The sequence below is a fragment of the Pipra filicauda genome, unplaced genomic scaffold (assembly GCF_003945595.2).
Source record: "Pipra filicauda isolate LSUMZ 115617 unplaced genomic scaffold, ASM394559v2 scaffold57_size4234018_pilon, whole genome shotgun sequence".
Lineage (NCBI taxonomy): Eukaryota > Metazoa > Chordata > Aves > Passeriformes > Pipridae > Pipra > Pipra filicauda.
This window is the reverse complement of record NW_024104731.1, coordinates 1,250,223-1,815,170: the sequence shown is the minus strand read 5'-3', so window position 1 is coordinate 1,815,170 and position 564,948 is coordinate 1,250,223. Positions and strand designations below refer to the sequence as shown.

The window sequence follows — 564,948 nt, the reverse complement described above, 5'->3', positions numbered from 1 at the left end:
GGACACAAGAAAACAATAGTTTTGGAAGCTCAGGCACTAACTACTATGAGGTGGTTCATGTCAACCTGTTAAAGGCAGAGTAACGAGCATTCACAGCACTGTCCTTGTGTATTAGTAATTACACCCATCCCATACCCAGCTAATGCATATTCTCTTCCCATCATAACAATCCTGTGCTGCAGGGACTTCCCAAGTTCTGGGGAACTACATAGCAGAGTACCTTGTACCAAAAAACCCAGATCTGTCTGTAAGTACATCCTCCCAACACCTTCTCTTCATGGGATTTCTGGAGTGGCAGGTTCACTATTTGCTAAAATGAGAAGTAAGAAGTTCAGATAGGAAGCACAAATTTTTTGTTTTCTTTGCTTCACAATTTCTTTAATAGCATTTCTTTTAAAGCCCATGGAGTAAAGTTATTGTTAAGAGTGAGAAATTATTTACAAAGTGTCATGATCACTGTATCCATTATCTTTACAAATAGAGCAAGTTTTTTTCTGTCTTTTTTTTTTTTTGTCACTGTTTATGATAATAATGCTTTTTCTAAGCCTCTTCATGGGTGCTCCTGAGCTATTACAAATGGAAGCATCATGCAGAATACTAAATATGTTTTCAGCTGAGACATACAGTTTTGACCAGGATCAATGCAGAATACAAAAACGAGTCACAGTTTACATCTTACAGTAAATGTAACCAAATAAGAACTCATTTCTGAGGTTAATAAAATCTGCTGCACTCCAGGATTTGTGTCAGCTCTGCTGTTTTAAACTAGGATTTGCAATATATGCTTCTGGAACCAGTTATACCATGTTCTGGGAGATAGTGCTGACCACTGTTAAGACTTCCAAATTATATGAACCTCATTTTCTTAGTCTTCTTCTGTGTCTTTTTATCCTTGCTGTTTAAGATCAACCATTATATCACCAGTCAATGTCTGGAAATGAAGCCTTTCCATTCAGGAATTTGTAGTCAGATTATGGAACCAACTCTGTGAGAGTGAAAGCATTTCAAATACAAATTATGGCATAAAAATAAAATCATAGAATCATAGAATGGTTTGGGTTAGAAGGAGTCCTTGAAGACCATCTAGTTCCAACCCTTCTGCCATGGACAGGGACACCTTCCACTAGACCAGGTTGCTCAGACCCCCACCCAACCTGGACTTGAACACCTCCAGGGATGGAGAATGTGGAATATTGTTAGACAAAAAAATTAAAACAGACAAAGCCAATAATGAATGAGAAAGGAAAAGTTTTATGATGTGTCAGTAGTAATCTCAGTAGGTCATAAACAGAAAAAATTGCTTCATTGGCAAGGGATTGAGTCTAAGCACAAAAATGCATTTTTTTGACTACATCTAGTTAACATTCAAATTTGTCTTCCCAACTGGCATAGCAGAGTTTCAATAATTCACAAATATTATCAACTATGACTGACAGATGATTTAAGAGAGGAGGAGGCAGAGAAGGGGCTCACCACCACTCCATTATGTATGTTTCCATGATTTTTGTACAAAGTGTCCTGGTTTCACGTTTGTGCCTTCATTTTCTTTCTTGGACTTTCTGCCATGTAACTGCATGTGTTCAACTTGAACGGGAAAGAGGAGGACAGAACACAAAAAGCAAGGCTTTAAATAGATAAGGAAGGCCAGAATGCAAGGGGGAAGGGACAGAGGGACAGGATTATTCCAAGCAGAGGGATGAGAAGCAGAGGAGAAAGGCCAGGAGGCTCTTTGATTCTCTGAGCAGGGTGGACAGGAGGCTGGGTAAGAGTTTATTTGCTGGTTCAGGATGGGAGGGATCTTACAAAGCATCCAAAATGGCAAAGCAAAGCAAATATGTGGCATATAAGCAACAACAAAAGGGAAGCCTTTGATGCTATGTGAGATTTATGCCTGTCTGTGACAGAAATCCTAACCCACCCTTCTCACAGCACCGGGTTTTCAAGGCCTGTGGTCTTCCTTTGCAAACTGGGAATTTAGCTGAGAAATATCCATAAAGCATTCCCTCTTACAAAGGGAAGGTGGAAAGCACTCATATCATCAGCTCCTGGAGAGAAAAAAAGACACTTGGGGTTCATGGGAAACTTCTCTGGCTTTCCTTGCCAACAGAAGCCTAATCACCATTGTTTGTCTTTGTCCTCAGAGGACCCAAACTGTCCTTGAATGACAGAGACGTCCATGTCTCCTTCCACAGAGACACTGATGTACATGGTGGGATGCCCTTGTCCTGTAACAGAACACAGCTCAGAGCCTCCCAGTAGCAGAGGACAATGACTTAGCAATGGTTAAGTGTTCATTATCAGGTTTGACTGTTTTGCAAGTCTGACTCAGGGCTTTAATTTTAGTACTTCACTGCTATAAGTTGCATTCTACCTCTGCTGGGCCTTCTGGGCACAAAAGAGCACTGCAAGTCACCCTGTGCCACCAGCTGTCACCCCATGCACTGATGATCCTTTACTCAAACTTTCAGGCAGTCTAAGAGCCATCTGAAAGGTTCAGCTGGGAATATGCAGCAAGAACACATTCTCTTGGAATGATCTTTTTCATGGTTGTATATAGTGATAAGTTTGGAACACGGCTGTAAGTCTGGTCCAACATTTGCAGTGGTAACATGCTGTGGAACTGATAACTTTCATGGTGAAAAGTGAAAATAAGCAAAACTATCCCAGCACAACAGTAGAGGCCATAGGTCTACTGGGCATTTAGATGGAGAGGCTGATCATGTCTCAGAGCTGTTCCAGACCTAAAGATACTGACAGCACTTAAGGGAATAGGCCAGCAAATCCATTCAAGTCTTTAAATAAGGGAACAGAGACATCCAGGGATGGCAAATGGCACCCCTGTTTACAGAGGTCAAAAAAAAGAAGGAAATTCCATACTAAAGGTACTGTAATACACCTCATGGGACCTTTTTAAAATATCAGGAGAACAAAATGGATAGACTAGACAAGATAAAAATCAGTTTAACTCAACCAACTCAATTTCTGCTGGAAATGCAATTGGAATAATGTAACTAAGATTTGTCAGTCTGGCCCTTGGATTCATAAATCCTTCATAAATCCAATTGTACTGTCTCTTTTTTGTGCATCAAATGTCATAACAGCTCACATAAGTACCTGGGAACTTCACTCTTCACCACTCAAGCAGTTATTTGCTCCTGCACAAAGGGAATGAAAATAAATAACAGACAAAGACAGTGTTTTGTTTCTATTCTCCTCTTTGCACTTGCATTATCCTAACACATGCGTGATTATATTTTGCACCAAATTAATTCAACTTCCTTTGAAAAACCCAAATGAAGGTGTTCAAGCAAGTGTTGTGGAGTAATTTATACTAAAACAGATACTAAATTTTAATAGAAGAGAAAAAACAAGTTCTGTTATCATATCCAAAATTTTAATGTATTAATTGATTTACACAGATATAACAAGCATTAGGATTTAATCCAATGGACTGAGATAATCCCATAGTTCCATAATTCCATAATCCGTATGTTTTCCTTGTTCCATTTTTCTCTGTGTACCTTTTCTGGTAAACTATAAAAGTTTCTGCATCTCTGCCAATTGCGTTGTGTTTTTTCTTCAGCCACCAGCAAATACAAGGTTTCTACTCTCCTGGGAGTAAAGCGAATGATTCAGCTAAGCTTTTGTTTGAGCTCTACGAGAACTGTGTTAGTGAAGCTGTTGAATGAAGGAACAAACTCTCAAATTTGGAAGAATCTAAAGTTGCTTTATATTCAGGAGCTCTAGCTGTGTCAGTTCGAGTGCTGATTTTAAGCTGTTTCTGAATTTGAAAGCAATAAAAAGGGAAGAAAATTAAACCATTACTGGAGCTTTCTACTTTCATACTAATTTGTGGTAAAGTGGCACCGTTTCTTCTGGATTATGGACTATTGTGGCAGAACAGCAGCAGCATAATACATGTTGTCTTAATGAAGAAAGAGGCTGTTTTCACTTGTGAACACACAAAAGTAATTTTTTATATTGTATAAATTATATAAAATTAATTTTTATATTGCATAAATTATATAAACAAAAATACAAACACTGATTTTTGCCCACAGTTAAGTCACCTTATATCACATTGCTCATATAAAAGGATTAATGAGAATGTGCAACACACACTCATTTTAAAGTAGACAACGTGCTATGCAATGGTCTTAGAAGTGAAAATTAGTGTCACTTGAATCAAAACTTACCTTTGGTAGGTGCAACTGAAATGGTTAATGGAGGAAGAAAGATGTCACACAAACCTATCCCCACTGAGTTATAAACTGCGATTTCAGATATATGGAAGAAAATCATAGAGTAGAAACAATTAATACTAAATTGCACTGGTATGACTAAGCAAAGCTTGAACTTGTCTGTCATGTGAAGAAGGAAATCATCATTTCTTTTGACCTCAAAGACATCCATGCCAGCAGGGATGGAAGGTGCTATTACTCTTCTAAAAGTCAGACAGGCAGTCCAAAAGCAGTGTCAAGATATATTTCATTGTACTACTCATGTCAGAAAAGTGGTCATCTGGGATTGCTCAAGCAAATCTCCAACAGGTTTTTTGAAAAGACAGGAATATATCTAAGAATTCAGTAGCACTGACTGTTCAAGTATGTGGGATAAACACCATTTGAATTTGACGAGGAACAGTTCAAAGAACTGAGCAGATGTGAAAGAGGATATCCTGAGCTAATAAGAAAAGATCATAAATTTACAAATGGAGAGGTCCATAAAGTGATGATAAATGTGGTGGCTAAGAACCAACAGTATCTCCTCTTGGAGAGCAGCCTTTCAGCTGCCTGAGAGGCACGCAAAATAAAAGCCTTCAGTTATTAACACCTATGAGAGTGGACTTGCAGGACACAATGTGCTTGAGACAGTGGGAAAGATTTCTCTGTTAATCTGAGTGAATAATCACAAGTAACCACATGCATTTGAGAAATTACTATTCCTTGATTTTGAATGATTGACACCCCACCTGACAGAGGGTGACTGACCATCTCTGAGGTAACTTCTCGTTGCTTTGCAATGTAACTCCTGAGCTTAAACCACCAGTAAAAGGTTCTCTGAGACATGAAAAAGCCAAATTTGAATCACTGCAGGATCTTCCATGGAGGATAGAGTGAGTGTGGATCACTTGCTTCCGTCATGAGATATGCTTAACTTGAAGGGCATTGAGTCAGGGAAACACTGCTGACGTGGCTGGGAGAAGGAGCTGAGACAAAACTTTTCAGCAATTGTTGGTCACAGAAGTGCTTGGAGATATTTGAGAAATTATCTCCCTTTGCTTGCAACCTGACTTTGTATGCTGCTTATAAATAAACACGACTACTTCAGAAATATCTGGATCTGTCATCAAAATGTCCTCCTAAATGAAATTAATGTGAATTGTGCACTTTGATTAAAAAGGGGTAACACATGGTCAGTTCTGGAAGGATTAAATTATTGATTTTCCCAGGCATACAATTAAAAGCATCTCAGACTTTAGAAATTTATAGGGGTGGAGATAAATGAAAAACTTTGCCTTTCACGTGAGGAGTATCATATGAACTCTCCTTAGTCCAAATTCTGTCCAGATCCAAGTTCAGTCATGGGCAGCTGGCAGCTATACTTCAGGAGGCATCAGCCCCATTGTAGCTTATCTTCAAAATGCTTCAAAATCCCTTCTAGAGAAGGCAAGCTGTATCCACACTGCATAGCCATGGAGCTTGCTTGGTCTGTATCCAGCAGGCTTTCCACCAGCTCACCCCTGCCCTTTTCTGGTGTGCTGTATATGGCACTTTCCTGCCCAAGTATGGCAAATGACCAGGATAATGGTGTTGCTGATGGGACCAAGATGTGCTAGGGCCATCTGGGATGATCAGGGTTGGATACCAAGTTCTTGTATGGGGGAGCATCTCCAACAGTTGATGGAAGTGGCTGGCAGAAGCCCATGGCAGAGGACAGTGCTCTGAAACCTCATCACCCTTAAGACTGCTGCTTTATTGCTGATCATGATGGAAGTATTTGAAGCCATAATCCAGTTTCTCCTTAAGTGTACTGAGTGCGTTTGTAAGTTGGTGACTTACCAGTGGTATTACCACAACTAGTAGATATGGAGTATTTTGCCTGTGTCTGTTTGTGTCTATGCGTCTTCTGCTGGGTTGTTCTAGTTGGAAAGTGACAGAGTAGGCTCTAAAGCAAGGGTGTGTATGCAAGTAGGTTGTGTTGATAAAACATTCATTAGGTGATCAGAAGGCTACAACTTTATAGTGGTTGAAGGGAAACAGGATTGTAGCAGGGGAAGAGTAGAGGCCTTCAAGGTGCGAGTGCAGATGGATATTAAAGATGCCAGGACTGTAAGCACAAGTCACACATGGTCAGTTATCAGTCACTAGAGAAGAACAACCCTGTGGATTGGATTAAACCTGTTTTAGGGATAAAAAAAGAGAACAATGAGCCTCCAAAATCAGTAAAATATGCTGTATATAGCAAATTCAGACAAATCATGGAATTGCAAACCAAGGAGGAAGGAGCAAGTTAGCAGATATGTTGGAAAACATAAAAACACCAAGGGGCATTCCGAGGCAGAGTTATAGGTGTGGTGTATGTTACTGATTTCCCCTCCCAATTTTCAGGAATTTGCTGACACAGCTAATGCATATGTAACACTACTAATGTATATGTAACACAACTAATGCATATGTAACATTGTGTCACATAAAAAAGGCTGAACCAAGGCAATAGGTGTGCGTGTTTAGCGAGATTACTCCCCGTGCACCCGGCGCTGTAAATAAACATACCTGCTTCAATACTCTGTGAGTTTTGGGGTTTGTTTCTGCAAGTCGTGTCCCAAACACACAAAGAAGCCAAGCAGGATGAGGACAGCCCCAGACAGTGGGGTGGGTGCTGAGCAGTGGGTCTCCATCCTGGGAATAGGCTGTAATAACTGGACAGTTTGGACTATCCGTATTAGTAAATTGCTGTATAACCAGACTGATAGTAGTTACTTAATTGGACTGTTAGCATTTTTATTAGACTAATAATAAATTCTTGGCTGTGCATATAATAACGTGTTTCTTTAGCCCCTGTAAATTGTACTGACTGTCCTGGAGGTCTGGCAGCTACACTTCGGTACAGCCACCAACACAGACAGCCCTTCCGAGAGCACTGTGGCATTTTTGTGAACAGCCCGAGCCTGCAGTAAAGACACAAGGTAACAACTTCCTTTACCCAGACTGTAGCTTCTAATGCAGTGGAGAAGTACTTGTAACTTGAGCACAATGCCCGGTGTAACTGAGGGGACAGCAGCCGGCATGTAGAAGGCCAGAAATGTGGAAAGAGTGGTGCACTGCAGTGAAAGGGGTAAACATGACACATTCCAGGAGGGCTGAGCCAGGGGTGGAATGAGGAATGTGTGCAGTATCGTTCTGTCTAGAGACGGAGGAGGATGGATACATAAAATCTGGGGGTTTGGGCTGCTGTTAGGCTGCCTAGGTGGTATTCCCCAGGAAGCTGGAAAGGAGGAGCTGATAAGAAATGGCTTTCACGATGTGTGAGAACACCTTCCCCAGAGCACTTAAAGGATTGCTCTGCAGATCACAGAAGCTGTTTATAACATGATGCCACTGCTTTGTGAGACGTACCCTGGGACATAATGCAAAGGCATCCATGTCCATGGTGTGCTGGGATGCCGGTGGGGTGGTACCGGTCTCCGGTCTCCGTAGGGCAGAGGGCAGAGAGACGACAAAAATGGTGCTGTCTGCAAAGAGCAGCTCCTGGGCCAGCTCAGTTTTATCGTAGAGGGAACTGGTTGTTTTGTTCTTGTGTTCACCAGGAGTGAACACGCACGTGTGCCCTGTGTGCAGAACAGATGGTCTGGGACTAGGATCCAGGAGCAAATATTGGAGCTAAGGGATTCGGCAGCGGAAATTCACCCCATGATAAATATGCATTTGTAACATGAAATACCATTGAGACCTTATTAGACAGAACTGAAAAATATCTGTATAGTGCAGGCATAAGAAGCTACTTTCTTACCACAGATGCAAGTAATTAATACATTGTAAGAAAAGACAGCAGGCAGACAGATAAACAGCAATGATGACAGCAATTTCCTGGTGGAAAATGTGGCCCAGTATATATTCTGGAAGTTATTCTGTTGTATTTGTTAATTAATCTTCTAAATTGTCAAAAGATTGCCATGATATCAGGCGTGATCAAGGGACAGAAAATCCTTATTAGGTGTGAAATCCCAGCTAGATTAGTAAACTACTGCATTCCAGGAGTAGGTGTAAAATGGTTGCCTCCACAATGATTTTAAATGTTAGTTCATCTGAAAGATGCTTCTGAATTGGAAACATGAATAATGAATATCATTTGCATAGAACATGATGTGTGTCCATTAATATTGAACTCCCTACATCCCAACAGTTCCCAAAGGTGATGATACTAGTTGGGTGGAGTTGTGGCTGCTCAGTGAATTAATGAGAACTTTGCTCCTGAGTTTGTCAGCAGCTGTGATCATGAACTGTAGCTTCACAGGGCCCATGTCTGAATTGGTAAAATTATGCTCTCAATAATATAGTAATGTATCTAATAATGTGCTGAAAAATTATGTCATATTAGTAGTATGAAGTGGAAAAACTGTTCAGGAGGACTAATTTGAGGGCAAAGGAAATGTCACTGCACTGCAGAAGGTCTATTTTAAAGACATGGACAAGCCACAGAACCCAACATTTTAGGTTCAAATCACCTTTCAGCCCTTTAGTCAGGCAAACTGAACATTAAGCCACTTACTGTATGTGACCTGGAAAGTTCTATCTGCCTTGCATGAACAAGCCCAATAGTTTAATTTCCTTGTAAAATCAGATATAGATGACTATAAATATTTTCATGCCTTTTGTATTTGACAGTGTCAGAGACTGAAACAGTTAATGATTTATGCATTCTGGGAGACTTCTACAGGCTTTTGACTTTCTGGTGGGCAACTGGGCCCATCCCCCCCCCTCCTTCAGTGCAGAAGATGTCAAGACCCGAAAAGGCGGGAAGAGCTGAGTTTGCCACGCCCTCCTCGTGGACTCCGCGCCAAAAAAGGGGGACGCCAACCTATGGGGACGGCTCCCCGCCCTGGGGGAGGTGCTAAGTATATGGATTTTGACTGGTGACTTTGGGGTTTTGGCGGGGGTTTTTGCTTTTCCTTCTCCCCCCACCACCTGCGGATCAAGACATCGCTGGATCCAGTGGGCGGTGATTATCTCATCTTCTTTTTTTTTCTTGCTCTCCCTTACTCTCACCCTGTCTTTCTCTCCCCTATGCATTTTTCTCCTCCCTAGAAAGGTTACAGCACCCAAAAATGTTAACTTACCTACTGATTCAAAATTGTTAAAATAAATCTTATCCATATATGTTTTCATACACCGATTATTTAGTGTTGTTTCACTGTAATCCACCCCAAAGGAATTTTTGATGGAACCTGAGTTACCCCCCTCTCCCCTTTTCCTGGGGCGGGTCGTAACAGACAGTTCCTCACAGCTGATAAAGAATAGGCTGCTACTTAGATATGGTGCCTTTTCTTAAGCACTTTTTTTGCTGTGAGCAAACTGTTCTTTCTGTCGGTGCAGTAATACCCATGACATATTTCCCTATATCCAAACATGTGGATGTTTTGCAAAGGTTAATGGAAACTAAATTAAAGCTGAGTAATACTGACTATAATGCAAGAGTGTGCAGGCAAGGCTAATTAATACAACTGGAAGCATGGCTCAGTCCTGGCCTGTGACACCACTCTCTTTCTTTCTCCCTCAATCTTATTTTTTCCCTAAGCAGGCACCTACAGCAGCCTAAAACTACTTGTTTTAAACAGTCTTGAAAGGAGAGATTTATAGCAGCATCCCAGTTTTTTGCACTCAAGACTTAAATGATATTGAATCCTCTAGAAAGCAAAGAAAAGCTGTTGTATTATGCCTTCTTCCTTCTTGCTTATCAACACCCTTCTATCAGTAAGATTACAGTATTTCCTAGATTTCAGTGTTTGCTGAGTTCTTCTATGCAAGGAGCTGTTGCAAATAAACTTGGATTTTATTTCAAGTGGCATATGTCAACAAATGTCTTTTCTAGCGAACGAGCTAACTTTTTATCTTATATTAATGATCCAACTTTGCCATTAGTTTACTGATGGGCAGGAGAACAGCTTTTAACTCTGGTTATTATGCATAGGCTACCTGAAAAAAAGTCTGAAAATCAGACTGGAGGACTTGAAAACATGAGGGTGATAACAGGACAGAATGAGATCTGGCATCCCTGCTTCTTAGACCACCACATCTTATTTATTGCTGGTACCTTTTTCACATGCTTCACTGAGACAATCTGGAAAGGAGGCACCTGGGAAGGCACCAGTGCAACAGGGGATGCTTGGCCTGAGGACTCTGAAGGTTTAGTTTTGAAACATTGCAGTGTATCAAGTTCTTCAAAATATTTGCCTCACTGTGAAATGAAAACCTACTGTGGACTCACTGTGCACACATTGTTGTAGCTCATGTAGCACCTCCCAAGCACTAATTTTAGAAATGCTACCTCACCTCTCCCAGAGGCAGAGAGTCCATTAAACCTAAGCTTTGGGAGCTTCACTTGCAACAAGGCCCCCTCCCCCCACCCTGCCAGTCACTTCTTGCACCAACAAGGGTTCTGCTTCTAAGGCACAGTCTGACCCTGGAATCGTCCCATTTGCAGGGCTCCCCTGGGCTCTTACATGCCTGACTGAGGGACTGTGGCTTCCTCATGTCCCCAGATCCTTTTTCTTTTGGCACATCTGAAAGCCATTCCTTTGATACTATTCTTCCTTTTCCACAGGAAACAAACCAGTTCCTGTGTCAGCATCCTGGCCAGGAATCAAAGAAACAAGCTACTTGTCAGGCAACACCTGGGGCATAGGCAATTAGGATGGGGATGGTATTTCAGCAAGAGCCTTTCTGGCACTAAGGAAAAATATCATGTAAATTTACTGCAATTTTGGAAAAAAAAAAAGTGCTGTGTGTAAAAGTTATGAGTTTATTTCTATGGCACGGGTCAAACAACACCGTAGCTGCTTTTCTACCCTGTGCTTTCCGGTTCAGGCAGGAGTAAAGAACATTTTTTTATTTATGTATTCTATTTGCCTCATAGTTGCCTTATGATATCTTACTAGAGAAAATGTCTCAGATTCCCAGTGTCTTCCACTTTAGCTATGACAGCAACCACAAACTCTCAATCTATAATTACAGAGGTACAACTGCATTTTGACCTCACAAGCCCTCCTTGGCAAATATACTGATTTCTTATGGGGAATACATGTATTTTACCTTCTTCGATATGACCCCACAGTCCATGAGTTACAACATGAGGACATCAGATACAGAAATATTCTGATTCCCTGAGGAGATGGGAACCATTTGTTATACCTTTGCAGTCTTTGATCTCAGGTCTGGAAGATAAATTAATCACAAACACAGGAATGTCAAATGAGTGAAGTAATAAACAGACACTTGAAAAATTTTGTTTATTTTCATTTTCAAGTTCAAGGTCAATCTTCAATAATATGCAGCTAAAATGAGAGTACAAAAATGTTCCCATTAGTCTAATTTGAATTTAGACATATTATTTGCAAATAAAACTAAGCCTGCTTTTTTCAAATACCATTTCCGTGCACAAATTATATAACTCATTCTTTTCATAAGGCATGTAGAACAGATTTCAGTTCAAACATTAAAATATTTCACACTTGAGCATCGGAATTTAAAACAGAAATTAAAGGTTCTCAAAAAAATGTGCCTGAACTGCAGAAGTACACACTACAGACATTACAATGTACTCATGCAGAGACATGCACATACGAATATCTATGTATATGAACATACTAAGAAGATCAAAAATACCTGTTTTCTGTTTTTTTATGCAATCTCAGTCATTTAACTAACAAGAATGCATGTTTAACCCAGTATTCATATATTGCTCGCACAATAATTATATTTTCCTATTTTTTCAGTACAAAATCATTTCAGTCACACAGTAAAATTTTGTGTCTTCCAGTCAATGTCCTGCAGTAATGCTGAAATTCTGAAATACATTAAGGAAGTATAAGGGAGAAGTTGAAGGAATAATGCAAGATAAAATTGCACTGAGTCTTTGAGAAGATTAATTTGCCTAATGATGAATTGGTAACTGTAAATCCTTGCTCTTCTTTAGTCAATGGAAATGTTCACTTTCTTTTGAGTGATTCCATTTCTCACATAGTGGAAGAAGATGTATTTTACAGGTATACAAGCATCAAAGGAAAATCCTATATATACATTGTATAGGAATTATGGAAACATGGCAAAGTTCCTTTTCTGTTTGAAAACTGAACTCAGGTAAATCCTAAAAACTCACCAGCTTTTGGCAGATCATTTCAGCAGAAAGTGTGTTGTTACAGTGTACCTGTAGAAATCCTCATGTGCAGCCAAGGGACTTCGAACTAATTATGTGGCATAATGTCTTTGGGGAGAAAATTATATTTCAAAAATCCTGTCACATAAGAAGACAGAAATGCCCGCAGGTCCTTTATCTGAAAGGCCACGTCTTTAAACATGGTCGCTTTATTTTATGTATTTGAGCCTTTTATATTTGGAAGATATTTCATTTGCTACTCAAAGAACAGACCCTGTAAATAAGACTTCACTCCCAAGACGGCCACCAGATGATTCTTTGAGCTTGCCTATTCCACTAAAACCAGGACAGGAACCTATTTTTAGGACTTTAAATTGTCTTAGGCAGTATAGATTAGATCCTGTCACCCCAATTACACAGATTGGTATATTATTTTACAAACAAATTGCTTGTTTCTACTGGTGGTTATCTCTAGTAGAAGGAAAGTAAACATAAATACACATTTCTAGAACCTACTTTTAGTTTTATTAAGCTCATTGGAAGCTTGCACATTAAGAACTAAAAAGCCACCTGGGAAATAATATAATTTCAATTACAGCCTAATGAATAAGAACAGTAATGTATTACACGAGGAGAGTGTATAAAATCCCCTCTACCCTTTAATGCATCAGCATCATTATTCACTTTCTGTAGTTTTCCTGTATCATGCAGGTTTATACTGCACTCTCTCTGCCAGTAAATCCTTTAAAAATATGCTATGGTCTGCAAAAGTCTTGCACTAGTTCTGGATCTCAGTTTGCCTTTTTGTTAGAATAATTAATAAGCAATTCCAATTGCATAGACTTCTTGTACTACATGGAAAGTAATAAGTACACACACACCTAGCAGCAAGCCATTAAAATGATCCTAATATGGAATAAATTGGGGTTCAGTCCCAGAATTCTATTTATACCTGTTTGTTCATGAAAAGGACTTTTTACCATTCATACATGGATTTTCTTCCCAATGCTATCTATTTGTTATGAACAACTTTTAAAGAGTTCTTATAAATGGCCCTCTAAGGATACCCATATATATATATATATATATAAATATATATATGTCTATGGGGGAGGCAAATAAATTTACCTCTTTTGTCTTATAAACATGCAAACCCACTGAGAATATATATTATTATTTCTATATTGAGAAGTAATATGTTGAATTAATTCCTGGACTTTACTACAATGAATGTTTATATTCCTTTTAGATATATATTCATGATAATCATGGAGTACTGTGATACGGGATGCTTACAATGCAATTAAATAATTTCTGAAGAGCAAATTAATTATATCTTAAAATAAAGTTAATTTTTTGATCTGATATTACAATATGGCTTTAAGAATTATGGTTATTTTCATGAAATATTAATGACAATCTTTTTCTAAGTCAGTCTGAGCCTCAACATAATTAAAGGGCCATATATAAAAACTAAGTAGCCATAGCTCTACTTGCCAGCTAAGACTAAGAACTTCATGTAAGGCTGGTCAACATGAAAGTTACTTGTTTTTAAGACCAAAATTATGTCAATACAGACAACAAATTAAAACTAGGTAATTGAAATTTTAATATATAAAAAGGTTACTGTATGACTTGACTATATATAACCTATATATATAGCTGAAAACAGATTTAGTGGAAGTCACCTGTGTGTCACTTTCTGAGAAGTCTGCGTTTGAGTTTTTTGAAAGTGAGTGCTTTAAAAGAACTCCGTGGGTTTGAATGTGCACACTCAAAAATCTCTATGACTAAAAATGCAGATTCATTTGTTCATTTCCTGATTTTAATTGTGATGAGCTGTACCTCTTATTATCCAGCCTGATCTTAATAGCAATGCAGAATAGGACATACCCAAGGGATAACACAGAAGTTAGTGAAAAAGAAATGGCACGAATTTTGTTGTATGTCTGTGTAGTGCCACTGCTTTAGATAAATGATGTCTGAAGATCCTACAGTGTCTGCAGCTGGTTTCCACAAGACCTGCTTCTGAAGGCACTCAACAGCAGCTGCCTGCTGTATTCAACCTGGAACATCTGGAGATCTTCACATCTTCAGCGACAGATGACATTTAAAGTGTAGTGAAGCATTGTTAAATCCATCCTCACCTGCAATTTTCTTTGTTAATTGGCACAATTCTTTGTTTTCCTTCTGTCACTTTGTCTGATGTTTTTTGTAACATTAATGGCAACTTCTTTTGTGGACATTTTCTGTGAGTTCCATTTACTCTGTAAGAGATTTAAACAGCACAGTGAATTCCACACTGACAGCAGAGTCATTGGTGATTACCTCCTAACTTATGAAAACAGTTCTACTTAATAAACAGAATGCCTCCAGCATCCTTCACGCGGAACTGTGATGCAAAGCAACTTTCTCGTTCAGCAGGGACACAAGTTTTTATAACTGCTATACAGGCTGTGGACAACAGCAGACTTTGGATCAACCCTCTTGACTATAATTATGACCTCTGCATGTGTGTACTCTAAAAGCAGAGCAAATAAATCTGGTTTCAGTCCAGAACTGAAAATTAGAGGTTCCTTTTGATGTCACTGGGAGCTGTGCATCACTAGCCTGAGATAGAATTTTCTATAATTGATTTTGTGTTTCTTAAGTGAAAATACAGTTTTAAAGTAACATTTACTTCTGCCTGCGTATAAGACCCAAACACAATAAATATACCTTTCAGAGCTTCATCAGATAATTTCTAATATTCAAACAAGTCAGTCCATCTGAGGCATCCAAGTGCATCCCTAATTTAAATTTATTCTTCTCCATCTCCTCATCTATCTGCTTGTTGCCATGAGCAACACACTATATACACAGTAAACTGGATATGTCTAGCACTCAGAAAGTGCACTCAGAACTGGGCTGATAGAGACACAGGGGTGAGTTAGGTGGGTCTGATTATTGCATTTCCAGTAGTCTATGAAACTATTTGTCAGTGTAAGGAATGTCAGATAAATTAGGCATTGTTTACATGGCAGGAGTGCCAGCTAGAATAACGTCTCATAAACTTCCACTGACGTGAGTTGAAGGTACATATATATTTGCAGAGCAACACTTGGAGTTTATTTGCTGCTATATATTACTTCACATTTCTGCAGCCTGAATACACCTGCTCTTTTGCTTTCTACTCCCCCAGTGCTACAGTTCATGCAAGGACTCTCCAAAGACTACACATATAATGAAAATCAAAGCAGGTGCTTATCAGTCAGGGACATAATCTGGATAAAACTCTTGCTTTTATGCCTGACCATTATTGTGGAAGACATCTACTGCGAAGAGGGGAAGTTTCGAATGTGGAAACAGCAATTACAGGATAACCTGACTGAGGCTGCAGAGGAAGAAAACATGTTGTGAACTGACCCAATAAAACATTACTGACACAGAGACTGTTTGACTAGAAGAAGTTAATAATTGTTGTTAATATATGTTCAAATCTGTTGTACCCCCATGTTTTTATTGAATTCCATAATGTTCTCTCCCTCATGTTTATTCCTTATTTTCCTATTGGTTAAAATCTGCGGCAGTGCAGAGTCCCCATGTTATGTAACTCCTCTCCTGGGTCTCCCTAATTGGATGTAACTCCTGTCAGTCCCATGCTCCTCCCTTTTTTTCAGAACCTTCTCTGCTCCCTCTATAAATAGGGGAACCATTTTGAATAAACAGACTTTCAACTCTGTTTGAGCCTGAAGGTTGTTGTGTCCTTTCCTCACGAACTGCAACAATTATATTGCCTTCACTGGTGTAAGGACTCCTCTTATCATCATCATCATCATCATCTTTTACTTTCAAGTTGTTCAGACGTTATCATCATGAGAGGATCCAAAGTTTACCAGATGCGGCCTGTGTCAAACTCTTTCCCTTTTGACATACAAATTGTCACAAAACCGAGGGGTAAGGCAGGAGGCTGCTTTAGAGCTTGATGCAGGAGAAAGTGAGAAACAGAGAGGTAATGCCATTTACCCCCTACTTGTTCGCAAGCTCATGGCACAACCCAAGTCTCTGAGAGCACTGTGTGCTGCATTGCATTGTATTATAGAGCATGTAGAGGTAAAAGAAAAATTGTAGTCAATGTGAATGTTCAGATAAAGAAAATAGGCACATTTTGAATTGGGGGGCAGTAGTCACATTCTCATCTCTAGGCACCTGAACTTAAAGTGTTCCAATTGGAAACTTGCTCCTCCTAGGCTTCCTTCAGTGGAGAAACAGATATTCATGGTGGCAAACCAGAGCTGGAGCCTAAATTAGATACTACACTTTCTCTGAAGGAATATATATTTCTATTTTGAGTAAAAGAAGTTTAGACAACTTACCTTCCTTTCTTATGCATCTGCATTAGATGTGTAGAATAATGTAAATGCCTTCCTTATCATCACAAATTTTCTTTGTACTGAGCTGCAACTGTACAGATGTATATTACTGAATGTACCTCAGCTAAAAAATGCAGGAGGAAATCTTTAAAGCCATAGGGCCTCAGGGCAGGAACCCACACTTCACTGAGTAGTCCCAGAGTCAACACTCACATTGTTAATATGTTGTGGGAATTTGCCCGTACTTCCTACTAAATCCAATGCAGAAGTAATTTTCCAATCACTTACAAAATTAGGGAAACCATTTTCTCCAGCAGTATGCAGGGTAAACACCGTAATTCTCAATTGTAGCCAAGTCTTTTTCAAATTGGATTAATAATTATGTAGTTCTGTTCAACCATATCCAACCTCACCAATTAATTTTTCTCTGTGGGCTAGTGGCTATGACAGCTGTTCGTGTTTTTCATTTGCAACAAACTCATAGCTCTAGATATCAAGCTGCTGTGGAACATGTCCCTGCACATCTGGAGGTGCAGTATCTTGAGAAAAAATACAGTAGTATCCATGTCACCAGGGAATATCTTTGTACTACAGCAATACAGAGGTAATACAATGAAGGTATAAAATAAAAATATGTGTACTGATGTGTTGTGTGTTAGCAAATGGAAAGCGAAGTTCAATCCAAATTCCCTTTTTCATTTTCTCAGACCCTTTGGATTTAATTTTGCCTCTCTCAGTGATGTGACTCCTGACATGGGACCACCTCATATGGGGAGGGGGTGATGGTTACACCATGTGCTGTGCTGAGGCACTTTCTGTTGAGAAACGTCAAAAGATAAAGCTCAGTGAGGAGAAGTGCCCATATTGGCAGTAATTCACCAGAAACAAATTGTGTGCCACGCCTGAGGAGCAGGGGCACAGAGGGAACTTGTTTCATGCCTGAGAAAGGCATGAAACAAAGGGTGGTGTAGAGGTGTTGGAGTCACGCTCTGTTTAAAAGAATGCAGCTAATGAAAGCTAAACCAAAGGAATTACCTCAATGGTGACCAAAAGCTGAATTACACATCATGACCTTCAAAATGCATATCACTTTTCATTCCCTACATATGCTAATGATGTAAAACCTGCACATGCTTTACATGTATGATTAAAGTCACTCAAACTCCACCTAATCATGAAATTACATCAACTGAAACTTTTTTTTCACCACCCTCAAAGAAAACAATACAAATATGACTTAAGAGGGGAGGGAGGTCAGAGGAGACTCTACCTTTGTATCCTGGGTTGGTCAACAGGCAGTACCCTCTACTCCCCGTTAGGGACACCTGTCAGGTAAGTTTTCCATGGTAATACTATTGTAGGTACTTTCTGATACCAGTGCATTTAGCAACAGCAATTTGTGGACCTTATTCTGTCCCAACAAAATCAGTAAACTGCACAATTTGTGAATCTGGAGTCTTATTGAATTCACCCAGACTTACAGTGCAACTTATGCCATTTGTGCTTCTGGGATTGCGATTGCGACCACACTGTGCCTCTGCTACCTTACCAGACTTACGGTGCCAAACTGATTACTCTAAAATATTATCTCTGAAGGTCTCATGGGGACTTGGACAGCAGACAATGCAGAAAGCAAGGGGGTCTCCCTTCCCTAAATTTTTATGTGACAGAAAAATTGGTGTAGTCAGCAAGACTGCCATGGATAAACAGTTACAAAAGTATAAATGTGCTCCTTCCCAGGCAGACAAGGAATGGGCCTGAAAATTCTAGAAAGACAAAGCAATTATTTGTGCAATACTGGGGACTCACTTATCACACAAAAGGAAATGAAAGAGTCCCTTCCTTCCCAAAAATGTCCTATACAGAATATGCTGCTTCAAAATCAGAAAATGAAATATTAAAGTCATCATTGGCCTTTGAGAGGGAAATAAAAGAAAGACTGGGAACCAAAAGAAACAAGCTTATAACTGAGAATGATAATTTTATGATTCTACTTGCTTCAGCAGAGCACAGGGAAAGACAATTATTGGAGAAATTAGGTAGGAAGAGCCTTAGTAGAGAGAAACAAGGTCTGAGAGAGGAAATAGGAGGCAGGAAAGGAACTGAATTGTTACTATCTTTGGAAATTGAGCAGCTGCAGAAATGGTTACAGGAAGAAAAGGAGATAAAGCAAAAATTGGAAGAAAAGGTAGAAATGGTGCTTACGTGGGCTGCCAATCCACCCAGCATTGTACAGATAATGAAAGCATTTGTATCCCCTGGGGAATGGTGAAAAAGACAAAGGGTCAGTGGCTGCTCACTGTTGCCTGCAGGAGATGGAAAGCCAATGTCACACCTCTAACTACTGCTCTGCCAGATTTAGCAGAACTGGTAACAAATTCAGGGAGCATGGATGGCAGTCCTATGCATGGATGGCAACCTAGATGCAAAAGATATGTTATTTATGATTCTACTCTGGGAACACATCAAGGCAAACTTTGTGCTCACCTGAAGGCAGTTCAATGTACCTTCCCACAGGGGTATAAACATTTACCCATGACTGAACAATCCGTAATTTCCAAAATTTTACAGACAGTCTCACTCCCTCTAGATGTGAAATTATATGATATTCAATTAGGAGAAGACTCCCCTGAAAAAGTAGGGGAAGCAGCAACATGAAGTAGAAGTTGAGATTCCACCCGAGAAATGCCAAGGACCACGTAAAGGACTATATCTGCTACATCTGCAGATGACCCAGAAAGCAAGGAGGTCTCCCTTTCCTAAATTTTTACCTAATACTTTCTCATATGAGAAACCAAGGAAGCAGTAAACCAAGCAGTTTTTGGATTTCTTTAATCTGCAGCAGCTCAGCAGCTGCTACACAAACAGGGCAAGTGGAAACCTGGGAGAGGCAGGCAGGTGTTAACAGGAGAAGGTTGGTCTTTGGTATAGCCCCAAATCCTTGGGTGTTCCTACATTATTGTTACACTGGATGACTCTTCTACAACATATATGACATATAAGTGAGGTAGAGGAGGGGGGAGGATCTGACCCAAAGCTTACTGAAGTTATTGAAAAGACTCTAATTGACTTTTTCAGGCCTCACGTCCAGCTTTGAATGAACCAGGATTTATGCAGTTCACATAGTTTAAGCAGAACAGCAATTAAGGAAAAATCTGTTCTCTTTCAAGTAATTAATCTAAACAGTTTGCACAATACGTGCCACAGCTGGACTGAGTTGGAAAGCAATGAGTGTGGGGGCTTTTTTTACTGTAACAATGTGTGTGTTACTCTGATTGGCAAATAAAATATCAACTCTGTGGCCATTCAGGCACTGTCAGAGGTGCTTGGCTCAACCATGTTGTGGCTGTGGTGCAGCCCAGCACCATTTTCTCTTATCTCTTACACAGTTTCACCACAGCAAGGAAGATTGCCACAAAAGTGAGTTAGACCTGGTTGAAGCTAGTGCTGAGCACCCGGGGGACATAATTATACTCCTACCTCTGTGGTTCTGAAGCCATTCTGCCTCTGTGTCGTGGCTCCCATGCTGTGGACCATGGGGTTGGCACACTGAGAACCACAGTTATTCCTCTTCTCAGTGTTCAGCGTTCCAGATGGGGCTGATGCTGTAGTTACACCAGTCTGAGCCAATTTCCCATCCTCCAGAAGACCTAGTAGGGACACATGAAATTGGGCAATTAATACCGAGGAGCAAATTGCAACTGGCTCTGGCTTTCCCTTTATTTTATCACGTGTTTGTGAGACTGTGATGCCAGGTGTGGTGCAGTACTACAGTCCACCCCTCCTTGTGTCACCCTTGTCCTCACACTTGACATTATTTGCCCTTTTCCCTATGGTCCACTGCTCTGTGAAACACTGGCTCAGAAAACACGGAAAAACGATCAATGAGCGCAGCACATCAGTAGATTTTTGTCATCTGCAGACCTCCATTGGCTTCTCTACACACACAGCTCCTTGCATGACCGACAGTTTAACTTAGGACCTGGAGAAGCTCCCCTTAAATCTGTTGCAGTTCTGGGAAATGAAGGGGTTAGGTGGAAATGAAGGGGTTAGGTGTGAGGATGACAAATCAGACTAATATGGGTGGGAAGGTTGCTCTATTCATGGCCTTGAACATTTTTTTCATCAGAAGTTGACTAAAGAAATTCAGGAAAAATACATTTCTTACTGTTTTGACTATCAGCAATCAAATAAATGACTGATTTGCTTTCTGCTCTAGCTGTGTGGATATGCATGCATTGCACAACATGATATTGGACAGCATAAATGAATTTTCTCATCTTATTGCATTAACAAAAATCAGTTGTCATTTATGGTGAGTACAGAGCACTAAACATCTGGTTGCAACACTGGGTCTAAAATACAAATACAAAGAGCAAGGGGGATGCATGACTGTAGCTCTCAATTTAGCTTTTGTCAAAGCTCAGTTATTAAAAGCTTTATGTTAAAAGAGAAAAAAAAAAGGCAAATTTACTAACTGGCAATGCAGGTATCAAACCTGAAAGAATTAAGGGGTCACAGACACTAAATGAGAAAAAATTATCTGGAAAACCAATGACAAATCATTGCTATTTGAAGTGACATCGTATCATCAAAATCTTCTTCCACGAATCAGGTGGGAATTCAGACACAGTGTTAAGGGTATTAAAAGGGAAGCAAAGTCCTGAATTCTTTCTCAGAAATCTGTAAGAAAAGCTGTATTGTCAGTAGAAAGCAACATCAGTAGCAGCTAGCAAAGGCAATGACTAAAATCAATAAAGCTTCAACCAAATAGTCAAAGCCTTGATATTGAAAATATTTAAAGTTTTGTGAATTAAATCATCTTTAAGGTCCCTTCTGATCCAAGCCGTTCTATGATTCTGAGTCAAGAAGTCTAAATACAAACTAGTCACTGCATTTCCCTGAGCAGTCAGAAGATGGAGTCAGAGTTTTCCAAAGACAAGTTAACGTGCAGTGGTGGTAACTAATAATGCTAAGTCATCTAGTTTTTGACAGAAAAAAAATTGAGCTGAAACTTGACAATACTACATTATAGTTTATTTTAAAATATACTTCAGCGTTTGGAAACTTTTCTGCTAGGTATAAAATCTAATTTCATTCTCCCATCTAAGTTTAGATGCAACTTCCATAAAAGAGTAAACCTCACCTTTCCTGCATCTCCCAAAAGTCCACACCTACTTCTGTTTTAGGTCTTCTCTCTTCCTATCACTCCACAGTGCCAAATGAGAAGCAAAAAAATGAGTTGGTGCAGAGCAGTAAGTGATACAGACTGGTATTGTAGACAAAACCAGTTATCAGGGAGAGAGATGGAAAGGCAATTAGCCATGTGTGAGTCAGAGCTCTAAGCCAGGAGTCCACTGCTTCCCCTTGCAGAGGAGCTGTGAGAACAAGCTTGAGCACAGCTTCCAACAGGCAAACTGCACTAGGCATTACATACTAATTCCATTAATTGAATCTTTGACATTTCAAACATATATGAATTACGAGTTTTATCCTTCTGTGGAGTCATCCTAGAATTTACTTTCCACTGTGTGTCTCTTTGGCCATCTGGCCTCTGACTAAATTGTCTGGTGAAACAGCTGTCGGCTGAAAAGCCATTTTGTTATTAAGCACAATTGTTCATTTATCAGACTGTGTTGCATCTTTTGGTCTCACACAGAACAATTTTTCTTGCATGAATCCATTTCTGGGGGCTGCTAGAAAATCTTGATCCTGAAAATGGTGTATCTGGTTTATTTTTTGTCTCTTTTAGTATGCGGCCTGAGCATCCTTGCTGCATTCTGCATTGCAGGGGTGAGACTTTTTTTGCAATACTTGTCAGAAATAAACCAGGTATCAGTATCTGATCCTTCCACTATCACTACTATATTTTTATATGGATGACCTAGTGGTCACCAATACTAAGTAAAAAGCTTTTTTATTTTATCTTGAAATATGTTTGCTATTCTGAAGTTAAGAAACTATTTTAAATTTTTTTTCATTGGCAAAGAGATGCTTTAGAGACTGGGGAAGAGTTTAAAGATTTCAGTGACTTGTTCTTTATGTATGAGCACTGAGCAGAAATTACAATGAGAATGCATGAGCAGTGGAGTTAAGAGCACAAGGTTTGCTCTTATAGAGCACCTTCTTATAGACTAGATACATAACACAAAATGTTGATTGCAAACCAGAGATGATGTTAAGAAAGGATTAGGAACACATGGTTGTTCTTAAAATAGCAAATACTTTTACATTGTTATTTAGGGTTTGTCACAGTACACAAAAATGGAAGAGTTAACTCTCTTCTTTTGTACTATCTGGAATTTACAAGCCAGCAGGATGGCAATACTAAGGGTCTTGCCTCAGTGTCATCTAAAACAAGAAAATTGTTGAGATATTTATGCCATCCTCACAGCATGGGTTCGATGAACTCTTTGGTCTTTCACTGCAGAACTTCAGTTTACACCAGTTGTTAAATCACCGTAGAGATTTAAACAAACGGGTTCAGTAATGCTGTTCTCATTGTCATGTTCTTTGCCACAACACCCTCCTGCCAAAAGTCTGTGGGCCTCTTGAGACCAGGGAAAACTGCAGATTCCATCTCAATGCTCATCAAGTATTTTATTTCCAAATGAACTGGCAAGGCTAGAATATTCTTACGGCTCCATTCCCAAAACCAGGGTTTCTGGGTGATTATTAAATATCCATCAATGTGATGGCAAACCTTCCATCAGGAATGGCTAGTCAGTGTTTGGGGAACTGTTCCCTCTACGGAGAAGAATGGATGACAAGCGGCAGGTATTTCATTGCATGTAATCAGATTTATTTATAACAAGCGTACATGAGTTCTCTCTCAATGGTTGCAGGGAGAACACCCCTGCAGCAGCCCCATTGCTCACAAATCCAAGTCCATCTTTGCAGCACAAAATGTGTTTAAAAGAACTTGTCCTCCCATGGCAATGCTCGCTGCCAGCTTCCTCTATGCTAGCTTGTTGGGCTGCACAGGCGCGCCAAGTCCCGCCTTTCTTACCAGGCCAATAGAATCCTTTAGGCTGCAGTTTGACAAACTTTTTTTGAGAAGCATCAGGGGAAAAATGGGTTATTTTAAAACTGAAATCAATCCCTAGTTATTCTTCTCTGAATGACGCAAGCAGTCAGACTGGCACAACTTGGGAGGTAGCACAGGAATCGAAACAAGCAGCTCTGCAATAAAACAAAACAAACCTGACCCCCACTCATCCAGCCACACTCGTTCTTCTCACTGAGCTGCCTTGCTGAGCTGTCTCAATCTTCAGAGGTATATTCACATTGCTTCCAGCTACACCTACGTCAGGGGACGGGTATTTGTTTAGTCCATTTAGCCTGGATTCACCAAAGCTTCCCACTGTGTTACAGCAAAAACAGTGTCCCAGAGTTGATGATCCAGATCAGGATGTGATACAACTGACTGATACAAAGGAGTTTTTTTCTAAAATATCTTTCACTAAATCCCAAATCTTCCTTCGTGAAGCCTAGCCATGACCTTTCACTAAAACGTCTGATGATTTACACCAAATGATGGCAGTTCAAATAGTTTTTGTTTTGTGTATTTTCACATGCACAATTTGAGTAGATTTGAAAAACCAAATTTGCCCAAGTTTGGGTTTGGGTTTTTTTTTTTACCCGACTAAAACACTGGCATTAAAGTACTGCCTTTTGTTCAAGCTTCCCAAAATATGAAAGTTTGGGAAAGTTTGGATATGCACAATAATCAACTCCAGTCATTACCTTTGACAAACCAAAACTAAAAATCCATCCCTCTGGATATCTGGGTATGTTTTAGCTGTTTCACAGTTCACAAGAAGGACATATAAGAACAGTTTTACTATTATGTCAAAATGTAATGAACATAAAGCCACCTAAAATCAGAGGCATCTCAATATAAATAGGAAGATCAGAAAGTTGGGATGATTTTGTCTGAAATATGTATTCTATGTGGAGAACAACAGGCATATTAAAGGTAATATAAACTCCTAGAAGACGATAAAGAGAACAGAACATGTTGATTGTCACTACTAACACAAAAACAAAGGCATTGGGATTTTTATATAGCTCATATAAACACTATAAATAAAATTAACTCTCCAAGAACTGCTGCTACTCATAATTAATAGTTTATCCTAACATTGACTATTCAGGCTGCCAGTGGGACACCAAGTTTTTCCAGTCTTTCCAGATTAACCTCTTACTCTCTGTGCTGTAAATGTGATGAAAAATTCAGTGTGTCCAAGCAAACACCAAAATTAGTTTTTAGAAGGAAGGCTTGAACACATCAATGCTTCTCCTATCTTAAGTCTCTAAAATTGTCTTTATTAATTATTCATAGATATAATCATAATGATTCTTTTTATTTCACACTATTAAGTCATGTATTAATACCAGGTAGAACATGGCCATTTTGTAAAGAACAGAAGTTTTTTTCATAACAGAATTGTAGGCTGTAAACTCTTCTGTATTGTGCAAAGGCACCTTTCAGTTCTTTAATGCCACTTGGAAATCTGATGCAAATTCACCAATGGATTCAGAGGATTCTGTCCATAATGCCTGTTTTTCTCTGATGACTGTAGTGTATTTATATCATAACTTCTCTCTCAACATCTCCCTCTCCGCCTCAACTGTCCTTCTGCCAGGCTGCACCTCACTTTTCTAGGAGCAAGAGTCACCAATTCCCATCTCCAAGCATGTTCTGTGAAACCTCTCAGCATGTGCTAGCATGTGTTCTTTTGTCTACATTCCCAATAATTTTTAAATTTTGAATGAATTTTCATAAACTGCCAGACAGCACCATCCTTATTTTGTAGTTTAGGAGATACATATTCAAAATTGCAGTCTGAAAAACTGCTTATGTTCATTCAAAATGGTTAAATCATGTAACTCTAAAAAAACCCCACACATTCACATAGGGAGAGAGGAAGAAAGCTTTTAAAATAATCCTTTTAGTAAATAGGATGTTCATCACAGAGAAGTAAAAAAAGAATGTAAAATATGGAATGGAAATTTAAGACATTAGATCTGTATTTTTTATTTCTTCTGATTTCTTTTATTATAAGGAAAACACTAGTGATCACAAAACCAAGGATAAACATTGCATACATGCTGCTCTGGTTGTTCATACAGCCTGGTTACAACTAAGAATTTAAACTATTCTTAATGACAGTATCTCAAAAAGAGGTGAAGAAATTTTTACTCTTAACTCTTTCTAACCTGATGTTAGCGTGGAAATGAAGATGATGTGAAGGGGGGGAAATTACATGATTAATTCAGTTTACGAAAGTAAAACTGGTCTAAAAAAACAAAGTAGTGACATGGATTGACAGCTGGCCCAGAGAGACAGGGACAAAAGAGAACTAGGGGGAGTGATTTTGTAGCCCTTAAATATCAAGACCACAGGAAACTTCTCAAACCACAGATAAAGGTAGGTCTGCCTGGATCTCTTGCCCAGATTTCATCAAAAGAGTACATCTCAGTGAGATTCAAGATGACCTGTGACAAACAAAATCAGCAATGCTGCAATATTTAATGCTGTCAAGAAGTTTGGGAGGGGTGTGAAGCCTTGTAGCAAGGAGACAAAGTTAATCTTAGCCAAAAAATCAGACCTTTGTGGAAAAAGTTATTCCATGTTTGTTTGTTACGGTATTCTCCCACTTGAGTTTAAAGCAACAGGCAGTGACCAAATCTGGACATGAGTTCCCACCCAAATATGCTCTAGATCTGACTCAGTACTGTGTGTGACCCTGTGCTGTCGTGTTCTGTTAGGGAATGACAAGCACACATTTGTTTAAAGTGGGTAGCTGTTGATTAGTACGCTAAGTTTATATCTATGGAATCAACTACAAACACAAACCAGCGAGGTTCAATTTTCTGGTTCAGCAACACCCTTTCTATTTATCGTGACTGTTAACTCATGCATAATGCATAAGATGCTGGTTTAGAAAATGCCTGCCTAATAAGATGCTGCACTGTAAAGATGGACTCTCAGAAAACTCACAGTGAAGACAAATGAAGAGTGTTATCATCACATGCAGTTGCTTCCAGAGGAAATATGTGTTTGTAATCATCACCGAGTTTCTTGCTTTTAATGCTATAGACTGTCAGTAAGTACAGAAAGCACTAAAATACCTGTTCCCTCTGGCTGTTTTCCTGAATTGCTATATATTTTTGGGAAAGCCATGCGTTTACAGGCCCGAGGGTTGCTTTGTGCTCCTGCTTCAGAAACAACACATAGCATGGATCTGATAAAAAATGAATGGAGTGGAGGCTGTGAAAAATGTCAGGTTTAAGTCATTTCCTCCAAAGCAGTAGCCTCGACAATGAGGCCAGATGCTCAGGAAATCTGCAATAGCTCTTTTCCCTAATAAGACAGAATTTAGAAACTTTCAGGCATAGCAGAGAGTGAGTTTATAAACCAGGATGAAGGATCCAGAAAATCTGCAGAGGAATAACCTGCTGCAGCAGGGAAATGTTATCAGAAACAATGTTTTGGATCAGCAAATACAATAATGCAATAAATCTGCTGCTCAGATGTTCAGAGAATCCAGAATGATTTATCTGAACTCTAACATGATATGAATTTTAGACAGTGAAGCAAAATACTACAAATGTATTAATGCCTTCCTCAAATTCTGGAGGTGGCTCCGAAGCTGCCTCCAGCCAGGCAGGGCTGAGCTGTGCCCAGGCACACCACCGGTGTGGGGAGGCAGCAGGGAGCTCTGTGCCTTCCTCCCTGCTTCCAGGGATGCTTATTTGAAGTCAGCTCACCCTAAAGCACAAACAGCCTATCAGGCTGCAAACCTTACATGGCCTGATTTTCCGGGTACAGGCAGATGCTAAATCTTTGCATTTGTATGTTTTGATTTCAAATTGTGATTCAGAATCATGGTACAACTATCTTATAAGCAAATCTAAAAATGTTGCAATCACATCTGTGAAACAAAGGTTAATTGTTATATTTATTCCAAATAGGAAAAGCATGCTGCAACACTCTTTAACAATGTGTGATCATTTCAAAGCTCAAGACAAAGGATTCTACATGGCAAACAGTCTCCAGAAGCTGAATAAAAGGGAATTGGTCTGACCATGAAGGGAAGATAGGAAAGGTTAACTTAAGAGAACTGTAATCGTGGTGCTAGGCAAGGACTTAATGGCAGACAGACAACAGAGTTTGATGTACGAAGATACAAGTTTTGATAATTGGAACAAGATGGAAGAACTGAATTTTCACTACATTGTGGAACACGGATCAGCTACATTTTGAAAGGCATTGAAGGCTGAGTACATTTTTTCCTGGGAAAATAATGAGGCAGAATGGATTAAGCAACTAACCAGTGCCACATGATGTGCCAGAAACAGATCACTCATTCCTCCACAGTGAAAAACTAACACACAAATAGCAAACCTCTGAAGTGCTTTTCATAGTACTGCATTTTAGAAGGATAGACAGTGCAGGCATCTGCTTCTCTACACGCAAATATACGGCCTACGTTTCAGTACTGCCTATGAAAAATACACCTTAAAAATTATACCCTCCACACACAATACCTTACATCATGGGTGTCCAAATTACGGCCAATCAACCTGTTTTCCAAAGATGCTGGCTTTTGGCTCAGTTCCTGTCTGACTGTCTCCTTAAAATGCCAAGACAGAAGCTCCCCTCACAGGAGAGCACTGTGTGAAATGGAAAACAAGCAGTAGGCTGCTGGCCCCCTCTCAATCATCCTTCCCCCAGTGGTGCCCACCCAGTTTTAGATGGGTTCTGAACAGTGGCTTAGAGCTGTGGGTGTTCACGTGGCCTTTCCCTCTCCTTTACATGGTCTTTCATTCTTCTTCGATGTGTTATAATGAAACATCACTCATAATGTTTCAGGCTAATTTCCAACATAGACATGGAAAGTATTACTATCATTCTTATTACCTAGCTAATAACACATGGAATTTTAAGATGAGCAGATAGCATCGTTTCAATTAATTACACTGAGGAGCAGCAAAAATATTTAGGCAGACTAAACATAAATCCTTATGAAAAGCATTTAAATGTACATGAAATTTGAGCTGAAAGGACTCTTCAGTTTTGCTCACCAAGGTTCAACTGCTGGAAATTGAAGCTAAAGGTTCCAGGTAATACATTGCACATTTATTTTAACAAATAGTCATTAACTAGTGGCCTAATTTACAAAGGCTTAGGCAAAATGTCAGCCACTGGAAAGCTGTAAATTCAGTTTGAATGTCCCAAAAATATGCTCCATATGGAAATTAACAGAGGAAAGACCAGTGGGCTGTATGGCCAGCTGACATTCCAGCCTTACAGTCTATGAATATACAAAAGGATACTGCTGACTTAAGTGGCTCACGTTATGACTACAATCATAAAGTGCTTTGGCTCAAGGTATCTGTATAGATGTGAAAAAGTCATCACTCATATCTAGTGTTCGCCCTTGTGCTGGTTTAAGAGTTAACCAGCAGGGGAAATGAACTCAACTCAAAGGAGAGATTATAAGTCAGAATAACAATTTACTAAAATAATACAGTAAGTACAATCATACAAACAAACAATTGGTCATAACCCACAAAACCCAAATGTATAACCCAGTACCCTGGGGCATGAACAGCGTGGTGTTCCTTGGGCCCCGCTTGAGTCCAAAGTAAAGGGAGAGGGGAAGAACCTGCTGGGGGGAGAGCTGTTGCAGTCTGGTCAAAGTGGTGACTGGAGTCCAGTATAGGGTGGTGACCCAAGTCTGTTTGAGAGCGATGAGCCGCAGTCCTTCTCTGGATCCCACAGAGTGGTTAAAAAATGTTCCAAGACTCCAAGATTATATATCCTCCAGTTCAGGCAGAAATGCTCAGTGCTTCCCTCAGGGCGGGGAGTTCCACAAAGGGTGTGAGGACAGGAGCATCCTCCTATCTCACAGGCCTCTTAACACCTAGTTTATAGCCTGAGGAGTCAGACTCTATGGGCAGATGGTGTAAATGGTTCATTGATAACAGTTTCTGGGAAATGGCATGGAAGGCTATAGAATACACAGTTTTGGGTTACACCCATACCCTGATGAACTGGTCTCAGTTGTCCTAACTAGGACATTATCCACCCCTTATTCTATGCCATCCATGTCATGCCCAAATTAACCCCCTTTAAAAAACTATATCCCTTTAAAACTATATACATCTATCTATATATATATATATACAATGAAACATTACAGACCATTCTCACTCAAAATTAGGTTCCCTTGTGGTACACAACGTGTCTCCCCATCTTTTTGCATTACCCACCAGGTGGAACCAGGTCCTTGAGCAAAAACAATCCCTCGGATGGGTTTGCCTTTGCTTGAGGTGGGACTAATCCATACAGTCTTCCCTAACATTCCTCTCATATGTACCACGGGGACTTTATCTCCATCTACAGTATGCAAAAGTTCTGATTGGGCAGGGCCAGCTCGATTGATGGAGCCTCGGGTGTTGACCAACCAGGTGGCCTTTGCTAAATGCAGCTCCCAGTGTTTGAGAGTCTCCCCACACAGTGCCTTCAGGGTGGTTTTCAGCAGTCCGTTGCACCGCTCAACTGTTCCAGCAGCTGGTGCATGGTAGGGGATATGATACACCCACTCAATGCCGTGCTCTTTGGCCCAGGTGTCTACGAGGCCATTCTTGAAATGGGTCCCATTATCAGACTCAATTCTCTCTGGGGTGCCGTGTCGCTACAGGACTTGTTTTTCAAGGCCCAGGATGGTATTCTGGGCAGTGGCATGAGGCACGGGGTATGTCTCCAACCATCCAGTACTTCCTTCTACCATGGTCAGTACGTAGTGCTTGCCTTGGCGGGTTTTGGGGAGCGTGATGTAGTCAACTTGCCAGGCTTCCTCATACCTGTACTTTGACCACCGTCCACCATACCATAGAGGCTTCAAGAAGGGCCATTCTCCCCGGCTGCGGTGTAGAGCACGTTCTTCACGTCCTGTCCTGTCCTTACTGGCCCAAGGGCTACCGCATGGGCAATCTCCTGTTTAATTTGTTCAAAGGCTTGTTGTTGTTCGGGGCCCCACTGGAAATCATTTTTCTTCCGTGTCACAAGGTAGAGAGGGCTTACAATCTGCCTATACTCGGGGATATGCATCCTCCAAAAGCCCACAGCGCCTAGGAAAGCCTGTGTTTCCTTCTTGCTGGTTGGTGGGGACATGGCTGCTATTTTGTTAATCACCTCCATGGGAATTAGGCGGCGTCCATCTTGCCACTTCACTCCTAGGAACTGAATTTCCTGAGCAGGTCCCTTGACCTTACTCCGTTTAATGGCAAAACCGGCTCTTAGGAGAATCTGGATTATCTTCTCTCCTTTCTCGAAGACTTCACCCGCTGTGTTCCCCCATACAATGATGTCGTCAATGTACTGTAGGTGCTCTGGAGCCTCACCCTTTTCCAGTGCAGTCTGGATCAGTCCATGGCAAATGCTGGGACTGTGTTTCCACCCCTGAGGCAGTCGATTCCAGGTGTACTGCACACCTCTCCAAGTGAAAGCAAATTGTGGCCTGCACTCAGCTGCCAAAGGAATGGAGAAAAAGGCATTGGCAATGTCAATGGTGGCATACCACTTGGCTTCCTTGGACTCCAGCTCGTACTGGAGCTCCAGCATGTCCGGCACAGCAGCACTCAGGGGTGGTGTGACTTCATTGAGTCCACGGTAATCCACCGTCAGCCTCCACTCTCCGCTGGACTTACGCACTGGCCATATAGGGCTCTTAAAGGGTGAGCGAGTCTTGCTGACCACCCCCTGGGTCTCCAGGTCACGGATCATCTTATGTATAGGGGTCACAGAGTCTCGGTCGGTGCGGTATTGCCGACGGTGCACTGTTGCTGTGGCTATCGGTACCAATTGTTCTTCAACCTTCAGCAGTCCCACAGCAGAGGGGTCCTCTGAGAGACCAGGCAAGGTGTTCAACTGTCTAATTTCCTCCGTCTCCACAGCAGCTATGCCAAAAGCCCAACGAAGTCCTTTTGGGTCTTTGAAATACCCACTCTTCAGGTAATCTATGCCAAGGATGCACGGGGCCTCTGGGCCAGTCACGATGGGGTGTCTGTGCCATTCCTTCCCAGTCAGGCTCACTTCAGCTTCCAGTACAGTCAGCTGTTGGGATCCCCCTGTCACCCCAGAAATGGAGATGGATTCTGCCCTTACGTATCTTGATGGCATTAAAGTGCATTGTGCGCCGGTGTCCACTAAGGCCTTATACCTTTGTGGCTCTGATGTGCCAGGCCACCGAATCCACACTGTCCAATAGACTCGATTGTCCCTCTCCTCTACCTGGCTAGAGGCAGGGCACCCTTAGTCCTGGTCATGGTACTCATTGTGCTCTTCTTGTGGGTATGACCTGGAGGTCCCTTCAAGAGGATCAGACGTATCATCATTCCTGTACCGTCTGGAGTCTTGCCCACGAGAGACTGGAGCAACGTTTACCCTTGAAGAGTTCCTTGTGGTACTTGTTCCTCTTTTCAGTTCACGTACCCGGGCTGCTAAGGAAGGAGTGGGTTTCCCATCCCACTTCCTCATATCTTCTCCGTGCTCACGGAGGTAAAACCATAGATCGCCACGTGGAGTGTACCTTCTCTCCTTAGCTGGGGGACGCTGGCTCCTAATAGCAGAGATTCTTGTTTGTCCTGGTGAGATATGGAAGATCCCTTCCTTAATTTCCTCTCTTAGCTTCTGGTGTCCCTCTTCAATTTTCTCTTCCAGGCTTCTGACGTGTTCAGCCAGTTTGGTTTCCACAGATGAGACGTGGGCTCGTAGTGGGGCGGTGACAGTGTCTTCATACATCCTTAGTTTACTAACCAATGCTCCCACCTTGTCCTCTCCCTCCCTCCATTGCAGCGTTGCTAAGTAGCGGGAATACATTTCTGGCCCGAGTCGTGCAAACTTTAACCACATCTGGGAGGTGCACTGTACGCCATCTGGACTTTTAGGGAATCTTTCATCGTCTGAAAAGATTATCTCCAGTACAGCTAACTCCCTTAAGCACCGGATACCTTGTTCCATCGTGTTCCACTGTCCTTGCTGTACGTGGAGGTCCTCCTTGCAAAGGTATCTCTCCCTCACACTGCACAACAGTCGCCGCCAGAGGCTGAGAGTTTCCTGCCTCCTTCCAATCCCCTGATCAATGACTACATCTCGAGACAGGGATCCCAGCTGTCTGGCTTCACTCCCATCTAGGATTGTATCGTTAGCTGCAGCATCCCAGATTCGGAGCAGCCAGGTCAGAATGGACTCGTTCGCCTGTCGTGTGAACTCTCTCCGGAGCTCGCGTAGCTCACCCAGGGATAGGGACCGAGTGATTATTTCTGGCTCTGTCTCCTCCAGTGGATGTGAAGGTCCTGCCTCTCCGTCATCATTTGCTATACGGACTGATTTAGTCTTTGATTTCCTTTTCTGGACAGGGGCGACTGCTATTGGTTTTGGTTGTTCTTCTGGCTCTTCGATGGTTTGTGTGGACACGGTGCCGGTTGGTTTATTTCTTTCTCCCTCTGACTCAGCTGTGGTTTGGGTGGACGTGGTGCCTGCGGATTTGGTCCTTCTCTCCTCCCCCTGACAGTGCTGTACCATGTCAAGTAGTGTCCGGTAGGCAGTGGCCAGGGCCCAGCAGGTTGCTGTGAGCTGGCCATCTCTGGAGCTGCCAGAGCATTTTTCCTTCACCAGTCTTATCATGCTAACAGGATCCTGCAGTTGTTCAGGGGTGAATTTCCAGATCATTGGAGGAGAAAACTTCTCCAAATACTGGCTGATGTCCTCCCACTTCCCGTGCCACTCAGCATTATCTGCTCCCAGGGCAGGTGTCCAAACAATCTCCCTAGAAGGCCCTGTTCTGACCCTAAACATGGTGTACACAGTACAGAGCAGACAGAACAACACTAACAATAACATTATGCTGTCCTTAACATCAAAAGGGAACTCAATATTTTCAAAAACTGTTGTAGCAGGTCTGAAGGGGAAAAAGGAGGTGAGAGGTTGGAAACAACCATCCCCCCCTGTTCCCCCAAAGGGCTGGGTACGATTTTTAATGAGGCCCCAGAGGTAGCAACCCAAACCAGGACAGGCAAACAGGACTGAATACACATTTACAATGAAACTCATTGCTTCTGATGTTAGAATGACATAAACATAATATACTAATAAAGCAATTTGGATCCCTCTCCCTGGTCTTAAAGAGAGCATCAAAACAGGCAAATAGTGCCCCATCTGTGGAAATATGAACAGGCTCAAATACAACATCCATGTGAATGCATCAAACAACATGGTGATCAGGGAGTTTCTATATCCAAATAGACAAATGCTTAAAGTGAAATTGTGATTCTGACTTCTCTCTCTCTGCCCCACGTTGGGCGGCCAAAAATGTGCTGGTTTAAGAGTTAACCAGCAGGGGAAATGAACTCAACTCAAAGGAGAGATTATAAGTCAGAATAACAATTTACTAAAATAATACAGTAAGTACAATCATACAAACAAACAATTGGTCTTAACCCACAAAACCCAAATGTATAACCCAGTACCCTGGGGCATGAACAACGTGGTGTTCCTTGGGCCCCGCTTGAGTCCAAAGTAAAGGGAGAGGGGAAGAACCTGCTGGTGGGAGAGCTGTTGCAGTCTAGTTAAAAGTGGTGATTGCAGTGAGATGCTGGGGGAAGAGCTGTTGCAGTCTGGTCAAAGTGGTGATTGGAGTCCAGTATAGGGTGGTGGTCCACGTCTGTTTGAGAGCGATGAGCCGCAGTCTTTCTCTGGATCCCACAGAGTGGTTAAAAATGTTCCAAGACTCCAAGATTATATATCCTGCAGTTCAGGCAGAAATGCTCAGTGCTTCCCTCAGGGCGGGGAGTTCCACAAAGGGTGTGAGGACAGGAGCATCCTCCTATCTCACAGGCCTCTTAACACCTAGTTTATAGCCTGAGGAGTCAGGCTCTATGGGCAGAGGGTGTAAATGGTTCATTGATAACAGTTTCTGGGAAATGGCATGGAAGGCTATAGAATACACAGTTTTGGGTTACACCCATACCATGATGAACTGGTCTCAGTTGTCCTAACTAGGACATGGTGATTAGCACAGTCCAGCCATGGTGTAAGGGTTGCTTCCAAGGTGCTGTTGGGCCACGGGAGGGGTGTGTGCTTATCTTTAAAACAACAACAAAAGCTTTGATAAAACACAGCAAACCACTTTTGCCTTGGGTTCGACAGCAATTAGGACCTAAAGCAATTAGGACCAGCAGCACTTATAGTGAGACATGCAGTAAACCAGCCCACCCTGGTAGCAGTCTAGCAGCCCATGCACTAAACCCTGCAGATAAGCTGCCAGAGGATATTTTATGCTTCTGCTGTTCTTTGGAAATTGCTATTTCAACTGTCCTGTTTTGAAGATTAAGGAAATGGATTTGCTCAATCAAAATATTTTGCTGCTGAAAAATAATGGCAGATTGAGTCATGTAATGTCATAATGTGAGCCTGTCATATCATAATTTCAAAATTATATGTTTTCAGTCAACAGCTTGCTGTAAATTTGAAAAGTAATTACTCACCTGTTAAGCAGGAAAGTAAGATCTGACAGTCCTTGGTAGGGGGGAGGAGAAACCAACTGCCTAGTTAAGAGGTTCTAACATTCCTCTGCTTTAATACTGAGGGAATTTGGATCTTTGTGACAACAAGGTCTCCTGGTCTTGGCTGTGTTGGTGCTGAGAGTCTCCTTGCACAGGCAGCCCAGTTCCCTTCTCCCCAGTGAACAGTTGCCCCAGCTCTGCTGGGTTGGTGCAATTCAAATTCAGGCCCATATGTAAGGAGAATCCCAGATGGTTTGTGCAGCTAGGTTTGTGCCTTTTTTTTTTGTTCTGTGTCTCTTCAGTGAAGCTGAAATTTTCTTTCCAGTTACACCTGGTTTTTAACCCTTCCTTCATCAAAAAGGTGAGCAGATGGTGATTTGCATTTCCCAGGGGACCCAAAGCAGGAAAGGCTAACACTGGAGCTGCTTAGTTCTCCCTGAGCATCCCTCCTCTGGCCATGCAGTGCACATTTCTGGGAACCCAAACCAGCTGCACACAGGCATTTCTTTAAGTTTTGTGGTTTACTAACCCAGGTTTCAACCATTAGACTCTCTGAAGCACAACTGGTGTTGTCACTGTTCACAGCTCGATCCCACGTGAACCCGTGCTGCTTTGCACGATAAAACCCCTCGTATGTTTAATTCTAAAAAAAAGGGTTTGCCTGTGAATCTCTTCGAAATAGATATTAAATTTTTATGTGTGAAACTGGAGAAAACCCTCCTTTCTGTATTACCAGTTTGTTACATTAAATATCCTTTGTGTGGCCCATGCCACATCTACAGCAAAATGCAGCTGTGCAAATGGACACGTTACTTGGCTTTTGTCAGGTTGCATCAGTCACAACAAATGCTGCCTTCTGTTCCTCGGCTGCTTTGCCCACGCCTGTGCCCTCCTGCTTCCTTTGCTCCGTGGAATCCCTGTTTTTGCTCTCATTCTGTCTGCTGCAAATGGTTAGGAGTGGGAGTCAGCAGAAACAGTCTGATTTTCATCCCAACAGAGGACAGCAGCAGGCAGGGCAGAGCAAGGCAAGGCAGCCAGGCTCTCCAGCCCTTCACTGGGGCACAAAGGGGTTTTCAGGAAGCATTTTGGTTTAGATAGTTTCTCTTCTGCACACCTAAACAGGTCTCATTGTAAGGAAATGAGGAGGAGTTAAAGGCAGAGTAGGTAATAAGGGAACAGAATACTTCAGGTCTTGGGACAAGGGGCTGTGCCTTGGCCAGTAGCTACAGGACTGTCCCCTGAGGGTGATGACACAGCACCTCTCCTCAGGAACCCTCCTGCCCTGCTCTCTCGTGGTTTGGATGGGTTTTCACCCTCCTCATCAAATGACCTGAGCCCCCTCTCTCTTAATTCCACGATGTGTATCCAGAATCCACATCAGACTGCAGTGTTTTGGTGCAGGTTGTGGTTAAAAGGCACTTGGAAGCCATGGGAGGAATAATCCACCCAAAGTACACTTTTTTTGGACAATATGTTTCCAGCTGCTGTCTGTTATCTCTACTAATACATCCAGGAACTGCAGTTTCTCTGCCTGCTTGTGGGTAAATGTGAGAGTGGGGAGTTAAAAACGTGGTTGTGTCTGGCTGAGCTCCTGGAGACCTGCAGAGCACGGGGTCCAGAACTCCCGGGACTTGTCTGTGCTAGAACTGCTTTCAGCAGCTGCAGTGGAAGAGCTGGAGAGGTGAAAGGACATTTTAAATGAGCAGAAACCTCTCTGTTTTGAACTACTGCAGTTCTGCTTGCTTGGCATTGCCCTGGTCTTGCACCTTTGTGGGTGTGACTAAATCAGTAGATTTTAGAAGGTCAGTGCCAGTGTGGCAATGACACATCTTACAATCTGATCAGGATGTGAGTGGTGTCAGGCCTCCATTTTTGGCTTAATTATTTGCTGGAGAGTGGTATCTGCAGAGAAAGGGGGTTGCTTTGCTGGATTTAGTCCAGTTATGCTGTGTTGCACTGAAGCAATGGACAGTGTGATCTGAAGGGGAGTATTACAAGAATTATTTGAATGCCCCTTTCAGGTTTTTTTATTTACTTAGTTTAAGTTTCTCCGTACACTTTGCAATTCAACAGATCAGAAATTTATATCAGTATTTTTTTTCCATTTTTGCTTTTCAGTCTGTTTAAATTTTGCATAGAATCCTTTATTTTTCCCCCTTCTATTTGAAATCCTCTAAGGTCATGGACAGCTACCTAAGTAAAACACTCATCCCCTTTGGGATCACGTGTCCTCTTGATTCAAAATTTCATTCTTTTGAAAAACCTTTAAAAAATGGTTGTTAAAATATGGATAATCAAGCGAAGCAATGAAACAGTCCCCTAAGAGAAAACACACTTCAATTCATAAAATATTCCCTGCAGATGTCTTAGAAAATGTTCCCTCTCCTTCTGCAATTCCCACTAGCAGGATGACATGCTTTGCATTGTAGATATTTTTCCTGAGTGTCAGGCATCGGGACTGCTCAGAAACACCCTCCTATTTCATTTGCATTCCGTGAAGTTTAACCTGGGGGATTCCTTCTGGGGGCATTCACAGGCAGAGCAGGGATGGATTCAGGAGACAGACCTGTCTTCTCTGTGCTGTGCTGTGTTAAACAATCACAGGGAGTCCTTTTGTCTAAGCAGCTACTTGAGATAACTCAGGTAAATGTCTGGCAAGTAGGTAGAAAGGTACTCACTTGGGCCTTTTTGACATGGATACAGGGTTTGCCTGACCTGTGCAAGCAGGGCTGTGTTCAGGGTGTCCTTGCAGGGCCTTGGCTTTAGGTTTGGATGCACCAGAGTGTCTGACACTGGATATATTTACTACAAGTGGTTTGAGAGCAGCACACGGGGTGCAGTGGCCTGAAATCCAATGCTTCCTCAAAGCAATGATCTATTGGAACTCAATAAGTTTCCCAACCTGAGATATTTAGCAAAACAAAAGCAATATGTGCTCTGGCCACTCCTGAGCCAGGAGCTTTGAGCGTGGGTAATTCTGGGAAGGTGCCTGTTTCAATAAGGAGATGCTCCTCAGCCAGTCTGTGAATTTTGCTCAAGGCCCATTTTTGATGTTGGAGGGCTAAATTTGGTCCTGCCTTCCCCTTGTCACATAAAAGACTTTTTCTGACAAACCCCCAGCACCACAAACTGCTCCAAAGCTACCCAAGCCTCTATACATGCAAATGCTCGAAGAAGGAATGTTAAGACTGACTTTGGCCCTAAAAACTGCTAAAACATTTTTATTGCTCTGGACCTTCTCATGTCCAATGGCCTGATGTAGTGTATTGAGAAGGTAATGGATTAAGTTAATTCTCTATTTTGATATTTAATTTACTTTAACTGTTTGTTTGAAATTTTTCCCTACCAGCTGTGGCATAATTACCTGTTAGGGTGTAAATCAGATGTTCATAAACCAGTGATGCTGCTCTTTCTGTCTCCTCCAGTATGACCTGATCCTGGTAGATGTTGAGGGTTTGGTTGTTTTGTTTTGATTTTTTTTTCTTTCCCAAATGACTCGAGGGCCAATAGTCATGACTGCTGTCATGTAAAACACCATCTGTGATTCTGGCTGGGCTGTGCTCTGCTCCAGATTGCACAATGCATGAGCAATAGTTCAGATTGTGGTAATGTGTTGCTCTTTCATGGTGCTGTATGTACAAGACACATTTCCTTAACGACTTTTCTAAAAGCAGTGTCTGGAATAAACAGAGCCAAAGCTATCAGTTTAACAAGATCTGAGTTAAATGCTTTGAATATGTACTCAATTACAGATTCTGAGCTGGTGAAAGTCCCCAGTCATTAGGAAGCAAGCGACAACTCAGCATGTCATTTCAACCAAATGGATATATTTTACTGAAGATGGTTATAAGATGGAGCGAATGAACTTTAAAAGCCACCCTGGCCAATATAATGAGAAACATTTACAAGTCTACCTAAAGTTGTGCAAAGCAATTTCTTAAAATCTAAGGGTTGGATTCCTGCAGATGTCGAGTTCCTGCAACTTCCACAGGCCCACATCTGCCATAACTCACAGTTAATGGTTTGGAGGCTCCCGTTGGCCACAGCACAAGCACATTTATTTCATCTCCTATGAAATAAAATAGAGAGATTGAAGATAAACTTAAGTACCATTCAAACCTGAGGAAAACAAGAAGCCTCTTGCAGGAATAAATGTTCCTGCAGGAATAAATGAAAAATGCCTGAAACAAAAGTTCCCTAAAACCTCTTCTGAAATTCTGCAATCCTGATCTTTGATCTGTCTCGGAGTTAGACAGAAAATAACCAGCAGCAAAGCACACATTTGTCTGCCAGGGGCAGTGTCCAGTGGTGTGACTGAAAGACTGAAATTTTTTCTTTATGTGTGTAGAGTAATGTGAAGAAATGAAGGAGGCGTTAGAGGTTCAAAGGAAAGATATGCTTGATCTTCCCCTGCCCATCACTCTCATTAAAAATGTTGTCTATTAGTGCAGATTTCTAATGATGCCCATCTGAGCTCTCTCTGTTTATATTTATGCCTGTCTATGCTCTGATTTATCATTAGCTATCAGTAGCTGTCGTGTAGGCATGCACATGGTGTGCCCAGGTGTAATTAGGCTGTGTCCAGAGCTGTGTCCCACAGGAGCTGGGATTGACTCATGGCTGAAGGCCTGTGTGTAGGTTTTTGCCTGTCTGGGGTCTGCAGTGGGAATTTGGGCTGCATCGATCAAGCAACTTGGAATGACATGAGCAATCTGAGTAAGTGCTGTTTAACAAGTGTGTGTAACACTGGGGTGGTGTGTGATACCTGCTGGAGATGAACCATGGAGAGCAGATAATGCCAGCCAGAGTCATGCCATACCTTCTCTCTGCCTTTTGACCATCCCCTGACGTGGCACCCGTGATCCCAGTCACACAGAGCAGGACTGCTGCAGCCTCCTTCTTCCAGGCCTCCATCCACACATCCTCTTGCCCTTACCTGCACACACAGCTTGGCCTTGCATGTTTTCTTTAAGCTCAGTCAGTGCTCAACAGAACCCTGTGCTACAGTGGTGTCTCACCCATCAGGACTGGGCACAGTTATTGCTCCCTCTCGTTCTGGTTAAAAGTCTGTTATGGCAAATGTTTGAAGGAGAATCATCTTTCATATCTGGGTTTGGCGAGACCCTTCTCTACTCTGGTGTCTCCCCTCCACCCTTTCTTATTTCCCCTTAGAAAGGGGGGCAGTAGGAAGATGAAGTTCCTTGTAGGTGACCCCAACCTGAGCTCTAAGGGCCATAAACATTGGTTAGAAATGTGGTGTCCTAGATACCTCCCTCTCTCTCTCTCTATATATATACTAATAATATGTATGTATTTGTAAAAAGAGAGAGTGAGTTAGCATATCCAAGTCCAACCCAACTCCCTGAACAGACACTAATTTTTATTTATAGCCTTGGATGTATGTAGGTGCATATATAATTCCAGCTCACCACAAACGAAATAGAAGGTTTTATTTATAGTTATGTGTACAGCATGTTCATCTCTACGGAATCTCTGAATTGTTCCTCAGCAAGATTGACAGCTGACAGCTCTGACCAGCCTGACAAGGTGCTTTTGGATAAATTTCCCAGCATTTAAGACTAACAGCCAAACTCTCCAATTTTTAAGAAAGATGAAAATGGCAGATAATCGGGGTGTAAGCAATTTACAAAAAAGAAAACCAGTACTTCTTCAACTGGAACTTTCCTCTTCAGGCTAATAAGCTCTGGATTACAAACTCCTTAGCTTGAAACTTGCCTTGACTATTTTAAAAATTAATTGGATCTTAATTCAAAAAGCAGACGATCATCACTGAGGGCAAGAGTGGAAAATTATTTGAAGCACTACTTGTTTTCAGTAGTTTATGTCTAACTTGGTTTGGGGATGTACAAAGAATAGCTGCTTCTAGTGGTCCTTTCTGTGAGTAGCACCTGGGAGAGTGTTGTTACAGGGAGGAGAGACACAGTCCTGAAGGAAGGGGTTTTTAGTCTCATTTTCATCTACCTGGTCATATTTGTACTGCTGGGGACGTTGCTGGGTAGGTTGAAAATATTTTCTCCATCTCTGTCCCTCCATTCTGCAATCCCCACCTCCTTGGGAACCCTCAGCTTTTCAGCTGACTGCAAACAGAGATGACCATGAGATGGCTCCTGTTTCTGAAGAAAACCGGTGCCTGAGGGCTGGCTGCTCTGGAGAACAGCAGCAGTAAATCCCTCCTGGCCTAGAGTGGGAACTCACCCTCGGAGCTTTAAATGTTGGATGACAACAAAAGCTTCTGAGGGTTATGTTCATACTGACCAGTACCCAAGGACTGGTAACGTTCTTACTTGTACCCAGTTGCCCTTGTATTGCCCTGGGCAGCTGAGGTTCTTTGTGCTGTACAACTGCAGAGGAGAAGACAATGCCCCTGCTCTGTAGAGGTTGCAAGCAAATGTGAGGCAAAACTCTACAGCTGGGAGTAGAGAGGGAAACAAATTATTGATTCCATTTTTCCAGCTTCCTGAACTAGCAGATTTGTAAACAGCTGGAGATCCCAATTTTATTTCAAGCTACACACACATAAAGATCAAAGCCACACTTCTGAAGTTTGATTTATAAATTAGCAATATTCTGAAAATAACAATAAGCTTTGCTTTTAGGCTTAGCTGCACCAAGAGTTTGTGCCATTTCCTGCCCATACCTGTCCTTAAACCTGAGTTTGGGGCTTGTTGCTTGAAGGCTGCTCCAAGTTCATTTGCATCCGTGTGGGGTAGCAAGTCAGCTCTGCCAATGAGTCAGCAAAACCCCCTTCACACCTTGCCTGCAGGACCAACAGCAGCTCCTGGCAGAGGGTTTTCAGGCAAATACCATCAGTCTGTTACAAGTTCCACTGGTTTAAAGTAATTCATGCAAGCAGCAGGACCAAAAAATCCAGTTGTGTGTGATGACTGGGATTTGTCGCTCCAGAGGCTGGAGGAATCCTAACTCAAACCTCCACTTCAGTGCCAAGGCATGACTGGAAGAGTGGATGGGCACAGGGATGCACAGGCAGATCTGTTGTGTAAGCACAGGGACAGGGTTCCATGGATGTGACAGCATGAAAAATGAACTTGCTGCATCTGAACTCCTCAGATATGGTATCACAGTCAGTAAGCTGTTCTCTCCTCCGTGTCTGCTGCTTGCAGACAAGGATTCTCCCCCCGGCTTCCAGCGTGGGACAGCTTCACATCAGGGTGGCACCAGGACACAGAGACCAGCAGAGCCTGGGGAGAGGATCACTGCCCCTCAGTGCGGACAGAGCTCCCTCCAGAGCTGTCCTCTGGGCAGCATTAAGGTCAGCAAACCAGGCTGTAAATGAGAGGCCTGATTTCCAGCAGCCCTTACCTGTGCTGTTTTCCTGGAAGGCAGCACAGTGCAGGTGAGAGCTGGCAGATGTGACTGCAGCAGCCGAGGCCTTCCCTGCCAAACCACCGCCGCTGTCCCCGCTCCAAGGTGCCTCTCCCGTCGTGCCAGGTGGCACAGGGAAGTGTCTGTCTGTGCCTCAGCCGTCCCTGCTCACACCTGACTTCTCAGTAAGGTCCCACCCTTAGGTTTAAATGAAAATCAAAAGCTCCCTTGCCCTTAACCCAGATAAGTTTCTCCTTTCCAGCTTCCACGCAGAGCCCGACTGGCACGAATGAGAGTGGAGATCTGCAGCAGATGGAAACAGGCAGGCAGAGGTGAGGGATAGGCAGGGCAGAGGTGAGGGATAGGCAAGGCAGAGGTGAGGGATAGGCAAGGCAGAGGTGACTTTTGGCACCCGTCAGTGCCATGAAAGGAAAGGTTTGTATAACTGGAAAATTTAGACTGACTGGAGTCAAGTGATGGACCTTCTGCTGCTTTTGCAATAGGACAGTGATGTAAGGTGGGGAAAGGGGGGGTGACACATCAGGGGACATTCATGTCTGCTAAACCCACCACTCCTTGTGTCCTGGAGCCCTTCAAGTAAGCCAGTCTTGTGCAGTTTATGAGCCTCATTTCTCTGCCAGTGAACACCAGTCACTCGGTTGAAAAATTTTATCCCACAGCAATTGAGCAGGACAATGATGAGCTGTTTGAAAAGAAGGGGTCAGGCCTGGGAGCAGCACCTAAGAAAGGGTTTGTTCAGGCACTGGAAAGTATCCTTGTGTTCTGATTTAAAAAAAAAAAAGGAGGGTGGGAATAAAAAGCAAAAAGAAGAGAGCAGCTGGGAGTTGTGCAGGGGAGAGGCTGGGCACCTCGAGACCATTATTTCTTTCATTTCTTCACCTGTTCCAGTGAACCTTCTTAATGGAAGGGTCTGCTACAGCTGGTTCTTCTGGTAATGCTGTGCCATTGCCACGTTGGTCTGTGTTCAGACTCTTGCTACCTACTGAAAAACAAAACAATAGGAAAAATTCAGTGTGGCAGTGGTAGTGTCTGTATCTCCTGGCAGACAACTGCAGTGAGCCTTGCTGGAATTTTGAAGTACAACTATTAATTATGTGCCCTTGTGCTAAACACCGACGAATTTCTTTGTGGTAGAAAGTATGTGCACATTTCTTCTAGGCATTAAAGCCTTTTCTCTTTGGTGCTGGTAATTAAAAAACAAGGACAATATGACTGGCAGAACACAGTGGTTTTTTCTTTTTCTAAGAAGCCATAATTTATAAATTAAAAGCTCTACGTCTCAGCCAAGAACAAGCTGAAGGGTGGTCTTCTGAACTATGACATGAATGTCATCAATGACAATGAAAGATAAAAGATGAAAAGCATCTCCCTTTTCAGTTAGAACAAGCATTTTCCTACTATATTCAAATTGCACAGGGGCAGGTTGGCAACCCTTCCTTGCTCACAGGGACAGCTGGTCCAGAAAATACAACCCCCCAGAAAACAGCCTTCCCAGGGCTGTGTTCAGGTCACCCACACTCCAAAGGTGAACAGAGGGAACAGCCCAGTGCAGGAGTGCCTGTGTTCACCTGGGCAGGCCTTGTCTCTACTAAACAAAATCAAGCAAAAAGGGGGGTGTACGAAGGACCTGGTAGCAAGTACCAGCAGGTAAATAAGTTCTTAGAAATACACTTTACAAGTTAGCAACCATCCAAAAGAACATTTAAGGGGTGCTTTCCACCATGGCTGTGGATATGGCTGGTACACATAACATTTCCTACAATGAACACTTAACCAAAGTGGGATGCCCTTCCAGCATTGATTTAAGGATCTCTACATTTTTTCTGCCACTAAGAGTTTAGCCCTCCCATCTTCCTCTTTCACCTTCCTTCCTTATTCTAATCTTGGTGAGAGACTGATCTGAGTGAAATTTAAACCATAAAGAAAAAGAAAGATTTCAACCAACTCAGGTCCCACTGAGCAGCCTTTTCAAGGAGCAACTGAGAAAACACAGGTGAGCAGAAGGAGAGGAGATCCCCCTCTTTCAGAGTAATCTGAACTTAGATCAATTTAAATAAATAATGCATTAATCCATTCTTAAACAGAGCCCACTGTCTGAGAGTTGGATTCAGTTAACTACTTTCCATGTTATCAAGGTGCATGCTCTAAACTGATCGAGTTTAATGGTCCTACAAGGGTTGGGCTGGTTGGTTTTTTTTTTTTAAATAAATATATATATTTTTTGGTTTTAGTTTGTGAATTGACCTGCCTGTGTTGCACTCCCAGTTGCTTCAAAACTCATTTTTGTGTTTGTAGCTTGAAACCCCCTGACTGTGAGTCTGCAGCTTTGCATTTTGTTCACAGTCCCTACAAAAGGAGGTTGCAGCTTTGCAGTTCTCTTCTCTTACGTGGATGTTCAGGTGTTTCAGCTCTGCTGTGGTCAGGGAGGATGGAGCTGTACAGTTAATTCTCTCCAATTGTGTTTTTGTTCTTTTTGATGACACCATGTTGTCCTGCCTTCTGCATGTCAGTAACTTAACAACATCTTTATCTGCAAACTAGCTAAGAGTTGGGCTGCATGAGGTTTTTTCAATTAAAAGCAAGGCAAACATGATATTCTGTTTTCAAAACTATGCCCCTAAACTTTAAGTGAAAAACTCTGGGTTTTCTAAGACCATCCCCCCGCTCTCCCATTTTTGTTCTCTTTCCCTGATCTCTGTCCCTTGTTTCAAGATTTAATTTTTTTTTGACAGGGACAAAACTGGGGGGGGGGGGGGGGAAGTACAGAGAGCTGGGAAATAAAACATCTTTTTCAGCTCCCCCCACGCAAGTACCTGTCTTTCAATGAGTGCAGGTTAGAACGAGCTGCAAATGCATTTCTGTGGCCCCAGTATGCCTGCACTGTGTGAGCACCTCTGCCCTCTCCTTGATATTTTTAGCCCTGCTTTTCTTTGGTGTGTCTCTGCTCTTCCTCTGCTTTAGAGGACGTTGTACCTTCCTCTGTGGTTCGCCCGTTCTCTCTGCCCTTTCCTGACCCCTGGCATTTTTTCCTAGAGGCAGTAGGATGAATGTGAGTGCTATTCAAGCTGCAGGCACGACACTGCCGTGGGCTCTGATGACACGGGGTATCACAGGAGCTGCCGAGGACTCTGCTGGCGCTTTGAGAGCCCTGATTATGCAGTGGGTGTCTTGCTTTGTGTCCCTGCGCTGTGGACGGAGGGGCAGCTGAGCTGGAGACGAGTCAATCCCCGTCCTTGGGCCATTAGAGCAGCCAGAGCCCGGCTGGCAGCGTGTACTGCCCGGGGCCATCCTCCCACGGGCATCTCCAGCCTCGCTGATCCCTGCGGGTTGGCTGCGTGTTCCCCAGGACAGAGGCAAGGAAGCATCGTCTGCCTTTGTCTGACACTGCTCTGAGAAGAGTTTTGCTGATGGCAGCGTTTGTGTGGCACTTACAAACACAGAATCACAGAATCACAGAATCACAGAATCACAGAATCACAGAATCACAGAATCACAGAATCACAGAATCACAGAATCACAGAATCAGCTGGGTTGGAAAGGACCTCTGAGATCATCAAGTCCAACCCTTGATCCAACCCCACCGTGGTTCCCAGACCATGGCACTGATGCCACATCCAGTCTCACCTTCAACACCTCCAGGGACGGAGAATCCACCACTTCCCTGGGCAGCCCATTCCAATGGCTGAGCACTCTCTCTACTTATCCCAGGACAGGAATCATTTGAGTGGCACTTATCCCAGGACAGGGATTGTTTTAGTGGCACTTATCCCAGGACAGGGATTGTTTTAGTGGCACTTATCCCAGCACAAGAATGGTTTGTGTGGCACTTATCCCAGGACAGGAATGGTTTGTGTGGCACTTATCCCAGAACAGGGGTGGTTTGTGTGGCACTTGTCCTGGGACAGGGATCACTTGTGTGACACTTATCCCAGGACAGGGATGGTTTGTGTGACACCTATCCCGGGGCAGGACTCGGCGTGGGAGGTCAGCTGAGCACTGGGGAGCCCAGGGTTCAGTGACACACAAAACCCCACAGCCAGTGACTGTGTCCTGTCTGCTTGCACAGGGAGCAGCAGTGGCAGAATCTGCCTGACTCCTCACTTTCATTCCCTGGGGGAGGAGGAAGGGTGGGCAACCAAACCTCACTACTTTTTTTATTTTTAAACTCCTAAAGTATTGCCCATTTCTAAATCCTCCAGAGATGTCTTGATTAGATATAGGAATGGTGTCACAGGTCCTACAGCTGCCAGAAGGAAAAGGAGAACAGGGTGGGGATGATGGGGAAAGCCGTGGTTTCCACTGGTAAAATACCTCTCCAAAGTGATGATTTTTATGTGGTTATTTAGGTGCTTGGACTGTGCAGAGATTTAGAGTACAGGGAACACAAAGCCCTCAGACCCACCAGGAATTTCCCACAAAGCTGCAGCTCTGGCTTTTTCCAGGACAAGAGGCTACAAACCCTTCTGGATGCACTGTTCTGTTTGGGTATTTCAGTTGTTTGTTTTTAAATCTGACAGTGAATTCAAAATATGTACTTAGAGCAGGAAGTGTTCTCTCCAGGACTAAGAACACAGTTGCAAAGCAAATAAATAGGAAACATAATATGTAAGTTTTCATTCACTGTTCCTACAGAGAGGTCCTACCATCTTTTGGGTGGCTTTTTTTTCTTTTTATTTTATTTTTTTCAGAAAAGAAAGGTTGAATTTTACTGTGAGGAAAAAGAAGGCAGCTCTTCCACAGCAGGTGTATTGTTTAGGCTTCTTTTAGTTTCTGCTGTTGCATGAGCTGACTGTTTTTCTCAGGGTTCTTTAATGCAAAGTTTGAACTAGAAAAAGTGACCTTGTTATGAGAATACCTAGCAGACATTCAATATGCCAGCAGGACTAGCCTGGTAAAGTTAATGGCTTGAAAATTCAATTTGAAATGGTACTTTGATTTAAAAGAATTTATCCTTGCAGTAAATTGACATTTGAATAATGTGGTTAATTCTACCAGCAGAAGTATTAGAAAGCAGTGGTGTTTATATATCATTCTCCCGTGGCTTCTAGGGTAGCTGTCTGGCACAATGCAAAAAAGAAAACAGAAGATAAAAGGAGACAATTGGACATTTGAAATTCAACTACGGGATTTCTTATTTCTCTTTCTCATTTCTCTCTCTTGTTTCTCTTTTCTGGGTGTCACTCCCACTGCAGATCTTTTATGTTTGTGTCTGATGAGCCATCCATTGACCTCAGTTTGACTGTTGCTGACCAACACCGAACCATGGTTGGAATTTTTCAGGGATATGTGAGGAAACGTGTAAGGATAAACAAGCAAGGATTGAGCTGGATTTCCCCCTTCAAAAGAACACATAGACAATAAAAAACTGGGGAAATGCAATATAGTATCTGAATGCATTTAGAGTTTTTAGAACCCAGTATAAGTCTCCTCTGCTGCTCAAGCCATGTTCCTTAACACCAGTTTGTTATCTAGGGGAGGCCTTTTTCCGTCTGTTTTTCCCTATTTAATGACTTATTTGAAAAAAAACCCTAAAAATCTGTAGTTGAAAGACCCAGCAGGCTCCACCTGCCACACTGCACAACCTGCTGGAGCAGCAGCATTTCAAACTAAGTAATGCTTTTATAGCCAGTCCTCAGCAAACAGCTTTTCAGAGCCAGCCTGGCTGTGCATGGGGCAGCAGACAAGGGGTTATGTGAACTTGCCTGTGTTGGAGCACAAACATGTCATAGCCAATTTTAATCCTTAAGCCTGCTTTTGTTTTGAAGGTTCTTGTTTGCTGCAGGTATCTAAATTTAGCCATATTTTTGTCAGCTAGAACTTATGCTACAGAAAAGAATGCTAGCAAATCTCAGCAATGTCACACTTCATTAGTCATGCAAGCACTTAAAAGCAAGGTTAGAAACACAAAATTCTGGAGATTTGTGGTGGCAGTTGTTTAAAAATGCCACATTGAGCTTTTTAGGATTTACCTTCTGAAAACGACCCAAGTTAGAGCATTAAATTTCCCGAACAATGCAGCTTTCTTAAGTTTGGAAAAGGGAGTATTTAAATCCTGAAGAAAAGCTCCACTGGACATGTATGCTCCTCTTTCTTTGCAACACTCACGAGTCCATCACATTCTCCTCCAGGTTCAAAGGCAGAAAATAGTATTTGCTGACAACCTGCTTTTCTCCTTGGTGGTGGCTGTGGGCTTTGGGTGCTGCAGATAGGCTGGAGGGACTCTCGGCATCCCCTTCGGAACATTGTGTTCCCTTTCTGCTGCTCAGGGAGGGCTGGGGCTGGCTCTGCTGCTCCTTGCACAAGTCCCTCCACACACGACACCTCTCTCACAGTGCCAAGCATGAGGCAGGGCCATTGTTTTTGTTGTCAAGATCTGTTGTTCAAGCAGCTGTATATAAAAATGTACCTTGCATCTGTTGGTGTGCACCTGCTGCAGTGTTCTCTGTAAAAGAGAGAAGCTCCTCTCACAATTGTACTTGTTTTTCTTTTTTTTTGGACGCAGCTGTACGGGATTGACAGGAGGTATTAAACTCCCTGGACTTCTTCTGATGTATCACCATTTTTTTCTACTTGTGACCACTGGTTACTTGAAAATTTGGTAAGAGAATACCTCTTAAAAATTATTTCTTAGTGGAAACTTGCACAGGAAGTTCCAGCTGCAGACCAAAAAGGTGGAGGTATTTTAAAATCACGTGGAAATTGCATCTTTCTTGTGACAGTGCCACTCTGTAACAATACTCTTGAGCATCCTGCTGTTTGGTCCAGTTTCCAGGCACCTTCTGCATCCTGTGATGGGAGAAGAGCCATCCCAAGCACCAAAGCTCCAGTCTGTTGGCATTGGGCTTCTGGCTTGGGTTCCTCAGAACATCCCAACCCCCCTCCTTTCACAGCCACAAGGACCTGCCAGGTATTTTCTCAGGGGGCACCGTTCTGCAGAGGGAATGCCCGGGCATCCAAAGAGCTCTTCAGGAACCAGTTGAGTTACCCAAGGTCAGAAGGGATCTGGGAGCTGGAGCTGTGAGCAGGGGGTGGAAAGCAATCCCTGGCAGTGTTGCAGAAGGGAAGGCCAGAGAGCAGCAAACCTGGGGAGGGCCAGCCTGGCACCCAGAGAGCCCCAGCAGAGATGTTTTAACAGGGAACAAGGTGTGTGGCCAAGAGAAAAATCGTGTGTAGAAAGGTTATGTGGAGAACTTGTGAACTGTTGTCCTCTTACAGCTGCATTTCACCAAAGCTCTGAGTGGAAAACTGGGTAAATCCCCATTTATGCATATTTCAGTTGTTACAGAAATGTTTTAGAAGTTAAGTGTCTTGGCATTGTTTCTCAGTTGTGAATCACACTCAGGTAGCCTGTCCTCACAGCATGTGACACTCATGTGGGACAGTGGTTTTACCTCTGCTGGGAACTCCAACAGCCCCAAATAAAAAATCTGAGGCATCATTGCAAGTGTTGTCTTCATTGTACTGGCAGTTGCAAAGCTATATGGAAACAGATTCCCAGATTATTCTAAAATATTAGATATTAGAAATATTTTAGGCCTGAAGACTTGGTATCTTCTGTCAGTAACAATATTTGGTTTGGCATCTCTTTCCAGGGGGTTGGGGATTGTTTTTTCTTTAAAACTTCCTTGGTTTTAATAGCATCTCTATTTCTGTAGACTCAAAACTGTGGATTCTTTCATAAAAGAGCTTTTTTCATAACACCTACACAAGTTTATACAAGTTGTCCTGTCTCCAAATCGTATTATACATTACTAATATTACTGGGAACTTTTCTGCTTTTCTCTGGGCAGGGAAAATATTTTGTAGCTCCAATTTGTACAAATAGCTCTCTGCGTCAGTGCAGTGCTTTGGCCACAGAATCACATCTCTAATTGGAATAATCCATTTTGGATTATTGTTGAATAATGGGTGGGAAATTATCTACCTGTTTTGGGGTTTTTTTTCCAGCAGAACTGTACATTCTCACTGGTGATTTTTTTGCTTGTTTTATTTCACAAAATATCTATTCTGAACTCCTAAAACGTCTACCAAAATAGAGGGCACTCAGAATTTAAAAAGATTAAAGGTTTCAAAAATAGACATCTATAGAAGTCTGGCTGCAGATTGTACATAGAGCATAAAATAAACCCCATATAGGGTGTAAATGCAGAATAGTCACCTGGAAATAAAGGGCATTTTGAAGATAGTGTTGTTAAACTTGTGCCAAAATCAGAGGTACCAAGAAATAAAATAAAAATTTCACTGTTTCAGGGTGGGTTTTTCCCCCTTTCTACAGCTGCTAATTTTACAAGCCATCCTGCTTCCAGGAGCAGCAAATGCAAACCATAAACATCAATGGGTTGCACTTAACGTGGTTTTCAGGACAGAATTCTGAAGGCACCACAATGTGAAGTTGTGGGTAATTGAAGCCTCGAGGCATTCTTGTCCCTTGATCTTTACCTGGTTACAGAACCTCATCTTCTGATGCCAAATCCCATTAGGATACCCCAAAATGACAGATGGCTGTGCCTAACTGCCAGTCGGCACAGATGTGATCCTTGGGTTGGGATAAACAATAGGGCTCTTTTTTTTGCTTGTAGTAACCTAAATTTTCCTGGCTGGAGCGTGGCTGCTCTGTGACAATAATGCAGGTTGTTCCATATAACTTAAGAGCCATGTGTGTGTACAACCATGTCTGTAAAATGTCTGTGAAGCAGAATTACAGAGCTGGGCCCTGGGAAAGCTGTACTCACATAAGACAAGGTGTGAATTTTAAACTGCTCCTGTGGAGCCTCCTAAGCACCGAGTTCTGCTTGAGTTCAGCTGAAGTGAGTGTGTCTGTGTGAGAGATAATGGCATGACAGCAGTGGCTTAAACACAGGATAGACTAGTCTATAGACTAGTTTAAAAATGGGCTAATTTAAAAATATGTATATATTATTCACATAGCTATTGGCAAATGTTTTATTAAACGTTCCAAGTGTAAATGCATCCTCACAAAACGACTCAAGTAGACCATTTAGCCTTCCTATTATACAGTTGGTAAACAATAAATATTAATACAAAGCAATAATTTCCACAGGATATGGTACCTTGCTGTTAAATGTATTCTTCATGACTTTTACTAGTGCTATCAGTGACTTCTCTAGCTGAGAAGTAGCAAAACTGTACAGTCTAGAGGAAGCACTGAGGAAAGGGCATCGTCAGCAGGCAAAAGGAGTTCCTGCATGTGTGGGTACAGGAGTGGTGAAGGTGTTTCTGTACCTGACTCCCTCTGCTCCCTTAGGATTTGATGGTTACTTTGGATCAGGCTCCATATCCAGGAGGGTTTGCTTGCTGGAGCACAATTCACCACGTCTGTGTCCCCACACAGAGCCTCACAGTGTGCCCTCCCAAAATCTCCACTGAACCTGCTGGCCTGGAATTCTTGGTTCTGAGGCTGACACAACTTCCAGCAATGTGAGGCCACCTTCACCCCTCACTCCAGCTTCTCTGTTTGTCTCCTCTGAGCAGTGAGAAAGCAAAGAACTCAGACTTTGCTGCTCTGAAAGTTCAGCCCCCATGGTGCAGATTCCCGGGAGCATTTCTCACACCGCAGTCATTGCACCTCTGGTGTTTCTGGAAATCTACTTGAATATTATTTTCACAGTGACTGTAACCCCTTTGAGTCTGCTCTCCATGTGCTGCAAACAGCAGGAGGGCACACTCACAAACTGCCCAGGGACACCCTGCATGTGCTGCTTGGGGACAGTCGCTCTGAGCAGCAGAACTTGTTCCACAGTGACAGTGGAAAGCTGAGCTGTAAGGGCAGGGACAAAAAGGCCACAGGCCTTGCCAGGATGTTGTGGAAGCTGATGAAAGAATTCAGTCTGGGAGAGTTCTGTGAGTTTGGTAACTCCTGGAGCCATTACTCATCATGTGAGAGAGCTTAATTTCAAGGTTTCTACCAATGCAGTGGACAATGATTAATTCACAAAAGGTTTGTAATCCCACCTTAGAATAATTTGCAACACTTGTGTTGGCACTCAGGTGAGATAGACGAGCTTTTCATTTACTAAGAAAATCAAATGTCCCCTCAAATTTGAAAGGGAGGAAAGTAGGACAGCATTAGTAGTGATGGACAGCCAAAATTGTATTGGTCAGCTCTGCTGAGGAATTGTTTGGTCTGAATCCTTGCTCCCAGGTGAGGCAGAGAGAAAATTTAAACACAGCAAATCTTGAATTTGGTCTCTGAAAAAAAATAATTATCACAACATTAAAAAAATAGAAAGTCTGTTTCAAAAACTGTTAAAAATTTAGTATGTTGTTGGTAGTGTTTCATTAATTTAGTGAATGCTGGATATCCCCCTTCTGTCTTTCCTAGTCATCATAAATATGCTTATTTTGTGCACAAGGTGAATGAAATATCCTCTGGAGGGAATAAGTGGAGTAAATGGAAGTGTTGGACTCAAGGTTAGGGCTGCCTGGGCCAGGAGACAGTCAGACAGGCAGACAGACAGGCAGACATCCCAGCCCCAAACCAAGATACTTCTTGCAATAGAGTCTTGGCATCCACATTATGTGGCTCTGTCCATAAATTCTATTGTGTTTTCTTCTTCAAACACTTCCTGGGTCATCTTGACAGGTTGTTCTGTTTGTTAGAGCAGCTAAAAATATTTGTAGCTGGGAATGGGAACTGTGCTTGTTCTCAGCACAGTGTGAGTCACTCCTGTCAGAGCATTTGGGGTGCCAGGCTCCCTGTGCTGGGCTGGGTGTGCCCACTGCAACAGAGCAAGGACCAGCAGAGTTTGGCCATCCAGAGCTCTTACATGGATGTACAAAGGGATTAGGATCAGGCTGAGGAAAATAGATCATGATGCTCTTTGCACTTGACCCCATCACTGGGTCCTGAGACAAGGAATTCCTCGGTGCTTTCGTGACTGGTTTTACTGGGCTCAGCTGTCCCGGCCTCAATTAAGAGAACAAAGTGCTCACAATTCCACCCTGCTTCTCTTGTATGGATCTGGCTGCCTTCTGGGGGCTGGGAAAGATGGGGCTGGATGAGGCAGCCTTTGGAAAACACCAGTCCTGCAGGGCAAGCGTGTCCCAGCAGCCCCTGAAGGGCACCCACTGTAACAGTCAGACAGGCAGAGAGATGCCCTGTGGGAAGGGGACACTGACTCCAGCACAAAACACACCTATTTGCTTTTACTCCAGTAGAAACAACACATCAGAATTCCCTTCCTCCTTTTCAGTTCATATCTTTACCATGAGAAATACCCACTTATTGGAATGGTTGTTATTTACACCTTTCCTAATTTTTTAGCAACTTCTTGCTTTGACATATTCAGCTAAATGAACAGGGGGAAACTTGCATTTGTTTACTTGTTCTTTTAGAGATAAAACACCTCTGTGCCTCAGCCTTTGAAATACTGTGAGTGATGGTTTTTGAAAGCGAATTTAGAAAATATTCTGAATTAAATATTTATGTTTAAGCTTTTACAAGGCAATCTGAATAAGCCTTTGGGTTTTTTTCCACAGCAGATTTAATCGTGCTTAGCCATATATGAGAGTTTGATTCTCCAGCTACAAAAGCCTTGTTGTTTTTTGTGGAAAGTTTAGGCCCTCCATAATCTCAGTGCCAAGGGATAAAATTAAGAGGGTTTTGCCCACGAATTACACTCCTAAAGTGTAGATGAGTCCAGAGAGTGTGAGTCTACATGGCTGTAATCCCTGCTGGCTCAGCACAGGTTAAATGCACAGCATCCTCACCAACGAGCAGTGCAGTTTTAGGAAGCAGGTTGTGGTGTTGACTATTCCAGACTTCTTGGTGGTGGGAGACTGAGTGGAGAGGAGGGTGACACAGGAGCAGGAGGCACCGTGCCCTGCAGAGGGAGTGCAGAACGCCAGGGAGGAGCTGCACAGCCCTGCTGACAACAGAAACCCGTGCAGTTCTGGACCTCTCTGCCTGTCCTCAGAGAACAGGAGCACGTGCTGGTTTTCAGGAACAAGGATAAGAAATCGGGGATCAGAGGCTAAAACTATGCATTCTGCTGGGAGCAAGCAAGACTCCACTAGATGTCCTTCATGTTCACAGAAATGACACCAGCAGATTTCACTGAAAGGGCTGAAAGGTGCTTGCAGGACGAGGTGAGGGAAGACACCTGAGTGCATGGATCTGGGAGCACCTCGAGGGTCCCTCCTGCATGAGATGGATTCATCTATGGCAGCAAGTGGCTTGCTCAAAAATGTGACCTATGTCCCTGGAGAATTGTTTTTCTTGGTTAAAACTACCCTTTAGCTTACTGAAAGCAGAAACTAAACACTTTTGAGGGACTGGTTATGTATTACAGTTTGTGTGTTTTAAATGGCTGATGGGTTTTTTTTTGTTTTGTTTGTTTTTTTTTTGTTTTGTTTTTTTAGTTTATCCTATGTTATTGTTTATGTCGACTGTGGCCACTAGGAAGCTGATGTGTGTGCAGGGAGTTTCCTAGACACAATCTGATGGAAAGCTGATGCTCACTAAGGTTGTGGGGAAAGAAGGAAGGAGCTCTAGTTCACAGTTTGGATGAGGAAAATGGCATCTATGTCACTGAAGTAGATATCTTTAGAATTATTAATACTCGTATTATTATTAGTTATTAATAATCGCTGGTGCATAATGAGATGGGCATATTGTTCAGACAGCTTGAGGTCTCTGCTGTGTTCACAGACTGGGGAAAGTTTGTTGCTGAGTGCAAAGTTGGGGGCAGAGTCAGATGGAATTGGTGGCATACATGCACTGAAAACCAAAATAGGAGACCTTTCCTATTGGTTCTGCAGACAGGTTATGGAGCAGTTGGTGCTGTGTGCTGGTGGCATCCACTGGTGCCCTGGGTGGTGCCAGCGAGGGGATCTCTCGTGGTGCTCAGGGTGTGGATGCTGTGCCGGCACGTTAGTGCTCGGAGCATTGGCCACAGCAGGGGGGAGTGGAGCCGGCCGGGGAGAGCAGGAATCCCCGGGAATTCAGAAAGCACTGCTCCTGAGCTGCTGTTCTGTGCTGTGCTGCTGCTCACACTGCCTGCCTTCCACCCAGCTGCACTCCAGCAATAACCCGAGAGCTGAGCTTGGAGAGACAAGAGAAGGGCAGGGATGGCAAGGAAGGAGAAACTAGAGGAGAGAAAGTGGAAATCACTGATTGTTGGGCAGTGCCTGCTCAGTGCAGTGTTAATTCTGTCAGATGTTTAGTTTCAGAAAGTCTGCCAGGCCTTTTAGTGCTGTTTCTAACCACTGTGTGATCTTGGCAACATTACTGGGTTACTGTTCAACTCACATGTTCCTGTACAGTGTGTTATGTTACAAGATGGTATCAATAGACCCAGCTGTCAAAAGTTGAAGGTTCTTTTATGATCATTATTAACAAAATAAATGTCAATTTGCTATGTCCTGCAGCAAGCAGGGAGATCACCAATTGTCTGGAGAAAACCTGCTGTCAGCACTGAAGGAACAGGACTGAGAGTGCCCAGTGTCATTATTTGAATAATTGCCTACTGTGCTCTACTCAGTTAAGTTGCTTCCCATTATGTTTGTACAGAAAGTATTAATCAAAAAATGTAAAGCTTGATGATTTCTGGTGTTTAATGCAGAAGAAATATGGGCAGATGCTTTTACAGTTTCTCACCTGGCTATTTTTTGTCTTTTTTGAATGGGGAAGGATGAAGAATTTTAGCAGCCTTAACAATGTGCACAGACCAAGGCATATGAAGTGATCCAGTATTGAAATGCAAGGGCAAAATCAGTATTACTGATACCATGGCAAAGGTGTTTGATGAATTATCCCTTCTAAGAAAGCACTTTACATACACTGGCTTTTGAGTACTTTGTACTTTATGCCTGTTGGTATTTAAAAATGATTGATTAATGTGACATTATCTGAGAAAACTGTGTCTGCACTGTTCCTATGTTAAGTTACAGGAGCAATATCTCAACTTAATGGGATGTATGGCAAGTGGCAAAGCTACTGTGGCCACATTGCACTGAAGAAAGCTGAAAAATAGCCATGAGCTTCTGGATGGTATAAAGCAGGCTTGGGGAGGAGAAGGGCCTCAGAGTGAAGACAGGTTGAAGAAGATTGAAGGATGGGTATGGTAAAACAGGAATTCAAACAGATGTGGCAATTTGTTTTACAACATAACCATAAAATGCCACTTAAAATGCCTCATTTGTATTCTGTGTCAATGTAATAGATGTAAATCTTCCAGGCAGTTACTAAATATACATTTCTGTTGGCAAGTACAGAAAGCATCTGATCAATGGGAGAAGCTCGTGGGGCCTGTGTGTTGTCAGGACAGCACGACTGAACGTGCTGGGACTGGAGCCCCCACATGAGCCCTCCATTCTAGGCCATTCATTCTGCCTCCCTTTTTGACATTTTTATCACTTCACAGCATTTAAACATTCATTCTCATCCTGTAAGTCATAGTAGCTGGTTAGTGACACGTCTGCTCTTGACACTAGTTTGCTGACTGCCGAGAGGTCCTTCCATCTCACACACAGGGGTTGCAGTTCTGAATAAGACCTTCTGCTGCCTGATCTGCATTAGGAAGTTTCTCACTCCCTGTGAACGTGGATATTGCTGCAAATGAATGCACTATTTGTAACAAATAAGGGAAGCAAAGGGCAAGACAAATTTCAGTTTGAAAAGGACTCGTCTGAAAAGACACAACAGACACCAGCAGAGTTATCAAGGCTTCAGCTCTTCTGAGCAGTAACCCTGTAAAAGCAGTGGGTGGCAATATCAGGGAGTCTCACAGTGGCTTGCCAAGTCCACCCGTGGTTCTGCTGGAAATTCAACTTCCAAATAAATTCCAGAAATTTCAAGAAACAGTGCAGTTGGCAGGGATTGCGGTGTTTCCAAAGAATTATTTGCAACCTCCAGTTCTGTGGGGGAGCTTTCTCAGTCTATTTGTAATATGTTTCTCATTTAGGGATTAATCAGTTCTCTTCCCTGGGAGGATTATTTTCTCTTCACCTTTGGCCCTTTTTTCCCCCTGGAGCATTATATAAGAAGGGGAAAGTCTCACAGTGCAGTATTTTACCTGTATTACCTTCACATGAGGAACGAGAGCCTTATCAGACCTGCTGCTGGGGCCTGCCCTCTGTAGTCAAGGCAGTAAACTGGTCCAGCATTCCACTCCAAATAAAAATCTGAACTAACTTCTGAGTTGTAAGATTCCCAAATCCTGCTTTTTCTAGGAAGTGGAAAGTCATCATTCCAGGAATAGTTTAGTGTTACTAAAAAGAAGTTGGCATCTGGAGAAGTACTGGCACAAATTTCATTTTTCTGGGTTCTCCTTGGGTTTTAATCATTACAGTATTCAGCAATGCTGCCTCATCCAGAAATCAGCACAGTCTTCCTCGTTTTTGGACGTGTGTTTCTGTCTGTTGTGCTAATCTGCAACATTCTTATTTAATTGAACAGCCTTTACAACAGATTTAGTACCCTATCTGCTGTTGTCCAGAAAGGTTCATTTTGTCCTTTGGAGTTGTCTGCTAGTGAGGAGGCTACTAGATGGAACATGCCAGTATATTAGGTAATAACTGAGTTTTAATGCCTTTTTTTAGAACTTTACTACACGTTAGAAGGTGCATAAAGCAGCTCTTTACTGGTGTTTCTCTTTCCCATTCTCTCCCTATTTCCCGTTTTACCCTAATGTGTTCTGAAAACCCAGCATTCACCTTGCAGAGCACAGTGCAAAGAGCTGCAGCGAGGTGCTCCATCTCTGGGACGTGGCCTGTGTGTGTGTTTGCTCTCTGTTCCTGGAGGAGTGTGCATCCCTTGCCTCTGGTTCCCGTGTCTGGAGGAGTGTGTGTGTGTGTGTGTAAACTGCTCTGCTCTGCAGTGGTTGCCCACCAGTGCTGCTCAGGCACATGTTCTCCAGCTGCTGTGTCTGGCTGGTGGGCAGTGAAATAAGGAACTGGAGATCCAGGGTGCAGGTAGTCCTCCCCAGCAGAGTTTAAACCCATCTGTGATGCATCTGTCTGGAATGTCCTCATATCCGCCTCGTTTCCTCATTCCCTACTCACTCCTCCCACTGAGTCAGTATTCTCAGATAACTCTCCTGCTTTCACATCTCCTTTGTATGTGGACTGTATTTTCCAAACCTGTTGTTTCCACCACTGCTCACGGGACATTTGGTCCTGGTGGCGGCCTGGGGAATGTCTCCCAGTGAACTGCCTCACCTATTGCTCATCTTTCGTCTTGTTGAGCCACACTATCAATCTTTTTTTGGTGCCAACTAATTCTCTAAATACCTAAGCTAAGTAATCTGCCAAGAATGGTATTAGCAGAAAAAGCATACTGCAGAACCTAGAAAATAAGTCAAAATAGAGTTATCTTCTGAAAAGCAACGTTAATTAAAGCATCGTAGAGCTCCTTGTTTATTCTCTCTCATGACTTACAAGTTTATTGATGTTAAAGGTCAAATAGCCTTTCTCTAGTTATTTGTTGTGCTTGGTTTTCACTTTTTTGCCACTAAATAACACAACTAAAGGAGTTAATTCTTCAGGGATAATGGAAAGTGGAGCTGTTGTGACTGCAGGCTTAGGATTTGTTCTTCAGTGAGGTATCTATAGGTGGCTGTGTCTGTGGTATCTGAGAATGGCTCTGAAGGATACAAACTTGTATCCTTTTAAGAACAATTTTTCTCAGATTTTCAATCTGAGTATGACATATCCTGTTTTACTTGTACAGTTTTCCCAGACACCTTGCTAAAAATCTCCAGACAGAGTTCCACTGGCTGAGGTGGGTGGGAGTTTGTTTTGCAATTTCAATAACAAAGAGGAAGAGAGAAAGAACACAGAAACAACAGATGAATGTTTGTGGCAACACAGCCAGACTCTGGAGCTACAACCCCCCTTCCTGGGGTTTTCTGGATGGTGTCAAGTAGGCTGATGTTCTCTGTGTGAACCTGTTCATGCAGTTTAGAAAACCTTTGGCAGATAGCCACTATTTTTACTGCACATATACGCAACTTCAAGCACCACAGCCTGCTTGATATGCAAAAATTATGCATAGACCTTGAATTCTACATGTTAAGTAGGAACGAGGGGTTTATCCAGCATTGCAGACACTGATCAAATTGCACAAGTTTTATGAACTGTACTTAGAACTACAAACAACCCGTGTTTCCTCTGGTTTCCAATTTTGCCTCCCAGTCCGAAGAACTCTCTCTCAAGATCTGGGTCACTGTAAGTAAAGGACTTGACTATGAAAATTTCGGGGAATCTGTGAAACTTCCAAACTTTACACCCCATACACACCCACCAGACTCTCTTTGTGTCTCAGACTCTCATCCATCGTGCACTGCACAGTGTAGGTGACTTCATCCCAGACAAGCCTTCCAAGGACTCCACTTCCCCACAATCTCTTTGCCTGGCACTTCTCTGGGATGATTTGGCCAGTTGGAGATGTCCTCAGAATGAGCATGAAGCACCACCATTGCAAGCAGGACCATCAGTCAGGTCCTCATCCTGGCAGCACGTCTGTGCTCTGACAGGACGTGTGTGAGGCTCAGGGAGCTCAGCAGGAACAGTCAGTAGTGGTGGCTTTGGGCAGTGTCCTCCCAGCCTCACTGCTGGGAAAAGATCTGAGACCAAAGAAGCCTTTCCAGACTTTAGGGGGAGAGGAACTCTCCAGCTTTGAGCCCAAGCTGCCTCAGTTCTTTATGGGCTCAGTCACTCTTAGCAGCCCCTGTTGTTACCCACAGTAATGTACTGGAGTTGGTATTTATCTGTAATATGTTTGAGTTGGTATTTATGGGTTAGTGTAGGTGCAGGGCCCATTGGGGGCTGGAAAGAAAGGAGAGAGCTCAATAAGACAGAAAAATCAAGCAGATTGGAGGAAATAAGTGAAGAGTGTGTTTTACTTTTGTCTTGTATGTAAATCTCTGGGAAGCAAATGCAGTAGCCTGCTCTGTCCTTGCTTCTTCCAGTGATGAGAATTAGCCCAAAGCAAACTTAGCAGAGGAATCACATGTTGTTAGTATTTTCATATTTTTAGTGTTCCTGGAAAGACTGAAGGCTCAGCAACATAAAGGAAGGAACAGTGATGTATTCTGCTTTCCCTCTGGCTAGATATTCCTCAGCAAACTTAAAAATATTGACCAGGCAATTATAGAGCAGAGACTGCTCCAAACAGATGCCTTATTTATAACATTCTAACAATTATTCTAATTCTGATTCAAGTGACATTTAAATATGCTTAATCCTGAATTTTTATGCATTATTTTGCATACCACAAAAAGATGCAAGCAAATGTACTGTAAACTGCAGATTTTATGTCTTTAACTTTTTGGGCCATGTAGTAATTTGTTTTACTTTCACCACAAACCTTCATGGGTTTGGTTTACATCACTTTTTCACTAGTTGGTTTTAAAGCATACTCCTAATCTCAAGCTGCATTTGCTGTAAAAACAGAAATGCTCCTGAGAAGCAGTTACTAAACTGTGTTTCTTGGTGTTATGTGCTTTCCATCTTCAAGAAACACGCTGTTAATCTCAGGGAAATGTTAATCTTTGGGTGTACACAAACAGCAAATCTTTTTTTCTGATTTCATACTTAAAGATAATAGGCTGATTCACACTGGAAGCAGTGAAGCCTGAAAGTGAAATAGGTTTAAATTTACAGTTAAGCAGACTGTTTTATGTTTTGTCTTGCTTTAAAAAAAGATTCATGGCTATTTACATGTAATTGTGCACACAAAATAAGTCATTTACGTAGTTATATATCTTTTTCCCTGATTAGAGCTTTTGTTTCTTTTCCGCATCTTAAACCAAAAACAAGGTTTAAAAGAATTAGAATTGGGAGGAAACTGTATCAAAACGAAGTGAACTGTCAGGAATCTATGAATATAAATAGTTTTTAGCAAAAACATGTTATCAAGGAGTTCTCTCAACTATATTTGGCATTTTTGGAGCAAGAGTGTTGGTGCTTTATTAAAGAACAGCTCCATGCAAAGGGAGAGTTTGTGGGCCCTCAGCCTGGTGTGTCCTTGAGATGAATATAGGAAATCTGAAAGGTGTACTCATGCTACTGTGGCAATATCCAAAAAAAAAATCATTTTTTTAGTGTTTTTGGAGCACACATCAACCAAAAAGCTGTAAATAATCTACAAGAATGCTGAACTGTCACAAAATTATTTATGATGAAAGCCAAGGTTATAAAATATTCATCTTTTTTTTTTATTCATGTAAGATGGTAAAATTAAACAAGGTGAGCAGCACACCTATTTTCTGTGTCGGCTGCTTTCCCTCTTGCTGCCTAATAATGATGGGGAAGGGGTGGACTGGGAGCATCCCAGTTACAGTTCTGAGCAGGATTTTACGTCGTTACATGTCTCAGAGTCTCTCAGATTTGTGCTTCACCTGGTAACAAAGCATGTGCTCCCCCTGAGCCACACAGACTGGGACAGACAGAGTCACAGGCTCCTTTTTTGGAGGGAGAGGCTGTATTTTGGAGTATTTGGGAGCTCGTGACTGTGTGTGCAGTCTTGTGATGTTCCTGCTTCCCAGACCTTCTGGTCAAGTTAATAGGGATGGTATAAAAAATATGGAATGTGGGGTCAGACTCCAAGGTGACACCCCTGCTCAGCTACTGACATACAGTGGAACTGTGGGGTGTTTTTTTGGCTACAAGTCTAAATTTTTCAACCATTAAGCAGCAGCTGCTGTTGCTGTTTCAGGTGTGATGGGCTCACATTTTCACCATCACTGTGCTTTGGCAATAACCCTGCTCTGAGTGCTCCCCCCGCCCGTGGGGGAGCTGAGAACCACCACAGCACACTCCCTGGTTTCAGGGGCAGCAGCTCTCAGGCAAGATGGGCTTGCAGGCACCTAAATCAACACTGGTGCTTCTTATCTCTGACCCTCAAAGAAGGAACACCTGCACGTGCTGTCAGCTACTCTCAGACTGGCCAAACTGTGACATCAGGGCAGGAAACAAGGTTGAAAAGACACCCAAAGGTGGAGGTTTGGATAAAGCCCACAGCTGAGTGCTGAGCAGTTTCTCTCTTCAAATACCTCAAACGTGGGGTAAAAAACCCCACCCCAAAGGAAAAGGAGGCTCACTTGGGTGGGTTCCTGCTTGCCTCTTATTCCTTTTCTGTGCCATTTTGCCCAGAGCCTTGAATATGTTAAAGGAGGCCAAATGGGAAGAGGGGAAAGAGCGTGGAGAAGGGGTGGAAGGAGGAACAGCACCATCCAGTCCCTGTGATGAGCCGTACTTGCCAAAAAAAGGGATACCACCCACTTTCAGGATGAGGCTCAGGCTGCTGCAAGCGTTTATTCAACTGCCAGTGCTGTATTCAATTCTCTGGATGCCATTCCCGAAATCATCTCCCAGACCCCAGCTGTAAACACAGTTCCTAAATGCATACCTCAGAAAAGCACTTCCCCATGCAAATGGCCCAGCTCCCTTTTGTGTGCACGGAGCCATTTGGGGGTGTGCAGACATTCAATCTGCTGTGATTGATAGACTGCCTTCCAGACCAGAGGGATAAAAAAGAAAAGTGGAAGTCAAAGCCTCTGATTTTTATTTCAGCAGTAGCCAGGCACATACATCTGTGTGCAGGATTTGGCACTCAGCAGATCTAACTTTTGCCAAGCCAACAAGAGTAATTGGTGTAACAAGGCTCTCGTGAAAGGAAAACACGCACGAACCGAGCATTTCACACCCCCGTGCTGGGAGTTATTTTTAGGGTTAATTTGGGTTATGCAGTTGTATTGCTGGTGATTAGGATGGGGCCTTTACCACACAAATGGTGCCTGCAAGGAGCAGGAGCCAGCTGTTTAGCTGGGGACCTCCATGGCCCCTGGCCTGGCCGTGGTAGGGGCACCATAAACACATGTGATGATATTTGCTTGCCCCAGAGCCTTTGGAGCACAATTCCAAGCACAAATCACTTTTGTGAGAGGTTGAAGAGAGAGGAGTTTGAGTGATACACAGGTGCTGACCAGACACTGTGGGTTTTTTCCCTGCCTGCCATGTCCAAGTTGTTCTGCCACCCGGGGATGCACTTCACAGACATCACACTGCAGCAAACATACTGATAGGAGCTGGTATGTGGCAGAGGAAAGAAATTGCTTTTATGAAAATGCTTCTTGGAACTAACACGGGTGTTAAGGTCCTAGCTGGGCATTCCTAAGGGTGGACCATGCAATTACAAGATTACTATTTCTGGAGTAGCATTAACTGAGTTATTATTCTTTGAAACATCACAATTTTTATATGTTGCAGATTATTTTCATTTGCTTCCTGATATTTGTATCCGTAGGGTGTCCTGGGCTTGCACTTCCATTCTTTTCTCTGTGGGCAGAACGACTAGAATTTACACAGGAAAGAAAACTAAGTTCCCTGTGAATCAAAGATTTCAAATATTGTGTGCCTTATGATAAAATCAGAAGAACTGGATACCCTCTTTTTGACTTCAATAGCATGCTGCAGCATTTAGGCTACTCATGAGGATTTTAAGCTGACAGGGCAAGGCATAATATTAGCAATTCTTCACTCCCTTTAAGACAAAACTTGGGGAAATGGGAAGGGGGAACAGAATTTAATCCCCCACAAATATTGAAAAATTGCTCTTGTACTGTAAGTCATTAACACATCAGGTTTATGCCTTCCTGAAAGTATTGGTGAAAAGGAAAAATTGGCTTGTTTTCACACAGATCCAGGAAGGGAGAAGGGAAACCCTCTGTTTTCCCTTCCCAAGATGAATGGGGACATTCAATACCCACACCACCCACAACTCCACAAGAAATGGCAGAAATCTCTGAAACAGGGATTCAAGTAATGCATTTGTCTATGATTCATGTGAAAACTGACAGCTGTACAGTTGAAGCTGGTCCTGCTTTAAAGCATCTTTCTCTGGCAAAGAGAGAGGATACCTTTGATGAAAATTAAATTGGTTCCTAAAGACTGTTTCAACAGACTTATCAAAAATCTCTCAAAGTTGAGTTCAGATCAAGAAGTGCTGCCAGCCACATAGTCTGCTTTTCCACAGGCTTGCTTCCTCCTTGGCACTGGTCTGGCTTGGAATCTCTTTCTAAAACTGAACTAGCGGCAAATTTGTTAAAAAGAAAGGAAGAAGGAAAGAGAAGGAAAAGTAGAAAAGAGAAAAAAAAATCATTGAAAGACATCTCCTTTTGTGAGCTTTGCAGCTCAGTTTTTTAATTTCAGATTGTCTGGTTACAATAAGCATCTGCCCTCCTGGCTGCCCGTGCCAGCTCAGCCCGACCCCAGCGAGCTCTGTGTGCCAGGAAGGTGCATCACTGCAGGGTCACCCACACCCGGGGGTCTTTACAGGTTCCTTTGCAGAAGCACAACAAGCAGTTTCCCAAAACGACTTAAAAATAATTTCTGAACAAAGATTAAGGCCCACCTCTTAAGATGAAAAGAAGAATGCCCGGCTACTTTGTCCAGCATAAAGCAGCAAAGGGTGCATTGCACCGAGGGTACGGGTGCTTTTAATGATGATATCAGCCCTGAGAACAGAAATACAGACTTGGCCTGGTCACCCCCTGAAAGAGCAGATATTTCTTGCTCAACACTGTCAGATGTGGTCCTTGTCTTATTCTTTTTTTAACAGTGCATGACCCATGTTATCTCTCCACATCAATATCCCCTAGATAATGGCCATCTGTGCTTTAAAGGTTTTCTAGGTAAACTACAGCTATTTAATATTTTCTTTTATAGTCAATCAGGCTTTTCCTTTTCATGGAGGAGACCATAGTGATCTAGTGATACAGCCTAGCACTGCTTTGTCTGTTATATGATTGTAATGTTTCCATTTATATCACAGTCTCCTCTGTACTATTCAGATCCAGAAAAAAGAAAAAAAAAAACACCCTACTGCAGAGATAGATTTTCTGTTTGTAGAAATGCATTTGATAGCAGGGGGAGGGTGTGTTTTCATAAAGTTCAATTTTTTAATAAAACCCAATTTCCTTTTCACATCCCAGCCACACTATGACAAAGGAATTGCAGCAGGTGTCTCTCATGGAGGGACCATAATTGTGAGGCTTGCTGGCATCCTGCTTGCTCAGTCTCTCCAGCACTGGCAGCCCAGTGAGGGGCTGCTGATAGAGGAAAGGCTGTAGCCCAGCTGCGTCCAGGATGTGTCCACAGCAAGGGAAGCAGCCACAAACTGAACAGGACTTTGGCCTGGGGGTGTCCCTGTCCCTTGTTCTTGTCCATCCCCACTGGTGTCCCCTGTCCTGCCGAGCTGGTGCTGCTGGTGAGTTCTCTCTGCCCCAGAGGGCAGCAGCCTCCTCACGCTGTGTTTTTGGTCTAGCTGGCACTGCCACTGCCCAGGGAGGTGGTGGAGTCCCCATCCCTGCAGGCATTTAAAAGACGTGTGGATGTTTCATTTGGGGACGTGGTTTAGTGGTGGGCTTGGCAGAGCTGGGTTAATGGTTGCATTTGATGATCTTAGAGGTCTTTTCCAACCTAAATGACTCTGTGATTCCATCACCATGTGGAAGGTAGTAGGGTCACACTTGCCATGCTCCAGTGTAATTGTGTGGCAGAGCACAGCTCCCTGAGGACAGGAGGGGACTGTGCCTGCTCTGTGCTGCAGCAGGGAGGGAAGGAAGGGCCCTGCAGCACGACAGGGCTGACCAAACCTCTGCACTCTGGAGTGGGAGGGCGGCCTCAGACAGCCTCTGGTTTGCAACAGGACCCTGAACTTCCTCCTCCCACCAGAGCCCTCAGTTCTGGTCTCATAAGAGGGACAAAACAGTGAAACAAAGGGTTGATTCTCTCTCTTCCTCTAACTTTTGCTTCCCAAAGCACTCCTTATCACATTCCACTTAAGAGGGCACAGCCTGATTCCACGGGGAGATGGGCTGCTGTGAGCCTGCAGACTTGGAGCATGTGAAGGTCTGGATGACTTTCATCTTTGTAGCCAATGTGCAGTTTCAAGAAAAGGGCACCCTGCCATGGGTACTGTACCTTTGTCACCAACACTTAAAACCTGTGTTGAAGCAGAGAAAGCACAAAAGCTGAAATAGAAAAATTCTCAGTGCAATAGCCTGCTGGATATCTGCTTGATTTTACCTGTGTTCTGGATCCAAATAGCAGCAATTTCAACATTTCCCTTTCCAAAATGTGCTTCTTGTTCTAGGGAAAAGATCTCAGGTGCTCGTTGCAGGGGCTGATGTTACAGAGACCTCAGCCAGGTCGGGCAGGGAACGCTCATTTCTCCAGCCATGTCAGGACAGGTCTCAAATCTGAACAACTTAATTTCAGGGGTTTATTTCTGGTTCATAATGTGAAACATTGAGGCTACTGTGCCCAGTGCCATGTCTGTATCCGCCTTTTCCAGATCTTGTTGATAAAGCCTGTTAGCCCAGAAAAGAAAGAATTACCACCAGTGTTTTGAAATCCCCTGAAGCCGAGGTGTCCTGCTGAGCAGTGTGCACCAGCAGATAGCAGCTGCTGTGTGCTTCCTCGAGACTGTGTTCCCCTGGTTAGTAACCTTTGATTGTTGCTGGCAGTTGTACAAGGCTTACAAAACCCGATTTCTACCTTCAACTGCATGTGCATATCTCTTGTTATTGTCTGTATGCTTAGGTAATCGCTCATGTTGACAGAGAATTTCCCTTGCTCTTCCAGGTCAGAGACCCTCTAGTCATTACATTAATTTGAACAGTTTAAGAATAATCAACAGCAAAAGCAGAAAACACTCTTTGCTTTCTTTAAATAAACAGCTCACCTTCCTGCAACTGCAATACCCTCTGCTTATCTGTCCCACATTATAGCATCAATTTGTGCTGTCTGTGAGCTCTGACCTCCTGGGTGTTTCATAATTTGTTGAATTGCATCCTTGGCAACAATTCTGACTTGCAGCCTGTCATTAGTTATGTTGTCCAAGTATCAGATCACATGCAGTGTGTTGAGAAGTTGATGGAGCTCAGAGACATCTAACAACACTACTCCAGTAGAAGCCTTTTAGCACATCAGTACGAAAAACTCTCCTTTTTAAAAAATGGATTGTTCTCCAAGTCTTTAATAAACAGATGTTGATAGGTTTCAGATAGGTTTTGATTTATGCAGGTTGTTTTTAACCCAGCATTACATTGGAAGTGCTACTGAATCGTATGGGAAGTTTTCTTCTGTTCTGTTCTTCTCATTCTGGTTTTTTCTCCTTCTTTTTTTTTTTAATCAAATCTTTGTATAAATGACACTTCACAAAAACAATTTGGCCTAAACCCTTGCTCAGGTTAACACATTCACTTTTCCATGTCAAGCTGTCCCAGTTTCAAAAAGCTATGAACTCCTAAAAGCAATTTAGCACCACCGGACCAGTGACAGATTTAACTCCGGACAAATCCATGCTGAATTTGTTAATCTGTCAGATGGACTCTTCAGTACACAGCCTGCTCATTTCTTGCAGTTTCAAATAAACACAGCTGGTGCAGCAGCATTTGCTCCTGGTTTATGCATCAGGCTTTACCTTCTCATTTGTGCATCCATACCCTTAATCTGCTGAGAATATTTTCTGAATTAATTTTTCTGTGTTTAATTTGTGGTTATTTTTCACGTGCAAGCGGCGTTTTCCTTCAGCATTCCAGCTACTAGAAGACTCCTGACTCCAGATCAGGGATCCATAGCTAAGAGGGGCTATAAAACCCAGGAGAGATGCGCACAGGGTCAGCTCAAAAGGAAGGGAAGGTGGTACCAAACCCTGTTGCCTCCAGGCAGCCACCAGCCTGTCAGCACACCCACGGAGCTGAGAGCAGAGGGATCTGTCCAGCTTTGCAGTGGCTGAGCAGAGGCAAATCCATCCTGCTGGCTGGGTCCAGAACTGTAGCACAAGCCCACAGTAGCCTGCCCTGAAGAAGACCTTGGCCAAAGCCCAGCTGATGCTTCCTCCCCATTCAGCTCTGGTGGAGCTGCCAGAGTGGAGGATGATTGTTTGGAGTGGCTTTTCATCCTCAGCATCTGCCCAGAGGACACTGGATCGATCCCTGCAGCTCAGAAGCTGCTGAATAGCTCTGGCATGGAAATGGCTCTTTGTGGTGCAACGTGGATTTTGAACTAGACAACTGAAGGCAGAAGGCTGTGTTTGGGCAACACTTCCAGGCAGAGACTCAGAAAGTCCTCCCCCCTTTTCAGTTTTAAATTATGTCTTTTGGTTTACAATATTTAAACTGAGTTCAGAAATAAGTTCCAAATAAGGTCCCCTGTTTCCCCCCTCCCCCAGCCTTTTCATCCATCAACTTGTATTGGACTTTTCCTTTTGGCTAGTTGTGGGCTTGTGCTCCCAGAAAACCACCTCTGGTCTCAGCTACAGATTGCACGTGGAGTGTTCAGACTTAAAGACACAGGCTGAGCTCAGAGGTGCAGAATGCAGCAGCCCTTCACACCAGTTTGCTGACTGTAGACGTCAGTGTGTTCAGAACATCTTTGAAGTTGCTCTAGGGAAGTAAGAATTTACAGAAAAATGTATTTGTTGCAGCCAGGACTGGAACTTGCAGGGACATTTGAGAACTGATTAACCATTTTCTTTCCCATCATCTACATTCAGAAAAGATGGGGGGGTTATAATAATAAGTGAGAGGCATATTGGGCTATTGCAGCAGCAGGGGAGTTTGGGTTCCAACCATGGATTTAAATGCATGCTACCTGCCAACAACTTCAAGGGGAGCTAGTGGTTGTTTTTAGTGTAAGACACAAGCTCTGCCAAATAAATCCAATATTAATAGTTTGTCTCCTCCCACCAATTACTTCAAAGCAATTGGATGTTTTGAGACACGTATTGAATTGTTATCAAAATGTCTCAATCTCTCAGTTCAGACTTTGACATGTTCTCTAGGGAGTTTATTTCTTTAGCCAGAAATATGCCATTGAGGATTCCACTCAGTAACTTCCCACTCAAGTTATAGATTTTCTGTCAGAAAAAATAAAATCATGCTTGTATACAGCTACAATTAAAACATATGGCTCTGCTTTGGCATCTGTTCTTTTTTCTATTTAAAGGCTTGGAAGTGTATAATAGAAGGGGTAGTTTTGTGACCATAGTTTTTGTTAGGGATTTTACACTGATATCACTACAGCCTTTCTTCAAGAGCTATAAAAATAGTTCTTTGCTCTTTGGTCTCTGATCACAGCTTCTTCACAGGAGCTGTATCACCTGAATTAAAATGCGCTCGATTAAACTGATAAAAGATCGAGATCTGGAAAAGGCATTAAAGTTTGTTAATTGAGCTGAAGATTTGCATAGCCACAGACACAACTGGAGACTCCTTTTGCACTTCTGAGCTTTCTAATTTGGAGATAGGTGGTATTACAGTTGTAGTCGAGTAAAAAACCCATACTGGCCTCAATATCTACCCAGACTGAATTCGGAGAGCAGAAAAGGTGTCTCAAATTTGCATGCCACTTCTCCTTCTGAGCCATAGACTTTCCTTCTCCATAAAGTGTATCTGTTTTAAAATCAATTTGTTTGCCATTTCGATGCCATTTTTACTTTTCACGTTCCAGCCTCCGAGTTCTCAGATTGAGTGTTACAGAGTTATGGACACAAACCTGGGAGCAACCTTGGTAGTTTGGCAGCACCTTCGCACTCACTGATCAGGCACCAAGTGCCATCTGATTACTTTGACAAATCACAGAAAAGAATACAGTTTACAGCTGGATTATCAGGATCCACAGAGCAAACAACGTGCTAACATATTCATGGCATTCAAACATGAATACATTTGAGGAAATCACGATCCTCACATTGATAATCTTTGAACCAAAGTAGACTGAATTTAGTGAGTAAGTTATTCATGAATTATTTGTTCAGCTCTGAAAACAATGATGAATCTTTTAAAAGTAGCAGTGATTTTTTTTGATTAATAGAGAGCCTTGAGAGCATCTGTTTTGAATGTATCTGTATATTCACATTTGATTGGGGTCTTTTTGCACTAGCAGGCTAACGAGAGAAATAAAACTTCTACTGCCAAGAGGCAAATCCTCCCATTGAAGTTTTTGGGAGTTTGGCCACTGATAAATAAAACCAACAATCCCCTACAAATCCCTGCATGATCTTCGTGGTCTGGGTAGAGTGCTGGGTAATGATTCCAACTGGAAACCAAGAAAGCAAAATCAAGCAAATGGGTCTGTGGTGCATTTAACTTCTTATGACACACCAGAATAACACAACAGCAGTGATAATAAAGCCCCCAGGAGAGGCTGAGGGAAGCCAGCATTGTCATTATCATCTTTGGAGTTACTGTAGGGATATGCTTCCCAGTGTGGGATTCAGTGATCCAGGAAGCCTTTAAAGCAACTGTGACTATTAAATAGTGCAAAAGGAGATCTCATCCTTTGGGGCCTCAGGAAAAAACACAAGACAGAATGGTGCAGACTCAGCCCAGTGACTGCAGGAGTGCTTGCCCCAGGCTCCAGGCACTGTGTGCTGGAGTCTGGAAAAATGACCAGGGATAGAGCTCCTGGGGGGAATTCCTGCCCTCACCTTCCACTGCACTACTCTGGTGTGAGGCACACAGTGCACCTCTGTGGGTGGGTTAAGTCACAGAGTCACAGAATGCTTTGGATTGGCAGGGACCTTTAAGGATAATCTGGCTCAAAATCTATTTTTTTTAACCTTTTCCTCTCCTCTTTGACCAATTTGGAAGATCCATTCCTGGATCACTCGGAGACGTTGCATGAGTCATAAGGCCAAGCTCTCCCATCAGCAGATTTCTAAAAACTTCAGTAAGAGTTTCAGTGCCTTTATTCCCTATTTTCTCTGTGGGAATGCTGAGGCATTGAGACATGACCTCACTGAAGTTAAGGAAACAAAGCCCAAAATACACCCACTGCTCTCCTGAGCCTCACTGCTGTGCCCTCCCCAAAAGATCACCGGTGCCCTCTGCTATTTAGACCCAATGACCCCAGCCACCTTTTTTGGAAGTTTTCTTCCCTTCAGCCTTTACAATGTTCTCTTTTTCTTTCTTGCAGCCTTCTATTTCACACACATTTTTAAATCCCTTGTATCCAGTCATTTATTACAGCTGATTCAAGGAAATTTTACATTAAATGACAATATATATATCTGTCTGTCTCAATTTCACATTTGAAGATAGTAAGTAGTGGTGGTTTTTTTTTTATGACAGCACAGTTTTGGCCCTCAGGTTCTTAAATCAACAATGTCACTTTATGGCTTTTGATTTATATATTTTGGGTGTTCCAACCTGACATATTTTGAGCATAAGACATACATGAGTGCTCAATCTGAAAATGTAGATTCATTGCTGTGACTCAGAAAACAGAATTACCATATAATAAATTCTTGGTAATCTGTCTTTCCTAGGGCACCTACAGTTTGTACCGTCTGCTCAGATCCACTTCTCCCTTTTGGCCAACTGGGGTAGTCAGCTCCTTGAAACAGCAGAGATTTTCATTGTATTAATGATTAAAGATTATGAGATGGGTGGAGACATGGGCAACAAACATATCAGAAGTCTTTCCTTTTCAAATGTTCTTTGATTTTTAGCTGTTCGTTGCTCCTGCGAAACCTTCTTCACTTACTGCCCTTGGTGGATGCACTGACTTCCAGAAGCTTCCTCCCTTGCTACTCCTCAGGGGAAATATTTATTTTCTCTATTTTTGAAGGCTACTCAAGATGCTGCTTTGATTCTTTTGCCATCTAGCTTCTTCGAAGAGAAGGTTGAGGAGTATTCAGCTGGATGCAGATTAAGACCTTAATCACTCTCACTACTTCTTTTGGCGTTGTAGACACACATTTTACAGTTGCCATCTTTGGAGAAATAATATTGCTTTGAGTCTGAATTACTCTCCCCATGTTGACTGCAACAAGGTTTTACACACTTGAGAGGACATTTAGTTTTATTCGCTCTGACCCACCAAATTTGCTGGCAGGTGTTTTTTCAAGATGGCCCCGGGGACCGGGGAGGAATCAAAGTTGGAGGCTGGAAGTGGGTGGGAGTGGTAGGACAGAAGGTCATAGTGCAGCTGAAGGAGAAGGATGAAAAGGGAGGATCATGGTGGGAATTGCTCCATATTACTTTCCAGGGAAAAGTTACATGTATATGGAAGCTGTCTGACAGTGCCAGGAAAAGAGTAAGGTAGAAAAGTAGACATTCAAAGGTCCAGGAAAGTCTCCCAGTTTGAGGCCCAGAGGAGAGGATACTGTTCACACACTAAAAGTAAGCCCTAAGTAGGAAGGTGGAAGGAACACAAAAAGCCCAGGCAAAGAGCTGGAAGAGCTGGAGGAAAAGTGGAGTAGGGTAAAAGATACAAGGAATGGTGTCTGTTAACATCTGCTTTTAACAGGCCAGTTTTGGGCATGTCAAGCTCTTGATAGAATATTTGTTAAATTTTAAGTGTGAAAATATGCTGATAAAATCTCCCCATGCCCAGTTCAACTTTGCCACGGTGACTGTGGCCCTACCAGGTGATTTATGTCATATACCACCCTTGCTTTTAGTCAGAATTAAAGTGAAACCTTCTGAGCATGGAACCCCACAGAGCAGAGAACTCTTCCTAAGATTTAGTTGACATTTGAAGAATAATGGGTTCAGTTATGTTTGAATAAACATAAAGCTGTTATTCCCTCAAATGACTTTGTTCACAGTGGATATAATAAATCTTGTTTGCCCTCTTTATCTGAGATCCCAATTCAGATGTTGAAATTACAGTACTCCCACAGCTCATATTATCTCCATGTGAGCATGCTGGTGAGCAAGTTTTACTAGGAAGACTATTTGGAGAAAGAATTTTAGATTCATATAGAAGTACATGTGGGAACCAACTGTTGTATTTCTGTGAAGAGTTGCACCAAAAGCACTAACCGGCTACTGTGTCATCAAAGTAAAACCTATGATTTACTTGAGAGCTGCAAATCAAAGTAAATATATTGAGCAGGGAATTTCAGTTATTTATACTTCATAATTAATTTTCTAAAGTTTTATTCCCTCAAAATAGTAAACATTTTTTTTAAATGAAGAAGCTGCTTATTTTGTCACAGGGGGCCAATTCCATCACCTTATTTTCTTAGTTCCAACTTCTTTGTTTAGACAGCTACCACATAGACTTGTTTCTCAGGAAAAAAAGAGACTTATCAAGCAAAAGGAGTACAATTACAGGAGGGCATTTCTTTTTTTTTTTCTGAAGAGGGAAACTGTTCTCACTTGAATCAAATCTTCAAATCTGGTCTTACGTCGGTGTTCTTTTCTCTCAGTGCCTTTCCTTTGCAAGCCTCGGTGTGCTGGATGAAGCCTGTGCCAACATCTGACCTGAGGGGTGTCTGTCCCTCCGTGTTTTGGGGCTCTGGGGGGTGCTGGGGTCTGTCACCGAGCAGCAGCTCCCACGTGTCACTGAGCTTCCTGCTGCTTCTGGTCCTAAGCAGGCAGAATCAGAAATGGTTTTACTATTCCTTCTTTTTATAATTTTGATTGCATTTTGGCAAAAAGAACGACGTTCCCTTCCCTCGCTCTCACTTCTGCATCACGTGGCTGCATCAAATTTCCCGGAGAGCTATTTGCTTAACTCCAGGATTTAACACTGGCTGTTCTGATTGCAGGGTTCTTTTTCCTGCGAGCTCAAGTGCTCGATAAACACTTCCTTTGTTGCATGGGAGAGAAATGCAGGACGTTTGTCACTCTAAAGGCCGACAGATCTTTTTCTTGTAGAGCTGCAAGTAGATGTTAGTTAAGTGAATGTTGGAGGGAGATGCTCCTGCTCCTTGTAGCAGAACCACTGGCAGCGGAGCAAAGGATCTGTTGGAATTCACTGTGTGTGCCCCTTACACGGCCAAAGCTGGAGCTTTGGGAGTGAAGATTTGCTTCCTTGGGGCTGCAGTCCTTGGTGCAAAGGCAAAACTCAGCAGGGGAAACTGGAATGACACGCTGATTCTCTGCAATTAACTGGCAAGGCCTTCAGATGACACCAGGTCTGTGTCTTATTTTATTGCTCTGAGGTGTTTTGAGGAGTATTTTTGGAGCTTTTTGGAAATCGTGGGGAGTTTGGTACAAAGGCAAATTGTAAAAGACAATTTTGTCACGTTCAAACAACCAGTGAAACAAGGCTTCCAAAGCCATTTTGGAAAATGTGAGTGAAGAGCTGACACATTGACCCACAGATGACTGTGGGTAGAAATGGCTTTTGTAACACACTTTGAAAAAGTCTTTTGCCTGCAGGACTAGTACTTTTTTCCAAAACCAAGGCAGAGTTTAATAACCTGCAGGCTTTCTTGTGTCTGACTGCAAGTTTTATAGCCTATTAAAAAGCCCTAAAAGTCCCTAATTCATCAAGGACTTCTGTACAGCTACATTGGATCCTGGAAGTGCGTTGAATATGCACAGGAATTTATGGTGGGCAAAGCAAAGTCCCCGGGCAGATTGTCCCACTGCAACCTGCAGAGCACTGACCTGCTGTAGGGCCACTACTGGGATTTTTCCCAGAAGGAATAGCTGCCCATGGGGGAAGTGCTGTGCAGCCAGGCAGTGGGTTCTGGGAGGGGCATCAAGGTGAAAAAAGCACCTATTGACCAGATGGAAGGAAAGGCTCTGACTCGCTTTATAGATTATTTTCCTTAATCTTTACAATGAAGTAATAAAGAAATTGTCCACGTTAAAGGAAGGTATGAAGAAAATTTGTATACGCTGGTATTTTGTGACAGGAGGAAAATAGCCTTTCAGGTTGTTTTTGTGATGAAAGTGAATTTCTGAGGCACCCAAAACCAGTTATTAAATGGTGTGAAGTGGCACTTGGTTCTCTCTGTGGAACAAACAAATGTATAGACACCTGTTTGTTGTATAACTCAGCAGCAGATAAATCAGGTTGACATTGACTTCTTTAGTCAAACATTATCATTATTGTACAAGCAGGAAACTGAGGCACGTGAGATCTTGCTGGTCCCCTGGAGTTCCTCCTGCACTGATCCCACTGCCTGCCTTCTCCAAACATAGACACTTTGAGCATGAAACCCCTCTGATTAAATCTCTTCCTCCTGCCCTACACACAGGAAAACTGCAACTGCCAACGGGGCCACGGGAATGGGAATTGTGAATTACTTGGATCTGCATAATTTGGGTTTTTCATTACTTTTCAATATCTGAGTTCCATTATCTAAGCTGACTTGGGGTCGAATGCCCAAAGCACTTCATGCACCCGAAAGCAGCGTAAAGGCCATAGTTGTGATCCTTAGGGAAATGTAAGGAAGAGACTCTCTGCAGAAGGATCACAAGTTTCTCTGCAGACTGAGGAGATGCTTCTGACTTGCCACAGGACAAAAGGGAGGGGTATGGGATAAAACTCTGATGAACTCGGGGTCGTGATTCATTCGTACACGTCCCGGCGGCTGGAACAGCCCCCGAACCAGCGGCACCAGAGCTCCTGCTGCAGAGCAGGGAAGGGCCAAGGGACTTTCTGCTTCTCTTCCATGTTGTAAACGAGGTTTCTGACCCTCTAACTCTGCTTTCTTGGTTCTCCCAGGGAATCCTCATAGATAGGTGTTTCCTTGTAACAGATAAAGGAAGAAAAAGCAAGCAATCATTAAATGAAAATACATTAAAAAATTGCAAGCATCGGAACAGCTTTGCCTTTTGGTAGGGATAAAGCTTACCAAGCTGTCATGTCAGCACCTCCCCAGAGGAAATAATGGGGAGAAATTCAACGTGGAGCATTTTTACATCTGAAAGGGGAATGTGGGGTAGAAATCAGAACCCTTTTATAAAGCAGGCGTAGTCCAGGAAACTTTACAAATCAAAGTTCTAATAGAGCTCCAATAAAGCCCCAGTGAAACTGCTTCCCTGTTTTACTCAATAAAATGGGGGAAGTGACCCTTCAGCAGCAGCTGGGTGACGTGGTCTGGGTGTGGATCAGGCAGCCCAGAGGGGTGTTGTGCAGCTCTGATGGGAGGGGAGGGTTGGTGAGGCATGGGTAGAGACATTTGGTGGACATGCAGTATGGATGGGCCTTTGTAGAGGGGTGAAAGAGATACAGAGAAGATGGCTCTGGGATGGGTTCACCCAGGGGAATTGCTTCCTGGTGTCCCCAGTGCACCGTGGCACTGGGAGGGTGGCAAAACAGGGCACCCAGAGCTGTGTGTTACCCCCAAAACCTTGTATCACATTCCCTAAATGGATTATGTGTTCGTGCCTATCTGAAATTTCCCAAATCAGGCTCCTCTTTTGCAGGAGAAAGCAGGTAGTGTTCAGGCTCCACCAATGCAGGAAACACCTCCTGGTGTCCCTGCAATGTGCTGGTGTGCAGCCAGATTTAGAAGGGGCAGAAAAGCTTCTGTTCCCTATAAGATGCCTGTGCTCAGCACTGCAGCACCTCTGCAGCTCCTGAGTGCACAGCCCAGGAGCCAGGGAACTGTGTCCTGAGCTTCCAGGAGAGGAGAGAAGCTGCAGCACCGTGCAGGACATGGTCAGCTGCAGCACAGCAGCGTGGGCTGTGTCCCTGCTTTGTCACCCAGTTTGAGAGGAAACAGTGTTCCTCTGCCCCCATCCCTTGTTAATGAAACAGCTTCATCTGTGCAGTTCCACAAGGGAAAGTGTAACAAACACATTCTCAGAGAGTTGCACAAATTAGGTAAATGAACAAAGGGAACTAGATCATATTTTATACTGGCCCAATTAATTTTACTGAAGATTCAGGGATGTGTACCCCTATGAGGTTACATCAGCAGCATGCATTTGTGAGTAGAGAATATATTTGTGCAGGCTGGTGACTTGGGACTAAGTTGCTTGTTAATATTCCTGCTAGAAAAATGGAGTTTCTTCTGTTGTGCCATGTTGTTCTTAATGTTTGTTCCTATTTCTAAGAAAAAATCACATCCTTGTTCAAAACCTTCAAGCGTTGGTGTGCTACAAACAGTGCTGGAGAGAACCCAAATGCTGCCTAAAACTGTCTCTCAGTAAAGGGTAAGAGCAATAGACACTCTTAAATATTATAACCTTGTTTAAAAGTTAGTCTCTTGAAAACTCTGGCAAGGGCTGCTCCCAAACTGATCCAATGAACTGGTTTCTGGGTGGACAGTGATATTTTCTGCTGCAATCTGAGAGATTTCCAAGGAAAGGGGTACTTGGTATTTTCTTGCTTTAGGAAAAACAATCATGGTCTAGATTTCCAGATACTGACTTTGATAGTAGCAGTGTATTGTCTGCAGTTGAAATCCCACCCTTTTTCCATTGGATCACAACAGGATGAATCTCATTACGTGCTGTTATGGGTGTGAGGGAATCAGAGTGGAGCCTGTCAGGGATGTCCTGCTCTTCTGGGCAAACTTGAAAGACACAAGATATATTCCTAAATATATCATTTCAGATTTGGACAGAAATTCACCTCAGTAAATGTGTATTTCAAACTCCAGCAGTGGGGGGGGGGCATTGTTCTTCTTTATATACAGTATTTTCTTAGTTTGTCATAACCTTTTATAATGACTCTTAACTAAAGTGTCCAACTTAGAAATTATAGTTTCACTCAGCTAAAGACTGTCAGATATGAGGGTAAATCTGTGATAAATGTCATGCAGGGTGGTAACAAAAATAGGTCTCCATTTTCTTGATTTTTATTTTAATTTTGTGATTAAGAAGAAATAGCCTATTTAAATAAACTAATTTACGCTTCATGTTGAATAGTGAATTATTCCAGTACTGTATCAATTTGTTATTGCAGAACAACTCAAAGCCCCTATTTTATTCTTCCTTGGAAATAACCAGGAAAAAAAATAAAAAGAGGGGGTTTTACACAGGAAAGACAATCAGTATTCAACTCCTTCCATTCTTGTTGGCTTAGTAATAGTTGTCTGGATCAGTTCTTCTGGGAGGATGTGTGAGAGCGGGGTAGGAGGATGGTGAGAGATGTGGAAATGCAGAAGCTTAGGCAAGCATGGCAGTGAGAGCACACAGAGCTCTAGGTCAATGGCTGGCAGATGGCTTATGAGCTGAGGAGGCTGCTGGCAGATGGTATTGACAGTGTGGACAAGACAGAGATTTTGGCTACAGAAAGGGAGCTTTGGAAAGACGCTACAAGTCTATCTCTGCTGATAGGAACACTGTCCAATTTGGATGCGCATCACATCTTGGTTTTACTTGGGTTTTGGTTTCTCTTCTTTTTACCAGAGAAAAGGTAGAGAGGCTTTGCTGCTGTAGGAAAGAAAAAGTGACTGAAACAGAGATTGTGAGGTCTGTTATTTGGTCTAGTTCCCAAATTCTGACCATTCAATAACAACAAAACCCCCTTACTATGTGTAATTGGCACGTAATTATTTGTGATTACTAGTCTGATTCCTCTGCTGCTCTCACTGTTACTGAACTAATTATGCCTCTTATGCAACATTAGCAAATTAAATCATTCCAATTATCCACATTTATATCCTTGTGCTTTCTCTACTGCCACAGCTCCTTCTCATCACCCTGTGTGACGGTGCCTGTCACACTTTCATTCGCAACCTACTTTCTTCTCAGGCAATTAGTGGGTGCTGGGGCTGGGCCGGCTCAGAACCACCTTCTGAGCCAGGCAAGTGCCTGAAGTGGCTGCTCGTGCACCTGTAACTCGGTGTGCTGTGGATGAGTGAGTAACTGTGATGGGTGAAGTACGAGATTACTTGTATACCCACAAATTCAGATGTCTCAAAGGCAGGAAGCTTGTAACCCTCAGAGAGACTTAAGAGAAAAGAGAATCACTACAAACAAAATGAGAACTGGCTTAAATAGTCACAAAAGTCACAAAAGACTTGAGTCCCAATTCTGAATTGCTACTCAGTTTGGAGTTTGTTCACTTTAGGATGCCAAAATTCAAAGGGCAGTGAACCCTTAAGGAAGTTGAAAATACAGGAGGGAAGTGCATGGTCTGCTAGAGACATGTTTGTCAACAATGAAACTCGGAGCTGGTTTGGCAGCAATGAGAACTAGGGATTTTGGGAATACCACATCCCTTCCTCCTGGCCACCAGAGCCACCCCCGAGGCTCTGCAGCAGCCTTGATTCTCCTGGGTGTGCAAACGGTTCAGGTAGGTGCTTTAAAGCTTTGCTCACGGCCCAGGAATTATGCCTGCTCTCTTCCATTCCTCTTCCCAAGAGAGGCATTACTGTAGCTGTGATGTAGGTCTGCTGCTTCCTGGGTTATGAGATACCAGCATCGCTGTTTTCATGGGATTTAGGCCACGTTGAATACTTAGAATATTGTACTTCTGCTGTGGAACGTTGCAATGTAATACAGAAACTGCAGGGCAGAGGTGCATTGCCACTGTGCTGTCCAAGGAATGGCTGCTGGGAGTGGGCAGGGAATTCCTGTTCCTCTGGGTGGGCTGGCTGTGGCTCCTCCAGCTCCCCTGACCAGGGCTGTGCAGTGCAGTGGGGGTCTGGGCACCCATCTGACAGCAAAGGGAACTGTGGTTTCTCTGGGTGCAGCTTCTGTCTCCCAGTTTGCTGTATTTAATATGCCTATCAGAAATAATGTCTCTTTACAAAACACCTGACTCTAGAACAGCTCTTCTCTGTTGCAGATGATGTACTGGTCAGGTCTCTGAATTGTGAGGTGAACAGATGCTTTGAATTTCTTGTTATATTTTACTTCCTGCTGTAACAACACTTCCCTTTGTTGCTGGGATATCTATTTCTGCTGATTTTCAGACAAAGCAACTTTAAATGATAAGCCAACAAATATGTATTTTTTAGGATTTATCCTTAAGAAAGAAGCACAATATACTCACCTAAATAGGAACATGAGTAGACACAAAACAGAAGCATAAAATAACGTTGCAGCAAGAATTCAGTGAGCAGTGGGAAGGAAGTTGTTTAGACCTTGAACTTGGTTTTGGTGTTTGAATTCTAAAGGTCATAAAAATTTGGAAGAGAATACAGAGCAAGTTTCTGTCCAGGTTTGAGCATTAAAGAGTAAAGCAGGGAGGTGACAAGCATGGAACACACTTACGTGTTTCGGACTTGCCTGAATGACTGTTTTCCATGTGCAGAACTGAGAACAGGTGACAAGGGTTGGTAATAAGTCAAAGAGGGGGTTTGTTTCCTTTCTGAATAGATAAGCACCTTGCTTTATAGGAGGCCTAGAAGCAGACATTTAACTTGTTTTGTTTGTCTTTGTGGCGTTTCCTCAACAAACAGTGCTAATGCTGTGTGCCAGCATGGTCTGACTGTGACTTCTTTGGACAGTGCTTGAGAGAACATCCAGCCCTGCTGAGCTTTCATGGCAGGGCTATATAGTAGAAAATCCCTAAATTCAGCCAAAGTTTGTCTTCAGGAAACCTGCCTGTGTCTGGGATTAGCACATGCTGCAAGTGTGTGGTGTTTGGAGCTGTTCCAGTGCACCCAGTTCAGGTGAGGAGTGACTCCAATCACACCTGTGTGTGTGGCAGTGGCCTTGTCTCTAACAAGTAACAGTGAAAAGCTCTGTGTGTTTGTTTGTGATGACAGGTGAAATTCAGGCTGGATGACCAACCTTGCAAGGATCTCTTTCAGACTTTACCTGTGCAGATGTGTGAATCTGCTCATTCATAAACCAGTGAGGGTTCATCAGCCAGGTTAGTTAGCTCTGCAGCAGCCTGAGGAACTTCCTTCTAGAAGAATGTAAATGATACATAAGTAATAACTTCTATGTCTTTATTTCGAAACTTGCTGTTTTCAGTCCCTTTGAATGTGAGCAGCAAGTGAAAGATTTGGAAATTAGACTTGTGAGGAACACTTGGAGGACTGAGCGGTGTAGACTGTTTTAGTTTCATCTTAGTGGGGGCTGCTTCAGATCTCTGGCAACTAGACAGTCTAAACACAAGCTTTTAATCACTTAAATGCAAGCTGATGATTTAATTTTATGTGATAATAATCTGTATCAGCAGGTGGATTTCAGTCAGTGCTTACTAATAGTACTGTACAAGATGAGTGATGTTTTCTTAATACTAGGGGCTAACCTTGTATTGGGCATATCAGTGTTACAGCAGCTGTTAGTTCTACACTTCAATGTTTATCTTTTTAATGAAACATGCTGGCAGCTATAAAAATGTTCCTGCCAGTGGTTCCACGGTGATTCAGTACTCTGCTTTCGTAAAAGTAAAGTTCTGAAGTTGCATACTTGTTATGTCTGCTGGCATCTTCTTGACAAGAGATTCTTGGTGTTAACTGCACTTCTCAGGTACTGCAGTTCTGGCAGCACGATTACAATGTTTAGTGTGATTCTGCCATCCATTATCACCAACACCACCTACTTCTGCAGAGCTGTGTCAGTGGGCGTGATGCTCTCTGCCTCACATTATTGGCCTGCAGTTCTGTACGCAGCAAGGCAATAAACATCCGACTTGTGACAGCGTGGAAATACATTTTAATTTAGCTTTGGGATCGGTATTCCCATGGCTCACTCGGGAACGGTGTCCTACGATGGGGAATTGCTCTCACCTGAAGAAGTGCAACTTTTTCTCCCCATGGGATGTGTGGCTGCAGCAGAGTGCCAGGGTTTGGTGGGCAGGTCATGCTGTGCCAAAACCTCTGTACCCGCTCGAGGCAGTGCAGAAGTTGGTGTAGACTCTGTTTGTGTCACAGCCAGCTCAACTGCTGTGATCCCCATGTGTCCTCCTTTCCAGTTCAAGGCAAGGTGAACCAGATAAAATCCATGTGTTTTTCAGAATGACATAAAGGGGCAGAGCAGGTGCTATCCCAGTGCAAGAACTTACCTTGTGGTCTGAATGTGACATGATGGAGAAAAATTGCTGGTGGGTCTTCTGAGGCATAAAGCAATGTTCATCAATCCAATCATGTTACCATACAATGTTACTGCACACACCAGAGATGATGGCAAATTCTCTGTAACTGATGCTAAAAGATGCAAATATTTGCTGTATTTTGTACACAGTGATGAAAAGTTGTGACAGGGACCAAAGACTCCCTTTATGATAGCAGCCATCTGGTAAAATAGAAAGACATAATATTTGTGCAGGATGGCTTACAACTTTAAGGTAGGCTAAAATGCTGCCAGACTTGCTCTTGTTGCTCCTTTCTGGTCAAGCACAGTCCTGCACTGTTTCCTCTACACACCAGAATGACTGATAACGAGCCTCAGGTCACATTTGATCTGATATTCACCAGCCAATATTTATTTGAAATAACGAGCAGACTTTGTAGAAGCTGTGTAAGGTACTGCAGTGCCTGCACTGCAGGGTGTCATTTTGCTCAAGGATGAACGTACAGGTACTTGGTTGCTTCACTGCCTTATGACCACTGTTGTTTTAGAAGGGGTGAGGAGGAAGCCACTGTCTTCTCATTCCTGAATTCCTCACAGCCCATCCAGCTTTTGTTGTTGTCCCTCTGGAATCCCTGTGTGAGCCTCTCAGCCCCTCTGTCCCACTGCACAATTGCTCCTCAGGAGCACTTTGCAGCTTTCCTCTGGCATTGCAGGGTCCTGTGGTGGCTCAGGTCCTTTCCTTGGCCCAAAGGCTGCTGCATGTCTGCTGTCCTGTCTGGACTAAGCTTTCCTTAAGGAACCCAGCTATTCTGTGACAGGTGCATATATAATAGTTATTGCAGAGAAGAATTTAAATTACAAACCAACTTTAATTCCCTTACAGCTAACCTCAAAGGAGCACGAGCTTAAATAACCTTGGCTAGATTTTGAGCTGCATAATATAAATAACCTGCACTGCAATACATAAACACATGAGGCTTATATTCAAGTTCAAATAGCCTTATTTCTTGCACTGTGATTGAGTAGCCTAAAAAGAACAGAATCTTTTAATTAGACAATTAGTTCCTCTGGGGAAAGGGACTGTTTCTCCATGCAGGGACTAATGTGTTTACTGGCTCTATAGTATTTCTGTCCATAATACCAAAACACCAAGTAAGTGGTAGTTTCCTTTGACCTAGTAAAAGATGAGGATAAGATATCCATGATGACTTAATGAGATCTGTCAGCTGCTCTTAATTCTTTTAAGCGTGGAACTTGGGGTGACTGGGTGGAAACAGTGGTTTGGGGTGAACTTTCTTACAGTGTCAGGTTGAGTATGGCAGGAATCTTTTCACCTTCATCCCTGTGGAGCATGTCTGTGTAGTTACCTGAAGCAGCTTTCTGTGCTGATACTGGTGGCTGATACTCAGCCATACAGGAATGAGATGCCAATGTCTTTTAAATTCTAGTTTGGATGAGATTGAACACATTCAGCTCTCAGCTAAAGCAGACAAAAATGCAGTGAAAATGGAGGAAAATGGAGGGCAGCATTTGGTGTAGTAGTTCTGGGTTGCCAGTATTGACCTGCTGCAGGCAGATGATTTCCCTAATTTTTGTCCTGTGATTGTCTTTAAGCCAGGCTGGCTGTGACAGACCAGCTGTTACTCAAGAAGGGAAATCTTACAAAGCTTGGCTGGAGGCATGTGACCTTTTCTTCTCAAATGTTAACATCATTTTGTGTTTTGTTATTTCAGACTTTGATTGCTAAGACAGGTTTGACATGAGCTTACAGGCTGATACTCTTCTCAGCTCTACCTTAGGAGTTCAGGGGCCATCTGATGGCCTGTTAGAGGTCCCTGCACAAGAGCCACAGCTCCAGTATTTCCAACTATGCTAAACCAAAGAATCATGGGTTAGCTTTGCCTGTAGAGCGTAGGATGACTCAAGACAATCAACTTGGTCTTCAAAACATATTTCTTTAAGTGGTTGCAGCCTGAAGAAAATCACAGAATCCCAGAATACGGTGAGTTGGAAGGGACCCACAAGGATCATCGAGTCCAACCCTCAGCCCTGCACAGGCCCAGCCCCAAGAGTCCCCCCCTGTGCCCCAAAGGATCATCCAAACCCTCCTGGAGCTCTGGCAGCCTTGGGGCTGTGCCCACTGCCCTGGGGAGCCTGGTCAGTGCCAACCACCCTCTGGGGGAAGAACCTTTCCCTGAGATCCAACCTGAGCCTGCCCTGGCACAGCTCCAGCCATTCCCTGGCTGCTGTCCCTGGTCCCCACAGAGCAGAGCTCAGTCCCTGCCCCTCCTCTGCCCCTGCCCAGGCAGCTGGAACTGCACTGAGGTCTCCCCTCAGTCTCTTCTCCAGCTGAACACACCAAGTGCCCTCAGTGTCCTCTCATAGCTTCCCTTCAAGGCTCTTCCCCATCTTCATTGCCTCCTTTGGATGGTCCCTAAGAGCTTAATGTCTTTCTTCTATCATGGTGCCCAAAACTGCACACGTTCCCCCTGGAACTCTCGTGGGGGTCCTGGAAGGGCTGTCAGCAGATTATCCAGTAGAATATCCCCTCCAGACCCCACACCACCTCCTGCACTTCCCCAGGACTCAGGCAGTCCCACTGAGGTTCCCCTCTTGCCTTGCCCTGATCCCTGCAGTGAGTCAGCAGCCCCGGGCACGCACATACCGTTCCCGTGCAGCCTGTTCAGGCAGTGCCTCTGTGCAGCTGCAGCCCTGTTGTGGGGCTGGCACAGCCCCTGCCCTCCCCTTCGGGCGGGGAACAGCTTCCCTGGGCACAGAGGATGAGGAGGCTGTCAAGGCACTGGCACAACACCTTGCCCTGGCCTGTAGGTTTTGGCAAATCTTGCCTCATATCTCCGTTATCTCCAACCGTGTGGTATGTTCTGAGTGTAGCAGCCAGGGGTAGGGAAGGAGAAGAGAAGAGGAGGGAAGGAGGCTGGTGGTGGTTATAGAGCTCCTAGTGTGCTCCTGTCTTCTTTTGCTGGCTCAGGTTTGTCTGAAAGCACAGGGAGAGGTGTTGTTTTCATAACTTTAAGATCTGACTGGGTTTAGTAGCTTCTGGCTTGTGTTTCACTTGCTGAAAAATGGCTGAAAAAATATCCTGAAAGAGTGATTTTAAATATTTAATACTATATTAAAGGTCTGGGGAGATGGTGCAATAATTAGCAAGTGCTGAAGAAGTCAAAATCAATGTACGGAACGATCCGAAAAGCCGAGGGATGATTTTATTAGTCACGTAAGATACTGCACGAAACTAATGGGATTGTGTGGGGTGCATCAAATGTGTTAATTTTGTAAATAAACATTGATCAGGAGATCTTTATCTGGTGGTCTTTTGGTGTGCTGTTGGTGATCACGGTGGGAAGGCTGGGACGTGTTTCTCCCGTGTCAGCCTTGCAGTCAGACCCAGAGCAGAAGTTTCTGGTGCTGTTTGTGTGTTCTCAGTTGTACTGGCGAAACCTGGCACATTGATAGGTCGGATACCTTCAAAAGCTTTTTAAAATCCAAGATCCTGGGCAAAGCTGCAAGGCTTTCAGACTTCAATCCATAGTTATTTGCTAAACTAGAGTGAGAAAGGGGCTTTCCAGAAGTCCTCATTTTCACTCTGACTGCTTGAACTGCAGTGACCAGTGATAAAGAATATTCTAAAGAATATTCTATAAATTCCTTTCTTTAGTCAGCTCTTGCAAGAGAGACAAATGTCCATCTGAATTTGGCCCTATTGGGTTGTTTGTATCACAAGTACTTTTTACATTTAGAATTTTTTTCAGGAGAGTTTGTCAGATTCAAGAATTACTTTAATTGCATTTTGGTGTTGACTAATGTATTGGGTATCCCAAAAATGAGATTAGTGTCCTAAACTAGGATTTTAGCTAGGTAACTCCTACAAAAAGCAATATACTGTGTCAGTAGATATTTATTGTCCTTGAAACTAGTTAAAAGAAATATGATATTTAGTCCTAACCACAAAATGGCCACATGCCATGTAAAGTATTCATAATGAAATTCTACTCAGAATTCAAAAAGCTTTTCAAATTAAATCACAAATGAACCTGTGTTAATGGACACTTCTGCAGTGGTGCTAATACATGAAATTTCTAGGAAAAGAAGGAAATTAATATCTTGTGAAATACAGTTCTGGATATGAAAATGGTTCTATTTTTCAAGTGCAAGTCTCTCAGAAGCAACCACAAGAAGTAAAGCTCATCTATTTTCTAAATTCAAATTGCAATATGAGATGTCTATTTTCAAGTAATGGCAAATGAGCAAACCAGGACCACTGCAAAAGCCTGTGAAAGGAATTGGTGTGTGTTGCAGCAGTATCTCAAACAGAACTGAATTTTGCAGAGCTTTAATTACTAGTTAACCAGATTCAAGATGGATCTGTATATAAGCTAAACAATAGATACAAAAGAGCATTATGCGGAACATAACATGCCTCTAACCATTGTTTGTTCCACTTGATTTGAAGTTCCACATAACAAGATGCCATTTGGACTGAGATTTACTGCATGCCTTACCTTTAGCAGTTATGCAGAAATTTTTTAATCATTTATAGTCATTACTCCAATTAGAAGTTAACTACTCCTAAGCTTTATTTTTTTTTCTAGAATTTTTTTTTTTTTAATAAAAATTTCGTTATAGTAGGTTGGAGTATAAACTCCTCTTGGTAGCTGGAACTGGATAACTGTGTAACCCAACTGGGTAATTGTATCATTGGAATTGAGTAACTGAATAACTGTAGTTATTATTCACTTGCTTTGAACACCTACATGTGTTATTTACTTCTATTGATTTCAGGCACAGCTTAAGCTGTGTCTGATTTATGTGTATGCACACACATACATGTTTTGCAAGTGTCTTTCCATCCGTGTGATCTTTAAGTTAAGTTGGGCAGTTACTGGGCAGTGAGGGCATCGCAGTAAATTATATATATATGTATTATACATTATATATATAATTGCAGTAAAGCAATTATAACCTCTTTGGGATGAGGACTTGGGATTCATTTGCAGTGTGACTTCTGCAGTGCTCAGGTAGAGGACTGTGCTGAACTTGTGGAAATGAATATCCCTTCCAAGTTCTCCTCTGACCCGTGGCTTGGTGCTGTCCGGTGTGTGGGACAGCCTGGCTGCTGTGTCCTACAGGTGGGAGGGAAGGCAAATCCCACTGCTCTGGCCTTCTGTCATCCCTTCAGTGAGGAGTTCCCAGCTTTGGATCTGCAAAGACACTTCTCCTTCCAGCTTCCAGATGGAGTGGAGCATTTCCCTGGCTGTAGCAGTCGGGAGCTCGGCTGGGTTGGCAGTGCAGGCACTTGTTTCATGTGTGATCTCTGCCTGACAAAGGGGTAACCCAAGGCTGTCTGAGGGTGAGACGCTGTAAAAAATCTCCCCCCTGGAGAGAGCACCCCTGTCACTACAGGTAGATACCTCCCAACACATCTCTGGCAGCACCCATGTAATCTGTAGGGAACCAAGTGTAGGGAATGTGAGTGGGAAACAACAGTTCTCCATAGCTGTGGGACCTTGGATCAGCATCATGCCAGTTATTGCTGACAATTCCCAGGTGTAGGGAGTTAGCAAAATGGAAACTTAGTTAAATCACAGCCTGGGCATCTTGTCCTTCCGAGTGTCCAGAACAAAGTGGATCTCACAGAGTTGCACTGGTGACAATATGGGTCCTGTATTTTTCTGCTAGGAAATGGTCTGCTGAATTAATTCCATGCCAAGATCTACAAGATGCATTATTTTTCAATTAAATAACTTCAGAGAAATGTGAGTTGTGTTTGCACTCCTGTGCAAGCAATTGTAGCAACATAATAGCAGGTATGAAAGAGCCCTATTGCTTTCTGCCATCAGTGGGTGTTTATTTGTGTTACAAATGGCACTGACAGTTCATCAGAACTTAAATTTGCAATCCACATTAGAAATTCAGTAATATCTTTCATCTGTACTTGCAAATATAAATTGCCCTCTGCAGAATGGCTCTCATGAATTTCTGAGAAAACTGTCAAAGAAAAAGGGTACTACAGCATGTTTTTCAAGAAGAAAAACTGCTTCAAAAGAATCTACCCCATAATGCTATGGAGGAGCTGGAGCAATGCTACTTTGATTCATTGTCCCAACTTCTTCCAGCTTTTCTTGCTCTTTTGGTCACTGCCTCAACTCACGGGGCAACACCAGAGTGATGAAAAATATTCAGTTGTGAGGCTTTCAGCCCAAAATAGGGCAGTGTGAGTCCTACAGGGAACTGTAAAGCCCTCATGGCTGCAGAGCAGGCTGGAAAGGACACCTGTACAGTAATAAGGAAACAAATTGGAGTGTTAAAGGTGTAACTTGCCACAAACCACTGCAGCAGCTTATCCTCCTCCCTGCCCTCCACATTTGTGCACATCCTGTGATGTTTCATCTCAGGTCTACAATCAGGAACAGCAGCATGCAATAAATATTCTTTTATTGCTGACATGTGTGGAATAGTTGTCTGCTGCTTTTGGTTCTGATAATGCTGGTGGGGCAGAATGAGCACAGAAATGGGGAAATGCTTGTAGATTTGTGCTCGTGCCCTGCCCCTCTTTGTCCAGTCCTACCGAGGATGGTTTGCTGGGTTTGGGACATTCAGCAATACTAAGGCAAATTAGGGATTGGGAGCTTAAACTTCCACCTCCTCAAGTAGGACTACTGAGCCACGTGTTATCTCATTGTAGACTTGAAAGGGTTTACTTTCGTAACAGAATAGAAAGTGAAACAGGTTGTTTAATTGAAAGTAATCCATAAACACTTACTATGTATAAATCCAGGAATAACTGGGCTGTTAGGAGAAAGATCAAAGACTGTTTTTCCCCTTCACTGTTGGATTCATTATAAAAATGCATGATTCATTACACTTTGAGTGTCACGTGTATCTACTGAATTTGCAGATTAAGCAGACATCAATATAAGAAAGATGATGTATTTTATCAACATAAAGTATCAAGTCTTGCCAAATTCAGAATAAAAAGAAAAAAAAAACCTAAGAAAGAAAAATCTAATTCTTGGATCTGCTAAAAACATAAGTGCATTATGCTTTATACTGCTTAGGTGCATCTAAAACTGCTTGGACAAACGTGTAACAAGGGTTCCTGCTTTAATTGCCTTTCTTTCACAGAGTCCAGTACAAGGAGAGGCAGGTCTTGTTCAGCAGGTGGGACTTACCCAAAGGGTAAAGTCCCTTCCCTCTGGTACCTAAATTGCCTGAAAGCTGGGTGATCCAACCCAGGCTGCAGCCACTGCACAATGAGAAACTGTGTGTCAGTGTAGTAAGTGCTGACTATCACCCCTGTTAGCCTGGAATGGGGAGAAGACACTACCATTTTCATTATTTAACAGTATGGGAAAAAGTGATGGGAAAAAACACCCCATCTGCTATTTGCTTCATTCTTTATTGCCTGGCAAATGCTGTCAAGGGAAGGTCAATGGATGCTCACTCTTCAATCCAAGCAGGTGATAAATATCAGATCGTGTTTTGTGCATATTTCACCTGTGAACACTTTGCTTTGATGAATGTATGTTTGCTTTACAATTCGATGCACTGAAACAATTTCTGTCCCTCAGCTGCCTCCGGTGCGTCTTGAGAAATAAATGTATAGAGTTTTGTGATGAGCAGTCTCTGTGGATGCACAACCTGAAGTGTATCAGCATGAAGGAAATAGCTCGTAATCAGAGAAACTTCGTCAGTCTCTAAAGGCATAGCTGTGTCCAGTTGTATTAACTGGAAGGAAAAACCCTGATCTGGAGGGGACTGGGAGATGTTCCGAGTGGCAGTGGCTGGGTTTGAAGGAATGCAGCGGGAGGCAGATGTGGCCCCTCCTCTAGGGCACAGCTGTGGGCACTGATGCTGCAGCTGAGGGAGCCTCTGAGCTGCTGCTGGGCTCTGCCACTGCTCCAGGCTTCCTGGGGGACCGTGTGCCAGGGCTGGATTTAATCAGCACAGATGTATTCCCGTTCTTAGCACGGTCCTTATGCCGTGGCTGTGGCGCTCCAGAGACAACCACGGCGGCTCCGTGCCAGGGTGGCACTTTGCTCTGCTCTGCACCCTCTGGTTTGACCCGAGGAGGGCAAATGCAGCACCAGATGGGGCTTTCTGACTGGTACAGCCAGATTTTTGGCAAGGTGCAAATTAATACCCTTTGTAGCAGCTGTCGATAAAGCAGTGTGGAAGGAAATGCTCTGGGTATGGCTCAATCCAGACAACGTTTTGGAAGTGCTTTATATGAGCAGTCTCCTGCATTTAAAAATAGGTAGGGTAAGGTAACTTATCCTTTAATGGATAAGTTAACATGTTTGTGGAAAACTTCTAAACAGCACACTGGGAAAGAGGAGTATCACAGTTGGCTCAAGAGACAAGACACCACAGACTGGATTTCAAAGATATGCAGTATTTAATTACTGTGCTGATATCAACATAATCACAGTATCCATCCAGTGCTCGTGGAAACCACTTCTGGTTTTAACTGTGTTCAGGGCGGTCTGGACCAGGACACAGTCTACACCTGTGTTCACGTTTGCTTAACAATAATATTTTTGAAGTGTGACTAAATGACATGAAATATTTGCATAATGTCTCCTACCTGGAAAATGCATGTAACTGCTGAAAATTAATTGAAGGCAGATAACTGCTCTGACTGATCAAAAGCACAGAAATGTCAAAAGCCAAGTGTCTTTCTTTGTAAGTTGTTGCAAGGCAAGGTTTTGGTGATGAATTTTTCCCTGGAAAGGAAGCTCAGACCCGTCGTTAGGGTATCTCCTTGCTCTGGTGACAGGGTGCTCTGATGGCCGTGGGCACATAAAACATTGAGGCAGAAGGCAGGGTGTGTGTTACAGTGCATTGGTTACTCTGCAGCACCTGCCTGGGTGTATCCCTACCCTGCAAAGCCCTGATGGACCAGGTTTCCTGCTGGGGGAGAGCACCAGTTCCAGTCTCCAGTTACACCCCAGAGCCACACGTGCTGCCAGTTCACACCCCGGCTGACTCTGCAACCGGTCATTTGCATACTGAGTCTTGGCTTCTGGCATTTGTAACAGAAATACTTCGTGACTTTTAGAGGAAATAAATTTTGTAGCTATCCAGTTACACTGGGAAAATGCTTCCAAAACTTCTTTAAAAGCAGCTAAGCACTATAAACCTTTGGGGACTGGTCAGACTGACAGATGTGCTGAGAAGTGTCCGTAACATTTTGGCATGTGCATGCTAATATATTTCCATGTCTTTATTTTGAATCTATTCTCACTTTTCTTGCTGCTGTTAGACCCTTTCCTCCCTTCCCTTGGGTAGCAGCTTTGGTGTGCTCGCTAACAATAACGCTCATTTTGGAGAGGACAATGTTTCCCTCTTGTGAAAGATAACCTCTCTATGTTGGCCTTTTTGCTGGTGCCCTGGGAGGTTACTTGAAGGGAAATGTCTCCAGCAGGGAACAAGCTTTCAGACCCCCAGCTGTGGTCGCTCAGTCACTTCAGCTGAGAAACCTGACTATTAAAGCAATATATTGTCAAGGTGCTGGTGCAACTGTACAATAGACTTAGTAAAAACCTTTTTGCCTGTTAAAACATTGTTTGTAAACTTATTTCAAGGCCATTCTGCTACTTTAGTTTTGTGATGGAAAGAAGTTGCCTAGTCAGCAAGAATTTAACACGTTTTGCTTTGCTCTTTACTATTATGAAGTGCTTTAGAACCTGCAGGACTTCTTGTATCTTGCCTGTAAAAGGGTTATTTGACGTAGAAAAACCCATTAATAACCCATTAATGAGTTTGTTCCTGCTTTCTCTTCACTACTGGTAATCTTTCAATCATGTGATGTGAACCGAAGTGGTAAGAATATTTCTTCTAGTTGAGGAAACTGCCAGCCACTCAACGAACTGTGGTTCTTCGAGCAGTTTTTAAGTTAAGGATAGATGTAACAAAGATGAATTTAATTGTCCAAATAGGACTTTATGCACAGCACATTCAAACACAAAGACAGAATTTTTGTGACACCACTAGGGAAAAATGCTCTTATGATGTAGCCATGGGCAGTCAAGTTGTAACTGGTATTATGGTCCAGGACTTGATTTATTTTCTTTTTCTGTTCTCTCTAACACTTTTCTTTCTATTTTAGAGATCTCCCCTCCCCCTAGTTCTCAAAATATTTGTGCCTCTGAAATAAATAGGCAGCATAACCAACAATTTAAAGGTATTATTAGTAAGAGGCAAAGGGTCATCAGGAGCTCGGACAGTTCCAGAGCAGCCAGACCGACACGTGCTGCCCCCTGAGCAGAGAGGGTGCTGTTGGTGCCGACCCCCATGGGATAAGGGAGTGTTTGACCCAGCCCACTGCTTTCCTGAGGCCTTCCCTGTTAGTTCTGCTGGAAAGGGGAGTCATTGCTGCGTGTGCTGTGGCTCCTTTGGCTGGCAGGGTGACAACTGCAGCAGACTGTCGATATCTGTGCTCGGCTTGGCTCTTCCCCCTCAGGGTGCTGCGTGTTCAGCTCAGCTGGTGAAGCCCAGCACATCCCCACTCCATCTCTGTGTGTCCCCACAGCTCCCTGGGCTCAGTGCTCTGCTTTTGGACTCCTGCTCTCCAGCTGTATCGCTCCTTTCTCTACAAACACTGCAGCAGCAAGGAATGAATGTTTCATTCTAGTAGTTAAAAATAGCTTTAGAGAATACAGATTTTATTTCTTTTTCTTTTTTTTTCTTCTTGGCTGCTCACCAGTACCATGCCAATAGACATCATTGGGCTGTGATGCTCTCTGATTTAATTTTGGGTCCTGCATGAAGGGAAAGGATTACTCTGTACTTACCAGACAGGGCAGCAGTGCTTGTTCTTCCCTTGTTGTACTCACCATGTGTCCAGTTGGAATTTTTTTAATCATACTTTGTTTCTAACTCACAGCTGCGTGGTGAGTTGAATCTTCATCTTTCAGTCCCTTTTTGCTGGTACTCTCACCTTTCCTGATGTCTCCCATACAACATGATCTATTTTTGAGTTTAAATGCTATTTCACATCATCACACTGCATCATTCTGTGTCACCTTAACTCCCTGTCCTGGTGACCTTCTCCTTGCAGTATAGACTGTGATGGGTTTTTTGTCTCTGCCATTACTGGGCATTGACCAGCTGGTTCTAGACTGGGTTTTGTCTTTATTCTTTTCAGTCCAAGTGTGACCCTTTAATCAGGCTTAATAGATAGTCTGCTGTTTTATTGTTAATCTGCCTGTAATCCATAACTGATGGCCACCACTGAAGTGGGTGATGTTACAGGAGAATGTGCAGAATATTTAATTGTTCCTTGTCTTTTAACAACTGCAAGTTTTTTTCTCCACTCCTTCCTGTAACTGTTGTTAAGTCTGTTCTGGGTTTTGATTTGTATAACTAAATAGTGTTCCTACTTTTTCAACCATGGGATAAAATAGCTTAAAATCACATCAGATTTGTCCCTTTAATGGGGACAAGGCACTTGAAGGGTCACAGACTCCTAGTTTACTGTGTGGATTGTGAATACTCAGGAGAATGTGTTTCCATTAATATTCATGGAACACTCTCATTCTGCAAACATTTGTGTGAACAGTATTTGTCAGAATCTACTTATTATACCTAAGCCTCCAATAGAAGTTTAACATCCAAGGCCAGCATTTCTTTCAGGGCTGTAACAGGTTATTCATTTCGTCAAGCAGGCTGTTTGCAACACTTTGTGTTTAACTGCATGTCAGCCATAGGAAATCACGGATAAGCTCCAAGATTGGCTTCTCTATGGGAATTCATGTCGGCTTGCACACAACTTCTTTAGCTAACTCTATTACTGTACAGTTATTATCAAGTAGATGTATGTGGTGCTGACAGCTCCTGACAGGAGAATGCTTTATTACACAAAGTTTGCAAAGAAAAAAACCTTATAACATGACAGTCTTTTATGCCCAGAAAGCTACATATTGGACAAGAACCCACATAATTAATATTAATTGTAATAAAGTGTGACAATCGGGAAAGAATAACATAAGTCTGCTCATAAGTCAAGACCTCAATAGAAGGGAAGAAACAGAGCCAGGCAGAGAGGGATGATGGAGGAACACTGGGGCTTGAATTATTCATGGAAGAACACAGGGTATTGCATGTGAGGTCTGGAGCCTTTTAAAGGCCTATGAATTAGATGGCAAAGTTCACTCAGTTCAGGTGAGCAAGAGAGGAGACTGGGGAATACACATGTGATGTAGCATAAACTATTAATAAGAGTTAAAAGGTCACATACTTCCCATGTCAGATGTGAACGAACAGGAACAAAAAGCGTCAAAAGATGTATGTAATTTTTAAGGGAACAAGAGCAAATATGACCTTTGTAACAGCTTTGATAATCTGAAGACTTGTTAGCTGCGTGGTTTTGGCATTTAAAAAACCCAAACTATTCCATCTTGTGAACAATATGTACATGGGGTATTAAAAGCAGATATGGAGCATAAAATATGCAGGAGCAGTAGGTGATATATAAGGAACAACATTGGTATATTGTTTGGGTTATAATAGGAGGTGTGTGAGAAGATGAATTCTACTTGTGTGAATGTTTTATTTCATTTAATGGTGCTTCAGAAAATTCTGGCCATGCTCTTTAAAGAGATCTTAAAACAAGGACATAGGGCTGTGGGGGATTGAGTGGCAAAGATGTCTTGTGCTGAATAAGGATTCTGCTACAGATGTGAACAAGGGTAATTTCTGGGGAAAACATATTTCTATTGAGAGACCATTTGACTTGAAAGAAAAATATGATTGAATTTTTAGGTTTGCCAGCAGGATTTAATAATGAACCTTGAAATCTGCTAGGTTTCCAAAGTCAATTAATTTGACCATCAGCCTTGTCAGTGCTCAGCCAGGCCTGTGCTCCGTTCCAGGGCTGTGGAGAAGAATATCTGACATTTACACGGGTCTGAGGGATGTTTCAGGACAGTCCCTTTTAATTTGCTCAAAGAGAACAAATCAAATAAGTGCTGCAATACATAAGTGTGGGAAATGAGAGAGTTCTTGGTTATTGTTCTGTCTATGCAGTTCTCAGTCTGCCAGTTTTCTCCTGGCCCATGAAGCTGTTGATTTTGTTCTTACCAGGAAGGTGGAAAGTCAGAGGAATCTTAGGTTAGAGGTGAGAAAGGATAAACAAGTGAACTCCTGGCTGTGGAGCACAGCCCTGCCAGCTCTGCAGCGTGGAGGCCCTGGGGAGTAACAGGCCTTGGAGGACTCATTTCTGGGAGATCACTGCAGGACAGTCACTTCCCGACACAATTATTCCAGAGCATCTGCCTGGGTGACAAAAGCCAAAGCAGATGAACCCATTCTAACACAGGGAGTCTGTGGTGGTGGGCACAGCTTGGGCTTGGGGAGTGAGGTGCTGTGGTTATGATACATCCCCTGTCAGATATTTGGATAGTAAACTGGGTTTGTTTTACACTGTCTTCCCTGCCTTGTTTCTGATGTGACAGATTTGTGTTAATGTATATAGTTGCACCATAGAGGTTGTCACAGGGAAGTGAGAAGTTCTGGCAGCTGAGTAAAGGGTGTTTGGGAACTATCAGTGTTGGGAGTGGTGTGGGAAATAATTTGGAAGCTGGGTATGAGCATGTTGTTTCTGCCTTTTACACTGAAGGAGCAAACAATATAGTTTCATCTTGCAATTCAACTGAAATGCATGGATAAGTTCACACTCTGTATTACTATTGTTTCGACTTTCAGCAAATCCAATAAAGCTCTGTTGGATGGGTTCTCATACAATTAGTATTTTCTTGGTTATCTCTAACTACAAGAATTAAGGATAAATTTTTTTCTGTTCTCTCATCTGGGCTGTAGCTAAGTGGGGGCACTGGCTCACTGGTCTGCCTGTTATAACACCTAGTAAGCATCCAGCTTCCAGCAGAAGACCTTATTTTTACAGAATGAGAAAATAAACATTGCAATTTTGTAGTCACTTTACCTGTGTACTGCACTAGCTTGGGTATAGGGGTAAAGTGTTTAGGAGCTGGTTCATTTTTCAGCAAGCATTTGTGTTTGAAAAAAGTTAAGGACAAGGAGTAGAATCCTTCACTGCATCACAATCAGCATTTTGCTGTGGCCATTTCTACTGAAGTGAAACTTCAGTGTTTCTAGCACACCTAGAAAACAGGGAATCAGTCCCTGTCTAGGGAGTTGGGAAGGCATCCATAATTATGGCAAGGTGATCACTGAAGACACTTGCAGATGTGATTGTAAGAGCAGATGGGAAAAGGCACTTAGCTGAAGAAAATCTGTTGCTGTAACTGAAGTGTTTCAGGAGCATGCATTAATCCTAGCTTTAGGTGGAGTTAAGCTTTTGAATAACCAATAGGAGTTGGCTGGCAAGATGGTCTTTTACACGTGTATATGCTAATGTAAATGTCATAATGCAAATTTAAGCACTCAAGAACATTATGTGGATTTGGGAAAATCCCTAAAATTTTAATTCCATAAGCAAAATATTAGTTTGGCAGCACATGACAGAAATAATCCTGCTCCCAGATGTTTCCTACTGTTGCAGTTGAGAACTAGTTGCATGGTCGTCTTCAAGACAGCTCTGAAGCAGCACAAAAGCTTCTTGGGATAGGAAGCAGCTCAATGGCACAACAAAGCAAAGAACCATGTCTGAAGTCCTGACAATGCACAGGCATCTGGGGAAATACAGTGGGGAACAGAGTCCTCCCCAAGTCTGCAGGGTCGCTTAGAGGACAGAGTCAAAGCAAACTCCTGAAGCTGCAGAAGGGAGAGGTGCCTTGTGCAGTTGTGCTCTGGGTACCTGAGTGTTCTGACACTGCCTTGGCCACTGCAGCTGGCGTGGAGAAATCTGGGTGTTCACACTGTTCCTTAAGCATTGAGATTTCTGTATCCTTCTGAAACAAAGGAAAGTGAAAAATAACCTTGGTTACACGCCTATTTTGCCAGCAAGTTCAAACACAGTTATTTTTTTTTACTCCAAGTGTTGGGTCTCAATGGGAATTGCCAGGTGCTGAATGATACACACAGAAACCCTTGGAAATGTGTTGATGTATTATTGAGGGGATTGGTATCATCCATTGCTATTTCTTTGCAAATTGTGAGGAATCTTCAGGTAGATAAACCCTTCGAAAAAAATAATAATTAAATGTAAATGTTTGCTTTTGCTGACCTGTGTTTCAGTGTCACAAATTGCACCCCATGAGAGGTGTGTGTCGCTGTGTGGGTCAGTGAGCACTGGCACGGATTGCCCAGTGAGGGAGTGGGGTCTCCCTCACTGGAGACATTCCAGAACTGTCTGGACCCAATCCTGTGCCATGTGCTCTGGAATGACCTGCCTGAGAGGTTGGACCAGGTGACCCACTGTGGTCCCTCCCAGTGGGGAAGGGACCATTCTGTGATTGTGCTCGTTACTGTTCCAGGTGATTCTTTACTGTTGCTTTAATTAGGAACTGAGGGGTGTGGGATTTATTAAATAAAGCCGTATGAAGAGAGCTTTGTTCTCCTTCCATCCATCCAGGATGCAGGAAATGCCTTTCAGACTCATTCTGCTGCATTTTATCAAGCTGTAGTGAAGGCTGTGACTGTTCCATCAGTGAACTTCAGAGGTGGCTTTGCAGACCCTCTGCTGCCTTCAGGGTGGGCACAGCAGACAGACAGACAGACAGACAGACAGACAGACAGACAGACAGGGCCTTGACAGGCAATGCACCCGTGCTGTGCACAAAGCAGGGCTGTCCTGCAGGACACTGTCCCTGCCAGGTCACAGCTGCTCAGGTGGAGCTCTGCAAAGCCCTGAATTGGACTAATTTTCCCAAGAAGTAACTGGCAATTAATTAGCAAGTAGTCTGCAAAACAAACCCCCAAATGAGGTGTTGACTCCACGGTATATTTTACAAGCTCTAACAGAAGATTATCAGGCCACCCTTGAAACTGGTTCAGTGTGGTCACTGACCCATACTGGGGGCTGCCAGGGACAATTTTCAATGGCTCTGTGTCTTCCACAACCCCACAGGAGGGGCAGCCCGGGCCAGCCTGGTCAGCCTCTCTTCAGGTATTTTGGCTTTTAAATGGCAACTGGATTATTTCGGGGGTGTCTTAAGTCCATCACAGCCTTGCAAAGCATGTATGATTATTTTAATTGAGGGAACTGTGGAGTGTGTCTCCTTGGCTCAGTCACCTGGCTTTTCGTGGCTCTTCCATGGTTTCAGGAAGGTCCCATTTAGCAGCCTCGTGACAATGTGGCAGTTGTCCCAGGAAAATGGCAAAGTGTGACAAAGGGAGAGATCTGTGCACACGTGGGGGTGACACTACCTGTCACCTGCACTGTCAACATCAGTGACAGCCTTCAAATGAGTTGTCTTGCTTACAGCTCTCCTAAGCCACTTGTGTTCCTGTAAACTATATTCCACAGTAAATACACTGCTGTTTATTTCCCTGCTGCAGGGTAAATCCTGTCTGAATTCATCTGTGCAAGTGCAAGAGGGGATTTTCTCCGTGGCAAGAGTCTCGTTCAAGTTGGAATTTCTCCCTGTGGACCCAACACAGCCCCAGTTTATGAGCAGGTTTCTCCTGGAATGCTGAGGACTCGTGTAGGGTGAGTACAGTTGTTATGAGTATGATATGAAATAGTAAGGCATGAAAATAAAGCCACAGACTGGAAATCAAGAGAGGTAAGACTTTTTATAAATATTATTTTTATTGTGTGTATTTTCTGACTTTGCTTTTCAGCACTGCATAGTCACAGGTATTGCAAATGCTAAAATTTGCCCCATTACCCACTGGGTGGGGGAGAACTTGTTCTCAGTGGAGTTTAATGGTACCAAGCCCAGCAAATTCACTGTCACATGCCTGTTTTTCTCCTCGTTCTCTGTGCCCTGGAGTTACCCTTGTTTGTTTAATGTGTATGTCGTGCCATAGTGCCTTGTACAATAGCTTTGCTTGGCTGCCTGTTTGGATGGGGGACTGAAGGGAAGGAGGAGGATGGATTCCCCCTCCTGCATCTCAGGGCAGCAGTGGAGAGTGCTTGTTAGGTCTGCTTTGTTTTGGGGGGGAGTGGATCAGAGTTTAGAGTGTGCTACAGCTTTGTGGGATTAGCTGAGGCTTGAGGGGCCCAATTTAATTGAGTGTTCTGGCTGTACTGCTTCTCATGTCCTTTGCTATTATGGATATAGAGAATAGCTGATATCTAAGACTGAAGTGAGCTCCTTATTTCAAATTTTAGAATATTCATCAGTAATAAAATAAAAATACAAGTCGAGGGGGAGGACCCCTATAAATTGATGTTTGGTCATATAATAGTCACCATAAGGGAGGGCTGAATATAAGGAGCTTAGAGTGAGGCTGGACCTATTCCAAACACTTTTTACACTCTTATGAAAAATTTAAGGAAATAGCATGTTGAGGACTTTCAACTTTAATTATGAAAAAATAAATTATAAAATCAGACTGTCTGGCTGAAATCTCTTGGACTGTAACAATAACATACCTTTCTGCATGTCTAATGTAGTATGCACTTACATGGGTTTGATTTTAGACAGAAGCTAGAGAAGTCTAGGTTTCTTTTTCAAAAGCACTGTTAGATAAGTAAACTAATTTGAGTTTAACGACATCTTATAAGGCACTTTTCCCCATGCCCTAATGTTAAATGAAGGAAAAGAGAAAACATTCTATTTTCCTTCTTCTCCATATGATACCACGATACTCATTAAGCAGTCCCCTTACATACTTCCAAGCTAACATGGCCAAGCTTTTACTCTGTGGTTAAATTATTTTTATTATGGAAAATTTATTTATTAATTATGGAAAGACACTGGTACCCAGAATGGGGAGCTAAGTCAAGCTGGAAGCCTCACTTTTGACCTGTGACAATGCTTCCCACTTGTGGAGAGCCTTCCCTAAGAGGATCTGCACATGGCCCACAATCATTAACAAATTTAACTTGCCAGCTGCCTGGGTAGGTGAGCTGTGTGTTAGTGTGCTGCTTCTGCAAACGGGGGAACTGAGAGACATCATTTCTGCTTTATTGCCTGAAAAAGCACTTTGCAGAACATAGGGAAGACACACTTGCCTGGAGGAGATGAGAGCATAAAAACAGACACAACAGAACAAATGGATGGGAGAGAACAAAAGACATTGGGGCGAGTGAAAAGAGGAGAAAGGCTGCAAGAGCATGTGGTCACTTTGGGAGTAATATGTAAATCTTCCTGCTGTGGCTGTGGATTTCATTTTGTGGGATGGGAGATTCCTCAGTGATGTCACACTGGTAGAATTAAAAACCTGGGCCAGGTTTGAGGAGCGTCAGGGCCACAGGTGAAGTGATGCTGAGCAGCAATATGGCTCAAACTGGGAGGGAGAGAGCAGTTTGAAAGTGGTTCATCTGCCACAGATAACAAAATAGAGAGTCTGGCATGAGTGGGACTTGGCTGAGTCACAGAGTGCCTGGGTGTAGGTGTGGGGAAGGCAGCAGGCTGTGCCAGCACAGTGCACAGTGCACAGGGCTGGCTGCTTTGCTCAGCCCCCCGTGGTCATGCCAGCAGGTCACGGGGCAGTAGAAGCCACCAGACTCTGTTCTTCTACCTTGAGCTTCCTTTTATGCATTTTCTGACTTGGGTGATGGAGGTACAGTAGATGATTTTGAGGGAAAGGGAAAGCTCTTCCTGTGAGGTCCTTTAAGAAGGTCCCTTTCCACTGTGACTTTTGTTCTTCCCCAGCTGAAATGCATGGCATCTTCCATGGAAGGACAGGAAGCTGGAGAGAGGGCAGTGGCATCAATGTGCATTATTCAGGGTTCTAGAAACTGCTATTACCGTGTCTCATTTTACATCCAGAAATATACTGCTGCTGAAAACGAAGCACATTGGTGGACCTTCACCCACAGGATCAGTTTTGTAAAAAGTTGCATGCAGAGAGGTGGAAAATGGACTTGACTACAGCGTGCTAGAAACTATTGGCTATATTTTGATTAATATTTGTCACCAGCACCACTTAATGTCAAATGCTTATTCAGCTTATGATTTAAAGTCATACAATGCACTGCATAATTGTAAGTAGGAGACATTTGTGCATCTGGTATTTAAATGGAGTATGTGTACTTTGCATTCCAGAGCATCCCTAAGCACTGCTGTTAGAATTGTCATTTTAAAAATATGTTTTGTCCTGCTTTTAGAGCACATTTAATCTTTTCCCCATTAATCTGCTTTCCCTAAACCTTTCTCTAATTCTTCTGAAGGATCCCCCACCTGCTGTGCAGGCTACACAACACAGTGAATCTAATCATGTCTGGAATTATCATTTTTATCAGTTTAATCCATATTTTTCTGTTATTTGCTTTCCAAAGCCTTAGACATTTTATGCACTGTGGTAAGTAATGGAGCAATTGTGGTGGTTAGTGTCTTTTCAAAAAAGCAGTGACAATACAGTTAAAATAATCAATTTAGATTATTTTCTGGAATGCAGCATTAGTGTTCCATGGAAGTTAAGCTTGATCCTTAGAATTATGGAATATATTTTAGACTTCAGATGGTAGATGAGTGGAGAAATGTCCCTGTGTTGTTCAAGCAATCGTTCTGAGTTGTTCTGATTGACACTTGCACGTTCTTGGTTGTACACTCAGCACTCTGGTACCTCCCTGAATCTGTTCATGTTCTTTTTTTCATTAGAACTCTTTATATTCATATTTTCTGGAACACTTTCATGAAATTAATTCCAGCTAATACAGCAACTGTTTTCTTTATGCTGTGATTTCCTGTGGTGAAGTGCAGTTCCAAAGGTTTGAAGAGAGCACTGGTGTCATTCAAGCAGGTGCTTTTATGTAGCTCATCTAAATTTACAATCACCCACAGAGGAGAATTTTGTTTGGTTCCCTCACTGCTGTTACCTGTGTTGCTGAGGGTCATGGGCAGGTGCTGGGCCTGGCAAGGTCTTCCTCAAGCAGAAACTCCAGCAATCCCCTGCACTAATTGGAAGGGAATGTTTTGCCAGGGATGGAGGAGATGCTGAGGAGCAAACTGGAGGACTTCATCTGGTGCCATAAGCAAATAGCCACCGAGGTGCCATCCTGGTTTTCAGGTTCCTTTGTTATGTCAGAGCTGCTTTTTCTCTCCTGCTCCTGTCCTTCACTTCTTGTTTAGCTGGGAGCTCAGGGATGCTTGGCAACAGCAAGCTGCTTGTCTGTGTAAAGGTCTGGTAGTGCTACACTGGTGAGGCTGTTCTGTAAAAATGTAATTTAGCAGAATCCTTGCATAAACTCTCAGACTGTAATACATTTGCAGAGAGCTGTGGTTTGTACTATTTTCATTCAAAGCTGGACATTAGGGCTCCAGCCACATTTCATTATCCATTTGAATAACATTTTTCAATTTAAAGCTCTCTGTCTAACCACGAGCACTAAATTAATAGTAGATTCTCTCCTGCCTAGTGGGAACACTAAATAGATAAATAAAAATCATTGCAGGATGATTGTAGGTGCTGTGGGCTGAAAGCCAAACCAGGCCAATTCAGCCTTTGAGCCCTGTCTGTCTGTCTGCTTTTCTTTTTCCTTGCCCATCATAATAGGGTATTCAATTATAATCTTTTTTTCTGCGTGCACAGTGGAGGTTTGCATACAGTGGCCCAGAGGCATTATTAATCTCAGTGCATTTGGAGAGTGAGTGAAAAGACTAAAGGTTTGGGGGGGGGGGAATCTCTCCCCCCTGTAGCTGTATTCATCACTTAGGGTCTTTGTCAAAAATGTACTTTTCTTTCTCCCTCCCCCCATTCCTTGGAGCATAAGCTGGAATTGACTCCAGAAGTTAAAGGACAATGGAAGCATTAGCACAGGGATTATGGATCTTCTCATGCAGGATGGGGGTTGGGGGGAGAAGGAAGAAGCCTGCTATTGGCAGGATAGAAATTTAAAATTTGTGGCTAGACCAGAGTGTACCACGGCATGAGGAAAAGCAACAGTGCAATCTCTAATCATGTGGAGCTTTTCAGGCCACTGAAAAGAGTGTGCAACAACCATTTCTGAAGCTGGCAAATAACTGGGTTACAAGTTTAAGGGTCTAAAGAAAACTTTAAAGAAAAAGAATATGAATTTATGTGTTTTGCAATAGAAGAACAGTCTTCTAGCAGCTCGTGTCTTTCTGTAATTGGTCAGATGCTCTAGGAGTGAGAGGTTCTATAAATGATTTGGGACTGGTTCTCTTTGTTGTTTTTTTTTTTAATGAGCATTTCTCTCCAGTACTCCCACAGAGACTTTGGGGTTTGGAGGAACTGCATGTTGTGGCTGTGATTGAAAGAGTTTTGGTTGCATTTGGGTGGGTGTAAAGCCATGAACTCGATTCAGGTGTTCAACTCCCTAGATCAATTCAACCTGATTTCCAAGGCGGTTTTCTGCAATGTGAGTAGCTTGGATCAGCCATGGAACACAACAGAGCAATTAAAAATGTCATCATCTCTATTTGATGGAGGTTAACCATTCAGGAATTTCAGCAGTCCAAATTGTTAAATCCATAAATGTTGTTCCCTCCTGCAAAGACACTAAATTTTGGTGCTTTCACTTTGGTAGCCGAGCTGATTTGTGCACTGCAAATTAAAGGAGCATTATTGCTTCCCCTGCCTCAATGAAATTGGTTCACCCCATCTGTAGCCACATGGAATTACTCACAGAGCTTTTCCTACTCTTCCCAGGCGGGTCTGGCAGATGCCCTTTGATAACTGGAGTCTTTAAAACAGAGTGAGGTGTTTATTTGTTTCTGCATTATTAGATTCTTTCCAAATGTTTGGGTGCCAAAATATTGCTTGAAAAAGGTTTTCAAACTCACAGATTTGCCTGGGCATATCTAAGTAGAAATTTTAGAAGAAAATCTATTATTTATTATATTGCCCAACTATATTCTCAGTGCTGTTTATGAAAACTGCATTATATGATACTGGCCTAATGAAACAAGGTGAGAAATTATTTTAATGTCAAATAAAAAGATAGCCCTCCCTTCTCTTGCTCACCCTGCCCTTTTCCTGGAACTGCTGCAATAACTGCTCAAAAGAAAAACAATAAAATCTAAATTATCTGTTATGTCTTTAGAAAACAAACAAACAACAAACCCCAGACAAACTCAGCCTCCAAACTTGCAGAATTCCTGGTGGAAGCCTTCACGCCTCCCTCCTGGTAAACTGGTATTTTACAGAATCTGATTTAACCTGGATAATGCTTTAACAGTGTCTTCCAGCATAAAAGCTTTAACATTTCACATCAGGACCTTGATTTACTTACCATCTGCTCAGAGGTCTGTCATCAACAGAGATGATTTCTAGCTCCCTTCAGATAACTGGCGTTTGGCAGAGTTCTGCTAAACAGACTATAACCTTGAAGACAAGGAGTATATGAGAACTCATGCAGATCAGTTCACTTTTAAGGGGCTTAATAGTCTCTTTTCCTAAATAAACCTGCCAAATACTTCAGTTTGCTCCTGGTTTTTCCCTGATTATTCTTTTTTTATCCTTTAAGTCAGAAAAAAACCAATGAGACTTTGGAGGCAGTGAAGAAATTATTTTTTAATTTATTTTTATTTACCATGAACATCCTTAAACTTGCTTTTATTTTTGTTTTTATTTTTTTCATGACTCTTGCAATGGTGTCTCTATCAGAAGAGTTGATCTGGAGATTAATGTATTTGTGACAAAATAAAAATGCCATTTTTTTCTGTGTCATTCCAGTAAAGTCAAGAAAATTATTAGGATCAATTTGTCAAAAGTCAGGCAGTCAAAAAAACAAGTGACCTCAATTTTAGCTTTAATAGCAAGTTTGATGTTTCAGGAGGTCAGTAATACACTTCTTAGGCCGTTGAGTTAATGATAGAGTTAGTCATTAAATTTCAAGAGCAAAAATATTTCTGGAGAGGAATCAGCATGCTGAAGAGCTTGCTTAGATTTATGTTTAGATGCTGCTTAGACAAACTTAGCAGTATTTGATTCAGATTTAAGTATGTGAGGAGTAGTCAGACCAGAGCTGCTTTTAGACCAAGAGGCCAAAAACTTCTGGAAAGTAAAAGTCTTTCTGTTAATTTTGCACATAATTATAGAAGTTTGAAAGTGCATCATTCCAAACTACCTCAGCTCCCAGAGCAGGAGGGGTTCTGCTGACAAATGCCCCCGTTGCCCAGCGTGCACAGCAGAGTGGGCACCTACCAGGGATGGCTCTTCCCATACATGGGATCAACTGCAGGACACAGGGGCGGCTTCTATGTTTTATTTTTGCTTTTACTCTTGGTTCAGAATCTGCTTTTTTTCTATGTGGCTTTTTTGACTGGGTGGGGAGGGTTTTTATGGTAAGCTGAGTAGTTCTCTTCAGACAACTGCAAAGACTGAGTTCTGCAGCTGGGCCAAAATCAACTCAGAGGAGCTTGTGTTGAGGCCAGGACACCACGTTCTACCTGGTTAAAATCCTGCTCTGGACTTCTATTACGGTGACAATTCTGATTGCTCACTGTTCCTATTTGTAGCAATAACTAGAAATGTACTGCTGGGTAAAGAGTTCAACTCAGATGAGTTTGATCTCTACTCTTCTGCCTCATCTTTCAAGCAGGTTTCAACCTGCAGTGCTCAAACCCCCTTGGCCAATTGAGGAACAATTGCCAGAACCTGATGTCTTCATGGAGGATTCCTTTTCAGCCAAACTTCCTCGTAACGTTTTTAGCCTCTCATCTCATTAAAAACTGTCAAAAATAGGTCAACTTTGCTTTCTCCTGTCAAAAGAAGCACCGAGCAGTTACAGGAGACTGCAGTGTGAGCTACACTTGTGTACAGGCAGATCCATCCACTCTGCATCCAGAGCAAGGCTCAGTGTACTCACTCCGTGGTTGTGGGTTTGCATTCAATGTAGTTTTTGGTAGCAGGTGGGTATATAGTTTGGGGTGAAAAAAGAGGCAAATTATTGGAATCCTTGCAAACTTGCCTCAGTTAATGTTTTCCCAGCATTTTTTTTTAGCCTGGAATGTCTGTGTGTTTAATGGCTTCTTTATTATACTGTTAAAAACAAACCAGGATGGGGGGCAGCTTTAAGGAACAGGCCACATGCTTACCACTTTTAGGTTTGTACACTAGGATGGGAGCAAGCTTCCATGTCTGCTTTGGTGTCCATTTTCTAGGTAGTTCCAGCAAGTTAGCAAGGGTTTTTCCACCACCCTTCGAATTTAACATCCCATCCCATGCTGGCCCTCAGCTCCTCACTGAAGTGAGTGAGGAGCTCATGCAGTGAAGATCTGGGAGCAGATTCCTTCCTCCTTTTCCATGCATTTGAGCAGTCCCTGTGGGTTGTTGACAGTGAGGGGCTCTGTCAGGTGTGTTCAGGGTTTTAAGGAGGTGAGTACATCCCAGTGCTGTCAAAGTGATGATGAATCCGTAGCCACCCAGCTGGTTTTGAGCTGTGAGAAAAGTGGACTGGGTCTTGGGCTTCTGTTGGAGAGGTAACAGAAGAAAAGCATAAAGAGTGGAAAGAAATCCATCTGGGTTCATGAAACATGATTTTCAAAGGGCACCTGACATCTCTCCTCCACCAAGGGCTGGTGGATCCTCAGAGGCTCATCAGAAAGTACTGATCACATTTGCTTTGTGGCTTTTTCCTGGAGAGCAGGAAGGGAAGGGGGTGGCAGTGAAGCTTGTGGTGTGAAGCTGTGTGTGAATATGGAGAAACAGGGGAAAGGATTAAACCCCAATTTGCTGAAGGCACAGCCCAGCTTTGCATGCTAGCAGCTTCCAATAAACATATGTCAAAAGAAAGAGCTTAGTCTAAATAGGACTGCCATTACTGTTACTCACACACAGAACACAGAGGTAGAGTAATTAGCTTGAAATTATATAACAATGCCAATCTGCTTTTAGGTCTTGGGAGGCCAGTTGGGAATTCAACCACAAACTATCCTTCAGTCTTTATTTCGAAAGCATCCGAGTTGCAAAAGGAGACTTGTAATGCTTAATTTGTCAAAACGTTCTGCAATAAACCCTTGGATGGCTTGGGTATCAATTTTAATGGCATTATGCCTGCTGGGCTTTGTTTTCTCTGTTTAAGATGAAAAACTGAATAGCAGAACTCTGAATGGTGTCCAGGTGCAGCAACACCTTTCTGTATTGCTTTTTGAATTCCTGACTATGCACTAGGACTGCAATTAATTTATAATAAGGTTTGGCACAAACCACCATAATTCGGCTCTGAAAGAGCCAAAATTAGCTTAGCCATGATTAGCCTATGAATGTTTCTGTACTGCTGGTGATTGACAGGAGTCCTGTGGACTTGGTCCTACAAATAGATCTGATTCCTCCCTCAATGGAAGGGGCTTTGTTTACTGCTAGGCATGTTAAAATAAGAAAAACCACTCTGCAAATGCATTGTTCTGGAAACCCTTAAGCTTGTTGATGCTGCACAGGCAGCATTCACAGGCATCTGTTTGGATTGGGAGCCACTGTCGTCTCTGCCCGTGCACATGTTCCTTTTCTTTTTTGGGTGTGAACATCTTCTGTGTGCACAAGAAGGGCCATTTACTGTGCAGGAGATGAGTTTCTGTGCCCCAAAGTGTCTTTTGACAGAGGTCCAAACCAGTGCCATTTTTCACTTGTAAGGTATTTAATCTAAATATTTATCCAAACGGTAGAAATGTATTTCCGCAGAAATGGTAGTTTTCTGCTCTGGCTCTGTTGTAACATGTGTCAAGAATTTATTTTGACCAAGTTTGGCATGTTCTTGGTGGGATTTTCAAGAGGTTTAGCATCTGTGTGGCACTGACCTACAGTGGAGGAGCTGGAAGGCTTAATTCTGGAAATCCACATAAGCTTGGAGGAAGTTGGTAAGAAAACAGAATATGCCAGGATCAAATCTGTTTCTCTCTGAGATTAGTAGTTTATTGGTACTAGAATATTATTTCTTTATAATGCATTTTCAGCTAAATTTGCCCTTGTTTCCTTGCACTATTTAAATTTCTTCTTCTGCAGCTACATTCCATGCTCTTACTCTCTGTATTTTTTATCATGCTCTGTGGAACTCACTGCTGTGTCAATCTTCAGGCAATCTCTCTATCTTACTTTGACCTTCTGCAAGGCATCTCTTCTCTTTTCAAGCATCACCTACACTAATACCTTAAATTACTCTGACACTCTTCTGAGCAAAGAATGTGTTACACTGAAAGATCTGGAAACACAAACCTCTCCAAGTGTTGTATTTAAAACAAAAATCTCTCCTGTGGCGAGGAACTGAGGCTTCCAAATGTAAGGGTGGATTGGTTGCCACGTTATCGGCCCCTCTGAGCCGGTGAAGCAGCACCAATAGGAGATTTTCACCTGCAAATGTCTGAGAGAAAGAAAGAAAGACTCGTAAGTGGACAGAAATCAATCTGTTTGCTGATCTTCCTCTGGCCTGTGACTCTTTGTCATTCATGGATGGCACAAATTAGAGAACCTGAAGGAGCCAGGATAAATGAGGGCAAACTATCCCAGAAATAAGGAGCTGTAACCAAGTGTTTGACACCACTCCATTTTCCCATTTCCATGCTGAGTGATGCTCTGGCACAGAGGGAGGGTCTTTCCTGTTCTCTTATGTTGTTCTATTAATGTTAGGTTCCAGAGATTACAACAGCATAATTATTTCTTCAGCACGTAATATTATTTTAATACATTTTTTGTATTTAATTTTCTAAATAGCTGGTCTTTTTCTTAAATGTCCTGGGTATGTTTCCCCGATTTACTTTCTCATTTAAGACTGTAATGATCTCTGGAGCTGCCAGAAGTATTAGATGATTCTGTTAAACATTTGGAAACTGTCCCAGTTTCTGCTTCACCTTCAGAGGTGGTGATCTTCTGTTTAAAGTCCTCCATTGATCTTCTGTCTTTCAAAACTTCTCCAAAATGCATGAGAGCAGACTGAAAACGTAAATCAGGCTTAAAGGAAATGTATTCTGGTATCCTTACTAAAAGTAGGTAAGTAGAAGGTAATGCAGTCTGGTCATGAACTCCCTGCTAAATGAAAGGGCCCAGATCTCCTGTCATCCCCTCTGCTGCTCCGGATCCCAAATCTCACAGCCCCACTCACAGCAGGGCTTCTGGCTGGAGATTTACTCTTGGAACAAGCAGATGTACTAAGCTTGTGCTAATTGAATCTGGTTGGATTCTTTATTAAACAGATATTTTCTCTCTTTTTTTTTTTTTTCCCGAGTCATTCTTACAGATCTTAAACTTTTGCATTGTTTTCAAGCTTCTGGGAATTTGTTTGCATATAACAAATAGTTAAGGGTTTTTAATACTTATGTAAGCTTTGGGAAAAAAAAATCTTAATTCAGAAAGTAGATTAAATTCTGCAAGATACTTTTTGGACTCGGAAGTGGGCACATCTTCCCATGACTATTTTAGTTTTTCAAGTTATCTGATATATTTTCAGTATGATCAAAATGTATCTAGAAAAGATAGTACCATCCTACCAAAAATCTACTCTTTAACAACATTTTACATTAGATATTTGTACTCAATGCCAGCTGTGTCCTCTTCTTCAGGGAAAGATTAGGTAAGGGAGCCTCTCCACTGCTGCTGGCTAAGGAAATTCAGTGCTAATCTCTGGGTGCCTTGGGGATGACAGGAGAAAAGATTTCAAATAATGTTGATTCTTGATCAAACTTGATTTTAATAAAAGTCTTTTCAAGAAGAGTATGTAATTGACCTGTCTTTGTTCAGCCTAATGTGATTGAGAGGAGAATTAAATAATAACTGACAGAGACATCACTTTTTTAAGCACACAGAAACAGCTACTGTCAAATATGCAAACACAGAAAGGAAGAAAAAGCCTCAAACTGCTCTGTAGTTTCAGCAGAGATGAATTACATCAATAGATCTCCAGCAATTCTGAATCTGTTTCAGGGAGTGTTTTCAGTATAATAAAAATATACTTTCTTACTACAATCGTGAATGTCAGGAGTGGCTGGGAACAAGTCTGACTAGAATAACAAATTTCTGGTGGGTGTTAGTGGGCACCAAGCCTATTATGCTGCAGGAAACTTTCACTGGAAATGTGTTAGGAGGCCCTTTGAGTCCTCCTGGCTTGCTCAGCCTTCCTTGCTACACATCCCAGTGTGCTGTGCCTTCCAAAAAGGACCCTGTTGCACAGAACTGAAGAGCTAAACAAGATAAAATGCAGGCAAAGGATCACAAAGCCAAGTTTTGAGGGAGATGACTTGCTGGAATAATCTGTCCATTGCTTTATCAAATACTGGGAGACATTCTCAAACCACATCATCATTACGAGGCGAGCAGGAGGGTTCTGTTCATAAAGCAAGAACCAACCCCAGGAGACAGAAGGTTTGGAGCAGCTCGTGGGGAATGGTCTGGCATTCTGGGGACAAGGAACTGCAACCAGGAACCAGTGCTGGGAGAAGTTTGTGGTGAGCTTGGAAAGGTGAACTGCTCATCACAGATTCAGGGCTGATGCAAAGCCCAGCTCTGCTCCAGGACAATTCTATTAACCATTATTTTGATGAATATTCTCAATGCAGCCAATATAGAGGTGTTTATATGTGTGTATATATATATATGTATGTGTGCATTTCTTAATTAACCTCAGTTCTGGAGAAGTGATGCCTTGTTCTGTTTAACAGAATGAATACTAATAATGCCAAATAATTTGATAGCCAGAAGAGGCTAAAAACTCCTCTGGGACTATAAGTATTAGCTCCAGATTCATTAGGTGGAAACAGTTTGAGCTGAGCAATACTTAGTTTAGAGCAGTAAATGAAGCATTAGCTGGTTTATCAGAGTAAACAGGAATGATATTTTGATCTGTAAGGGGTGGAACGAGTCTCCTGCTACATTAAGTGCAATTGGCTGTTTATCCTGGTAGACAGTAGAAAGGGTAAAAAACAGTCCAAATCCTGCAGTCTGAAGTGAACATGGCAAACAATCAAAATCATGGCTAATAAAACACAGAAATCAGTACTTGGAGTGAAGTAGCCCACTTTTAGCACCGTGAGCTGCCATAAAGTGGGGGTTTTTTCAGCTCCAATTTTCAAAAGATAAACCCTGTTCATCCTGGGAGGTGTAGAACAGCAGGTCCTAAGAGCTTGTAGTGGCCATATTTTGCTTCATGCAGCTTCTGTGCACTGCTGGGAAAAGAAAGGTTGTGATCTGTACCACACATACAGCATTTCTGTGAGAATTCAACTAGTTAGTTCCGATTAAACTTGCCAGCTAAAAGGCAGTGACCATAATTTGTGCCATGAGTAAACAGAGCAATTTTATGATCAATTCATTGACTTTGTTGTAACCGATGGCAAGGCTTTACAATCAGCACAATATGTTCAAATCATCCCTTTCTCCCCAGAAGCAGAGCAGGAGGCTGTGCCTGCTGGAGGCTGTGCAGAGCCCTGTCGTGCGAGCCAGTCAATAAAGAATCACAGTAATCTAATCCTGAAGAAAGACAAAAGTGTGAATGGCCTTTTTGAGGGCTCCCTGAGATGGAAATGACAACTACTTGGCAACAGCCTTTGCAGAGGGTCCAGAGCTGATGCTGTAGTGGGGAGGAAATGCCTCTCTGGGGCTGACATGGCTCTCGAGCGTTTCCATCTCCTCAAAAATGTGTGGCCGAGGAATAATCTCCTTTGAGCTTCCCAGCCAAGCAGCAGCAGGACTGCCTTGTTCAGGGAAAGTTTGACACAGGATTGAACATCCACCAGAACTGCTGCTGCTGTTGAGTCTGCATCTGCAGGAATTGTGTGCATTCCGGGCTGAAGTACTAGAAATAAGGTGGATGCTGTCCCTTACGAGAAGTCTCTACAGTAATAAGATGGAGAATATGTCTTGCTTTTGCCTTTTCCATTAGGATGTCTCTAGAACGTAAGACTCGTATCAGAGCCTGACAGACAGTGGTTAGTTTTCCCATTATCAAACATGGCAAAAGAATCTTCCTCTTGAGCCACATCCTGCTGTGTTACTTTACCTGCCTCCAGCACTTGGTATCTGAACACAAGGGGAGCCTTGCAAGGGAGAGCTTGGAATCTGTGAACACGTTGAGCTGCTTGCTTGCTCCTGAGGATATCAGAGACCAGATCAAAATGCAATTATGCAGACACTTGAATGTCAGATCGACTTCTTAAGGTGCTGCTTCCACTGAGCAGCAAAATTCAAGTATTCAAATGAATTGTGGGGAGATCTTGACAAGGATGGTCCCGCTTCAAGGGGCACAAGGCAGTTCTGGGCTTCCTCTAACACAAAAATGGATGTTAGAAGTCCAGTATTGCATCTTATCTAAGATGTTTGTGTTCCTGGGGTCTGCTTTTTCCTCAGCTTTACTTTATACCCAAAGAATTTGTAGTAGAGATACAAAGATACTCTTTGAAGTTAAACTCTGTAATTTTTGTGTGCTCCTCACATTTTAATGAATCAGGGAAAAAACACCTTTTTATATCTTCCTTCTTGACTTCTTCTGGAAGAAATAAGAGCAGAGTGGCATCTGTGACACTGAATCAGAATATAGTGCTCCTTTTGAGAGCCTTCTGCTGAGAGAGACAATGGAGGCTGCAGGGATCAAAAGGGTGGGAAAAGGGTGCAGCTGAGATTGTGCCAGATCTGTGACACAAACTCTGTTGTGAAAACGAGACGACTTGGAACGTCGAGGTTGAACCAGAAATAGGAGACGGGGAATAAAGCTGAGCTGGAGAAAATCCTTCGGGAGAGTGAAGTGCATAAAGATAACTGGAGAAGGAAGAGGACCAGTGGTAAATGGTGAGTGACAAAAGAAATTATAAGGAACAAAGGCTAAACCAAAAAGACCAAAAAGGATATAGAGTGAGGTTCGTTTTCTTGAAAATAACTGAAGCAATTAAAGTGCACTGAAATCTGGAAGAAGCACAAGTTCTTAAGCATAAAGTTTACCCAGAAAACAATATTTTAAATCCCCAAATTCACTGCATTTTGCTGGCATTTGTTCTTACTGCACTCTTGTGGTGCCTGTTTGCTCATATAGTTGTATGTGTTGATAGGAATGTGGTTATAGAACTACCATCTTAATTGAGGCAGACACTGAAAAAAGCACTGCTAATGTAGAGACAACTGGTAAGAATATTTTTAAAAACAATGCAAACATGATAATTTCGTTAAAGTTTGAAGACTACATGGCATTTAAGGCAGGAGTTACACTCATGGCATGAAAAAATACGAGGTTTTTTGTATGAGGTGGAAATCTCATTAAAAAAGTAGTCTGTTATTGTATAAAAGCTATATTTTCTCATTAAAGAGTAAGAGTAACCTGATGGCTTTTTATTCTGATATTTCTTTGGTTTTGTTTTTCTTCTGGGTTTTGTTTATTTTGGTTTGGTTTTTTTCTCAAAATGATGTTCTTATAGTTAGGCTTGCTTAGGGTTTTTATCCTCAGTTTGGCTTTTTTTGTGTGTGTGTTACTGCCCTATTTTTGTTATGAAAATTGGATGTGGCATTTTAGTACAACTGAACATTCCTATTGGACCTCAAGGTAAGCACTTCCTAAACTGGAATTTGGACACTCCTTGAAAAATCCATTCTGAAGGAGCTGCTGTAAATAAGTCCTTGTTTGTACCGTTAAAAACCCAAACAGTGAAGCATTAAGGACTCTGCAAAGAAAGCTGAATATAAACTGTCAGTGAAATATGTTATTTTTCTGCAAACCAGTTCATCTGCCTCAGTTTGCTCATAGTTAAGTAACAGCCAGCAGTGTGATTTCAGTGCCCTGGGTATGTGCACAGTCATGTCACTGTGGCGTAAGAAACAAGTAAATCTGAAAAAACTCCACCCTTATCTAAGTTTATGTTGATATAAATGGGTGTCAAGAGCATGTCTAAATATTTAAGATGCATTTAAGGAGTTTGATGTTTAAGAAAATCTGAGGAGAGTTTTAAAACCAAAAGGATGACGAAAAATATTAATAAAATTATTGGTGTGGTTCAGGATTTTCTGGGATTGCTTTCTGTAGGCCTGAATTTGGAAGTCTTTGTTCACTGGAATGATGATTGAGAAGAATTTCTTAAAAGTCTAATCAGTAAAAAGTTCCTTTAGGGATTTTCTTGTCTGTATTGTATGAAAATCTCACGGAATTGAATTTTGCAACAGGGAATAGAAGATGAGGCTGTGATAACACAACGGGTAGGACAAATAAAATTCTTGCTATGTGTGCTCCTTAAAGCCCAAAGATGAGTATACTGGGGCTTGATCTAAAGTCAGCTCCTCTGTGAAGAGTCTGGTAAGCTTTACAGGCTGTGAAAGTAGCAATTTGGAAATGTTTTTGCACAGGGAAAAAGAAACATGAATGTCTTAGGGTAAGAATATGAGAAGTTTTGCCTTTTTCTAAAGCTCTTTGAAGAGTGCCTTAGACAGACTGTTGTGATGTTTGCACTCCAGTTCTGGAAACACGGGAAACCTCAGTTCTTGCCATGTGTCTTTTAACTGGATGCACTCAAATAATTCTCTTTGGGATCACAGCGTTACCTCTTTTTAGAGTCAAAAGCATTTGCATCCAAGTTTTTCCACTAAAGAACAGGATGAGCTGTACAAATTATGCAATGTGTAGAAGTTTATCTGTTTGGCTCGTTTATCTCTGATTTTAGAAAGAAAAAGGAATTTAGCTTGCAGTTAAAGATAAATTAGAGGAGAACTGTCATCACCTCTGTTACTGTGTATTGCATTAATTTCCTTAAAACACTCTGGAAGTTCGAGGCTGGTGCATGAAAATCCCCTTTTTTTGCTTTTAAAGAACTCTTCAGCTCTGTAAGCACATAGTGCCTTTGTGGCCATTAATTTAGTAATAACTGAGAGTGTTCCCTTCCTTGAAGGCTTGGTCCCAGTGTCCTTCTGCAGCTGGACTGAGTGCAATCCAGCAGTTCAGGATAACACCTGAACAGTTCCTACTCTCCTTGCACTCTTAATTGTAGTAAAAGAATTGGGTCTGAATGTAGCAAGAGGTCTGGAAGTATTTCTTCTGCGTTCAGTGAGGATTTAAACAAGAAGACCAACAGGACAACATGAAGTTGGGAGCTGGCAGTCTCTACCTGCCCTGGACAGATCATGCTGGGAGTGGGAGCTGGAAAATGCTGGTTAAGTTCAAGCTACCAACCTAAACAGAGACTTCCCATATGAAAACATGTTAAACTATAAAACCAGCTTTGGAGAGGCAATGGGCTCATATCCAGAACACTCACCTGAAGAATTACCCACTGCACGTGTCAAGCAAGTGTTTCTATAGTAGGATTTATTAATAAAATTGTGAATAACTTGAAGACAAATCACACATTCTCAGTTTTAGCACTGCTACACAAAGCTACGGGAGTCAGGTGTCTTTAGTGCCCTTTGAGTTCTGTGGTGGAACACAGAATTATTCTGGTCAACCTGCTAAACCCAGCTGTGGGATACAAGCTCAGAAGATGCCAGTGTAGAAGTGTAAAATGGCCAGCTCTTCAGTGCCAATGGCCTCCCACAGGGGCAGTCTTCATGTCGAATTTCCAGAAACAAAAGCAAGAGGAGGGGTAAGACATAAGCTCTGTGGCACACTGGCAAAGAGGGACAGCTTCTGAAATGAGCTTTCAATCTTTGGTGGAATTTCTGTTTTCAAGAGGCTGAAGCTCACTGTTTAGTATTGGTTTTCTAATGTTATTTCACCACTGAAAAAGTGATAGTGATCTTGAACTAAACACGACTTTACAAATCTTAATGAACAGAAGAACTGTGAAAAAACTCACATTTTATGTTTTTGGAATAAACAGACATATTTAGCTGTTTCTACAGACGTGATAAACTGTACTTTTGCACTTTTATTGATTTTCAAGTATATCAATATGCCTAGTTTCTAATTTAAGTCTTTTAATTCTGTATTTGTTCAGAAAAAATGAAAAGATCCGCAGTCTGTGTCTCCCACTCTGTTTCTCTTGTACCTTCCCCAGTTTTGTTTTGTGTGTTTTGTTTTTTTTTTCCCCCAGACTTACAGTACTTGTAAAAATGTGTAGCAGCTGAGCTTTTTCATCAAGCATCTGTTTGGGCCAGAACTCAATCAAATGAGAAACATGAATGGCCAAAGCAGATGCACCAAATTCTTAATAAACTTCTTTTCCTCCAGGCCTGAAAACTCTGCTGACATTTGCCTAAATACAGCTAAGACCCAGGCAACCTCCTTATTTTGACAAGAAACTTAAAACAAGTTTTAATTAAAGAACTATTTGGTTTTTTCAGAGTGCCTATGATATTAATACTGTTTGTCTGACATTTCAAATACTTTCCTCACTGTAATTTTCTCAGCTGAAGGAGGTTGAAAGCAGCCAAGAGCATAAATTACATCTTGTTTTATACTATAAACTTCGAGGTGTGGAAGTTTTCCTAATGTAGCTTTTAAAACTTCTTTTGTACGTCAAAAAGTCGCATTGATACATATTTTGAATCAGAAATGAAATAATGCTGAACATTAAACTTTTCAGCACAATAGTTTCCATTATAAATGGGTGTGTTTAGCAATCTCAAGACTTTTCTGCAAATATTGGAGAGTAATGAGTTGAAGCTGCCCCATTTCATTTCAAAGCAGAGTTAAGCAGTAAAACCAATCAAGGGCACATCCATTAGATTTGAGCAGAATTCCCTCTGCTTACTATGAGCCTCCTGGGATGGATTGAACTGGGGCCAAATCAGCACTGGGTAGGAGGGTAATGCTGGGGGGTTTGAGCTAAAGCTGGGGGGTCTCTCTGCTCTGTAGAGCTGCCCCTGAAGGTTCCTGGCTGGGATCAGAACACCCTGGGGGTGTCCCTGTTCCTCAGCACCTCTGCTCCCCCTGTGTTTGCTGCAGCTGGGCTGGTGAAATCCTGTGAGAAAGTGTCTCCCCCCAGATTTTAACTTCAACAGAAGCTGGGAATATGGAAGAATGTGGAGACCACTGTCTGTCCCAGAGCAGTGAGTTGTTCATTTGTTTCTGAAGAGGCACTGCCTTCCTACTCACTGCTTATTAAGGGTTCTGCAAGAGCTGGGAGATCCTGTCACAGTGATCATCTTACAGTTGTTTTCAAACACAGAAATAAAACCTGAGGTTCCTGTCGGGTCCTGAAGGTTCCCCCAGCTGGGTACACGTGAGGTCAGGTGTGATGGTGCCAGTCAGCAAACTGGTGTCTGTGGCAGCAGTGACTGTCCTGAGCCACTGTAGGGGTGGGGGCTGCAGCCTTACGGTGCTGCAGGATGGATTCTTTGGTGTTGGGGGGCAGGGAAGGAAAACCTGTGCTTGTTCTGGATGCCTTCCCCCAGAGGGGCAGGTATTGGTGACAGTGGTGTTGGCACCTTAGTTCCTGTCACTTCAGTAAATCCTCTGATTAACTGAGTCCGTTCACTGCCTTTATTGTAGGAGACAATTTGGTAGGTGTGTGTCTTTAGGAGCAGGATGGAAGTGCCAGGTCACACCATTCTCTTTCCCACTTGTCCCTGGGAAAGCAGAGAGAGCTTCAGCCACAGAAATTGGAAGTGCTCCCCTGTGTAAAAGGTGTGAACCTTGGGTGGAGGAGGAATTAGAAGTGTCCTAACATTTTTGTGAGAGCTGTAACTGATGAGCTGTTAGAGGAAAGAGGAGTTTTTCCTTCAGCTTTTGATAAAAGGCAGGTGTGCCCTCTGGTTTATTGCAGAAAGAGCCTTTGTACTGGGAGCTAGGAGAGGGGCAGCCGTGTCCCTGCAGTGGGGATTGCTCCCTTGGTGTCTGCAGCCTTCAGACATCTCTGTCCCTCTAACCCTCCCTCTGCATTGTGGAGGAGCCCTGGGCACAGGGCTGGGCACTGGGGATTGTTCCAGGCCCTGTTTGACTGAGCTGGATGTTGTGAAGCTCAGTGCCACTGTGCAGGGACCTTTCTGTGAATTCTGCTCCAGCTGCTCAGGAGGGCTTTTGAAAATACTGAATTTTTTTCTAAGCCTGATTTTCAAAGGTGATACAGGAGCCTCTACTGAAAAGGGACTGGAACTTCATGATCTACAGAAAATCATCACCATCCAAAAATGATTCTCAAGTTTTGCTCCAGTGTAACCGTTCTAGTATTATTATGTGATATTCTACCTTGATATGACCTCTGCAAGTAGTCTTTATTCTCATCTTCCTATTTCATACATTGCACCATACATTTTTGAGAAAAACCCAGATCAATCAGTAGAAAAACCTGTGTTCTGAATAAGGAAAAATAATTGAAGTTTGTCAGAAAACCAGTGCTCCGAAAATTCCCTTGAAAAACAAGCGTTTCAGGACAACTCCTTTTTTAATAGACATGGATAAACCCACGTGGTATTTGCAAAAGTGTGGAGCTCTCCCTGATTGAAAACCTGACTGAGTATCAAACCTCATTTGTATCTCTAGATGCACAATGTAGCCCAGTTGATAGAAGGTCACTGACTACAGTATATTTTCTCCTCAAACATTTTATCAGAGCTGAGACGGATGGAAATTAAGTGTTTCCAACTACTTTTATCTATGAGAAGGGATAAAAGTGAAAACTGAAAGAAGTAGTAAAATGAGTGGTTTATGATGATTACCAGAATCCAGAAAGTGGCATTTAGTTTTTTATCTATTTTTCAGTAAATCCCTTTCTCCCTTTATGAAGACTAAACCCTCCCTCCCTAAGGTTCCAGTACAGAATGCAGTTCCATCTGCCTCTTCTGGTTCTTTAATGGTGCATAGAAACTTGAAACAGGAGATGATTTTTCCATTCTGGGAATGCTCAACAGAGTAGCACATGGCTGTTGTTCTAGCTTTTGTTTGTTTACTTTATCACATAATTTGAAAGACCCCACCAGAAAAGATTAAAAGCTTCTGAAACACTTCCACGGAGAAGTAACTCGAGAAAGCTGCATTTTTTGCTTGTGCAGCATAATTAAACTCACTGATGAGTTAAAACATAAATATAGCAACAAATAACATAGAAGACTTTATACTCAGTATTGAAGCATCCATCAACCTGTGCACCAAGAGCCCTGTGCTTTGGTAGAACCTCTTGAAGTCCAAGAGTGATTCAAATTTACCCTTCAAAGTCTGCAGCTGGAGCATCCTTCTAAGTGTGTAAGAGCTGCTTCTGAGGTGCAGGAGGTGGCTGTAGCACACCAGGGGGGTAATAGCCCAGCTCAGCAATTTTGCGTTTCAGAATCAGAGAACGTGACAAAGAGCAGCTCAGACACAACCCAACCTCTTAGTGCAGTTTGAACTGGCAAGCTGTAGTTTCTGAACATCTTTGGCTTGATAAATTCACAAACAGCACAAAAGTTATTCCAGCTGGGCTGTTCTGAAGGTCTGAAAGCACCTCCTCAGCCTAATGCAAAAGACTGTGGGCCTGACAACAGCCAGCCTCTGATAAGGTCCTGCTGTTGGTCACAACTTGTCAGGCAGCCTAAACCTGCTGCTTTGACTTGCCTGTATCCAGGCTGAGCCTGTGTTTGCACAGGTGAAAAGCCTGGTGTTTGAGGAGTCTCCTTAAGGAGAACCCAGCTCTAGTTTTCCTACTCCTTTAGTCCACTTTCACATGATCTCAAGTGTACCAAGTTTGGGGAACATTCAGGACATAATGCAAGTCTCAGTTTTTATTTCCATGTTTGAAAACTACTGTAAGATTTCAATGAGTGGAAAAGCTACCAGGACAATTTAACATGCTCAGTCCTGGGTTTGTATTATGTCACATCAAACTACTGTGCTTTCTGGGCATGAATTTTGCTGTTTGTACATGAGTATCAGGATCCTTCCTATCCCATGGGTATCTCTGAGCATTTTGGCTGACCAGGCAGAGCACTGTCTACAACAGGAGTTTGCAAAGTACGGTCACAGAATGACATTCTTTGGGATTGCCTCTCTCAGGAGCAAGTGCCCTCCATTCGTTTTGCCAAATGAATTGCAGTGGACAAATTCATTTGGGCTGTACTCAATAGACTACCCGACCATCAAGGCTGTATTGGATAGAAGCTCTCTCCCAGTGACCCAGGGACTGGAGCAGTCAGGTGCTCTGAGCATGTAGGTGCAAGGCTTGCATGCCCCTGATTCCAGAAGAATCCTCGTCCCACTAATCTGCAAGGCAAAATGAAGATGGGGGGAAAAAAATCTGTTCCAAAGGAATGCTGATGCTGGGAACACAGGAACACTTGCTCTCTGAGGGTGCAGGGGGAGGAACAGGGCTGTCTGACACATGGCTTTGGGGTGGTGTGTTTCCAGCTCGTCGGTGATTGGGCTTTCTCAGAAAAAACTGGGGGAGTCCTGCCTGCAGCACAGGGCTGGAACTCCCTCTCCTGAGAGAGCCTGAGGGTGATGGGGGAGCACTGATCCTTTTCTTCCTACGGGAGCTCTAGAGATGTGCACAGGTTCATCCAGAAATTGCCCTTTCTGGAGTTAGAACAGGAAGGGAGGCGATGCAGAGCTTGCAAATTTTTCGTATAATCTTTTTTAGAAGTGTGGCTCCTGGTCCAGGATTAGAACAACAGTGAGAAACACTCTGGTAAATGACCATTCACAGATAAGCATTTCCATCTGTGAATGAAGCCAGTAGTACTGTGGGGCCATTTAGTATTCAACAATTCTTGGGGGTAACTGCAGGAATTTACTGATTTGCTTCATCTTCCCAGAGCGTGGAGAACACTGTGCTGGGAGTGGGTTTCACAGCACTTTCTGAACTGCACTGCAAATTGGGATCTTTTCTTCTCTTTGGAGACCCAATTGCTTTAAATATTTTCTCAAGCATTCAGAGACTTTGCATTTCAGAATGTTCATCCATTGCTGCTGCTCTGGTTAGACACAGCACTACGAACACAACACTCCTGGTCCTGCTTGGCTGAGCTGCCAGAGCAGTGTAGGAACTGCTTGCACTGGGAACCTGCTGGGATAAAGAAAGTAGCAGTGACCAAACTCTGAGTATCACACATTCTGCAGAGGCAATGGCACTAAAATTGAAAGCATTAAGCACAATCTTGCTTAAATATAAAATAGCTGCACACTAACCCCTTCTGCTTTCTGGGAAGAATAATAACGCTGCTCTAATTCAGAATGAAATTAAAATCAAACAAAACAATTTCTCTGTAACCAAAAGCAAGTCTGTGGCTGGGATGAGTCAGGACTAAAGTTTTGAAATTATGAAGAGGTTTTTATGCAGGAGGCTCTTTCCCTGTTACCAGGGAGGGCTCATAGGCAACAGATTTAATAGGACAGGCAGACAACTTGTTGCTGACTAAGACACCAACATCTGACACTGATTCTGCATCCTGGAGGGCTTGCATGCTGTTTGGATGTGTGAGACCACCAGTGGCATGCTTAAAACTCTTTTCCTAAAAAGAATAGTTTTCCACAGCTTTTTACAAATTTGCGGTAAACTGCTTGCTTATTTGGGTAATTCATTCATTTTGTTCTTTCTGCTTTCTTATAGGAAAAGTTCTGTCAGCTACACTTTTAGTTCCCTCCAAGAGCAGGAAACCCTGGATCAGATTCATCAGAAGGGAGAAAAGATAGTTTTCAGGTATTGCATACTAATGAATAACTGGCTCTTATTATTTATCTACACCAGAAATCTAATGAATACCTTGAAAGCTATTTATTGAATTCCTGTGTTTGTGGACAACAGTGCTTCCCAAAGTGCAGATCACTGAATACCACAGACAGGTTTCTGTGTGTATTCACTTAAATTTAAACCATGCATGTCCTCATTTATTCCTCTATTGGCCTTAATGGCTTTCTGCCACCATTTAAGCACTTTAGAAGGTGGGCACAGTGTGAGTTCAAGACAGTCACAAACCAAGGAGCATCTGGGTAAGAGCCATATGGGTTTGTAGTGTCACAGATATGGGAAGGAATCAGGATTCTGAAAAGGCTGATGGGTATCCTGGTTAAATGGCTCCTGATGTGACTGTTTCTCTCAATACACTGAAACAGCTGCTGGGCTTTGACAGCTCCCAGGTGGTTCCCAAAATTCTCCAGCTGTAGGTGAAGTCCTACTCTTTGAATCCCTGAGCACGGAGGTTTGAACAGCTGGAGTTACCCCTGCTGTGAGTTTGTGGCTCAGGTGACTGGGCAGCTCTTCTAAACTGGGATGTTGGTTTGTAACAGCAGGAACAGAGCAAAGCCAAAGGGACAGAGCAGGGGAGAAAAGGTGGTGAGTGCTGGGGGGGGGCTGTGAAGAACAGGTCTCTCATCCCTGGGGCTGCTTTTCCCTGCTCTACCTTCCTCAGAAGCTCAGGCAGGTTGCTGCCTCTGTACAAGAACAAGGGATATTGTTTAACTGTCTGTGGTCCTTTTGATGTCTTGCTTCCCAGTACTGGCAAAACAAGAAGTGTAGCTTGGCTTGAGCTTCCTTGTAGCTAATTCTGAAAGCAGGAAATCAATCCACACATGTTTCCAGCACGGAGCTGTTTCCTCTGTGTTGCTGAAGGTCCAGAAACTAAACCCCCAAGTTCCCTGCAGTGAGCAGTGTGACTGCCCAGTGTACAGACACATACGGACATGCACATAGAGGACATTTCAATTTTTAGGGATAGCACACCCATCAGATAGAGGACTGTTGTTGTCATAACTTCTCCTAACTCTCCTCTTCATGATCCTGTAGATGCTGTCAGGGGAACACAATTGATATCATGTGACCAGTCAAAAAATACAGCTTAGTTTTCCAGCAGTAAAATAGTTTATTGCAACTCTCTGACTACCTTGGTACCACTCTGTTTCTTAAGCTTGACTCAAAATTTCAAAAAGAGGAGACATTTGAAAAGAAAAAAAGTGACACACCTTAAATTTTAATCCTTTTTTTTTTTTCTTCTCAGAAGGAAGCTTTGCTAGTTTAAAAATATTGTGGTTTAACAGTCTGTTTTCAAATCCAGAGTGTTAAAGACCATATTCCTGGTATTTATGAGGTCCTAGTTCAGCAAAGCATTTAGGTATGTGTCACATAAAGCATTTTATAAGTTTTACTCTTCATTAGTTATATGCTTTCCTAAGCCTTACTTCTCAACCCCCCCCAATCTTTTCATAATATAAATATGTATAAGTCCACTGACACTAATTTTTTTGCTTCCTGTATGTTTTGCTTGCCCCTAAAGTCTGAGGTGCACATTCCAGTAACTGTGTGTAGCCAAAGGGGGCACACAGCTGTAATTACCTGATACAGAAAATCTTGAGCAAATGTGTGGTTGTCCTGTGTCTGTGCATGCAGTCCAGAGGGTACACAAATTTGCTTATAAAAAAGGGTTTAGAAGCATATGCAAGCATGGTCATTTAAACAAGTATCCCATCTTTGAGTACTAAAAACAATTATGGGCTTTTAAAAAATATTGCTGGAAAAATTTTATGCTGAGTTTCAGAACTATCCACCCCCCCCCATTCCCTTTTCTCCCAGGGGAAAGTATTTGGAGAGTTGGACTCTTAAAAATCCCACATCCACAAACTGAAGTTCTGCAGAAAAACCTACTGTGGTAATCAGTATGTTCATCTGGGGAAAAAACAGAGCTGAGCTATTTATTTATCTTTAATTATAAGTGGTTAAACAAGGAGAATAGACTTACAGTTCCTACTGAACTTAAAAAGACTCTGATTCGTGCCAGCTAAAAATTAATTAGTAAGGAATTTTTAATTTCAGCATCCTAGGCCAAGAATCTATTCCTTGATAAAGATGTCCCCCTGGAATAGAGTTATGAGATCAGATTGGAAGGAACATAAACTTTATATCCCATGAAGCTTCTCCTCTGAGCACTGCTGCAGAGGGCATGGCTAATTCTTCCATTTTTTTGGTGTTGGGACGTAAGCTCCGAGCTGACCAGACGGGGGCCCAGCGTGCCAGGGCAAGGAACACGAGAGCCCGGGATGGAAGGGCAAGAATTCCAGGTGGAAAAGCATTCAGGGCCTTTTGAATCTGAAGGAAGAAATTGCCCTCCTGGATTTGGGGACCCGAAATGAGAGAATAGCTGAAACCATTCATTCTGGGGAGTCGCTCTGTTCTGCTGCTCGCCTCGTGTCTGCCCGAAGCACAGGGGCAAAAAGCACTTGTGATAAAAGCCAAATTGTTTCTTATTCATTAAACCTCTTCCTACTAATTTCGTGAAATCTTGGCATTTTTTGAGGTGTGAGAAAGTGGGGAAAACTTGAAATTTGCAGTGGAAAACTGGTGATCACTGGATAAATAATATTTCGTATTTTTTTCCTTTTTGTGAGGAATATCCATCGTTTAGCTCTCAAAATCTCAACTCATTGATTTCAAAAATTTTCTCCCCAAACAAATTCTGCAACATTAGGGGTAAAAAGAGAATGTACAGCTCGTGTCTGTTAGGAGTGCAGCTTTACATTCAGACAATCAAAAAATCTAAAGTAGAGCTGCTATGTTGTTTCTGCATGTTTGTATTGATTTATGAAAAGCCACAAACATTAGTAATGAACTTTAAAGTGAACCACTTGTTGTTGCTTTGAAAATTGTTCTCTGATCTCTCTGTTCCTTCTGGTAATTAAACATCACAATAAAGATCTTGTAAAGCTATAAGTCTCCGTGGAGGGGAGGCACAGCAGTAGTTTTCATTGGTGCATGTACCAGGAAAATATCAGTGTATTATAAAGGTAACAGACAGATAATTCAAAAAAGAGATAAACTGTATTAGTCTAAAGCTAGTGCTATAAGTATTAAATTATTTTCTTGCCTCTTTGAGTTGGAAGCAAATGATTGCAATCATACTAAGGTGAGAAAAAGCAGAGTTGCCAGTGAAATCTGTGTTGATTATTTTGAGTGACCAGTAGTGGGTCTGCAGAGATGGAACACGGTGGAAACTGCAAAAAGAGTCTGGGAAAAGTCCTGCAGACGCTTCATTAATATGTCCATAGGGCAACACATTCAGGAAGGATGGGGAAAAAAACACGTTCTGTTTTCTGTAAGGGATTTTCCCGTGAGTTATTCACCACCCAGGATTTTACTTTCATAGATTTTTTTTTTTTTTTTTTTTAAATCTTTGGTAGTTTTGCCTTGTGAAAGAATCCTACCCGTTATGGAAGGTTGTAAAGATAGAAAGAAACGCACCATAACATTTGCTACACGTGACAGCCTGAAATGGGTGAGTACTCCAAGAATCTGTGGACTATAACAGGTTTTACTTTGGCTTCAAACTTCAAAATAACTGTGTGGGTTATCATGAAGTCTCCCAGTCACAAGATTCAAACCTCAACTACTAAAACAAACTTTGTGTAGGAAAGAGCTTTCTATTTTTACATGAAACCTGCAAGGCAACTATTTTTCTAAATGTGAGCATATAGTGTGTGTAAATACGTTTGTGGGGACATTTTATATGGCCTGGTTTTGTTTTTAACTAATGGCTTTCTTCTAAAGAAAAGTGAAGAGTCTTTCAAGAAGAAGAGGAGGAGAAATGCCTTCCTGATCTGTTAGGACTGCATTCATAGGCTTGGAAGGGGCCAGAAATACAGGGCTGGGATCTTGCATTGCCAGGTTTACTTTAGCTAAAATTTGGGTTTTTTCTGTGTTCTTCGACTAAGAAGGAAAAAATCTGATGTTTTGATATATAATTTGCTTAATCCAAGGTGTAAATAAAAACCATTGTTAAAAGAGTTGAAGATAGTAGCTCTTTGGCTAATAACCCTGTCCAATTTATTTAGATTAAAGATGGTTGCAAACAAATTATCAAGAAATCCGCGCTTGAAATAATTTTTGTTTCAAATAAATATGTTTTGTAATTTTTTCCCCTCGACTTTCCAGAGAGGGAGGGAGTGTGCCAATGTGTGTTGATATGGAAATGGATATTCAACTGAAAATGAAGAAATTGGAAAACATGCGAAACCTTGAAGTTCCTTTTTAAACATGTTTCAGGAGTTTGTTTTGGGTTTTGTTGTTCTGTTTTTGTTTGTTTCGTTTTTTAAGGAAAACATTGTTTTACTTTGAAGCACATCCCAACTTCTTTTTTCAGAAAGTTAAAAAATCAAGGCACAAAACACATCTTTTAATTTCAGGTCTAATTAAATATTTTGTTTGATTATAAGATACCTTTTTTTCATCACATAAAAAAAAAAGCTGAAAAAATTTCAAGGCTTCTTTTGGATTTTTGGTGCTTTATAGAATACTATGACAGCTCTAACAACAGCCAAATTTGTTTTTACACTATTAGAAATGTCAGTTGTGAAGGCTAAATAGTTCTGCCCTCCTCCCTCTCATCTCCAAACACAGAGAAAAACTGATCTTTACTGTCTTACCATAACTTTGTTCCATTAACACACCGGAATATGTTCACTATGAAACTCCTCTTCCAAGGATTCTTTATTCAGCATAATATTTGAAGCTTCATAATAATCTTTCCAGTCTCTATAGAATATATAAAATTTTGGACTTACTATTCTAAAAGACACAGGCTGTTCTCTGGTGGAGTGTTAAGCTCTGGAAGGGTTAAAGCAGGCAGCAGAATATATGTTTTCTGTAATGCTGGGCACACCAGCTGACCTTTGCATGCAGTAGATAGATTTCCATCTTTCCTTGAAATAAGACTATTTTACTAGATACAGTGCTTATATAAATCAAATGAGGCCCCAAATTATGTAAAACCTGACTAATTATCTTCAATAAAATGACAACTTTCACTCGTGCATTTCTGGAGTAATTCAGTTTTAATGCTCATCTAAGCTGGAATGTCTCTGCTGTGTATTTGGGCTGCTTGATTACACTGATGGTGACTGTAATTTTTCGGTAGGCGCTCAGTGAAGGTAATTTTTGTGTCTCTAAGCCAGCCAGAAGATCAGGTTCTGGGCCCTGGAGAGCAGGAAGGTGTGCAGGCAGGGCTCCTCGGTGGTGCACTGGGAATCCTGGGAGAGCTTTCGCCGCCTGTTTGGGATGTTCTCTTGGATGGCTGGGATGGGAAGGAGTGGGAAGAGGCAGACAGTTCCTGCCATAACATCCCCACCTTTCTGCAGGTGCTGTGCTGGAGAGGGCTGTGAGCTGGTGGGAGGTGAAGCCCTGAGCACCATTCCTGTGGAAAGGAAAGCTCTGAGGGCTCTGTGAGGAGCATCCCCACACTGATGCTGCTCACAGACCTCAGACACACAGGTGTTCTTTTGTCATCATTCTTTCAGATACTTAGGGAAACTTAATCACAAAGAATATTACTTGGCCATGTTTTAGATTTGTGCAAATATGCAAATTTGTGTTTTGACCTGACCGTGCTCTCCCGTGATGTGTTAGACACCTTCCAGAAAGGATCTTATTAATTACATGCTAATGCACTGTAACACAAGGTCACTTGTAGCTTTCCTACTCAGGATGATTTACAACTAAGAACTTTTAGTCTGATAAGTTTTTGCTTGGCTAGTGCAAAATTCCGTAATGATTTTGTGTGAAAGGGAACTTTCCAAATGCATTTGAATGCTCAGATGTTTCAGGATCTTGCCAGTGAGCCAAATAACTTGGGATGGCTCTTTCAGGTAAGGTATGTTGAGAGGGGTTACTGGTGGAATACACTGGGAGGATGTCAGAGATGTATGAAGGCATGTACACAATGATCATAGAGACAATAGTAATGGGGTTTCTTATCAAGGATAAGGTATTTTTTTTCTCCTTGCTTTAACCTGCTTTTAACCTACTACTACTTTTAGAGAGACACATCTTTTGGCACAAGTTGCTAGCTGGTATTATGGACAAACTCTATAATAAATGTAGTATTTGAAGAAACAGCTATTGAGTAAAAAGCACAGTGAAAAAGATGATACTGAAGCAAGAGTTAATTAGAAAACAACCACCCCCCCTTTGGACTGCAAGTGATACAAGATTTCAGAGATGGCGTCTCATTTGCTGATCTTCACTAAAAAAAGCTTCCATTTTCTTGAGATGAAAAATGTATCTTTAGATCAGATTTTTCTCTTCCCTGTTTCCCTTCGATTCTCCAGGGAACATGGGCAGGCTGAGTTGCTCCTCTAATTCAATTAGCTTACCTTTGTGGGAGGAAGAGGTTGTCTGCAAGTGTATGAAATGTGAGAGAGGTCTTCATCTGGCTACAGGAAAATATTCAGTCATTTTTTTAACCATCTTCAAGAAAACAGCAGCAAAAACAGCTTGCTGAAAAAGGTAGATATCTCTGGGCCTTTTGCCTTAATTCATTCACAAAAAGTATTGAATTCTTAAGAACTGGCCTTGCTATTGATGCTTACTCTGTATATCAGGGGATGCTGATTCTGGACACAGAGCTGTACAGATAAGCACAAAGGATTCATTACCTCGTATGTTGGGTGCTTCTCCAGTTTCTTTCAGAAACAGAAAATCCAGTAAGGAATGAATCCAAATGGCAGGAGAGGGAAGTGGAAATAGAGGCTTAACCAACAATGAAAAGCAGCTCATAGTTTACACGATGACTTTGCAGCAGGAAGAAGGAGATTCCGCTGAATCTGTGCTGTGCTAGTTAACAATTGCTCCTCAGTCTTTAAAACAAACAAAATTATATCTGTGAGTGTAAATTCCAGATGAACTGTTTGATGAGCTTTCCACTTTGCTTAGAGATAAAGGTTGTGGGAAAGGGTCCACTGAAACCGCACCCAGGCACAGTCACAGTGCCTCCAGCACAGTTGTCTTATTTCTCTCCTACTATTATTTTTTTTAATTTTGTTTTCATCCAGGATACAAGAGAATGCTGTTCAAGTAGTGTTTAATTTAATTACTGCCAAATATTCAGGTTTCATACATGTAGTTTACTAGTCTGCCTGTTTTTGCTGAAGCTTAATGGGGTGCATAATTTTGAGAAAGTTGCTTTCAGGTATTATAGGCTGCATGTGTTTCCAGTGGAAGCAGTTTCTTGTCCTACTGTGAAATTTAATTAACTAAAGCTTTGTAAACCATTAAAAGATATGCCACAGAATATCATTCCAAATAATAGACGCATATATTTTAAATCCTCCTTTGAAGATTGGTCTATAAGCATGATGACATCAGACTTGTACTGAAGACTAGGAGGTGTCCTACACCTTGCTTCACTCTGAAACTTGCTCTTCTGAATGTCCTCAACCCATGAACTTTTTGCTTCCTTTTTTCCTGCAAAGACATCAAACCCACAGGGAGGGGAATGTGCCCAACGGAGGCAAATGTGCCTTAGCCCTGGCAACTTGTTGTGCAGGAGGAACAGCTGTAACTCTGTGATATTATTCAGGCATTGCCCTCATGGTTATTCATCTCTGCACAGTATATTGTCTGCAACTGCTAGACTGGAGCTGACAAAGCTTCCTAGGAAGGTCTGACAGTCCCCTTGGGGTGTGTGTGGTGTGGCCAGAGGTAGCCCAGAGCCCGGACTGTGGGCTATTATACAAGAGTCTGGACAATGCCCTTAGTCATATGATTTAGCTGTAGACTGTCATCAGGGAGCAGGGAGTTGGACTCAGTGCTCCCTATGGGTCCCTTCCAACTTGAGATATTCGACGGTTCTATGTAACTGCTGTGTTAGGAATGTACTTGGCATTCTTTTGGAAGGGAAATATTTCAACAGCTGTATTAGTTATGTATGTGGAAGACCCTTATCGACTACCTTAGGTTCAAAACAGACTTGCATATTAATGGGCAGTGAACACCACACAAAATGGTGTTGTACTGTTCTCATGTGAATTATGATTTTCTTGCATGTGTGTACCTGGAAAGAGTCTCTTCCTGTGTGTTTGGTTGTGTGCATTGTAGCTCTCCTGCCACTTCTTCTGTTGCTGTGTCAGTGCTCTGAAAAAGTGTCCATATGATCTTTATACCTTGTCTACTTCAGAGTCACATAAGATTTGTGTGAATTTTTTAAATTAAATTTCTTAAAATTATTAGTCACCGTATCTACATGAAATCAATAAAATCAGTAAGAATTGTTTGGTGATACTTGTCCCCTTTTGTTCCATTACTGTTACTTCTGGTAGGATCTGCTGCAGGTAACATCTGCAGCAGTTTCTAAAGTCCTTTTAAACCTAACAAAACATTTTTCCTCAAGTTTCTCAGCATACCTGCCTTTGCTGCTAATGCCATCTCACTTGTTGAAACAAGCTTAGTGATCAAAGTTAATGAACCATTTTAGTATGGGTTGGAAGCTAGAAATAGAAGACTGAAGGACGAGTAAGACCTTTTCTATGCTCAGGAAATGTCTTTGCAGAACAGGTTCATGGAGAGGGAGGTTTTGACAAAAGTTGTGCTGGTTTTCATCCATTAGATAAAGCTCACGTGAACTGTCACCCTATTTTCTTTGCTCATGGTGCTTTCAATTTTCAGGCACCCTCTCTTTTTGCAAGAGCAAAGCTGTTCTGTCTTTTTGCTTGAGTAGGTTCTACCAAACCTCTTAGATTGTTGCCTTTACAAACATGCTACAGATCTGTTGTGCTTTAACTGGTTCTAATTGCTAGTGACTTACGAGACGTTGTTAAACAACATAAAATTAATTTTTCTTCTCCATTGATTCAGATGTTCTAGGCACTTGGGTTTACTCCAGTGATTTCCCCTCCCTCTCAATTTCTTTTAAAAACCAAAGCTCTACTGTATGTTGTCCTGTTGTAACCTTCTCCTTTCTCTTCTAAGTAATTTGAAACATTATTTGGTTTTAGAAAATGGGGAAAAAGATGCACAAAATGATAATTGCATAGCTAAGACAGGTGTAGTGAATATCAGTGGCCTTTAACAGGTAAAAGGAAAAGAGAAAAAACCACACTACACTGGGATAATTTGAAGTATGTGCACTACTAAAACCAGTCCTGCAAAACACTCACGTGAATAATCCTTACTGTGGCAAGTAGTCCAATTGTTCCCAGCACTGGTGAAAGGCAGTGGTCTGGCAGCTTTGAGGAATGAAGTTCTTTTTTTATTAGCCGGGCAAGATTCCCAACACACATCGCCTGGTCAGCCTGCTTAAACCCTGATCTGAGGAGAGAGGGATAAGCTTTCTCTTGGGCTAACAGGCAGTTCGCTTTCCACAGATCACATAATTCTTGCTTGTGTTTGGAGGCTGCCAATTAGTGAAAAGAGAGGGGAGAGACTTTGCAGGAAATTGCAGGTCTGATCCACTGAACTTGCATCAGAGAAGGACCACCTCGCTGCCTGCTGTGGCTGCCAGTGAGACCATGCTGGGATGTGACCCCTGCCTGTGCCAGCCTGTGTTCCAGGGACGTTCCTGCAGACTCAGACAAGGCCCAGGGAGCAAACTGTGCTCCTGCTTTCCTCATCCCCTTCCAGTGCTCCCCTTCCCAGCTGCTCTCTAGGAACAGCTTCCATCGGGCTTGACACAGTTTAACTTCACAATGGTGAAAAGCTCGTAAGCTTTTGTGTCCATGCCCCAGGGGCTTCCAGGCCTGCCCTAACCCAGTCCTTAATCACAAAGATCAAGTGCTGGTTTACTCAGTGGGCAAGGTCTGTAAGCCCAGCTCTGATCCCCTCACATTTATTCATGCTCTGAAAATAAATGCAGAATCGTTTTTAATGTTACTCTGTCTTCTGCAATCTCTCAGATGGAGGTAGACAATAAGATAATCAAAACTACTGTGGTGCTTCTTTTCCAGATACAGATAATCGGAACTCCAGGACCCTCCAAATCAACTGACCCAAGACTCTACCCTTCCACCAAAAGAACTGCCAGCAGTGCAAGATGTAATCCAATTTGTAGTCGAGCTCCTGGGGCAGGTAGGACTTGTGGTACATCTCACAGCTGTTCGAGCAGCCTGCATTTGTGGCAGAGCACTGCAGTACTGGTGATTAAACTGCAGAATGTGGAATTGTCCAGGGTTTACCTACAAGTTTCATCAGGTACCAGCATCAGCAGTGTTGAAAGCTGTAGCAACAGTCCTGGTTGGCAGAAGGTGGCATATCAGCTGCTTGTACATGATCCAGTACCATTTGGAAAAAGCTTGAACTGCTTTCAGTGAAAATGTCATTATTTGGTCTACTCGGGACGTGGTTCTAGCCAGAGCAGTCAAAGCAGGCAGCTTTAGCACCTTCTGTGCAGGAGGCAGCAGGACTGCATGTAACATGGCCTCTGCTACACAGGAGGGATGCGTTCTCCCATACACTGTTGGTGGCAGCTGCTACTTGATTTTAACATCAGGTAGTAGACAAGGAGTTGACCATTGCCGAGACTGTGAACTGCACAAGGGTGCTCACACAAGTCAGACCACATCTGGAGGTCTCCTGGCACCTTGCTAGCCACCTTTTGTTCTGTGTCAAAGCGCACTTCATTGAGAGAGAGGTATTGTTTGAAATGTTGCCTTCTCCGGCTGCGCGGCTGCTAAACATGTGGGTCTTGAGACGCTTAGTACAGCTGGCATCTTCTGATGCGGCTTCAGCTGCAACAGTCATGGGAGGGGGGGTGGGAAGACAGCCCCGCTCGGAAGCTCTTCCCGCTGGTACCGGGGCTGGAGCGGGGAGCTCCCCGTGGGCCCGGTGGCCTCGCTGGCCGGGCCCCACCGCCGCGTCGAGCATCAGTCCCAGCCCCGGCGGAGGTCGGGCTGGCTCCCCGCCCGCCCCGGCCGGCGGCAGCACCTTCCCGAGCCCCGGCCCCGCTCGGGGGCCGCGGGGGCCCCGCTGTGGCCGCCCCCCCTCCCGCGGGCGCGGGTCCCGCGCTGGGGCCGCTCGGGGGGCGGCGGTGCCGGCGCGGGGCGCGGGGCTGGCGGAGCGCGGGGGGTGCGGGGGCGGGGGGGTGTGCAGCTCTCGCTAGCGCTGCTTGTGGTCACAGCCAGGCAAGCTCACATCCCATCTGGATCACGCTCGCTCTCTCCCTTCTGCTTCCCTACCATAGAGTTGCGCTGGAAACAGAAGATAGAGGGAGTGTAGGAGCTCGCCATCTCCAAGCGATCTACATTGGGAAAAACATGGAGTCCGCTCCGGCAGCCCCCGATCCAGCAGCCAGTGAGCCGGGCAGCAGCGTCTCCGAGGCGGCCGCCGGCGCCAGGGACACCCCGGTGAACCTGGAGCCTGCCCGGAAAAGCGATGCGCCGGCTCCCGTCCGCAGGCAGAGCTACTCCAGCAGCAGCAGCAGCAGAGGTAGGGAGACTTGGGGAAGGGGGAGGGGGCCGGGGGAGTGGGATCGGGGGGTGGGTGGGAATAGGAAGAGGGGGGCAAGAGAGAAGGGGGAAATGCAGCAATTTAATCCCCTGGTTTATTGCTCGTGCTCGTTGGAGCCGCGCACGCAAACAAGCCGAGCTTCTACCCCCCTGCAAAACCTTGCAAACTTTTATAGCTTCTTTTAATTGCTGCAGGAGGAGGGACAAATGCAATGAAAATATTGAGCGGTGTTTGGTGCTTTCCTATCTCCCTCGTTTATTGCCTGTGGTATCCGGATGGGTACTGTGCCCCTGAAATTACATAATTTTATAAATATATAAAGCAACAGCAGGAGTATTGGGATTCAAGGGAACAAACTTTTAAAGCTGCAGTGTCCTTCCTCCCCCCCTTTTTTCTCCCCCTCGTCTGTCTCCTTTTGACAGTTTCTCAACTGGTGTGCTGTGGCTTGTTGTGAATGGGGGATCTGTGATTAAACAGGAGATTTGCGGTTTGCGGGTGACTTATTCACTCTCTTGCGCGCTGTTTTCTCTTAATTCATTTAAGTGTATCTTAAAAATTATTTCACCGCGGAGCGGATGATCTCGTAGATGCCGTTGTTGAAGGTGCACAACTTCGCAGAGGGTCTCTCTGCGCCCGCGGCTTCTCAGCCGCTCCCCGCCGGCCCTCCCCGAATAGAAGCGCTGCCAACAGCCGAGCCCCCTTTTCTGTGGCCAGCTGTCAAGCCCTCTCCTGCCTCAGGTTGCGTCTCGTGGCCGTGCGGGTCAGCTCTGAGGGGGCTCAGGGCGGTGGAAGTTTGGTGCTGCCCGAGCCGCCCCGGCGGCGGGAGGGCTGCGGGGCCGTGCGGGGGGTGCGGGGCCGTGCGGGGCCGTGCGGGGCCGGGCTGCTCCCGCCGCGGGCGCCGACACGGGCCCGGCTTCAAACAGCGCCGGAGTTTGCCGAGACGTGCGAGAGGGAGGAGGCTGCCGCTTTAATTACTTGTAAATAATTTATGAAGCGTTGCTCCCTACAAGAGGGGGGAGCGCGCTAGAGAGGCTTCGCTCGGTAAAATCCCTCGGTGATGGGTAAAAATGAATTAAATAACGCTATGTAATAATACACACGGCTGTTGAAGGATATGACGGGCGGTGAAAAAGTACGTGCCCGGCGGGAGCGGCAGCCCCCTCGGCGGCCGCCGGCGGGGCCGGGGCAGCGATGCCCGGGCGCTGGCGGTGGGGAGACGGGCTCTCCTCGGACGGAGGGGGTTTGGGTTGTAGGTTGGAATATGGCTGATCATGTGTTGGCTTGTGTTTTACAGTATTTTTCCCCTTTTGGCCACACCCCCCCTTCCCAGGCAGCTTCCCACTCAGGGAATCCGCGTACAGTAAAAGCCATCGAGATGACACACGCCGAAACATTTAATTAGAGGCGATTTGCGAGCGGGGAGCGCGCCGTTCGGCGGATGCCGAGGCGAGGAGGAGCGGGCTCGGCCGGAGGAGGCCGGGTGGCCACGGGCGTGTGTGCAGGGAGCGTTTGGCTGCGCGGGGTATATTTAGAGCTTGCGAGAGTGGATTTGGAATGCAAGCGCCTTATGTAACGAGGTTAATCAGAAACACTGGAGAAAATTTCCTTAATTTGTCGGGGAGTTTTCTGGATGTTTGCGGAGCGGCCGTAGTTGGCGGGTGTTACACAACGGCCCCCCCGCTCCCGGCGCTCCCGGCCCAGGCTCCGGCGGCGCGGGCAGATGGTGCTGCCGGGGCGCGGGGCCGGCGGGAGGGACCCGCACCGGCCCGGGGAGGGGGGCAACTTCGGGATCCCATCAATTATGTAACGCTCGGCTGTCGCTTCTCCATGGATGCGAAGAGGAGAGAGAGAGAGAGAGGGGGGTGCTGGGAAGCCCGGGCGGCTCCGGCGGTGGAGGGTGTTTTCTCGGCGGTCCCGAATTGTTTGGGCTCTGGTACTGCTAACCCGCTGACCCACATGTCCCTCCTCCCCGGGGACTCGCCGGGGACGGGGAAGGGCGGTCGGGCGGCGGCGGCCACTCGCCCGGGCTGGCGGTGGCCGCTCGCAGCAGGCACCGCGTTATGTAACAGCGCGAGTGGGGAGGCGAAGGTCAGTGATGGAGGGAAGGGAGGCATCCCCGCACACAATGGACACGGCCCCGCCGGCCGCGGCCGCACCGCCACGCACAGCGCACGGCAGCCAGCTCCCGGGGGGCTGGGGGAGGCAGAAGGAAAAGGAGAGTGGCAGGGGTTTGGGGGGGGGGGGGGAGAATGAAAAAAAAAAAAAGAAGTGTTTGGGTTTTTTCGGATGATGTAATGGAGTTGGCAGAAAATACAAGTCTACTCCTAGAGTGCAAACAGTAAGAGAATTGGAGCTGGCATTCTGTGCTAATGTTGCATAAATTAGCGTATTGGAAGTAAATTGACCTACACACTACACACCAGCTGATTGTGCCTTTCTAATAGTTAAAACCTGGAGATACAGAACCACGCGGGGAAACATGACAGTATCAACGTTTTGGCCTCCTTCAAATCAGGACTTGATGGATTAGGTGATAGGGGTCCCTATAGACTTGCAGGTTTGTTATGTTTCTAAAGCTATTGGAATAGCATTTGGTTTCTTGCCCCTTTTTTTTTCATATGGTCCTTTATATCTTGTGGCAACAACGTGACCTTAATGTGTGACTAGTATAGGTGAAATTATTTTTAGAACTGCTGGTTTATAAGCTCATATGCTCAGCTGTGTACTGAGTTCAAAAATGTACCTGTTTGGGTCAGGATTCTTCCGTGTGTTGGAAGCGGGCAGGTCTGGACTCTCACGCTGAATGGAGAAGTGAAACAGGTACACAGATCCTTAGATAAATGTACACACTCCCCTGTCTAACTGTAAAAATCCTTATTTTTTGACTTGGCAAACACTACCAATATTTGTTTCGTATCCTTTATTTTCATAGCTGCACCTGCTGCAAAGCTGCTGTGATACTTCAGGGTTTATAATAACCTGTGTACATAGGGAATGAAGACAACAAAATGAAAGACAGGACTGTTGATGAAGAAGCGGGGAAAGTTTGCTGTGGAATAAAATCTTAAATGAAGCTTTAGTTATTACAACGCCATCATTTCAAAATACTTCATTGCTTGATAGGCAAACCTGTTTGCACCGCCAGATCCTTACATAACTTGGGTTTTATTTTGCAAAGGTTAGGCTGTGTTAGTTGCTGCGTAGAACACTTAACTTGAAAACATAACTGCTGGAGTTATCAAAAGCACCTTGCAAATGGGGAGTTGTTGCCTGATTTATTCAATATGTGGGAGCATGCCTGTATCCTTGCATGTTTTGGAAAATCACCTGCAGTTTGATATCAAAACTGATTGTTAGAGCATTGACACCATACATGGAAAAAGCAGGCAATGGATAAAAAGTTCCCAGAAGGATGTTTTTTAATGCTGCTGCTGATTGTTCAGATTTCCTGAAGACCAGCCACTGTCCAGCAGGGTGAATGTCAGTGTGAGTGTGTGTGTGTGTTCTGCAGGCAGGTTTGCCATGGTTAGGAGGAGGAATGTTTCACTCACCAGCCCTGGCCCTGGCCTAGGACTGTTGTTGCAATTCATTTCACTTTGCAGGCTTTGCCATCCATGGACTTCTACCCATGCTACAGTCTAAGGCTTAATGTTGTGTTAGTCCCCTTAGAAACAGTCATAATTGAATAAGCTGTACTTTCATAGAGAACTACTGTCTTATTAAAAAGGAAAAATACATAAGAAGCTTTTAAACCTGAGAAAAATGCTTGGTTTTTTTGGAACCGAGCTCTTGGTCTCAGAGGTGAGTCGGTCAAGAGAGAATACTTGCTGAAAAAAAAAAAGACAGCTCTTACATCATTGGATGATGCTGTGTGCAAATGTTTACATGATACTTAATATTTAATAATAGAAAATTGCAGCTATGTAGGTACTTGTTCTTCTTTTCTTGCTGTTGAAGTACTGAGGTATTTGCTATTTTCCAGAACCCTTTGGAATTTTTTATCATGTCATCTATTTATCCTAATCCTTTCTCTACTACTAAATTGAGGGGTGTTGCTTTTTGTGCCATGTTTTAATTTGAGTAGTGCTCCACAAGTAGGGATGTGACATCATTAATAGTGACAACAATAGGTTTGTGATGTCCTTTTCTTTAAAAACCATTTTTTCCCTAGGTTTTCTCAGTTTCTGGATTTAGACTATTCCACAGAGCAAAAATTCCACAGTGCAAAATTTCGTGTGTTGTTTTCAGGAGGACTCTTTTTGAATTTTATAAATTTGGATGTTTCCTGTAGATTCTTTGGGTTGCCTTTGTCATCACTGAGGGCTATTCTGCATGCACCACTGATTTAGTCCTATTTTGGTAGATGATATGTGCTTTGAATCCTTTAAAGTACAGCATTGTTTTAAATGTTTGTAGCATAGGAGCAATAATAGCAGCAGTATGTTGTTCTCCTAGGAACAATGCAGTTCTCTTATTTCAATAAACCATAACCTATTCTCTTATTTTATTTGCTTGAGAAACATCTCAGGAGCTCATAAACCAGTATGTAAATACTGTTATCATTCAACCAAATGCTGTAATTTTACTAAATAAAGAACATGTTTTGTAATGGAGATTAACGGGCTGTGTGACAATTTCAGTTTTGGGTATAGCACTGCATTTGAATAGAAAGGGCAATTTCAGCTTTGGGAGGTTGTCTGATTTTTTATTTTTCTTCTGGTATTTGTTTTCTAAGCTCCAAAAATGCGTGCTGGGGAAAATCTGAAATGACTCAATCGACTTCGATGTATTTAATCTGAGAGCTATCCCAGTAAAAAAGAGAAAGGGAAAAAGCTCAACCTGGTTTTAAATTACTGTGATATCCGTATCACTCTTGAAATTAATTCACAAACAGGTGAGCCATTCTTTACCGAAATATTTTTAGGAGCGTGTTTTCAGTGACACACAGTTGTAAGAACAGGTGTTAAAAAAGACAAATTAAAAAAAAAAAAAATTAAAATTATGGGTGTGTCTGAATGCACTGGCCAGTCTGAGTGCAGGATTGTTTACAGGCTCGGTGCTTCCCTAATTCCAGACGGGGAGCACAGGGTTCCAGTCGGCAGCAGGAGCTGGGGCTGGCAGAAAGCAGGGGAAGGAAAAGGGGAATGCTGGGCTCAGGTAGGTTACAGGAAGCTGTCAAAATCCAACAATACACTTGACCGAGGGCCTTCCATTCCCGTGCTGCAAGGCAGTTGTCACTGCCTCAGCTGTCTGTCCATCCAGGCCTTTCAGCCATAGGCTTCCTGTCATCCCAGTTCCTTTGGGAGGGATGTTGGAGCAGAGTCACATCTCAAGCAGAGCTGAATTTCTTCCCTGTCACAGCACACTCACACCTGGACCTGAGCACGCTGGGGAGCTTCTGCAGTTTGCTGTGGCTTTGGTGGGAGGGGAACTTCCTGTAGGTAAAATGTTGGAGGAACTTGTGAATGTGTGGATGCATCCACACTTCACATACAGATTTCTGCTGTCTTGTTTTCTCTTCCTCTGGTTCCTCGTTCAAGTATCTTGTGTTTCACCTATTGCTGAGGCTGTCTTTGGAGCCCTGATAATCACCTCTGGAAATGTAGTTTACAGAGCTGTAGTTTTTAAGCTGTTGGTTCTCTATACGCTCACAGCTGGCAGACAGTTCATGCATCCTTACCTGCACAGATTCTCACAGATATGTAGAGGAGGGTCCTGCAGAGCAGAGTCTAAATCCGCTGCTGCCACTAGATAGATCCATGTTGCACATTTGGTCTCAGAATGGATAGAACTTCAGTTTTAGGGTTGTTAGGGGGTTGTTAGGGGTTTTTTTGGCTCTTCTACAGCTTTGCTGTTGTGATGATTAGAAAGTTCCTCACTTCTAACTAGCTGTGTTCAAGATGAGTTAGTTCTGTTGCTTCTTTAAATGTTTTCTATAAAATCCCCTTGGACTGAAAATGAAGAAGAGACTGGTATTTTATTTTGTGATAGCTGAACTAACACAGTGAGCTCTGTTCTCTGACTCACAGTTTAGCACTTCAGCGTATCTGTTGTAGATGGTCTGTGCTGATAGAAACATGAGAACAGCTTGGGCTGTATGTCACGAGGAGTTAATTGTCTAATTTCTTGAATGCAAAGGTAGTGAATTATTCTTCATCCCGTAATCTGAAGTCTCATCTGGGTATGTTTCAGTCTCGGCAACAACTGAGCTCTTCAGAGACTAAGTGTACTAGGGTGTGTATTTTCATGAAGAAATTGTGGGGCTTATTTTACAGCAGTTTAATCTTATAGTTTAGCCTCATTGCACTGTTCATTTGGAAGGATCCCCAGGTGTTTTCAACACTATCGGGAACCATTTTGCTTATTACTGAAATCTAGCCACTTCTTGTGTGGAATCTGACAGCTGTTTAATGGTGCTCAGCCATGCTAAGCAGATCAGAACAGAAAGTGAAGAATACCATACCTGATTGAAACACTCAGAGGGATTTTGGATACAGATAATATAATTATCTGCATTGGAATTGGGTCAAACAGCTCTATTCCTGTAGAAAATTACTAGATATTTTCAGTGGCAATGTATGGTCAAGAAATTGGTTTGAAATACCTTCCTGAAAATGATACCCCCAGCAGTGAGATAATCGAAGATCCTGCTGCTTACCCTATTGTGATCACCAGATGCAGTATGATCAATGTTTTCTTCGGGTATTTCTGGATGTATTAATTGTTTGGTTCCATGCTGGTATGTGAAATCTTATAAACCAGGGGGGACGCCTGGGATGTTGCAGGTAAAGCAACATTGTAAAGCAAATTTCTCACCGTAGCGTTCCTTAAGTAGTGAGGTGCAGTCTGTGAAACGTGCTCGTGTTCACAGGGGTTTTACAGATGGTTCTGGGGGATCTGTTGACCCTCAGCCAGGAGGGGATGGGGGAGGTGGGTGTCACGGTCTTTTCTTGTGAGGATATTGGGGACCACGGGGAAAACACAGAGCTCTTTTCCACTTGTCTTCAGTTTCGCTTCCCAATTTATGTAGCAAAACAGGATATAACAGAAGATCTGCAAAGGACCAAAAGTCAAAATTCACGATCAACTGAATGTACATAAATGTTCCAGTAATAATGACCAACTGCAGAGCCTTTCATTTGTAATTTAATCTAATAATTTCCGTGCACTTCTAAAGGAACACGCTATGAAGCTGGCAACTTCTGAGGAATTGCTGTGCTGTTACAAACAGCATTTGAGCTGGCATTATAACAGCATGATAGATAGCGAGATGGAGAACAAAGTTAGCAGCTGAAACTGAGCTCAGAGCAATTGCTAGCAGAATGTGAGAAAGCAGAGCTGGGTTATGATAACCTCCCTTGTAGAACCAAATTAAACCGTTCTTAAAGGCTTTGTTGATTTTTAGGTTGTAGTTGTACCGTGTATTTACTTCACATGGGCGTGTGAGATTAATGAGGCAGGTGTAGTGATCACGGAGAGAAAAACTGCGGTGCTGCTGTTCTTTTTAAATGTTCCATTTCATGCAGACTGTGGGATATTTACAGCATTAATTGACAATATGTCTGTGTGCTTTAGTTCTGCAACTGTTCAAATGGATTGAAAGTGTTTAATACAGAGGGAGGATGGAAATTAAAACTCCTAGAAGGAGGTTGAACAGAGACCCTCCCCTCTTTTTTTTTTATTACTCTTACAAAAATGCTCATCCAAAGAGGTGGTTTGTGTGAAGAATGGTGAATGTGTGGCCAAGAACTCTGCGGCTGGTTTTGAAAATGTGGCTGAAAGAATACAAAGGGAAAATCAAAAATCAAAAAGTGGAGGTAGAGCATTTGGCATAAGGGCCATTGATGCCACATCCAACAGCACTGCCAGCTCCTCACCTGGGAGAGAGGAGTTTTTCCACAGCTCTGTAGAATTGTATGCCTTACACTTCTGAAATACATATATATGCAAAACTGTAGACACCATGGGGAAAACTGTAGACACCATGGGGAAAACTTAAATTATGTATTAGTAGAGCTTGACTTGACTGTTTTGGCACTGAAGCAAGGTCTGTTAGATACAGTCAAGGATAAAACCAAGGCCAAGACTTGTGAAATACTGATTATAGGGTTTATTTTATTCCTGTCATGGAATTATGAGAATACTTTAAAGTAGGATTTCCCCTCATAGTTTCTCTTCAAAGGTAGAGGTAGGAAAAAAGGCCTTTTTATGAACCGATAGATGACTCTGCCAAAGTCTGTACCAAATGTAAATCAGTGAAAGGGCTCTGCTGCACTACATCTTTTAACTAAGGGCAGGAAGGTAAGGTTTGAACTATTTGTTTGAGAGAAGTCTTGAAATTTGGTAAGACAGGCTAAAATACAGCTTTTGTTAATACTTTACTTGAAGTAAAAAAACTGTCAGCATGAAGCATCTTCTAAATCCTGTGTATATTAAAAAATAAAATAAAATAAAACCAATCTCAGAGGAAACTAGGGCATATCAAAAACCTCTCTCTGCGTCATGCTTCATTTGTGTAATCTTTAGAAGTTTTGTTAGTCATTTATCTTGTCATTATAGCAGTTAGGAAAGGGTCCTTTACTGTCTGCGTTGTTAGAGAGGCCTTTTAAAAATCCCAATGAAGTATTCTCTGAACTGGTAACTCTTCTGTTGAGTCAGAGTGATTCTGGGATAAATACACGTAAAAATCAGTCAGCAAAAGCACAAAAGCAACTCTTTGCAGGACTGATGCTTGGAGGAATAACGGCAGAAGCAATCTGGGGTGGTGCTGCACTCCCAGGCTCTGAGCAGTCCTGCCAGTCTGTCGATAGCCAGCCAGGCTTTACACCTGGAGAGTCTTTAAAAACCAAACCAGCAAGTCATTGCTAGAGATTTCATTCCCACTCAACACTCTTAACATTTGTAATGGTATACTTTTTTTCTGCAAGAATCAGGTGTATTTTTAAGAAGTGGTCTGATTTTCATGAATGTGAATGTGCAAGGGATCAGCTCAGGTCAGTCATATGTTGGCAGCATGAGAGCTACCCTTGGCTATTAGAAGAGTTCTGCTCTGCTGGCACAAGACTTGGTCCTGTGACAGTTTATGTGTGTGTTTAATACCAAGTGCAGTGAATGATTCTGTTGGTGTCAGTGATAGTGAAGCTGGGCTGTGTGTGTAGTAAAGATCAAGGGAAAATGGGAAATTGTTTAGAAAAACATGAAATTCTGGTACCAATTAAAAGGACTTTGGAAAAAAAGATGAATTAACTGTAGTTTTCAGGGTAGGGGGGCTGGGTGAGTAGTTGTAATTACTTTGGCAGATATATTGTTACCCTGCTGTAATTTTGCTTGTGGGATCATCCTGTGGCTCCATTGCTGGAGAAGAATTTATATCCCTACTTCAGAGCAGCTGTTAGGAGATGAGCAACCATTTCCTCAGGTACAGAACCTGAGCTGCCCTTGTCTGTTGCTGGATATGGAATGTTTTTGCTAAGATTGCTAAGGGATTTTTTTTTTGGAATTACTGAAATCTTAGCTCTCTCTCTATATATGTATATCAATCAAAAAGTCTTTTTTGTTTCCTGATGGAAAGAAGGAAGGGAAAGGTGAACAAATTGTAGGGACTTACCCACGGAAAATCTAGAAAGCTGACTGTTGAGGTGCCCTGCCATTTGGCTTTTCTCTCTCTAGATTTTGGCTACCTCTAAGAGGGTTTGACCATAACGGAATTATTTTCCCATATTTTTTTGTTTTCTAGGTAAATTACACTCTACCACTTTACCTCTTTTTAGAGATTCACCGTTCTAGTTCGTGAGAAGTTGCAGTTGTTAATTTTTTTGATGATAATACCCCAGGGAAATTGCCAGGCTGGGTCAGCAGTGTCTCAGAGATGTGACAGGTAGTGTGGTATCCAAGGCTGTGCAAAAGAACAAGGGAAGATTTTTTTTTTTTATTTTATTTTTTAAAGGGGAAAGGAAAATCCTTCCAAAATTCTGGCGAGTCATTAACTTTCCACAGCAGTGCCCAAGGCATTCCGTCACTAGAATCTTTGGTTTCAGCTCTCCAGAGAACGCTCCCACACACTGCATTCACCTCGGAGGGGATAAGGACAAAGGATTCTGGACGAAGCCAGGATCAACAGATCAGCTTGGTTTACAGCTTCCCTTTAGCATGCTGCATTTGGCCTCAGCCTTGGGTTTCTAACGTTCCCAAATCCACCTTCCTGTTGTTTTCAGCCCAGCTCAGAGACTGTGGAAATTGTCACAGATCTCTGCAATTGGCAAGTTCTCCTCTGAATTTCTTCCACGTATCCTTTCTTTTCTTCGCCACAGCAGAGGTTCAAAGCAGAATGTCTTTGGGGATTTGAGAGCAAATGATCACAAGTGGCGAGGTGGGGACTCGTGCCAATATACTGAAAATATTTTGTTGCATTGCTTTTCTCTGCACACAGCACAACGCACACTGGAAGCAAACTTGGCTCTGGAAAGGCAGCAATAGAAAATGTAAAAACAAACCCAGAAAGGAAGTAAATGAAGCCAAAGGGGGAGCAGGGTAGTTTTGGGTAATGAACAGTAAAAGAAAGATGTGGAACTTAAGGAAGAAGTGTAATGAAAGGGCACAAAGGAAAGATGACTGATTTGGAGAATGGCCTGGAAAAAAAAAAAAACAACCAACATTTGGAAAAGGACTGGAGTAGTGGGGGAAGCTGCAGCGTCTGCTGAGGGGAGGGGAATTTACTGCCTTATTGCCTCTGGACAATTAATATATTCTTATTCTGTGATCTTGTCTTTCCTATGGAATGGAATGTAAAATGTGTTTAGTGCATGGTGGGGTCTCAGGCAGTTGCCTCTCAGATTTGCTCCAGCACCCCGTTGTTTCCAATGAGCTCTGACTAAACGCTTTCGCCAGAGATGTTGTGCTAATGTGTTATATGAATTATTTGTCTTATCTCAGTCCTGTGAAATTAGAAGCCCTTTCCCACAGTGTGTTAAGCAGATTAAAATGAAAGCCTGTTTTTATGGTCCAGGAACAGTTCAAATATTTGAAGAAAAAAAAAAAAAGGAAAGAAAAAAGTTGTGAACTAACAGTGGGATGCTGTGAGGAGGCTTTATGAAGCAAACACATTTTATCACTTAAATGGTGAGATAAGTTCCAAGCTTTCCTTGAAAAGGTTTATATTGTTTTCCCTGATGCCTTAAATCAAGGGAAGAGCTTGGGCCTCGTAGTTTCTGCTAAGATACCTTTTGTTGTTGTTGTAATTTGAAGTTAACTTGCTGGGCATCTGTGCAGTTCCTTCTTCAAAACCTTGTAGTGACCAAAGGACTACATTTACCTACTGGTAGGCAGTCCTGGGACAGGTCTTGGGCTGTTTGGAAAAGCACTAAACATCATATTAGAGGCTGCTACCATCTGTTTTTTGTTTGTAGGGAAATTACTTTAAAAAGTAGTCAATGGCTTTGTAGAAGTACACATGAGATTTGGGATTCATGTTACTCTGTCTCTTGAATTCCTATCTGGTGTATCAGTCCCTTCTCCCTCAGGAGCAGAATATGTTTTAGTTACAGCAGCATTTTATTTATACTGACTCACTCTATCCTAGTGTCATAATGTTCCAAGACACTTTATAAGATAACTGTTCTTCTACCTGTGTGGCTTTTGTCACGCAGAAAGTCTAAATCTATAATGAAATTAGTACAGACATGACACTTGCTTAAGATAAAAAGGGTATCCTGCTGTGTTTGGGCAATAACTTAATTAAGACATCACATATTATTGTAATATATGAGAGTGGACAGAGTAATGGTGTGATGTCAGAGTGAGCATTGTACGTTTTCTGGACTCTGTTCCTGTTGCTGTAGCTTTCTCATTAATTTCTCTAATTTCCCTGCACAGAAATTAGAAAAAAGAATCCCTGTTGCTGCATCAGCAGTGTTACCCCTTGGGGCCTCTTCAGATTCCCCTCAGGGTTGAGAAGTCCTGAAGTGCTCACGGGCTCCACTGTTGGAGCTTCGGGCTGAGCTGAGCTGAGTTCCACATCACGAGGACACAGAGGCAGGAGGGGCAGGAGAGCTGAGCTGTTATTTCCTGCTCTGTGGACTAAGTGAGCAGCACCGGAGCACTGAGGGGTCAGAGGAGGTCCTTCCAGGTCTGCCTTGAGGTGCTGGTTTCCCACAGAAGGAAGGGATATGCACAAGTCTGGCGGTTTTCCCTCTGTCCATGTTGGATGGGGAGGCAGCAGCTGTGCCCTGATGGCTTTTCTTCTTCTCCAGATCTGCTCTAGGTGTCCTTTTGTACCAGTAGCTCCATGCCCGTGTCCCTGGGATACCTCTGTGTGCTGTTGGCACAGGACTGGAACAATCCCCACTCTCTCTGGTGCTGCAGTCAGAACTCCTGGTGCGGGTGCAGCTCTGCCAGCAGAAGGGAGCATTTCTCAGTTTGTCCTGGGTTCCAGTGGAGCAAACCCAGCATAAACATTTTTTTTCCCCAAAGTTACCCTCTGTCAGGTTACAGCTCGACATGCTGGAGGGAGTGGGGGCTGGGGAGGAAGGCAGCTTTTTTTTGGTCCTAACTGGCTCTGCTGTCTGGGCAGTGCTTCCCAATCCTCAGGAGATTGTAGGGATCTGTCTCTGCTTAGCCCTTATCAAGTTGCAATTATACCACTACTGCTCAGTGGATTTACATGGTTTAATTTAAACTAAAGGCTTCAGATCCCCCTGCAGACTGGACACTACAGTCCTGTGGTGTTCCACAGAGGGATTTTGCAGTAGGTTATGTATTAAAACTTTATAAGAATTAGCTAAATGGCAGTGGTAGGGGGAAAGCAGTATTCCTTCTTTTGGTGTAAATTCTTACCTGTTGTAAGCATTTTTCACCATTCCTTGGCCAGACCAGCACAGAAAAATTTGGTTTTAGTCTGTCTCAGGTCTGATTTTACAACATTTAAGTGTAAATGTATGTAGTTGAAGTTTTTGTGTAGCGCTGACATTTCTATGTGATATTTCTCCAGAAAAGTAAATATTTCTACATTACTGTTTTCCAGTGTTATGTTTTCTCTGTAAACACATTGCTTTTGATTTGCATTTCTTTTTCATATTTATCCAATGTGTTTTGTTTTAAGCAGAGAGATTTATAACTGCTGGACATTACTGAGGGAAAAAGGTTATAGACATAAATCAAGAACATATAGGGAATAATTAAGCTATATTAAAATTAAAGCATTTGGAATTTTTAATGCCTTTAAGGTAATGTAAATTTAAAACATACTTTAGATTTATATCATATGAAGCTGTTCTGCCTGACTTCCACCAGCCTCTATTAAGGACTAAGCAATCTACTTGCAACCTTTTGTAGAGATCACACTTTTATTTGTCATTTGTCTTCTAATGTGCAGTTAATAGTGATGTGGCAATCATTCAGTTTTGCAAAACCAGGTAGGCTTCTAATACTATAGAGAGGTTTCTAATACGTGGAAAAACACTTTATTTGAGACATTGCCATAGTAATTAGGTTCTTCACGTTTTCCTTAAAGACAGTTTGGAGGAAAAATTCCTTCCGGCGGCACCAATTTGCAAATTTATAGGCAGATGTGGAATGCTCTCATCAGTATTCCATTTGGGAAGGTTTCCATTCTTTCCCATTCGTTTAAAACCTCACGTGGTGAAGCTGAAAGGACTTAGTGCAGATGTGCTGTGCCTTCTTGCATATCACATCTGTTCCTCTGGAGGAACACCCAGAGTTACTGGGACGGGGTTCGGAGACATTCCTACTGTATATTTTTTACACTGCAAGAGGTTAGTTCAGTTTGTTGTCTCTGGTAAGAGTTCTTCCTGTGGCCACTGAGTTACCAAGACTTGCAGGAGAGGATGAAAGCAACAGCCACAAACTCTGAGTTCCCTGATGTGCATTAGTCTACCTGGTCAAATCCATCCTTTGAGATTGGGAGGGACAATTGGGCTTTAAACCTCCCTTTCTGTAGAACTGCCTTCTCCTCTGGACACACCTGTTCCTCTCCCACACCCCCTGTCCGAGTTCAGCTGCAGCAGCACGAGGTGAGGGTGAGTGCTCGGGGACGGAGGGTGTTGGGAAGGCTCTGGTTTGATGGCAACATCAAACACTGCTGCAGGTTCTGAGCTTAAAATGCAAGTGTTCACTCCACCTAAGCTGATATCATTAACCATCAAAGGCTGTTTAATGTGAGCTGGAGTTACAGATCCGAGATGTGAAAAGAATTGAAATACAGTGTGTTATGTAACTTCAGGTTGATAATATGTGGTTGTGTTACAGAGAAGGATTAAGGGCAAGTTTTATCCGAAGGCACTTTCAGGAACTGGAGATATCCAGAATATTGTTAGTCATCCTTTCAGCTTTTTATTAGCAGTATCTTGCTGAGACAGGTAATTGTTAAAACTGGAAGTCTGGTTGGTAGTTCAAGTCCAAAGATGTATTAAAGTGAACTTTCCAGCAAAGGGGAGGCAGGTCACTGCCAGTGGTTTCAGCCAGAGAAACAAGCCTGAAATCTGCTTTTCGGTCTGTCTGTTCACCACCTTTGGAGTTTGTCTGTTTGTCTGTGTTTGACAGACTTTGGAGTAAAAAGGGGTTTGATTACAAGCAATTAAAGTATTCAGGAAAAGGGGGTAAGTAGTAAAATTCAGAAACATGCCCGCACAGGGAAGAGAAACAAAGAAGAGAGGCCCCATATAGATCTTCTCTAGTATAGGGAAAGTGGCCAGTATGTTGTTATCAGTACATTTGGAACGGTGGGAGACCAAATTGAGATTCTTCTGGGAGAACCAAGCTGGAAATCTTCCATCAGAATGTAAGAGAACTGGTCAAAATATTCAAATAAAACAAAACTCCACAGGGTTCTGCTACCTCCTTTCTGGTTCTGAACTTGGCATCAGTGAACAGCTTTGGAATAGCTGTGATATCAGCTGTTTGCCTTAAGAGGACAAGAGGTTTGTGTACCCTTCAGAAGCTGGAGAAGAGATGGAATCCCAGCCATCAGTAGGCTCTGGACTCCTCATGTCAGAACCCAAAGCAAGAGTTAACAGCTGAATGTTCCACTGGGCATGGTGCACTTCATATTTCAAACAGAGCAAATGCAGCAGGAGGTTTGAAGTGGAGCTGAGCTTCCAGAAACCAGCCCAATAACAACAAAAAACCTTAATCTTAGTATGAAGACCTTGCATTGGGGCATCATGCAAATCCTGTTAATAGTGTAATAATTCTCCATTAATTCCCATCACTGTTATGTCATGTTGATTTTTAGCTGCTTGATTCATCATAATTTTGTCAATTATATTGAAGACTCTTTTTATATTCAGCTATTAAAAAGTGGCTTAGGTTTCTGTTGATTCTCTAATTTTTGCATCTTTTCCTAAGATCACTGATGTCCTGAACGACAATTCTCATTTTAGGAGTAGAAATATCTGTTGAAATTCTGTTTCCTTACTTCCTCAATATATACATGTTGTCCTTTTGAAGTAGGTTGTACTGCTTCCCAGGAGACTAGGGAAGCTTCTGCTCTTCTTTCTGTTTGAATCTTGCTAATGCAAGTGTTACCAAGATATTATGTGTTAAATCTGCAGCAAAACAACATTGATTTCTTTCATTCTTTTCTGTATGGAGGAAGGAAGCAGAAGAGGTTTTACTCTTAGCATTTATCACACCCAAGTGGGCATGGGAGTAATTTTTCTAAGACAAGAATTATTTCCAAAAATACGCTTATATTTATTCTGTTTGTTTAAGCTTTCTTGTCTGAGCTTAGCGGGTTTCTAAAGAGCTCTTTTTCCAACATGAAGATGGTGAGACCTGATGGATATTAAAATTTAAGTGAAACATTTATATTCCTAGAGGAAAGGTTCATCTTCAGGGAAAAAGAATGAACGTTGCTTAATTGATAGTGACACGTGTGCTGTATTTACTTTCAGTGAACAGGTGTGAAAATTCATCTCCCCTAATGGGTCTGTGTGATTTTGAAACTCTGACCCTTTTAAAAAACTGGAATCCCTAAGATTTTCTGTGTTTTAGATTGAGTGCCTGTTTGGAAGATGGAGGTGCCAGGGTAGGTACTTCCTTCCCCTGAAGGGTGAGTTATCATAGCAGAATTCAGGAACTGGAGCTATCCAAAATATCATAAGTCATCCTTTCAGCTTTTTATTAGATCCCAGGAGAATAAACCAGCTACCTTGAGCTATGAAGGTTCCACTCAAAGCATTTAAAAAGAAGTTTTATCAAGTATTTCTAAAAGAGCAGAAGAGGGTTTAAATGGTAACAGCAAATGCAGGGGGGGGTGATGTCCCATTAGCAGAGTTCATCTCCCAGGCTGATTTCTTTTAATCGACAGAATTATAACCAATGATGAACTGTTGGTATCAACATGTTGTAATGACCAATTAATGGAAACAAGGAGATGTTTTCGTTTCGGAAAATTGATGTGGTGAACAACAGGAGCAGACACAGGTAGGCTCATAAATTGCTAAATGGATGCACTGGAAGTGCTGCTTCTGAAAGATGAACAGCTGGGGAAGAGTCAGAGGAAGTGTTGATTTTTGTCTTAGTAAGATAAGTACTGACAATCAGACTAATAAAAACAAGGTTCCAGTAGGTTATTATTTTACTGACTTGTATGCCTTTCGTGTTGAAAGTGTAATGGAATTGGTGTCTCCCTCCACTGAGAATTAATAAGCTGTGTTTCACTTGCCTTGTGTTGGAGTAACTTAGTTTTACTATTCTGCTTTTTCTCCTCTGTGCTGCTTATGCTCCAGCCCTCTCAGTCTCTTGCCTGTAGGTATTTCTCACTTATTTATTTCTTATATGTCTTATTCCTCATTTATAGCCAAGTGTTTTTCATGGTGAGTAAACTTTGTGATAGCTTAATGAAATTTAGCTTTGCTCATCTCTGTCCTAACAACCTTCCTTCTGGCTAGATGAAATTAAGCTCCAGTCTCTTTGAAGACATTTTTGTGTACAGATTTTTTTTCAGGGAACTTTAGCTGATTGCTGAAAACATCTCAGATTATGGGCTGGCAGTAGTCACTACCAATTCTGAATATCAAAGAGGCAGTATCCAGTGTTTCCTTGGAAAAGGGTCCCCGTTAAAACAAGCGCCTCGGTACAGGGAGCTGCTAGCCCAGCCACGCTCTAAGAAGGTTTTTTTGCCATGAGACTGGTTACCAATGCTTTTGTTTTGTTTTTATTCTCTTTGTAAGACTCAGCCTGAGGGAAAGGAATGTTTTTTTGTGAAATACTCCGAAACTTAATTGCTGGGGTGAGGTGAGAGCAGACCGCAGAGCCCCGCAGGTGGAGGTACCGCCGTGCCCTGGGCTCACTGCAAGTGGCAACAAACATATGCAGAGGTTTCAATGGCTCTTGGAAGGTTTCCTACATAACCCTTCACTTTCAAAGCAGTTTATTTAGAGTTTGTAAAAAGTCAAAGCGGTGCCAGGTTTTTTGTTTGCTTTCGCCTTGGCGATGCTGGATGTGTGATCAGTATTGTGTGGTAGGAAATAGTCACACACGGTGCAAGCAACAATCTTATCCAACAGGCAGAGTAAAATCTGTGGGCTCCTAAAGGCAAAAAGACAGGATTCGTAAAAGTAGTTGCTGGAAGAGTGGTGTTGCTGCTCTTGTCATTGGTACACTACACAGTCAAAATCGTGGCATTGTAATGTACGTAACAGGAATTTTTGAAGGGAGAATACTTTGGTAATTATTTCTCACTTGCTTTAAATGATACAGTAACAGCTATAAATAAAAAAAAAAAAAAAAGGAACTTCAGCTCTGTTTCTTCCCGAGTCAGGGACTTGTCCCTCCTATGGCAGATAAGGGTGCCAGTGTCTAACCTAAAGTATAAAGAGTTACTTTCTCCAAGAGTGATTAGTCGTCTTCAGTTTAGATTTGACAAGTAAGAGGGTATATTCTGCTGCCTACATCAGGTTTCCCCTTGATGCTTCCGAGGAGGTTCAGTGTGTGCCAATGACCCTGAAGAGTTCTGGCAGAAACGTGGAAAAATCCTAATGGTACCCTGGGTAGGTCTTGTCTCTGAAAACATAAATCCTGAAGAGCAAGTGGAAGCTGCTGTTTGGGCTGAAGGAAGAAGTATGAAAATATTGGTTTTTTTGTCATAGCTGATTAATGGGCAAATTGAAAAAAAAAAAAAAGGCATAATATGGACTGGGAAACAGCAGAAAATGAGAGAAACCTGTTCAGAGAGGCTTCTGATGGCTGGGAACCAGAGGAGTGAGGAATGTTTGGAAATGGCTTCGAGCACTTGATGTTGGTATCAGTTACTCCAAGCCATGGTGGAGCACTGTGCATCCTTACTCTCAGCTGCAGTATTTGGTGTTGCAAGGCCCAACAACACAAAGTGCCCTGGTGGAAGATGTTCACCGAGTTTCCTCACAAAGTCTGACTTTCCAGCTCTTCTGATCCTTGGTTATTCTACTGGAGTGGCCTGGAAGCTCCAGCCATTTCCCTTGCAAACAGAGGAGTAAGGTCTGCATTATCTGTTTTGATCTTTTTTTCCCTTTCTTGGTCATTTGAAAAGCATTAGAAGGGCAGGGGCAGGTCTCCAAGGCTGATAAGAAGCATTATTGTGTTTCACTTTCCACAGTGAATAGCTCCAGGAGGGTGTTCCAGGACTGCTTGTCTTCAGGTATGCAACTGATACCTCTTACCCAAAGTGCCGAACTTGGAGCAGTCAGCTCCTGGAGGATTCATCTAACAGTGCATGTTTGCAGAGTGGATATGGATACAGAAGTCAGCTCTTCAAAATGCCCCATGCTGTCTAGCATAAAGCAGTTGGCTCCTTTAGGGAGTTACCCAAAAGGGTAACTCTTCTGAAGACTGGTGTCCAAATTAAAGTCAGGGAATCACCCTGAGTATACCCGTTTCTCTCCTTTAAACCGTAAAGATGTTGTACAGCAAGGCCCCTGTGTTAGGGTACAGAAAATTCACATGTGGGGCACTATGGTTGCTTCAGGCCGGGAGTGGGAAAGGAATTTGTCTCGCCAGCATGATTTCCAGGAAAGAATTAGAGGTGGCTAAGTTCATTTAGGGGGTACTTCCCCCACCTGCAACTGCCTGGGCGAAAATAAATTGAGGCAAAGTGGTCTCTCTCTACTTTTTCCTTCTAGCCAAGATTATAAAAATTAGTTGTTGGAAGGTTTACTACTGGATCTTCATGTTTTAAATGGCACGATTTTCCAATTGCTGAGCATGGTTGCCAACCCAGTAAAGCTGAACACGATTTCTCTGAGAGATGCAGCCCTGTGTTCTTGTTAATGCAGGAAGAGTCCTTCCTTTCTTGTGACCCTTGCATTCTTTACAGGCTTAATGCAGCAGTCAAAAAAAGTCATCCCTGTGTTTCACTGTGAGCAAAAAAAGAAATAGTCAAACCCATATGCTGAGCATAGGTGGCCCACTGCAGTTAGGCTGTGTCAGACCTAGTGCAATTATTGTTATAATCTGACACCTTTTCAAACTCCTTTTTTTCAGGCCCTATGTAATCTTCATCTTCAAGTAATTTATGTCTGCTACTGATTGGGAAATATTTCAGATAGAATGACACTTCCAGCTCTATATATGCAATACCATTTAACTTTTTATGGCTGATTCCAGGGCCTAAATATGCTTTCATGTGCACTTATGAAGCTGCTGTCAGAATCTATACATTGCATAACAGAGGGTAGAATTTGGCCCTTTATATACCGCTTATATTGCTTAAAAAAACCACTCTAAAACAAAAAAACAAAAAGCAAATCAAAAAACCCCAAATCAAACACAAACCCCAAACCAGGAATCCTCATAAAATTGTCATGATACATACTACATTTTAATGGCTGAAAAAGCTTTATTTAATTACAGTAATTCAAAATCTCACCATTTATTTATACAGGTCCTCCAGACATTCACATTTTAGCTGCTGCTTTCTGGCTCTCCAAAGAATCAATGATTTTACTCCAGAAACATTCATGGATCAATAGACTTTGAAGATTAGCAGGTCATGGCCAGGTACAAAATGCAGGTTGTAAACCCCAGGCTCTTATATTCACTTGAATCCTTCCTCAAAAAAATGTGAGAAGGGGTAGCTTTGAACAACAGCCCTCTTTGAATGGATTAACTCCTCGTGTATTTCAAAGGGTTGAGAATATTCCAAAGAAACTACAAATGTGGAATTAATTTTCAGGGACTTGAGAATTCAGTTAGCTGACAAATAGTTTTCCTAGATAAGCCAGGATGCTGAGGCTGAAAGTAAGACAGTGAAAAAGGAGTTCTGTACATTGAGTTAGGTTTTTGTTTTGCCTGGCTTCCCACCTTCTGTTGTAAATGGAGTGGCACAGAAGTAGCTGCCTTATTACTTTGCTTTTTCAGTCACATCTTCCTAATTTCAGGGCCTTGTTTTCTGTGCAAGACTGGATGCTAACATCTCTAATCTCGAATGAAGATAAATAGGGTTAATTTGTGTCTGCTAAGAGTGCTAAATTAATCTTTACCTCTCCAGCACTCAGCTCCAGCCCCTGAAATGGTCTGTCTAGACTTTCTAGAGAAGCTAAACCGGATCCAAGTAGCTTTTGAAGCCCTCTAATAACTGTACTCCAGTGCTATGTTGCTTCATCTGCTTGTGCATGAAAATGCTGGGGGTTAAAAAAGGTGGCAGGTTTGTAGTGGCAGAAGAGTTAACAGTATGAACAGAGATAGACTTCTGAATTCTGTTTGTTTCTTGGCAGTAAACTAAACAGGATATTTTCATTCATTTTCCTTTCTTACTCTCTTACCCTCAAGGTTGTCATCTTCATATTCCCTTTGCTTCTCATTCTTCCATGGGGATTTCAATTTTAGGTATGTTTCCCCTCCCACCACTATTCTTTAACCCATCAGTTTTGGTCATGTTTGACAGAAGGACAGATCTTTCAAAGATAATGACATAGCCGCAAGTTTTCCGAGAACAGGAATGCAGAAGAGGCTTAATTGCAAGCAATTAAAGAAAAGTACTTATTATTAGACACTAGAGAATCCATATAGAGGAGTGAGTTTAAAAATGATTCCTCTGCAGAAAAAAAGCAGCAGTGGAGTTTGTAATTGATAATGAGCATCAGACCCCTGTGAAATCTTATTTTAGCAGCACCAGGCTCTGTGCTGTGTGTGCACCAGGCTGCAGTTGGGAGGGAGGCTCTAAAACACCACTTGCAGTAGCAGTAAATCTGGTTCTTCATCCACTGGCTTTCTCATGGAAAGTGGGTAATTTGTTTGCTGCTGCAGCTGGAAAGGCCACGGACCTGCACGAGCCCCGAGTCCTGTGTGTGCACTCCAATTAGGATATTCCCTGACCAGGCCTGATCCACAGGACTGCTGGGACCTGAAGGAAAATCTTCCCCAGGGCAATATTATCTGCTTTCTCCTCTTCTGGGATGTTGCTGCTTTTTATTTTTGTGCTGTGATAAAACATGGAAACCTGTATTTGGATCAGCATATCCATAGAAATTGATGTATTGGGGGCTGGCTGTATGGATTTAATCTGTCAGGAAAATGTTTTTGTTCTACTGTATAGTTATCAAAGAGATTTTGTGGGCTTTCCCTCATGCTTGTCTTTAGGGAAAAGAGACTTAGCTCGTAGTTGCAAGGTGCACATTGAATTTTTAGGGCTATTGACAGTTTAATTCAGGAATGATCTAATTAGGGATCCAGAGAACTGGATTCACCATATCCTTAAGTATTGACTGTCCTGAGAGATGCTCTGGCAGATGGTTAGTTCAAAGTGAGTTTACCTTGGGCTCAGTTTCTTTAGACTGACAGCTTTTTTTACTCAATTAAATGAGACAACTGTCAAAAGCACAGACTCTGAGTTGATGCAAATAACTCTGCTGCACAGATAAAGCTTAAATGTGTTCCTTGAGTCAGCTGAAACTGTCAGGTGCTTTGAGTAACTAGTTCAGCCAGCCAGAAAGGCACACTGGCAAGTAGAAGAAAAGGTTGGGAGGTGCCTAAAAATAAAACAACTCCCAGGTTTTTGTTATCTTTCTTCATTGATTTTACTTTTTTGTCACATACTGGTATGGCATGTTGGGATCTATTCTTTGCTTTCACTCTTGTAGTCATTTAAGGAAGGAATTCTCGTTATGTTTTAATTATCCTCAGAAGTTTATTTGTTGTTAATGTGCCCAAAGTCCTTAGGCTATGAAAGCATGAAAATAATGAGCTATTATGATCGAGCTGTCAGGCAGTCCCCAAACTAACTGTCCTTTGCTCTGAGATTTCAACTGTTTGCAAATAAATTAATATGGTGGGGTTATTTCTGGCAATTTAGATATCCATATATGATGTTTGTAGCTAAAATCTAGAGTGTGCTCTGCACACTCTCTTGCCCCCCAGGAAGAAGTAAAGTAGCTCTTCCTGGTGCTGATCTCACTGAGCCTTTCTCTTCAGTCTGCTCAATCCTGCAGCTTTGGTTTCCTCAGGAATTACTGGGTTTCATGATGTTACACAGCCATTTGAATGGTGTATTCCCTGCACTGTCCAAGGTAAATTGCAATTCAGACTGGTATAAGTAGGCAACATATACTCATGGGTGAAACAGAAACCCCTTGTCTGCTGCTAACCTGAAAGTGAGTTGGGGGCATCTTAAAAACCTGGATGTTACTGTGGAATAAGAACAGCAGACACAGAAGGAAAAAAGCCAAAACCTGGAGTGCCTGTGGAAAGGGCTGTGAGATCTGGGTACCTGCTGGTGTACCTAGAAATGCAGAGTGCTTGAAGGAAAACTTGTTCAGACTTTATTACCTTCTTAATTGAGACAAGGGGGGGTAAAATTACCTTCCCCCTGCACTAGAAATTTGCCTGTTCAAGAGGAGGAGTGGGACAGGGCATGGGAAGAGTGGAAAAGCATATTACCTGCTCTTATCAGACCACTTTTATGGCTTTTTATAATGCTTTTTGTATACCCTCAAACATGGAAGACTCATAACTTTCCATAGTCTAAAATTATTAGAAATGTGGACAAACTTTTGTGATTTTAAATTCTTAAGACGTGAGCAAAAAGTCCCTTGTGAGAATGAGGTTTGACTCAGTATCTCCTACAAGGACAGGAGCCTCTGTTACTCGTTACAATAATCATGTCCCAAGGTGCGTTTTATCAATACTTTAGAAACCCTTGATTGGCAACTTCCATTGCATGGTTGATTGAGTGCTTTAATTTCCATTCCTCAAATGTATTGGAAACGTGAAATTTTCAAGCCTTACCTACGAATCTTCTGTGTTATTACTTAGGGGGGAACCTGGGAATCAGAAAGTCAGTGTTCTGCTTTGGACACATCCTCCTTGCCAGCTTTGTTGTCAGCTTCCTGAGCAACTGCTTCCAATTTTCCCTCCTTATAATTATATATTACCTTGTTTCTCCTGCTGTCGTCAGAGTGCAAGTCATAGAGGAGTGTACAACACCAAACTCAAAATAAATGTAACCAGTTCAACAATAAGGAGGTATATGTTTAAAATTTCTTTCTCCCTCATTAGGATGGGCATTTTTAGAACTGGTGTTATTTTCTCGGCATTGCGGCTTGATTCTGAAAGGAACATTGTCAGCTCAAATAAAAAAAAAGTCCAGCCCAATGACTTGTGTAGGGGTTTTGCATTTAAAAAACATATATATGTCACTTGATACATTTAATTGACTTATTTGAAAGTCTTTTTAAACCAGGAGCATTAAGCTCTAATTTCAGTCTCAATGAAAATGCTGACTATAATGGAAGTTAAAGAGAAGTGATGAGAACATCAAAGGCCTTGTTATGTCTATTAGGAAACAAGATACAGAACTGTCTACAAGCCTAGAGGGAAAAGGAATGATGAAGGCAGGAGTAATTGGGAGGATGGGTGTGGCTTGTGGGCGTAATCAACAGGCACTGAATGCACGGGGAGTGTCTGGTGTGATACAATCTGGGAGGCGGGCAGGGCTTCTGGGGCTGAGCTTTGTGTACAAAGGCTACCAGGTAGCTGCTGTCATTTTCTTTTTCAGCTTGAAAGATCATTTTTTTTAGTTCACTTATCATTGGGAAAATTTGTGATTAATACTGCAGGTTGGGGATAAGTATTTAAACCCAGCGCATTTATCTGGCACGGTGCTTTAAAGGAGTGCTGCAAAGGAGTGGTTCTGATAATAAAAATATATAGTTCTTCTGCCAGACACTGGTGGAAGAGTATCTTGATGTCAACATAAATTAGGGGTTGAAGGAAGTGAAGAGTATTTGGTCAAACCTAATTATGAGCTCTTTTCTCTATTTTTATCACTGAAGATTGACTGTTTCTTTGTAGATATATATTTTTGAAGGGGGAAGCAGTGAAAGTGAAAATAGAGAAAGCATTATGGCATTTATTGCCACTCTTAACCTTTGAATTCCCTCAGTCCCCTGTGGTTCTGTATAGCTACAGCTGTGCCAGACAGGTTTGGAACCTGTAGGATTGGTTTGGCCAAAGCTGTGCCATCCACTATCAGCTGAAAAGCACTTTGGCCAACAGTTTTTATCTCTGGGGAAGAGCTCTATGGATCCAGAGTGCTATAGCATCTGGATCTCTACCCACTCATCAGCCTGGTGATTATGTGAGTTTATTAGGCTTTATTTATAGAAGCTATGCATTTGGGCAATTGATGGGGCTCTCGGATTTCTTTCTGGAGTTTCCTTAAAGAGAAGATGGAGAAAAAAAAATTATATTTGTTGTACAGTTCCTAAGCAGTGGATCTGCTGGTGTGGAAGGGGTTGGACTTGGCCAGCCACGCACTGTAAGGTGATCTGTGCATGTTCAGTGGGATTCCTGTGGATGTTGGGCTGTCTGGCAGTGCAGTCAGAGCTACTTCCTTGGCTGTCTTGCAGAATGTCTAGAAATCCCTGTTAAGTTCTGTAAATCCTGCTTTTCAGCCCCAACAAGATTTACAATTGAAAGAAAGTGAACACATGTTTTTCATAAGCCAAGTGGTAGATGCCTGTTTATAAGTGATCAGGTAGCATATGCTTCTTTGTTAATTTTTATAAAACTATTGGTTTTTCTTCACCATTCCTCCTTTTTTTTCTGTTCTCATCCTCTCACAGTGTGTTGTACTTTATGAATTGTTTTGATGAGCTTCAAGAGACAGTCTGTTGTTCTTGTCTTTTTAATATGTTAAAACATGTGGATGTTGCTTCAGTACCTGCTTTTGTCATGCCACAAACAGATTTTTAGCTTTCAGGGTTTCAGTAAATTTCTTCAGAATGCAATAATCTAAGACAAGCTTTGACACTTTCTATCCCTAACCTGGAGGATAAGTTGTCAACAGCAGGTGATCCAGTGAAAGTCAAGGATACAATCTTCTTTCCCTCTGCAATGTCCTCGTTCATTTAAGTTTCAAAACAATTTTCTGTTTAGAAAAATAGAGACTGTTCTACCGATGGCAGAAGTCGGTATTTTCCAGTGAAACCTGAAGGCTCTGGCCTGCTCAGGAGGGGACACAGCTCTGCTGGTAGAACAGGGCAGGGGGCTGTGCTGGGAGAGGTATCTCTTCACCTGAAAGAAGCTCTTGAACTGTGTAAAATGCAAAAATAAATCCCAAATCAACAACTTGGTGGTATTTCAAATTTATTAGAATGTTGTATCAAAAGACTCTAAAATGAGTCTATAGTCAGGTTCGAGGAGGCTTTTCTAGAAATGTTTAGTTCTGAGTTATTCATGTGTTTATTGCTACTCCTTCTCGTGTTTATTTTCAGATATTAGGTGAGCGATGTTCTCATTCTCTGACACTGTTCCAATGTCAGTGCTTATTCACCAGTTTCAGCTAAAGGTAATTCAGTGACTACCTGGCTGTTGATAAATGATAAAAGAAGGAAAACAGATTCATAGATTAATATTAAGTGATAGTCATAGGGAAGCGCTAATTGCAAGTGCTAAAACAGTTTCATAACAGTGCTAATAATACACTCCATTCTCATTATAAGGCTCCCTGTTATGATTTCATCACAGTGCAGGCACGTGCACTTTGGCTCCTCGCTGCATTAAGCCCTGGATTGTCTGTGTTGTCAGTGCCTGCTGTCGGAGTGCACGTGGAGAAGGGATCCAGCCTCCTCAGGAGCAGCCCTGCCTTCCTCGGGATCTGCTGTTCCCGAGCTCCCTGGGGCAGTGGCTGTGGCCACCAGGCTTCTGTGACAGGCAGGCACGTGGCAGTGACCCACCTCATTAGTCCTGTGCAGGAAGGAACCCAAAAAAGGGCCCTGTGTCTTTAAATTTCTGTTAGTTCACATGGTCTGCCTGGCGATAGACCTCTGTCCTAAACCTGCGGAGTTAAATTTACCCAGAATGACAACTGTATACTCAGGGTTTAGTTACATAACAGCAGTTGCTGCGTTTCACATTGCACTAATCCAAACACAGCGATAAAGCAGGCCGGGGAAAAGCTGCCTGCTTTTGGTGTGTTCCACAGGCAAGAGCACAGGCCTTTCCAGCTGCCTTTTCTGCCTTGCTGAAAGGATTCTCTGACCCGGCTGTCTGACCATCCAGTGGCTTGTTTGGTGCTTTGACTGAGGGGACAGCAGATGATGCTGTTTGCTGCACAGCTCTGGGAGTGATGAAGATGGGTGAGAGGATGTTTGTAAGGGAAGTGCAGACACCACCCTATGGGTTTGAGTGGTGGCGTTAGGGCCTGCAGTGAGTACACCCTGCTCAGCTTTCCTGTGCTGCTCTGGAACTGCTCTTACCCCGCTTCCCCAGCAGCTCCTTCCAGCAGCACCCAGAGGAGGCTCTGGGAGTGAGGGTAAAGCAATTACCTGTGCCTGCTCTCCCCTCCACGGTGGACAGATCATCCGTCTCAGACCGTCTCATTAGTGTGTTATGGCTCAGCACTGAGCCTGCTGAGAGCAGGCCCCGCTGCACCCGTGAGTTCCCTTTCCAGTGCAGGCATTCCATTCCCCATGGGAGTGTTTGCAGGCCTTGTTAAATAATAAAGACATTTCTCCAGCTTCTCCTGTGTTTAATCAAAATGTGAACTCTCCCCGGAAGTGAGGAGGGGCAATAAGAGGGAAGGTGGAGGATGTTGAAGATTTGAATTCTTTCAAGGGCTTGGCGTTGGGAGACAGCTTGTCCCGGGCCGTGTATTTCCTTGAAGCTTCCTCCACATCACTGCCGAGCCCCTGGGCTTCTCCCTCATCTATGTCTTTTTTTTTTTTTTTGAAACCTCTGAGGCAGGAATGGCTTTTGTGTATTTTGTGCTAGCATCTGCTTGGCACCCAGTAAATAAAAATTAACAACCTCCATGCCACGCGAAGAGCCCGAAGGTTGGGTGTCTGTACCCCGGCTGATCCCTGGAGAGGGTTGGATCTTTTTGCTGGCAAAATGCTCGTGGTCTGCAGTGGAGCCTGGCGAGGAGCCATGGAAATCTGTCATGCTCCGTTGCACAGAGCACTGTTGGTGAGCTCGGGGAGGGGAGGAGGCTGCAGTGGGCACAGGAGACCCGAGCACACGGCGAGGGGCAGAGCGGCGGCACCGGGGGGATCACTCACGGAGCTGCTGCAGTCCCGGGGGATCGCTTCCCAGGGCCGGGGAGAAGCCTTAAGTCTATTAAGGGAAGACGATAAAACCTAGTTGCTGAAAGAACCGAGGTTACCATAAACCTCACAGAGTGTTGCCACTGGAGGAAGTTGACATTTCAGTGCTCAGGCTTTTCAGACTCCTTTGCGGTGCACTGGGAAGCGCTGTCCAATGTCACCGATGGTCAGGGACACCAGTGGAAAAAAAAAAGGTGGTAACACAGGACTCAAATGCATGTTCAGAAACATATGTTATTCTTATCCATATCATTTGTTTGGGTTTTCTTAACTGTAGACTTTCTACTACTTTTTATGCACCGAACTGTTAAGATTAGTTAAATAGCTATATGCTGGCTCTGGAAAGAGTACACTGAAATTATTTGCATGGATACATTACCTTTGATCTCTCACACAACCATCTTTAAATTTAGAGTTTTTACTACTTGCTCAAGAATTCAGAAAAATAAAAAAAAATTTTCTTAAGCCAAAGCAGTGCTGCAGTCCGCAGTATAAAAAATTGGTGATTTAATAGGTGTCCAAGAGCAAATTGTTTTATTTCTTTCTGCCTCAAGCAAAGCTTGTAGGAGCTAGTAAGGAGCCACAGTTAGAAGATATTTGAGTGTTGAGAAATGGGGTTCACTCTTCTGCTGCATGATGATCTGAAAACCCCATCATAATGGATTGAAATATTTGGTTTGTATTTTTCAGTTTGGACAGACAGAGCTCCATTTGTGAGTGTTCCCTGATATTTGTCTTTTATTTGAGAGCTAATGGGCTTATTTTCTCTTTTCAATGAACACATGTACTGTTCATCCCAATTAGAATGAGGAGATATAAAACACTTGATTTTTTTTTTCCTTCCTATTCAGCTCTCTCGTGTTTCATAATTTGTGTTCCATTTCTTGGACACTGTTATATGAAGAGCCATTTTGGTTGCTACTTTCAGGATGAGAAGACTCGAGAGAGTGTGGCAGAGAAAAATAATGACGAGGAAAAACACAATTCCTGCCTCTTGAACATACTAGAAAAATCTTTTTGGCTGTGGTAAATAGCTGTGTTTCCTAGCTTCATCTCTGCATAATTAAATCCAAATTCTTAAAAATGGATGTGCTCATTTGAGTCACTTATTTTAAAAATAAAATCAGAGATAGTAGAGATGTGGTTTTGGAGTCCAAACTTAAGCTTTTAAAGCATTAGTAACTGTAGAGTTGATACATTATATGGTTTTGCTTCCAAAAAAAGACAAGGGGAAGGGCTTTGTCTTGACCTCTGAGTGTTAAATAGAACCTTTCTCTTGGTAAAGACAGCACCATTTTCAGACCTGTTTTGTGTCCGTCTCTGTACACCAGCAGCTCCAATCTGTGACTCAGTCTCTGGAGCAGCACTGCCATGTCGTTTAAGTACCTTGGGGAGACCTGCAGAGTGGAAATGGTCTTTGATAGCCTAGCTCATTTTTGGCTTTTTGAATTCTTTTCCTTCCCCTTAATACTTCTGTAATTGTCAGTAGGAATAATCTTCCATGTGCCAGGAGCTCTGCCTTGAGAGCAGTGTCATGAAGTTGCTGGGGGTTTTTTTGGTGTGCTCCCCATCAGTGGCCTGGGCAAGCAAAGCAGTGAAAGGTTCTGGGTTTCTTTTGCTGCTAGTAGTGACTTTTTTTTTTTCTTTAAGCAAGGTAACTATTTTCACCTCCTCCTTATGAAAAGACACAACGTGAAGCTGCTTGTCTTCCAGCTGCAACAACATTCATAAGAGATTTTAATACAACAAGCTCTGTCACTGGTGTTCTGAAGTTTTCCTGGAATTTCATGGGTGTCTGAATGCAAATTTATTCTTCCCCCCCTCTTTTTTTTTCCTGTTTGAAGGTTAGTTTTCTTTAGGGTATCACTTCATTCCTGCCAATCTGATAAAGCTAACTTAATTAAAAATATTACCATTAGATCATACAGTTCTCTTTATTAGTTTAGTCCATGGGGCTCCTTTTCCACTGGGAAATTATTTACTTCAGAAGTTGCGAGAGTAGCCTTGGCTGGCTTTGTTTAATGCAGCTGCTTTAAAGCTTTCCATCAGATTAATGTTTTTCCAGGTCTTTTCTTGCAGGTACACTGTTACTCAGAGATAACTGTGATTGCTCAGATCTGTGGCAGTTGCTGCAGAGCAGTGCTGGGATTGGAGGACTTTATGGCAAAGCAGACACAAGGATTTGTTTTGGATGGTTGATTATTTACCCCTTTTCTCTTCTCCTTTTCTTCCCCTCTTCCCTGTGCCCCCAACCCATATTTTTTCTTTCCAAGTGAAAAAGTTGTGTTTTGCTGTGTGGACTGTTGGAAGTATTTATTTTCTGCTCCAAGGATTTTTTTGGCTTTACTTGGCAGGGAAAGGGGGGACTGCTAAAGAGCCTATCCTCTCTTTCTCACAAGCAGTTTTAAGCAATAACATTGACAGCTTGTTTAGCTGGAGGTCTGGTCTGCAGGCTTGTATTTATACTTCCTATTCCTTGTGTTGTGGAGGAGCCATACTGTAGTGGATGCTGGAAGCAACCTGAATGTCATATGTCATATCATCTGCAGGTACAGAGTGGAGGAGCAGAGCAGTGTGTACATTCTGTGCTCCAAAACACTTGGGATGTGACCTCAAGCAGGCGATTTCACCTCCCTTCTGGTGTTGCACTTTCCATCTTGTATCTGATGTTCCTTATCCTGGCATGATCCTTGATAGCTGTTCAGACCTCAGGACTGCTCTGGTGCAACTAATAGGTGGCAGTGAAACTCATATTACACATTGGTTTGATAGACTTAATTCTTTCAGCACAGACACGTTTTCGTCTTTGCTACCAGTGGATCTAATCTAGAATTGAAGTTGTTGGTTTTTGTGAAATACTTTTAAAACCCTCATACAGACTGGATAAACTGCCTTCAATGCACAGGCCTATAGAAGTGAATTGGCAGTGGGGTTCTGAGTGCTGTTGTAGCCTGGGCAGCCCCACAGTCTGGGCAGTGGAGAGCAGGAACAAGCTGCAGGCCTAAAGGCATCACTGGCCACAGCTCAGGACTCATTGCTAACCTGCTCAGTAATGATGTTTTGTTGGAGGCCTTTGACATGGGACTGTTTATTCCCAACGTCTGTCTGTGACCTGATTACCTACATGTCTGCATTAGTCTGTACAAGAATTAATATTGCTTGCGCTCAAACACTTTTTTAGGCTGATCTCCGAATGTTGAATCCATCCTTGAGGCCAAATCCTCTTCTCCAAAGACTAGCAGTCCTACTGAAGCAAAAGTGAGGAGGCTTTCTCCCCCTCATGTAGCCTGTTTTATTTTCATGGGAAGTGACTGCCTTAGCTTAGGCCATGCTTAATACTTACATGCAGGCGGCGTTATTTTTCAAAATGCTCCCTCCCTCATAATTAAAATTCATGAACAGTTCCCCGGAGAGCCACCTGAGGTAACAGAGTCTTTTCAGTGCGCCATTAATATACAGGAACACTGAATACAGGCATTTGGCTGTGTTCACTCTTCCTCACTCTTCCCTGGCTGGCCGCCTGTATGTGTTGTGGAACAACAAAACTGAAATCTGGACAATTTATATTTCAGCAGTGATGGGATATTCTCTCTTTCCCTGTCACTTCACATTAAGGACCTGCCACTAATAAAACTAATTAATAACTCTTGGCTCCACACAGAACCCTTGGACTCCCCAGTGCTGGCTCTGTGCCACAGTAGCTTTTGAAAGAAGTGCTTCATCTTAGTCAGGGACAGGATGAATATTTCTGTGCAGTTCTAATTGGACCAAGTGCCTCGGCAGTTCAAAGGCAGCGGCTTAGCAGGCTGCAGATCTCTAGGTAGGATCTGCTTTCACAGCCTCCCAGCCAGGGCACTGGTGTGGCTGCTCTGGGGCTGTGACGGGGCAGGAGGAGGTGCAGAGCTGCCCGTGAGAGCTGGTCTGTGCTGTGGGGCTGTGCCTGCCCCCCGGGCACTGGGGGGAGGTGTGTCCCACACCTGGACAGCACAGCACGTGGAGGCTGCCTGGTTCCTCACTTGAAATCCTGTCAAATGGATCCTTTGGGCTGTTTTAAAACCATTTGATGAAATGATAGAGACTGCACTGACCAAATGACAGCCTTGCTGAAAAGTTCCATCTCCATGGGAGGCTTTGCTGGCGTTGTGATGCCACTTGTGGGCGTATTTTGGTTTTTTTCTTCTCACTGCTGACATAACTGTGCCAATGAAATTTTGTAGTATAGGCTGGTCTGGGTTACATAAAAATATTGTTCTGCCTTCTACTCTCACTGCTCTCTTTCCCTTTAGAAATACTATTTGCTTGCACACTCTAGCTTTGAGACCCTTTCCACTGCTGTATTTCTGTTCAAGTGAAGGAAGCAGGCCCTGGTGGGATGTCATGGTATGTGTGTTTATTCACGACCAGATCTTTATAAACAAGAGTGTTCTGTCTGATACCTGTGCAGGACTTTCTACAGGCATTTGTTCCTGCCCAGGCAGCTGCAGTTCTTTCTTGACACCACCTTCCATACACGTTTCATTCAGAAGGGACAACACTATAAGGAATATAGTTGGAAAGAAGTTGGCCAGAGAATTTCTGTTTTAAAAAATTTAATGAAAAACATTGATGTGGACGTATGTAAAGGAAACAAATGGCAAGCAGCAAGCTCTTTTGTATTTTTTTTGACCTAACAAAAACTGTGTGACCCCTTACCACCATTCTCCTGAACTTTCTCCGAGTGCCTCTTTGTAATTGGTGCTAATTTTTCAGGCTAAGCTATTTTTCAGGTATGGAGAAGGCTTCAAGCTTAATTAAAACAACTGAGTAGGTTCATAGCTGGAAATATCAAGCATTGATTTTAATATCCCACAATGTATCAAGCAAATGAGTACCTTTTCTTCATCACACCCACCAGTTTACTGTCAATATAAGACACTACTCATTTATTGCTATTAATTTGTTATGGCTGCGGATACTGCTTTACTGACAAAGGTGGATTCTCTGGCAGAACTTGTTCTGTGAGTAAAATGAAGCTGCAGGAGGTGGCAGATGCTGGATTGAAGGTGGAGAAGGATGGCAGTGGTGAGAGCACCCACAACCTGGGTGCCTTGTTGAGACTGAGGCTTTCATAACTCGTGTGTGTCCATGGTGCTGCAGTGTTTAATCTGCATTCCATGCTAGAAGAAGAAGGGGTGCTTCTGATTAACTGAAATAATGTCTCTGTTGGCAGAAGGAATACATTGACAAATATAATATGAAGTTGCAGTTTTTTCAGGTTCTCTGTCCTGTTCATTGTGGAGAAGGTAAAAGGTGTGAAGTGAGTCCAATTTTTTTATGATGATGTAGTGCCACTGACTCCACTGTCACTGCCCTGGAATTACACCAGTGAAACTATACAGAAGAATCTGCCTCCTGGTCTCGTTGCCAAGTAAACTTAAAAGTGTCAGTATTAAATTACTGAAGAGCAGCCCCTTGCTCTGCAGGTCCCAGAGAAGTATTAAAATCCATGTTGTACTGTCAGAGGAGAGTCCCCAGCTCCCAGCTGTATGCTTTTCCTAGTCTCATTCTTCCAACAGTTCTCCTTGACATTGCATTTTAATCCTTTCCAGCAGAACAGCCAGTTGGCAGCCTCATGGTCTCAGAAAATATAGTAGTTGTCTCTTCCCCCCCAGCATGAAAAAAGAGGAAGGTTGGCCGGAATTATAACTGGTAACTTCAGTTCCCTCATTACTGAAAAAGCTTTCAACTCCTGCCATCTCCTTCAATTTTCGTGGGGATGTCAGGAATAAGAACACGGCCCAGCACAAGTGTGTGTTTCTCTCCAGCTCTCTTGCACCGAGCTGTTTTCAGTTACTTACTTGGGAAGTCAGAGGTGATGTGCAAGTGTGGGATCTGCAAGACCCTCCGATTCTCCTGGGATTTGCTGTTCCCTTTATATCTGTTGCTGCCCCTCCACCTTTGTGTTCCTGTTTGTGGATGATTTTTGGTAGTAAAAGGGCTGCGTTTTTCCTGTTGAACAACAGTTGCCTTCATAGAAATAGTTAAGCTGGGGCTGTCTTTACTCATCGTTCTTTGCAATCAAATCCAGTTTTCTGGGGCAAAAAAAGAGTTTGTTTCTTAGCTTAAAGACTTTTTTTTTCTTTTTTAAATGATGTTTTGTTTGGTTTTTTTAAAGGTGTAATCCACCATAGGGTGCTGTTGGAGGAAGGCAGGTGCTGGTTTATTAAATTCCCCCTGTGCTGCACATCAGGGTGTAGCAGAGGAAGGCAGGACAGTGCTGCCAGAGATCAGCAGTGCAGGAGAGCTGTCTTGGGGAGCTTGAGCTTGAGGATTGGGAGAGAGCATCAGAGGAACTACAGGTGACAAAATGACTGGGCGTTTCACAGCACCCAAGCAAGCTTGGTTATGTAGATTACAGGAGTGAGAAATCAGATTTAGGTTGGGCACAGGTACTGCTGAAAGCAGAGCTATTATTGGGCATGAGTTTTGCAGAGCTGTTCTTGTAATGAGAGGCCTTTGTTTCAGGGTTTTGAACTGTCGTGTCCTTTTTTCTACTGTTGAGATGTTTTTGTTCCAAGGTTATTCCCTCTACAACCACGTTTTGATACCATTATTTTCGTTTAGAAGAAGGGTACTTTCAGTCAGAATTTAGCATGTGAATGGCTTCTTATGTGGAGGTTTTGTCTCTTCCCCAATGTTTGTGCAAGCTCTTTTTAAGGGAAGCATGACATGGGTGCAGCTTCAGAAGTGCCTCCATGTCCTTCAGGTTCCAACCCCTCTGCTGGAAAATGTGCTCAGGGGAGCAGGGAGCAGAGAACGGGTCTGCAGCCACACAGGGAATCCTTTTACACACACAGTTGTTGAAAAAGAATGTAAAAATCGAGGAGGATGTTTCAGTGAGTCAGAAGCTGAAATGGAAAAGAAAATTGGAATACTACTTAGTGCTCCAATTTGGCATGCAGGGGATATTCTAAAATATCTTGTTGGTTCTGTTATTGTCGTAGCTTTATTTCGGAAGTTAGGAAAAATAATAATTTAGAGCCTAGTCTCCTGTAAGTACGCCTGTTTAAAAGCTTACTTGTTCAAAGAGATGATTTATTTGACTGGGTTTGGGTGGCTCTAGAACATTGTTCAGTGCTGAGCTTATTTACCATTTAAACTTATATTGAATTATGGTGTTTGGAAGGTGCATACCATTTTGCATCTGTCTCATATTTTTGGCTGTTCACTCTCTAATGAAATAGCAGTGCAGGCTTTGATTCCTGTGCATTTATTATATATAAGAATCCTTCTCGGCTTCTGTAAGGTTCATTTGTCAAAAAATAAAATAGTTCTTGGTTCTGATACTTTTGATGATGTTATCAATATACAGTGCTGTCTATATTGTCTAAACAAGTTGTACTTGAAATAAAAAAACACTTATATATCAGGAGGTGAGGTTTTTATGAAGTCATTGCCTTGGGGATCTTCTTTCCTGTGTTGGGTTCATGCCATACACTTCATAGAAAAAATACATCATTTATTGGTAACTGTGAATGTGTTGGATATAACTAGTTTATTTTAAGTTGGAGGTTATGATATGTTAGGATTTTGATATTACAGAAATTGGGAAGATCACTTGAAAATTGTAGGGTTTTGTACTTGCCAAAAAGTTCCTGCGTTTCCTCTGAGTTTTCCATTGGCAGCTATTAGCACTGGAAATTTCCTGTATTTTACAATGTTGTGAACCTCTCAGTCTCTCTGTGATTTCCAGGTAATGTTCTGCATGGCTGTGCAGACACAAAAGGTGTGATTTACCTGGTGGGGTTTGATAGTGTCAGCTCTGCTCCACCATTAGATTTGTCAGAGCCTTGGTGTGAAAGTGCTTGTGCACTCGTGTTTTCTTACACAAGTTAATTAAATAAGGATTTATGACTCCTGATTTATTCCCAGAAGCACTTCATATAAATGCAGTACGGGAATAATCTGTTGATAGCCTCTCTTGGTGGTGATGAAGGGTTTAAGTAATGTATATTTGCAAACAGAACAAGTTCCAGCATGTTCATCTTCATGCTGAACAGGACAGGGATAAGGCTGGCAGGGATAGAGCTCAATTTGAAAAGAGCACTTTCAGAAGAGAGGCTATGAAAAGCAGGACTGTGGTGGTCCTGAAAAGCACAGTCAGGCTATTTGCAGGTACTTCAATGTGGTATCTAGCAGGTTATCACTAATGACAACAAATGTACAGTATTTTTTTGTGTGTACATGAGTTCTTGCAACATTAAGAATAGTGCAAAAAGATCCTTGGTAGTGTATGATATATGGTAAACATAAAGCCTGCATGTAAAACCTGCGTAGTGATTTTTATCTTAAACTGCCTTTCAAGTGTTCATAATAAATCTCCTAGTAATAAAATAAAATTTGAATCTAAAACTAGGGGCAGATCTCATGTTACTTCCTTGACTGAAGACTGGTAGTCCAAGTGGATTGCCTGGCTAGGGAAGTCTCACTCCCACTGATGACCAGATGCTGAGGAAGGCTGCTGGGAAAAGTATAACTGCATTTCAGCCCCATTTCTTATCCTTTATAGTACTTGTCACTGGAAATCTCACAAAATGGCTTCTTAGCATTCCCTTACATAGAATTGTTTGCAGAAATCCCCTAATTGTCTGGTTTCCCAAACACTTTATGGAAGAGCTCAAGAGTCCTCTGCTGCAGCCAGAGAGTAACAAAATACCCTTCTGGTATATTGGGTTTTGCCATCCTGTGGTACACCTGTTGTTTAGGGCATGAAGGTACCTGAGAAAAGGATGTCTGTCTTAAGACCCAAATGCTTAATACTCTGCTTCTCTGTCAGAAATTTGGACTAACTTAGTGTGATTCCTCTTATAGGCTATCGCTCCTATCCTTCCTTTTGGTTTTGTTTTTTTTCCTGGGGAAAGAAAATATTCAGATGTCTGCAGTGTGTATTGTTCTCACAAGATCCTACAGAGGCTAAATGGTCTCTTGTGCAAAGCTTAAAATCCTAATTTGCAGTTTGCCACAATATGCTAATGTGTTCGTGCTTCTTTGGGACAGGTTTATATCTAAATACCTCACAGCAGTGCTGTAATGGTATTGATGAGATTCAGGATGTGTTGGGGAACTTCCTTCTTTTCCTCTGGTACTTGATACAATTCCAGGTACAACTCTGACACTAGAAATGTTTTAGGACAACAGTTGTTTCTTTAAAAATGCCACATACCCAGAAAGGGCTTTGGCCAGTGACTGTGTTATGTCACTGGCTGAACTATTTTTTTTTTACTTCCTCATTTGTGCAGTAATTTAAAGGAGAATTGGAATTTATTCACCAATCTTGAATTCTGACACATTCAGTCTAAGAGTAAAATTCATTAAAAGAAGTTTCCTGTTTTTTAATCAGTATGGAGTAATGTTCAGCTTTGTACAGACTTTTTAAAGTTATTTCCTTATGTAGGACTTTTTTTTTTTTCCTTAATTCAAACTTCTAAGTACTTTTCAATGGAATTTTTAAGCTTAGGTCTTTTTAAGCACCTGGTATTTAGCACTTGAAGGACTGCTTCACTTTCCATTTTGCAGGCAAGTTTTTAAAAGCTTTTGCATGTGTTTGCTTTTGGCTGATTTGTTGTCTAGATTTTTAGAAATCTTTTCTGGTGGAAACATCCTGTAAGTCTGTTTTGCCACCTCGAAGCTGTCTCTGCAGGCAGATAGGTTTATGTTAAGACCGAAGTCCATTCTGTAACTCCTCCTTCCCTTCATCTATTATGTAAAAAGGATAAATAATGTAGTTGAGTTCTCGTGTCTGCCTTATGCATCAGGCCATCCCTGGCTGGTTGGAGTCCTGGCCCTCCTGCAGGACAGAATTGCACCAGAATAACCCACTCTGCTCTCAGGGCACAGCGCTGGTGCTGCCTGACAGAGGCATTTGGACATCACACCTATTTTCTATGAAGACTTTTTGTCTTCCTGGGACACAGGGACTGTGATGACCTCTTTTCAACTTGCTGGTTTCCCACGGTGTGGAGGGGATGACTGAAAGAGCAGCTGAAATGAAAGAAAAGAGGCTTCTGCTGCCATTTGCGGAACAGACTGCTTTGCAGGCACATGTTAGAGCTGAGAAAAAGCAAAGGAAGGAGGAACTGGGGAAGTGTGGAGGGGAGGTGGAGTCTGGGGAAGGAGAGGAAGGCTCCTTGCTCGCCATTCAAGCTCTACTCCCAGTGGAAAGGTGCAGTTCCCCATTTTGCTGTGATTTCCCCCCGCCCCAGACATCCCCTAACAACAGAGATGTTGCTGAAAGCATGCAAATGCTTGCAGTGGGGCTGTAGCCCTAATGAGGTCTGTGTGAATGTCTGGAGTTTCGTGTGAGGTAAAGAATGAGAAAACTGTCATGGGGCCATTACTAACATGTGGCAGGTTGCTGTGTGAAGCTTGGCAATAATTATTTTCTCCTTCAGATGGAGGCTCTTTGAGCACAGTCCTAGAACCAGGTTTGCTTTGTTTATGGCAGTGATTCAACTTGCCTGGAGCAGCTCTTCCACCTGCCTACTGGGTTTCTCCAGTGCCATTTTCCCCTCTTATCAATCCTTCCAAAATCTGTCTTCTGGAGTGCCTGTTTTACAGGGTATGCTGCCTCCTCACCTGTGTCAACCCAAGCTCAAGAGATACACGGTCTTTTCAAAGTACCACCTTGCAAGCCTTCTTTTTCAGCATTAAATTGGAGTACATGTGTCAAACAACACAGGGGGTAGATAATGCTGCATTATTGCATTGTATTGGTGGTTTGATGGTGGCAACTCTTGTTAAAGCAATGAAAGAAGTGGGCAGAGGTTCTGTCGATGGTGCAGCAGGAACAGGCTCTTGTGTGGGGGTGAGTTCTCAGTAGCCTCGTGCTGAACAGTTTCTTTTGGCCCACTGAGGGTTCATGCTGTGCCCCTTTAGAAACAGCTCCCTCCTTTCCCTAAAGACAACAGGATGAACATTTCAAGCTGATGCAACTTAAGTGAGATGGGGATTATCTTGCTATGAAGCAAGTTAATTGTGAATTTAAAAGATACTCCAGTGGTCATTTTTGGGCCTAAGTTCTTTAAAGTATCTTGACATTCATTGGAGGAGATCATGTGCTTTTTCTAGAAGACACTTTCTGAGCCTACCTAGTGATTCTGTCATATATTCACCAGCTTTAAACATTTGCTCTGAAATGTTTCATATTTAGTATAGGGCTATGAATATGAAAACATGGTATTTCAGAGTTTTGGGGGAAGTTTTAAACATGGGCTTCTACATGTTAGATTTCCCTCTGCATAGATGAAGATTTAAGTTTTTTTCTTTTAAATTAAAGACAACCCCCCTGAACTCTAAACTTTATATAACATCTAGGAACACATTTGTCTTTTCCTGTGGTGTAAGTGAGAATGTATATGCCTATATAAATATATACTGGCACATGTTTTTTTGCCTTCAAAATGGCTTGTGGGCCATCAGTGAACAGACTGCTCAGTTACTATGCTTGGATTGCTTATTTAATACTTCCAAATTTAAATATTTTCTGTGTTGGTTTGTTGCAAAAAAATGCAGTCAGAAATTAAACCTGGCAATTTATTTTTCTGCAGCAGAATTGCTCATTGGGTGAAACATGTATTTCTCCAACAAATGGTGGCTTTCTCCTGTACTACAGACATTCCAGTGCCTGTGATGTAAGTAGGAGCAGTAAGGACATTGAATGGGAAATACCTTCATTGTAGTGTCTTGGGATAAGAAAATGTAATTCTGGTGTAGCAGAGGAGTTTGATTCTTTATTGTGAGGGTGGGGAGGCCCTGGCACAGGTTGCCCAGAGAAGCTGTGAATTCCCCATCCCTGGAAGTGTCCAAGGCCAGGTTGGAGGGGGCTTGGAGCAACCTGGGCTAGGGGAAGGTGTCCCTGCCCATGGCAGGGGGTTGGAACAAGATGAGCTTTAAGGTCCTTTCCAACCCAAACCTTATTATAATTCTATGATTTATTTTTTTTAAAATATGGAAGTGCAAATTAATGTGCTTGTAATGGATGTAATGGGATGAGCTGGTTCACTGGAATTGGGTACAATGCAGCCTTCTGCTGTTTCTCCAAGTTGGTACTGAAGTAATGTTTTATTAATGTAAATAAATAATATTCTCCAGTATTACAGAACATCCCACGAGCTTTATAGGCAATAGAGGTTCTTGATCTGAAAATGCCCTCTCTGATAAGCTTTCATACATCTAAGGCAGACCAGCTTCTGTCATAGGTCATCTCATTTGCTAATGACTCAGAATTCAGATCAGGTATTTGCAGTCAAATTAACATGCAGAAAGAGTATTCCTGAAGGTGTTTTTCTCTAGAAGAAGAAAGGGCAGAATTCAGACTAACATTTAGAAATGAAAACCACTCTTAGTCCATGGCATTGGTTGCTACAGGGAGTATGGAAAAAGGGTGAATAATAAATACAGTGGAAGTAGTATGCTTGGAGATGGCCTGCAGTTATGGCCTCAGAATTATTTGGACAGTCTGAGCTTCCAAAGGCAAAAATAGGGGAGCAACAGATTACATCTCTCCATTTGGTGGAAGCAGGAAGGTCAGGGATGGTGCAAGGAGCGTTTGCATGGAGATAGAAGGAAGGAGCAATGGCTGGGGAAAAAAGGAATAAAAGGGTTATGATTCTGGTGAGATTTACAGGGAATCTGTTCTTCAGGTGACTTAGGCCGTTTAGTGGAGAGCCTGTGAGGAGAGAGAAGCATTCCCAGCGTTGATCTGTTCCCTGCCATCTGGATGGTGGCTGTTATCTCATGCTGTTCCTTTGTGCTGGTTTGTTTGGTGCCCCAGATTGATCAGCTCAAAGCTCATTTCAAAATACATCCCCAGTGTTCACAACACGTTTATTCTTATGTGATAATTACTGGTGCAGAAGAAAAGTTTGTGAATTTTGTTTCTTTCCAGCTGGAAGACGTTTCCAGCCGTTACAGCGAACAATGCCACCAGATGCTACCATCTTCCCATCTCCTCCCCCCAGTGCCTCAGCAAGACAAAGCCCTGTTAGGTAAATTTTAAGCAAAGACTGGGTGAGATGATGTGATGGGATTGCACTTCAAAAAGATAACTTCTGACTTCCTTGCAAGTGTTTTGTCTTTCTCTATCACGGTGTTTGTAGGTAATTTGAGTTTTGTTGGGACTGTCTGCATCTCAAATACCTACCTGGGCATGGGTATCATTCCATATTCATCAGATGAAAGCTCTTTAATATACTTTTGTCTGCAAAGACTCCCAGGTCTACCATTAGTAACTACACTTTGGAGGAGAAGGAATGGTAGAATGCGAAAACTCTTAGCACTTGTATTTGAAATAGCAGACAGGAGCTTTTGGAAGTGCCAGAGAATGAGAAACATTTCAGAAAAAAAAAAAAAAAGGAAAGACACAAGTTATCATCTCCCTCCAAAATGCAAAGAAAACTTGCTAAACTCTTTGTACAGTTTTATGTCTTAGACCTTGTTTCTTTGGGAATAGGGCTTCAGATCACCTGTGCAGCTGCTCAGAACGTGAAGGACGGTGGTGACCCAGCAACAGGAGAGGAAACAAAGTGAGCACTGAAACTGTTCATCACTGTGGTACTTTGTTAATGATTCTTCTGGGTAGCAGCAATAATGAGCAGTTGGAAGAAGTACTTTATGTACCCTAAATAAATTGCTTCCAAACCTCGTAATTGCCGCAGTTCTGGCTTTCAGTAGACCTGGTAATGAATTTTTGAGTGGTGTCCACATGTTGTGCCTGTTACTGTACTTGACTCCCATCCTATTCTGAGTGATCTCATCAAGGGATGGGTGATGTTATCCGAATAGAATATATTGGTCCAGTATTGGGAACAGGAGTGATGATGAAGTAGAAAGAACTGTGCAACTGGCTGCAAGGAATTTTTTTTTCCTGTAAGGCCTCCTTTTCATGATTCTGCTTTATTGCTGATAGGTGAGTCATTCCAGATGGTACTGCCTGAAAAACCCAGTGTACTGATTGCAAGAGTACAGGATAAGCAGCCTCTTAAAGGGTGCTTTTATACACGGGAGAAAGTAGATGCCTTCTTGTCTTGGAAGCGTAGACACCTCTGAGGTGTTTCGAGTGGCAGAGAATGCCTTAGGTTCAGATGGACAGGATGAAGGTAAATGTCCCCTCAAGGCTTGTGGCATGTGCCTGAGATCGGAATTTAACACAGTTCTTGCCTTCTGCTGACAAAACAAAAAGGAGAAGGAAGTGGCAGATTTTTAATTTTTTTTTTTGAAAGGGAAAAGTCGAGAAATCTGGAGAGACTTTACCTCACTTACATGAGCTCTTTCTATATGTATAATTTAACATGGCACCTTATATATAATTTAACGTGTGAAATAAACATAACATTTGAATTTCACAACTGGAACTCTGCTACTTACAGAAGTGGAATTTTTTTTTCCCATCTGTTTTTAGTTTAAAAATGCAGCTTTTGCAATGAAATGAACATGTATAGTGGCTTAAAACGTGGAATCCTAAAGATTGCATGGCACCTTGCCCCCTTCCTAGCATAGTGAGCTTAACCACTGTGCAGGGTACATGTTGCATTGATGTCAGTGGCATGACTGATAAATCACTCTCATCCTGCAAGAGAGCCTTATTTAAAAATAGCTCTTTAATAGAATGCCCGAAGTTTGCAGTGATGTTTTTCAAACCCCTGAGAATACTGGCTCTTGCCTCAAAGAGCTTACAGTCTAAATGAAGTAGATAAACCAGGTAGAAAGGCTCAAAGAATAGAGGAGAAATGCAAAGGAGAGAAGTGGGGGGGAGGGGGAAGGGAGGTGGGCACAGATCTCAGGAGAGCAGGTCCTGCTTTTATATTCTTGTGTCGGCTTCCTGTTTTTGGAAAGAATATTGTTCCCTGCCATTATAATGGAGATTGGCTGATGTTTTGGAGCAGAGCTCACTGAACACACTCACTGGTCTTGATGAGCTTTGTGGAGGAAGAGCAGGGTGTTATTTTGTGTGTTCCAAGAAGGGCTGTCTCAGGCATCAGGAGCAGCTTGAATATGCTGCTTGCAGGGGGATTTTACAAGAGGTGAACAACCAGTGTCAATAAGCTTTGCTTCATTGATTTTGATTCATTCCAGCTGAGGATATAACCCAGTGGGAGCAGTTAGGAGAAAGTAATAGACCTAGGGGGGACAAGAAGGTTTTCTTACCTGTGTTAAGCCTTTTGCCTTGCAATCTGAGTTGCCCCTTTGCTCCCAAGCGAGTGCTTTTGCATATCATGCACAACAGAAGTGTCTTACTGTGCTGGCCCTCTTGGAGACACAGATTAAGGGTTATTCACATTGTCTCTTCCCTGCCTTCTCACACGTAGGTGTTTGACAGAGACTGCAAAAATGGGATGCTACATTTATTTAAGGTTTCCTACCACAGAGGAAAAAATAGCCCAAACCTACAAAAATTGATTTTCTTTGGTGCACTTGCAATTAGATGGGTGTACTGTGCTTTTTGTGTTTGGTGGGTTTCTTTTTCTCCTATTATGCAAAAATTTTGCTTTTTATGTTGTTTGCTCATTGGAGTCTTTTAAATAAAAAAGAAATAAGTCTGAGAGTCACTAGGCATTAGTCTGTGACTTGACATATTTATTAGCCATAATCTATAAGCATTTACTTGCTGCCTTTTATTTTGACCACAAGGCAGTCTTGGCTTTGGTAGTTCACTTATAGAGCCGATCCTGTTTTTACTTGTCCTCATCCTGAATCTGCTCCAGGTGGAATAGTAGCAGTGGGGCAGGAAAACCAATATGGTACCTTGAGGAAGAAAGAACATTTAGAAACTGAAAGTTGAGCAGAACTGATGGATCAGCGGGAGGGGTTTAGGTAACTAAATACTAACAAATGTAATAGGTTTGGATAGGACAAGTAAGGCCACTTGTAACATTTCAAGTGGTACTTCTGGCCAATTTATATGCCCACTTCAGCTAACCAAATACACTGTGAATTTTTACATTATGTAACTTCAGGAGTAAAAACCCAAAGGGTTTGCAGCAGTACTTATTTTTATTATGCTGCTGGTGTGTTCTGAATAAAATTGGTCGTGCTCTGAAGCTGCACAGCTCGATTAAGAGGCTTAACCCCTGCTGCATTTGTTTCCTTGGTGTCTAGTGGTGTCTAAAGGTTCTTTCAGCCTGTTCAGAACATTTTATGTTCACCTCTGCCAGTGACACTGTGTATCTCTGTAGGCTGGGGAGAATGAGAATAATGATGTAAACTGAAATCCTGGCAATCAACCCGAGCGTTGGAGGCAGACAAGAGGGGCAGGATGGAGTTTGGGGGAAGTCTGTTACTTTTCAGATGGTCACCTGTGAAGGATGATAAGAAAAGCTGTTGCTCCTGAGTGTTTAGGGTCTGAAAGTATGGTGGTGCTGACTTGTTCCATGTTCACTGGCAATGGAAATCAAATGGGAACACGGAGAACTGGAGCTTTTTGTTTGTGGCAATTATTTGTAGAGCAGTGATGTCCTTGCCATTCAGTTGGTCTCATAAAATGTCAGAATTCATTAATGGCCAACAGTCTGGTTATGGAAACTTTAAAGATACAGGAGTTATTGAAAACTTTCCCTTTCAGTCCATATGGCATCAGTGATGGTTGCAAAATATTCCCTGCCAGTCCAGGGGAAGTTATCAGGTGTCAAATCCAGCATCCTTGTAAGGCTCCTAAGACATTGCAAACCAATAGAAGCTCAGGAACACACACTCACTGGTTATACTTAAAACCATGGCTTAAACCATATACTCAAACTCATAGCTTAAACATCTCTCTTGTGTAACTGTGGCATTTGTATGCTGTGGTCAGAAGCATAAAAAGTCTCTGTGCCCGTTTTCTTGAATGCAAGGAATTTCAATAGAGAAGTGGTGATCAAAACGCTTGATAGTGCAGCAGCTCATTATTACCAGAGAAGAGTAAGATAGTTTTAATTCCCATCCTTTAAGCAGGTAGTTTTATAAGATTGGCATTGTGTCCAGGCTGTGGATATGGTTCATATAGGTAAAATATTAAAAAGCGATGAATTCAGAAATATGAAGTATTGCTATTGCCGCTGTACAGTGGCCAAGTTATTGACTGTGCCACAAGAAAACCATTCTACTTCTCATTTTCTCATCATAATGTCCTGGTTTTCCTTTATTGCACAGCCATACCTACCTTCTTGTTTTTAACTTGAAGTTAGTGAAACATCCTCCTGATACTTTTCCATTAACCTTGCTTGGATGAAGATAACAGTGGTGTAGCATAATATTTTTTTATTGATTCCCTCCCTGAATTGCTAAGCCAACACACAGAGGAGTGAATAGCTATTTTTAAAATACCTGCTATGATTAAAAACTGTAGATAAGACACTGACAATTTTTGTCTTATTCTGCTCTCTTGGTTGTCAGCTGTTATTGGAGCAATTTAACCACCAGCTGAGAGGGTGGACAAGTGGTACCCTCTTAGATCTCTTTGCAGTGCAGGCCATGAAAATAGCTCTGTGGATGGCTTTGTGCAGTGCCTCCTGTTAGCCAGTTTTCCAAAAGCAAATTGACCTTTGCTGTGTAATGTTCTATGTCAAGTAGGAGATTGGACCTGCAGCTGCTTGTGCTGGAATTTCCTTTGAGTGCAGGATTAGGTGTTCTGTAGTAATGGAGACTCCAGCTATTAGTCTTGCTGGTGTTTCCTCTGTTCCCCCTCCCGCTTTTTTCATTTTGTCTTGGGCTCCCTTTAAATGTGTCTGTAGAAGTCCTAACTGCCTCTTGTGGAGGCAGGGCAAGACAGGGAAGCCCTGAACATCTTGGCCTAAAAATGCCCTGCCTGTGGAGCTTGCCCTGTGCAGGTGTGGCCAGCAGGAACATCTCCTCCACCCTTCTGGTGGCAGCTCTTGGTGCTGGGGCGTTTGCTGGGGGCTGGAATCGCAGGGACACGTGGGATGTGGGTCCCCAATCCCAGCCCTACAATCAGCAGCTTCTCTAGTGCTTTGCATCTGAACAAAAGAGTGGCTAAAATGTGTGCTGGCTTACAAGATTCAAAGTGATACATTTGTCTGCTGGGCCTTCTTGGAGCCGTGGAGGGAAAAATAGAACAAGCTTAGTTTTTCCATAATTTCCCCCCTGTAGCCCAAAGGAGACTACACGACAGAGATGTCTTCTCTAATCTTCTCTTCCACCCTGCATTATTTTCTTTCCCTCCTCCTTTCCTTCTGTCTCACAGCTCCCCTCCCCACTCACATACACGCAGACTTTTGACAGCACACCAGTTTTATTCTCGAGCTCCCTTTTTAGCCCACATGGGTGTCTAGTCAGTGCCACAGCCCTGGCTAATACACGAGAGTTTGAATAAATGTAGAACAGCAGGTAGCAAGTGACTGTTGACAGGGTGACATATTGACTTAATATCTTGTGTTATGTGATATGAAGGATGTGCCTTTTGGTGTGCATTTTCGTTTTAATTTCTTTTTGGGTGTTTCTTAGACAGACACTTGTAGGCAGTTTTGAGTAATTGTCTGAAATAATTAACATGTTTATTAAATAAGGAAGCAGAGTGCATTATCTAGCAAATCAATTATGTAAATGCACAAAAAGCATGAGAGATTAGTCTTTAACTGTTGCTGAACTGCATCCACTTTCCTAAATTATAGATGAAAGTGGGGGTTTTTTGTCAGTGTGTATGTGCAGTGTTAGGCTCCACTTTGCTCTTTTGGAGCTTAGAGTAACATCAATTAATTGGCACTATTGTGCAAGAAGAGGGCATTCCTGAGGTAGACTAATGAACACCAGTGTGCATACGTCCCTTCTATACAGGGAAACAGATGGTCTGTAGTGAAGAACAGAAGTAATCTCAATTGGAGGGTCTGGATGACAAGATAAACTGACAGTGAAGCCCTAGCAATTTATTCTCTCATATAGACACTGGGAAAAAATCTCCAGGAAAATCTGTTAATCTCTAGCATTTTGAACAGTGTGTTTTCTCTCTGGTGACTTACGATCAAATGAGACTGTGCCTCTACAGTTTTACCAGTCCTCAACTTCAAGAGGAGGGGAGAACAGAGCTCATCACTCCCTGTGGGTGTGGAAAATTCACCCCTTTCCGTCACAGCTGTGTGAATGGTGTGTGCTGGGGACCATGTGGTAATAACAGCACAAACTACACTGCTCCATTTTCACCCACTGCATTTTCAGTCGTGCTCAGGTGGAAAGAGAATATTCACCCATGGTTCAGGCAACTGTGATTTATCCGCTCCTCTGAAGCAGATTGCACACAAAAAGGAAGGCTTGCATCTTATGGAAATGGTGGGTACATGTGCAAGAGTCAGAGAACGGGTTATGGGTACATTTTAAAAGTCCACGAAGCTCAGGGAAACATTGCTGTGCTTCATTATTAAGTCCATGTATGATCTCAAGCTTCCAGTAGTAGCTGGGGCCTCCCCAGAGGTTATCACTGTTCATCAGAGGAGGAGAACATGTATCACATTAATTGGGTTTTTTTGTCATACTATTATTTTTGCTACCGTGTCATCTTCTGAGTGTCTTCCACAGAGGTGGGCAGAGGTTGGGCCACTTCCAAATGCCCAGCACAGGGGATGCAGAATTTCCCTGTGATGTTGGTTTTGCAGATTATCATAAATGCTCCAACTGTCAACAGCACAGTTGTCCTGAGGACACGCTGTAGTTTCCTCCGTGCTGGAATGCCAGCACAAATAATTCAGCTCTTTATTTCCATTGTTTTTATTTCTTACCGAGGTTTGAGTCTGGTTTGTTGAAAGGACTCACTTCTGTTGGCTTGACAGGTCACATCCTGTTGCCAGAACCCAAGGTTGCCTCCAAGGAATGGAGGCAAGGCACTTTTCTTTCTTGGTTTCCTCCGGTGCTCCCTCTTGCCCCCTAGTCCTGGCAGGGAGGTTGCTGAAGAAAGGCTCTGCAGCCTCCCATCTCTTTGGGCAGAGCGTGCACTGCAGTGACAGTCACTGCACCACTGCAGGAGTCAACTTGTTATAAAATCAGCAACTGTGCTACAGAGCTTAATATACAGAATGCACATTGCCTTCCTGTGTTCTGAGCAGGTTGGTTGGAGGCAGCTCTCAGAGTGCAGTTCAGTTCCCCTCTGCACTCACATATGTCTGGACTGCCTGTTTGCTGTAGTTTGAAGACTGTCTGGAGTGTGTATCACTGTGGAGATGTGGGCATTTAGCTGGAGACAGTAAATTATATTATTGTACCTGAAAGTAGGATTGGTTTAGTTTCTGATGAAATTTTCAGTCATGAAAACCTTGTTAAAAGATAGTGCCTTCCCAGGAATTCCCAGTGTTAAAATAACAGGACATTAAGTGTGTCATGTTTATTAATTGTCAAAATTAGATCAATCATAACAGAGCTAACAGATATGTCTGGTTGAGCTGAAAGATGAAGATGGAAGAGCTAGCAGATATCACCAAGGAGCTGAGAGATGCCAGGAGAGATGACAGATGTGGCTGGATGAGCTGAAGGGGGATTGGAAAAATGCAGTCCCAGTCATTGCCTCAGGGAAGAAATAGTAAACCTCATAGACCTTGAAAAAATGTCTCAAGTGAGCAGGAATGGAGGAGTTTGTTCTGTGCCGTTGTCTCTGACTCTCACTTGCTGTGTCTGCTTCTTTCTCCTCTTGAGAAGTTACCACAGGGAATGAATGCTGTGATAACTTGGAGCTGGAATTTTATTCATGTTTAGATGAAAAAGCAGACAGTAAAATATTATTGTGCTGGTGCTGATTCTTTCTGACCTTTGCAGTGTCCACGCTTTGGCACTTGCAGGGACCTGAGAGTCTTTAGCCTGCAGTGTTAAAGGTATTTATCCTGCAGTGACTCACTTGGGAACAGATTCCTGTACCTGGGTAGAGAATAGGAATAAATTCAGGTTTGAAAGGTGGGGGATCCAAGTCCAGCTTTCTGCTTTCCCAGAGACTTTGGGTAGTCAGATACACTGGTGTGATCTGTGAGATTGTTTTTGTTCTGTTCTGTGAAGTGGGAAGAAAACTCTACAGTAACATGAGAAAGAACACGTTGGGGTCTGAGCAGTACTCAAGTGGCTCTGATAACGTGGCCAGGGAACTGTTAGATAGAGAATTGGTGAAGCATTATAAATAAGAAAACGTATATGAATTATGGCCTTTTGAATATATTCAAATATGAACAATATTTCTTATATCTGGAACGTGCAGGTAGCTGTTGTACTGAGGGTTTTAAGTGGAGACTGCACAATACTCTTTCTTGTTACTTCCAGTACCTTAAAAGCTCACTGGGCTGTACTAAAAAGAATAGTGGGAATGCATCATGCTGCATTTAGTGAAGTATCCCAGCCTTTTACAAATAACTTGTTTTTCAAAGCCTAGAATGAGAGCTAAATTCCTGAGTGGTGTTTTTGTAAAAGGAGAGCTCACAGAGCTTTTTCCAATAAAGAAGAATGTACTTCAGACAATAATATGCAAAGGTATGGCACATCTATAAAAGTTGGTTCAGAAAGTCTGCACAACACCCCCTCGTTGATGCTATAAATACATCTTTGTGATGAAGCTCAAAATGTGATGAAAATATTTTGATACTGTGTTTTTAACTTTTGATACATCTCTTGGCTTGAAAGATAAAAGGACTCACTCTTAGAATTTACACTCTTCTGATGTGATTAAAACCAGATAGGTGTACTGTAAATAGAATATGCTCTGTATGATGGTAGGTATGGCTTAGTGTTTTTGAGCAGGAGGTTTCTTACTGTGGAAAAACAGCTTTTCTTGATAAGTTGCTTGTCACTGTTTTCAGCAGCACCTCCTTTCATCTATTATTCATTTTGGAAGACTTAATAGTATGGTTTGGGTGTGGGCTGGTACCAGACACCAGTAGAGTATAACCTCTTCAAAAATAAGAGGTCCATGGAGCTCTGGGGGATAGGGCAGCAAACAGGTAAAAGTCTTTGCTTTGGAAAAACCATTTCCCCTCTCCAGAAAAGAGCCACACTTACATGCTGGAAACTCTCTCCACTAGTCCCCTGATTAAATGCCTGACTGAGCAGACAAAAAGATGGGTGTCTGCACACCTTATTCCTGTGTAAGGCAAGATGTGAAGCAAGACCCCTGTTCTCTCGTGAAAGGAGAGGATCTGCCCCCGTCGTCCTGCAGTGATTGGAACATGGAGCAGTCTAGGAAGACTGCATCTAACATTTTATTCTCCAGCCCATTAGCACAAGCTGGGGTGTTTGCAGAAGGTCTGCAGTGTGTTCCCCATGGTTTCCTGTGAGGTCTGCAGGGCCACAGTTTGGTGTGCATGTAATGACTGTGAAGTCCTGTGTGACCGTGGATTTGTTGCAGTCGCTGTGTGCATATAGATGGATGTATTTATAGAAGAATCACTGTGAATGTGAGAAATAAGCCTTTGAAGTGTCAAGCCAAATATTCTGGGGGGAAAAAAAGAAGATTTCTTGTCTACATCAGAAGCTTGCATTTCATGTAGACTTGTCTCATTTTACCCAAAATATCTCCCCACAGGTTAGGAGAGCTGAAAGCAATAATAACAATAATAATGGGGAATGTAGGGGGAGGGAATGTGTGTGTGAGAAAGGGAAGAGAGAAGAGGGAAATAACAAACATTTCTGAAATGTTTTTGTTCCTCCTTAGTTATAAGTTGTGTCTTTCCAGTAGCTTTTTCTCCTGCTTTATTTCCTGTTCTCCCATAGACCCTCCAGGGAGACAGAGCTGTGTTGCTTTCCCTTTGGTCAGGCCCCTGCAGGTGTCCTGCTGGCAAGGAACAAGTGATGGAGGACAGCTCCCAGTGTTCTCCAAGCAGGCTGGACCCCCCCAAAGCCCTAAGTCAGGGTTCCAGGAGGTCTGAGATGGATGTGTGCCCCTCAGCTCCCAGCGTGGCTGCCACCACAGAACTAGCCCAAGCCTGACAGGAAGATTTTTCTTTGTTCATTGCTTCCCTTTGGGAAAGAAAAGGCATAGAGATACTCCAGAGTCACAGAAGAAGGGGTCCACTAGTCTTTCATTAAGCTGCTACTGTGATATTAGAGTAGGCTGAGTGACTTTTGAATATGGATTATAGCCAAGGAATGTTACTGAAAGGAGAAATTCTGCAAAGTAAAATAAAATACACGTTTTTCAAAATTAACTCTTCAGCTGATGGCAGTGGTTTTGTGCATCATTTCCATTCTCAAAGTAGAAAAGTAGTAATTTTTGCCAAGAACCATTTCAGGCTGCAGTCCCAGGCTGGCAGGTGTCGGTGTACACGGGACAGCTCAAAACCTTCCCTTGGTGCTTTCAGTGAGAAACTCTTGCTCTCTGTCAACAGTTTTGAGACGTGACTCTCTGCTTCCTTTGCTGTTTATTTATGGCTTGAATATGATATATCCTTGTCCCAATTGAAATTTCAAAGTTTTGCTCTGAAAGAAATAAATCATGAGAGGAACATGTACAGTGCCTGTAAAACCTTCAAAAACATACACTGGAAATAGTTTGTGGTGTTAAGGATGAGAATTCTTATTTTCTGGCTTGTAGGTAATTACTTATATAGTGCTCATTTTTTCCTGTTGTTATGTCCATTCCTTATTCTTTTTAATATAATGTGTAGTACTGAAACTGGAGGAAACCAAGAAGACAAGAGTGTTGGCTTAGAAGTGGAATGCAAGATATTCTGTTTCTAAAATATCATGAACTTAGTAGCATTAAGTCTTTTTTTTTTTTTTTTTTGCTGTGATAAAAGATTGTGGGCTAACAGCATCCACTGTTAAGAGGTCATTCACTCCTGAGCTACTAAATCCTTTCAGTGTGATTTATTCTAAACAAGGTTTGTGAAATCTAGCCAAGCTGTTTTTTGTGTTCTGTATTTAAATTCCACTGCTTCGGTGTGATCTGTGTGATTGTTTTAACCTTGTTCTTGGGGAGCGTTGGTAAAATAGCAGTTGCATTAATAGATTTCTTTACTGTCTGGGAGACACAGAAAAAACCCAATCTTACTGTTAAAGTAGCAGCAGGTTGGTGACTGCTGGCTGTAGTATCCATTTTGAGTAACTTCAGAGCGACCCAGGCTGAGCAAGTGAGAGTGTGGGGCTGAGACGGCGTTAAAATGTAGCTTCAAATATAGCTCTGGGTATCAATAATTGCAAATACTTCACCTCCTGGTGGCAGTGCCCAGGTTGGAGCGGGGCTGCCCCTTGGCACTGCTGTGGGTGAATGTTACCACGCAGCAAACACTGCCAGAACAGGGGCACTGCTCAAATGCATCACTCCAGCCCTCCATGGGAAGCTGAGAATATGGTTTCTCCGTGAGGTTTAAAATATTAAAGCAGCACAGTAGCAATAAATGAAAGTGCCCCCATTGGTTAACAGCGTTTGGCTATTTATCAAGCCCGTTTCTGGAAGGGAGATCTTGTAACATAAATTACCGAATGCTGAATTACCGCAACGTGTTAAGGATTCTTTTTAATTACAGGATGTTAAGGCTTCAAAAATAAAATTCTTCAAAGTTAATCATGAAGTAAAATAACTCCGTCCTTAGCCGAGCTTCAACTTCATTAAAACTGTTCAAACGGCTGATGGAGCCCTAATAAGTTTTGTTCAAAGATATGACATCTTTGAAAATTTTCTGCAAATCTAACTCTATTATCTTTGATACTCTCTAATTGGATATTGCAATCTCTATTCATGTTGTCTAGTGGATTGCATCCATGATAAGGTGCTGTAAATGTATCCTGTTGTCCTGAAATGAGAAAATCCAGGGACTGCAAGGGCTATTTTCAAAGCAGCATTTAAGCCCTTCAGGCAAGTACAAAATACGTATTTTGCCTTATATAAATATAAAACCACTTCGGGGAGTGGAAGATGGGGGGTGGGGGGTTGGACGGAATAAGCAACATTCTGACAGTATCAAATCATTAATGAGGGCGCTGGTTCCTAAATTATTTACAATGTATTCCATGTGCTCATCTGTTTTAGAATTGTTAATATTGAATGTGTTGTTTGTTATATACAAACATTTTTCTCTCTTTTACTTTTAGATACCCTTTTTGCAATATAATTTAATTACCTACGCTGTTTACTCTCAGCAGCTGTAAAGATTTTTTGCTTCTGCAAAGTAAAATCACGGATTTCCTCCAGAATGTCCTCTTGGGAAAAGCTGTCGATGCTGTGTAGGTGATGGAGAAGCACAAGGGTGTAGTATTTATTTTGCCAGACTGAGGTGGACCAGCCCTGGGCACGCTGGGGGCCGGATGCTGAGCTGTCCCCTCTCCAGGAGGGTTTTCTCCTTCGGCTTCTCCCTCCCTGCCCGGCCGGGCGCTGTTCCAGTGCCCTCTCTCCTCTTTGGGAGCTGTTACTTTCAGGACCATCAGCTGTTCATCCTCTTTTTGGTGTCCCTTAAAGCAGCTTAAACGGCAGATACAGAAGTAGCGTTTTGCCCTCTGCTGGGAAGCAGGGTCTGACAAACGAGCTGTGCCAACCGCGCTGGGAAGGAACTGCGCAGGTCTGAGGGATCCTGAGCAGGGCCTGCACTTCTGCCCTGGCCTTCATTTCCTCGGACGCTGCAGCAACAGTACAAGTTTGTGTCCTCTTTCTCCTTAAGGGTGGGATGTTTTCTCTGCTTTCTGCTCTCTATTCCTTTTTGTGTCATTAGAAATCATCTGGCTGTTAGCCAGGCTCTGATGAACTCCCGTGCCCCGGTCCCTTCCAGCAACCTCAGAGCACTGAGCTGCTGGATCCCGCCACCGTGTCCATGGGACTGATTGCCACCTGAAAAATCAAACACACGCACACAGAATAAATTAAAATGGCCTGGTTTCTGATTCTGGTTTGGAAGGAGGCAAAATACTTTTTGCATTTCTAGTGTAATTTCAGATAAAATTGTTGAAAGGATAATAAAGAGTAGTTTAGGTTGGAAGGGACAATTAAAGATCATCTAGTCCAAGTGAGCAGGGACATCTTCAACTCGCTCAGGTTGCTCAGAGCCCTGTCCAACCTGACCTTGAATGTTTCCAGAGGTGGGGCATCTACCACCTCTCTGGGCAACCTGTTCCTGTATTTTACCACCCTCATTGTAAAAACCTTCTTCCTTAAGTCTGATCTAAATCTACTTTCTTTTGGTTTAAAACCATTACACCTTGCCCTGTCATAACAGGTCCTGCTAAAACATTTGTCCCTGTCTTTCTGTTTAAAGCAATCCAGTCTTCCTGGAGCCTTCTCTTCTCCAGGCTGGAAGAAGCTTTATCCTACTCAGTAGCTATTGGGTACTGTGGAGGTCCTTCTTATTGCTATATTCACATTTGATACTCCATGAAACACATACTTCAGTCACCGCAACTGAAATGAAGTAGCTTTTGTTTCTCATGACTTGTCACTTTATCTGCAGCTTTGCCCCAAAAGAGTGTTTATTTTATTTTTCTGTATTTTTCTGAAGGAACTTCTTTGCCTTAAGAGAAATAGCTCAGGAGCAGAAGACAAAATAAAGAATATCCTCAATGACTTGTGAAAATGCCAAATGTATGTTTTGATTTTCTGCCCAGCTGAAAAGTTGTGTAGTTTCAATAACCTGAATTCTTGTATTATTCATGCTTGTAAGTTTAATTAGTTTCATTTTATGAAGCTTGGTAATTTTTTAAAAAGCTCTACCACTTACGAAAGTTGATTTAAAATGTGTATGAAACCACCTTTCCTTGAGAGCTATTATGGTGCTCATTTCAATAATAGCAAGTTTGTCAGAGTTATTGTAATAGTATGTGTAAAAGCAGCACCCTTAACAATATTGCTCCTTCACATTGTTATAGTCTAAACTAGCGGGGACTACATATAACTGTATGGGATTAATTATATTTTAGGGTTTTTAATAATTTAAGTGTTTTTATCCTGACTCAGCTGCAAGCATTTTTCCATTGCTATGGTTTTTGAATCTTGAGGATAACACTGATAACATTCTTGGTTATTATGGGGAAATACAGTGCATAGTGTGGAATGTCTTTATTTATATCATTTGCCTTCACAACAGACAATCCCACCCCTTGTAACCCTTTGCATTTTTGTGGTGTGCACTCGGTTTCGCTTGTTTGATAATTTGAGTGGTGAAGGCTTAATAATCTTTCCTTGTTGTCTGCTGAAGTAAACTGTCAAGTAATAGTGACACTAAATGCACTCAGTTGTGAGATTCAGAGCTGGTCCTGTCTGCACAAAGCTCTATTGCAGGCATTGCTGAGCACAGACTGGGGACTGGAGAATCACAGGAGCTGGGAAACTGGCTCACAGATTAGAATTTATTGCTGTTCAAAGACTAACTTCCTTTTTTTTTTTCCTCTTTTCTTTCCTGAACGGGTGCTTTATGTGCATATTTACTGCATCTCAGTACTGATTTCTGACTTCTGTCAGTGGAGGGTGTCAACACAGCAGTGCCTCACACCAGTGTCTGCCCCTTGCCTCACGACTCCCCCACGAACACAGGGCATGGGTGGAAACAATTAGGTAGGGGCTAAATAGCAGCTGCACATGGGCAGGGCAGAGCAAGCGACTGTGGTGAGTGGAAGAGAGTATTGAGGGACAGAGGAGGAAATCGAGAAGGTGGCCAGGCTCCCCAGCCACCTTTCAGAAGTTAGTCAACAACTGTTGTGGTGATGAATGGCTCCTGCTGACACTGTCCTGGCAGCAGCGGCGCTGAGCCGGCCGGCTGGCACCGAGCGTGGGCAGCAGTGCAGCCACAGCAATCCTCAGTGTCCTTCTGCATAAACAAGCTGGGAAAAGGACTGTTCACATCCCACTAAAAACAAGTCTCTTCGCTCTCTCGAGGTGTGTGAGCAGGAGATGACTTTACAACAGTGCAGGTGATGTAGAACAAAAGCAATTGGGGAAAGTAGGAATGGAGAGGACATAAATGACAGGAATAGAGAACAAGGGAAGATTAGGAAAAGTATCAAGTGGAACCAAGATAAACTGGCTTTTAGAGTTAAAGATGACAGAAATTACCGTAGCTATTCATCTCTCTAGCTTGGCTGAATGCAGAGGAGTGTAAAAGTTAAGGTCCTGTTAAAGGGCAGGTCAGCGGTGTGACTTCATCATTCTGTGCTCCTACTGCAGTACAAGGGCTTGAAAAGGGGAACAAGATGAACTGAAGGTACATGGGAACATAAAATCCTCCCTTTTCTCTGCAGAAAGACATTATGATGATTCAGCATGAAATACAGCACTGCTTTGAACTGGATTTGTTTTATGTGTTTAAAACAGTTGCTGCATTAAAGGTGGATATCCCCAAAATTTAGACTGTCTCCATCCACATGAAAATTATGTAATTGAATCAGATCTCTGCCCTATTTAGTGTCTCTTTTATCTGACAATACCCTGTGTTGGCTGCTGTGAAGGAAAGTGTAAGAAAGCCTACAACACCCAATTAGGGAGTCATGTGGCCGTATGTGATATTTTTTCCATCTCAGCTAAAGACTGGCTTCTGCCGGGAAGCGTTTGGATTTCTGTCCCTTCCACATTTGCTGAATTCTGTGCAACATAATACAGGTTATTCTCATTAGCTGTGTGAATCTCAAAACCTTTTAAAACGCTGCAATACCAATTATCTTGTGGATCTGGATCTCTATTCTTTGTGTCTTCTAATATTCGTCCATGTCGTGACAGCTGCCTCGAGTTGGTCCCTGGCACAACTGTACTAAACATGATAAAATATAAGAATTGGAGATGATGGTAAGATTTAAAAAAGAAGGCAAGTAACTTTTTTAATGGACAAAGGTTCTGGCATACATTATTCTGCAGATTTCTGGCAGGTTAGACTAAATTATCATAATAGTTTGTTCCTGTTAAAATATCACCATGCTGTTAATTCCAGCATTTTCAGTTCAGAGAAAAACCAACACACCGACCCTTCGTTTAAGGATCTGGTTCTGGATCAGCTGCTTTTGTAGCATCCTGGGTAAATGGAATTCCCATCTCCCAGATACATTCAGGTCCTCACAGCATCTTTCTAACATACATAAACACACAGGATGTGGCAGTTCCCAGCTCTGCCGGGCAGTTGGGGGTTTGCAAGTAAAAATCTGTCCATTTGGCCGTTGGAAACCAGACTCTGATGGACAGAGGTAGGTGGATAGATAGAAGCCAGTGTTCACACATACACCTGGCCTGAGACAGCCCTCCAGCTCTCCGTGGAAGTGCTCCTGGTGGAGTCTTGGTTCTTGTGTGTGATTTCTCAGTCACATGAGTATTTAGAGAATGCTTCGGTTTATTCTCAGTACTTGGAAAGTCTCAATATTTTTGTCAGTGCTTTTAAGCACTAAGAATTTTGCTCCTGCACTGTCGCTTGGGTATTTCCAATTGATACGTTCCAAGGAAATGAACTCTAAACCTCCTGGTGCCAAAGGATATCTCCCTGTTTGATGTTGATATTCCATACTAGTTGTATTCCTTTTTTTAGTTTTGTCCTCCAGTTGTTCCTTATTCTAATGCCCAAAGAGAGGATATATCAGTACTTAGCTCCCAGACACCACTGCAGTTTGTCTGATAGTTGTCACTGAACTACAGGCAGTGTTATTCTCATTTTTCTGTTAAGGAAAGTTGGGTTTTCCTGGCAGTGTTTTAGGTACTCTTTTTCACTGTCACACTGAGCTGAAACTGAAGTTCACATATACATTTGCCTCATAATTAAAATCAGGGAGGAGCCTATAGCTCTTCTCTGTGGAGTGGGAGCTCAAAAGGAAAATAGGAGAAATGATAGTCACTGACTTCCTCTGATTGACAAATGGGCGAGGGGTTTTCTCTGAAATACTTAAGAGTAAAAATAAATTGGTTGAGCTTTTATCCAGGTTTCCAGCTGTCTGGCTTTCTAAACAAAATAGAAATGGCACAAAGTATGGAACTGTTCTCCAAATATAAGAAACCCTTGGTGTGCCTCAAGGTATCAGTAGGAAAAAAAAAAGATGTTAAAAACTTGGTGAGAATCATTAATGGAAATTGAGCAAACAGCTCTACTGTCAGGAGGGAAAAATTGTTTCATATATGAGTGATGATGTGTATCCTAATAAAAGACATCTTTTCACACCCACCAGGAATAAGACATATTCTGTACTTTTATATCCCATCTTCTTTTGAGTAGGAAGAATATCTTTTTTAAGAAGAAAAATGTTTCATTAGGAAAATGAAAAGGAAAGAGGTTTTCCCACATGCTGGAGAAATGCATGAGTCATTTCCATCAGAGTATGTACAAAGGCAGAGGAACATGTTATAGGGATAAGGAACAACTGATTTTTTCAGTTGACCTTTGGCACAGAGACAGTCTGGTCACGCTCTGACTGATTGTGACAAAGGTGCTGTCTTTAATGGGGGGGGGAATAAAAATAAGGGCCCCTTCATCAGCTGAAATGCCCAATATGTTGAAATATTTTCTGCTTAGTTTTAAAAAGAAAGGGTTCAAACTGCAATGGGAGACAGCAGATCCCAGAGAGGTGACAAACAGGTGCCACGTCACACGCTACCTTTGCTCTGTAGTCTCGAGTGGGAGGAATATTTTTGCTGGGTGGAAGGTGTGTGCTCAGGTGAGGAAGTTCAGCTGAGAGAGGCACAGCCTGGGGCTCTGAGTCATACAGGCAAAATCCCATTTTGAAATGCAGGTAAGACGCGTGACATGAAAGGGGAAGGAGACGGAGCGTAGGGTTGTGCTGGGAGGAACTTGGAGGATGCCAAACACTTAAAGAGAGTGTTGAAAAGTGGGTGGTAGTCACCCTTTCGTCTTCTCTCTTTTTTTTTCTGGCATACTTTCTTCCCTCCCTGGTCCTGTCCTAGAACCCACATCTCCAGCCCATGAGCAGCAGAGCCTCCTCCGAGCCACCCCTTTCCACTTCCCCCTACCTATGGGCAGCTGCAAAATGGGAGAGAAGAGGCACCCCCTTGTATCAGAGGGAACACTAAATGGAGCCTGGATGGGGAACAAGGAGGTGGCTCCACGAGAGAATTCATCATTTATGGTTGTCCAAGGGCTCTCCAAACTCCAGCCTGTTCACTACACACTAGCAGGAGGAGAAGCTGTTGTGTCTGGAGCACCTGCTGGCAGCTGTTCTTGGCAGCCTTCTGCTCTGGCTGTGCCTCCAGGCAGCTCTGGGCACAGAGATTTGAGCACAAGTTGGAGGCTCTTCCTGTGCTACCAAGCCATAGATGGAATAAAGCTGCTAAGAAAAGGACAGTGGGTACCCACAGATTGGAGCTGGACAAGAACAACAAGAACACCATCTCTCTTGAAATACAGTAGTGTTTTGTTATGAAGTTGGGTTCCAGCTTTCCTGCTGCAAACTTGTGGCTAATTGGTTGAAAGATTTCTTGCCTTCTAATTGACTATTATGCAAGCACTACATTTATTCTAATAATTTCTTTCACAAAGTGATATTCATTGCTTTTCTGCCCAACTTCAAAACAGACCCAACTGACTGTGTGCAGAGGGAATGGAGGGGTGGATCTGCTCTTGTACCTGGCCAAAGAGTTAAGCAGAAGTATTCCCACAGATTTTGGAACAGAAGGACACACAACTTGAGTGATGTGGGTGAAGAGCTGTGGGTGAAGCACATCAGCTCTCCCAGGGGACTAAAATAGGAAGCACCTAGTTGTCCTAGAGGTGGAGGTGCATTGGCATTATTATCTGGCATCTGCCCTGCCACAAGTATGAAACCCAGGGAAGGGAGAGTCTCAAGCTGCAGCAAGTGATTGAATGGGAAGTGTTTCTGCAAGGCAAGAAGGCCTGAGAGGAGGCTGTTTGGAGTTATCACCAGCTAGAGACTGGTTTTATGAGCTCATCAATAAGATTAGGCATTTCCCTGGGTAGATGAAGGCTCAGCCACCAGTTACTGTGATCCTGGATCTCCGAGGCAAGCGGGAGTCCGGGAACAAAATGAGACACTGCTCTTGTTTCCTTTCTTCACAAACTGCTTGTCAGCTGAGGGCAGAGGCAGCCAGGGATGGCTGAGGGAAAGGAAAATCTGGACTTGGTTCTAACCCCTTTGCTCACTGTCTGGAACTTGCCCAGGTACTACCAACTTACTGAGGCACCTTAAAAGAGGTTTCTTTTTGGAGACCTTTCTGAGTTTAGTGGATACACAGATATATTCCAATGAACCCCTTAATTCCAGCAGGAACTTTCATGCAGGATTTCCCATTGGTTTGACACGTTCACATGAAGGTTTTGGGGGCTTGGTTTTTGTTTTAATTAATTACAAGGCCTTTAAGAAGTGATATTTACTCGGTGTTTTATTATAAGGAGCAGGTTTACTTAGTCCTTTAACAAATGGTACAATAAACTGCCTTTTTCATTTTAATGGCGTCCCAAGGAATGCATTAGTCTTTGAAGCTGAAATACTTTGACATCAGACTGGGTGATGAGTTGCTATGGTTTCAAGGGCAGTGTTAGTGCTGGAAAAAGACCTCATCCTTGAAATGTGCACACACGCCGTCCCGGGCTCCTATATATTTCATGACCAGAACTTGGGAAGTAGCCTTCCACATCAGTGCCTTCATCACGGGGCACAAGGAGGAGTTGAAGGGAGATGTGCAACTGGATTCCTGTTCCTTAATAGCTCTTCCATTCGATTTGGGCAGAACCCCGTGGACGTGGCAGTTTGCAGCACGGGGATGGGAAGCTGGGAAGCTGGGAAGCTTCTGCCTCGTGCATGCTGCATCCACAGGGGGAATTTCCACAGAAATCAGAGTGGGTGGGAGAGGACTCTCCTTTTGATGTGGAATAGACTCAGTTCAAGCCACTCGGTTGGTTTCTTGAAATAATTTTTTCAACCTGCATGTTTTTATCAGGTACTGACAACAACCCAGAAGTGTTTGTGTATCTGTGCTTTCTCTGAACAAGAAACAATACAGCAGGACATTTTCAAAGCATAAAGCAAATTTAATAACCAAAAAAAAAGGTATATTAGACACCTTGCTTTACTTATCACTTAAGCATCTTTAACTAAAAATAGAACTCTAATCAGTTTCCCCCTGAGTCCTTTAGCTTGCAAGTAAGAAAGAGATAATGGTTGGATGTTTAAAGCAATCCATTATTTCTCAGTGCATCACAGAAACGTGAATTCCTCTGAGTTATATTTAATGCATATGTTTCTAGAAAATATATAGTAGCTTCACTGTGGATATTTAAATGTGTGTCTGAAAGAAAGAATGATTTCCTTAAGTCTTAACGAGTCCCTTATTGATTTGTAATGAACAAACCCTCCTCTCCACAGACTCTTTGTTTCTGGTAAAACAGGTACAGTTCCCGTGACTGATGTTGTTACATTGTCCTCTGATATTTCAGTTCCTTTCTCGTTGTAGCCAAGGATGGTTTACAGTAAGTGCCAACATTTGGAGCTGTGCCTGGTTTGTCCCTGTGCCACACAGACATTTCCCTCTTCTCCCAGATAAAACAACACAACCACTCGTGAAGTCCTTCACAAGCTTCAGAAAGGGGTCCCAGCTAAGTGACCTGTCAGCTCTGGGTTTGGGATTCTCCTGCAGATCAGCTGCTTCTGTAGAAGTCGAGTGGTTATTAGGGCTTGGTGGGTTCACAGGAACAGTGAGGGGCACCACAGTCCTCTTTTCTTCCTTGAATTACTTGATTTTTTTTTTGAGGGTCTTGATCCTTCATCCTTCACCTCTGTTTTTCAGTCTTACTTGTGACATCTGACTTTTCACAAAAAAAACCACCTGTAATTTTGGAAGCAATGATTTGATCCTTGATGAGTTTACTGATTACAATCATCCAGAGGATGAAGGGAAACCACTTGCAAATGAGCAGCGTTCCTGTAGAAATTCAGCCTCCTCCCCGAGGTGTCCCAGGCAGGAAATGGTGCCCGAGGAGTTCCCTGGGCTTTGGACCCAGGGATTTCAAACTCGGAACAGCTGTATGTACACTGAGGCTTTTCTGTTCATTTGTCATCTGTCTAACAAGCTCATGGCACATGTGTATATTTGCTTGTGAATTCCAGGGAAATGTTTGGGAAGCCTCTGGGGACTCCAGTTAATCAATGTGATTCATTGCAGTCCTTATTAGCCATGATGGCTGAGCCTCACAAGGTTTGCCACTTGCTTTCAGTGAAGTTCAGTGTCGTCCAAGCCAAAATCCTTGAAATGAATATCTTAACTTTTATTACCCAAAGAAACTGTCAGACCTCTCTAATGGAGGGAGACCACCTTTTTTTTATTTTTTTTTTTTAATTTTAATTTGGTTCAGCTGAAATGCACAGCACAGGCCTATACAAATTGTGGGAAGGGGGAAATATTAATTAAAGTCTGGGTCATGCCCAAATCTTGTGACGCCATTTAGGTAATTTTTTTTTTTTTAATTTTTTTCTCTTTGCCAACTGCTACTTAACAGCTTGTAAAGATCTTTTGAAACTCTATTACTTTATGCATTAGAGATTTGCCTACTTCCACCTCCCCCTTCTGGGATCCTGTGAGGCTTTTTTTCTTGTGTGCTGTGCCAACAGCAGATTTTGCCTGAGTATTCTTTTTCTCATTAACATCAATTGAAGTGAGACATCAGAAATCCAGGACCATTTGCAATGACAGGACAGTGCCAATGCTCTTCCTTTCATAACCCATAGGAATAAAACTATGCAAAGCATCATTTCATTATTCACATTATGATAGCCTGCATAAATTACAAATTCTAAGATGGGGGAAAAAAAATTCCTGATGTATTTTTTCGACCATCCCGTTTAAATTTTGAGAGGGAATATGAGAAAAAAAAATCTAAAAAAATTGAAAATAATATGGCCAGTGGATTTTGGACTTGTCTGTTTTCCTTTGATAACAATTTTGTCACAATACATGACCCTGCTTAGACGAGTGAGGATGAATCCAGGCCATCTCTTTCTTTGCTGGTTTACAGCAGGTGTGTCCTGAAAACCTTTTTTTTTTTCTTTTTTTTGTTTTTTTTTTTCTCATAATGGTGAAATATTGAAGGCATAGAGTTGAAATGGTGTCCTTTATAGAGCCTTCATTTGGTAATGGATTAGGTGGAATCCTCCAGCATCTCGTGCACCTCAGCCCTGCTGAATTGAGCAAAATGCCCAGCACACACTTTGCAGTGTCAGGACCCTTGTGTGTCACAAAAAAGACATCCTTTCTTCTTGAACTGAGCTGGTTCTCACTTGTACAATGGCTTTTAAAAAGCTAATTCTTTATGGAGAAAGAATCCACACCTGTCTGTGGTTTGGTTTTAAAGCTCACTGAATTTTTGGGTTTCTTTCCTTGTATTTTGTTTTTATGTGAAGATCTCTGAAGACAGCAAAGACAAGGATACAATGGTACAAGTGATTAGTGTGAACATGGGGTTTGTTTTCACTAGGTAAAATATTTTGGGTTGATTAAAGAGGTAAAAATCTCACTTGGTTCAGTGGCAAGAAAGCCATATTGCAACTTGTACTTGGAGTAACTGTGCCCCTTTGTATTGGATTTTGGCCCACGGGAGCAGAATAAAGCCTTTTTCCTCCTGGGGATGGAGGCAGAGCAGCCTCTGTCAGAGCTCAAAGCCACTCAGTTTTTGTGCACCTTCCTGTTTGAATCCATGGCTCACGTGGGGGTGCAGCAATAGGCGAGGGGGTGACAGCAGGATGAGCCCTGTGCTGTAAGAACATGCTGATGAGGCATATGAGAAATACATTGCCTGGGTCAGTGTCTTGAGTCTTGCCACCTTTTTAAGTTACAGAAATGGTGAGTTTGGGTTTTTTTGGTTTTGTTTTTTTTTTGTTGGTTTTTTTTGTTTGGTTTGGTTTGGTTTTTTTTGTTTGTTTTGTTTTGTTTGGTTGGGGGTTTTTTTTGGTTGGTTGGTTGGTTGGTTTTGGGGGGTATTTGGTTGGTTTTTTTGTTTGTCTGTTTGTTTGGGGGTTTTTTTCTTGTTTGTTTTTTTTTTTGAGAAAAATAGAAAGACAAGAAAAAAGAGCTTGATCTTTAGGTGTCCCCTCAGATCAGGTAAATAAGCATTTTGGTTTAGGGAAAGCTTTTGGAGGTGGAGGGGGACACCCTCATTATAAAGTAAGATATCTAGGGAAATTAAAGATGTTAAAGTAAGAGCTGAAATTTAACACTTGTTCGAATTTATGTTTGATGGAAACTGATAAAACTTACTGACTTTGAGACCTATTAAAAAAACAAACCCACAGAAAAGACAAACCTCTGTGATTTTGCTAATTTTCCTACTTGCCTGGATAAGGGAACTGTAGAGCATCACAATCCTCAATCTGACTGGGGGAACAAGAGGCTTTTTTTTTTCCTTTATGAGTCATGAGAAGCAAATCTGGGTTTTGAGATGAGACAGACAGGGCAGGTAGAAAGCCTGAGATGCATTCATTTAAAGGTGTGATTTAATAAGTCTGTGTTTCCTTGCTTCTCCTAGGAAGATATTAGCTTTAACATACAGCAGGAAACAGATTAATTGCTGAATTAATAAAAAGAAAAGGAGAAGGATCAGTGTATTGTTTAATTGAGGGGGAACCCAGGAAGATAATCCTTCTATGAAGTGGGTTAAGATGTAAGGGAGATTGATGCTGCTTCTTTTCTAGATTAGTGAAACACCCCCTGTTTGTAAGGTGGCATTTTAGGGTGGTTGCAGGGCCGATTCAGTGTGTTTAAGGGAAAAGGATTTCATCCCTTCCCCCATGCCAATGATCTAAAGTTGCACTGCTCATAGATCCCTTTCTTTGGATGCCAACTTTCTGGGACACAGGTTTCCAGTGTGGCTGGAGCCAAGAGTCAATGGATGTGATAGGAATTGGAATGGACTACTTAACATCCTGTACCTATTCGTTTGTGCTTGTGCAGAACCAGGCAAGGTGGTCTTCAGGAAGTGTGCGAGTTGTTTACAGCCTCAACAAACCTCGTCGAGACAGAGGCAAATAAAGGACATTTAACAGTCACTTCACATAGTTCTGCTCAGATTGAAGTAAAGTTCAGTATTAAAGATTAAAACAAAGCCAAAACATAACCAAAGGCAGTGTTACTGTAACTGTAAATGTCACACATCCCTTACAGAAAGTATCTCTCAGATTAATTATGGAACCCCCGGATTTCAAGCAGTCAGGGAAGGAGGCAGGAGGGATGGCCCTCCAGGGGGGAATCTAAAGATGCTCCATGCCAGCAATAAAAAATAGTTAGGCAAACTAATTGCTTGGAGAGGCTTTTAAAGATAAATAAAATAAAATACAGGGAAGTCATCAGCTTGAAGTAAGAAGGGAAAATGAGAAGATGACTTGAATGCTATTTAAAGAATTAGTGGAAGAGCAGAGAAGGCTGAGTGTGGTTGTGTCTGAAATGGATGGCCAGTCTAAAGGGGTTTGATAGCCCTCCTTTGGAGTTACCTCTTGCTGCTGCAGAGATTTGCTGCCCACAACAGGCACACTCCAAGCATTGTGTTCTCTGTCATTCTTTTGTACCTAAATGTTTTTGTGATATCAAACTTCCTTAATTAGATTAACATGTGCAAGTGATTTTTTTGTTGAGGGTTTTTATGATTTAGGTTGTTTTATTTGGGGGGGCTCTTCCCCCCTGTAACACAACTGTGTTGCTTATGTCTGACCTACGAACAAGAGCAGGACTTCATTATGATTTGCTGGCCCCTGGTTTTTTCTGCTGTCCAGCTCGAGCAGCCCAGCTGGCCTTTGTCATTTCAGGTACCACAGTTTTTGGGGTCCAGGGAATATAAAACAATTGTCAAACTTTGATGGGGCATAATCACAATGGAAGCTATGGTCTCTGAGGTATATTCTGGTATAAATATAAGTTAAAGTTTGCAAAATGCTGCATGTTAAAGTTAGAAATGGTACAATAATAGATGCAGCTCTGGCCTTTGCATTCCTGTTAAGGTGCTGTTTCTTACTTGTGTGATCAAAATTGTATTTAAATACTTTGTTTGATCCTTATTCTGTTCCTTTAAAATCCAGAAAAATCACAAACTTAACTGTTTTCAAGCATGTTCAAGCACATGAAAGAATAGCTTTTGTAGACTTGTTCTGACCTATGCTCAGGTCTGTGGTGTGGCTGCTGCTCCCTGGGTCATGGAGGGACCTCAGCTGGGCTTTGCTGCCTGGGGACCAGCAGTAGCAGAAGGAAGAAACACAGTCACCTTTTGCTGACAGAAGCCTTGATTTACCAGCTTCTCTGAAAATCTGAGTTGTTATCTTGGTAGATGCAAGAGAGGAGTGTTCATTTCTAGGCTGTCTGCCTCCACCTCAGACCATTCCTGCAGTCAGGACATCCCTCCAGCCTTGGCCTGTTTTTTGAACCTCTCTTCTTTTCCTCCTACACTCGGATAACTGTGGGGCTTCCTTCTGCTCCTGCAGGGTGCAGGGTACACGCTGTGAGAGGGCAAGAGGCTTCACCTCCTTGTTCTCACTTGTGCTGTGCCAGTGCAGTACTTTTTAGAGCAGATGGGAGGAGGTGTCAATTCTTCTGTAGTTTTAGGGTGGTGCTGTGTCAGGTTCTGGAGACTGGACCTGTTCAGTGCTGGGGGTGGTGACAGAACTGTGAGGGTACATACAGTGTATGTGCTCTTCTGGTTCAGGGGTGCCTGAAGTTTTGGTCCATTCGTGTGAACTTCAATCACACTGTGAGAGAGGGTTGTCTGTACCACTTACCTGAGGGTCATCCTTACCATACCTCCTTTTTTTTTCCAGCAGCAGAGATCTGAACTGCTGAGATGGGATTGCAGTTGCAGTTTGAGCTGTAAATGTGGCTGCCTGCTTGGTCTTTAACACACACCTGATTCTGTCCCTGTTGCCTCTGGCAGCACATCAGGCAACTTGTGTTCTTACAGCTTCTATTGCCAGTCACTTTGTTTTGCCTTCATCTGTTTCTTCTCATTGTTTTTTTACTTTTTTCACCCCTAATGCTGACTGGTTTCCATTCAGAACTGCATCCATGTGTGTTACCAGCACATGGAGAGGAGTGTGTGTGGCGAGGCAGCAAGAAATGGAAAACAGTACTTATAGAGGAGATCTTGGGTTCTACTGCACAGGAATGCTGGTTATCAAGATAAAGAGTAAATGACACCAAGGCAAATAGAGGAAGGATGTGGGGAACCAGAGCTGTGTGATGGCCTTGGTGCCACAGAAGGGGGGAGTACTCAGGGCACAGCCCCAGGCAGGGCTTGCTTTTCTTTTCACTGAGGACAGTTGAGACCTGTTCCAGATGTGCAAAGAGGAATATCTCAGCTTTTGTGCCATTTGTAAGGGGCTACTGCACCTTCATGGTCAGCCAGGGTTCAGGAGTGTGCTCCATCCAGGACAAAAGGCTGTGGAAGAGGTCTGAAGACCTTGCCAAGTTGTTACAGGAATTGACTCCAAGATGTTTTTCAGTGTCTGTGACCTGGTAATAGGCAGGTTCAGCCTTAGACCAAAGTCTGTGTTTGGGACAGTAGTGGAGCTTCACAAAGATAGTTTTCAGAGAGTCCAGAATATTTGTATTTTACAGATTTGCTTTTTTGTTGTGCCAGATTTCATGCTAATGTAGTAATAAAATGTTTTTATTTAACAGGAAAGCTTGACTGCATACTTGTATGTTCCTATCTCATCCTCTTTGAGCCACTTGAAATTTAATCTACCAGATATGAGAAAAAGCAGAAGTGCAGTATTTGGACAACTGTTTACCTAAGCATTTCCAGTTTCCTCACCTTGACCGACTGGTGCACATCAGCCAGCTCGGTCAGCACCTTTGCCCAGGAGCAGCCTTTAATTTGCAAATCCATGGCTGTCAATGTGTCCGTTCTCCATTCCAGGTTTGAATCTAGATGCAGAAGTTATCTTGAATCATCATCCAAAGGTGCTGTTCCGTGGTGATGCTCAGACACAGAAGTGTTGCAGGCAAGGGCGGTGCAAGAGCCCCAGGAGTTGAAATGTTCTGCAGTGGGGGGAACATTCTCTCATTCTCAGGTTTAGTGTGTAAATTGGTCACCACATGGTGGAGATAGGTGGAAGTTCTGACTCTTGGCCTTGTTTCCCTGCTGCTCCAGCACAAAGCTTGGCATGGAGCTGCAGAGGCACCGGGTGTGTTTCTCTCCCTTCCCAGGCACCGCATACGGCTCCGGGCAGGGCACAGTTTGTGGGACAGCAGTTTGCTACAGTCTGGCAAATTCTGCTTGTACTTTCTGTTCCTGTTGACTGCTCTGTCCTGTAGTCTGGGAGTGTTGGCAAACCTTACCTCCTTTGAGCAAGGGAGGAGTTAGAGGGCTCTAGATCTTTAATTTTTGCCCAGCATAGCACTGCAGAGCCGCAAGGGATGGTTTCATCAGCGCTTCGCGCACAACCTGGTTTAGGGCTCTCAGATTGGTTTCTACAGGCCTTGGGATAAAAGGCCGGAAGAACTTTTTCAGCAAGTGTTCCTGAGCCTGATGTGCAGGGTTGACTGAAAAAAAGAACAGGATTTTGTATTTGAAATGGTTGACAGGGGGAAAAAAAATAAAGGCCTCCCAACCTTCTCTGCTGCAAAGGGAAATAAGGCATGTGGCGATTGACAGATTTACGTATCCAGATAAAATCTTCCCCTTTTCCAAAAGCAGAACTTTCTCTTTATGCAATGCTAGTTTCAAAGCTTCCAGCTCCTGCTGTGCCTAATGGTAGGTATGTTTCCAGCTACTTCCTTTTCATGCCTGAAAATGGGATCATTCTCAGGTCTCCTCATTGTCACCTGGTAGCTATTCCCTTTCACTAATTTCCCCAAATGAGTTGTGGCCCACTCCGAAGACTACAGGATTCATTAGAGGGAGAATAATAAGAATGTCCTTGGTGTTCGAACAGGAAGAAAAGATCCCAAAGGCTGCCAGAGATAAAGATCACCCACTGAAAGGATAAAAATGAACAATGATTCTTGCAGGGAACCTAAAAATACAATACTCGGCTCTCTCGCACGGAGTTTAGTTACTGAAATAACAGCTGGATTGTACAGAGTCGGGATTATTTTGGTCTCAAGACAATATGAAGTCTTGCAAACTCAAACAAAATGCATCTTGGGGAAAACATGGCTTTGAATCTAAATGGTGCCCAGTGTTCTGGGATGAGCCGGGGTTTATGTGTGTCAAGGTACGAGGCTGGAACTCAGAAGATCCCTTTTCAATAATTAACTCTTGACCAAACTCCTTGAGCAGCTTTGGAATTGTTGCTCCATCTTTTTATGCCTGTTTACTGTCGGCAAGTTTTTTGAAAGCAAAATGGGAGTAACCAAACTTTTCTGCTGGAGAAAGTGGGCTACAGTGGGGTTGGCTGCTGGGTTATTTGGAGTCCTCTGTTGTCAATAAGACATATCAAACCAAAACTGAGTTCACTGGGAAGTTGGTGACGTTTGCCAGGCTGATCACTGTTGCCTTTAAATTTCTTATGTGAACCTGTGCTTCAGTCCCTTGCTGAGTGGTAGTTCTACATTAATAATTGAATTTTCCTTTCTCTGTTTAACATGAATATGTATGCACAGTATATGTACACGTATGTAGAAATGACATTTAGCAAATGTATCCCACATACTGCAGTCCAGTTTTTCAGACACTGCAAAGAGGCACTGCTCTGTGCATTTTCTTTCACTGTGTGTAGACACACAATTTCCTGTGTGAAGACACACATGTTGTGCCCATGTTTCTGAGTCCTGCTTCAGATCACAGAGCTGGAGGAAAAAGAAGAAAAGAGGCAGCTTTTACAGCTACAGTCAGTGCAACTAATTGTTCCTACTAGGTAAAGATGCATCCCTTTTAGTGGCTCTCTGATGATGGCTTTTTGTTTCTAGCTACAAGCAAATCTAATTTGCAAATGAAAAATTTCATTATAGCAGAAGTTGCCTGCAAGGGAATTAAAGGAGGCACGTTCAAAAGAATTCAGCACAACGTAAAAATGCTTCTTAAAGAATGGATTTACGACCCCAATTCACAATTAAAATAACAATTGCTTTTAAGTGGTGCCTATTATTTTTAAAAGGTTAGGTATTCCAACAAGAGAATTTTAAGGGAATAAGGCAGCTTGTGAGCAAAACCTGTGGTAGGTAATTGGCAAAGCTCACTTAATATTTTTTGTTTGCTCTCCAAGAGCTATTCACGATGCCACTGTAACAGTATGTTGTTGGTACAACAGAGCTGACAGTTTTCTGAGATGAAAAGGAAGAGAATGGAATTAATCACACAAACTTCATCATCCAGTCTGGCATAACTGAAAGTGAGTTCTGCTATACTTGAACTATTTTAAATAACTTCATGTTTTATTAATGCAGTTTTTTTTCTATTAACCTCTTCAGCACTTTCTGTCCAGAGCTCCATTGCCACTTTTTGTCCTCTGAAAGGCTGCCCCTGATATGTGGGCAGCCTTAGCCTGTCCTGGGTGTCAGCACAGGAGTAGAATGTTAGGACACTTTTTTTTCGTTTTGTCCCCAGAATGGCTAAAAGAAATAGAAAACTGTAGCTGCTTTGTGCTGTTGTGCCTATTTTAACCATTCACTCCACAGAAACTGTTCCATGCAGAGAAGCCAGGTTATAGCAATATGCTGAGAAACATTTATCACCTTAAAAATAATGTATGTTTTAGGAATTGCTTAAATTTGAGGTAAATGCGAGTACATAAAAATAAGCTCGTGGTTGTGGGTTTGAAGACACTGGCAGGGTCCTTGGTCAGAAGAGACAAAATAATTTGCAATATATTTTTCTCCAAGCCTGCTTAGTATCCAAGTGTTGTGATACTGTCTGCTTTGTTTGACATGGTGCAGGAAGTGCCTGGCAGACCTCAGGAGTCCTGTGTCCCTTGGGAGTGGGGAAAAGAGAGTACTAGGGATCACGTTTTTCTTGGATTTTAACTCAGTCACTCATTATGGTTTTGCACTATTTTTTGCCTGCTCTGTTATATATTTAGGGGCCATGTTTTGTGTCAGTTGGAGTCATAATGTTTTCACAGGTAAGGAAGGGTGGCCTCTTTTTTTTTTTTGTAAATTTAGTGAGTTGTTATTTGACCTGTAAATGCTACAGTTTGGCAATAATTTGATATGTCGGCCTCTTCTTTTAGAGTGAAAGCAAAGTGTTTGCAGAAAGATATCTCTGGTAGCTCCCAAATGCCCAAGCTCAAATCTTTTACATATTTAATGTCAAGCTGTGGATGTCTTTGTGCAGAGGACACAAACTACTGGTCTTGCCTTAGCTTGTAAATCACACTTTCCTCAGAGGATCACTCCGATTCCTCTCACTGTCTCTCCATTGAAGTTGCAAATTGCATCTGCTGTGATGCAGCCTTGGTGTGCTGGATATTTGCCCTGAACTGTTATGAATTCCTGTTTCCATCTGGAGCTCAGATTTGCACTGTGAGCCTGGGCAGGCCCAGTGCAGCAGTTCAGGCAGGTGGGAGTCCTGGGGTACCCAGGCAGGGAAGGGGAGGCACCGTGGAGCTGTGGGGTGTGATGTGCACCCGGTGACACCAAGGAGCTTCCCACTGCTCTGCATTGCTGCTTTTTGAGGCATTTCTGAAATTCGTATTCAGGAGTATAAACCACAGTTCAGAAACAGGGAGAAAGGGGTGTTTGAAATATTCTATTGAGAAATTCAAATGTGTAAACCACTGAAACTGTTCAGCTGCAGCACTTCTTGCAAACACGTGTCCCTCTCCAGAGGAGATGTGGTCTGTAGTGAATGGATGATTTTGATTACAATGTGCAAAATTTTATCATTGTTTTGGGAAGGTTTAACTTTAGTTCATCTTAACAGGTTGGGAAAAGAGTTCATTTTACAAAGTATGCAGACTTACAGTAGGATTTAGTGTGGTTAAAAATCCTGTCCCTTTTTGCAGACAGTATATTTTTTAACGAAGAGAATGTGGAATTGTGATAAACTGCTCTAGAACAGGAACTACTTTTATATACATTCCATGAATGTAGCCTGATACGGAGCTTTCCGTAAAGGCTGAGAGAAAAGAACAGTCAGTGAAAGAGATCTGGTAGCTCGTCTTGAAAAATCCTGATTTTACATGAGCTGTGTTCTAGGCTAACGTCATGTCTTATTTAATGTGAAACTGCAGTAGCAAAGGCTTAAGAGACTCCAGCAAGGAGAGTGTAGTTGAATTGCCTGCCCTTACAGTTGGTGCACTGGCACTGCACCCTGAGACCTGTTCTAATGAAAACAAGTATTCTTTATTCACAGATTATATTTCACGGACTGCGGCTTGGGTTTTGGCAAAGAGATTTCATGGTCTGTATGTGGTCTAAGGGACCTCACTTTGGAGAAACCAGGAAAGACATTTAACCTGGCCTTAAGTAAACTGCTGTCACATGCCACAGGATGATCATGTTCTGAGGTGGGACAGTGAGCATTTTAAATGAAGAGCTACAAAAACCTGGCTGATTTTCAGACACTGAAATCTCCTGGATCTCAGCACTGGCACGTCCTTTGCTGGAAAGCTGAACCTGACTTTGCCTCTGCCTTGCCTCTGAGCTGCACTTCTCCCATCAGTAATTGTTCCCAGTGCCGCTGTCGCTTTAGTTTTTCTTGACTGTCTTTTTACTCATTTATCTTATTATAGTGCTTTAAGTATGACTAGTCAATTTGCTTCTTTATGTGATGTGGAAATGTTTTATCTTTGCTTTACAAACACTGACAGTGCTTTTTTGGCACAGGGGTTGCCAGCCAGGCTATTCTCTCAGACTCTCGCAGGCAGTGAAGTTTTGAAACAAAAGTTTCCTTTTTTCATAGGCTCTGAACTTTCAGATTACAAATCACTTTCTACATGCTAATAAGCTTAGATAAGCAGAGTACATGTTAACACTGTTGTACAGATGGGGGAACCGAGATACGGGAACATTAAGAAACTTGCTCGAGGAAGTCTGTGGGAGCTGACCTTATTCTGGGAGAGACCCACGCACCATCCTTTTTCTTGTCACATTCTTTCTTCTCCCTTAAGCCCCTCCCTCCAAGGAGTCGTTGGGACGTAAAAAGATCCTCCGGATTCTATCTGTGTGTCTATATTTACCCCCAGCTCTGGTAATTTATTGCACGGCATTCCATGTGGGACTGCAGCCCTCAGTCAATCGCGGAGCCTTTGCCAGTTTTAGAAAGCAAGGGCTGCTTTGCTGGTGCTCTGGCAAAGCTGCATTCGGGAGACAACTGCACCAGGAAGCGAGTTCTGCAAAAAGTACAGCGGGTGTGTGGTGTGGAGCTGACTTGCATAAAGAAAGTGTTCCTTCACCTCAAGTACCCTGCAGGTCGTGAGCCTGCCTGTGCCGAGCTGCACACTCTGTCCTCAGCTTTAAATAAGAACCCCCAGTGTCGGTGGGGACGGAGCACAAATGGGTGTTATCCCTCTCCTGCAGGAGTGGATGTATGGAGTTAAACAGTGTAGGAAACTAGACATTTACTATTACCATGGCAACTTCGGATGATGATTTATTAAGCCATATTTTTTTCCACAGTGGAGACTATGCATTTTTGTTGGCCTGAGCTCTCCAGAGACTGTTTCTTGCCACTCCCTAGTGTGTCCTTTTCTCCCATCCAATTCTTTGCTTCTCCTTGCTGAAATTACAGAATAATGGAAATGTGTTCGCAGCAACCTTTTTGTCAGGCAAAGAAAGCTTGGCACAGTTTATTGCTTTATTAATAAATACACTACTGCTGGTTACCACCTTGGACTGGGACACAATTCCAATGGCTGGCATAGCAATTGGGAGCAAAGGCAGCGCAGGAGAGAGGGCTTCCCAGGTGCTAATAGAGCACAAGACACTGCAGGAGGAGAGGGGGAGGGCTTTTGGCCTCGCTAGGCTCTGTGTTTTTATTGATCTTTTAACTCTCCCTCTTGCTTTCGTTCCTCTATGACCACCTCTTCCTGCTCTGGCCCCTGCAGTGGTTGTTTCCATAGCCCCCCCCCAGCTGCCAGTTCTGTGCAGTTATTCCCCCAGCAGTGCTGGAGCTGTCGGAGCTGCAGCTCCCCTTCGGAGCGTGTGACCCGCTCCCCTGGCGTAGCTCAGTGGAACTCAGCGAGTTTGGCTCAGTCTCTCCGGTTTTATAAAGTATTTACAAAGCGAGGGCCTCGATGCCTCCTGTGCTCACAGTGCCATGTGCCAGCCCTGTTGTGTGCCAGTTCTGGAACACGGATAGCAAAGGCCCCTGTGGATTCCTGCACCCCAGCACGCAGCGGCTGCCGGCGGAGAGCTCAGCGAGCCTGCTTTGTTCAGCCTTTGGAATGCCAGCTCCACATAGCCCCCAGTAAAGGCTCCAGATGCAGATACAGGGGACTTAATAAATTATTCATTTTCGAGCTCATAGACGTAGTTTGAAAACCTTGAGGATGATGGTAACCAGGTCCAAGCAAACGGAACGAGTGGAGCAGCTTCCGAATATAGAACCACGGAAGGAATCTTTGGAGCAGAAAAGATCCCTCAGAAATCTGGCACCTCATCATGCATCTGTCTTTATGAGCAGGCAGTGATTTTTATGGCTCTAACCCCTAACAACATTAATCTGCATGTAATCATTACTTATTTCGAGTGTTTGTGTCAATGAGTTGGGGTTTTTATTGGTTTTCGTTCTCTGAAGTACAGCAGTGTCCTCAGGATTCTTAAATAATACAGTTGTGACACATCTCCATGTGTAAACTGGTTGTCCCCTACCAGTTTCTACTGGGTACTTGCCTTTTCTCAGCGAGATTTATTCATGTAATGCAGTTTCATTATCATTTGGCCATATTTATGATATGCCTTTTTTACTTGATTAAATCATTCATTATGGACTTCCTAATGTGATAATTATGTAATTATACGTGTCAGTATTGATTGGGTAAGTGTATAAATAGCTAATGCATAGCTTTGTTCTTCAATGAATATACCCCTGAGTTGACTCCCCCAGAAAGAGAATACATACCTACATACCTGTGTGGCATGTAACCTGTATTCTTTCTGGAGCTGCTTTCAAGTGGTTTAAGCTTGTTTTATGAGAGCAGGACACAACAGCCCTTCTCAGGGAGAACTTTCTACCTTTTTTCCCCCCATTTCCCCCCCCATTTTTTTTTGTTGTTGTTGTTTTAGGGATTTTTTTCCTTTTTTTTTTCTCATGGGAAATCTGAACTGCACTCTTCTAAAGTGCTTTCCTGACTTCTTTTCTTTTTAAAGCATATTATAAAAGTAATAGGGCATAAATAAAAGGTGTAAAACCATGTTCTAAGTATGTGGATCAAAGCCTTGCTAATATTTCTCAGTTTAGCAACATAAGGATATCTGTATATAGGGGGTTTCTGGAAGTGTACGTGCATGATTACAGCACAAGGAGTGGCTTTAGGTGTGCAGGACTGTCTGAAATACAAAGCTACTTCATTTTTGATAGCTTCCCTTTGCCTCCTACAAGTATTATCAGAACTTAAATACTGATATCTTTTAAATGGAAGACTTAGATATGGAGGGAGAAAATACCATCTTTTAAAAGTCTTAACTATATAACAAAGAATGATTGCTGAACAACGTATAAATTTCACCCCCCACACCTCCCTCAAAAAATCCTTCTGCCATGTGCCGGACAGAGTTTGCAGGAAACATTTTTCAGCTTCAGCTCACTGTGGCTCCTTGTATTGTGTGTTCTTGCAGCTGTCACACAGTTCTATTGTTTGACCTGTGCTGTTTTTCAAAACCAAGCTAAAATAATTCATCTTTCGGTGCCCGTTGCCAAAAGACAGTAATGTATCTCCCAGCAGCACTCAGAAATTTGCCTGCCTTTTGGATTTTCACATAAAACACAAGTTTGAAGGTGTGTTTGTTGGCTCTTGCTGTTACCCCATAGAAACCAGGTGCAGAAGAGGAGCTAAAATCTGATCATACACTAAAGCTGAAAATTCTGTTGATGTTGTAAGGAAAGTCACAGTATATTGCAGTGATGATTTGAAAACCCACTCTGCCCAACTACCAGCTGCTACAGGGACACTGTCTATAATCCAGTGCCTATTGGGCACATCAGAGATTGGATTCTGGCACCTATTATACATCAGTATATGTCTGATGAAAAAACTCTGTGCTAAAAGCACCCAGGAAGACAGAGAAGCGGGGAAAAGGACGATTCATTTGCTGCCTTTGCATTTTAGAATCCTTTTCTGCTCGACAACTTGAAAAAACTCCCTGGGTAACAAAGTGTCTTTAACAATAACAAAGGGAAATTAAAGAAAAATCTGTAATAATAAAGGGAAAATAAGAAGATAAAACCAAGCAAATCCAAATACCCCAGACTGTACAGGAGCCCCAGAGAATCACTGGCTGGACTTGGCAGCTGGGGAGCTGCAGTCTGGACATTATTATCATGTCAGAGCAGTCTCCTGGGAATTGCTGCTGCAAATTCAAAGATGCTTGAGGAGAATTCAGGTAGCCAGGAAGGAGGAGGGGGAAAAAACCAAACCAAACCAAACCCCAGTCCCCCAGTCCCATAAACAGTTTGTTAAAATTAGTTGCAGAAAAAAACCCTGCAAGGCCAAAAGGCTGTATTTTGCCATTCTGCATCTCTAAGAGATTTCAGAAGGGACCTTTTATAATTATCTAATCTGACTTTGGTTTAACACCAGCCAGAAACTTTAGTTCTGTGTCAGGTCCACAGATTTTTCCCTCCACCTTTGGGACTTCCATGTGATTTGGTGGAGTTGAAATTATTGCTGTAAGCAACACCTCTGGCCACCACGTGCCACCAGGAGCTGAACAGATAGTGCAAGTGTTAGAAGGATGGGCTGCTTTAGCAGTATTTCCATGCAACAGGGAAACCACTGAAAGGATTGAGTATAATAAAGGAAGATCTCTGCAGAACTGGGAAGCCTATACCTTAGTGCAGAACTCATGCCTTCTGCTCTAGGCAGCTGGCTTTGGGAGCCTCCTCAATTGTCCTGCAAACAAGTCCACTCTTCACGTGTGGAACACCATGTTTGCAGCAGGTCATGTGTACAGGAAAACTCTCCAAGTCCCTTTTCTGTTCCTTTAGTGGCACAACAGCTTAATGTCATAAAGCTCCCCACTGGGGTGAGGAGGAAAAGAATCATTCAGAACAAGTTTTGCTTTGCGTTGGTGACATGATGTGGGATTAGTGAACAAACCTGGGGACTGTGCCAGTCCTCTTCACCAGGATATTCACCGTTATGGAACATGGCTCATCAGGCCATTCCAAGGAGCTGCCCCCTTGGGGATGCTTGGAATTGTCATGGCCTGGAGAGGGAGCATGTTCTGGAGCAAAGCAAGCCTTTAATCCCTTCCAGACAGAAGGCACGAGGATGGAGTGAGCTGGCGATACCTGTCAGCAATGGCCAGTCTCTCCAGTGTGTCCAGCAGCATTACAGGGATGCTTTGGAATCATGCAGAGGAAAGGATGAAGTTCACCACAAACCACCTGTGACTGGAGGGGGGTGAGGATTTTGCCTCAGACATTTCCTTTTTTTTTCCAATGAGGATTTTTTTCCAGAAGTTAGATCAAACTCGGTCATATTAGCATGAGAGCAATTCCTGCAAGGTAGGAAAAGTTGATTATAACAAAAGAGAATTATTAATAGGAGAATAATTTACATCAAGGAGATGGTGGGAGTAAAGTGAATTTTGATGTTTTGAAGGTTGATTGAGTAGGTGGGTGTGTTGACAAAAACAAGACAATCATGTCTGCTTCAGGAACTTACTAACAGGCTGCGAGGGTTTCAAATAAAATGTAGGAGCTCTGTGGAAAGCACTCTTTGGTACAATAGGAGAAGCAGAGTATAATTTTTTGGTAAAAGTCCAGAATATAACTTCCCTTGTATGCTGACCTTTCAGGTCATGCTGTCACCAAAGCATTTGCTTTTAAATAATTTTTTTTTTCTTTCAGCATTTCTAGGATTAAACACTACAGTTCAATTTAGTTTATCTATATAACTTCAATAGCTTCTGGAAAGCTTCAGGATAATATTTCCAACTTCCAGAAGACAATTCCATCTCTCAGAGGCTGAGTCTGTGGGACAAAGTCTTTGGTGTGCATGATGATGTGTTTCAGCCACATACAAATGAAGACAGACCCCTGCACATTGGTTTGGCTTGGGGTTTTTTTGCCAGTATACCTTAAAATGTGTTATTAATCTAGATAAATTAAAAGTCTTGATATGAAAGTGTTACAAAGCAATCACAGTCTGTAAAATGATATCTGGGGGGAAAAGCAGATAGATCAGTGGTGTGGTGGTTTTCTTGTGGAGTTAAAATGTAAGCTCAGGTGCTAAAGGTGGGTGTTTTTACCCTCTGTATAATGTGGAGCAAGTGGATTCTGGGCTTTGCCACTTTATTAGAATGTTCATTGAAAAAGCTGTTTCTGTGCCAAGACTGTTCACACTGACATGGAACCTGGGAAGCTGCTCTGGTTGGAAAGCTCAGCAAACAAACAGGCCCTTCTGCACTCAAAGAAATGGTTTGATATTTCACACTTCGGGGTTGGCTGAATGTTCATAAAATTAGTGACTTGAAAAGCTGAAAAGGAGATAGTAACAAAGGCACCTAGAGAGTGTATGTCAGGGAAAAATAGCAGCAGGTCCTCTTATGCTGGGTCATTGAACTCAGAGCACATTTTGCTCTCTGTTGCTGCATCCAGGTTTGTATCAGCATATTTGTGGGTGATTTTAGAGGCTGGATAAGATGCAGATAGGACAGCCTGGGAAAGGAAAATAAAGTTCTTGTAGTGTTAAATCCAAACTGATTAAATCCTACATGGTTTCTGCACCTGAATCTTGTATTACATTATTACATACTTTGTAAAGTTTGAGAGGGAGGCAGAAAAAAAAGGGCAGTTAAAGCCGTTGATGACTTTTTCTTTCTCTGCAAATTCTAATCTCTAGATCCTTTTGTGGAGTAATAGCAAAATTACTTTGCTCTTTGCACACCAGTTTGGATTTTGATGATTTCAGTGCCAAATTCAGCAGCAATTAAGCATAAATTTGGAAAGAGGGAAGCTTTACTGACCTTTGCTCCTGTCCATGGTGTCCCAGTGCAGAGGCTGAGGAAGCATACAATTAATGAGTTTAACCACAGAGGGAGTTCAGCTTTAGAGAGCTGTTCCTTTGCTGTCCCTTTGGAGAGGGTTTCAGCACATCCTGAGGTGTGGAAGAAGCAGACAGAGAGCCATGGGCTGGTAACTACAGATCATGTTCCTTCAGCAGGTCTCCTAGTGTAAGCCTTCATGGTAGTAATTATCCATGTCTCTCTTTGTTCTTAGGAGATGATTAAAGAAAAAGCTGTACTCCCTAATATCTTACACAATACGCCTCTTTGTGGTTTTTTTTCCTCAATATGTAGTAAAAGGAAGCAGAAGATGATTTTCTAGAATGAGAAAGGAAGGATGTTTATTCAGATTCACTCTTTCATTGTAATCTCATACTTTCACCGCATCAAAAATGATTTATCTTTTGATACATCTCGCTATTGGAACCTGTTTTATTTCTTGCTGGTGGATTAGGCCATCTGGAGAACTGACATGTCAGACAGTTGTTTTGGGTTTTAGTATTATTACTTCTATATTACATCGGTTTTGGTTACATAGCCATAGTTGCAGGTCGTTCTGGGTGAAAAGATATTAAAGACCAAGCCTGCAGGCACATTTTTCAAGGTATGCATTGTGGACATACAGATATTAATCCATATTTATTTCTGCAGTGATGTGCAGACACAGTAAGTCAGCCCAGGGACTGTTGTGCCTGGGGAACCTCCGTGGATCTCTCAGGTCAGGGAGTTGTCCCAAGTTCCCCAGCAGTGGACAGGTGATCTGCATGGGGAGCTCTGTTTGTTCTGAGCACCTACAGGGAGGGAACAGGACAGTCAGGTCAGTGCCCGTGTTACTGACTTGGTTTCCTGCAATATTGCGAATGCCCAGTGGTGTGATGTCCCCTACAAGGATAAATGGAGCAGTCGTGCTTTCAAAAGCTCAAATAAATAACTCCTGGCACTCACAGAACACCAGTCCTCCATTTGGGAAATACCACTTGATGACAGAGTTGATGAAAGGTCCTCAGACATCAAACACATCGACTATAGCTAAAAAAAGGCATTCTATATATGGTCATTACTCTCTTTAGGAAGACATTCCTTCTGTTGTTCTCCTTTGCTTATTTTAGTCACCCATTTCATACCTCCTCTTCAACACTTGACCCTTCAAAATAACCAATCTGTGGTGATGATCCATATTTTCTTCAGGAAACTGGGAACCAAAGAGACTCTTAGTGACAGTGCTACAATCTCCTGATTGTCTTAATTGCTGCTTTACATCACTGCATCTTCACCTTTATGTGACAGATGTGATTCCTGGCTATGAGACTGTAAACTCATTTGTAGCATGTGTTTATGGCAGAGCAGTTCATACAGTGACAGGGTGGGATTCAGTGTACATTGTTCTCCAGGATTTAGTCTGAAGTCCTTCTTGCTTCTCCCTGCAGGTTGTTTTTTTGTGGCAGCAGTCTGTGCCCTGACTGCAGCTCTGGCCAGCTGCCTTAGCACAGACACACTTCCGTGGGGACTCACCGGGAGGGGCTGCAGGAATTTGACAAGGATCAGGGCTGGTTTCAACACTATTCCATATTTTGGTCAATTATGTGGAAGAATCTATCTGAATTGCTGGTGCTTTATTTCTAAGTAGCACAAAGAGTGGCACAATATGAGATGAAGAGGTAGTAGATGCTTTACACAGAGAGCTCTGAATTGTTTTGCCTGTTTAAGCAGAGGACACAGTATAAATCAACTTCCTAAGAAGTGTTTCAGTGGGAGAAGACTAAGTCAAGGCAAGCAGAGACAGCCCTCTTGGATAACAGCTGGCCATGGGTTTCTAGTGGGAGAGAACTGTGATGCAAAAATGGTTTTTTTAAACAGCAGTGGGAGCTGGGAGAGAAGCTTTGTCTGCTTACAGGCCTGTGTGTGTTGGCAAGAGAACACTAAAACAACTCCTGACATTCTGAGATCCGTGCCTTAGGAGGGACAGTGAGGTACTGGGTAAGGTTCAGGAAGTCACCACAAAATATTGGGGTAGGAGCAAATGGTTGGTCTTCAGCCTCCTGGAGCATCATCTCTTACATTTATCAACGAGAAAACTGTAGGATAACAATGCTTAAGAGTCTTCAGAGAAAGAAAATACTGGGTACTAAAGGAAATGGGTACCAGTGGCTGGAATGCTGGAGCAGATGAATTCCAAACAAAGAGCAGGTGAAAATGTTCCCCACTGAATCTGGTTAAATGTGGGGATGGATGACCAGGAGGAACAGCTGCTGCACCATTTCCAGACGTCTTCAGGTTGAGCTTGGATGCTTTTCTGTAGGCAAAGTTTTAATCAAACACTGTGGGCCCCAGAACTGGGGTTAATGATGTGAAGTGCAGTGACCTACAATATGCACATCTTAGGATATGCAAGAATAGATCATCCCACTTGTCCTTTTTCAGCTTTAAATTCTATGAGTTGATGGATGTCTGCTAGTGATACAGCTTGAATAACTCTTTGTACTTCGCCCTAATTCTACAAGTCTTTGTACAAATTTTTCTCATTATAATCTTAAGAATACCTTACACATTGTTCTCTCAGTCTGTTAGCTACTATTAGCAGCCCATGTGAATCCAGCCATCGGTGGTGTAAGAATTACTTAGGAAAAAAATTCAGTTTCTCATGCTGGATTTTGATTAGGTGAAAGCCATCTTGACTTTTAACTCTACATCCTTGAAGATAAATGTTGAGTCATTCAGCTTTTTTCGTGAGAAAATTATAATAAGTCTTGGTGTTGAGAAAATATAACTCGGTGCTTGCACGTCCAGCAGCACAGATTCCAGCACCTGGGAGCTCTGGAATTTCCTGTTCTTTGAAGATCAGATATTGGTCACTCTAAAAAGCCTGGCTACTGCTGGTGGACCATCCATCTGAATTTGGGTTTGCTGTGGTGGTTTCACGATTTTCAGGACTGTATTTAATGCCACTGTCTCTTTCTTTTCTGTTGCAGAATATGAAATATTAGATCCAGTGGCTATTTTTTATTTCTAACATTTTTGGGAAACAAGAAGAGCTTGTGAGTGTCTTCACAGAATTTTGTATGTGTGAAGTAGTATTTTTCTTTTGTGGCTCTTTTTTTAATGCAGTGTAATTTATTACTGGCATGTTTAGCACTGTTTTGTAAAGTATTTTTGGTAAAGTATTTTGGTAAAGAGTCAAAAGGAGATTCTCTCTCTTTAATTTGGAAATGTATTTACCTTTCTGATTATAAATTCTTTCTACAGTATAGCATTGTCCCCAAATAAATAACCTTTCCAGCATAACTTATTTTCTGAGTAATGACTTGATAAAATTGGTTGTGTGTGCTGCATTTTGGTTTATGTCTTGTGTGTTTGACTGTGAAACTGAAAAGAAATACTGAAGCTGATAAACAATGAGGGTCTTTTGATCTGTGACAAGTCCTTAGAAATAAAAAAGAGGACTGAGGGAAGGAAAGGATAAGCCAGAAGATATTCTGACTCTGATAACATTATCTTTTGTCCTCCCAAACAGCTGCTCTAAAGCCAGGAAGTATCATCTGCAATATGACTTGAATGCTTTTGTTTCCGTGGACCTGTACTCTGGTACTTACCTTGTTGGTCTGACAACTCCTTGCTCTCAAGGTGGGACATAAAAATATAAAAGAAACATGGAATTGCTCTTCATGTTACACCACGACAGCAATATTTGCTCATAGAATTGCAGGAAGAATATTACAGGTTGAAATGCAAGGTCCCTTGATTTTTGGTGGTAGCCAGTGGAGCATTCCTGCTCCTCTAAACTTTGTATTAGAGTAGCTGATAAGTTAATGTATAAATCCAAAATAAAACCCCAATTGAGCTCCACATAAAAATAAGTTATTTAAGAAAGTTACTTAATGAACATGCAAGCAAGAAAAAGCTTCTTTTTCCTCTCAGCCTTTAATTGGCAGTTATGAGAATTGAAAATCTTTCTGTGCCCCCTTTGCTTCTTTTGATTTTTATTTATGCATGGTTCTACTCCTGTTTGTTGTGATACCTTCTGGTGATTTTGGTTAGCTTGGAAATATTCTGTGGACTGTCAGAGTGCATCTGTCTGATAGTCTCTTGGGGAATGGGACAGGTGAATGTTGTCTTTGTGGGCAGTGAGGAGGAGCACACTGGGTCAGGGGGATGGAGCAGGGGGTTGTCCAGGGGGTGGTGGTGCTGGGAAGCACCTGCAGCGAGCAAGGCCCTTGGGACCACGGAGACAGCAGCAGGGAGGCACCTCATCACATCCAAGATCTCCCTCCAGCAGGCAGTGGGAGCTGGGAAGGGCTGTGGAAAGGTGGGGAGGGTGGGGAGGGGCTGGAGCTGCCCCTGCCTTGCCTGGGCAGAGCAGCTGCTCCACAGGCAGGGAGTGCAGGCAGGCTCGGGAGTACAGCTGGTGGCTCGTGCCTGGAAGTTGTCATTGCAGGGCACTTGGAGGGGGGACAGAAAGTTTCCATCCTTCAGAAAGTAAGCTTTGGTCCCCCAGGGGCTGCAGAGGAGAGGAAAAGGCATCTCCAGGAGCTGTTAGTGCTCAGGCAGGTGCTCTGCCTGTGGGGATTAGTGCTGGGCTGGGTCTAACGTGACACCCTTTTCTGTCCCCAGCCGTGGTGATGCAGGGAAAGCAGTGGGTGGAGGAAGAAGTGGGGAGATGTTTCTGCTGTTCCTCGGTGGGAACAGGTATAAGATCTCCTGTGAGTTACAAAGATGGTGTTGGAGTGTTCGTGGCATGTTGTGTTTGGGTTTTTTTTTAAAATCAAATGCTATTTCTGAGCTCCAAGGGCTGACAGCTGTTCTAGTTTTGCTTGGGGATGTTTTCGCAATGTGGATTAATCAATGTTATGAACTGGGTCCATGGGGTTTTGGGAATGTAATTGGTTTCAGATGACACTTTGCTAGTCAATCTGCGAAGCAGCCCAGTGTTGACACAGCTGAACAATTCCAGCTGTTTCCACTCACCCCTTCTTCTCTCCCTGGATGCACCAGCCTTTGCCTTCTCTCCTGTCTCCCTTTATTATTGTGACTTTGTAAAACAAATCTGTGATCGCAGGTTCTGTCATTTGTCTCTGCTTTGGTTTTGTTTCTTCCCAGGATGCTTTCAAAACGCATTATTTTAGGTATGTTTTTTCATGTCCGTTTTTGTCACTTTGAGCCTAATTTGTGATACAGATATTAACTCTTTTGAAGCAAATTTAGATGTTGCTCGGAGGTACAATTTTCAGACAATTTGGGAAGTTTGAAAATACTTTTACCTTTGTTGTGACAAAACCATTTCTTCTCTCAAGAAAGGTGACGAAGAAATGATGATAACCAAGGGCAGGGACAAAGTGAGAGCACTCTACATAGAGATGTGCTGGAGAACATCTTCCACTGCTGCTTTGCCCCAGTTGGGGACACCTTGAGACCTTGATGACGAGTAGAAACAGCTCCCCAGAAATAAGTGGTTCGTAAATTCCCTAATAAATATCAAGTCTAGCCATTTATACTTCTGGAATTAATTAATTTTTAAAGTAATTTTTCTCTTCCCCCCCATTTTGTTTGCCCCATTGTGTGATAAGTATGGGTAAGCCCTGAGCATGTCATGCCACCTACATCTGGAATTTTGAATATGGTGTCAGCGCCTGTTTCTGATTTGTGGCAATGAAGGAAAAGGTAGATGCAGTGCAAGACAATTCACATTCATTTTCCGTAGTATTTTTTGTGCTAACTGACCTTCAGGATACTTTGCAACATCATGGCCCAGCCAGTTGTTCCTTGAAATCCTGTGTGCACAAACAGGACACTTCACAAAAATGGCCTTTTAACAGGTAGGTCCAAACCCAACGGGATGGTCTGGCTTTGTTCTGAGAGCCTTTGGCCACTGTCCCTCTGGTAACGGGCTCGTGGCTGTTGTTTAGCAGTAGCTACAGCAGAGGTGATTTACCTTTAGTATTATTTTCCCATTATTTAAGGTTTTCTCTTGTGTGAGTCCTCCAATGGCAGAGTCATCTAAATTAAAACTAATGTGTAAAAAATCCTGTAACAAGTCTTTTTTTTTCTTTTTTTTTTGCTTTGCTAACTTTTTGAAGCAGCAGAAAGCACCCACGTGTGTTGAGCTTTGCAAATCATCTCTCGTGTTAAAGCAGCATGGACTGGAGTGACTGATGTACCTTCCACATCCTATTGCTAATGCTTTCCCTACAAATCACTTTCTTTGCCTACTCCATGTGACCTGTTTAGAAAAGGAAAAATGTGTATTGAAAACATAGTAGGCAAATGGCACCTCTGTGACTATTTCTCTCAGAATTATGGTACTGACTGAGGAAATTGCAAATTTGTGCACTGGGGTTTTCAGAGAAAGTCTTGATGTCGTTAATTCCTGTTTGTATATTTTACTACCAGGGTATTCCATAAGAATATCCCATCCTTCACACTTTATGCTGGCAGTGGGCACTGGGAGCTTTTTTTGCATTGCTTGTTGGGAGGGAGACTTGGAAGGCATAAATATAGTACCTAGATCTACACAGGCCTTGGAGGCCCCATTTATACACCAGAATAAAGCTTTTTAGGTTTTTCTGCTTTTTCCATCTTTATTTTTTATGTCCCAGAGACTCTGGATTCTGACTAGCAGTTCAAACCAGCATTAAAAACCTCTTGTTGACTGAGAGCTCACTCAAAACTTTTTCACTCTATAATTTTTAGAACCTGTGAGAAACCCTGCCCTCTACTAAAGGACTTCAGCATCCTTTCTATTCCTGAAGGCCAGGTTTTTTCAAAGCTAAAGGTAGACAACTGTTGGACCTTAAGCAAACATTTAAATGCACTTGCTACTTGTGTGTGCGACTTGAGGAATATCCCTGTGGTAAATCAGATCTTGCATTTAATCAAAACAATATTTCAGGTAAATTGGGATTTTGTCTTTCTCTGCTGTAGCAGCCCACAGCTAGTTCTTAGTTAAGGAGTGTCTACACAGAATTGAGGAGAGCAAAGCAAAGGCTAATGCCTGTATCAATTCAGAAACAAAATGACAAGGTTTCTTTAAGCTGAGCAGACATTAAACGTGCTGAGGACATGTGTGCTATTCACTCTAATGTTCTTTTCATCATTCTTCAAACAACCCGTAGAGGTTTTCTGTTGTACAATCTTTGACAAATCTTTCTTTGTGTCCCTAGTTCTCTTTTGTTCTGTTGAGCCACCAAAGGGAGCAGGTTCTTGGAAAGACAGAGGGAACGCACACCACCAGGGTGGTGTGGGAAGCCTGTCTGTGCTGTTCTGTGGCTGAATTCCTACAATCTTAGAGCTGTCATGAGCCCAGGTTTTCTCAGTATGTCTCTTGTCTCCCGCTGGAAATTTTGTGGGAGTAGAAAGGAAGGAATTTGGCTGTTGCCAGGGATTTGCAGACCTGCATATGCTGCATCAGTAGCACTGGTTCCATCCCTGCTGCCCTGCTCGGGTCAGAGCCGGGGATGTGGTGTGGAAGTGCAGTGCACTCAGAGGGAGGAACAGAGTGCAGGACATGTCCTGCTCAGGAATTGGACCATTTGGTAGCTCCCCTCTTTTTTTGGAATGGTTTATTGTTATCACCCTGGAATTGAAACAATCTACTGGCTATTAGTTATTTTGTTATATCTTCAGACACGCAGAAAGAACTGCATCTGAGCCCACAGTATGTTGTGAAGTGTTGTGCTTTGTCAGGTTAGTGTCACTAGCTGTGAAAAACAGAAAGCTAAATTAACTGTTCCAGTGTTTTGTGTTGCAATCTCTGACCTGCAAGAGAAAAAGCAGGTTCACATGAGTGTACCTGCTGTGAGCATGAGAAAAGTCCTTCTTTCTACAGTGGAATATGCCTGCACTACCCGTTTTTATTGCTTTCTCCTTCTCTTCCCACTATCTAATTTTGGGCACCAAAGCCCACATGCCCTCAAGAAGCTCCTCCAATAGTTCAATTTTCAGGAATGGGAAAGATTTCTGAAAAAACTTCTAATTAACAGTCCACTTCCAAGTTAGTCTTTGGTAATCCCAAATCACCAGTTAGTTCAGAAATTTAGGTGGAGCTACTACATCCCAGAAGTACCAGAGGCAGATTTTTAATCCGTGGGCAGGAAGAGTCATTTCCCTGGCTGAACGTGTCTCCTGATGAGTTGCTGATAGAGTTCTGAGGAGAGCAACACCCTCCTGCCCACAGTTTGTATTCCTAGGATTTGGTCCTCGCCTATAAAATGTTTCTGACTGGTCTGTGTTTTCTTGTGTGTCTTTGTGTCAGTGTGGTTCTGAGCAGGGCCCTGGGGCTGTCACAGAAGTAATGGGGTAGAAGGCACCAATAAAATATTTTGCCAGTGTGTACTCATTTGTGTATCTTCAGACATCAGGCTTTTAGAAGTGCAGGAGTGATGTTTGACAGCACAGCCGTGTCTAATCATGCATTCACATTTCTGATACCCATATGCATCAGAGAAGTCTTCGTTTCTGTGTCTTCCCACACCTTCCTTTTTTTTTTTTACAATCCTCACATCTTAGTTATTTTTGATTTTTTTTATTATTTTTTTTTTTACCATTTCAAAGCAAGTTAGAAAGGGACTTTATCAAGGAAGCTGGTTTATCTTTCACAAGCCTTATTTCAGTCTCTTTTTCTGCTTTCTGGAACAAGTACAGCAGCAGGTTGCTTCCATTCAGTGGCGTGTTGCAGGTGGTTCTGTTTGAGCAGGACTGTGGCTCCAGGAGCAGGTCCCTGGTGTTTGTCTCCATCATTCTGGTGTCAGCTGATGCTCATTAGACCCTGAGTGGAGTGATGGCCCTGACCAGCCTCACCTGGGGCATCCACCTCAGCCCCTGCCCAAGGGCCTTAGAAATGCAGGTCTGGGCCATGTCCCCAGGCCTCTTGTTTTCGTTTCTCTCAGAATTTAACAATGCAGCTACATATAACAACTTCACAGCCCCTCCTCAGAGAGTGATAAGAAGAGATAATGGAACATTAAGAAAAATTCCATCCCTGATCAGCTCCTCCTGTGCTGCTAAGTTGTTGGCACTGTGGTGTGCTGAGTTTTTGACTCCCTGGAAATGCGGTTTGAGTCATAAAGTCCTATGTTGTTTGTAGTAGCTCTTCCTCCAAAGAGGAGAGCTGAAAAAGCAGTTTTGAGGAGCAGAGTAAGATGCAATTCCAGTTGTTGTGCAACAAAAAGAGGAAGAACTCGTGTAGACAGTAGGAACCTTGGCTGGTGTTGCAGTGTGTGATTCAGGGGGGGTGGTGAAAACAGGAGTGTGTGCTCCGCAGCTGGGAGTTTGTTGACTTTGCTTCAGCCCACTTAGTCAACACCTCGTGCTATTAAGATGATTTTGAGAGCTTCACTGGTGCATCAGTGAACATTTCAAATGAAAACTTTTTTTCAAAATGTCACAATTCCGTGTTGAAGCAGGATAAAAACTGACAGTTTTGATCTTAAACTTAAGAGTTCAGCTTTTTAATGCATGGAACCATACCCCACCTCTACTGTGGCATCACAGACTCTGAGGAAAAAAATGATCATCAGAAAAATCTTTGCTGCATTGAAGTTATCATTGATATAGATGAAATCAAGGTCAAGATACCACAATGTGTGGGAGGAAGCTGGGTGAGAATTAGCATCTAAGGCTTTATATCTCAGCTCTGCTTCCAAGTTGTCTTTCTTCCACTGTCTCTTAGTGACTGTGAAAGAGCCATGAGAAATTGTATCATATATATAATTTTCCCCATAATGTGAGATCTCAGGATCTTTTTGAAGATAAGTTCAAATAGATTCAGGCTGATTCAGAAAAGAGGCCATTTAAGAATTCTTGACTTTTTTCAAGTGGTTCACTTAATTTCACATGTTCTGGAAGGAGGTGAGAGATTGCTCCTGGTTGAGGCTCCTCACAGGCCGAGTAAGGCATTGGTTCGTGGAAGAAGCTCAGGCGTGGTCAAGCTGGGATTATTCTGTGTGAAGAGGCTGTACATAACTTGAAGGCAGCAGCAAGTTCTCTCCTCCTTTCTTTGCTCTCTTCTCCCTTCACTTTCTGGCATGTTTTTAACGGCCTTGGAAAGCCATAAAAATGTCATCAGTGTATGTCAGATACAAATGGCACTGTCTCTGGGAGGCTGGCTTTGTATATTGGCATGTGGGTAATTTGTCTGTTCCCTCCTCCTCTTGTTCCTCTCTGAAGATGTCTCTGTTGTCAGTCTCTGCCTTCTGCATCCCACAGATTCCTGGCTCAAGTGTGATAACTGTGGACTGTTGTTTCCTTGGTGCCCACGTGCAGACCTCCACTGTTCAGAAAGTCTGGGACCCAAACCAAACCTGGGGCTGCTCCCAGCTTTGTTGTTGACCACTCTGCCACCAAATCCTTAGGGAGCTGCTTGTCAGAGTGTAGGGTTTAACACTCTCAGCTTCCCAAGCAGGGTGTCACATTTCCTTCTCTCCCACTTGCCTGCACAGTCTCCTCTGGATGTTCGGAGTGTCTCTTCAACCTGTTCTGGCTGTGAGTTTTGTTTCCTTTGTTTTTTTCCTTGGCCTGGTGTAGCCTTTTGCCGTAGCCCATTTCCTTAAATAAAGCACTGGAGCTGTTAGCAGAAGGAGGTGATGACTCCCCAGACAGGTGCCATACCTGGCAAACTCAACCTCTTTCTGTCTCAAAGTCCAGTTTTCTTCCTGGCTTTGTTGCTGAAGGGTGATGCACATGGCCTGAGACTGCTCTGCTGGAGCTCTCAAGCAGAGCCAGGAGGAGCAGCTCAGGGTCCCTCTGAGCTGTCTAACTTGGGTTCTGATGCAGTTGGGGCACAAAAGCCTTGCTCTAAAGCAAAGAACCAAACTCCAGCTCTAGCACCCAAAACAGGATGGCTTGTACAGGGTGGGCTGGGCTGTGTGGTTTGATTCAATAATATCTCACATTTTGAATCCTCACTCTGGAGGAGAACCCTACAAACAAAGGCTGTTTGTGTTCCTGTCACTGACTGTGCTCTGTCACCTTGTAGGACCCAGCAGGGCCTCACTTTGATGGCACCACATCTGAATTTTTCATGAGGTCTCAGGATCAGGGGCTTGGCATGGCCAGGTGCCCCACAGGTGTCCTGGCTGCATGGAGAGAGCTGCAGGCCAGAAACTTGGGCATTTCTTGTTATGCCCAGAGCACGAGGGTCGGGAGTGGATCTTACCAGGAGTGCTTTCAAGAGGGACTGGACTCCAACAAGCCCCTGGTCTGAACACCAGGAGAGCAGTCAATGTGTGTGCTTGGGAGGAAGGGCCGCAGTAGTCAGTGTCCATTAATTCAGTTGTTTCTGAGTTATTAGACAGGTACTTACCTTTTTCTGCAGCCCTTTGAAAGGCTGATACTGCTTTTTTCTTTTTCTTTTTTTTTTCCTTTTTGGTTTGTTTATTGCATAACTCCAATAGAAAGGAATTCCTAAGGCATGAATGCTAAAGAGGAAGGAAAGAATAAGTGGTGCCAGTTAAATTTTCATGTATTTATGCCTTATTATGGCCTGACAGTCAGAAATAATATTCTTTTCCTTTTATCCTGATTTTCTCTTTTGACTGTGTATTAAAAAACCACCAGCAGTAACAAAGTGTAAAAGATTGAATTAAATCCTAGTTAGAATGACTTCACCTTAAATAGTGGAATATCTTAGATCTCTTTCTCTTCCTTTTTTCTTTCTCTCTGTCTAGTCTACAGAGACTTGGCAGTCTCAGATACCCTTGGGTGTTCAAAGGTAGATCAGTCTGTGGCAGGGCTGCCTTTGATGTTTTCACCTACAAAAATGTCACATCACAACCGGCTCTGTTATTTCACATTGAATGTGAAAGATTCACTAAAAGGTTAATTTCAAGTCTTGTTGAATTTTACACCATTAAAGTCAATGCCTTTTCAAGGATGCACCTGGAATGGGTTTAGAAGGATGAGAGAAGGGGCTGGTTTAAAGTTTCTGCTGCAGCTACAGAAGCACTCGATAACTGTGCCCATGAGGTGCCTGTGGGAGCACAACCCCTCCGTGCAGGAATGCTGTACCCTCCACTCCCTGTGGAGAAAGAAAAGCAGGAATTGCTACAGATCCCTTAAATAGCACCACATCCACCAGCAATCCCTTTACCTATTGGTGCACGAGGCCCCAGCTTGGTCTGCGTTCAGCCCTGTGAAAGAAAAATGTAAAGGGAGAGAAACACAAATGTTCTGTGGGAGATTTTGTGAGGGTAAGGAGAACTCTCAATATCCGTTCTGATTTCTGGAAGGAACTGCAGAGTAATTACAAATACCTGAGTGAAATGTTTTTGATACATTTTTACTTTTGGTTCTTTCCCTCCCCTTCAAAACTGGTGTCTTGTACAGGGACTTTAATTTCTTTGTGATTTCACTGAAGAAGGCTAAATGTTCTGGATTTCAAATATTATTTTGAGTAACAAAGCCGTTTTTCTAAAAGATTCTTCAATCTGGAGAAAAAATACTTTTTTATCAGTCATATCACAAACAATACATTTGAAAGATTTCTGAACGGACAAATGCTGAAGGAATAGGAGATACAAGTTATTTTTAAAGTTGTTTGGGTTTTTTTTTTTCAAAGAATTGCCAAGTAAGGAATTATATTTTCTGTTTTCTCCTAGTACAGTGAAATCTTTAGACTCAGTGAGGGCACCCAGAAAAGGAGGTGACCTTTCTCCCCTTTTTCTCCTTCTCTATGTCCTTTAATTGGTGATGCCCTCCACACCCCTTCCCCCAAATCACTCTTCCAAGGGAGCAGGGAGCAGTCAGGTAGCTCACTCTGGTGTCCTCACCTTGGTGGTGTAGCAGAGGCTGGAATTACATGCTTTGTCAAGCTGTGTTCTTAAGGATGTGTCACATTTCCCACTGTTCTAACACGGGAAATGTCTCTGTCACCAGGCAGCCCTGCTTTTCTGTGCATCCCCTAATTGTGTGTGAACTGAAGGTGCAGCTGGAGAGCATTTCATATCTAATTGGTGTGTGAAAGCTGAGGGCAGCAAAAACAATTAGGAAGTCATGGTCAACTTCAAGAACAGCTGTAATTGAGGCAGAACTGAAATTAAAAATTGGATTGCTACTGGGCTGCAGTGGAAGGGATGTGTGGAACAGAGCTGTAAACAGCAGGGCAGCTCAGGCTCCCAGGTCCCAATTGCTGCAGTGACTTCAGGGTCTCCAAGGCCCCGTGAGGGGTGGGGATGTAGGGACTCAAGTGCCTCAGGGATACCTGATGTGCAGCTCAGCTTCCCAAGCCCCTTGGCATTTGGGAGAAATGTATGTGGGTTACTGTGGCTAAATTTAGTGTGTTAGAGGATGTGTCTGATTTTGGTCATCCCCCTCTTAATCGATTACAATCTATTGATAGCCCTGGAACAAGGACTAACTACTTGATTCAGCTGCCTGGTTTTGTCTTTACTTAAAAACAAATAAAGAGGTAGAGGTGCTAGGTGTACACTAGAGTGTTATTTTAAATCCACCTAGTCAAGAGTTTGGAGTAATTCAACAAAGGAGTTCATTTTACTGTTCAAACTGTAACAGTTGCTGTGTACACTAAGTGATAATGAGGCCATTTAAAAATCCTCTTCTTGCCACTTCTAGTAACTGGCTGTGGGGTTTCTAAGAATGTATTAAAATGTGTATCACAGCAGCTCGTTGCTGTTTTACTGTTTGGCTGACAGGTCATAAACTCTAGTGAGTTCTAATTCTTAAAAGGTTATGGTCCAGCCTGTCACTTTTATTGTAGCATATGTGGTAATGGCTGATTTTTATCAGTGTCTTAACACTAATTGTGCCAATATAAACTCAGGTCAGGGCTGTGCAAACAGAAAGGTGGTGTGTTTGAGGAGCCTCTGCATCAGAATAACCCAGGAGCTGCTCAGTGCAGCCCTTCCCTGGGAGCAGGAGGAGCTCCTGTGCAGCCCCCCCGGCCTGCAGGGAGGTGCAGGGGGTGGGCAGAACATACCAAGAGAGAAAAGAAGAGGAAGAGCACACCAAGGGCAATTCTGAGCAACTAGAAAGCAAGAAGTGTCTGATGTGTACTGGCAAGGAAGAGATTTTGTTCTTGCTTTGTTGATTTTTCTCTCCCCGTTATCCTGGTGTCAGATGAAGAGCACGGTGTCTGTCATTTTGCCAGATGTGTTTTTTTATTAAGGTGATATGTCAGCGTTTGCATAGGGGAACTCTCATGCTGCTGGGAGATGCTGGGAACTAATGAATTAAAATTGTTATTTGGGAGACAGGTGGGCTGCCTGTGCAGAGGGTGGCCTAGCTAGCAGGTGTGACACCACTGGAGTACTTTTCTTTCAATTAATTAGACTTTATGTGATCATTAGCTTCATTTTTTCAGGCTCCTTTCCTAGAAATTTTCACCTCTTGCTTGAACTAGGGAACAGCGTGGCTTTGGCAGTACTTGGGTTTCTATTGCCATGTCGTGATGTGCCATGCATTAAAGAACTACTGCATTCCTCCCACAGACAGAGTGATTTGGAATTCAGACGTGCAATTAGAGATTTTGTCAGATTTTGTGTGTATTCGTTTTTCTCATGTGCATTCCCAGTAGTGTTATTGCTTTACATTTTCTTGCAAGCTCATTTGGGATCTTTTCGGACAAAAGGCACTACTGAATATGGCCATGTTTCCTTACCAGAGCTGCTGGATTTAATGGGCAACTTGGAGGATTTTTTTTTTTATTCAAACAAAGCAGCTGCCTCTTGTGTAAAAGACAGAAAGCGCGTAAGGAGAATAGAAGTCACAAATAGTTGGTGGGGCAGTAGGCACTGAAGAAGTGAGCGTGTGCCCGGCGGTGCTGCTGTGGTGGTGCCCTGCTGGGTTGGATCGCTGGCTGCCCTGGGCATCTTTGGGATGTTCCGGAGCGCTGGAAGCTCCGAGGCTGTGGCTGTGGCCGCAGGAGAGGGGCTGCCCCCGCTCCGGGACCCTTTTGCTGCTCAGGGAATTAAACGAGCCGAGACTGTTGGGAGCGTGAGGCCGGGCTGGGGCCGGGCTGTGTGCTCGGCTTTCCCCGTCCCTCCCTCCCTGCCGGCTCCGAACAGTTCATGCCAAGCAGCACTAGGTGGCACAGCCACCCTGGAGTACGGCCCGGGTTAAACCGCGCCTGCCGCAGCCGAGCCTGGACCGCTCCTGTCCCACAGACACGCCCGGCTGTCACAGCACATCCCTGACACCGCAGCACCGCTCCTGTCCCACAGACACACCATCCCATCACAGCACATCCCTGACACCGCAGCACCGCTCCTGTCCCACAGACACACCATCCCATCACAGCACATCCCTGACACCCCAGCACCGCTCCTGTCCCACAGACACACCCGGCTGTCACAGCACATCCCTGACACCCCAGCACTGCTCCTGTCCCACAGACACACCATCCCATCACAGCACATCCCTGACACCCCAGCACTGCTCCTGTCCCACAGACACACCATCCCATCCTCCATAGCACATCCCTGACACCGCAGCACCGCTCCTGTCCCACAGACACACCATCCCATCACAGCACATCCCTGACACCGCAGCACCGCTCCTGTCCCACAGACACACCATCCCATCACAGCACATCCCTGACACCCCAGCACCGCTCCTGTCCCACAGACACACCCGGCTGTCACAGCACATCCCTGACACCCCAGCACTGCTCCTGTCCCACAGACACACCATCCCATCACAGCACATCCCTGACACCCCAGCACTGCTCCTGTCCCACAGACACACCATCCCATCACAGCACATCCCTGACACTCCCTGGGGCACAGAGGTGTGTGTGTCCCGGGAAACCTGCCCTGCCTCTGCCCGGGCACAAGGCAGGAACCTGGAGGTTTGGCTTATTACTTGGGGAAAAACATTTCAAATTATGTTTTCCAAAGCTTCTTGAAATCTTTTTTTACCGGGCACTTACCTTAATCTTCCCCCTGAGTTACCAAGCCCTTGTGAAGGACTGTTTCAGCCTTTATTCCAGGAAATCCAGTATGTAATCCAAGTTTAAATAAAGCACTTTGTAGTAGGTACTTATGTTTTAAGCACAAGCTTAAGTGTTTTCACTAGTGAAATGAAGAATAGTGCTGTAAAGTTTGTATTTAAACCTGAGTACCAGTTAAGCATATTGTTGAGCTGAGGCTCCTCTTATTATTTATGTATTAAACTAGTTGGGGAACTCCATATGATGGAGTATATGATGGTTTATATGATGGTTTCTGCATTCATTTCTCATTTGGTAAAAATCAAAATGTAGTTTGGACTGTATGAGAGAGGTAAATAGATCTCAGTGAAGTTTACTCTGAGAAGTTTTTAATTAGGTTGTCACTAGTCTGGAGGACTCAGAATATCCTCAGCAATTGATGAGTGTCTGTTTTTAAAGTAAACTCATTGACCTGTGATGTGTCAATTCACCTCTCTAAACCAGCAGGAGTTTACAGACGCTGATTTGTCAGCAGTGATTTTAAGTGGAGAGGTGAGGATGTTTCTAAGAATGGAATGTGGGTTTCCATTTACAAGAAGGAGTTATGATTTAGAAGTTGAGCAGGTGATACTTTTCTTTTAAGTCATAAATATGTTGTGTATGGGTTGTATTCACTCTTCACCGCCACGATGTTTTCAAGTGCAGTGACAGTAACTGAAGAGATTTCTGCTGTTTGAAAATAAAGTATAGCTTCAACTTCATTTTTGAGGAAAGATGCTGTGAGAGATTGTGGTGGTATTATTATTATTGCTGCTAATGTAGCTTGAAAACTCTTTTGGTCACCTATCAAAAGCAAAATAAAAATCTCTTCCAGGATCCCTCATCTAAACACTCCTAGAAAATCAGAGTAGTCTTGTGAAATAGATGTCAGAGTTGTGAATTAAACAGAGGATTGGGGATATCAATAAGAAATGAAGATTTTTCCAAGACCCCCTCATTGTCAGAATGTTGCACAAATACCACATTTATTTCCACTGTGAAGAAAAAACTTCATATAGCAGGGACATTTATGTTGAGACAGTGGACAACAGTGGTGCTATTAGAGTAGATTTAGGGAGGCTGACATATTTATTCCCTTGGAATGTACCATTCTCTATGTGGAGAGCACGTGAAAATATTGAAGATGGGCACATATGCATTTCCTCTGGGTTCAGTCCCATCCCTGGCTCTGTGATAAATATTGCAAGAAAGCACCAGGGTAATCTTGGGTCCTTGCTTAAAATAATGCTACAGGCTTCCCACACAGAGAGGGTTAGTTGTTGAAGGGGATTTTTATGGCTCACACTGTGACTGACGTCAGGCTCGCCCACAGCCTGGGACTGCAGAAATGCTGAAGCTGTGCAGATGAGCAGTTCCTTCCTCTCGAGCAGAATAATCACAAGCAGGTTTGGCTCCCTGGATTTGATGCACTGGAGATTTTTGCAGGCAGAAAAGGAGACTTTCTAACATCACTGTGTGAAAATAAAAGCATCCTTAGTGGAAAACACAGCTCTTCCCCGCGCATGTCCTTTGTCCATGTTGGTCTTTGTTTTGGGGTTTGTTTGGGGTTTTTTTATAACTGTTCTTGAAAGTGTGATCTGCCAGTTTTCCTCTTCCCTGTTGCTTCTGGCCTAATTGTACTTCTAAATATGTATTTCTGTGTGTTCTGGTAAGTACATGCACCAAACTGTGTTGACCTGTACAGATCCTCTCTGTTGATGTGCCTTATATTTCTTTGCTTTGTTTCCACTTCTGTTTTGATACACAAAGCAACTTGGCCAAAAGCATCCCACAGGTCAGTGGGAGAATGTGGGTGAAATCTCCAGGTTTGTTGGTTTTTTTTCCATACCCGTTCAAAAATCTAAAGAGTTCCAGTCTCTGAGACACTTGCTCCAGAGTGTTCTTAGAATGAGAAGTTAAGAAACAGACTTAGAAATGGAAAATATATTTTCTGGATCTTACTAGACAGCCTAAAGTCAAACCCTCTTAGGATTAATCCTGCTGGAAAGAGAAGTGTTTGCTTTAGAAATGCTGGTTTCATCTTGACAGTGACTGTGATGTAAAGACGACAGGCAGCACCAAGCCCAGCCAGCCATCCTCTCCTTCGCTGGAGCAGCATGGAGGAGGTGAGGACAACACAGAGGACAAGCTTTCTTCTTTTCCTTCTTGCAGTGGAGAAGTCAGGTTTAGGTGCACCATCTGCTTTGTGCATTAAAAATGTCTGTGTAGCACACAGCAAAAACCATCTATGAGGAGTTCTTGGAGTGAAAAATGGGTGGTGCCAGGAATTGTTCTCACTTGGGATGCAGAACTGCTCACACAAGCAACTCGATAAATTCAGTGTTGATACCTGTGTGGAATTTGGTTGGTTTTGCTTTGTTCTTGCTGAGTTCCCTGAGGTTCAAGTTCAGCTAAATCTGATTCGGATGGGAGGGACCCCAGCTAAGTGTCACAGCAATCACCTCTCCACAGATCCTTCCAGATTCTACTTCTGTCAAAACTTTCAATGGCTGAGTGCATGAGGACTTCTAAAGTCCTGTAGCTCAGAACTATGAAGAAGATTTTAGATTTTTATCTTTCCTTTTTTCTTTGCTTTTGTGTGGATATCACTGCTGTATCCTGGTCTGCCAGAATCTCTTGATGGTGTTGTGCAGTCCCTACAGAAATAACAGCTTGGAGCAAAACCACTGGAATTTGATGCTGTTACAGTCTGATCAGGTTAATAACATAGCGTATGACAAAGAGAACCTGAAGCTAAACTGTTCTAAACTAGCCCTGTGAAAGCACAGGTGAGGTAAACACTCATTGCCCCTTTTATTTAAGGAAAATACCTTGAATATCCCCTACTTTGCTACCTGTCTTCCCAGGTACATTTAAAGTCATAGATATCAAAGCTGATCAATACTGGTGGTGGAAATGTTGACATGAATAAGGACAGGCTTCCTTAATGCTGGTGCTTCCAAAACTACACGAGTGAGCATGGGGACATCCCTGTGGTCTTCTCAGAGTAAAGCCCTTCTGTAGGATGCCTTTAAAACCATGCAGGCAAAATCCCCTTTAACAGGAAACAAGACCTGGGCACTGAAGAGAGAAGCTTTTTCGGGAGAGATTCTCTAAGTGGGATAATGTGCTACAGGAGACAGGCATGGGAAGAAAAGCTGCAGCAAGAGCTGTACTGTGTTTCTAGCACCCTTCATGGGGCATCTTGATGCCTTCCCAGCCCCTGAGATATACAAATAATTTCCTGTGGCTGACCAAGTCTACACACTCCTGTCCGAAAAACGAGTACTGGGAAAAAGGTGCTTTGAAACTGCTTCCAACACCTCTTTTCCCTTTGTACAAACTACAGCAAAGCTTTGAAGATTCTGCTGTCCATAGCACATAGATCTACCCAGAAGCCTAAAAATAAAGGAACACTCAGAAACACTTCAGGAAATTTTTGTTCTACTGTAGATTGGTGTCATATGATGAAATGAGTTCAAAATGCCAGGAATACTCTTGACAGCAGCGTTACAGTGGAAAAGTTGCATCAGGATTTTACAACCTGTTTGCTGTAGTCAATGTGAAAAATCATTTATTTACTTGTAAATGCCTGGTAAGTCAGTAGGGATTTCTGGATCTAAGTGGCTAATCAGTTAGAAGCCAGGGAATTTAGGGACACCTTTGTTATTAGTCAGCTGCTGGGTTTGCTCCGTCTTGTGTGGTGGTTTAATTCTGTGTTGCAGTTACCATTGCTTGTAGCATAAAGATAATAATGTTTGTCCACCTCTATAATGTGTTTGAAGATATGCTGTGAAAAAGGGCATTCACATAAATATATCACGGTTAAAGGAAACAAACCCTAGTAAACACAAATCCTGAACATCAGGAAATGAGAAAAATGAAGGTGAAATTTATGGGATGAATCCCAGAGAGGGGAATGGTGACTGTTTAAGGAGGTGTGTTTTTAAGATACTAGAAGGGAAAATATGAAGTAGGAACTATTTGAGGAAAAGCTGGGAATGACCTGTGAGATGCCCCACTGTTGAAGTCAGTTAGCTGACAAGCCATCTGACACAATCCTTCCTCTTGGCCGTCCCTCTCCCTGTTCTTACTGGTATTTAAACTGCAAGACCTCTGTGGTTGAAGGCCTCCAGGAAAAGTGTGTAACCAAAACCATGAAATTATGTGGGAGCAGAAATCAGCAGCTCCTCGCTGGGAAGGTGAGTTGTTTATCCTGGGTGAGGCAGATTGTCAGGTGCAGATCAAAGGGGCAGATAAAACACAACCAAAAAATGGAACTTGAGGTTGTGGAAGTTATTAACAAAACACTTGTTGGTTGGTTGTGGCTGAAATGTCTCCTATGATGTCCTATGGTTTGGAGGTCTCAATGCTAGTGACTTACTACCCTTTTTCGTAATTTCTTTAGCCCTATTTGTTTAGAATTTTTTTTAGGTTTTTTCTCCTCCTGTAACCAATTCTGAGTGTGTTTATTACAGCTGCAGGTGGCTGAGCTGCCAGGGACTGTTTTCTGACTTGTGAAAAACACTCGTTCACTATTAGGAGACAGCTTCTTGATATTTTGGTTTATGGAAATAGAATTATTTTTGCACCTTCAGTGCCTGCACGCACTGGTTTAACTTCCTTCTGGGTGTGAGCATTGTGTAATTAGAGAAGGCCATATGTAAATGAAGTCATAAGTGGATAGTCACAGGGTTTAGACACAGGGCCTCATTAGTGTTCTAATATCCAAGATAAGGGAAATCAGATGCCATGTTACCATTTGCAGTGTGAGATACAAGCACGTTGTCTGTAGTGCACTATGTAAGAGGCAATGGGAATGGCTTGGAAGGGAGATGATGAGAGATGAATCTGAGGCAATTGCGGCCGTGAGCAGAAAGAGTAGGATGGATGGAGATGGGGTTATGAAATTGGTAGAGCTGGTGGCTTAATATATGTTGTGAATGAAATGAGCAGTCCTGTGTAAGCCCATGGAAAGATGGGAAATGTTCAAGAGAATATAGATGAGTGTTGAGGAAATGAGATGAATGAGTAAAACCAAAACTGGGGAGCTAAAGGAGCAATGTCACTGAAAGATAAGGAGCACACTTGGCTGCACTGAAGGTGGCTGGCAGGTTGAGGAGAGGAACTGCAAAATATTGATCCTGAATTATGGATCAGGGTCTGCTCTGATACCAGGTGTGGTCCATGTGACAGAAGGGGAATTTGTTCTACAGTTCCCATGCTGTATGAGGGCAAGGGCTCTTGGCAGTAAAAATCTGTGACCATTGAGGTGGTGAGTGAGTTAGGTCAGTATTTCTAATGTGGAAAAGATTAAGGCTTGGGTTGTCTTGGATCAGAGTCAAAAGAGGAGATGAGATGGAGTAGAGTAGACAGGAGGGAAAGATAGTGGGCACTAGAAAGATAAAGTGATCGAGTATTGCCATGGGGAAAACAGATGTATTGGAGGAAGAAAAAAAGTTGAACGTGTCCTTTATCTTTGGTAGAAAAAGAGGGTGACAATTACGCATGTGTCAGATTGAAAGGAAGAGGAAGATTGTTCTGCTTGCCAGGGTTCTTTGAAGAAATCATTAAAATCCTCTGCAGAAAAACAATGGAGATGGACAGATAAGAGACACATGCAGTTAAAAGATGGGTGTGATGGTGATGCAGGGTTCAGTGAAATCAGAGAAATAATTGTTTTGCAGGGAAGCTGGCCAAACAGGAGGAGTGTTTATACTGGAAGAGGTCAGCCTCTCTTTTTTAATCATTCAGTCTGCTTTATGGTAGCAGAAGGGCACAGTGTGAAAGAGAGCAGGAGCCAGATCTTAGACTCAATCATCTGACTTTTTCTGGTCTTGCAGTGCAGTAACTCTGTGATATTGGTAAAAGTTAAGGAAAAATAAGAAAGGAAGCTCCAAGATCAGAAAAAAAGACTTAGTGCTGCTGCAGCATCTACTCATTTGAGCTGTCACCATAACAAAATTATCATTGAAGGAAGGTGCAAACAAACCCAAAGAACATGTGTCCTTTTCTTGAAAAAACAGTAACAAAACCCCACAGACAACAGACACACATCTTCACATACCCCAAACAAAAAAACCCACAGAACCAAAAACAAACACAGCAAAACCCCTCAGCCTATAAACTAAAACTCAAAGTTTCTTGTGGTTGAGAGGTTGCTGTAGCTGTGCTGGGCACAAAGCATGAGGGAGATGAGGGTTGCCCCTTCCCAGCTGCTCTGGCAGTCCTGGCCCTACAGCCTGCCTGAACATTTACACCATGTCTGGAGTTTGAAGGTTATGATGGTTGGTCAGAAGGCTCTGGTTTCTGTTCACGGGTGTTGAGAGTTGGTGCAGGTTTATCCCAAGTTGTGTGCTGTGCAGAGGCACCAGTGTGAATTCCAGCATCTCCTCAGAGCCTGGCACAGCGAGGCACTCGGTGTAGTTGTTCTGAATGTCCAAACAGTCTCTCCTGACCTGCCTGGTGCACACAGGGGGTGTGGTTGAAGAGTGGCTGGTGGAGCCAGTGACTGACTGGCTTGTCACATCTGGTGGCAGTGATGGACTGAGAGGATCATGTTGGTCCCACTCCAGCACTCACACCAGGCACTTTCTGGAGCCACCAGTGGTGGTTGTTGCTGTTGTGCTCAGTATGCCCTTCTCAGGCTGCTGTTGAGGTAATACTGATAACCCAACAGGAAAAATACAGGAATTCTTTTCTCAAGTAATTTTTCTTTCCATGGGTAGGTGAGTTTGGCCAAGCTTGTCTCTCCATTAAAAGCTCTGTTGTAACAAAGATGGAAAGGTGTAAAAGAAGTGCAAAAGGAAGCTGTATGTTATTCTTTTATATATTCTTGGCTGGTTGTGAAGTGTTCAGAGCAAAAGTTTTTTCATGTATATCTAAAATAGCTGTCAGTTGATTCAGAAAATGTGGGAAGTACCAAACTAAGCAATCTCCTTACAGTAAATAATTCTTTCCCTGCCAGAAGAGGAGTAGGGGGATTTACAAGCTGAGCAGAGGTGGATCTGAAGTTCTGTGTGAAAAAGACCTCCTCTGTTTGTTGTTTGATTCCTCAAATGAGCTCTTTGGACTGAAAGCAGAAGCAAACTCATAGCTTAACAACTTTCCTCTGGTGTTTTGGTCCCTCCAGGGATGTTTCTTACAGGGTCACTGGGTCCCCTTGTCCTGAGTGGTTTCTTTTCCCTGGTAGCATAGCGAGTGTCCTGTCACAGGCAACAACACAGAGGAAGTATCTTTATTTGCCATTTTGGATGTTTAAGTCATTGGCTGAATTTTGCTGGCCTAAACTCAGCTCCAGAAGAAGCAGGCCTTGGAGGGACAGGTAGAGGAAAGCAGGCCTCGAAAAGCTGAACGAAATGTAAGATTTGTGAGACACCAAGTCCTTATAAAACCTGCAGGCCTGGTTTTCATCCCCCTTCAGAGCATTCGCTTTCTTGCTTAGAAATGAGTTTTTTTAAGTGAGCTCTCCTTCTTTACTGCCAAACAACTGCTACTGTTGGCTTCTCAGCATACTTTCTGGAGTCTAGATCCTCTGGTAATATATGAATTGGTGCAGCTCTGCTTCATCCAGGCCTGATTTGCAGCCCATCATGATCTGAGTTGGGACTGGTTGTATTTACCTTTAAGAGGCATGCAGGATCCTGCTTTGAATATTAGCTTCGACATGAGACTTGAGGTTTAGCATCTGGATGTGAATTTACATTTTATGAATATTTGCTATTGCACTGAGTCAAACAAAAGCCTCAACAGGGAGGACAACCATCACTCCCAGGGTATAAGCCTGGGGTTCGTACCACCTTTTATTTTTTTTTCTTTCTAATTTTTTTCTTGCCCCCAGAGCCTCCTGATAGCCCCCATTACCGTTTAGTTGTCATTTGCTCCTCCCTGGCTCTGTTGGTTTCTCAGCTTAGAAACAGCTGCCATGTGATGTGAATGATATTTTAAAGTCCTGTGTTTGAGTTCCTGTGATAGCAATGTGCAGAGAATTGGCAAGCTCTGGGAAACAAAATGGCATGCTTTATTTTGTCACTAGAAGTCTGTTCAATCTGCTATTTGATTCTCTGTAGCATTTCGATTAAGAGCTCCAGTGAAGTTCTGTGAAAAGTGAAAATCCTCTTTATTCTTTCTCTCCAAGAAAATGAGACGCGCAGCATTGTCAAAATATTTGCCTAATCTTGCAGATCTGGATACTTGTTGTAGTTCTTCTGACAGACCAAAACAATGGTCATTAAATAAGAAGCAGATGCAATAAGTATGTGAGCAAGCTTGCAGGAGAGACTGAGGGGGAAGCTGCCAGCAGCACTCACTGAGCAGTGGAGAATAAAGAAAAACAAAAACTTTCCTTGCTGTTGTACCCCATAAATAATCACTGTCCTTTCGTAATCTAGGCATTGTACTTTTCTGCATTGGTGTTTTCATATGTTCTGGTGCAATATTGACTTCAAATCCAGATGCTCCTTTTGGCTTACTTCACTGTCTTACTTGCCAGGAAACGAAAATGCCAAAGAAATGCTTTAGCTTGGTTTTTTTGTACGTTTTTGTTTGTTTGTTTTGATGTTTCTTTGTTGTTGTTTGGTTTTTCTTTTCTTGTGGATTGTTTTTTTTCCCCTTTTCTAGTTTCACTCACTGCAGCGCTGTTATTTTAGTACGAAAGGACATTGGCCAGGGAAAATGTGGCTCTGCTAAGTTATGTTTGCAGTTTTGTATGATTGGGAAGACAGAAACCCCTCCAAACAAAACCCTGAGAGTGACCTTGGGAGCTGATAAATTGTCCATCAAGATGTAGAGTATGTTTCTTGAGCAGGTAGCTATTAAGGTGTGGTTTGTGGTTACAAAGCTGCTATGGGGACTCATCATGACGTTGGTCCAAAATCTGCCTTAAATTATAGATAGAATTAAAGCTTTCCAGCTTTACTATTGCTCCAGTTCTTTACTCAAACCCTAAGAATTATAGATCTGCCTTTAAGAAAGGAACTGAATTATTATTCAGGAGCTGTGTATATTCCAGCTCGTCTCTCTGATTGCCGTCAGTGTTCGTGTTTTCTTGCGTGTCCTTAAAGTCATCCATAAGTTGTAGGTTTTAGCTGGCACGTGATCATTCTCGATCCTTGAGTTAAAAATAAAGCTGAACATTGGCAATATGGTTGTGTAACGCTGTGCAATGCAAACCCTCCCTGCTGCCCCACCCTCCAAAGCCGTGCATCTCCTCTGGGCTGGTGCAGGAGCACAGGCGTGCACACACACGCACACACACGCATGCAAGGCCCAGTCCTTCAGCAAGAGCACCCAGAAAATGCTGGCTTTGGCACAGGAGGTGCACAATAAGGACAGGGAGACCAATGTTTAAACGATATATAGCTTAGACAAGTCAGTGTAACAGGCTGCCTCTAACCCAAAGCTAGAACAGTAGTGCAGTCTGTTGTGTTACACAAGGCCCTTATTTCTAGAGGAAAGTCTGCAGTGTGCTGCCTTCAGATCACCTCAGATCGACTTGGTTTGCAAAAACCTGTTCTGGATCAGCGGTGTCCCAGTTCAACACCAGTCCATCAGTGTGCAGGAACTCAGAGCAGATGGCTGAGACCTGCCTGCAAAGACTCAGCACCTCTTGCATCAGGGGGTTATATTTTTTAAGGTATGATGAGTGTGCTCAGGGCTTAGATCTAAAAAGACTAATCCAAGGCTTTGTTCATGGACGTGCATCACACTGACTTGTGGCTTGGATTTATTTGTGTACAATGGTTGTCATTAGAACTCACTGATAAGGCTTCAGGGGATGTCCTTCCATGTGTCCCGTGCATCCCACTGTGTCCTGGTCTTGTCCTGCAGTCAGTGACAGCTGCTGGTAGAAAAGCCACTTGCTCCTGGAATTTTGCCTTCCCAGACTTTGGGGGCAGAGTGAGGCACTACCTTGCTTGGGTCCTCACTGCAGACAGTGCCACAGCAGGTAGAGCTTTGCTATGATATCAAGGGCACGGAGCTCTCAGGGAGAACTCGATCTCGTTAGTCCAAGGTTTGTGAGATGCAGAGCATTCTGAGTGCTCCTGGTGCCTGTTCCCAGCCTCAGTGTTGCCATGCTCCACACACAGAGCAGCTAAAAGTGTCTGCTGTTGGGTTTGACTCCAGGGTGTTGCCATAGGATTTGCTTTGGATTCTTTTGAGTTTCTTCTTTTTGCTAGTTTATAAAGGGTTATGCACGATGGGTAAGGAAGGAAGTGTTGTAGAGATCATCGTCTGGATTCTACACTTAGAGGTATACATTTCCCTAATCACTTCTTTAATTAACATTTTGTCTTGTGTATGAGATACTTGGAGCCTGTGAGATACCCAAAATAGTCTATTTTATATATCTTTCTGGGAAAAAAAAGGTACTGGTGAAAAGAAAAATTTGGAAGCAGCTAGTCAGATAATAATTCTCTTTCTATAGCTCTGTGTCAATGGAGAAGTGGTTCTTCTGGCCAAAGCTTAAAACCAGTCAAATCAACCCAATACCCAGGTTTAAACATCTGGAAAAAATATTATAATTCTTGAGAGAAAGACAAAAATGTTGATCATTAACTGTGGTTAGAGGGACTTTATTCACACATGTGTAGCTCCAGTGTGCACAGACAATACTTCAGTGGATCCAGCCTGGTGTAAATGTTGGATCTCTGGTCAGGGTTTTCATCTGTCCCTCTGGGTCTGTTCCTGCTGACCAGCTGGGGCTGAAAGTAGCATTCAGAAAGCAAGTTCTGCCTGTCAGTGACCCCACTCTACCTCTTTTCTTTTTTTCCCTTTTTTTTTTTCCTCCCTCTCCTTCCATCTCTGTGGTAGGTTGGGTTTCTTTCCCCCCCCATGTACTTTTAATGTAATATGGTGTGTCTCATCCTTCTGCTGCCTGGAATGCAGAACTGGGGTTATTTTTGGCAGCACCCCTGAGGTCCCCGACACAGGTAGCTCTGAGTCTGCAGGGCCATTGTGTGTCAGATGAAAGAACTGTGGTGCACTGTGGGGCCTCCTCGTGGAGCCCTTCCAACACAGGTGGGATGAAGCAATGACCTTTGGAAAAGTTCGGTTACATTTGATGGCACTGGAATGAAACCATTTTCCTCCTATTAGAATATTGCATTCATTTATTTTCACTTGAAGACTGTTGTCTCAGCACATGAACGTTTCTTGTACACAGTGTGATGCATTTTGGTGCCTTCGAGGTGCAGGGAGAAACAACTGAAGCACCAAAAGTGATCTGAGCTTTGCTCTCAGCTTTTCTGAGGTTTGGTTGTGTTTCCTGAGCTGACTGATGCTCGTGAAAATTAGACCCCTGGTGTAAGTGCCTAAGCCAGAACTCCTGACTTACTCTGCCTGGAGGGGGAACTTGTGAGAGCAGCTTGGTGTTGTTGTAGCTGGGAGTAGAAGCCTTAACTCTTCCAGTGAGGGCTTCAGCCACCAAGAGCCTCCCATTCACTGTCTTGTGATTCACTCCGAGCTTGGGTTTAAAGCCAGTCATAAGTTAATGTAAGAGATAAGAGAAATAAGTGCTTCTCAGATGTTCAAAATATTTTTTTTCAGATTGTAGTTTCTCAGTAGCAGCTTCAGCTAACTTGTAAGGGGACTGTGGGAAAGCAAACTGACTTGAATTAATATTTTTTAATCAGTGAAATTAAGCTGAGGGCCAACTGGAAGACTTTGGTTCTACTGGAATAACATCTCTGATTAGCTTGGGGCTAAATTACTAATTCCAGTGAGGGATTTTGAATTTTTCATTGGGCTTAATGTGCAAAGCCCTTAAATATTCTGTCATATTTAGTAATCTGAAATACCAGGACCCTGTGAATCTGTGTCTAAAAGACTAAACCCCACAAAAATAATGCTAAAGTTTTTGCTTTAATATTCTAAACTAAACAGATGTTGCCTTTACTGACATTTTCTGAATCTCTACTGAGCAATAGTATATTATTTGAATATTTTTAATGTGACAAGTTCTTGGGTGTTAAGATTTCAATGCAATTCAGCACACACAAACTTAGAGCATTGACACCAATTAAATCTTACCAAAAGCTTTAACGTTTTCTGAATATTGTACTCTAATGATGGCAGCTTGGTGAGATGCTATTTCATGTTTGCTGTTTAGATATGTATCTGCTGAAATGAATATAAATTGAGTTCCAGCTCTTGATTAGTAATCTATACAGCTGTGGGCTTGAACTCTGTAGAATCTGGGGCTTTTGCAATTCAGGAGGGGGGGAAAGTGGACAATTTCAACAATACTAAGAGGCGTTGGTGAGCCAAATTAAATGGCTGATGATAATTGTGATAGCTTACAAAGGATGATGTTATTTACAAAAGCTCCTTTTTGCTTGGAGTCTGACGTCTTCTCCCATGAGCTTGCTTATAATTCATATTCCACTTTAATATGCCTGCAAAATGTGCTTTCTTTCTGTATACGTATTATTTTTAGGATGTTATGTTTCCTTGGTGCATACACAATGAGCCTGAAATCCTGTAGGAATGTGTTTAATTTGAAAGTTTTATCCTCTGGGCCTGGTTAATTCAAGCAGGAGGCTCCGAGCGGTGCTGCAGCGCCGGCGAGAGCGCGGGGATGGCAAATCCTGCGCACAAAGGCGGCAGAGCCCGCGCTGGAAGGGGCCACTCTGCTCAGGAGCTGCCTCCTGGAGCTGCTCCGCTCCCTTCTGCCCTCTGCCAGGCCTGGGAAATGAACCTTGGGCCAGCTTTGCTTTCCGTTGTGCCCTGAGCATCCTTTCTAGGCATCACAGCCCTCCCAGATCCTCTCTCATCCCACCTGCCTTCCCTGCTGGGGATGCGATGCCCAGGCAGGGTTTCAGGAGGGTTTGGTGGCATCTTTTAAAGCTGCAAAAAAAAAACCCACCCCAACAACTGAACAGTGGCCAGTTCAGGCCCCCACCCTGCTGGTTTTTTTGGTAGGTGGAAGGAATACACTGGCTGAGAGCAGTAAGCCATGTTTGAGTGTGCAGGAATGCCAGAGCCGAGGAATTCCAGTGTGCAGCCTGCTGGAAAGCGCTGCTGGCTCATGGGCAGCAGAGGGGAACGGGCCTTGCAACGATGGCTGGGGAGAGAAATGAAAGGCATTTTTTATAATACCCTGGGCAGCACAGGCAGGATGTTATGTCTGGCTTGGGCTGGGCTGACGTGGTGCCTCGGATTTTTTTTTTTTTTCTCATAACGCTGGAAAAATAGCTATAAAGGAAATTCAGAGATAGAAATGGAACAAAATTAAAATGAAAAGCAAGCTTTATATTTCGCAGTGAATAATTTGCAGCATCTTTCCTCAAAGAAATTGGGCTGCCACTAGAGATACAGAGCAAGCAGCATAAAATTTTCTACAGATTCATAATCCACTTGAATATACAAATTATGGCAGCTCCATGCTGTGACCTGGGAAAAGGCACAGTTGTGGGCAGCTGTGGGGTGGGGTTGGGAGATACCTCCAAGCAGCTCAGCTAAAGGAGAATTTCGACTGTGTGTTAGAAAAGAGGGGGCAGTAGGGTGGAGAGAATGGATGAGAACTTCTGGCCTGTAGTTGGCCAAGGATCATCTCCAGGTTTGTACACACTGATGCAGGAAGGGAAGGTATCAGCTCCTTCCTTGAAAGGGGATATGCATTTTCTGGAGAGTCATGTGTCCTTCTCTCCAAGTACTTCTGGAGGGTGGAGTGGGTCTTATTACTTTTGCATTGCTGCTCATGAGCAACTGGAGTTCAAACTTGATCCTTTCTAGAAAGGAGGTGCAGTCAGATTTTTCTCTAGTCTCTCTGATGCTGGACCTGTCTTCAATTCAAGAGAGTGCTCAGACCTGTACCCTTCTCAAAATATGTCTGTCTTCACTTCAACTTGATGCAAGACGGGTTTCCCTTCTGTTTGAAAACTCCACATTCAGTCTCTGGGCAGTCCTTCCCCTCCAGAGGATTCACCACTCACACCCCCAAAGATACCCTCTGTTTTTAGAAAGAGCCCAGAAGTGTGTGTACATGGAGGAAATCCCAGTCAGTGCCATACACCTGAGAGTGGCTGTAGGCTGTCAACTGCCTCATTTATTTCAGTGTATTAATAATGCAAGTCCCTGAGGGTGATTATTGTCTCTGGAGTTTGCCATGTGCAAGTGCTTTTCTATCCCAATGAATTCAGTAATCAAAGTCCCACTGGCAGGGCTAATGCTGAGCAGCCCCTGGCTTAGTAAAGATAATCTGTGGTTTTGGGGTTTTTTCCTTTTTTTTTAGGCTGAGCCTTACATCGCCCAAGAATTTTTGTGTCCCTGCTACTGGTTTTCATATGCTGGTTTCCAGATACGAAACTAAGGCTCTCTTTAATAATTTTAAATATTAAGAGGTAGAAGAGAATGGAAAAGCCTCACCATTATATCTGCATCTTGCTTAAAAAGAACCTGCTTTGTCTGAAGAAAGAACAAATTGTTCATTTGAGTTCATTGCCTTCTTCAGCTTTCAGAAGTCGCAGGGAAAGAGTTACTCCCCTTGCTTCCCTAGGAGTGTACACTGGGATTTCTAGCTCACATTTATTTTGCTGAGACTTTGGAGTCAAGTTTTTATATGTAGTTTTTGATGTAGGACCTAATTAGGCGCTACACATCTTAATACTTTTTGCTACATCTGCATTAAAGATGGCATTGCATATATTTGCATACAATTTACATTTAAAAGTTAGCCATGCTGTGTGCAGTAATCATTTTAACAAAGTGCCATTGACAGTCAATATACATACACATAGGAAACAGGTGGGGGTTATGGGAATAAGCACACAAAAACATATGGGTGCACACTGCTGGCCTTGTCAAGCAGCCTTGAGAAATCTGGGGCTCTTTTTAGCATGATTAGTTTTTTTGGGATATTTCCCACAAACAAATAAGCAAGAGGAGCTTAAAAATTAGAGCTCCTGCTTTAACAGGAACCTGCGTGTGCCAGGCTGGGACCTTGTTCCAGTGCTCCAACGTGGCACATAAAACATGGTGTGAGGGCCATCACCAGCCAGTGCCCGCATGTGCCACTTGTTTCTGGTGCTTCAGCTTTGTCCCACTCTGAACTGAAGTGGTAGCTGAAAATCACGTCTCTGGGAAGGTGGGAGGCTACTGCAATTTAGTTCTGGCAGGTAACAGATAACTAATTTGCTTTCAGAAGTGCTGCCAGTGGTCAGTGGTGGAAAATCCTGAGGGCTTTTGGGTGTTTTCCCCTGGAAACACATGAGGTTGTTCAACTTTTCGTTTGTCTCAGATCTGAAAAGGAGTCTACCTGCGGCAGGAAGCCACAAAAGAAATGAAGGGGATTACCTTGCAGGGCAGGGAATCTGTGTGTGTTGACACTTAGGCCAAGCATTTAGTCCACGAGAAGCAGATTTACACCTGAACAGTCGATTTAAAGAACACATCGTCTGTGTTTTACTTGGCAAAACTCGGTCTTTTTGTTTGTTTGCTTGGGGGGATCAAGACTTCTCATGTCATGATTAGGATGATGTCAAAACCTTTTCAGACTTTTTAAAAAAGCATGAAAAGAGCTTGGATTGAGTCGGCTGGTGAAGATCAGACAGAGGCATGTTCTTTTCAGACTGACTTCAGAGCTGATTCTCTGAGGTGGAAACTGGGAGTTGGACTTTCATGCTACAGATGAGTTGTATGAAGTAGCAGAGTCAAATGTTAATTTATGTCTCGGTGGTTAAGTAATAAGAAAAATCAAGAAGGATGAATAAAATCTTCTACAATCTCTCATCTACAGGCAAATAATATTACTTCTTTGCATTTACTTATCTGTCTGCTTTCATCTGTGTAGACATCACAGGCTGCTGAGGTTTGGCAAGTTGGCAAGCTGATGAATTCAGGATTTCATTTTGCAATATTGAAGTTAACTGGCCTTTATCCATTGTCTCAGTCAGATGCTGTAGAAACGTGTTCCTCTGCTGGTTCAGGGACAGAATGGATCCTCCCTGCTGTGCTATTCCCAGAGAAATGGGAAGGGTTTCTAAATCATGCAGCCTCCTAAACCTGGTGTCACTGGTTTCAAATCAAATACATTTCCTGTAACAGCCATGAAAATGTAGGCAGCAATACTTTGGATTGTCAGGGATGTGAATTTTATATCTTCAAAAGCACGTGCGAGTAAAGGTTTTCAATGAGCTCAATACTTCAGAAATACTGAAGTCAAGGATTTCTGTGTTTAGAACTTTCCTTCTCCCTTCTCTGTGCTGTGCTGCCGTTTCTCTGCAGACAATGCAGCACATGCATGAGGGTGTGATCCCTGCTCTGCCTTCCCAAGTTTAGGACAGCACAAGATGTGAGTCTTGACTCAGCTCCTGGATCTCTGATCTTTTGTGGCTGAGGGGAAACTTGCCTGAAAATAGCTGGGTTTGCTCCTAAAAGAAACCCAGACCCCTACTTCGTGTTTAAGTAATTTGTGTATTAGCTTTGTGCTTCCTGACATTCCCAATTTTTTTTTATAGCATCACCTCATCCAAAGCAATCAAAGAGCTTTTTCCATAGAGGCCCTTTTCAGACAAAAGGCTTTCAGAGCAGCTTTTCTGGAAGTGCATTCTACGCCATATGAATTCTGTAAAAATAAGTTCTGAGAATGATTTTCATATCTGCTTAGTAAAATATGAGCTTAGTTTCAAATCCCATGAACTCTGAAGTGGCCCCTCCTTGGAGAGGGCTCTTCTGAGGTAACATTTCTGCTTTTATATTTACAGACAGACATTCTAATTATCTGGCTGATGATAATGAATGTGTTGCTTATAACCTATTCTGTGAGGGTTGAAAAAGCTGGAGGGTGACTGCAGATACTGCTCTTGTCTTAAATGATGAGAAACTAAAACATAAGAGAAGAATGCAGAAAATGGAGCATAAAAAATTAATGTTTTACTAATGAAAATCTTCCAGATTAAGCACAAAAAGGAGAGGGAAAAGGAAAAGAAATTCCCATAGTAAACAACTGAGAGGTTTGAATCCAACACAGAATGCTCTATGTATAATTGATGATTAGAATTTATTTTGATTGGGCTGCTCTTTTTCCTTTGTACTACCAAGGCTTAACTGCACTGTAAAATTTGTCAGGAAGGAAATGAGTAGCTTTTGGGTTTCTGTTTTTCAGGACATGTAAACACCAAATCATTGTGGGTTTTGTCACCTGGAGAGGGTTTTTTTGGATGATTAGTTAACATGAGTTGGCCATAGCTGTTGATGCCAGCTATAAATAGTTACACTGGTATTTGAAGTGCCATCCTCACAGATCGATTTTAGCAAAGCCCTGAAATCAGTTTGACCCTTCCTGGCATTCAAATATTGTTGCAGCCAGCCAGCAGGCTCAGGCAGGTGCCTTGTGTGAGTTCATACTTCCTTTGCATTTTTCTGTCCTTCCCGTTTTCAGTGCTGCCATGTGCCTGGGAGGGTTGGAACCTCCACTTCAGGCTTTGGTGTAGGATTTAAGAACTAGTAGTGAATTCCCCCAGAGAGAGGATGGGCTGATTCCCAGGAGCTGCTTGAAGACTTCCCAATTTTTGCCACTGTAAAATGGACAAAACTAAGGTCTTTGAAAGTCCTTCTAGGGAAAGACAGAATATATGGGAGAGAAGGAAAGATTCCTTCCAAGCTCAATTATCAAGGGATTCTGTGGGCATTGAGGTGGCCCTGGGCAACCTGAGCTAGCTTTGAATTTAGCCCAGCCTTTACTGGGCTCTAGTGGAAGAAAATTTTTCTTCTTACAGTTTTTATAAACGACACATAACATTTTTCAATGTCACATGGCTCTTTTTGAGTGAGAACCACTGTTCCCACTGCAATTAGTGGGGTTTATTTGGACTTATCACTAAACAGCCTTTGGCATTTAATAGCAAAGGAATGTTGTTGTTGCTGTAGCACATGCGCTCCCAAATGTTGGAAATATGGTGGCATATGTTCTTTTAGTGCATATTTTAAGAATTACTATTAACTTTTAAAAGGCAATATTTTGAAATTGTGAGAAATTAAGCACAAAATCTTGTGAATCTTTTGTATTCATTTCATGCACGGTACAGAGATCCTTTGGGAATGCTGCCATTATTTCATAATTGCATTGCTTGGCTGTTACTCATTTAAACAGAGAACTACATTTTTCCAAAATAGTTACTCTGACCTTTGGGCAATTACCATATGGCTTGTCAAATAGGTGCTCAGCATTCTTTAGCATATTGCCTCTAATGCAGTCTGATGTGCTCTTAATACTGGGTGAAAAATTAAATTTGTGGTGTGTTCAGTCAATCTATGCAGCATGCAGATCTCTGGGAGCTGGGGATAAATGTGTCTGTGGAGGGGGAACTGCAAGACTGTGCATCTAGTGGAGCTGGAATGGAAAGTAAGAGAAATCTCGACAATGATTTGTCCTTAAATTTATGCTCTGAAACGATAGAAGCAGGCTAAGCTGGGAATTTGTAAAATACTTGACAGCCTGTGCATTACCAGTCGGGGAGTGTTTTAGAAATCAGTTGGAATAGGGAGGTGTTACATAGCTGTTTTCTACTTTTAGCTGTTTAATGCTCGAAGTTGTTCCATGTTTAGCGATGTGGATTTGGGTTCAAAAACAAGTAATTCTAAAATTTACCATGGAGAGGAAATGACTTACAAAATTGTGCTCAGGAAATGAGAGCACTGTCAGTTTATTGCATGTGTTGGTCACTCAGGTAAGGCCTCTGGACGTGTTTTGGGTTGTAACACACAGTTGCATATGGAGACATTCTTCCTAAAAACTCCCAGGGAGGCAAGGTAGCAGTGTTTGCAGTTCATGTGTTGTTTGAGCTGCCTGCTTTTATTTATTTTCCTTTCAGTTCTGCAAATTAGTAAACTAGTAAACCCTTCATCGTGGTCTGACCTGCTATAGATGTGTCTTTCAAAGCCTTTCAGCAAATATATCAAAATGCAAAGCAACGCTGGCAAAGGAGGACTTGTGACCAGACTCTGCCCTGGTAGAACACTTACAGACTCAGATTGGGTTTTTTAAATCTACTTCTATTCATCATATCTTGGTATTCTGCATTTAGTCTTATGGTTCTTTTATAGGCTCTGAGCTTTGAAAAAGGCCTTGTAGTAATTTTAACATAAATTTTATCCTGTTGCCTAAAAAAAAAAGATAGAAACTGTTGCAAAGGGAATGCAAATAGTGTTGTTCAGAATTCAACAGTTTGAGGCTTTTTAGCACCACAGTTAATTTACTTGTGCTTTCTACCTATGGTTTGATGTATGCATCAGTTTTATTAAGATCACTCTGGAGCTGGCTTGAGAGAACTCTGCTTGATCCTTGCACCTTGCATTGCCCCAGGGCTTTTTCCAAACAAATGTCCTGACTAATGCTTGTTGAGGCATTTGCAGGTATCCAGGATTATTCAGAAGCATGAGTAGCCTTGAGGAGGAGAAAAGGTCACAAGCTCACTCTACAAAACAAGAAGGAAAAAAAAAATTTATTTTTGCTCGTTAAAATAGTGGAAATTCTTCTTTGCCTTCCTATTTTCTTCCATGTTTAACAGCAAATTAATCTTTGCTCTGTCAAGAGACACTGTCAATACAAGTGTGAATACAATAGGTCATTTACAAGACAGAAGAAATCTTGGAAATAAGGAAGAGAAAAAGGTGCTTTTCTTGTGTGTTATGAAGTGAGTGCCTGTGAGACATTCGGAAGGGTTGGAAAATTTCCACGTTTTGTTCTGTGTCATCTGCAAAGGAGGACCCTGCAGGTCCAGGGCTGCCCAGAGGCTTGAGCCATGGGTCTGTGGTGTGCATCACTGAGAGAGGGCAGTGCAGGCTCCTGGCCAGGGGGGATGGAACCCTGCACAGATGGCCTGAGGCACAGCAGGAGAAAATATCACGGGCAAGTAAACACTGTATGGCAGGGGAAATAGGGAAGGGAAATCCTGGTCACAGGGAGGAAAATACATTTGTCTTCCTTCCCTTACTAATCATCTGGTGTTCCCTGTTTTGGGTCAGTGTGGTGTTATGAAAATGCATCAGATCAGGTCACTGGTCCATCTGTTTGTCTGTGGCAGCACCATTTCAGGAAAAGATACAAAGACCCTACACAGCACAACAGTTCATGTCTCCCTGCTGTCAGGGGCTGCATTAATTGTCTGTACAACATCCCAGAGTTTATCCTGATCTCTTGGCCTTTGGGATGACCTGTGGCAGTGAGTTCTGCCAGCTGTTCCCTGTCTTCAGCTGGGTCTCCTCATGCTGTTTTCCATGTAAAAGAATAAGCAGTTATATATTCTGTACCTTCCATAAACTCCCAGTGTCTCATATGTATTTCTGTCCTACTGGATGATTTCTTTTCAGAATTAAGGTGCTCAAATTTCTTAAGCATATGTGGTTTCCTACAATGAAGTTCCGTGATGAAGTTCCATCATGACTTTTGGGGTTTGCTCCTGCTGCAGGTAGAAACAACCCTTTGTAAACCTTTTTTTTTTCTGTGTGAAAAACTTCAGAATGAGGGACTCTATGTTCTTTATGAGTGGTATCACGATTGAGATTTTTAGAGTTAAAACCAAAACACAGAACAGAGCACAGTAAGTACAAAGCTTGTTCCACCGGAGACTGGGTGCGTGCCTCTGGTTTTACTTCTGTCCTAGTGTCAGTGTTCTTCCTCCCTGCTCTCTGCTTCCTGCCTTCTTTCCCTGCCCTCCCTCAAACCCCACTGTGCACAGTGTGCCAGAGCCATTTCATCTGGTCAGCCTTTCTTGAGCAGCCTGTGCCTCTGGATTTCAGGAACAGGGCTGGCTGTACCTGGAGGCTGCAGGAGGTGAGGCCCATCTCTTTAGTTCAGAGAAGAATCCTGCTTACCTCTGACAGCACCTTCTCAAAAATGCTTCCACACAAAACTAGAAGCTAGGAGGAGTGGTGTTCTGTGCCAAGGGAGCAGGGGATAACAGGCCTTAGAAATCCAGGCATCTGTTAATAGCTCTGTGACCAGATTGATAACGTGACTTTGTGAAAGGCTTATGACCCATCTCTGTCTCCTTTTCTGCTACTGGAAAATGTGTAAATAATACTTTTCTCACCATGGCTTCTGTGGCTTTATTGAAGCTTAATTAGTAGATGCCCACAATGCATGGGGGAAAAAAATTTCCATGTTTTTCAGTTAATTGCAGCGATGTGCTCAGCGATGCCTGGAGCCTGTGAGCTCACCCTTCTGAGAGCTGTCTGCATTGGCTGCTGCCAAGTGTTGTCTTCAGGTCTCAGATTTATGAAAACTCACAGCTGAATTCCTTATGTTGAATATTGCAAAAGATTTGAACAAACTACTTATGATGTCTGGATACCCCTCAAGATTAATGGTTAATCCAGGATCTAGCAGAGACAGTCCCTTTTCTTCCATCTGGTATATCCATTGTCGAAGTTAACTTGAATTTCACTCTAAAAGGACAACTGATCAGATCAACAACTTGCATGGAACCCATATACTGTTGTTAGTTTGCAGGTGTGTGTGTTCAGGTAAGGTAACAGCAATTTCTTATGCAATTAATCATCTTTGTTCATTAAATTTCCATTTTGAGAGTATCAGTTGGGGTGAATCGGTCAGTTGTTAGAAACTCATTGGTCTATAAATGTGTTTTTGAGTCATCTGTGTTAGACCCATAGCCAAAACCTCCAGAGGTCTGGGTTCTCTGCTGACAACAGTACAGCAGGCAGGGAGGGGTGGCCATGGCTGAGGAAAGCATCAGTAATGGCATTGATTTTGCTCCTGTGTTGGGCCGAGTGTACATGCAGCAAGAAATGTGCTTTCTTTCCTAACCCTCCCCACTGCTGTCCTGGAATGTTACTTTTCATCCCAAAGCATCATCCCATCTGCTCTTCGCCCTGGCACACCCACCTTTCACACCACTCGCTGTTGCTGATTTGGGAGTGCAGGTCCAAGTGTTTGGATGCCCCCAGTATTGAGGGATCAGCAGCTGCCACCTTTGTGAAGCAGAGGAATCAGTATGGATGTTTACTCTCTGTTTCCAAGTGTCTCCTCTTGGATCTGCCATGGAAAGCACTGTAGTGCACAGAGCTGTGCCCATTTCCCTTGTTGCTACAGCTCCCTGCAGGGAGTGGCAGGTTCCTTGAATAGGTGGAAAAAAATAAAAAGATGTGGAGGAGGGATTGTCAAATGCTCCAGGGTGCTTTTCCAATACAGGAGTCAAGAAAGACACTAATAAATACAGCAGTGGAGCTTGCTGTAATCCTTGTGAGGTGGTTTAAGAACTGTGTTTTGGGTTTCAGCAGTGACTTTGTCACTGGAAAAGGAGGAGGAGACCAGTGTGATGATCCAAAAGCTGCTGTCTGAGCTGTGACGTGGAGGAGACTGCTTTTGCTTTCCACATTTGAAGGAGGAGGAAGATTAGCATTGCTGATATTACCCATGTGCTACTCAGGGGTAGAAATGATGAATTTTTATGGCAATCTCTATATAGGATTTCTCCATACGAGAAAAAAAATGTAACAAGGGCTGCACTAGGTCAAATGGAGCCCAGTATCCTGTCTCAAACAGTAACCATATGTCTAAACCATTTGATATCAAATCAGGCATAGTCATTTTAAATTCAGTATGAGCTTTCTGAGGAAATGGAAACTTCCTTCCTTTTTATGAAACCCTTTCTCTATTTCCTTCTGTGTTTATTCCTTTAGCACTTTTGGAGGCTCTCTGATGTTCCAGATGAAATTACCAGGATTCCCCCTGCTGTTCCTATTGAATTCAGTTAATAGAATGAGTTTATTGTTAAATTAAACAAAATAAAGCCTGCCATGTGGCAGAAATACCACTGAGATCCCATAATTTCCACCTAATAACCAGTGTCTGTACTATGAGGTTATAACATACACACGGTGTATGTGTCTGTCAGACATGTTAAATATCTTTCATAAAAACTTTGGCCACATAATCAGTCAGAAACAATGTGCCTGTGACCCAGAAGTCAGTAATTTTATCTCTGTAAATTAATTTCCATGGGGCTTTCTTACTTGACCTGTATATGCTTTAAAATTCACGAGGTGTTTCCATGACTCAGGTAACGTGTATTGTCTTACTGGTTGCTAAACCCAAATACTTTTGAAGAGTTCTGGCTGAGGCTGCTGCCTCGGGGAGGATTCACTCTGATGTTTATGATCACACCCAGGGGTTCTGGAAGGGGCTGGCCCACACCTTCTGGCAGCACCAACCACCACCGTCCCTACTTGTTCAGCATCTCTATTTTTGAATTCTCTTCTGCACCTCTGCAGTTCTATCCTATTATAAAGGAAGTTTTGTCTTTTTTAAATTAGATTGTTTTGTTCTACCATCTGTTAGTTCTCTGCCCACAACACTCATTATCCGTAAGTTCTCTTACGGTTTTTATTTTGTGTCTCCTCTTGTGGCCAAATGCAAAAGCGAGCTGCAAACAGCATGTTTGTGTGTTCTCATGTTAATTCAAATATCCAGAGCCTCGAGGTCCTGGGACACTGATATCCATCAGTGACTGCTGGATTTGTACCAAGCGACTGTCACTACACAGCATTATACTTGGTTGTTTCTTAATTTAATTTTACACACTCTTGTTCTTTTATTTTTTATTTTTTCCCCTCTGCTGTTTTCTTTGATATGCCTGTGAGAACTGCAAAGATTTTTGGCCTTGAGACTTGTTCAGACCTGGAAAGATTTGGTTTTGTTGTTTGTTTAACTTGGTTCTGATCTCGAAATGAGACAGGCCTGGTTGTGGGTTTGTAGGGTTGTTTACATTTCGAGAGGATTGTAGGGCTTGGATTTTGGTCCATCACTAATTGAAATCCCATTAAACGTAATGCCTGCTTTTGATGAATTTAAATTGTTGTTTGGTTGGTAACTTCACTCTGAGACATGGGGCTTTGGTGCTCAGTAAATGCTTGCGAGGCATGTGCCTGTGTGGATCAGAACCCGAGGTGATTGCATAAGCCCCTCTGAAATGAAAGTGCTGAGTTACTGCTGATGCTTGCTCTTGGAAGGGAGTTTATTTAACGTTTGGAAACTAATGTGTAGCTAATGTCATTACCATTCTGTCAGGCTTTATTTTTATAAAGTACTGAAAAAAACACCACACTAAAGCACTACTTCTGGAAAGTTATTTTTCTTTCCTGTAAAAGACCTCTACAGGTTTCATGTGTTTTACAAATTTTCCATCAGTGGAGTGGCACAAACATATTAACTCTTAACACTAGAGGGTTGCTATTCCAGCTGCTAAATGGTTTGAAACATTAAATGTGATACAGGAAGTCTCTTTTCCAGTCTCTTAAGTGTTTCTAAATCTTTGATAGTTTGGGTTTTTTTTTTAAATTCTTACCTCTCTTGCCCTCCCCAGAAATCCATCTGCAGCTCAGCTGCTCACCAAAGGCCTTTGCAGTCAAGGCCTGTTTAGATTTTGCTCATGAAACCGAGTGTGAAATCTATGGCCACAAGCCAATCCCTGTCCCATAAGGCCGAGATTGCTGAAGTCTTCTCGGAAGCTGAAGGAAAATTAAGGAGGATAACAAGCCTGTATATTTATAAAAGCAGACTCCACATGAATCATGGATTATTTGCAGGTCGTCTCCAAGTGATTTACATCGTGCTGTAAGGTTCTCTTTGCCCCTTGACAGGTTCAGGGCTGCTGAGAGAGGAGTGTGCAGAGTCAGGAAAATGAGGCTTCTGCTGCTGACCTGGTCACTGGTGTGCTGGGAGGCCGTGGGTGAATGATCTCACCTGTGTTTGTCTCAGTCCCCACATGTAACTGGGGCAATATTTTTCTAATATGTGAAGACCAAACTTGTTGGCAGTAGTAGTTAGAAACTGGCTTGCATCGTGGTGATTTGGAGTGTAAGGTTAAAATCACAAGTGTGTGATAAATAGCAGTAACCCATGGAAATATGTTACATGGCATCCTCAAAGGAGCTTGGACTCCATGTGAAATACTAAGTGTTTTGTCTCTAAAGTAGTGTTGTCGGTTCTTTGGGGCAGGTATTCCTCACCTCAGGCTGGTACAGTGTGTACTCCAGTGCAGCACTGGCATGTTACCATCAGTAAATAAGTTTTTCAGGTGCAGATCTCCAAGTAAGAGGGTGCTGAGCCTGCAGGTAAACAGGCCAGGTAATGTGGAGAATTCTACAGTATCTGAGTGATGAGAGATTCAGTTATGTTCTATTTTTCTCAAAAACTTCCTCCCCAGACCAAGTCTATCAAACAGCCTTGCCAAATTCCCGGTTATTGCCATGGAAATCATGCTGTTTTACTGCTTGAAAATAGCACACTGCATTATGTGTGATGTGGTGATACGAGTGTTTACACAGGAAACCACAGCGCAGGCTGGAAACAGGAGGAGGTTTTGAATAGGGAATGTTTCACAAGAAATCTCGGAGAGTGGATGCCTGCCCGCTCACCTACCCGGACCTGTCATTCTGTGCCTGCAGCTACTTCTCTCTTGGTGAAGTTTTGGCTCTTGAAAGAAACCTCCTTGGCCCCATGTGGTTGGTCAGAAATGGTCAACAGGCCCCTGGCTCTGTTTCCTCTTTGAGTAGAGATGTCCTTTCCTTTCTCTCAGAATTTAAGGAGTTTATGGGTTTTTTTGTGCTTGATCCTTCTTAATTCCTTCTATATTTTTCTTTCCTTTCAAGCCTTCTTCCTCAGCCCTTGACAAGGATTGCTCTTTGTGGTTCCTTTTACTGTGAAATTAGGAAATTTGCCGAAGACGTTGCTCTCACTTCATAAGAAGGCAAGGGTGGGTGAACTGATGTGGCACTTGTTTTTATTTACACCTTCTTCGTGGATGTCATGTGTTTGTTCTTCTTCCTCATGGGGAGGGGGAAAGTAGTAGGTGGAGCAGCATCAGCAGGTGAAATATTTATTTGAGGGAGAAACTGCCTCAAGGAATGTGATGCCTGGAAAAGGAGTGAGGCACAGGCAGTGCATGGCCCCTTCTCTGTTAGCTCAGCTGAGGACAGACAGGAGAGAGCTCCTGAGCCAGACTGGGGCTCCTGGCAAACACCAGAGCGGGCTCAAAATACCCCTGCGAGTGAGTGAGGCACAGTGGTACAGTTGGAGGTGTGACAACCCACACAGAGCACTCCGAGCAACTGTGCTGGGAGAGTGTTGGGCTTATCTACTGTTAAATAAGACAACATGTCTAGCTCTGAGACGGGAGGAAGGATGGAGTTGGCATGGAGAGCAGAGGGCAGGAAGAAGAAGAAAATCCTGCTCCAAGGTCACCTTTTACCACAGGAATGGGAGATTGAAGAGAACTTTCTTGCTGCTTTTGATGGCTAAAGGCTGCTGCAATCCTGGCAAATCTCTCAGGAATGGTTCAGGAAGATCTGCTGCCATACCTGAGGCAGACACTCATTTATCTGAGACGCTGTGCTCCGACTGCTAACAACCAGCTCAAATTGGCTTATTTTTCCACATTTGTCACAGAGCCAGCTGCATTGTCTCAGCTGTGTGCCTCTGAACAGGGAAGTACAGACTCAGAAAAAGTTTTGGAGTCATTATTCTTATGTGTTTCTTTTCCCCTCATCTTGTCCTTTTTTGTTTCTTTTTTTTTTTTTTCCTCCACTATGTTTATAACCCTTCTTTTCCTTTGTTACCTTGAAATCTTGGACTTTTTCCAGTCTCCTCTCCTGCAGGTAGATGCTCTGTCCTGACATTGTCATCTTATAATATTCACTGCTAAAGAGTTGAAATTACCTTACTCTTACATACTCTAAATCCAGTGGAGCCCTTGCTAAAATCTAATATCCTTGTGGCACCAAGGAGGGTTTTCTGCTGGAGTTGGAGGGGAGAATGAGGGAAAAAGTGGCTGATGAAGCACTCCTTGTTGGGGTGGTGATGTGTGAGTTATGCATCTCACAAGCTCCCAGCCTTCTTCCCACAAAGGGGTTTCTGTCAGGGTCTACACAAGGAAGAATTCCACCAAGAATGGCAGTGAACCTCTGTTTGAGCCATGTGGGAATATCACCAGTAAGGACCAAGACTGCAGCTGGGATCTGGCACCTTCACCTTCCAAGCACCCTGTTGCCTCCTTTGTCTGGGATTGCTACATCAGCTGGCTTCTGCTTGTACCCAGAGTACGTGTGTCCCTGGAAGGCCGTGTATCCAGCACATGGTACCCCCAGGTGGGACAGGTAGAGGTGTTTGCACATCACCTCATGGTGGGGACGGGTGTTCTCACAGATCTCTGCAAGTCAGGGGGCTTGTCCCAGGTCAGCCAGCAGGTTAGTGACAAAGCCAGGAATATATGGAAACCTTCATGGTGCCTAAACCAAATGCTTCTGGGAATCATTTAAAAATTAGAATATGCCAAGTCTCCTTTGCAGGGAACATTTTCCAGGGAACAGCAGGGGTTCTCCTTTCCCTCCCCCCGAGTTTGCATCAGTTGCTCAGAAGTAAAAAACTGATTGGAGTTTGATGGTAAAAGAGAAAGTACCTACTCCCCTCTGTGTCTGCAGTCAGAAATTTCCAACAGAGCTTTTGGGAAGAAATGTTATCCTGTGTTAAGGCAGTACCATTTTCTGTGCTGTAATAGCTGGTGAGTGAGGTAGTGGTAGAACTGACAGAGGGATCGTGCTGGCTGTGTCTAGAGACAGCAGCTGGACAGCTGGAGAGTCACTAACACTGAACAAAATCAGTTATGGAAGCAAATCCAGCCTGGTGCTCAGCAGCATTTGCTGTGGAAGGTTTCTGCTGCAGGCAGTCCTTGGGGCCAGGGCTGTGACTCGAGTGTCACCCTCAGTCAGACCGTCAGGCCCCGGTGTGGACATCGCGTTGGATGCTCTTTAACCAGTGTGTTATAATGACAGTGGAGAACAGAACTCCTTGGGGAAAGCTCTGAAAATGGGGGTACCTGAAGCTCGAGGTTTGTTGGTGAAGTGAATCTTAACTGTAGAGGAGCTGCAGGAAGAGCTGGGGTTGTGATTCTTCTCCAAAGGTCTCCATCCTGGCTGTGCCTCGGCAGTGCTGATGTGCTGCTCTTCTGTCCTTGAAAGCACCCAGGACTTTCCCTTTACATTTCCCACAGCCTATTTTGGTTTCTTGCTCTCACACTCCTGCAAGTAAACCTTTTATACTTCATACAGGTAAGCGTAGACCAAGCACAAATGAAATGTGCCATCGTTAAAAATAAAAAATAACTCTAAGATGTGCACACACACACACACACACACACACACACACACACGTGTTCACAGTGTCTGTTAGGTAGAAAGCATTTACTGTCTTTGTTCTAAGACATCTGTTGTCTTTTCTAAGCATCTATTGTATTTTTTGTTCTAATTCATTAGGTATGTAGAGGGATGGCTCCCAGGTGAGGTTTTCAGTGACAAAAGTCCTACAGTTGTAATGTTTTAATCCCAATGACCCATGAGTTGTGAAATTCAGCTCAGTATTGTTGGATGCACTCAATAGCCAACAGTTTTCTCATAAAGATCTGTTAAGTAGCAGGATTTTTATGATTTTGGTTTTGTGTGGGTAAGTAGTTAATGAGATGATCCTTCTAGGACTTTTCATATTTACGGCTAAAAAATGAACTATTCTACTCAAAATTGGTAATGAATGCTTACAGCTAAAAAGGAAAAAAAAAACATTTTGATTTCCTCAGTGAAGTGAAATTGTTATTTGAGATATTGTATTTTAATCCATCTTCCCTTCTAATTAAGGTGACTCTGATAGCTGTTGCATTTCTGAATGGGCATGTATTAGTCAGTAAGGATCTCATTCTGGAGTTACTCCCACTCCTTAAGTACATGCTTGGCAGTCTACTTTGCATTTCAGTTTCTTTGGTATTTTTATAACTTGTTGCTAGAGTGTTGCACTGGTGGAAAATCACTCATTTACTGGCTATTAGCCATTAAATTATTAGCCAGCCAGAACACACAGTGGATATAATACAGCCTGAGAGCAGTTGGTAACAGAAATGATGAAACATCGGCTATTAACTGCGAGACTGGTGGTTCAAGAACACCCAGGGATGGGTTCCCTTTTCTCTGGCAGGGGGGTGGAACTGGATTGTCTTTAAGGTCCCTTCCAACTCAAACCTTTTGATGGTTCTATGTTGCAATACTCTGGTAATAAAGGAACCTGTTTTTTCACATGAGTGAATGGAAGTTGACCTGAAATGTAAATGAAGGATGGTTTGGAGTGTGTGTGGCAGAACATGTGCTTCTGGAGGGTTTATGTCATAGGGAAGAACTGACAGTAGCACTGGTGGAGTTGCAGTGATCCGTGGTGGTATCTGGTGGGCAGCCCTTCCTCCAGTTCCCTGTGGGATCCTGCTGGGAGCAGGCAAACACAAAGTGCCTCTGTCAGGTGCTGGCACAGAGCGAAGGGATGTGCACAGCCAGGTTTGGCTCAGGCCTCCTGAGGACCAGTGTTTTCCTCTCTCTGATAGCACCTTGAAGAGAACAGCTTGTTCTTATTACAGCCCTAATTATTGGCGAGGATTTGTACTAGGTGCCAGGGGAATTACTTGTCTAAATCCCTTGAAAAATCAATTTAGCTCCGTTCACAGTAAAATCTGATTTTGTTGTTGTCCCTGTTATGATTTCTGGCAAAGGAAATCAGTCTGATTCAAGATTCAGTGCAAAGGAATGACAGAGATTAAAAAGATGTTGAACAGTGATGTGGAAATGTGGAACAAGTCTGTGCAGCTGGCACTGCAGGCAAGCAGTGCATGTGAGCAATATACACACGTGGGGAGGAGCAGAACTCTGTGGAAATGGAACTTTGGGAACTCCTTACCAAGCGACTCATTTCCAGACTCTTAATAATGTTATAATAGGTTCTGTCCAATCTGGCTTCTTGAGGTAGAGAAAAACATAACGGCCACAAATCCATGATGGTTCTGCACATTGCAGGTCTCTGAACACAGGTGAGCCTTGTGTGTGTTCCCTGCTGTTCAACAGGGCTCGGCACCTTCCTCAGACATCCTTTCTGGCTGTGTGTGTGCAGCTGGGAACACACAGGGCCAGCTGGCTGCTGCAGAACACGACCAAAACACAGGGCTTGTGATGAGCTGGGTGGAGAGATGAGCTGGGGTGGGAGAGCTTCCTCAGGCCCAGCTCCTGCTCAGCATGAAGGCTGGGGCTCTAAGGGGGCCAATAATGTTGATTTTTTTTCATATTATTTTGATCACTTCAGGGGTGGTGGCATCAGATAGCATCTTAGAATGCCAATGATGGGTCCACTTGCTTTTTCCACTTTTGGGACATACAGGGTTCTCATCATTGAGAAATTACTTTTTTTCTTTTTTTTTTTTAAGAAATGGATATAGTGGAAGTTACAATAGAGCAACACCAGTTATGCTGAAAAGACCTTTAAAAAATAGCTCTTGTGCACACTAAGAACTATCAAATAAAAGGAATTATTTCCAATGTATCTGCTGTTAGTGGCACCTTGTGTTTTATGTATTAAGAAAGCAGAAAACCTGCTTCTATTTATAGTGTCATTTAGACTCACCTGGATGTAACGAGGCTGTTTGATCACAGGCTTGAAAGAGTGTGTTAGATGGAACAGCCTTTCCTATTTTCTTAAACATGTAAAATCTGGAGGAAAAACTTGAAGCACTGTAGTTGAGTCATCTGACACAGGAATAGGCTAAAGACTTTTGGAAGTGTGGCTGTAAATAGGATTATTTACCCTTTCCTACCTCAGAGGATAGAGCTCCTTTCAGAGCCTTTGAGCATGTCATACATTAAATAGATGCTGAATTGTTATATTAAATAATATGAAACTATGTGACAGTAAATACAATCTGAGGAATGAGACCTTGAACTGCCTTTGAGAATGCAGTGTTGTCTGAGAAAAGCTTTTCCTTTTTCTTCTGGTATTAAAAATAATTTGTGCAGTGGAGCTGTGCTGTGGAATTGTTCATGTCAGCATTCCAGGGTGTAGATGGTTTGAGCACGTGCTTTCACCAAACACATGGAAATGGGCACTGACAGAAGGAAGTGAGGGTAGTGAATGTTTTTCCTCCCCCTTCTCTTCCAGAAAAATAGATTCTGCCAAACAGCACACACAGAGCTCTGTATAATCCCACTGCTCTGGGCTCAGGTTGTCACCTGGAACAGCAGCAGAAGGGGAACTTTACATTCTTTACTGCAGTTGCATTTACTGCATTCTGGAAGATTATTTAATTGTCATTTTGCTCGTGTTGGGTTTGAGGGCAAGGCTTTGGTAGTCGGGGCAGGTTCTGTGAGAGGCTCCCAGAAGCTTCCCCTGTGTGTGGCAGAGCCAGTGCCAGCTGGCTCCGGGATGGACCCGCTGCTGGGCACGGCTGAGCCCGTCAGTGCCTCTGGGAGAACACACCCAGGAGGGGAAAACTGCACAGCAGCAACTGCAAACAGAGAGGGGAGGGAGAATCTGTGAGAGGAGCAACTCTGCAGACACAGGGACCCGAGGGTGGGTCTGTTCTACCCCTGTGGTAGCTGGTGAGTGATCTCCCCCTGTCCTTATCTCTGCCCAGGAGACTCCCACTCTTGCACATTTGGGCCAGTATGATGTGTAATATCCCCTGAAATGTGAACATTGTTCCTTTCACATTTTGAATCTTCATTTCTTAAATATGCAAAGGGCAACCCACTTCTTTTCCTTTTAAAAACATAAACAATGCACTGGTCACATAACCATTTAAATACACAAAAATCTTTGGATAATTAAAATACAGTTAAATGGCTTGACATTCAGATGAAGACTGTAATTGAGCTTCCAGAAACCAAATATTCTGTTATCTTTTCAGATCTTGGAGAGCAAGGATACTTTACAGTCTAGTAAATTCAAATGTTATGTTTCCAAATGACCAATGTTAAAAGTATGACCAAAAAAAGAGAATTTTGTGTGACTTCTCTTAAACCCAGTGTTTTATGACTTAATACACTTGATGCAATAAGCAATATACTGAACTGTACAGTAGATGAACTGAACTGTAGATGAGATTTTTCTGAATCTCCCATGTAGAAGATTTTTTTATAAATTCTGTGATTTGTAAGTATGTGAAAGATGCCTTGAGAGGATCATATAATGTCTAACAAAGTACTTGTAAAATTTGCTGCAGGTACTTCCTACCTGTTATTATCTCTGATCACCTTGGTGTGTTTAACTTAAGGGATAACTAGTTTTACCGTAGTTGAATTCTCATTGCCAGGATTAGGAAATTCTTCCACATGGAAAAACATTGAGTTTCAGTCAGTGGCAAAATATTTGGGTGTTTGTAATTAGCTGGGCAGTTGGAAGGGACCTGCAGCTTGCTCAGATCCAACACCAGGATGTTGCAGGAGCAGCTCCTGTTAGTTTTAGTGTCAGCTTTGTCAGTAGAGGGTGAGAGATGAGGCCTGGAGAGCCTGTTCCTTGAGGCTGAGGGAACCCCTCTATTCCCAAGGAAGTTTTTGTCAGCAGCTTCTTAAGGATTCCTTTACAGACACTTCTCTTGCAGTGTTTCCAGGGCTGTTCCATGGTGTCCTCAGAGCACAAGGTGGGTCTGACCTGTTCCTGGGAGCAGCTGTGCACTTCAGCCCTGCTCTGCCATTGCAGACGATGTTGTGGGGGAACAGGCAAAACTCCTGACCCCTCTGCAGATCAAGATTGATTCTTTTGAAGTACCTCCTTCAAAATGTATTTGAATTGAACCTTGATTTGGATGATTGCGTAGAAAGCCTTTAAAAATCAGCCTTGGCCTTGAGAAGAAAGGGTGAAGGAAATGGGAAGAATCTCTTACTCCGTTTCTAAAAGTCAGAGTGTTTTAGCAAATCCGAGCCTGATTTATGTCGATGGTGGACGCTGGGGAGATCCCCATGAGATTTCTATAATACAAAAAGAATCTAAGTGGACATAGATTTTATACAGAGGGGGGAAAAAAGGTGCATATACCCCCTGCCTTGATGGTAATGTGCATCCATTAAAAATAAGTCCCAGGATTCTCAGCCCATGTAAAATCAGAACAGACTGAAGGGGCTACACAGCTGGAAGAGATGGGCTGTGAGGAATCAGAAGTCAGTGTTACAGCAGGAGGAGCAGTGGAAGGGAAGGTGCAGAGCATCATAGTGTCCACATGTACTGGGGCCCACAGAGCTCCTAAATATCACAGAATATTTTTTTTTTCAGATAATCCATGGGCTCCAGAACTGAAAGTATTCTCATTATGAATGACACAGCTAGTTTAGATCAGATGCAGAGATTTCTGAAGTGGATTTCTCTCTCTTTGTGCACAAATCTTGGAAATGAAAATGTGTATTTTCCAACTGAGAGGAAATGTGCTTACTAATCAGACTTAATAATTATACCATGTTTATTAAGTAAAATACTATTTTCATTTTATTTATTATATTTATCTACTTAATAGCATTAAATAACGAAGGTACAGGTTCAGATTGGCTGTTTATGGCAATAGTAATTGATTCTTATGTGACTGCCTAAACTGCTAGTTGTTTTTCCCCTGTTGGAGATGAGGATAGTTTGAAGAAGTTCAATGCTGCTACACTGAAATCTGTAGTGTGACCACTCCTCTTGTTTGTGAAAGCCTGGTGATCACTTCTGACTGAATTCAGTTGTAATCTGAATGTTTATTAGGAATATGAAGTTATTAGCAAGCTGATTCTTTTCTGATTATCCCTCGGGGGTGAAAGTGTTTGTTTACATCTTGGTCTATTTATTTGATGTTGCAACATTTGCAACACGTGACAGCATCGTGCTGATTGTTTTCTGTTGTGCCTCTGGTTACTCATGGTGAATGGCCAAGTCAAAGACAGGACTCTGATTGCTGTGGCTGTGCACTGGATCAGGGGCACTTAATTATGGAAGGGGGATTCCTGGGACTGTCTTGGCTCCTAAGCCCTTAATTAAGGGAGGTGGATTCCTGGGTATTGGCTCACAAGTACTTGGTAAGGAGGGTGTGAGTGGGGAGCTCTGAGTGACTGGGAGCTGCAGTGCTGCCCGCTGCCAGCCCTGCCCGCTGCAGTGCCTGTGGCCCTCCCTCCCTCCCTCCCTCCCTCCATCCATCCATCCATTCCTCCTGCAGCAGGAGGGATTCCATCCATCCCTCCATTCCTCCTGCAGCAGGAGGGATTCCATCCATCCATCCATCCCTCCCTCCATCCATCCATCCTGCAGCTGCAGCAGGAGGAATTCCATCCATCCATCCCTTCATCCTGTAGCTGCAGCAGGAAGGGATCCCTCTATCCCTCCACCCTGCAGCTGCAGCAGGAGGGATTCCATCCATCCCTTCCTCCATCCCTCCATCCCTCCATCCCGCAGCTGCAGCAGGAGGGATTCCATCCATCCCTCCATTCCTCCCTCCATCCCTCTATCCCTCCATCCTGCAGCTGCAGCAGGAGGGGTGCCATCCCTCCCTCCATCCCTCCACCCCCCATCCCACAGCCCCAGCAGCAGGGGTTCTGGCCCTGCCGAGGCCCCCCTGCGCTCCCGTCCCGGTTAATCCGCCCGTGCCTGCGTGCTCAGCAAGGGGATTACTTTAACTCTGCATATTCCAGCTTTCCTGGGTCCAGGTCAATTTGCTGGCTGGCACAGGGAGCCAGAGCTGGGTTGGTGTGGCGTGGAGCAGAGGCAGCAGCTGAACTTGGGTGAGAGGCAACACGGCCTTTGGAGATGTTACAACGTTTACATGTTCTGCTGAATAAATCACACGCAACCCAGGCAAAATAAACAGCCAATTTTTCTTCTTTTTCCTGCTTTGTGGCAAGGTGATTATATTTAAGAGAAGTGTAGGAATTTCCATCTTTCCAGTGACACCATATGAGAACCCGCTTAGCACTGAATAGTGACAGCAAATGCTGAAGTGGAAAAAATATTTTCATCCATCTGCACTAATCTTCTTTTACTCCAAGATTTAACGGGGTGAGGAGGGGGGAATGAGAGAGAGGAATCAGAAAAATCTTAAAAGCTTGGCTTAAGCTTTTAGCTTTGCCAGCTCATTCTCTAGTCAATGAAGAAAGTGCCAGACTTCTGCATTTGTGGTGGGGATATTGGGATTTTATTTGAACGGTGATGCCTGCAGACTTTATTACCAAAAATAAATAACTAAATAACGGTCTCTAAATATGCACAGAGGAAGGAAATAGCCACAGCTGAACAGAACTGATTCTTCTTTAAAAACAGACTGGAATACACAGTGTACAACTGGAAAAGGTATAAATTAGTTACTTGCTGGTGCAGAAGTCTCCTGGTTATTTCTGTGGCTGCATAATTTAGGTCTTGCTGTGCCATCAAATCCGTGCTCACCCGTGTCATTGTGAACTGCCCAGGTCTCTGCCTTCAGATCCCTGCACAGATAACAAAGGCAGAAGGATTTCAACATCACAACCTGCGCTGGCTTTGCTTTTACCTCGTTACATGTCACATTTCCAAGGACTTTTTCAAATAGGAAAACCTGGAGTATTTTCCTCCTTTTTTAAGCATGGAATTGGATCCGAAGGTCTGGTGTTTGCTTACTCAGTAAAAGCCTCTCCTCCCCAGTTGTGAGGCCACCCTTGCAGGCACGAGGAAGGATTGTGTTTTTAAGCAGTGTAGGCAAATCTTTGCCAATTCTTGGAAAATCAGCTGATAGCTGAGATATATTTTTTTTTATAGAATGAATTAATAACAAAATTGCTGGGAAAGAAAAAAAAAACCTGAGGGTGGACAACTTTTCAGAAGTCAGTCTCTCTGCTCCCTCAGGGTGGGTCAGCTAAAAATATTTCCATGTTCTTGTACTTAGAGGAAGGCCCAGGCAAAGCACCAGAGGTGGGACAACAGGAACAAAAACATCCGTTCAAATTCATCTTCAGACAAATAAGTCACCACTTATTTGGATTTTTTCCCTCTCTCCACATCTCTGCTCCTTTATTCCTGTTAGCTGGGGGGATTTTTCTGCATTTTGTTCTGTAGCACGTATTTCACTGGATATTTCTGCCTCCTCTTTCCTTCTGGAGAGCAACACAAAAAGACTTACCTTGAAATTAAGCTCTGAGGGTCCTGAGGCACTGGTTTTTGGGGGGGGATTGTGTGGGTGTTTTTGTTGTTGTTGTTCTCTTGGGGTGTTCTTTGGTTGGTTTCTGGTGGATTTTTTCTTTGGTTGCTTTTTGGAGGGTTTTTGTTTTGGTTTTTTTGGCAGGTTTTTTGTGGGTTTGTTGTTGTTTGGGGGGTTGTTGGTTTTTTTGATTGGTTGGTTGGGTTGGGGTTTTTTGTTGGGTTTTTTTTTTTTTAGGAGGGGGAATCTTTTTCATCTCCACTGACTAAGAAGTGAAATAACAGCCCAGGTTTAATGGAACAAAATAGCACAATAGATGTATCAGTGTTACAATTTTAGACAGAGATAATAAAGCAGCAAGGCAGTGTAACAGCCAGTTGTGCTTCAGAGAGGCATGGAACTCAAAATCATGCCTGTGGAATTAATACTGGTGAGTTTTGTGATGATTTTGTCTTCAAAGTAATAGTCAAGTGGTTGTGAAACGAGACTGCTCTATTTTCCCATGTGCAGTAAGTATCTGAGGATTTTTGGCATCAGAAGATGTTGCAGATTGCATGTGCAGACTGAAAGGTTGTATTTGAAAAATCTTATTTTGTGTTATTCAGTTAAGTTGTGATTTTCATTAACATCATTAATGTGTTTTAGCTTTGGTACAAGGCAAAACCATTTTAAATAGGTTATGTACTAACAAAGTGGGCTGATCTTGGCTCTTTCTGAATTCCCAGGAGTTTGAGGCTTTGCTGTGTGATGACAACCCCATTAAAAATGGGATTCTCCTCTGGTGCAGTTCCTGTTGGCAAAGTAGAGCCCTGGGATCTGGTGGATTTTACTGCACTGACTACTGGTTTGAGAACTTGCATTGCACCACTAAGATATACAGTTACAGGGCACAAAGGACATTTCTTTGGTTCTTTCTGTGCGATTGGAGACACAGGGAAACATTTCCCACTTTTATGAAATAACACCTGCTGTTGAATTTACCTTGGCTTTAAAAGTGTCAATATTTAAAGTGCTTTTAGCATTGTGACCCACAGTTGGTGGGCCACATTTTCTACTCTGTATTTTCATTTTGCCTGGTGAAGTAAAGATCATATCAAACACAGGATGTAGAATTACCCAGTGCTGCCCTTCAATTCACTGCTTAGTCAACCAGCTGGTCCCACCTGACTGTTGTTTCATAAGAAAGTTAGAAATAAAATGTTTTCCTTTGAATGTCTGAAGCTGTAATTTGGTATTTACTGCTGTTCCTCTCTGAAGAGGAATGCAAAGCAAATTGTCTCAACCCCAAGTTGAGAGGTTCCTGCAGTCAGATCACTCACATCACTGAAGTGCAGGAAGGGACTCTGATTCTACTCCAGCAATTAAGCCTTTTGCTTTTGTTCTCTTCTTCTTCTTCTCCCACCCAGGAGGCTTTTGGTTCCTTGGGACTGAAGTGCTGATTGTTCTCTGCTTGTTTTTGTTGCCCACAGAGGTGGGGTTGCCATCCTGACAAGACCAAGACACCTCTGCAATGCAAACACCTGCAGCAGAATTTCATTTAGTCACTGAGAGACTAAATCTTACTGTTGGTACTTCAGACATCACTTATGCCATCCCCCAGCCTCCTCTCACTGCCTTGCCCTCCTCTGGGTGACACTCAGAGCTCTCAGAAGAAAAACACTGTGGTACAGTCAGGTCTTCAAGATTCAGCTCTACAGTAAGAGGTGTAATTGCATTTGAAAGAATTTGTATTCAGGACATAAATAAAAGGGGAACTCTGGATTTTTTTTTTTTTTTTACTTTTATTCCAAGCCTACAGCAGGTGTGAAGGTTTTGTTTGTTTGATTGATTTTTCGGGTTTTTTTTTCATTTCTTTGTTTTTCATTGGGGTTTTGTGTGTGTGTGTGTGGTGGGGTGTGATATCAGCCCTGGAAAACGGCCCTTGTTAGTAATTGCCATGTTGTCATTGATCAAACCACTGCTTTCAATATTTGTTTGCTAGCTTTGTGAACCTCTATTCTCATTCTTTTGGTTCTAATCTGAGTCTTTGTGCTTTTGGGACAAATAGTCTGAAGGTTGATGTTTTGCCAAAATGAACACTAGAGTACTTGCAAAACAAATTAAAATGAGAACTAAGGAAAGCTACTTTGCTTCTGAATGAGGAGTCTTTCAAAGAATTTAATGATCTTTAATACATAGTAATTTTCACTTTAGTTAATTTGGTTTAACTTGAATTGAATGAGGCCGTGCAGACAAGCACCAAGTCCCATTGATTTTCTGTGGGACTCAAGCTCTTAAAGTACTTGCAAAAATGATAAGGGTTCATTTGAAAATGTTGACTGCTCTTGTCCTTTGCTTGAGAAGTACTTCAGAAATACCGTGTTTAGCTCTCATAGTACCTTTGACAGTTAAGCAGAACTTGACAGATCCACGTCTGTTTTGAGGTTTCCTTTCTTGTCATCATGGGACACATCGTGGCCTCTCAGAAACTGGTGATGCCACCGGCTTGGAATTCAGCTCCCAGGCTGCAGCCCCCACACATCAAACAAAGTTATCCTCATGTGCATAGCACAATTCAGCTGCTGGATGAAGGAGTGTAGGAGAGCCTTAGCACAACGTTTTCATTCCTCATGCTTGTAAAAATTAGCTGGGTTCTGGTTTGTTTACACCAATGATAGAGATGCTTTTCAGCTGAAAAGATGAGCTCCATATCTACTACACAGGTATGTCTGCCTGTGTCCTGTCTGCTTTATATGTGCATGGTTTGTAGGTGTATGGAGAGTTTCCTCACTGCCCTGTCAGTGTTAACAGCTCTTTTAGTGTTTATAATAGTCTTTGTGGTGGATTGCACTGGAGTAGGAATTTACAGAGCTACAACTGCTGCACAACAAGGAGGAACTCAGGAAGGACTGAGAGTTAGAGCAGATGAAGTTTGTGGTGCTGTGTGTAATAAGGCAGGAAATACAGTTAGCTAACAGTTGGCCATGGGTAATTGAATAATTGGTCCTGCACATGGCTGGAAGGCCATGCTGTTAATTACTAATTTCTTTGCAAGATATAGAGCATCTGCTTGCTTTGTTTAGTTTTAATAGTCAGGGGTTGACAGAACACCTTCTGGGTTGTTTGTTTAGGTCCCTGAGATACTTATCAAAGTCATTTCTATTCTAATAAGCCATGTATCTGGATGCAGTGGCTTGAGGATTATTTGTAGGTTATAACTCTCTCTAGTGTTGTCTTCCATGGCAAACACAAGGTAACAGTGAGCAGGCCCAGGAGGTACCTTGAGAGGTCACCTTTGCCATTCCTGTGCCTGAACATAGGAAAGTTATCCGGGAATCATTCCTGGCCAGCAGATGTGTGCCCACCTTAACTCCAAAGACCAGCATTCTGGAGCTGTTCAGGTAATCCATGGCAGCTGTTTTTGACCTCTGATCAAAACTTGCTTTGTTGCAGTTCAAACTCAGTGTTTCAGTGCTGTCCTCAGGTACCAGGGAGGAAAAGGGGATGACTCCTCTCCTTGGCAAGCTTTCAGTTATTTGGAGGCTCATGGAATATCTATCCAGTCTTGTGGTACCAAAAATCAAATAGTTTTTTTGACACTTCCTCATGTCCATATTACCTCCTCCTCTGAGCTCTTTCCAGCCAAGCAGCATCTTTCTTTCAGATGCTTAGAAGCATAAGATCCTCCCCAAAGAGGTCCTACCCAGTTGATTACATCACCCAAGCTGAGCATTTTGCCTTTGTCCTTGCTGAATTACCATTTGTTTCATATCACCCTCCAATTTTGTGATCACTTGAATTCTCATCTTTATTTGTGCTGCTTGTGATGCCTCCCACCTTTAGACCGTTTACAGATAGAGTATTTTCCTTATTGTGAAATACTGCTATGAAACACTGCTACTGTGTGACTGTTTCCTAAACAACACTGGTGGAAGACTTGGTCCAGCTGCTGCAAACACATCCTCCTGCCATGCCAGCATTTCTTTCTTCCCCAGACAGTTGTTGTCCTCCTAAAAAGTTCGTGCTTAGATAGCTGGAATCTTGCCCTTCCAACCTTTCCATGGTTTAGCTGTGTATGTTTTAGTGGTCCAGCTGGAACCAGTGAAGGTTCTGTGCTCATACAGGTCTCTAAGCCAGTGTAGGACTGGCCTTAATTCATGTGCAAGGGACTGTATGTCTGGATTTGGTATTTCTTTACTGGTTTTTACTGATAATGCTAGGATTGATCAGTTGTATAGATCTGTCCAGTGCTGGGCATGGTTAAGTCATTCAACCTCAAAGCAATTCCTCAAATTAAGGCCTGTTGGCCCGTTTTTGCCCATTCACTCACAGGGACTCTTTATTCTTCAGTTCTGGGAGCCCTGACCCAGACTTGTCTCACCCATCAGTGCACTCACTATATTGCCAGTAGGCCTTAGTGTGTGTTGCTTCTCAAGACTCATCATTTAAATATGTTCCTCTGCTCCCTTTCTTTACCTCCTGCTTGGTCCTTTAGGAGTGGTTTAGGAAAAATACAGCTTTTCCCTGCCTTGACAGTGTAGGGGAAAAAATTACCTTTAGGAAATCACTTTCAATACATTGCTTGAGCAGAGAAAGCTTTCACAGATGATTACTCATGAAAAGAATTTAGCATTTGATATTGGCATCATCAGTCATAAATCAGAAGAACTGGAAAATGCGTGATGTGTGTTATCTTGAAGCATCTTGACCTCAATGAGAATTGAGATGGGCTTTGTGACTGCAAAACACAGAGGTGAGAAAACCCAAATGGGCTTTTAACACCCCACTTTTACCGTGTGCTTGTATAAGCTTTTATTGTGCAAATGCCACATTGCTCAATGAATGAGTCTCCATACTTTCAATTTCTAAGCAATTGTCTTTTCTGGATAATGCCAGGGAAAAAAATTAGAGAGAGCTCCTTTCAGGCCATAAGCATTGCTCCCTGCCAGCAGAGCTCTCCTTGGCTCAGGCTGCAGTGAGCTCAGACCAGCAATGGGGGGGGACCAGGTCCTCCCCCAGCTCTCTGCGAGGCACCACTGACACTGGGAAAGGAGAAGATTTCAGTGTCTTCAGTTGAGGTGGATAGAAGAAAGCAGGTGACCATGGCCTGGTTCTGTGCTCCAGGAGGGAGGTGGATTTGTAAGCAAAATATCTGAGGCTGGTCTTTGATTTTCATCAGTCGAGAAAGAAAAGGGGGGGGAGGGGGAAATCCCCCAAAACCCAAAACTTTGAGCTGCAGCATTCATTTAGGCACTCTTAAAATCAAAATACAATTAAAATCACTTCATGATGTGATTGTGAGATAAGACAAAGTTGGTATTTGTGAAAAGCATGTTTAATAGATGTTAAATGAGAGTATAATATAATTGAAAATGCTCCTCATAAATTTAATAATTTCAAATTATATAAATTGCCTATATAAAAAGTATTAGAAAATCTATTGAAATCTCAAAGTCATTAAAAATGTAAATGCAATCAAAAAAGTAAAAATGCCAAGGCTTTATCAGTGGCTTAAGATGAATTGGTTTTGCAATATTTAGTATTTTTAGATCCTTTAGAGTGGTATTGATTTCCCTGAGCACTTTAGTTATGGCAAAAATCTGTAGATTACAGACCTTCTTGTTTTGGATTATTTTTTTCAAATTATAGTAAACGAGGAGCTGTAAGTGGCTTTAAGTCCAACTCCTTGGCTTCTGTTGCTCACAAATAAACATTGATGATGAGGCACAGGGTATCTTACTTTGTTACGGGCAGCTTATAATTCTACAGAAGCATACAGTCATCTTTTTTTTTTTTCCTGAAGGTGGATAATATATTTGGGGGAAAAAGCTACATTTGAAACTTGCAGCTGACAGTGCCTGCATTCAAGAAGTAATTAGTGTAGCAGCTGATAGGTTTTGCCCCAGCTTGTAGGAAGGTTACTGACCACAGATGTTTGGCTATTGATGGCACGATTAATGGATCCTCTCTGTCATCAAACCTTGGATGAGGTTTAGAAGTATTAAAAAAATAAAAATTACACGTTCTAATGTACTAGTTCTACTAGTGATTAAATGGGAATTAAGTTGTTAAACAGTTATTAAAAATGTGTAGAAATATCTGCCAGCTCTGCTAGCATCATGTGTGGAGAATCAGGCCTCCAGTACTGTGAGGGAAAATTTGTGAGCTCCTGCATATACATCATCTCAGCCTCAAATTGGTAACTTCCCTTAGTTTGGTAAGCTCCTTGCAGTGCTACAAACGAGTTTAGTGTTCTCTTGAGGCCTCTCTGGATATGACAGCCACACAAAATGCAGGGCTGACAGCAGAGAGGGTTCCCCTCCTGCTCGGAGCAGGGGCTGCCTTCCTCAGGCTGCACAAAGCTGGGCTGGGAGTGGAAATGCAGGAGAGAAAATCTATAGGGCAATTTAATGGTAAGTGCCGACTTGGAGCAGCATCAACATTATCACTTAGGACTGAAGGATGGTCTCCAGAAAATCTTCCATCCTGCTGTTATAAATTCCCCTTAATGAACAGCAAACAAAAGGGTGCCAAGGATGGTTGTGACTGATTGCTGACAGAGTTGTGGTGTGCTGCAGCTGGCAAGGCTCCTGCTGGCAAAAGACATAACATGTATTGCTCCGGGTCACATAATGGTAAATGAACACTTACTGCCTCTGTGGCAAGTGGATTGATTCTTGTGTCCACCTCCAAACAGGTCTGCCTTTGTTTTACAAGTAAATGTATTTGCTCCTGCTGCGTTGAAGTCAGAAGATGAGTTCAGACACACAGGGCTCAAAGCAGAGATGATAGTGATGGGTACAGGAGGTAGTTTCAGCTTTTACAAAATGACCTGTCGTGTGTGTATATAAATAAATGACCGTGTATAAACCTACATTGTTTTTTTCTTGCAAATGTGATTTTATTTTTCATGGGTCAGCATACCTAGAATGTTGATCTAAGATAACAGACAATATTTGATTGCTAGGCACTGACTTCACATCATAACCTGGGGTCTGATAAAAAGGTCTCTGTTGATAAATACCATTTAGTTTGTTTAAGACATTCTTAATAAATTTTTACTTTCTTACTACACTTGAGAAAAATACAAGTGCAAGAAAGCCCACTTCAAAAATTTTTCCATTTGGAACCTGAGTGGTGCAGAACTTGTTTTAACTAAAATGCAACATCCATTCCCTAAAATGGGAATTTGAGTATTTCCAGAAGGACTGCTGTGCAACCAGAAAGGATGCTGACACCTGAGAAGGATGGCCAGTGAGATTTCTGGGGTGTGGGAGAGGCAGGTGAGCTTAAATCAGCACAAGCTCCACTCAGTCTCACTCGGGGGATAAATCAATAATGATTGAAATAATGATTAATCCTTCCCTGGGCCGAATAGGTGGGAATTGACTCTCTAGCTCTCTCAATCTCTGTTTTGGATGCAGGGTGGTGAAGTTGAACCCTGCTTGGTTTGGCACCCTTGTCTCAGGTGCTTGGGCTCTGCGCTGAACTCTCCCACGACAGCGCCTTCCCAAAGTTCTCAAGGCTTTCATCTCCCTTCCAGTACAGAATGGAAAGTCTTTTCCAGCTCTTAAATGAAATACAGTTCTTGTTTTTGTGCCAGCCACAACTGTAACTTCTGGCAAGAGTCAGTGTGGGCTCCAGTCAGCACCAGGCTCAGGGAGAACCCAGAAGTGACCTAAAGGCTGATGTGCCACCCCCCTCCAGAGCTGTGCCAGGCGTGCTGAGACCCGAGCCCTGCATGTGCTGGGCATGTGCTCCCCTTAATTGTGTCTGACAGGGAGCTGAGAGATACCATGTTCTGATGAAAAGATTTTCTCAGAACACGGGTGGGCTTTTTTTTCCAGTTAAAGGCTTTAGTACATATCCTTCACATGTTTATGTGTATATACATATACTTAAATTGTATCCTGCAAATCCAAATATTTTTGCAGGTTGTGTGTTTGAGCTGGTTGCAATGAGGCATTTTTTGGAGGGTTTTTTTGGCTCTCTCTGGAAATCCTTGCTCAAGATCTTACATCATGTTCTCATATGCTAACATGGAGTGTATTTGCAATGTGCAAAATTGAACTGAGGTGCCTGTACTGCAGTGAAAACTGCCTAGCACTGAATTACCAGAGGTGTACAAGGAGCTGATGCCCTTGCTGTGTCACGGGAAAGCAATTTTTCTCTAGAAACTCTCCCTACCAAGTGATTTTTAAATTGTGTTAGGTAAGAACCAGGAGCTACATCCAAACGTCTTAGATTTAGTTGCTTTAAAAAACAACTAAATATTTCTAACGTGGAACAACTCTGTCCTGTAGGAAACTGGTAGTAAATTATGTGAGGGAGTGGAGACTCAAACAAACCAAGGCAACCTTTAGAACAAAGCAAAATCAGTGCTTGCTTGGATTGGTGTCAGTGGGAGGCCACTGTGACCCCACAGCAGTTAATTTGTTTAGCATGTTGCTGCTGTTATGCTAATTAGATATTTCTTGAACCAAGTGACTGTCAGTTCCAAGTTTCAAAACTTCCTTTTTTCTTTTTTTTTTTTTAAAGGCAGATGAAAGTTTCTTGCAAGTGTACTATTCTTGGCTGCCCTTGTCTTTCTCTGCTTGGCTTTTGCAGCCACTACAAAGCTCGTTTTCTTTTTTTATTAAAAACACTGTGGTAGCACTAGGTCAACCTCAAAGGCACAAAATTAACAGAACTGTATTAAATGATAAGGTTTTCAATGCTTAAAAGTTTTGTTGAGGAAGGGCCTCTGCTTGCAAGCTGTTTGCTCTAAAGGGACCCTTCAGAGAAGTGGGCAGATGGTGGAGCCCACTGACTTTTCAGACCTGTAGGGTAGTAGGTTAGGTGGTTGACATTTCCTGTCAAAACACTATTTGGTCAGTCCAAAGATCAAGGGGTAAAATACTTTGGTCTTGATATTTTGTTTCGGCAAAATATTCTATCATATCAAGGTAATTTTTTGTTAGTATTTTCTACTGTTGGACTTTCTGCTTCTCCTTCTGTATCACACTTAAAGAACTGTTAGGCACTTATCACTCCAGTATGACAGTTTGGAGGGTTTTTTGTATTAGTACCCTAAAATGGAATAATTTTCAGGTTGCCCTCAGTCTCAGCATTGGTAGGATTGGGCCAGTTTGCATTCAGAGTGTCAAACTCTACCTGTTGGCAGTGATAAACCCTCGTGCCGTGTTCAGGCTGTTACAGGCAGTGCCCTCTTGCAGACCCCAAATTCAGGTGCAGCTGAACTTGCCCTCATTCTTGCATGCTGAACATTTCCAGTTTGGATCTGTGAGTCTCTGGGTCGAGCCTGGAAATGCTGCCCTTCATGTTCACAAGGAAGACACTAATTTACAGTTCTGCTTTACGTGTAAGGCCACGGTGGTGTGAATCTGGAGCAAGGTAACTGCTTTAGCCTTTTACCCTTGCACAGAGGCAAAGCCACCTGTCTCCTTTCTGGATCTTGTTTTACAGAATCTCCTCTCACTCAATGTACTGTCTTGCAGTGCTGGCTCTTGAGTCCAAAATGGCTTTAGTAGCTTCATATCCAGCTGGGCTTTGTAAGAACAGCCTTTGTGCTGGTGCATCTGTTAAGATTGTGTAAAGGACTCAGCCAAAGGACTTGAACAAAATTCCCCTCCAAAAAATGCACTGGCAGCCATCAATTGCCCTACCCATTGGAGCCAAGTGTGAGGCAAAAATGAAGCCGAGTCAGACTGCAGGAGCAGTAATTACCTAGGTGCTTGTTTAACCATGCAGCAAGTAATGAAGTCAGGGACTGTAATGTCACATCAACTACATTACCTCATTTTCTTCTCTTGCAGACACAGGGAGGTTAAAAATAATGAGCCTGTCTGCCTCTCCCCATACCCCTGAGCACACTGAATCACAAGCACCTTCTTTCTAAAACAAATTTATTTCTTGCCTGCCTCCTTCCCAACAAAGACTTGCCTGTGATGAATACCAGACTTCACAGCATATTTGTCAAAGCGATACACCTGTGAGGGTTCCAGCACAAGATAAATTTTGGCAGGCCGAGGGAGTGGAGGGAGGTGCTCGTGGAGGAATAAATCTTGGTGTGTTCCACCAGGCTGTGAGTGAGAGTTCTCCTCCCCAGAACCGCTGCTCCGACAAGTTATGATAAATTACACTCTTTGTTGACACCTTCATCGTGTTATTTATGGCTCGTTAATTGAACCGAAAAGGAGACTTGTAGCACAGCAGGGGTATCGTACAATGCTCCTCCACTAGGCTGGAACTCAAACCAAAGAACAAAAAAGGGGAAGAAAAAAATAAAGTAACATATGCACGTGTGTATTCTTCACCGGACAGAGTAGCTGCTGTGAGATACCAGTCCAGAACTGAAGCAAGTGCTCTCAGTCCTTGCAGAAACATTCCTGTCCAGTCCTCCTGGATCTCCCAGTTAGTAGCCTGTATGTTTGTCTTGTGTTTCCCTCTGCAGCCCTTGTGTCTGTGCTGCTCAGTGCATTGCTGAAGTGTGGGTTATCAATCCCATACGAAGGCAATGTCTGTATTTCTGGTTTGATCACCCCTCACTTCCCTAACAGCAGAATTCCCTGCTCTTTCCTAGTGCTCTCTTAGCCAGAGTGAGAGTCTGATGTGATAGTGGGTGATAAAGAAGGATACTGGTGTGTGACACTGAGAAAGGATCACATTTCTACAGCAACACAGAATTCTGTTCTTTTTGGGCAATATCTGCCTAATTCAGAAAACCACTCATTTGGGGAACCTCCCAGCCCTCTGCCACTGCTAAAGGCAAGGTCTTTTTACCAAACATCCTATTGTGGCCGTATGGGTGGGCATTTTCTCTGAGAAGGAGCAGTGTAAACAGGAAAGGGAGAGGTACAGGATCTGAGCTGGTGACTCTCTACACTTGTTGTGCAAGAGTTGTCTGCGGGAAATGTAGCTGAAAGTAATTGTGGGGGATGATAAAAGAAAGAACAAAACCTTGTTCAGCAGATAAATACTGAGCCAGACAGGCTTGCTTCTGTGAAGAATTGTAGAGCTGATGCTCAGTCTGAAGTTGCTCTAACCAGCTATGTCCTAAAAGGAAATTAAGTGAACTGACACCTGACAGTACTTGTCACATGTGAGTATTTTGAGCCAAGAGAGAATGTTCCATGAAAGGAGCATGTTCTCCCATCGAAGGGTTCTGAGATAACCATTCAGCTCCATGCCATCTGAATTTCTCATATTTCCATAAAGGTATGAGCAGCATCACTCATACATTTGCTGTTTGGGCTCCTCTCTTTCAAAGGAGCCAGGTCCTTCTGCAGTGGCAGGCTTGGGAATTTCTTAAAACAGTCAGTGAGTGACAGGTCCCTTGTTAGTAGGATCTAGAAGAGGGAGTAGTTGGGCTGGGTGTCAAGAGATCTGAGATTCACTCTGATGTAGTTCCTTAATCAGCTTTGCAGACGCAGTCAAAGACCACGGCTTTGTTGTGTGTCTTTTCTCAGGTGTGAAATAAAGCTTTACTTGTCCCTTAGATAGGGACTGAGCAAGTGTTTGGCAGGGGCAGAATTTAACCAGGTAACACAGACCTTGAAAATTAATTCCTCCTCTGGCAGCTTTCCAGCCTCCCAAGTGAAATACAAGCACAGTTCCTTTATGTTCCCCTTTAAGGATCTCCTGGATATAGGAGTGACCTCTCCTGTGTGTTCTGTAGGGAAGACACTGGCTTTTGCCAAACTCTTGGTAGGTGACACCAAGCTCCTATGTATGCAGCTCCCACTGCTGCCCAGTGGAAGACTGGTCATGTCCCTGAGTGGAGAAGTGGCCTCTGTGGCTGGAGCTGTGACAGCACCTCCAGGTTTGTGTTCCAGCACTGTGGGCAGTGCTGTGTGCTCTGTGCTCTGACCTGGGCACAGCTGGTGGCTGGAAGGCTTTGCTGGGACAGGGATGGGGCTGGAACTTTACACAGGAGCTGGTGGTGGCTCGGTGAAGGTGCTGAAACTTTGGAGCTGTGGCCCAGTGAAGGTTCTGGAACTGTGGAGCTCGTATGGAAACACGCTGGCAGGTTGGAGTGGTGCGAGGCCCCCCGTCCCGCTCCCGCTGGCCCTGCTGTCCCCCGTGGAGCCCCCTCTTCTCTCCGAGGCTGCTCTGCTCCCTGGCTCTGGGTGAGAGCAGCCCCAGCACTGCCCTGCCGGGTTTGTTCTCCTCTCCCCCGCTTGTGCGCGAGGTGAATAAAAGGGTTAATGCCGGGTAGCGGCGCTGTGCGAGTGCAGGCGGTGGGAATACTCTATTTATAGCGCAGCTCCCGTAGCTCCCGGGGAATTGTCGCCTGGTCCCGCAGGAGGAGCCCGGGGCGCGGTGCGGGTGCAGGTGGAGGGCGCAGGGGCTGCTGTGCCCGGGCCGTGGGCTCGGCTCTGCCCACCCCGTCCCCCGGCCGGGAGTGGTGGGGCCTGTGGAGCAGCTGCTGTGAGTGGCTCGTTCCTCTCCAGCTCTGCCCAGTAACAGATGCTGCTGTTTGCGTTTCCCTGTAGCTCTGTAACGCCTTTCCAGTCGAGTTTATGTAAAAGCAATATAATTGGGCTTGTAATCACAACAAAGATGAACTTCTGAGGGTTTTGCTGCCGTTGTTCGGATCTAGAGAACAGGGTCATTAAAAGCAAGGGAGCATCAGACCCAAAATATAAGGCCCTTTGCTCTGTTTTGAATGGCAGCCATGGTAAGTGGCAGCAGCCTCTGTTGGTTGCTTTTCTGTGCCTAATTCCTCAGTTAGGAAGGTCAGTGCTGCCAACAAGGGTGTGATAACCAGCACAGCTCCTGGCCCAAAAAGGTTTCAGTTTATCACTTGATCCAGGGTCCTTCCCCCGCCCCAAAGCAAGGGAAAACTGCAGGAAAACCCACGTGCACCAGCTTGCTTGGGTTTGCCGCCTTCGAGAGCAGGGGTTCCACACTGGAGAATTTTCATGTTTAAATATTGAAGAATGTTTTTACATTCTTTTCTGAGCTGAAATGTAATCTGGAGGCCCGATAAACTGGTTTCTTAAGGATCTGTCCAGTGCTGGAAAGCATCCTGTTGCCTTCTTGCTCACCCTGCTTCTTTTCTTCTCCTTTTGTGTAGTAACTTAAATGTGAGCATTTCCTACAGGCCTTTTTCTGTGCTTCACACCATAGGCTGTGCTGCCAAAGTATTAACAACTATTCCAGGAGCCAGGAAATGGAACCTTGCAGGTGTAATGTGAGCAAGGAGAAGGAAACCACATTGATAGGAAAGTCTGAGAGAATTAAAGCAGGCAGGGAAAAAAAGTTTGCTGCAGGCAACTTTCAAGCATCAGTTTTGGAAACAGCTGCAACCACCATCCAGTTCTACTGAACTAGGGCAGAACCACCTCCAGTACAGCATCCTGCTCCCCCATCTCCATCTTTTGGTTGGGATCTCATTGATTCGAAAGACCTTTTGTTTTGTCATTTTGCAGTTGTGACCTTCCTGCAGCATTTTCTTCCCACCAGCTGGCTTTCATTCTCAGCTAAAAGGGGGTGTGATTTACTTTTTTTTACAGTACCAAACAAATTGAACATTATGACATTTTGAAGTATTCACTGACAAATTATCTTTCTTGTGTCTTAATTTTTGATGATAAACTACTTGTAATAACATAGGCCACACTGTTAGCTCAAGAAACAGGTTTATGAATGAGGTGCTTTCACTGAAATAGCCTTGAGGAGCTGCTGCTTCCTCATCACTCCTTCAGTCTTCCCTGACTGCCAGTTCTCCAGGATTTTGGGTAAGCACACTTATATTGGCTCACTGCTGCAACCATTGGTATACAGTTGCAGCATACCATACTCTTGGGGAGTATGGTAGAATATCTGCACGAGATGAGAAGCTCTAGTGAAATAATTCTGTCAGAATTATTTCAGACAGAAATAATTCAGAACTGGTTCAGAACTGGTTCAGAACTGCATTCAATTCATTTATGCCAGCTTTTTTTTCTTGTTTGCTGATGAGTCTCCAAGTTCACACGTGGTATCTTATCTTTGTCCCTAATAGGCAGAATCTGAAAATACTTTTTTGTTGTCATGAATTTTCCCGTTCAGTCTTTCACTGCCTTGAGATAGTTGAGAATTTTCCAACTTTTAGGGTTTCTTTTTATTGATCGTATTACTGGCACGTTTGAAGTGATACTCTGCATGTTTGCATGTGCCCATGGCTTCATTTCCAGATGTTGACACAGAGGCTTAACCCTCACAGCATGCGAAGACAGCACCATCTCTTGGGCTTCAAACACTGTAACCACACGAGTGGCTTGCCCTGAATTAACTCTCAATTGAGACCATGAGCTGCAAACTGAAGATAACTCAGGAAAAACAGTTACAGAATTTGTGTAGCCTAATAGGCCTTTAATTCCTGGAACACTTATAAATGAGGCAGACAGAGCTAGTGAGCTCAGATACTGAAGCTGCTTTTTTCCATGGACTTACACAGCTCTGGCTGTGGTAACACGGGCAGGAACCAAGCACTGTGTGGCAATCAAGGGGTCTCTCTTCAAATTCAACAATTAAGGTGTAAAATAAAAATAGTTTTTCCTTTTATCCACTAAAGTTCTTCAGTGGAAGGGTAACATTTGAACAGTTGTGTCACCCTTGATAACAAACAGAGGGCAGAATCTGCAACTTCAATCAGCTCTTGGGAGGTAAATGCCACCCACACCACTAAATGTTGGCTTCAGTCTCTGGCTTTCTGCTCTGTTGTTCTTTGTTGATTACAAATCTAAAGGAGGAGGGAAAAACAACCTCCAAGTCACTCTTACATAATACTTTGTTTTGCAAGGGTTCTAGTAATCATGTCAATACCGAGCCTCTAGTTTTTGATAATTACATTGGAAATGCCCAGTTTGTACATAGTAATTCCAAGTATAATTACCATGAAATTATATAACTACAAATTACCCTGTCATGTGGATGGACTAAATAAGCATGTACAGTACCTGCTCTGTGATAACAAATTAGAATTACATGGTTGGTTAACTAGCAGTAATATGAGATTTTTGAAGTGGCCAACCAAGCTGGCTAGTTGGGTGAGGAGAAAGTGTTGGGATTTTTGCTGATGCTTGGTTTAGATTTTAAAATAATAGATTATTTGTTTCCTGTTACTTCCCTATGGGGGGGGGGGGGGAATCTATGGCTTGGGGTTTGTTTTTAATGGACATTTGTATTGTATTGAATCATTTGCTTGGGCACCACCAGCTGCTGTGTTTGTTCACCCAGGTGCCTGCTACTGCTTGTGGGACATTGCCCGGATTGGGGTTTTTTAGCGATTTCTAACTTAATGTGTTAGAAAAAGATGGCCTTTTTTTTTATTCAAAGAGCATTTTTTTCATTTGCAGCAAAAAAAAAAGAGTTGATGGATAAAAGAGCTGGAGAGATTCTATACAGACACAACTGTTTCCTTTCGTTAGTTTTTGTTTGAGGAAGGGGAAAACCATGTCTGAAACTCGTACACGTGAAAAAAACAGGCTCCTCATTGTGTCAGAATCCCCTTTCAAAACATCCATACTGTAGTTATTTCTTACAGGCAAAATAGAGGGAACATTGGTCTTTCTCACTTTCACTTAACGTCTAACATGACACAGAATCCCAGGATCGACCAGGTTGGGAAAGACCTCTGAAATGGAGCCCAGCCTTTGACCCAACACCACCTTGTCACCCAGACCATGGCACCGAGTGCCACATCCAGGCTTTCCAGGTGACACGGTGGGGACGACAGGCAGGCCTGGAAAGCAGGGATGGGAATACTGGGTCCTTTGGAAGCCTGGCTGGTCTAGAACTGCAGCGCCTCCAAAGACAGCTGCCCCCAGAAGTGTTGGCTGCGTGGAGGAAGGCTGGGTTGGGAATGGTCTCCATGGTGAGACTGTGCTCCAGCAGAGCTGGTGTGCCTTTGTGGGCACACAGAGACCGGGATAACACTGAAAATGGCTCCTGTGTTTGAACAGCTGAGGCACAGAGGGGGCAGCGAGGGAGAAGCGAGGCTGCCGCTGAGGTGGAACCGCGACGGGGCCACTCCTCATCCCGATCCCGATCCCGCTGTTCCCGCGGCCGGGCCGGGCTGCTCCCCATCCCCATCCCGATCCTGATCCCGCTGTTCCCGCGGCCGGGCCGGGCTGCTCCCCATCCCCATCCCGATCCCGATCCCGCTGTTCCCGCGGCCGGGCCGGGCCGCTCCCCATCCCCATCCCCATCCCGATCCTGATCCCGCTGTTCCCGCGGCCGCCGCCGGGTGGCAGCAGGAAGGTGGCGGAACCCCGGGCAGCGTTTGGGCATTTCCCGGGAAAAACGAGTTTGGACACTCGGAACATGGGGTTTATTGTCTGACCGCGCCTGTCCCTGGAACCGGCCGGTGAGAAGACTTCATCCATCTCCCTCATGTGTTTGTCTCATTTTTATTTCATTGTTTTTAATATTACAGTATAAAGCGGTCTGACCATGGAAAAGGCTGTCTCTCAGAGCCTACAGTTCTTTTATTGAAGCTTGGAACTTCTTCCATTTCCAGTGGCAACTGAATCTTCATGCAGAGGTCCTGGAAACTGTTGTTTCAATCTGCAGGAATCACTGCAGAGGAATGTGTAATTGAGAACAAAGTATTTGTCACTTTTCACCCTGTTGCAAAAGCTGAGTTTTCTCTAGTTGACTTTAAATTAATTTTCATGCCTTGATTTCTGGTTTCTTTGTTCTAGTCCTAAATAAATTAAGTAGCCACCTACATGAGAGGAAAAGGTTCAAAGGGCTTTATAACCTCAGCTCTTTGTCCTTATCTAAGTTTTTCTCTTCTGTGTTTCTCGCTGAATCTCTTCCTTATCTGGCACCCCCTCTTCTGAGGGATAGACTTTTATAGGAACAAGTAGTTCCAACTGAAGCTTGCCTTCTTTACATACAATACCATCTCCAAATCTGTGGCTTCAATTCACTGTAACTTATTTCTTGCAGCCTCATCTGTTGGTAGCAGGGGGAGATGAAAACTCATGGTGATAGGTTTAAGCAGTATCCCCACAAATTAGTAGTGGGCTCTCGAGTAACCTTTGGAAAGGGTCATCCTTGTTGCCCAAATCCAGAATTTGTATACATCCCTTTAACCTGGTATATTAATTACTTAGGCACTGGTTTTTTTGTTTCAAGCAGATGTAGATTGTGCCACAGGCAGATATATCTCTATGTTAAAAAAAACCTCCAACAAGTGACACGGAAATTCTTAGCCTGGAAATGATTCAGGGTTGTGGTTTTTTCCTTGTTTGTTGTCTTTCTTCTACTTCTCTCATAACTAGGCCCACCATGCCTTTTTTGTCTGTCATTCAATTAAATACTGTGCAAACCAGTAGGAAGTGTTCAGAGATTCATACTGGGAACATATTTTAAACAGATATCCTTTAAGGTGTGAATAAACATGATAAATTATATTCCAGATTGCACAGGGACCCTGGCTAGCATGCAGTGTTTATGGACACAAATAATTACAATTAAATGTTTTCTATTCTCAAATTCTCCTTTTTGTCTTCTTTGTGTCATCTCTGAACAATGCATCTTTCAGACGGTGCTGACTGGGAACTTACCAGCAGAGCAGTTTCTCATGACTGTTGTTTGGTAATTGGAACATCTCAGAAAGCTTCTATGAGAGTCTGTGGTAATTTTGGTTGCACTGAATGAGATAATTCAGCAATGAGCCAGGTTTTTTAGCTGGCTCGGTGCTCAAACTCTCAATAAGGTCAAGGATTGAATTTAGGTGGTTTTAACTTTAAAAAAAAAAAAGGCATAATTATTTAGATTATTTAAAGTATTAGAAAATGTTCTCAGGCAGACAGTTGTATTGAACAGAACCTGTTTGATTACTTGAGTAGTTTGGGTTTTTATATATATATATATTATTTTTTTTATTTGTTTGATTCCCTCAAAGCTGTTAAGAGATGTGCTAAAAAGGTAATTGATTAATGGGATTTTAATCTGATGGGGGGGGATGTTTTTATGACTTGTTAGTTTCTACTGATTTTTTTTGTACAAAACCAACTGTTGATTCAGATACCTGCTGATGTGATGTTAATGTAAAGAAACACAAGAATTTTTCTTCCTCAAAACCAGTTGCATTTCTCTTACAAGTGGAAGATTTCCATGCAACAGGTCTCCATTCACTGAATATGTTCTTAGGACACGTGTTCTTAGTCACTTCTGCTCAAACACAAAGACTTTACTATTAGTGCTCCTGAAATCAAGAAAAGTCCTTCTGAGAGAACTGAGTTACTTTAGGCTACAAGATTTTGTATGATCATTATCTGAAGGAGTTTTTGGAACTCTCTGTGCAGTCTTTGGTATTTTTTCAAACTGGTAACACAGTTTCCCCTCCACAACGTTCATGTTCTGGGATCTGGGGGTGTGTTATATTTACTGGCTATTGCAAAACTTTACCCATTCAGATTTAATAGAAAGCTTTTTACTGTGACTGTGCAAAGCATCCGTGGTTTAATAGTCCCAAAGTAAGCCAAGGACCTAAAACATATTTCCCACTGATGCAGCACTTTCCCGTTCCAGATGTATTTAGTGTGGTCTAGTGTTCTTTACCTAATTTTAGTGTATCAGTAGTCCTATTAACACAAATAATTTTATCCTTATTTAACTTCTTATTTCCAGCCTAAATATCACCGAAATTAGACAGTTACACGACCTGTTTAAAATTCAGTAAACTGAGATTATAGAATGGTAGATTAAATGTGAACAGGGAACTTGATGAAAAAGGACAGAAATAGAAACAATGACACTTCAGAACTCTTGCAGCTGGTGTGTGTCCGAGGCCTGACTCTGTCCAGCCTCCCTTGCGATGGGATGGCTTGTCTGGTGGAAGCATTAATGTTTCTGTACAGTTTTGCACTGGATGCCACACCAAAACCATGGATCATTATGCTGAATGAGGGAACTGTAAGCAGCAAACAACTGGCTTTGTTAGCAAATTGGTTTGGAGTCTGAAGGTTACAGAGTCTGACAGAACTGTAGTAAACAGCTTAAAAAATAGCAAAATACGTGTAACTGTCACAGGAAGAGTAACCAGTTCTGGCAATAGTTACGTTGTTTCTCCAGTACTGATACTTTTCATTTTCCTCATTTGTTGCTCTTTTAGACCAACACAGATATTCTGTATTTCTTCTTCTGACAGTTAAATTTTTCAGGTTGTCTCTGGGGCTTTGTCATTTTGATATTCCACTGTGTTTTCAAAGGCAGGTGCAAGAGTTAAGAATGTCTACAAATCCCAGTCATCTGCTATTGCTTTAGCTCAGTGTATCTGTGGTGTGAAGGCTGCCATGCCTTGGTTGATAGATTTATTAGATAATAAGTCGTGCTTTCCCAGCTGAGAGGCTTCATAAATGCACTTAAGGGCTCTTGCTCAGTGTAGAATCTTGTTCCTTCAGAACTCTGCACCTATTCAGAGTCCTCTGAATAGAAGAGATGAGGATTCATATGAGACTCATCCGTTCGATTTCTTGAAATTATTAGGAGCTGTTGGTTTCTTGTGTTACGTCTTCACTTTGTTTGTCTGCATTCTTCTCTACCCCCTGTTCTTTCCATGCACGTATTTCTCTGTGCTGGTCACTGCTTGCAGCCAGAGCTGGGGGAGAAACACCCCTTCTGCTTGACAACTGAACTCCTTTTGGAGCAGTGCACACCCTGTGCCCTCCAGGCACACGGCCTGAGCTAGTGAGGGGGGTCAGAGTGCTCCCAGCTTCCTGTAACACCAGGGGATGTTCTCCTGGAAGTCACAGAGGGCAAAGGGCTTCCCAGTTCCCGTAGAAAGAGGTACAGAAACCCGAGTGAGTTCTCGGAGGTGACTGAGGCACCTAATCCAAGGCAGCTCTGTGCTTAGGGAAAGGGACTGATCTGAGCTAAGTGTGGAACGAAAGTATGATTTGGAGAGGCTGGAAGCTGGATAGCTGCCTGCTGCTGCAAACAGGATGGGACACATTCAAAGCCTGACTGTGCTTCCCTAACTCACTGCGTATCACAACATGTTTCATTTAAAAACTGGGACAGTGGGGGTTTTCTCTTGAAGTCTGTCTTAGGGAAGACATAATTATTAATGCTTCAGAAAATTATTTATCAAATGTTCTGAAATGTGTGTTAACTTAGTGATGAATCAGAAAAATATCTGAAGTTCATGATTTATTCTGCAGACATAGAATCAGCTTATGGATTTACACAAGGAGAATTCTCTCTTGATTTCTTGTTTTTAAGGTAGAAAACCCAAGGAATTGTCACCGTTTTGAGGAATGCTGATGAGTCTTTTACTGTTCAGATAAGTCAACCAAGCAGTGGCCTTTAGGGCTGTGTGCTGTCTTGGTAAGGGTGCAAGAGGTTTTTAGGTATATGATATTTTTAAGTATCATCTCAGGGAGTCAGGCATTTCAGGAGTACTCTAACTTCTGAATCTGAAATTAGGCAACTGATATGGTTCCTCAGTGAAGCATTTTGTTAGCAGAGATTTTAAAGAGTGACTGTCTGAACAGTTAGAATTTGGAACTTCTAATCCATTGGCTAAAATATATGTTGTCAACATCTTTAACCAGCAGTGGAAAGATTTTAAGTTGATTTCCCTTAGGGATGCCTGAGAAAAAGCACATCTTGGTGTGGAGCAGCATATAACACTTGAAATGTATGGTATGAATGGAAGTAGCCAGGGAATATGTATTGCTTCCTGTCGGGTCCCTTAGAGGCTTGGCATTCACATTTACAATTAGAACAAAACTATAATGTTGTAGTTGACAGTTCTGCATTCCCGCTGGTTCCTCTAGACTAGAGAATGATCCTTATAACTCAACAGCTTAGAACTTACTACTTCATTTAGCTGCAGCTATTGGAAAGTTCTCTGGTAGTTTAATTACAGCTGTAGAATTTAGGCTGCAAAAAAAATTAGCCTGTAACAGTACCTATTGATTATACTTTTTAAAATAAACTTTGTGTGATTTATTAATGAAAAATACGTCATAAAATTATGAAAGGTGGTATAAGAATTGACCAGCTCATGCCCAATCTTCACAATTTGTATTAGAATAAGCGCTTAGGCAGTACTGCAAAGAGCTCTTTAATATCTGAGGGTTAAGGCAGAACTTTGTGCAAATTCTTCGGATTTCTGAGGTTCCGTTTCCGTAGGTGTTCGAGCGTATGGATCGGTGGAGCAGCCAAGATCCTGGAGATGTCTGTTCCCATTTTAAAGATTCCATAAAAATATTGCAAATGTTAGTGCTTCTGGTAGCTGCACTAGGCTGTGTGTTTATTGTCTCTGTCAGACAGGAGGAACAGGTTTCTGTGGTCCATGTTTGTGATTGTCACACCCTGTGCAACAGTGACACTGACTCTGGGACACTCCTGTTTGCTGACAGTCTCCTGTCAGTCAGGACCCACTCGAGCTTGTCTTCACAAGGTCTTCAGAAGCAAGTTTTTTTTCAAGGGAGAAATCTATGTTTCGTCTTTATTTAAGGTGTTAAAAAGCAGAAGCCACGTGGTCTAAAGTTTTGAATTTGGTTCTTCTTATTGACAAGATTGTGATATTTTATGCATCAGTATTTGTACCAGAAGCATTTGGATGTGATTAAAGAACACCTTTTGCGTGGTTCCTCTGTTTCAGAATTGCTAAGTGAGCCAACTAATCACCAGTGCTGAACTTGGTGACCTGTTCATGATCAGTCTGTAGATATTCTTTGTAGTAACGAAAAAAAAAAAAAAGGCAATAGGTTACTGTTGTTAAAGCAGTTACATTTGTAAGTTATTTTTATTTCTGTATTGAGCTGTACCTTGCAAAGGTTCTGCATTGAAGTTTGGACTCTTGAGCATTTCAGGATGTTAATGGTAAAAGTGTATTGCATGATGGCAACATCTCCAGGTTTATGGGTTTTCCAAGTAGCTGAGGGTGGGTAGAGAACCAGCGGGGCAGTGCAGGAGCTGTGACTGCTGTCCCAGGGATTCCCCAGGGCAGTGCCCTGCTAACCCGGCTGCCTGCAGAGATTTCCCCTTCTACATGGGAAATACTGCCCATACCATGATAAAGAAAGAGGCTCCAATTCAGTGAACAGCCACCTTTTTTTTTTTTTTTTTTTTTTTTTTCCTTAATGGCCCCCATGTGACATAGAAACCAAACTGTTGTTTGCTTTCAGGTTACACCGACTGTTGATTAATAGTTGTGATGGGACATAATTTGCCAACCTAAGGCTTTTATATATTCTTTTCTGGAAAGAAATTGCTGTGATGAAAAGAAAATTGAGTGCTGGAAATTGTTTGGACAGTATTTGAAAAGCATAAATGTTGGCAAATAAGAGGGTCTGTTCATAAGCTAAACATTGAAATGATTTTCTGCCTCGCTATTGATCAGTGCTAAGGGCATTCAATCCAGAGAAGCTGAGTAAATTCCAATCAGGAAAGCACTGGGGAGAAGCACATCTGTTGTTCCAGCCCAGGAGGTTGTGATCATGCTGGGCCATGCTGGGCCACTGCTGTGGATGGAGAAATCCTGTGTTGTTTCTGAGGCTGTCCATGGCAGCCATTTACTCCACAGCAGCTCAGAGTGAGACAGATGCTGCCATCTATTAGTGATGTAAGCTCAAGTGACAAGTCAAAATAAAAGACTTGTCCAAATGACTTTGAGACAATAAACATGATGGCTCCTCATTGACAGCATGTTAAATATTAATTTCTCAAACTCTGAGTTCGAAAGGCTTTGACATGTGTCAAGATTCTGACTATTTAAAACCAATCTTTCACAAAAATTTCTTATAGACTGAAAGAGCAAATGTTGACTTGTATGACTAGCAAAGAAGACTCTCTAGTTTTTCTGCATTAATAAATAAATAAAGAAATCTAACTCTGTGTATTCCCCAGACATAACGTGGGCTATTATTTGAAAATATGTAGCTGGCTCAAAGCTTGTTAATTGCCTTTCATTGATGCTAGGCAAATGTTCCTAAAGGTACTGTCCTAGCCAATAATAATACCAGTGAAATGAGGAGTGAATCAATGTTGTTGCTCTAATAGTTGCTAAATGCTGTATTTGCTGTGAAAAGTAGAGCTTGTATAAAAACAAAAGGGAAGAAGTAAAATCTGGACTTCTGAAGAAGGCAGCACTAATCAGATACTTCTGAATTCAGATATTCCTCCCTTCTGAGAGGGAAGAAAGTATATTTTCCAAGATCTTCTGATACTAAGGCCCTTTTACTGCTGTTGAGAGAAAAATATCTGACAGGGTATTTAGCTTCTGCTAATCCTTAAGGGACTTGTTTTGACAGAGTCTTTATAGAAGATTTTCTCAGTAACTTCTGATTTGTTATAAAAGAGCAATTACTGATTTGTCCTCCAGCACCTTTTTGATGCATGTTTGTTAATGAAGTTCATGTACATACAGGAATGAGGCAGAAAAGCCAGTTTGAGTTATTTACTGTGAAAAAGCAGGAAGATTTGGATTTTCCTGGATCTCCACTGTCTAGCCCACAGGGTTCTGAGGGTCTGGATTTCATTTAGTGTGTTATGTGGCCTGCTCAGCAGTTTGTGGAAATAGATTGTGCTTTCCTGACAGTGGAGTACATACTTTTTGTTGCCCTTTCTAAGCATGGAGGTATTTCTTCTTTTCAGCGTGATGCCTGCTATTAGATTCCACTCCACTTTCCAGGATTTTACACAGGCAACCAGGACTTCCTGGTTTTATGGTCGCTGTGTTAATTAAGGGGTATAAACCAGCTTTCCTGTGCTGCCTTTGTGTTGCTTGTTCCTTTTTTATGAAGAATTCATGCATCCAACTTTGTCCCTTTTTAAAAATCAAAGACAGTGCTGAGGATGCACAGAGAGCAGCTCAGCTGGGTCAGTGTTCCCAGCTCTTACAGGCTCTGTAAGATAAGTGCACATGTGCTCTTCTTACACAACAATCTAGGAAAACAGGGCTGCATTACCAGTATGGTCTGAGTCTAATAAAAAGGTGTCATGCTGTTCAGCTAAAAAGATCCTGGATCACATTCCCATGATTTCCCATCGTTCTCCTGCCAAACTGTCTCGTCCCTGATCTAGAGGAACCATCTTTGTAGTTGACAGTGCACTTGATTCATCTGCTGCCTTTGCTTCAGAACACAAGGATGACTGTTAACCAGTGTTAATATTAACAGAGGAATTTTTTTCCTCTTCTAGTCTGAATAAACCTCAAAATTATAGTGCATACTGGAGTGATATGAAAACTGGCCTCTAAACCTTTTCAGATTATTTCAGCTATTAGTTTTTAAATGTTTTCCTTAATTCTAATGAATGTACTCCGTCTAAATCAACAGTGTGCTTGCTTCCAAACCATTTCAGTGGTAAATCCCAGTAACTTCTATCAGACAGCAATGTAATGCTTGTCTCTTGGAGCAGAGCATAATTACTGGTGGAATAGTAGAGACGTGCTGAAGAAATGCATCTCTCTCTATAGCTAGGTTCTGTGAAAATGTAAGAAAAAGATACCCAGATCAGGGACAATTCAAGTGGCTGCCATTAAATAGCCCAAATCTCACTCACATCTCGTTTTTGTCAGTGACCCAACAGATGATGACTGTGACAAATACCATCCAGTTTGAATTTCAGGTCTGGAGGGTAAATAGTTCTGTTTCTTTTGGCAAAGAATGTGGGTTAAATTTGAAAAGAAAAATGAGAGGTTTTTTATGATAAAGGATAATTTCATTGATAAAAATTCCCTGTCACAGCTATCTAAGGCCAAAGAGGCAATTAAGAATCCATTCTGCCTTTTGTTACCATTATTTTTATTCTGCCCTGACTTTCTGCTTCTGGGGAAATAGTAGTTTCTGTTACTTAGAGTAATAAACCTTACAAGAGACAGCTCGCAGAGCTCATTCTGATAAAGTTGTCTAGAAGTCTTTTGAGGGAATGAGCTTCTGGTAAAATACCAGGTATTTCTCACTTCTGGCAGTTCTGGAAATGTTCTGAAAAAAGCTGTTCCTGAACTATTATGGAAATTACTGTGGTGGAGCTGGAACACAGATATGCAAATACCTACTTTTGAGTAAGAAGCCACTATGAAGAAAAATTTCAGAATTCTCAGGAAGGATTCTCTGATTCCTATGAGGAAGTTAATAATGTCAAGGGAAGGGGGAGAAGGAGCCTCTCTTTTTCTTTCCAGAAGCATTAGCTTCTAAAATGAAGAAGTCTGCCCTCACACAAAGGTCTGTCAAGGTGCCCACAAGTGGGTTTGGTGGAAGAGAAATAGAATTTGTATGTGCATCCAGCACAAAGACTTCATACAGAGACAGGTCCTAACAGCTCGCTCTGTTACCTGGGCTTTCTATTGATACCATTTAAAAAAAGCAACTGCTAAATGTGAGCAAATATGGAGCCTGTCCCTACTATATGGAATTTGTCATTTCGGGACTAAAGCAGGGCTCCAGTTGCACCAGGTGTAGACTACACTGTCTCTCAGTTCCCCTTGACAAGAATTAGGATGAAATGTAAGAAGAGCTGCAGATGTGTTCCCAGCTGTTCCTGTAAAATAAGCTGTGGTGTGAATAATGTAGTAGACTCCAGCTTAGGGTAACTTGCAGTGATATTAGTTAATCTTGACTCATTTGTTTTAATTTTACCCCAAAGCCACATATGGTTGTGTAATATCTTAAAGAAGGAAGAGGTGAAGAGGATGAAGCCTGCCTTTGTCCAGTGGTGTTGGTAAACTGCGACATCATGTTTTTAAACAGGGGGGAAATCGTAGACATTCATGGGGAAGAACTGTCTGTCCTGTGTTTGCACAGGGCCTCTGCACACAAAGCTGGGTGGGAAAGGCCAGTGAGCTGGTTGTAGCATCCCAGTTGGAGTACACCAGTTCCTCGTGTGCTCGGGGCAGGCTGACAGTAAATGCTGTGAATTCATGTAATGATGGTCATCAGCATTAGCTCCACCACTCAGAATCCTCCAAAAGAAACAGTGGAATATGTCTGTGCTCCCTGTTGCTCCAAATCCTGTGCCTCTCAGTGGTCTTGGTGTCTGACTTGGCCTGACTGGTTGTACCCCTCAGAGTCACTCTGCTCCACCAGCACAGGCCCTGAGGACACACAGCAGCCCTGTGCTGGTTTTAGTTTCTGATGGAGCTTTATGGCTCTTACAGTAACCCTCAGGTTGGTCTCCATCACCTGTTTGTCCTTCTGAGAGTCAAGTAAAGGATCCTCAGGGGTTGAGGGAGATGTGTTCCCTTCCCTCCTCCTGGCCACAAGAGTCAGTCCCCATGGGTTCACAGCAGTCTGCTCCCTGTTCCCCTCCCAGTGCTGGGCTTCTCCAGTGCCTCATTATGGTCGGATATTATCAAACATTATGGTCAGATGTTTGATCCTGAACTGTATTTAAAAACTGGACAAGTAAAAGAACTTTCATCCATATTTTTTGAACTCTAGCAATGTAATTTTACTTCAATGCACCAAGGTTTTTTTCTGTGTCCTTTCTTTTTGTCTTAGTGCCTTTGCTTTTAGTGTTTGAGGTGTTCCTCAGTCTATTAACAAGTGCAGTTGATGAGGGGCTTGCTCCTTCTTATGCTTGTTATTTGTGGAAGTGCTTGTCCTGAGAGAGTTGGGATGCAACGAGAGGTTTGAACCTGCAGGTCTCCTGCACTGCAAATAAATGGGTTGTCACCAAGTCACAGGTGCTCACAGCATGGTGGTGAAAAATAATGTAAGCCTTGAGTATTCTGATGACATTTCTAGTACTGTAATTGATTCAAAGAGACTTTTGGTCAGCTATCTCATGGGTATTCTTCGGACAGAACCACTGTAGGATACCAGTGTGCTGAGGAAGCATCTTTTTTCATACATTTAAGAATACCTATTTGATTGTCAATGTATTTTGAGAGGGCCTCAAATGTCCAGTCAACAGATGTAAAATGAATGAGGGTTTATGTCTCGTAAGTTAAAAGAATTAAAGGAGAAATATGATCTAGCTAACTATTTTATGTCATTCAGAGTTTCTATTTGAAAGGAGAAAATCTATCTTTAAACCTTAACAGAAATAATTTTGTAAATGTAAGTTTATATGGAATCAAGACAAAAGCACTGGAGACAAACCGTGATGTTACATTTGTTTAGAGATCATTCCTCACTTTACAAACAATTACTTTCCAGTTCACTGAATCAGTCCATAAACTATTAATTACACAGGACAGAGAAAGGCTGATAACGTTGGACAGAGGTTGTAATGTGAGTTAAGAGGAAAGTCTTCCATGACAGAAAACCCTGTAGGTTTGTATCTCACACAAGTTTATTTTTTTACCGTGTTCTACCCAGGAATTGTATCTGGGTGACAAAGAGGTGGAGGACTGGAGAAATGTCTTTGTGAGGTGTAGTTGATAAATGTGTTGTGCACAGTTTGGATAGCTGTGCTCTCTTAAAGAAAGTAGTGTTTGTTGAGCATTTAATACATCATGTAGATCAAGCCTTCAAGTACTGTGGACTTTGTATTGTGAAGTGAATAATAGCTACAGCTTGCTGGGGCAGCAGTTCAATGCAGGTCATGTATTTAGAGTGCATTGCGCTTGAGAGCTGAGCTCAAAAGCTTAGCAGCAGACTTCCCAAAATCTGCTTGAGTGGCCTTGAACGCTATTGAGTCAAAACTCACAGCCCTTAGTTTCAAAAAACTTTTTTACCCTACAGGAGCTCTGTGCTTCTAAAAATAGAATGGAGCCAAACTTGTCAAGATTTTATTGAATTGCCAGACAGCCCAAACTGTTCCACCCCCACGAGTTGTTGCTCCTGGGAGTGTGATTAGAAGGATAGTCAGTATTCCAACAGCTGAGGAATTGTATCTGATGTTTGCTGGAAAAGTCCTTCAAAAGATGCAACGCAGGAATAGTTACTCCTATAGACAATTTAATATAAACTCTGCCCACAGATCATTAGAGGTCTGGAACTGCCCTGTGGTTCTTTATCCATTTGTTTTATCTTGGAAGTATCAGTTTGTGGCAGTGTCCCAGTCATTCTGTCTTTGTTTTGCTTAATATAATTGAATTGCAGGAAATAACTGCTTCTACAGAGTTAATTTGGCAGAAACTGTCTAGACTTGTATTTTTTTTATTATGGAATGAAGATTAAAATGAGTGACTACACTCTTATCATTTCCCTTGTCTAATCACGTAATTACCGTGGTCTAATTTTGAAGGTGGCCAAGTGCACAGGAGGAAAGATTTCAGAGTGCATATTGCTGGTTCTGAGGACTCTGCTACTGTTTAGTTTCTAAAGACTAAAATCCATGGTGTTTGCTCATGGATCTCTGTAACTGCACTTTGTTTTTATAATGGAAAATTATTTGGCAGCAGTGCAGTTTGCCTAGGAAAGCTACTGAATTAAAGGAGAAGTTAACAGCAATGTTGTGTTCTCCTACAATGTCCTGGTCTCACAGCTGTGCTTGCCTTTTTGTGACAGTAGCCCTGAAAATCAGAAGCAAAACCCCAAAAATCCCAACCAAAACCTAGGAATATTCAAGCTTGCTTTGTCGGTATCCCATGATTTATGCACTTTAACTTGTGATAAGAAATACATTACCTTGATAATTAATTCTTTCTTTTTTCTCTGTCTTAGTGTTTTAAAATACTTCATGATTTCTGAGGGTTGAAGGATCCGAGTAGATTTTATAAGAAAAAGTGATTTCCTTGTAGCTCAGAATAAAAGCGTGTTTCTCCTTGCATAAATAAAACCCAATTTTCTGAAGGATAAAATTAATTCAATTCCTTAAAAAAAATTATGAACCAAAACAAGGAATAAGTTGATCCGCTTTGAACATTTGAAGTGTGCTTTCAAAATGAGTTTGGAAAGTGTTCTTGAGTAATCAGCCAAAAGTAACAAGTTTGGACAAACGAGTGACAACATATTGCAAATGGGGTATAACTTCATTATTGTTGCACAAGAATGTAATTTACAGCGTGGATAAATTCTGATTTCCTTTTTCTGCAAATCAGGTGTTGTAGTGGGGGCCACTCTTGACGTGGTATAAATATGCAAAATACCTGTTCATGATAGAGACGTGTGTGCCACGAGTGGTGTGGAGTGAGTCTGATGTTCTGTGATGCTCCTGGTGCTTTCTGCCTCATTAAAAATGTCTCTCTATACATATCTGTAGTTCTTTCATCCAAGGAATACAGCATGACTGGACTGCAGCTGAAGGTATTAAAAATATAATGATTAGCTGTGCTTCACAATACATTTTAACTTCATTTATGAACACGAGAGAGATGCTGCACTGTGCAGGACTGTGAGGGGGAGCCTGGTAGCTGAGATTTGCAGGTATGCATTTGGACTTTCCAGACAAAGACTTTTCCTGGTTTAATAATTTATTTATTTCTCTCAGTTTAAGCGGTGCTGTGAGCACTGCTGATCTCAATGCTTTCTTTCCAAACCTGCATGTTCCTGCAGTGGGTCTGCATAACTCATCTTTAGAATATTTAAGTAGCAGCAGTGCCATTGGGATGCTTTGCTTGAATAGTCCAGGTGGCAATAAAACTGGGCTTGAGAGGCAGAAGGATTATGCACGAGCCTTCTGTAGTAGACAGTTTCTTTGTGCAGGTCTGGTGCACGACTTTTTGAACAACAATTTTGCACAACAAACTCAAAAGCAAGGAAATTCTGCAGAAACTTGTTCTATTTTTTGTCTTGTCTCAAACAGTTGATTAGAATTACTGCAGTTAGTGAGTTACCTGCTGAGAATCAAACCAAATGAGAGTTTGCTGCCACTGTCATTTGCAGAGCAGAGTTGGGATGCTGCACTTGGTTGTGTCTAGACAGACTGCCTCAATCCTTGTCAGCCCCCAGCCTCAGCCAAACTGCACTGTGCAGTCTGGGTGCTTTTGAAATGTGCTATTCCAAAAGGCTGAATTTCATTAAATAGTAATAAAACTTGGCCTACTTAAATTAAAGGCATATCTTCCTTTCTTTAAGCAAACACCTGCTTTCAGGAGGATGTCTGATGAATGTAAAATTCTTACAAAGCTCCAGTACAACTTCAGCCTTTTTTTATATTTATATTTTTGTCAGCTTTAACCTGCTGTGACTGGGGGAATGCTGGTGTTGTGCTGGCTGACTCAGTAGCCAGCAGGTTTAACACAGCTGCAGAAGGCAGGTTTGAGGTGTGGATGGTAACAAGTACAAGTATCTGTCTTCAAACCAGCTGATCTTGTTAAAACAGGAGCTTTATAGGCCATTGATAGAGAACATTGAATAGTACCCATTAGGTAAACTCTAACTTGGGAGGGTTATTTCATTTGGAAAATTAGTCCCAGCAGCACATGCAGCACAGTGCTGTGCTCTGCTCCTGAGGATGACAATGGAAAGCAGGAGCCCAAGGATCCCTCATTATCCCGGAGCAGCGGATTCCAGGCTTTTTCACTGCAAGCAGCACAGGCAAGATGAGCCATCAGAAGTCTTACTCAGTTGTAATGTGAAGTGATTAAATATTCCCTGCTGGTTGTTACTTGCCTGGCTAAATAAGTATGCTGGGCTCATTTCTTGTTTCTTCTCAACTAGCCGTGTATCCATTTCCACCTTCCCGAAACCTTTTACCGGTCCAGGGACAAATAAATCACTTCCAGTATATTCCCAGGATGGTCTCAACTAAAAAAAGGATATCAACATGAAGGACAATTGCAGTGTTGAGCTGTCATCCAGTTCCCACAGGTACCATGAAAAATTACAGCCAATAAAATAACATTTTTCAAGATGTGACACTACTCTTAAATTTTTCTTCTGCAATAAATGGGTTGTAGAGAGAATTTCTGTCCGCTTGAGTACCAACTATTCTTCAAGCACTCAGTAATCGATTATAGATGAATTGTATTATTAATTTGTAATAGAGTAAATGTTTTCCTTCAACAGTCACTTTCAGGTGCTCAGACAGTAATTTTCTCTGCTTTATTATCATCCTAAAGATATTTCTCATCATAATACAATAAAAAAGAAAAAATTCAGGATGGAGGCAAAGCAGTCCAAAGCCATGAAATCCCGGGTTAAAACAGAAACAGAAGTCTTAATTCAGCCTGTTATGCTTTAGTGAATGGCCAGTGTGTGCAAATCTCCCATTGTCTCACTGTTCCTTAGGGAGGACCATAGCACTTGAAATCTTACTGTGATTTTGAGTGCCAGTCTAATGATTAAGAGGTAAGTTTATCCTTATCCCAATTTTCTAGATCTTGAGCATGATATTAACATAGATTTAGTATGACTTTTCTGTGGTGTTGCTTAAAACTGGTTCAAAAGGAATGCAAGGGAAGTGTACATCTGCAATTCCTAGTATTTGAACATGACTGTTATTTATACACTATTTATGCATATGTATCCCCTGACAATTGGTACCAAGAGCATCATTAAATTTAAGGGATTTGTATTCCCACATGGAGAGGTGAAAAGACAATCTGTGAGGATCTACTGTATAAATATTTTGACAGCAACTGGGTGAGAATTTTTTGTCCTGCTATATATTATATTTTTCTTAATGGACTCCAACAGACTGTCAGTCATTTATATCTTTGTATTTTGGGCATAGTTGCATTTTTGTGCATAAATCAGGTGCTAAAGACTTTCTTGAAAAGGTTTCTGAAGAGAAGCTGAGGATTCCTGTGATAGTGGGGCAGCCCTTCACGTGGAGGATATTCCACCCTTGTTTACTGTAGTTGTTGTCAGTAGAGCCCTGAATATATTACTTTGCCAGGCTCACTGCTACACAAATGCCCAGTGCTTACAATCAGAAATGGACAGAAATCAACACAAAGAAGAAAATTCTGAATTCTGTGTAATGGAGCAGCTTGTTCTGTACCCAGTATAACATGCCTAAATTAAGCAGAAACACTTTGGTGCCACTGGTGTGCTACTGAGTTCATAAGGAGGGACCTTGGAGTGGTTAATGCCTACAAACTAAGCAGTCTGAGCTCCTATACAGAAAAAAAATAATAAAAGGCAGTTACGGCATTTTAGAACTGAACAACTATTTTCAGTTGTTTGAAGGAATCTAGAGACATTCTCTGTCTATTCTCCCTGCTCCCATCTTTCATCTGCAAGTCTTTTTTTCTGAGTTTCTTCTACTTGGAGCAGAATATGCAATGGTTGGGGTTTTTTGATTTTATTTTATAGCCATTTTTATTACTTTAGCCATGTAAAGGAGTTATGCTGCTGTTATAAGGAAATGTGACATGTAACTAAACAGTTTGAGGTTTTTCCTTTTGTGGTACTTCAGGATATTCACCCATTTGTAAAGGTGAATGAGGTAAGAGGGTCTTATGACAACAGACTTCTGATCAAAGGTAGAAAGTGGTTTTGCAGAATGCTAAGGCAGTGTCTGTCTTGGCTTCACTGCCTTTTGTCCCTGACAAGGTGAGCCATTAAATCAAAACTTACTGAGTTTGGAGCTGTGAAATAGGATGTGCTTTAAGCTGTTAAAGGCTCCTGTTCTGTTTCTTGTGAGTTTGGCTCAATGTTGTGGAGAGATAACACCACGTGTGGACCTGTGCATGTGCCAGAGAGGTCTGGGAAATGCGTCTGATTTGCAACATCTTCGGATTAAGGGCAGTTTAAGAGTTTGTGCTAGCAGTGTTGCCAGGGCCAGGTGCTTATTTAGTGCAGGTTTTATTTGGTTCTTTGTAAAGGGTTACAAAGAATTGCTGTAAAAGCAAGTTGGTTCAAAAGATGATGACATTTTTCAGGACCCTTTTAATTTTTGAGTTAGTCATTTGTGTGCAGTGTTGTTTCTTCACAGAGTGCAACACTGGCAAACTCAGGAGTTCACATTTTAACAAATCTTGGTCAATTTGGATAGCACTGCAGGAAGTCCTCACAATGTGGTGGATTGTAGAACTGTAAGGAGTATGGAAACCTAAAGAAAGTATTTGTTTGTTTCTGTTGGTAGAAATGAGTGAAAAAGATACTGCAGTGGTTAGTTATTGCCAGGACTTTGCTGCATGTTACAGTATGTTGTTTCGAACCTGCCCTCATGTGCACGAGAACTCGTGGCATCCATTTGTTCTGCTTCTGAGTGCAAGCCAGTTTTACTGGAAGTGCCATCACATTTCAGCCCATTGTACTGCACAACAGTGTGAGTTGGATCACTTGTTTTCTGTCTCCCAAGCTCTATTCAGAGGGCAGTGTCTGTGTTCTGGTTGGCTGAACTGCTGTGTATTTTCACGCTGACATTATGCCACTATTAAAAATAAATAGTGTTAGTACAAAGCAAATATAATACTGAATACTGCTAAAACATACACTAAAATACAATACTAAATACTACCAAAATGCCTTTGAAAATGCTGTAGCAGATTGTTGGCCAACATGTGACACAAACTGACACAGTTCTAGTGAAGGTCCAGGCCTTCTCCCTGGCACCCCTTTTGCTGAATAGACATGATTTCACTTGAACATCATTCCCATGTGTGCAGGATTTAGAAGGAATGCTGGTCTTTTGTTCACACCTGTGGAGGATTAAGGTTACAGTATGGGCAAACCATCCCCTCAGCATTTCAGTGAAGAAATCAGCTACAGGCATAAACTGCTCAGAAGGTATGTGGCCTTCAGCTAATGCTTTACAGGTATATAAGCCTCAGTTGGAGGGAAAATCAGGTTTGCTTTAGTCTGTTGTATTAAAAATCTCTTAAACACATTTGCCAGAGGTAGTAAAGCACGCTCAGACACAATTACCCACAGGTAAGCTGATGTGCAAGGATGATTCTCAGTTCCCACTCAAAGTGCAAACTAATTAAGCACCATCAACATGTTTATTGATACAGAGATCTTCATTCCCTCTGATGGGTGAAAGATGGGACAGAAATGAAAGCTAGTTGAGGATTCTGCAGTTATGAATGAAAGCCAAATCATGCTGTGCATTTCTTGTCCTGCTACAAACAATCTGAATGTAACATTATCACCACTTGTTTCGGGCAGTGTTATTTTGTGTGTGATGAAAATATTTTGGAGGCCTCTCATTAAGGACTAAGAGGCATGCTGAGTTTACAAGGCAAGGGCACTGAATGGATAAACTGGGAGGGAACCCAGGTTATTGTTGGATAGAATAGATTGCTTTGGAAGCTTTGGAAATTCTTTCATGAAAATTGTTCCCGTTGAGTGTGTGAGTGGAAGTGTGTTGGGACATGTGGTTGAAGGCTCTTTGAAATGGTTTCAAGTTCTGCTGCAGCCGCTCCTCAGACAGGCAGAGTGTGCCAACAGAACTGTGATACTTCATTTCAGTTGTAGCACATTTTCTCTTGCCATAAAAAAGCTAGGCACTGTTTTTAACAAAGGACCTTCTCCAGTGTGGGTTTGGTTGTTACTGTATTGGAAATACAGAGAGAGGGAAAGCAGAAGAAATACCAGCAAGGACTGGTGAGTGTCCTTGTACCTGCACCCTGAGTGCAGATGGTTCAGCTCCAGAGAGAAGCACTGTCAGCTGCTGGGAGCTGGGAAACAACACAGCCTGCCTAGCAGTGTGTTGGCTCGAGGGGGCTGCTGTGGGACCCCAAACATACTCCAGACACTCTGAAGTTATGAGGAACCACAGGGACTTTTTTTTTTTTACTGCCTCTGCTTGTTTACAAAATTAAACCAAATAGTTAAGTAATTAGGTAATGGAGACACACACTTGTCCCTTTATTAAATCATAAATATCCCAGTAAATTTCTTTCTATAAGTAGATTGATACAGTTACCTTGAGTCTGAAAATCCTTTTTTGCTTGATAGTTGATGTTTGTTTCCAGCCCCTCTTTCCACGTATCCTCTTGGAAAAACAGAAGAGCACACTGCCTGTGCACATAATGCATTTGGTAGCTTCTTCCTGTTTACCAATATAGCAACTTAATGGAAAGTCAGTGAAAGACTCATTAAAGTAGTGCTGAGTAACCTTTGAGAATTGGCACATTCTACTTTATATGCTCGTCTTGGTAAGATGTTCATACGTGGCACAGATTTATCTGAAATGTATAGCTGTGCATATATTTTAGTGCTCAGATTATAGGATTTGAATATTTTCAATGGCTGACAAATTTTGTAAAAACTCAGGTTTTTAATTCACATTTTCTGCTGGGGAAAAAAAAAGGGTGAACATTTAAAATAAGCCATTTGGGTTTATTTTCCTATAACATTGCTGTGAAATTTTCTGGTGATGGTCTGCATGTGAGGTAAATTGTCTGAATTTTCATTTGCAGCCATTTTGTGATGCAAATACACATGTACATGTGTTAAATACAGTTCCTGTGCCTGTGCAATAACATTGGCTTTAGGGAGCTGCTGTTTATCTTCTCAGCAAACATGAAAGGAGAAAGAGGAATTCATAAAGCATTGTTGTTTTCCTTTGAAACAACTTGCTCCAGGGAGCAGAGAGGAATGTGGAAAACAGGTGTCTCACAGATTTCAGCAGACATTCTCCTTATATTCTCTTGGCTCAACAGATGAGTTCCAGACATCCACAGAGCTTAACTCTGTGGGCTGTGATCGAGCTCAGAGAGGCCATTGCACTGATTAAACAACATTCTATGCAGGTTGAGTCTGAGCACAACAGTATGAGGAGATGTTTAGAAGTATTGGTTTTCTTCTTGCATTCAAGTGATTAAATATTCCAGACCTGAGTAGTTATTTACCTAATTGGTTTTGTAAAGATGTGTAACCTCCCCTTAATGAGGGAAGAAAAATAGCTGTATTTTATTGAGGAAAGTATTGCAATAGTAGTTTGATTTTTAAGCTGCACTTTGCCTTCTGAAGGTTTTTCATGCATGATACGGTGGGAATGGGAGTAGTGGAGGAGAAGCTGGACTCCCTTGAAATAAATGGAGTATTTCTCTGGGAATTGCTTTCTTTATGGATCTTAGAGTTCCTTCAACCTTTTTATTATACCATAGAGCATACAATCCACATCCACCACAGGGAGGAGGAGGTGACTGGAGGTAAATCAGTGGCAGAAATGTCAGTTCATTGACAGCCCATCAGTAAGACGTGGGGTGAGTTCTGGTTTGGGTTGGAAAAATTGGTTTTTTCCTTGGATACGAGACCAAAATTTGTATCTCCAGTCCAAAGTGAGTAATATGTACTACAATTGGTCTTGTGTCTGTTGTGTTTTTACTACAAGTGTGGATTGCAACCGTTGTCCCCCGTTTCCTTGTGTGTGCCTCTTACTGAAGGGGATATGAGCACACAATTAAAAGCTGTGAGGAACTGCCAGACTTCTCAAAGATCCTACCATGTCCAATTGTTATGCTAAACACCAGCAACAGGCTGTTGAATAACAAGCTACCACATGCAATGGCAAAAACCACAAATCAGTGCTGTCAGAATCCCATACATCTTCAGTATTTGGTTTTGTCCAAAATTATAACACATTTTTAGTTTGGTCACTACAAAGAGTTTATCAGACTGCTCTTCTGGTTGCTCTGATGTTTCTCCTCATAAGTTAGTGCTCCCCACATCACTCATTTTGGGCTTTGCACTGATTGATTAAACATTCATTTAATAATATTGTTACACGTCCCGTGAATTGTGTTTGGGAGAAAGTGTTTGTGGGTGTGAGAAGTATGTGGGTGCTTCTCTTTGTGAAGTCAAGATTGCTCCTGAGATTACTGCCATCGATTGCACATGGATGTGGTGCAGGCAGAGCTCAGGTGTGGGGGTGTGTGACAGCTCAAAGCCTGTCTGCTTTCGGTCGCTGCATTCAGCAAAACCCACTGCTTTCTGCTCCTCTGGGCAGTGTGGAAATTGCATCTGAGCTTAGTTTTCCTTGGGTTTCTTTCTTTATTTGGGACTCAGATTAGCTCCAGAGTTTTAACCTCCCCCAAGGCAGCTGTAGGTTTGTTCCTGCAATACTCAAAGGTTTGCATGATTTCTGTAAATCAGCTCAAAATCGTTAAAAGCTTGACCCAGTTCAGGTTGGTGACTGTTTGGGACTTCAGTTTTCTCGTGGTGCATACAACCAAGGAAAGCAGCTTGGTTAGAGATGTCCTAGGGTTTGACTAAATTGCAGGTTTAGTTGATTTAAATTGATTGCTGTTCTGTGTTTGTATCACAGTTTATCTTGCTTGTGGTGTGCTTGACTCTCATTAGCCTTCATCGAAGGGGGAGCTTTGGAGCTTTCCACAGTTAAAGAACCAGAGTCCAACAGGTTGGTTCACATTAAAAATTACATATTCATCTCCTGGAACCGACCCACTGCAGAGGCAGCTGCAGATCTTAGCACACTGCCACCAGGATGCCAGATCAACACTGACACTCAAGGACATGAATGGTTAGTGGCCTTCAATATTTTACCAGATTCCCTTTTTTTCTGCTGGTTACTTCAAACATGGTTGTAATTTTATTTTTATTCATCATTACTGAGCACCTGGTGTAAATGTTACAGGGAAATTGCTGTAGCTGGTTGTAACTCATCCAATTAGAATTTTAGTCTTTTGTAGAGTGTGGAAATGGCTCACGTTTTGAGACTTTGCTTTAGGGAAACTAAAGAAACCCAAGTGAAAAGGCTGAAGTTGTACCATCCTTCAGGTGATTGCTTTGTGTCCAGTGTGTCTGGATTACTTTAGGTGGCAGAGCTGCAGAGTGTTCTAAGTGTGGTTGAAAGCACATAACCTTTAAAGATGAAACTGGTGGCCAGGATTGCGGTCTAATGACCTTTTGGTCTAAAGTGGGTCAGAGGTGTTGGGTCTGGGTGATTTAATGTGAGGGTTTTTTTACTCTTTGGTGTTTTGGGCTTGAGTTATTTTAAATGGCAAGAGTTATTTTGGGGGTCACTTTCACTCTCAGTTACTGTGTTAGCAATGCGAAAATATCAGCAAGCGTTGGTTTTATAAATTAGCATCTTGCCAAGACGGTTGTAAAGCTTTATATCCATCCTTGTTGCAGATATGTGGAAATAATTACTTGGCTTAATCATCAGCAGTTACTATAAGGAGTGAACCCCAGTTGTCATGCAGATCGTACACATTTCTCAGATGTAAGCTCAAGTGAAGGGTGATTGATTTTAATATATGTTATCTATTCAGACTGTCATATGTTTTTGCCTTTGTGAGATTTTTATTCTTCTCTCCTGTTTTTTGGATTTCTTAGAATACTTAGAATTTTCAAACCCACAGATGATCCAATACTCATCAACCCTTGTTACTTGGCTGTAACTCTCTGCTCCACCCTCCCCCCTGCCCCAAGGTGTGGGGGGGAAAAAAGACCATTTTTGATTTGGTGATTAGTTTCAGGCTTGTGGATAAATATGTTTGGGGAAAAAAAAGTAATGAATGAGGTGGCTGATGATGCAGCCTCTGTCAGTTCCCTGAATACAGTAAGTTCCAGAAGTGAAAACACTCACAGTGGTGTAACTGCCTCTGTGGGACAGTTTTGGCTGGTTTGGTACCGTTACTAAATAAAAAGGAAAAAAAATCACACCTCTAACCAGCAGTGCTATTTGGGCAAAAGCTACTCAAGTAAAGCTGGACTCATTCGGGAATAGGTGTAGTAGAAATCTTGCAGTATTAGTCATTCTTCAACCTAAATTGAATAACATGAATAACATGAAAGCAGCAAAGTATTTCCCCTTACTCATGGTGTAAATCTGGCTGGAACAGCTTATGGTAATTTTACGTCATATACACAGAGCACTTGGGTCAAATCAAAACATAAATCCTTTTTCCTCATTTCCAAACTAACCTACAGCCTGGATAGCCACGATTTCTTCAGCCCTCTGCAAGTCTTTTCAGTTTAGAGATGTTTGTCTTTTCCTGCTGTCCTTAAAAGGAGCTCAGAGGGTTGCACATGAGCTATATAACCCTGAGTATTTCCTTTCCTGTGCTATCCCCAGAGCACTGACACTCTTGCAGTGCTGCACCCCTCAGGTTAGTTACGGGTGGCAGTTCTTATGATAGAGCCTGATAACAATTAAATCTGTGGGAGTTTTGTGGTTGTGGGAAGAGAATTCCTGGAAGGGAAGAATGTTTCAAAATCATCATAATTGATTAACATTCCCCCCCCTTTATCTGTTCTGTTGTCACTGCAAACTATTGATGAAAGGTGTGAACTGGGGCAGGGCCCATCTGGATTCCCTGAGGTGCACTCAGGAGGTGGCACAGCCACAGTCCTGATTATTTTCAACATCAGTACATCAGTAGATCACATTCAAGTTTTCTTGCTTCCAAAATTTGGTCTTTTACTTGAAGCTGAGAATTATGACATTTAAAGCCATTACAGACTAAAGGCAAATACACATCTAAAATGATAATTCTGACACGGACAAAATGTTACTTCACCACTCAGCCAGAGTTTTTTCTGCTGTTTTGTTTCGGCTGAGTTCTCACTGACCATACATGACCATGATAAAAGTGGTCTGTGGCTGTTTTCTGAGCCTGCCCTGTTTCTGCACTTACACTTTGTCATTGGAGGGAAAGAAGAAATGAACAAACCCCCCCCAAAAAAAAACCCTCACCCTCTCTGGTCAGCTTTTCAGCCCTAACAGTTCAATAAAATCTTAACTTTATGGTGGGTACAGTATGCTAATGTATACTCCATGAGTGACACTCATGCTCTCTCTGAACATTGTCGATCTGTAGCTACATGGGAATTTCAGCTGCAGCAGCAACAAGGTTTAATTCTATTTTAACATGTCAAATGAATAAAATGCGAGCATGGCTAAGTTTAAAATCAGTTTTTCAGGGTGCTTGCTTTGACCACATTATGACATGATGCAGATGCAGCTCATTAGTTTTACCAGTGTTGCAGAGTCCTGCAGTCAGACATGCAGCCCTGCAGAACAGCATTAAACTCTGAAGGATTATTTTGCTTGTTTTGGAAAACACTCTTGAGGTGCAGGGCAAAGAACCCTTTATTTTTCCCCATGACTCGTCAGTGATCTGATGCCATTGTACCTGAAATCTGGTAGCAACAGCTAAGCTTTCAGAGAGATGTTTGTCAAAGAAATGCTTGTCTGACCATGTTGTTACCAGTTTCATTATGACATTTGGGTTGTGGTTTTAGGGTCTCGTACCAAACAGCAAGGAAAGGAGCTTTGCATATTTTTTCTGTATTCAAATTCAGTACCTGCTAGATCTGCTGTCACGCTTAAAAATTTGTTCAAAAGCCAAAAGGAAAGAAATTAAAAAATAAATTAGAAGTTAATGTTCCTCACAGTTAACTTATGCCATAAACATTTTAAGCTCAAATTTGAAATATTTCTTTGTTTGTTTTTCAAAGGAATGCCTGTCCTAGTAATCTGACTGGCTGGAGCTGGAAGTACCTCGTGCTTGTGGCTGTTTATGTGTGTTATGGATGTGTGTTATCAGGGGAAGCACAGAAAAGTGCAAACCCGAACCCCTCACTTCAGTGCGGGTACATGTGGGGGATGGTGCTGAAACTCTAATCGCGGTTGCTCGGGATGTAACACAGGTTAACTGGGGAAAACATGCAAAAACTGGGAGAATTCAGCAGGCTTGTGCAGGACACAGCAGCGCTGCTGTTTTGCCTGGGTTCAGGTGCCCCCCAGTGCCACGCTGCCACCCCAGGGAGCAGCTGGAGGAGCATCCTGGCACTGCCAGCCCTGCCCGGGGCTGTGGCAGGTGAGAGCCAGAGCGGTTCGTTATTTCCAGGGCTCCCGGCTCTCCCGGTAATCCCTCTGGTACCACCGGCAGGGCTTGGGAGGGAAGGATTTAACACTTGGGGCAAACAAAACAGTCTCATTTAGCAATTTGCCTCCTCCCACACATGAAGTCAGTAGAAAAGCAAGATTTAAGCCCTCCAGCTTTACAAACACGCTCCACTTTTGTTTTGCTTCTTCCCTCCCCCCCCCAACCATTGTCTTACAGAAAGATTTTCACCTGCAGTCTTCCTCAAGTAATAAAGTCCACAGTAGCTGGATTGTTTACCGTGCCTTAAACATTTCCTCAGAACACAAAATGTTTCACAAAAGCTGTTTGTTTCTAAGGGGTAATTTTGCTTTCATCTGATGTATTCTGCCTTTTTTTGTGTGTGTATCAAGGCCAAGCTTGTAGTGTGCTGAGCACTGCAGACATACAAAAAAGGGAGCTCCTGTTTATAGAAATCACTATTAAATATGCCAGGCAGTGTGGCAAATACAGTAATTTTGTCTCAACCTGAGGGAAGTAGCAGGAAAAAGTGCTTGTGTTCATATGCTGACTGAATGGTGATATCTCTGTGATGATTGCATTGATGTTCATATATTTACCCACCAAATTGTACATGAAAAATAACCATCTGATCCATACTCCCTAAATTACAGCCTGTTTCAGAGTTGATAAAATGTGCATGGAATGGCAGATGATTTATGCACATATGGGGAAAACCAATTTTCTGGGTGGTGGGATTGCTTTTTGGGTTTTGGTTTCAGTTTTTTTGTTTGAATTTATTCTTTTTCATATTAATAGCAGGTGAACCCAGACTTCTTGTAATAATGGTCATTCAAATGTTAGTGAGTTTTCCATTCTGTTTGAGACTTGTGGTACTTGGCTCTTTGCTTTTGTTTATGAAGATAAAAGCATTAAAGGAGCCGTGGCATTTACCCTGTTTCTTGAACAGATGAGTATTGCAGCAAATCACAGTCAGCCTACAACACCAGAAAAAATGTTAATGATCTGAGATTTCCATGCCATTAGTGTTATTTAATTCCACTTTTAGAGTCAAATTGGGGGTAACAGAATTTTGGCAGCTTGGTGGGAGTTGTCTGTTTTCACTCAAATGCAGTTACAAGGAACTCAGTTTTATGCTTCTGGTTTTTCCTTCTACTGCTGTGTAAAAAACAAAACAGGCAGCAATTCTCAAATATTGTGATCAGCAAATAATTGCATAATTACACTGGAAGCAATTTCTCTTACGATTTTCCAGTATTTCTTGGTGGTAGCAAACTGGGAAGCAGCCATACACCTGCAAATGAGTGAGAGCAGGCCATCCTATTCTAATTTTGGAAGGCTTTGTTTGTTTTTTAAATTTACTTGTAGAGATGAATGAAGTGTTTGTGTCAATCCTCATTTTACCCAAACATGTTTTGCACTCTGCTGGTCACAGTGAAAACTGAAAGTCAAGGTTTCTTTCCAAAGATGGCACAATTACAAAGGCTGTGACTGGGATCTGTTGACCAAGATGAATTAAAGGATCTAAACCAGAAGTTCAGTGCTCACACCAGCCTGGCTAGAAAGGTTTTTGATTGTGAGGATGACAAGCAAAGGATGTGAGTTAAGGCAGGACTCAGATGCCCAAAGGTCACATTGCAGTGTAGTCTCAAGTATCCATTTTTATTAACCTTTGGTTCCAGGGAAAATTTTTGGTGACTCTCTTGTACAATCTTCAAAAACTTTTTAAGGCCAACAGGAAAGACTAAAATACCTATGTGTTTAAAATATTAGGATTTCTAATATGTTTAGGGCTCGAAGCTTTAATTTAAATTTTTAGATATTTCTATGTAATGAGGTAAGAATACAAAACTTAGTAGATGCTAAAATTAGCATAAAAATTTCACTGGCAGTCATAAACCATATCTGGTTTAAAATATCTGGTTTTCCCAACTGAAAGTAACAATGCCAGCCTTCTTCTTCACATCTTGACAGCAAATATCTAAAGGTTGATCAGAACTGATGAGTTTTTCCTCTATCTCTCAGCCAGAGAAAAAACAAAAATGCTTTTTACCTGTTTCCTGGTCCTCCTTGAACTGCCATCGGCTCTTAAAGTTTATTTAAGGCAGAAGTAAAGCCGTAAAAGCCTCTGGGTGTTTTTCATTAGGAATAGCACATATATGTGAATGGATAAGTTGTGTTTCTTTCTCTCTCTTTCTCTCCATAGTTCTGGCCTGTGATCCCAGACTGCTTTTCAAACACAAAAGCACCCTCACTAGGTCGAGAGGTGTCTTTTAGTGCCACAGGACAGCACTGGGAAGCAAACTCAAATACTTGTATAGGGTGGAGAGGAGTGTAAGCTCTCAGAGCTTTGCAGTGCCACAGAGACACAAATGAGCCGGTTTTATTTTTGCTAAGCCCGAGATCAGTAATGAATCAGTTGATGTTTGGTAAGCTTCTTTCCTCCCCTGTTATTTTTGGGTGTTAATCCTTCTTTGGTTCTCTTTGAATTTTTCTCACCGTTGCAAGTTCTGTTTGGGTGGGTTCAGGTTTTTTTGAGAGGACTGGGTGATACCATGAAGGTATTTTTCTTTGGGTTTAGAAAGTGTAACGAGATAAAAGTAAACTTAAGAATAGCATTTCTCCTTCCCACTTTTAAGGCTTGTTTTTAATTACACTTACTATACAGATTGGACAATTTTCTGAGGTAGGCAACCTTGCATTCTCCATTTTCTGCTCAGGTGATGGATTGCATGTTTTCTTCTGTTTGTTTACTGCCTGGCACTATGGATACAAACCCTAATCAGATGAAAGCAGTTTTAAAATGCAATCACGTCACACGTTTAAGAAAGTGTCTGAAAGAGAGGAAAGGCAACGTGCTTTTGATTCCGTGCAGTAAAGTACCTTCTGAAGCGCCTGTCTGGGTGCTGAGCAGGATCCCACTCTGGAGTCTGGCATGGTTAACCCTGCCAGAACTGTGGGCTGCTGACAAGGAGAACATGTTGCAGTGGCATCTCTGCCATGCAGCAAGAGGGAAATATGCTCAGTTCCTGTCCTCAGGGTTGGCTTTATGCCTGTGGCTTGGACAGCTTTTTGAAGTCTGTGGAGAAGTCCTGTTGCTTACTCAGAATTCCTGTTGAAAGACTGTGACTGGTTCCACAGGGCTGAGGAGATCATGGAAGTGAACAAGGATTTCTTTGACCTGTTTGTTCATTAAGCTGTGGAGAAGTCCCTAAAATTCTAAAGCAATCTGGTGTCATACTGACTGAGATGTGGCCCTGGGCAATGTGCTTCCAGACACACTGTTCCTCTGTAGGATCCAGCACATACTGACAAGGAGGGAAGCTCCTTGCACTTTCCTTCTGTGCCCCTTATTCTTAAGCATTTTGGCTCAAAATCCACTCGTAAATTATTAGTTAAATAGTAACTGCAGAATTCAGCTCTGTGCATTTGAAAGGCTGGGCTTCATTCTCAAGGTGTTAATGTAAGTTGAAAGCTCTCCATAATCTGAAAGATTCATAGTCTGCAAAGTCTGGGATGCAAGACTCCTGAATTTGATCTCCATGTGGTTATTTAGTAACTCTTTAACTAGGCTTCTTAGAAGTATTCTGTAATCTTAATGCAGCTTGACACCTAGGAAAGTTATTCTTCTGGTGGAACAATTGATCTGTTATCACAATTGAAATCCTTAAGTCAATATATTTGCTTTGTGGCTCTTTACTTTGGCCAGCTGAGATTTATTAGCTGGCATCTGGAGATGCAGAAAGGCCATTGCAGTTGTAGCCCCTGCACAGCTTTCTTGGTTTTTTAGCTCATTTGTGGTTTTATATTATAAATCAAATCGAGAATTGCGAGGTGGCTTTTAGGGTCAATGGAGCAATAAGTGCCATTCCATTTTCAGCTCATCAAACTGAGTGTGTGACTAGTTCCTTAAGTTCAGTGGGGCTGTTTGTAACTGTTTTGCATAAATGTTTCAGTAGTTGAGGCCAGGCAGCCCAGATGTAGGAATGAACTCCTAGGATTTGGGGTTTCTGCCCTGGGCCAGCTAGAACCGTGTTTGCATCCACATTGGCATGACTCCAGTGAAGAAAGCAGAGTTGTATGGAACCAAACAAACCTCTCCCCTCCCTGCCAGCTTTTGTCTCAACGACCTCTAATTTGTACTCTTAATAAGAAAGTCAGTATTACTCTTTCTGTAAGGAATGCCTCAGCTGTACTAAATCACTGTGGGCTGAAAAATCCACATCCGAAATCTAATTAAGTATTTTGTGTCTGATTCTGGTTGTGCTTATATGATGTGAATCTGACTCCATGGAGATGCATTAACTTATTCTGGTTTTATGAGGCCAGAGACTGGCTCGTTATGTGAGGGAGGGGGTGATGGTCAGAGAGAGAGCCTGTACTTCCAGATTCCTGGCTGTTGGTACCTGCTAATGCACTGGCAGCTTGTCTGGTACTGGGGAGTCTGTTAATCACTTCTGCACGGTAAAGCAAGGATGATGAGACAGCAAAGCCTGAGAGAACTGCACTTTGTTGTGAGTGCTGTGTGGCTCAAAAGCATTGTAAGGGTTAAATGACTTACCATTCAAGTCTAGAGTGATGCTGAGGCTTGTGGTGTAACTGAAGAAAGGATGATACTGTTTTTTAAGAAAGTTGTCCTCTCTGTGCCAGGAAAGTATCAGGCAGTTTTCAATAAATTACATCCTTCTCAATGGGGAGCCAGGAGTAAAGCAAAGAGAAAAATTCTACTCCGTGTAAATTTTTCCTTTAGCATTTGTGTCAGAGGAGGTTTAGCATCAAAAGTTGTTAAAAATAAAATCCCTCCTTTTTTTTTTCCTTTCAATATAATGCAACCAAAAAAAACACCCCTGTTTTGGAACATGTAGCTGGTTCAGGATTTAGAAAACCTGTGTGCTCATCCTGCTCAGGTCCAAACTGAATTAACAAACCAGAGCCCTCGCTAATCAGGGTGTTAATTTGCACCACAAGAGCTGGGATTTGCACTACTCAGATTTCTAGAGAGAATTCCTTTCCTTGCTTTCCTTTTGAGAGCTTGGGGGGGGATGTGTGGGGGTGGGAATTAAACAAATCTCCAGGTAGTGCTGATGCCCTGATCAGCATTCTGCTGTTATTTCTACTTGTCAGGCGCCACTGGAGTTGCACAATTTGGAATGTTAAGCATCTGCTTTGTTTGTAGACATCAGGATCATTGCAGATTTGTTTATGGAGATAAATTCTGCCTCTTCAGATTTGCATGTGAATTGAGGGGCAGACAGAAGTTTATAATTTCTGTAAGAATTATAGGGACAACTTTAAGAGTAAGTAAGAAATACAAAGTAATAAAAAAATCAAGGGTTAAATATAGTATTTGTGCAATTTTAGGGAAAAACTTCTCGCTTGCTCAATTATGTTTAGTGAACAGAAGTCTTAAAAATTCATCAGAATCATAATTTTTTTGCTACAGAATAAGCAAATGAGATTGGTGCCATCACAATTCCTTACTGATTTGTATTTCAGGAATCCAGCTATGACATCTGATATAATAATAAAAACACTTGTAACAGTGTCCTCATTAGATTGTATTTACTGAGGTTTTTTTACAAGTATGATTTTAAGAGGATTTTGGGTTTTTTTGTTTTGATTTGTTTTCAGTTGTGGTGATATGTGTAAGTTTAGAGTTCAATGTTTTATGCATGTTAATATGGGAGTGTAGCAACCAGCAACTTTTTTCATACATGCAGTTAATGAGCTTTGCCTTGATCCTGCTTTGGTTTGTGGAAGGCACAGGCTGGTTTCTTTGGCAGTACCAGTGTTGTGTGCAGTGCCTGAAGAAACAGGCCCCAAAGTGTGCAGGAAGAGCTCACCAGATTTGGGCACTGTCTTGGCATCTGGCTGTCATGTCTTTAAATACAGAACAAGGGTGGGTTTCTCCCTCTCTGAGGCTCTCCAGGTCTCTGAGTGTGAAGGGACAGTTGGGACCCTGCTGGTCTGTGAGCAGTGTCCAGAATTCTGCATCTCCTCTGGATGTGGAATGGATTTCTTTGTGAGTTCCTTGTCTGGTTGCCAAAGCCATTCCTGTTCCAAGCCCAGCCCTGCTTCAGTGAGATCAGGGATGAGAACTGTGTGTTTTAGCAGTCAGAGAAGCCCTGCACCAACAGGCAAGTGGCTGTTGTGCAGGAGAGCCTTTGTGCTGCCTCAGTTCAGCTCTTCCACTTGGAGTAAATAATTAATTACTGGACTAGCACTTTTTTTATGTATGCCAGTCTTGAATCTTGAATCCTCTGCCTCGAAGGTTCAGCCTTTTTTCCCAAATGGATATGTTTGTGTGTTTAATCAGTCTCTGTTTCATAGAAATTGCAATATTTGTCTTATATGCTTTTCTGAAAATCTTGTCCCCTGTTCATCAACAGGCTGGGATAGTGTCATTCTGCTTGTGCTCAAGTCTCTTTAGTGCTTTTCTTAATCAGAGAGGCCACCCTCTGTGGTACTGTTGAGTGCCATATAGTGCTTCTGTGTGGTTTTTAGGGCCTGCTGGGTGCCAGAGCTCCTCACTGCCACTGCAGCAGAGACATGTGAGCAGGAAGCTTTATAGAAAGTGGGAAAATTAGAAGTTCATCAGATAGTTTGCTGTAAATGCAAGTTGCAGGAGGATTGTCATATGTTAATGCATTTTGTCAACCTGTGGGGATCCAAAGTAAGGTGGTTTGATATTGTTTTATACAGCTTTTCTATATAATCCATGGAAGTGTGTGCTCTTCCTGTGCTGGAGAACCAGACATATTCCACGTTAACACGTCACTGCTATGAACCATTGCATGCAGGATGCTGGTGGTGGTTGCCTGTATGAACAGAACCCCCTCCTTAGGTTGTTAGGTGGGGTTTCCTGAATGCTCAGTCCAGTTCTGAAGCAAGGTAATCTGGCTTCTATAAAAATGGCTTCATGCTCATTGCACTCACTTGGGTCTTAACAGCTCCTTCAGCTCATCAGGCTCTCACCAAATGCCCTGGAAAGAGATGGTACAGACAGCTAAGAGAAGGGATTGAGTCAGGAAAACAGGGAGACTTTAGTTTATCCTTATCTAGGTCTGCATGCAAAGCCAGTTTCTGTGTGAGCTGCAGTAGAGTGTCATCAGCTGTGGGAGAAAAGTTGCTTTGGCTTTGAATTCGATGTTATATAAAGTCAACTCATCTAAGTTTGAGTGTTGAATACTTTGTTATATATCAGACTATTATCATTGTTACTTTGATAGGCTAAATGTAAGATTCTGTAATTCCACTGCTTCCTGAAGCTCACCATCCTTTGAGGTGTTCAGCATTAAATTAAAAATGAAGTGTCTCCCCAGCTGGGGCACCTGTACCCAGCAGAGAGAACCAACTGCCAAGGAGGCCTCACAGAGTTGTGTAGAACCACAGCAGAGAAGTCAGTGCCTTCAGAAAATACCTCTGTGCCAGGACATTCTTTAAATTTCTCTGGGGAAATCCTACAACCCTTCCAGAAAGCTGACCTCATTTGCATGTTTTGATTAGATTGCTGTCAGGCTTCTCCTGACTTCCTACAAAGAGAAAAGTAGTTTTCCGAACAAGTCTCAGGAACTTCTTTAAGTCAAAATACATTCCTTATAAATGACTTTATCACTCAAGAGTGAGATTTTTGTGTACTGTGTCTGAATCTCTAGGGGAAACATGTCCAAAATACGTTTTATCATAAAGAAGAATTATCTCCATCTATATTGTATTGTCTAGCTCAGTGAAGGGATCATCAGTATCCAAAGCAAATTCCTGAAGTATTTATTAGTTAACTAAGCCTCTGATATGGTCACAGCTGGGAAACTGTTTCCTTAAAGGACTGTAAATGAAAGCATAACTTAGGGGCATGTTTCACAAAGATACAAAACTGTATGACAACTGTACAGCATACAACTGTATGTGGGAGTGTGTTTAAAAAGGGGGGGGGAAGGAAGGAGTAAAGAAAGAAAGAAGAAAAACAGAAAGAGAGAGAAAGAAAGAGACAAAGAAAGAGAAAGAAAGAAAGAAAAACAAAGAAAGAATCTTATGCCCCTGTCTTCCCCCAAATGAGGGGAAATTCTAGAGGTAAAAAAATAAAGTTGGAAACTGCTCCTATATTTGGATCCAAGATGATGACCTGCACAGCAGAGTTCAGCCACTGTGAGAATTGCAGTGTTCCCTGCCCTTAGTGGGTATATGAGTGTCTTGGAGAGAGTGAATATGAAAATACTTAACACATTGCATGGCCTCAATACTTGTGACAGCTGCTTGCTCTAGAACAGATGTGTTGGTCACATAGTCTGACCAGTGGATGTTTAGGATTGTACGGAGGCAGCGTTGATGGAAGCGTTCTAAGAGACACAGGTGGTGGCGGTAGATGACCCATGATTCAGATCCATATAAGAGAGTAGACAGCACTATGGCTTTGTAAACACTGATCTTGGTGCTTTTCTTCAGGTGTTTATTACGCCATACTCTTTTATGGAGTTTTCCAAAAGCACTATATGCCTTTGCTAACCTGTTGTCTATCTCTCCGTCGATCTTACCGTCTGAGGAGATGAGGCTACCGAGGTAATTAAACTGCTGGACTGATTTGAGCTCTGATTGGCCAATGGTGATGTGGGGATGATAGGGGACTTCCTGAGGTGCAGGTTGATGGAGGCCATGTTGATGAGAACACAGCTGTGCTGGGCAGGGCACGTCTCCAGGATGAAGGACCACCGCCTCCCTAAGATCTTGCTTTATGGTGAACTTGCCACTGGCTGCCGCATGAGAGGAGCCCCGAAGAAAAGATACAAGGACTCCCTGAAACAACATCTCAGCCTTGGCCATATTGATCTTCATCACTGGTCTACTCTGGCCTCAAATCGGGAGGCCTGGAGACACACCATCTATAACGCAGCTGTCTCCTTTGAGAACACACGCAGGATCACTCTTGAGGAAAAAAGGCAACGCAGAAAGAACCGTGTCTTGCAGAATACACCATCTAAGGAGTCTTTCTGCTGTGCCTTTTGCAATCGGATTTGTCTGTCACGTATTGGCCTCATAAGCCACCAGCGTGCCTGCAGCAAATGCGGATAGAGCCTTCCCAAATCTTCGTTCGCGAAGCCCAGCCATGATGAACACATTGCATCTAGGAGGGGATAAGAAGTTTAAGGGCTGTCACCTTGTTTTCTTTCTGTTCACTTGCATTATTTTGGTTAATGAAGATGAATTTATAAAAACATGTAAAGGGCTAGGTACTATTTTCAGCTTGATGATGGGTGTTTCCTTTTCTTAAGTGCCTTATAAATAGAGAAAGAAAGGGTGGAAAACTTAGTTTTCTGACGGCTTTGACTTTTCTAAGAAAAGAACAGTATTGCAAGCACTATTTCATCAACCAAAATGTGTATTAAAGATGCTTTGGCTGTACCCCAGGCTCTTTAGAGATGAGCCATGAAGCTCATAGTTGAAATAGTTGTGGAAGTGAAGGTAAATGAATTATACTGCTTTCCACTCTCATTAGAAGGGGGCTATGGTTTATTTTGATCCTCTACCACAAAAAAGTGTAAATCATATGAAATATAGAATGATTTTGTCTTCTACTTCCTGAGTCACTTATTATTCTATTTTGTTATTACCCACTTTTGGGGTGTGTTTGTTTGAACAGGGGAGGATCTGCATTTCCTTTTATAAGCTGTAATACTGGATATTGGGAGGGCAAAGTCATTTACACTTGAAGATCCCGTTGCTTACTTTGGGAGTGAGGTATCTTTGAGTTGCTGTCAGCCTGACCCTGAGCAGTGAAGTAATTCATGTGCTGGTGGGTCTTCCCCTGGCTGTTGGGGGGAAAGTTTAACTATATTAGGATGGATCAGGTCTGAATCTCCTCATCTGGACCTGCCTGTTGGGCTGTGGATTATGTTAAAATAATGATAATTTGGATGAAATCACAATTCAAGCTGTGTCTTGGTTTTCACAGTCAGGCATAAAGAATATTCTGCCAAAAATACTCCCGTGACTGCAAGTGGGACCTCCTGTCCCACCTATCCCAAACTCCACACACACATGAAAACTTGGAGAAGCTCAAATAGTGGAGGAGAAGGGGACTGCTGGTCAGTTTTACTGCTTTTTGCAATGAGAGTTTAGTTTAAACTTCACATTTTCTTAGTGTTGGAAGATTTGACTCTTCATCCCATATCAGTTTTATCAATGTGAAAATAGCAGCAATGAGGAATCAGAATATTCTGAATTGTAAAGGAGACCCACAAGGATCAGTGAGTCCAACTGCTGGCCCTGAACAGGACCCCAGGGATCAAACCATGTGCCTGAGAGTGTTTTCCAAGTACTTCTTGAGCTCTGGCAGGTTTGGTTCTGTGAAAAGGAGAGTGCAAGGCTAATCCTGACTAAGAACAAATGGAGCCAGGGGTGTTCCAGAGCTGCAGAGCACATTCCCAGTGGCTCAGACCACATTTTAAGAGGCCTAGTTCCTATTGTTGTCCTTTTCCACTGTGAAATCCAGCTGTCTGTGCCAGGCATTGTCGTGCCTCCTGTACCTTCAGAGCTGCAGTCTCACTTCACTGGTGGCTGGAAAGAAGTATCAAGTCATCAAAAGAATTTTGCTGAAGTGCACAGGCTGTAGTGGTGTGTGGCTTCCTTCTCCCTCCTAGGGTTTGGGGGCAGAGGCTGAACTTCTGTCCTTGCATAGTTTTGTTGGCATTCAGAAAGGTATTTTGAAGCATCAAGTCTGAGATACCTTTAAAACATCAAGTATTGGTTGGGAAAAAAGGGATAAATTTCCAGTCACACACATGACTGCATCCAGAAGTAACTTGGGTTGGCCTCCTCTGGAATAGACAGAGAGGGTGATTAAATTATGTAACTTTTTACTTTAGTGCTGTTAAAACAATGGCAACTACTTGCCTTGGTTTTCTACTAACCTCAGTGATAACCCTTCAATTAAAAAGAAAATAAACCCAACATTGTTCAGGGCCGCAGGCAATGGAATAACAGGAATTTTACAAAGGCAGCATGCAATAGCTCCAAGAGCTTTTCTTTTGTAACTTTAAAGCTGAGTTACACCCTTGGAAGTCTCACTCCTTGTGCCCTCTCATCTGGCAAGTGTCTGCAGTAATAAACAAGGAAGGACATCCTGAAAGATTTTCTGCCTCTTCCTTTTTTTTTTATCAGCAGAAGTGTATGTTTTTATAGGGTGGATTTTTTGGCTGTGTTTTTTTTTGGTTGGTTGGGGTTTTTTTAAATCAGCTGCCACTGAGTGGTTCCTTGAATTTTCCTGGCTGGGGGAAGATGCTGACACGTTCCCACAAGCTCTCCTGTTCCGTGGGGATATGGTTTTGTGTGTGCCTGTTGGTCACCTGTTCCTCCCAAATGCTGCCCTTTGTAGAGAAAAGTTGAAGGGAGGATTTTAGAAATCTCACCTCTCTGAGCCCCATTCAGTGGGCTCAGCTGCAGGAAGGAGCAATTTTAGACCCTTTTTATAAGATTTCTGTGAATGGTTCTCATCAGTTCCAGTCAGCCCTGAGCAACCCTAAGAAACAAAGACAAGACCTTCCAACAGGTTGAGAAGGAGGACATTTAAGGTCAGCCTGTTTCACATCTTTATGCTATTAGTCTTTAGAGACATCTGTAATTCAGACAGTCCTAATATCCTTTGTGTTTTTCAGTTTTACATTTTGGCATCATATTCAGAGCAATTTTCCAGAACGTTTAAAGAGAGGAAAATAAGATGTCTGGAAACAGCACTACGGTTTTGCTGAACTCCAGGGTACCGTTTGCTTTGAGAATTATTTAAGCAACTTAAATTGTTTCCTCTTTTTAATGGCCTAATTGAGTTTTAAAACAAGCCAATGAAACCTTTTTATTCTTGCAATTTGTGTAACATTCAGAACTTCAATAGCCCTCAGTCAACGGGAAGTGTCTGACTTCTGTTGTCCATTGTGTATGTGACAGAGTGTGTCAACAGAAGATTGTTAGAATTAAAATGCAAATTATCTGTTTTTCTTTAATTAAAGTCACGTGGCTTTAAATGAGGCCATTTCTCTCCTGAAAACTTCAGGAACGTCAAAAGTTTTCAAATGTAGATTTTTTTTTCTTCAAAAGGGATGGTCATCTGCTATATAATGAAAATTTACTACTTCCATTTATCAAAGCTACGGTATCTAGCTGCCATCTTGCTTCTGGTTTTGTGGGAGTCTTATTTGTTTGTTTTTGTTATGTTTTTTTTTAATTCCACTATGTTTTTGTGCAAGAATTTGAATTTCTTGTTAAAATATCAAAAGTAAAAACCCAGCTGCATTTCTAAAGAATTGGCCTGTTTCTCAGCAGCTCTGCAAAGGCAGTTCATTCATTAGGTGGCAATCCTAAAGGCCTAGCAAGAACTGAGGATTTCACACAGAATCTTTTCCACATTAATTTAACAAATTAAAGCTTTCATTGACAGTTTCCTGTGATTTTTTTTCATACTGACAAATTGTGAGTGTACTGCAATTCAGGGTTGAGTTTGCAATATGTGCTTTTATCCAGACCCTTCTGTGTCCTGACACTGTTCCATGAATTGTTCCCTCTCTCTTTGAGCACTGAGTGTATCACAGGCAGGTTGTTGGTTTAGTCAGCAGTGGGATGGATCTCACTGTAAAAGGAGAATGACAGATGATCCCATCCTAACTTTAACTGTACCCCGAGCTGCAGCTCTGTCCTGACCTCATTCACAGCTCTCAAAACTGAACAGAAGCTCTCTCTGAATTTCCTGACCCTCTATCCCACTTGCAGGAGAGCACAAGGAATCTCCTTCCAGCTCTAAATGTGCATTTGTGGAGCTGTGCTGTTCACCTGACCCCAGCTGTTGTTGCACCTCTCTGGGCTAAGCAGGACAACAGAAGAAGTTCACATTTAAAGGCCTTCAATTCACCAACTCAAGCATCTACCAAAAAGTATAGTGCCAGTATTCAAGGGCTGGTATTCTTCCTACAGAGGCTAAAAGTTCACTGATAGTTACAGTGGCTACAGTCTTTGGAAAGACTTGTGATCCTTGGAGAGTCCAATGTATCCAGGTTAGAGAGTCCAACCCATCAGGTAAACCATTGCTTTGATCCTGTTTTCTGGCAGTTGGGGTCTTGTGTGATGTTATATATATTCATGATTCTCATACATTTTGAAAACCTTCCGTATACCATAGAGAAGGGTCAATTTATGTGTCATTACAGACAGCTCCAGCTCAACTAATTTATAGATACTGTAAATTCATTTGTAAGTCATATTTAATGATAACCAAGTATCTAAGAAACAATGGAGAAAGGAGGTTTCTTTGCCAAAGGTAATTATGAAGATGCTGCATACACAGAATGTCGGGGAGAGAAGGGAACAGCTCTGTTTCTTTTCTGTGCTGCACGAATATTTCCTCATGCAAACAGGCTGACTTCAGCCATGAAGAGTTAACATTCCTGAGGAACGTGTGGAAACCTTACATAACTCGCTCAGTCTCATCTCAGGGGTGTTTCTCTGTACACTCTGCCAGAACTAATTTCACGGTTTTAAAACAACTCAGGGTACAAAAAGAATCCGTAATGAGTTGCCGTGAGATATGATTGTTTCCCATTTGAGAGACAGAAAGACCTGTAGCTCTCCAGGACTTATTAAGAATCATTTCTCAATTAAGCACGGGATGTATAGCTTAACAAAGGCTGTGTGATTCCCCTGGAACACATCAGGGTTTGGCTGAGGAAAGCACACCTTTTGCAAGCATCTGAGATGCTCTTCCCCCTCCTTTTCCCCAGCATCTTTTCCTCTGCTAGTTTATAAATTCAAAGAGACCGTAAGCTTGTGTAGACAAAAAACACTGACCTGGCACGGTCTGTCTTATCCTGCATTCTGAGTCCCTGTCATATCTTAGAGTTTGAAAACAGACAAAGCTTTCTGGTGCTGTCAAAAAAGTCATCTTTGAGAAAGGAAGCAGCATCCAAACTGTCAAGACCAATACTTGCTCCCTCTCAGCCGGTGACGTTTCACTCCTGGAGCCTGCATAGCAATAAACTACTTACTCCAGTTACCAGGAGACATGGTCTGCACAAAGGGCTGCCAAAAGCAGAGCCCACGGAAAGAGAGTTGGATGGAATGGGGTGGTGAAAAGGAGTCTGTTCATTTTAAGGTGAAATATGTACAGATAGATAAATTGGGTCCCCTCTTTCTAGGAAAGGCAGAAAACAATTATAAAAAAAAGTTATGTAAAATGGGGGAATGCTTTAGAAAATGTGCCGAGGGTGTAAGCCAATAGTTCATGGCACATCTTGTCTTAGTTTGAAAAACAGCTTTTTGGCTAGTGAAACAAAAAAAGAAAAGAAAATATTTCTGATGAGTCAGTTGTTGCAGAAACAGAGCAATGTGGACCATAACACAACTCTTCCCATCTCTGCATTTCAGGCTGGTTTGGAGCAGAGTTGAAGTTCAATTTTTTAGCCCTGGCAAGGTCTCGTATCACTTTTTGAGGCAGGGAGTCAAAGGGGACTTAACTGGCTAATGTTTGCCCAGGTCTTTCCAAGTCATAAAGTGAGATTTATTTCAAAGTATCAGAGCCACTTCAGTTCAAATGAGTTAAAGCAGCCTTAAGTGCTAAGAGAAATTTATGGGGATCTTTGGACCTCTAAAATATTTCAGTAAAGCAGCTGGGATTACTAGTAAAATTTCAGTGCTGTAAAAACGTGATTTGGAACAGAAAAGTGGATGGATTGAGAGGGATCTCCTGCAACAGCACACGGGGTTACTGTGCAGCTGGGAGACCCATCACTGCATCAGCAGTCCTGAATGGAAAATTCACTGGCATGACTCACTGTTTTCTGCATCTTCTTGTGCTGGAAAGATAGAAACGAGGCAAAGATTCCTTGATCTGTCCCTGATTTGCCCTGCTCTAGGGAGGGAGGTGATGGATGTCCCTTCTGTGGCTGGAGGAGAGAGGAGGGGTTGGTGGGAAGGTGCATCATCCCATTGCTCTGTGCTGCCAGGTACCACCTCAGGCACAAGGTGAGGCTTCAGTTGCAAGGCAGGGCTGTGCTGGGCCTGTCTGCTGGGCAGGAGTGGTGACATGACAGATGATGTGGTGGCAGGATGCATGAAATAATTTAGATTAACCTCTGGGATTTTCTGTAACAGCAGTGCTGGAAGTCCTGCAAGTTCTTGGAAGGAATCCAAGAACAAATTTCCATGCTTCTTATCCCAAACTCACTAGTGATGAAGGAAATTTTACTTCAGTAAAAATCATTTGTGTCCCAATAGTAAATATACCTTTTTATAGGATTATTTTTTTTTCACTTGCAAAACCTGTCATTTTTAATGTGGGAAAGAACCAGATGATGTGAGGCACAAACACACATTGATTCTCTTTTTAGAAAACCAGTGAGAATAGGGATGCAAATTAGTTCACTATACAGATCTAATTAATCAGCCTCTCTTCTCTTTTCTTTATTCCAGTTACCTTGAATTAGAAGTCATGTTATCCTTTGGGCTCCGACTGACTTAAGGTTTTAGAAAACTGCCTGCTCCTAATCTGACAAGGAAGTCAGAAAGGGTCAATACTCTTTGTATTGTAGTTCCTCCAAAACAATGACTGATTTTAGTTAGAATGGTATTTCGGGGCTATTTTGCTTCTCATATTTCAAAGCACAGCTGAAGATGGAGCGTGCCCTGAGACACTGACCTAACATATGTTGAGGGAATGTTCTGTAAAGAGAAACCAAACAGCTCCCCAGCATTATCTGTAGCTATAATCTAGATTTGACTGTGATTTTTGACCTATCCAAGATTCAGAGGTGTCTGAGCCTGAGGTTTTGGGATTTTTTTTTTTTTTTTGATGGTCTATTTTGCAGGGAAAGGAGGAGAAGGAAGGATTGTGGTAGAGTAAGCAGAAAATTATTCAGCAGTTCCCTGTTATGTTCATTAAGAAGGCAGAGTGAGGCACTGAACTGTTAGTTCAGTCAAATCTTCATTTCATTTATGTCAGTATTTTGTAAATAATTAATATGACATTTTAAGTTGACTTGTTTCCCAAAATAGCTGGAATACAATAATAAACTGCACTGCAGTCAATAGAAACAGCTATAATACCATGCCCTGTTTTGAAATGATTTTCCACTTAGCAGTTGAGCTGAATATTAGTGCTTCTAGGTAGGAGATTATTAACTGTATTTGCTCTTTGAAGAGAAAAGAGCTCCTCATAAAGGTGACTTCGACAGCAAAAAAAAAAAAATTCACAGCAGTAGCCAATTTCCTCAGGGAATAATTCCATGATTGCCTGGACCAACGTGGATCTACCCTTGTACCCTCTTGGAGGCAGGGAAGCACAGGAGGCCACTGAGACAGGGACAGGGAAAACTTGCAATGCCTTTTAACTGTCTCAGTGCCAACAGCAGTTTCTCGGGATACAGGAGCCAGGAAACCAGGCAGCTGAGCAGGGCCCCAGTGCCAGCTCTCCAACAAATCAGGGAAAATTCAAGAAACCTCTTGAAGTTTTACAAAATCTATTCCAGGATTTCTTTCTCTTCGGGAAAGGACCACTGGACACCAGCTGTTCAATCCTCCTCCAGGACCTGTAAGTTCCCTTCCCTGCCTCGAGGGGAGCTGGTTGTGCTGATGAGCTCCTGCACTGCTGTGAGTGGAACCCTTCTGAGTGCAGCAGTGTCCTTGCTTCGTGTTTAGAGTGGCTGAGGAAAAAAGCATTACAGGATCACCCATACACCCAGTGGCTACACTAACTCCAGGATTTAAAAGATGAGGTGAACCCACAGGCAGAAGAGGAACAGTGCTACTTTATTAATTTTGCTCATTTGTTAAATTTCTGTGAGATTTTTTCAGTGCAGCCCAGTTGGACTTGCCTATTTTGTTTTGTTTTGTTTTATTTTTTCACCTCAAACTGAAGGCTGGATAAAGCCCAAGGGAGGATGTATTCTGTAACACTTAAATGGTGTGCAATTCATAATTAGCTTTAGTGAAATATGACTTTAGCCAGTTGAGCAGAGACGGGATATTTTTATTTTTGGAGCTAAGGTCTTCACCTCACTACTGAGGTGCAACATTCTGGAAAAGCTGGGAAGGATTGATGTACGTGGCCAGCTTTTATGTGTTCAGATTAACTCATATGAACACGTGTTATTCTGGGTACTGTGGGGTCACTGATGCTTTTAAACAGCACTGAAGGGTCACTGCCAGACTCTGAATAAAATCCCAGGCTCCCAGAATTTTTCTTCTGTATTTTTATTCGTATTTTAGAATTCCAGGGTCTTTCATACGCTCTACCTTCAAATTTGACTTATGGCCATAGCCCCACAAAAAGAGGAGTGCTCAGCTAAATTTAGCCAGTGAAAAGAGCAGGAAAAATCTTTCAAGTTGTGTTCTCTCACACCGTCGTCGTGTCCCTCCCGCTCCACGACCCCTTTTCCTTTCTAAGTCAGGAGAAATGTTTGCATCACCTCCAACTTTTCTTGGCCAATCAAAGAGCAAGTTTTAATTTTAATACCCCTCTCAAGCTGTAACATTTAAGGAAATACAGGTTACAAATTGTGTATTTTTTTTCTAGTGCTGACAGGGAAAAGTAATTTCTCATTCTCTTTCTTTTCCTCTTTTCCGCTTTGGGATGACAGCCTTGCAAATCAATATTTCATTTTGAAGGAGCCATGTTTGATGCCAGTTCTACTTATTTGCTTTGCAGTCACTGCAGTAATTCTTTGTAGCTCTGTCAGTATGTAAATTAAACCAAGCATAGATAGCTTTGTGTTGCTTAATGTTCAGCTGATAAAAATTAATGTGGTGTGAAATGAGCATTTTATCTGACTGCAGATACAGTGCCGGAGTTAATTAGACTGGCAGAGCAAAACGTTATTAAACACACAGGCCCCTGATCATCAAGAGCTGGGTGAACCTCAAAACTGTGGGTTTGGGTGGGCAGTGTAATGTAAATTGAGTGAGGCAGGCTCAGAGCAAGCACTCCAGGAGTGGTGCACTGCTCCAGCAATGAGACGTGACAGACAGAGCAGGAGTGCTGATGAAGGCATGCCTTGGGTGCACAGGGCAAGGTACAAGGCAAGCCAAATGCTTCCAGCACACTTGGGAAGTGCATTAATCAGCATTAACACATGAGCCACAGTGTCTTATTGTCATTAAACATCGCCACTTCTGGAGTTCAGGGTTCGGTGACAGTTAAGTGATCGCTAAGGCAAATCAAATAAAGCAGCAAAACATTTAATTCAGCATAAGTTATTTCAGTAAAAGTATTTTCATTTATTCAGTTAGTTCTCTTGGAAGATTGCCTTGCAGCACTGGGGTAGTACATTGCCATTTTCTCTAATTAAAACGAAAAAGCACTAACAAAGATATCTTTTTTTCCCTGTAAACTAAATATATTCCACAAATATTGGCTCACTTCTTCTGTTGTCTAAATATAGACCCGATTTTTATATTCCCAGTGCTCTGTTTGTGCTGGATAAATTCATGAAGAGACTCAGATAGGTTAGAATATTGACATGAAAAGCTCTGTTGGATGCAACCAAACCTCTCCACTTTTGGTGCTGCGATGAGCGAGTTTGAGAGACAAGTACCCAACTTGCCAGTATTGCTGCCTAGGCAAGGCAATGAGTTTAATTAAATAAGTCTAATAAGTCTGGGTTTAGCCAGTGAACCCCACCACAATTTGTTTTTTTGGAGCGCAGCATTTCTTAAGACAGAACTGAGGCCCCCGGGCTGTGGTGTTTGTGTTCAGAAATGGGAGCTGTAAGTCATGTCTGAACAAACCTACAGGCCAACACCCACCATGTCAGGTGTCTCTGGGTGCTGAGGCACTCCAGTTTAAAGGACTAGAGGCAGAACAGAAGATCACCTGAGAGAAATCTGTGCTGAAAAGTTTTCTGAAAGGACCAGCTGGCACTGGGGGTTGAGTTATGGAGAGGACAGGACCTTGTTGGGCAGTGAGAGCTCAGAACTTGCTGTTCTGCCTCCTTATGAGCTCCAGAACACTGCTGAACAACCTCAGTTTTACTTCCTACCAACCTCCCTCTTAAATAACTCTCTTGGTAAGCCTGGGAGTCTGGTGTGTTTTCACCTGGGGCTTCATCCATGCTATACTCTGATAGTAGTATTTCCATAAATCTGATATTTCTCTGTAAAGCAGGTGATCCATTTTGTGCACTCCATCAGTTTATCTCTTACTCCCTTTGCCTTGGCAGTCCCATACATGTTTATGCTGCAGTACTTTGCCTTAAATGAGCAGGCCTTTAGTTTTCCAGTTCTTTGGCCTTCTGCTGGTCTGCTCTCCAAACTGGTGGCACTGTTTCTCTCTCAGCCCTGCAGATTGCATGGTGTTTTGCAAGCCCCATGAGAAGCACGCTGTATTTTGGGTTGTCTTCAGCAGGTGAGGTGAGTGGGCTCTGTGAGTGTTTTATGAAGAGCCCCTCGTGCTTTTGCCTTGCATAACTGCAGTCAGTGAGAGTCCTACTTTACAGCTCCGGGGATTTCTGAGCAGTGCACGCAGCAGACACAGAATATTAGGAGCAGACAGCAGGACCTCAGTGGCTGTTCTCAAAACTATTAAACACGAGCAGAGGGTGGTCAGTACTTACATGGATGCACAAATTGATATCCCTTATTAACTACATAATTTGCTTGACACTAACTGGAACTTCCAGGCATAATTGAAGAATTTAAGCTTTTTGGCTCGGTCTCAAAGGACCTGTGAAGGTGACCAAGGAATCCTCTGCATGTTACTACAGAAACCTCACAACAGGAGGACTGAGGATGCTTTTGCTCTGTATGCCCAGTACTTCTAGGTGTGTTTGTAGGAACAGGATGAGATAAGGCTGTCTCAGTATTTGTATGCTCTGCTTTGCCTTCTTTGCCTTAGTGATTTTCAGATAAAATCCAAATCTCCATTCACTGACTTACTTAAAGTATTTACCATTTGAAAGAAACGCTGTAAATTCCCTTCTTGTTTTCAACAGAGTTAAAATACTCAGGAAGATGAAGGATTGTTTTGTTTCCAAACCCATGGCCTTGCTCTCTCCCCTTCAGGTGACAGGATTCAGTGTTCTCCATCCATGAGATCCGTGGAGAGCTGCACATTGCAGTTGACTTTCTTACATGATGCAGCTGAAGTCAAGCAGGCTATTCCTGGTTCAGAATTTCTGGCATGCTCTGTAAAATTCCTCTTTGCTTGCAGATATACACAACAAGAACAGTATTAATTACTGTCCTAACCAGGAATTAAGGAATTTGCAGAATCAGAAAAACCTACCTTCTAAAATGGAGTGATCCTTATGCTGGATCCATATCCTAGCAAGTTGCTCCATTCCATTTTTCACCTTATTGAGAGGTACTCAGTTCTTTGTGGAGTTGCATTTTACTTAATGCTATTTTCTTTATATTTTTCTATTTTATTTTCTTTTTGATTCATTCTATCCTGTACAGGGTCTTCAGTGCATGTATGAAGATATCCAGTTGTTCAGAACTGTTTTTGTCCTTTAACCTAAGAGATCAAATCCTTTAAGCTACTGTGTGGCTTCTTTTGTTTTCAGTGTTTCCTTAACCCAGAAATAAAAAATAGACCCCTTCCTCTATAGTAATCTGTATTTTCTGCCTTTTACTACTGTAGTGTCCTAAGCCAAATTTTCATGTATGTTATTTTTTGCATATTCCTTTTCTTTCACCTGTCCAGAGTTTTCACTGGCACAAGTCAAGAGTTACTAAGCCCTCAGCTTTGAATTTTGAAAAGATATCTAAAATTACAGAAGCTCATCATTTCTGGGCTGCAATTCTCTATTGAGAACAGCCTCTTTCAGATTTTCCAGACTTGTCTCTATCTAGAATTAGACATAACAAAAAACCAAAGCAAAGAAAGGCCAAAACATCCAACAATCAACACCACCTCTTAAAATTATTAAGATAGCTACAGATCCCACAAATCACTATTGGAGCTGAGATCACTGTTAAATAAAATCATGATATTGAAGGTTTTAACCACCAAATAATTGGCAAGGGGAAAAAAAAATCTCTAACAAATAAATTATTTGTTTTGATTTGGGTTTTTTTTGTTTAGTCACCTAACAGTATTCATACCTTTGCTGAATTAATCAGATGGAATATTTTGTTCTGATGTGAAATTGTATTTATTTTTGTAGCTTTCAAAACTATAGAACCCTGTCGTCAGGGTTTGGCCAAGCTATTTATAAAGTTCCTATCTCCAGAAAAATATTTTTAGACTTCTTCCTCCTTTTGATTCGGTAGAAGAATCTAAAATCTTGCCCTTACTTTGTGAAGTATGAATAAGGCCCAGCAGAGACACAGAGTGAGATGCCATACTTTTGAAGTACTGATCTTCCTTTCCCTTGTTCACCCTTTTCTTACAGTTACTTAAATGGCAACCCAGATTAATAGTGGCAGAGTTTTAGTACACTGCAAACTATCAGTGATATGAAATAAATTGCTTATCTTAAATCTAACATTTAGGCACCATTACTAAAATCCCTACCACTCGAGACAGATTTTGGAAGAGAGAACAAGGATTAATTTGATTATAATTTTTGTTATTTTTGAACTGTTCTGGTGCCAAGGATTCACAGGGACACATCTCAAACTGGAAATAAATTAATGGGATCCTGCTTGCAGCAGTTCACTTGTATTTGTTCAGGAACAGACTCTGCCCCATAATGGAATCTGAGAGTCTATCTGAACAAAATAGTGTTTGATAGGGTCTTCTGTGAGGTGTTTGATCATCTGTTACGTGTTGTTGTCCTCCTTGAAGAGATTTGTATACTGCTGCAAAAAACCTGCCATCATATACCAATCTATCACTTAATTTCATTTCTTCAGTCACCTTAGAGACTCAAGATGAGAGACTTCTCATCATTCAGGGTTTCCATCAGTGGTACAGATGTCTGTGTCTTGGTCTTACACAATCCTTTAATTGTTTAGTTTCATTTATTCACTCATGTTAGAGACTCCAGAGGAGAGAAACTTTTCCTTTTTATCGTGCAAGGTTTCCATCAGTGAGACATATGTCTGTGGTCTTGCACAGTCCTTTAATTCATACCTGCCTGCTCATTCAGTTGAGTTGAGGAGTGCAGGCAGTAGTGCTCAGTATCACTTATCTTTAGATTGCAGCCTAAAGTGTGCACACAAGTGGCTGAGATTAATTCACCTCACTGCTTTCTCTAATTGTGTAGATTCAAACTGTGCAATGTTCTACCCTGGGGAAAAAAAAATGGGGGGAAGAAAAAGGAAACCAACTTCTCTGAGATCTACAGGCCATGAGGAGATTAGAAAGTCTGTTTTGGTGATATTCAAACTGCAGAGCACATGAAAGGTGGGTTCCTGGCTGGTTTTTGCCGTTGTGCGGTCACGGCCCAGCTCTGGTCGTGTAGCTGTGCCCTGACACCACAGCACCAAAGTAGTTCAGTTCAGCCTCGTTCAACTGAATTGCTCTAAATGGAGCAATTGTACAGGCAGGACTGTGGCACACACGGATGTGGGGGGATAAATCTGAAGTAAACGTGAATAATGGTATATTTTTATAGGTACGCAGTGAGCAGTTAGTGTTTGCTCATATTCGAAAAGCTTACTTTGCAAATACGGTCTGTGGCTGGTGTAGGAAGGGATTACGTCAGTAATCCATCCGTGTGCCCGGAAAAGACTCTCCATTTCAGTGCACCTTCCTTTGCCCAGCTAGAACATGATGACTTGTTTTTCCGAGCAGTGTTCGTAGGAAAAGACGTACGTGAAAAGTGCCCTTTTAGAAATATAGTTCACCTAAATATTGGGCAACATCAACGTTATCAAGTCAGTCTAAATAAAAAACCACTTCAGTTTACGGGAAAAACTGCTTCAAAGCAGCATCAGCAGCAGCTATGGGAAAGGTAAGTAGGTCTGTGTTTCAGTAGCTCAGTGTTCCTTAGAGGGTCACAGGAAGTTCATAAGAGACCATGAAGTTTGCACTAGCCAGCCAGGGTTCAGCCACCTACATTTCGTTTCCAGCAGTGGCTCAGCTGCTCCCCTGTTCACATGGGGACCTGATAACGTGCCCTGCATGGCTTGTTCTCACTCCTTGCTCCTGAGGAAAGGGTCAGTCCCCATGAGTAGCCAGGAGAAGCTCTGTGATCCATGTGGGAACGCTCACAGCAAGTCACTCCAGGTGGGCACAGGCCCACGGACTCCATGTGTGCAAAAAAACCTCAAAGTAACACCTAAGTCTGTGCCTTAAAGTTCTCCAAACTCATTGCCGTGGTGTGGGCACTTTCCTGCATTTTGTATGGGTTTAAACACCTCCAGAAGTCCTACAGCATGGAATGCATTGAGCAGGGAGAGCAAAACTAAAGACGTTGCTCATTGTAATGCTCCCCTCACCCTAAGTCATGTAATCATTGAAATTAGGGATGGGGTAAGTGCCAGCACTTGACAGCTGTTGCAGAACCAAACGTGGATGTGAGTTTACATCTCAGGGTTAGAATGAGCCATCATTTGTGTATCCAACAATTGCATGTGAGAATTCTGGTACTCCATCAGCATTCCTGTGGTGCAGCTTGTGTTACCACTTGCTGTAACAGTGCACTAAATGGAATCCACAAAGATTGTTGCTGACATCTGTCCATCACAAATATTCCTCACACAGTCATTACCTAGCACTTTTTAATAGTTATTTAGTTCACATGCACAAAACCATGCTCGATACAGAACAGGTGAGATCAGTTCTGTGGTGAAAGGTGGCTGAGGGAATTCGTGTGAGGGTTCTGACTGGAGCCACTTACGAAGTCTTCCCACAAAATTACTTCCTGCCAGGAAATCCCAGTTTGCTCAAGCCAACAACTTTCATGTAATCACTTTGTGCAGAGGCAATTTCCAGTCAAGACTGTGGGGCCAGTCAAGACTGAGTCACGAGCTACTGCCACTAAGCAAGATTCAGAATAGAACTGAAACTTCACTCTTCCACATCTCCAGTGAGTAGGTATGAGCTGGGAATGTCCTGGTGTCTCTTTAGATGGAGCTGGCTTACTTGGCAGAAATAATTAATGATTCAAGACATTGGGAAACATACGCTGTGATTCTGCCTTAACGAGCAGCAAGTGATCTGACGGGGCCCTAATGTTACAGCCTGCAAAGTATCCTTTTGTCCTTTTAATTTCCCCTGGGGATAAGGCTTCTTAGAACACCAAGGAGGTGCCAGAAGTTGCAGGATAAGATACATATTCTGAAAATATGGCTTCAATTGGGACGAACCCCCAGGTATTTCAATGCTGATGTGCAACTGAATCTGCAGCCAAAACTATAACACTTGAAAACACGAGCTTTGTCATCAGATTTCCAGTAGCACCTTCACACTGAGATGGTCTCCTCCTTTTGTTCTCCGGCTTGAAGCCCAGTCAAATTCCAGAAATGCAAAGACAGGCAGCAGGAAGGGTCCAGTTTCCATAATGTGGCTGGTTGTTTTTTTTCATTAGTTGTCACCTTCATCCGAAGATCCAACTTGGAGTTTATGTGGAAAGAATCCAACCTTTTTTTCATCAGTGCAAACCTGTAGTCATTTCTGTGTGTTTCAGAGGATTGCCAGCTGTGAGAACTCATTACTTTTAGCATCCCAAAGCAGTAGATATTTGTGTCTGTACCTGAACTGGGTCTGCACATATCCCAGAACTCTGGGATACTGCAATGCTGCCATAGGAGTGACATTTGTTTAAAGGTGACAAGAAGCAGGAAAAACACTCTTTGCTTGGTTTGCTCAAGTGCAATAAATTATTTACCTGAGGCTTGGCACGTTTAAACTGTGCTGCAGGGTTTGGTGCCGAGATCCATCAGCTGGCCCTGCCTGATCCAGCTGGAGCACCAGGAACTGTGTGTTTTCTCCAGCAGGACCCACCAACCATGGGGTGACCCCAGAAACACATTATCAGTCTGGCTGCAACTATTTCTTTTGTGACTGAGCTCCTTTTTCTGCAGGCTCCTGTGCTACCACAGTGCTCAGGCAGGAGGATGCTGTGAGGGTTTGCAGGATCCAACTGAGCCTCTTCTCTCCTACAAAGCTGTGGGTGGGCTGATCTCAGGTGCTGTGGAGGGTTTAATGAGTTTCATAGGTAGAATAAGCTTATTAAGCAGTTGATGGTGCACTTTGAGTGGCTCCACCTGCCTTAGGAAACGTGCAGGAACATTTCAAGGGTAGTTGAGGTTCTGTTTTGTCCATTTGGGAAGAAATTTTTTATCACTTTCCCCCAGGAGAATTGCACACTTCAGTCTTCTGAACAGTTTGGGGGTTAACTTGATCGATAAGTTCCATCATTTGCCAGCCTGGGGTTTTTTAGCTTGTTTCTTTTTAAAATGTCCATTCTGTGGTACTTTTTATTGCCACCCATTGTGGTAATCAGCAAATTCTGGCATTTGTTTCTCACAAGGGCTAAAGACAAGCATGAAGCTGTGGCTCGTGGGCTGTTTTCTAGACAAGAAATGGGTCCTGACAGTTTTGAATTTTATATATCCCATCAGGTGAGCTTTTGATCCCTGTTTCTCACTTTGAAGCAAGACATTTATAATGAATTAAGCTAAAATATACTTTGCTCGTGGATGACATGAGTGATGTGGTTGGCGTGCCAGGTAATCAGTCCATTAAAATGTTGAAGATGGCTTTTAAATTAATGGAACTGACATGGAACAAAGGTTGGAGCCTGCATATTCTGTGCAAATGCTTGGTATCCTACACTCTTCCAGCTTCTTTTGTCTCCCTGTAACTCCAGGGTTAGCAAAATTTTGAAATTATGTATATTGTGCATTCCTTATGACTTCTGTAGGGCAGAATTCTGTGCCAGAAGCATTAGAGTACACTTGAAGTCATTTCTCTTTATTGTTTTGTTTTCATCTCTGATACCTAATTCTGACACCAGTTCTAGAACATGGCAAGATGCAAAAGCGTGTCTGCAGCTGGATGACTCTGTGCTACCAACCTTGCTAAGTTAAATCTAATTTTGCTAAGCCACAAATCTGCTTTTGAATCATTCCTTGGATAAATTTGTTAATGCAGAATAAAAAAAAAAACATTGTTTGAATGAAGTTTGTTATACCCAGTTATAACCTTTGCAACTAATGAGGACAAAGAGATGGGGCAAGTTTCCCTTGTGTTTGGGAAAGTGTAGCTTTTCTGGTTGCATTTTGAAAAGGCTTTCCTGGAAGAAAAAAAACAACCAACCTTCCCCAAAACCAAACCAATAATCCTGTTTCAGAAACTTTGAGACATGCCTAAGTTAGCAAGCTGGTATTAGTCAAACTCGTGTTGAACTCTTCCTGGTTTAATACTTTTAAAGCCATTTTATAGAATGTCAGCATTGCCAGATAGAGATGGGGGGGTGCATTTTGTGCACATGAGGTTGCAGTTTGAATTCTGCCCCCCCAAACTATTTTGAAATGCACAGAGAGATGAGCCTCTGGAATTTGCACCCTGATTATTTTCACTTTATTTCTAGGAAAGTGTCTGTCGGTCAGCAAAGGAAAGGAGTGTTTAAAAGAGGGGTGTTAACCCTTTCACCTTGAGTAGCAACAGACAAACATTCGAATTTCTGTTTTATTCAGATTTTACTGCGTGGAGGGGTTGGATTTTGGTGCTTGCTACTTGTTTTAGAGTGATTAAAAACACTGCTCTGTGTAATGCTCGTTGTTTGTTGCAAGTTTTACCCTCTAAGTGAAATTAAGAGCATTTGTTAAATTAATATATTTGAACTTGTGCTAAACTTTATGTGGGGACTGAAGGTTACTGGCATTAGCAGACTCAGAAAATGAGTCTACCTGCATAAAGTTCAATGAGCTTCAAATTTAATTTAAAAAAAATGTATTAAAACTCCATGTTCAAGCTTAGTGGGTTTTGTGGGTTATGTTTGTTTGTTTGTTTGTTTTTTCAGTCAGACTGAGCCACTTTAATTCAGGTAAAACAGAACATAACTTTTAACATCCACATTGCAATGCAAAAGAGTCAAACTCAGCAAAAGGCACAAGAATTAGTTATAAAATTAAATTTAATTTTTCATGTCTGTGTTGCCACAGTGAATGAGGTTTGAAAGGGTAGGGAGTAGCACTCAATTCACTGAAGTGTGACAATTCTTCCATGTCAGTGATTTCAAGCCTGAAGGGGATGACATCCTATAAGCACATTCATCCATTTGTGTTTATTAAATTAAAGCCTACGTGAATTTGCAACAACAGACTGTTCATTAACAGAAAAAGAGACTATTGCTTTCCTCTTGGGACTGTTTTGGCTTTGATCCATTGATCTATTCTTGCATGGACATAAATATTAGGGGTTTGTTGTATAGGTTTTGTTTTCTTCCTGTGAAAGATGAGCCGATGAACAGCAGAAAAAATGTTTTGTGCTGGTCATGTTCATATCTACCATATACCATAACTAGCTACATTAGTTATAAAGAATAATAAAATAAATAGCACATAAATATCAGTAATGCCTATTTCAGGCAGTTGGGAAATATCTGTGTTGCCAAGTCAGGGTCTGTCTCTGCTCAAGAAAACAGGATTGTTACAGGAGGAGGGTTGCAGTGTCCTGAGCGGTCGGTGAGGTTCCTGAGAAAGGGTGGAGAGGAAAAAGCTTTCAGCTGTTTTTGCAGGATGCTACAGTTAGGCAGAACAGGATAATAGGTGTAGGGGTCCCAAAGATGAGAAGCTTTAGTTGAGCAGAGCATACAACATGGATAAAAGCTGAGGGTATAATTTGAGGGATACAGAAATGATTGCTCTAGTTCTTCAGGGTGAAAAAATTGTCTGTGTAGCAGAAGTAGGAGAGAGCGCAAAGATTGCTTTTGAAATACAAATTTTGTAGTGAGAATAAAACAATGGATCCAAAGGAGAGAGAGGAATGAGGTGACAGAGCGATCCTGCACAAGGAGTGGGGTTTTTAGAGCACTGGAATTACCACGTGGAGCTGGGCCGTGCTGAAGAGCAGGTGTGGTGATTCTGCATGGCAGGGGCAGAGAGAAATCACTATTTTATACGGTGAAGCATGGATCCAGCATGGATCCAAGATGATCAGTGAAGCTGAAGCTGCAGAGGATGAGTGTGTGGGGTTGTGTGACAGTGTAGCCAGAGCGAGGCAGAGGAAAAGGCAGAGCCAACAGCAAACAAAAGCCACATGAAAAGAAGGGCAGGTCGAGCTGCAGAAAGCCTGGCTTGGGCAAGGCACTGGGGCTTCCTGGCTGTGGTGAGTGTTAGAGACCTCCTGGGCAGTTCAGTGTAAATTGGGAAAAAACCACCAGAAGCCCATCAACATCTGTATTATTGTTAGCACTGAAAGCATATCTAAAATGGGTCATAAAAAAAAAGAAAAACAACTTAAAGACCAAGATAATTAGGCCTATCATGGAGAATTCAGTCTGGGTGAACTGAAGGCAATACTCCCAAACTGAGTATTGGTAGGGTTGGTCACACTGTGCCTATCCCTCCTTTCTTGCTTTTGCCATTAAATAGAAGTTAGTATTGAAGAAGTTTGAAAAAACATCACTCTGCTCTGACAAAAGGAAAATAAACAGAAATTCATGTTGAACCAAGATGCCTCTTAATTATAACTGATATTTACGCCGCCAAAATACAGCCAAATGTGAACTGGGGAGCCCGAAATGTGTAACAGATGTAGTTTTGTAAGATTGTTTCACATTGGTTTTCTCGAATTTTCTGGATTATTCCCCCCCAACCCCTGTTATGTAGTCACAAATGGGAATTTCTAGTTAAAGAAGTTATTTGTAGTAGGATCTTCAGCTTAAATAATAAAGGTAGCAAAGAGCACATGGCTCTTGGTGATGAGCCAGGGAGAACAATTGCCTTTTTGCCAGGTAAGAAAATTATATAACTTCACAAATCCAAGAGTTAATAAAAGGGAGCACTTCCAACATGCAGAGCTGTGCCCAAAACAGGAGGGTAATGGCCAGAGCAAGAGCGGGTGGCTGGGGTCGGATCTGAAGCTGTGAGGCCCTCCCAGCTCAGCCTTTTCCCCAGGCAGCCCTGAGTGAGCTGGGTGAGTTTTGCAGGGTGTTTGTGCTGGCACAGAGCAGCTGAATCGCTCTGAGGGCACCAGCAGCACGTGGTCCTTCAGTGGCCTCTCCTCCATGTGCCAGGCTGGAAGTCAAGGGGCCACAAACCCAAACTCGATTCTTTTGTACTATCCATGGTTTAAAAAGAAAGGAGAAAAATAGAGAAAAGAGAGACATAAAATGACTTTTCTTTTGAGGCAGTGACAATGTCCATCCCCCAGTTATCTCATTCTTCTGAGCGAGGCTTTCCAGTCCCAATATTAGTTAATTGTTTTGAAAGTGATACATCTTTGGACACAGGCTGCATTGCTGGGTGTGAAACCCTGTAGTTATTAAGGGGTTTGACTCCTCTGTAATTGTGCTTCTTTTTTCTTAATTAAATTGTTAATTCCAGTTTCCATGATGCTTGTTTATAAGGTGTAGTAAGAAGAGCTTTCTTCATGACTTTCTAATGCACTGAATTTGCATGATTGGCGGTGACTTTATTTTTGCAATGTATACATTAAATAAAATAAGCATGATGGTTTTGCAATAATTTTTATTACTAACTCTCTAAATTAGGCTTTATTAATAACTTCCTTAGACTTTCATAATAAATGGGTAGTTTAGGTTATCAGAGCTAAGGAAGTCAATATTTTACTGCTCTTACTGGCTTTCTTCAAAGTGCTAAAGAGGTTGGTTTGGCTGTAAAAGTTTTTTTTTTTTAAATGGGACCATGGTTTGCATTTCAGACTTTCTCTAAAACTTTATAAAGGCTTGGATATAGGATTTTGGATTTAAGTGCATTCATAAAGGATAGTTTCACATGAAAAGAGGAGAACTGTGTGGGTTAAAGAAAGCCATGGGGATATCTTGGGTATTTAAGGACACACAACAAGGAACTATAATATAAATGACTCAATTTAGATATCAGTAATCTCTGAGAAGAGGAAGGTAGATTTTTTTTTTTTTACAGGTCAGAAAAGCTTTTTGGGGACCCTCCCACCCTGGTACCCAACAGTTGCTTTTGATGTGGGCCAGGTATGACTGTTTATTCTCTGAGAAAAAAACCTGGCGTACTAAAATGGGGAAAGGAGGAAAAAGAATATGCAACAAAAATACCATTTCAGGATTTCTTTTTTCCCCCCTTTCTTTCCAAGATGGGCTGAGGCTTTGCAGCTGCCACTTAGAAACAATAACACCCAGCCTGAAGAAGTCTGGTTCGTTCTAAATGTGTCTGTGTTGGTGTTAGGTAGCTGGCTGGTTTTATCCCAGGGCCTGTAGTAAAGGCACACTTTTACCCAGTCAGACCATGAAAACAAAATTGATGCTGTGTCAGCACCTTGGCTGCAAATAACGCTCAAAACAGATTATAGGACGTGCTAGGAATACAAAATAAGGTTGGAAATAATGCTTCAGCTGTGAGTTCTTCAGGCTGTGGAAATAATAGAGCATAATTTAGTAGAAGAGGAACTAGGGAGTCAGCATGCAGAGGCAAAAAAATGAAAGGAGAGAGAAAAATGAAGAGAAATGGAAATAGATGTAGGGGAAGTTCGGCAAGTCCTCTCAGTGGAAAATTCTTATGCTGACCATATGGAAGGACCAGAAGGGATTTAAAGAAGAGCTAGAAGTCATTCTCAGATGCAGGGGGCAGTGACTGATCTTTGTGGGTGCTGCATTACAAGTCCTGAAGAAAACAGGAAAATATACACAGAATCTGAGTATATCTGTTAACAACTCACAGATGAGCCCAGAAAAGTGTGGGCCATGCTACAAACTATTTACAGATTGTCCCTCCCTTTTGTGTGTGCTCTGAGAGGTGAGAGGCCTGCAGTCCCTCATGAAATCCTTCTTTTTGAGAAAGGGTCAGTTGTCAGCCTTGAGTTGTCATTACCCATAAAAATACTTAGTAATGCTAAAAAAAAACCAAACAAAAAAACCTAAAAATAACTTTGGATGCATATTTAATTACATGGTGCTTGCTTTTGTAGTTTATTTGATATATTAAAGACACTTTTTCGATGTGACCCCCTCAGTACTGTGGGAGGCTGTTTGCTGAACCAGCACAGTATGAACTGTGTAAGTGCTGGCTTTTCAGGCCTCATTTCTAAATATTAGGGGAGACTTGAGCCCATTGTTTCAGACATCCTTTTATTTCACAAAGGTGCTGTAAAAGTGTGCAGCACAGCACAGGAACTGGAACTACTCATCATTCCCAGTGGAGCAAAGCCCAGGGTTTCTGTGGCTGATCTCTCTGCACTCCCCTCCTCAGTGCAGCAACTGGAAGCAGCTGGCTCAGTGAGGTGGATAAACACATATTTATCTTTGTGCTACTTGTTGGAATGCCATAATGAAGGAGGAAGCTGAAAATATGAAGTGGAACAGAGTAATGAAAACTCAAAGTGCTGCTTTGAAAAACTGTTCCTGGAAGTCTGGGTGCCTGGTGTCTTTCTTCACTGTCATATCTGAGCTTTGCTGCTCTATATTTCACCACAAACAAAACAACTATTCCAGCGTCTTTCCTCTGTCTAGAGCAGTGTGGGGACATGAATTTTTAACAACAGATTACTTCTTATTAAAGCAAACATCAGTTGAACTACATTTTCAAGCAGCTTTAAAGATGAAGTGCTGTATCCAAGCCCTGCCCTTTCTTCATTCCAGGTGTCCTGGCTGAGGGACATTTAGAACTTCTGCCAGTAGTGAAAGAGAGAAGGCAACAATTAAAATTAAAAATGAGTTGCAAACTCAACCTTCAAACAATGCAACCTCTCAGCAACCATCAGGTGAAGTTTAGAATACCTAAAATCAGTGAGAAGCCTGGTGTGGGAGCACTGACATTTCTGAGCAGGGTTCAGCCTGTGAGGAGCTCAGTCTGGCAATCCATTAAACAATGTGTTCCAGTAGTCAAGTCTGGGTGTCACAAAGGCAGGGATTAATGTGCACACATCCACACAGGAATCTTTGATGCCTTCAAATGCTCCTCTTCACCTGCAGGGCACCACCTCCCTGGTTCACAGCAGTGTGCCCACCTGGGCACTTCAGTGTGGCAGCAGGGAGCCTTCTGTGGGTGAAGGTTGCATTCCAAGTCCTGATAGCCATGGTTTGGGCTTTGTTTATGTGTATATGTGCCTACCTCTACAGACACCGAGCTGGCCAAGCCAAAACTAGATCATTTAGGATCAAATTGGGACCTTTAATGTCACAGGTAAATAATGTGCTCAAAACCTCTGTGGTATATTGCCTAATAGTGTGTTGTCTAATACTCTCTAGCAATAACTGTGTAATAAAAAGAGGAATTGATACTTTCATAGGTAGTAACAAGCAAAAAGCTACAATAATGCAAAAAAAATATTCTGGTTGTGTAACTACTCTCCAACTTTTTATCTCTCCTTTTTTTTTTTTTCTTTCAGAGGAAGTTTGATTAATTTTCTGGATGCAGATAATTTTTGGGGTAGAAAAAAAATTTAAATTCAGATTTCTTACCCAGCATCTATCACTAGCCTGAGGAACAGTGATCTAATTCAGTTTGATCTTAATCTTTAGTGTTTAGTATAGAGTAAGAAGTAGAGAGTGTAGGAGCCTAAGATAAACACTAACCAAAATATCACTGCAAAATAGTTGGGCTTACAAACTTAGTCTTGCAAACGAAGTAGTTGTTCAAATGAGGGGTAAATTGAAAGGTTAAGTACATTCAATTCACCCCTTTTGCTGCAGCAGTGGCACAGAAAGTTTAAAGCATTCCTGCCCGACTTAATTATTATGCTTTTGTACTTTCCTAAGCATTAGATTTATTCAAATATGAAGGACTGAGAAAATACCCATTAAAATCAGCAAAGTTTTCCTTATATGTAAGGCACACATAGATTTGTGCTTGATATTGATCCAAACCCATCTATGTAATGATTAACTGACAATTCCACTACAGTGCTTAATTGGCATGTAGGTGGAAAAATCTTTAAATGCATGTGGCAAGAGAAATCTTTCTTGATCCCCTTTCTTATTGGCTTTGATTCTGTGGTAGAGGGGACCCTCTTGGTATCTTTGCTTGTAACCTACTGATATCATAGCTACAAAAACAAGCTGTCATCTTGTGGTTCTGGTAGTTCACTCTATTAATACTACATCAATTAAATACAAAATTGTAAGCATGTAATGCAGATTGTTAGAGGGAAGTATAAGAAGACAAAATGTAAAATATCCTGTTTTTAAAGAGAATCAAATAGAAAAATAGGAGATGTATTAGAGAACAGGAAAAGGAGAAAATGCAGCAAACAGTGATTCTCACAAATACAGCGTGATTGGCACTCAAGAGGTGCTTCATTTGAGTGAACAACTCTCCCTGTATGCAGTGTAAGTAAATGAATTAATAATCAAGGGAAAGTCTTTAAAAATATGTTTCAGATGATAGCTTTAAGTGAGTTTGATCTCTTTTAGATGGCAGTGTCTGGTCTCTAATTAGGTTTCTATTCTTACAGTGATGGATATGAAGTACTTTCTGAATCTGTTTGACCTTCTCAGCCTGGGGAGCAAAATTATTTCCATAGTCCTTAATTTCACAGGAGTTTTGCATTTGTTGCCACAGAGAACTCTCACAAACAGGGAAGAAAGTTTAAATGGCTGAGAGACTTGCTTAACTCTGTGCACTAGGCACAGGCTTTATTACTGCTTGTTTGCCTGTGGAGTTCTTCTCCACCCTGTACATCTGCTTCAGTATGCACGTTATCTCCTCGGCTTGGGCTTGGTGGTTACTCACAGGGAGCCTCTGCACTTGCATCCATCTCCTGCATTCCTTAATTTCTTTTGGAAATACTCTATTCTCTCACCTTATTAATGTTAAAACAAAAAAAGAAGGGGAATTTATTGCTAAAGGCAGCAGAATAGTGAACTTCTTGCTGGAGTGCTGTGTCTTCCCCTGTGAGTGAAAGCTAAATTAGTTCTGAGGTGCTTTCACTCGGTGGAAGCGTAATGAGAGACACGAGCCACCTCTCCTTAATAACGTGCCAGGCACACTGGGAGCGGGCACAGAGCCTGCTGGGAGAGCAGCACCACCAGCACAAGCAGGTAGGAAGCAAAAAATAGGCCTGAGAGGAACAAAACACAGGTGGAGATCAGGGCTCTGATGGTACAGGGTGTAAAGGCAGTGCTGTGTGATGAGCACAGTGACTCAGCCCAGCTGGAAGGGCAAAGTCGGTCTAACTTACAAATTGCTGCTGCTGGAGCAGCACAACTGCAGCACTGCTGCTGCTCAGGAGGAACTGGCAGCAGTTTAGGACACAGAATAATTTTTCTACATGTCTGTTTGTTTTCCTTGCCTGCTCACAGTTAATTAAGTGTTTTATTTCCTTAACAAAACTGGGGTGGTTCTGAGTTGTGCAGCCCAGTCACAGAGCTTAATGTGTGGTGCCACTGTATTTGTCACACATGAGGTGCTGGAAGAACCTGAGCACAATGTGGTTGTGTGAGATGCTCATAGTATTTCTGCTTCCTCACTATTCAGAATTCAATCTTGCATTGAACTCCCGAGGGTTAAGTTTTCCATAGCACTCAGGTAAGAACACAGATGGTTGGTTCCTGTGTTTTCTTCTTTCCATCTCTCCAAACCAGACGAGCAGTAGAGCGATAATCTCGTAGCCATAACTTTGATATGAATATTTAGGCTTGTATGTTAGACTCCCAGGAGCCGTGGATTTGGCTTAGGCAACCCTGACGTTGTGTTGAAAAAAAACCCAGATGAGAACAGGAGGTTCTGCAGGTTCAGGAGCAGGAATATAAACTTCATATTCTGTTGGTCCTCTTGAACCATCTGCTGGCATCACTTGACTAGAAGTCTCATGGCTACTTAAAAAAGGTCTCACTCCTTTGCACGGGAAGCTAGCTCTAGTTTTCTGTCTGATTTTTCCAGTTTCTGGGTTTATCTGTTTCCACAGAAAAAAAATACTGCCTTAGATCTTTAAAGGCAAGAGTGAGCTGTATCAGTTTACAGATACAGACTGTGCCTTAGAAGATTACCTTTCACTTTTGTTTTTCCATGCCTCCACAGATATTTCTGAATCTGTGTCATCAACCTTCAAACTCTGTGATTGGTACTAAGATTTTTGGATTTCTAGGTTAGTTGTCCAGTGTTACATCCATAGGTTGAAAAAAATGGGTAAATTCAGGAGAGAACTGTTTTTCAAATTCTGTGGTCTAGAAACTCATATAAAACTCTGAGATTGCTCAAAATGACATGCACCAAAATGGCTGCTATAACCTCCGTGAACATGGATTATTTGTTACAGGGTGTGTTTTTCTAAACCATTCTTTGGCTCTTTGAAGGTTTAAATACTTAAAACACGAGAAGCAGAGACCAAAACTTAATAAGATGTCTGCACATACAGTCAGGCATGGCTTTGTCCTTCAAGAATCAGGGAGTGACAATTCTAATTGGCAAAACAGCCTTGAATGAAATTTTCTGAACTCATTAGACCATCTCTAGCAGAGAGAGAAGAAATAGCCATGGTTTATAACACCCTAATGTTTTCTTGTTTGGAGACATACTCTTGGGTCAGCTCCTATATAAATTGCAGATTCTAAGGAATGAAGTAGTTTATTATTATAAACAGCAGAAGCATCAGATAAAATGACATTCATTAGATCCATTGGGCTCCTGCTGTCTGAGGAAATAAGCCCACGGTCCCTTGCACTGGCAGGGCCATGTACACATGTGGAGGGATCCCTGTTGCCTCTGCTCAGGCAAAGCCCACTGGCAGTCAATAGGGATTTGTCTGGGGTGTCTTCAGTGTGTGAGAGCAAATCCCACGAATGGACAAGGTGCTGACCAGCTAGTTTATAATGTATCTCTGCTTTCTTTCTATCAAAAAGATTCCTAAAATCACAAGTCTGATAAAATAATACCCTCTTTTTGGATGTTATTTTCTTGTGCAGAACCCTTAGCCTGACTGCAGTCAGGAAGTTGGAGCAGTGTGAAGACTCAGGCATGTAAATAGTGTTTATAAAAGCTCTGCCCCTTTCAGTCAGGTGTCAAAATTATGCCAGTCTCTCAAAATTATGCCAATTATGGTGCTCTCTGTGGTACTTGATAAAATATTTTCAAATGGTGGAAGTCCTTTATATATTTTATAATTTCTGCTACTGTAGGATTAGTTTCTAATGACTTGAGAACACATCAGAGACATAAATTGCGTATTACAGCACAGTGCCCTCAGCTGTCACCTCCAAGTACTATCATCCATCTTAAATGCACAGGAGTCTGAGGCTGGAGTTTCTCCTAGGCAGAAAGTCAAAATGAGCAGAGCTAGAACTCAGCATTGTCTTCTGCTTATAAATCAGAAAGGGTGAATACACCCTGCTGCAGTGGTTCCTGCTGGAGTGGCTGTGAGGAGTCAGTGTCTCTAATACAAGCCTCATGAAAATACTGCTCAAAGCATTGTTTTTTAACCTCAGCCGTCCATATGACCCTACAGACATTTCTGCAACAGAATCTGTTCCTGCCCCTTCCTCTCCTTCCCCCCACTGACAAAAAAAGAATTTGACCAAAAAAAAAAGATGGAGGCACAAACTCTGCTTCCCTTTCTGGTGTGAAACAATAAGAAGGTGTAAAGTTTGTGACAGAAGTGGTACTGCTCTGGGTTGGTAGATCTTTGTCTGTTTTAAAATTGCCCTCACAGCCACTGGCATTGACTCTTCAGATAAAGCAATAGAGATAGCCTTCCACAGCAGCCCTGCCGCCCGAGTTCTGGCTTTTATCTCCAGCAGCTGTTTGTCACAGATTTCATGGCTATTGTCATAGATTAGACTGTATATTCTGGCTTTACATACAAAGAAATGAGATACAAAAGCCTCTTATGACTGGATTGCATCAGTAGCCAGCACTGTGAGCTGGTTACTGCCCAGCAGTGCAGGCATGGAAACAATCCATGTTGTGCTGAGGAACCCTTGGTGACGGATCAGGCTGGGCAGCATCTTGGCCGGGTTTCAGGTGGGAGTACTTCACTGACAGCACTGAAAACTTCATTGACTGAGACAATTTATGAACACTACAATTCCTACTCCACTCTCCCCTCATGAAAGTCCATTTCATTTTATATGGAGAAATTATGCAAGAGAAGTGTCCTTAGGGCAACGCTAAAGACAGAAAAATACTAAGAAGCCAGAATGGAGGAAACCTAAAGTATCTCTCCTGCTTTTTGGTTTTGTGTCTTTTTTTTTTCTTTTCCACATTATGCTTTGTGCTGTTCTGTGTTGAATACGAAGAGTATGTGTGGTGTTGAGTCAACAGAGGGATATGTAAAGTTTCTAATATTTAATATTTTCTCCTTAACGTATGCAATATAAATATCTGTGAGCAGACTGAACATCTAATAAAGGTGACCACAGGTTAGTCTTCTGTAATCCAGCAACATGATGAGCAAGTTTCATGATTATATGGTCAAAGGAACAAAGTAATGTGTTTCTTATTATGTGTAAATCAGAGTAATGCAAGTTGTCTTAGTTATGTAGAAATTACAGACGTGGGGAAAGGAAAAGCACAACAAATTACAGCATGTCTGTGTATTCATACTTGCATTTCATCAAAGCATTATAATGTTGATAGAGAACAACAAACAGGAAGGAACAGGAAAAGTGGGTTTAGATTATGCTTCCAGCATGACTACCCTATGCTGTGTTTACAGCACTTCAGGAAAGAACTGCACAGTACTTGTCTTTGTGTGATCTTCATCATTTTTCACCATGATCACTGATGAAATTTTTATATGGAGAGTTGCTGTCATTTCTTGTGCTCTAGAAACAAGAAAAAAGCCTGTCTTTGTACCTTGGTGAAGGAAGAGACTAAATGCATCAACATATTGTGACACTGAAACTTGATCAAATATAGTAAGTAGGTGCCATAGCAGACAACTTCCAGCCATGCAGAATTATTCTGGGAGCTGAATGGATGTGTGACAGAGCCCCTGTTGGAGGGGGCTGGAATCAGGAACGTTGGGAATTTACATGTTTAACATTGTAAAACCAATATAAAGCATAAACACGTGATGGAGTTGTTAATAGAGCACAAGGAAGAAATGAAATAACTAATGGTGTTAGGCCCAGATTTATTTGTCATGATAAAATTTGAATGCTTGAGAGCCTTTTTTAAATGCTGCCTGTTTCCCAGTGCAGGGCTGCCGTTGTCTCGGTTCAGCCTGCAACTGTGGCATGCAAATGCACACCACTCCTTGTTATTGTGCTGAGCTCAGCTCGTGGAGCTGGCAAAACACAGATTCTGCTGCTGTGACATGTGGAGGTGTAAAACTGGGGCTGTTTTTAAACCAGAAGAAGTTACGTTAATTTAGCTCCATTAAAAGATTTGGGGTGGAAAGTAGGTGCGTGCATTGGAAGGATGAAAAGGCAAACAGAAAGCAAAAGGAGTCATTTGGCTATTTCTGAGAAGTTGGACCCAGACCCAAACTTTATTTATGCAGACAGCTTCAAGGAGTAACTGTTGAAGAAGCATCTTCCAAGGGGAAGGTTAATATTTCGTGGGTGCCTTGTGCATGAAGGGTCAGCAGAGATCCCAAACCAGCTGGGTGGGGTGGGAAACCTGGTTAAGGGTTGTTTTCTGCACCAAACCAACTATTAACAATCTGCTGGTTACAGACACAGGCTTTGTGCACCCCTCAGATTGTCCTGAGTGCTGAAAAATCCTGTGGATGTAACCCTACATCATGATTCCCATCTCAGCATCCCAGCAGGAGGGAATGGTTTGTACGGGAAGCGAGGGAGGAACCATACAGAGTTCCTGAGTGCCAGGGAACTGAGATGGATCATGTCAGACCCCTTGGACTGTACAGAGGTGGGTTTATTGAATGACCCCCCCCTTGGTCTCAAGTAGGAGGAACTTACTACTTTACTGTTGAGAGTAGTAGCTTGTACTGTTGACATTAAGGCATTTTCTAACAGAAAGTAAAACTCCAACTAAATCTGTGCTCCACAGTTTGGGATAAGTGTTCCCGAATTCCTGTTTCTACTGAAAGGCTGTGTGCAGTGTGGCTTTACCTGCCATCCTCTGTCACCTTTCAGACAGTGAGAGGTGATTAGGAAGCTGACTCACCTTGATGGGTCTTTTTACAGAACATGCTATGAGCGTCGTGCTTTGTTTTCAATCTTCCTCACTCTCGTTTACAAGGTCAGGACTGATGTTTTGGTTGTTTTCCCAGCAGTGTTCCACTGACCCATTTTGCCTTAATCCCCTGATGTCACTGAAATAAACTGGGGAGGGGGAGATTTCAGAACTCGAAACAATTTCCTCTGCTGTTGTGCTCAGCTGCAAATTAATTTGATACTATTATGTAAGCGTAATCATCTACTCTAATCACATCACAAGATTGGGAACAGACAGAAATAACAGAAGGGAACATTCTGGATGGTGAAAGGGAGTCAGTGGAATAGGCTGTTGGTCAGGACTGGAGCTGGAACGCTTGTGAGTCTCAGTGTGACCAGGACTCGCTTGTACCGGTTGTCTCTCTCGCCGTTGAAGACGCTGTAGCTGTCTCAGAGTTAGAGCCTTTGCTCACTACAGTCAACTAATACTGTTCACGAGGTTTTGGGGTTGGTTTCGGGCAGAGCTGCAAAGTGCTGGATGTTGGTAGAAAAAAAGCCAGCATTGTTTGATCTTGTTCCTTGTATGTTTATCTGTATTCATACGGGTGGAGTATGAGATCTCCTGCTAACACTCTGTATCCCCAGTGGTTGTCCTTCTCAGAGAGTAAACAGATTCATAACTGCGAGCAAATAGGCATATGGGCTATACTTCTCTCTCTAAAATGTCTCTTTGATTAATGTCACTACCAGGAGCTTACTGGCAGATGTTTCATTAAATCTTTCCTGAGTGCAGTTCGCTCTTCGTCTGCAATGTAACCTCCACATCCTTCGTTCGAGTGGAGATCAGAGAAAAGATAGCATTTTTCCTCACAGATGAGTTTCATATTTATAGGTTTTCTTCTGCCAGTGTTACTCAGCTGTGTGCAGAGTGACCTGCTCAGGCAGCACGGGGCAAACAGGGACAGGGAGCTCTGTGTGTACACAGTGCACAGCCTGGGACCCCCACTGGGGTGGTTGTCTCCTGGGTGTGGATGTATCCCAGGCTGGGTGAATGCAATGCAATCTGCATTCCAGCCTGGCCTCACAGGGAGTGAAGGCAGATGTTCTCTGCAGCATGCTCTCTGACCTCCTTAGCATAATTTCCTCTGGAAAAGTAAATGGAAGAGAGGGGATTACGAAACAGAACAGTGTGTCTGAAGGCCTGATGGAGCCTCGGCTGAGCTGTGAGGCCTTTGCTTTCATTCCTGATGTTGGTTAGTACTGGAGCATCACATAAACACCCCCTGACCTACTGGGGCTTTTTGATCCTCACGTGCAGTCGTGCCCACCACCCCTAGCCCGTTCACAACTAAGACCCTGGAAGCTCATGGAGTTTCTCAGACATTTAAAAGCAGAATCTGACTCTGGAACTGGATTCCAAACTTTTCTAGTTCTGACCTCTTTGTTAAAGCTGACTGAATACCATTTACCTGGCCAGGTCATTGTGACACAACCTAAACAATGCTTTGGAGTCACCTGACCTTTTATTCCACTTTCTGCTTCATGTGATATTTTAATTATTATTTTTTTAATTAGGATTGGGAGTCTGGCAGATAGTACTCAGAAAAACAGAAGGTACAGGTGCTTAGAGTTACATGAGATTTTATTGGTATTTTAAGAGCTAAGCTGTTTATTAGAGTAGAAAGATGGTCTGTTGCATTAAGCAGTGTAATGTGTCATGGAGTGCATAGGTAAGGAGTTATAAATGTTATTGTCTAGGATGCTGCCCAATTTAATGCCCAAAAAATCATTACTGCCTAATAGTGGCCTAGTTTCTTTCAGAAATTAATTGGTGATGAAAAAACAATATCTGTTAGAAGATTTAACCATGAACTGACCTTGCAAACACCTGCTAATAAATCTGAAAGAAAAGAGCTTTCTGGAAGAGGCAGAGCATGGCACGGGGAACAGGGCAGATGACCTTATTGCCATAGGTACATAAAGGACTCAAACTTCCTTTGCATGTACAAGAACTTGAGTTTGAGTGAGATGTTGAAAACAGATGTTGCTTGATGGACAAAGGAAGAGCTTCCTTGTGACTCAGTATTTGTCAAGTCCAAATAAGATTAGCAAACATTGTGGGGAGCCTTCAGAACAGGAGCAGGGGAGGCTGAAGGGACATAGTGGAACTAACCTGAAAATAGAGCTGTTAGGGAAAATAGATGTATCTGTTCAAAGAATATCAATTTCTGTGCAACAAGACTTCATTTGCCAGGTTTCCGCTATACAGTAAAGGACATTACCATTTCAAAGGCCTCAGTAAGCTCCTGGCTAGGGAACCACCAGCATTATTTCATTACAGTCTCTTTGCTGAAATTGAGTCTTCCTGCCGTGGTTTGGACTTTTACTCTGCCTAAGTAGAGAAGGCTTTACTTCTGGCATGCAGTCCAACAAAGCAATTACTGTTATTTACCTCTGTTCACTCAAAGAGAGCCATTTCACAGGGGCTGTGCTGGGTTTGACAAAGCCCAACAGTATTGTTACTCCTGCCTCTAATGATTTCTCAGGCTCCTGCTCACATCAAGGAACATGAATGGCTTTTCCAAACAAACCTGTAAGCTTTGACAGGGGGAGAGTTTGGTACTTTAAATGGGCAGTCAAAGTTCTTGCAAAAGATCGTTTTTTGTTTTACCTGCCCCTGAAGGTATTTTATTTTATTAGTCTATTTTTTGCCAAGGATTATTTTGCTTTTGAATTTATGGTTTGTGTGTTGTGGTTTCCCCCCTCCACTAGGCAGTTAAGCATATTTAGTATTATTTACAGAATTTAGTGAGCCTTACTTTCAGGTCCAGAGTGGAGTACTTACATGACCTCAAGTGTTCCCTTCTCTAAATAAGTCTGTGGGGACTGTAATCGATTCTCTTTTTTTTTTTTTCTCCTTTTTCCATTTTAACCTTTCTTCTCAGACTGAGTTTCACTTTCAGATCTGTGTTTTGACTGACAATCAGTGAATACTCAGGAGTAAATTACACCTACCTGTGGAAAACACACCTCCTGTCAGTGCAGTGGGACTGAGGGCAAAAACAATGAAAGAAGACGGTCATGTACAGATTCATGAGCTTGAATATAAGACAACTAATTTCTCTGTACCCAAATATGTGAAAATCTCATAAACTGATCAACAAAACATGCTGTACAGCTTATATGTGTACCCATTTGTGGAAATGATTCTGAAATGGACTATCAAATGAAATAACTTCTTATTTTGAAAAGCACAGGGCATTTAAAATTATTTTTGTCAAGAAATATTTTGCTGGTTTTTTTTTTCTTTCAGTCAGTTCTTTTCCCAACAAATCCCTGAAACATTTTTACTTTTTTATATTCTCACCCATATTAGAGAAGTGATTGAGGAGTTGGTGACAAGGAAGCACAAGACTCAGCTAAGAAGCCTCAGTCCCAAACTCGGCTCTAGAGAGTTTCCTGTTTGCTCTGAAGTTTGAGGGTAAGAGGACATGGAGAGTGTTTTACAAGCAGACCATGAGCCTCACCCCCAAATTGCTAAATATTCTCCGGGTGAGACAGGTAGCACACCACCCAAAGCCAGGGTGTGGTCACACCTGAGGAGCTTGGCTGTCCCCTGCATATAGGACATCTTGCACCCTCTACATTCACTTTAAAACTGACTCTGGTGTGTCTTAAAATGAGCTCAGTCTTTTCCAGTGGTTGAATTTCAGTTGTTTTGTAAAAGTCTCTCATAAAATTCCATCCTTCAGTGTTCTTTTTTAATTGCAAACATACCTGTAACCAATGAGGGGGCAGGACCAGTCCCTTGTGATTAAATAACCAAGTAGGTGGCTGTGATCTGTGGAACAGGATCCTGACTGGAATGGCAATGCTTTGCTAATTTACTTCTTCTTGAAAGGTCAAATTGTGTTAAATCACAGGTGGATTCATGAAAGCCAAAGCCTATTCATAACGAGGAAAAAGGGAGAATTTACCATAAAGATTATTCTCTGTGAATAGTTCACCCAGTTCTGTTTTGCATATTACAGAGCCTGTGACTAAAATTCTCTTTCTCCTGCCCAGAGAGATTGCAGGGAGTCTCAGTTGTTTGGAGGTCACACTGGTTGGCCTCTGTGAACAGAGCACACCTGATGACTGACATTGAGTGTTCTCTTCTTCAAATCCAGCAATGCTGCTCAGAAGGCACCAAAGCTGAAGTCAGGTCTAAAAGCAAATAAGCCAATTACAGCAGAATCGGAAGAAAATCAGCTGAAATTGGAAAGGCATGAGAACAGTTTAGTCATCTGCAGGTGGGATGCTGGGAAGAAAGTGTGTTCATGGGGGATCAGCTGCTCTCAAGGCTTGGCTGCCTGCAGTTTGCCTGTTTGGAGCCCTGGAGAGACGTCCTGTGGGAGTATTGTCACAAGTTATCCAAATGCCCTCGTCTGCCTTGAGTATCTGTTAGGCAGAGCAACCCAGGTAGAAAACAGTGCCAGTCATTGATAATCTCACTTAACTTTCTGTGGAATATTCACCAATTAGCATCTCTCTGCTTTCTTGCCTGTCTTCCCCCCTTGCCAGTTTTGGAGTTGTGTCCCAGGGTCGCCAATGCAGTGAAGGTCTGCACAGCCTGCTCTGCCTTGCAGTGTCATTTGTGTGAGCTCAGAACGTTTTCGGAACAGGAGAAATGTTTCACCTCTAGTAACCAAGTCTGCATTTTCCCAGGCCCACATTTTGAGTGCAGGATACCCAAGATAGTGTTTCTGAGTTCGCCCTTGGGGGTAGGGGGTCTTCAGAGCAAAGAAGAGTTTTCTGCACAGGCTCTTATCTGCCTTGGAGTGAGCACAGAGTGCTCAGAACAGGCTCAAGAAAATGCATAAGTCCTCTGAGCTTTGATAGTCTTGCATGAGCTGAAAGGAATATCTTATGTGGTTTCTTTGGTTTTGTTTTTTTTTTTTTTTTTGTCCCTTTGACAACTTCAGGACAACTTTGATAAGCTGAAATTCTGAGAATGGTAAGTTCGTTTGCTGTGCAAAAAGTAGGTGGTTAAAACCCCCCACAAACCTTAGAAGTTAAATTTGATTGCAAAGCAGCTTTATACCAGGAGTCATTTCATTGTCAGCCTGTTAGTGCTCCAGGTAACAGGCTTGCTCAGCTTTGGATAGCCAATGACAAAGCCAAGGGAGATGGAGTGGGCCTGTGCTTAGGTTGCCTAACATTTTAAATGAGATTTCTTTTTCTTTCCACCTCAGAATAACACCTCTATTGTTTGCAGAATGGTTTTGCAATTCAGCAAGGAGAAATTTATGTAGAGAAACGTTTCATCTGTATCCTGTTCAGTTTTATTTGAGTTAAAGTGTTAAAATCATTGCCTCCCTTTTTTATTTTGTGCTGCACAGGAGGGAGTTGGGAGCCTGCTTATTGAACAAATGAGAGAAAGAAGAATTTGGTTCTAGCTGCCATCAGCATCCAGCACATGCTGAAGGTTGCCAAAAAGCCAGCAGGGAGCTGCCAGTGTGTCTGCAAAGATCAGTGTCCCATCTCAGTAGTTCCTGGAGATGTGACTCCCACCTCATGTGGTTCTTGGGGAAGAAACAGAAAAGGGGTTCTATGTGTACAGTGAAAGAGGAAAACAAAAATTTAACGTACCTACAAATCCCCATCTCTGATTTCCAGGCTAATATTTTTACTGTTGAGGTTCTTTCATACCTTTAGCATAAATTTAGCCTATCTTTTGCTGACAAGTGCTTTAAGCTTGTTTCTTAGACAATTTCTGACTCTGTGAGCCATATAGTGAAAATGTCTTCTGCCTTGAACCAGAAAATTCACATTGCACACCTTTGGAAACTGAGGAAGGGCAAAAGTTGAAAACAAGTGGACTCTGGGCAGGAGACCCCCCTGTTGCTGGGTTCTTGTAGCAGCCCAGGGCAGCCCAGCAGCTGCAGGAAGCACGAGCTGGTTGGGGTGCAGGTAGTGGGGCAACCCCCACACCAAAATGCTCTTAAAATGTTTTAAGAACATTTCCAACCAGGAATACTTTTTTCCACATCAGTCAGGCCCTGTCTGTATGGTGGAACTTACCCGTGCAGAGGAGTCAACATGACTCTTTTCTTAAGGGCTAGTCATTTAATTGAGCCAGCAATTATTTATACCTATGCACAAAAAATTATCTGATAACTCCTTTCATTTTTGGTTTTGGGCTTCTAACATTATTTTCTAGTTATTACCAAGTGTATTGATGTTTTTAAAATTCTCCAACCTGTTCATTAGGATGGAGGTACTTTTTGCTAGCTGTGATTAAAAAAAATTAGAAAAAATCAATAGCAGGTAGTCTCTGTTGGTGACTGTTACCTTTTCCAGATATTCTTGTCACACTCATAAAAGCAATAGCTGAAAGCAGGTGAATTAATCTTTATTTGGTTCTGTCAGTCACAGAAGAAATATTTCCATGTCAGGCTTCTGGCAAGACAAGAGGGCTGTGTTTAGCCATAGAGGCAGAAAATTCCTTGATGCTCAGTGTGACTGCTGAGTGTGCAAGTGCTGAAGCAAGCACCACCTTCAGGTACCCAGGGCAAAAATGTGCTGCAGAGTGCTAATAACTGCACAACTTTTAATGAGGAAAACTTGGAATATCCTCAGCTACACGCTGGGAATGCACAGCTTGGGTGGCAGTCACAGCCTGGGCTCGCTCACGTTCAGAGCTGACCTGGCTTCAGTCAGAACTGGCCACTTGTGCCATTTGCTGATGTTTCCAGGTGTTATCTGTTTGCTGGGTTTGCTCTTAATTCCTTGCTTGAATATGAAAAGAGGAAGGCATTAGCAGTGACAGGTCATTAATGAGGTAGTGCTGTGCTTCATTTCACTGCTGCCTGTGTTACTGCTTTGTGAGATAAACCAGCAAAAAAATAACAATACTGACCAGTGTGACAATTTCCCGGAGCAAAATCACTGCAGCTGCAGTCAGTATTTTGGAATAAGAGATGTTACATTAAATAACAATTACTCCCTAATTCCATGCCTCCAGTTCCAGCTGCCTGATGGTGCAGGCTGCAACAGAAACTCACATTTGGCTTCAAGATCAGTTTTTTGTATTATCTGAGGAGTGCAACCATCAATTCAAATTATTCAGTGACTACATTAAATATTATCACATAGAAAATAATAGGAAGAGAATATTGACTGCATCAGGGTGATGTGAGTTTGGGGTTATTAAATACTGACTGAGGATGTGCATTTAGGTTAAGATAGGGTTTCAACAGAACAAAAAAGGCTTGAGATTTTCAGACAGGCCTGCTCCCATTTTAGGATGCTCTATTCTCACTCATTTTCCAGGGAGGTAGTGTTCTTTTTCCCCAACTTCTTATGCAGACATTTTGACTGCTATGGGAAGAAACCCTGACATTATTTTGTCTCTGCAAACTCTTACAATGCCTAGACAACATTTTGTGATGCACAACTAAAGTCTCGGGTTTGTCCTTTAATCAGGGTTTAATTCTTCCTTTGGAAATACTACTGTCTTTGGTTCACTAAAGGAAATGGGTGTTAATCAGGTGGGTTGCCTTTTGGTTTTTTTCTGTTGTTCTGATTTCTCCAGAGGAGCAATGCATTTTTCCAGAGAGAACTTGCTGCTGACCACACAGTCTAATCTCCAGATTTCCCTGAAGCTGATGTTTCATGTACCATGGAAGCCAAAACCCTCAGGCCCTGTCTTTCTGAAGGAAGGTGGTTGTTAAAATATTAAAAGCAAACCCATCCTTCTTCCCACGACACAGCCTGTGGAGGAGGCCTCAGGGACTACCATCCTGAGATTGGCCCTGACTTGGGAATAACGCCCTCCAAATGTTAATTATCTGAGAATCTAGTGACCATCTAGAACTAATTAGCAAGGTGCCTTACAGATAGATGAAGAAAGTATAAAACATAAGAGGATAACTTCATATCATGCTACAAAAATTCAGTTAGAAGTAATTTCTGTTGTTGTGTGTCCTTATTCACACCTGAATCTAAGAGGGGAGCACATCTGCTTTTATATCTGCAGAGTATGAATGGCTAGAATGCATCCAGAGGATCAAGGAGAAAATGAGTGATGTCTGTAGATGGCTTCCTTTGAGGGCAGGCATCAGACAGCCTTGTTTCTGGGTCTTTCTAGTCCTCCAGGTTGGTTGCAGAGTCCACTTTTTAAACGTTCTCACTGCCAGATTTTCTCATGGAATCACTGCCTGTGTCAACATCCCAGGTTAGTTTGGGAATTAGTGTTGGCTTCCTACATAAATGAGTAGCCTTCATCCAAGGGAGAGTACATTCTCTTGGGCCTTGCTTGTTTTCTGCAGCTTGGCAGGAGCTCAGGCTCCTTTCTGAGTCATTAGAAACATCATAGCAATGTGTGCCCAAGAATGTAGGGGAGCCCAAGCAGGGGTCTGCTGTGGAATGAAGGTATGTTGAGAATTTAGTTTGCTGGCTACAATAATAATATCCCACATTTATTAAATGAAACCTGAAATGCAGGTGGAAGTCAGCCCAAAGACGTGTGGCCAAGTGTGCCCAAGTGGGTGCAACACATGATTTACATCAGAGATTCATTTCACTCCTAAAGAGAGGAGACCTTTGGGGAAAGAAAAAGCGGGTGCCCCTCAGCACTGGCAGAACAAAAGGGAACCAGTGTGCTCATCACAATGACCAATGACAAAGAGGTTCAAGGATCTAAATGTTTTGTCTTATTTCTTTCTAAATGAGAGTTAAACCGCTATGTCAAAAGTAGCTACAAACCCTAAAATAGCTGTTCAAGAACGACGGCAAGAATTAGCAATCAAATCATTGTACATGTGAAAGTTATTACAGCTAAAATATAAAAAAAAATTTAGATCAGGGTTAATTATAAGATGATGCAGTAGTATAATTAGTATTCTTCCTATGGAGGATTATGGGTCCTTCTAAATGCCCTTTTTGATTGCCTTCTTCCCTTTTTTAATTTCCTCCTTGTCCTTTTTGATTATCTACCCCATGACCCTCAGGGCTCCTAAATGTAATACAATTGGAATAACATTTTTGTTAGAGGTGTTTTTTTATATAGGCTATTAACCTCTTGCTTACCAGGAGCCAGGAAACTCTTTTCTGTGAGAGCTCCACTGAGCACAGACAACTCTCCAGTGTCCCTGGAGTTTTTATGTAGTGCAGCTTTCTGCCTGTCCCAAGCAGTCTCCAAGGATATGTCAGGAACTGATCTGCATGAGAATGAGCACAGGCAGAGGAGAACTTCCTTGGGGTGTATTTTACATCTTGGCAAGATAAGATCTAGTGGATCTTTGATATTTTCAAGGCTGCTTCAGTGGTCTAACTGTGAGCATTAGGGTATAATATAAAAGACTATTATCAATTATCCTTTAATGGGATTTTCAGAATATTCTACTTTGATTATTATTGCCTTCAAGAGCAATAGGCTGAGATATTTTTTTCCAGAGTGTACATGGGATTCAGTTTCTCACTTCTTTGGTATCCTTAAGAGGACAGCAGGGCCTAACACTTGAGTCCATTTTGGATCCCATGAGAAACAAGGATTGTTTCCTCCAAGTGGGCTAATAAATTGTATTTTGCTCCTCAATGAACATGCCTATTTTGTATGTTCCTCTTGGGGCTATATTTTTTGTGGAAGTTCACTCTGTTGGGAAGGAACATTGTACCTGGACAATCAATCCTGAGATGCCTTTCAGTTAGTGTTCAGTGTGTACTATAAAACCAGCAGAGGGGCACCTCAAAATACAGAGTGCTGGCTGCTAAGGAAACTAAGTACATATTCTCGTTTGGTTTTAGTTAATGTCCTTTACTTAAGTCTGGCAAAGAGACATCCATCTCTGTTTATAAAGTCTTGCCCACTTCAGGCAAGGGCCAGAGCTGTGGTGGTTTGAGATATTAAGATACTGCTCATTGTCTGTTTTTCCAAGCCTGAATAAACTTGCACTTCAGGTATGCAAGTAGAGGAGCTATTGTTTTTACCTGGCTAATAACTGTTCTGTGCAGACCTGAAGGCATAAAGGAGGAAAGCCCAATGTGGTATCTTTCAGTTGACCCTGCTTGTAACCACTAAACACCAATATTGATAATTCCTTGTCTGGACTCGGTTTGCTTGAGACTTGTTGAGCTGGGCAGGTCAAGGCTCCTGCCCTCACACAACATCCCTTCCTCTGTCTCCTCTCTGGAACAGAAGCATCATGTGCATGTCTTTCAGTTCAGTCTCTTTGCATGGCTAAGATAGCACTTAGCATCACCAGGTTTTCTCTTTAGGAAGCTGAGCATTTAATGCCTAAATGGAGAGGTCATTGTTTCTGTCTGCCAGCTGAATTCCCCCCATCCCGATGTGTCCAAAACGGGGTGTTACAGCCCAGGGGAGATGTGTAAACAGATGAAATATTTAGACTCTCTTTAGAGAAAAGGCTCTATTAAAACTTTTCACTGAAACATTTTGCTGCAGTTTCTGTGTTGGTGTTTCTGTGCAGGTGTTTTGCCAAACAGACTCATTTAAGCAGTCGCAGAGGTGGTGTTTTAGCACACTGATGTTAATCTGGTGGCCTTAAACCATATTCATTAGCACTGGTGAATCAGATAAAACAAAGTGAATCAGATAAAACTTATAAGAAGAGACAATTTTCTACTCTTTGTTAGCTTGCATCAAATATTGGTGAGAAATTTCCTTACCCACTGTCGTTTTAAAAAGTGAGACTCAGAAGGCATTAGATGTGAAGACACAGTTAAGTGACAGTAAATAAAGTCTGGCTGTACATCATGGATCCCTGGGGATGAGCTTTATGATGAAAGGGGGAAGTGATTCCTTGTTTTCTGAGGTAGGATTACTGTTCTATTTCATGTTTTTCAGAGATGCTGTGGTCTGCTTTTCATTGATGGTAATTACTGAGCAGACACTAGGAAAGATGGTGTTAGACATAAGGGTGGGGCCAGGAGAGGAGAAATGAAATCCAGGTAAAAAGCTTTTTGTGTTTAGAGAGCTGGATGTAAGAATATGGTGTCATTCCCTATTTTATCCCAGTGTGAAGGAGTTCCTATCAGCTCATCTGAAGAAGGAAAACCGGAAACAAACTCTTAAAATTTTTCTGTACAAAAGTAGTATTAGATGAGGTGTTGGTGTTGAACAGCACTAAAGAAAGCAATCCTACCCAAAGACAGAAGGAGCACAGAATTACTCTTCTGTGTGGAAAAAGATACTGATGATATTTTTGAAAAAAGTGTTGCAAGGTAAATTTTTTTATTTTAATCATAGTAGGTGCATGTTACTGTGCCTCGTGATATTTGAGACATTTTTTTGGAGAAAGAAAGTCTCTCTTTTTTTTTTTTTTTTTTAGTCTAGAACTTTCATGCCACTTGAATACTTGTGTCACATTGACAATACACATTGCCTGCCACACTTAGGGCATTCTTGGGTGCCTGTACTCATTTTGAAGTCGTTTAGAATGAAAAGACTAGTTTAGAATGAAAAGACCAGTTTTTCAGGCTGCCAAACCTGGAAGCCTAGGTAGGAAGACTGCAGGGAAGTTTTCCAGTGCTGTGTCTCAGCAGAGATCTGGGCAGTGCCAGGAGTGGCTTGGCCATGGCTCTGGCAGGATATGAACCTTCCTGTGGGCACGTGGCAGCCAGGGACAGGGGAACTGGGAATTCTGGGTCGTTCTTTACCTGCAGTCCAGCTTTAGCTCCATCACTCATCCTCTCCCCGCTCTGGTTCTGTCTCAGGGTGCTGTGGTACATTTGGTTGGTTTGTGTTATGCTTTTGAAACTGAGAGAAGGAAAAGGAACAGATGACGAGTCGTTCCTGGAATACGCTGGCACCTCGCTCTCGAGCTGAGCCAGCCGTGTGTGCAGAGCTCACAGCTTGGCTTTCTTGGGACTAGGGCGTCCTTGCCTTGCTTTTCTGCATTCTCTGTTCCAAAATAAGGGATTGCCATCCGAATTTTCCCTGCTTACAAGAAACACCTACAGCAAAGGACTGAGAAAAAGGAAATAAGGAAGCAAAAACACTACTTGAATTCTGTGTTTTTATTAGCACCAACAGGGAAACAGCAGACATTCCCATCATTTGAAGACTTTCTTGTTTTTATTTGGTGTTAACCAGAACCATAGGTTTCATTTTCCCCCAAGGCTGTGAAATGATAGAGGCTCTTTTGGTCTCAAAAACAGCTGCATGTTGTGGTGCAAATCTGACAGAATTCAGGGTTAGGTCTGGACTGTGCCTGAACTGTCTCTGTTAGCCAAGGCTGACCATGGGTTTGAGCTGCCATGTGGATTTACATCCATGACACCTGGCTCAGGGAGGGTGGGAGACTAAGTTCTGCCAGTCACTGCTAAGTTCTGCAGCTCAAAATTTGGCTTGAGTGAGAGAACTTGAACAGCAGTGTTTGGTAGTGGGGGTGATTGAGGGGCTACCTCGAAAATACGAGTGTAAGAGACTCCCCGAACAGTCTGCCAGGGCAGCTCTGCAAGCTGCTCCTGCCCCTCTGCACTGTGTCCTGACACCCTGTGTGCCAGCCCACGTCTTGCCAGCCTCTGATTAAGCAAGAAATTGGCCTTTTGCTGTTCTTTTGAGAAGTTGCTCGTGAAGAAAATTAATTAAACCATGGGCGTTTTTTGGTTCTGGGGCTTGGTTTAGTTTTCTGGTTTTGTGATTTTGGTTTTCATTTGGTTTGTGGGGTTTTCTGTGTTCGTTTTTATTGTTTGGGGTTTTTTTTCATTTGAAACATTTAAACCCCCCTGCTCTGGATTGAGTGAGTAGTGAAAATGCAGTGGTGATTGGGCCTGTATTCGTTAAATTTGTATTTTTAATTTCTTTCCTAATACACTGGTATAACTCAAATGTTTTTCATGCTTTCTAGTTTGTTGTTAAATACACAACTTTTTGTGAGCTTAATAAGTCTTGAGAAATATTGAGAGGGAACATGTACGTAGTTTTTTTATAGTTTTTTTATGCATTTTGCATAAAACAGAATCCTTCCCTGTGTTTTATCTTCAGTAACCTGTGAAGAAGACATGAAGTTAGGGGGGGATAGGCCTATTTCCTTGTGGCCTGTACTGTCACTGCCTGTTTTCCAGGACTGTGCAGCAGAGGAGTTACAGCTTGGAAAGGAGGTGAGGATCAAGTCTTTGAAGGCCCAAGTCAGCTGCTTGTTGTGCCTCTAGAAGGAAGGACTTAAAGTATGCCAAGAGAGAAAATGAACACCCAGTGTCCCTTCTGGCAGGGGCAGTGCAGAGTGTGTGCTTTTGAAGAGAAAAGCCTTTCTCAGGGCTGGGGGAAAGTGTTGTTGTTTCCTGTTGTTGGTACCTGTCGCTGTGGTTCAGCCCCAAATTTGACAGACAGTTTGATTCCATCCTGCTTTGCTTGACCAGCACAGGCAGATAATTCTTCTGATTCTCGGGCTGTTTGCAGCCTTATCAAAACAAAGAGAAGGCTCAATGCCCGTGTTTGGTGGTGCACTTGTCACCTATGCTGTATTTAGGACCCAGAAGGTGTTAACTTGACATAAAATGGGGGGGGAAAGATTGTATACAAGGCAATTTTCCCCAAATTGAAACTCAGAAAAGATAAGGAACACTGCTGAACACAGAAACCACAAAAGCTGGGAAATTACAAATTACAGTTATTAGTCATTCTTTACTGGCAAGAGGAGGCAATAAAATCCCCCACAAGTTCAAATATGGTGTGGTGATAAAGCGACTTTTCTTGCTAGAGCAGCAGCAGTGTCAGGGTCTGTTCGTCTCGGAAATGTTGTACCTGATGAGCAGACACCAGTGCACTGCCCTTTGGAGAAGGTTTCAGCAGGCACAAAATTGCTTTATTCCTCTGACAATAACAGTAGAGTTACTCTCCTTCTCTAATTTTTTCTGGCTGCACTCTGGGTATGAGAAGTGACTTTCCAGACCTCTGTGAATATTCCAGACCTTTATTAGGAGAACTCTGTTACCCACAAGAACAAGCTGAGCAAACCTTGAGGTCTGCCCAACTCACCAGAGGGTGTGGCAATTTAGCAAGAAGATTTGCTTATGCTGTGGGTATTAGAGTGAGAGTATCCCCGTGAATGAGGTTGTTGTGCACTCTTTAGACAATTTTAAAGAATTATTAAAGAATTATTAAAAGCCTTGATAAGCAGAATGATCTCTGTTCAGTGCACAGAATCGTTCCAGACGGAAAGGAAGGTAGGAGGCTGCTGGATGAATCTCTTAACAGTCTAGTTTTTCAGGGATTTTTTTTTCCATGGACCAAAGAACATGAAAGCTGTGTTTAAAAATTTAAAGCCTTGATATGTTCCGGTTCTGTGAAGCAGCAGAAGGAAGAAGCTTTTTAGAGTGCTGTAATTCCCTATCCAGCAGCTCTTTAAATTAAGATATTTATGACAGCTGTTTGTACTTGATGGAATGCACATAGACTTGGTCATTAATTATTGCTTTTTTTCCCCCAGTTATTATTTGTATTCAGTGGGTCAGGTGGTTATGATCCTGCTGCTGTCAGTGCAGTAAATGCACTTAACCTTCCACACAAAAAAAAAAAAAAGGAGGAACAAAACCAGAAAGGGAAAAAACAAAAACAAAAACAAAAAACCCCAAAAGAAATGCTTTCCCCCTCCCAATTTATCTTTCCAGAAGCTGAGAATTTTGTAGGAAAAGTATTCCACAACAGTGAGTTATGGAGCTTTTTTGGTAATGCAGTCAGTTAACAACTTGAAGCTGGCAGTGATCCCATCCACCTTAATCCTCTTCACACTTTGCAAGCAGTGAGCCCAGAGCAAGGGAGCACCAGGACTTAATAGACTGCAGTGTTTGAACTCTGGCATCTGCCTTCAGCTTCCAGAGCTGGGCTTAAGTGCCTGGTAAAACCCTACAGCTTTGGGTTCATTAATTAGAGACTCCCTTCCACTGATTTGTGGAAAACATTGGCCAGCATGTTCTTCCAGCTCAGTAAATATTTATCCAAGTGGTGTATGATGTTTAGTAATGAATACAGCTCGTTTTCACTGCAGCCAGAGGAGGCTCCTTCCAAACCTCAACCAATTCCTCGTGTGCCCCGTGCTGAGCGTGGCACGGCAGGTTGGGGAAAGTTGAATTGAGATCTTGTTGGTTTTTGAGGGATTTTTTCTGAATGTTGCTTTGCTCTATCATCCTTTTTCATCATTTTTACCAGAAGGTTGAGGGGGAAATAAAAAAAAAAAAACAAAAACACAAACAAACTAACGATGGATATCAATTACTAATTAAAACCAGTACTGTCGTTGGGTATCTGTCAGCTGAATGTTGTGCCGTGGTGAGACTAATTAGGAACCTATCCAGATATATTTATATGAGTTTTCTGGGATGTATTGGCACCTTTCAAACTCAGTTGTATTTGTCCTCACCTGTAGAATCCCTGTGAGACTGTTACCCCTGTAAGCCATATGGGGAACAGAAATGGAATGCCTGGCTCATGGACACATCCAAACCCTTGCCTTTTGGCCAAATTGTGTGGGAAAACACCTGTCCAGCTCTTCACACGTGGATTTATCTGCATGAGCAAAGAGCTGTTTTCTGTGTGCATGAAGGAAAGTGAGCATGGAAACATTGAATTCCTTTTGGAAATATCACAGGAGCTGCTTGGACTGTTTCTCCAGCGTCTTTAATTACTTGTTAGTGGATTTGTACTTTCAAATTTCTCCCAAATTACTTTTTGGGTTTTTTTAGTTGTCTCTCCTCTGTCCTTTTCTTACCTTGTGATTCAAGCACTATGCTGGGTTGTATTTGTGCAGTGCTACTGATGTTACCAAGTAATGTGTTATTTTTATGTGAAGTGTCTTAGGCCATAGCTTTTCTGGGTTTCTCATTCTTTCATGTACACAGCTGGGAGAAATAAGAAAACAAAAATACCTTTAAGGGTTGGTAGGACACTCGGTGCACGTTTTCCTGGGGATACTTGGGTTAGCATAAATATTTGGACACAAGAGAATGCTAAACTGACTGTCCAGTTTTCTGCATTGTGGTGAGATAGACCAACAGTAATATCTCTTAAAAAGTCACTTTGAAGGTAGCAAGCCCTCGTGTTTAAGACAGGAGAACACAAGAGACATGGGAGACATCCCATCACTTTTGAATGCACTTGGTGACCATGATGTAACTATAATGACCATGAGTAACTAATTTATTTTTTTAGTGTAGCTCATCCTGCTTTTTTTTGTTCAGTTTATTACATGTATTGACCAGCAGAGATGTTTGCCCACAAGTCTTTGTTACAGGCAGGCTGTCTTATCTCAGAAGGGAGCAGGATAAACCATGATAAACCATCCTGTCTGGCTTAAGGCACGTGCCAAATCACACAGTTCTTGCCCAGCAGGTATTTCAACCCACCCTGGTCCCGTTGAAGTGAATAGGTGGGTTTTTAGCATGTGGAGTGTGTGGTGGCCCCACAGAACGTTGCAATGCCTCACCTGCAAAGTCCCCTTTGAAAGCAGTTAAAAAGCCCAACACCTGTTCCATGAGTTGGTGCCAAATGTGATGGCACAGGTGTGAGAGGAGGGAGAATGCTGGGATTGCTGGAGTAACTGTGCACAGTAGTGGCAACTTCCATTTTCTCAGGAAAAATATAGAGTGGAAAGTGAATCTTGAACTATTATCAGTCAGTATGTACAGGAGGAGCACTCACACTCTTTATCTGCGGGATATGGGAACTCCAGGCACCTTAACTAGGTGCCCAAACCAAGTTGCACTTCCCTTCTTTGTGTGCCAGGGCAGTGCTGCAGCAGCTCTGGGTTGGTTGAGGCAGGTGAACAGGACTGGTTTCTGTGCTGTGGCCATCAGATCCAGCCTGGGAATTGGCAGTGCTCAGCTCCCACAGCTGATGTCCCGAAAAGAGCTGCCAGGGGATCCTCCTGGATGAGATTTGGCAGTTGATCTCCAGCTTGATCTCCAGCTTGCCTTGATCTCCAGCTAAGGATCTCATTTTGTGACTCTTGAGTTTCAGCTCCTGAATTTTCTCTCTTCTGCAAAGGACCATAAATCCACCTGTAAGGATGACCACCTGTAATTTCAGAATTTTAAAACTGAAAGCTTTTTCTTTTTTCCTTAAATTACCTTCTTGCTATATTTTGTCACTTTAAGAATAATCCTGTGGGTACCACTGCTATCTAGGGATAATTACATAGGTGTGTGGTGTGCAAATACAGTAACAGATTCGATGCAAAAATTATAATATTTTACAAAAAGTTTCCAAATATTCTTCTGTATAATTTTAAGAGGAGTGCCTTTGTTGAAGTTGACTGCAGTTTGGTAGTATCTCAGATAAAGTCAGTGTTTCAGTGCAGGAAATGCAGATGTTCTCTTACCCACTGCTCACCCGTGTCCCAGCTGCACTCTGAGTTTGTTGCTTGCAGTTGCAGCCTCTTGGCCCTTTCAGCAGAGCCCAATTCTTCACTGCTTGAGGTGGAGGAAGTCATTTAAGCACTTGAAATGTTGGGATGAAGGTTGTCTTTAAATCACTGAGGCAGCCTGTGAGTTAAAAGCAAGTTTTGTTGATGGAGAGCCTGAAGAGCTGAGCTCCCTCAGATCTGGTTCATCCTGCTGTGAGAGCAGTGGAGGAGACTTTTGCCCTGCTGCAGCTTGTTGGATTAAAGAGAACCCTTTGGTATCGAATGTTGTCAATGCAGCAACTTTTGCAAGCACTAAATTTACTTAGGAGAAATTCTTTTTTAATTGCCCCAGGACAACCCCTCACATGTCATGCTTTTGCCTGGAGAAAGTTTTCATATGGAAATACTTTCTTTTTTTTTTTTTTTTAAGATGGCATAGAGCATGTCTAGAGTTTGTCAAGCCAATTGATCCTCAGGGGAATGTGCTGACTTTCAGTATGTATGGAGGATTTTTAAAGCAGCTGAGCAAAATCCCTTCTCAGATAAGACGCTTTCTATTTTGTCAGTTAAGAGCATCTTCAAATCGAAATAGCTCAGACATAATCAAATCTCCCTTCCTCAATCCCTTGCCTTCTCCTCCCAACCCCCTACACAAGCCATCCCCAAAAGGATAATCCTGGCAGTGATGTCATTAGAATGAATTTACAGACCAATGCTCAATTTTCTTGTCTTGAGCTTCAGTTGCTAATGCTGTAAATTTGAGCTGTGTATGTAAAGGAGTCAGGTTATGCCTTTTTCCCACCCTTGTTTAATTTCCCTGGAGCCCTGAGAATAAATAATATGGGATTATTTGAATATTTTCATGCCCTTTTTTTTTTTTTTTTTTAAAAAAACTGGTAGACAGCTTGATATTGCTTCCAAACATTTGTAAAAGCTCTTGCTGTATTCCTGAGGGAATCCTTGTCTCCAGGGAGCAGAAAGTTTAAGGAGAGAATTTGTCTGGCTAAATGTGGTTAGAGATATTGCAGTTTCTGGTAGGTGTTGTGGATGGTGATGTGAAGTACAGAATAGACTGAAAAATAATTTGTTTTAACCAAATTTCTCTGTTTTCTCAGAATAAAATCTTTTTGTTACGATGATCCTCAGTGATTTTGACCTCTAGAAAATATTTGTTGGGAGTTAAGAAGCATGAATGAATAAACTTATTGATCCAAACTTATGTCAGGGATCAGGATCCATCTTAAAAAGATTATCATATGGACTGACCAGGCAAAGAGAGGAAGAAAGAGCCTAAATTAACCTCCTTGTTGGTAGGAGGTTGTAAAACATAGAAATCATGCAAATTTGGTGCAGTTATTTCCCAGTCAGTTGATGGCAAAGCTGGGCTGTGAGTGCAGGTCCCTCAAGTGTTGTGCATCCTGTGAAGGCTGAGCCAGGGGAGCTGAGCCCGGTGGGCCCAGGGATGCTGTGCCAGTCACAGCAGCTCAGGGAAGGCACAGAAAGGGTTTCTTCCCTCAGGCTCTGTGTAAGGAGAGAGCTCCGTGACACTGAGGGCTTCCCTGAGTTCAGAGCAAAGGGGAGAAAAGGCTAAAGTCAGTCTGAAACGGGTGTTGGAAGAATTTTTGCTTGGGGCTTTTGTCTAAAATTAACTTTCTCTTTTCAGTGCCAAGCTGATGTGCATATTGAAAGTGGTAAATAGTTGTTGGAAGCACTCTGCTGCATTTCAGTGCTGTGTCCAGCTCTGGGCCCCTGAGTTGAGGAAGGCCCTGGAGGGGCTGGAGCAGGAGCAGAGAAGAGCAGCGAGGCTGGGGAAGGGACTGGAGCACAAGTGGTGTGAGGAGAGGCTGAGGGAGCTGGGGGGGCTCAGCCTGGAGAGGAGGAAGCTCAGGGGAGACCTCCTCACTCTGCAACTCCCTGCCAGGAGGGGGGAGCCAGGTGAGGGTCGGGCTCTTCTCCCAGGAAGCAGCAGTAGGACAAGAGGGCTGGGTCTTGAGCTGTGCCAGAAGTGGTTTAGGTTGGATATTAGGAAGCAATTTTTTCCAGAAAGAATAATCAGCCATTGGAATGGGCTGCCCAGGGAGGGGGTTTAAGCTGAGATTGGATGTGGCATCAGTGCCATGGGCTGGGAACCACGGCGGGGTTGGATCAAGGGTTGGACTTGATGATCTCGGAGGTCCCTTCCAACCCAGCTGATTGTGTGATTCTCTGAATGTGTAAAATCCAAGAGACCTTTCAGATCTGAAAGAACAAACGGGCCAGACTAAGCCAGGTAGATCATCCCGAAGTTGGGAGGCAGTGGGCTGCCCTGCAGATCCCATTCCCCAAATCCCTGGGTGAAGCCTGTGCACTGCAGTCAGAAATTCAATTTTGCAGGGGTGGCTGCAGCACACAGACCTGCTGTCTTACACAGGGAGAAGGAGCACACGAGCAGAGCAGACCAGAGTACCAGAGTCCCACCTGGAGCCCCAGGTCATGGAATCTGTGGTGTGATCACTGGGTTTGTGTACAGTACATGAATCCACGTGGTATTTTAGGACACTTCTTAGCAGAACATGATATTTCCTCCCCTTCTTTATCCACAGCAGGTGTTTTTCTGCTTTTGAGTAGAGCTTTAAAGTAAAACTCTTCGTTTCCTCCTCAAAGATCTTTCCTGCTTAATGGGAAAGTGCTCCTAGGTCCGGGATCATGGAAAAGGTGTGAACCTTGCCATACAATGGCAGACCTGCCAGAGCCCTAATGGAAGTGAAAAGTGCCTCAGGGTGGTATCTGTGCTCTGTAATCCAATAGGTACAGCAAAGTCTTGTCTTACAGTCATACAAAGGGGCTTTGTGCTGTGAAGTAACTGTCACTTTTGGGGCATTGGTTCAGCTTGTCTTCTTCCTGGGCTGGTAAATACTCCTGTTTAGTATGTGTTGTAAAAAGCAGATGGATTCCATTCTAATTTGTTTCATGGCTTGATTTAGTGTAATTCAGATATCTCATGGGCACCTTTATTATAAAAATTCTAAAATATACTTTAGGTCAAGGGGATATTAACACCTATTTCTTGAAACATATAAATGAGCTGCATCTGAACTCTAGGGCATAGTCATCTCTGTAAAGGAGTGAAGCTTTTCCACTAGTCCCTGAGTACAGGGCCAGGTTCTGGGTGTGCTGTGCATCACCAGCCATCCCGGCAGTGCAGTGAGCACAGTTGGCATCCCAAAACATGGAAGTGAAAACAGAGATGGTCTTTTGCAACCATGAGAACAAAACCCCCTCAAAGTGAATGTCCATCCAAAACTCAGAGTTTAACTGTGCTAAATTAATGTAGTCAGATGGAAAACAAATGTCACTAATTCTGTTTAGATTTGTAGTACGTGAGACAACTGACCCCATCTTTAGAAAAAATGCTTAATGTTAAGGACTTCTTATTTGAGATTTGTTTCAATTTATTAATTCTGATTTCTTTAAAGAGAATTACCTGATGGGGATTAAATACTTTCTCTGTACATGAACATTTAAAATCAGGAAGGAATAGGCTGCCCTTTTTGACAGACATTAGGGAAGGTCATAATTTTCCTTTTCATAACTGACACTTAAAGTGCAAGGTGAGTGAAACTTAGCAAGTTTTGTCATTTATATTGTGCTGTGGTATTAAATACCTGTTAAAAAAGAGCAACAAGTGCAGTATTCACAAGCTAGCTAAGAGGCAATTAGAAATTTGTCAAACTCCTGACAAGAAATGTAGTTCACATCAGGAGCAACCAGTTTATTAATTTTGCTGGAGTCGACAGACTTTTCTCCAGAGTGTTCTCCCCTTTCCTGAAATAAGTTTAGTGATTTAAACTCAACTCTCCGGGGATCTCAGCACTGAAGGAGTCTGAAGTGTTGAAGTGCTACTTGTGCTATATTCAAGTCTGAAATTTTGCATGAACTTGCAGCACCAACCCTCCTCTCTCCCTGCTCTCCCCTCATTCATCGCAGCTGTTGAAGGCGACATAATAGAATCTTATTTCTTTTCCTCAGGAGAGCAAAGCAATGAGAAGTTGAGACTCGACCTCAGTATATTTTGAAATAAAAAAAAAAAAAGAAAGAAAAAGTTACCATGATAGGAGACAGCCTCAGAAGAATACTGAAAGGCAAATGTACAAGCACTTTGCAGCTAAAGTATTCAGCTGGGATGGATGAAGTAATGTGTAAGGAATCCATTTTTTCTGGATCGAAACTGTTACCTTATAAATACTTTGCAGAAAAATAGATCAAAGATGCTCCTTATTAAATATAATGATGACCTTCTGATTAAACTTAAAGTAATCCAGTTACAGGAGGACCCCGATATCCAGAGCCGGCTTTGTTTGATGCACAATGGGCCGAACTCATCCAAGGTGTTAAGCAGATGAAAGTCATTGTGGTGAACCAAGGAGCTGAGCCAGCCTAATGCACTTCCTGCAGATTTTGAAAGGGGTTGCATGGCAGAGAAATAACTACCTTATGTCATTTTAAATCCTGTAGAAATCCCCAAAACAACGCTGGATTCTCTGTACTCAGTGTGGAATTATCTAGTTTATACTGTAGGATAATTTGAAAAACCTTTAGCAAACATTTATTTTCTTTGTATTCCTTTTGAGACCTTAACATGTATATATGTAATAATGTGACCTTAGCACATTATTACATGGACTACTTCTAGAATGGAGGCCCAAATTTAATTTCTAAAACATGTGTGGATTACACATTAAAATTCTGATCCTCAGACACATTATAGTGCTTATTTGGTGATATCTCAGTCATCTTGATGAAGTCATGAACTGATTGTGAAAGATGCATCGAGAACATTCTTGCTTGGGGAGTTTTTGAATTAAGATTGCTGCCATGAGCCAGGCAGCCCAGATCAGAAATACATGGCTTAGAGTTACGTAACTGCTTCGTTTCTGTTTCTTAATCTGTGAACTGCAGATAGTGTTTGGGTTGGGAGGAGATATATATATATATATAAGCACTAACTTGATGATGTGAGGTGCTGCAAAACAGCCAACCTGGTAACACCAAGGAAAACACAAAAAACACGTTGTAGAATTGCCTGCTTTATAGTGTGGGATGAATCTCAGCATTCTGGGCTTGCCTGAATGTCATTGTCTTTGGTTGATTGATTGTTTGCTGGTTTGGTTTTTGCCTGAATTCCTCTCATCTTTGCAAACATTACAACTCTACCTATGGTCAGTCGCAGAAGCTACTTGATAAAATGCAGTTGCAGAGATTGATTATAAGTCAGAGAAGGAATTAACCACAAAAAAAGTGCTTGTAGCCTGCAAGCATATCACCTTGTGTGATATTCCTGCTTGTTCTCAAAAGTTAGCCGGGACTTTCTTGTGGCTATATTTGGATTGGAGATGTCCCAGAGCGACTGGTATGTCAGAGCAAATGGGGTTGATAAATCACTTGGTAGTGTCCTTCCCCCGTGCCACTCCTTCAGCTCAGAGCAGGAGCCAGAGCTGTGCCGTGTCGGGGGGATTGTGCTGCTCAAAATGCCATCTTTCACAGAAAATATGCAGCGACTTCCAGTCACTCTGGGACTTCCCTGCATCCTTTTTCATCCCAGTTTTACAACCTGACCAGCCTCTTTCCACTGCCATCAGAGCTGTACATTGAACATCCAGGGATGCATCTGCTTGTCACTAGAAGTGACCGTCACCACAAGGTGGACCGAAGAAGAAGAGTAGGAACTGCTCAAAGTCCTTGGAATGTGCTACAGGAAAAACTCAGTAGCCAAGGTGCTCTTCTCGTTGGCATCAGCAGCTTTGCAATACTGATAATAATATTTGTCCATTGTCCTCACTGTATCCAACAGTTAAAACTCTGTGAAGCTCACAATTTGTTTTGCCATGGGTTAAGAACCTGCTTCATGCCCAATACTGTGTTTTCATGAAAACTTCCATTTCCCAGAAATTGCCTGCCATGTGCAGTCACCACTGGCTTCAAGAGACAGCAACAAGTAGCGTTTTTGTTTGGCCACACAAAACAATTGCTCTGCTTTGAACACCTGGATGAATTGTAGATGGTTATGTCTTCTACTGATGAGTGTACAAACTTAATGTCTCACAGGAAGAATTGTTACCTATGCTTTTTAATTAGGCAAATTTTGCTTATTTGTGAGAACTCATCCTGAACACTCTCTCTTTTCATGGTTATTCCTCAGAGAAGTGAACATATATGACTAAGATCCAAAGGAGGGAGAATACCTGGATGTGAGTAACCATCAGGTCACCTTGCAACATATCTACTAACCAAGTATTTTCTATGCCAGTGTTAAGCTCTTGTAAAAAAGAGGATGAATGCATAGATGTAAATTTGAAATTCCTGAGGTCCAAAACGCTTCTATCCTTTTCACTTATTTTTAAATTTCATTGTAATATTAGAGAAAGAGGTACATACACACAATCACTTAAACCCATGTATTCCTGTGAAAGTATACTTCAAAACATGCTATATAATTTGTTTCCTTTCACATGGAGAATCCTTGGGGCTTGCTGTCAGACTGACAAACAGCTCCCATCTCTAGTGAGGTAATATTACGTGAATTTTAAAGCACTAAGTGGAAATCTGGACGATGGAAAGAACTGACATTGCAATGCTGATACTTCTCCAAAAGAAAGACAAAGAAATGCTGTGTAATTGTAAGAGACAGAACTGGACAAAGGTACTTACAGGGTGTGTACAGACATCTGTGAGTGATGACTTTTAATAGTTTTAATTAGACTGGAAAATAAGCTCCGGAGAGGGCAGCTGAGTGAGAATTGTGTAGCTAATGCAGGAGAATGCTTTCCAGAATGCACTCACATCCTGTAAAACGTGTCATATTAATGGTATTTCAAAAGTCTTAATGCTCAGCAAGGCTGGGTTCTGAGGCTGGTGAGCATCTGTTCCTGGAATCACTCGGTGCTGGATGCCTGACCCTTCAATCATTCATTTTGTGGATGCAGTGTGGTGGCCCCACTGCAGCACCAACCTTCCCTGCATGTGGTTTCAGGAGCTGAGTGGATCACTAACTCATGAGTTAAAGAAATGTGTTTTGGGAATGTATACATCTCCCAGACTTTTATGATCATATTCCACTTATGGACAACTCGTGAACAGGTTTTTTGGTCACAGAAATACTGAGAGAATTTTGTTGGTTGACACCTGTAGTGTCAGTGAGAGCATAGAGGATAAATGGATGTATTAAATGCAACAGGGTCTACTGGAAGATAATATAGGGTAGAATAATAGGAAAAATAATCTACCATTTTATCTTATATATGTTCTAAATAGGAACTGATTCTATTCCCCTCCCTGACGAAAGAATATCCATCAGATAATTTGAGATCGTCGTGCAATGTGTTTAACGTTGCAGTGTTCTTAAATAATGAATTCTTCTTGCACCAATTGTGACTAACAAGGACTCCAGCTCGCCGTTTGACCGTTTATTTTGTTTCATTTTGGTTTTGTTTGCATACCTGAAAGAGCTCTGTGAAGATGTTCACATCAGTTCTGGGTACCTGAAGGCACAGAATTGGGGCATTGAGGCTTCTTTTATCTTTGTTATCTGCCATCTCGGAGGGATTTCTCTAGGTGAGAATTGCTGTAATCAGGACTGCTCAGCCCTGTGGTTGCTATCTCAGCGGGTATCTCAGTCCTGGGCCTCTCGGAGAGTTTCAGTTGTGCTCTCAGGACAGTTTCCATGTGCGGTTGGCCTGAGGTAACGCACAGGAAGGCAGCTCCCACCCTCGGTTTTTATTTGTAGCGTGACAGTGTTCTGGATTTTATGGAAACACCGTGAACTCTTGGAGGCCGGGTTCATGCTTTTCAGTGTTAGGTTGGCAGGAATCTTGGCTAAGACAGCCTGAAAGGCTTAGAGGAGAACAGAGAGCGCAATGTTGAGGTGAAATGGTGCTTTGAAATGACTCGAGAAGTATCTTCAGGATGAGGTGTCTGGGAGAGCAGTCAAGTGAAATGTAATTTTTCGCTTCCAAGTGGAGGACAGAAGGCAATCACTGCCTGTGCAGTGCTGTGGGCCACGGGGGCTCCAGCACACACGTGTGTGTATGGGTGTATGTGTGTATGGGTGTGTGTATGGGTGTATGTGTGTAGGGGTGTGTGTATGGGTGTGTGTATGTGTGTATGGGGGGGTGTGTGTGTGTATGTGTGTGTATGTGTGTGTGTATGTGTGTATGGGTGTGTGTATGTGTGTATGTGTGTATGTGTGTATGGGTGTGTATGGGTGTGTGTATGTGTATGTGTGTATGTGTGTGTGTGTGTATGTGTGTATGTGTGTATGGGGGTGTGTGTGTGTGTGTATGTGTGTATGGGGGTGTGTGTGTATGGGTGTGTGTATGTGTGTATAGGTGTGTGTATGGGTGTATGGGTGTGTGTATGGGTGTGTGTGTGTATGTGTGTATGGGTGTGTGTATGGGTGTGTGTATGGGTGTATGGGTGTATGGGTGTATGTGTGTATGGGGGTGTGTGTGTGTGTATGTGTGTATGGGTGTATGGGTGTGTGTATGGGGGTGTGTGTGTGTGTATGGGTGTATGGGTGTGTGTATGTGTGTATGGGTGTATGTGTGTATGTGTGTATGGGTGTATGTGTGTATGGGTGTATGGGTGTGTGTATGGGTGGGTGTGTGTATGGGTGTATGGGTGTGTGTATGGGTGTGTGTATGGGTGGGTGTGTGTATGGGTGTATGGGTGTGTGTATGGGTGTATGGGTGTGTGTATGGGTGTATGTGTGTATGGGTGTATGGGTGTATGGGTGTGTGTATGGGTGTATGTGTGTATGGGTGTGTGTATGGGTGGGTGTGTGTATGTGTGTATGGGTGTGTGTATGGGTGGGTGTGTGTATGGTTGTGTGTATGTGGTGTATGTGTGGGGTGTGTGTGTCTGTGTGATGTGTTGTTGGTGTCTGTGTGTGGGTGTCGTAGTGTTGATGGGTGTGGTGTATGGGTGTGTGTGTGGGTGTCTGGTGTGTGTGTGTGTGGGTGTGTGGGTGGTGTCTGTGTGTGTGGGTGGGTGTCTGTGTGTATGTCTGTGTGTATGGGTGTGTGTGTGTGTGTGTGTGTGTGTGTGTGTGCACGTGCCAAACTTGCTGCTGTTTGAGTCCTCCTGGCACCAACAAGCAGGGAGCTGGCAAAAATGGTGCTCCTCGTTTAATGGTTCACATCTGCTGGGACATTTTCCTTGTCCAAGATGACACTAAGGCAGAGCCAATGGTAGTCAGCGAATGCAGTGGTGGGGAGGTGCAGCTGTGGGGACTGACATCCAGGGCCTGGTCCAGTGGTGACCTGGCAGTGTCAGGGCAGTGAACTTGGAGTCTTTTCCAGCCTACATGACTATGATTGATTCCTCTCAGGGAACTGCACACATTACAGAGCTTCTTGCCCATACATCCAGTGCAAGTTCAAGGACTTGTTCCTGTGAGTGCTGTAGGAAAGAGCCTGTGGCTGAAGGAGACTGTTGTATGGATGTCACCGGGAGGGAAGTGTCCTGCCTGCAGGGGTGGTGTCTGCCACGCTCAGGGCAAAGCTCTTCTGTCACTGATAAACCCTGGAAAAAAGCAGGAAGGCTCCCAGTTCAGGTGAAAATACAACACTAAGAAGGTCCCTGACAGTTTTTAAGAAGCGTTGGCTCTCCTTACACCTTGTAGTCTGTTTAAGGGATGGAGGGGCTTGCTTGGATTTGTGCAACTTTGTGGGTTCTGCTGGGTTCTGTCAGTGTAACTGCATTGCTCTGCAAGACTATTTGGAAATCTCTGCTTTGAGATTTGCTTGGTCAGTTGTGTAACAAATAGTCATTAATACAAAGCTAATGTGTGGTTTTCCTAAAAATACTCCTGCTGAAAACACAGTCTTACCTACAGCTCCGAACTATCTGAATTTAATGTGTGGAATACAGTGTAAGTGTGGGATGGATATTTAGCCTGTGCTCTGGCAACATCTGTCATGTAAGATCATTATGGTTATTTAATGAAGATTCTTCATTTAATTTCTCCTAATCTAAGGCGCTGTTTATTTGCAAGGGCAAAAGAATGAGAGGGACTGTCAGTGAGGTTGTACAAAAAAGGAAGAAATGGTTAAAGTTCACCATCTTTACAATTTACATCCTTAAAATAAGAATTTTGTTTGCAATTTTCTAATATTTGTCCAATATTTAATCTCTCATCAGACAAAAAACCAAACAAGGTCAGCACTCTGTGCCAGCAGTCACATGTGATGCCAGCACTGAGGAACTCTCCGTGTGTGTGAGAGCCACAACTCTTCCACCTGGCATCAAATTACTGTTAATTTGGAGTTTTCATACAGCTCAGAACTGATCATTTATAGGAAGATTTGAAACAAGGAGTTGCATGTGCTCAGTTGTCCAGAATGCTATTATGGGGAAATGGTTTTTTCAATCTCAATCAGAAGTGAGAAGTTAGTATTTTAAATGTGGGCTGACAGCAAGTGCATCTGTAACAGCAGCAGTGTCATTATCTCAGCCTGAAACATGGACACTTGAGTCTTGAATTTTTTTCTTAAATTATTGTTTCTTCTGGAGCAGTTTTGGGCACCAGAAGTTTGATATCAATTTGGAGTCTGCTAAGAATTTTTGATTTGGGAAAAATCTAGAAAGAGCAGGGAATTCTTTTAGCTGTCAGTTGTGCAGATGACAAATAACTCAGGATAGTGGTGATTTCTGTCTTATGAATACTCTGTAACTTTGAAAGAATTACAGTCATTTGTATTCATGTTTTCACAGGTACTACTCTGGTTTTAAAGGTGGGGAGGCTGTCAGCTGCTGAAAAATGAAGTCATAAAATGGCTAGATGATGCAGAAAGTCACTCTCAGAATCAGGAAGCCAGTCTGAGTTGCAATGGCTAAAAAAGCCAACTATCTCAGTAAAATAAGGTTGAAACGCTTTTTTTAAAAAATCTTTCAAAAAATTAAAATTTTTTAATCTGTTTATTTCAAATATATTTGAGCAAAAAGTAAAAAAACTGCGCTGTGGAGAATCTTCTGTGGCTGCTTCTGATATAACCATGTGTGATTCGAGAAGTAATGCTACAGAAACACCTCAGAAATACAACTCTGAAAATTACTTTCATAGACTTTAGGTACAAGAAACAACTGTGGATTGTAGGAGATCAAGGTTGGGTTTTTTTCAGTACTGAAACACTTAGGTCAGTCTTGATTCCTGTGACTTTGTTATATACCTGTGGGCTTGAGAACATGATTGATCTAGGCCTGCTGAAAACACCTGGTTTCACACAGTGGGATCTTTCCTTCTCAAGAAAAACTGTGAACAAGTCGGGGAAAAACTGGAATCTTACATTAAAAAATCACGTTGTCATATTTGAAGCTGAGGATTTTTGTTTTTTGGGGGGGATCATAATTATGGAAAGCTTCCTTGTCCTGACATGCCTAGTGGATGTTGTCCTTGGTCCATGCTACCCTGAGTGAACTATAAACATTAATGTCCCCTAACAATTTTGGAAACAAAATATTGGAATTACTTGGAGTACTTTCAGTAGTGTGTGCTGGGCATCATTAGCAGCTCTTCTGTCCTGGGCAAGGACACTGGTTTGCAACATCATTTTGTTTGATTAATTCCCTTAAGTGGTGTTTGCAGCACTTGTGTGTGTGTTGTGTCACCTCGGTCACCGTAAACAATGGCCCCCAAAGATCACAGAACTCCTTCAAGCCAGAGATCTGCACAGGCTTTAACAGAAACCACTATTAAAGTTTCTGAAAGGATGAGCTCCTTTCTGAATACACTCAAATGTATTATTCTGCCTTGGTAGGTTCTCTGCAAGTGCCCGAGTGTTGCATGTGATATTCCACCACAATTGCTACCTTTGTGTGGTGGCAGGAACAAAGAAGTGGAGTGACAGGATGAAACACAGTGGGATCCAAGGTTGTGATATATTTTCTTTCTGATTTTACACAATATGTCAGGCAGGAGGCTTAGTTTAAAATTTTAACTTCTTTTTTTTCCCCCCAAGATTTCCAATCCACCCTAAAATGTCCAAGTTGCAAAACGTGCTGGAGCCGTAATGTTGGCTTGAGGGGAGGGGAGAAAAAATACATGTATTGATACACACCCCCACATGAGCAAAGCATCGTATACACAGGGCATCTACCGAGATTTACAGCTGTCAGGGCAGTGTTAATCACCTGATTTGGGCACAAAAGGCACAGCAAAGGGAAGCACTGGTGCTTTACAGAGGTCCCAGAGATTAGTGCTGAGCTCTGCCGGTAATACGTGTGTTTATCCTCACAAACTTCTGAGGAAGAGTTTTCTTGGAGGTTTAAGAAAATTGCACTCAAGAATATCCTCCTTTGATATTTTGCAGAGTAATGTATTCTGCCAGACAGGGGACTTTTTACTTATCTTACTGCACATCAAAGTGTGTTTTCCCCTTGAAATGTGGGAAGTTGACAACTGTACAACAGCAGCAGGGATCTGGGTTCACAGAGTAAGCAGTGTTTCATTATGCTGCTTTATTTGGATGGGCAACTGTGAGAAATAGCTTATGATGTATAAAATATCTGAGTCTCTTTTTGTACTTGAAGACATTGTTATCTCTATTTGAAGTTGGCTAGTGAAGGTCAGTCAGGCTAACTGCTTGCAAAAGAATATCCTGTCTCTGTTGGCAGATAGTCTTTTCAAAGTTCATTGCATCCAGCAGGCTATTTTTGTAAATACCACCCATCATGGCAAATTACAGGCCGGTGGGGGGGGGAGAGGGGGTGGTGGGTGAAGTCCTTTCATTGTGCAGAAATCGATTGTCGTTGCCCAGAGCATTGCATGGCAATGGCAGGGATGAAAAGTGTGAGCTGTTAATTTGTTTGAGATTTGGTGTTGATCAGGAATGTCAGATTGCACTGCGGAAGTGATACATTCTGTGATAACTGTAATACTGAAACTTTCACTCACTGATAACCATGGCACTGATAGATTGTGGTATTTTCATGACATTTCCTTTGCTTTACTTTGAAGTCTGGCTGGTTAAGTCAGGAAGTCTTTCTGTATTAGCAACACTGAAGCTATAGTGTTGTTTCTTCCTCTCCTTCTGCTTTTTTTGCATTTGTTGTTAATGAGAATGGAAAGCTGGCTGTGTAGGACAGTGCTAATAGTGGTGACTGGTCACATATTTCTCCAGTCTATCACATTTGGGAATGAAGCCCATTAAAAAATGGGATTTTATATGAAGTAACATTTTGAAAGGAATCAGTAGGTTCTTTATGCTCTACTCATTAAAAATAAATCTTTGTCTTTCAGTGGTGTATTGGGTTTAGATTTCATTAAATAGTGTCTACTCAAATCTACTTAAACTGGTGGTCCAGTCCCAGAAACATTTACAAATGACAGCAATCCCAGTTGGGGAGAAAATTACTTGATGTATGTTGAACTTGCAGAATTAGTTTCATAGGAGATCCTGTTGGTTTCAAAAGAACTGATGAGTTGTCTGCATAAAACTTTTTGGATGCAGCTCATAGGAAAGGCATTCAAACATATACACGAGTGGGATGCAGCCCTGGCACAGAGAGAGACAGAGATCTTGTAACTCCCCTTTTTTTACATTAAGTGGTTTTCAGACTGATTTTTTTTTTCCACAGTACACTCATTTCTAGGATATTATTATCTACCTTGAATGTTCTGAATAGCAGAGTCATTGGCTTCCTGCATTAAAACTAAAACTGATGGCAGTGTTGCATACTCAATATTTATATTTAAAGCACTCGTTATAATATATCTAATTTAGGTAACTGTTTGGATATGCTGTTACATTTTTTGCTCAGTTTTTCTAGTCACTAAGAGTTACCTGTGTGAAAGGGAAGGCTTCTTAAAAAATTCATAACTCGCTTTAACATCAGTGAAGGTTCCTGATTAATTTAAACCTAATCCTGTTGAACTCACTGGCAACATTTATCCTTGTTCCACCAGATTGCAGTTAGTTACTTTAAAACCACAGCTCAAAGCAAAATGCTTTGCTTTCGATGCAACCACCAGTGGAATGATGAAGAAGATGCAAAAATACCTACCTCTAAGCTGCTGTTTTAAAAGGTTATCTAAAAATATCTGCATAAAACAGCTAAAAGGTCTTATGAGATAGTAATCGGTAATTATTGTGGAAACATCTGATTGGAAAAACCCACGACATGTCTCACATCAAAAAAAAAACAAATTAGGTAGAAAAATATAAGCACTGATATTTCCATGAGTGTTTCATGTAGCAGGGGAAGGAGGCCCTCAGTCAGCGAATACAGCTAAGTCTGTTTTGTGCTGTGGCAAATCCCATTGTGAAGAGGCTGTGAGTAATCAGAAGTGACAGCATAAGCACTTTCTGTTCAAAGTGATTTTACAGAGAGCATTATTTTCTGAGAAAAGCACACATATGGCTCCCATAATGCTGAAAGAGCACTGCTGTATCCATTTATTAGCACGAGCGTTGGGAGAGGAAGTTTTGCAAATGGTGTTCGGATTTAAGACCTTTTTCTCTGCGTTTCCATTCCCTAAAACCTCCTTAAAATCGTAGGAATTGGCCAGATAGGGAAGGGTGGGGTGAGTGTGCCTGCCCAGGGGATGTCAGGGCAGGTTGTGAGGGTGAAGCTGCTGTCAGGAGCTGGACGTGCTGCTCAGTGGTGACTCGAGCAGTCAAACAGCAGCACAAATGCTCTTCCTTGGAGGAAGAGCCAATATTCCAGCAGCAGCTTTCATTTCAAATTCAAAGGGTAAGGCAGAGATTCAGAAAAACCTACAGAGAGGTTTTTGCACTCGTATCAAAGGGTGCACAGGTATTGTTGGTGCATTTTGATGGAGGTGCTTCAGATCCCTCTGACCCTCCCCTTGCCCTGGGCTTTTGTTCCTGTCACAGTGTCAGCTCTGAGTGACACCCCCTGTCCTGTCCTGTCCTGTCCCCTGCTCTGAGTAAGGATTGCACTGCAATGAAAAGCCAAGAAAACTTGCTCTTACAAATTACCAGTTTAAAGGATGAATTTGCCCCCCTTAGTAGCTACTTATCTAACTGAAAGGTTTTGTTTTTGTTATGCTTATTTTTCTTTTGTTCTCAGTGCTTACCCTGGCTCTGCACTTTGTGGCTATAATTTTAATTCTGTGCATGAGGAATGTGCACGTTTGGCCAGGACCTTTCTATTTAAATTAATCCATATACATAATCAAGTTCTAGTATGCTGATTTTTGTAAATTGCTTACCAGTGTCTCACATTTACAAAATTGCCCAGAGGAACTATCAGAACTTCTCTTCCCAAAGCCTGGAGCCTCTCAGCTTTTCAGGGAAAAGAAAGCTTCCAGTGCTCACACTTGTAGAGCCTGGTAGTTCCAAACCAAAAGGCCAATAGCTACACAAATGCAATTTAAAAAAAAATCCTCATGACAATTATGTCAAACTTGATGGCTGCCTGTTTGGGGTTGGCTTTAGGGATTTCTGGATCTATCAAAAACATTAATAGTTTGAAAACTGTTGGCTTGGAAGTTGGCTCTAAATTTGCAAATAAGTTTTTATTGATTGTTAGAACTCACTGCCTCCCCCAGATGTTCCACAACCAAGAAGCCTGAAATAAAAACCTTTTTTTTTCCATAGTAATTTGTTTTGGAAGAGGTGGTAGAAGGAATTTGGAGGGTAGCAGAGGAGATTCAGGTCTCTCTGTCTTTCATGAGCAGTAAGCCAAACAATTCCAATTCTAAAATTTCATTACAGGCCTTAATCACAAATGAAATGTTTCAAATACTTGTACTGCTTCCAGTAACCTCTTTCTCTTCTCATAAAATTCCCCCCAAGGAGAGTGAAGCTTAAATACTGAGGGGTCTGAGTACGTCACCAGTTATCTACTAAAGTGGAGACAATATTGTTTGTATTCAAGCATGAATTCCAATGACATTTAACAGAGTTAATTTTATCTCTGTTTGGTATTATGAATTTTGCCTCATTCTGTTCACTCTGTTGCTTTCTTTAAAATGCCTCTCCAGTTTCACTGGCACTGGCCCATCGCTGGTGGTTGCCGCCACATGCCTGTCTAGCATGAAAACATCTTTATTACTGCAGAAATTATGTATTTAACAGCTCGGAGATACTTGCATCTGGCTTGGAATTATGGCAGTAATACTCAAGTTGAGAGAGCTGTTCATTTGGTTTTAATGAGCATAAGCTACAGCTTGCCATCAAGGAACTGCTCCAACTTAATAACAGGAATCGTTGCGCCGCTCAAATCCGTTCTGTCTGGGTGGTTTAATGGGCACCACCTAATATGAGTGTGGGAAAATCCTTAACCGTGGAAAATAAAAGGGGGCTTCCATAGAGTGCTGCTGATATCTTCTTGGTGCATCAGCCTCAGTTGTAAAGCAGCAGCACAGACAGTGAGATGGGTATCTGCTGAAGCAATACGTGTTGAAACCTTTATAGGTGAGGTATGAGGAGAAAATATACCATTAAAGTCTGCACTCAGAGAGGGGAGATCCTTCCACCTTCAATGCACAAATCATGGCAATTTTCATTCCTCTTTTAGAGTGGCTGCTGTGTGTCTGATAAAATAGATTAATGGTGAAATACATGTCAAAAGAATTTATCCAGTGGTGGTTTTGCTAACGTTGGTGTTGTTTCTTCCCTACAGGTATTTCCGTAACAAAGAAGACTCATACATGTAAGTAATATCTTTTGATTTGGCCTTCTCTTAGGAATGGAGTTTGTTAGGCTGTGCTGTGGTGCTCAGACTAGTAGGTGTTGGGCTGGTCTGAGAAGGCTCCATTTTAAAAATGCTGGTGGGTTTTCTGCTTTAGAGTGGTTTCAGTCCTCAGCCAAAATGTTGTCGGAGATACAATGTGTGTGTGTGTTACTGGCACGTGTGTGAAGTCAGAGGGCAGGAAAAGAAAGTTGTGAGGAAAGGCAGAATTCCTGGCTCTGGTCTATATACCTTACAGCTGATAATTAACACGTCCAGAAAATACAGATGAGAATGGTTATGTTTTTATGTCTGATATATATGCAGTATGATTCAAGCTAAAATATATTATTGAACTGAAAGCCTTCTGTCCCTTCCTATGCATGAGTCTGTAAGATAAATCATTCAGTGCTTGTGCTGAAGGAGCTGGATGGAAACGAGGAGGTTATTGTTTTGCTCTCAACCTTATAAACAAACAGTCCTCAGAAGTGGCAGCCTTGGAAATGTCTGTGGATGTGGGCATTTACTTACATATACATTTATTCCAAATCTTCTTCAAAGACATCATTACTGGAGATCAACTCTCATCTCCCCTGCAGCGAGTTAAAAGCACAATTCCAAGAAAATGTTACAATTTGTAGCCGGACACACGTTGGGATGCTTTGGATGCTGTGGAGGTTTGGAAATCTGGTAGTGCAAGAACTGTACTTGCCCAGGATCTGAAACAGGAGTAGGCAAAACTGAGGCTATTAATTCATGGAAGCCCCCTAACAAAACAGGTGGTAGGCTGCACAAAATTTACAAATATATATGCATTTTAACAGGATCATGCATTTGAAGTATGTTCATTGCAGCTTCCAGGGTTAAAGGGGTGGTGCAAAGTATCTTACATGGTTTTTATTCTTATTTCATTCCTGGTTTTATAATATTCATGTAATGAAAAATCTGACTTGAGATTATGAATTCTCACTGCACAGAGTTACAAAATTGATTTAAGAACTTCAAATGAGAAATTTGATTTGTATGAGTATTGAAGCAAACTCTAAATGCCTCAGACTTTTAGATCATGATGGTCCTGCTCTGCTTAGGTGGGTTTGCTGCTTGAAGTGTTCTTAGGGTCAGATCCTCTTTGGCTGAAGGCATATGAGGTTTCCATTGCACTTAGTGGGAGCTACAGGCAGGAGTCTGGGCGTGGAGTTTGACCCTTCCTTGTGTTTTTGGTGAATATTTGAGCTGCTGGGACTGGGGCCTGAAGTGCTCTGTTACCCACAGGCCAGGCACTGCACACACAGCTCCCTTGCACAGCCTTGCCTTGAGCTCAGCCCTGGCCTGGAGCACCCTCTCTAGAGCTGGGGAGCAGTTTGGGGGTTGTGCCAGCCCAGTCCTGGCCTCTCCTGTTGGAGGCTGATGCTGTACGTGGTGGTTTGTACCGTTCCCCCGGGAAATCACCTGCAAACACCCTGTGCTGTGCACAGCAGTGCCAGGACTGACCTGCTGCAGGAGCCCCAGCTCCAGTTCCAGCACTGATCCTTTCCCAGGGAAGGTCAAATAGCAAGCACAGCCCTAAAGAGTGTAGGAAATGCATCTGAAGCCAGGCCAGGCTGATGGGCTGTGGTGGTGCTGGTGGGCTGTTGGGGTGTTGGGCTGTGGTGGTGCTGGTGGGCTGTTGTGGTGGTGGGCTGTTGGGGTGTGGTGGTGCTGGTGGGCTGTTGTGGTGGTGGGCTGTGGTGGTGCTGGTGGGCTGTTGTGGGGTGCTGTGTGGTGGTGCTGAGGGGCTGTTGTGGTGTTGGGCTGTGGTGGTGCTGGTGGGCTGTTGTGGTGGTGGGGTGTGGTGGTGCTGGTGGGCTGTTGTGGTGGTGGGGTGTTGTGGTGCTGGTGGGCTGTTGTGGTGGTGGGGTGTTGGGCTGTGGTGGTGCTGGTGGTGCTGGTGGGCTGTTGTGGTGTTGGGCTGTGGTGGTGCTGGTGGGCTGTTGTGGTGGTGGGGTGTGGTGGTGCTGAGGGGCTGTTGTGGTGGTGGGCTGTGGTGGTGCTGGTGGGCTGTTGTGGTGGTGGGCTGTGGTGCTGGTGGGCTGTTGTGGTGTTGGGCTGTGGTGGTGCTGGTGGGCTGTTGTGGTGGTGGGCTGTTGGGCTGTGGTGGTGCTGGTGGGCTGTTGTGGTGGTGGGCTGTTGGGCTGTGGTGGTGCTGGTGGGCTGTTGTGGTGGTGTGTGTCTCGGCTGAAGTCGTTCCAGCCCTCTGATGAAGAAAAGATGTATTCGTTGACTCCTCACCACACACCTCCAGAGCAGGCAGAAATTAGGGACCAGTGTCTTTGGTGTTGAGAACTCTGCTTTTCTAAGAGAGCTGTCAAGGAGTAATTCCCTGATTTGTTAATCAGTTGTCATGCGATTGCTGAAGCATGAACAGAAAAGTTGCCTGAATAATGGGAAGATAAGCTTGCCCATTAAGAAGGGATTAAAATAGAAGGAGCAATATGCTGTTATTGGCATGATGAAAATGCAAGCTACGTTTGCAGGCAAATATGTATGAGGCTTCATTCAGTTTTGGTTGAGGTTCTTTTAGAATTCATTCCTGTTATGACAAATTCTCATAGAGCAGGAATTAATGTAAATTGTGCATCTTTGGCACTTCAGCATCATGCACAATAAACATGTTTTTCCATTGTTGCATAGATTTTTTTTTTATTATTATTGAATAGAAGAAGTAGGAAAAAAAAATCAGAGTTTTGAAATGATTCAGGAAAACAAAATTATATAAACACCTAAATGCAAAAATTACAATTAAAATCTCAGTTGTTAACAACTACAAATGACTGGGAAAGAGAGTCTGTGTATCAAGACAATCTAGAGTTTGCCTATCACCTTGTACCTGTGTATTTAACTTAGCCAAATTGTTACACAGAGTAGGATTTGTGCAAAAAAATTTCAAAAAGCATTCTTGCAAACTCTTTGTGTATTGTATATACATTGCCTGCACTGATGTTTAGAAATATGGATGGAGTTGTCTTATTCCAAATTTATATGTGGCATATGAGGGTGTTGACTGACTGTAAACTGCCACTTATTTCTAATGACCTTTTGATTTAATTAGGGAGGAAGAAATGGAGTGGAGAAAATGAGTGGAGAAGTGAAAAAAAATCAGTGGAGAAAAAATATTTTTTAATATAAATACCAGGAAGTTTGATACATGATAAGTTTCAAACATTAATCCCTTTCAGACTTCAACTAACAGCTATTTTAATTTTGCAGGTTTTGAAATTGGTGGTGACCTGTCTCCACAACTTAGTTGTTCCTGGGTTTATTGTTTGAGTTTTGGGATATGTTTTAGCCCCTTCTCAGCATTAGTCTGTGACAAGTGTCCTGAAATGGAACTCCTGTGCTGCTCACAGGTGCTCAGGCCCTTTCTGAATCCAACAGCAGTTCAGTATCTGCACACATCCAGTGCTGAAGAAATGCAGCTCTTCCATAATGCAGCTATCTCAATAAAATCAGAGAGGTTTTCATCCTTCTTGCTACAACTAATTCTATTTCATTGGCTGCTTCTCCACATTCTGTCTTTGTCAGAGTCTAAACATCCCAAAACCTGCCACTTTTAAACAAGGAGCCTGATACTCTGCCAAACAGCTCTGAGGGGATAAATGTTATCCACCCCAAAATGCAGTTCTTTTCTTAGTTAAAGTTTAGGATTAAACAGGCTTTTGAAGTTGAAATTCATGCCTTCTGTCTGTTTGTAGCACTATTCTCTTGGGCTCACATGGCTATTTGTTAGGGTAACCTTCACTTTAGATAAGATGTGCTCTTAACTGTCAGATGGTAGAGGACAAGTCCTGTCTCAGCTTCCATTCAAAGTGGGACTTCTGGTCTTTCAGTTCTTTTTTGACTCAAGAAAGATATGACTGACTTTTAGATTCTTCTCTGATCATTTAATTTACACTAATATTTGTAATAGACCCCTCTTCCTCCCATGTTTCATGCCCTGAATAGAAAAGTGCTCCAAGTGAATGGTGACTTTGATGCACAACTTCAGCCTTTTGCAAGTTCAGAGAGGCATCATGGTGTCAGTGATGACAAGGACCTGAAATTCTGTGAAACAAAAGGCTGCAAAGGACCTGCATTTAGTGTTTACTGCCTTGGGGTTAGGCTCAGTCCTGAGATGTGTAGTGTTTAGTTTCTGACATCTTTAATCTTGCCATACTTCATACAATTAGTTTCATGGCCTCCACCAGACCGTTGTGACTCACAACTATCAAGTCATTCACCTTATTTTTCTTCAGATCATTTTTATATCCTGGGCACTGACTTTCTAAATTGAGTTTGACTTGGCTGCCTGTCAAAGTAAGGGCTGGTTTCCTGCAGATGTATCCAGAGGGTGAATGTTGTAATGACTCCACGATGTCGTGGAACCTCCTTTCTCTCTGTTTGAATTGTGAAGAGCACAGTTAGGAGCTTCAGAGGAGTTTGATTGCATAGCTGGAGCTCATATCTGCATGGAGGTCCAGGGACATTAACTTGCTTACCTGGCATTTGTAAGGTAGGACAAAATGCACAGATTTTACAAGCCTTCCATTCACACCAAGGAGCTCCTGCCATCCTTTGGAATGTTGTTCCACAGCAGAAAAGACTCGGGAGCCCCAGTTCCTGGTGACACCCACCTGTCAGTGCAGAGGTGGGGACCTGAGGGGCTGCTCTCACCTGCACCACAACAACCAGGTGCTGTTCAAACTCAGGGCTGCTCCTTGGGTTTAACTTTCCAGTGATAGTGTGGACAGTGACCCTGAGCTGAGTCCCAAAGTGACAACTGTTCCATGCACTGCCCCTGAATTATCACCATTTGGAGAGAAAGGGCATGTTTCTTTGGGCAGTCGTGATGGGGGATAGCTGAGAACTTCAGTTTCTACACCTGCACCAGCTCACCCCTCAGGGAAATTTAAGATTAAGACCTACCAACCCAGTCTGTTCTCTCGTGCCTTTATTATAAGGATTCCCATGGTTGGTAATGGAACTTTTTAGTTGTGATGCTTTGCCACTGTTCTTTCCTAAATCTCTGGCTCAAGAGAGTCAGACATTAAAGACCACAGCAAAACGGTGTCCCAAGTGTGCACCTCATCCTCAGACCATGGCAGTCTGCTCAGCTGAGCTGTTGGAAGTTCAGCTTCATCTCAAACATATATTTATAGAATAGTTTGCATTGCTTCCCGAGGTAGAACAAGACCAGCTCAGCTCTAGGTTTTCAGTTCCTGGACAGGTTTGTGTGGACTGTCCTGTTCCAGCATGTTACCCCTCCTTGGTACCTGCTCTCTGAACTGCCACAGACTTTGACTCTTAATTCTTTATTCCGTGTCCCTGCCTTGTAACCCAGGACAGTGGCACAAAAGTGTCGTTGGTTGTGCTTTGTAGGTTGTATTGTGGTAGTACAACAGCAAGAGGATCACCATTAGTGACCTGTGGACTAATTTTGTTCATCTTTTATTATCTCTGTTCGCTTGTAACGCAAATAGATGTACTTGGGTATAACGTTCAGCACAGTACATTTTATATATTCAGAACCCAAGGTATATCCAGATTTAACAGAAAACACTCATATCAAAACCCTCTGTAGACTAAGACTCCTTTGTAACTCTAAGATATTTGCCCTTTTATTGAGACTTGGGAATTTCTCTGCTTTTTGTAATTTACCAAGATAGTTATTCTAGAATAATTTTTCCTAACCAGTTGTGTCAGTAGTCATCTCTGTGTGAATTCCTTAACTTTGGGTGAAATGTTCCTTGCTTATACTGAAATTAGCCTTTCAGTTATTTTCTGGCAGACAAGAAATGTTTCCAAAGCCAGGCACTGATTTTAATGACATGAGCTGGAAAGTGGGAACTGTGTGCTCATAATTTTTAACACTAAATAAAACCAATTGCAGGAAGAACTGGCAGCTTTGGTGGCAAATGTGGAAGTAAACCCATCCCTTATGCTATCTGAGATCCCACACCAAGCTCTGGGACTATCCCTACACTCACCTTGTGTTTGTCTAGAGATAAATCCTGACTCAGGGAACTTTGGTGAGTGCACAGTGACTCTGGGCTAAGTTCAAGTTTTTGACTCTGGGCAGGTGCTAAGAAGGGCACATCCCTTGTTAAAAGTGAGGAGGCAGCTTTGGGGTAGAAGACAGCTCTTCAGCTGCTCAGATGTCCAGATATCCCAGGACTCCTGCTCACCAAAGTTCTACAAGCATATTAAGGTTTGCAGCTTAATGGAACCCAAGACCTAGATTTCTCTTTTTCTCTGATTTTACTTTCCTTCCATATTACATTTATAGTCACTGCTAAAGATTTCTCAACATTTTCTAGGTACTTTCCTTAATTGTATTAAAGGGAAAACCACTATGATTTTTTTTTCTGATCTGATTTATAATTACTTACCTATTATGCATTGTGCTGTTGACTTCCCCTTGTGTTTCATATGTCTGCTAAAGTAAGTAAACGTTGCTTTTCCCTCACAAAACAGGAGCCTTCAGGAAGCTGATGGTTAACGGGATCTGCTGTTAGTACCAAGGCCTAAAGAGAACAGGTGAAAACTAAACCCTGTCCCCTGAGGCCAGTAAAATAGCTGTTTGGTCCCCTGTGTGTAACCTCCTAATAACTTTACTGGGCAGCCTTAAGATCCCTTGGGGGCTTCTCTGCAAGAGCACTCCCTCTCTTTGTTCAGATTGCTTATTAAAAATGATTTTATAATGAAGTTGCCTCAAATAGCTGCTACTTTTCTACTTGTCCTTGAAGCACTGTTTGCCCTGGTGAAGAATCTGAAGACAGCTATCTAGGGCTTTCCTCTTGTTCAAAACTTTTGCTGAACTACTGCTACACTTTTTTTTATTCTTTTTTCCTGAGAGCCAAAGGAAGGCTCTTCAGCAGCAGCTCGACATTGTGCCTTTAATTCTGCTTTGAAGCCCTCCCTGTGAAAAGTTTGGTTTGGTTGCCACACAAGCCACTGTGTCAGTGACTTGTTTGTTTTCTGAGAGAGAATGAATGTTCCCCTCTTGTTGTGTGGTCAGTTGTCGAGTACAGGGGCAGAGGTGAAGGCATTGTCAGATAATGAGGAGAGGAGGGAATATTGATAAATTCAGAAAGCATTCCTGGCTGGCCTGGGAGAAGGAGGACACAGAATGGCAGTGCTGCCTGTGAAGGTGTGACCCCCACGACATGGCTTGGGGGAGTCTGTGCCTGCTCTGGTTCTTCACGGGAGGTTCATGGCAGTGAAACATTTCCTCTGTCAAAGTTCTGATATCTGGGAGAGAGCCCAGCCCTTTGCCTGTGTGGAAGCAGCCGTGGGTGAAGCATCAGGAGAACCTTTTTATTGACGTCTGGTTTGTGTCCTCCCAGAGTAACTGGGCAGAGGGGGCACAAACCTGGTGCCTCTCATCTCCTCTGAGCTGCCCAAGGGCTTGGCACCCGCCTGGGCCCCCAGCCTGTGGCACAGTTGGAAGGAACAGTTCTTTTTCTCCAAGGCAATTAAATGCACTGCCCTGGAAGTCCCTGGGGAACTCTGTCTATTAGCTGCACTTGGAGATAATATCAGGTCTCTTCTCTGGTTCTGTTCTGAGTATATGGAGCAGCTTCCATCTACATGGGATTTTTGGCTATGACCATTAATTATGGACTTACTTTACTGTGAGTTTTTGTGGTAAATACCCTAAGACAGGGTTTTCTGTGCCTTTATAGTGAAGTAGCATGCAAACTAGAGAAAGGGCAAAACTGCAGACTGGTTGAAAATTAATTTTGGCAAGTGAAGACCGATAAGCACTTGCAAAATGTTAATCATTCAGTGTGAAAATGTATATATGTGTATGTATCTATGTTGGTTTATGGTTCAGATACTTCTAAACTGGAAATCAATAAATTCCAGTTCTTTTAACACTTCATTTCTTTCTGTGGTCTATCCTGTGGAAGAATATAAGATGGGCAGAGACATTCTCTTTGATGTTTAAAAATTTGGAGGCCCATGTTTTAAGGAATGATGAAGAGTTAGGAAGAGCACTGGGGGGTTTCTGACATTAGGGATCTAAACTCTGTCAGTGAGTTTAGATCAATATCAGTGGATATTGAGATTGTGGACATGACTCCAAATTTAAACTGTTGGTGGGGGCAGGCAGCACAGACATTGTGAATGTCTGGAGTGTTCTGTTATACCTTACAATTCCATAGAAGTTGTTCTTACACCTTTTGTACCCTTCCTTTTTCTATTTATTAATTCCTCGGGCCGTTCATCTGATGTAAGAAATGTAGTAGATTATGTCATGAACACTTGTTGTGCCTTTGCAAGGCACGTGAGCAGAAAGGGCACAGGACTGATCTGAATCCCATTGCAGCTGCTGGAATGGATCCTTTTGGCTGAAACGTGCTTTCATCAGCCCTGATAACATAACCCCTTCTCTGTGGTTGCTTTTAAAGTCTCCTGTCTTTAGTACTCTCTCAGCTGTTATGTGAAGGTTATGTTTCCACCTGGATAAGAACAGCTCTCCCCAATTTTGGTGTGGTCACTGGTCAGAGAAGAGCCCTGTGTTATGGGCTCAGTCCAAGCTTCAAAATACGTGATGCTCTCCACACTGTAAGACTTTAGTCCGACTCTGAGAGCAGTAGAAGTTCCTCTTCTTGGTCATGAAGTTAATTATTTGTGTTAAGTCTTTTTTTTTTTTTTTTTAGTGTCTTGGGCACCAGAAAACTGGCAGATGGGAATTCTCCAAATCTACTTTTGCATTCTGCATATTTTCCAATACAAACAATGTGAAAGCAAATAGGAAGTGTTACTGCTCATGACTTTCTTCTTTAATATGTGGGTTGCATATTTTGGCTCTGGATAGTCTGAGTCTAACCAGCTCTAACTACACATACAGAGAAATAGTTTGACTACATCCTTTGCAATAGCTTCCTAAGAAATAATTACCCTTACCAAACAAGGCTTGTGCAAGACTCACTCAGTTTGATTTGAACAGTTCCTTGAAGTCACCTCAATCTTTATAGAAAGGTGAGTCTTTATGAATGGATTGCTACCAAATACAGCCAAGTGTTGGGATTAAATTTGGGTTAAAATTAGGATTAAAACATTATCTTTAGGCCTGGTGGCCCATTTGTTCAAAGATCAAAATTCCAAGTGTTTTCCTGATGTAGGTGGTTTATTCCTATGTATCACTGCCACCTTCTTCCACATGTGGAGAAGAATCTGTCCATGGAGCTTTCTGCTCACATTCATTTCACCTCATGACACTGTTTATTATAACACAATACTGCATTTTGTTGTAGTAAGGCTGAATTCTAATGATTCTAGAGCAAGCTTAGTCATAGGGACTTCTCCAAGGTTGGTATCTGAACCAAAAAAAGCACATTTTATTATCTGAATTTTGAATCCAGGGACTGATTCCATCATTCCTAATAGACTCATTTATTTGACAGTGCATTGCTAGGCTTGTGCACTTGCCATCCTGACACAGCTATTGAACCTGAAAAGGGCTTTTTAATGTATGTTGATGGTTAACCTTATTAGGACTGTAAAATATTGGAGGTTTTGCAGCCTTTCTCTGAGCACATCAGCCCAGAATTATTTAAATGTTGAGCCCAGCTGGGAGCACAGCTTGGTGCAGGCAGGGTGTGAGGCAGCTCCTTCTGGCAGAGCAGGTAGTCACTCCAGCTCCTAATGAGTAGCTTGTTCTTAATGTTGTGACCAAATGATGATGATATTTGTCAAGCTCTTCTTTTAAACACAGCTTTGCTGGTCAGGTTTTTCTCCCTCCTCAATCTCCTAACACGAGTATAGTAATTAATGCTCACTTATAAAGGGCAAAACGTCTCAAAGGGTGGTGTGGGTCAGCGTGAAGAGCTGAGTTCAAAAGTAGGAACAGAACCAGATTAAGCCAAGATGAAATAGAATCCTGATGGAATTTGGGATACAGACCTTTTAAAATTCAACTTTCTTTTTCCTTTTTGCATAGGAGTCAAATTATTTTGAGCTATATTGACAAAATGCTATGTTTTTTGTTCATTGCTCAGGAGTGGGGGAGCAAGCAGGGGAAGGGTACAGACTCCTTTTGAGAAACCTTGCCAGCTATGAGTAAGGAGTACAGGGGATTGGGGGGTTTATAAGGATCAAAATGTAGTGACAGGTACTTAGAGTTTGAGTTCTTAAGTGCCCTCTGCATTTGTAATGTGCAGGGCTGGGAAGATGCTCATCTGCTCACCTGAACTGTGCCCAAATACAAACTTCATGTGCAAAACCCTTCATTAAACTGAAAGACTCAGAAAACGTGGTGCCTGCTGTTAGTTGAGTACAGGGGAGTAATTAAGTGTCCTTTTGCATTTTAATAGCTGTGTTCCAGTTGAAAACAGGACAAGAAATACAGCAGCTTCATAAGACAAAATTACACCATTTTTCTGTAATGCCAAAATTATTTACTTTGAATTAACTACATGTGCACTGTAAAAGAAATAGTTCAAATACGCAGGATTTGGCACATACAGATGTGCTGATTGGTGCACATTGAAATAAGCATCACAATATTGAGATAACTTTTTTTCTAAATATGTTTTATACTCAGAGATAGAATCAATAAGTAAATAAATTACATCCTCCAGCCTGAATACCTTTGAATTCAGTGTAAATATCCATTGCTACTTTATCTCTTGCTGTTATAAGGCACTATAGTAGAACCTGGATTTGGTCTTTAACCCCACTGCAGTCACCTTGCATTCAATTACTGTACTGCCTGGGTTTGGATTCACAGTTCACTCGATCAAAAGAGTAGATCTTACCTAAATAGAAGTTATTGTTTGAAGGGATTGCAGTGGGGATTTTGGGACGATTCCTGTCTTACTACTGCCATTAATGGGAAAATTCTTGAGTTGAAGCAGAACTGAGTTACTGTTAAAAATATGAGCAATAAATTAATTAGGGAGCCTTGACAAAGAGGATGATGACTTTGTTGGAAAAATTAAGACTTTTGTGAGACTTTTTGCTGTCTGGCTTAGCCTCCCCTGTGTGTATGACAGGTTCTTGTTTAAAGTTACCAAACTCTCAGTTGTGAGTTGGAGCAGTGTCACTCGTTCAACAAACCAGGCACACCCTCAAAGCAAAGCCATTTCCTCTCTGGTTTTTTTCTTTTCTTCTTTTTTTTTGAGGTGTTTACCACCAACTTCAAAAGCCAGTTCACAGGAGTGGTGGTGCTCTCGCAGTTTTCTCAACATTCAAATCAGGCTTTATTTAATCTCTGTTCAACAGGGGCAGGGAACCCTCTGGTTTCAGAAAGCCACTCTATGACCGAAGCCATTTAGTGATTTCCTCTCAGATATGTTCAGCAGCTGATACCCATCCTTCCCACCAATGTTTGCCCGAGGAACTGTTTTGTTATCTTTGTTGCTGTTCCCTCACTGATAATAGGTGTGATACTTGCTGGCTGTAAAGACTTTTACAGATAAGGCAAGTTTCCTGTTTAAACTCTGAACGTTTCTCACTGTGACCCGTTTTCCCTTTTCCCTGCCTGTATTGTTGGCTCACTCCGGAGTTGTGGTCCTTGAAGTAAAAGTGGAAGCAAAGGGGTCATCCAAAAAGACGATTTCACCTGCTGTTTGAGGACATAAGGGTGCTGAAGGCTGGCTGAAAATAATTTTCCTGTTAAACAAAGCTTTTGATATTTCCAAAAATGTTTCACTGAAACAGTCTCAATTTTTTCCTGCAGTTTTCAGAAGGAAGGTAAGAAAACCCCTGTTAACTCAGAGCAGGGTGAGTCCTTCACGTGGGATGGTGATGATGTGACTTTAGGAGCTGGCCTAGAAACAAGGCAGTTCAGGTACTTCAATCCTAAATTTCCATGTCCTGTTAACAGGACTTCACCACCTCACTGTCAGCTGTTTTGAGAGTACATTTTAACACGAAATCCTGGCTTAAATGAGGCAGTAATGTACCTTTCTCTGGACTATTTTGTCTTTGACAAGCAAACAGTGTTGACACAAAAAAAATCCCTGTTCTAACAGGGAACCTTAGAAAAGAGAGACAGAGACCCTTAACCCGAGAGCAAATAATCTGGGAAATCATTATTATTCTTTGTGGAACCTATACCTGGCAATCCCAGTTTGCAAAAAAGTTCCCCTTTCTGCCTTTAGTTGCTGCTTTTCACTGGTGTTAGATGGGAGGCTGTAGGACAGCACCACAGGTAGGAACCTGTCCCTCGTTTTATAACGAGATGATTTCCTCACTGCGGGGTTAAATCTGTGGTTAGATGCAGGTCCAGCCCAGTGAGTGGTGGTGTGTTCTGGTCAGTGCAGCCTGGGCAGGCTTTACATGGAGCTCCTTTTCTTGTCTCAAGATCTTGAAATCACAAAGCTGAGCATTTCAGTGTGGTTGATATTTTATTGTATGCTCTGGATAAGCAAAAAGGACTTTCCAGATGTCCATTGTGGGTGTAGGTTGTCCAGTAAATCTTATTTGTTCTGTTGTGTCAGATTTGGTTTGCATATACAAAATGACCTCGTGGCCCTGGCACAGTGAACCCCCATGATACTTCCCTGCAAATCAGACTTGATAGACATTTTGAGAACCAAATTTTATAAATTGAATGAGTAAGTGTTAGTTTGACATAGACCCCTCCCTCTGGTGGGGTTTGGGCAATTGTTGAGAGGCTTGAGTACCCACTACAAAAGTTTGTAATACCTCTAACATTCCATTTTCCCTCTTCCTTTTCCTCCCTTTGCTAATCCCCACAGAAAATCTTTCTCCTAGACACTTGTCATTAAAAAAAAAGCCTCTATTTCTAAATAGATAAATCACCAAAGTTTAAATACAATTTGCCCAAAGGAAAAAAAAATCAGTAAGCTAGTTCTGAGTGACATACCCCAAAAAAGGCATTCTCTTTATTAGCTTAGTTCATTGCTGGGTAATAAACCCAGAAAAAAGCTTTTAATTGAACTATTTAAGTCGTTTTGGCTCAAGTTAGTGTTACCTGCTTTTAGCTTCTATTTTTTCCAGTTTGCAATCACCAAACACAGTTAAATGGGCACCTCTGATGGGCTTTATGAGCTTGCTGCACATTTGCTTCCAAATAGTTCTGAGGTTATATTTCTATTATGATTGCTGTTATTAGGGCTTTAAAGAGGCAGAAGAAAAAGGAAAGGGGAACCAAAAACAGAAAGGAAAGGATGTAGTATTTGCCTAAAAGTTGTGTGCCAATTCAATATATTTGCACTTATTAGGTAAGAAGAGAAACAGAAGCTTCAGCTGAAGTAGGTGGTCAGGTTGTGTGTAAAGGAATGACCACGGGACCTGAGTGATGGCAGAATTTGTATTTGATCCATTAAAGCTCCTTAACTTCTGTTTCCTTCCAGAGAGATCATAACTCATCACACCTCTACCTACCTGCACCAAGCTAAGCATGCCCAGATTACGAGATTAGAGTATAAGTGCTTATCCTCCTTCAAAAAAGCATCTCTAGGATATTTCCTGCAGGAATCTGCACGAAACAGCAACCACTGATTGGAATCTGACACTGCCCGTGCTGTGAACAAATCATAGTCATAAAAACAACCTTTTTCTTTAAAGGCTTCACTTTTTACCAGAAGCCTTCACTTCTTTAATTGTTACACTTTTCATTTTCCTCACAAAACTCTTCCCATCAGGGAAAAGAGAGGATCAAAGGCAGGTGCAGTGACGTGAAAAAGCAGGGGAGTTGTGTACCTTTGGGAATCGGTAGAAAAACTGCTCTTGGTTTAAGAGCCAGAAGAGCCACTTTAGAGCCACTTTGTTCCTTGCCAAGTGCTGCATCTTCTCCTTTGTCCCCACAGTGGTACAGCATATGCTGTGCTGACTTGTCACTCCACTATGCAAGTGTTAACTTGGATAAGGAAAGAAACCAGGATCTTATGAGTCTATTTGCCAGTAAAGTTGGGGCAATACAGTTTTCCCAGACTGCCCCACCATGTGTGTTAGCTCTCTCTACTTTGCATTGTCGAATGCAGCACTCTTGGTGCTTTAAAATGGATTTCCAAAAATATCCTTATTCCAGATTTCAGAAGAAGTAAGAATAATCCTATGAGCTGTTCTATCTGCCCCTTCATTGGTTGTTTAATAGATTGATTTTTAGCGTATTTTTCTCAGATGACATTTTATCTTATTTTATTTTTGGTGCTTAGTACTGAGAAAACCATTTTTCATTTCATTTCCAACCATGTGTTTTCATGGAAACAAACCCTCTAGAACACATTGTATTTCTATGAAAACACAAGCTTATTAAATGTCAAACAGTTTATGTTTTCCTGGCAGTCATCTCGAAATTGGCACATTCCCTGTGTCAGTGTTTTGTGATGGAAAGCTTAAAACTGTCACATTGTCAGTGTTGTTCAGACCTTAAAAGGTCCGGAGTCTCACACGTGGAGGAGGAGGAATTAGGCTCTTGTCAATTAGCAGGTGGTGATAATTGAGGCGTGTTTGTTTGAGGTTTGCATTAAGTTAATAGAAGCTGCCGTGTGAGTCTCCTCAAACATGCAGCCGATAAAGAGGTGGCGTCAATGCCCAAGTCAGAGTCCTTTGTGCTTACTCAGGGCTGACTATAAATATCAGGGTTGCTGGTGGAGCCTGAAGTGTCTTTGCACATCTAACTTTCTCACTCGGCTCGTGCCTTGCAGAAGTTGCTTTAAAAAGCCGGGAAGCTGCAGGAATTGCCCCACTGCCTGTGCTGCTGTCCCTGCCCTGTGCTGCTGGATACCCAAGAGCTGCAGAGAAGGGCTTTGGCCCTCGACGTTCTTACACTTCAAACAGCACCCACAGCACCATTGCCCTGCTGATCCTGGCGTTTCCAGTATATATGGGTTAAAAGGCAGTAAAAATAACTTGTTTTCTGTCATGCTGTGCTATATTTTGTAGTATAAACTGATGTTTATGGTATGTTTTTATTTTGTGGTTCAATTCAATACGACTTTACTTAGACATAGCTCACATGCAGAAAATTTTCTGCATTAATTTGCAGGTATGATTTTTAGCTGCATATATTATCCTATCACATTATGAAATGCTATTTAGTTTATTTATTGTCTCTGTGGGGAAAATGTATGCGTATTTTACAGACATGTTTCAACTATAATTCCTCGTCTTTTCCTTGTGGAAAAGCTTTTAATACATTTCTCTGCCATGAGTTTGAAATTTCACAGTGGAATTAACCAATGGTTTGGTTTGTTTTGCACCCTTATGGATGGGGTTTACATCCAGTTTTCACATCCCATAGGAAATGTTTTTCAATATTCTTTTGACCCTGTTCCGTGGTTGTCTCTTCCGTGCAGCAAAACCAAAGACAATTTCTCATTGTTGGGAAAAGTTGTAGCACTTGACTTCAAAGTAGCAGAGAAGCTCCAAGTTGCTCACACAGAGTTTTGCAGGCACCTGTTTGTCTCTCAGGCTCTCTCTGTGGTTCCCTGTCCGAGCTCTCAGCTGTGAGCACAGCCCGACCTCGGTGAGCCCCTCACCCCGCTGGGATCTCCTGTCTGACCACGGTTCTTCCCTCCAGCAACAAAGTGAGACCTCAGTTCTCTCCTGAGCATCACTCCAGGTGCCTTTCCCGGGCCTGTCCTCCCAGGGCTCTCCTGGCAGCTCTGGCTGCATTAATGACAGACACTCACCTGGTGACAAGTTCAGTGACTGTGAAATCCCAGCCCTGGGGGCACCTGCTGGTTCTTTATCGTTCCACACAAGCACGAAGCAGACAGGGAATTTATCACTCTTCCACTTAGGTGACTGAAGTGGGGGTTTGGTTGTCTGAAGGAGGTGGGGAATGTTTATGGAGATTTGCATAAGAGCCGTTTTTCATTTCATCTCACTGCTGGACACAGTGGATATGTAAACCCGGCTATAATTTTGCTGCAATTGCCAATTTTTATTTTTTTTACTGTCAACCTCTGTGTGTAACTGTCACAGATATAGCACCATGTATCAGAATACAGGGGTGTTGGGATGAAGGTGTCATTTAATTTTAAAGGAAGGATGAAAACTATTTAAATGGTGCTGAGCCATGATGCCATAAACTTTGTGCTGCTTTTACTCTCTATTTGTGCTATGATTTTTTTCCCTCCATATGGTAGCAGAATAATTTTCTGATTTTTTCCCCAGAATAGCTTTTCTGTTTGTTATCTCTAACAGTGTTACAGAAGGAAATGATAAGTTCATAGCCTTACCCACGAGCCAGAGGGAGATTTACTGGAGATGTATCAATATCTGTTTTTATTAATGTTGATACACTCTGTTCAAACTTCTCACTGCATGTTTACAACTTATTCATATCTGAACTTGGGGTAGACTGAGGGTAAAGACTCCAGTCTGGATTGCTAGAGGCATGTCTGCTTTGCCAAGCTGTGCAGAGGAAAAGGAATGGCTCTAATGCCACAGAGGATCTGACTGAAATCAGATTAATCCTCTGGTTTTGTCTTTCTGTTTTGTTCTGTAGCACATCCAGTATAAGAACCTGAAGTTCATTCCACTATGTAAGGAAGTGCTGGAATTCAACATCAGTAATAATAATTATTATTATATAAATTATCACATACAGAGAAAACATTTCGGGGGTAGAGGGGACAGAGGGTGTTGTGTCCCCTGCACATCATGAAAATGATGAGTGAAATGCAGCTTTTAATGCTCTTCTGTATTGTTCCTGTATGGATTTCAGGCCCATTGCTCCTTGTGGCACATGTTGCTTCCACTGCTCAGAGCAGTGGAGAAACATGGAGAAAAGAGGAAAACAAAGAGGTGCTGCATAAAGAAAGGTTTTTGCACACAGAATCCAATTCTTTGGCAGGTGTACACATGTGACCTTTTCCATGTCATTATCTCTGCACATAGGCCTCTGATTCAGAGATTTTTTTGGCACTTTAACGTCCTGCAGTAAAGCTCTTGCTGCCTTCGCTTACTCACTGGAAATTAGCCCTGGTGAATACTGACTTGGTGTGATCTGTGCAGTGCTGACAATGTGTTGCTTGGCTGAGTAACTTGTAAAGAGACTGCAGTAATTAGCTCCTACAAGCTAACATTTTCTTTCCTGTTTGACTATCTGGACTGTCATTTGCTGCCAGGCTCTGCGTAAGTGTGTCAGTAGTTCCTCGCCGTTGTCCCTGGCACTCGGGGCAGCTCGGCAGCCTCGGGTGCCTCCGTCCACCTGCGGGAGGGCAGCTGAAGGCACGTGTTCCCACCCAGCTGTGTTACAGTGGGGGGTGGGAATGGGGCTCCAGAGTTCTCCTCAGGTTCTAGGAGGATGTGTTTTCCTCGGAGTCACTGTCTTTGTTCTGTGTCAGCACCCATTCTAATGTCAGTCAACGTTGTTTCTTCACCCCAAAAGTACCTCATTGTATTAGGGATTGTTCATTTGTGTTTAGGTCATCAGACCTTTGGTGTTTCTTTAGAACATTTAATCTAAACATTGCTGTACTTTTCACTCATTACTTTACTAGTTCTATTTGTTGGCTCCAAGTCTTCACTTTCAGTGGAAAGGGGAAGCCCAAGAATTGTTCCTGAGAATTCCAATACATTGTATTTTTCTAGCTTTCATCTAACTTTTGCAGACATGCTGTTATTAATGTGAATGAGAGGGAGTCATGGACAATGACCTTATTATGGCTCGTGTCTAAATGTGTTTTTCTGCCTTTACACTTTCGTTTTTAATGATATACTTCTTTTTTGTTTAAAAAATACATTTTAAAGACTTTACAAATTTCAAAAGCCCTCACATGGGAAATGTGATGCTCTGACTGGGAGGGCACTAACAAGGAGAATTTTGTTTTTCAGTCCTTCACTTACACAAGCCAGTACTGAGAGACCTTTAATTTACGTTGCTGGCATAGAGCTGTAGCCACAAGAACTGCTCTGTAATATCCTTTTGAACAGTATTTTTCATCCCCCTATAATGAAAGGTGTCTGTTTTATGTTGCTGCCCATTCATCATTCCTGGGACACCTGCTGCCTCAGTCAGTTACTTCTTAAATCTGAGTTAACCTTCTAATGTAATCCTGCTCTCCTTTCTTCCTTGCTTAAACCTATTATTCCCTAAACCAGGCTGTCCAACAGGAGTCCAGTGGCCTGTGAGCACGGGGTGGAGGATTTGAACATCTCTGGCTTGTGTGTGCTGTCCTTGGAGCAGTGCATTTCCACCCCATCTTAATGAACACGAGAGCAAAGTACCCAACTCATCGGAACTATTCATTATGTGCTCAAGGGTTTGCTTTATGTTTTCCCTGCACATTGTTCTCTAATTCATTCTGCAGTCAAGAATGGAACAATTAGCCACAAACTCTCGAGCTCTGGCAGATGATTAATCAAAAGAAAAATTAACTTTGGCTGATAATGCTACTCTATGAATTATGAGCTGGCTGGAAGCCAGGGAATACTCCTATTGTCCCCCATCCAGACAGCCCATCCTTCCTTGACTCAAGTGCACCAGAACTAGTGAAATTTTTCATCTAATAGAACTTTAACCATTATTTTCTTGAGCTTTTTAACTCCTTAGTGCACTGTTTCTGAATCTCTTTTAGCTACCACGCAATCCTCTGGGGAAAAAAATGAGTTTCTTTGTATTTCAGTATAATTGGGCAGGTGAAGGGTGAGGTGGTAAATAAAGTTTAAAGCATTTAGGTAAACAGCCACATTGCAAAATCTTATTGTTATAATTACAAAGTTTTTAATTAAAAATGCTGGCCACAAAACAATTCTTTTGTAGGCCTCTGCCAGTGGTTCTGAATGGGTTTCCACTTGTGCTTTGCTGTTGACACACAGCCAGGTTTCTGTGCAGGTTGTGTTCATGTTGTTCTTACTGTTGTACTCTTTTTTTGTAATATTTTCACAGGCCTTCCTCTGGTCCCCACTGGCAGGCTGGGTGACACTTGGGTGGGTTTGGTTGTAGAGTATTAGTGCTTCCAAAGGCACTGGAATGACATTAACAATTCCCTGCTGCAAATGGATTTGTTTCTGGGGAGAGGAATCTTGGCTAAACACAGCCTGCTTACTTAAGTATAACACTTACTAATAAGTGTTCTAAGCCACTCTTATGGCCTTGGGTTTGCCAGCTCAGGTCTCTAAAAGTCCTCCTGAATGATGGTGCAAATCTGTGGTTCTGCTTGGAAACAGGTGTGATTTCCACACAGACCTGAAAACCCCTGTGATGAAACCCAGGCTGTGTAAAAGCTGGGTTTGCTCCGAGGAGAATTGTTGCTGTGCCTGCTTCTCAGAATGACTGATCCCTGCTGGCACACGTGTGCAGTTGTGTTTCACCCCTCAGCAGAGGATTTCTAGAGAAGTGCTCTGCCCCCAGCCCAGGGGTGAAAAGCAGAGGAATTACACAAGAGCAAGAGCCTGGGGCTTCTCAGCTCTTTACTGGATGATTGCTGATTTCAAGATTGTACTTTTCAAACTAAATCTTTAAAAAAAACCAAACAAAAATAAAAATTGCCATTATAGTCAAATGGAAAAATAATCAAGACAGAGTGAATCTCTGGGGCACTAATAATTAAAGTTGTTGCCAAGACTTCACACAGTGTTCTGAGATTTTCATTAATATTTTATTCCATTCCTGATCAGCACATGGTGTTTGGCCCATTTCAGGACTGATTTGGTGGCCTTCCAACACAGGAGCCATAGTTTAGTTGAGTACTTACTGTGAAGAGGTTCATGTAGGGCCCAATTAATGTTTAAATTTACTTTCCCACCCATACTTCACATTAACAATTCCAAGGATTAATTTAAAGGACTCAGTAGTGACTATCAAAAAAAAAAGGCAGTCAAATTAAGTATAAATTAAATATTTCGTGGTAACTTGATCAGTCTTGGCATCAGCTTGGCTGCTGTTATCTGTAGCTAAGCTGGGGTAACTGATGATGGGATTTTCCAACTATGATGTTTCATGCACATTTCTCAGCACACAAACAATTCTCATTTGAAAAAAAAAAAGAAGTTCAGGAATAAGTGTCTCAGGAGGGACACACCTGCCAGCAAGGTCAGCAAGGATCAGTCTGTCTTTTGGGAGCATGTTGGTGGCACAAGTGATCTGAAAAATGGCAAATGCCAAATTTTGAGCAGAATCTGTCCGTCTGTGTCGTCATGTCTGAGGTTGTCCTGATTACTGTCAGAGCCAAGTACTGCACAGTTTTCAGTGTCTCAGAATCTGGACAAGGCAGAGAAGCACTTTTGTCTGTCAAAGGAGAACCAAGACATGCAGAAACTGAGGTGATGCAGATCCTTTCCCAGCTCCAGCTGGGAATGTGCCCAACCAGCCCAATTAGCCCTGGTCACCAATTCCAGCTGCTCAATGATTTTCTGGTGTAGTTTAGGGATTGTTTGAAGTGCCCCAGCAGCTGTCCCATGAGCAGGAATGGAGGGTTGTGTGAGTGCTGCTGCTCTGAGGGTGAGCCCTGACCCATGGCCTCGGAGCCGACCTGCAGCTCCAGCTCTTGCTGTCCCACCAGCCACGTGGTGTGGAGCTTGTCCTCCTACAAGGTTAAGCTGACAGGGCCAGGTGAACTCTCTCAGCTGCTGTTGGAAGCAGTTTTCCTCTTTGCTGAAGCTCCTGGCCCAGTGCTGTTCAGTGGCCCTGGGCTCAGCCAGCCCCGTGAGCTGAGAACAGCAGCTCCCCTGGTCCTGGCCCTGGACAGTCCCCTGTGCTCTGGATCCCTGCCCTGGGAGGGGACTTTCCAGTTGTCTCACAGACCCACTGGCTTCTACTTGTTTCCCTTATTGCTCCTTATTTTTCTCTTTTGCTGCTGGCAACATCTGCAGATAGGGAAACCTTTGGCACTGTCAGCTCACTGAAGTTTCTGTGGGACAAAGTAGCCCCTGCTGACACTTCAGTTCAACTGCTTTGCTTTCTGTTAGCAACTTTTTGTTGTGGAGGTATCCAGGCTCTTACAAATGTCCTGCTTTCAGACAGAGCTTTAATTCAGACTGCTTCAGGAGGGAACAAGTAATGTTGATTGATGCTGCTGCTGAACATATTTTATTGTGTTAATGCTAACAATTTCCAGTCAGAATATGTCTTTCTACTGTATTGCCTACACTTTTCAAATTTGTTTTTCTTTCCCTTGCTATAGAACTTTATCAGATACTTAATAAAAGTGATCCTTTCCCCCCATCCGTCCCTGTTGTGAAATCGAGGCTTGTCCTTACTGATGAAACATAACAATTACTTTGGACAGCCTCTCTTTCCTTCCTTTCTCAATAGAAAGCCTTTTACACTGTTGTTTATATGGAAGACCACAGTAGTATTTATTACTAAGAAAAGTATTTTCCATGCAGGAGGCCAGGCCCTGGCACTGCCAAAAGCAGCAGGTTGGTATTTAGGAAGCAGTCGTGGGGGAAGTCTATGGTTTGTGATGAGGAAAAACATCAAGTATCTGAAACATTCACTGCTGCAAAGGAGACCTTTGTGAAGTTGTTGAAGACTTTCTGAATTGGGGTTGTTAGTGGTGGACTAAGGTGGGCCCTTAGGATTCACCACTGCAACTGTGGCATTCTGGGGAGACCTGGGGAATACTAAAGTGTAAAAATTGCAGTATTTTTGGCCAAGATTGTATCATGGGCTTAGAAAGTTTGTATTATTTTAAAGAACAACTGGCATAGGTAACAACAGCAGCTACCCCACAACATTATGAGCTTGGTATCTCCAAAAACCAGATTAATAATCCTCCAGTGGCCTTACTTGTGCCCTTGGATGGCTGGTAAATGCTGTGCTGCCACAGCTCTACTGCTGCTTTAAATCATGTTACCTGGATGTGTGAGAACAGGTGCTTAAGTTTTAGTGAAACATATCTGAAAGCTGATTTACCACTGATCCCTGAACTGACCTTCTGAATGAAGAGCACACAGAGTGGCCATGCTGTATTTATCCACCTGGAAAGGAGAACTGACAGCACAGAGCCTCTGAGATCTGTGAGTGTCCCTTCAAAATCTGCTTTGATAATGCAACGTTTTTAGAGTAAAAATAAAATACATCTCCTTCTTTAAATCCAGGCTTTCTTTATGCACCACCAAGGGACAAAATAGGCCTGATTGGTTTTTTTATTTCTATTTTTTTTAAACCTCCAGCAGTCACCTTTAAGGATCTGACCCTTATTCTTTCTGCTAGGGAGATAATTACTCACTCTCAATTGCTATCCCTAGCACCAGTTAATGAATGCTACATAATAAACAGAAGTAGGGCAGCTGGATGAGAACAATGCACAGGTGGGTAAGAAGACTTCATTTGGTGAGAAGATAATGCACTTGAGAACTTGTGGTTTGTCTGAATGCCACCCTTGCCTCCTCCTCAGATTGCTCCCACATTGTCACTGCTCTTCCTCAATCAGTTTTTCTACTTGTTAAGTGACAAGAGGAAGATGGTTACAAAGGGAGGAGAGGTTTCTTCAGTGGAGATTCAAGCCAAAGAGGATCTTCCCTCTCTCTCAGACCCATCCTAAACCTATTTACTTTCTTATGTGCTATTGTGCACCTTCCCAAGAGAGGCTAATTCTGCAGGCAGGATAATCACTGCCTTGCAGTGCCTGGTTTTATCAGCTCTCTGTGAGACTTATCCCTTTCTTCCTTAACAAAACTGTATCAAATCCAACCTTTGGAGGAGAAGACAGGACTGATTCTTGCTACATCAGTTTATGTGATACTAAGAACTGTCCTGGCCCCACCACTGCAGGCCTTTCCCTCCGTGTTGGACAGCAGCACTTTGGAGCCCAGTTTCACTGTGTCCCTCAGGAATGGGAGGCTGTGCCCGTGAGGTTTAATGACCCCCCCACACACACAAAGGTGAGTCACACTGCTGTCCATCTGAAGAGGATCAGTGTATAACACAGATCAGTATCTCCTGTCCTCTCCAGAGCTGCAGTGGCAGCTGCAGTGCATCTCTGTTTTCTGAGGCAGCACCAGCTCCTGGTGGGACTGGTGTTGTGTGAAGTCAGGGCAGCAGAGGGGAATGACCCACTGACAGGAGCTGTTGAAGATGAACAGAGAGCCAGGCAATACATTCTTTCTCATCTGTGTGGTTTTTTTAAGCTGGCTGACACGCACAGAAAGAAAATGGAGTCTGAGGGTCTCTGACTTGTTAAGCAAAGTATTAATCGCCTAGAAATGGCAAAGTTTAGTTTAGTAATGTGGTTTCTGATATTCCAAACACGACTTGGCTTTTTATAATGTCCTGTTTGAACTGGAACAAAACCTGAGGTAGAATTTCAGAAGCTGAACTCCACTGAATTCCGTGATGATCTGAGCGTGTCTTCCTGAGACTGTTTTGAAAATTTCCACCTAAACCTGTCAAAGGCATGTTTAATACTCGAAATGGCAGAGCCCATGGCCAGAACAGCTTCCAGCCAGCTCTGTGGTAGGAACATTAGGCACACCGTTTGCTAGTGCAGGCACGTACGGGCCAGCAGTGGTTCCAGTGTCTCTGCCAGAGAGCTAATGAGAACATATTTGGCCACAAGCTTTCCTCTGACTTGGGCAAGGGCATATCTAATTCCAGTTGTCTCATGTCCACTAGCTGTAAAATGGAAGTAGCAAAGCAACAGTGCCAGAATAAATTGTGGTTTCTTAAGGGTTTCCAGTGAGAGGCTGAGACATGATAATTGAAGAACCTGCCATGGCTGTGTTTGCACAGGAGGGTGTACATTTTCCTGGAGTAAACGGGCTGACTGTGTGTGCCAAGAGCTCACCACATGGGTGATGGGCCAGGGAGGAAACAGCCCTCTATGTTCTATTCAGAGCATGCTTGGAGGGGAAGAGCTTAATGTAAAGCGTTATCTTTTCTGTAGTAGTCCAGGGAAATGTGGAGAAGTGGTGTAACACCCAAACCCTCAAAACACAGGAACTTGTCAAAGGCTGCACCTCCACAGTGCTCATGGCCCTTGTTCATCCAGAACTAGAGGCCTTTTTTCTTGCACAGCATCCTTTAGAATGGGAGTTGACTTTATCTCAGTAAGGATCTTGGAAAAGCATGCATCTTTCCTGGTGCTCTCCTGACTCATGATCTCTCAGACCTTGTCCCAGGAAGACAGGGAGCCAAATCAAGAGATGTTATACAAGAACTCCCTGAATGGGGAAAACTTGCTCTCCTGCTTTTGAGCTCTAACCCCCTTCCTTCCCAGGCCCTCTGCTGATATATTTTAAGATGACCTTTAGAACCTGTGTTTCAAATCTCCACCAGAAATCAGCTTTGCCAGATTAAATGTTTCAGGACACATAACTGCTCTGTAAAGATCCAAGTACAGCCTACAGTGATGATCAGCTATTAAAGGCCTCCTCACAGGAAATCTGGTCTCCTGTGGAGTGTATTATCCAGGCCTGTGCTACCTGGGAGACATGAGGCACTTGGAAATTAATGGATACCTGGAGTTTCTCAGTGGAAATAAAGGTATCTTAACTTGCCAGAGCTGCTCCAAGTTGCCTGGGTGCACTCCCAAGGCTGCTGCTAAAGCAAAGAGGAGGGAATGGCTGTTGCCCTTCTGCTGTGGAGAAACCACGATCTGCAGCAGTCTGACAGCTGCACAGGGGACAGAGCAGAAGGTTTGGTGACACACCCTTACAAGGCCAATGTTTCTGGAGGGCTGACAGGCAGCCTCCTGTAATCTTGTCCCTCAGACTGGTTACAACACTGCAGCACCTGGGAGGGTTTGCTGTCGCTCTTGATCCAGCTGCCCAAAGGATGCTTTCTGCCAGCTGTGCTGCTCTGTCCCAGGGCTGACAGGACAGATAAGAAGGGCAACTTTTTCATAAAACCTTCAGATCATAATGACTAGTTCTTTAGAAGAACCACATTTAGAAAGATGTAAATGTAAAGACTGAGACAATTAGAATGTAGAACTACCCAACTTCATGCAGAAGCAACCTTGTCATCCCCTTTCTCTCCCTACCATATTGATTAGTTTTCATGGTGGATGACAAAGTCATTAACAGCTTAAAGGAGAAACTCCTCAGATCAGGTCCATTCTTCCATTTGCAGCTTACTCACATCTCTGAGATGACTTCCACCAACTGCTGTGAGACTAAGGCAAGTTTTGATAAGTGGAATGTGGAACTGTGGATGTACCAGAGCAAAGTGTTCTCTTCTGCTGTGCTGGTCTCCCAGTCAGCTGAAACCATTGAGTGGGTTTCAGTCATCTGCTTTTTGAACTAAAACTACAGGTCTATCTGAATGGCATCATTCAGTGTTGAAATATCTGTATCCTAGTTTTGGGTAGCAGACCTGTGTAATTGTGTTCAGATGGAATTTCACGTACATCGTGGCACTCAAAGGGTTTGAAAAGTTATCATCTTCATCTCTCATTTGCTGACTCTTAGCTGGACTTGGTCCCTGGTGTGCAGGTGCACCTGTGTGTACCTCCCCTTGTTGTCTGTCATTGAAAGGGACAAGCCACACACCCAGCGTGACAATCACAGGCCTCTCAAACTCTGTGTCGGTGTCTTTGACTGTTCTCTTCACGTTCCAGCTGAAACCTTGCTGATAAGTGAGCCAAAGGTACTTGTATAATGTGTATAAGCACGTTTAGAGCTATGACTGTTCATACATGATACTGGCTTTTAAGGTCTGCACAGACTGAGCTGGTTGGAGGTTACAGGCCTTGGATGTGTAGGAACTGTTATTACGATCTTATCCTCCATTGGTGTTTGATTTATAGCCACAAGAGTCGTTCCCAGAGGGAATTTAAGTAGATTTCTCTCCCAGATTTTTAATTTAATTGATGATTGTTTACACGGGAGTCCTTGCCAGAGCGAGATGATTTGGCAGTGCTCTGGAATGCAAAGGTTAAGTATATTGATTCCATCTTTTCCCAGAGGGGCTGTTCTTTTCGTGGCAAAGCACCATCGGTTTTGTTCTTGTGTTTGAAACTTTGTTTACATGGGTTTAATTGAATTTTGTCTATACTGTACAGCAAGTGGGAGATGGCAGTTTCATATAGTTCTTCTTTCCTGTAATACAGATGTTTGGACTCGGTTTGTTAATGAATCCTGAATTTCCCTGAGCAGTAATTCTTCAGAGCTTTCAATGTGATAAATACTGAAAATAGGGAGAGTCTGTCCTGCCATTATGTGCTCAGTCAATAGGAGCTATTTGTAGAGATGGCAGGATCTCATACCTTTGTCTTCATGTGATCAGCACTGTCCTCAGCTTGCAAATAAGTGTGTCTGAATTGTCAGCTTACAAACAATGTCTGTAAACCATATTTATTTTAACATTGCTCACAAGCTCCCAACAGTCTCAGCATTCAAATTATACATTCCCGAAGCAATGTGAATACAAAGCCAGAATCAACAACTTTGTTTTTAGAAATCATAACTTCATTTTTTTCCCCACTTATGCACTGAGTTTTTTGGGGTTTTGATCTGTAATTTATGACTGTTTGTTGCCACTCAGGAACTGAAGAGCAGTTGGGACCCTGTGGCTGAAGTGTTCTTTGAGCTGTTGTAGTGTGGATGGGCCTTGGTTTTTCACCTTCTTTAAATTCACCAGCTGTTTTCCTCAGTGATCCTTTTTGTGATCTGGGTCCAGACAAAGTGATCCTTTTTGCAGACCAGAGGAATTCTAGTTCTACAGAGTAATTTATCTCCCTTGGGTCCATTCTGCTGGTCTTAGTTGGAAAGAAAATGATAATGAAGCAGGTGCCCATCCCTGGGCTTCTAATTGTACGTCTGCAGAATGGGATTCCAGTCTGATGGTTCAGAGGCAAAGTAACTCCTGCTGGGAAGTGCAATTATGAAGAAGATAAATCAGGAGCAAATGTGATCCTTGTAAAGTGAAATTAAAAATACCTTCTTCTATTTCTTCTCCTAGCAAAATGCTTCTTTCTGATGTATTAACCCACCACAGGACTCAGTGTTAACAAATGAGGCTTCTTTGTAGATATTTCTCACTCCTCCTTATCGTGTCAAAGTTGGCAATAGTTTTCCTGTTATTTTTTCTCTTTCCTGCAAGACTCACTCTTAACCCAAGAATTTCTTTTGATCCATATTGATCTTTAGGAGATTAAATTCAAATATTTGATGTTCCAAATACTTTGTGACTCCTAGCAGTATCCTGCTGGACATACTGTTGTTAGTTAAAAAAGCCAAGACCCAGCAGCTTCAGGAATTTATGCCCATTATGGAAAATCCAGCATGCTTTTCTTTGGTATGGCAATACCAAAAAGTCTGCTGGCATACCCAGCTAAAGTACTTATACCCATATAAAGGGAATGCCTTTTAGGAATTGGATAAAAACACAGACATAATATTTTCCATCAATTAGACATTGAGAAATCCCAGACATACAGTGCTGCAAGTGAAATTAGATGCCTTGGGAAACCTATTCCAAATGGAAATCTAATATGTGGGATCCTGACTCACCCACCACTCCCTCAGTTTTTTACCCTCCCAAAAATATATTTGGATACACTAGTAATGTAAATATAGTAACATTACACCCAGTAAATATGCACAGATTGGCTCATGCGAGCTGCACTAAATGTAGCCATAGACTAAGTGCTAACTGCCTATAGGTATTTTAAAAAACTGCCAGTAATGCAGATTTGCCCATTTTCTTGTGTTGCTGCAGATGTGCAGCTTTACTATTTGTGGAATCATTTCAGCAAATTGTGGATTATTTATAAATGGGAAGTGACGGAGTTTATGGGGAGCCTTCTGTCACAGTTGTTTGGCATATGGGAATTATAAATAAGGGAGGGTGATCATTGATGTGCCACGTGCTTGGCACTGTGGGCATTTCTGACCCAAAGGGAAGCCACAAGAGATAAATACATGAATGTCCCTACCAGCTTTTTTGTGTGTTGAAATATATTTTGTGCCTCACTCCCTGCTTAAGCTGCCAGCTGAATGGAATATTTTTTTTAACATAATTCTTTAAGTGCTCCCCCGGCATGGCTCTTTTCAAAAGTTTGCCCCTAAGTGCTTTGGGCAGTTGTTTGTTAGAGCAGTAAAACTAGGACAGAATTATGGGTGCTGTTTGCCAGATGTGTTGGAGAGTTCTCCTCTGGGGTGTCAGGGAAGGGACTGTCCCCCCAGAGCTGTAGGCCTGTGCTGCAGCTTGTTTCAGGTGTAATCCCAAATCCCTGCTTCCCAGGGCACAACGGAGCCTCCTGCAAATCCTGTGCACGAGGAAGTGGGTTTGGAACTGCAAGCACAGATTGCAGGCCTGGGCTGCAGAAACACCGGGGACAAAACAGCCTCTGAAAGGCACCATTTACCTTCTCCTGGCCTGGTGAAGGTGGAAAGGAATTACTGATGTTACTGAAGGAGCCATTATTTTCTCTGACAACGCTTTGACGAGGCAAAAATCAGTGCTTGCCTGATTTTCACATGTAATTGATTCAATTTGAAAGTAGTTCTGAACAGTTTTTTAAACTTTTTAAACACAGTCTGTGATCTAGTTACATCCAGTTCTGCCTCCTCTTTGACTTTTCTCAATGATAACTTTCTTCATTTGAATTAGCTGGCAGCTCGATTGATGTTCCTGGTAGAATAGAACCCAGATGTCTTCACTGAAAGTATTGTAATGCAGGACAAACACTTCAGCCTTTATGTGTCATCCATATAAACAGCCTGTGGTTCTAAAGCTACAGAAATCCATCAAGAAAATGACAGTCCATGCTTCCTTTTTGCATTGGTTACAATGAAGACAAAAGATGGGGGTTTTTTGCCTAAATGATTGCAATAAGCTAGAAGGGAGATATGCCAATTAATGCTTTAATGAAGTATACATCAAGGTTGCCAAATAAACAGCTCATGAGGCATATGCATATTATTGTTGTGGGAAATGTTTCTACTGGTGTATTAGATAATAGGTGCAATTTGAAGAAGGAACATGTAGTTCTGTTCCTCTCCACTCCCTGTGCATCCTTTGGGTGTGGGCATATAATATTGAAATGTGTAGCTCAGCACATTTTCAGTTCACCTGGTTAAAAAGAAGTTGCAAAGCAGCAGAGATTTCCTTGTTCCGATGTGCAAACCCACTGGATTGTTTTTCTTCTGTGGGCTCTTTTTTTCCTCCCCCTTCTTCATTAAATGCCTGTTTTAACACTGCACTCAGGGGTGGTGCACCTTTGTAACCTTGTAACCACTGAGCCTTTTGCGTGGGGCTGTTTTTGCAGGTACAGAGAGTGAAGGAGATGAACAATGAACACCTTCCAGGTGTGCTCATGGAAACACATTCCAGCTGCATGCACAGTGGTGGTGGCTGAGGAGCAGAGTGCTTACTCTGCTGAGAGCCCATTTATCCATATTCTGATGGATTGGAAATATTATATTACATTATAGCCCATGGCAGTTTAATCTGAACGTTTTGGTTTCTCAGAGGTGAAAGGCTCTTGCTTTGTGCTCGTTTCCTGAGCTTGCACCAGGTACCACTTCACAGCAGAGTTTCTACTTTCCCCATCCAGTGGCTGATCCAGCTACTCCTGTGTGGACCTGATTTTTTTTAGTCTATAATCTTATTCCCAGCACTTCTCTATAGGGAGGTCAGCTGGGCAAATGACCAGTAGAGCTTACAATTGCCTATGATGAGTGAAAAAATCTAAACGGCTAAATCTTTTTAAAAATCTGCTATAATGAAATACTCTCAAGCCAGGGAAATATGTATAGAGGAGGAGTACAACAGCTTGCTCTTTATCACTAAAACCTGCAAGCTTCAACATTGCTTTTGTTAAACAGGGATTTTTTATCTTCCTATCCAATCACCCCCTACCACCAGGCTTTAAAATTCTTGTTTCCCTGGTCAGAAAGCTGGTTCAGATGCCATACCTGTGGTTTCCCTCATATTCTGGATCTTTTCATAGAATTTGGTTTCCATAGTAAATGCTTTTCAAAAGACCTATGGTTCAACAAAAGTACTCCGTAGTTCTTCATTTCATAAAGGAGTGCTCTCATTAACTCACTGTTGAATAACTCTTACAACCTCAGGTCTATTTGAATTCTACTCCAAATGTTCCATTACAGGCCATCTGACACCTCATGAAACACATCTATAAGCTCCATTGCTGAGTTTCTGATCTCAAGTCTTAGTCCTTAAACTATTTTATCATACTTATATTTGAACAAAATATGCTGAAACAGCAAATGAGAATCCACATTTAGCCAGGCAGCCTAAAAATCTGTAGAAAGGATTGGGCAGCATTTACTGTTCAAAAAACTAGTGTTTTCCAAACTTCCTAGAATGATGTGACAGGAAGCTTTTGCATTCTCTGTCTTGCCTCTTTCAATTAAACCCAGAACTGCCATAAAGGAGTAACAACATTCATACTAATATTGATTGGTCTTAGTGATCAGGGAAAAAAATAATAACCTGGAAGTAAACTAATAATATCCTTTAAAGAGGCAAGATGCTGCTTTCAAATGTGACCTAGTTGTGTTTGGCTTGGGTTTTTCCAGCAGTGCTGGGAGCCCCAAGGCACTGCAGTGGTGCTGTGTCCCTAATCCCCGTGCTGGCAAACCCTCTGTGCACCATCAGTGCTCGTCCTGCTGCCTTTGCCAGTCCTGCCCTATTGATTCCCTTATCTCCATCAGTTGGGAAGACAACCAGGCCTATTTCTAGGGACATTTCTCACCTCTCTCAGCAGAGGGAGAAGTGTACAGACATTCTGCTGTTCATGCTACCAGTGTCTTTTCAGTTTGTTTTTCTGTTTTTGCTGGATTTTGGATCACATCAGTAATCCATCCCATCTCCAGCAGCAAGCATATGAAATGTTACAGAACATTATTTCACAATTTTGGATGATTGTATCCTTCTCAGTATCGTGGTACATGAAATAATTACAAACTAAAACACTACCAGAGTATTGGTAGAACCAACTAATGCCAAGCTGGTGCTTCCTTAGGCTGTCCTTCTATTTTCATGAGAAAATCAAAATGAAAAGCAGCTCGATGGCTGGGTGGGAAATAACTTGAATCTGCACTGCAAGTAGTGAAAACAAATATTTGAACCTTTAAAGGAGAAATATGTGTAATGAACCACCTAAAGTATCCACCTAAGACCTCTATAAACACGGTGGGTTTTGCCCTTGCTGTGTGCTCCTCAACGCTCACGAGGTATTCGTGATACACCTCTGAAGTTATATCAGATCTGAGGTTTTGGTGCAGCAGTAAGAAACATATTGTGACTCTCTCCTGACAGAGATAACATCTTTTTCACTCAGGAAAATGGCAGACCTGCCTACTGTTACTGTGCTGGCTGCAACCCCCATGTGAACCCCAGCTGCTGCCTCTTTCATCCAGGTAGACCACTGAGCCTTCACAGATTTTTGGGGACAGATGTGAGATTTAGTTTTTGCATCAGGGAATTCAGTCTTTTTTTTTAATACAAATTTTTCCTTTCAATTTCATCATATAAAAATTCAGTATATTTTTTCTTCCTTCTTAATACTGCTAAATGTTTTGCAGGCTTAATTTGAACATAATGATTGCTTGAAAACATTTGTTTACTTATTTGGTTGACAAAACCAATGAAGCATTTATATTGCAATGTCTTGGCATGTTTTCAGTTTGGGATCACTAGACAACCAAAGAGGAAGGGCTAGAGTTTGTGAAGGCGAAAATAATGCACTCATTTCCCCTTATGGAACTACACATCCTGCTCTTTGCAGAGTGCCAGCCTTCCATGGAAAAGTCTAACACAGAATAAATGCCACTGTGTAGCTCTGAGTGCTGTATGGCCAGACTGATTTATACAGATGAAGCAAAGGAGAACACAAAATTGGGGAGAAAGAAGTAGAATGTTTAGGGCTTTGAAATGGTGTGTTTTTCCTGCACCAGGTCAGTGCACAGCTGAAAGCTTCCTGTGGGTTGGGAGGGCCCGTGGGGCTCCCCTTGGAGGCTGGTTGAGGCTCATCCTGCCTCCTGAACAAAGTGACCTGGAGCCCTGAGGAACACGAGGCACTGGGGCTCCAGCAGTGGTTCCTCCTTCCTTCCCTTGACCATCGCCCTCAGAGATCTTCAGGAGTCTCTAGAGGCTACTTTGTGTGTAATCTCTCCTTTTCTGAGGGGACTTCAAGCCCTTGGCTGTGTAAGTATGCAAAAGTATTGAGGACCCAGAGTCACCTCAGTCTTTCCCTCCTTGTATTGTGGAAAAATTCCCAGTTCCAGAATCAAATACAGTCACCATCACTTAACAGGCTGGTCCTGCCAGCAAGGTTTGGGGACCCTTGCATTGAATCTCTAGCGTGTCTGCACTCTTTACCACAGGCACTGGCACATTCCTAGCTGGGAAGGCAACTTCCTTGCTATTCCTGTCTCCTCTGCGCTGGGCCTTGGTGACCATTCCTGTAGCACACTGGATTTCGAGTCAGAGCTTTCAGGTTCTGTCAGCACCAGCTCCCGTTTGCTACTTATCTCTTTTTCACTTCAGCAGTGAATGGAAATACAGCAGATGCATCACAGATACTGAGGAGAGTCAAGAAGCTGTCACAGGGAATACTGTATTTTCTCATTCCATCAAAACCGAGGCTCAGAAAGAGTTGTCTAGTGCTTTGGAAACATGTTACAGGAAACTGTAATCCTTAAGTAATTGCTCTATCAGAATACCCTTTGGTTTTTACCATGCACCTTTTCTGTCTGATTTTCCGAGATTATTCTGTCTGATTTTCCAAGATTATTAAGCAGAAGGTTGTGAAGAAAAAATGATGATGATTTTCTGGGTAAGAATAACCTGAGTCCTTTCCATTTTCCACATTGAGGCAGACTGCCATACCTTAGCTATGTCCCACTGGTAGTTCCCCTCCTATTTGATAATCATTTTTGTTCATTTTGTGTTGCATTAACTATCTTTAGCAGTGCTCTGAACTACAGTTCTTCTTCACCTCCTTTTGAAGTTTTCTTCAGTTCTTCTGTTAGAAGTGATCCAGCTTCCATTCATCTCTGATTTGTTGAAAAATGATGTCACCTGTTCATTCAGCACATTGGAGCCATTTAGTCACCTGCACAGGAGCCCATTTCCATCCCTCAGCTGGCTGTTCCTCAGCAGTGGACAGTCTGTCACTTCATCTTTGATCAGTGAACTGGAGAGGTGGTTCTTGCTGCTGTCATTCTGGTGAATAAGAGAAACTTAACATACCTTGATCCTGTACACCCTTTTTTGTCTTTCAAATTGCACTGAATGAATTGAATTCCTACTTCTTTGAGTAATTATTTTCTCAAGTTTTTGACTCTTTGGCGTGTATCCCATTGTTCATTGTTTCATACCCCAGCTCACACACTTCTGTTTCCCTTGACAACTCCTCACCTGTGGCAGGGATTGCAGAACACCTGGTTCCTTTCCATACAGTCCACAGAAGAGCAGAGCCCCAACACCCCAAATCTGGGCTGTTTGCCCCCAAAGGGTGAGTGGTTTGGGCAGGACAGCTCAGATGGGAGCAGCAGGGGGGTGGGCTGGCCCACTCCATGTGCTCTGTCTTACCTGGAGCTGCCAGGCAACTTTTTGGGGATTGTGTCACTGTGAAGGCCTTGTTGAACAGATGTGAAGTGTAACAGCTCTGATGGTGGACTTGAACTGAAAATACAGACCTCTTTCATGCTAGAGAGCAGATACATGACACTTAAAATAGCAAAAGTACTGGTTTGGGGAAGCAGTAAAAAAAAAAGTCAGTAAAAAGACTTTTTTACTGACTTTCAGAAGTCAGTAAAAAAACCCGAAACTTTTTGTCCCTCAACTGAAAATGAGTAGAATCATTAAAAACAACAGATACCTCATTGAATTATTGGACACTTAAAAAATCCAACAGCAGTATTGAAATACAAGTGTCCCTGCTAATTGTAGCTTGCAAAGCACACGCTTGCAATGCATTTGTTTTGGAGTTGAGAGGTTTGTGTTTTGATAACAGGGGTATGTGTTAGGACCTGACTAGAGAAGTGCTCTGAAGAAGGGCTGCTGTGTGTTAGAGGTACCCTCCCCAGCTAGAGCAGCCTTAAAGATTAACAGTTCTTAAATTAGCCTTGATTCTATTAGAAATGTCCCTCATATTTCATGCTCTGGAAAGGGATATGGGGAAAGAATGTCATAATGTTTCCCTGTTCTTTGACAAGCCTCTCAGTAGCCCTGTCAAAGATCCTTTAAAATGGAATTGAAATAATCAGAGCTGATGTGCCTCTGTGAGAAACACTTTTCTGAAAGATGGGTGTATGCTAATAAGTTTGAAATTATGACTTTAAATGATTCGTATCAAGCACATGCTAGTAGCTCAGATTAAATTACTAACACAGAAAACAAGAAGGTTTGTGAATCCTTTACCTGTTTTGCTTTCTAAATAGGATAAAAAAAGTACTGTCGTGAGTTAAATTAGTACAAATGCAGATTATAAAACCAGATTTTATATGAAGCAGTAGATCATTCTCTGTAATGTGATCTGCCCTATGTGCTCTGCTTTGGAATCAAATTAGTCTGTTCAGATACTGTACCCCCCTTTCCAAAGTGAAAGATGGTACTGTGCAGGTGTTCTCTGAACTTGGTGATTATTAGTCAAACAATGCTCTCAAATAATTATCTTCTTTGTAAGTGAATCATCTTCTTATTTTGCTTCTATTAAAGTCTAGTATCCTTCAACAGTGTCACTTTATCATGTCTAATAATCAGAATTATGCAAAGGAATTATCTGTATGGATTTCATGCCCAGGAACTGTATCATCCTTTATTTATTGCTCCAAGTAGGTAAGCAGTGTTTTGTTTGTTTGAAGTACACTAGCTGAGGCTGTATTGACTTTTGAAAATAGATCGTTCAAGTTTATGTTTTCTTTAAAGTTGAAGCCTTAAAAGCCATAATCACCTGCCATTTATTTTCTAACAGCATCAGAAGTAATGAATTTTCTTTGATAATTTTAAGAATGTAACGGTGCTGTGGGGGAGGACACCAGGAGTGAAGGCTGCTGGAGTGGCTCTAAAGTTTCAGTAGAATAATAGCATTTGATCTGTAAAAAACCAGTTCGCCAGCTACAGTCAGAATACCAAGAAGGAAGAAATGGAAGAAATTACCAGTGATCTACCAGTACATGATCAGAGAATATGTTAGACAAGCCAATATCTCTGTTCTGGAGAGCAGGATTAATCTGAGGAGGAACTGGAGAAAATGCTACAGGCACAGTGTGTAACACCTGTCTGCTAAGGACTCTGCTGGAAAAGAGGGAGTCAGAGAGAAGCCCACATAGCTATGGCTTGAAGACTGATTCTGGAGAGAGTCCTAACACAGGATTTTAATTGTCCTAGAAAGCATGTGGAGTTTGAAGGTTGTGCTTTGCATTGACACGTAGAAAACGTACCAGATCTTAAAAATTTTCTGGTAATAGCACAAATACTCTCTGGTGCAAAGCTGTATAAATAATGTATATGCTCACAGGAGCAGGAAATATGCTGCTGATCAGACAATGTCAACTTAGATGAATCCTGTCCTGAAAGCTGTACTTTAACTGTGAGCAATAAAAGCACTATTGACATGTGGCACTACCAAACGAAATGTCAATAGTTATAAAAAGAGTATTTCATAACACAGAATCATTGCTTGGTTTGCTTGACTGGACAGATGCTTCTATTTTCCATGAAAGTAAAATAATTTCCATATTAGTTCTCTGAATGCCCAGCACAGCTTCTCTGTCCCATTAATGCTCACACTCTTTTAATCACATGCTTGAAAATAAGGAAAATTTGCTTGTTGGTCTCATGTAGTGTAAGAGGGAGTTTTGACACTGGGTATGACTTGAAACAATTTAAATGTTGGCATAGATTTACAGCTTCTCTCAGGTTACTTTTGCTCAGTCTGGAAGTGGATGCAACACAAATTCCATGCATGGAGCATCCTCATCCCTTAGTTTAGACACTGTTTCCAGCATTTGTGGGCAGAAGGCACAACTTTGGCTGTCTTACACTTACATTTTTTTGGTTATTTTTTCAGTTTGTTCATTCAGTTTGTTAACATGTTAGAGCATGTGCTGCAAGCAGAGAAGAGAGAGAAGAGGCTGAAGTGCTGTTAATGCCCTGGGCACATGGAGTGGCAGAGGATCCACCGGGATATGCCCGTGGCATCTTGACTGTTAAACTGTTCCTCAGGAAAAGGCCTGAAAACCACCAGGTTCTTTCCTGGTGCTGCATCTGGCCAGACACATTTGTGAGGAAGATTCTGAGCCAGAAACCTTTCTCACTTCATCTCGTGCACTGCTCACTATTGCCATCCCTCCTGCCTGGCCACCCCTGGGGATTAAAGGAGGGCAGAAAGGGAAACCCAAGGATTAAAGAAATGGACAAAACCGTTCCCTAACTGGCATGGAACTGGCTGAGGATCTGAAGCCAGGAGTCGTTAGTCACAAATTTGCTGGGGGAAGCAAATGCTCCAAGCTGGGCTTGGAGCACTTTTATTATCTCTCCTTTTCCTTTCCTGTGGGAGTGCATGAAAACAGGGCATCCCTGTGGGCACTGCAATTCTTCTGCAAATGGCTGCATGCACCAAAGTTCGGGAAACGAACCCAATACTTTGTGAAACTCAGTTGTTGCCTGTAAAATTGACTAAAAACGGTAGGCTTTTCAGTGAAGTAAGAACTTTTCTAATACTACTGAGGTATTTTTCAGAAAGGGACCAAAGCACTTGCACAGTTCTGTCTGCTCTCAGCAGGCCTTCAGAAGGGCCAGGCCCTGTGCAGCTGCCAGCCAGGATCTCTGCAGCAGGCATTTGCTCTCATCTGTCACCAGCAGGACGTTGAGTTGTTAATGGAGCAGCTTCACCCGGGCTGTGCCTGTGCTATAGAACCCTACATCCAGCTGATAAGGAACAAAAGGACTGCTGAAGATTCCAAAGCATGTTGAATGTGTTTCACTTACAGCCAGCACGGTTCTCCCTGGGTCATTTCACAGGGAAAGGGGGTTCTTCAGAGAGCCTGTTCGTGCCAAAAAGTTATTATGTGGCAGTGGTCTTTAAACAAGGGTCTAACAATTGCTTCTTTGAGGATAACCAGTATCTTGCTGTTCTTTGTGCTACTGACAATCAACAGGAGGTTTATACACCATCCATTGGCCTTTCCTGGAAGGGATATATGGAACAATACAGTGGTTGGTAAGCAACACTGGCCAAAAATAACCTAGTAAGATTATGCATGAAAAAGGGAGTTCTAGCAGCTTTCAGACAATTCCTGCTTTCTGGCAGAACTCATGTTAGGATGCTGTGGAAAGATTGATCCTTCAAACCTGTATAGATGAGAATCTCTCTGAGATCAAACAGGGGCTCAGCAGTGGCAGTGTGATCAGCAATGCAACACCAATCACTTCATAACCTTTTTTTAGGTGTAGAGAAAAGGGGGATGCTACGAAGTCTAGTGCGATCTATTTCTTGATAACTTTGTAATCTTTTCATGGATCCATTTGCAGTTGTTGGCAGGTGATTAACTGGTGATAATCTCATCTTTCTAATCCCTTTACTGTACTGCTGTTACCTTCCATTGGGAAAAGCAGCAAATATGATATCCTTTCACAGGTGAAGGAAACTGGGTAAATCCAGTTGGCTAGACCTTTAAAATCTTTTGCTTCCTACAGCATACCTAGCTGATAATAATGACTTTGGACTTACCTTCCATCCAGATGAACCCCAAAACATTTTGTCAACTCATACTTCATTTCACCAGGTGCAGAACTGTAGCAGCTGTTTGGCAGAGCACAGCAAGCAGTTCAACAGTTGGGGATAGCAATGCACTTAATTGGGAGTTGTGGAGCAGTTTATAAAATGCCTTGATTAAGACGTATAGCTACAGGCCCTTGTGGCACAAAAGCTCACCTCCTCAGCAGGAGCTGAGGAAGGAATTTTGTCTGAAGCAAAATGGTTTGGTTGCAGGGTCAGCATGGCAGCAGTTTTAAATAGATGAAAAAGAGGCAACTTAATGAGGACAACCTCAGTTAGGTTCGTCTTCGACAGTGTGCTACTTGGAGGGCTAGAAATAAATGAAGACTAAAATACCACTAAGTCTAGAGGGGGAAATGTGTTAAGGAGCAATCATTTTCATTTTGTGGGTGTTGCACATATCAATTAGGAGCCACTTAAAAATTGATTGCCAACAGGGTGGACAGAATCGTGAATTGTGTTTTTAAAGATTATCCAGAGCTGCAGTTTTCCTGCATTTGGTTTTGGATGTATTTGGTAATCAAGGCTGTTGTGATTGCTGCACCTGCATGGTTTCACATGTGATTACTGTTAAGTAAGAAGCCAGAAAGGCAAAAGCACAGCTTCCTGATGCTTGGAACTTCTTGTGTGTTTTAAACTCTTGTCCCATCCCTAACGTGAGCTGGGAGCCGAATGCTTCACCTGGCATTAGGACATGTGGCTAGGTTGCAACTGGAGAAGGGCTTTGTTTTCAGTATCACCTGCCTTTTCCCATCTACCAGCAGCTGTTTTCACCTTCTCTGGGCAGGGTTTAACTCCTCAGAGGAGCTCTTTAAATGTTGAAAATAAATGAATTTTCTGTAGATGTTTGAAGCACTGAAAATCACTTGAACATTTCTCAGTGTTACTGCTACCTATTTGAATCAATTCAAGGTTTCTTAAACACTTTAAAGAACTTATTTCACTACAAGAGTATGAAGACTTCAGAAAAACAATTACAAATATGCATGATTATGTGAATTTATACTGAGTCTAAGCCCTTTTTTTAAGAGAAAACATATGTGGAAAACTAGCTCTAGGTCATCTTAACAAAGTGAAGAAGCTGTCTCTGCTAAAACTGAAAACATGGAAGCCCTGGATGATTTATTGAAATGTTCTTGTATCACATTTCCTTTCCAGTAAGTGAGTTTTCATCTCCGTGGGAGAATGCAGCATGCAGTCATTGCCCTGCCAAGAGGATTTGCATGTTGTGTTTGTAGCAGTGATAGAGCAGTGGGTAAATGCTGCACCTCATAGTGGTTTGACAGCTTCAGCTTCATAACAACCCTTTGTGGATATACCTCCTTCAGACAGGAGGTGACTACATGACACCTTTTTTGGTTTTGAGAGCCCTTTTTTCTTTTATGCTATGTAGGGAAGAAGGGTGGTAGTGACATCCTATATTTATTATTCAAATTGTACATTTTAGTTTTAAAATGCTTCCTGAACTAAGCCTAGCCATGCAGCTTCACTTAGGGAAGAATACAAAACATGACCCACCAGTCTGCAGAAATGCTCTCCACTTATGTTCCAAGTCAGAACAACATAAACATCTTGCTTTAATTAGTTGCATTTGAACTACTTCTGTTTGGGGATGTCCTTGAACAAGTAGTTAGGAGTAGTTATTGGTTCATCTTGGAAGCTGAATTTATTGCTTTGCTCAGTAGGTTTGAAAAGAGGTGGAGGTGGAGGTGGAGAGGTTTTCAGTGTTTTCTGTTTTGTGCTTAGAATACTCAATTAAACACTGGTTCCAGCACTACTAGTGCTAATAGCTACCATAGGTGTTTTCCCTTTCTCTGTTATCAATTTAACACCTTTCTGTTTTGCCCAGCAGGGTTGAAAAGGTTTCTAGAAACAGTTGTTTCCCTCCAATGGTTGTGGAGGCTTGTGGTTTAGGCTGCCAAGCTGCACACCTTCTGTATGAGTGCAACACACAACAGTGCCCGATAAGGTTGTACGATATGTTACCGCCTCTAACATTGATATGTCACCGTCTCTAACGTTGACATGTCACCATCTCTAATGTTGATATGTCACCATCTCTAACGTTGATATGTCACCGTCTCTAACATTGATATGTCACCGTCTCTAACGTTGATATGTCACCGTCTCTAACGTTGATATGTCACCATCTCTAACGTTGATATGTCACCGCCTCTAATGTTGATATGTCACCATCTCTAACGTTGATATGTCACTGTCTCTAACATTGATATGTCACCGTCTCTAACATTGATATGTCACCATCTCTAATGTTGATATGTCACCGTCTCTAATGTTGATATGTCACCATCTCTAACGTTGATATGTCACCGTCTCTAACGTTGATATGTCACCGTCTCTAATGTTGATATGTCACCGTCTCTAATGTTGATATGTCACCGTCTCTAATGTTGATATGTCACCGTCTCTAACGTTGATATGCCACCGTCTCTAATGTTGATATGTCACCGTCTCTAATGTTGATATGTCACCGTCTCTAATGTTGATATGTCACCGTCTCTAACGTTGACATGTCACCGTCTCTAATGCTCACAGTTCCTGCGTGGCTGCGCTCAGGCTGTGCCACAGCAGCCGGTGGTGCTCACGGCTCCCCAGGCGTGGTGGGCCTGGGGACGGGCACATCGAGGGCAGGGTGCGACCTCTGGGACTTGTTTTGCTGCGCTGTGCAGGGTCAGGAGCTCCCTCGTGCCCTCCTGCCCACTGTTCCTGGGTGGTGTCCCACCCGGGGGGAGAGCCGGGGTCAGGCCATGCAGCCGCTCTCCACGCTCAGAAAGCCACGTTTCCATCGTGCCACAAGGGCCCCGTGCTGAGCCCCCGAGAACGTGGGGTCTGGAGCCCCCAAGAACGTGGGGTCTGGAGCCCCCGAGAACGTGGGGTCTGGAGCCCCTGAGAACGTGGGGTCTGGAGCCCCCGAGAACGTGGGGTCTGGAGCCCCCGAGAACGTGGGGTCTGGAGCCCCCAGGCACGGGGCCGTGCCCGTGAGTGGTGCTCCTTCCACGGGCAGCAGCGGGGTCGGTGCCAGGCCCGGCTGTGCCCCTGGGACTCGCTGCTGTGTTCTGGAGCAGCGGCGGCTCAAAGGATGAACACACACTGTGCTGGGGTCTGCCTGCAGCCCACTGGTGAGTCTGGCCCACTGCTACATAGACTTCTGACACCTTCGGGAGGTCTGTGGGTACAGGAATTCAGTGCAAGCGGAGCTCTAGTTTCTCACTGCCGTGAAGAGCACGCAGGCTTGCAGTGTTTCACAGGCATTTATCAAAAGCTCAAGGAACAAGCACGATAGAGTACCAGCTTCTGGGAACTAGGAGGCACTCCCATCAGTCAAATGAAACCCTGCTGCACAAACAGCGAGAGCAATTGCCTGTCAAGTGTACTGTAATACTGAGCTAAGTGTTATTTGACTGGCACATTGTCTGTATGTTGTCACTGATACGGTGTCTGAACTTCAGTGAGACTTTCACTACTGCAGTAGTTTGGTAAATGGGGAGGAAATGGATTTTGGATGGAATGTTCATAATGAGGTCAAACTAAGAGAGAAAACTCCAGTGCGAATGGATGTGTTTACACATTCCAAAGTCAGCAGATGGCTTTAGGTGGGATATTGATAACAAATAATAGACTATTTTAGGTATGCTCTTCTCACTTATAATGTCTGATGACAAATCTTCCATAATTTTATGAAACAACCATTGTAAGGCATTTGTAAGAATGCAAAATCTATGTCATCTCCTTATTATTGGAGCCGTTTAGCACATCAGATGTCATTCCAGATTACCAGCTGCATTTCACTTGGACTGGAAACAAATACAGATCAGTAATAACGTAATGTTGTGTACCTTAAGGTTAAATGTCTGACAAGACAAGTAGTGCTAATGGACTGTGACATTTTTCAGGCCATCGGTCTGACATTACTTGCTGTGTCAGAGTAAAATGTTTACAAAGCTCTAACTCTGCATTACAATACATGAAGACATCATTCTTTTCTCCCGTGCTGCTCCAAGCTTTCTGGCTGCCTCTGAATTCCACAGTTGGCCCCTGTGTAAAAGCAGCATCTTCCAGGCTATGAAGAGCCCTGAGCACCACCGTTAGTGGTATTTGCTTCGGTCCAGAATGTCCTCTAAGCACATTGTAACTTTGCAACATGTGCTGCATAATGGATAAAACTCACAAACACAAACCCATCTGGGACCAGATCTGCCACTGTACATTTTGTGAGCAGTATCTCACTATACATGTGCTATTGGTAGGAATGGTTTAATGTAAATGAGGATGGTGAGTACAGATCAAAAGTTTTATGACAAAGGTATCTGCTAAATTTACACTACTGCACCAGATTAGCTCTTGGAATTTTTAATTTATTTTTTTTCAAATAAGGAAAATTTAAAACAGTATTTTGCATTAATGGGACTAGACTGATAAATGGTAAGTACACCTGGATCAAATCACATTTAAATAATATCATACTGTATTAGGAACTCTTTAAAGAAATAGGCAAGAATTAGCCATTCGGGGCTATTTAATAACAGATTGTTTCAGTGTCCTCATCTCATAAAGGCTTTCTAAATATAGGGCTTTGTTTCAAACATTAAGATGGTTCCTCTGGCTTGTGTTTATTTATTTTCCCTTGTCTTATTTCCATTAAATGCTTATACTTCTGATTAAATTAGATCAAATGTTATATTCTCTCCCCTTTTAAACAGCTTGTAATGCATCGGTGTTTTTTTTTTTTTTGTGGTTTTATATTTTGTGATGCTCTATTCCAGTGGCTAAGATGGTAATTGGAAAAAATATTGGCTTTGTTAATGCAGTTTTCAGCAGAGTGTGGGGTTTTTGAGCAGGTTGGATTATTTTTGTGTCTGTGTGTGTGTTGTCATGCACTGTCCCCCTTGCAGTGTGGATGTGTGCATATCCACGAATGCAAAACTTCACCTCGCAACCCGACAGTACAGTGACATCTGACGCTCCAGAACAGATGGCAGTAACTCCAGCAGTGGTGTGATGCTCCAGGTAAATCCTGAGAGAACACGAACCCATCACCGGGCAGATTTAAAACGTAAACGCCGCTCTGCTCGGTCGAGTCAGCGACTATTGAGCGTACAGCGCCGTGGGTTATTTTTTAGCTAAAACAACACTTGGAGATCCTTCCCGAGGGGTGGTGGCGGGGTTGGGGAAGTTGGGGCGCGGAGCGGGCACAGCGGGGCCGGAGCTGGAGGAGCTCTCGGGTGCTGCCGGAGCGCTGCTGCCTCTGCCGGCACCCGTGTTTGTGTCTGTGTTTGTGTCTGTGTCTGTGTCCCGGCCCGTGTCCGGCTCCGTGTCCGTGTCCCGGCGGCGGGAGCGGCCCCGCTCGGCACCTGCCGTGTGAGGGGAGGGCGGGCCCGGCCCGGGGCGGCGCCGCCCCCGCGCCCCGTGACGGCGCGGCCCGCCCGCCGCTGGGCCCGGCGGGGAGGGGAGCGGAGCGGGCCGGCGCTGCGAGCAGGGCGGGGGGCCGGGGCTGGCGCGGTGTCAGCGGGTCACATGGAGCCTCATATGCGGCGGGGGATGGCGGCGCGGCGCGGCTCCGCGCGGGCAGGCGGCGGCGGCTGCTGAGGCGGCCGCGGTGCTTCTCCGCGCCGAGGGCCCGTCCCGCCTCCCCTCCCCGCCTCCCCGCCCGCCGCGCTCCGCTCCGCTCCGTTCGCCCCCGACAAATGATGTGTGTTGTGCTCGCCGCGATGAAAGGTGAGTGCCGGCCGGGGAGCCGCGGGAGCGGCGGGGCGGGGGCAGCCCGAGCCCGGCCGGGGGCAGCCCGGCGGCGGCTCCGGGGCCTCGGCGCTCCCCGCGCCGCTGACACCGCTCGGCCCCGCGGCCAGGGGGGCTCGGGGGCGCTCGGAGGGACGGGGGGCTCGGCCCGCCCGGCTGTCGCGGAGTGGCAGAGCCCGAGTGCCCGCACGGCCCCGGCAGGGACGGGGCGCGATCGCCGCGGCTGGAGCGGCTCGGAGCGGGGAGGAGCCGGTTCGGTGTGTCTGCAAAGCCTGGAGGAAGAGGCGCTCCGCACAGGCTGGCTGTCTCTGGCGAACGGGTCTGTCTCTGGCGAACGTGCAGCATCCTGTGGGCAGCTGATGGGGTGAAGTGCCGTCGTCGCGGACAGCTGCTCATTTTTCAGAGGCTTTGGATTAAGAGGAAAGGCTAGAGCTACTTAGCGATTGGTTTCTTTTTTAAACCTTAAGTTTTGTCTGCCTGCCGGTTTGAGTCCTTAATGAGGGGCAGTGTCAGGCTGAGGAGAGTCAAACGAAGTTTTTGACGAGGTACCAAAAGTTTAGAGGTATGTTTGCAGTCTGCCCTGTGTTTTAATAAAACGAGATCCACCGTAGAACTTCGCATTGCAGCGTTTCTAAAGTCGTCGGGTTTTTTGTGTTAGTTTTGGTTACTGGGTTTGGATTTTTTTTATTTATTTGAAAAAAAGAAAACATCCTATTTACGTGCAATATTCTGTCACAGTAATCTAAAGAGTATAAGTGTTGGCATTTGAATTTAATGTCCCCACTAAAATACTGAATCTGTACCCTTTAAAATATTTAAATGGATTTTTAGGCAAAATTTCTCTTTAAAAAAATTAGTTACTTGGTAAAAGAATACTGAATCCTGCTTCAGCTAGAGACTGTTTCCTTTTTTTCCACCTAGCAAGAGCAGTAGGTACTGCACACCAGTAGCAGCATACTGTTTAAGGACAGTAATTTTCAATTACTAGGCTTCCTTTTCTTCTTGGAGAGAAGCCTGTGTGAATAAAAAGAAAAGCACTATATTCATTAATCATTAGCCATGCTGAATGTATTTGGCAAGAAAATGTAATTGGGTTGATTCAAATACTTGCATCTGTAACAAAAGGAAGTGCATTTTTTAAAGTGCAAACTACATGGATATTTTAGTAGTCCTTTAGAATTCTACATATTCTGATAAGAGTTTTTCAGCATACACCTCATAAGCCTGTTAGAACCCTGAAATCAAGTAAACAAATTTAAAAAGAAAAAGAAGGGGAGAAAGCGCACAAAAAATTTTGGAGAGTGTAATTGTGTTGTGTGCTTCTGGACAGAGAGTTAAGGTGTGTTGTAAAAGAGCAGGCAGATGATTTACAGCAATTCAACTTGGAAATATATTTTTTACTCTCTTGGGAGTTTCATTTAAACCAATTTCCGCACTGATGTAAAATCTTGGCAGAGCCCAGCTTTTGGGTTTTAAAATGTAATTCCTAGTGGCTTTATTATGGAAATGCTTTAGGTCTTTGTACTTTTTACAGACTACTCCTATAGTACATTTAAATCATGTTTCGTAATGTTGAGTTTTCTAGTGCATTGAAAAACTTTCCTGGTTTCTTATCCTTTGTCTAATTCGCTGGACAGGGTTCAGCTGGAGAAAATGTGTTGTCATTTGTCTTAAAAGGGCCTCTGACTGCCGTGAAATAATAGATCCACAGTCCAGCATTGTGATTTGAGAGAAGCAGAGTAGCAGTATAGGGAATGCAGTGTGTTAAGCTCAAAGGTGCAAGGGAAAAATGTGAAATGTGTAGGTGAATTGAGTATCTTATTTATTCTCTGTCCTGTAATGGCATCTGTTGGCACTTCTTGTCTTTTACAATTCTGAAGTTAAAGTGCAAAAAATTATGGTCTGCAGGAGGGTAAGGGATTTTCATGTTGGGTTTAATTTTCTCTTTTAAGTGAAAAAGGAGAGTATTATTTCCTTTCCTGTTGCTGTTCAGATAGCCCAAATTGGTACCACGTGAAGATAATTTGTGAGTTGTTTTATTTTTCCTGCAACACAATGTTCTGGCAAACATGCTTTCTTTGATTCTGGCAAGTCCTCAGACTGTGTCCAGGTTGGAATGAGTAAAGACTCTGGGCAGCATTCAGCACATCCAGAGCTGCTCTAGTACATTTGGAGCACTGGGAACAGCCCAGTCCAGGGAAGAGCCTGCACGGATCTTGAAGGCAGGCTGCGTGTTAAGAAATGCAACTTTCTGGTTTCGAGCAGAGAGGAAAGAGGGGGTTTTACCTCTCTGTTTCTAAGAAAACAGGCAGAGGTGAAGCATCAGAGTTTGTAATGACTAAATAAGTATTTTCTAGATTGATGGGCTTTAAAAAATTATTTCTCAATTGTTGTGAGTCTGCAGAGGATTCAGGAAGCCTCACGTTCTTAGTTTATAACACAGGCAGGGCAGTTACCCAGCTGATACTTTTAAGGGAGACTGCAACTTTATGTGCTTACCAGCGAAGTTTGCAAAGAAATCCGCCCATTGTGCCAGCATAGTCCTTGGTACAGACCTTATTCAGGCAGGAGTCTTCACTGGCAGGAGCTTCAAGGTTGACTTCAAGGAGAATAGTACTGAGTGCTCTGAATTGATGAGGAAATGCTCTGTGATGGAGCAGGAACATGGATTCAGTTGTCAGGACAGCACATAACAGGAGGTGAGCCCGAGAAAGAGGGAGATGGTTTCAAAAGTGTGGTGTTTGACCATTTCCTGGGTATTTACTTTGTGGGGAGATGGGTGAATCAGGCCCAGTGTTGGTGAGAGCTGAAGTCCTTGTCTTGTACTCTCACCAGGCCTGGACAGGAGATTTCAGTCCACTGATGAGTTTATAAAGTATGAATGGGAACCTGGCAGTAGGTTTATTATCCTTCATATGGACATTTCAAAACTCAGCTGGTGGGAAGGCAGATGTGAATTTTCTAAGCTTTTTCAAGCAGTTGCATTTACTGTTGAGGTGGCATTTGAGCTACTAATCCTGCCTTTTGCTGTATGGACGTAGAGTTGAATCTCTTGCTGTTTTAGGGAAGATAGACCAGATGAGTAGAATCCGTTGTTGCTTGGTTGTAAGGAAAATTGGTTTGCTTGGATCATTGGAAATATACCTAATTTTCCTGCTGACAGTGTCTCCAAATGAAAAGTCAACCATTTAAAAATACCTGTTTAAGGAAAGAGGCAGTTGGTTTCCTTATTAGCACACGTGACTTTTGGATCTTGCTGCACTTTTTCTGAGCCCCCAAACTGCAGTTGGACAGACAAAAAGGATTTCCCTTGCTGAGGGCAGCACCTTTCCTTGAAGTGCCCCCCACACTCCAGAGCCAGGCTGCTGGAGGCAGGGCTGCCAGGGATTTGTGCAGTCCTGCCTAATGCGGGTGAGCTTTTCCGAGGCTCTCAAGCCTGACCTTTTGATGTGTTTTTTTGTCGTGTCTCTTGGCACCAGCCTGCCAGAGCCTTGGTAATTACTCATGTTTTTCACCAGTAAACAAGTGTCTATGGAAAGAATACCTCGCCATAGGTTTAAAAAAAGGAGTTGCTTTACAAATTGAAGTGTGTTTAAATTTACCTTCACTGTGGCACTATTGAAGGTTAAATCCAATTTAGCAAATACCCCAGCACAGAACTTCTGTTGACTAAATATTAACAGAATCTGGCCTTTGGAATGGCTAGCTGAGAGGCTGTTTTCTTGCTGCTTTAATTTCACAGGACTCATCTGAATGACTTACTTGTACCTAAGACATTTGTTGCATTACATTTGCAGGATAAGATTGGTTTGAGGTTTATTGCTGAAATGTACTTTTCAGGCCCTTTGAAAGACTCTCGAGATTTAAAACTAAAAGAGGAGGAAATCTGTCTTTATGTCTCGCTCTGTGAAAATCAAAGGCAGTTGCCTGCTCTGTACAAGTCTCAGTTGGGGACACTTCTTTCAAGTAAGGAGAATCTGTCCTGTTTAAGTCAGCAGAAACTGTGGGTGCTGAACATCTCAGCAGATCAGACTCTTGAAACTTATGTGCGGCTCCTTCCTAGCTAAAATGGTGAACCTGTTCCCACTGGCTGGGAATGCAGTCTTAAAAATGATTCTTCTAGGGTAATTCTGAATAATTGGGGCAGAACTCAAGTGGGTTTTGGACACAACCCAAGGACTTCTATATCTTTTTTTAAACAACAAAACAATATAAATCCCGGAAGGGATGAGGTTGTAGAGGTGGGTAGCTGAGCATCGCTGGTGTTTGGGGTGTGGGCTCTGCACAGAAATGAAATATCCTCCTCTTTTATTCAGTGGGCTGATGTGGGGGGCCAGGGGCACATCAGGCTGGTTCAGTGGGTGCAGGGCAATGGCTGCAGCTCTGCAGTGTGGCTCTGCAGTGGGGAGCTGAATGTTTGTATTGGCATTTATTGGTTTGGGGCGTCGTGTCTAGAGACCGTGGTAAGGAACTGAGTCCTCTTTATATCAGGTACCTCCCCACTGTGTATGGAAAGGGCTGATTTCTTTAGTCATTCCCCATTACAGAGCCTTGCATGTTTGGATCTTTTTTTGACTAGGATGATGTAGCACTCAGTTTTAACCTAAAGGGGTTTTAAATCTTCTTTCTTGCTTCTCTTACCTCCATTACAGTATAAAAATGATCACTATCGTGTGCTAATTACTGGCAGGGTTGTTAGTATTTCATCTTGACTACACAACAGAATTCTAAATTGGTATATTTTATTGTAAACTATAGGTACTAAATTGAAATTGGCACATCCTTGTGTCTCTCCTGAGCAGATACGTTCAACGTTGTCTGACTTTGCGTTTCTCTATCTAGTATTGGAGGAAGTTGAGATGCAGAATGTTCTTTTTTTTTCCTTTGCGCATTCCCATGAGATAAGTTTTTGTAGTGTGCAAAATAACTGCATACGACAAGAATGTTATTACAGTCAGACTTGATACATTTTAGAATGTTATTCTGTTGTTTTTTTCAATTGCAATGAAAGAAAAAAGTATTCACCTTTCTTGTATTTATCTGTGAGCTGTAATTTGCAATTACAGCTGATAACTTCTGAGATCAAGCAAGCAGTAGTTTTCTCCTTTTGTGATTTGTCTTTTCCTTGAGGACTGATATCTAAGGGATATGCACATAACTAATGGTGCAGAAACTGTCTTCTTCCTTTTGAAGATCAGGGGTTTTTTTTCCTCCTTTTTGCAATAAACATTAATAGGGGAGGGGAGGATTCTGTCCTCCAAGAATAACTAAGTTATGTGAAAAAGGTGGCTCTGTGCAGTGCAGACCTCTGCTTGTTGGATGAAAAAAAAAATGCACAGACTGGAAAGTTGAAGCAGAAAGCCTTGTCAGGGGATCTGGCAGATGGACTTTCTTCTTATGCTTCATCCTGTAACCTGCCTGTGGTTAACAAAGTCTTTAGTTTGCCCACTTTTTTGTGGCTTTTTTTTTTTTTTTTTTTCACTTTTCTTGCTGGAGGCATTTAGGCTAAGAAGTTCTGCAGAATCCAGGTTGGCAAGCTCGGAGCAGTTTCAGGCTCCTTCCCAATTGCCTGCACCTTCTGTTGAGAACACGAGGGAGTGACTCAGGGCGGCAGTGACTCACGGGGTGTCGTGCTGTTCCCCTCTCCAGAGTGGGGGTGAGCTGCAGCAGGGAGCTCGCTGACACACTTGGAAGAGTCAGTGCTGGAGAGAGCCCCGTGAGGTGCCCCCACTCTGCTGGGAGCGTGGCTGCCTGCACAGCTCACCACACACTCACGCTTTTGGGCACAAGCGTCATTGAATTAGCGTTTGCATCCCTTTCTGGTGCTGGGGAAGGTGAAGCCTTGGTGTTGACAGGAGCAAATGGAATGCAGGAGAGTGTGAGTCCAGTGTCAGTGACAGAGCATCTCTTACATCCTTCCACCACTCCCTTGGTGCACGTGTCCTGTCCTCGGGAGCACGAAGCTGAAGCTGGTTCTGGCCTTGCATTTGAGATCTCTGCCATGGCTAATGCTCCTTGCGTTCTTTGGATGCAGGCTGGTGTGAATCTCGGACATTTAAAGCTCTCAGAAGAGCAAGAGTCCCTCCCAGAGAAGTCTGGGGGCCCCACAGCACTGTTGGGGTGTGGGGTAGTCTCTACCCTCAGTGCTGGACGTAGCCCATGTGTTCTCTGTAGTTGGGTGCAGTTCATCTCAACTACTCTTAAGCATTTACCTTCAGCAAGGTCCCGATTTCACTGCATTTTTTGCTTTCTTTGTGATGGGGAGTGATGCAGGACCCATCCCTCGTGGCTCCTCTGTTTGTGTGATTCCAGCCTCTGGGCCTTTTGTCATGCTCCATCCGTAGCCATCTAGGCTAAAATCAATGTCGAGAGAGGTATAATCATCCCAGCTTTCATTTTAAGAGCATTTATCTCAAAGCTTAATTAAAGCTGCTTGGATGTAAATAAGTCTAACCTCTTCATTTCTGAACAATGCAAATAGAATAGTCAGCATACTTATAGGGTATCAGCCATGTAATTATTGTGTACTGTTTGTGTTCTTTGAAATACTGTGCTATTTATTGCCATTGAATCCTGGGACAAGGTGCTTCATAAAACTGACTGCATGACTCTTTATTTATGTACTTTAGAAGAAGTTGATCATTCTCAAATGAGGGGGTGGAAATGTGACATTAAATCTTTACATAGCCAGATGCACTGTGACAAAGGGTTTGTCAGAGTGTTCCTTCAAACTGAAGGGACCACAAACTGGAGTTTTGACTGGTTGGCAGGGTACCATGGGTCACGTTCCTGCGTGCCAGGCTCGCTTTTCGCTGGCTCTAGGTGGTGCTGGTCAGAGGCACTGTGGGCACCCTGCCCAGCAGGGCGTGCTGGGGCCTCCTGCCACCTCTGCTCACACCTGGGATATTGAGAACACCTTCTGCACTGTTGACTAAAAAAAGGAAAAGGTCCTGTCACCATTTGCACACGCTGTCTGCTGCAGTGTGCTCTTCGTTTAGTGTTCTAGAAGCCCTCAAGTCTTTGTTATCCTTGCTGCTGTTTTGTTCACAGCATGAAATGGGGAGGGTGCAATATGGCAATGGCTTCTACTTCCAGCTCTTGCAGATACTGAGGGCTGATGTACTTGATTCTGCCGGTGCATTGACTTCCCTGCACCAGGGAAAAGGGAGAGACACCTGGGGCATTGAGGTTTTCTGTGTACCAAGTTATACCAGTGAGGTAGGGTGGTATTTTGAACTGCTTTAGTTCACCAGTCTCAAAAGGCTGGGTGGCATGTGTGTGAAATGCCATTGAAAGCTGTGGTTGTTTCAGCTAACTCGTATTTTGGACAGAATTGTCTTTAAGTTTAAATATAATATAAATATTTATAATATATTTATATACTATAATATATAAATATGATATAATTTCAGAATAGATGAAGTGGAGCAGTGGAAATAGGATTGAATGCAAGGCCTTGTGTTTTCAGTCTCCACTGCAGTTTGCAAGGGGAAGGGCTGTGCTTGGGCATGTGTCTGTGGTAAAAAATTTCAACCTCTTTTTTCAGAACATCACAAAGTTGGGCTCAGCAATTTTCTCCCTTCATCCAAGTGTCATTTGCTGTTTAAGGCCTCGTACAATTTACATGATCAAATTAGAAATAAGGTTCTTGTTGCATGTGGCACTTAATTCACCCCTCTTGTGAGGCTGCCACGGGTCTCAGGAGTTGGTGCTGTGCCACAGGTTAACTGTGCCTAGAACTTCCATGAGCTGATCTTTACCTCTCTCCTGGCTCTGAAGAGAGAAGGACTCTCTTGTCCAGCCTCCTCTACTTGGCCCTGTGCCTAATGGGACATGATTGGAAGTGTCATTTATCTTATTCTCACCCCCAAAAGAGGGTTAAATTCTCTCTGAGCCCCAAGTGCTCTTTGCTTGAAGCCTCTAGTCTAGGTAGAGTGTAAAAAGCCAGTGAAAAATGATCCCTGGTCATCAGAACAGTCCTTTCTTTACGTGGGTATTTGCATGCTTTAGTTCCATCTTAAATTTGAATGGTATAAATTGCTCTAGTACTTGACAGGAGCAGCAGTAGCTGCTCTCTTCCTGCATCAACTGTAATGCTACTCATAATGGGCGCATTTTCCCATTCAGCTAAATTAATTAGCTCATCTTTGTCTGTGTTTGATTTGTCAGAGTAGCTATTGTGGGAAAACACACATTTTCTAGTAAATTTATAGTGATTACTTGAAGCTCGATTTGGGAATTAATAAACCCGTCTTGTGCACTGCAGAAAACTGCACGTTGTAGATTGCCACTGTTTTTTCCCCTCCTTGGACTACCTCCTCCTGGACTACTACCTCCTACAGTCCTTCCCTGTAGGATTGTTGGCATGATGGATGTTACATCACTCACCGGTTCTGGAGAATATAAATGTGAGTGAAACTACCGTCCGGTCCAGGCCTGGTTTGGTCCCTCAGGCTGGAGCACTCCAGAGTTTTGGAGGTGTGTTTGCCTCTCTTGCTACAGGCTCACCCTGTGCCAGGCAGAGAGGGGCAGGTTGTTTGTGCTGGTCTGCAGTAGCTGAGCTTCAGGGGACACTCCCTGCAATTGTCACTCTGACAGAGGTGTATTGTGTTAAGCTTTGGGGAGAGTTTTTCTTGTACCGTGGGTGCGCTGAATAAAAAGTATTTGCTTAAAATATGGCCACATAGAGCTGTTTGTAACTGCTGGAGTGATTCTTGTATCAACAGATAATAAAAAAGCCAGACATGTTAATTAAAGAGCCAGAGATGTTTCATTTGAGAAGCCTCATATCCATAGGCGCCTCCGAAATGGCTGAGGGAAGCAGGCCCAGAGCGTTCCTCCCTCCCTGCCCAGATGCTCCTCGGCGATAGCAGTGCTTGGCAGCACCTGTGGCAGCAGCAGCAGGGCCAGGCCGTGCCTCTGGGCCAGCACTCGGGCCTGAGGGGCTGCAGCGGGGCCAGCACAGGGAGCTACATCAAGGAATTGATTTTCCTATTGTTCTTTGCAAGGAGGAGCAAAATTCTCCTCCTGCCTCCTGCGGGGGATGCTCTGACAGGCACTGTGTGCAGCCTCTCAGTAACACCAGCAGTGGTTCACCCCTGGGTTTTTCTTGGTGGGTTATTTTACTGCATGTGATAGAATCTGGGTGAGAGCTGAGAACTAACTTTAGCCTTGACCTGAAAAGTCCCTGAAAATGTGACGTTTCCAGTATTGCTAGCTCAATTTATCCAGATTTCTTAAAAATCTGCTGGTGTTTCTGGGGCTAACTTTGCATTTCTCAGCCAGAAAGGTTGAGTGCAGCACCTGACTGCCTGGCATAGCTAGAGCTGAGTGCTCCCTCCTTCACATACACCTTGCTAGCTCTTAACACACACTTCCCTTGCTGAGCTGCTGGATGTTCTTGAAAAGGAGGAATCAGTGTCTGTAACAGATCTGTTTCATTTTAAATTATTTTTTTTCTCACTTAGTAAAACCATCTAAAAAGTATTGTATGGTTTTCTCCCTTTAAAATTTTAAGCTGAAATTAAAGTGTTCAGAGTAGTGCATTTCTCTGGCCAGTACCCTGATCATACACCTTTAAACTAGTTGGCTTGGAGAGGGGCATCAGGAGCAGTACTGATGTTGTTGTGGAAACCTAGAGCTTAGCATGGGGAAATGTTCCCTCTTTGCTGTCACTGTTCCAAAATATTCTAATTTTCCTCTGATGTTTTCCCTCTCAGCTACAGTGTTTATACTTACAGAAGGGAAAAATAGCCAAACATAAAGGTCACTCTAAAGCAGAGGCCTTGTGAATGGCAAAATCTCACTCCAGAGAATTTCAGCTCCTAGGATTGATTTAAAAGCCCTCACAGAAGTGCTTCAGAATGGAAATGCTTTTTTATGTCTCCCACTGAAAGCTGTAGCTTTCTGGTGGTAAATTTGCACTTTCTAACATGTTATTTGTGCCAGTGTTGATTACTGTTTTGTCACAGAAGTAACTAACTTTGTAATTTAATCTGCCTTGGTACTATCAGCCTGGAATTTTATCTATACACACTGCAGTATGGAAAACTGTACTGCAGAGGCTGCCTTTGGCTCTGGAAGTCCCTGAACTGTAGTGTTGGAGGCTGGCAGAGAAACCAGAGGGGTCCCACTGCACACATGCATTACACTGTTCCCAATGCAACTCCTCCTGGTCACTGCTGGAGTCCCAAAGTACCTGAAAGAGAGTGAGGAAATACTTGACTAGGTAATTACACTTTATGTTAAATGTATTCAGATATATTAGCCAATGCTTGTATTAATTTGTAATACTTGAAAAACCTGATCAGATCTTGGTTTTTAATCAAGTTATCATTCCAGAAGAGTAGCACACTTCTTGTGGAAATTCTGAAAACAAGTTACTAAGAAATCTGACTCATAAAGCAAATGCCTCATGAAATTTGAATGTTTAGAAGGGAAAATGACTGGCAGCTCCTCTTGTAAGTGTGCTAGTTGCAATAAAGTATAAAAGTTCAACATCAAAGAGATCACCGCTTAGTCTGTGGCATATTTGTACATCAAAGAACAAATACAGGACAAAAGGAACTGTATAGAGATACAGTTCATCCTTGCAGACAGGTCCCCGTGGAATGCTATAAAGAGCTGCTTTCCTAATGTGGAAATGATCTCTGGCACATCTTCATTTCTGATTTGGGGAATAGGTATGACCAGGAGTTAAAAGCAGTGGGAATAGTGCTGCTGTGCTGGGCCCCAGGGGTGCAGGCATGGGGGGCAGTGTGGGGACAGCAGTGCTGCTGTGCTGGGCCCCAGGGGTAAACAGCAGTGTCTCAGAGTCCAGCCTTGCGCTGCCCGGGGTCGGGTGTAGGTGCTGTCAGCAGTGCTGCTGTGCTGGGCCCCAGGGGTGCAGGCATGGGGGGCAGTGTGGGGACAGCAGTGCTGCTGTGCTGGGCCCCAGGGGTGCAGGCATGGGGGGCAGTGTGGGGACAGCAGTGCTGCTGTGCTGGGCCCCAGGGGTGCAGGCATGGGGGGCAGTGTGGGGACAGCAGTGCCATCGCTGGGGGGAGGGTGGGAAGGGGGCATAAAGGACATCAGTGAAAGCCAGAGATGTGCTTCCTGACTTATGTTGTTATGCCTGTGGTCAAGGTCTGTATCAAGTTGCCCAGTGAGATTGTGGAGTCTCCATTCCTGGAGATACTCAAACCTCAACTGGACACAAGCCTGAGCTTTATTTGACCCTGCCTTGAGCATGGGCTGCATCCAGCAATGTCCGGAGGTGCCTTCCAACATCAGCTCCTCTATGATCCTAGGAGAATAACTCTTTTATAGTAAGGCAGCTGTCCATTTCATATTTTTAATTATGACCTCTCTTAATAAAATTTAACCAAAAATCTGACTGGGTCTAGCAGAGGAAAAGTCCTCCACCTCCACCTGCTTTTTTTACTGCTTTTCTGAGCTTTTGTAATGTGAAAGCTGGATGTATTTTTGCTGATTTGTGCTTTTAGTAGTTTGTTGTGATTTTGTTGTTTGGTGAGTTTTTGTTATTTTTCCTTATTCTTGAATTCCCCTTTAAATCAGAGCGGAAGTTTGTGGATATCTGCCTTAGAACTAAGGATAAGTAATCTTGGGTATGTAGACCACATGTCTTCTTTCAGAACAAGACAGGACATGTGAAGTTGATCACAGAAAATTTTTGGCCTACCTTGACCAATTGGTGGTAGCACTGTGTTGGAGGCAGTGGAGACTTTGCTATTAATTTGAATGTATCTGTTTTAATATTGAAATGTAAAGTAGGTCACATCTATTCTTCAGTTCCAGTCTTTCTTCTTCATTTGTATTTCTGTGAGTGCTGACTGCTTATGTGGTATACAGAAATGTTAATCGTAAGATCCAGACAAAAGCTGAATTCTCCAAAGTTCAAGTGTGCTTGGATCAACGGTTTTAATAGCAGTTCCATCTTTTTTGGAGATAGTATTGTCAGCAGACTCATTTCTTTTACTGCAGAACTAAAAATAGTTACAATCTCGTGGAATCATTAAGAAATACAAAGGGTTTCTGTTAAAAACCCTGGGGAAACCTGATTAGGCAGACTACTGTATAATTAATTGATATGCTACTACACTTGGAGAAGTAGTGCATCAGTAAACAGAAGTCAGAATGTAAAAGGCTAAGAAGAACTGCTGGGAATTGTGTTAAGACATCAAGGCTTGAAAATAACAATTTGGGCACCTCAAGAGAGACAAGCATTTGCATTTGGTGGAAGGACAGAAATCTCTCCAGGAGGCCAGGACAGAGGATCTGTGAAGGCTCGTGCTCAGCGCTTCTTTTACCAATAAACCAGCCGCAAACACCTTTGGTGTGACTGGTCCCAGTAGTTCCTACTGCCTTCAAGTTGACGTTCTGATAGTTCCCTAGACTATATTCTTATATTTTTAAAACAGTGTCTGATAAAGCATTGCTAGAATGTTCCTTTTGTTAATGCTGTGCATTAAATACATTCATTTTGATAATAAATTGTTGCCTGAGATATGACATGGATCACTGATTTGTGCCATTGTTTGTCTTGTTTGCTTTGAGACTGGAAGTAATTGCCAGCAAGCAGCCTGTAATTATGTCTTTGGAAAAGTCAGGATCTTCCATAACATTACTGTAAAGAGGTGTAGCAGTTGTGTATGGAGAGATCAGGGTGGACGTGACAACACGAGAACAAATTACTGTTCCAGAAATATGTTCAAAACTTGTATCAAACCCTTTGTTCTGCCCCGTTGCAATAGCAAAAGATTTCCATCGTGGGATGGGACTTGAACCCTGACAAGTCCCCGTGGCCAGGGAGGAATTAAAAGCAATGGCAACAAGCTTTTGGCCCTTCAGAAACATTAAGTTCTTGGCGATTTGAGGAAGACATTGCAGGGAAAACAGATTGATGTTTTCTCGTTTGGACAAATATAACGTGGCTATTTTTAAGGAGGCCCATTTCTATATCTGTTGCCTTGCCCTGCTGATGGGGAGAAATGAGCTGTACTTGAAGAGCTTTACCGACTAAGTGGCTTTACCTGGATCTTGCAAGACCCCAGGGTCCTTCTAATAGCACTGCTCAGTGCTGCACACGGGGGTGCTGGGAGAGCTGGGGGTGCCCAGCGTGCTGACAGCAAGCCTTGCTCGGGAAATTGTACTAATGGGTTGTGAATAGTGAGCACTGCTCTGCCCTAAATGCGGTGGCTGCGCGGGTACCTCACCGTGAGCAGTGAACTGCAGACGTGTCAGTGCTGTGCTGGGGAAAGGTGGAGCTTTCCTCGCTCCGGTGTGTCAAGTCCTGACCTGCTCGTTGGCATAGACTGTGTTTGGAACAGACAAGAGTTTTACATTTTAGAAAGCCCAATCAAATGAATTCAATTTATATGCTAAATCGAAGGAACTTCTGCAAGACTTTACTTTTGAATTAACAAAAAAACTCCAAACCCAACAACAAACTATTAGAGACTTTCCCACCTTCGGAGTGCCCAAACTGTCGGGTTAACAGCTCGTTATTCCAAGGAGTGTGTGTATGTGCTTGCTCAGGGAGGGCTGCCAGCAGCTCGTAAAACCAAAATCCCAAAATGAAATCCTTCAATACTTCTTTTTCTTTTTCCCCTCATTGAATTGAATTGAAAAATTTCTTAGGGAGGTGCCAGCAAAAATAATGTGGGGTTGTGTGGCTTAGCTTCTTCCCTTGGGCTGCTGCCGCAGCCCCAGCGATCTGGTGGCTGTGCTGAGCTGGAGTTTTGTGTTAGCAGAGCTTTGTGTTAGCCGGGATCTCTTTGCATGTGAATGGATCTCCTGAATGGGCAACACGCACACACGTCCAGCTTGTCTCCTCGGAGCCTAAAGTTAAAGTTCCAGGAGCATGTCCAAAGCTGGCATGGAGCTGTGTCTGTCACACGAGAAGCTCTGCAATGCACTGGCCAAGGCATTACTTCTGAATTTGAGGCAGTTTTTGTCAGCCAAGCATTTTTTCATTGATGGAAGTTTTACAGTTTCTGAGGACTCTTATCTGCTTCTGGTGTAAAAGCACCTTAATAATTGAAATTACATAGCCCGACTTCAAATATAATCACCAGATGTAATTGGGAGAAGAATTAATTTAATTATCATTAATTCCAGTTTTCAGAAAATGCTTTCAAACTTGTCTTAAGCTGGATACCAAAATTGTTATCACTTTGGAAAATGTTCCAAGTCTCCAAACATCTCTGTCAAGTGTCTGTTTCATAAAGGACTACTTTGATCCAGCTATCTAACAGATTTATCCAAAGACACAAAACCCAGATTGCTTTCTTCTAATCCAGTGCTTTGCAAACAAGATTTTAATTTTTATTCCCTTTACTTGTTTTTCAAATATTCGGGCATATATACAGTGGGATGGTTTCTTCCCATAAGTAATTAAGCCCATTGTAAGCAGTGTCAGTGGAAAGTCTTCTTGAGATTCATGTAGTTTTAAGAACCTACTCATTTCTTCCTTTTGAGAACAGTATCATGTCCCAAGCAGTTTGAATGCTCATAAATCGCGTTGGTAGAAGGGGAGAAATGATTCCAGACCTACTGTATTTTAGGCGTTTGCATTTGTTCTCAGAATTATTTTGCTGTCCCAAAGACTGTCCCAAGGCAGGAGTTGAATTCCTGGGTTGGTGTAGCAGCTCCTGTTTGTGTTTGTGTTCGCATCTGTGGAGTTGCCTGTGAGCATCAGACGTGAGGGGTTCCTGTCACCAGTGCAGGGAGGCTGAGCTGCTTCTCTGCACTACCTTGCTGATAACACTGGGGAAGAACTCTTCCCTCCTTTCATGTGGGCCAGCAATGAAATTAGGTCTCTCAGTGAAGCTGTGCTTATTACTGCTACTCAAAATTATATTCTTTTCATGATGAGAACAGGTAATTGAACAACCTAATCAAAGGGGATTTATCGCTGGAAGAATTAAAAGCATTTCCATCAAAAAGAGAAAGTTGAATGTAAATACTCCGGTGTTTTTCAGAGAAAAGAGCATCTGAGACACAAGAAGAAACCAAGGACTGTATTCTAAAAGGGACAATACCCACAGCACTGGGGGAAAGAAAATGAAAATTGTTTACCTGCCTGTTAATGCCATCAACAGGAGTTCCAAGTACATTGTTCTTTTGAATTAAAGAATCCACCTAAGTATTTTAAAACATTGTTTATTAAGAGTAACTGATTTTAATGCCAGAGAGGGTAAATTAAGTTAGTTACACAGTTCATCAGGCTCTGCTAAATGCTGTGGATGTCATTAGTTACCAAGTAACCAGCAGGTAGTCCGGCAATGTTTTATATCTCAGGACGTTGCCTAAATGGCCCTGGTTGAGAGGAATGCTGTCCAGTGCAGAAGGGGAGGATGCAGTGGGATGCTCTGCACAGATGTTCTGGGCTGGGGCCGTGAGTGTGTTGGTGCCCTCAGCCCTGCCCTTCCCGAAGGCAGCAGGGCCAGGCTGTGTGACAGGGTCCCAGGGAGCAGGGGGGCTGGAATCCACCACGGAGCAGTGGGCACAGCACCCCCAGTGCTCTTCAGCCTCCTCAGCAGTCACATCCTGTTTTTCACATCCTGTCCCAATGAGCTGATGTTCACCTGGCAAAGGACTTCATCTGTCAAAAGTTCTTCCTTCTCTTTTTCCTCATTTCTCTCATTTAGTTTTGGTGCTGGTTTTTTTTAATGAAAACATTTTTTTTCTGTAGTGAATCTGTCAGAAGAAGTAAATTGACATGTCATGGAATGGCTTTGTGGTTTGCAGGGTGTTTTTTTCCTGGTTTTAAGCAGATGCAAAAGGTGTATTTTGATGCTGTTACACTGTGATGGATGAAAAAACTGCACTGACTTTTATCCAGGAGAGGGAGGCGAGTTGTTTTCTTTCAAGGGCTGTAGATCAATTGATGTCTTACAGAAGTAATACCATGAAAGTGGGGAAGAACTCCTCTTTGATACTCGTCTTTCTGTTTCAGTTGGTACAGTAATGGGCTTTTGAATTAAAGGTTTGTTAAAGCTTGTATCTATTTCAGAGTATTGACAGCCGAAGCAGACTCACTGAGCCAAAATTTATATGTTTATCCAAGCCTGTTAAAATCAGAATTTATGTTGACTGTCCCAATGTCTAAGCTCTAATACCACTTTTATATAGAAGGCTGCTATTGGAATTTTCAGTGAAGTAAATTTCTTTACAATGTGCCTTTGAGTTATGGTTTATAACTGGATTCATATAAATAAATGCTTTCAGCCGAATGCTGTTGAACTAATTCCATTTTGAAGTCATTAATTATATTTAGCTCACTGAAAAAAGGAGGGGGAAAGCATCAACTAACCCTATATAAAAGTGACAACAGAATTGTTTTGTGAAGAGGCTTTGGGCCTCTTAAGCTACAAATAGTGATTGGTTTGTTGGGTTGGTGGTTGTTGTTTTAATCAAAGAAGTGTGAACAGAAGCTAGATAATGCACTGCTATACTGCAAAGACAATTCATTTTGAACAGACATTAATACACTTAATGCTTTTTGCTTTTATCATGTTAAGGTCTTTGCAATAGTATCAGGCTATGCAGTGAGCCTGCTAGTTTGTACAGAGAAAGAAACAACCTTGGTTTTTAATCATAAATTCATTAACTCTTGTCAGATTGGTAAATTTTCAAGGTAAATTTCTTCTGATGTGTGTTCAATTGAAAAATTGGTTTCCTACATTCAAACAACTTAATGCAAGAAAGAAAACTTAAAACTTCTTATAGTGTATATATATTGTGTGAAGGTTATGATAAAGTGCTAACTGGTCATCAAAACTAAAATCTAGATATAACCAAAACACAGTGGATTTTAATACAGTTTGTGTGAGCCTGCTTCTTACACTCTGTTAATGGGATTTTGTCTTTTCAGGAGTTTGAGAGAGGGCATAACAAACCTAAACATTGCTGATTGCAGCTCCCCACAGACAGCTCGGGAAATCAGTAGTGTGTATATTTTTAGACTGGAGCATGGTACTTCTGCCACTTCCATCTTTATCCTTCCATTTTGGCTCTTCCATTTAGGTGGATGTAAGAATTTTCCTGCTTGGGATCACATAGGCTGCATGCAGAACTGTCATCCTGCTGAAGTGCTGTGTAATTGCCTGATCCTCTTCCCTTTGCTGTCTAGTTTCTCATTTCTTTCATTTCATTACTTTCATTTCTTCTCCTTCATGTTAACGTTCTTCATCTCTAATTCACTTTCTTGTGTTCTTCTTTCACCCTCCTTTGAAAGCAAGCTACCAGTGCCTTATTTAATCTCTTTATCAGCGTCGTGAGGGGTAACAACACAACTGTGCATTTTAGGCCCTTTGTAACCAACGGTTTGAGATCACTGTGAAGGAATGAAAGACAGGGCCCTCCAGGACACCTCCGTGCTGTGCCTTTCCAGCACTGCATGCTCAGTTCTTCAAGAGATCTTGGTTCCTTTAGTGGCCTTCTGGAATAGTTCCAAGCATACCAGAGGGTTGTGACAACTGGAAGAAACCATCTCTTGAGATGGACTTTAGTTGTTTTTCAATCCACCGAAATTCACATCTGGTCTGTTAAAGCTGTGCCCCCTGCCCCCCACCCCAAAACATTTCGGGTTTCATCAGCACCCCGTGGCAGTCTGTGCCAGGGCACTGGCAGGCGAACATTGGCACGCTCAGGAAACCAAAACTGCTGCTCTCAGATTTGCTCTGTTGGAGGAAGGAGATGTGACATTACCATGCCAAGCTGCTGCAGCATCTGCAGTGTTCAGTTGTGTATCCTGAGCTCTCCGAACTCGTGCAAACTGTTCTGGTTACCAGCGTGATTAACGAGAAATCAACCACAGGCTACAGTTGAGGAACCTGTCAGTGAAACCTCTGCCTTGCCTGTAGATTGCCTAGTAAAGCTGAGTTGATGAAAATGAACCAGCATGAAGCAAGAAAGCTGTCTGGAATTACTCCTAAACAAGTTATTTTACAAAGCACAGCAGTCACCGTCTAAATCACGTATGAGGTGTGCAAAACCAGAATTACAGCGAAGTGAGCTGGCCAACAAGTTTTGGAGCTAAATAGTAGGGAGCAAGGAAAATGCAAAAGAAGATACAGTTTTGTACTTCCATTAAAGATCCATCTTTTTATCTGCATTTATTACATATTATGTTTTGTGTGTGTGAGGTCCTCGTCCAAAAGCGTGGTTCCTCAGCTCTGCTGTAGTGACAGTGGTGTACAAGTTATCCATCTATCCTTCCTCCTGACGGCATCTTCAAGAGGAGAACCCAGTGCTGGTCTGTTTGTTAACACAGGTAGCCAGTAGATGTTATTTCTGGTGTATCAGGTTGCTCAGAACAGTGGTCTCCAAACTCGTGCACCCCCATAATTAAAAAAGAAATAAACTTGAGTGTGCACCCCAATGTATGTATTTTTTTTATAAATTGTATACATGTGCTACTGTAGTAATGTTAGGTATGTTATAAAACATGCACAAAAATAGAAATGAAAAAAGAGTGAGATAGAGATGATGATTTTTGAGGTATGTGTGCTAGAAGCATGGTTGACCTTGATTATTTGTAAGAAGCTGTACCTTTATATTCACTGCTTAACTCTTTCTGTAAGAGTGAGTGGAAGCTGAGGTAGGGAAGTTCCTAAGGATGGCTGTAAGTGGGCTGTAAAATCACTACACCTAATAAAATCTGGCAGATCAGTTGATTTTTCATTAATTCGTTGCATTTACTTGACAAACTACTTGATAACATGTTTTTTCCACTCATCCATAAGAGAAACATAACTCATGCTGGAAAATGTTTTCATTTTTAAATTACACACTTTATAGTGTGTTTCTTCTGCTCACCCCTTTGCCTTTGTTCAGCTCTGGCTTTTGGAAAGGGATATAGCTGATTCTCAGCTATCATTTAAAAACATTCCTGGTGGTTTTCATCATGGATACAGCTTGTAAATATATTGTGGTTGTATGCATCTAACACATGGCTTATCTAGTCTCTGAAATAAAGGACTCTCCAGACTCAATGCAGAAACTACCCGTGGGTGATCCGGGGAAAGCGGATCCTCCCAGCTGCATCACTGCTTTGTGCTTCCCTGGCCTTCTGACGGCTTCATCCCTGCTGTCCCTCCCAGAGCTGCCCTGTGCAATGTGTCTCATGTCCCTCATGATTCAGTGCCCCATTGGAAGCCAAAGTGTGACTCTGGTTTCTCTGTCAGTGCTTGTGAAAGCTCAGAGATGGAAACACCTTTGTCACCCGCTTGGATGTGAAACCTGAGTGGGCTGCTGACAGAAACCTGTCACAACTTTTTGTGCTTCATCACTGCTTCCCCAGAGCTTCACTGCTGATCAGCTAAACGTTTCAATTCTAACAACTCTTTGGCCTCTTTCCCCTTCCCTCTCTTTCTCAGTTTCCAGAAGACCTCCAAGAAGAGCTTTGCCATGAACTATTAAGCTGCTTGCTGCCTGACGCAGAATTAACTGGTTTTGTATTGGTATTTTGCTGTTGAATGTGGTGATGGAATGTTTTTATCTGTTGTATTTGACACCTGAAAGTGCCCAAGATAAACTGAAACCCAGATAGAACAACTCAGAAATATTTGTTAAATATCTTAGGACTTTGTGTCTGTGTGTATGCTCACTTCTTTCTTGTTTTGTGCCTTTTTTTCTTATTGAATACTCAAGGGTTGGCAGTGCTGTGAAGTAGAACAGTGAAACATAAATATTAATTGTGGTAGAAATATTGTCTAGAATCTCATCCTTGTTTTACTTGAAAATAATACTCAATTGTCTTGGCCGTGCTGGAACAAAGACAAGACCTAAGGGATGTGCATTTGTTTGGCTGCAACTTTATTAACACATTTGGGAACGTTGCCCGGCAATAAATCATATAGTGTGAGTCATTGCTTATTCCTTGATCATTCCTACCTCTCTGGGAGAGCTGCTGCCAGCCTTCCCCCTGCCAGCCTGGCACCCCCCAGCTGTAGGGCCACCTCGGCTTTCTTGGGCCCCAGGGGGAGGCTGGGAAAGGGGAGGGTCATTCCCCCACTGCACCAGATGGTGGGAGCTGCAACTGCTTCTTCACAGCTTTCTCAGAGAGCCACTGCTGGCCTGGCTTGTTTGGTGTTGTTTTTTTTTTTTTTTTCCCCTCTCTGGCAGTGTGAAAAACCGTGGGAATGTATTTAAGTCGGGTACCACCTAGGAGTGGCAAGCCCTGTACCTTCCCACTGCTCTCCTGGGTAACACCTCATTTCAGAGGATCGCTGGCATAGATAAGGGGCTAGTAATCCTCTGTTTGCATAGGCTCAGTTAAACTGCTCTCTTCAGTTTGGGGAAGGCTGGAAATTTTAAGGGCAAAATTGAAAATCACAGCGCAGTTGATATGAGTGTTTTCCAACTCCTCTCACTCAGACACCACACACGTGAGAGCTCTGTCTGCCCTGTTAGTCTGGATTATGACTGGAGTTTCTGCCTCCAGCAGGTACTTGCCTCTTTCCTGCTGCCTCCACTTGCAATGTAAAAGTATATTGGTCTAAAATTCCCTAATTGTTAAGCTCAGTGAGACAAGCCTAAAACAGCTGAATGGTTTAAAAAGTTGGTATTGCTGCCTCACTGGGAGGATTCAAAGCTGCATCATCACTAAAATGCTACTTTAGTTGCCCTACTAGTGTATATTCTGAAAGTTTAATAGTTTAATTTAGCAGTGGCGTGTCTAGTTTGTTAGAGCAAGGACACTTCTCCCTTCCCTCACATAAAAGCGTGATTCCCAATACTTGAAAGGTGCAGTGCTGTAATGGTTGTATTTGCTCTGGAAAGCCTTCCTTTCTTTTGTGTGAAGATGGATCCTCTGGATGGCACTAAGAGGTGAGCGGGCTGGACCCACTGAAGCCTCGTGCTGGCCCAGTTCCAGCTGCAGGACTGTGTGAGGGAAGCCCTGGCGGAGGTTCAGCTCCTGATTGTCCGCTCTGGGACAGAGGGGAGCAGGAGCAGATGGGCCCTCCTCCCTCAGCACACTGCACAACGTGGAGTGCAGGACGTGCTTCAGGAAAGTCACGGTGTTGATTAGTTGGCTGGTCATGAAATCACAGGCCATTTATTTTTCCAAATAAACTTAATGACAATATTTGTGCGTGCTGATTTTGAGTGTCATTCATGTTGCAACAGCTTTTCATGGATTAATTACACCACCTGTATGCAAACAAAAGACAAACAAAGATGAAGTTCGCCTGAGTTTTGACTGAGAAACTAAAAAATTACAGTTTGTTGGCTGTGTTAGCTCAGATCTCTGCCTTACAGTGAGATGGTCGTGTTGTTACATTGGAAACGAAGCAAGTGAATTCGCTGGTGCGCAGCAACAGTGACAAATCCATTTTCCAGTCCTGGATTATGGTCCTAAAATCAAAGGCAGTAATTATTATTTAGTTCCTGTAATCAGTAAGCTCTTAAGTTTCAAAGAAAACTCGAAGTATTTGGTATGTAGGCTCGGCAATAACTTGTGACAGAAGTTCAGCTGTTGTTTGAAAGCACATTTCAGCTCCTATTTTCAGGAGCCATTTTTCAGTGGCTCTTGAAATATGTAATTGCAGACTTAGTAAAAACTTCCTCTTGTTTGTCTTTCAATATTGACTATTTCAATTTATGTGTATTTTAAAATGAGATGAGCTTAAAAGGTTTTCAGCTTTTAGGTTAAGTAAATCATGTGATGGTGAAGACTGTAGAACTGTCAGGTTATATCCTGTACTACTTGAAGGAAAGCAAAGAAACAGCTAAAATTTGTGGTTTAGTCTCTTCCCCGTTTACCCTCTTTAGTCAGTGTAGGCAGAACAAGTAATGTTTGGTCCTCTTGCTATTCTATTTCTGGTCATCCTAGGATAAAATTTGTGTTTTATTTAATTTGTTTTATACCCGAGTTTTGTACTTAGATATCGTACTGGTTTATGAATCCTAGAAAATGAAGTTATCTGCGGACTTTATTCTAAGCACAAGTAAGATACCAGGCACTGTATAAACACAGGAAAAATACATTATCTACCCTGTTGAGCTTACATCTGAAAATGTAGGATAATCAACATGCCTTTTGTAGAACTCTCTTTGCATTCTCCAGCAACTTGTAAATGTATATTTGTGAAAAACAGGGTCTCCACCATTAAAGTCTTTGTTCTAGATCTACTAAGTGTTTCAGGATTTCTCCAGGGAAATCTTGTCAAGATAGCACATATAAATTGTGCTGAAAACTGATGGTGCCATTTCATTCCAAGTAAAAATAAATGTAGGAGATGCCCTACATTGTATGAAATCCTTATGTTATGTTGCTAAGAAGTACACATTCCTAAAAAATAACCTTGTGGAATTCAGTAAACTTGGCTTTCTGGAATTGTATGGAGATTCTATCATCACTTCTGGAATGCACTCTTTCCCTGGGCCAGAGTTGCCAGACAGAGCTCTGACAATCTCTTTATCTGCAGGGTTGTCTATAATGTTAATTAGTGAACTCTTTGAAAAACCGGCTTCCATGAGTTAATTTATGCATAAAACATCACTGAGGGATGTTTTACCTGTTTGCCAAGGAGGGGACTGAAGTATAGCTTGAGGGACATGGCTTGGGCCACACAAGAAGCCTGTGCTGTAGCCAGGAATCAACAGATTCACGTTTCAGTGCCTAACCACACAAACTCAGACAATAAGGAGTTGAACAAAAGCAGATGCAACACTGAAGATTTGAGTCTTGGGTACGATTTGCAGGGTGCTGAACTGTCTGCCCACGAAGTTAGAAGGATGTGCTTTGGAAGGTCCATAATTCTTGTGCATTCGTAGAACCACAGAACGGTTTGGGTTGGAAGGGATGTTAAAATCATGTTTTTCTGACCCCCCTGCCATGGGCAGGGACACCTTCCACTAGCCCAGGTTGCTCCAAGCCCCATCCAACTTGGCCTTGGACACTTCCAGGGATGGGGCAGCCACAGCTTCTCTGGCCAACCTGTGTCAGAGCCTCGTCACCCTCACAGGGAAGGATTTCTTCCTGCTGTATAGTCTAAACCTGCCCTCTTTCAGTTTGAAGGCATTCCCCCTTATCCTTGTCCCAGGTCCCTCTTCAGCTCTCTTGGAGCCCCTTTAAGCCCTGGAAGGGGCTCTAAGGTCTCCTTGGAGCCTTCTCTTCTCCAGGGGAACCCCTCCAGCTGTCCCAGCCTGGCTCCAGAGCAGAGGGGCTCCAGCCCTTGGAGCATCTCCGGGGCCTCCTCTGGACTCGCTCCAGCAGCTCCACGTCCTTCTTATACAGGAGGCCCCAGAGCTGGGCTGCACAGCTCAGCTTGGTGTTGTTGGCAAACTTGCTGAGGGTGCACTCAGTCCCACTCTGTACTGAGCCAACAAAAATTCCCAGCGGTTTGAGTGCAAACTGCCAGGCTGGCTGCAGACATGTCAGTGCTCTTCAGTGCTGAGCCAGATAGTTCAGGATTTTCACTTTATATTGACACTTTTTTTTTTAACCCACTGATACATCTTCATAATAATTATTATTTAGGGCTGATGCCCTGGCCAAGAGGACCGAGGAAACAGAATGTCAGTGTTAACTCTTTCTGGGAATTTTTAGATTGTCAGCCCAATGTCTCAAAATCATAAGGCAGGAGCAAAAATCCTGAGGTTGGTATTTCAACTTGAAAGCTTTCTTTGGGGATTCTTGCTTTCCTTAGGTTTGTGTTTGTTTTTTGAATATGTGCTCTCTAATCTAGTGAGGACATAATGAGCTCTTGAGACATAATAAGCTCAGTAAGACTTGAAACACTATTTACCGCTTGAAGTATTTACGTGGCTTCTGTTCCTATTCATGTATCCAAGCACAATGTGGTATTTAATAGATCCTCACAGATAGGAAGCCTCTAATCCTGGTGTTCTGCAGGTAAGAACTGAATTACAGAAAGGCATGTGCCCAGCTCCATGAAGTTATTTAATCCTTTGGCTCCTGGTGTTTGCAGTGAGCCCGACACATCTCACAGAAGCTGGACATGCTGTAACTGTGCTAGTTCTGTGACTTGCCCTGGCTCACACGCCGTGCTTGTCACAGCACAGGGACTTCGAGTCCCAGCTTTCCAATCCCGTGGTACCAATCCTGAGTTAGCCTGAGAGGAAGAAATGTTTCCCATATGCTTCTGAAGGAAGGCAGGAAAGTTCAGGCTAGAAGGAAAGGACAGGTTGTAACTGTGAGGAAAACAAGCTGTTGGAACAACTTCTTTTAGAACTGGGATGTGTTTTCTATCACTTGATGGCTGTATGTGCATAATAATGGCACTTCAAAAGAAGTGCCTTCTGTATCACTGGTGTGCATAGGCATCATGCAAAACCCACTGGTGATATCCCATCGTCTCTGTCACACACAAGGTGAGATTGGATTATAACCTCTCCTACCAGCCTTACACTTCTTTTTATGTAAATTTTCCTTGAACTGATTCCATCATGCCGATGCTGGGAGCAGCATGTTCACAGAATTTCTTTCAGTCCTGGTCCTATGATATTTTTATCATGCAGTTTTATGGTCAGAAATTTTGGAATTGGGAATATGAGGAAGGAGAGTGGGATATGGAAGGAGAGTGGGATACAGTCTGTCCCTAAATGTTGTACAACTACATTAACACATTGGTCAACTATCCTTCCACAGTGCAATTACTTTTGCACATACAGAAGACGCCTCCCTGTAAATTCCTTGTGACATAAGGTTTCTGGCTAAAATTAGGTCATGGCTATTTAATTGTTTAGGTGTCCACCCACGAGGGAGCTACAGAGAGCTCTTTCAATTCCTTGCAATCAAGTAAGTAGCAGTTACTCTGCTTTATCCTCTAAGGAAATAGTCCACCAAAAATAATATGTTGATTCTTTAGTCCCTCCCTGTCACTAATCACTCAGCTCTGGTAGCTGCACACTGACTTGGCCCTCAGCACCAGTGTCCAAGTGCCTCAGTCATTAATTTTCAACTTACGACACTTTGGTGATGTAAGGAAGCGTTGTCCTCATTTCACAGCTGAGGAATTGACACATCAAATAAGTGACTTGCTTCAAGTTTCACAGCAATAGTGGCTGTAGAAACCAATGACTTATTCACAGACTATTCTGTTTCTTGGAAAACTAACCCTGTGTTCCTTGTCCTTCTGCCTGCTACCCCAGATCTCCTCGTACCAATCCAGCAGCCTGAGAGTTGAGCTCTGTGTATTTTAGTCTCCCCTAAGCTGGCATTGCCAAACAAATGCACCCCTCCCTTGTGTGAGCCCCAGCAGCATCTCCGCAGTCACGTGGGGAGTTAAGTCAGGAAACCAATTCAGGTTAAAGTTAATCCCCCAAGAACAGTTTCAACCCGAGTTACTCCTCGTTGGGCCCTTGCAGTGAGAGCTGTGCAGGCACTGGGGGAGGAGGGGAGGCCACCTCTGTTCAGTGACTGGGGGTTTGTGCTGGCTGAAATGCTTGTGGAGTTAGTTCATCAGGACCTTAACCAAAATAAGTTCTAGTTTCTTCTTTCTTTGGAGTTTTCCCCGTGTCTGCAGAGCCCACCCAAAGTACAGTGATGTGGTGGCTGAGGAGCTCAGGGGAGGCTTTGGATCAGTTCTTACTGTGGGGATGTTTTAGATCTTCCCTGCATGGCACGTTCTTCTTGTGTGGTTGATACCATTAAAAATGCTTGACTCTATATCTTTTTCTGTTTGAAATGAAAGTATTTCTGAGCAGTTACAAATGCAGCCAGAGAGGAGCATGGTTGCCAGGATAGGTATGTTTGTAAAGGGAATAAAGTGCTGTGAGGAGCTCAGTGCCACATCTCACCTTGCTGGCCTATGTGAGCACACATTACTCTGCCTTTCTGCCTTGAGTGGTTCCCTGGAAAAGACCAGTTGGAATTGTGTGCATGTTTTTTCAGTCTTTAGGTGGAGTATCATCTCCAGGAGGTTTCTGCCATGACTTTCCATGTGCAAGTCAGACACATGGGGAGAACCCTGCTGTGCTGACCCTTCTCTCTAAGGAGGTGTTCAGAGGGCTCCCAAACTGCTGTTCTGGGGTTAACTGTCAGCTTTCAGAGCAGAGTATGTACCCAGTCCTTCACTTCACTTGAAGGGCTGCAGCATAGGAGAACCTGTAAGTGTGGAATGATGCCCTCATCCCAACTACATCAGAAGTCCACAAAAATTTATGCAGGACCTTGGCACGCTAATAACTTGGTTGTTGATGACTAAGGCAGGAAGAAGGGTGCCAATGACATTTAAAAGGAGACTGAAAGAAGATCTCATACCTAAAAAATGCTACAGAAGAGAGCAAAACATCTTTTAATGACTGCTGTTAACATTTTTAACATGAGGATGATAGCTTGAACTGCCCTGTGACCCCTGAAAATCTTTTTTGGTGTCACTGTTGCCGAACCCAGCTTTTCTGCTTGTTTGTCTTGTGGCTGGAGTGTGAGGCCTGCCTGTGAGAGTGAGAGAGTGTTACAGATGGTCCTCAGTGCCATAAACTTGTGTGGCAAAAAACCTCTGGCCTGTGTCAGCCGCAGCCACGGTCCCTGTTCCAACCCAGCCACCTCAGAAGCCTCAAAAGAAGCGTGTGGGGTTGTTGTATTCATTTTTTTTTGTTCAGGCCTTGCTCAAAGGCTCAAGATTATGACATAAATCAGCTTGGTTTTCCTCCTCAACTGAATACAGATCATAACATTAGAGCACAGCCACTTTGTGTAGTAGGAACCTAACAAAAACCAGATTTTAACAGAGTCACTAGTTCCTTTGAAGGAGGCAGTGTTAGCAATTATGATCTAGACTAGACGTTGGTAAGAACCTACCAAATAATTATAGGCTTCCCAAAGTAGTATAGTATGAGTAATTGCAGGTTTAAAAATGTTATTATGAGGAGTAGTTTATACCGAAACTCCATCCTGCTCTTTGAAACCAGAATCCATAACTCTCATCATGCCACAGCAAATGCTTGTCCTTTTCCACAGAAGAATGTAGACTTGCTTTATTGTACAGCAAATGTTCTGTGGTGCATTATTTAAATTAGCATATAATAGAAACCTAATTGCCCACTAGGGCCCAAAGCTTTAGCTGGTGAAGATCAATGTGCTTCCACTGAAGTCAGTGTAGCAGTGTTGATTTTCACCCCTTGAGGATCTGGCTCAGCAGCTTGTTCCTATTCCAGGCATTGTTAAAGAAGATAGTGTGTTTAGAATATTAAACCATGGCATTGTCAGAGATAGTCAACTCAATTTCTGTGCAAGTGAAGAGAAATAAAGCGGTAAAACCATTATTTTTATCTGAGGATTTCAATTTACATTGTCGATTATTCATATTGACTGATCTGCTCCAACAGGGAAATCATGAGCGTGGGGTCATCTTGTTGTGGTTTTAATTTCCTACGTCTGTAGTTATCTAATCCTCTCAGTGTGAGCAAGCACGATTAGTATTTATTTCTATTCTGTGTGCCAGTGCCCTGGGCCAGGTTCTGTGCTAAATCCAAAGTGACTCTCCTACTTAATTGGCATTAACTTGTGCTGCAATAATATAAGTAAAAACTTGTACTTTCGGTGTAAAGCACCCGCAACTCCCCGAACAGATTTATTCTGTGTAGATGTTCTGCCCCGTGTTAAGGCTTGTGATAAATCTGTTGGTGTTTCTCGCTCAGTTTGGAACTTTTTCTAGCAGTGTTTTCCAAATAATACTTGGGGAAACACAAGTTTGGAAAGAATTTGGCTGCTTGCTAACCACTGAGACCCTACCAGGAGCGTTGGTACAGCGGTACCACTGGCTAATAAATTACTACAGTAGGAACAACAGCTGCCTCTCTCTCGGGAGAGTCAAGTACCAAAACGAACAATAATTCTTCACTTTGTCAGATGGTTTTTACAATCGTTTGGAAAGCTTGCTTAAAGAAGCTTATTTTACTTAATGAATGCTCCATTCAGGAATAGGGAAACTTCAAGGCTGAGCTGAGCCAACAGTCCTTTGTGGAGTTTGTTTCCTCTCCTTTCACTTCCATTATTCTCAGAAGACCTCTGGCTGTTCCCCACGTATCTCTGCTTCCATTTGTCCCCTGGGAGCTTTGGATAATCAAGTTATGCTGCAAGTGTTCTCCAGAGTGTAGGAGTAGGGGAGTTCTGGTTAAATGTTTTGGGGCTTTATCAAGGACGGTATAGAAACTGTGTGTGAGCCTTTTAAAATAGTACAGTGTTAAAACTTTGGAGTTTCCTGGTGTTTGTTCCTGTCTGTTTTCTGGTGTGTGCAGAACACAGCATTGGAAGAGATCAGCAAAAATGATGGGTTAGGACTGTCTTTAAAGGGTTGAGAGATTATGTTCATCACTCAGTAAATTATTGTAGGCTTCATTCAGCTCTGGTTACAAGGTGCTTTTCTTGGCCTGACAAAGTGATGAAGCTCATCTTGTGAACCAGTTTGGATTGGTTTTGGATGAAATGATTGCAGTAATACATGTGCTGTTTCTATTATTTTCTTCTAATTTTTATCAAACCTCCTTTACTTGAGGAAACACAAATCAAATACGTTCACTACTAGCCAGCTTCTACCTTTTTGGTTGATTTGGCCTTTAGAACCGAATATCAACCATGTGAAGCAAGTTGGTTTTTCCCTTGTAATCTGTTAGATACCTCTAGCAATAGTTGAATGAATAATCTTACTGTGTAATCTCCTGGCCATACTTGTATTCTACCCAATGCTTGTATTCTGCCCGGTTCTGTGGGTCACAGGGCTGTGTTCTCCTTATGGAACTGTCAGACTTGTTTGAAAAAGGTGTCAGTGTTTTCTGTTAGAGGGAGTTTTTAATGGCCATTTTTCAATTTTCTTATTTTTTTATAAACAGAAGTAATAAAGTACTAAGGCATTCATATAGGTGTGGATGGTAAGTCAGCACATCATCGAGTTCTTTTGTTTTCAGTACTGGGTTTTTTGGGTTCTACGTGGGGTTTTTTCACTTTAAAAGCATGGGGACACATTCAGCACCTGTGGCCAGAGCCTTGCATAACACGGGTCGACTCCTGTTGAGGTGAGGAATCCATCTTAGAGCAGATGCCCGAGCCCAGCGTTGCATTATCTCCATTGCAAAGATAACAAACATTAAAATTCTAGAGTCTGGTGGCCAAATGGCACACCACCAAACACGATATATTTTCTTTTCCCCGAGTGGTGAATCATGTTAGATAATTCATGATGCAAACTGCTGTTATTTCTAGAGTATGTGAGCCTCTGATGGCATAGCAGATTTTCTTACCTCTGTAGGCTGGATGAACGAACTCGGAGAGCAGCAAAACCTGCCAGTAGCTTCTCTGCAGTAGATGAGCTGATACGTCTTTGCCTGTATCGTTTTCCTCCCCAGCGTGGTTGAAGTGGTACAGTGCTTATGTGCTGTGCTTTTTGCCTTTTTGTGAGGAAGAAGCAGGATTGCAAAGATAATGGGGGAAGGCACTGGAGCATTCATGGCAATAATTTCTAAGAGCTAGAGATAAATAAGCAGGCAAGGTTGAAGACTTATCTGGGTGGGGGTATTAGCATTTTGAATTCTTTCTGCACAGATGCAGTTATCACTTAATTGACTTTACCTTGGGGAACACTAGGGAAGCACTTCGCGGCCTAAAGCAAAAGCTTCTGCACACGGTAATGGTTCGTTTGTGCTGCACAAGGAACTCGGGCTGGTTTAGTCCCGATGTCAACAACAGGGAAGGAAAAGCTTCTCTCGGCTCTGCCGCCCACCAGCCGGGTTATGAGGGCCGGCACCTTCCCTTGCTCTTGCTCGTGATGTCTCCGTGAGCTGGGTCCCGGCCGAGGGAGCGGATCTGTGCCCTGCAGAGCCCACAGCCCAGCCCGGCCTGTCCCGGCGGGCAGCGGCTGCGGCGGCTCCCCCTCAGCCGAGCCCGGCACACGGCACTGCGGCGGCTGGGCCCGGCTCTGCCCGGGGTCTGTCCCCGGCTCTGGCCGGGGTCTGTCCGGGGTCTGTCCCCGGCTCTGGCCGGGGTCTGCCCGGGGTCTGTTCGGGGTCTGTCCCCGGCTCTGTCCGGGGTCTGGCCGGGGTCTGTCCCCGGCTCTGGCCGGGGTCTGTGCGGGGTCTGTCCCCCTGCCCGCCGCCCTGTCTGAGAGCGGGGCCTGCTCGGCTGCCCTGCCGGGGAGTTCTGAGGCCAGCGGAGAACGAGGCGTTCGGGGCTGCAGCGATTTGTGCGACCAGCGGGGCTGTAATGGATGGATGGCTCCCCGGGAGGCAGCGATGACAGCGGGCCCGTCCCGCTGCTCCCCCCGCTGCTCCCCTGGCCCCTCAGCGCAGGCACGGCCGCCCTGCCCTGCCTTGCCCCTGTCCCTGCCCTGCCTTACCCCTGTCCCTGCCCCTGTCCCTGCCCCTGCCCTGCCTTACCCCTGCCCCTGCCCCTGCCCTGCCCTGTCCCTGCCCCTGCCCTGCCTTGTCCCTGTCCCTGCCCCTTGTGCCCCTGTCCCGCCCCTGCCCTGCCCTTGTCCCTGCCCTGTCCCTGCCCTGCCCCTGTCCCTGCCCCTGTCCCTGCCCCTGTCCCTGCCCTGCCCTGCCCTGCCCTGCCCCTGCCCCTGCCTTCCTCTGGGCCCGGAGAGAACAGCGAACGGAGGAACCAGGAGGAGACCCGCTTTGTTCTCGCTTTTCACTCCTCCGTTAGCAACAAAGAAGGTGGTTTTGAATTTTAGAGGACTTTGTGGGAAAACAGTTGCCTGTGTGGTGGTGTTCAGAGAGCCTGCAGCCATCCCTGTCCCTGCCTGGTTTGCAGCGTGCTGCTCTCCTGCAGACGGTCCTGTGCCTCTGGTAACCCGGAGAGGGAGTTCTCATTCTCACCAAGTCCATTAATAGCCCGGGATGGGTGTTTGGTGCCTGAGCACCTTCAGCTTCTCACCCTGATTTGCTGAAGATTGTCGGAGTTGCACTGACAACGTCAGCGACACCCTCAATTCAATGGGGTCTTTTTCTGTAGAATAGTCACTTGGTTAGCTTGTAGTCATTATTTTAAATTTTGCTATCTAAGCATGTTAAGGTTTTATTGGTATTATTCCTTCAACAGCAATATTGGTTACTCCAGGCATTGTTTAAAAGCTTATTTTTTTGCAATTCTTAAAGAGAGATTTGGCTTAGAGCAAAATCAGTAAGGGAAAAAGAATTAGGAAATCAAACCCTTCCTTTCCCTTTTTGAACCTCTGGGTTTTCCAACCTCAAATAAGTACGTGAAAGGGGTTTAACAACTTTAAATTGGATTTTGGAATGTCAGATGACTCTAATAGCCTTTGTACACAAATAACAACAGAAGAGCTGATTATTGTTTCTGGGCTCTGTGATGCACTTACGTAATCATTAATCTTGGCACTTCTTTATCTGCAGCAGATTAGGAGGCCACTGTCATTTTGAAGACTGCCATTAAGTAGACTTTGTTAGTGTTTAAATATGTGAAGCTTAACTTTAAGCTTCCTTAATGTATGCAGTGGAGGTATCCTGTGGTACAGCGCTGCAATCGAGCTGTTGTAGTGAGTCTCAGTCACATATCTGCTGCCACAGTCTGACCTCAGACACGGGTTTATGTACAGTGTTTGTTAATCAGCCTCTGAAGACACTCTGAAAGCTTTTTAAGCGTAAAGCATTAATATATCCGTTTGAAACAGCGAGCAAACTTGCTTTATCTACTACCTTTCAGTTGGTTTAATCACCGAGAGGCAGGAAATTAAATGCTGTGAAATGAGTAGACAGAAGGGGTTTTAATGAAGGTCGTAGCACCTAATCTGATTGTGGCAAAGGAAGAGCTTTTGCTAGACCTTTTCTTTTCACAAGCTTGTAATTCTCTAAAACGTTTTTGTGGGCAACTCTTTTTTTTCTTTCATGATCCTTGTCATGAAATGAAGAAGGTTTTCAAACAGAGTGTGGTGTATATAGACATCATGAGGGTATAAAGAAGCACAAAAGCAGAGCCAAGTCCAGGGAAATAGCGTGAGCGTGGTTAGGGGGGGACATCACTGTAATGTATGGTTTGAAGAACATGTTAGGGAAAAAAGCTTTCTCTGTGACAGGAGTGTTTTTGAGGCTGTTTGATAGAACTGATGGTGCATTTATTTTGCTGTAAGCCAGAACCCATAAAACTTCCATCTCCTCTGATACCATCCTGCACGTTCTCCCTCCTGGTGCAGTTTTTGGGGCCAGGTCATGGTGTTTTCCTCCTGTACCCTTTTCCAGGGAACATCAGAGGGAGCAGTGCATGCCGGGCTGCAGACAGGCAGAGCTGCCCTCCTGTGGCTTCTCCATCGTCCCTGGCCAGCCAGGTGACCCTGGGCCACTTCACAGAGCTGAAGGACCATCGTGTACCTTTGTGCAAGTCAAGAAAGTACCACAAAGGCTACCAAGGAGTTCTGTGACCTGTCCAGGCAGTTGTTGCAGAAGCGATGTAACCTTCCTTTTGATCCCACATGTACACTAATACTGTTCCCTCTGAAGTGGGGCAGGGGCTAAATGAGCTGTCTTTCCTGGGGAGGAAAACACAGATATTTGTTCAGCAGAGATTTGGGCCTGCGTCATAAAAAAACGCTGTAAGCTTTTGCTGATGTCTGTACTTGCTAGTGTCTTAATATATATCAGGAAACATTTATCAGCTGTAAATAATTTCTTGGGTTTTGGACTGTAGTGCTATTTTCATTGAAATGGAGGAACCCTAGGTATGGTTAATGTATTTTATGCTCCCCTTCCAAGCCCCAGGGGAATAGATGAGGCTGCATTGGCTGAGGATGCGGCTTCCCCTGGTGTCCCTGGGCTTCATTAATCCTCTAATGACCTCCGCTGAGGACTCCTGAAGAGGAGCTGGGAGAAAACAACACACATGCTAGAAATAGTGGCAGTGGAAAGCATCCGTGGATTAAAACCAAGTGACCCTGTGTCAGCCAGAAAGACTCAGAATACAGACTCCAGAAGAACCTCGTGGATGAGGGAACGTGGTGGTGATTTGCTTGTAATGGCCATAAATCACAAAGGGAGTTGCAGAATTCATGCTCAGTATTGGCTGCCATGTGAATCCAGGCAGAAGGTGTTGGAGGGAGTTAATAAATGAGTGAGTGCAGCTAAAAGGCTTTTTACTGTTTAGAGTTCTCAAGTTGGTTTTGGTTGTTATTGTTCATCTCTTAGATGAATCATCTGAAAATGAAAATTTAAACTAGACTATTTAGAGTGTACCTTTGTGAGAAGCTAATGATTCTACTTGGCATACAGCATCAAAGGAAGCCTTTTTAATGACATCAAATTCATGTACAGCCAAAAAGAAAATATCTTAAAAATGCAGATGTAGTCACTTCAGAATGATGGATGAAAGTCTGGGTGAAACACTTTTTTGTTGGTGTTTTTTTTTTTTTTTCCCTGCAACTTTTTCTTCTAGAAGTAAATTCAGGTTTTGAGTGGTTTTTCATTGAAGTGCAACTCTCTTGGAAGGACATGGCTTCTGCACCAGCCTGGCTCTAACTTAATTGTGCAGAACCTCATTTCTCGATGCACAGTAACACATCCTGCGATCTCTGCCGAAGGCAAACCCTTTATAAAATGTGGGCAGCACGGCAAAAGCGGCAGGAGAAGCTGAACTGTGACAAACCCTTGGTTTAAGAGGCCTTACTGGGTTCCCCTACTTGGTTACCTCTTCTGAGTTCATTCCATGTTCCTTTCTCCAGACTGACTCGCTCCCTCTGGGGAAAGTCTCTCTCAAAGTGGAGCTTGGTTGACTGGAAGGGGCCAGGGAAAGGTGTGCATTGTGATGGAAGGTGTGGTGGTGAGGAGCTCTAAGCAGAGACCACCTTCAGGGCTGGGCTGGAACGTGCCATGGGCAGGAGGAATGAGGTTGTGTGTGACCCACAGTCTGCTCACTGACCTCGTGTCCCTTTGGCACTGGGCCCTGTCACCTGCTAACGAATGAAGTTAAATTGTTAATAACTTTGACACTATGTTGCAAGTGATTGGTTTTCCCAGGTCTGTGTGTTTGGGTGGGTTTTGTTGTTTGTTTTGGGATTGTTTTGACTAGTAGCTGTGGGTACATTGGAATAGGGACTAAAATGATTGCCTTCAGAGTGTTGTAATTTCAGATTGTTTGCAGCCTATGAAAAATACTTCAGTGAAGGCTGTTGAGCTGTGGTAGCTGTGGCTGACTTGCTGAAGTGGTGCATAAAATTGACAAGTGGTTGATAAGATCTTCTTTGTTTTCCTACTGCAAGCAAATAAACAGAAATGTGAGATGTTGCCCTAAGCCAGTACAATTAATTAGGGAAAAGAAGGTGGGAGGGCAGTGTTGGAGTCTACAAATGCCAGTCTTCAGAAGACCCTGTCCAACACCTGAGAGTAGCAAACTTCATATCATATGGGGGCTCTGTGCATTAGTCTGTGAAGCAAATGTCAGAGGTAATTTAGATTTTGACTCCAAAATGCTACATTTCTACAAGACTTTATTTATTATAACCAATTCTATATTAGTTTCTTCCAGAGATTTAGGAAATGGGACAGAAGTATAAATACATTTAAACTTTTCAGTACAGGTTTCTTTCTGGAGGAAAAGGGGAGAATGCATTTAGTATTGCCCAGCTTACTCCAGCAAATAAATGAATTGTGTTCTCCTGCAGATTTCACTTTTTTCCCTCTCCACTACTAGTACAGAGTGAAAGACCAGCTTCAGGAAGGAGAAATTGGTGTAGATTTACTTTTCCCAGTGTAAGAGAAAAATAAGTTGCAAAGACTACGAGGACCTCGGTGTGATTGAATGTACAAGGGCACTTGCACTGCCTCAAGGTGCTCACACATCTTGGCCCACCAGCTCCATGCTGTTGGTCGTTTTTCCTGTGACAGACAATGTGCAGTGGTTGGTTTTAGCAGCACAGGGTAGGTTTGATCATGGCAGAATTGTGTTTGTACCCCTGCTGCAGGTGTTCCTCTTCACAAATGCTCAGGGTTAGTGGTTATCTGTAGGAAAAATTAGGGATGTCAAAGCCTGAGTGAACTCCAGAACCCTGTAAAAAATACGTCAGGGAGGCACATAAACCCCACTTGCTGCTTGGGAAGAAATGCAGGAGCAAAGCAGAGTAGAAAAAGTCAGTGCTGGCAGTTCCTGTGGTAAGAGCTCACACCTCTATTGCTTCTAAAACTTGTGTTTTGTGTCATTTTGTCAAGAGCAGTGCTCTGTAGGGGTGTAATTAAACCTGTAAGCTTGGTTTTTAAAAGTGAAAAAGGGAAGTAACAAAGTCAGACAAGAAGCAGGGCTGTTGAGCAGTTCTGTGGCAGCTTCCATCTCTCCAGTCCAGAATGCTGCAGGTTGGCTGCTCTGGAGGTCTGCTCACAGTCCCTTGGGCCATAAGACCAAAACCCAAGATTTGGCAGTAAGCACCAGTCATCTGAGGTAGCTGTAGATAGAGGTAGAGATAAAGAATGATTATCCTGCTTATATAGATAGAGAAAATGAGACACCAGCTACCATCCCCATTCTCACAGCATATCAGCACTGGGGAGGATTATAGTATTTATAGTATCCATTTCTTGACATGCAGTTCAGGGCCTTGATTAAAACTGTATTATATTTCATTAGAGAATTACATGATTGCAGTGGCAGTGAGTTTTCTTTTCTTGTGAAAAACTTTTTCTGAATTGCTTTATCTAACAAGAATTCCATTTAGCCCAGTCAAATTAATCATACTCCAAGCTGTGTTCGTTAATTTTCAGCCAGAGGAAGAAAAGGGGGATGAAATCGTTGAATGTTTATTCATAAGCACCTGAGCCACCAAGAAAGTGAGAAGTCAAAATGTTACAGAAAAAAAAAAAAAGGTGTCTTATGAAATTTGGAACTCTCTTCTGACCACGTGGAAATTATCAAACTAGTCTTCAGATGCCTTGGTTTTGAAATGCACGGGACATTGCATAGAAACACTTCTCCCTTCCCTCTTTCCCAGTTCTTGTTCTTTGCTGCAGAGCTTGGTTACTGTGTTGTTCTGTGTGCTGTGGCAGTGAGGGGATCTCCTCCGCTATAAAAAGACACATTTGTATTTAGAGTTGGGTTTTTCTGGGTTTTAACTCCTCCTCAAAAGAAGTTGTTACAGTGTCCGTATTTTCAGCCATCTTCATTATTTGATTTAAGCTCATGAAAGTAGTAACAAAGCTGGAGCTTTTGGAACTCCCTGGATTTCCCGAAGTGGGAGGATGTCAATTGTGTGCCCTGGATGTAACAAGGGGTTGATTCTCCTCTGTGCTCCTGGACAAGAGAACACGTCTGGATGCAGCAGAATGAGAATGTTTGTGGATGGGTAAAGCAAAGATAGTGGAGAGAGAGAGAAGACTGTTATACAGAAGGAAATTAAAATCACTCAGTGTTGTACACGTGAATGAGAGGGAGTAAACATCCTCTCTGAGTTCCTCTAAAACTCCTAAATCAATTTATAGCTTGTTTGTGTTCGTAAACACTTGCACAAGTCCTACATTGTTGGTGTTGGGACTTGGGTTTAATTTTTCTTCATGAAAATTAAGAATATTACGATATTATGACATTCAAGTTTTTCAGCAATTTTCTATTTGAATATGACATTAAAAACATAGAGACCTCACACAACAGCTTCACTAAAACAGTTTTGCCTGTTAGAGGACCCAAACCCTTTTCCATCTTGCCTTCTCTCATTAGGTATTCAGGTATTCTTTGTTGAAGCCAGTCCTTGATGCGATAGCAAAGCTTTGGTTCTTTAAGTTAAAATTTGTGCCAGTAATATTTCTTGACTTGAAGCAAAACAATAGCCCTGAACAATAGCCCTGAAGTGATCCTGACAGGAGCACGGGAGCTCTTCCTGCACCTTCAACGTGCCCAAGTCAGTGACAGGTTGAAAGAATTGAGGCTGATTGCTAAAAGTCAGCCCTGCAGCCCCAGCAGGGGCTGTGCTGTTTGTCAGGGGTCTCCTGGGACACCCTTTGGAGGGGTTGGGAGGGCAGTGTCAGGTGACTGCTCAGGGATCCAGCTGTGCCCAGGCCCACAGAGCTTGTCCTGGCATTGCAGCATTTCTGCCCCGTGCGTTTGAGGTGTTGCTCATACTTTACTTTTAATTAATACTGTGGTGGCCATGTTCGTTTCTACTCCACCCATCACACCCACAGACTTCAAAGGATTTGTACCAGTATAACCCCAGTATTTATTTTATTTTATTACCAGTGTGATTTCCTAAGGAAACAAGGCTTGGAGAGGTTGTTTGTGTTTGTCTGGTTTTCTGCCCATCACCCCAATCCTCCTGATTTCCAGAGTATTTTGGCAGTTCCAAAGATGTGAAAATGGAAAAACATACCCAGAAAGTTCCCCATCTGATACCCCCTAAGGGCCACTGCACAGCTGAGCTCAGCTAGAGGAGGATCTGTGATGGAGAGGAAGACACAAGGAATATCCTGTGTGCTGGGAAGGCTTCTGCTGGAATTTCAGCCTTACTGGACCTGAGAAGGTCCAGCTGTGAGACACAAATCTCCGGGATACTGGGCTTTGGTAGTTCTCTGGATCTCCTTGATGCCAGGTGTATCCCTGCAGGCTCCTGCTCGTGGCCAGAGTGCTGTTCTGGTGGGGGCCGTGTGTGGGATAAACACACCTTCACCAGGGATGGGCAGGAACATTGCACAGCTCTGCTCGGAGCGCTGACCGGGGGTTGTAAAACCGCCTCAGCTGTGTCCCAGGCAGCTCCGTGCTCAGCAGCACTCCGTGTTTGGGGGCTGTGAGGGGACGGGTCCCTGGGTGCAGTGCTGGGTGACAGAGCTGTGTTTGGGGGCTGTGAGGGGACGGGTCCCTGGGTGCAGTGCTGGGTGACAGAGCTGTGCTGCCACCAGCGCCGGGCTCCGCGGAACTGCAGCGCTGGAACTGCAGCGCTGGGAGCGGCAGGTGTTGGCAGGCGGGGGGTTTGCAGCCAGCTCAAATTACCGAGGGTACATGACAGAGCAAATTATTTAGGTAATGAAGCTGAAAATGCAGGAAGATTAGAATATTATATAGTAAAATCATTCCTTGTTAATTCAGTTTGTGATCAGATATCATGTTGCTTTAAATACCACATTACATGCGGTACCCTTGTTTGAGTCAATGAATATGTATGACTGTGTCACTGAATATGCATGCCTCCTAATTTAATCAATATACTTACAAACAGCACTAGCAGGGATGTCTGGCACAAACTGCAGCCCTTTAGAAGCAGGTTGGCCCAATTTGTCTGTGTATCATGTTTGTCTGTGAGCCCTTCTGGCTGAGCAGCAGAACAGTGAGGTGGGGACAGGTGAGCCACGTCCGGGGAAGGAACTGAAACCTTTGCTGCAGTCAGGGAAGGGGTGACTTGAGCAGTGTCCCGAGAGCCAGGAGGTCCCAGCTGCCACCCTGGCTGTTGTGTGTACCCCACATCCAGCCTCCAGGCAAGCCCTCAGCTCAGCCAGCACTTGGGGTTGGCTTAGGATGCTTTCCCCGGAAAGCCCTGGATCCCAGAAGGATGTGCAGTGCCCACAGAGGTTTTAAGGAATAGAGACCAGTCTGGCAGACTAACCAGGATGTGCTTAAGTCCATCTTTGCTGAGTGAAAAAGGAAGGTGTGTGCCTGGAATTTCTTACCCTGGGAGCTGTGCCAGGGAACATCTCAGAAGTTCTCATGGCTCAGTGGTGCCAGAGCACACAGGCAGTTGGGACCCCTTGGACTGGGGGGGAAGGGAGCACTTCCCACACAGGTTTGCCTTGCCAGAAAATGCTAATTTTTTAATTCAGAATTAGTAAGAGACAGTCAGATTCACCCAACTTTCACCTTCTAAAAGTTAGGCTTGTAATTAAGGTATCATTAAATTCCTTCACTGTTGAGTGAAGAGGAGGCATCTCCACTCAGGGGTTCATTTTGCTTGTCTTGAATAAGATGAATCATGCTCTTTTTCCTTCTGCTTTCTCTTTCTCCCTTCCTTTCCTTTTCTCTTTCCTTCTTCCTCCCTTCCTCAGCACTGTAGAAGCAGACAAGACAATTAGCTTCAATCAGGTACCCAACTTTCAAGATAGCTCAGGTCAGCGAGGTGAATCTCACCTAAAAGGCAGGAATGGGAACCAATATTTGCTTCCACTGAAGAGCCCTTCCCAGGATACCAAATCTGAGGTTTCATACCTGTTGTGAATTGGGAAAAAAAGTGTTATTTGTGTGCATGTACCATTTTAAAATAACAGTGTGAAAGAAGGAGGAGGAACAGAAAAATCCTTTCTCTACCCCAAGACAATTAATTCACTAGGAACAAACATTTCATTCAGACACCTCAATGGGGAGGAAGAAACTTCTGTCTTTGGAAAATAATTTTTTCTTCTGAAAAATGTGTTCTTCAGGGTGGACTGGTAATACACTTTGCTGTGTTGAGGCTCAGTGTGTTTCTGTTTAAATGACAGAACTGGGGAAAAGGATGCCCTGTGCTTTACTTGGCTGCACAGCCCTGAATTGAGTCTGCCCAACAAGTCAGAAGGGAAGAAATTCAAGATTATGATGAGCTCGTGCAGAGCATTCCCTCACAAACACAGAATTGGATTTTCTTCCTTCTCTCCTGCTCAAACTGGACAAGGACTAAAGCAACATTTCATGGTGCAGGAATTAACAAAAAGGGAGAGGCTGTCTAGAGGGTTTGGTTGGAGGAGGAAGCTCCAAAAAGGCAGGCAAACCCAGTGAAACTGTTCCAGGTTTGGGGAACAGGAGGGAATAAGGCATATTCTTGTGTTTCAGGTGCCAGGAAAAGATGTCATTTCGTGCTGTCTCTGGTTGTGTGGTAGGCACATTCCCTAGGAGTGAGGTGGAGGCAGTGTGTTACTGCAGCATACCAGAGCTGCTTCAGGCAGCTGCCATGTGCAGACAGTGCATGGAGGAAGAGGAAAGGTTCAGGGGGTAAAAAGAGGGGTCTTTTCCCTGTGATACTTGGGCTCAAGTTCCTGTTCTGTCTGATTTTGAGCAGATGAGAGTCCACACTCCTTTTTCCTGCTGTCAAATGAGGATCATCTGACATTGCAGAAGGGAAGTCTGGTGATAGCACAGCTCCAAGTGAAGGCCCATAGACTGAGAGGTGGTGGTGGGTGTCAGAGGCCCTCTCCTGTGGAGATGAGCTGGTGTGACATCAGTCTGTAGGGATTGCTGCCTCCAGCCCTTGAATGGTCCCTTCTTTCTCTCAGGACCTGTTTCTGTAGCAGCTTGTTCTGTGCCTGCAGTGGGTCTTGGAGCATGAGCTCGCATTTGTTGCTCTTGGTGGTTTGGTTGGGCTTTTATTCCTCCTCATTGCTGCCTTTGGCACAGGACATCCTTGGTAGTATTCTGGAGCACTGTTATTTCAGGGTGTGAAAGAGTCTTAGGCCTTTAATCTGGGAATACAAACTACATCTGTCACCTGGGTATCTGTGGCGGTTTCTAAGCAACCACAAGAGTTTATTTTTTTCTGCAATTCATATTTAAGAAATAATTTGCTCATGCATGAACCAGAATCAGCCTGAGCACCACCCCAGGAGACAGAAATTGTAAACTGTAATTTAGGCTAATTCTAGTCTAAAACATGAATTAGAGTATTTTATGTAATCTTGAAAAATATACCATATAAATAAATGTAAGCACAGAACAGGTACAATTAATTTGAGCACAGTAGGAAGCTTTAAGTAACTCTGGGAATGTGAGAAACCAAGTCGGAACATATTCTTGACATGTAAAAATATTTCCCACCTGCCTTGTTTGCATAAGAACAAGGTTTTAGCAAGTACATATTTGCATGTCAAAGTTAAAAGTGGGGAAAATATTTTCACCCTTGTAAGAAAAAATGCATAATCTTGGCGCAGGCAATTTGCATTTAGTGAGTTTAAAGTATCTTTAAGTCCTTTCATGCTCTGTGGAAAGTGTATGAACGTGACAGGGGTTCCATTTCAATGAGTGCATTTGCACAGGCCCCACGTGGAGCAGTAATTGATCTGATCTCTCTGTGCATTCATTTCTACTACAATTGGTTGTGGCAGTCCCGAGTGAGTTCTGCTGCCGAGATCCAGCCACTGGCCTGTGTCTGAGTGAAACAGGAACTTGGAGTTTTAAATGCTCTGTGCCTGATTGAAAGGAAGTACCTTGAAGATGTAAATTTGAGTACCTGATTTGGTGCCGTTGCTCATACAAACGATGGTGGGTAAATGCTGGCACAGCTGGAGCCTGTGAATCTGTGGAGATTCTCTTCTGCCAGTAAAGCACCCTGGAAAATGCATTTGGGACTAATTATGGCACCTTTTAGACTATTACTAACCTAGCTTTAGGCCATCACTTTGAAGGCATGTTACATTCCTTCAGAAACCCTCTGCAAATGTCCTGTTGCTTAAGAAATAGGGATTGCATAGACAGGCTTCATGGGTGATTTAACTAACGTGCTGGAGATTGTAGATAAACCAGATCCAATTATATCATACCTCTTCAAAATAAGGCAGTAATTATGTATATAAATGGGAAATGTAAAAAATACATTGCCATGGAGCTGTGGAGATAAGCCTTGTCAGTGCCCTGTCCAAGGAGCTGCACAAGGCTGCTGATTCACTGCAGCACAGCAGAGAAATAATCCTGTGTTGGAAAGGCACCACTGGGATTTGGTAGAGCTATTCTGGAATTTGCCCACAGGATTGCTCTCTGAATTTGAACTGCACATTGTACAAATCCTGAGTTTCTGTGGGTTTCAGCCTGTTCTTCAGTCTGTGGATGTGAGGGGGGGTTGTGCCGCCCTTTCTGCTCCAAGCTTTGTTCATAAACATATGATGCCCCAGTAATAATTTATGTAACACATTAATGAAAGAGCACACACGTTATTTTCCCCTTTTATTAGTTCACTTCCTGCTCCATTGTGTTTAATGTGTTTGCTGAGAGCAAAGTGAACTAAAAACCATTTTGGGGGAAGAAGTGTTTCCTTCCTTAAGTGTCCTAAACAGACCTTTTGATTTCAGCCTGTGGGTTTGTCACTGCAAGGACGGTGGGGGATCAAAGGTCAGGAATACAAAGGTCCTTACAATGGAAGGAGGTGCAAGTGGTGTCCTGCTGTATGAAAATATCCTGAAAGCTGCAGTGAACTGCAGTGTAGTCCATGGCTGTTGGGCACTGCTTTCCCCAGCAGACGTTTCAGCTGCTCTTGGATTCCTGGGAGCAAATAAGTCCCATTTGGGTGCCACTCAGCTGCCCCCATCATTGCACTTGGTGTCACCTGGAGAATGTTTTGAAGGAATATTTCAGCACAGTCAGTGCTGTGGTACAAGTCTTGTGCTCTCCTGCTTTATAGTTATCTTATGGTTTGGGCCAGATCCTGAGCTGCAGTGAACTGGAGCACACAGGAGCACTGCAAGATGATTCTTATTTAATATTAAGCAGCCAGTTAGGGATTTAATAGCATGTAAAATGCAGTGTTTTTAAGAGCAGACATGAATTTTTGAAAACAGTGTTGAGTACAACTGAAGTTAAGCTGCTGCACTGTAAGACAGTAGCATTAGGTGGGATTTTATGTGTTGTCATAGCCTGGATAGCTAAACTGGATGAAATAGCAGCTCTCTTGAACAGGCAGGCAGCTGGTGACTGGATTTCAGTTCCTCAGGAGATGAACAGCACTTGCTAACGTGTCACAGCTCCGGACACAGCACGAGGGGTGTTTGTCCTGCTCAGACCAGGCCGGGTCAGGGCACTGCTGCAGCCTCGCCCCGACCCCACTGCGGCACAGGGGGGCTGTCCTGGGCTCTCCAGTCTCTGCCTGGAGCAGGGGGTGTTTGTGAGCACAGCCAGGCACATGGGAGATGTAGGCTGCTGCTATTCCATAGGGTGAAGCAGTGCCTTACACAGCCCTGTCCAAACAGACTTGCCAGTAAAATACTGCAGCCAGGGACTCCAAAAGAGTTCCTGGGCATAGAGGAGTCCCCTCTTAATCCTCCATGCTCAGATGGGAAGGTGCTTGATTTAGAGATAATCACACAGCGAGTTGAGTTCAGTAGGTGTGTTCATATGGATGGATTTCAATACAGAAAATGAGGGCTTTCACACCTTACAACTGCCCAGCATTTCCAGGCTGTGCGACTCCTCTGGCTGCAGTGAAGGGACTCAGTGCTGCTGTGTGTGCTCCCCCCTCGCTTGTTCTGTGGGGCAGCACACACAAATACGTGCTGATGGTTCCCTTGCTGCTCAGATACAAAAGTTATGGATTTTTCATGCAAAATGCAGTTGCTCTTCACCTTGTTCCCCCCCTTTAGGACTGGCCATGGGAGCTGAGTGGCCCCTCTGGGAAAAGTGGTGCATTTGATTCCAGGCAGGGCAAACTTTAAAATTGCCTGCTATGATCTCACATGAATGCGATTGGAAGAAACCTTTCTAGTGTCGTCTTAGCTCTTTGGCCAAAATGTGAACTCTCCTACTCTTTTTGGCTTTGAAATGCTGATTCCAGCCTTCTTGTGGGTTCTTAAACACCTTCTCAAATGACCCATTTTAATAACCCAAAAGCTATTATATAACGAGCAGCCATAATTTAGTCCAAAGCTCTAGGGGATCCTTGCAGTTCAGCAATGAATAGTTAATGCAGTATAATGTTTAGCAGGTTATTAGTTTTCACTGTACAAATGCTGATCAGGGAATGCTTTTATAAGGTGTTTAAAAGAAAATGTAATTAACTGGTTGCGTGCTTCTGTTGCAGCTCAAATTGAAATTATTCCATGCAAGATCTGTGGAGACAAATCATCAGGAATCCATTATGGTGTCATTACATGTGAAGGCTGCAAGGTAAGCTTCTAAAATATTAAGTCTGAAAACAGCACTTAGCCTTTTGATAGTGATTATTTTCCTTCCTTTTTTTAAAGAGCAAGCATTGGGCCTAAGTAGGATCAGTGGATTCCATTTCAAAGAATATAAAACTGTTGGGGATTCTGAAGCACTGGTTTTATTTGGGTTTTAAATAGTACATTTCTGTGACACACACACCTGCACTGCCACAGCTTTCAGGACAATCCTCAGACTCACAGTTGTGCTGTGTGTGCTGTAAACTGCCTTTCTCTGAGTCAGCAGAACAGGGACAGGAGGATGATCTGCTTCAGGCAGAGCAGCAGGAGTCAGCTCAGTGGGCTCAGCCGAGGGGGAGTTGGGCTTTCTTGCCTCTCCCTCTCTGCTTTTGCTTTGTAAACTGTATGAAGCTGTGCTGAAATAGGTGAGAGCTCTCTGCCCCTCTGTTTTGGTTTGTACTCAGCTACAGTTACAAATCCATTCTGTTTGGCAGGAGGTGGTGTTTCCATGCCCCTGGTGTTCAGCAGGCTCAGGTCCTGCAGGAAGCAGTGCCTGTTCCCTGCAGTACAACCACTGCTGCGTGAGGTTTGGGCTCTGGATTTTGTCCTGGAGCTGTACCTTGGTAACTCTAGTGAACAAGGGTTACACCAGCAGCATTTCTATTTTCTTCACAAGCAGGAATTAAACTGGGCAATGGCCAGGTGAGAGTGAAGTGGTCAGTCCTTTTGCTCACCAGTGCACCCCCTGGCTTGGGGTGACACAGTGTGCACAGCCAAGCTCCAGCTTGTTGCTCTCTTTGTGTACATGTTGCAGTCCCCTGCTGGTAGGTTTTCTCCTGTTAATCTACACTTCAGGGGTGAAGAATTTATGACAGTTTTTAGTCTGCTCTCCTGACATGTTTGATACCACAAGCCCTTCTTCTCTGCACTCACATTATAAAGATTTCTTCTGTGGTTTTCCAAAGGTTTTTGTGTTTTCAGTAGCACATTCTCTGAGTCTCGTGGAAGTATCGGTAAGAAGGAAGGAAAAAGAATACATTGAAGAATCTTAGAATGATGTGGGAAGAGCACCTTCTGCCCTTTCTGACTGCTGTTGCTATGGAAAATGCAAGAAATGCACTTAAAATGTATTGATAACAAAGTGATGACTTTTTGCAGGTTTATGTGGCTGAGCAGCCTTTATCAGATGCCAGCTGAGGGAAGTGGCAGACGTTTGCAGGAGAGTTCTGCTGTGGGACTGTCTTGTCAAAGGAGATCCAGTTGTGTTCAAGGTTCGAGACCTCTTTAATCCTTAGGTGGTCTGGGACCTGGATACGTGAGAGGCTGCCTGGAGATCCCTGGCAAACATCCTGGCACACAGACAGGGCTTGGTGTGGTGCTCTTGGGCCTTCTCCACACGGCTGTGGTGGAGCAGGAGTGGCTGCTGAAGGACAGGAATGGAAAGGAAGGGAAAGGGAAAGGAAAGCTGCCAGCCCTGGTATCCTTTGTGTGGTCCTCATGCAGCTCTTCAGCCTGGCCTTCCCCTGAGGGCTGAGTGAGCAAAGCCCCCTCCAGAAGCAGCAGGAAAGGGGGGGAGCAGCCCCTGTGCTCACACTCCCCTTGGGGAGGAGGAGCTGGCAGGCCCTGGGCACTGCAGGTGGGAGACAGGGCTGTCCATGGAGCATTCCTCCCTTGGAGGGACTGCTTTCCTGGGAATAAATGCAAATGTGAGTTATTAGGAGAAAGGTCCTTTGTGCAGCAGTCAGAACAACAGATGCCTGCTGATAGTGAGGAATGTGTGTGCAGCTCCTTACGTGTTAGAACAAAGGATTTGCCTTTGAATGCTGGATAAATTGCAGGACTGAGGATCCCACTGGCATGGTCAGCTGGTGGGAAGGGCAGAGGGCAAGGCAAGCAGGCAGGTGTGCTCAGCACACTGAAACACATCTGGACCTCAAGGCAGAGTGTGCTAAGGAAAACAGTGGCCCATGAGTTTGGCATTTTCTCCCTCTCTTGGAAGAGCACAATAAAGTTTGGTGGCCATACAATTTCAGGCAGAATTTAAAAGCCAATGAATATCAACTTAGTTAACTGAGTTCTTTTCCTTTCAGGAGAGAAATAACTCTGCAGCTCAGTTGTCTTAGTGCCAGAGCCCAGATGACCTGCAGGTAGTGACAGACAGGGCAGTGCTGGTGGGCACAAGTCACAGCAAGAGTTGAAATGATCGTGACCTAAACGGCACTAAAAGGCCCCACTGTGGCTGATGGATTCTGTTTGTGCTACACCTTTCCACAGTAATGTCAACAAAGTCTCACCCAGCAGAACTATTTTGGCTGGTGAAAAGGTTGGCATAGCTTGGCTTCTGCCAGAGGAGCCAGGTGTGTGTTGGAATGGGTTTTTTTCCCAGCTTTTCTGTGGCTGTGACTGCTGCAGGTTGGAGCACGTTTCCATTGCTGTTCATGTTCTGCTGAACCTTCCTCTGGAACAAGGACTTGGCTGTGAAGACCCGGTCCCAGTGCTGTGCTCTGGCTCTGGAGCCAACATCCTGCACCCACAGTCCCAGGGCAGCCAGGGGGGTCCTGCCCCAGTGCCCCAAACCCCCCCATGGGTTGGGTGGCGGGAGCAGGGCCTGAGCTGGCAGGAGGGAGCAGATGTGCTGCTGCCCTCTCAGACCCAGCCTGGCAGGGGTGACCTACAGGCAGCAGCAGCAGCAGCAAAGTGGGGCCTTTTCAAAAGCTCCTGCTGGTTTTCACTCCAGTTTAGTGTGGACTTCAGTGTTACTCAGTAGTAACATTAACTGAAATGTTACTGTGCAAATACTAATAACCACCAGAAATAGAATTTATTTAAAACTTAAAGTGAAGTTTTAGTTGCGAAGACATACTTTGCAGTTCTAATCTGTATGTGTGGAATCACAGACCAGCTCAGGTCAAATTGCCTGTTGCTGATCCTGTTGCTCTACTGCAGGTTGGCAACCCTTGCATTTCACAGAGTTGAAAGTTTCCTGACCTTTTTTTTTTTTTTTTGTTATATTGCATTTTACATAAGTAGAATTGAAGATTTGTAATGAAACCCATTAGTGTTTTTCGAGAAGTTTTCATTTCCTACCTTGCTGTGATGTTGCTGGCTGTTTTTATGAAGTTAGTGGCAGTGTTTTGCACAAGCACCATTGAGTGCTCCCAACCCATCAGCCTATTTAGCTGAGTTTGAATATGCCTTTAAAAAAAAAAAAATTAACACCTCTCCTCCCCACAAGTGAAAAATTAATTTTTTTAGCCAGGCTGTGTTTTACACTTTATCTAGAAGGGCTCCTGTGGCTTATTGTAGATAAAATAAATTTTAAAAGAGAGGGTTCTTTTTCTCTCTGACCATTGCTGATATCCAGTATACAACATATGATGGGGGGAAAAAGGAAGATGAGATTAATCATATAAAGATTTTACTCAGAAGCATGGATGAGGAATGACACAAAGACTGTGCCACAACTCAGAAATAGAAGTCTGTTCTCCTGTGTCAGACTGGGAATACTGTGTTGTAGGAGCACTACTGAAAAAGCTGGCATCTGTATGGAGCACCTCCTCAGCCATGAGCTGTGGGAACCCGTTACCAACCTTTATTCTGTAGGAGGGACTGTGCTGGGAAAGGAGAGTGGTTTGTACACATCCCTACTCTTTTCTCAGAGCTGAAAGTGGAATCCAGTTCCACGTTGTCAGAAAATCCCTGAATGTTTCAAGGGACATAGCAAGGAATTTAGTTGGAAATGAACCTTTTGTGAATGACCTGTGTAATTTAACTGGATTCCCAGGTGCAGTGCCTTGCCTTTGCAGTCAGCAGCGTTGGTTCATGCCCACCTGCCCCACGAATGCATGGTGGGATCCCTCTCTTTACCTGACTGCACAGCTGGTCTTGCAAAGCCACCATGCAGGGCACTCCTGGGCACTTCTCGTGCTCTCAAAGGTTTATCGGTGCTGGCTTTTGTCTCTTGTGTCTTTTAAGACCCAAGATGATCTTCTTCACTGTTCCTGCAAAGAACATCTGGGTTCATTACTGCAGGAAACAAGACCTGGTGTGCTGTCCCTGCCCTTCTTGCCTCACTCCTGTCTTTATTACCTGTGTAAAACTGAACATTTTTGCTCTGTTTTCAGTGGCACTATACCTTTGTTATCAAATATTTTATTAACATAGTTTATTAGACAATATTGTCACAGTGCTCTCCTCCCTTTACAAGTAAAATATTTGCTCATTTTTGTAAAAGGGTTAAAAATGCCATTTGAATGTTGGCCTATTACAGTGTATTTTTCTGATGTTCCTTTGAAGAAAATTTGTGGTGGTTTGCTTTGGAAAACAGTAAAAGGATGACTCCCCCCCAACTAATTGTTAATTGCTCAGAATATTGCAAAACTTAATGATACGTGGAAGTCTTTAAGTATTAGCCATAAATCATGGGATTATGAATAAGCCTTTGTTGTCACAGACTCACACACAGTCATTCCAAACCCTCTGCCATTAGGATGCAGCAAGGCAGCTGTCAGCTGTTTTCTTGTAATTAAACAGCCAATGAGCAGCTAATTAAGACATATGTGTATACAGAAGTGGAAGTGGGTATGTTAATGAACTGTAGGAATCAATTCATTAAATGAAAATTTGTCAAAAGACCAAACATGAGCTCAGCGTTGCAGGCTGAGCCGGTGGAGGGGAGCTGGGCTGGGACACGGGAGGCTCGGCTGGGTGAGGAGCAGCCCAGACACAAACCCGGCACTGAAGGGACTGAAACTATTAATAGACTTCGCAAAAACTGCTATTTACATTTCAAAGGTCCTTTTTAACAAGTTGTTATTCAAGCTGACTCGCAGATGAAAAGTTCTTGCGCCCTCTTTTTTCCCCCAAACCTGATTTCTTGGCAGCCCATGAAAACCCATAGGTTGTGTTGTGTATAAATAGGAGTCTGAATCGCAGAGAGGAGCCGGGGCCTGTGACGTGCTCTGCTCTTCTCCGGCACCGCGTTCGTGCCGCGGCATGCGGAGGATGCAGCGCTGGGAGCGGAGCCGGCGCTCCGGGCTGGCCCCGCAGAGCTCCCTGCGCTCGGCCGGAGCCGCGGTCGGGGTGTTCCAGCAGCACCTCCGGGTGCAGCGGGGTTTGTTCTGTGGGATCCCGGGGCTGCCCTGCCTGTGGCCCCGGAGGGCCGTGCAGGGCCGGCTGCGAACGCTCGGCCATTAAAGGCACGTGGCCCGGGCTGGCTCGCACAAGGCTCGGTGCATACACGTGCACCAGGCATGCAGCCACCTCCTCCTTCCCGGGGGGAAATCACAGCCAGCTCCCTGCCTCTGGCGGGAGGGAGCGAGGGAGCAGCACAACACAGCGTCTCTCCGTCTCTTCTTTTAATAGAGGGGTAAAACCAACCTGCAGAGAAACTGTATTTACTCCTGTAATAGGGGCTTCCCCCCGTGGCTTACAGTGATGCGAGAGCACAAGGACCACCAGGAGCTTGGAAAACTCACAAGTAAAGGACAGCAATGTGAGAAATCTCTCTCTCGAATTTAGAAAGACGGCAAAAACTTATGAAGCAAAAGGAAGAATTTATTCAGCGCGCTGGGTCTGGTCTCACACCGAGTTTTTTGGGGAGAAAGACCCTTTGGGTTTAATTTTCATACATTGTATAGTTTCACAAAATCCCACCCTTTTTCAGATAAGTTTAAATATGTTCAGTTTTGCCTAAAAAGGTTTCTTTTCTCTGAAAAGGGGCTTTCCCTTCCTTTTGATTGGTTGCGAGGTGTCCCTTGTCACAAAGGATCTTCCTTTGTTCTTAGCCCAAGGAGAGAAGAGAAACCCCTGTGTACAAAATTTCCACATGGCCCTGAAAGATTTTAATTTTTAGGAACTTTTATATTTCCCTTATCTGGCCAAAAAAGACCCTGATACCCAGGTCCAGTTTGGAACTTGGATATCTTACAACTTTGAGATACACTTATATATAAAAAAAGTATTTTATTTCTCATAGCAATGTAGAAAAACTTTGAGAGCAAAAAATCCTCAGTTGACCTTCATTGTAAATTCACTCTCAAATCTCAGATACGTGTGTTTCTGTGCTCTGGACAAGTTTAAATTAGTTTTCGAAGTTTGTGGCAAGGTGGATTTTTTGTTTCTTTAGCTCCTGCTGATCTTTTCATAGGGTTCGTTTTTAAAAGCACTCTACTGTATCTGGTTTGTAAAGTGCAAGTGCTTTTAAAGGCCCCAGTTTCAGGCAGTTCTGCTCTACTGAAAATTTAGCTTGAAGCTGTAACTCAGCTGATACATGGTACACTAAAATGTATTGAGCAGCTGTGTCTCTAGGGAAAATCTGGAAAAGGAAAAAGCCCAGTATTTTCTCCATTATAATACTAAAAATAATCCTCAGCTTGACAAGACTATTCTTAATAAAGAGAAATGCCAGACTGGCAGCTCAGACTCAGTATATATCCCAGCTGAAGGAAAACATTTAGGTCCTGGAGGTTTTAGGACACACTGATTAAGCTGACTCTCAGGATCTCGGCGGTGGCAGAAGAGTTCATGTGGTTCCTCTGTGAGCATGTGATTCAGTGCAACTGAAAAGGTGTTTGGAGAACTGAACTTTTTGGGGACTGATGCAGAACCTTGATCAGTCAGCCCCTGGTCAGCTCAGTCCCTAATCCTGTTTTCCTGGGGAATGGTGTTGCACTTGCCTGTGGACCTGCACTGGAGTGACAGTGTCCATGAAGGTGCTCTCAGAAGTGAAGCTCTCTAACCGAAGAGTTGGTTCCTCCAGAGGGATCAGTTGTGATGTTGGGATGGTAGAAATTTCCACGGTATTTCAGGTTTTCTTTGGGGTGAAATGCACTCAATTGGAGCTCAGTATGTGCTGTACAATCATCTCACTATTGACAAACATGGAAAAACAGCTGAAAGTTCAATCAAACAGAAACAAAGACCAGAATAAAAGGGTGAGAAATAATGTACAGGAAAAGAGAATTGAAGACAGCACCTTGAATTTCCTTCTTTTTTTTTAATACCCCATGTTTCCCCAGTAAAGTTTTAATAAAAGGGGCATAATGGACACAGACTGGTGCCCTCCTCTAAGACGGAGCAGGGGCTTTGTCTCAGTGTTTCCCATGTCTCTGTCTGCAGGCAGTTTGTTGGGAAGTCTCTCCCTTGAGATTTGCCATGCAGAAGCCCTTTCCCCTGTTTGTCTCCCCGGTGTCTGGACAGTGTGCTGTGCCGAGGGACTCCAGCCTGCAGCCCTCGAGTAAATAAAACATTGGGAAAAGTCCAGCTTTAATTAAAAGGTGCCCAGCCTTGCCGAGGAACTATTTTCTTTGCAGCACTGTTAATTAATCCATTATGTGGCAACGTAAAACTGAAATACTGTGCTCACTGATCTCAAGTGCCTCTTTAGAATGACTCCATCTTTGCAGAATCCTTGTGAAGTAGGTATTACACACACACCAGCTTATGTTTGGGCAGTCTGTGGCTAAAGGATGACATGACTTCAAAGCGAGCAGCTGGTGTAGTGGGAATGACACCACTGCTCTGAGGGAGGCAGGAAAGCTGGAGCGGGGTGGAACCTCCCAGCGCTGCCCTCCTTTGGAGATGGGGTTACTCAGCAAACACATCACACACAAAACGTGGGTTGGCTTTCCCCCTCCTTGAGAGTCTAAACCCTGCACCCAGTGGAGCAGAACCTCAGTTGTCAGCACCAAACTGACTCACAAAGTGTCAGCAGTGGGGTGGCCGGGGCAAGGCCCGGCCTGTGCTGGCACTGCCGGGGCACCTCCAGTGCTGGGGCAGTTCTGGGCCCCTCAGGCAGGAGAGGCAGTGAGGGGCTGGAGTGTGTCCAGAGAAGGGACCAGAGCTGGGGAAGGACTGGAGCAGCTGGGGGGGCTCAGCCTGGAGAAAGGGAGGCTCAGGGGAGACCTTCTGGCTCTGCAACCCCCTGGGAGGAGGGGAGAGCCGGGGGGGTCAGGCTCTGCTCTCAGGCAAGCAACAGGACAAAAGGAAAAGGCGTCTAGTTGTGGCAGGAGAAGTTTAGATATCAGGAAAAACTTCTTCACTGAAAGGGTGGTCAGGCATTGGAGCAGGCTATCCAAGGAAATGGTGGAATCACTATCCCTGGAAGTGTTGCAGGCGGCATGTGGATGTGGCCCTTGGGGTTTAGTGGTGAGCACAGTGGTGCTGAGATAATGGTTGGGCTCGATGATCTTGGAGGTCTTTTCCAACCTTAATGATTCTGTGAGTATATAAAATTCCTTTAGAAAGTTGTTCTTTGTAGGAGACAGTGCTCAGTGCTGAGTATTTTTAAACATGTGCATACACTGGTGAGGCTGAATATCAGAGCCTGCCACTGCAGAGAGCAGAACAGGGGAGCAGCTGCTGAATCCTCCCTGTTTTGGAGATCTGTGCTGACCCAGGAAAGATAGAAAATCCAGGAAATCTGGGTCTATAATTAGTTTTATCTCCTTTGGAAAGAACTGATGTACCATATGTAATATGGGATCTGTAAAATCAGTGGATAAACGTGTGTTTCCTTTACATGTTATAACACCTTTTTATGAACTGTTTCTTGCTAGTTACTGTTTTTTGTTTGTTTCTAGGAGAGAAAAAAGCCCCCACCACCAAAACCCTCTTAACTTCCTTTAGTTGACTATAGAGCCCTTGAACTCCATGTTCTGTTAGGTACGCTGCCTTTCAGAGTCTTTATCTGCTGCACCAGTTAACAGCTTCTTGACTTGTATTTTGCACTTGCATGGCAGGGCTTTTTCAGGAGGAGTCAGCAGAGCAATGCCACCTACTCCTGTCCCCGGCAGAAGAACTGTCTGATCGACCGGACCAGCCGCAACCGCTGCCAGCACTGCCGGCTACAGAAATGCCTGGCTGTGGGGATGTCCCGGGATGGTAAGCACTGCTCACACTGCCTGCCTGCACACACTGAGGGAGGCTGTGCTGTGCTGCGGGTTCAGCTCAGACCCACAGGGTTTAAAGGCTAATTGTGCATTGGGCTGATACTTGTGGTCATCAAGTGTTTTTTAGATGTTGCTCCCTATTTTTCTGTGTTATGCATTGTATGTTTTTACATGTTCACATGAATATCAGGGTTTATTTTTTTTTCTTACTCATCTATTACAGTTCCCAGTTAAGAGCTTTGTATCTGGTCACTTGAAGATGCAGATTTTTAGTCTGATGTTAATACTTTATATGTTCATTCCAATTGAAGTGACCTGCTGTGGTTGCAGGTTAACAGTGCCTGGGTGCAGGTCAGAACTGTTTCCCAATATCAAGAGAAGTTGAATTGTATATAATGAATAATGAAAAAAAATGCAAAGAGAAGAATAATGCAGTGTTTTTTCAAAGGTAGAATTCTGAAGAAAATCTGTTCCAGTGCTGTTAATACTAAGCTCAGAATTACAGCTGGAATAGTGATGAAAGGCCAGCTCTGTAAGATGGACACTTATGTAATTCAGTTAGAACTGGCTTTGCAGCTGATACTTGCACTCCTCCCCACAATGGGGGAGCTGCCACCATTTACCCAGTCTGGAGACTGGAGTCACTCTGTTCCCCTGCCACGGTGACAGCAGCAAACACAACAGACATTACTCTGGGTACGTGAGGCCCCATTAAAGAGATTGTTTCCAGATTACATTTACTTCTTGAATTACATTGTCTTAATTTTTTTATTGGGCATGAGACTAAAAAGCTGCAACAGCTGATCATGTAATGACTAGTTCCTCCAGCAAGTTTGCTTTCTTGTAGAGAAGTAAAAGGCAGTAGTCACCTTTCTAAAGGACGGGGCTTTTGCAGCTGATACAGGTCCCTGAAATCACATACTGTACCCTGAGGAATTCCCTGGATGCTACAAACCAGTTGCTGCTGGCTGACAGCTACTGCCTCTCAAAGCAGTAGTAATCTGTGTGTGCACGTGTGTACACACACAAATACAGGTTTAACAGTTGCTCACCTAGTAACGCTTCTGCTTGTCACAGCGGTGCTGGAGGCAGGTTTGGTGATTCCTCCCATGTGCTCTAGTCCCAGTCCCAGTAAAGCTTGTTATTGATACACTGTGAGCGATACCCCACGTGTTGGCACCTATTTTTAAGTTCACTCTGTGGTGTGAATGTGCAGCTGGCAGGAATTGGACAGTTCATCCTGGGCCAGCATGTTCTGTTTTAACTTCTGCTTTTCCAGGTAGGACTTGAATGCTGAAGAGATGCATCTGTCAACTTTGTTGGATGTTCAGGAGAAAATCTTTTCGGTACAGAAGTGGGAAGTTAATGAATGAAGCTAAACCAGAGGCTTCTAATAGTCCATTTCAGTTGCATGTTAAGAGGGTGTTCTAAAGAGCAGGGCCTGCAGCTGAGTCCCTGTGACCGAGAGCAGCGATCCTTAGGTCTGCCTGTGCTGCTGGTTTGGGGTTCCTGTGGTGTGTAAAGACTGGAGACAGTCCAGAGCCAGCAGTGGGTGTGTGGGAAGGTAACAGCCGTGTGTCTGTGTTTCAGCTGTAAAGTTTGGCCGGATGTCCAAAAAGCAGCGGGACAGCCTGTACGCGGAGGTGCAGAAACACCGACTGCAGCAGCAGCAGCGCGACCACCAGCAGCAGCCGGGAGAGGCAGAGCCGCTCACCCCCACTTACAATATCACCACCAACGGGCTCACAGAGCTGCACGACGACCTCAGTAATTACATTGATGGGCATACCCCTGAAGGTAGCAAAGCAGACTCTGCAGTTAGCAGCTTCTACTTAGACATACAGCCTTCTCCAGATCAGTCGGGTCTTGATATTAATGGAATCAAACCAGAACCAATATGTGACTACACACCAGCATCGGGCTTCTTCCCTTATTGTTCTTTTACAAATGGGGAGACCTCTCCAACTGTGTCCATGGCAGAATTAGGTAATGAGAGAGAAAAGCTTACATTCTAATTGTCTTAACAGTACCCTTTGGATTAAAGTGCCACATTTAGCCAGGTGATAGTGAGAATGCTGCTTCAGTGGAGCTGGGAGTATGTGTGGGTATTCTGCTGTGACGTGCACAGTGTCCTCATCTCGGGGTACACACAACAACTTACCCCTCTGGCCTAAAACTCTGGGAGCCTGGGGCTGATCAGCTCTAGGAGTGTTGCTTTTGCTTTCAGTCCTTGCAATAGAACCCTTTGAATACTGATTAACAAGCTAATTCTTAGTGCTGAGCAAACAGACAGCGTATTTCTTTTTTTGCAATTATTTTTTAACATTTTATCTCCTTTTTCATTACCTCAATACTCTTATTTCTGACAAAAAGTGATGAGGCTGATTTTGCTCTGCTCTTTACCTGGCAAATCTGAAACCAAAGCACCAGACTAATCTGAGGGCACTTCTCCTTGTCACTGGTTGAAGAGAATCTGGCCCCAGATACTGAAGAAAATTTTTGAATGTAGCAAATTTTGATAATTTCTCCAAAAGCCTTATAACAAACACATTAATTAGCATGTTCTACTTTAAACTCTTCCCTGAATGATGACACTGGGGCTGAGTTCCACAGCTGTGACTTGTCAAGAGCTGAGACTGGAGTTAGAGCCTGCTGTGTGAACAGGTTATAAACAAAGTGGAACAGGACATGAGAGAAGTGGTCTCATGATTCTATTACTTCTGTAAGCAGTCAGGTGTTTAAAACTAATTTTGCTTGCTTAAGCAACATTTTTGCTAATTATTTTAGTTACAAAACCCTAAAAAAAATAGTTTGAAAAACAGGTATTCCACATTAAAATTTTATGTGGTTTATATTCTTTTGAGAAATTTTACAGAGAAGAAGGCACAAGAAGGCTTACTTTATAATGTCCTTATGTTGCAGAATGCTGTTCTCTGCAATATAATTGGTCCTGACAGCCAAAATACTATGTCTGGCTTGAGTTCAAATAATTTCAGATAGGTAAAGATGAGAAGAAAAAGTCAGGTTAAAGACAATGCTGCCAGCTTTGTGTCAGTCAAATGGTTGCTAATTTTCTCGTGGAAGTTATTAAAAAGACTTACATTAAACTCACAATAAAAAAGAAAGGGCTTTTCCTTTGTAGGCCAGGTTTTGAGTTTGGAACACTGGCCTAAAATAAGTTTGTCGTGTTGCTTCCCTTCATTTCCACACTGCTTGCATTTAAAGCCTGCACAGTGTGATTTGGGTGCCCAGCACTGACATTACTGAACAATGTTTGAAGAATGTTTGTCTGCCAGACCAAGGTTTCAATTTAGGAAGGTGTGGCTGTTCAATGAAAGTATTTAGGTGTGTCCTGCAATACAGTCCAGAAGGGAGGCCGAGGCTTGGGAGTAACATGGGGAATATTTCACCTTCTCTGTCCTGCAAGGGCACAGGGATTGTGATGCCAGTGGCTGCTACCCAGGACAAACGTCTGAGCTACACGCTTGTGAGAAAAAAACAATTGTTCTCAAATACATCAAGGCTGTGATAACAAACCAAGTATAAATTACCTTGTGTTCTACCTTGTTGATTGCTCAGGTAGCACATATAAGCTGAGTTTACCTCACCTGTGTTAAAAGACTTTTCAGGTAGTCTCTTACATCAAACTACTGATGTACTAAAGATGGTACTAAAGAGCCTGATTGTGCAGCAGTTGTTTGTGAAGGGCCGGGTTTGCTCATTGTCAAACAAGGCCCATTTCACAGATCTGGTGCTGCAGTCCCCCAGATACCCCCATGTTGTTAATGCCCACCGGTCCTGCTGGTTTTAAGCCTTCCTTTCCAGTGGCCTCACAGGCAGAACTGTGTGAGATAAGTCACAACACTTCTGCTTGGCATGTGCTCAAACAGCAGAACAGGCCCAGAGCCAGGGTAGAAAAGAGAAAGGCAAAGTGGAATTCAGGTGTCTAAATCCCATTCAAGCTTTTGAAGGGGTTCCTGAAGGTTTATGGAACCAGGTTTTATTAATAAATGTAAATCTGCCATATAGTTCTTTTAATCAAGTATAGCAGCAGAAAATATTTTATTTGGAATTAAAACATTGGATGGAAATTTTAAATCGTGCAGTTAACTAAGCTTCTCTAAAGCTGAAGAAAAAATCCTTAGTGATTTCTTAGTGAGTTATCTTAATCATCTGGATTCTCCAATAGATATATTTTTAATATAATATATTGATTATAATAGAAATAATATAATTATATTATGTTACATAATATAATAGAATTAATTATAATAAATATGTAATATTTTATATAATAGATTTTAGTATAATATTTTTAAATTATATGAGAAAATATAATGAATATATAAATATATGAGAACGGCACTCACTGGCAGCCTGATGGGATGAGAGTCCTGCTTAGCAGAGCACTAGACAGGTGGTAACTGCCTGTATTTCTTTTTTGGAAAGCCTCAGTTGTATAAAACACGGCCTTGGCATCAGCAGAGGCGCTGCCTGGCAGGGCTGTGCTGTCCCTGCCCATGGCGGTGTCCTGTGTTCCAGGGCCGTGCCGCTGGGACCCGCGGAGCACATTCCCGGGTCAGGCGGGATCTGAGCAGGGTTGTTCTCTGTGGCTCTGTTCGTGCCGTGACTCCCGGCCCGGGTGTCAGAGCTGCCACAAAGGCAGCAGGGGCGGGTCCCGCAGCCGCGCTGCTCCGGGGCCTCCCGGCCTTCCCCCAGCTCGCCTTTCTTGTGCCCAGTGTGGGTGCTGGAGTTCCCAGTTTGGGTGCTGGAGTTCCCTGGCTCCCACCGCGGGGGCCGCGCGTCCTCTGCCGGCGGCGCCGGGCAGCGCCGGGCGGGACAGGAGCCTTCTGCGGCCGCAGCCAAGGAAACCCGGATTCCTTGGCCCTCGGCTCGCCCTCCTCCCTCCCCCTGTTGCAGCTGGAATATGTTATTTGCTCCCGTCTGAAGGTACAGCTTTGCATTTCTAATGCGTGTCGCTTTCTGCTCTTTCTCTTAGAACATCTTGCACAGAATATTTCCAAGTCACACATGGAAACTTGCCAGTACTTGAGAGAGGAGTTGCAGCAGATAACATGGCAAACTTTCCTGCAGGAAGAAATCGAGAACTACCAGAACAAGGTATGAAAGCACGCCAGGACATGGCATGGTTTCTATCAAGCATGGTATTTCCATAACACACTGCAAAATTCACTTTTTCACTGCTTTCTCTTTACTATCAGGAATGTATATTTCTGTGTGTTTTAAAAAAAAATGCTAGAATCAAAAGCAGCAAGATGGTCAGGCTATCCTTTGCATTTGTGATTTGTACAGGTATAGGAAAAGGCAAAGCCATTCTCCTAAAATCTGTAATAAAGAAGGATAGGAAACCACAGGAATTTTTTCAATCCTAGATGGCATGTTATTTTCTTCTCTTAATTCGTAACCTCCTGGATCAACAACAGCACAAGCTGAAGCCACCAAGTGTTGTGATTTTACATGGTGTGTTTTGTTTTGAGTTATAAACACCCTCCAGTTATCCCTCAGTGTTTGGGTTTTACCTGTGGAATGGCAGCACATTGTCCATGGTGCTGCCACCCCCCTGGGGTACTGTGAGATCTGGTCAGTGTTTGCCTTTCCAGCACACCTTCCATCCACAAACTGCTGCCATGGGCTTCGTGTGGAAAACTGTCCTGGGAAGTGCTTTGAACGTGTTTTTCATTTCCACAGAAAAATATTTAACCTTTAAGAATATCCTTTTTTCTACATTAGGTAATTTCATTCTGCATTATTATCAACATATGAAAAACTCACGTGCCTTCTTTATGTTGTTCAGAAGATGACCTTCATATACAATCATCTGTCTGTGTGTCCTTCTGAAGATGAGCAAGGCAGATAATTTGCATCCAGTACAAAACACAGAAGTTGACAGGGAAAATGTGATTATGCCCTGCTAGTGGAAATTGGCATTTTCCTTTGATGCAGTGAATAAAATTCCTGCTGAAGTGACCAGAACGGTTACACTTTGACATTTTTGGTTTATATGAAATAAAAATACTCCAACCTGGATCTCTTCTGGCATGACTTGAAGAAGTCTCCCATGTTTGCTTTGTCACTCCACAGGAGGCTTTGGCTTGGAGGTCAATTCCCCCTGTTTTATCAGCAGACTGTAGCCAAGAGTGCTGGGGAGAATTCACTGCAGGGGTTTTTTGACTCAGTTTTACTTGATGACAATGAGCTTTGCCAGCCCAGGTCGGTAATCTCTGCATTTCTCTTCTCTCCCACAGCAGAGGGAGGTAATGTGGCAGTTGTGCGCAGTCAAAATCACAGAAGCTATTCAGTATGTAGTGGAATTTGCCAAACGCATTGATGGCTTTATGGAACTGTGTCAAAATGATCAAATTGTGCTTTTAAAAGCAGGTATGTGGGTCAGTTTTAAGGTCTGCTTCTATTAGTTTAACTGAGGAAGGTGTTACTTGTATATAGTGATTGTGTATGCAAATATTCACATGTAGTACAATGATAATTTAAAATCATATGGGGCAAAACCTTACAAATTGTCTCAGAAGTAACTTCGTAGTTACTCTGGATAGGAGGAGTTCAAAGTCTACTTACTAAGTTTTCATTATGAACAACAAGACTATGTAAAGATGGAAAAGCTGGATTCAGATTTAATTTTCGATTATTAGGTAAAAATTTCAAGGTAAAAATCCAGATTGTTCTCTGCAAGAGACTGTAGAAGCAATGCAGTTTACAAATATTGGACCAAGTTGTCAAAGCTCTGTGAGCATAAATCTAAATGAGCCGCTTTGACTTCAGAGACTTCATTACTCTAAAAAGAATTATTAGAGTTGATTAGCAATGACTAAGTTGCTTTAGCAAAAACTTCTGAAGGGGTTTATGGGAATTCTTTTAATTCTAGTAGCAAACCAGGCTATGCTCTGTTACACCACAGGAACCTCTTACCCTACTCAATAGATGATGAAAGCAGAGCATTACTTTTAAATCCTCACTTGCTCTTTGCAGCTGAAGCCTCGACTTCCAGAGTCAAACATACCCTGTTTCTGTTTTAGGGTCTTTAGAGGTTGTGTTCATCAGAATGTGCCGTGCCTTTGACTCCCAGAACAACACAGTCTACTTTGATGGCAAGTATGCTAGCCCAGAGGTTTTCAAGTCCTTAGGTAAGGAAATGTCAAGTGTTGTGTCTTAAAAAAAAATGGAATAAAAATAATAAGGTGGAAGAGCAAGGGAAAAGAGCTGCTTTGAAAAAATCAGGCTCTAGTGTTCAAATAAAAGAGCTGCAAAGCTCAAACTGCTTGTTTTGTAAGCAGTCCTGCTGGCTCTGTTTGAGGCCAAGCTGATTGCAGGAGTTAAAGCAGCTTCACCTGTGCAGTAAAGGACCACTGATGGTAAAAATCAACATTTTGATGAGGGTAGAGCAGTTTGGACTCACTTGTTGAGAACAGAAGCCCAGATTTCATGTCTAGTGTAACACTTTGTATATCCTGTTGGAAAAGGCAGCAGATTTTAAGGTAACTTTGGATATTCTGATGTTATTGCTTTGAAGATGTTAATAGTGTTTTATAATGGGCCAAGTCCAGTTATTTGCAGGTAAAGCACTGTAAATCAATTTTTTTGTTAAACCACAGTTTATAATTTTGAATTTTTCTCTTGTATGTTTTTTCTAATTTTAAAAGGATGTATTTCACTGGGTGTAGATTTGGGCTGTTTTGGAGGGCAGTGGAAACACCTCAGTGGAGAATCAATGCTGTACCATTCCTGAAGTGTTCTCTGCCTTCCTAAAGCCCCTCAAGGTGCAAGGTCAGAGTGCAAACAGTTCTGGGCTCCAAGGAAACACAGCTGGATCTGTTTGCAGCTGTACCCAGAGGTTCAGGCTGGGTGGGGGTGAGATGTGCAGAGGAAAGCCCCTTCCCTCAGGCTGTGAGGGCTCCACTTTGCCAGCCCGTCCCTGCATGTGTGCCAGCACAGTAACCTGACTGACACGGTGTGAGCAGGAGGGAGAAAAGGAGGCACAGCTCCTCTGCTGCATGACAGGTGTTCAGACCTTGGCTTCTCCCTCTGCTCTGCATGTTCCTCGTGTGCCTCTCTGTTCCCCCACTCTGTGTGCTCAGCTGGCCTCACACCAGCGCTTTGTAAGGCCACGTTTGCAGCCTCCATCCACACTGACGTGAGAAAGCCCCATTTAGAACAGAACCAAAGCTAAACCAGTTTTGAGCTTGAAAATAAATGGCTTGAGATTTATCCATATTTACCCCCCAAGAACCAAATGTAGGAAAGATCCGGTGTGCAAAAGCTTCCAAGCACTGGGTGTGGGAGCTGGAGACCCGTGGGAATGGGGTAATAAGCTCAAGGATGAGTGAGATCTCACTACCATCACTTCACAGTCCTTAAGGGGAAGACCATTCACCTGTGAAGTATTTTACATCTGTTTCTCATCTGCATCAGAATAAATCAATAACTCTGTGGCTCTGAAGTAGTTTTAAACAATGTGACATGAGCTGTACCTTCTTTTTGGCAGGTTGTGAAGACTTCATTAGTTTTGTGTTTGAATTTGGAAAAAGTTTATGTTCTATGCACCTGACAGAAGATGAAATAGCTTTGTTTTCTGCGTTTGTTTTAATGTCAGCAGGTAAGAGATGAAGGTTTCCTCTGGCTTTGTTTGGGTAGAGGTCATTTTTATTTTGAGGTCTTTTTAACGATAACATTAAGACTATCAGACAGTGTGGAAATGTCACATCTTTTGGAGTGTCTCCCTCATCAAAAGTTTTATTTTAATAAACACATTACAACTGTGAATTTAGGAATCAGTTTGTTAAGTTGGAAATCCTAGTCTAAGCCCTTGTTTTCCACATTTTGACCTTGTTGAGGACTCAGCTTCTTTAGAAAAAAGCTTAAATGCATGTCAGGGCTGGGCAGGGCTGGGCTGGGCTGATCCTGGTGAGACAGGCAGAAGGTAGACACTGAACTCACACAGTCAGCTTTCACATCTGTGAGCTTCCAGCACCACCTCAGGCCTGTTCAGCAGCATTGCCGTGTTAGTGTGGCAGCTGAGGTGTGTGCCCACCGTGGGACTGGGGACACTGAGGTTGTGGTGCCAGGTCAGCCCAGAGCCAGCCTGGGTGTGCCATGCCATGGCTGTAAGAACTCCGTGCTCACAGGCTCTGGGACGGCTCCTCAGGCAGGGGAACAGGATCCTGGGGCAGAAGGTCAGTTTGTGTCTGACTTGGAAGCAAACTGTGGGTTTAGGTGGCAGTGCAGTGGGCTCAGGAGTGGTGGTGAACAGTCTGTGGGCAACAGTGCGTTTGCTGAGAGCATCACAGATCCACTCCTATGCTCTTTGCCAGATGGGAAGTGTGTTAGCCCAGTGTCTTAGCAAGCCCCGGAATCCTGCAGGTCTGGCACACACAGAATGCAGCAGCTCATACTACTTTCTGCCATGAAGTTTAGGAGCTGCTTTTTGTTTTTTTTAATATTTGAATCTTTGCATCTGATTTTTCTGTAAGTCACTGGAGATCTTTGCAAGATCCACTCCAACTACTCTTTCATTATACGATCTGTTCATTTTGCAGTGAAAAGTTAGTAGCTTCATTTTGTAAATAGCCTGCATTTTACAGACCTTTTTAGCAAACGAGTAATAAATCATACTCAGATTAATTGCATTCTTCTAATTAAGGGCTTTATATAAGTAATTTAATTGAACGTAATAATTGTACTCCAAAAGCTGTTGATTTTGAAACTCATTTTCTATATGAGAGTATGTAAAATGGAGGGCAGGTTGCAAACAGGAAGGATGACTCTGTCAGAGCCTCAGTCGTTCCTGGTGCTCTGTGAGCCCTGTGCAGCACTAGAGATGTTAACTCCATTTATGTTCAGATCGCTCATGGCTTCAGGAGAAAGTGAAGATTGAAAAGCTCCAACAGAAGATCCAGCTGGCACTTCAGCATGTCCTACAAAAGAACCACCGAGAGGATGGGATTCTAACAAAGGTAAGAGTCAGACTGGGCCATGACTCTGAAAATATGCTTTCTTAGGAACACTGTCCTGATTAAGGTGTAAAAGCTTTGACGCAGTTAAGTTGTTATTTATAAACCCAGAATTCCTTGTTCAAAATCAAGGTGCTTAGCTGGAGCTATTTACTGAAAACCACAAGAGGTGAAATGATGACGTGCTAGGGAACAGGGTTGATAATGGTCTGAAAGGAAGGATTTTGATGTGGAGCTTCATGAAAAGTGATGAAGTTTTTTATCCTAGTTCTCCTACACGACTTTTCTGCCACACAATACTATTTCAGTTCTCCAACGTGCAGCCTTAATCCTTGTGGGATCTCTGCCTGCATGACAATTAAGTTTTTATTACATGCAATACCCAAACCAAACTTGTTTTTCAGACTTCCATGAGAAGTTCCCCACACAGCCTTTTTCTCAGTTCTTCCAAATCCTGAAACCTGGGGAAAAGAGACCCCCCACACTATTATGCTCATCTAAAGTATCTTCACATCATTTTTCAGAAAAGAAAAAGTGGTGTTATGTTACAAGAAGTGGTGTGATGTTACAGGAAGTAAATCTGGAGAACTGAGGAAAAATAAGCCCTTCCTGACAGAGGTAGTTCCTTATACAACTCTGCACAGCCAGAAAGCTTCTGCTTAGTTTCCCACCACAGAATTCATTACAATAAAAGCAGGAGGGTCCAGCCCAGCCTTTGTGGATTTTCTTCATTTCAAATCCTGGCTCATGGACTTCTTTTCTCGGTGTATACTTTGGATGCCTTTGTTGGAAGGAAGTTTCTTCCATGTGCTTTGATACAAATCCTTTACTCAGTAGCTGATATTTTTGTGATATTTTTGAAGTACTTATTTTTCACCTTATTTGGCTTAAGTTAAATAAGTCCAATCTATTGCATTGCCAGTTCCCTCCATAATACTCACAGTGGGTTTAAAAGCAGTTGGGCTGCCTTTTTCCAAGAGTGTGATTTAGTTGCACGAATGAAGATCCAGCTCTGAAATTCTGTATCAATCCAGTGAGGAAACCTAATGACACATTTTCCTAGGAACTTAAAGATTATTTCACAAAGAGCTGGGAGTCCATTACGTAAATACCTTTAACACCCCCTGAAATGTCAGAATCTGAACAGTTGTGTTTGGGAGAGTGTAATCCTTGCAGCAGGATCGGGAGGGCTGGTTCCGTGTATGACCATATGACTTTGTTCATCTCTTTACAGTTAATATGCAAAGTGTCTACTTTAAGAGCACTGTGTGGACGACATACAGAAAAGCTTATGGCATTTAAAGCAATATACCCAGACATTGTGCGACTTCATTTTCCTCCACTTTACAAGGAGTTGTTCACTTCAGAGTTTGAGCCAGCAATGCAAATTGATGGGTAAACGTATCACCTAAGCACTTCTAGAATGTCTGAAGTACAAACATTAAAACAAAAGAAAGGAAAAAAAAAGGAAAAAAAAAAAGAAAGAAAACCAAGACACTTTATATGGCCCTGCACAGACCTAGGGAGCCAACACACTGCACATCTCTTGGCGGTCGGGGTCAGGCGAAGGATGGGAAACAATGACACAAAGTTGAACTTGTTTTTCTCATGCATATGATTTCCATTATGCCTACAAATATGGACCCTTTTTCTGTCTCAGCTTCTCAATCCTTGACCTCTGTTTACACAGACTGAGGGTACTAATGTCAGAAGGTTGTTTTCTCGTGTAGTTCACTGCCCAGACTTTTGACAGAACAATCAATTTGTTGATCAGAACAGAGTCCACCCAATAATCAGCGACTGGTGTGAGGTGCAGAGATTTCAGCATCAGTTTGCACAACTTGCTCATTGTTTCATGAAGGACGATTTTTTTCACCTACCACTGTTTGCCAGTAGACAGAACGGCATGAAAAGGGTCCATAGCAATAGCAACAATAGCATTATAATATATTACAGGGTAAATGGGCATGAAGACTATATATAGCAAAAGAGATATTGTTTATATATTGTTTTAATTAATATAAAATGTAGTTACTGGTATAGCTTTTCTCGTTGAATTGATAAGGCACTTTCATTTTGCACCTTTTTCTTTAAATTAAATGCTAGCGTGTTCATTGTTGTGTTGCATGTGCACCAGAAATTCAAGTTTAACTGAAAAAGGTTTGGCAGGTACTGGTACATTGGGAGGTATTTATGCTGCTGTTTTCCATGTTACTTTTAAAGAGAGGCTGGTCATATCCTGAAATGGTTACAGATTTTTTTAAAGAGTTCAAAATAATGACAATTTTCTACATAAAAATAATCTTTCCAGATGTTAAATTCAAAGGTACTTTTATTTTTAAATCTTTCAAACCTGGATGTTTAAAATTACATGCCTAAATTCAAATTTAAGTGCGCAAGTCAAAAGCCTCATTGTCAAAGGTGCTGAGTTTCACTGTCAGAGTCAAACTAAGCAATTGCAGCTCATTTCCAAATGAGTAACACAGCACCTCTGAAAAATCAGGCTGTTAAATGGTGTATTTCTGCCCACCATAAATCCAGGTTTGAAGATACTCAAGTCTGTATCTACAGTAAAAGTATGTGTGTATGACATGTATGTGGAAAAGTAATTTTTATACATAATATTCCATACTTTTGTACTCCATATGGTAAACAATGCCTTCAGACTCAAACGTGAGCCCAGCAAACCCAGAAGGGGTTTGACTGCAGGGAGATGAGACCCTGACCCCTGTTCTTCCAGCATCCAGCAGTTCAGTTCCAGGGAGCTGATCAGAGAAGTCCATTGCTCTCCTTGTTTAGAAAGAAGCACTTTAAAGTTTAGCAAATGGGGACTAACAAAGTAAAGGCAACACTGTTGCTAGAAAGCATTGGTTCTACTCTGTATAATGCCTGGAAATCATTAATATCATAAATCTGCATTCTGTAATTCTGACTCCTGTACTGCAGAACCAACTAATAAGCTGAATCTTGCAGTCTTATTAATTACATTCCCTCCAGGAAGAATTCTGTCTCTGAGCAAATCTGGCAGCAAACCCAGTGCTGAAGGAGGCAGATTCACAGTAAACAACATTACAAACTGAACTGTGACTGTTTGAGCCAGAGATGTGTAATTGGGTTTGGATGAGATGGAGATGCATAACTGAATGCCCTGTGGGCCTGCACAAAGGAGGTTTCTGATAAAGTACAAAAGAAAAAGCTGGGAACTTCAAAAAAGGAAAAGGAATGAGGCAGAATGTGCTTTAGTTTCCAAGGGTCAACAATCTCACGTATGTTACAGTTGTTGAGAAGTAACACGTGAGTAGAAGCACACTGAAGCCTAAGGATTTTAAAAAGGAGAACGGGGTCAGTGGATTATGATTAGCAAAATACAGGTTTATTCTGTGGTTTGAACGTGTTTCCTTTGGGGTCAATTTGAGACATTTAGCTGTGACACCTCCTGAAGTGTTCCAGTGTTCCCATCAGGGAGGCTCAGAGCTGTCACTGCTCTCCAGGGTTTGGAGGGAGGGAGAGGAGCATCACTTCCCTCCCCAGAGCAGTGACCCCGAGTGTGGGAGGGCAGCACCTGCAGCCCTGGGAGCACTGGGGTGGAGTCAGGAGAGGGCTCCTGGGAAAAGCCCCCAGAGCTGTCTTTTGCTGCTCCATCCTGCTGCTCCTGGAGAGGGGGCTCAGCCCAGCATGTGCCCTCCCCATCCCACTGGAACACGTCTGGAATCATTGTTTACTTTATTGGAGTAACTGGCACGATATGGTACTTGCATTCTAATGTCTGTTCCTATTTTTGAAGCAACCCTTTTAACTAACAAATGTTTTCTGAATGTGACCAGCCTTAGGTGCTAGTCCTGTAAAGATCAACTAAACTTAATCTCAGTGTCAACTAATGAGTACTGAAGTAAGACCTGTACGTTTTTAGAGAGCAAAATACAACTCCTGCTTGTGACAATATGTAGACTACCAGGTAAAATATATGGGGATTAATTTTCAGTCACATCCTTTTTCTTACCTTTTCCTGATGAATATTAGTACTTTACCAGGCACCTCAGTGCCAGTGGTTTTGTTTGGAATCTAGTTTGGCATATTTACACTCCTAAGTCATTGACAACACCATTTTTGGAGCATTTACTAATACAGTACATAACTGTAAAAGGTTTCAGACAGGGCCTTAGCTGACAGTGATCTTCCAGGCCAGAAAGGGCTGTCGTTTTTGTTGGTGGGAGCTCCTGTGCTGGCCCCTTGTTAAATCAGGCTGTGCACACCCCCCAGGTAACTCTGCTTTCCTGATCCCAGGGAACAGCCACTGGGCAAAAGAGTGTAATTCTTGTTTTGCTCTCCATGGAGAGGGGAAGAAAGGGCTGCAGCCTGGCAGAGGGACTGATGAGATCTGCCAAGGAGGCTTTTATGGAAGGGGACACCGGCTGACACTGGGGTGGCTGGGCAGGGATGGCCCTGCCAGAACCAGCAGAGCAGAGCAAACACATCTGCCCAACCTCTGGGACTGGGGCTGGGGTCAGATGCTCAAACAGATCCTCAGTTAAAAACATACCTGAGGTCAGTGGATATTCATGAGTATTTTCATAATCTGCCCAGTTCACTACAAATAAAACACTAGGACAGCTAAGAGAAAGGAATATATTAGGGTTTATGACCTGGTCCTCAGAGTCTGCACAGATGTTTTCATCGGGTTATATCTATCCATGGAGATGTTTTCTGGCTTTCTAGAAGGAGGCACTGTCCTGTCATTGGAACCACCCTAATGTGTGTCATCCCCTCCAGCATTGATTGACATTGAAAAACTATGGGATTAGGTAAAAAAGGGAGGCTGTTTTTAAGTTTGGTTGTTCTTTATTAGCTTCTCTTAGTCTGGATACCAAGATATCTGTGTATGTGCACCTGTGTGTGTGTGAGAGAGTCCATTGTGTGAGCACACGAGTGTTTGTGTGGGTCCGTGTGAGTGGCTGCTTCTAGGCTGTTCAGTGTCAATGAATAAAGAAAATGTATTCAAAATACTTAAGTCAAAAATAGAAGGTGGAAAAAAGATTTATTCTATACAAAGCCTTGTCTGGACCACTTTAGAGAGACTTCTATTTTTTTAACCCTTCTATAAATGTTTGATGGCACTTGAAATATTCCTGCAATAAAATGTGATTTGTGTAAACATTAAAAAAAAAAAAGATTTTGTAATGTGAAACAATGAAAGAAAGTAATGTAATTTTTCTAAAAAACAAAAAAAACACAAACGAACGAACTTTGTATTATTTTCTTGATGGAATTTGTCTATTTGTCTTTGGAAAACTTTTTATTTCATTGAATGTGCCATAGTAGAGGTGTGTTTTTCTTTTTCTTTCCTTTTTTTTTGTTGTTTTACATTTTAGATTAAAGGAATAGCTGTGTTCCGACATTCCAAAATGCAAGATGACATAGCAGTCATGATTAAAAGGTTTGATTAGTAAGCTTCAATCATTGTTGCTTTTTTTGCACATGTTCTTCATTCCTCTACAGTGCAATATGTACATAGAGCACTTGCGGGTGTAACCTTGATCCCTCAGGGAAAAATACATATTTGTACAGGATTTTTCTTTTTTTTGCCTTTTTTCTTTTCTTTCCTTTTTTTCTTTTTTTTTTTTTTTTTTGCTAAGGAATGTCGATTGAATCACTTGTCTGTTGTTGAGGGGCAGCCAGATAATAATCCTAAACCACTGTCACAAAACATTGATTGTTTAAATTTTGTGCCCTTTTATTATTTAAAAAAGAAAAATAAAAGTTATTTTCTGACAGTTCTTTGTGCTGATTGGTGAAAAAAAGGGTAAATAGATAAGCACCTTATGATTGACTTAACTGTGAATGACAATCCATCTCGTTTCCAACAAGAGAAGCCCTATCATTTTGGAGCTGGGGTTATGAGGCAGAAACTAATGTGCTCAGGGATCTTCTAAAACTCTTCAACAGGGTGGCCAGTACTGCTGGTGGAACAAATTGCTTTTTAAAAAATCTGCTTGTATTTCTTCCCTTCCCCCTCCCCCAGGCACAGGAGAACTGGATATTTTTGTTAGCTAAACGTGTGTGCCTCGTTCTCTGACTCACTTTTGCAGCACGGCTGCTTTTTGGTCGCTATTTTGTTCGAGACAAAACTCCAAACAGCGCAAAGGCTTCGCAGTTATATTTTAGGAAATAAATGCTGACCCACTAAATAAATGATTGAAATTGATTTCAGTCCCCTCTGGATGTTTTTATAACGATAGGACTATTTTTCCAGCTGAAATTCAGTGTTCTGCAACAGGAAATGGCTTTTCAGTATTTAAGTTGTCAAAGAAAACAGGTCAGTGGCTGGTAGTACATTAGGAATGAAAAGGTCATGGTTAGGTGGCAGCAGTGAAGTCACACAGAAAGGGACACAGATCTGCAGGAGTACAGGAACAGCACTTCAGACGTTGTCTGGCGTTGTTGCAGATGTTCCATGGTAAAGCAAAGACCTGAGTGGAGAGGAACACTGAGGCTGGAGACATTGTCGTGTCTAGTACAGCAAACACAGCCGTTCCGAGGGGTTTGGCAGTGCCTGGGAAGTGCCCAGTGCCAGGCTGGAGGCTGCTGGAAGCCTGGCCCAAGGAGCTGTGTGTTGGGGCTTCACTAAAGCAGGGACAAACTACGAACAAAGGGAGCAAGACTTCAAGCCTTTGGTTATGCTGGGAAGAGAGTGACTTTCTCCATCAAACCTGTCTGCTTGCAGAAAGCACCAGTTTTCCAGCATTTTTGAGGGTTTTTCACGGGTATTTGGCTTCCAGCTGTTTACTTTAGATTGCTTAGCACCCAGGGAAAGTGGCTTCTCCAGCTGCCAGGCAGTTGAGCCTGGAATGGCCTTCCCCAGCAGAGCAGGGCTGAGCCAGACTGACCTCCTGATCAGTTGGTGTGCTTGGCAGCTCCAGCAGAGAATTCCTGCTGCTGATCATAATAGACCCCGTTCTTTCCAGACTTGCACATCAACTAAACCTCCTCTTAGAATGGACAATCGATCAGATGTTTAACTGTGCAATGGGATGAGCCAAACACTACAGTATCTTTTTTTGGATTGGCATAGACAGTCCCCAGTCTGTAGTGGATGAACTGAACAGGTTACACAGGATAAGCTGTGCAAACAATGTGTATTTTTTTCCCTAGACATTCCTAAACTCCCCAATGTAGATAACCCTATTAATATAAATGTCAGAAACAGCATTTACTATACAATATCCAAAAATAATAAGCAGTTTTCTCTTGAGTATTCAGTGTATGAAATTCTACCTGTGCTAGTGATTCAGATTGCACAGAACACCTTTATTTTCCCTAGCTGGAGAAATATAACTATTAGAATTATTTTTTCATAATTAATACTAATATTTATTACTTTAAAAGTTTCATCCATTAATATATTTGAATATGAGCCTCCTATTTTCTTTTTGTTTAAATATTCCTGTCAGTAAATCATTTGGTGGAAATGAGGGCACATGCATACAGATACCAAATACAACAACAAAAAGCAAAGTTTTCAAATGTAAAGGAGTATTTATTTAAAAATCCTTGCAGTATGTGCTTTAACTCTAGTACTGTGATAATGGCTCGCTACGTAATGCTCAGTCACTGGACTTGGGGGGGAAATGTGTAACATTTAGGAGAATATACAGTCTATCTTTGGAACTTCATTCAGGTACTAAATAGAATTTTAACATCACAACAGAAGCTGTATTCTACCTTTTCCATATGTAATGTTGCTGTTTGTATTTTTTTTGCCTTTATCATTGGTAGAATATAGCAATAACTTTATAGCAATAAGTAGGCTATCCAAATAAGAAACAAAACATGATAAAGGCTTCAGATCAATACTCATGGGTTCACTTCTTCTGCCACAAGATTCACTTGTATGTCTTCCCTCATCGTCTCATCACTTCTTCAAGCTGAGCTTCACAATCAAGTTGTCCAACTTGATGTGTGCCATCACCCTTTGTTACCACGTGCCTGTTCTCGGTGTTCCCATGTCCTGTGTGTACTTGTTCTCCCGTGGTAGTGTTTCTCAGGGGTTCTGAAAGCACGACCTCCGGGGCCGTGTTCTCTCTGTGTTGGCATGAGCCCCTTTTGCCGGGGCGGGGATGTGACCGAGCTGTGATTAGTGGCAGCCTCTCGCTGAGGGAGCCGAGCAGCTGCTGTTCCTGGGACCTCTGGGCTGCTCCAAACGCCCGCAGCCCCCAGGCAGCTCCTGCGGCTGCCCCGGTGTGGGGCTGAGCTGCATCTCCAGCTCCCTGGGCAGCACAGGGCTGGCCGCGCTGGAGCCCCGCTCCGCTCCCACCCCGAGCGGCGTTCGCCTCTGAGAGCGATCTGAACGCTCCGGCAGCGCCCAGATGACGAGTTGTGACTTTCGGTTTGAGAAACACTAGCCCGGGTTACCCCCCAGAGTGTCGGTGTGGATGCACAGCCCTTACAGGAACTTGCAATCTGTAATCTCATCTCTGCTAAGGCAGAGGATTCATAAGCAATACAGTGAATTGTAGTTCACAAACGTACTGTACACCTCTGGAAATCCAAAACGTTCCTCATTTCTACACTGATTTCGAACAAGTCCCAGAACAGTGGTCAATGTTTGAAGTATTAGGACATTAACTGGCTGCTTCTTTCTATGTAACTGTATTGTCTGCCTGCTCCTTTTCTGGAGAAGTGTTTTTGTATTGGATGTTTGGGCCAATGGGAGGCTTCAAGCTACAATGTATTTTCCCAGATTAAATATATTTAACATATGACAAACCCCAGACAAGGCTTTTTAAAATGTATAAAGAACTGCAGTGTTAGGTGGTTTATTTGCAAACTGTTTTCAATGTTGTCCATTTTTATGGCACCTTTAACAATATTCTTGTTTCCAAAGTACAAAAAAAAGGTTAAAAATACTCTAGCCATAACTGAATGTCAAGCAATAAAAACAAATGACTTTTTGTGCATAGATTTAAAAGAAATACAAGTTTTAGACATCTGCATGTAAATGCAATCTCTTGTTTACTGCTTTCTTAAACTTGAGCAACTGATTCCTTATTTTACTACTAATTTAAGGACTTGTAATGGCCTGTAAACATTTTATCTTGCTCTATTCTTTCAACTCTAACTTTGTCTCTGCTTTGGAGTCATAATATTTAATGTTGTTCTGCTCACCTCTATACAGTTAACTTTTTGCTTTCATTCTGTATAGATAAAGTTATACTATAAACAGCCTACACAGTGCAAATATTTATCTGTTTATCAAATACCACATTATGCTGTATAATATCTGTTTTACTATATAATCTATTTTAGACATAGCTGTTTAGAACTAGAGTGTGCTATTTTTGTGTTTTTCTGATGTGTGGTGCTAGATAAGTTACTTTTGTGAACAAAAACAAACCCCTTTTATTCCTAGACAATACCACCTTTGGGTCTTGTTAATTTCACTGAGTATAACTATATATAAATATATATATTTGTGTATATATATATATACACCAACATATGCCCAACAAGTACCTGTATCAGAGTACAAGATTTGGGACATGGTTTTCTCTTTAAATGCATAGTGTCATTATATAAATTATTCTATAGTATATTTAATAAGGAGAAAATTACTTCACCGGTACAGATACTTGATATCAAATGTAGAATTTGTTTCTACATTATTAACATTATTAATTATTAACGTTATTAAAAATGTTCTGTCCAGCTTGTTATCCTTTTGGTTACTAAAACAGTCTGCCTGTATTGTATCAAACCCAAGAGAAACATCTAACGTGCCAGTAGGAAGCAGTTCCAGCGTGCTGGCTGTGAGGGAGGTGGTTCTGTGGCTGTTGCAGGAAGGGTGTAGCTGTTCTGTGCCGGGTGCCTCCTCCCTGCTCCCTCGGGATGGCACCTGAACGCTCCCCGTGGGGGTGTGCCCGGGCCGGGCCTGCACTGAGCTGCCGTGCCTGTAAACAGGAATGTTCTGGAACTCCTCCATAGGGATGGTTGGCTCAGTTCCCTCCTTGGATATGCTTTAGAACCAGGCACACATATCCAGGGACAGCCAGTAGCAACTAAAGTTCGTTAAGAAGTGGAATTTGCAACATTTTGTCAGGTATGGGGGTTTTGTTTTTCTTTTTTCATGTATACCTTAATTTACGTAGCCATGTACCCTTCAAAGTACTCCTGTCCCCTGTTCCCTTCATTCTAGATATTGTTTTCATGTTCATTCTTAAAAACTGATGGATATCAAATATCTAACTAAGGAGGTAATTAACCTTTTAAATATTTATTAGAATTTTTCTGTAATATTACTGAATTTATAAGATCTTTAGCAAAGATTTTTGAGCAATTTATTAATAACAATGTTTCTGTTTACTGCACTTTTTGATAATAGAAGGTAGTGAATTTTAAAGCCATGGTTCTTGGCTTCCATGCACTGCTTTTATACCCTCAATCCAAGGAATATATATATATAAATAATTTTTTTTAAACAGCAAACATACTGTTGACCTAAAAACAAATACAAACTTTACTGCACCGTGGGTATATTTTCATAAGTGGAATGTTTAACTGCAAACACTATCAGGACAATTATAAAAACCTCTTGAAGCTACAATCTTATTTAAATATAAGCCATGACAATTTTATTTTCCCTTGTTGATTTGAGTCACCTTTTGATATTCTGAAAGAGAAAAGGACTACTCTTAAATCTGTACGTTCCAACCTACAGGTAATGCCAGGAACACGTTCCCCCATTGTTTGAACAGTTTGATATATTTATGCAAAACCATTTGGTTAACATTTCTCCTCCCTCTTTACTAAATATTCAGTGTACCAACGCCAGAATCAATGCTGATTACAAACACACATCAGATTGAAGATTAAGCACACAGACTTAAAAAACCTCCCTGAGTGAAACGCTCAGATTTCTGTAAATACACACAAGTTGAAATGCAATGATACTGTACATGTAAATATGTGCTGTCTGTTATGTGTACAGTATGTATAAATTCCTTTTCTAGCCACAATAAAGTGTAAGCCATCAAGAGGAATACTAAAGTGGTATTGTACTAAACCTTTGCTAATGATCTTTACCCAGTCACTTCACTTGTCCCCCTCATGGACCTTTCCAGCTCACCCCTACAATAGCCTGCTTATATTCGAGTTTGTTATTTTACTCGGTCCCGAAAAAAGTATTTTGATTCATTTTGTAAATATGACTGTAAAAATAAGAGATTTAATGTTGTCTTTTAAATACTCCAATTTTCATTCTAATATGAATGTTGTTATATTGTACTTAGAAACTGTACCTTTAATATTACATTACCTTTATTAAGTGCATTGAACACATCGATTTTAGATGTGCTTTATGTACTGTTATCCTGTAATAAAACTTCAGCTTCTAATGGAAAAATCTGTCTTAACTTTTTGTCAGTAGCATCTTGCTTGTTTTTCTGAGTTGTGGTTAGTAGGTTTATTCCTTAAGGACTGCACTGATACAAAATCAGGCTGTGCTTCCAAGCCCATGTGTCAGAGCTGTTTTCACACAAACATCACATTGCATTTGTCAGCAGGGAAACAGGACGACTCCTGAATACCTTTTAAGCTCCCCTTTTGGCCAACAAGAGCTTTAAACCCTCTCAGAATGGATGTGGATTAACCTGCCTTCCCTCTCCTTGTAGGGGTCTTCATGTTTGAAATCACAGTTCACTGCACCAAGAGCCAAACACAAGAAATCTGCCACGAAGCCCTCCCAGGGACCTTCCCGGTGGAATTACCACTTTGGGATAGATCTAAATGAGGATTTGGGTATCAAAATTGAAGTTTTAATACAATTTAGGCATCAAAAATCAAAGTTGCAACTCCCCTCTGCTGTGCTCACCTTGGGAGCACCTGACTGTGCCAGCAGCATGCTTGGTCTTGGGGCATGTGAACTTCTCCTTGTGCAGCTCCTCAGAAACGCCTCAGTCCTGCCAGAGCTTTGAACAGCTCAGGATTTATATGCCTGACCATGACCCAGGAACAGACACTAGCATTCACCTTTAAGCACTGGATCTGGGAGCAGCTTCACCTGCAGATCAGCTCCACAAAAAAAGGAGTGGAAGTGGTGACTCTCAGAACTGCAGCACTGGGCAGTGCCATTTGTTCTGCAGCAGCTCCATGTCTGCAGCAAAGACACTGAAACCCCAGATTTAACTTTCTCATCCTCAGGACGTGATTGCTGTGCAATCTTTCCAGTCACAGGGGAGTTCCTAACCAGCAAGACAGAGGTTAGGCAGCAACTATAGAAAGAACCATGTAAGTTCAATATAAAACACGGGAGGTTTTCTGAAGTTAGAGACAAACTGAGGACTCCTGTCCTTGCCCATAATGAAGGCTAAGCTGTACATTTGGAGGTGGTGGGTTTGATCCCTGATTATTTCGCAGAACCACAGAACTGTTGAGGGAGGCAGGGCCTTCCAGAGGTCACGGGCAGGGGCACCAAGAGCTGGTTGCCCACAACCACACCCAGCTTTTGAGAGTGTCTCCAAGGATGGTGACTCCACAGCCTCCTGGGGCAGCCTGTGCCAGTGTTTGTCACTCTCACAGTGGAAACATGTTTCCTGATGTTTGTGTTTATGCCATGGAAGGAAAAAGATCACCTGTAGGAAGTAGCACCATTTTATAAAAAAAAAGAACCAAAAAAACCCAAAACAAAAACAAACAAACAAAAAACCACACCAGAAAACAGACACTGCAGGTTTTAGAGATGCAGTCTGAAGTAGGATTTAACCTGCCACATTCACCAAGATAAGCCTCCTTGTCATTGATCTGTGTCACTGTTGCCATCCCTGGGCTGGGCAGTGAGATCTCTCCTCGGAGGCTCCACCACTGGGCTCTGGAAGGGTCCAGCAGGGACAGGAAAACTTCGTGCTCCTCTGAGATACACGAATGGAGAGAGGGCAGAATTAAAGTCAATGTCCTTAAAAGTGATCTGCAAGGAAGCTGAAGACCCCCCTTGTTGGTGGGTTTGGAAATCATTCTGAATCATCTCTGTGTTCCCATGTACTAGCCCAGTTTGAGTCACAGGACACCAGGGGGACACTGACTGCTCCGTGTCCCATCCTCGCTGCCCTTCATTTCCCCACCTGTAGAGCAATGACGGGTCACCTTTTTGTTGTAGCATTGCAGGCAAACGAGTTTTCATCACCCAAACCTATGGGTTCTGACAATACCCGAATTCCACATTTTACCACCCCGGGAAGTCTGATCATCAGGACAAAAAAAAATAATAAAACAACCAAAAAACCCAACACTTTTGTGGCTCTGCCCACGAGATAACAAACGAGAAGCGATCCGGGGAAACTGGACGGCCGGGAGAGGAGCGAAGCTGAGGAACGGGGCACCTCAGCCCTCATAGATGACCCCAACCCCTGAGGGACGGACTGGGCGGCCACCGGTGCCGCCCGGGATACCCGCCCCCTGCTCAGGCACACACGGCTGCTCAAAGCCCCACCTCTGCACACCCGGGGCGGGACGTGCCGCTCAGGGACCCGCCGACGAGTCCGCCGCGCCCTCACGGCCCCACCCGCCGTAACATGGCGGCCGCGCCCTGAGGCGGCTACTGCCGCCCGCGTTCCCATTGGCTGGCTCTGAGCACCTGACCCGCGCCCGGGCGCTGATTGGCCAGTGCCGTGAGGGGGCCTGCTAAGATGGCGGCCGCGGGGCCGCCGCTGAGCTGGTGAGCGAGTACCCCGTGCCGGCCGAGCCAGGCGGGGGCAGCGGGACACGGCGGGGCCAGCGAGACACGGCCCCGCGCTGCCCCGCCGGGGGTAGAACGCGCCGCAGTCTGAGGGCAGCGCGGCAGACCCAGTCCCCGCCCCGTCCGGCGCCGTCCCGGCGCTGTGGGCGGGCGGGAGGGTGTGCGAGCCATTCCTTGTCGCTCCCGCCGCGGGAGCGGGAGGAGCGGAATCCTTTCCCTGAGGGGCTCTGTGTCCGTGTGTGCCCACGGCGGAGGGACAGCGAGGGCTTGGAAATCGGGGCCGTGGCGTTGTTCGTGTTTCTAACACGAAACGCCCCGCAAAGACGTAATTGGGCTCCTTTAACCGAGGGGTGGGATGGGTTTGAATTAGTTTGTGTGTGATGGGTTTGAATTAGTTTGTGAGGTAAAACGTAAATAAATCCTTTCTTACACCTTTCACAATAGCTTAGGAGGGTTGGTGTCGTATGAACCCTGTACACTGGAAGGGCTACATTAAAAAAAAAAATATTGAAGGTAAGATCAGTGTAGAAAACAAAACCAACTCTTTTCTGAAAAAAAAAAAAAAAAAAAAAAAAGTAAAAAACGGTGTATCTTTCGCAAAAATTCCAGCAAGTTCAACCCAAAGTTTGGTTTTCTTTGATGAACGTATGAAAGTGTGTAACTACCATCAGTTTCTCTCACCGCATCTAGAATTTATATATTGCATTAGTGAAACTGTTCTTCTGTACTGTAAGGAATATGTATTTTACTGTTGAAAACCTGGTGGAAGTAGTATGTCTGTAACTTCCACAAAGAGGAAATCTGGAAACACTGTGTAGGCATCCTCTTTTATTTTATAAATTATTCTGGGTTTTGTTTCTTGGGGGCAGGTGTGGCCTTTGATTTTTTTGTATTGCAATGTATTTGTGGTTTGTTTGTTTTTTTTTTTTTTTATTAGGGATATTACACCAAAAAATGGCAAAGAAGTATTTTTCTCACATGAACTTTATGACAAATATTCCCTGTCTCCAAGCCTGTCTGAACTGTGGCATTTATCGAGAAGGTATATTGTGTTACATTATCACCTTGTGCTCTTTGTTATCATCCCATGGACAGATTGCTCATACTGTTTTGGGGAAAGCTGGGTGTTCTCTGGCACACAGGGGTTTGTTACTGACTCCTCCAGCAGGTCTGTGCTTCAGCTGCTGTGACACCTCAGAGAGCAGGAGGAGTCCAGGTTGGGCCCTCTGGGATTCTCTGTCTTGAAGGGGGTATTTTGAGGGTTTTGGGATAGAGGTTGGGTTATTTGTTGGGGCTGGTGCCTGTTTTTGCTTTCTCTTACCTACCAAAGAGGGATGAAGTTTGACCCACACCCTTAACTGGTCAGGTGAGGGGCCTGTAACCCACAAACCAGACCTAATGCTTTTTAGGGATTCATGTCTCGCTGTCTGTCCGTGTCTTCTCACTTTGTAGAAGGGTGACAGTCCTGTACACTGAAATCCTTTTCACTTTTGTCTTTTGGAAGTAGCCAGCACTGTTTTCATAAACCCAACAGCATAGGAGCGTAAACCCAACTCCATAGGTGCAGTGGAGATACAATTAATTCCTTGATTATTGCAGAAACTCTGTAGAGTGTTAGCTGAAGGCAGGGAAATGAAACTGTGTGAACACAGGTGGTACAGGCAGTGTTGTTTGTGCAGGTTTTATGTCCTTTTTTTTCCTTAAGGAAGCAGAATCAGTGTTTATTTTGCATAGTGAAAGGCCTATCTCGTGCTGCTGGATCTGAGCATTTGGAGGGCTGTGTTTAGACCACTGGTTTTCCTCAGCAGTTGTGAAGCTGGTAGGGAGGTGCAGGTGTCTCCTGGGGAATGAACAGGCACAGCACAGAACCACGGAGCTCCTGTGCCCCGAGGGGGAGGTTCAGCATGGGGGGAGATAACTTGTGCAAAAGGGGAATTACTGTATTTTTATGAACTGACAGTGAGAACATGCCACTTGAGAGGAATACCTGCTCTCTCTATCCCACATCTTTAACCAGAGAAGGCTTTTCTGGTTCATCTCTGTTGGAGCAGCTTTCCTTGGAACCAGCAAGAGATGAGCACAGCCCTCACAGCTCGCTGCTGGTACACCTGATACTACTGTAGGATTCTTCCTTTGAAGGGTGTCTGGAGTAGACACTCAGGAGTGAGATTGTGTTCAGCTGTGTGTGGTTCAGGAGGGTTTACAGCCAGGAGAGGCCAGAGAGGTTGCAACTGGGAAGAATCAGGAACTGATGGAACTGGATTGTTTGGCCATAGTCAGGGGGCAGAGAAATTAAACCTCTTGGAGCAAATATGAAAGGAAAAGCTGGAGGAAATTTGCCAGTTTTTATATTGGGGTTTCTGATAGATATTTACTTAAGTCTTGGTGTAGAAGCTGTGAAGGCAGGGTGCTGATAAAATGAAGGGGCAAATTTAAGCTGTCAGCTCCAGTGAAGGATAATGCTGTAAATATGGGCAGAAAAGCTCTGTCAGATTATTTTGGTTTGCACCCCGGTGAAGCCTGTGACAGCACTGCATACTGAAATGATCTTGATGTGCTGCCATTTCATTCAGTGCTGAATGCAGCCAATTTGAGCTGCTAGAATTTCTTGATGTTCCTACATTGGCATATCTGAGTCAGCATCTTGTCGCTGCTCCAGCTTAATTAAATTTGCCAGTTTGTGCCACGGGGATGGACACCTCCCTGTATCCAGAGAGACAGCTGTGAAGTGTTATTAAGAGCTGTGGATGTGATACTGCTGGGTTTGAATGACACTAGAGATGTTTCCTACTGCTGAAATAGTATCTTAAAAATATGCTTTTTCCAAGATCAGCAGTTAATGTTCATTTTGTCTGCCTTAAGTATTTTCTCTCTTAAGAACAATTATTTTAAATAGAGCAGGGCTGAGCTAGTTGGCCTTCATGTACTGGAGTGGTTTTAAGAACCAGCTTTGTTGTTTTTAGGGCAGCTGTGCCCCTTGCCCTGGCCTAATGTCATTTGTGGTGGCTCATTCCAGCATTATTTAGAGTAGAAAATTAAACTCTTGAACTGTGTGCTCTGTAAGAATTTCTTCATTAAAATCTGGAGTTTCTGGTGTTACAATGAAGTAATTTAAATTTTCTTCTTTTACAGTGAAAGACTTAACTAGAAAAAGCCTTTCTCCTTTACTATCATAACTGACTTTTAAGTTTGACCTTTCTGAGTGCAAACTGAACGCCAGCCATCAGTGAGTGATGAAATGTGGAGATTCTTTATCTTTTCATTAATGATGGGTGTTTCCAGAGCAAGGAATCCATTTCACATTTGGCTTGTTACCTCAATCTTGAGTATACAGACTAATACAGACACCAGTTTGTTTAAGGAGAAAAAAACTCACTACTTTTTTTTTTCCTGTTTTTAAACAAGTGGCAAACCTTCTGCTGGTACTGAGGATGAGTCTGACTGTCCAGGTGGAGTTTCAGAATAAGAGAAATCCTCTGGCACAGACCAGGAATTGGAAGAGCACAGTGTCTCTCAGAGCATTTTGCTGGATTTGAAGTTTAGGCTTGCATGACTGCCTTTATTTATTAATTCTGACAAATATTAGTATTTATGTGAAAAGTGCAGATTCTTTGTTACTTTTCTTTCAGAGAGGCAAAGAAAAATGTGGAAGCCCTGGGAAGCTCTTCAGAAAACAGGCAGCCTTGTGACGTGCAGGCCACAGAGTCAGCTGAGGCCAAAGGCACAAGTGATGGTCATCCTTTTCCAGAACCCAGGCTCCCCTATCCATTCACCTCTTGTCTGTCTGAGAAGGAGCAGAAAACATACTTATATCTGATGACTAAGTACTCAAAAAAAATCAACCATTTTCAAGTTAATGCAGCAAGTCAAAGGGAACTGTTCACATATTTGGTGAGTGCACAGCTATGGACACAGCAGTGTCACAAAGGGAGCCATACAATTTTTTTGTTGCAAAGAATAAAGGGGAAGGTGGGAACATTGGTTTTTAAATTCAGTTTGTTCATGTGCTGCCACATCAGTGCTCACAGAAGTAGAAGGGCTCGAGTGCACCCTTGCAGCTGAGCCTTAGCCCTGTGTTTAAATGGCTGTGGCCTTGTTGGATGGAAGTATCATTTGAGCTGAATCCTGTAAAGTGTAATTAACAGCAGATGTTTTTGAGCCATTCCATTTGGTTTCCCATGCTACCTTTTTAATGCTAATTCCTTTGTTTTATGCCATAACAGTGGGAATGTCATTCCTGGGCACATGAGTATCTGCTGCGTTGTTGTTACTTTTGGTACAATTTCTGGGGAAGTCAGAGTCAGATACTTTGTGGCTTTATCATGTAAACTTCATCAACAGTGTCTTGCAGCCTTTCTTTTTATAAAGCACCATACCAAAAGAGGCTTGCTGTTTGTTGGGTGGTGGTGTTTTGTTGGTTTGGGATTTTTTTTTTTAAGGAAATGGGCCTCACAAAAATTTCTTTTCCTGGAGTGAACCTCTGAGCATTTGCCACATTGAGCAGCAAGTGGAATCTACACCCTCCCTCGTACCATTGCCTGTACTGCCTCTCTGGAAATTTTGCTGGTTACATACCTAGCACAGAGGATTCTGTTCTGTTTTAAAAGTAGATTTTTCCTTTCCCCAGCAAATGAAAGAAGTGGTAAACAATGAAATAGCAGAATTTATGAAATTTGCCCAAAACGCTGCGAGAAGCTGTGCCCAGGATTACGATGCCATCTCGGAAGATGCACTGCGTTATACTGAGGTCAGTGCCAGGTGCCATTCCATCTTTTCTGAGCTAATCCCATTGGAGTTGTGTAGGAGATACACAGGCACTGCCCGTGGGATGTGCTGGTCCCTGAACTTGTGCTGATTGCATGTTGGGATGAGACAGGGGTGGCATTTCCCTTGGCCTGTGGTTCACTGTAGCCAGTAAGGTATGATACAAATGAAGGCACTGAACACAATATGTGAAAATAGTTACTCCTCAATTAAATAAAGTGCATCTTTATATTTGGGAACAGAGAAGTTGCATTTTAGGTGTGCATTTACATTAAGAAGTTGCTCCTAGATACACACCACTGGACTGAATGTTAAATTCTACAGTAGCATGTTACAGAGGCTCTTTAATCAGAGGTGACTCAGGCTTTAATCATAATCATCTGCAAGTTCATGCTGTGTTAAATATCCACTTTGGTGCTTCTAAGATCAAACATGAATGCAACTTCATGTATCATTCTTGGGTTTTGGAAAAGGAATTCCAGAATAGAGGTTCATTAAACTTTCCCATCAATGGGTTGATGCAGAGTTTGGGCACATGTTCAGGCAAAAACCTTGCTTGCATTTTTTCTTTTCCCTAAAAATTAGGATAGATTTTGCAATTTTATATCTTGTGTCTATTTTTCAAAGTGATTTTGTCATCTGGTCACAAAATGTGTCTCCAAACTTGAAATCCTGTTTATTGTAAGGTTGATACCCAGATTTAAAAATGAAATAGGGGCACATATTTAGTTTTAAACAATACTTGCAAAAATAATTCAGTCTAGTCACTAAATAGAAGTGAAATGTCTTAAATGCCTAATTCAGATATAAAAGTTATCTGGAGCTGACATGACAGTGAGTTTCAACACCAGTGGAATCATCCTGTCCTTACCTTTGTGCCTTTTACCTAGGCCTGTGTAAACTGGGTGGTAACACAGAAAAATACTAGTTCCACTAAAAGTTAATAAAGTAATTACTTGGTTTAGCACAGTTCAAACTGTACTCAGCTGTATTTTTTAGTGATTGGTCTGAGCCCGTGTGCATACATTGTTAGTCTTGCATATGGAGGGCTGAGGAGAATTTAGAATATGTGTCAGTTCTGACACCAGGGATTGTAAGAATATTGTAAATCTCAGTAGGTGGATTTGCAGGTATCTGCAAATGTTTAAATGCAACTTGCAATGGCAGAAAAAACTTCAAAATGAAATTCTTATGAAAGATACAAACGCATAAACAATTTTTGTTTTTACCTTAGGAATTGCTCCGTGCCTGTATTGGACATGTGCAAAAGTATCCCGAGTTTTACACGCTCCAGGAGATCATGAGTATCATGGGAGGGAAGTTCCAGACACAGCTGACCTTCAGGCTGGAAAAAAATCTTCTTGCAATGGTAATACCTTATCTGTTGGTTTTGTGGTTTGTTTTTTTCAAATAAGTAGAATTACATCAGGATTGTGTTACACAAGGATTTTTGCAGCTATTATTCAGTGCTTGGATTAGGGGTTATAATTGATAATTAAAATTATTAATTAAAACTTTAATAAAATTATTTTGGTAGTAAAGCTGTCCACTGTATGTTTGCCATAAGAAGATTACAGTAATAGTATATTTTTCATATAACACAACTTTCTAATGCAGCTGCATAAATTATGAGTGTTTTTCCTCACAAGACATGCAATGTTGGGTCAGCAAGATGCTGTTAAAGCTGTTTCCTGACTCTCTTTGCTTTCTCCAAGGGTACAGCAAGACGAGGTAAAACAGATTTCCCTGCCATGCCCGTTCAGCTGCCCACAGATTATGAAACTGTGACATCTATTATAACTCCAGAAAAAAAGGCTCAGATTATGCATAATGTGAGTTACCTTCTCATTGGCATTTTGAAGGCATATTTTGTACCCAAGTGCGCTTTGATCCTGTTTCTGGGTTGAACAGTTGTTAGATTCCATTCCACCTCACCATTAAATAGCTGCTGTTTGTGTTCTTCCACCGTGAAAATGGAGGAGTTTTGCATTCTCTAGAACTGATTTTTTTGGACTGTTTTTTCCAGATAATTTGTTATCAGCTAATTTAAGGAGTTTGTTCACATATCAAACCCCAAACTTTGAACAGAAACACTGTGATTGCAAAGACACTTTTGCTGAAGAAAGGAGCAGAGGAGATGCAGGAGAATGGGCTCTGCCCCAAGAGATGTTACAGTTGTAAACAGAATATGGTGATGTGGCAGAAAACATGAGCACAGCTGGATTTTCCTTCCTTCTCTCATGGTGCTTCCATTATCTTCTTGGTCCTTTTTCATGGACATGTGTCCTCACAGTGTTTATCAATTTTATCATGTCAGTTCTGAATTTGTATTCTTCATGGTTTTATATTTGTTTTGAGGTTCTTTATATGTAATTGGTATTGAAACTGGGCAGTTCTAACCATACTTCAGTATTACACGTCTTTACTATGCTATCACTTAACTCATAAGAAAATCTGTAGTATATATTTGCAAGTTAATCTAGTTTGGGGTTTTTTTCTTCAGTGCACTCCTGTATTTCATGATCATCTAAATTCCTGTTCAACCCAGTGATTCATATTTATAGGAATGAACTAAAGTACAAGTTAAGATGATACGTTATCTCATGCTGCAATGTGATTGCATAAGATTTAGCCAGAAACCTTCAGGGGAGTTTTCTTCTTTTTCATTTCATTCTGAAGCACTGTGGTGGTATTTGGACTTTTGTTTGTTTGGGTTTGGAGTTTTTCTTGTAAATTTAAATCTGTATATTTCTTAAAAAAAAAAAAAAAAAGAACTTTAAAAGAAATAATTTTTTTCTTTTTCTGTTTAGGATATTAGTTCAGATTCAAATGCAGAAAAACTTGCTTTGAAATACTGTCCTCAAGTTGTTCTAAGTAATCAATCATTATTTACTTTACTGAATAATCATGGACTAAACTACAAGGAGCAATGGGAAATTCCAGTTTGTGTTAAAATGGTCACTGTTGCAGGTATGGGATGTTTTTGTTTGTAACAGTTCGGGGTTTTGTCCAAAACCCCGAAAGCTGATCTGGGGTCACTTCTTATAGTTTTCTACACCTTGTTACTGGGAATAGTCCCAACCTCTACAGTTATCCCCATAAACATTGAATTTGGGCACACAGATATTCAGATATTTTCCACTCAGGGAATAAACAAAGCAAACCAGAAAACCACTTTAATATCCTTTTGCTTTTCAAAACTGGGAGTTGTGATCCTTGGAAAGAAACCAACTGCATGAAACTGTTAAAATTATCAAGTGAACCGATTTCAATAAGCTAAAAAAAAGAGCCATTCTGAAAAACAAAAGAGCAAACATTTTCTGGAATTAACAGTATCTATTCACATCATAGAATAGTTAAAAAGTAGTGGACATCCATGGAGATACTTTCCCCATTTGCAACAAAAAATATTTTTAATAAACTGATGAATTCATCTGAATGCTTTACTTTGGTTGTCAAGCCCTCCTTCAGTAGCCTGAATATAGATTTCCTCCCCTGATAACCTTTTTCTTTTTTTTTAAAATACACCAGGGTTTATTCATTATGAGTATTTATAATGTTTGTTGTCTTGGAATGTCCTTGTGTGCTTTCTAAAGCAGACTTGAGGATAGTAAATAAGCTATCAAATATCTGCAAATTTTACAAATGTTGTGCTTTCCAACACGAAATTAAATTGCTTTATCAGTAAAGATATGCCTGATTCCTTTTGTTATCAGCATTACAGTTTTTAAACTTAATTTTGGATCCCAAGTGAACAGCTAAAGGACACTCAGAATGTGTTAGAAATACCTGGTGTTTCTTGAAGGGTTTCTCTGCTCCTTCCTCTTCCACCTTTCCCTGTGACCAACCCCTTGCATGAATTTATTTTTGTGTTCCCTGTGTGCCTTTGCTTTCTGTGTGATGTGGGCAGGGCATGACTGATTTTTAGTTTTTGATTTTCTGTTTGTTCCCATGGAAGGGTGGTGAGGTGTGAACGAGCAGCAGAGCCCAGACACAGGGACTGATTAAAGACAAACAAAGTGCAGCCTTCACTTCTGGGCAGTGAGACTTAACAAAGAAAAACTGACTCTCACCCAAGGGAGAAAAAAAGAGCTTTTTGGAGAACAGAACACATTTGATGATAAAATGCAGTGTAAGAAGTGATGGGTCCTAAATTCTTATTTTCCAAATAGCCTATTTAGAACTGTGTTTGAAATGTGCTCAGCTGGTAACGTGGTGTGTGTTGGTGCTGCAGCCCATCATCACTCACACTGCACCTGCACATACTTGTGTTTTCTGTTGTTGGTGAATGAGGGGATCGTTTTTCATTTCTTCTTCTGTGAATGTGGAATGGATTTGACCATAATTGAAAATTGAAAGATTTATTATTTACATTATACAACAGTCTTTCTTCCTTTCATTTAATATGTACTCAATCTCTTTTCGTTCTTGAAAAGGTAGCAAACCAGCTAAAGTGGTTTATGTTGATTCACCTCTGCTGAGAAAAGAAATGACAGTAAGAGAGAGGAATCAAATCTTCCATGAAATTCCAATGGATTTCCTAGCAACTAAAACATCCTATGTTTCAGTTTCTGATGTATGGATGGACAAACCAGCTGAGGACAATCTGTTCCAGTGGGATGTATGTAGGTTCACCTACTCTTAAATAAAACAAACAAAACAAAAATTTGTGTTCTATTTCCTAAATTGCTTTTTTTTTTCTAATAATGAAGGAAAATTTAGGTTTTCTGTTGACGTTTTTTCTACTGCTGAGTTATGGACCCTGTTATAAAGTGTCCATAGAGTTCCTTTAAATGCTTCTACTCCATGGGCACCTCAGCTTTACTGCTGACTTCATTAAAAAATGTGTTTGGATCAGTTACTTCACTGGGAAAAGTTCTCTGAACCTTATTTCCCTCTGGAAAGGCCTTCAATTCATAGGACTCAATTATTCCATGTTAAACAGGAACATTTTTTCCATTACTGCCCCTCTTTCCCAGCAGTCAAAATGTGGATAGTAGAACATTTCTCATGTTTTCAACTTGACTGTGCCTTTTTTGTGATTAACACATTCCGTTTCTTGCTTTGATTTATTGGTTGGTTTTTCTTAATATTATTACTTTTTCATCCCTGTGTTAAGGTGTCCTCTGATACCTACCAGTGCAGGAAGATTCCCCTTCCAGATGACACAGGGATGGACTTTGATGATGATGTTACAGAACTGGAAACTTTTGGAGCATCTGCCAAGCTCTCAAGAACTTCTAAAGTGGAAAGTACTTTTCCTGCAGTTAGTAACACTGCTAAAGTTTTATCTCATGGCCTAAACATGGGGGGGAAAATTACATCCACTATAAACAGTGGAGATGAAGAAGGGAAAACCCCCCTTTGTGAGCAGGAAGTTTCAGCATGTGCCAGTTTGCAGCTTCCATCATTAGATGGCATTCCAGGCTTCAGCCCCGGAGAAAATTCCCCCGGTGAGTCAGTGGAGACAGGACTGAACAAAGCACGGGGTGCTGGGACCAAGGAAGTATTGGACAATGAAACAAACCCAAATCCTCTGCCTGATGCAGCCAGTGACAAGGAAGAGTCTGATGCTGCCCAGAGCCACGAGACTCAGCCTCCCTTCTGCAGCAGTGACACGGATGAGGAACGTTTGGTCATTGATTCAGAGAGTAAAAACACTGACTGGTGCCAAACAACTGCCCCAGCCACTGCAGAGCCTGCAGGATCTCCTTCTCCCACCCAGATCCCTTCAGCAGGCGTGGCTGATGGCTCAGATTCCATGGATCAGGGAAAGAAAGCCTGCAGGAAACCCACCAGGAAGTTGTCCAAAGAGCTGGATCCTGTGGGACAGATTCTGAAAATGCAAACAGAGCTTCTCAAGTCACCTTCCCAAAAAGCTCCCGAGCCAGTGGGGAGCTGTGACAATCCTAATGCTGTGCCAGCCCAGGGCCCTCTGTCCCCAAAACCACTGGTGACCTCCAGCACAGAAGCTGGGCCAGCCCCTGCCTCCAATCCCAGCAGGAACACCTGGACTTGGCTCTTTGAGGGAGTGCCAAAGAGTAAGTTAAGTGTGTTCATTGTGTGAGGAGGAAAATGTCCAATTTTTGATAAAATTTCACAGAAAAACATTTGAATCCTTCATCTGAAGAATGTGGTAATGGAGCACCTGTTACATTTACTTAGAGATGTGCCTTTAATTCTCCCACAGAGAAGGTGCTGTTAATTCCTGTCTTGCACATATAAGGGAACATTTTGGGAGCTTTTTGTCCACAGAGCTGAATGTGAAATACTGTTTTACTGTAGGGAAACAAAAAGCTGCTGTGCACAAGGTTTTTAAGCAAGGAAAAGAAATAATTTGGTAGTGAAATGAGTTTTTGCACCAAAATTCAAGTATTTTAGTAGTCTGGTCTGCGAAAACAGATTCTTGTCAATCAAAAATGGAACTATTTGACTTTCTTGGTAGAATAAAAATATAATCAAATTATGCATTTGATCATGTAGGAATTAATCTTAATACTTGATTACTTAATCTGTAGATTAACACAACTAATTTAGTTGAAATTGTGTTACCACTTCCTACATTTTTATTGATTTAACTGAATTTCAGTAGTCACTGCCAGACCACTTCTCCTCCCTCAGTCTGAAGGGCTGAGCAGCACGATACTCTTCCTGTTTCTCTGTCTCTTAAACAGGCAGAGTCTGGAATTCAGGTATTTGATAATAGAAATATGATTTTTTTTTTTAATAGAGATAGTGAAACCAATATGCTGGCACGGCAGAGTGACTGTGTGAGAATAGGAAGCATAATGATACAGTTTGACACCTCTTTGTATGTTTGTTTTGCAGAAAGCCAGAGTTAAGTTATGTATTTTACTAACAGTTATGTATTTTACTAACAGAAAATAACTTGCAGTCCCTTGCATGACAACATCTCCCACAGTGTACATTTCAGAATATGTTCAAAATGCACAGAAGCTCCAAGTTTAATGTTAAATGTATTTGTAACATTTCTACAAAAATGGAGTCACAGCTCTATTTGTATGAGGAATCTAATAATGTGGGGTTATTTAAAAATACACTCTTTAATAAAGTGAGCATTTTCCAAATGTAATCATTTTTAAACTTTTTTTTAATATGTAAGTGACTTTTTTGTGCCTAATGAAATAGTTTCCACCTGAAAATCTCAGGAAGCAAAACAAATTTTAGGAAAAAACCAACCAACCAAAAACCATCCTACAAGGGAAAAAGCTAATTAGCTTCATGGTAAAAACTGTACAAGCTTGTGATTTCCTGTATTTTTTGTTTTCTGTAGGAAAGCTGCCAAGTGAACTCGAGCTGCTTGAAGAAGCCCCCTCAGAGTACAGAGCCCCTCAGGAGGGCAACGTGGTGTACAAGCTGTTCAGTCTGGGGGAGCTGCTGCTCCTGGTGCGCTGCACTGTCCAGAAAGTGAGGTCACTGCCACGGTACCACAAAAAGAAAAAAACCCAAAAGGTGCTTTTAGCTTTTCATGGCTTGGTTTTGTTTAACAGTTGTGCCCAAGTGGCACCTCTGGCATTCCCAGTCCCTTACGGCATTTGTGCTTTCACTCAGACAGTTTGTACATTTAATTAGAACTCTGCAGTGTGGGTCTTCTTTAAGGCAATATTTGCTGTAGGAAGAGAGGGAAGAATAACTTGTGATTACTTTAAAGCTGCTTGATTAGAAGATAAGCAAGTATGAATCTCCGTTTTTTACTGCAGTAATATGCAGGGATAATGATACTCATGTCACCTCAGGTCAGTTTGAGCTGTTCTTAGCAGTTAATGCAGTGATGGGGGTTTGGCCCAAGGCTTTGAGAATGTTCATGATCTCCCGTACTTCCAAGCCCAATTCAGCCTCGCTGTTGTGCCTGGTTAAGCAGAGAAGTAGGAGATAAAATGAACAACACAGGACACAAAAAGAGATCCTATTCATTCTGCTTGAAGATACTATGGGGTACATTATCTTAGCAAATGGTTTATCTTATGGAGTAAAGTGGTTTAAATGCAATTCTAATGGAAATATGGCTTGTAACATAGGAGAAAGGAAGCTTATTCTGTAGTGCTCAGTCGTGTATTACTTTGTCCAGTCCTCTGAACCATCCAGCACGTCTGACGTGGTGTGTCCCTCCTGAGGGGACAGAATTCCAGCAGGCAGGCTGGGATTGTGTCGGGAGGTGCTTATGCTTTGTTGGAGAGGAAGTGGATCCTCGGAGCTCTGGTTCCTGACCAAGATTCTGTGCTCAGAATGTTCTTTTGAAGAAATAGCATCCCTTTGCTAGTGATGCACTGCTCAGAAATGCCTGTGAATAGCTGCTTGGTTTGTTATTTGCAAACTGAGCACTTGGTTATTTTTTTTAATTTCTGCTGCAATTCCAGCTGTGGTTTGTCAGTGACAAGAGGTTTGTTTTCTCTGTCAGTGTTAACACACAAAGGTTTACCTCTAATTTCAAATGAGACTCCAAGCATTAGGTTCTAATTTCAAGTGAGATACTCACAAGAGGAATAAATGGCAGGATTCCACTACTAATCAGCAGATCAGAAATACAATGTATTTTTTCTTGAATTGCTGCAGAGGGCAGTAGAGCACAGAAGTGTAAACTTCAAATTAATTTAGTTGCATGTAAAAATGACTCAGCAGCAGAATTTTATCATTTGTAAAAGCTTACCTGTCCTTTTTTATTGTTCTTTTTTTTGGTTTTGTCCCTGTCACCCTCCTCTATTTAATACAGTCTCTGTACCCCAGGGTTTGTACTGTGGGTTTCACAGAGTGGGAGCCATCAAACAAAGTCTGTGTAATGTCTGTGTTGCTCTAGCTATGGTGGGGGACTGTGGGCATTATAAACTACAAAATGTAGTTAAATTGTGGACATTTTTGGACAGTGAGTGCTGATTTTTCTTTTATTCTCTCTTTTACAGCTTACTCCCATATTCCTGCTGCCCAAACTAGAATACCAGGCCTATTACGGTGTGGAAGCTCTGACAGAAAGTGAAGTGTGTCAGTTGTGGACAGAGAGTTTGTTGCATTCTGAATGTTTATTTTATATTGGTAAGTTCATGTGTTGATTTTCTTCCTAAGAAATGTGTATGTATGTAGAACAGAGGAGATCTGTTCTACAGATCTAAAGGTCTAGCCCATATGTCCTTATTTATTTTAACTTTCCCATTTTGTTTTCCACTTTTGAGTATGTGTTTTGTCTAAAATTTGAGTTGGGTTGAATGAGGATTTAGATAAATAGTATCCATTAATGTTTGTTTTGCAGAACTGCATTTATTCTTCTTTTAAAGACAAATGTATCTGTAATGTGGATTCAGTTCTCTGAAGTTAGAAATCTTCCTGACTTAAAGTATCTTTGGGGTTTGGGGGGAGTTTTTAGCTTTTGGGTTTTTAAATGTCTCATATGCATCATGAATTATCACAGGAGTGGTAAAATACTTCTTGATGAAATGTGAGCTGTGAATATATCTTATCACTTTGTGAAAACATTATAAATAAATTAGTTATTGTGTACCAAAATAGAAGAAGAACAGAGGAGCAGGTATGTGGCTCAGAGGATGCTGATTCTTTGGCCTTTCAGCTTGCAGTGTGGGAAAAGGCCAAATGTTATTTATTTATCATTGAAAACAGGAAATAATGTTGTTATTTCTACACTGATAATGTGTGGACAGGTAAGATACAATGAGGAAAACCAAGCAAGAGAGTAAACCAGGTTCTGTCATTGAAAAACTGGAGAAATTACACTCTTTGAAAACACTTCACAAGTGTCTCATATCTGAGGTGCTGGAAACAATCTTCTGGCTTGGCAGTACTGGAATTCCTAATAGGAAGAAGAAAAATACACAGCACACTATTACTGAGAGCTTCTTCCCATAGCTGGAGAGTTCCTCAGGAATTCTGAACACTGGATGATTTCACTTCAGTGTGTTTTCCAAGTTTTCCATTGTCCATCTCTAAATGATCCATGACATTTAATCTCCTAATATGTGATATGACCTGAAACATCTCTGTCAAAGAGATGGTCTTGGTACTCCTTGTCCTGCAGATGGAAACATGAGATAATGTAATGGAATCCATGGTTTGGAAGTAACATTCCATGAGAATGGAGCAGGAAACCACAAATCTTGTGTAGAAGAGATGGCAGCTGAAATCCAGAGCACAGCAATTAAGAGGAATTAAAAGACTGGGAATGTTAGCAGAAAGATAGACTTGTAAGGCCATTTATTCAAAATGGCATAAGCCAAGCATGTCAGAAATGCAGTGTTATGAGGCAAGTTTCACTGACAAGTGTCCCATAGAAAATGCTGTGTTCATGTTTGTACAATGACATTTTAACATCAGGAAAGTGTTTGTGTTTGTTGGGATGTATGTTCTGTAGAGAAACTAAAAATCCATATAAATAATGTGGCCAGATTTTTTTAACAACCCTTTTAACACATGGAGAGCTTTCTGATACCGATTATCTTGTAATTAATGAGGTTTTAAAAGGGAAAATTTGCAACTTGGTGGCTGGTTGATATTTAGAATGTGCTTGGCACGTGCTGAGAGTGAGGGTGGTGCTGTTTGTGCAGTGAATGCTCTGCAGTGGGGCTGCCTGGCATTCCTGTAGGAAAAGCCTGGTTTGTAGGGTTGTTATGGCAGCAGTGGTGGCCTGTGGTTGCCTAACCTTTCCACTTGTGCACTGTATTACAGTTCTGCTGTTGCTGACTCACAGCAGAGTGCTATTTTAGAAATGCCCACTTCAGCTTTATAATTTTTCTATACAAGTGTTGTATCCTATCATAGAGTTATAGGGTTTATGTGAAATGTAGTGTATTTGAGGTAGTAGTTTTGCTGATCCCATGTTTGTCTGCTCTCCATATTTAATGGAAATGATGTTTCTAATTTTAAACTTGAAAAGCAATATTTGCTATGATTTTTCCCTTCCTTAAAAAAAAACCCTCACAAAGAGCTAATTGTGTACACAGTTCTCCATTTCTAACTATATCTTACTGTGCAATAGAGAAGCATTTCTTCTCTTATTATTTAATAAGCAGCCCAGTATATTGAATTGCACTGCAATTTGGCTGCCTGGAGAAAATGTTATCAAGGGTTTTATAACATTTCCGGAGTCAAAAGCAGTGGAACTGCAGGGAGAGAGTGATGTGTTTGCTGAGCACACAGAGGGAGCAGTGGAGCTCTGTCTAATCTGCCATCAGATATCAGATACAGGGTACGTGAGGCAGGGCTTGGCAGGAGGCTGCTCAGCCAGCACCCCTTGGAACAGAGACTGCTGGCAGGGCAGGAGACAGGCTGGGACACTCCTGCAGTGCAGGAGAAGACAGGCTGGGACACTCCTGCAGTGCAGGAGAAGGCAGGCTGGGACACTCCTGCAGTGCAGGAGAAGACAGGCTGGGACACTCGTGGCAGTGCAGGAGAAGACAGGCTGGGACACTCGTGGCAGTGCAGGAGAAGACAGGCTGGGACACTCGTGGCAGTGCAGGAGAAGACAGGCTGGGACACTCCTGCAGTGCAGGAGGAAGCAGGCTGGGACACTCCTGCAGTGCAGGAGAAGACAGGCTGGGACACTCGTGGCAGTGCAGGAGAAGACAGGCTGGGACACTCCTGCAGTGCAGGAGAAGACAGGCTGGGACACTCCTGCAGTGCAGGAGAAGACAGGCTGGGACACTCGTGGCAGTGCAGGAGAAGACAGGCTGGGACACTCGTGGCAGTGCAGGAGGAAGCAGGCTGGGACACTCCTGCAGTGCAGGAGAAGACAGGCTGGGACACTCCTGCAGTGCAGGAGAAGACAGGCTGGGACACTCGTGGCAGTGCAGGAGGAAGCAGGCTGGCTGTGCAGGGTTGCTCCAGCCCCACCAGCCATCCCTGGCCCATACAGAGGATTCCTGTGTCTCCTCCCTGGGTACCTGCTCATGGAACAGGCCCAGGGCCCGAGGCTGGCAGGCTGAGTGGCCTGGCCTTCAGCACACTCTGTTCATGTGTTTGAGAGAAACAGGGATTGAGAAACACTGGTTATTCCAGTGCTGTTTGTTTGGCAGCTCCTGGATACGTTTTTCCAGCAGCAGACCCTGGGGCCCACGGGAGTTCTGGCTCTGTGAGCTCTGAGGAGGCACAGGGTCACTGGGGGTTGTCCCTGTCCTCAACAGTCAGTTTGTACTCCCAGCCTGGGGGGGAAAGTCAGCTACAGATACAGAGTTGGGACTCCCAACATTTTGCCAGCTTTTGATACTGACAGAACACTCTTATTTATTCAGGTAGACAAGTTGAGGACTGCAGATTTTTGGTACTGCCATGTGGTTTCTAACAGAGGTAGATAAAAAAAAACATGTGGAAGTAATACCCACTCTGTGACAGAGCATCTCCCACAGCCTTTAATAGGATGCTGTTATCATGCTCTACTCAGAGATTCTTTCTGCTCTCTTTGAGGAAAATTTGCAAGGTAGCTGTGAAATTCTGCCTTTCAGTTTGTGTATCCAAGGGAGCTATGAAAAAATGGGATGTTGTGGGCTCTTTACAACAGAAAGCTTTGTCCTGCAACTCCAGGGACAATTCTCCAAGGGTGATAATATCCTGGAATTATGGACAGCTTCAAATGGGGTAAATATCTCATTCTCTGATGAATATCTCATTAATCTAATACCTGAAAGTAAGACTACTGCAATTATGTGTTTGGTGTAAGCAGAAAGGCAGACTTGACTTCTGAGACTATGCTATAATTTGAATTATTTTTAGTGAATTATTGTGTTTTATAATAAAGGAGTTTTTAAATCAAACTCTTTGTAAAGCCATAGACTTACAGCTCTTTTTAAAAATTTGCCCCAAGGTATGAGTGTGGAAGGGTGGAACAGCTTAGAAGTTCTTTTGTCTTGAAAAGGCTTAATTCGTCATCTCAGCCATCTTTTGTACTGTCAAATAAGTGTGGATGGAAAGTTCTCTGGGCCTCGGTGTGTGCCCCACAGCTGTTGCTCAGTGTTGGAGGGAGGAATCTCAGCTCAGCCTGGTGACTCAGCAGTGCTGGCCCAGGAGGTGACTCAGAGCCCCGGTGTCCCCAGGGCCTCCTGCAGGAGCTGCAAGGGCTGACAGGAGGTTGAGTTTTTTATTTTCTGTGTTCTGTCATCAAACGAGCTTGGAGCTCTGTCTTCCTCTTGCTGTTAGAGCACCTTGCCTGCCTGGTGATTTAAGTCCTCTGCTGCTCAGATAGGCAATCCTGCCTCTGCAAAGGGACTAATCTCTGTGACAAGTGTCCCAAATAAGGCACTTGTACTTGATCTAAGCAGTAAATAAACTTGGGATAACCTTTGCTGATTAATGGGAGCATTTTACCCTGACCATTGTTCACTTGTTTGCATTAAGTCCCTAAGAGAAACCTTGTGCAAGAATAGTTTACTTTCACTTGAATTCACTTGAAATCAGGATTATTTAAAAAATGGGTTGGAAAAAACCCTGTGTGTTACTGTATGAGTAACTCACTGAATGTCAGGTGTTTTCAGTTGGTCACTTCTCAAATATAATATACAATTATATAAGTTAGATGGGAGTAGTTCATAGGTATATTTTTTTATTATTTTATTTTTTCCCCATTATGTTGTCAATGAGTTTAGAAATAGAGAAGCCTGTGACTTGAGGAGAGGCTGATGAGGAATACAGAACTCAGATTTCTTTTTAATTGTTTTTTGAATGATGACTTCCAAGTCCCTTTTCCTCTAGTGAGCAACGCAGAACATTAAATCTAACTGCTTAGTCTTGCACAAAAGAAAAGTAACAAATGTGCAGTGTTTAAAACAAATCAGTTATCCTGGTGCATTATTTTTTTCTTTGTGAAAGTTCTTACTTAGTCTTCTTCCACAAGACATGAACTGCCAGTGACGCTTAGCTTGGGAGGTGAAGTGCTTTGGTTCAGCACTTTTAACTGTGCAGTTGAAGCATTTACACTTCCTGGGAGGGCAGATTTATAGTAAGGCAGTAAATTCACTGAGTAGGCTGGATTTGATTATGCTGCCTTTTCCTCATGCCCCTCGTGGGAGCTGGAATAGAACAGATTTCTGGGAAAACCCGGACGTGAGAGGGAACCAGGGGTGAGGGACGACCACACCCATGGCCAGGCTGTGCTGGGGATCTTTAGTGCTTACCAAGGGAAATGGGGGCAGCCTGCATTTGAAAAATGGGATGAGGAGAGCTTGGAATTGTTGCTCCTCGCTCTGTCAAGGCAAATAGTTTTAATCATTTGCCAGGAGCAAGGCTTGAGTTGTAAGTTGGGATTTTTCAGATGAGGAGGGAAAAAAATCAAGATACAAAAGTCAGAATCCCCAGTAAAATGGAATAGCACAATTGTTCATGTAATGTACCAGAATAGAAAAACAAGTATATTAAACTCAGAAGTAAATGTGTTGTAAATCAACTTTGATCTGTCCAGTGAGGAATCACAGTGACAAAGGTCAGGTGAACTTGGGAAGATACAAACTAACTGATGAGATGAAGGCCATGGGAAAATAAGGTTGTGTATCCCACACATCACCCAAAATGTAAGATTTCCTGGGGTCAGGGGCATCCCCCTGGTTTACAAAGACTGTCTGTACTTCAAGCAGCTCTACATTTATTATTGTGCATCATTGATAAATACTTTTCACTGTTCTGTGCTTTAAAAGAGTACAATTTTTTTATTCTTTTAAAAATGCATTAGTTCTGCATGTTGTGCTTTTACATTTGTTCATTTTTATTTTTAGTATATTCATTGCATTTCTTTTCAGGACATATAGATGTTTTCACATCAAAGCTTATTATGCTAGAAAAGATTTCTCCAGAAACTTTAAGGGAAAAACTTGGATTGATCAAGTGAGTATTTTTAGTAAGTTTTTTTAGCAATGAATTTGAAACCCTAACAAGCCTTGCAAAGCTACTACTTTTGGTATTTTTTTTCTTTCACAGGCCTGCAAATTCATTAAATATACTTCATCACATTTTGAAGAAAGTGTCTGAGTAAGTCCTCAACTCTTGTTAATTGTGTTTATTTGCAACATTCCCCAGCTAATCCTGTGTTTTCTGTAGAATGCTTGTCTACTCTGATTTGTATTTCTTCAGAAATATTTTACAGGTTCTCTTAGGTCTATCATGGCATAATGCAGTACTGTATAAAATGTGCTCGGCATTACAAGGTTTGTCCAAATGATGCAAAATAATAAGAATTTGATTTTTATGAACCAGTTTTTCAGGAGAGGAGACTGGACCCTTCTGAGCTGATTGAACAGTTTGCAGGAGTGAGTTGGAATATTATGTATATAGGCTGACGTGTAACATTTGGGCATCTGTTTTTGTTAGTCTTTTTGCTTAATTCATAAAAATAATACTGTTTGTGTTCACTTCTGCTTAGTTTGACTTAAAACAGCACATCTTTCTCTGTACAACACTGCAGCCTTTCCCCTGCTCCTTTATCGAGCTGCTTCAAGGCTTTCAGACTGCAAGTGGGTTAGGTTTTTTGTGAAGCAGGTTTCTTGCACTGAGTGCAAGTCTCTGAATTCAAATTACAGAGGAGTTTTCCTGCACTTGATAATTTCTGTAGCTTCCTGATTTAGTTGACATTTACCTTCCTGCAAACCTGTTTGCCCCAGTGTATACTGAAAGCACGTCTGTGCTTTGTGTCTGTGTCCACAGATGTATTTATGCTTTGTAAAACACTGGTTAAGGAACTGGAGTTTGCCCAATGTGGGTGGTTTTCAGTTGCATGTTTAGTTGAATATGATGACAATCTGTACATTGCTGATAAATTAGTACATTAAGAATACATTATAAGCACAGTAATTAGTATGTATTTATCAATACAGTTTAATTAATGCTTTCTTGTCCACAGTCTTTTTATAAAACAGGGACTGATAAGTAAATATCTAAAGATGTTTTGCTTTGCATTAAGAACATAATAGCTATTCAGATCAAATAAAAAACCAAACCACCCATTTAAATACTGTTTTTCATTTTGATCTTCTCTCTTTTTAGTCTGCAGGAGGGCTCTTATTTATTGTCTCATGCTGCAGGAGATTCCTCCGTTTCAATTTACAAGAGTTCCCTTGACAAGAGCACGAGATCATCCTATAACTTACACAAGGCTCACTGTGACCTGCCTGCTGTCCCTGCCACTCTGTCCGTGCCGTGGGTGCCCCTGGATCCCAGCCTTCCTTTGCCCTACCACATCAGCCATGGCAGAGTGCCCTGCACCTTCCCACCCGCCCCCCAGGGAGGCTGGAAGCACAGGGTCAGTGTCCCATTGCTGGAAAAGCAGATTAGGAGTTTAGAAATGATTTCTTTCCATGGGGTGTATAACTGACATAGTGAGCTGTTGTCTTTGGGAGCAGAGACCCTTCGGAGTTCTGGATCCACTCCCAAGCATAAGAATGCCTTTTTCCTGGAAAATGGTTTAGGGGAGGTTCTTCTCACCCACCTTTAAACGTGACAGTGTGGAAAAAGCTTTAGGTTTGTTGTGCTCTTAACAGAGGGAAATGGAACGTTGTGTAAGATGCATCTGCACACCAGGATGGGCCTCTTGGATTGTAGGACTCAGGTTGTTAGAGTTGGCATTTTCTCTCTAATGACTACAGGAGTGAGAATGATTAGCACAACTGTAGACAGGTAAAACCAGGGGAGGTGGATTCTGCTGTTGGGAATCCATTGGGCTCTTAGTACAGTTCTCTGGGATACACTGTGGTGTTGTTTGGTTTTTTTTTTAATCTTTTTTCTCTCATCTGATGGCAAAATTCTTGCAAAATGAAGTTTTGCATCTTTAATATGACCTAATGGTACTTTTGGACAACAGAAATAATGTGGCATTTGGCTTAATGAAAAGCTTTGTAATTCATAGGCTTGCAGTACAGCTGAAATGGGCACAATATTTGCATTTATAAGGATTTTCTGATTCTGCCTCTGTCACCGGTGGTGCTTTTTGTTGATGCACTTTTTCTTCAAATGCTTTCAGGAAGGACCTTTTAACCTGGCTTCAGTTTTTTCAGTTCTACCTTCATCTCTACTTGTCTCTTTGTCTTTCCCCCAGAACTCAAAATCTTTAACTTAACTGTTTCAGCAGAAACTGGTATTTCTTTGAGGGCTAGGACACTAAAGTCTTACAAGTTTATTGGGAATAACTGGCTAGGTAGAGGAGAGGAATCCAGATTGTGCTTCCACTGTGGAGTGTAATATTTGATACCCCAAATGTCATGGAGACAAGAGGTTGTGAACAGATCAGCAACACACAGAAAACTGGCAGTTTTTACACTTCTGTGTGTGGCAAGGCACAAAAACAAGTGACTTTAGTCTTTCCTGAAGGTTTTAGTACTTCCCTCAGCCCCCTCATGCCACTCTTTGAAGGCTTTTGTCTTAACTTAGTGATTCCTGTTTTCTGCAGCTGGAGTGGGGGAGAGTCTTGGATCAGTTTGTGGTTGTTTATAATTTTAAACAAAGCTCAGGTGGGGATAACTGTTTGTCCACAGCAAAAGTCAGTGTTCCCTTGAGCCCTCCAAAGTGTGGTAGCTCAGTTGGACTCATTGCCATTGATCATCTGCCTCTCCTTTACCTTTGGAGAAAGTTTCACTGAAATTCCTGTGGCTTCCCTGACACACAGAAACTTCAGTTCTCATTGCTGTGTTGCTCCCTGTGCAGCACAACATTCATAACACAGATGCATGATACTGTTTCTCAACTAAGAGTAATAAGTTACTTTATATTAAAGGCATATATAGCGTGGAAGTACCTTAATGTAGGAGAATACATATGTCTCAGGCAGAAATATGAAATTGTGTATGGGTGGCTTCCTCCTGTTTACTGAAAATTTTATACAGCATTTATCTTCTGCATTTCTTCAGAGCAAAGTTAAATCTATGGAAATAAAATATTTTAGCTGTTTGATGTCATCTTCTGACATAGGATAAGTGCAAGTTACTATAGCTTAAAGTCACTAATACCTCATTTTTGTTGCTGTTGTTTTGAAAACAATGTAGAATTGATTATGAGAAGAATTGTCTGCCTCTAAAGAAACTTCTGATAGAAATTTTTTAGGAGTCCATGGTGCTTTGTAATTTATATTGGTGAGGTAATGATGCCTGTCATGCTTTGGAAATGCCCCGAAGATCCCACTCTAATATGTTTGAACAGCTAGTAATGACACTTTAGAAGTGAGAAAACTTCCAAGCACTGTTTTTCTTCAGCAGACCTTGACTCGTTTGTGTAAAAGCCCTGTGCTAACTATGCCTGGCTTGGCAGGCTCTGGGATGGCTCTTAGGCCCTGGTACACGTTTTAGCCACATCCTGACTCCATGTGAGGGCAAACTAGAGTCGTGCATCTGTTCCTGGTTACCTTGGGCACGTTGGGTTCTGCCAAAGGAAATCCAGGCACGAGCAGGAGGCAGGGCTGGTGAGATGTCACTGTGACAGGAAACCAGCTGGGCCTGCCCTCCAGCCCAGATGTGGCCTGGGAGTCTCTTTGGCTCTGAATGTTGTTGTATATGGTTGTGCTTACTGCACATTTGAGATGATTCATTCTGGTTTGGTGTTCTGAGTTGCTCTTTCTTTGAATTCTCTCCCCCTCTGTGTGTAGATGTCTGGGGCAAAAGGACAGTGGAACACACCCTGTGAGGGACAGCCAGGAGCTGTGGAGACAAAAGGCAAGCCAGCAAAGCCTGTGAGAAATGAAGGTGTGGCTCCAAAGAAGCTGGGGAAGAATTTCTGCAAGCAAAGAAAAATGAAGAAAAGATGGAACACTAAGTACAACAAAATGCAACTGAAGTAGGAATGGAGAAGAACAAGAGGCAACAACAAATCTGGGGCTTTCTTACATCTTCAGAGGAGGCAGAACAAGCTGGCAGGGAGATGGCTCCTTGGCTGGAGCATTTCCTAAACCTTTAACCCCTTCATACCTCAGTGGAAGTGTTTCAAGGGAAAATCCCAAATTCAGTCAGAGGAAAAAGCAAGTGGCCCCTTGGCTGGTTACAGGGGAAAAGTGTCTTCTCTCGGTCTTGGGGTTTTTGCACAACTCCATCATGAAGAATGAAGCAGTGGGTGACAATACTATGATTCCACATAACAACCAGAAATATAACTTTGCAGTTTTCTGAATTCTTCCAGAATCGCTACAGATTTTTATTCTGGCATATTTTAGAGCTACATTTTACTTTGTGTATTGTGCATAAGGAGAACAACTTCAAGATCATTATCGAGCCTTTTTGACACGTGGTGTCTCCCAGCTCTTAAATAACTTAAATGTTTTCTCTTTAGGTTGGGGTAACAAATGAGGCTTGGGGAACAAAAGCTGTGTGTATTTGAATAGCACGTGCCAGAAATTGGCACTGGGAAACACACAGCTAAACCACTACATTTTGCACAGCTAAAGAAATTAAATCTCTTTTATGCTCCCCCAGAACAATTTCCAAGAGTTGTTTGGGTTCTGGTGTGTCCAGAAATGACTGTTGCACTTCCTTACTGTGTTTCTGAATGGCTGCAGCCTGAATGTCCTGTCAGATCCCTTGGAGAGGCAGCAGTGCTTACCTGGGGTGGTGATGTTTGCCTGGAGGAACAAGTGATGGGATCAAGGCCTTAGTCATGTTCCAAAACCCTTCAGACTCTGCTGTGCATCAGCAGTTTGAGTGATGTTTGGAGCCCCTGCAGTGAGGAAAGGAGTTCCTTGCTGTCTAGGAAAAGGCCAAGCAGTGTGATGTGGTTTCCTGGAGCACGGGAGTTGTGTGGGAAATTAAAGTTGTTTGGAATGTTGGTGTTCTCTGTTGTGTTTGCAGTGGGGTTGCTGGGGAGGGAGGGTTTCTCTGTGTTGCAGCTGGTTTAGGGTATGTACTTGGAGTATTTCATCAAACAGAATCTCAACACAAACAGACCTTGAAATCGAGGCTTGAAAATTCTATTCTGATTCTGTTTTACATTTTCTGGATTTCTCCCTGTACTTCCCATTTTTAGAAGAGCTCGTGAATTCTAGAGAGCTCCAAGAATGAGTCCAATAAATTCTTTCCCATTTTTGTCTTGTAAACAACACAACTATTTTAAACTGTCTGAACCAATGTTTGTTTGCTGTTCTGGAGAGCTGTTTGGATGCATTGCTTAAACTGCTGTCACAGAAACCAGAGGCCTCAAAGGTGTTCTTCCAAGGTTTTTGTTTGGATTAAGGAAGTTACCAGCACACACATCTGATCCAGCATTCCTCTGCTCACTGTGGCTTGACATGACACGTTTGAATGTCATGAAGGTAAACACAAAGAAATTGTTCACTGGAGTTTATCTGTTACAAAATCCTGAAGGGAGGATTTTTTTTAAAATCAGGCTTAAACAGTGAATGTATATTAAAAACTGTTCTTCGTGAAATACACAGCATTTTGTGATGTGGGTTTTTCCCCAACTGTTAGATATGTTTATGGTGTTATTCAGTTTATTCTTTTTTTTTTTGCCACTGCTTCTTTTAGCTGCAGTAATAAGCTAATGACAAGCTGAACTGGGGGTTGCAAATTACAAACGGTTCTGATTCAAAACCCTAAGTGCCCTTAGTGACTCCTCATAATAGGAATATTTTAGCTGTTAGTCATTTTTCCAGATAGCTGACTCTGTGTGGAGGATTCAGAGCAGTTTTCAGTTTGTATATGTAAAAACTTTTGCCAGACTTGTATAGAATTTAGTTTCCTGATGCATCTTCATGTGTCAGAAATGGATGATCTATTTGCCCATATATCTATATGCCTAAAAGACTTGTTTTTTTCTCTTAATAGTATACTGCTATGTTACACTAGTATGTTATTAATGATAGCATATTAATTGTAGTTTCTTATCTGTTTAGAACAGGTAGAGACTCTGGAGTTTGGATACAACACGTGAGATGGTTTTTTAATTCAGTTATGTTTTGTTTGATCTCTTTTGGATTAAGTGGGACTGAAGTAATTTGCTCTGAGTTAGTGCTTTGAAAGGTTTTGTTCACGTGTCACGGGTGGAAGTACCAAAGTATACTCCATTTATAAATAAAAAATAAGTCTATTTAAAGGAGTTTCATGAGAGGAGAAGGGAAAAGGGGTAGCGTGTTTCTTTCAGGCAGTAACATCTGAAATTTGAAACAAAGAAAATGTGTCAACAAAATAACTGGTAAAAAATGTTTCAGTAAAGCCAGAAAATGTGCTGGATATGAGTAGCTGGGTCACTGGTTCTGTTTGGACTGTTCCTGAAGGGGTGGTTACCTAAAGAAGGAAGAAGGAACCGGGGGAGCCTGACTGTTGTGATGCCACCAGAGTATAAGTTCCTAAATATGACATGGGTTGTAAAGCTGTGGGAAGCAGGAAACCACAGCTGAAGGCAGAGTGAGTGGGCCTGGCTCTTACCCTCCAGGTGAGTGTTGCTCTACAGCAAAATAATCCTGATAGTTTTTATAGCCTCAACCCACTGAGTTTAGGAGAAAAAGCCCACAGATCTCACAGTCCTGTCCTGGAATTTCAATTTTCAGCTCTGTCTGGAGTGGGCTGTGTGTGTTTATGTTGCAATTTGTACGGCTTGTTTCTAAATATAGCTACTGCTTCCCAAATCTTCGTTGGCAAAGCCTAGCCATGATGATACTGCTTCTTGTCACTGTTGTAAGAGTATCTTTTCTGTCTCTTCATCTACCCACTGTACCTGCCTCTTCTGCCATGGGCTGTCATCTGCAGAGTGGGTGAAGATTGATTCTACCACGTTATCAGAGGGCAGAAAGTCCCGAGCAGGACTGGGCCCAGGGCCAGCCCTGAGAGCTCTGCCCAGGACCAACTCAACTGGTCACTCAGCTTGGAGCTGCCAACCACTGCCCTAGACAGGGGAGGAGCCCTCTGGGAACAGGGGATGAGATCTGGTTCTCCCCGTTCCGTGGTGGTTGTTAGGAGATTAAACTGATGGCTTTGTATCATGGTCAGACAGTTTGAAGTTAGTTTTGGGGGACTAGAGGCATTTTTCCCTGGCAGTTGAGGTGACTGGTTGGCATATGTGCAAACCCATGCAGCTTTTATCAGTTCTTTATGTTGGGGGGAATAACTGCAATGGGCTATTGGCTGTGAAATCTTAACTGTTCTTCTATGGTATAAGAGGGTTTTTAAATTTCATTTGCACTGTGCACTGATGAATCACTTACAGACTGCTTTCGTTCCCATCTGGGACTGGCAAAACCTCTTCACCTTTTCTGTTGGACTGCAAAAACTCTTAGGACTACAGTAGGTGCTGTCTGTGTACAGGATATTAGGAAAAGATTGACTATATTTTTTTCTCTGTCTCCTGGTGCAGCCTGGCACTGGAACACAGAGAGCTGGGACCAAGTGACCAGACATCCATTCTGTGCTGGCAGGTGGGAGATGCCAACAGCAAGGGGCTCTCCAAGCCCACGCTGGGAAGTTCAGGAGCAGCATTGAGCCATTTGAAGAGGTATTTCTTTTGCTTCTGGTTTGCTTGCCCTGTGTTTTAAATAGCACTATGTCTCCAAAAGAATATAAAAGTCAGTTCAGGTATAGTCTTTCAGAATGTTTAGTGCTGACCTCCATTTAAGCTTGCTTTTAATTCTGCCAGTGAAAGCTGGGCCATTTTCAGTCTCCTTGTCTGACTGGGTGTGTAACTTCCTCAGGTGCTTCTCTGAGAAGTTCCATAACTAAGCTCCTTCTTTCTTTGTAAGATACATCCATTCTTACAGGTGTGGGTACAGTCCTTCCCAGAAGCTTTGTTGTTGCTTGGTATGTTAAATTTCTCTGTGCTGAAGGTATGTTTGCCTTTTTGGGTTTTATTTTTTTGGTTTTGTTTTTTTTTTTTTTAATTGCTGTTAAAATGTATTTTTCTACAGAGATTCTTGAATTTTGTTTGCAGGCTCAAATTCTGTTACTCTGTGTCCACATTATTACACTAAAATGTTTTCAACCATATATTCCTGTATTATTTATCCCAAATTAAATTTCCTTCTCAATGCCAGAAAACACCTTTGATGGCCAGGTGACCATCTGTTTAAGCACACATCGTTTGAATTACACCCCACCTGTTGTAGGTGGAAGACTGTCATTGACAAAAAGCTGATTGGAGCCGTTCTGAGCCTCAGGAAGGTCTCCTGTGGGTCATCTCAAGGCTGCTCATGGCTGTTTGAAGGCAGGTTAGTCCCCACCCAACTGTGAGCCTGAGAACACACCACTGTGCTGTACCTTGGTGAGGGATTTTCTGGCTGTTTTTGTGGAACTCTACAATATGCTGGAAATTTTTAAATTGTTTGTAGAATAGTTTAGTGTCATGATTATTAATCAGTGTCAGTCCTAGTGCAGCCTTCAGGGCATTTCTCAGCATTGATACTTCTCCCCTCTGCTTTTCCAGTGAGAGAAGGAAAAAGAAAAGGCATGAAAGCCTTGTTCTTCCCCAGGACAGCATGGTAGCTTTGTATGAACTGTAACAGTAGAGGTAATACAGAAGAAACAATCTTCTTCTTATTCGAGATTAAAATCTTCCAATAAATATTAAAAGACTGCCACTTTTGTATTGCCACTTAAATATGAAGAGATTGTGACTTTAAACTCAGTATTAAAAAGAATCAGGTAACAATAACTATGGTGGGAAGGGAGGGGCTATTACAGCCCCCAGTGACACATTCTCTGATGGTTGAAGTGGAGAATAGCAGCCACATCCTTCTGTTCACTCACAGCATACTTGTACAAGGGTGCATTTCCTATCTGTGATAGCCCTAATAGAGGAAGACCATTTATTTATTTTTCCAAGGGCAATGTCCTTGTTCAGAAGAGCCAAAAGGAAAAATGTACTGATATTGTTGACCTAAGATATGTAATGCAGTGAGCCAGGGCAGCTCCCTGCAGCGTGACAGTGGGGGTTCCCATGGCAGTATTCAGAGCCAGCTTTCCCAAAGAGGTGTAAATGCATCTGGGTTTCACTGAAACTTGGTCAGAGGTACTGAGCTAAACAGCTTGTCACCTGTGCATGAGATTGCTCCGTTGTGAGGCAGCAGGAATGGGCAGGAATGTCCCCTGCCCTGCCTGTGCCCCAGGAACAAACAGGTACCACGTCAGTGCTCTCATTGCTCAGCTGCCACCAACTGAATGTGATCAGTGAAGACAGAAAAGAGCAAGCTCTACCACAGCAGTACTGTCACAGTTCTGTGAACAAAGGTAATGATCCTGACTCTTAAAAATCTAGGGGTTTAAGATAATTCTGGGGTTCGATAAACCTTGACATGCTTTCGAGTGTTTCAAAGGTGTTTCAAGGCTTTTGCTACTCAAGGACATGTAACCCAGATTCCATTTTTGTAGTTTTACCTTGCAGTGAGAGCTACAGACTCCCTGTCCATTCCCTTGCCACTGCCTTGTCCAGAGCATCCTGAATTCTTGCATCATTGTAGGCTTTTAGGAACTAATGCCTCCAGGGGGACAGCAAACCTCTCTGGGATACTCCAGTGGTGCTGATAATATTATCTAAATGCAGTCAGTCCTTTGCTGGCACTGCCTGTGTGAGCACCCTGAGAATAGTTACAGTTGTATGTTTAGGTAGGAAAGGAGCCAGTTAGTTCCTCGACAGAACAATATCAAAGATGATAAAGTGGTGCCAAATGAAGACTCTCTCCTGTCTATGCAACATGTACTCAGGGGGTTCCTGGGGAGGTCTCAGTGGTATAACTGCCCATCTCTGCACAAACAGAGTCAAAGTTTGGGCATCTCCTTACAAGGTTTTTGTGATCTCATAGTAGACTTCCAGAGTTTATACATAGGTTCATGTGCAAGTACTTCTAGGTGACCATCTATTAAAAAAGGAAAGTAGGGACCAGTCTAGTGCTTTTTCAGAGCTGGAACTGAGGTACAAAGTGTCAAACTGTGCCTCTGGGTGCAGAATCTGTTGCTGGCAGCAGTTCTTCTCCACTGGAGTTTGTTTCTAGATGAATTCCCTGACTTGAGGGTGCATCTGTGTACCTGAGAGCTTGACTGTTCTCCCAGACACATCTAACACAAAGTCTTGCCTGTGACTGTTCCTCTTGCCTCCCCCAAGGTTTGCTGCCCCCAGAGCTGCTGCTGTAGAGCATTTGTGCTGTGATTTTAAAGGAGTGTCCTACTGAGACTCCCTGGCTCTTCCCACGTCAGTTCTTTCTGATGTACTTTAAGCATAGAAAGAAGAACATAAGGATTTTCTGTAAAAGAATTTGTAACTATCCATGTTAATAATCAGTGCTGAGATCAATGCTTCTGATGTATTTTTCAGAAACTATTTTAAAGCATCTATAAATGAAATGAGAATATTTGTTTAGAATTTAATTTCATCACTGAAAATGAGATTTGGAAGTAATGGTGCACCCTTGAAAATAACTCAAGTTGTTCATGACTCTTAATCTAATGCAGGCTTTAACATTTGTTTGTCCCATAGTTAAGGAACAGCATGAGTGCCATCCTGTGCCAGGCCTGCTGCAATTGATTCAAAAGCTCCACCTACCAGAGCTTTGCACAAACAATTCAAAACAAAAAACCACCAGGAATGCCAAAAAAATTCCTACTGAAATAAGTCACTCATTAGTCTGTTTAGTGTGGGCTATACTGCCAGGCAGGCAGAGCACTTCAACAAATATTTTAATGATCTGATTAAATTTGAGCTTAAAAAAGAGGGAAGGAGAAGCTGCCAGAACCCCATTGCTGAGCAGATCATGTAGCCACGTTAAAATCTACCTCAGCAGTCAAACCCCATTTATTTCAGAACCGTGTAGTCAACTGCAGTTTTGTTCCCTTGACTGACAGGAATCTTGTGCAGCTCTCTGGATATTCTTTGTAAATAGCAGAATAAGAAAATAAAAAGGAGGTACAGTTACTGCAAAACTGCATGTGCTACTTTCAGCAGCTTTTGTGGCACTTCCAAATTAACAAGTGCCCACATCACAGTTGAAATTCTTTGGCTTCTTTTAGGTAACCTAAGCAGAATGCACAGTGAGATTGATTGGACTGGCTTTTTTAATCCAAAAGCAGCACATTGAGGTTAAGAAACCTGGAGAGAATTTTGTACTGACACTGCCACTATGTCTGGAGAAAAACAGTCTTGTGGGTCAGTAGACCTGTCACTGCAGCCTCTTTGGTTGGTTGTTTTAATAACAAGCAGTAAATTTATCTGCTGGTACACGAATAACTAAGTTTTGTTTCCTGCCTTCTTCAGGGAAGATATTTCACACAACATCATATTTATCAAAAGAATACATTGTCTTCCATTTACAGGTTTTCCACCAGCCCAAATAGACAAACTGAGAAGGTAAAATATTGCACAAATTTCTTTGGCTTAAAAACTGTCCATGTCTTCATGCTACTGTGTGTGTGTATATATTTCAGGCTGAGGCTTAAATTTGGGGTTCTCGTTTTCCCTTCTGGCAAGACCTTCCTGCAGCTTTCCGTGGTCCAGGCTGTGTGTCCCAGGAAGGAGGTGCCTGCCTGTCTCTCCATGTCTGTTCTTCACCAGCCCTCTTGGCTTCCCCTCCTTTCCTCTGCTGCTTCCAGCTCAGTTATTCACCACACACTGTGGTGGCTGCTCATCTTGTGTTAATGACTTCTGGAGGGTAGGAGCAGTGGGAAAATAAACCTTAGTGCTGAGACCTGTTTGAAAATTGTCTGTGGTTGTGTTGGCACTGCAGCCTTTTGTTCTGTCCCCCCTGTCCCCAGTGTGAGCACTGGCTGCGGGTGTGCAGACACAGCCGTGGAAGTCACCCAGCTCAGGCACAAGTGTTTACTGAAGGCATGTTTGAAAGCAAATGTTAGTGAAAATGTTAAGTGTTACATGTACTCCTTCATGCTAAAACAACGGGCTTTTATTATATTTTTTTCTGATTCATTAGAGGAAGAGATCTCTGGTTTTAGAATTCAAACCTGCACTTCTGACCTGGAAAAGCAAGTCTTAGCCTGCCTGGCAGAAACAAATCTCTTGATAACAGCCATTCCCTTTCTCTCAATCTACAGCTTTTTTGAAGTCAAGTTACTTTGTCTTAAATTTTCTCTAAAACTGTAAGATGCCACTCGAAAGAGTAACAAAATCATCAGTGTAGACAGTCCTGTGTAATCAAGAATCTGTGATGTTCCTTTGTCTTACAAGGTATCATTTGTTCTCAGTATCTCAGCTGAGCTTGGTTTAGGTAATGAAGTTCAGGCCATGTAAGAACTTTCTCAAAATCATGTGTTTTATGTGATTTTTTGCTCAAACGGGGTTGATGTTTTAAAACAAATAAGCTGCTAAAAAACTTCCCTGTAATTTCACAGAACGGTTGATTTTAACAGAAAATTTGCAGCTGTGTTCCAGATTGCTGTAATAACAGTGTGCTGACTTCTGCCAGGGAACTTTACACTGTAAGTGATTTTCAAATTCATTTCCATGGGTCATTTCAGAGGTGGCCTGATGTTAAACAACAAGGAGATAATTTTTGCAGTATGCAGTTATCAGCCTGCAGATTTGCCATAGGGACCTGTGGTTTAAGGATTTTTAGAATAAGTTTAGGTGGTGCTTAATTAGATTGCTTGAAACTTTCAGAATTATTCCCCAGGATTCCCAGGGACATATTTAAGGTGTGACAGCCTCCCCAGTGCTTTGGCAGAGGCCAGGAGATTAATCCAAACCATGGGACTGTTTTTGTTATGAGTCACTAAAGTGGAAAGAGCACATAATGATGGGAAACAATGAAGCAGAACAGACTTGGGTTTACATCAAACCTTTTTAACGCTGTTCCTAGGAAAAAATTCCCTGAGGACTTTTGGCAGCTTCCATCTTTTGTAGCTGTTTCTGTCCTTTGGCAAGACAGGCCCAACTCTGCAGTGATTATTTCTGCTGCTCTGTTCTGGGTGATGTCAGGGGCTCCTCCTGCCCTGGTGATGTTTCCTGCAGTGTTTTCCAGCGTGGGGCAGTCTGGGGAAGTGCATTCCAGAGCTGGCAGCCCGGATCGTTTTAGACGCTGGGACATGTAAATGGATTTAAAATGTCCCTTAAGTAGCCTGTTTATGCTGGCAGCATTGTGCTTATATTGGTGAGAAAGCTGAGCTCAGCAGAGTGGGTTTGGGTTTGACATGGGTCTGTTTAACCTGTTAGAGGACTACTTAAAGGATTAGTAGTAGGGCTAAAGACAGCATGATACCTAGGTTGGGATGGACCTGCAACTCTCCAACCCTAAGTACTTTAAACTGCGATTGAGGGTGTTGATGATAATCTGAGAACAGCAAGTAAACTTCTTTAATATCTGACAGTGCTTTACAGTTCTTTTTTTGTCTCAGCCCATCTGATCTTTGCATTAAAAGGCAGCCGGCTCTGAAGCAGCCTCGGGAAGTCCCCTGGGGGGCTGAGGAAATGCCCTGCAACGTGGTTACACACATAGTGACTGTTTGTTTCTGTATCCTGCCACTGTTTCATTCAGTGTGAAGACGCTGAGTGTGTTCCAGCCGCCAATACCAGTGCGAGGGGTTTGGCAAGTGTTTCACTGGTGTTTGTGTTTGTATCCAGGCGACCTCTCCTCCTCACCAGATGATTACTCTCTGAGGCAGCTGAAAAACCAAAGTGCTGGTGATTCAGGGTTTAGGTTAGAAATGGGATTGAGCTGCAGAGACTAGTAATGCTCATGCTGAATGTGTGCCAGAGGAGTTCCTTTGCTGTTCTTTGCTACACATGTGCCTGAATTGCTGGTTTAGCGTTTGTTCATGGTGCATATTCCTCTCTGTCTCTCTGTCTCACTGGAGCATAAACCTCTCTGGCTTACTGTAATTACCATGCCCTAAACAGGAGAGAAGGTGCAGGAGCCTGGACTGAGTCACAAAGGAAAAAAGCCTATCACACCTTTGAAGTTGATGGCCCTTGTTGTCACCGCGTCAGCCAGATGAGAGTAACAAAGGGGTTTGTTTGCTTCCTTCTGAGCACCTGCACAGAGCAGAGATGAGTCCAGGTTGTTTTCTGTGGACAGTGGAGTTGCACCACAGTGACCTGAACTTTACAATTTTTGCCAAGTGGTAGTGACTTTATTTAGGCTTATGTGTGCCCTGAGACAGCTTCGTTTATCATTAGGTTTTGTGAATATTTAAAGGAGTTTCTTTCTGACTGTAACTATAATCTTAGCTAATATTTTGCTTTGTTACTCTCTTGTCTTAATTTGGGATCCCAAGTCACCCAGGCATCTGGTTCTCTGTGGAGGCAAACTCCTTGTGCCCATGGGCTTGGAGTGGATGCAGCCACTGAGAGTGAGAGATGGAAGGGGGAGAATGATGGTGTTATTTGCACTGGTGAGGAGGAAAATCTTTGAAAATAAATGAGAGTTCAAACTAAGGTTGTGGTCAGACGTGCATGAAAGTGTCACAAGAGGGAGACTGAACAGCAGACAGACATTAATTAGCAAATATAGAGTTGAAAAGTGTAAGAGGAAACTTTTAGAAGTCAAGTGCAAGATGCAGCCAACTGGCGGAGGATAGAGATAGATGTTTTACTGGCTATGAAGAGCATTTGCTGTCAGGTTCTTATGTGTGAGGCACTTTGAGATTCTGCATGGGAAGTACCTGTAGGACATACTGCCTGTCATGTCTTTGCCAGTCACAATGATTGCTAAAATATACCCTTTAAGAAGGTTATATCAGCTTTCATGTTATGTAGACTTTTTATGAAACACAGGAAGGTAAACTGGAAACAGTTTGATTAATCTAATTTATTCTTGTGTCTTGATGAAGTAATTTGTGTTCTTTACCATTTTCTTTAGCAGATGTAATACTTAGTCTTTGCCCTGAAGAGTCAACAGTCAAAAAACAGGCCCTGATCAAGGCAACAGTGTAAGATCACCCAGCAAACCATAGCACTGCAAGGCATCCAGTCCAGGGGCCAGTTTCTATCCAGGATGACCTGCTCATCTCACACAACCTCTCTGTTCCCAGACTGGACCAGCAAATGCCAGCTGCCTTACCATTTGTGGAACACTGGAGGTCTGGCCAACGCACAAGATCATTCCAGAGATTAAGTCTAGCTCTTTAAAAGGGATTATTTCAAGTAAATGAAATTCTGAGTGGAGAATAACATTTGTGCAGGAATGTGCATGTAGTGTAGGAATGAGATTGCACAGAATAGAACTGATCCAAGGGCTTAGGTGGTCAGGTGGAGCACCTAACAAGATATCTGGTTCTCTGGTATTGTGTTAGATAAAAGTTGGCATTGGTGTTCTGGGATTTAGTCTATTTTTCAAAAACAAGCATTGGGATAACAGTTCTGTAATATTTAGAATAACATTCCCTCACTCCCCTCCCCCCCCCCAAAAAAAACCAAACAAATCAAAACACAACTCCCCTTCCCTCAGGTAAACAAGTTACACACTTGCAGTGTTTAGTTTTACTAGGTGTGTTAAGCAGGAGTCCTTCCTCCTTTCTTCTGTAGCCATGGACATAATAACTTGCCAATTTGTTCCCCTGGGAACCTAACTAGCCTAACTTATAAATTATATTTAACTTTCTCTGTAACCTGTGATTAAGTGCTAATAACAAATCTGTGTGTATTTGTATCGTGGCAGTTCCCAAATTAGACCTGATAATCAAGATGCAAAAACAACACCCAGAGGTCTGCCTGCTCCATATGCTAATCAGAATGGAATTTATATTATCCTCTTGCAACATAACACATTCAGGGATACAACAACAGTACACAGAGGCTCAGTCACACCTAAAACAGAAAGTCCTTTCTCCTGATCCCTCCCCCCTGTTTTCAGTGAAGAAGCAGGTTTAAGTAAGCAATACATGTTGACAGAATTGTGGCCTTCGTAGCTCCAGTGTTAATGCACTTTGTGTTGTGTAGACAGCCTCCTGAAAGAGTGTGAGCAAGAGCTGTGTAGATGAAGGAGCAAAACAGTCAGACAGAAGTGAGAAAAAAATCAGCTGGAGTGACCCCAAATGCAAAGATAAAGTTTGGGTCAGAGGGGAACTTCAGTTGAGTATTTGAGTTAAGCACGTCAAGCCTCCAGTAGTATAACATAATAAGAAGGTAATGACTGGAAAAATCAAAGGTGTTGGTGGGGTGGAAAACAATGGTGTCCTGAATTGAAAGAGGGAGAAAAAAAGATAAAATTAATATCGAACAATATTAAGCAGTAACAAAAGAATGGTAGAGTTAGCCATGATAATGTCACTGAGTCTGAGAGGATGGAATGACTGGACTTACAGCATGTCTATAGATTACAGGATGAAGCTCAATCAGTGAACAATCAGAAGGGTAAGTGAGAAGTTGGCACAGTTGTATTTGTTTTTCCATCCCCAGGACTCTGTGGAGCTCCAGTCCAGGCAGTGTGCTCTCTCTGATTGCTGTGGGCAGCCTGCAGGAAGCCAGAGGTCACAGAGAGGGAATTGCAGCTGAAGGAGTTGCTGGTTATTTGAAATATGACCTTCTATGCAGGTACTTTAGGGGAGTGCAGGGACTGAGCAATGCGAGAACAAATCGAAACATTTCTTGGCTCTGCCTTCCTCACAGGCTTGTTGAAGCGTGTTTGCTTCCAGTAAATCTTGTGTGAGGCAGACACAGAGACACTGGTGTCCCAGCCTTTTATCCAGGCTCATGCTGACATGGTTACTGCAGTGTAGTGCCCAGGAGCAGTGCTCATGGACCACAACCCCTTGTGGTAGGTGCTGTACAAACCCTCCAAGGTTTGGGTAAAGCTTCAGAAATAACCTGTGTGACATACAACCTCATGTCTCATTTTAACAAATGACTCAGGCACTTGGTTGCTGATTTCCCATTAATTAATTTCCTTTCCCTGTTTGGCTTTCCTGTGTGCACAGGCTGATTGCTGCCTGCCTTGACTCACTGCTTTTGCAGAGTTTTTTCTTAAAGGTGTGAAGAATATATCGTAATTTCATGGGCAGGATCCATGGCCTTGGTATTAGGGGATGGCTAGTTGTTCTGCTGAAGTGTGGATGTGTTTTCTGCTGTTCATCCTACTCAGAGTCCCCAGCTGGTACAAGTGCCTTTCATGTCAGTTGACCTACATAATCAGAGAACAGTTGAGGGAATTTGTAATATGTTGGAATATAAAGTTTGTATCTTCCTTACTCTGAATATAGTTGCTCTTCTTTTTTTCTTGTTGTCACTCTTTTTTCTGTTGAAATCACTTCAACAGTCCCTAAAGTTTGTGTGAGTTCAGAGAGGCTGCTGTCCATTTTAAACTGAGGTGAATGTGTGATCCTGAGATTGAATAACTGATGATTAAGTTGGATGTTAGAGACAACATTTCTGAAGCTGTTGGCTATAATGATAATAGCTCACTTGATATCCAAGTTTTTGCAAACTGTTCATATGAAGATCTAGTTAGCCAAAATTAATGATGGTGGATGAGCTACTTCATATTTTAGGTATTGAATTATTAAAAAAAAAAAAACATTTCTCAGGAAGTGGGAGTAGTAGTGCCATTGGAACAGGCTGAGGTAGAGGACTGAAAGGCAAATGGATGTTCAGTTAAGAGAATGAATATGTTCCTCTCAATTCATTAATATGTGACTCAGCAGATTGTATACAAGAGTGCAACATACATATATTGCATGTTGGCAGTACATTGCATATGTGAAAACACTTTCTTTGGCTGAGGATGTTGTAGTTATGGTTTTTTGCTTTTGTTTTAATAATGCTTGACAAGAATTGGGGGTTAAAAAAACTGCCCCTGAGGGATTGTGCAGCCATTAGTGGGCAAATTGGCTCTGTGGCCTCTGCTCAGCTGCTTATCCCTGTTTAAAGCCCCTAATGAATATTGCAGTGCAGAGTGGCTGTTACTTCTAGGATTTTAAGAATTTTTTATCTGTGAATCACATTTCCAAGTTGTCAGGGATTTATTTTTTTTTCTAAGAAATCTGAGAAGGAGGGGGAAATAATCTGTTTAACTGTTAGTGACAGACACTAGTTGAAGTGGGATAACCGGGAATTAATTTTGAAAGACAGGTTCATTAATACACAGAGAAATAACGACAGTGGCCTTGACAAAAAGAAAGCTAATGTGTCAAACTAGTGCAATCCTGGCACCAGTGTTCTCTGACAAAGCACTGCTCCATCATGTGCCTTTTCCTATGGCTCTCCCCTTCATACCAGTTTTGTTTCACATGAAGAGGTCTGTTAACATTATTTTCACCTTCTGCAATGACCAGCTCATGTGTCCACTCTGTTGCCTCCGTGTTTGAAGTCGTGTAATATTTCTTAGTATTTCTGCCTTTTTGTATCACTGATCTTGTTTCATCCCAGCAACTGCATTGTCTGTCAGCCCATGTTCTTGTCTCTTTTGTGTTTGCCAGCTTTTGCTACCACTGTTTTTATGCACCTGCATAAGCCTAAAACTTTTTTACTCCCTGCATCTGCCAGAAGACATCTCTGTCTATGCCTACAAAGAAAGCCTTCTACCAGAAACAGATATCTCTGTGCAGAATCAAAACCACTGTGTGACAACATAGTCTCGAAAGGACTACCTGAATCTGTTCACCTGCAAGGGCTTTAGAAAACCACACTGAAATTACAGGAATAACTGCATGCCGCGGGAGTAGGGAGTGCTTCCTTTTTTCTGAAGTATTTGAGGTCGATCACCAGTAAACTGGCCACACTGTTGGGCTGAAAGAGTCACCTCAAGTGATCCAACTGAAGATCTGCAAATACTTAACTAAATCTTGTTTTTGTTACCGGTGTAAGACCTGGGCTTCAGAAATTTCTTTTTCACTGCTCAGACTGGCAGAAGCTTTGACTTCCTGCCCCGTGCTGGGTGTGGTGGCCCGTTGGGGTTATCTGAGCGTGATTCAGTGAGGCTCGGCTGTGTCTCCCAGGGTTTATTGCTGGTGGCGGACGTCACCGAGCCCTCTCCCAGCTGGGACTGCACCCTGAGCCCTGCTGGGGGAAGGGGGCTTGGCCGTGACCGGGGGCTCGCTCTGGCTTGGCCGTGGATGAGCCCAGGGCGGGAGGAGCCGTTCTGAGGGTGGCAGGGAGCGCTCGGCGGGGCCGTGCGGGGTCGGGGCCGTGCGGGGTCGGGGCCGTGCGGGGTCGGGGCCGTGCGGGGTCGGGGCCGTGCGGGCCCGGCCGGGCGCTGCACAGCGGGGCTCGGGTGCTGCCCCTGTCACCCTGCTGCGGGGAACCCAGAGCCCGGGCTGCCACACACCCGCTGCCCCAGTACCGCAGGGGAGGGTTAGGGGCGGGGTACGGGGGCTGCCTCCCCCGGGGGCACCGGCGGCTCCATCGGAAAGGCGGGCGGCCCCAGGCAGCTGGAGAAGGGGGGCCGAGGGCTGAGCCCCGACCCTGCACCCCGGGGCGCTGCTCCCGGTGCCTCCTCCGCATCCCCAGAGCCCCCCGGGGACGGGGACAGGGCCCCGCGGGGCCGGAGGGAGGGGCCGCTCCTGCCCAGCCCGTGCCCACCGCGCCCCTGCCCCTGTCCCGGTGCCGCTCGGGGCGCGGCCGGTGAGTCAGCGCCGGGGCGGGAGGGGCCGCCCGGCCCTACAAAACCCCGCCCGGGCGGCCGCGGGCCCCACAGCCGCTGCCAGAGCCGCTGCCAGAGCGCCGGAGCCGCTGCAGAGCCGGAGCCGCCCAGCCCCAGCCAGGTGAGCCCGCGGCGGGAGCGGCCGGGCGGGGTCGGGAGGAGCGGTGCGGGGCAGGGGCCGGTGCGGGGCAGGGGCCGGTGCGGCCGCCGCCCTCCCGCACCCTCGCTCTGCTCGCTGCCCCCGGCCCTGCCCGCCCCGGGCTTTTCCGTGCCCGGTCCCACGGTGGGACTGCGGGGCCCAGGGCGGGGCTGTCCCCGGGGCGCTCCGTGAGCCCCGCACCGGCGCTGGGTGTGGCGGCCGCGCTCAGGAAAGAGGGACCGGCCCCAAACTTGGTGAAGCTTCCGCAGATACTCATTCCACTCCTCGCTAAGGTGCACGAGGGCTCGGCTGGATTGCCCGTGGTGCTGTCAGTTCGCTTCCCGGCGGTGCCGGCCGCTGAGGGCGGTGTTCGTTCAGCTGGAGCGGGGCTGGAATGACTCCCGCGGGCGCGGCGGAGCCCGGACCCGCCCGAGCCCGGGGCAGCGGCCCCTTCCCTTCCCTCCTGCCCGGGGTGCGGCTGCGGATGTGCCGCTGGGTCGGGCAGCGGGGACCCCTGGCGCGGGCGGTGCTGCCGGGGGGCACAGGGCCCCCTGGCACGGACAGCCCTGCCCCGAGCTTTGCCTGTCCGCTCCCCCACGGAGCCCCGTGCGGGTCCCCGCTCGCTGAGCCAGCCTTGGGCGCGGCTCTCCCCCCACCCTGCCCTGGCCATGAGCAGAATTGCCGAGGTCTCGCTGGATTGTGAGTCAGCTCGGACACCACTTCCTCCTCGAGTGAGGAGAGGTGTAGGCAAAGGAATGGTACCGTGTATTTTAACTGAAAGAGAAGTGAAATGATTTCAGGATAGTCACGCGGAAGTGAGTCGTGTGCTTACACAGGGCAGCTCTAGTTCTATTTAACATTACTTCTTGTGCTCATATTCGTATGCTGTGTCTGCAAAGAGATGTGCAGACCCCGACATACAGGTCAAGAGTGAAAGACTCTTGGAAGGTCTGTGCCCCTGGGTGATTCATCCCCATGTTTGCCTGCTGTTGGTGAAGATATCTGTGATAAGCAGCCCTAGGAAGTGTACTTCTATTAGCTTACATTTGGTATGGTTTGCCTGGATTAAAAAAAAAAACAAAAAAAAAAAACAGGTTTTTCTGTAAAGTTTCAGAAGTAAGAATAACTTGTATTTGAAGAAACAGAAATCCTGAATTTCTTATGTGCATAATAGCTCCCTGGAATGGAACATCTCGGGTCTTGTTAGCAGTGTCTGTGGAAGAGAATGGTTAAAGTATGTTTGTGGTAGCATAGTTTTAATGGGTATTGAAATTCTTTCCTTTAAAGCTGATTTTTCCCCTCCAAAAAGTGGCTTTAAATGATTTGCTAAACGTTATTGGGTGATTCGGGGGAATACAAGCCTGGCTTATTTGTACTTTTGGTTAGCACTGTATATAAATGGATGATTTTGAGTCCTTATTTCATTTACAACAGATACTGTGGATCTTTCTTGCTCTCTCTCATCTCCTCTCATGATAGGCCTTGCCCTAGTTTTTGGAAACCCAGCACAAATGTGCTCCCAGTGAAGGAGTTTCCATTCCCTCATTCCGGGGATGCCGTTTCCTTGGCTCAGATCCCTGGGAACACCCTTTGGTCAAATCTCTGTCTAGTTATAATAAGGGCTTCTTAAAATGCTAACTCTGCTCCTTGAGCAATGCGGTTGTTTGTGCATACCTGAAAGTGTTCTCCATGGATCCCATGGGGGTTTTTCTGCTGTGATGGCTGGGAGCTGCCCCTGGGAATCGAGACACAGGACTGCTTTTAAACACACATTCTTCTGTTACCCCACAGTTATGGGGATAAGGGAGTGAATAGAGACTGGGCCAGTGTAATAACAGACCTGCAAACCAGTGCCTTCTGTGGGGGTCGAGGCCAAAACATGCCATTTCTTTTAGCAGAATATTGTTGTAATTCAGGATTGCATAATGTAGGTTTGGAAACTGGTTGTAGAAACTTGCCTTAGGGCAGTGAAGTATTAGTTTACAGCTGGAAGGTAAAATTTGGTTCTTCTCCAGCATGAGGAAGAACAAGTTAGTGCAGGTATTTTCTGTTTACATGTTCAAACCCATCCAGAACTTGTCCAAAGTATATCAGATAGAATCAGTCCATCAGGGAACAGTGAGAGCCTGTTCTCCAATCTGAGTGCCTTACAGAGCAGGATGAGACAAGAGAGGTGTTTGTTCTCTGAGTAAAGATCTTTCTCTCCAAAGATTCTTGCCAAACCTCCCATTTCCCTTTGCCACTCTCTGCTCCTGGGCAGTGGGCTGCTCTGGCATTGTTGTGTGTGGTGATATGAACCTCCCAGTTCCAGCTCTACGTGAGGGTGTGTTAGGCCTGTTCCTGGACTCTGACCAAGTTTTTGTTCCAACAACCCTGATTCAGTGTGGTTTTTAATGGGTTTAGAAACAGGAGCCTTACTAAAAGCTGTTCAGTGATTCTATTTCTTCTTAATGTGAAAGATTATGCTGCAGTTGCTTTGCTTCACTCTCACCGGTGTTTTCTTTGTGACAAGCAAAACCAAAGGACTTCAGTCACCCATCTTTGGAGTTGGCTGAAATACTGTCAGAGTGCAAAGGTCTCTCTGCTTAGGCTCTTCATTTTATTAAGAGTAAACATCAAGACTTTCATAACGCAGTAGTATATCAGTCCCCTCTAACCAGCATGATTAATAGTGCCAACAGCAGGTAGCAGCTTATTACAACTTCTGCAGCCTGTCTTTAAAGGCTTGGGTTGGATTTTTGGCCTGAGAAAAGATTTATTCTCAAATACATTGATGCATGACTGTGATTTTTGTTCTCTGTCTTATTTTTCATCCCCTTGAATCTTAATTTCTGTTTGAAGTTAAGTTGTTTTAGTTCCTTAAACCTGGATTGTTTCAGTAGATGAAAGGGTTTCTTTCTGTATTCTGAGTGAGGAAAGGTGTGATTACAGCAGTTACACTGCAAGAGCTATGGAATTGTGTAGATGGGTTTTATGCTTATAGCACTTGCTATATCTACCAAAAGTAAAAGATTTCTCTGCCTTTTTCTTGATTTACAGGAGCTAAAATAAAAAATAAACACTTGCTCTAGAGTTTTAACCAGATCTCCATTATTAAGAAACTATTTCAAACTTCTTTCTGGTTCTCCAAGCTCTTAATTTCAGATTGATCATTGAGTGGAGAGGAGATTGGTCTGGGAAATTTGCCTGGGTGGCCTGAGAAAGCCCCCATACCATCAGGAGAGGGACTGATGGAGGATAAAAAATAAACCTGAAGGCCAGCTGGAAGGACATGGCCGGGACTGGCTGCACAGTGCTGGGAGGTGGAGGGAGGGCAGGTGCCAGGGAGCTGGACTGGGGAGCAGGGACAGTGTGGCAGGGAAGGGATGGCAGCCAGCTGGGCATTGTGCAGGGTTGGTCCCAGGCTCAGGTATCAGTGCAGAGTCACTGGGTTTGAGGTCCTGCTGCCCTTCTCTTCCACTCTCCTGAAGCCCAGCTCTTTTCCCTGTGGAACAGTGCTCTCTGCACCTGGACTGTGGAGATCCTGGGAAACAAGGCTGAATTCCAACAGGCAAAGTAATGTTTGCTGCAGGTGCCATCCTGGAGGACCGGATGGTTGTGTGAGTGGTAATGCCTGTCCTTTTCACAGAGAAATTTGAGAGCAGAGCTTTGGGAAAGCATCAAGCCTCTGAAATATTGCCCCTGGCTCATAACCTTTGGAAAACCTTTCTGTAGTCGAGAGACCCTTCCAGTAAAACAGTGATACAGCTCTGGCAAACCTCCCTGACCAGAAAGCAGAGTTTAAACAAGACAAGGTGTTGTATCATGAACATATCCCATCAGAGTTCATTTCTGCAGCATGTCTGATCTGTCTCAGGCTGGGGTTTGCTCTGGTTTTTCATGCACGTTAGCGAGATGTTCTGTGGGTTCTGGCAATGATTCTCTTGCCTCACTGGCTCTTATTTTTGGAGCTGCCATTTTAAGGGAATCCTTATTACCTGGTGTCTGACAGTCATGTTACTAACTGGTGTTTGTACTGGGGAGCCACTACAAAACCGCAGGACGGTGCATCCAGGGTTAAGGATCAAACAGATACAAACATTTGTGTAAAATGCCTGTGTGACAATAAATAGTCCCACTGTGTTCCCTGAGTGCCTCAGGGACTGAGTGTCTGACTTGTTGCTACCTGTTGGCTTTGAGCTGGCCCAGGCTGTAATGTTTCTGCACCATTTTTCTGGGAAGGTTTGTGGGCTTAGTCAATTCTGTTTCTGCGATAGAGATTCTCCAGTTCACAAGTTTAAGTATTTAAAACGCAGAAGAAATGCTTATTTAAGGAATTTTTATTGTACAATAGAATGAAGACCTCTCACTGTTGCATTATTAATGGTGGTGTGGCTTGGAAACTCTTTAAATCTGCTTTCTTACTTGGGATTGGCAGATCCATGGGATGGTGTCACTAAGTACTGCAGTGTTCCAAGACTCTGTAACACAAATGTAACTGTAAATACATTTAAGTCTACTTTGTCTCTTTTTCTCTCCTTCCAGCATCCTTTCAAGATGTCTACTGTTCACGAAATTTTAAGCAAGCTCAGCCTTGAAGGGGATGTAAGTATTATTATCTAAACAAGAAAAGTTTGTTTTACTTAAATGTCACATCTTGTTTCTTTTACAGGACTCTGTGCCAACAATTGTCCTGAGCTGTACAGTTCATAAAATTCCACACATCTCCTCTGCTTAAACTTCCATTGGCTAAAAACCACAAAACAGCTGTAAACCATAGGACAGTTATATGAGGTGACTGGATTTAATGAGGAACAAGTCAGTTAAGGATGATAAGAGCAGATGGAAATATGTTTGGTTTTGCTGATACCCTCTGAATTTCTATGTTTTTAAAATTAAAAATGGAGAACATTACTTAATAAGAATAAAAATATTGGGGATTTTATTCCTGTAATGGTTATCACCAAAATCAAACTATTTCTTGAAAAAGACTTTTCTCAAACTTATTTTCTTGTTTTCTGTTTTAGTTTTTATTGTGTGTTTTCCACCACATCTGCACTTGGTTTATGGTTTTATTGAAATGCCAGAAAGCCACAGTCTTTGTTTGATTTCTTAAGCTGCAGCATTAGAAGGTAGGTTACCAGTGTGGTATCAGCATATCATGCCATGATTTTGTGGTTCTGTGATTGGCACTGAAGGGGAAGTGAATCCTATCTGTGCATTATTTCATCATGTTGCCTTTAAACTTGCTGTACTTGTAAATCTTAGAGCTAGTAACTCCAGCTCTGAGCTCGGTACCAGCACATTTTTTGGCCAGTTTTTGTTACTTGTTGTGCAATGAATGATCCCAGACAGTGTTTGTGAAAGAGCTGTTGCAATGAACTGGCCAGTGCCCTGGAGGTAAGTGGTAGAACTGGTTTTGTAGTGCAAAAGCAGTCAAGTTTCAGCTTTCCTGGCTCTTCAATGGAGAGTTACTTGCAGAATAATATTTAAGTAATCTATTCTCAAGGGCAGAAATGTTTATTCCTTAATGCTTGCAAATAGTTGAAAAAGTGAAATTTGAAAGTGTTCCATGCCAGCATTTTCCTCAGAAATGCTGCCCCAGAAATCCTGTAAGAAGTGTCAGGCAGCTGGTTTGCTATGTAGGTCCTAAGCTGGCAGCTGGACTCCCTGAGCAGCTGTCATGCATAAAGCATTGGACCAGTTTCCCCAAGCAGTGATTCAACAAGTTAACTGACATTGAACATAGGGTTTGAACCACCCATTTCTCTCTTAAAAACTCCAAGTTTTTAGTCTTAATGTTATAGAAAGGTCGTGGCTGAAGCCAAGTCCTGTCCTGTGCCATAAGGAACTTGTGTGCTCTGCATCACTGGTACAGAGGTTGATTTGGGTCAGGGGGAAGAAACTGCCCTGCTTTCTTCAACCTTCCTTCCCTTAAGGAGAGGATGGAGCTGAGCTGAGGTTCATCTGTGCTTGCAGTTTCTACATCTGTGGCCAAGAGTAGAGAAAGATTCTCAGAATCCTGAGATGTAGGTGTTCTGAAAGGGTCCTGGTGTTTATAGAAGAAATCGAGCCTCTTCAGCTTTCCTGTTTGTGATATTTGCTTCTCCATCAAATTTTATTCTTCCCAATAGAATTAAATTAGTCAAGCTCATAGGAGGTAAAACCGTTGGAGGACCTCTGAAGGACACTAGATACATGGGGAGGAAGCATTCTCTGCTTTAGTTTGGCCCAGGCTGTGGTGCAGTTACACTCCAGCTGGACTTCTACTGCCACATTGTAGAGAATTTTATGTTGAACTAAATGGAAAGTCAGTTGGGAAAACTCCTGTCTGAAAACATCCAGTACCAGTACTATGGTATTAGATTACTAAATTAGTAATTTGAGTCTGTATTGTCTGGAATTTAAATGGCTGTTTTTCATAGGCAATCACCCTGCTAAGACCTGTGTCAGGGAAAGTGAATCTAACTTGTTGCATTGGGTGGAGGGACACAGTAAAAGGTGGCTGCCAACTGCAAATATGCTGTGTATTTTGTTAGTGTATGGCATCATCTTTACAGTAAAATACTCCATCCAAATCACTCAGAAAATACTCAGAGTGGATGGAAGGAGAGGTGCCCAGCTCTGCCTGGTGACCTGCTTCAGGTTCTGCAGTGTGGTTAGTTAGCAGTGTGTGGTTAGTTAGCAGTGTGTGGTTAGTTAGCAGTGCCATGAGAGGTGTGCCTTGGGTGAGGGATCTGTCAGGCACACAGAGGTCTCCAAGGCTCCTTGCACATCTCCAGTTACTGTTTCTGTTACCAACCTGCTCTGCTGAAAGGCCACTCTGTGTTCTGTGGTGTGGCTCTGGGCCAAGCTGGGGCCACTTTGCTGGACTGAGCTGATGGTAAGAGACAAAAGAGAATGGCTCAGTTTATCAGTGCTTTTTGACTCCCCATCCCCACAGCACAAAACAGACTGTCTCAAAAGGGCACAGTGGTTGCTGCCAGAGGAATCTGTCCAGGACAGCCTGACCTCTGCAGGAGACAAACCTAGTCAGAAACCATGGAATATTTTTAGTTAAAAGTTGTCCTCTTAAAAATTTGCAAGTAAAAAGATTCTCCAGGGATATTAAGATAGCTTAGTCCTGTTCATGAACACAGCCTTCTGTTGGAGTTAGGGACAGAAACAGGAGTTTTGGGGCTCTTTGCCAAGAAAGCTTAGCTGTTCATTCACTTAGGAAACAGCGGGGGCAGTGTCAGGTGTTGGTCACTACACCTTTCTACCAGGGGTTTGGATCTCTAAACTGAACTCAGCAGAGTGGGATTGGTGAAGATTTCTCATCTGTTTGTATGAAAATCTGTGGTTTGGTTGAACCTGCCCGTGGGAGGTGATAACAGGCTAAACTGTTGGCTTACACTGAAGCAGCTGAGGAGATTTGAATCTTTATTTTGGTGACCCTCTGTTTGAAGCTGTAATCCTCAGGAGAGGGCCATAATAAACACTGCTACAATCTGGTAACTTCTAAACTGTTGCATCTGTTTACTCAGTGAAGTTACCTGCAAGTCCTCTTACTCTTAGCAGAGGTAATTTGAAATGTCGTTTGGTTTTGTTATCCTCATGCTGCTTAAACCAAGTATCTGCAAGCAAAGAGTTTCAAAAGGACATTGTGAGTAACTTTTGCTTTCTAGAACTATAGGCTTGAAAAGATTTTGTTTGTGTTATCTTTAAAGTCCATGAGATAGGGCACAAAACTTGTTCTGACTTACTCATTAATCTTCCATCTCCCTCTACTTTTTTTTAATCGTTGTTTGTAGCCTGTAATCCAAAGTAAAGTATAGGCTTCAAATCTAAAATACTTCAGACTTTCATTTTCTTTGCATTAGCTTTCTGTAGCCATTTTCCTTCAGATCTAGCCAGAAAACTCCAGAGTTTAGAATATTGAGGTTTAGTGAGTAAACTTGGAACATGGTAGGTTTTTGCTGCAATAAAATATCTATTTGTCTATATTCTGTGTTATGATAAGCATGGCAGTGAGTGGATTTCTGGACAACACACTTCAGGAGAACAGAGGTGGTGGCTCTTTGTAGAATTCTGTTTTCACGTTCTCGTATTTAAACACTTGGCCGAATACCAGTTAACTGAGAGCCACGTGTTTTATTAACTGCAGCAATTACACATTACACAGTTTAACTTGGAAGTTCTTTTCCTCCTTTTCCTTCCAGCATTCTCTCCCACCAAGTGCTTATGCCACAGTGAAGGCCTACTCCAACTTCGATGCCGACCGGGACGCGGCGGCGCTGGAGACGGCCATCAAGACCAAAGGTGAGAGCAGGGCTGGGCTCAGCTCCCTTGCAGGACAGGAGGCTGGCCTGCAGGAAAACACAAAAATACTGTGTCTCAAGACCAGTATCCTTTCTCAAGGATACCTGTTTTAGGAGGTGTTGGATTTCTCAGACCTCACTGATGAAATCTTGACCCAGCTGGAGTTTGAACCCTGTAAATGTGTGCTTTGAATGTGCTTTTGAGTTTGTAGCCATGAGTTGTTGAAGTCATCACTGAAAGTGTCCACTTTTTCTCTTTCTTGGTTCATCAGTACTTCAAATTCTACTACTTTTCTGCCACTGAGAATGAAGTGTCAGCTTCTGTGGCAGAGATTGGGGACCAGGCTCTGAATCATGGATTTCTGCTGGATTATTGGACTGGACGTTTCTTCTTCCTTTCAGCTCTCCAGACAGCTGCATAGGGGTGGTTTGAACACTTTTCTCCTGGGTTTTGAACTAAATGCTGATGTATCTTGTATTAATTTGAGGTCAAAGAAAGTCCTAGAAACGCGTTTGTGAAATGAGTTTGCAGTACTTCAGGCTCAGGGCACTGTGAGAGTCCAGGCTGTTGGGAGGCCTCTCTCTGCTCTGCTGGAACCATCAGGAGTGCAGGGAGCACGAACTCCAGCTCTGAGAGCATTCCTTGGTGGTACTCCCAGGGCTGTGATCCTGTCCTTGTCCTGCTCTGGGACACAGAGGGGGTGCCACACCTTCCAGGCTTGTTCAGGCCAGAGAGGCAACAGCTGGGTGGAGCTGCAGCTGACAAGTTTTTTGCCTACATGTCAGGAAAGGGAGAAATTTAAAAGCCAAATAGTTTCTCATCAGAAAGAAATGCTAAGTCTTCCATCAGTGCCAACAAAGCACATGGTTGACTTGCTCTAAAACGTAAAATATTTCCCCACCCTAACGAGCAGTGAGGCTTCCTTTCAAAAGATTTCTTAATTTAACTGGAGAAATACCTTACTGAGGTAGGGTCAGTTGTGATTTTGAATCATTTATGGTTTGCTTTTATTTACAGAAATCCTCTTGTGAGGGAGGTGTACATGCCATCAGGTTTGGCAGAAGAGGCTGTGTGTATATGTAGAGTTTTGTCTAGACTTCATAATTTTTTGCAGCTCTGATTGTAGGGCAAAACTAAACCTGTCAAATCAGGCCTGCAGGATAGTACAAATTTACACATTTGAACACTCAAGCTGTTAATTACTGCAAAAGGAAATTGCAATGTCCCAGGCAGTACAAAAGCTTTTCCAGGCAGGAAAGTCAAGTTCATGTCGTTTTTTCACTTTCTTCCAGCAAAAATAATCAGTTTGCTGAGTTTTGGTTTTAGGGTAAATGGAAACATTTCATCAGAGAGATGATTTTCAACTCTCTGAACAAATAATAGGGGAACTTATTCATGGACCTGGATGTTTGTAGGATTGAGCTGATCTCTGCTTATTAGTTTGTTGTCCAGAACCTGTTTTGGGAAGGTGACTTTAAAGGTGAGAATCTCTTAATGGTTGTGATACTGAATCTTCCACCCTAAAGAATTTCACAGGGGAAGTATTCCTGCAGAAAATTAAGAAGTAGTGTTATGACCCTTTTCCAGGTACTGTTTCCTTGCACTTTGAATGGTTTGTGAAAGGATATTTTCATCTGCTAATTCAGAAAATGTGCTACAATGTGTGCTCTCTAAAATATACATGGGGTTTTGCCTAAATGAAAATTCTGAATCATCTGGACAAGAACTGTCTTTTCCTGTGGATAGTGGTGTAAAGAGCTACACAGGGAAATTCTTCTGCAAGAACAAGTTTAAAAATATTTCTGAGAAATATCAAAGTATTTTTTGAGCCAGAGACATAACACCCATAATGAACAAACTCTATATCCAAGCAGCTCCCATTTTCCTAGCCATTAGTTTGCACTGTGTGTGGAAAGTGGAAATAAGCAGTGTAAGTTATCTTAGAATAGTAAAGAGTGACACGACCTGTTCATTTTGTTTTAAGACATCAAGGGAGATAACAGGTTATAAATACACATGGAAGCTGTTTTGTGGATGAGGTGGCAACTTCAAAAAAACCAGGCACGTCAGAACCAAGCGTTTGGGGGACTTTACTCTCTGCAGGATAAAGGACTCCTGGTATCTGAAGCCCATGTTCTGAACACCAAGGTGTGTCCCTGCTCTGTGGGTCTCACCAGAGCAGCCAGGTGTGTCCTTTACAGCAGTGCTGTGGCAATGAGCCCTGCTGGAGTCTGATCTCTGGGTATGCCCTGGATAAACAGTGCCTATATAAACAGGGGGGGGGTTGCCATCAGAGCAGGCTGCTTTGGCCCCAGAAATTATTATCCAGCTGTTCCTCAGCCAGGGAAACTCCCAGAATCAGTCATCAATTCTGTTTTGGTGATTGTGTGTGAAATGGGTAAAACCTATTTTACTGCCTAAACAACAACTGTATGTTTGTTTTAGACAAAGATCTAGGGCGGAGTTCTGCTCTATATAATATCTAAATATTTCAGCATTCATTCCCACTGTTGAGGTTCTTTCCTCTGAGGTTGGTTGGTCATCTATGTACCTCTGCAGGATCTGTGGAAAATACTGGGATGTGTTTATTTGGGCTCAGATCTATCTGCAAAAACTGTACTGGACAAAGACATTGTCCAGCCCTTTGCTGGGCTTTGAGTGGAGCTGATTTAAGTGCAGGGGGTTTAAATATATCCCACAGCCCAGAAAGGGGAATGTGCAGGAATGGCTGCAGGTGATGTCAAACCAGTTTGCAGTTAGCAATCCTGCAACCCAGAGGTTGTATAATGCAAATAACTTGTTACAGTCCTGGCTTGTTCCTTTTGTAATAAATGTCTTGGCTGTGTTTCCTTTTTATGCTGTTTAGTGTTTCTGTAGAAATTCATCTCAGGCCTTAGCATGTCCTTTGTGAACGTTGGCTTTTTACTGTATAGGACAAGAGGCTGTTTAATTTCTGTACAATGCTCTCTTGTGCCTTGTGTATAGATTAGCTGATGTATGTGAGCCTAAACAGAGGAAACTAAGTAGAACAGCACTAACAGAGCTTATGTTAGGTTTCCTTTTCATTCTTTTGTAGCAAAGACAACTGCTGAAGTGTCTCTCTTTTTCAGAGTTATTCCCTTTCACTGAGACTTTGTGTGCCTCAAGTACTTGTTAAATAATTTTGTCAAAGTAGGTTGTGAATAATTAAGTCACTTGCAACCTTTTATTGAGGTCTCATGGGATACCTTTTTTCCCCATGACTGGCAGAATTCCAACAGATCTGCAATAAATTCGTTCTATCTAGACATTGGTAAAACAATGACGAAATGTAAACCAGTGAGTTCAGTCTTACAGAAAGGTCTTCTGTTTATGTGGTATATTCAACATGCCCATACCTTTTAGCAGAGTTTTTGATGTTATGAAGTAAAAGTTTTTAGAGGAAACCTGCTGGCCACTGGTGAGGGAGGATAGTGCCACATAATCCCCCAAAGTGCATCAGTCACATATTCCAGGTATTAGAAGTATCACTAAAGAAATATCTCACTGCAACATGGTTTGGGTTTGGTGAAATCTCACAAAGCAAAATAGCAGAGCTGAAATGACATCTGGTTTTATCTAAATTTTTCCCTTTGACTCCAGTGGGATCAGGTTTTTTCCAAGGAAAATAAGACCCTGCAGACCATGAGCTCAGTCAAACAGTGCCATTACTGTGCTGGTACCAGTTGAGGCCTCCCAGGGTTGGATCATGTACATCCCCCACATGTACATCCCCCCCATGGGGGAGCTGCTCCCCATCCCATCCATCCCTGGACACTGCTGATCTCTGTAGGACCTGGGTGCTATTGGGTCACAACCAGTTCTGGTGTTCTGCCCATGCTGTGTTTGAAAATGAAGTTCAAGAGAGTAGATTTGTAGTAAATGAGCTGAGTGAATGGGTGCAGACAGAAAATATGTCAGCTCTGTGCTCTGTTGTCCTAGAAAGTTAAATGACTGTCCATACCATCCAGAACAATGCTGGTGCTCTTGATGTGGCCCGTGGAGATTCAACTGCAGTGTCTTCTAAACCAAAAAATGAAAAACTCCAACTGATCCTTTTGGTTATACGAAGACTGGCCATTTCCTCTCCTTTGCTGATTGAGCCACAACACTGCCACAGATTGCTTCTTTCAAAAGAGAAGGTGTTATTCGTCAGAATTTTTCTTTCCATGGCCCATTGATAGAGATGCAGTGATAAAATCTGCCTAGACAGAATAAATGTGGAGATAAACTTCTGTTTGATTGCCCTGAAACTTGCAGAGATATTAGTGAACAAAGGAAAGTGTTTGAGCTGCTGTCCTGCCCTGCCCCACCTCAGCAGATGTGAGTCAGCATCCTGTCTGTGCAGCAGCATTCCCAAGTGTGAGATACAGGCACTCACTTTCCCCCGAGTGCCAGAGCAATGAGTTCACTTCATTTTTCCATCCACAAAGCATAGCATAAGAAACTGGGCTGCAGTCATCTGGGGCCTGCTAATTTATCACAATTGTGATATGAGAAAACTCGAAAATGTAATTTCTCTTTTCAATGCCAAGAGCTGCTTACATTTAGAATTTATTAAAAAGCTTAAGACGTTGGCCTGTGCTGTGCTGAAAGGCCCAATGTCTGTGTGTGGCCGTTTCTGGACTCGGAGAATTTGTTTTCTTTTATACAGTGGGAACACTTGAAAATGTGCAGCAGTAGGTTGTGGCTGACATGTGCAGTCAGCATGTTTGCAACCCAAAATTTGTAATTTAGACACATGATGCTGTCCAGGGCCTTTTGACATCATTTGCAGGTCAAACTGTGTGAGTAAGAGCAGTGCTGTAGGTCTACCCTGGGCACGAGCTGAGGACACCAGGCTGAGTGTAGTATTTCAGCAGGAAAAATGTGATGAAGAAGAAGAAAGGAATTTTGGATTTCACTCATAATTTTAGATCATGCAGCTAGGGGCTAGATGGCCTTTTGCAAGATTCACACTTGATATGATTGCTTTTTATAATATCTGTTGCAGTTCTTTGTTTCAAGTTGCTGTGAGGTTGTGTTGGGTAATAGGGAAAATAAATGTAGCTGGATTCTGGCAGGGATCTGAGTCCTGCTGGAAGCTGCTGATCCAGTCCTTACCTTCTGGCTTTTTTTTAATCAAAAAATCATCTTTTGTAGTGACCTGTGTGCAAATGTTAAAGAAACTATTCGTAAGACTTGTAATAAATGGAGAGACCCGAGGCCAAACTCTGGGCTTGTTCTGATCTCTGGAGCCCCCTGTTTGCTTCAAAACCTCACCAGAAAACAGATTACCTGTTACACTTTACCTTTCTGTTGCAGAAGAATATGCACTGCATTAGACATGCAATATTTAGAAAGAGTTTTGCCACTTCTAAGTCAATGTGGAAATAGTCCAGAGCAGGTGGTTCCACAGCACAGCTGAGGGTTCAGCTTGATATTTGAGTGTCAGCGTGAGAGCTGTGCCAGGTGTCTCCTCTGTGCAGCTGTTTATGAGCTCTGCTGACTTCTGTTTGGAAGATGTTGTTCCCTGGCCATCACTTCCAGCTGTGCTGGCATTCTCCACACAGCTTTGTTTAAGCAATAATGGGCATGAATACAAAAGGACATTTTACCTGGGGGCTGACATCAGTGACACAGGCACAAACGTGCACTGGAGAACTGGAGAAGGGCACTCAAATTCTTTAACTTGTTCGTTTTTACAAAGCATTCTAAGAAAAGTCTATAAGTGGCCTACAAAAACAGAGTTGTGTTTGCTGTTTTAAGCAAAGTTAGAAAATTAAATGCAAAATTAGATATTACCTGAGCAAGCTGGTGTGTCCTCACCCAGGCCTTTGGAAATTCCAATCTCCTGCCACAGATGTACCTGGGCTGACCTTTGCAGTTCTGTTCAGACACATTCAGTGTAAAAGTGTGCTGTGCTGCTTTTCCTGTTTGTTATTCCAACTATTTTTTCCCTGGCTATTTTGTATCTGTGGCTAAGAAGTCTTTTTTTTCATCTTGTGGCAGGGGAGCTTGCTTTTCTAAACATGTTCCTTTGATAGAGATTGACTTCTTGCAAGGACAGTTCCTGTAAGGTCTCATAGTAAGAGAAAGTGTTTAATACCACTTGAATGCTTAGTTAAGGGAATGTGCATCAGCTTGTTGGGCTTCTCTGTTGGTGTGAATAAACAAAGGGTGGCTGTCCTTGTAGAGAGCACTGGGAGAGACAGGGATGATTGCAGGGTGTGGGGATTTATGCCCGTGGGGTCAGAGCCCTATCACAGGGTACAGAACAAGTCAAATGCTTCAGGTTCATCTCAAGAAGCTCAAGAGCCTCCAGTCCAACGAGGCTCTGGGGTATCCACTGAGCTGCCAAGACCAAGCTGCAGGTGAGAGTTGTGATCAGAGGAAGAACTACCAGCCCAAAGAATTCAAGTTCGGGAGAATCCAGTTAGAAAGCAGCGAGTGAAGTGAGGAAAAGGAGTGGGAATCTGATGTGGAAGTCAGTAGCAGTAGGAGGAGCAAGAGGAAAAGTCCCAAGGTGCTGCCTGCAGCGAAAGAACAGAGTGGCAAGTGGCTGTGTGTGGGAAAGGACAGTGGGCAATCCTGCCTCCCCTGCAACAGCAAAGCCTTCTCCATGTGCACTGCCCTGCACTGATGGCACTGCAGGATGTGGAGCTGGGGTGAGCATTAGGTTCTGTTACAGCCAGAGGATCTAACCCTGGATGCTGCTTTGGCTCTTAACTTGCAATAAATCTGAATGAGCTCCTTGCATTCAGCTGCATTGAAGTGCATGGATTGGGAATGCTGCACTCGAAACTAAACCTTCACTGACACGTAGTTCACTTGTCTGAAAGATAAGTTGGGAGTTTGAGCACCCAAGTCCTCTGGGCCTGTTGGTTACAGCTCAGAATGGATCTTTCAGTGGGCATTTCAAAAAAAGGAGCACATATTCTTCCAGTGTCAAAAAAACTCTTCTGTCTCCTGAGCCTCAGAGCTGCTGAGAGAATGAAATACACTTTATTTCCACATTTTTATGTTTGGAATGATAGATTAAATGGGTTAAGTAGAAAATATAAGCCTTAGTTGAAAACACTTCACTGAAATGACGAGACAGGCTTTAATAAGTACAAGCTCATGTCAGTTTTAAGGTCTGTGTTCTGGAGCAACCTTTTGCAGAATTGTGTGTGCCTGAACACAAGTGCACAGACTCCCAAGAGAGGCAGAAGACAGAGCAGCAAAGCTGGTCACAAAGCAGACTTGGAGGTGTGTTGCTGCCTGTGTGCACCAAGGTCTGCATCTCCTCAAGAGCCTGGGCTGTAACTGGTTGTGCTTTCTCCAAGGCCAGGACATGACAAATACTAATGAGTGTTGGCTCTGCTGCAGACAGCACAGTGCTGTGCTTTGGGTGTTGGAGAACATCTGGATACAAAGAGAACCTTGCCAGGAAAGCTGCTCTGACTCTGTCTCACGTCTCTGTAGGTGTGGACGAGGTGACCATCATCAACATCCTGACCAACCGCAGCAACGAGCAGAGGCAGGACATTGCTTTTGCCTATCAGAGGAGAACCAAAAAGGTAGGCAAATATAAACAAATACTAATTATTCAATATTTTTCCTTGTGGACAGTTCGATTTTTTCCAGGGTTTATCTTTTCTCTGAAATGAAAAAACTTGCATCGGCTTTGCCCATGCTGTCACCTTTTAGGACGGGTGGAACTTCCAAATGTGTTGAGTTATGCACAACTGGGACTGCAGTCTGTTGGAGGCAGTGGTTTCCCAGCACCTCCAGCAGTCACAATGGGAGCCACAGGATTCCCTGGTGCAATATGATAAACAGTATTGAATAGTCATTGGTGTGAAATGCCTCCATTTGAAGGAAAAGATGAAAGGGAGATGCTTTTGGGGATGGACTTTTGTTTGTGGTTTTGTTTGGGGTTTTTGAGGGGGATGTTTGGATTCTTTGTTTTATTAAGACAACCCAGCATAAGGGAAGTATTCTCTTTCTGTTCAGAGCTGGCTTAGCTGAGGAAGGACTGCAGTCAGCTGTGCTATGAGCACTGCAGATGTGAGCCAAGTGATATGATGAGTTAACTGTCACTAATTCCTGTCAGAAATACCTTGGATACTGATCTATTGATGGAGAGAAATCTGTAAAATGTGTGTAGAATTCTGCATAATGAGTCTTGCTATCTGGAAGGCAGGAACTCATCTCTTTAGAAGTTGTCAGAATCTTACCATAATCAAAATTTCATGCCCACGACACAGAGGAACCTCGTATAGAGTTCAGATTGTGATGGATGTATCTCTTCCAGGTTTGCCAGACCCCAAATGGTGGTCCTCCAACAGCAGCCCAGAACACTCATCTGAACCCAAATGTAAATGTAGAGTTAAATTTTGGAAGTTCACCAGCTTTGCTGCATGACTGGTGTAGGCACATGCAGAGGCACACAGGGGTTGGACACGTGCATGTGTGCCCACATCTGCACCCCTGTGGTCCTGCCCCTGGGCACTGGGAGAGTGAGTCCTGCACAAAAGTGGGCCCTAATTGTGAAATGTGTCACCTAAAGCTTTGTTAAATTTTGCATGACCACAGAAATGCACAGTCAAGAAAATCTGCAACTTTTTTCATCTGTTTCTCTCTCACCTTTTTTCCTTGCTGCAACTCAAGAGCAAACTGAATTTATCAAGTTTAACAAGTGCCAAAGAATAAACCAATCTGTAGAAACAATGGGAATTTGCAGTAGAAACCACTGAGAGAGATAAACACGAGAGGAGGCAGTGGGATATGAAAAGACACGTAGGTACATCTTCTAAGGACAGTGTCTCGTGGTTTGCTTTGCCAATGGGTTGTGCAGTTTTGGTTGGCAAAGTCTTGTGTTGTTCTAGGCTGCTCGTTTTGTTTGTTGCAGATTTATCAATAGATCACAGTTTTTAAATGTCACCTGTCTTTTAATTCTTTTGAGCTGAGCAGTGTCTGATGGAAACTCTTGGAAAGCTTGAGGAATCTTTCCCCATCCCCAGTGTCAGTGGAGCTCCCAGTGCAGACTGGGCATTCTGCATGTGTGTCTTCATGTGTGTCTGGTCAGTCCTGACTGCCACCAGTAATCCCTGGCCCTGAAATGAACTGCTGATATCCAGATGCTCCCCTGGAACACTTAGGAAAACACTTTCCATTTGCTATTTATAAATAATTGATTGCTGTAGTCACTGCTTTCTGCTTCGCCCTTAGAGCACTCTGAGCCCTGGCAAAGAATGGCAGGGTGGAGACCCTGCTGGCCTGGCAGGGGCAGAAGACCTTATTCCTCCAGGAGGATGCTAATATGAGGGCACGTTCTTGGCTCAGTTAAAGTGTTTAGTTGCAGTTATTTTAGTAAATGATCAAATGGTTTGGGTTGGAGGGGATCTTGGAGTCCCAAGGTGGACACTGTCCACTAGACCCAGTTGCTCCAAGCCCCATCCAGCCTGGCCTTTGAACACTTCCAGGGGTGGAGCATGCACAACTTCTCAGGCAGGTTGTTCCCTACAATTTATTCCAGAGATATGTGGTGATGTTGCTGCTTCATCTTATGTCTGAAGAACCTGTTGTCACACAAAGGATGGAGCACTGTATCCAATTGTTGTACTAAAATGTGTCTTAGACTAAAGCAGGTAGATTCCCCAAGCCCACATTCAGTCCCTTGTCAATCCATGCAGGGAGTGAACACAGTATTACACAGATTAGTGCCTGCATTAAATGAGTGACTCTGGAGATTAACTCAATGCCCTGGCTCTTTATCTCTCTGGCACAAACTTCCCTGCAATCCAGCTGAGCTCCCTTTCTCTGCCCCCTGCTCCCCTGCCTCCCCAGCTCACACATTGTTAGTGGGGAAACCAGCAACTGAAAGGCAGCAATTCCCTTCTGAATGCTGCAGATTGAACTTCAGCTTGGGGAACACCTGGATCTGGGTGAACCCCAGGCTTGATCCAAGGGGTTTCAACTTTGTAACACACTATGGTAAAGCTGATAATTAGAATTATTCAAGTTGCATCTGAAACTTGTAAGAGGACGTGACTTCTGGCTTTCTTTGCTGCAGGTTGGCAAGCAACCTGTGAGTGAACATACTTGACTGTTTCTTTCCCTAGGACTGACTGACAATTAACAGTAGGGATTTAAGCTACAATCTTCTGAGAGTTTCCTTGAGGACAGGAGTCATTTTTCTGTGCTCAGGGATGATTTTTTTCTCTGGAGCTGAGATGTTTGGGAGCTGGGCCTTGCAGTGGAGTAACTGTGCAGTCAGTTTTCTAATGTCTTAGCTAGTCAAGGGTTGGGATAATAGATAAAAACACACAAATAATACAGTGCCACTGGGAAAACTCTGGGAGTAAGATGGAGAAGCACTGACCACAGGGAGTCAAACTCAGATCCAGCTGGGCTTGTTAGTTCCAACAAAGCATCAGTGCTTCAGCACTGGGGCAGAGCTGCTCAGATGTGTCTGCACTGTGCTTCCCAACACTTTGTCAGCCACTGGTGCATTTCTTCTTATTTTCAGAGGATTAGAAAAAAGCTCCTTTACCCTAATTTCTCTCTTAGGCTTTCACAGAAGGAAAGCTCTTTGTGTTCTGTTTCCTTGTCAATTGTGTCAGAAACACTGTTGCAGGCTTGGAGACTTAAGCACCGCGGGTTAAATTCTCTGGAGATCAGAAGTGAGCTTTAATTTTTTTTCTTCCATTGTCCCTCCTGTTTCACAGGAACTTTCTGCAGCACTCAAGTCTGCTCTGTCAGGTCATTTGGAGGCAGTGATCCTGGGCTTGCTGAAGACACCAGCACAGTACGATGCCTCTGAGTTGAAAGCTGCCATGAAGGTAAATAAGCTTTGAAATTTAAGGTTCTCAGTCTGATGTCACTGTCTCAAGAATGAGTATGGACTTCATACCCCAGGCTGCAGTTTCCAAACGGGTACACTGGTTGTTATTTTTTTTAGTGCTGCAGTTTAAGTATCCTTAGCTGCAAGGCATCCAAAATGACAGAAATTCTGGAACCATGTGATTTTTAAACTGTTAAATAAATCTCTTTAAGGAAAAAATTATTCTTGTCAGCTCAGGAGTGACTGATAGGCTGCTCTGGCTGGTTGCTGCTTTGCTGACTGCTCTTAGAAACAATGTACAGGTTCACAGTACACAAAACCATTAAGAGAGCAGCTCTTAGAGGAGCATTAAATCCTCTGCTAGCATTTATAGGCTTAAACAGCTGTTTCCAGTTACTGGGTTATTTTATCACTGATCTTGAAAGAACATCCTGTACCACACCTGCCCCTGTGTAGAACACGAGGAGGGGCATCAAAAGGAGTCTTTTGAGAAAGCCCAGCAGGGAGTCCCTGTATTCCCCCCCTGCAGTCACAGGCAGGGATTGCTGGGTCAGAAATACCTGTTCTGCAGCCACTGAAACAAGGCTTGGGAGGTGCTCATGCCAGTACATTCACCTTTTTAAGCCAACTAAGGTTTGAGAACTTGTAGTTATAACCATCACTTGAATTCTGAATGTTCTTGATCAGGTTATTATTTTAAATAATAACTAATAATAGTACTCGTTCTTACGAGTACTAAGGTATGCCTATTGAAATTCAGAACATGACAAAAACCCAAGTAATTAACTTCTCCAGACAATTAGAAGGGAGTTAAAAAACTAAGAAAAAAACAAAACCATCCCCTCCACTAAACACAGGCATAAACACACACACTACACACCCTCCCCAAAAAACCCCTTGAACTCCTAAAACCAAAAACCAAACCCACTGTGGAGATGGTAACTCTTCAACTGAGGGCCAAACCCCTTGTTTCAGTTATCAGCTGCTGCCCTCTTCTGGCTTAAGTACAGGTTATCCATAATTTATTGGGAATCACTAGTTTGGGAGGTTTTTTGTTTTAATGTCTTACACCTGATACACGATATTTAGGATGACCACGGGCCATTTATGTTGTATTTGCAGCCCAAGGACCAAGCAGTGGCCTCAGAGTGGCCCCAAATGTAGACTGTTCTACTCTCCCATGGGTTGCTGTTCCCAGCTCCCCAGCACCTGCTCTGGTGCTCGGAGTTGGCCTGGATGCATGAGAGCATTATAAGCTCTGACATGGGCACCAGAGTTGGGTAAAGCAAAATTATTGCTGAGGAGTTAATTATTTGTCTGTTACACATTCTTGCAAAATATTTTAAAAATATTTAGAAAACCATACCTGTTGTTAGCCTTCATTTCTTCACCAGACACCCACTAGAACCATTCTGTGGCAAGCTGTCCTACTTTTCTTAGCTTTAAGCCATTTTTATAAAATTACTTGGGTTTACTCTTTTTTGTTTGTTTGTGGTTTTATTTTTTTGGGGGGGGGGAGAAGTTGGGGTTTTTTGTTTGTTTGTCCCCCTCTCTTCTCCCTTCAGTAGAGACACTTTATCCAAAGGGTAGTTTTCCACCTAATTGCCTCCATTTTCCACATGCTAAAGACTGCATCATGAGATCTTTTCCCAAGATGTTACTGCTCTTGGAGTCCTGTGGAAATGATGCCCATTTTTGCCTCATACAAATGACATTCTGTTACCAGTGGGCGTAACAAACAGCATCCTAACAGGATTTCTAAACACACTTTCTTCCTGTGCTCCCAGTGGACAGAACACAATCACATTAGGCCATGAGAAGCTGATCTTACCCAGCTGTGCTGGTGGGGAGGCCACTGGGTGTTAGACACACAGCAAACACTCACTGCCCAGAGATCTGCAGGATCTCAGAGCCACTGGAGGAGTAGTGGCAACTAAAAGTGTTCCATATATTGCTTCTCGGGAGCAGCTGGCAAAAAATATCCCTGAATGGCTGTGAAACTGTTGGAGTGGAAGAAAGGATGTCTGTACAGTATCTTTAAACCATCCAGCAAGCCTGTTCCTTTGTAGCTCCTGACTGAGTCTGGGCTGTGTTGCAGGGCCTGGGAACTGATGAAGACACACTCATTGAGATCATCTGCTCCCGAACAAATCAGGAGCTCAGCGAGATTAACAGAGTCTACAGGGAAAGTAAGTTCACTGTGCAAGTGTCCATGTCCTGTGTTTTTACACCGAGTTTCCTGGGTGAGTTCCTGTCAGTGGGTCATTATTAGACAGCTTACCCAAATCTGCTCAGTCTCTGGCAGTTGGACATAACTGGTACTGGTGTCCTGGGTGTCTGTGTGTGTTTTATAATTCCATCTTGTTGCTTGGTAGCAAACAGATTAGAGAATATTTACCACTCACACAAGTTGTCTAAATGAATTTCTTTTATAAGCTACCAGCATTCTATGCATAGTGACAGGAATAATGATGTTAGATTTGTGGATTCTGGGATCACTTATGTAGTAAGTAGGTGAATCTGAAATGCACTGAAGCATGCTGGTAAGCTTGTTGGGTAGATCTGCCAGAAAAGACATGAAATAGAACTTCATTAAAGCATATATTCTGTTTTACAACTTTTCTAAAGCGTGTTACCTGATGGAAGCTAAAATTCATAGTTGATTGTAAGTAGGTATGAGTGATCCAAGATCCATCCTCAGAAAGATTACTTGTCCTATAATATTCCTGGTGTTTTTACATGGGCCCATTCTTGTTGGGTTTATCACAATTCAACTGTCCTGTTTTTTACCTTGACCTTCCAGTTGAGCTTCCCCACAAACAGCCTGAAATGCAGCAAATCACCGTGTGCTGGGACACACGGATTGTCAGGCACTGCTGGTGAGGTGCTGGCTGAGCCAGAAAGGACAAGCAAACCCAATCATCATAAGGGCCAGTGTCAAAAGAAATAACATGTATTGGCAAAGAGAGTGTTGCTGCTGTAGATGAGGTTGCTGTTGGAAAAAGAAGAGACTGTAATTTTGGAGCAGTATAAGGTATGACCGCTTGGAAAGCAATGAAAATGTTTAGACACCAGAGCAGAATCACACAGAGCATTCCTTGGATTTATCCTAAAGGCTCTTGGTCTCTTGCATTCAACTTGTAACTGTAGTTGTCCAGTCATAAACCCACGAGATGAGAAGGCCTAAATGCTTTGTTTATCAAACAAGCAAACATCAATTGGTAGCTAAGAATGATCTAGCAGGACACTGAGCTTAAAACAATATTCCCCCTCGTTTTAGTAGTCTCAGGTTCTCCTGGTCTCTTCCCATGGCAGACTGCTGGTCCTCATGGCTGGCTGGTGGCAGTGTTGGGTTTGATGTAGGCAAGCCTGCACTCATTTGCATCATCTTCCATGTGTGACTGAAGTTGTAGCTGTTCATTTATCTGCATAAAACACAGTAATTAGCAGCTGGCTTCCTTGTGAAGGTGTATTTGTAGGACACCATTTACTGGAGAAGAATGTTGTGTTTTCTAGTGTACAAGACAGAGCTGGAAAAGGACATCATATCAGACACATCTGGTGACTTCCGCAAGCTCATGGTTGCCCTGGCCAAGGTGGGTCTGCTCATGTTTTTCCACATTTCCTAAACATGCCTGCTCTTTGGTAACTGCCTGATGGCTGCCAGTAAAACACTTTTAAATTTCCCTGTATTTTCACTGACTTTAGGGGAAAAACTATTCCAAGTTGAAGGGCAAACTGTTTTGACAGAAATGCAGCATGAATAGCAGCAGCTTCATAGTGGGGATGGAGCATTCTGTTATTCATTTATCAAAGTTAGATTAAAAAATTAAAAAGAAAGGAATATGCACATAGCACACTGCTTACATTCTGTGAAACCTCTTCTAAATACTGATATCCTTGTTTGAAGGGCAAAAGGTGTGAAGATACCTCTGTGATTGATTATGAGCTGATTGACCAAGATGCCAGGGTAAGTGCTGGTTATTAAATATCTTCAGTGGCTCAAGCTTTGGGGGACACTGAATGTACAAATCCTGTGGCAGTGGAGAGCCTTTGTGGCAGTAGGGGGGGGGGTGTCAGATTGTTTGCACTGTGATGTTGGCCTGGCATCAATGTATTGATATCACCTGCAATCCTGGTACTGCAGTTAGCAGTTTTCACAGGCTACGTACCCACCAGAACCTCTGCAGGAGCTCTCTGGTATTTCCTTAAGAATATGAAGAGAGAGCCTTTAACAGAAGGAAACATGGACATTGCAATGAACTCAGTGGCTTCTGATGCTTGTGTGGTACATCTGTGTCTGCCAGGAGCAGTTCTGCTGAGGGACACAGAGCTAAATACGGAGGAGAACTGTAGGTAGTGGTAAATCCAAAGTATTTAGTTTCAGATTAGATCCATAGATGTTGTCCTGGTGACCTGCCCAAACGTGTTCTTTTGTTTCTCCCACAGCCACAGTTCCAGTAGTGCTTGTTTTTCCAATCAGGAGATTATTCACATCTGCAATGGCTTCTTGTATAACTCCTGATTTTTACAATTTTGCTTTTCCTTCTAACCCCAGGACCTCTATGATGCTGGTGTGAAGAGAAAGGGAACTGATGTTCCCAAGTGGATCAACATTATGACTGAAAGAAGTGTTCCCCACCTGCAGAAAGGTACTATTCAAGATTTTTTTTTTCTGTAAGAGAAAGTTACAATGAAATGGGAACTATTTTGTCCCAGATATGATTGAAATGAGCATGAGAAGCAGTCATGAAACATATGAGATGTTGTAAATCTTAATTAATCTCAAAGACGTTAATTTTTTTCAAAAAATAGTTATTTCTGTGGATGTATTAATCTCACATTTTGCATATGTGTACAGGTCTTTTTTACACAGGTATAGCAATGCTCAATTATATGTCACATAGGCTGAAAACAAAAATGTTACAAATCTAGAAAACATGGATGCAGGAGACCTTGAGAAGTCCTTTAGCTCTTCCCTCTGTGCCAGGGTAGCTTAGTCTACATCATGTGTTTAACTCTGACAGTGCAGGCTCTCCAAAGCTGCTCTGATATTGCTGTAAGCAGCCCTTGGGAAAAGCCATTGGAAGACCCTTCAGGGCCTAAATCCCTGTTGTTTCAAAAAATACTAGTACAGGATTAAGGTGGTATTTTACCAGATTATGGAGGTGTTCAAGGAAAACAAAAAGGCCATGGCATGGGAGCTTTACTATTAGCTGGCAAACATGGGCTGTGTTTAAGATAAAGCTCTCAGAAGGACTCGAATAGATATTTTTTGATCCCATGTCTCTGCACTGCTGTCTCTGTTCTTACTTTGGGTGGCTATTTCTGCCAGTTCCTGGCCTGGTTTTGGCTTCACCCATTTTCTCTCTCGTGCCAGTGTTTGACAGGTACAAGAGCTACAGCCCCTATGATATGTTGGAGAGCATCAAGAAGGAGGTCAAGGGAGATTTGGAGAATGCCTTTCTTAATCTTGGTGAGTCGCCCTGAAGCAAAGTCTGTCTTTATACAGGATCTTTCCAGTGCTCTTGCAGTGTATCATGGTAAGGAATGGGGCCCAGCTTCACCCTGCTGGATGGGAAATAATCAGGATGTGCTGGTGTTATTGGATCGACTGGTGTATTTTAGGATATTGCAGGTATTGAGAAGTAGCTTATTTTTGCCCTTTGCAAAGTACAAACTGCTTTCGAGATTAAAATAAGTTCCTGTGTGTTGTGATCTGCCTGTAGTTCCACTTTTATTTGATGCAGAGGCTTAATCTTTGTTTCCCCAAGCAAACCAAAATGTTGAAACTGTAGCTGAGCACAGTGAGCATTCAACATCAACACGGGCTGGAGAAGGAACAGGGGGGGAGAGGAGAGGAGAGGCCAGACAGGCAGTGGGGGATGAGAGGGGCCGATGGGGGAGCTGGTTTGACACTGAATTCTCTGAAGGGGGGAGGCAGGTGTAAGGCTGGGACTGTGCCACGGGGTGAGGATGACAAGGATGTCACCGTGTCTGAGAGGGGGCTCTCGAAGAGGGAAATCCATTGCAGACTAAGGGTGAACTGGGAGCTCTGAAATGCAAATGGAGTATAAACAGAGCTCAGCCTTGAAAGGGAGGCTTCCTATGGATTAGCATACAAGGAGTGATTCCAGAAGAGGGATTGCTTATAGAAGTGGAAGAAGGAGTTGTGGAATGTGTGGAGGAGGTTTAGCATTCTGAAATGACACCATCCATGGAGGGAAATACCATCTCAGAATGTAAACATTTGTGGCTCAGTCACAGCCAAACAACTTCTAAGTAACAGCTCAGGTAAAAATGATTTCTTCATTTCCTCTTTTGGAAGAACTTTTGCTGAAAATCTTATTTTGACTACTTATCATATCTTTCAAAATGGCTCCATTCTGTGTCCTGCTGTTCTGTGTATGGGCCGGATATTTAACTATTCTCTCTCTCTCTCTCTCTTCAGTCCAGTGCATTCAGAACAAGCAGCTGTATTTTGCAGACAGACTGTATGATTCCATGAAGGTAGGGAAGACTGTTCTTTCGTTATGCTATTTTTATTTTGCCATTGTTTCATCAAATTTTGATTCCTTAGGCACTTTTATTCATATGATGTATGACTGGCATGTGAATAAATTAACAATTACTTAATATTGTTCAAAAGCATTTTTTAACACTGGATAATCTATTCAGATTTATCTGGTACAGGGAAATATAGGGAAGGGTCTCATAATAATGACCAGTATTAGATCAATTGATTATAATTAGCAAAGTTAGACACATCTTTTGCAAGTAACCAAGAGCTGATAGCAGAAAAAGCTGTCTCAAAACATTTTCCCAAGAAAAGGGATGAAAGAGAAAGGCCTGGTGACAGGCACTGGGCAATACCAGGAAGGCCTCCTGGTGAACCCAAACTGCTGCTTACAGTCTAAGCTACATTTGTGACTGGAAGCTGGTCAGCCAGCTGATGAGAAAGGTATACTCATGCTCCAATTCCTGGGTCATCATAGCCACCTTAGTTAGAAGATTTAATTCGTGATATCTTCTATTTCTACATCTCAGTTGCTGTCTTACCATTAGATGCAGTGGCTTTTTGTGCCTCTCAGCTGTTGCAGTTCTCAGTGTGTCTCTGCCTGCAGGGCAAGGGAACCCGTGACAAGGTGCTGATCAGGATCATGGTCTCCCGCTGCGAGGTTGACATGCTGAAAATTAAGAGTGAATTCAAGAGGAAATATGGAAAATCTCTCTATTATTTCATCCAGGCAAGTTTTTCAGCTTTTGCTTTGTACCGTGGACCTTTGCAGCAGTCCTCATTGGATTAGTTGTACCACTGGAATTCATGGGGGGTGTTTTAGGGGCTGCACTATTGAAAAACCCACCTTTAACTTCACAGTTGACAGCTGGTACAATTCCTGGCAGCCACCTGACAGTGCATGCAGGCTTTGTGCAATCAGCTGCTGTGTTCTGAAGGAAAAGTCTGCTCACCTGTCCCAATCCTCAGATCAAAAGAAAAGAAAAACAGAATTCCTCTGTGGTTGCTGAGGGAAAATAGAGCATCTAAACTGCTGCTGCCTTTCATTTCAGTGCTCGAGGAGTGACTTTTAGCTAGAGTGATTTTTTTCCATTTCAGTGAGTGGACAGGGGCTATAGGTGCTAGGTTTCACTTAACTTGGTGCACAGGTAAAGAGCTTGTGCATCTGTTTAAAAATTAGCCTTCTACCCACCCTCACAACAGCATATGATACATATTTTTCTTGTGTAGATGAAGTTGAAGAAAATATTTAAGAAAAATCTTAAGCCAGAAGCTTTTCCTAAAGACGTCAATTGCAGATAATAAACAAATTTTTTAAATAGTGAACTTGATGTATGATTTTTGCAGTGATCAGTGACAAGAAACAGAATTGAGTCCTTCAGCTTCCTTTCATTGTGTTACTCTTCATACCAAAATTTCTCTCCGTTCTTGGCCTTGCAAGAATGATAAATAATTTCAGTTCACACATAAGTAGAACTCAGTCTAGATAGTCCCCTCCAGGCTGACAGGGCTTCAACTGTGAATCATAGACTGTCCCACAGGTTTGGAATATAATGCATATACTATTGTATTTTGTGACTATTCCTCATATGTATTGTGTATTTTATTTCCCTTGCTTTACAGCAAGACACAAAGGGGGATTACCAGAGGGCGCTGCTGAACCTGTGTGGTGGAGAGGACTGAAAACGATGCTGGAAGACACCCAAACCTAGAGACATGCCTTTTTTCCTCTTTGTTTTACTGTAATGCTAGAAAAACCTGAGTTGCCTAGCTAGCCTTGGCTTGCCCTCGTCCCTGCCAGAGCCGTGCTCCTTGTGCTTCCCCGCTCTGTGCGTGCCCCTCTCAGCCTGGCTCTGCCCAAGGAACCTTCCAGAGAAACGAGGTTACACGTGCTTGTGAAAGGCCCTGCCTCTCTGTGCCATGTTTCTAATAAAACAAAATTTAAAATGAAGTTATACTTTAAGACCTTTTACTTTCAGACCTTGATTTGAAAACTGTGTGAAGAGTTGATACGTATTTAGACTTCGCCGTCCATTTTCTGTGTATTTTTTTTCCTGTTAGGGTTCACTGCTTGTGGCTGAAACTTTATCTTCTTCCCTCAAGCCCTTCATGTGTTTAATGATTCAATTTCTCAACCGCTCCAAACCCATTTGGAGTGCTGTGTCCAGTTCTGGGCAAGGAGCTACTGGAGAGGGTCCAGCAGAGGCCACAAAGATGATGAGGGATCTGGAGCATCTATCTTAAGAGGAACTGGGCCTGTTCAGTCTGGCGAGAAGACTGAGAAGGGCTCTTATTAATAATTATAAATATCTCCCAGGTGGGTGCCATGGGGATGGCTCCAGACTCTTTTCGGTGGTGCCCTGTGACAGGACGGGGAGCGATGGCCATAAACTAAAACTCAAGGAGTTCCACCTCAACGGGAGGGAGAACTTCTTTCCACTGAGGGTGGCAGAGCCCTGAACAGCTGCCCGGGCAGGCCGTGGAGTCTCCTCTCTGGAGACGTTCAAACCCCCCTGGACGTGTCCCTGTGTACCTGCCCAGGTGACCCTGCCCGGGCAGGGGCTGGGACTGGGGGATTTCCAGAGGGCCCTTCCAACCCTAACGATCCCGTGATTATTCCTCCCCCCCCCCAACAAACGCCACCGAAACCTGAGCCGTGTGCGAGGGGCAAATACTCTCCAACGTTTAAACCCTTCCTGAGCCTGTGCGCGCGGGGAAAACCCTCACTCTGAGCCCTCCTCAAGCGCCCGTGAGTACCGGGAGCGTTCCCTGCAGTGGGGTCGCTGCCCCCCGGGTGTCGGTCCGGCCCCTTCCGAGACAAAGAGGTGGGTGCTGCTGGTTTCGTGAGGGGGGAGTTCCCCGCCTTCCTCAGCCCCGCAGGGACAGGGACAGGGACAGGGCCGGGCGGTGCCCGAGGGAAAGCAGGGGCCGGGCCGCGCTCGGGGGCGCGCTGGGAGCTCCCGCTCCCCTCCGGGCACGGCGGTTCCGTGCCCGGCTGTGGCCGCGGGGCAGCGCTCCCGCTGGAGTGCACCGCTCCTGCCTCACTGCGGCAGCGTCTCCTGACACCCTGTGGAAGCCATGCCCTGACGTTCGGGAAAAGCTGTGCT

General features: G+C 42.8%; 4 protein-coding genes and 2 long non-coding RNA genes across 8 annotated transcripts; 4 read left to right on the top strand and 2 right to left on the bottom strand.

Moving 5' to 3' along the window:
• Positions 1–12,685: 12,685 nt before the first annotated feature.
• Positions 12,686–22,236, bottom strand: BAALC (BAALC binder of MAP3K1 and KLF4). The gene is made up of 3 exons (XM_039387654.1): positions 22,212–22,236; positions 20,208–20,377; positions 12,686–14,642 (listed from the first exon to the last, which is right to left on the bottom strand). The coding sequence occupies exons 1-3, from the start codon at positions 22,234–22,236 to the stop codon at positions 14,538–14,540; spliced, it is 300 nt and encodes a 99-aa protein (XP_039243588.1). The 3' UTR covers positions 12,686–14,537.
• Positions 22,237–132,998: 110,762 nt separating this feature from the next.
• On the top strand, positions 132,999–491,500 carry RORA (RAR related orphan receptor A). 3 transcript variants are annotated; one of them, XM_039387663.1, is made up of 11 exons: positions 132,999–133,254; positions 377,187–377,216; positions 464,221–464,306; positions 473,044–473,185; positions 474,784–475,179; positions 478,193–478,314; positions 479,460–479,592; positions 480,246–480,353; positions 481,712–481,822; positions 483,067–483,179; positions 484,411–491,500. In XM_039387663.1, the coding sequence occupies exons 1-11, from the start codon at positions 133,083–133,085 to the stop codon at positions 484,573–484,575; spliced, it is 1,578 nt and encodes a 525-aa protein (XP_039243597.1). In that variant the 5' UTR covers positions 132,999–133,082; the 3' UTR covers positions 484,576–491,500. The 3 variants fall into 3 exon arrangements, with proteins under 3 accessions (XP_039243597.1, XP_039243595.1, XP_039243596.1); XM_039387661.1 differs by lacking the exons at positions 132,999–133,254; positions 377,187–377,216 and adding an exon at positions 417,413–417,966; XM_039387662.1 differs by lacking the exons at positions 132,999–133,254; positions 377,187–377,216 and adding an exon at positions 420,350–420,562.
• Positions 172,420–174,426, top strand: LOC120324538. Its single transcript, XR_005565921.1, has 3 exons — positions 172,420–172,480; positions 173,737–173,836; positions 174,301–174,426. It is a non-coding gene; the product is annotated as an uncharacterized LOC120324538 (long non-coding RNA).
• A 2,452-nt stretch (positions 491,501–493,952) lies between the features above and the next one.
• Positions 493,953–496,735, bottom strand: LOC114001887. Its single transcript, XR_003545691.2, has 2 exons — positions 496,654–496,735; positions 493,953–496,075 (listed from the first exon to the last, which is right to left on the bottom strand). It is a non-coding gene; the product is annotated as an uncharacterized LOC114001887 (long non-coding RNA).
• A 114-nt stretch (positions 496,736–496,849) lies between these two features.
• ICE2 (interactor of little elongation complex ELL subunit 2) lies at positions 496,850–521,403 on the top strand. The gene is made up of 15 exons (XM_027747432.2): positions 496,850–496,878; positions 497,837–497,941; positions 500,529–500,790; positions 501,527–501,646; positions 502,898–503,032; positions 503,379–503,495; positions 504,474–504,633; positions 506,100–506,284; positions 506,783–507,704; positions 508,958–509,136; positions 510,582–510,711; positions 516,408–516,492; positions 516,586–516,636; positions 517,648–517,903; positions 520,235–521,403. Exons 1-15 carry the CDS (start codon positions 496,850–496,852, stop codon positions 520,424–520,426), a joined length of 2,928 nt encoding a protein of 975 aa, XP_027603233.2. The 3' UTR covers positions 520,427–521,403.
• A 14,681-nt stretch (positions 521,404–536,084) lies between these two features.
• On the top strand, positions 536,085–563,792 carry ANXA2 (annexin A2). Its single transcript, XM_027747434.2, has 13 exons — positions 536,085–536,198; positions 540,741–540,800; positions 544,397–544,496; positions 551,961–552,055; positions 555,209–555,322; positions 557,423–557,513; positions 558,841–558,920; positions 559,235–559,294; positions 559,883–559,976; positions 560,705–560,800; positions 561,776–561,834; positions 562,449–562,571; positions 563,465–563,792. Exons 2-13 carry the CDS (start codon positions 540,753–540,755, stop codon positions 563,522–563,524), a joined length of 1,020 nt encoding a protein of 339 aa, XP_027603235.1. The 5' UTR covers positions 536,085–536,198; positions 540,741–540,752; the 3' UTR covers positions 563,525–563,792.
• Positions 563,793–564,948: the final 1,156 nt, after the last annotated feature.

Excerpts from the sequence above, each read along its gene's own strand:
- RORA (XM_039387663.1), top strand. The coding sequence starts at position 133,083 with ATGGAGTCCGCTCCGGCAGCCCCCGATCCAGCAGCCAGTGAGCCGGGC. Across the intron at positions 473,186-474,783 it reads TGTGGGGATGTCCCGGGATG|CTGTAAAGTTTGGCCGGATG; the intron begins GTAAGCACTGCT and ends TCTGTGTTTCAG. Across the intron at positions 475,180-478,192 it reads TGTGTCCATGGCAGAATTAG|AACATCTTGCACAGAATATT; the intron begins GTAATGAGAGAG and ends TCTTTCTCTTAG.
- ICE2 (XM_027747432.2), top strand. The coding sequence starts at position 496,850 with ATGGCGGCCGCGGGGCCGCCGCTGAGCTG. Across the intron at positions 503,033-503,378 it reads AAAAAAATCTTCTTGCAATG|GGTACAGCAAGACGAGGTAA; the intron begins GTAATACCTTAT and ends GCTTTCTCCAAG. Across the intron at positions 517,904-520,234 it reads AGGGAGGCTGGAAGCACAGG|ATGTCTGGGGCAAAAGGACA; the intron begins GTCAGTGTCCCA and ends CTCTGTGTGTAG.
- BAALC (XM_039387654.1), bottom strand. The coding sequence starts at position 22,236 with ATGACTCCACAGAAGGATAAAACTC. Across the intron at positions 20,378-22,211 it reads TCCACAGAAGGATAAAACTC|GTCTTCTGGAGGATGGGAAA; the intron begins GTAATTCATATA and ends TGTCCCTACTAG. Across the intron at positions 14,643-20,207 it reads ATGGCTTCAGAACCACAGAG|AGTAAATGGAACTCACAGAA; the intron begins GTAGGAGTATAA and ends AATCTCTTACAG.
- ANXA2 (XM_027747434.2), top strand. The coding sequence starts at position 540,753 with ATGTCTACTGTTCACGAAATTTTAAGCAAGCTCAGCCTTGAAGGGGAT. Across the intron at positions 559,295-559,882 it reads TGATTGACCAAGATGCCAGG|GACCTCTATGATGCTGGTGT; the intron begins GTAAGTGCTGGT and ends TTCTAACCCCAG. Across the intron at positions 560,801-561,775 it reads GAATGCCTTTCTTAATCTTG|TCCAGTGCATTCAGAACAAG; the intron begins GTGAGTCGCCCT and ends CTCTCTCTTCAG.